Here is a 487,587-nt window from a genome sequence, read left to right as displayed (position 1 = left end):
CAGCACCTGCATGTTCGAGTGCCCAGGCGGAGAGAGGGTGCGTCCACCTGAGAGTGAGCAGCGCCTGGGACATTTTTAGTTGTTACTCCTGGGGGCGGGTCCTACTGGCATCACGCGGCCGAGGTCAGGAATCTTGCTCAGCACCCCACGATGCCCAGGATGCCCCCCACAAATGCCAGCAGTGCTGAGGATGAGGAGCCCTGGACACCCCAGCAGGTGACTGGACTGGACTCTGCTGTGAGCCCTGACTCCGGCCTGGGCTGTGCCCCATTCTGCCCGCCCCCCACTCTTCCCGCAAGACCCTCGGGAAGCCACACAGAAAGGCCAGAGGTCAATGAGTCACTTACAGTTTATTTTTGCCTGAAAGTATTTCACATCTCTGAACACAGCTACGTGACAGTAGTATAACCATCAGGAAAAGCAACAGTGCGAAGGGGAAAGGTGGCATGTCTCAGGTCTTTTTTTTTTTTTTCTTTTTAAATTTTTTAAATTTTTTTCTTTTTTTTTTTTTGCTTCTGCTTCTTTCTGCACCAGAGTGCTATAAAGTATGGGACCACGGGGAGAGGATAAAACCAAACAACAGAAAACAACAACAACAAAACAAAACACAAAACAGAACACTCACACGCACACGAAATAAAACCTGGCACGTAAAATGAATTAAGACTGAAACCCAATTTCTTTTTTATCCTTTTTTAAAAAAATGAGGGCATAGTCGGGGGGTAATAAAGTCTACCTAGCAAAGTATAAAAAGACAAAAGCATGGTTTCCATTGAATAAGATTAAATATATATAAAACAATTACATTGACTGGGGGGGTTAGGTCTGGAGGTGCTGGAGGGGGCGTATTTGTGCTAAAACAACAGAAAAAGGGGGCTTTGGGGAGAGGGGACCCCAGGTAAACTGTAAAGGGGCTGATCTGTACAGTGAAGGCTTGTTAAGAAAAAGCCGCCTGTTTATAAAAGAAAGGTTGGCTGTCCGGGGGGTGAGACAAGGGTCTGTGCAGTGGTCACATTCAGGGGGGCTGGGCAGTCAGGCCGGCGGAGGCGACGTCTCGCTCTCCTCCCGAGACCATGCAGGGAGGCGCATGCACGAGGAGACCACGGGCACGGGGGGGGGGGGGGGGGGGGGAAGGGAGGCCACAGGTGCAGAGTCTCAGTCAGGGGCACGGGGAGAGGGAGAGGGCGGGCAGCTGCGCTCCGGGGGTGGGGGGACGGCAGGTTAGCACCCCCCTCCAAATGTGTAAAAGGGGCTGAGAGAAAGCCAGAGCCTTGGAGGAGCAAGACCACAACGTGGGGACCCCACTTTTCCTCCCCCAGCCTGACCCCCGCCCCGGGGGGAAGGTGGAGACATCTGGGAAACGCACAGGGGTAGGCGGACGGACGGACGGACGGAGGAGAGAGCATTAGCATACAGAGTCCATTACTACAAAGCAATTAATTTTCCAAGAAGGTTCTTTTTTTGTTTGTTTGTTTCCTTTTAAAAAAATAACAATAACACTACCACTACCCTGACAGCCAACTGGTTTGTACAGTCCTGCACACCAGGGCGGGAGGGCGGGCGGGCGGCGGCAGGTGGGCGGGCGGGACAGAGACTTCATAAATAAGAGGCAGGTCCCAGACCTGCAGTTTGTCAACATTTCTTAAATAGGCGCATTATTTAAATCTTATGTACAACGAGAACCACTTTGCATAGCGATGGCGAGGACACAGGATGGGGTGGTGGGACTGGGCCTTCTGGTCCCAGGGGCGGGTGAGTTCTCCGCGGGACCTCTGAGGAGAAGCTCCTTCGCGGCCCGGAGGCCCCTGGATACGTGACGGTGGCCTCAGAGAGTTGCCTTCCCCCACACGGCATTAAACACAAAGGCAAAGAAAATCCACAAAGGGTCCCCCAGCCCCAACCCCCCTCCCACGCCCTCCCCGACCCGCTGATGCTCCTCTGGTTGCTACAAAGTCCGTTTAGATCAGGTCAAGGTTCCAATTATGAAGCTAAGAGAATTAGACGGGGGCTGGGCGTGCTCATGACCCTCCCCTCCCCCTCCCCCAGCGCCCTCTGCCCCCAGAAAGACCCCCATCTATCGCACAGCCAGGAGCCGGTGGGCCCCGGGCCTGGCGCTCTACGGCTATTAGTCAAGAGTTGTGTGTCGCGGCTGCAGACTGCCTCCTGCGCGCAGCTTCACCAGGCCTCCGTGTAGCGGACGTCCACCTCCTTCAGGTTGGGGAGCTTGGCCTGCGGAGATCAAGAAGGATCCGGTCCCTTCCGGAGCCTGGCCCTGCCCTCCCCACTTTGCTGCTCCCTGGAGGTCAGAGCGGGGTGACTTCAGAGGGAACAGAGCAGGGGGGGTGTCCCCGGCCCCAGAGGGGCTGTGGATCCCCTGCCGGCCACATGACCTTGGACAACCCCCTCCTAAACCTCCAGGAGCCTCAGTTTCCTCATCTGTGGAGCCAATCTGAATCCAGGCCCAGGCTCACGGGACGATGGAACGGGTGGCCCCTCCTGACAAGCCTGCCCGGCGCGGAGGCTGCAGACCCGACTCCTGCCTTGACTCCCCCTTCCCACTCTCCGGGGCCAGGGAGCTCTTCTGTCACAGACACCTCCTCACGGCCCCCCTCCTGTGCTCCCTCGATGCCTGGGGCTGCAGTCACAGGACAGCACTGTCAACAATACTTAAGCCAACCTTTCAAAATTAGCAGACTGCACAGGACAAACTAGATTTCCAGGTTTTCTTAAAAAACAGGGAGATCTGGAGGCACCGGGTTGTGCACTCATGGCCCCCCGAGTCCCCGAAACACGAAAGCTGGGAGGCACCAGGTGTCTCCCGAATGTTTGAAAACAAAAGCGACTTCCTCCCACGGCTTACTGCAGCCCCTGCAACTCGGTCTGGGAGACCCTAAAGCAGCGCAGGTCTGAGGGCCCTAGCGTTGGCATTCCTGACAAGGGCCCGAGCGCGCTGAGTCTGAGTCTGAGTCCCGTGGGTGGGACCCAGGCTGGCTCCGCTCTGGCCCACCCTGTACCTCCTCCCCTCCCTGCGTGCCCCCCAGGACCCCGTGGATGGCCCTCTCTTCCGGCCGGCCTGGCAAACTGGCTTCTCAGGACTCCCTTTTGTGAAAGTCCTTCTACCCAGTGAGTGGAGCAGCCTGTCCCTCCCTGCTGTCCCTAAGTCCTGTCCTGTCTGTTAGCTGTGCTTCCTCCTGCCACTCTCAGTATCCCAACCCCGGCACGGGTCTGGCACACAAAGGCGTCTGGAGGCGAGGCCAGTGATCAAGGCCGGCTGCAGGTCTGGCTGAGCCGGAGATGGGAGGGGGCCTCAGCCTCTGTCCCAGCAGCCTCCTGCCAGCGCCCTGGCTCTCTCGGCGGCCCTGCCTGCTCTTTCTGGGGTAGCTGGTACCGAGCCCAGGATAACGGGGTGGCAGGAGGCTGCTGAAGGCCCAGGGCCTCCAACTCCCTACTCCCAAACAAAATTCCACTACCCCAATTCTCTTTCTTTCCCCAGTTTCATCTCTCCAATCTGGCTGCCGCCAGCTTTTACTGTGTGGCTGCACCAGCCTGTGAATGTTCCCCCTGCTTCTCCTCTTGCTCATACTCCCTCTCAAAAATATCTATTTTCCATGCAGCAGCCAGAACAAGCTTTAAGCAGCTCACGGCCCTGTCGGAGCCTCTGAAGCTGTCTCCTGCACGTGGATGGGATCCAGAGTCCTCCCGTGACCTACGTGGGCTTACTCAGTCCTGTTCTCTTTCTCACTTTCTAGTCACGTTTGCCACAATGCCAGCTCCTGTGACCCTTCCGCCATAGGACCTTCGCATGAGGCTTCCTCTTGCCCCCACACCCCTGGCGCCTCCCCCCTGGGGTCTCAGCTCAAGGACTGTCCCCACCATCCCCTGCCACACAGGCCCTCCCTGTTTTCACTCCAATTCCCTGCTGGCCTGCTCCTTATCAGTTCTTTCCATCGCCATTCTTTCCTCTCCGGGCTTATCGGCTGAGCCATACCCTTTTTACCTCCATGAGGGCAAAGCACCGCTATCTAGATGCTGGCCGGAGGGAAGAGGAGGGAGGAGGAAGGAAGGAATTACCTTCAGATCTTCATAGGTGTCGGCTGAGAGCTTGGTGCTGTTCATGTTTAAACTGCAGAGACTCTTCATGGCTGTACAAGAACAGACAGACAGACATTAGGTCAGTAAGACCCCATGGGGCAGCTGCAGGTAAGAGATGGTGCCTGTTTCAGGCATGTGCTGGTCTGAATTAGGCCCATGTTCTCTCCCTGCCCTCTGAACTGCCATCCCTCTGGTCTCTCGTCTTGTCCTTCTTCTGCCTGGACCAGAGTTGTTTTGCCCCAGACAAGCCCCGATGGAATGGGGCTGGCTCTCCCCAAGGGAACCCCAGAAGCTGGCCCAAGCCCTTGGTTCTCCAGAGCAACCCTCAAGCTTCAGTTTGCATCACGAGGTACTCAGGGAGCCTGTCAAAGACCTGAATGTCCGGTCCACTCCCAGAGATGTGAGGCGAGGGGCCAGAGCAGGGCCAGGGATCTGCACTGCTACCCAGGCCCCATCACACTGATATAGGCAATAATGCCATTTGCAGAGTGGCGCCAAATCTCCTCCCCTCTGCCTCCCGACTGACCCTGCCACTGCCCCACCACCTCCTGAGCACCTCCACAACAACCCTGTAGAACTCATGGCCACTGTCCAGCACTCCTCCCTCTTGGCTGATTCCTACGTATGTCTTTCACACCCAGATCCAATCACCTCCCAGGGAAGCCTTCCTTGGTCCCTCCCTTCTGAGGGGCGGGGCCTCTCACCTACACCGATGGGACTAAAATGGGAAATGCAGGTCCCCAGGCTCAGCAGCCCCAGGCTCTTAATCAGTACATGAGGACTGGGCTCAGAAAGTGCATTGTGAGGTTCCCTGAGTGAGTGCTGTGTGGCTCTTTGTATGAGGGCAGCGCCTCTCAAACGTCAGTGTGCCAGGACTCGCCCAGGCGTTTATAAAAGCGCAGTTTCTGAGCCAGCAGGGCTGGGGCGGGGCCCAAGAACCTGCCTTTCTGACCAGCTCAGGGGCTGACGACTCAGGTGGACTGGGAGCACAGCAGCAATGCCCTGGAGCACTTTCCTTCAATATAACCCCCCGGGGCTATGTCCGCATCAAGAGGGTGAGGGCTGGGCCTTACTCATCTTACTTTTTCCTCTAAAATTTAAGTTCACGAGGGCAGGGAAACCCCCCTCTTCCCCCCCATTTTGTCCCTAGCGCCTAGAATGGTGCCTGGCACATGTAGGTGCTCAATAAATGCTTGTGCTACAGAGCACAGTGCATGGTGTCAAGTGGAATGAATGAATGAGTGAATGAATGAGTGAATGTAAGGGGGCCCACCTGCCCTGGCAGCCCCTCAGTACTCACAGCTGAGGGCCAGCAGGCCGGCATCGGTGACAGGCGTCTCGCACAGGTTCAGCACCTGGAGCATGGTGAGGTGTTCCGACAGGAGGCGCAGGCCGGCGTCTCCAAACTGTGGGGCAAGAACCTCTCAGCCCTGGAGACCAACTCTGGCCCCCAAGGCAGCCCGGGAAATAACCCGAGGTGGGGGCAGCTGTGGAGGTAGGTGACGGGGACAGAGCCCAGCTCTGAGGCCCACAGCCCTCCCAGCCTTGGGGTCTGGGCTGTTCTCACTTTTCTCCAAAGACACAAATGCCTCTTCTGACCTCAGTTCCAATCCAGCTTTTGCTGGTGGGACAAGGGCCTGACCAGAGCCCTCCCTGCAAATTGGTTTGGCCCCCGTCAATGGGGGGCTGTGAATGGGAGTGAAGTGGCCTTTTCCTGGACAGGACAGCGGGTGGGCTAAGGAGGGGAATGTTGGGCCTGGAAGGCAGACTGATGGGTGTGCCGATTTTCATTCTGTACAATGTGGTGATGGCGGGGCTGGCAGGCCACCGGTGTGGACTGGAGATCACTTGTGCTGATCCATGCTAAGTGCTTACCAGTGCCATTGATGCTAGGCCCGGCAGCAAGCGTCGTGCTGCGGCCATTATTACTAGGAAAAGGCCCACAGCTACCCACAGGCACAGGAGACCCTGCCCCTCAGCTCTGCCTGGCATGCCCTTGCCATGGGCCTCAGCAATTCCAACTGTGAAATGGGCCACTAGGCTTCATGAGGTCCTGCACCTCCTCTGCCTCTGGGAAGTGGCTGCTGAGCCAGGGAGGGGGCATGGTAATCAAGTAGCTGGGCCATGGGCTCTGGGCAGAAAGGCCAGCCATGGAGGAGGGTACAGGGTATGAAGGAGGATGTAGGGGGCAGGGACAGAGGGCACAAAAGCAGGGCGCAGGGTGCATGGAGGAGAAAGCAAGGCGCTGGCACAGGGTGCATGGAGAATGCAGGGCATGGGCGCAGGGTGCAGCGGGGAGAACGCAGGCGTGGGCACAGGTGGCTGTGTGTACCTGAGTGGACCACAGGTTCAGCTGCTTGAGAGAAGGCAGTTTGATGAGGTGCTCAGCGCAGGCACTGGTGACATTGGTGAAGGCCAAGCTGAGGTTCTCCAGGTTCCCGAAGGAGCCAGAGCTCAGCAACCGAGCCAAGTCTGCGTCCTGCAAACAGATGGGCAGGTGGGGCCTCAGAGGCGGCCGGGAACTCCCTGTGGCCCTGAGCCATCCACCTCCTGCCCCCAGCTCCTTCCCCTGCTCCACAGAGAGCGGTTTCTGGGGGCAGCAAATCCCCAGGAGCGGAGGTGAGAGCATGGCCTGGCGGGCTGGGAGAGCCAGGGAGGGAGGGCTGTCCCTGTGGGTGGCAGTTGCCAGACGGAGGAAAGAGCCTTCAGTGCTGTGACTCACACCTGAGTCAGCACTGGGGTGTTCTAAGGCCACGTCCTCCGCACAGGCGTGTATGTGTGCAGACACACTTCCCCTCCCCTCCCGGGCAAGGGCCCAGACCCACTTGCCACGTGCTAACACGATGGCCCCCTCTCGACTCTCAGGACTGTGGAGGTTGGCGAATATCTGAGGCCCAGACTGTGAGGTTGTTGAGGGTAATATCCATCTCCCCTTCCATGTTTGCAACAGAATGCTTGTGTTTTAGCTGCCACCTGGCTGTCCTGAACTAAAGCTGACTTTCAGCTGCTGGGGCCATGTGCGAAACCCAGACAGTGATACACAAATAGATGTGTCAAGTGGGACTTCTATGAAGGGTCATGTTCATCTTTGCCTCTTCCTTCTTCCTGCTGGCCAGAATGCAGACAAGTGGCTGGAGCTGGAGCAGCCTTTTTAGGGCCATGAGGAAGAAGCCATGTGCTTCTTCCTCATGGTCCTAAGAATGGTGGGGCATCGGGATATAAGAAACTAAGATCCTTTGCAAAACGGGGATGGTAAGAGGGCCAACTAAGTGGATTGTTGTGAGGATAAAAGAACTTAATAACACAGTATCTATAATAATAAAAGCATAATATGCTAATTAGATCGGACATCCTTCCAGACCACTTTCCAGACAAAGCTGGGGCTGTGAGGGAAGCCCAGATCCCGGGTGCCAGGGGGAAGCCAGTGCCAGCAGCCAGGGGAAGGAAGGCCTACTCTTGCATGAATTTCATGCATCAGGCCTCTAGTCTGGTTTAAAAATGCTCAATGTATATTAGCTATTACCATTATTATTGGTAATAACGTAACATGTTTACATAAGTAAGCGATCATTTTTTGCATAATGTTTGGTTTCCTGTAACCTGGGTTCCCCTAAAAAAGCTGGCTGTTTAAGTCCTATGGGTCCTGGTTCACCTCCCCCCACCACGTCCAACAGACACAACCTGCCCTCCCGGCAGGGAGGACCAGGCCGCCTCTTCCCTCCACCTGGCCCCACAGAGAGAACAAATCCTACTCACTGTGGACTTGGAGGGCAGTGTTAGCCTGGTGGGCCCGCCTTTTCTTTGCTGCAACAGAAACCACGCTGATTATGACCCATTCTCTCCCGAGTTTCCTCCCTGCGTCCCGCCTCTCCTATGTTCCCAGGGGCAGACCCGAGACAAGGTTTGAGCAAAGGCTGTTTATTCAAAAGGTGCTCCCAGAATCAGGGAGTAGGGAAGGGAGTCCATAAAGGCCCCTAATGGAAGGTGCTGCTATCAACCCAGCTGCCCCGGGGACCTCTGGGAAGTGGTGGAGGAGCCACGCCCCAGAGCCACCCCTCCTGAGCAGCGAGAGAAGGCCTTTGCATACCCTCTCCCACCAGTCACTGGCCGAGGGCTCCTCCAGGGGACAGGGGGGCATGACCACCCCGCCACTTCTGCTCTGCAGTGCAAACATGTGGACTGAGAGCTGTTTGGCCAAGAGATGTGCTGGCATTTGAAAGCCAAGGCCCAGTCCCTGAAGTGGGAGGTGGAGATGGGGTGGGGGCCGGTGAGCAGATAGTGACTGCCATGCATGGCTCTGGGGATGAGACAGGAGGTCGTTGGGCCAGGACTTGAATATGCTGTGTGCCTGTGGGCACTGGCTTGACCTCTCTGTGCTCTCTGATGATCTGGAGAGTGGTGGGTGCTAATCATGATCTTTGGGTCTAGAGGGGGATCTGATGAGACAAGAGGTCCCCACAGGTGCAGAGGTCCCCGGGCTCTGCCCCCTGCACCCCGAGCTCTTGCTGGCCAGCCTAGCTATGGGCTCACCAGCTCCTTCAGCTCCCGCTGCCGGTCGCACAGCTGCTCATACATGCGCTTCCCCACACCGGTACTCTCCAGGGTTGAGATGATCTGCAGCTGGGTGTCGTTGTTGTCGATGATGTTGTACTCCAGCATCAAGCACAGGATCTGCCGAGAGATGGGGAGCATGTTACCATCGGCTGCAACTCCGGACGGGCCCTCCCTGGAGGGGCAGAGGCAAGCAGCGAGTCCCAAAAGCCCAGTGTGCCCTGAAAAGGGGGCGTCTCTCAATAAGCTCAATACACCCCTTCTACCCTAAGGGCCTTATTTTGAAAGTCAACAGCCCGCCCTCCCGCTGTGTGACACTGGAAATCACCTGCCCCAGCTTCCCACCTGCACAATGGGTGTTGGTGTCCGCCCAGCTGAGCGCACAGCAGCAGGCTTTTAGTAAACGCACACAAAACAATGCACACCAGGCCCAAGGACAGGACACCTCTTTCTATCCCTGGTTCCTGCCCCCATGCTGAGCACACAGCAGGTGCTCAGACATGCTCCCTGAGCTGGAGCCTGGGGACCTGTGCCTCGGGCAGCTGCACACCCACCTCCCCTCCCAGGCCCCCCTGCCCGGACCCACAGGCTGCAGTCCTGCCTGAGACCCCCTTTCCTCTCTCACTCGCCCAGGAGAGCCAGCCCGGCCCTCACGCCACTGCTCCTGCTCTCCCCTCTCCCCACACAAGGCACTCAGGACTAAGCTCCAAGCTCCTCACCAGGACCTGCGGGCATCAGGCTCTTCCCGCGTGTCCGCCCGTATCCCGAGCCCCTTGCCCTGGGCTCATTCTGTCCTAGGGCCTGGCCTCCCCTCTTCTCCCCCCGAGCCTCCTGCCGCGGGCCTTGGTGGGAGAAGAGGGGAGCAAGGCTCCGCTCCTGCCTCTTGCTAACTCCGCTTTGGTCCTCAAGTCTCACCATCCCTCCCCCTTGCCTGGGACGCTCTTCCTCTGAGTGAAGTCTAACCCCGTCCCCTTGACTGCAGCCCTGCCTTGGGGACTGACTACAGGGGTGTGAGTGGCAGTGATGCCGCCTGACTTCTGAGGCTGAGCTGGGAAGCGGCATGGCTCTGGCTGGCCTCTCTCTGTGCAGCGGCTCTGGGGACTGTGGGGGAGACAGAGGAGCAGGGAGGTGACATGGGGGCTGTGACTGGGCGTGCTCCTTGGTGAGCCGGAGCCCTCCTACCACAGGCTGCTGCGTGGAGAGAGGCCCGGGAGCTGGGCCGGTGGAGTCCTATTAGGCCAGAGGCCTTGGAGGTGAGCCAGCCCCTGATCGGACTGTGACCCCATGGGAGGCGCAGAGTGAGAACAGCTGAGTCCAGTCACCCCAAGCTCAGTGAGCAATAGAAAGGTAATTATTGTTCGAGCCCCACTTGGGTTGGTTTGTTTTGCAGCAACAAACGGAGCAGACACTCCTGAGTCTCTAGGCGATGCCCATCACAGGTGAAAGGAAGAAACAGGTGGACCAGGCCTCCTGCCCGCAGAGCTCCGAAGGCTGGGACTGCACCTGCCGGGCCTGCCCCTGTGTCCCCAGCTCCCAGCTGCCCCTGTGTCCTTGTGCTCAGAGCTCCATCCACAAGGACAGGGCGGGATGGCTCCTCACCTCCACCATGGTCTGGTTGCCCCTCAGCGCCAGGAGCATGCAGGGTCCCAGCTTGTTTTCCGCCAGGGAGAGCAGGAATTTTTTGGTCTTGTAACAGGAGCCCATGAGGATGTGCACCTGTGGGGAGAGATGGCCCGGGTGAAGGGGCTGTGGCTGAGGTGCCTGCTTCCGTGTGGGAAGGTTTGTGAAACGAGAAGACACTGATCAGACCACGTCCTGTCTGGACAGAGAGATCCAACCTGATCACCAGCCCCCCAGGGGCTTTCAAAAGACCCCTCCCTGGAACGTGCTCCCACGTGGGTGAACCTCGAGGACACACAAGGACAATCCGAGGGTTCCCCTCCCAGGAGGGATCCAGAGCAGTTAGAGACAGAAACGGATGGCAGGCCGGACTGGATGGGGTAGCAGCCCAGTGGGAAGATGGAAGCTCTGGAGAAGGATGGTGGTGACAGCTGCACAACAGTGTGAATGCCTTCATGCCACTCAACAATGCTCCTAAAAAAGGTCAAACAGCCAACTTCCTATCACATATTCTCTGCTGACGTTCGGTCCTCTGGGTCAGCACTGGTGAACCTGGCAGAAGCCCCCGGGCAGTCCTCGCTCAGGGTGCCCGGCCTCACGGGACAGGGGATGGTACAGAGTCCCGCCTCCCCTTCCTAAGTCCTCTGGAAGCCCCAAAGGTACTGTGCATCATCACCTGCCCCAGGAATGCAATTGGCAAATTCTGCTTCACCCTGGGTTAGAGGTGGAGCAGCCATTATGCTTCTTTCTGGTTCCTGGAGACGGGGCCTAAGGGCTGGGCCCCAACACTCGTTTGCTCTCCCTGACTTCACACAACAGTCAGTGCCCATCATGGTTGGAAACGGTGGCCTAATCAAAGGGACAACCTTCTTTGCGTGTGTATCTGTGGAAATGACACCTTGCCATCCCAGGGGCTGCCTGCTTCCTTCCTTCCCAAGTATATTTTTTCCGCTCCATCATTAACAGCTCTGCCAGCTCCCTGAAGTCTCTCTCACACAGGGGTGGGGACCACGGGGTGTTGCCATGGTGAAGCTGTGACGTCAGAGGAGCCGCAGGGAGAGGTGAGAGGAGGTGCAGGCAGGCAGGGCCAGCACTTCCAGGATGCACAGCGCACTCCAAAGGGATGTAAGGAGTGGAGAGAGTGTGTAAGAAAAATGACCTAAAGATAAGCCCTTTTCTAGAAAGTTCCAGGGGTGGCACCTGGCGGAGTTGTCACTGCAGGATCTCAGCTGGGCTCACTGTGAGCCTCATGAGCGCTCGCCTGCGGAACTGTCGCCCAGCGGACATGGGACTAACCACAGCCCTCCCTTCCGAGCACTGCTGCGCCCTGCCCCTGCCCCCGCTATCACGCCCAATCCCCCGGGAAACATCAAAAGACTACACCACACTCCCTGTTTCACAGACGACGAAGCTGAAGCCAGAGAGGCAGGTTACCAGCCAAGGTCATCACGCTAATGCGTAGCAGCACTGCCTTCCAACCTGGCCTGGCTGACACTCTCACTGTCTCAGGCTTGGGAACAACTGAGGTGGCCAGTCATCCGAAGGAGCATCTGGCCTGAGAGATGGAGCCTGTGCTCCTCTCAGGAGCCGGACACTCTGCCACTGGAAGGAGGGGCCGGCTCTGACAGCCTGGGCCTGGGTTAGGGGAGGACGAGAAGTCGGAAGGCCTGTGTGACCTCTGCACCTCTGAGCCTATCTCCACATGGATGTGACTAAGGGCTAGGGTTGCTGTGAGGATTAAGAGGCATGCACGTGAGGTGTCTGGCACAGTGCACAAAGGCACCAGTCACCACGGTGCAGTTCACGGTCTGGTGACCTCACACCCCAAGTCTCCTTCAGCTCCCGACCTGGGCCTCCACTGCAGGATGCGATGAGCTGGCGGACCCCGGTGCCTCCTACAATCCCTTGCGCTCAGGCCCTGGACTTAACATGGCAACCACGATGAACGTGTGGGCCTGGGCTGCTGACCTCGTCTTCAGCCCCCTCGTCTGTAAATGGGGTGACAGCGTCACCTTGCACCGCTGAGTGAGATGAGTGGGGCAGAGTTCAGGCCCCTAGCTGGTGCCGGCTTGGGCAGGAAAGGAGTGACAGCTGCTCCCCTGCCCCATCTTCACCAGCCTCACACTAGCCTGGAAACCCCGGGGTGGCCCAGTGGCTCGGGCAGCTCTGCTTCACCGCGAGAGGTGACCCCCACATACCATGCTGGCGAACAGCTCCCCATCGTCGTCGCAGGCCACCCCTCCGGGGCTGTAGAGCTGAAACCAGCCGTCCTTGCCGGCCCGCACGCTCAGCAGGCAGGAGTGCACCTGTGGGAGGGAAGGCACGGGGTCAGTGCCACACAGACCGACCCTAACGCTGAACCGCAATCTACACGCACGGGAAGGCCTTGCGCAAGTCCTGCAGTGACACTGTTCGGTCAGTGACCCGGCCTTCAACTAAATCCCAATCAGGCTCAGGACTGCTTTTGGATCAGGGCTTAGAATCATGGTGCTTTGGAACTAGATCTTTCTAGAATCTAGATCCTTCTGGACCTAGGCTTTACAGCATGGCCTGAGGAGAGTATATTCAGGCTCCATCAATAGCTTGCTCTCTCCTCTGCAGCCCGAAACCCGTGTGCACAGAGGAGACAGACCACTCCACATTCGGAAACTCATGCACATGGAGGAGTGGCCTCAGCTTCTCTGGGTAGGGCCAGCACCCTGCTGTCTCCGCAGCCCTGTTTGGCCTAGTGTGCCTACTGCAGAGCTGATTACTGCACAGGCTCTACAGCCAGATTCCCTGGGTTCGAATCCTGCTCAGCCTGTACCAATTGCATGACCCTGGGGATGGAACTCAACCTCAGTTTTCTCACCTCTGAAAGGGGGTAATTTTGATGTAAAATGAGGATAAATAGAGCCTACTGGCAGGGTTATGAGGATTAAGTGAGAACACGTGTGTCTGAGACAGGGTGAGCATGTTTATGTACAGGGCAAGGAGCCTTTGTCAACTGCTATGAATGCCCATAGGTGACAAGGAGGCCCTGGATGGAGCCTGCTGGAGCCCTGACGGCCGGGCTGGGAGGAGAAAGGCCTTACCTCTTGTCGTGGGTCCTCGGCGAACCTCTGAATCACGTACTTCAGTTCCCTGGAAGAGACAGGTGGGGACAGTCATGCCCAGGGTCCGGGCTTAGGTGGACGAGGACGGGTCTGAGGGGAGCCAGCCCAGAGGAGCTGGCGGGAGGAGGAAACTCCTGCATGGGCCTGCATGGGTGTGGAAGAACTTCCCAGAGGAGCCTGGCTGCCTCCCAGAATGCAGGTGACGGAGGGAGGGCTGGCCGCTGGGATGACCTTGGGACAGAGGGCACTTGAGCTAGAAGAAGGTAACGAGGGCGCTGCCCAAATACTCACTTGGTGAACTTCTCGTGCGCGAGGGCTCTGCAACAAAAACAAAGGGAGAGTGTGGTTAGCAGGGAGCTTCTGGAGCAGGGCAACCATCCAGAGTTCTTCCTCTGGGGATGGTAGGCCCTATGACTGACTCGAAGAATGGACAGGAAGCTGGAAGGAAGCACCGACATATTGTCCCTACTTGAAGCTGCAAAACAAAGCCTGCTTTGATGAGTGAGCAGACTGAGCCCCACGCCCCCCAGCCGCCCCAGACCCACCCTGTGGCTGGATGCGTGTGGCTTGTGTGTCTGCACGTGGACACCAGGACCCAGGGGTGATCGTTAGGTGTTCGCACTAATTAAGGTGCGCACCAGGGCGGCGTTTGGGGATGTTCTCCAGGCGAATTGCATCATGGGCCCACTGTCAAGTGTGTCCCTTGGGCTGTGGGGCCGGTGGATGCAGCCAATGACGCCACTGCTCTTGGAGACCAGCGGCTCTCAGGAGTCAGATTTCTCTGGTCTCAGGTCCCGGGGGCCCCTGGGGACCAGCCCAGCCAGCAAATGGGGCAATTACTGAGTGTAATGTCCCCCTCAGAGAGCCACATTTCATAAACACGGGCTCGCTAATCGGCTCCAGAGAGCCCGGCTGCCTCCGGAGGCCTGGCTCCTCCCCGCCGATTGAAAGAGACCTGGAGGCATTTCAGAGGCTGGTTATTCAACACTTCTCCTCTCAGGCCATCCCCCTCAGCAGTTGTCTCCCTATTTTGCTGTGATAAATTCATTACAAGGAGTGGGGCCAGAGCCGGCTAGAGAGGCAGAGGGTCTGTTTCTGGTCAACTCACTGTGGACATAATGGACATAAGAGAGCTTTTGGCATGTCACTGTATGACATGTAAAGTGACTCCACATGCTTTTTTATGTTTTTACCATGGCCTCAGAGAGACGAGGCAGGTATTACGGTTCCCATCTGATGCATAATCAAGATCATTAACTTTATTGCATGAAGGCACGGTGGGGACAGCTTTTTGCACTCTCAACTCAGTGAATCCTAACAATGCAATGAGGGGATCTCCCCATTTTTCCAGGGGGAACTCTCCAAGGGTCTGGAAGCTGAGAACCACATCTCCATCTCCGCTATCCCATCCACAGTGTTCCCAGAGGGCCTGTGGGAACAGGACTGGCCCCCTTAGGGACTCAGCGGATGGCTCAGGGTTTCCTCACAGGTGGGTGGTGGGCGTGGGACTTACTCTTTGGGGAATGGAATGGGTTGAAGCAAGCTGGCCAGAGACGGTCTCCAGTCATCGTAGTCAGACCTAAAATGAGAAGGAGTGAGGTCAGGCTTGGTCTGGAAGGGCGAGGTTTGCAGCAGGCTGTCACGGATGGCCACAGACCGGGTGAGTCTGGCAGAGGCTCAGATGGCACCAACTCTGCTCTGACATCTCAGTGAGCAGGGAGCTGGGACAGCATCTGGTGGCTACAGCATGGCTGTGAGGCCTGGTGGACAGAACTGGTCCAGGGGCCTCTTTATGGCAGTCGAAGGGACTGGCCATTCGCTCACCAGAATCTCCTCCCTCCTGGCTTGGAACTCAGGCCACGAGGTCACTGTACCATCTTTTGAACTATCAGGGGTGTTATGGGCTGAAATGTACCCCCTACACATTCATATGGTGCAGTCCTAATGCCCCAGCTCCTCGGAACCCAACTGTATTGGGAGACAGGGCCCTTAAAGAGGTGACTAAGGTAAATGAGGTCACAGGGTAGGTCCCTTATAAGAGGACGTGAGGACACAGACACTTGGGATGACCATCGACAGGCCAAGGAAAGAGTTCTCAGAGGAAACCAACCCTGCCCACACCTGGATTTCACAGCTCCAGCCTCCAGAACTGGGAGAAAATAAATGCCTCTTGTTTAAGCCGCCAGTCTGTGTAAATTTGTTATGGAAGCTTGGGCAGACTAATACAGGCTAATACAAGGGTGATTAGGTTGGGAATACAAAGTCATTCTCATCTTTGATTAACCAGAACTGACTGATTCACAAAAAATAAAAATTATAGTCTATTTATTTGTTGTTTGGGTCAACCCTCCTGAAATATTGGATACTACTAGTCTGTGTCCAGATAACAACTTAAAAAACAGTTATTGTTAATAGCGATTATAACACCAATGGTAGTAGTAATAATAAAAATACTGAAAAAATAAGAACAGCTACGACTTTGTCAATACATTGGACATGCACTTTGCGTATGCCAAAAGCTTTACCTCTGTTCATTAACTCTTCACAAAATTATGATTATATGTAATTTGTATATATTTATACAATTAATATGCTGTTATTATAGAGCAGTGTTTCCCAAACTTCTCTCATGATGAGAATCACCTGGTGGAGTTGTTAAACCACAGATTCCTGAATCCCAACTAAGAAGTGCTAAACTAGAATTTTTTGGAACATATAGGTAAAAATGTATAGTTAACTTAGTGCTCTGTCTTAGAGGCTGCTCCCCTCCCACCAGCACAGCTTCTTAAAGAAGCGGCTCCTTCTGCCAACTCCCAGAGAAGCCGGGAGGGTCAGGAAACGTGGAGAACGGCAGCGCCTCAGCCTGAGGACAGATAGGCCTTCCCAGGCCCCAGAGCGTTTGCACTGCCAGGTTCTGACCCCATAACTCCTTCATGTTAAATTTAGTGTTTCTCAACCTTCTTTTCATCTGGTACCCTCTGTCCCCTGTCAAGCCCCCCCCCCCCCCGCATCCCCCCCGCCCCAAGGAGCGCCCCCCCCCCCCTTAATCCTGACCTGAGGACATAATTTTTATTGATTTGAGAGAGAGATATATCGATTGGTTGCCTCCTGTATTTGACCAGACAGGGAACCAAATCAGCAACCCTTTGGTGTATGGGACAAAGCTCCAATCAACTGAGCCACCCAGTCAGGGCCCAAGGAGCTTTCTTGATGAATCCTCCTCTTTGTTCTCCAACACACTGTGTATGTTTATGTGGTATTTGTTCACCTGAGCTTTAGACCAAAGAAGAGTGAGAACTGGTATTTGCCCCCACCACCAAGGGATGGTTTCACTAACTCCCAAGAGCTTTCCCACCCCACCTTCTCCAAACACATGGTGATCAAGTGTCCACCTTCGGAACCCAGCCACACCCTGCAGGGCTCGGAGGAAAGACTCAAACGCCGGACATGCAGGGGAGAATTCCTCCAAAAGCCTGTTTGCCTGAGCTGTGGCCCACAGTGCTGCTGGCTGGGGGGGTTACCAAGCGCCTACCAGGCTGTGTGCTGGGCAGGAACTTGCTTGCTTAATCCTCATATCAGGCACTAAAGGATGAGCGAGAATCACACCTGCTTTACAGGTGAGAGAACGAGACCCTGAGCACCTCAGTGACCATCTGAGTTCAGGCAAATAGGAAGCACGGGGCAAGGGTTCCGTGGATCCCAGTGCCCAAGGCTGGGCATACGCTCTGTGCCACCCATGGGTGGCTGGGCACAGGTGCTCAGAGGCCTGTCAGACGCACATCAGGACATAGAGCCTCCTTCTGGGGGAAGGGTCACATTTTTGCAGGAATCCCTTCCCTCGCAACACCCACCTGCCACTGATTGACCCTCGGTTTCCAGAAAACCTAAAAGTAATAGCAAACATTGTGGATATACACATGGATCAGGCCAGGTGTTCCTCCCAGAGGCCTGGCCCCAGGCCACAGATAAGAAAACTGAGTCCCAGTGAGCTCAAGACCCTAGTCCCTGCATCTACCTGTGAAGAAAGGCCATTTCCCGTTATCAAAAAGGCACTCACTAGTTTTCCTTTTTCTTTAAAATAATGAAATATGTTCTTTGCAAAATGCCATCAATGCAGAAAACTCGAAGGCGACGTTAATCCCTCGTCATCTGTGTGGGTGTGGTGCCAGTGTGTGGGCACACGCTGGGCTCCATCAGGGCGATGACACAGCCCGGCCCAGGGCTCACTTCGGGATGGAAAGGGATGTTGACAAGCCTGTCCCCTGTTCCCAGGTGCTAAGCTCAGTGGGAGGCGGAGGCCAGGGGTCTGGAAGGAAGCCCTCTCCCTCCTTCGTCTCTCCAGCCTGGAGCTTGGCCTCCTTATGGCTCACACGGGATCAGGGAAGAGTGTAAGAGGGGGAGGAAAGGAGGGAGGCAGACCCTTCCTTCCTTGCCCCTGCCCAGTCCAGCCCAGCCCAGCTCCAAGTCTGCTCCAAAGTCCGGGTCCGACCAGCTTGAGCATGTGCAATGGGTATGCTGGGCAGAGACTGGGAGGCTAGGTGCCCGGGGGCTGGCCAGGCCCAAGGACTGGAGAGCAAAGCACCTGCCATGAGCATCTGGAGAGCAGCACCAGCCTCAGGCTTGGCGAGTCGGGCAGGCCGGGGATGGGAGGGAGAGCGGCAGGCCTATGAGCAGCCTGACTACCCACTCCCAGAAGCAGACAAGACAGTGGGGCCTTCCGACAGCTTCAGGCTCCAGGCACCCAACATTCACTCATGTTAATGGGGCCAGGCTAGCTCCAGATCCCCACTTACAGATGAGACAGGATTTCTAAGCTCTCAACCAACCCCTTCCCTGAACCGAACTCCTGGAGTCTCTTCTCAGCAGAGCTGCGGCATCTGGCTGGGGTGGTTCACGGAGCAGATTATGCTGGGTGATGTACCACCTTTCCCATGTCCCCTCCTGGCACCTGCCTTCTACTTCTAGTTACACCTCTCCGTCATTAGGAAACACCCCCCCCCCCCCCTTTATCCGAATTTTTTCCCAACAGCCCCCAACGGCTGGGGCATCTCCCAGCTGACCTCCGGACTGCAGGCATCTTTTAAAACCCAGGTTTTTGCAAAACTAACTATCCCGAGTTGAGCTGATCAAAAAGCGCAGACCTGTGCCCCTCTCCCTCACGATGGCTGCTCCCTGCTCTTCCTGTCTGTGGCCTCCGTGTGGCCAGCAGTTTCCCACTCCTTCTCACCGGTGGGCGGTGTCATTGCCTTCAGCAGCTGCTGCCACTAGATTCAGAGGGAGCAGCTGGGAACCCGGCATCTAGCAGAGCCTGGCCAGCCGAGGTGAGCAATAAATGCTCAATAAAGGAGTGCATAAACAGATGGATAAATACATGAATCGTATGCAGGTGCCCAGCTGGCTAAGAGCTGGACTCCAAACCACCAAAGACCCAGCTGCTCTGTCAGCTCACGAGTCCATGTTCTCTGTCAGACCACCCAGCCTGGGCCTCACAAGGGGATATTTTCAGGAGCAACCTTGACCTGCGTGGGGAATAGTCCTCCTTTTCAAGGGTCCCCAGGGAACTTTTTGAGGCTTACGTTCCTTTCAGAGGTGTGAAATTCTAACGATGTGTGGGCTTTCCTACACATAACCAAGGCCGGGGCCTGTGTTATGTGTGTGAGTGAGGGGTAGTGGGGGAGGGAGAGGCGTGATACTCACACTTGGGGACCAGCAGTGCCTGGTCTGATGAATAGGGCTGACAAACTGGGCCAAGGTGCTAAGCCTGGCTTCCTTTGCCCCCACCATGCCCTCTTAAGACCCCTCAGTTCCAATTAGAGCCTCCCCTTTCATTTCTTACACGTTAACTCTCATTCAGGGAGCACCCCTATAACAGCAGTCCTCTCTTATCAAGAACCAGCCGGCAAGGTCCCATGCCACTAAATTCTTAGAGCAGCTCCCAGAGAAAGATACCCATTTCACAGACCAGTACACTGAGGGCAAGAGGAGTCAAGAATGCTGCACAATCACCAGCAGATTGCCATGCATGCATTCCCTAAGTCCCCAGACGCATGCTTCTTGCCATCAATGAGCCTTGAATGCCATATTGGTATTTTTTTTCCTCTCAAAGTGTCGTTAAATCAACGATGCATTTTACTCTCAATAGTGTCTTAAAATAGAGGAAACCCAGCTGTACTCAGGAAGTGTAGTAACGCCCATCTGCCTGGTGTCTACACTTGCAAGGCGCCCAGAGCCATGCCCTCCACCCGTCTACTGCCCCGTGGCAGCTGTGACTCGGAGAAGAAGAGCTACTTGCCCAGGTCACAAGCTAATGCTGATATCTCTGTGGCCTTTGAGCCCAGCACACTGGCTCTGAACCTGCGCTCTTTCCCATGTTCCCCATGCTGTCGTGCTCTGGGGTGCGAGGGCGTGGGGGGGCCCAGCGTGTCCCAGGCCCTCCAGGGGGCCAGTGACTCAAGCAGGCAGCAGAGATGGAGAAGGCAAGCTGCTTGGAAAAGAGTAAGCAAGCCCACCCTGTGTTCTGAACCCCCTCCCGCCCCCATGGTAACCCTGCCTTGTGGAGACAGCAGGCGGAGGTAAGGCTGCTCTGTGCATTGGTCAGAACACCTCCGGCTCCCAGCGGGCAGCCCCTGACCGGGCCCCTGACCCCCGCCGCGCCTTGGCAGCTGGGCCATGCGGGCAGGCAGGAGGTCTGGAAGCAGATCAGGAAGAACAGAGTCCTCATTCATGAGCATGTTTACGAAAAAGGAAAAAAAATGTGTGTGAACTGCATGATGAAACTCAAACCCTTAGTGCTTAATGTGAGCCAGGGCCCGAGCCAGCAGAAGGCCTGGGAGTCCAGGTGCCTGTGGCAGCCAGCCAGAGGCAGGCCGGGAGGAGAGCAGGGCCATCTCTGGCCTGGGGGCCCTGCCTCAACCGGGCGAGGAGGATAAGAGGGCCGTGACCGGCGAGTCTCTCGGAGGGCGGAACACACTCCTGCAAGAAAGTGGGGCATGTTCTAGGACAGTGGTCAGCAAACTCATTAGTCAACAGAGCCAAATATCAATAGTACAACGACTGAAATTTCTTTGGAGAGCCAAATTTTTTAAACTTAAACTTCTTCTAATGCCACTTCTTCAAAATAGACTGGCCCAGGCCATGGTATTTTGTGGAAGAGCCACACTCAAGGGGCCAAAGAGCTGCAGTTTGCCGATCACAGTTCCAGGAGATCTCTGAGCAGAATCTGGAAATTTCCTTCGACGTGTGTGTGTGTGTGTGTGTGTGTGTGTGTGTGTGTGTATTGTCGCTAGATGTGGCTGTGCCCTCACTGGCCCCTTCGGCTAGGACCACAGTGAGGCGGGAGCTGACCCCAGGAGGCCTCACTCTCCTCTCTCAGGGCCTAGATAGGAGAGGAAGTGTCTGCGATGCAGCATCCACAGTTTCCTTTCCAACCACACAAAGCCTGATGTGTGTAGGTATGTACATGTGTGTGGACACGTGTGTGCGTGTGTTCACCTTCACAGACACAACAAGCCCTGATTGGAGAGCTCGGGCACCTCCTAGGCCCCCCAGACTAGCTCTTGGCTCAGCAGGCATGGCAGGCTGCTTCCACCCTCCGGGCCTTGTGCACCCTCCAGGCAGCAACACGTTCACCAGAGGCTGAACCTGTGCTGCAGAGCCTGCAGCTGCCTTAGAGACCCCGTCAGCCCTGACGAGCCCCCAGAGCCAGGGGCCTGGTGCCCAGACTTCAGACAGTGCCATATGCCCTCCCCCAACCCCTTTGAAAAGCCCACCACCCCACTGACTGCACCTGGCAATGCCAACCTCTGGACTTGGTCCTGAGGGGCCGAGCTCTGTTCTGAGGGTCAGGGCTGTGGGAGCGAGCGGCGAGGCATCTGCTGGAGTCTCCCGCCAAGCTGGCCGTGGGACCACAGAGCCAGGCCAGGTCCCTTCACCTGGGGACCGAGGAACTGGGGCATGAATTTGAGAGGAGTCTGTGTGGTGGAACTAGAAAGACTCATAAGGGTCAAAGATACAGATCCCCACTGTAGAGTCACAGTGCTGAGGCTCAGGGAGGGTAGGGAGAGACCTGAAACACCCAGCACAGGCCTGGTCCCTGGCTCCGTCTGAGCTTTTCCCACCAGCCAGGACTGCACAGGGCCTGATCCGCAGGTGCCTCCCTGCCTGCCCATGAGAGCTCACGGGGAAGAGTGTGGTCCTCAGCACAACCCCAGGGGCGCTTCCGAAAGATATGCCCTTTACAGAAGACTGCTATGTATGCACACACACAACCATACCGACACCCACATCACCCCCACCTCCCCCAAATAAAGCAGACAACCACACTGAGCACACAGGCATGCACAGATCGCACAACACAAACACACGCTGGCTCATGGACACACCTGCATTCACACACAGAGAAACACACACTGTAACTTGTGTACAAACACTCATACCCACATGTGTGCACTCATAACCACTCATGCATAAAAGCAGCACAGTGACTAGATACACCCACACTGTACACTTAAATACACACAGTGAGCCCAACCTCATCAACTGTTCAGGCAATCACACACATGCTGTTGCACCACACACCCAAAGCCATTCCCATATTTAAAGACACACAAACTCAGAATGAGCGCACACCTTACACAATGTGCAGAGGTTCAGACTTATAGCCACACTTGGCACCCATGAGCTCACGCACATGTATGTTTGTGCACGTACCTATTCATGTGCCCAGACACTCCAGCATACATGTATACATACCTAAAATGTGTGCCCTCATACTTTGCATATGTGCACCCACCCTCATACTTTGCATACTATGTGCACTCACGCTCATGTGTACCCACACCCCAACTCAAGTATGCACACTAAGCATGCCCACACCTTGCACGCCTCGAGTCAGTGAATACAGACGACAAAAAGCCAAGTCCCCTCCCTCATCCCACCGGTGACATGTAGAAGGGACACTCACAGCAGCTTGAGGATTTCCACGTAGCAGCCGAGCGTGCGGTCAGCCTGGGGACCCAGCTCGATGCTCATGGTGCTGCAGGCAGGGCTGACCATGAGGCAGTCGATGAGGTTGGGCTCACTGTCGTTGCCTGCGCTGGCCGTCAGCGCCGGCTTGGCAGTGCTGGTGTGCTCCACCTCCACGTGGATCTCACTGGAGGCCACGACCACCGACTTGAGCCGTGCCTCGGACAGCGTGGCTTCCTGAGACACCAGGTCCGGGCTGGGGTGCAGAAGGCGCAGAGGTAAGGTGGGCTTCCGGTCGCAGGGCTGCTGGCAGCCGTTCCGGATCTCCTTCAGGCTTGGGGAATTGTCGCGGCTGGGGGGAGAGAGGAGAGGCCATGAGAGTGCAAGTGGTGTCACGTGGCCCTGGAGCCCTAACAGCTGTGAGCTATAAGACCAGCGAGCACTTCTGACCAGACAGCTCCAGCGAGCTCAATGCCCCTGAGCCCCCACGGCCCCATCACGGGCCAGGTGAGAAAGCTCAGCCTCCACTCGTCACCTGGGAACCCTCTTCAAGGGGATCTCAAACCCCAGAATCCCAAACTCCTGGGGCCCGCAGGTCCCTCCTGTCTGCAGCAGTCCCCCTTGCAGCACCTCCAAACACCATGTGCAAGGTGTTAACTGAGAAAAGGCTCCATGCATCACTGATGTCATTTGTTTGGAAAATGCTGGGCCAAACACAATGAAATCGGTGCCTTGAAGCGGGTGAAGCACCTCTTCCCTGGCAGCTTCCAAGCATGACCAGGAGGCACACCTGATGGAAGGTAACTCCAGCAACGGGTTTCCATTGGTTCCCCTGGGCTGGCACAGTGCTAAGTGCAACCACAAAGACTGTGTCTGGCAATACAATCTCCATGTTACAGGTGAGAAAAGCGCCAGAGGTCAAATGACCTATGCTTGACCACAGGGCTCCTAAGAGGAAGGGGCTGGGATTTGATACCATGGTGGCTTCCAAGATCCCATATAATCCCGTGCAGGTCCCCCTCCTCCCTGAAGTTTTCTCTGATTTCTTCCACCTGCCACACCCACCCTGTCTTTGAATTAGAGCTTTCCATCCCTGGCTGGACACCAGTGTCCCCTGAGGCACATCTAAACATCCCGAAGCCCAATCAGATCAGAACTCCTTGAGCTTTTAGGCAGACTCAGAGCACAACGGTATGGTCACAAACAGCCCGTGCAGTCCCTGCCTGAATGTGCCATGCGCCTGTGCCCCGTACTTCCAAAGATGCATGTCCTCTTCGTGCACAAGGACTGGACTGAGCGCAGAACTTGAACCCGACGCACACGGAGGGCCTGCACTTATCCAGCACGTGCCATGAGCCAGGCCTGAGCTGAGCCCACCAAGGATGCTTGATAAATGCACTGTAAACTTTGCTGGGGGAAAACAAACGCCATGGGCTGAAGTCCGAAAATTCTATGGTTGTTGGAAAACTGTGTGTGGTCTGTGGGGGGAGGGCAGCGTAACTATCTCTATGGGTTCAGAGCTAATTTGCTGCTCAAATGCGCAACACTCCATTTCCCTTGGTTTGCCTTTGCCGGGATTTAGGAGAGGATTTTCAAGGCTGTTGGCACAGAGGGTGATTTTCCAGTGAGCCATGCTAACCTGGGTCAAGTTGTCTGCTCTGTGTGAGTACATCACGTACCACTGGGAGCACTGCGGATGGGCTCTGAGCACATCACGGAGTTTTATCTTCCAGGGACTGGCCCACAGGGTGGGATGGACCTGAGCCCGGAAAAGGTCTCCCAGGATTGTGACCCTTGGGTAGTTTCCTGGGGGAACTAATGACATCACTTGGAACCCAAACCACTGTGGGCTCTTGAGGGGGTACGTGTGTTCTAATAACTCTGTGCCTCCACCCTGAGAACCTGGTTATAATCACCGTTCGTGACTCCTCCAAGGTCATGCTTGCCCCTCTCGTCTGGCAGCGGCTGCACGAGGGGAATTTGGAAGCTGACATCTCATCAAGCCCCTTCTTAACTGAAAGCCCATTAGCAATGCCAATGCTCTCTGAATAAAAACTCTGCAACTGAAACGCAGGCACAGCTCTGCCACTCAACGAGTGGTCCCCGGCCAGCAGCATCCGTATTGCTGGGAGCCTGCTAGACAAGCTGAGTCTCAGGCCTGCCCCACACCTGCTGCGTCTGCACCTGCACTTAACACACAACCCCCAGGAGCAGCTCAGCACAGGAGGTTTGAGCAGCCAGCAGTCCATGGCCAGCCTCCTTCCCCAACATCATCTTTTGCTTCTCTTCCTTTCCCTTTCTCTGCTGCAGTCACGGTTCCCTTCTCTTCCTCCTCTGCTGTGGCCCTTCATCTTTAGGGTGGAGCAGGTCACCGGAGGAGCTTGCCAAGCAAGCAGATTCCTGGGCTCGAGCCCAAGGTGGGACATCAGGCATCTGCTTTTTAAAGAAGCAGTTCAGGGGATCCTGAAGCAGGTGGTTAACCACAGGTAGACAATGACTAATGATGACTTCACCTGCTCTGCCAGGCCTTTGCACACTCTGTTCTCTCTGACTGCATCACCTCACCCTGCCTCTTACTTAGTTAACAGCTAGGAGGCCTCAACTTAAATATCACCTGCTGAAGGATCCCTTCCTCACCTCTCCTGGTGCGCGCGCACAAAGTGACCACTTCATGCTCTTCCTGCTTCCTGGGGTGGCCTGAGTTTGAAAAGCACGCAGATCAGATTGGGTCCAGAGGTCAGGGTGAGCACCACTCTGTACATAGGGACGCTGGGACGTGCACTACCCTCTGGCCCTCTTCTTTACGTGATATAACACGTTGCAGGGTATACACGGGCACTTGGGAATGGTCAGCATGGCATCTTCATGTTCGGATCTCAAGGGCACTGTCACCTCTCTCTGAACAAGGTAGACATGGTCCCCTTTAAATGTCAGGACCTGGGGCTGAGGACATTAAAAATAGCCATCCTCCCTTCTTAAGCCCTGCCATACAACACACCCCCTTACTGAGGTTCTTTTGCGGCCCCTTCCCCAAGAACTCCAGTGCAGTGTTCGCTTAGAAGCCCATGGACAGGTTTTCAGGGACAGAGGGTCTCCACTGCCTTTTCCTTAAGGGCTGATATACATTCCTGCTGGATCCCGAAACACTTGGTGCCCCTGGAGCGGTGCTGTGTGCCACCTGATCAACTAGACCAGGTGGCGGCAGCCAATGCTATATCTGCCCTGCACATCATACCCTCTCCAGTGACCTCAGAGGTCACTGTGAAAAGTTTTACACAAATAGATGGCATTTGCGTCATTGCACCCCAAGAGTGATCCTCACTTACGGAAGCCTGGGAGCTGGTAAATAACTACAGTGGTGGCGTCACCCCCAGAGGAGTAACTCTGAGACTGTTCCCTGAAGTCTCCCAGGATGTCCAGTGGGGAATGCACAGTAGCCCGCAGTGGTCACCTGCTTACTAACACAGGTCTGGTTTCTACTATCTGTCCTCTCGCCAGTGCTTCCTGGGGTTCACAAATACTTGCACACATTCGCATAGGGGGCACACAACTCCCCATGCACACCCCCACATGTGCGCACACATTCTCCCTCACACACGTATATGAATACACACTCATGCTCCAATGTGTCACGCATGCCAGGTGGTGAGAAATATTCAGAATAAAACACTTGCTCCCAATGCCTAGTCAACACAACAGCCTTCAGATGCCGGTACTGAATCTCAGTGTTTGTTTTTCCAGCAAATCCCGGTTCTGGGCTCTGGAATCAGTGAGCACACGGGATCTGGCAAACACCCTGGAGGCTGGCCTGGTGAAAGCCACTCCACCTCCCAGGGCTGGTCAGGTATGTACAGGCCACCGTCCTTGGTGACCCGCCCTCTCACTGTCCCCACCCTGAGGTGGTAACCCCAGCCCTTCCCGTGGCGACGGTGACTGACCTGTTGATGAACTCTTCATAGCAGGAATAGATGGCAGCCAGGCACACGGCCACCAGGTTGGGCAGGACCCGGGGGTGAGGGCAGTGCCCTGTGGGGCCGTGCATGCTGGAAGAGAGCAGAGGACAGGGTGAGAGGTGGCTGCAGGAGTGGCACCATGGCTGGGAGGCGGGGGGAGGCCAGGCACAGTTTGAGGCGGTCATGGGGGTGCACGCTGAGCCTTTTGCTGGGGAGCTGGCAATAGCGGGATTGGGTCCTGGTTCTGCCATGTGCAGGCAGCAGAGAACCAAGGTCCACCTGTGAGCTCTGGATCCCTGTGCCTGGGTTCAATCCAGCTGAGCGGTCTTGGCATATTGCTTAACTCTCCACTCTGTTTACTTAGCTATAAAGTGGGGACTACAGTCCCCTCCTTACTGGGTAACAACAAAAACCCAATTTTCTAAATCATGGGAAGACTTAGCATAAAGTGGCCATGCGGCCTGGTCAGGCACATTTATGCCGGGGGGGAGGGGGGGTGTCCTGAAATCTTTATTCATAACACCTCACTTCACTCTCAGAAGTGTCCTGCTTTGGAAGAAAAATTAGAATGGTCACCCTGACCTGGCATGGGGTCTGAAACACAGTTGCTAAGGCCTCGGTAGATGCAGCAATTGTTTTTAATCATGGGTATCTCTGTGCCTCAGTTTTTTAACCTGTAAAATGGGACAGTTTGGGTCCTGGAGATAATACCTGTAACATTCCTGGAAAGTTACTGTGGCCACTGGGACTAACCTAAAAAACTCTGCAAATCTTAGCTGGATGCTTTAAAGCAGAGGTTCCCAAACTTGTTTGTGCCGTAGACCCCTTGCCATGTTTTTTGGTTTTGGGTAGACCCCCTACTTACCTGATATTGATTTTTTTGTAAATTTCTAACTATAGTGAAGTTTAGTGTTAAAATTTAATAAAAAATAATATACCTACTTTTCTCCGGCATTCTCAAACAAAATAACACTGATTCACTATAATTTGTATGATAAACTACCAGTTTATATTTTTTTAAATATTTTCTCAGCACTTTCCTATTCAAGATTCAGGAAACGAATGAACGTATTTTTCTCACATTCATATTTATAGAGTGACGAATTGAACAAGTCGGTGCAAGTTCGCGAAGCTTTGAGACAAAAATTGGCAAGAATGTTTACTGCGCGTATGCTTGTAACAAGATGATACTGGTATATCATTATGTGCAGGTTTTTATCCTACAACTTACACAATTTTATAAACATATATAATAAATTTTTTACTTCATAGGTACTTTTATAAATAATTTATATGTTTTTATATTATAAGATAATATGATGTAAGTAAATAGGTACTATCAGTGTATGTTGAGATCCACTATCGTGGACCCCCATTTTCATTTCATGGACCCCCAAATTTTTTTTTCGCTGACGTAGACCCCTTGCAGGTTGTCATAGACCCCCTGGGGGTCGATATAGACCACTTTAGGAATCACTGCTTTAAAGAGACCTTGGAGTCACTCCAACTCTGGCAGAGGGAATGTCATTTGCGTTTTTGAAATGCTTTGTGATGGCAGGTGAGTATATTTAGGAAGAATGCAACTTCAGAACTGGATTACCCAGGATATTTTGATTTTTAAAAAAAATAAGAAGAGTCATGACAGTGGCCACTAATGGTCCCATCACATTTATGCCTTATTCTTAGTGTTTGCGTATTAGGTCACCAAAGCCCTCAACTGGATGGAGTGGGTATTGCGGTTCTCATTTACAGATTAGGAAACTGAGGCACGGAGAAAAATATTTAAGAATCAAAGCAAAAGTAACTCCCCCATTCGAACCCTAGAAGGGAGTAAGAATCGGAATACTTGGCTTCCCTTTAGCCAAGTTTGGGAGGAAGCTGTTCAAGTCCCCGGAGGTGACTCTCGGGGCCGCAGGGGGTAATTTCCTACACGCCGGGCAGTGCAGCCCAGGGATGTGGGACCGTGGAAACGCTCCTATTCCTCAGGACATTCCCACTTCCTGAGTTCCCACTGAGCAGCAGGCACGCTAGGGGCTTCCGCATGCATCGTCCTATTTGATCACACAATCCCCGTGTGGAGGACACGGGATCAGAGAGGTACAGCAATTGGCTCAATGCCGCGCAGTAAGTAAGCGCCTGAGACCAGGTGGTCAGGAGGATCCAGGAGACCCTCGCAGAAGAGTAGACGCTCCTGGGGAGGGCCTGGTTCTGGGCTGGCTCACAGGCCGGGGGAGGGGTCGGCTGGTAGACCCACCTCTGAATGAACTTCTTCACCACTTCCATCCCTGCGTTGAGCTCGTTCAAGGCAAGGATGTACTCCTGAGTAAACAGCCTCAGTCGCGGGCACTTCCCAAAGTCCTGCGGAGAATGGAGGATAGGATTGGGACTCGCTGAAGAAGAGGCAGGAGACCAGCAGGGGCGGTGGGAGCCACTCTGCCCGGAGCCACTGGTGCAGAAAGCAGCTAGGAAATACCAGCCACCATCCCTTTCTAGAAAGCACTATATTCACATTTTCTCTTCAAAAACTTGTCCCCGTGACACTCATGCTTACACCTGTGATGGCTGACAATAGAGAACATGCCTGTCCTGTGATAGGCAGGTTACCAGCATGTGTAGTCACCCGTGTGGTGGGCAGGGTCGGCATGCCACACAGACATGGTCGGCAAACAGCCACATGGCCTCCCTGTGCAGGGCCACGAGGGACTGCAGACACGAAGCCAGGCCTCCCAGCACGCCTGGGAGGCAGCAGATGAGATGTCTCTCCTGCAGCCCCTGCCGGCTTCTGTGCCTGCTTCCCCTGGGTTCCCACCCGATGCCACTCAGAACAGCAGAGTCAGGAGATGCCCAATCTGGGGCCATCCATTCGGGGGTCGCTTTGGGACTTCTTGGGGTTAGGAAGGAGGCAAATGTGGTGTTCAGACATACTCAATGAGGAGACAGCTTCTCATGAGAGGACAGAGGCGGCCCGGACACCAGGTGTGGCCCCCGGTGGGGAGGGTTGCAGTCCAGGGCTCCTCGGGGGGCTCCCCCTCCTCTTGGCTGACCCTAACCACCCACTGCGCTCCACACTAAACAAGAGTGACCGATGACTTTGGCTAAAAAAAGCCACCCTCAAAGGCACATGGGATCCAAAAGGCAGATCACGCAGAAGGATGAGGTCAAAAAGGCTGATGGGACAAGTAAGTGTGTGTGTGGAATGGGGAGTGTGGGAGAGGTGTGTGTGTGTGAGAGATATAAGTGTGAGAGGAGATGTGTGTGTGAGAGACGTAAGTGTGAGGAGATGTGTGTGTGAGAGACATAAGTGTGAGAATAGGGGTGTGTGTGAGAGACATAAGTGTGAGAAGAGGTGTGTGTGTGAGAGAGATATAAGTGTGAGAGGAAGTGTGGGAGAGATGTGGGGTGTGAAAGAGATAAGTGTGAGAGAAGGTGTATGCTATAGATATGGGGTGTGAGAGGAGGTGTGTGTGAGAGACATGAGATATGAGAGGGTGCGTGTGTGAGAGACGTGGGGTGTGAGAGGAGATGTGTGTAAGAGATGTGAGTGTAGGAGTGGTCTGTGTGTGGGGGAGAGGAGGCCTGGTAGGAAGGTCTGTGTGCTGGGTGGTGAGTGGGAGCAGAGGGAAGGTGGCTGATACATGGGGCACAGGCTGGAATAAGGAGGAGGAAGATGGGGAGGAGGAGGAGAAGGAGAGGGAGAGGAGGATGGGGAGGAGGAATAATCTGTTCAAGTTCAGCCTTGGGAGTCGGGGGGAGGACACTCTGTCTCCACCAACCAGCTCAGGCCATGGGTGCCTGTCCTACCTCAGTCAGCTAAAGCCTAATTAAGGGGCACTGAGCACAGACACAGGGACCCTCCTGCTCCAATGATGTTATTAGAGACGGACATCGTCTCAGCTCCCCCAGTGCCGCACGTAACGTGGCGGGTGACGGGTCAGCTTGGAGAGAAAAGGCTGTCGGCTCCTGGACTCGTCAGGAGACAGCGGGAGAGGAAGTCAGCGAGGAGAGGCCTGGGGGTTTGCAGTTAGGGATCCAGAGGCTTTGTTACTCCACGGCTAAAGCTGTGAGCTGCATTTTGAACAGTCGGGAGGGGCAATCTGTGGTCTCAAGACAGAGAGCAACTGGTGGTCTCCAAACGCATCTGTCCCTCCTACTGCCCCACTTTGTGAAACCCATTGAATAGCAAGCAACCTGAATCAGGGCTCTAATCTAAAACAAAGCCAGGAGACTTTCCTTAAGGACCCAACTGGTCCCCGGGACATCATGGGAGCTAAACAGAATGTCCCCCAGAGCCCGCCCGCGCACAGGAGTATCTCTAGAGCTGCGACTGCTTCACCCGAGTCAGGGTCCTCAGGACAACCTGGGGCTCATCTGATGACACCCTGTCCACCAGGGCTGTGCCTTTACATCAGGAGGGCAGCAGAAGCCATGGAGAAATACACGTGTACGCATACACTCATCCCTTACATGCATAGACATTCACACATATGGGCACACACATATACACAAATGTGCATACACATGCATGCACACACAAAGCACTGTGGTGGAAGATGAGGTCCATGCATGATCACAACGCTGAGCTTGATTGTGCTTTCAAGGTGAGAAAGATCCCTGAGACCCTGGAAATGGGTGACAGGAAAGCTGTGTGGCTTCTGGCTGCCGGTCCTCCCTGTGTCCCCACCATAAAACAAGGGTTAAAAGAACTGATTTCTAAACGCTTCTACCTCTAAGGTTTTGTGATGCTATGTAAACTGCTTCAATTCAACCCTGCAAAGTAACTACTGCTATCTTTGCTATTAGATTTCTGGATAGCCAAGGCCATTTCCTTGGAAATGAACACTACAAATGGGTCTGGTGGCCTTTTGAAATGTGGATGCAGGCCCTGGCCTGTGTGGCTCAGTTGGCTGGGTATCATCCCATGCACTAAAAGGTCGCCAGTTCGATTCCCAGTCAGGCCTAGGTTGTGGGCTTGAACCAATCAATGTTATACTCTCACATGAATATTTCTCTCTCTCTTTCTAAAAATAAACAAACAAACCCCACTTCAAACTCCCCCCCCCAAAAAAAAAAACAAAAACAAAAAACAAAACAAAAAAACATCAATAAACTATTCTTTAAAAAAACAAAAAAGAAAGTGAAGGATATTTTTCCTCTTTGGAAAAGTCAAATATGCTCCCCTTGGAAAGTAGGTCTGATCACTCCGTGGTCCACTGGGGACCACAGTCACATCTTCTTGCCTCCTCTGCCAGAACAAGAACACTCCAATGAGCAGTGTGTGCACACAGGGACCATGGTCATTCTAGGAGACACAGTTTAACAAACTGTTCAGGATCTACAGGGGAACACACCAAAGGACTGCTTCCATTGGAATCGAGTGTTCATTTCTGTCCCATGAGTAACACTCTGAGACTCTTAACCTCTCTAAGATTCAGTTTGCTTATCTATGAAATTGGGGCACATCATATATTTGCAGAAGATGTACCCCCAGAATAGAGGAAGCTCTGAAACCCCAGAACACCCCTGTGCAGTATGATGTCCCCCATTTCCCCAAATGCGCCCTTAATAAAAAACACTGTACACAGAGAAGTCACACTATGCTGACAGGTATGTGGCTGGTGGCAGAGGAGGCACACTCACTAACTAACCAGTGACTAGACTCCCCACATCAGCTCAGAGGCCCAGCTCCAAAATGGTGCATGGGCCTATGGCCAATTACTACTGCAGGAGAGTTACATGGTGACATGGAAGGTCTGCCGCGCTCTCTGCACCTGGTGTCAGCGGCAATCACTGCTTCTCACACACCTGTGCTGCAGGAGGGGTGCTCCCCTGTTCCGTCCTCAGTTCTCTCCCAACTTAGTGTGTCATTAGTAGTCGCTTTATAGCAGCTTCAGACTCCAGAGTCTCTTAGGGAAGTTCTTTAAAAGTGAAGTGAGAATTCGTGCCTGAGGGCTCTGATGCCTGCCAGGCCACAACAGAGCTATAAATTCTGGATCTGCCCTGTAGCTGTTCTGATTTTTATCCAGAAAATTATTACATGGTCAACACTCCAGGCCCATAAAATTAGCCAAATATAAGGGAGATGTTGTATGGTTAAGCTATGGGAGGCTGCCTGAATTTTGAAATTTTCCCCTTTGAAATCAGATGTCCCCAAAGAACCCTTATTAAAGTCTATTGACTACCATGAAATATGCAGAAGTGTTTATGTGCCTGGGGAGGCCTGGGCAGGCCCCAGTATGCCCTCAGTAAGGCTCTGTCACTGGTAAGTTGTGAAACTGTAGAACCTTTGCTTTGGACTCTGAAAGGGTGATGCCCTCTTCTCACACCACATCCAGTGACTTTAAAATCAACAATCAGAGACCCTTTCCTCCCGAGGTAGCTGAAGCCAGAGTGCCTTTGAAACTATTAAAGCCCAAATCAACGCAGAACAAAAAGATGGGGAGTTTCTTTAGTCCTGGAGAAAGAATCAAATAGACTATCCTTCTCCTCTGTGCTCAGAAAATAAGAAATGCACTTATCTTAAACCAAGAAAGATCTCAGAAACAAGCAATAATTTAATTATGGTGAATCACCAGATTCAACACAGAATTCGTAATGGACCAACACGGTTCAACTAGTCACCACTGGGTAGAGAGTCTTAAGCCACCTCTGGGCCTGTGGGAAGAGTGCTGCATTTGATTAATGATGTCTGCCACCATGCATTGCCATTCCTGATTGGGGGAGGGGGGTCATGTAATCTCCATTAGGGGCATGTTGTGGAGATGGAAAGCTACTTCACAAAGTAAACTGTTGGCAGGTTTTTTTTTTCAGAATTGTTTTCAACATGCTAAATCCCGACAGGGCCGGGCAGCAGTCACAGGCACCTCACAACATGGCTGATCTGCGCAGTGATGACAGAGATGGCTCTGGGTCATCGAGGTGAACCGCAGTCTGGGCTGGGAGCTGGCACACTGGACACGGGCCCTCACTTTAGTCTGCCTGCTCCTCAGCGTCAGGAGCCCTCACGGATGCTCACAGGTTCCCTAAGGGACCTTCTGGTCTCAGCTCCTCATCTGTAAAGGGAGGCCATGGACCGTCACAGGGGTGAATGACAATACATTTAGGGTCACACTCTAAGGCTCTAAGGGGGTGTGATAAATGTTAGTTATGCTTCTGCCTCAGTTTCCCAGGTGTAATGTGGAGGAGATAATGATACCTGTTGTCCTCACTGGACCAATCAGAGATGAATGGGGCCACACAGACTTAGAGCATCTGGTCCATTGTAAGTGTGCAATTCTGCCACTGTTTTGTTTGTTTAAATATATTTTAGTTGATTCAAAGAAGAAGGGGAGAGAGAGATAGAAACATCAATGATGAGAGAGAATCATTGATCAGCTGCTTCATGCATGCCCCCCACTGGGGGATCGAGCCCACAACCTGGGCATGTGCCCTTGACCAGAATCAAACCTGGGACCCTTCAGTTCGCATAGGGTAATGCTCTATCCACTGAGCAAAACTGGCTATGGCTGGGCTGCCACTGTTTTTTTTTTTTTTTTTTTTAATCCTCACCAGAGGATATTTTTTCCCATTGATTTTCAGACAGTATGAAAGGGAGGGCAGAAGGGAGAGAGAGAAACATCAGTGTGAGAGAGACACATTGATTGGTTGCCTCCCACACATGCCCTGACCAATCCTGGAGATCGAACTTGCAACTGAAGTACATGCCCTTGATTGGGAACTGAACCCGCTACCCTTTGGTCTCCACTGAGCCACCCACTGAGCAAAACCAGCCAGGGTGTGTTTTTTTTAAACTAACTAAAGCTCATACTTTATTCAGAGTTCTTCCGTTTTTCCCTAATGTCTTTTCTGTTTCAGGGTCCCAGGCAGGGCACATTACATGTAGTTGTCGTGTCTCCTTGGATTCTCTGCACGGGACAGTTCTCCGCCTGTCCTGTTTGTACTGACTGCACAGCTTTGAGGAGCACTGTCAGGGGTTTGCAGCATCTCCCTCAACTGGGACTGGTCAGACATTTTCCTCTTGATCAGACTGGGGTTGTGGGTTTGAGAGGCAGACTCCAGAGGTAAAGGTACAACCATCACCATTCCTATCACAGTTGGCTGACCTCAGTCACCTGTGGGGTCTGTCAGGTTCCTCCACAGTACGGTCACTCTGTCCCCCTCTCCATCCTGTATGCTCTGGAGGGTCCTCACTAGGATCAGCCCCCAGCGAAGGAGGGAGGCATTCTGCTCCTTCCTTGAGAGTGGAGTATCTCACAGACACCATATGGGACTGTACACGGGAGACCATCTCTTCTCCCCGAGCCATGCTATTTCTGTTATTCTTACCTCCTGTGAAGAGATTCTTCCTGTCGCCGGAACAGAAAAACAAAGAACCAAAGGGGACAGGCCACACGCAAACCCAACTTCAACAGAATCCCAGCCCCAGTCCCTGCTGTCAGGGAGGCCAATCCCAACCCAAAATCTTTGTGGAAGTGAAAGGCCGGGAAGGTGTGCCCACCCCCTGGCTCTGTGGTCGGTGCTGGGAGACTCACCATGTTATGCTTGAGGATTCTCTGGACCACGGGCGTGAACACCTCGATGACCACCATGGACCGGGGCCGCTCTCTGCAGTGCTGGGGAGACAGGAGGACATGGTTGGCACTGAGCCTGCGGCCCCTCGCCCAGGAGCTCAGCACGGGGCCTGGGCTCCCTGCTGAACAGTGTTGCATAGCTCTTTGTTCATATTTTTGGAGGAAGAAAAGTGGGTGAGGAAGGAAGTTTAGTTTGCTTTTTATTCTGATAGTAAAGTCTGAGCGTGTATCAGGTGGTGCGGGAAGGCGCGGTTCTGACATGGCCCTTGCTTGGTGCGGTGAGACTGCAGCACTAAGACCCAGCGCAGGGCCTGGCACAGGAGCTCCACGTAACCACTGCAAGAACACTAGGGGTGTGGCTTTTCCATTGCTGGCTTTGACAACCTGCAGCAGTTTGCAGGCCAAATACAGCTCTGAGTGTTCCATCTCACGGGCATGGCGCTTTGATTTCAAACGGAAACTGAAGGCCTTCAGGTGGAGCAGACCAGAGCTCACCCCTGTGGCACACGCACAGCCTGCCTGGGCCTGAAGGTGCTGTTTCCCAGCCCTGGAGGAAGACGCCGTTCTTAGGATATTAGAAATCAGGGCTTTCCTGGGGAATTAAGATTACTAACTTCCCTCAGCTCTTGGGGTCCCAGTTTTGAAGTCTGGCAGAAGAGACTGCCCGGCGTGTCCGGAGCTGGCCAGAGTGGACCTGGTGGGGCGGCTCTGTTCCCCTCAAGCTCTCTTCTCTGGAGGGCTGCCTGGTAGGTGAGGCATTGAGGCTGTGGCTTTACCCTCCTCACCCCCGGGGGGAAAACAGCCAGAAGGCTTACAGGCCCCCCGGGCTGGGACCCCTTGCTCCAGGAGGGAGGGCAGCCTTCTGTTTTTAGAATCAATGGGGAGTACTACCAGGTAGTGCCCAAAGCAGGGTTTGGTCTCATCACTGTTTTTAATCTGCACTACCATTTACTCCATTGTGCTAGAACAAGACTGTAAACCATGCGATCTGGGAGAAACCATACAGCTGAAAGGAGACAAAAGGCAGATCTGGATTAAACTGGACCAAATATCAAGAGAAGAGAGGACACCAGCTGTGACAGGCGAGAAGCCCACGCACTGGGTTATCTGACCCATCCTCTCAGGGGCAGGGAGGCCCATCCTATCTGCAGTCTCACCAAGCTGTTGCGGGGCCTGGATATAGCACAGGAGCCTGACGCCTGTGTGCAAGCATGCTCTTGTGCGCGCGCACGCGCGCACACACACACACACACACACACACACACACGCACGCACACACACGCGCACACACGTACCACTGTAGAGTCGGGCACTCATCCACTTGGACCCCCCTTACCTGCTTGGACTGGAGGGCACACACTGGCACGTGCCCACATTAAGAAATGTACCCTGGGCATTTCCAGCCAGCAGTCTGGGCCCACCCTCTGCTCTGTGGGTCGCTGAAAAAGGTCTCCTGATGGAGAGATAGGGCCAAAAAGGATGACACAATCCTGTCTCTCTAAACCTCGTATCACCTGACAAACACAGAGAGAGCGCACACTCCCTGAGTAAGGGCAGGGATGGGGCAGTAGGTGTACCCCAGTGTCCTTTCCTTCAGAACCATCAGGCCTCCCAACGTCCGCTCTGCCAGGCCACGTGGGAGGAAAGGAACGCAGCGAGGTGAGTCACTAGGAGAGACCAGGGCAGGGCTGAGAAGCAGCAGACCTAGGCCCTCGCCTTTCCAAGGACATTAAATTATGACACAAAAAAATCACACAGCAAAGAACAAAAGCAGATTGTGTTCAGCCCCAGGCCGCTGCAGTGAGCTGGCAGGATGAGGGATGCCTGGTCCCCGGCATGCCCTGGACATGTTCCGAGTAAATCCCACTGCGAGGCTGGCGCTGTGTCCCTGGGAGCGGGTGTCCCGCTCCGAGGCTCCTCCCAGCTAACCTGGCATCCCCTGACTGCTTTCCCCGCTCAGGAAAGCCCCACGGCCATGCCCCCACTGTGGGCCAGCTGGTGCTCAGAGGAGCCCTGGCTAAAAATAACCCAGCTGACGTCAGGAGCCCAGAAAATCTGCTGCAAACTTCTCCCAAGACAGCCACAAAGACATTCCAAGGAAAAGCTGGACACTCCTCCCGGACCCTGTGCCTCGATTATCACCTGTGTGACCGAGAGGGGGCTGCAATCCTAAGAACAGGGTACCTGGCTTGCCTTCCAGCTGTGTCCAGGGCAGGGCCCTGGGTTTTGGACAAAATGTGCCAAGCCAACCCCCAGCGCGCACACAGGGAGGCAGGCTGGTCCTGCAGACGCAGCCCACTTCTGCCATGCCATACCTTGCAAAAGAATTCACAGAGATCTGGTGGTGGATGGTTGTTTTCCAGCAAAGGGGCGATTGCCTGAAAGACAATGAACCCAGCGTCAGTCGGAATCTCTAGAAGGAAGCGCACGGCGGTGAGTCTACACAAGAGGGATGACTCATGATGGAAAGCACAACCTCCCTGTCACCCTCTCAGCAAAAAAAACGCCCCCTCTCTAACCTACATGCCGGGACTCCTAAACTGGGGGCACATGGATCTCTTAGAGAAGGTGATACAAGCTCTGGGATGCCCCCCAGAAACATGCACATACAATGATGCATGTATCTTTAGGGTTTTGTGACCTGCTGGCATCCCCTTGGATTACAGTCCCTGACAATGAGGCAGGATCGTGGCTTCGAGCCAGGCTTTGGGGCAGAGTCCTGATCCTGGTGCTCACTGCAGTGTAACATTAGAGCGAGTTACTTCCTGTCTCTGAGCTCCCGGGCTCCCACCTGCAAAGTGGAGCAGAGCTGCTGTGAGGGTGAGAGGTCACATGTGCACCGCTGACATTTGGGCTGGTTGTTCCTACGGTGGCAGCTGCCCTGTGCACTGGGATGTCTAGCAGCATCCTTGTCCTCGACCCACTAGATGCCAAGAGTGACTCCTCAGGCAGTGGTGACAATAAATACATCTCCAGAGATCTTTGCTTTATATTCAGGAAGGTTGCGTTATTTACTGCCCCTTGAGTTCATTTCTCAGGAGCCTTCGTAAGCCAGCTGGACAGTAATTGCTGGTTCCAGTGCCATTCCTGTGCAAGGGTCCCCTGGACTGCATGGTGTTTGATTCTCCATTTTTCTGTCCCTTTCATAATTCGTTTTAATGAGTTTGCTAAACTTCACATTCAAATAAAATTTTTGGACAATTAAAAGGTATGTCCTGACATTGCCAAAGATACAATGTTCACAGGAACTGGTCCCAGCTGAGAACCTCTGGTGCAAGTGCCTCTCGCAGAGCCTGCAACAGGCCAGTTTTCAGGAAATGTAGTTACTAATGGTTAACAGCCACATGAGGTCCACTCTTCGTCATGCTTGCCGCACGGGGCACATTAGGAAACAGGAAGACCCTGGGCCCAGCAATGGGATTGCCAGGCTGTGTGACAACTCAACTCAACCTCTCTGGGCATTAGACTCTAGTCCATAAAATGGGGAAAATGAGTGGCACTGCTTCACAGGGTTGCTGAGGGAATCTGATGAGAGAAACTCTAGAAGCTTTGGAGTCTCAGGGTTGGTATAAGCCCACTGCCTGGAGCTCAGCATGTCACTGACACCATCCGCACAGCAGGAAGGGGTGACAATTTTGCCTGACTCCCCAGGAAGGCTCCGTGATGACATGGCCTCTCCACAGCTCAGACTCTGCCTGCTTGTTTCAGGGGGTCTCCCTGACCTGCCCCCCTACAGTGATGCCCTTGGATATGGGTAGGGACCCTGGCCCAGTCACATAGGTGAGAGCCCTTGGGTGAAGAAGGAGCCCCTGACAGGGAGGCCATGTCCTGCTGCACCAATGATCAGGCCCATAGGAGCTGAAGACGAGGCCGGAGTCTTGTTTGTCCAGGGCTGTGCATGTGCCTATTCAGATTTAACTGCTGTGAAATCAACAATTTTAACTGAAATAAAATGTAGAATGCATTCCTCAGTTGCACTAACCACACTTCAGTAGCCTCATGAGGCTGGTGGCTGCCATTCTTGATGGTGTAGACAGAGAACATTTGCACACTGAACATTCTCCTGAATAGTGAGTCAGTGTCAGACACCGTGGGGAGGGGGGGGGGGGGAGAGGGGGAGGGGTTCTGCTGTCCCCTCCAACGTGCTGGCTGGGAGGAGTGAGGTCATAGCAGAGACAGTAGGACAGGGAGCCGCTGCCTGGCCCATGGCTCTGCCACATGCAGGGTGCACCCCCTGGGTTGAGCCCCTTTAATCACATTGAGCCCCTCTTTCATGGGAATGAGGTAAGGAATAGAGGAGCGGGAACAAATTAAGCACCCATAGGTGTGGGTTCGGTGCTTCCATAGCAATTCTCTCATTTGACTGCCAAACTCAGTGAGGTCAAGCAGTAGTTACTTCCCTTTACACAGATACAGAGACAAACTGTCAGGGAAGTTACAAAGCCTGCCCTAATCACAGATTGATAATTTTACAACATATAATTAATAAAAATGCTTATTTTTATGTAGAATCTTTCTATGAGCTAAGCATAATAGGTGTATATTAGCTCATTTAACACTTTCAGCAGGCCCTATAGGAAAGGCCCAGTTGTCATACCCATTTCATAGACGGGAAGACTAAGGCTTAGAGCGTCAAGTTAACTGGAAGCTATCTGAATGGCTGCCTGGTTAAATAACAATATCCTTGAGCCAGTAGAAAGAATGGGGTAGGCCAGTGGTCCTCAACTAGTGTGACTTTGCCCGCTAGGGGACATCAGCACGTGGTGACATTTTTTATTGTCACCACAGGGGAGTGCTACTGGCATCTAGAGGGCAGTGGCCAGGCATGCTGCTCAACATCCTACAGTGCAAACAGCATAGTCCTCACCACAAAGGATGACCCATCCCCAATGTCACCACTGCTAAGAGTGAGAAACCCTGGGGTAGTAATGCATGAAAAGACTTGAGAGAATTTCTAGGATATTTGTTAAGGGAGAAAAAAAAAAAAAAAAAAAAAAAGCAGAACAACACACCCAACATGACATCATCAATGTTAAAAACAAAAAGCAGCCGAAACCGGTTTGGCTCAGTGGATAGAGCATCAGTCTGCGGACTGAAAGGTCCCAGGTTTGATTCCGGTCAAGGGCATGTACATTGCTTGCGGGCACATCCTGGTAGAGGGTGTGCAGGAGGCAGCTGGTCGATGTTTCTCTTTCATTGATGTTTCTAGCTCTCTATCCCTCTCTCTTCCTCTCTGTAAAAAACAATAAAATATATTAAAAAAAAAACAAAACAAACAAATAAAACAAAAAACAAAAACACAACTATATTTGTCTGTGTGACTCTGTCAGCATTGGAAACCTCTAGGGCTATCTCTGAAGAGGATGCTGGGATGGGGTAAATTTTTTCTTTTTACTGTTCAAATATACTCATGAAATACTTGCAAAATCAAAGATAATTTTAATGAAATTAAATAAAATTTCAAGTTCTTCCATTACTCACCCAAGGTCACAGCTAGTATGGGGTGGGCCCTAGGTCTGCACTTGGCTCTGAACTTGAACCCACATTTGGCTTTAAACCCACTTTCTTGCCGGGACTGGTTTGGCTCAGTGGATAGAGCGTCGGCCTGCAGACTGAAGGGTCCCGGGTTCGATTCCGGTCAAGGGCATGTACCTTGGTTGCGGGAGCATCCCCAGTAGGGGGTGTGCAAGAGGCAGCTGATTGATGATTCTGTCATTGATGTTTCTAACTCTCTATCCCTCTCTCTTCCTCTCTGTGAAAAATCAATAAAATATATTAAAAAAAATAATAATAATAAAAATAAACCCACTTTCTTCACCAGCCTGGGGGAAGGCAGCTGGCATTTGGCCTCCAGGTCCACATTCACCCAGTGACACTCCAGCTGTTACCAACCAACAGTTACCTATTGCATGGATGCCTGACTGACTGACTGAATAAAGCCAACTCAAGTTACTTGTAAAAGTACTCATAAAAAATAAGTTCATAAAAAAATACCAGCCCCGTTGGGAGAAGACTAATTGCCAGTAGGCCAAATCAGATAGTGCAATTGCTGAAATGAAAGGAGCTGCAGAGGGCTTCATGGTAATGGACACAACATTGGGAACAAAGAATGCTGAACGGAGGGCTGAGGGCCAGACCCCCAGATCAGATTCTTCCCTGTTCTCAGGCATCCCCGCTGAGCAGGAGAGCTCAGCCAGGCCCAATTAAGGGGTCAGCCCAGCCAAATTAGCTGGCTAAATGCAGCCTGCATTTCTCGGACCAAAATGTCTTTCCCAGGCTTGTCCTAAGTCCAAAGCCCTTGCCCCTCCTTTCCAGGGCCAAGGCACATAGTGAGACCCACAGGTGTTGTCAGAAGAGAGGAAGATGCCAACTGCTTGCCTGGCATATACTAGTACATTTCTACCTGTTTCTCCGCTAGCCATTCTCACCACTTTCCTTTGCATGGACTGGGCCCCTGCCTGGACTGCCTTTCCTGGGAGATGCCTACCGTTCTAAGACTCCGTCTGCTCACCTCCTCCTGGAAGACTCTGCCATCTTCCTCCCAGAACCCTCCCTGTCCTCTGTGCTCCTCTAACACCCGAACAAATTTGAACCTCTGACCAATACGTGATTATCTGTTGACCTGCCAGGTCCTTCTAGCTCATAATAAATCCCTCAATGGTAGCTTCATATCTATGGATTAGAGACTAGTGTCTGGCATATACTTGTATTCATATGTCAACAAATGCCACATGTCAACAAATGTTTGTTAAATTATATTGTTAGTTAATAGTATATCAGAGAAAGGGGGTGGTGGGTGACTGGGGTGCCCAGGTGCATGCTCCCTGGTCTGGCCAGAGATGGCAATGGGTGGTCAGGGTGGAACATGGGAGAAACCTCTGTATTTTTAGCAAATACTCACTGAGGACCTACTATGTGCCAGACACTGTATTGGTGCTCCACAGAAATTGCTGCTTTTACTCTCAGCAATAAAAGGCCTAGGGCTTATCTCCTTCGGTGCTGATAGGACCCAGCTGGGGCAAAGAGGATGACTGTCCAGACTGGGCTCATGAGGGCCAAGTAGTTGGGTATCCAAAGTCCTAATTCAACTCAGAGGGGTATGGTGCTGGGATGTTGCCCTTGTTTCAAAGGCTGCAGCCATGGGACCTCTTGGGCAGGTGAGTGTTCTGGTCCTGTCCCAGGCACACAAACCTCTGCCCTCACTTCCATTTCAAGTTCTGCCTCCCTGCTTTCCACTTCCTTATGCTTTATGCTTTGGTGATGTTGATGTTTCAAAAAGATACCACGTTGTTTTAAATCTCTGTTTACATTTTATTTCCTCTTTCTGGAATGCCTTTACTCTGTTTTGCCACCTGGCAAACTCCTATTGATCCTTCAAAACCCAGCTCAGACATCACTGTCTCCAGGAAGTTCTCTGGCTTCTTTCCCAGGTGATTTTGTCACTTTACTCTCTACACAACATGCCTCTATTTTTGCAGTGATCTCATTTGTCTTCCTACAGTAGATGATGAATCCTTGGGAGGAGGGGGCTGTCTTAGTTATCTGTGGATTCAGCATATGCTTTGCACCCAGTAGTTGCAATTTCATTTCTTTCCTCTCTCTAGTGAGAGTCATATTTCATAGCTTAACATCATCAAGGAAGATATTTTACCCCTGAGATGCTTACATCATAGTCAAGTCCCAGAAAATATCATCTCACTTTTCGTACCAGAGGAAATTAAAACAGTTTCTATTTGTGGGTTAATTAGGAGACATGGCCTGTGCAAGAAAGAAACCGGCTACGTTTCCACCAAGGGTTTTGCCTCTGAATATGTTACATGGTTTCTGCTATCTCCTGCCTTCAACCCCCTCTGCAGACTCAGGCCAGAGGAGGCGATTAAGGCACATTTGCTACAAACCTCAGAGACTGATAATTATATCCCCCCAAAATCAATTGGACTCTGAAATGTGCAAAAGCAGGAGCGAGACATGTCTGGCTTGAGAAAGAGACAGCCGAGCCAGGTCGCTGTGTTAGTGGGAAATGCTGGCGCCTTCAGAATTAACCCAAACTGGGGAAGAATTGTGGGCACCGGGAGAGCGATGGCGAGAGACTTACCACAATGATGTTTTCATGCTCCTGGGTCGTCAAGTTTGTGTTCTAAAGGATGGAACACAGAAAGCAGGAGGAAAACAAAAGGAAACAAAAAAATATTAATAAAGTGGAACATTTGTATCCTGAAGGACCACACAGTTTCAACTGTTTTCAGCTTATTAGTGCACTACTGTCGCCCGTTCTTAATTACACAGATCAGAAGCCCCTCAGAGGCAGGGCTGGGACAGGAGGAAAGTACACCTTGGGGCAGGGGAATCAGGTTATGAGTCCCTGTTTGCAGCCTGTGAGTCATGTGAGGCGGACAGACCGCTTATGAGTGAGACTCAGTTTCTTCTTCAGTACATGGGATCCTCTTTGGGCTACAGGGACAGGATATACGCCACTTGGAAGCCGGAAGACAGGTTCATAATAAACACATGAAGAACACTTTTCAGTCTTGACTCTCTGCTGGAGTCTACTAGGAGTGGCATATATATTATCTCAGTGGTTCTCCAAACTAGTTCCTAGGGAACATTAGTGTTCTGTGCGTTGGCCCAAGATGTGTTAGCTAAATTTCAATTCTAACAGTTAATTTTTAAAAAATAATATTAAGTTGAAGGGATTAAACTTGCTTAATTTTTAGGCTTTCCCCTCAATCTGGATATTTCACAATTGGTAGCTGTACTGCCATCCTGTGAGCATGCGAATAAGGAAAGAAATGAATATGCAATAAATGAGAAACCATGAGAAAACTCAGAAATGGCCACTATTGTCTTTTTTGCTAGCTTCCGGGCACGTTCTGTTTTGTCTGTCTTGATAGACACAGGCTCTCTTGGGTGTTAATTCACATTTTCTAACAGAATCACGTATGCTCTCATAAGATGCCTCATCACTGGACAGGAATGGCAAGATTGACTGTTCTGGGTTCTAGAAAGAGCCCACGACACCCACCACCTGGACAGGTCCAAGGAGCGCTGGGATATCTAATGAGCTTACACCCGCTGAAGCAAAAGAAAAGCTAGCACACTGTGAATCTGCTTTTGTCCAGCTGCCGAGGGATGAAGGTGGACAAAGAACCATGGTCATTGTCTGAGCTCCACGAGTCTCCTGGTTCCCATGGAGACAGCCTGATCCGCGATGCTTAGAACCAGGGAACATTTGGGAGGATGTTTTATGGATTCCAACGCCTTTTTCCTTTTGTGGATGTTGGAGTTTGAGCAGCCCATTGAGGGTAGATGATTAAACTTCAGTCATTGTTCAGCTCCAAGTAGATGAAAGCCCGGCTTTGGTCTGGGCTTTGTTCTTTCTTCCCTAAGACTAACTTCCTGTCAGTTCGCTATGCCTCAGGCACTGTGTGAGAGCTTTGTAATACTCATGCCACCCATTTCTCTTTCTCATGTCCATTCTCCTACTATTTCCTACTGTCCCAACAAATGAGCTACCTGAGTGAGACTCAAAGAGGTATGGCCGCTCACCAGGAACACAGCTAATAGTTGGTGGAGTGTGGAAATGTAAAAGTGAGCTCTAAATGCCTGATAGTGATTGTCACAGAGCGTGTGCTGAAAAGGTACTAGTGTCACTCGGAGAAGTGGAAGCCTTACTGGAGGAGGTGCCACCGGGCTGCAGTCCTAGCTCTGTCCCTTACCAATAGCCGTGCCCCCTGACATGTAAGCACATGAAACATCTGAGATGGGAAAGAAACCCCACCAAGCAGGTGGCCACAGTGTCATCGGCCACCTCTGCCATCATCTTAACAATGAGCCTGACTTTATGCTGGTGGACAAGACTGGTGGGGTGGAAGGGGTGGGCCATGCGGTCTTGCAGTAAGAACTACACAGCCCTAAGCTGGAATGGCATGTCCAGCCTCACTGCACGCTTGGCAGGCTGGTGTCTCTGGACCTCAGTTTCCTCACCTGTGAATGGAGACAGCAGGCTCTCCTCTCAGGGAGAAGGCATTAAAGGAGATGTTGAGTGCTGGCACCTGGCACCTGGCCAGCACAGAGCAGCTGCTTCCGAAAGATGAGCTGCCTTCCCTTCCCCACTGAGAAGCAGCCCCTGGCCTGCTACCCTTCTCTTGCTCAGGACGGAAGCCTGGACTTGAGGTTGGGCACATGGCACCTGGCCTCCAGTTCCAGACCTTGACCCTCAATCCTTTCAGAGCCTGAGTCTTTATGCCTCTGCGGAACACAGCTGGTGTCCCACCCGAAGACACATCCTCTGCTCTTCTGCTTGCAACCGTCACTTCCTCTGGCCCCTATGCCCTCCCAGGGTGAGGGACCCTCTCAAGGCAGTAGACAGGTAAGGCCTGGGCCAGTTTCCTGGACCGGCAGGCAGTGACCAGGCCAGGCCTGAAGAAAGAAGGCCAGTCTAGGCAGCAGGGAGCTTGTGTGCAAGTCAAGAAAAGTGTAGGCACTGCCCAGGGAACCAGGGCGTCAGAAGACAGGGACCACCCTGGAGGAGGGGGGGCGCATAGAAAGAAGGGGACAGAAGCATCACTCTGGTGGCCATGCATAGTTTAAATCAGGATTCATCAACTCTATAGTGTCCCCAGAGGACCAGGCAGGCAAATAAACAAGAGTATTAATATTTGTGAAGTGCTTAGAATAGCGCCTGGACAGAGTAAACAGAAGTGTGTTTCCTAGCGCCCCTTGCCTTCTAACAAACAGTGTGCCCAGCTCCCTGACTGAGTCTCCCGTGTCTGTCCTCTGCCAGGACGTAAGCTTCAGGAGGGCAGGGGCTTGTCTTCACTCAAATGCCCAGAATGGCGCCTGGCCCACAGCACACACTCAGAGCGCTGGCCGACTGGCAAAGCAGACGGCTCAGGTGGGTGGTGCTAAGCATCACCAGCTCTAAATAGCTGCCAAATTTCCTGATTGTTTTTAAAGAGAACTTAAAAATTCTCATTTTGGTGTATAATCTCCTGATTTTAAAAATCCTGTGCACATTAAACAACGTATAGCTGTAGGCTGTGGGGGTGATTAGGGCAGAAAGACATTTGCTTGGACCACTGGAGCTGAGGTGGGCCAGTGCTGGGGGAGATGGAGACCGGCAGGGACTCACCAGCCCAGCACCATGGGGACAGGAAGCAAGGAGTGTGTGTGTGTGTGTGTGTGTGTGTGTGTGTGCGTGCGTGCGTGTGTTGCGGGGGGGGGGGGGGGGGGGGGGGGAGGGGAGGGGAGAAGGGGGAAGGGGGACTTTCCCCGATGTGCTTCTGTGCTCCTTTTTAGGAATGAACTAGGGAATTCTGAAGTCAGCTATTACCACCACCACCAGCCCAGCCTCAGGACCACAACCATACCACCCTCTCTCCCTATCCCCAGTTCAGTCGTGGGGCATGGCAGGGGAGTGACAACTGTCCCTTCATCCCTGCCACAAGCCTAGGACAGCTCAGCTGGAAGCACTGGGCAAACCTTCTCAATACTTTTGGATGGCTGGGGGGAACCCCTCACTTCCTTAAAGCAACAGGAAGATAAGCTCAAATCCAATTCTGGTAGAGAGTTGGTATGCAGGCAAGTAAAAGGAAACAAAATCATTTAAATGGGGGTTCGGTAGGCACACAATCCAGCAGGGGGAAGTGTCTTACCTCTGAGAGCAGTTTTGAGACAATTTCCAGTGGGGCTTGGTTGATGGAGTCATCTTGCAGGGGGGATGTCAGGGCCATGTCCACCAGAGTTCGGATCTCCTTCAAGACAACCTCCCAGCGGCTTGGGTTACTCAGGACTTTCTTATATTTGTAAATCTTTTTCTGGTCAGGAGAAAAAGATACAAACCTGTTATCGATATGCTGAGGGAAGAAGATACAAGATGATCAAAGAATCAGACAGTTAGGATGCAAAAGGCCCCAAGAAGCTGTAGTCAGGGCCACGCTCTGCCCTGAGAAAGTGACAGGAAACAGGCAGTCTTGAGTCACCGGTGCATCTGCAGACATCCAGGCCTCCAGAACACAGAAGAGTAATTTCTATACTATTTCCAGTGACTTTAAAAAAGAAAAAGAGATTTCTCTTTGGATAGTATCTTCTGCCAAACTTACTCCCCAAGTATTCAAACGCAATAGGAGTGGAAACATTCCCGGGTCCACAAAGGGACGTTCTTTGAGTTGGAAGCACTGCTTCTGCTAGTCCGATCCAAAGGGGTGCCCCTGAGGAGTGGGGTACAGCTAAGAAACAAGACGGATAGGGTGGGGGCAAAGAACTCCACTCCAGCCAAGTGGGCAGGGAGCCCACAGTGGCCCCCAGGAAACGAAGGCCATCTTCGGCTCCCTCCTGGAGAGGCAGAGGGAGACAGGAGGGAGCATTCTCACCTTCCTTCAGGCGCTAATTGGAGGCTGAAGCCAAGGGCTGCTGCCTCCCTGGACTTGAGGCAGAGTTAGTTCCGCCTCTCTGACATCATGGAAACAGGAGCCCTCCCTCTGAAGGCGGAGGTCCCAGCCAAATCCCGCCCCTTCCCTGTCCCAGCTTGCTGGGGAGCCTCTGTCTAACTGGATGAACTCCTTCATTAGAAGCCCTGCTCCATGGGGAAAACCTCCTTCAGTGTCACTGTGCCAGCAGCCAGCTGGGTGACATGCCCCAAAGTCTGAGCTAGGAAAGGAAGGAAAAGAGATCAGAGTCCCCCACTGGCCCCCAAAGCTGACCACTTAGCATCTGAGTTAAGAATGACAAGGTGAGCCCTAGCCCTAGCCCTAGCCAGATTGACTCAGTGGATAGAGTTTCAGCCTGTGAACTGAAGGGTTCTGGGTTCGATTCTGGTCAAGGGCACATGCCCAGGTTTTGGGCTTAATCTCCAGTGCAGGAGGCAGTCAATCAATGATTCTTTTTCATCACTGATGTTTCTGTCTCTCTCTCCCTTCCTCTCTGGAAAAAAAGAAGAAAAGAATGACAAGGTAATTTTGGAACCCAACCCCTTACAGAAAGTATTTGGGAACACAGTCCATATCAAACGGAGTAGTAACTTGTGCTGAGCACTGTGGTCCCACCACAGTTTCAGTCCAGAGTCGGGCACACCTGACTCTTTCTATAAAGTCCTTCACTCACTGAGCCTCAGCTTCCTCTTTTGTAAGTTAGGCATGAAAATACCTTGCAGCCACATGAACCATGCAACCTTAATAAATCCTGGACCCATATGGTCAAGTCTCTGTATGGAGTTACTTTAGAGAGCATTGTCCAAATTAGGACAGCCACCGTAACAAAAAGGGGAATCCGGATACTTAACCAGTCTCTTTTGTAAAACTTTAAAAGGATGAAATATACAACCCACAGCAACACAACAAGTATCCCATTTTCTTCACACTCCATGATTTCGGGAGCTTCTCACTTGTTAATCATATCCCTATCACCACCAGCATCACCCACACAGTAAACTCACAAAGTTTACTGCCCCCTCAGCACCCAGATCTTTCCTGTGTTAAACCAGCTTAGCTTCTCTCTCCTACACACAGCATTCGTCCCCTCTGTTCCCATCTCCTTCTCTTTGTCTCTGCCTTACCATTCTCTGCCCGGTCCCCATCGAGAACCAGAAAGGGTCAGAGGGCCAGAAGGGCAGAGGAAGACGGCATAGTTTTTATCAGGTTGGGAGAGGAAAAGCCCAGGAACGTTTCCTTGCCAGTCATTTTGGACCCGAAGAGGCGCGGGAAGGGTGGTGGAGGAGAGAGAGACATGGGTATTTGGTGAGCAGTATATTTGTCCTTGATGAGGATGGTGAAATCCATGACGTTAATACAAGACGCACCATTTCTTTGAGGCTTTCCTAGACTGTAACCAGCTCAGTCCTAATTTCCATCAGCCGAGCCTCCCTGACTGATCTAAGCAAACACAGTGCCCGAAGCCTAATGCAGTGGAGACACTTCCCAAGGCAGAACCCAATCCATCCCAGGAGACAAATGCTCCTTTGAGTCCGGGACATTGCGGTTTCGCTCTGTAGCCAGAGAACTGCTTAATTTTTAAATGACCATTTAAACATGCCATATATTAAGCCCCAACAGAAAACCACAATGATGCACACCCGTGTCTTTCCACAGTAGATTCTAGGTTTAAACACGGTCTGAGCTTTAAGTGCATTCTTTCTGATCACCTGCAAGCTATTTACTTTTGAAAGAATAAAGACTTCATCATTTTTTTTTTTAAATGATGAATGCTTATTGTAAGAAATTTAAACCATGCTGAAAGCACAAAGGGAAGGATAAGTGAAAAAAGGCCTCAAAAATCCCACATCTTAGAATACAACCACCATTAATCTTTGGTGAGCATTATTCCAGCCAACCCTCATTTAAATCTAACTGCCTGCAGCCAGCCTGTGAGGTGGGTGGTCGTGAGTACAGTCCCCCACTGGCCACTCAGACATCACTGAGGTGCAGGGGCAGCAAGGCCCTGGCAGAGGGTTCAATGGGCGCCACCAGCCTCAGTGCAGTTTCCAAGGAGCCCCTCGTGGCTGCACTCAGCCCCGGTGCTCACTGACAGCCCCTCCTTACAGCGGGGAGGTCGACAGCTCTTCCACGAGTGTCTTTGGAACCCAAACCCTTGCTTAAGAGGCACCCCCAGAACAGTAGTCACAGAAGCTGTATTCAAACCAGAAGGTCCCAGGGGCTTTAACAAGGACTAAGATTTAATGAGCACATACTATACGCTAGGCACTGTGCTGGGCACGTATAGGCGTCATCTCATTCCCTCTTCACAGTAACCCCTGGAGCTGGGGACCTGCCACAGGCAGAGCAGCCCTGGGAGCAAACGCAAAGACAAGGCCCAGGTGCAAATGATTTATTTATCTGAGAGGCACTGGAAGATACATCAGAGCATGATGGGGAAGAAAGACTGGGGGGAGAAGGCAGTAAATTAGCAGGGCATCATCAAGCATTATGACCAGACAACTGGCAACGTTACCCACTGGGGGAAGGTGCTGAATCCACCGGGATCCCTAGGAGACGGTTAGATCGTGCATAAGAGATGACCCACCCAAGCAGCAACGAAGCTGCAGCACTTATCCACTAGTTTCCTGGACACCCCAGTGGCTGCCCTGTGCCCAGTGCCCTGTGCCCCAGCCGAAGTGCTTCCACGGCCAGAAACACTCATGCCCCTAACAGAGTTCACAGTGAGCATCCTTCAGAGCAGTGATGCTAAGGGGAGGTCAGAGGGAGTGCTTGTAGCTTCTTCTATAGGACTCTAGCATCCTGCTCACACACAGGGTTACTATCATGGCCAGAGAGGTGACATGACTTGCCTAGGGTCACGCAGCTAGGAAGGGCAATTCAAGAGTCAAAATCGGCTTTGGTAAACTTCAGATGCCCCCTCTTTCTGGCACATCAGCCAGGGCTGGCACAGATGGTGGAAAGGGACAGATTCATCCAGGGACACTGTGAAGAAGGGGTCAAGAATGATGGTGGCATGGGGCAAAGGCCAGGAAGTGCATGAGGCTCTGAGAGCCAGGGCCCAGGTGACCAAGGAACAGAGGAGCTGCAGGAAGGCTGACCAAGAAGCAGAGGAGCTGTGGGAAAGCAGGTGGACAGTGAGGCTGTAATGTCATGGTCATGGGTATGGGCAGGCCACTGGTCCCCATAAGAGGCTTTGAACATCAGGACAGGCTGCCTCAAGCAGAGGGAGGCCTGTCCAGCACCACACGAGCCCAGTCACTACCTTGGGTGACAAATTAGTTCATCTCAGGAACTCTGGTGAGCTCATCTGGTAGTGAATCACAGGGCTGGGATGGGGACACCTCCTAATGCTAGCTTCCAGGCTCTCAGGAGCCTAGCTCTCAGCTTTGCTGTATGGTCCTCCCACTGAGCCTGCTTCCCCAAAGGGGTGGGTTACCTCTTGTTACCCAGAGGTGCATGGGCTGCTGGGATCCTTTGACAGGGGACTTCAAACTGTCTCCTGCTTGTTTTTGTGCTAAGAAGCCAAGAATGATCTTAAATTATTTAAGGGTTATGAAAACAAATGCAATAGAAACCAAATGTAGCCCACAAAGCCCCAAATATTTATTATCTGGCCCTTCGGAGAAAAAGTTTGCTAAGCCCCAGCTGAAAAGGTCAAACCCCAGCCTAGCGGTAAATGCATAGTGCTGCTCAACATTATGAGCCATTGGGGGAACACAGGTCCAAAAGATAAAGGGACACTACTTCACTCCCAGCAGGCTGTTATTAACCAGAAAGACAGACGATACCAAGTGCTGGCAAGGAGGTGGAGAGACCAGGATCCTTGTGCAGTGCTGATGGGAATGTAAATTAGCTCAGCATCACGGGAAAAAAGTTTGACAGCTGCTTAAATCATTAATCATGAATTTATCATGTGACCCAGCAATTCCGTTCCTAGAAATCTACTCAAAAGAACTAGAAAGAGACTTTATATAAGACATGCATGAGTGTACACAGCAGCCTTATTCCCAAGCTGGAAACAACCCACATGTCCGTCAACTGATGAATGGATAAGCCAGATGTGGTCTCTCCAGACAACGAAATAGTATTTGGTAGTAAAAAGGATGGAATTACTCATTCATGCTACAATATGGATGAACCTCACAAATGTCATGCTAAAGGAAAGAAGCCAGATACAAAAGACATACATAGATTCCTTTTATATGAAATGTCTGAAAGGACAAATTCACAGAGACAGAAAGTGGAATGGTCATTGCTGGGGAAAGGTGGAAGGCATGGAGATTAGGCTGCAAACAGACTTGAGCAGCTTCCAGGAGGATGGAGATGCTCTAAAACTGGATTGTAGCGATGGCTGCACACCTCCATAAATTTGCTAAAATCACTGAATCACACACTTAAACCAGGTGAATTCTATTGTATGCAAATTATACCTCAATTAAAGTATGTAAAGAAAATCCCAGCCTAGGCAGGCAGAGAGGGCACCAGACAAAGCTAGGGCAGTACAGTTTAGTGGTTGAGCACAAAGATTTTGCCATCAGCAGACTTAAATTCAATTCTACACTTTACTTCATCTATCCATCCATCCATCCACTTATCCACCCACCCATCCATCCATCCATCCATCCATCCACTCAACTACCTACCCATTCACCCATCCATTCACACTTATCCATTCACTCAACCACCACCTACCTACCCACCCATCCATCCACCCACCCACTTACCTACCCAGCCACCCACCCACCCATCCACTCATCCATCATCCATGCATACATCACCCATCCATCCATCTGTCCAACCAATCAAGCAACAAAAATTACAGGGAACCATCGACTATAATGTGCCAAGCACTGTGTTAAGTACTAAAGTGAACAAAACAGGCTGGTACTCATGGATTTTAATCTATTATTTGTACCTACTTTCCTCATCTGCAATGTGATATGAGAATAACCAACATCAAAGGCATGCCATTCTACTCCATGAAATAATATATATAAAGCACCCAGTACCAATCCTGGCTAAACAGCAGCTCTCATTGTTAACACGTACCATGTCCTAGGAATGAATGGTCTAACGCAGGCAGGACTCAGGAGGCTCCCGGCATCTGTGACTAAGCCCTACCAGCTCCTGAGACAACAGCCAGCAGGAAGAGCCTGCTGCCTCCCAGGAGGAAGAGTCACTCCATTGCAGTTCTCACCATCTTGTCAGGGAGGGAATGTTACCTTGGCAACATCGGTCATCTCTCCGGCAACAGCTCCTACAGCAGGCAACCAGACACCCGGGTTCTTTGGCCTGGGAGAGCAGAGCCTGCTGGCTCCTCCGGAGGAGACGAGCTGTCACTAGGAATGTGTCCCCCCCAGGGAAGGCGTGACTCAGAATGTGCTGGAAGCATGCCTCCCAATGACCGGCTGCTGCTTTGCTGCTTGCCGCAGCCTCCCAGGCTCAGCTCACACCAGCACGCATGCTCCCACCCTGTCATTAAAGGAAGGGCTGCATGGCGCTCCTGGAGCTGCAGAGAAAAACGAGCCCGGGAGGAACCGACTGGCTTTTAGGATTTCTTTACACCGAGATCCCAAAGCTTTGCTGCCACTAACCCCATGTGGCTACTTACATTTAACTTAATTAAAGTGATCTACGACTAAACATTAGTGCCTCAGTCCAACTAGCCACGTTTTAGCTGCTCAACAGCCACATGTGGCCAGGAGCTGCCATGGTGGATGGTGCAGGGAGAGGACACTTTCATCACCACAGAAGTTCTCTGGAGCGGTGCTGTCTTCAAGTGTCGGGGTCCCCTCTGTCATCTCGCCCCCAGAGGACCAGCAATATGCTCATTACTTCCTCCCATTACTCAGGCAATGCTATTTGCTGGGACCAGTATGTGAGCTGCACCCTGTCCATCTACCCAGCCCTCCGTGCCCTCCAGGTGTACAGGCTGCTGTCCCAAATGTCCCTTGCTCAACTAGGGAGAATGACCGGTTGGCGATTTCTCTGGATTTCCCTGATTCTTGCTCACATCTTCAAGGCTCTGATATTGCCAGGTAACTCACCATCACGCCAACCCAGGGTGGGGGCAACATTTTTGGCTTTCTCTATAGTCCTCCTGAAGGGCTTCCCCTAAATCCTTTTGGCATCAAAGATCATCACTTTGTCTTCAGATACAACCTAGGCCTGTGAGTGGTCCATGTGTGTCAGCCCCAAACTGCCCACCTGGCCCTCAGGTCTTAATCATCAACCTCAGAGCAGCTCAGAGACTCTCAGCTTACCTTGTTGCCTCCCCACAGAACCCCTAATTTACCCAGTACAATTTCTCAACTATCACCTGCTGGCCTAACCAATGGACAGAGGCAATAGCCAGAGCTAGAATGAGGTCCCAGATCTAGTTTTCAATCCTGAGCACCCAAGTACCATGCCACTCTGAGAGGCACACCGGAGTGCTTTCTCTGCCCCGAGGGATGCTGCTGCCTCTTTCTGAAACAGCAAGAAGTCCTTTAATTGGAAAGTTGAACTCCAAATATGTATATTGAACCAAAAAAGATCCCAAATAGCCACAGCAATTTTAAGAAAGAAGAACAAAGTTGGAAGAATCAGAATACTAGATATCAAGTTATACTACAAAAAAAAAAGCCATTATACTCAAAACAGCCTGGTCCTGGCACAAGAATAGGCAGTACAGATAAATGGAACAGAATAGAGAACTCAGAAATTGACCCAGGCCATTATGTTCACTTAATATTTGATAAAGGAAGCAAGAGCATACAATGGAGTAAAGACAGTCTCTTCAATAAATGATATTGGGAAAATTGGACAGGTACATGAAAAAAATGAAACTAGACCACCAACTTACATCATACACAATAATAAACTCAAAATGGATAAAAGACTTAAATGTAAGTCGTGAAACCATAAAAATCTTAGAAGAAACTATAGGCAGCAAAATCTGAGACATCTCTCATAGTAATATGTTTACTGATACATCTCATAGGGCAAAGGAAACTAAGGAGAAAATAAATGGGATACATCAAAATAAAAAGCTTCTGCACAGTAAAAGGAACCATCAGCAAGATGAAAAGGGAGCCCAGAGAATGGAGAACATATTTGCCTATGATACATCTAATAAGAGATTAATTTTCAAAATATACAGGGAGCTCATACAACTTAACAAAAGGAAGACAAACAGCCGAAACCGGTTTGGCTCAGTGGTAGAGCGTCGGTCTGCGGACTGAAAGGTCCCAGGTTCGATTCCGGTCAAGGGCATGTACACTGGTTGCAGGCACATCCCCAGTTTCTAGCTCTCTATCTCTCTCCTTTCCTCTCTGTAAAAAATCAATAAAATATATTTAAAAAAAAAAAAAAAAAGGAAGACAAACAATCCAATTAAAAAATGGACAAAGAATGGTAATAGACACTTCTCCAAAGTGGACATACAGAAGGCTAAGAGACATATGAAAAATGCTCAAAGTCACTAATCATTGGAGAGATGCAAATCAAAATGACAATGAGGTACTATCTCACACCTGTCAGAATGGCTACTATCAACAAATCAACAAGTGAATGACAAGTACTGGCAAGGATGGGGGAGGGAGGAAAAGGAACCCTGATGCATTGCTGGTGGGAATGCAGACTGGTGCAGACAAACAAAACAAACAAACAAACAAACAAACAAATTGAAGAATTGAGCTTTGCCTCCCTGGCTGCCCAACTGTGGAGAACAATATGGAGTTTTCTCAAAAAATTAAATATGAAACTGCCATTTGACCCAGTGATCCCACTTCTAGGAATATATCCTAAGAAACCAGAAATACCAACCAGAAAGAATGTATGCACCCCTATGTTCATAGCAGCACAATAATCTGGAAACAGCCTAAGTGCCCATCAGCAGATGAGTGGCTAAAAAAGTTGTGGCACATTTACACAATGGAATACTACACAGCTGTAAAAAGAACTCTTACCATCTGCCACACATGGATGGACCTGGAGAGCATTATGCTAAGTGAAATAAGCCAGACAGAGAAGGATAAGTATCACGTTATTTCACTCACATGCAGATTCTAATGAACAAAATAAACTGATAAACAAAATAGATCCAGAGAGATAGAAGCATGGAACAGACTTACGAACCCTAGAGGGAAGATGTGGGAGGGTGGGTGGGTGGGAACAGATCAACCAAAGAACTTGTATGCATATATGCGTAATCCATGGACATAGGCAATAGGGTGGTAAAGCCTGGGTGGGGAAGGCTAGAAGAGGTCAACAAGGGAAAAAGAGGGACATAGTAATACTTTCAACAATAAAGATTACTACTAAAACAAAACAAACAAACAAACAAATTGAAAAATTGAGCTTTGCCTCCCTGGCTGCCCAGTGACAGTTCCAGACTGGCTGCAGCTGGGTGTCCACATGACATCTACCTGGAGAGCCTGGTCCTGGGGAGACAGGCAATTTGTCTGAAAGAGGGGAAAGTGCCCGAGCACTCAGCTCCCCAAGTGCCCACTAGAGGCGATGTCACTGCAGTCATTACCACTTCCAAGGAAACAGCAGGAACTCAGCAGTGTCCATCTCTGGGCATCAGCTGGTTGCCCAGGCAACTGTGCATCTGGCTGGTAACATGAACCGGCCTTGGGACCAGTCCCTCAGCTGGGCGCCACATTCTACCTGGCACTTAGGGCCTGCTGCACCCTTGGCAAAATCGAATCACCACATGGTTCTGTTAGACCACATTTAAAAATTATATGTGATCGTTTTTCTCACTGACTTTCTGGGCTCCTTGGGGCCTTGTCTGCTTCTTTACCGTTTTGTGCAGTGACTGGAACTACTTAGTGCATAAGGAAGGTGCTTTCTGTGTTTGTAAAAGGGAGGAGAATAAAAATCAATAATAATGGCTAACATGTATGAAGTACTTGTGCTGTGTTAGGCACCGCACCAAGTCCTTTAGCCCTCCCAGCGCTCCTCAAAAGCTCCTGTGGACAGGAACCATGGCAGGGAGGGATGAGGGGAAGAGGAGCCAGATTCCAGCTCAGAGTCGGGGGGTGGGGGCCTGGGAGTCTTCATTATAAGTAATGTCCGGATAAGAACGATTGGTCAGAATCCCATTTTCTTAGAAAGAGCTGGAGGGCAGCTGAGATCTTATTATTTTTGACTTTTCAGTGTTCTAGTAGATTATCTGGTTTTTGAAATAATACATGTTCATTGATAAACGAGGATTGTACAGAACAGGGGTAAGGAAGAGATAAAGGGCACAGGAACTGTCATGTGAGCTTACAACCTGCACATTTGTATACTAGTGACTATCATGTCATAGATTCTCTTTCTGTGCGTACACACACACACAACCTGCATATTTATATGCTGGTGACCATCATGTCATAGATTCTCTTTCTGTGAGTACACACACACACACACACACACACACACACATCAGTATAAAAGTGTACATACATTTATTTAGCCCCTCTCATACATGTTGGCTTTCTTTAACTGCACCCCGGAATCCATGCTAACACTATGACATATATTGGGGTTCCACACACTTTTTCTCTGAAGGGCTAGGTAATAAATATTCCAGGCCTTTCCAGCCACGCCCCGCTGTTGTGGTGTGAAGGGGTGGGGCAAGGTCCCCATAAAACCCTTCTTTAGAAAAGCAGGTGGTGGGCTAGACCGTTAGCTGACCCCTAGTACCTACCAGTTCAGATCTTTCTCCGCAGTCATATAGAGTATAATCAAACACAAGTGGACAGAGAGATTGATTTTGTCCTCAGCTTTGTGTCTTTGTTCTTCCTGCTTTACAAAACGGCCTCACATTATACCCAGGTCTCTGAATCTCTTTTTCTCTAAACCTGGTGGAAGTCCATCTGTATCAATTAATGTAGATTTCCCACGCTGTGTTTCTATAAAACACCTTAAATACCGTCTGGGCAACGGGAGCATATACATTTAGAAAATGAAAACAAAGCAAAAACGAAACCTACCCCTGCCCTCAGCCTCTGTGCAAACCCTCGCAAAGGTCTTCCTGGCAGTCAGACGCTGAGGCCTTTAGATGCTGTGACCACGATACTTCAGTGACCGGGCGCTCCCCTCCTGGGGAGCTCCTTCTCAAGGGTCATGTCTGCTGAGTTAGCCCATCAGCCCAGCACATACCTCCAGGGTCCCCAAGGACACGCACAGCCCATATGTCCTCCGCAGTCTTTCAAACATCCAGAGACTTGCCCTGCCTCGCCTTAATGATCCATGCAACACAGTCACTCCACACCCAAGGCGTGGTGGAGATCCCACATTCAAAGCATCCTGTTTAAGAAGATCCTGTTATTTTCCAGTGACGTACAGGGCTGGGAGCCCGTTCAGAACCCAAACCCAATACTGAAGACTGCAGTGCAGACCTCTCATTAATCATTAATAGGAAATACCATTTTCTGAAGAATCATCCCCCTCCTAGTACCCGAGTCATAGCAACCCACCAAATAAATTAAAAACACACAAATACTGTACCAGGGGCTGCTCTTCCTCTGCCATGTGGGAGGCATCGGCTCCTAGAGAGCTTCGCTGTCCTGAGCTGCAGACACCAGCTCAGGGCTGTCTCTTCTGGGCCAGATAAAAGGAAATCTCTATCCCAAATAAGGAGTTCCCGCTCGGCCTCAAGACGGTAGCACAGCGTATCAACGGGAGCCTCGGCTGTTTACTTGACTAAGAACTTTATCTAGTGCTTCCAGTACTTCCAAGGACATCCGACCTGTTCATTCCTGTGCTAGGGGAGCCTCCATTCCTCGTTGGGCTGTCTCCTCTTGGCTGCAGCCATGGCTCATCTACAAAGGGCCTTGGAAGAAGATCCAGTCCCCTGGAAAATTCATCTACAGCTGATCCCCAACGTGAGTGTTAGCACGGATTTGGGGTGCAGTTAAAGAGAGCCAACATGTAGGAGAGGGGCTAATCTGCGGTAAGGCGTACTCCGCCTTCCCGGGTGGGCCCGGGGATGGAGGAGATGCTCGCAGAGTAATCTAAAAGCTACAGGTGCAACCAGCCACCTCTGCTTGACCACAGATCCAGAGGGACCCAGCAACAGGGCCTGCTGGACATGGAAGGAGGCTCAGGCCTGGGTTTGAATTCTGGCTCAGAAACATGGGAAAATTTAGTCTAAGAGTCAGTTTTCTCATCTATAAAATGGGGATATAATCGCCACCTCTCAGGGACATTGCATGGCCTAAATAAGATAACACAGATGAAAACCAATAGGAGCCCTATGAAGGTCTATTGCTCTTTCTTCAAACTATTACAGTGTTCTTCATCTGGGCTGTGTATCAGAATCACCCCAGGGGCATGTAAAACACAGCTTGCTGCACTCTCCTCCCCTACCTTCAAGTTTATGAAACTAAGATTTATGTTTCTAGCAGGTTCCCAGATCCTGCAGAACCCATGTTGGGAACCACTCTCATTTCAGAACCCCTGGATCTATTATGGCGAGAGGCCTGGGAGAAGATGGGGACCATTCTGGATTGAAAGCTTAATATAGATGTTGACAAAGGCTTCAAGAGTCAATAGATAGCCGAAACCGGTTTTGCTCAATGGATAGAGCGTCGGCCTGCGGACTGAAGGGTCTCAGGTTCGATTCCGGTTAAAGGCATGCACCTTGGTTGCGGGCACATCCACAGTAGGGGGTATGCAGGAGGCAGCTGATCAATGCTTCTCTCTCATTGATGTTTCTAACTCTCTATCCCTCTCTCTTCCTCTCTGTAAAATATCAATAAAATATTTTATATATATATATATATATTTTTTTTTTTTAATTAAAAAATTTTTTTTTTAAATAGTCAATAGATAGATGTCAAAGGGCAGCCCAGGCTGAGATGGCCCCTGACCTCCCACGTGTGCTTTCTGGATCCCATGTGCTCACTCACTCCCGGACATCTGCTCCAGCCCAGAAATCAGATTTAGCTCATTCTGCCAAAGGGTCTTTTCCAAGCACCTGCCTGGCCCAGCCAGCCCCCACCCAAAACAAAACACCAGGCCTTACTGCCGCCATAGTCAGAAGGCTTAGTCAGGGGGAGAGTCAGGTCCCTCTAGAGGGGCTCTCTGTCCATTTCAGGGCTTTTGCAAAAGTAACAATTGGTTCTAAGAAGGCACCAGGGTCCCCTGGGAAGCAAGACTATGGTGGTTCTGCCTTTGTCTCCTGGTCAATTAGTGACTCTACCAAATACCTTTCCACCCGGAGACTTGAGCTGGCTGCCCCACTGGGGATTTTCTCATCACTGGGTGCGGCGAGGACCTAACTCCTCTGTGGGGACAGGCACTGCTCTTTTTGGAGTCTCTGTTTGGCTTCGTCGCCAAGCCAACAGGAGGCAGGAGCCTCAGGACAAACACAGAAGGGCAAGCCACCTTCCCCTCCAAGGCTGGATCCCTGCCACGGCCCCACCCAAACACTGACCGCACCCCCATCCTAGGGGTGCACTGCCCACCGCCCAGCTCTAAAAGGGACCCACTGCAGACTTCTGTAGAAGAACAAAAGGTCTTGCTAGTCAAGATACTGCCTCATATTTATGTTTTAAAGACTTCTTTAAAGAGAAAGAGAGAAAAAAATTCTGCCTTAAAGGGCAGAAAACAAGTTCACCCACAAACTGTTTACGTGAAAAAACTTCCTTGTATGGTTCATGACTCATCAGCCCCCACCAAGGCATGCGTGGGATGACACGCGAAAGCTCTGTCTGGAAAAAAAAAAAGCAACTACCCACAATGCACTTCTCTCCTGGCCGTTTGAAGAGCCGGCTGTCATACACCACTCCTGAGGTCCAGGAAGTCCTTCACACAGGAGGTGTGGGGGTGTCTGGGATATCCCTGAGCCCAATGCTGGCTTTCTGGTGCGGGCTGGAAAAGCCCTGGCTGGGGAAGGGGGGTGCAGGAAAAGGTTTGGGTCCCAGTAACGGGGCACAGGCCCAGTTCCTCCGCTGTGTCTTGAGGCAGCTCATTCCTCCCCCCACCCTCCACTCCTGGCACCCTGGCTTCAAGTTCTTAACCTTTCAAATGGGGATGGTTAGAGGGACCCAAAGGGTGAGGATAAGGCAGCAAGGTGCCCCTTGTTGCCTGTAACCCATTGATGGTAGGTGTTCAATAAATGCCTATCCTTTTTCTCAGAAACTTAGTTTCCTCATTTGGACAACAGTTTTTTTGGACAACAGTTTTTTTGTTTTATTGATTTCAGAGAGGAGGGGGAAAGAGAGAGGGACAGAAACACCAATGATGAGAGAGAATCGTTGATTGGCTGCCTCCTGCACACCCTACACTGGGGATCGAGCCCAAAACCTGGGATGTGCCCTGACGGGGAATCAAACCATGACCTCCTGGTTCTTAGGTCGATGCTCAACCACTGAGCCGCGCCGGGTGGATTGGACAACAGTTTTACCGAAAGATCTAAAGTCCCATCCAGCTTGACCCCTGTCTGAATGGAACACTACAAAAGTGCAAAAAAGAAAGGAGCTCTGGCCAGTGTGGCTGGTTTGATTCCTGGTCAGGGCACATGACTGGGTTGCACACTCAATCCCTGGTAGGGGGCGTGCAGGAGGCAGCCGATCAATGTTTCACACTCACAGCATGTTTTTCCCTCTCCCTCTCCTTTCCTCTCTCTCTAAAAATCAATAAAAATTATTATTATTATTTTTTTTTAAAGAAACAAAGGAGACCTGTACTGGTTGTTATGGAAAGCTCGCCACTATATGTAATTCAAGGGTGAAGAAGCAAGAACCACAACAGTGTGGGAAATAACACCTTAGGAAAGGCCCCGTAGGATGCTTACAGGTCTGCCTTTGGGAAAACGGACTTGGGGGAGAAGACTGTGCTTTGTACATCTTTCTGTACTTCTCAGAATTACCACATACATGCATAACTTTTTTACTTAAATGTTAACAGAGGATGCCTGGGGGAGGGAGGAGGGGGTGACTGGAATGGGGGCATGAGGGAATTTTCTGTGATGATGGGAATCATCACCACACCCAACAGTTAAGATGTGTGCATGTTGTTACATGTAAATTATAGATCCATGTTTTAACGCTAAAGTTTTAACAGAAGTTTATGGACAGTGGGAATTTTTTAAGTTCTCTTTGTCCTTTATAGTATATTAAAAGAAAACCTTAATAAATGTGACTTTTAAAAAAAAAAAAAAATACCTGTGCCTTGCCATCCTAATACATGGCTGGTGTGTAAATTAGGATCATCACTTTGGAAAACCACTGGGCAGCATCCATTAAAGGGGATCCTTTGCCGGCCCAAGGGTCTATGCTCAGTAGGATGTGGACATATGTTCACCAGAAGGCATGTTTCTAATGGTTCTATTGTTAATAGCCAACTGGAAATATCTATCCATAACAGAATGAACAAATTAACAACCTAACCTATTCATTCAACAGAACACCATACAGGGAAGTGAATGAATAAATGTTTGCTACACACAACAGCACGGATAAATATTATAAACTTAATTTTGAGCCAAAGGAGTCCAGCATAAGAGTTCAGCCTGTATTATTCTATTTGTACAAGGTTCAGACGCATGAACACTAATCTGTGTTGCTAGAGGCAGGATCGTGGTTTCCTGTAGTGGGGGTTGGGTTGGGGGCCTAGGGACCGGAGGGTGAGGGGGCTCCTTGGAAGTGCTCTGTGTCTTAATCTGGGTGCCAGTTATCAATTCTGTGAGAATTCACCTAGCACTACTCTTTTGATCTGTGCACTCTTCTCTATGTATGCTATCCTTTAATGAAAATTTATTAAAAAAAAAAAAAAACACAGATAAAAATGTCCCATGTCTATTGCAGAGCGGGGGAAGTGGCGATTGCTGCAAAGGCTTGATGCTTGCCTCTGCCTCTGTGGGGACTCCATGCCTACACCCCCACTTCTCCAGGTCCACGGTGGTGCCACCTCCCATCAGCAGGAGGAGGCTGGACCCACCTCGCTGCTTCTAGCTGTGCACCGTGGACAAGCCCTTTGCCTCTCTGCTCCTCCTTCAAGATGAGTATCACTGAACTTTGACAAGGTTGCAAGAGACCACACACGAGAGCCCCCAGCATAGCACCGGGCATTAGTAGTAGTAACTGTTCTCTTCATCTGCAGTCAAGTAAGCCCACGAGAGCGTGAGCTCTGCTCCCCAGGCTGCCGGCCCTCTGCCACTTGTTAGTTTCAATCCCTGAAGCCTGCCTTGTTATTAGTTACAGGGTCCCTGATGATGCCTGGAAGGCCATGAGCTGTGGCAGGGAGTGGCTCAAGACGGTGGCCTTCCCAGGGGACCGGCAGCCTGGGCCCCCATGGCCTCCGCTGGGTCCCATGAGCATCAGTGCTGATGGGGCCTGGCTGGACTCGCCTCTGTGAGGCCTCCGCTTTCGGGCTCAGTGCCACCACCGGCTGTACCTCCCGCCGAGGCCCCTTCAGAAGTCTTGGACTGTGGCGGGCCCCCTGCCTCTGGGGTAAGCCCCTTCTTTCACAGGGCTCCACAGAATCCCTTGATCCCTTCTGAGGGGGTCACAAAGCCGTCTTTCACCAATCACCAGAAATTAATCTCAATGGGATTCCTGCCTTTCGACCTGGATGAAGCCAACCTGTGGCTGGGCCACCAAGAGCATTGAGGCCACCTCTCATCTGTCCATCCTTTCTTGCTTCCCCTGCTTTATCATCCTCCTCAGAGGCAGGACAGCTGACACTCATGACCACAGGACCAGGAGGTCACGAAAGCAGGGATGGTGGCAACTCTCACTCCCTCTATCAACTTCCTCTATCGGGTGCTGTGCTGAGAAAAGTTCTGTCTCAGGGGAAAGGAGTACAGTGATTGATTAGTGATGCCTGCCATGGGCTCCCTGGGGTGGAGGTGGGGGTGGCATGGATGCTATACATGTGCCCTTTCTCTAGAGCTGTTTCTGGAACCTTTCTACGCAAAGGGAAACAGGGTCCTTAATAGTTAAAGAACAGGATTAATTAACATTGACCTAATACTTACATGGCAGGTGATGTCCTAAGTTCTTTACAACTATTAACCCATTTAATCATCACAAGAACATAATGAGCTTGGTCTTACTGTGAACCCCATTTTATTTAAGAGGAAAAGGAGGAACATAATTGGTCCAGGGTCGAGTTACCAGTATTTATGGTGGAGCTGGGATTTGAACCCAGGCAGTGTGGTCCAGAGCCCTCACCCTTAGGCATTACACAAATTATTCTTTGGGAGCAAACTGGCACTATGTGGTAAGAGCCACCAGAAACTACCCCATCTCTGCCCACTGCTCACTGTTCTGGAAATCTGCCCTAAAAATCTCCCAAAAGCCCTTGCTGGTTCGGTTCAGTGGACAGAGCAACAGCCTGCAGACTGAAGGGTCCTGGGTTCCATTTTGGTCAGGGGCACATGCCCAGGTTGTGGGTTTGAGCCCCAGTGGGTGGCATGCAGGAGGAAACTGATCAATGATTCCCTCTCATTTATGTTTCTATCTCTCCCTCTTCCTTCCTCTCTGAAATCAATCAATATATATATACTTTTTAAAAAAATCTTCCAAAATAAGTAAAAGCTATGATACAGGGTGGGATAGTCATGTCTGCATTATGTCTAATGAGAAAAATGGGAACAGCCCAAGTGCTCAACAAGGGCGAGTCCTTGGAGGCTTGTGCTAAGGTGGACGGAACCTGGAAAGACATCTGAAAGAGTGAAGTCAAGCCATCGGGTGGGGACTGGCAGGAACAGAGCGGTGTTGCCTTGATGTGGTTGTAAAGATGTTTTCAGGACTGTGTAAAAGGCAGCGGGGGAGCGGGAGACAGACAGAGGAGGGCTGTGGGCAGAGAGGGGCGAGGCCACCACGGAAGTGGTAGAAGGGGCCACCGTCTTCCTTCCAGGCACAGGGACATCCTGGCCACAGCACTGAGCCCAGCCAGGAGCTCACAGGAGGGCCAAGGGAAGTTAGAAGCAGGGCTAGGTCCGGCACACTGAGCCTTGATGCTGGAATCTGGGGACACCAGTGACGCAGTGTGTTTGGGCAGATGTGGAAGCAGGATGGTAAGCTTGACCCTCCCAGGTGGGGGACAGGTGGTCTGACAGTGTGTGTGCCACATGCACGATGGGTTAGGGCAATCAGCCCTCATCCAGGACAAGCAGGGGATCGCCAAGTCAGAGGTTAATTCACATAATCCCCAAGATGACATCTGCGAGACTTAGAGAAAAAATATAAAGCCACCCTGTAATGTCTCCCCAAGCAAAAACAACCAGACCCTAAACACGCAAATCACAAGAAAGGAAAGGCACCAAAGGGCTGGTCAGGGTATGAGGAACATCTGGTGTGTGCACATGTGGGCGCTCACACACGTATGCAGGTAGGAGCCGGGTTACCAGAGGTTAAGGTCTCAGGTTCTGGAATCAGTTGAACTTGTATTCAAACCCATGTTGTGTCTGGCTGGTGTGGCTCAGTAGCTGAGTCTCAACCCAGGTGGTCACGGTTCGATTCCTGGTCAGGGCACAATGCCCGAGGTTGTGGGCTAGATCCCCAGTAGGGGGTGAGCAGGAAGCAGCCTATCAATGATTCTTTCTCATCACTGATGTTTCTATCTCTCCATTTCCCTTCCTGTTTCTGAAATCAATAAAAACATATTTAAAAAACAAACAAACCCAAGCTCTGCCATGTAATAGTTGTGTGGCCTTGGGGTGTATGGCTTAACCTCTCAGCTTGTCTTCACACATGTGAAATGGGGAAATGATTTCAGAAACTTAGTTTGCGTGTATGTGGTCCCTCTTTAGGGTTTTGAGGATTCAACAGGGAGGCACCTTCTTGGCACACGAGTGAGCGCCCGTCAAGGCTGGTGATAGCCACCTCTGGCTTGTGCTGAGGGAGGGCTCCTGCAGACTCAGGGCACGTGCCCGGGGACATGCGCTCAGAGGGGCTTGCAGTTGGGTAGAGACAGTTGTCTGGGGACCACAGTTAAAGGACTAGAAGGAAAGGCCTTGGTCCAAGAAGGGATAGAGGGATGGGCCCAGGAGGAAGGTAGGAGTTGGGGGTGACAGTACCCAGAGGGTCACACCCTTCCTCCAATAGCTCCCCTCAGGGGAGGACATCAGCCTTTTGCTTTCTTGAATCCTGGCACCAGCTGGGGCCTCTCCCCCTGCTGAATGGGAGTGAAGGGTCCAGCCCTCCTGAGGGGGTGGCCCGATGAGAAAGAACCTAGGCTGCCAGGCCCAAGGTCTTCGCCTCTGAGCGCCTGGCTCTTCACCTGCCCACTGGGGATGCTGATGGTTTCTGTGCCTCAGTGGGGGCTCAGGGCATAGGATGGGCTCACCCAGGGCCTGATGTGGGAACTAGATTGTGACATCCTGAGGAGCCAGCTGTCCTTGGCGATGTCCTCTGTCTCCTTAGATTCTTGGTCCCCTCATCTACGAGATGGGCAGCAAAGACGTTGCAGAGCTGTTATAAGACTGAGGTACCTGACATGCCCGCAGTGCTCAAACCTGGTGAACACCCCCAGCTGCCCTGAGCAGGGTCTCCTCAGGGTAGATTTCACCTTCCTCAGTTCTTTCAGATGCCACAAGGGTCACAGGAGGGGCTGGGAAGGGGTTGGTCCCACCCACCAATGCCGCATAGGAGACCCACCAATAAGGATTCAACAGGGAGGCACCTTTCAAAATACTTCACAAGTAACAAAGCACCCAATGAGCAAGGTACTAGTATTATCCCCATTTCACAGAGGAGAAAACCGAGGCCCAAATAAACACTCCATACCCGATGCACTCTTAAAAGTCGTGCGCGCGCGCACGCGCGCGCACACATACACACACACACACACACACACAGACACACACCTCACATTCTTTCACTCTCCTACTGGGTACAGAGGAAGGATGAGCTGGATTGGGGAAGGGGAGACCACACCGGAGGCTGTGCTGCCCCAGGGACTTGGGAAACCCTGCTGGGGAGGAAGAGGCAGTGTGGCACAGGCAGATGGCCAGGAGGGATGCAAACCTGGCTGGGGTTTTCCCAGAACCAAGGGCATTCCTCTGCCGGCAGCCTTGGGCCAGCCTTGTCTCACACAGTCTGCTCCTCTGCCCCCAGCACCCAGCCTCCGCCCCTGGGACTGTTCTCTGTGACCCAGCTCCCCCAGGGGATGAGATCTGTTTAGTTTTCATGACTTCTGGGCAATGGCTGAAGAAGCCCTTGACCAGGACAAGGCTGGAGGCACCAGAGCTGCTGAGGAGGCAGGCCATCGAAGCAGGTGAATCTTGCTATTTAGGGTTCCTCCATGGGCCTGGTACTGTCTCCTCCCAGCTGGTAGTCTGGTGGCCTCAAATCTTGGACAAAGAATTTGTCTTCCCACAGCTTTGTACACACACATCCAGCTCTCAAAGCCTTGCACTCACTCTTGGTCTCATCACACAAACCAGGCTGTTCCTTCACGGTCTTTATACATGGATAGGCCTGCCCTTCATGGCCTTGCACACAGACAACCTGTCCCCTCATGGCCCTGTGTACATACAGAAATGCCTGCCCCTCATGGCCTTGTATAGACAGGCCTGTCCCCTCGTGGCCCTGTGTACATACAGACATGCCTGCCCCTCATGGCCTTGTTCACAGACAGGCCTGTCCCCTCGTGGCCCTGTGTACATATAGACAGGCCTGCCTCTCATGGCCTTGTTCACAGACAGGCCTGTCCCCTCACAGCCCTGTGTACACATCGGCCTGTCCGCTTATGGCCTTGCACACAGATAGGCCTGTCTCCACAGGACCTGGCCTCTAAGGTACAGCTCTGAGTCAGAAATAAGGCCTCATTAACGCTGTACAACTGTTTATGCTTCCATACCCTCAGGAATTGGCCTCAGGGGCTAAACCACCCAAACTAAACAGGGCTGGCCTCCCCAAGGAACTTCAGGACACAGTGCCCAGCTCCACTGCATGCTGGGAGGGCTGGAGCTGCCATCACGCTGCCCAGAGTAACCTCATCCCACCCTCCTTCCTTGCACCAGAGATGGTGGTTACCCTGCAGAGCTCTGAGGTGGAAGGGTGGAAAGCTAAGAGGAAGAAAAGAGCTGCTCAGAAGGGAGAGGGGTGCACAGATAAGGGGGTTCTGGGGACTGGGACATTGTGGGTCATATACCACTTCCTCTTCAGGCTGGCCTTGGGCAAGTGACACAAATGTCCTCACACTGAGACAAGATGATGCTCAAAGCATAGTGCCTCAAGCTGAGAAAACGCCCCGAATGGCCTGTGACTGTAGGTGAAGATAGATGATGGCAGGTGAACATACTGGAATTCAGAGCTGCAGCCATTAAGACAGAGGGGTTTACCAGTACAGGGCAAGAATATTATATGGCTAGTAGGGGCCTGGTGCACAAAATTCATCCACTGAGGGTAGGGGTCCCTCAGCCCAACCTGCCCCCTCTCGCATACTGGGAGCCCTCAGGGGATGTCCTACTAACGGCTTAGGCCCACTCCCCCTGGCTTCCCTTTGTGGGAGGCAACCAGGCTGATCAGGGGAAGGCACCAGCCCCATCACCCCGCTGCTGCAGCCACTGCCAGTCACCAAGGTGTTTTCATCAATACGGACTCTAGACCCTTCACCAGGAAAAAATGACAACTTTCTTTAGGCATTTACAAGATGTGTTCTTTCATAGGATATGCATTTCTTTATTATTATTTTTAATCCTCACCTGAGAAGAATGTGGAAGAGAAAGGGAAAAACAGAAAGAAACATCAAAGTGAGAGGAACACTTTGATTGGTTGCCTCCTGCATGAGCCCTAATCTGGGCCCTGGCCAGGGAGGACACTGCAACTTATACATGCCTTTGATCAGAATGGAACCCAGATCCTGCTGTTGGCAGGCTGAGGCATTATCCACTGAGTCAAACCGGCTGGGGCAGGATATGACATTTCTTAGCCCTCTAGCAGCGGACCTTCGTTTTTTTCTCCAAAAGTGTGGTGGAAAAACCCTAGATCAACTTTTTGGATTCTTATTACCCAAGTTATTAAGAATATTACCAGTAGCATATCAGGAAGCTTAGCCAATGTGTAGTCAGAAAAGGTGTTTCCTCTATAGTTCACACCAATCTCGGGCTGGGCCCTGCCCAGGCCTAAAGCCTCTGGCCAAAGCTTTAGGCCTGGGCAGGGGCCCTCCAGCTCCCTCTGATCACCGGCTCTGCCCCAGCCCAGGCCTGCCCAGGCCAAAAGCCTCTTCGGCAGGAGCAGACCCCCAGCTCCCTGCTATCAGAGCGGACCCCCTGCTCCCTGAGATCAGGAATGGACCCCCATCTCCCTGCGATTGATCGCAGGTGGTCCACTCCTGCCCAGGCCTTACCTCACAGTGACCTGGGTGCCAGGATGTTCCTGGATGCCACCTTTTTGGGGTTAATTTGCATAGTCACTCTGATTAGCTATGGGTGTAGTGAAGGTACGGTCAATTTATATGTTTGTCTATTATTAGGTAAAATTTTCTTTATTCCCAACACAGTGTGAGGTAGATGCCACAGCAGTGTTTCTCAACCTTTTTGTGTTATTGTCCCCTTAAGGAGCCCTTTTGGACATTCCCACACCCTATATGCCCTCCTGCCTTTGAAATTAAATAAGAAAAAATAAGATTTTGTTGAACAGAGCTGAACTTTGGAGGGCCCCATGCTACTGTAGTAACTTAAGGTTTTTAAAGCCCCAAACAACCAGTTCTGGCTTCCTTGGGGGCAATGCCACCCCTTGTTGACAATGCCCTAGAGATACCAGTACTTCTTGATAAAAAACTTACCAATGGGAACACAGTAGTTAAGAAGTAACGTTCTTTACACATGGAAGAATATATGCTCTATGTGAACTGCAGCTACAACATGCAAATACATATTGGTGTAGGGAGAAAAAAGACAAAACAAAATTTTGGGAAATTGAAAAACTCAAGCTGAAGTTGCAGGATTTCTAAAGTCCTTAATTTTGATGTTCTATTGATTTTATTTTTTAGTTAAAGATATAGAAAAGGAAGAACAAAAACAAACAAACAAACAAAAAAAAACAACCCAAAAATGGTTGATTGTGAAAACGAAGGAGAGAGTGGCTGCATGCAGAGAAGCAGGTCACATCCTAAGTGGCTGCAGAGTCCAAAGCTCAGACTCAGCCCTGCTGGGGTAAGCAGAAGGCTGGACAGACCGACAGATCTGCACTGAAATCTGCTGTGTGACTATGGGCAGATCACTACACCTCTCTGAGCCTTGGATCCTTCATTTGCTGAATGACAACAGCACCCAAAAAAGCACCCAGCCATGCTTGGCACATTGTAGGAACTCGGTAACTGCATCTGACTTAATGAATACTTGCTAGAATCTATGCAGACCACAAGGCAAGTAGGCTACAGAACCTGGATTTGAACCCAGGTCTCCAAGTTCATTTGGCTAGCCAGCAGTGCCTCCAAAACACCTGTTTCTTTGCCATTTTAAAAGGAAGGAGAACTTGCCTCTTCCAATCTCACCAAAACTGGTGGCAAAGAGCCACAGGGATAAAATCAAGTTGTTGACACTGAGAGACACTGTCACCTGGTGGCAGCATACCTAAAGTAGTGAAGGGAGGGGAGATGGGGGGAGCAGGGGCAACTGTCAGAGGGAACAACCAGTATCTTACACATGCTCAAGACACACTCAGACACTTACACAGTGAGAACTGAAGTCATCATCTACCACCACCTGGCAGGAAGGGCCACACTGCCAGATGCTTGCTGGTTCCCTGACACTTTGACTTGGGTTTCCTAGATATTTACTTCTTTTTATTTAAAAAAAAAAAAAATTTAACTGATTAAATTTAACAACCATAAACAAACCAAGCACCATTAATTGAGTGCAGAACTTCATGGGCACTGCTAGATGCCTGTACTCATTTAATCAATTATCTGAAACTCACATGCCATCCTTGACGGCTGAATGTGTCCATTTCAAGCTGCCATTTTCAGATCATCTTTCTAGCCAGTCAGTCTCCTGAAATCTGGCTTTCTATGCCCACCACCTCATTCATCTCTTGTAGCTGCATAACATTTGCAAATTTCACAAGCTCTGCCCTTTAGATGTTGACATAAGTCACTGCTGAAAAATATGCTGAGCAGGGCAGGGCAGAAAGCAGAGCTCTGTGAAATACACTAAAGACAGCCGCTCCCTCAACATTGATCTTGGCCACCTTTTCAATGAGGTGTTTTCCCAGCCTGTCAGGTAGGCTGGCTGTCTCTAAGTACGCTGTGCCCTGTCCTGAGCTAACAGAAAGCAAGGCAACCACTCAGTGAGGACTCACATGGAAAACACGCAGAGAATTAAAGAAGGGGAGACTGGCCGTTAAATGGCTTCCTCCTTCAGGGAACCCCCCAATCCCAACCCCCATCTTCCCTCCCTCTCACCTGTTCTGGCAATTAACTCCTAAGCTCCCACCACCCCCTCACCTCCCCACCCCCGCCACCCCAGCATGCCCTGCCTGTCCTGGGACTGTGCCAAGGGCCAGGTCTTAGGGACACTCTCCCTGGGAAGTCGAGCTCTCAGCAGTACCTGTTGACTCTGTGAGCAGGCATGTACCACCTTTCCTTTTCAGCTGCCACTCAGTGCTTTCCACCTACATTCAGGCGCCTACAGGTATGGGAAAATGTGGGCTTGAGCCCTGCCTCACGGCCCCTAATTATGGGAGCTGGGCTCCGGCCTAGCCTCACCTTTCTCATACATGAAATGGAAGCAGTGATAGTAACTAGCCATATAAGGCTGAGGCAAGGGTGAAACGGACAGGATGGGCTTAGCTGCGAGTTCCTAGCACACAGCTGGTGCTCAATAAAATGCCGGTCCTTTCCCTAAGCAGCCCCAACGTGGCGATATGCTCAGCCTCTGAGGCTGCCCTATAGGCAACCAGGCGAGAGGACCTGCAGCTGTCCGGGGAACCGAGAGGAGGGGCCCTCTTTGGGACCAGGAATGTAATTTTCCGGGGTTGTATTTCCGTCCTCAGCCTCGCTGTGACGACAGCCCCTCAGAAGCACGAGAGGAATTCTGAGTGTTCGTTCCCTTGGTCATTCCAAGATGGCATATGGCCTTCAACCCTGCACCAGGCCAGCCACTCACCCTGTGGCTCTCCAGCTTACAGTACAACTGAAGCTCAGGGCATGCACCGGCCATTCCAGCCATTCCCTGCTGCCTCCGCCCTTGTGGCCATCACAGCTTGTTCTAAACTGAAAGATCAGAAGACGGGAGGGCCAGGGAGGCAGGGCACGAGGGGAAGCTGCCTGAGCCAACGCAGAATGGCAGGGCGGCAGGTCATGGACTCCCCAGAGCTTTGGGAGGACCTTCCTTGGCAGCTCAGGTCCCTGGGTCTTGAAAATGACCAGGAGAGGAGGAATTTCACTTATGTGCTGGAAGGTTCTGGGCTACTCTATGCAGAGCTCGAACTGGGAAATCAGGCCAAAGAACCAGGCAACGGAAGTGAAGAATTCCTTATGGAAACGCAATTGGGCTTTTGAACCTCTGATAAATTTCACTTTGGTGCCACTTTTGGAAGTTCCTTTCAAGACAGAATCTTGAGGCTGAAGTCCTGCCTTCCCCAGCTCTGTTCTGAGAACAAGAGGTCCTGCATCCCTTTGTAAGGCAATGAGCAAAGCCCAGGGCCCATGGGGCAGGGCTGCTGCTCCGGTGCTGCAGGGGGAAAGGCATCAGAAGACAGAGGGGCGGAGGAGAGCAGAGATCTCCGCCTTCATGCCTCTGGGTACAGACCAACGTTGAGCCATGCCCAGAATAGAGGCGGCCGCCCCAAACAAGCAGCTGTGCCAGGACTTACCTTCCACTGCAGAGAATGGAACCACTGGTCCCGCAGGTAGCTGTTGGCAGCCTGCAACGATAAGAACAGGACAGCAAGGTCCGGTCACACACTTGTAGCATTTCAGAGCGTTTTTCAGGCCAGCACGCAAGCCCAGCCTGTCTGTCCAACATGGTCTGCCCTGTGGTCCTAACAACCTATGGAGGGATTCACTAAGCTGAACCCTTTGGGTACAAAACCACAATAGAAGTGATAAGCGGGTGACTTTTCTGAAATAAGACCTCACTGCCATTGTATGCTATTTTACTGGGTAGGAGTGACCTCAGACACTGGTGGCCGGGAGAGCTTTAACTGCACATGTATCCTGACTTATTTAGGATCACGGGAGGAGCCCAGATGAAGGGGAAAGCAGCATGGTGGTGCGATGATGATGGTGGGAGCTGTCTGGGTACCTCCTTTGTATCAAGCACTGCTCAGGCACCTGGAGATTATTATCCACATATTTCATCCTCAGCCTGCTCAACAGTTCTGCAAGGTGAGTGACACATGCCCATTTCACAGAGGGAAAACTGAGACCCTAAGATCTTACATTAGCTAAATACCTTCAAACCCAAGCAGCCTGTCTTCCAAGCCTGTGGGCTGAACCACTGTACCTCCTGCCAACTGTAGAAAGTCACAGGAGAAAGCAGCCAGCCAGCTTTGAACTCGGGCAGACCTGAGTTAGAAATCACTGTGTGGAAAGCAAAACCTTCTTTTATCCACACCACTCTAGTCCAGAGACCCTAGGCAGCTCAGCCTCAATTTTCTCATCTGTAAAGACCCACAGACTCACAGAAATGTCAGGAGGACTGGGACCGATTCTTATAAAGCATCTAGAAGCATGCTGGGCACACAGCAGGTGGTCAAACAGAAATGCAGCCACTGTTGTTATTATCATCACCATCACAGACTCCTCTCAAATTAAATGCTCCTGAAGATGGACCTGTGAACTCTAGGACGTGTTGCTGCTGCTCTCAAACCCAGTTCCAGCAGGTTTGCTGATGGTGAAAGCAGCATTTGTGGCATAGTTAACGCACGCCAGACCCAGACTAAGCCCTATGTGTGGACTAGCTCATTCAGTCCTTGCAAGTCTATCCTGAGAAACTGGTACTGTCAGCAGCTCATTCCTATGGTACAGATGAGGAGACTGAGGCTCACAGGCAGCCAGTGTGGGGCCAGGACTAGTAGGCCGGTGGTTGGATTCATGCTGTGGATCACGGTACTATGGTAGCCCAAGTTCTCCACTGACACCCCCAAAGGCAGAAAGGCAGCATCCAATCCCACGAGACCCCACAGCCCTGCACCAAGTGACCCTGACCCTGATGGTTAAGGGACTCTCACAAAGGTCAGGGCCTCCCTCTAAAAGTCCACCTTTTGCCCGTACAGCATGTACAACTTTGGGTCTCTGTCAAGGAGTTCCAGGTCTCCCCACCTCCTCACCCCAATCACCATGGAAACATCAGCTCTCTGTCAGGGCAGAATTTGGGGAAATCTCTGGGCTTGAGTAAATGAACCAGTTTATTTATTCAAGCAGTGGGGAATCAGGCTCAGAGACTCATTCATACCGCACCTGGAGGTAAGGTGAACTGAATCTGCCCTGCATGGGGAGCAGACTGGGGCTCACCTGTGTGATGCAGCGACTTCTGCAGTAACAGAGTCTCCAACAGACCTGGGTCAAGTCTGGGATCTACGATGGTCTATTGGTGTGACTGGAGCAAGTCCCCTGATGACATAGAGGCTGTGACAAAAGCGAGTCTGCTGCAAGGAACAGCAGTATCCCGAAAGATCTGTGCTGGGTCACCTCCTGTCAGTGCTGACCTAGCTCTGTGCTCTCATGACAACTCTTGTTCATTAGGATGATAGAATACATCCCATGCTCAGGGACAGAGGCGCCAAGATCCCACGCATGAGAAAATCTTTGTAAAACACTTACTTAGTGCAGTGCCCAGCCTGTGCAAACACGCTACAGAGAGCAGCGATCAGTATCAGTGACAGCTGTGGCCAGTGATGTGCTGATAAATGTGTAACAACAGGCTCCCCGGGATAAAAAACACAACACACCACAGTGATCACAGCATCTGCCGACTTCCATGCTGTGAGTGATGCCACCGTGCTGATTCTGTCCCAGACCAGAACTGGAAAGAGGCACACGATGGGCTCTCAGGAGCCGGTATCAGATGGAACGAGTGGCTCCAGCATGCTCCTGGTCCAGTCATTTCTCTGCTTTTTAACAGTGGCCAGAGAAGGGAGCAGAGAAGGTGAGGAAGGCCAAATAAAGAATCCTCCAAAGACTGTCTGCATCCTAATCCCCTATGAATATGACATCTTAGGGGGGCAAGGAGCTTTGCAAATGTGATTTAGTTAAGGATCTTGAGATGGGGAGGACATTCTGGATTATCTGAGTGAGCCATGAGGGTCCTTATGAGAAGGAGGCAAAAGGTCAGATAGTCACAGATGGAAGGAGAGGCTGGAGTGATGTGGCCACGAACCAAGGGATGCGGGTGGCTGCTAGAAGCTGGAAACGGCAAAGGAACGGATTCTCCTCTAGAGCTTCCAGAAGAACCAGCCCTGACAACACCTTGATGTTAGCCCACTGGGACACATGTTAAACTTCTGGCCTCCAGAACTGCGAACAATAAATTTGTGTTGCTTTTATCTACTAAATTTGTGGTCATCTGTCACAGCAGCAGCAGGAAATGAACCTGGGAGGTATGACCAAGTTAGTTTAGTGTTGATGTGGGTCATTCCATTGCTTCTGAGGGTCCACAGAAGGCCAGGGCAATGCCCAGAAGGTGTCACTGGCTGGACTAAATGATCAAGTGAAGACAAAAAGAGAGAACTGGAGAGGAAGATGGAGGAGAAGGAGAAGGAAAGGGACCCTCGTCCCTCCCTCTTCTGTGCCACTGGCCCCACGATCTAGCACCTGCCACTGCCTGCACTGTGCTCTTGTTTGTTACACTGTTAGTGTGCAACCAACCCTGATGGTACCTGGTACTGCTAATCAGTGCTAGGAATTTGGGAGCTCACAGTCCACTCATCAGGCATTCATTCAGCAGGTCTCGCTTGGTCACCTGATAGCCAGATGGTGCGTGCTCTACCAGCCAAGCTCTCAGCTGACCCACCGTGGACAGGCAGCATGAGTGAGAAATAATTCTTTGCTGTCTTAAGCCACTTAGAATTTGGGGCTGCTTGTCCCTGTAGCATAACCTGGCTTGTTTTGTTTTGTTGTACGGCTTTCACACAGAGTGTACATCCCACCAACACTCAGCCTTCACCCCTCCCTCACTGCCTACTGAATTATTTACACTTCAGGTCCCACCTGAAATGCCATTCTCCAGAATACCTGTCTTCATGGTGACTTGCCCCTCCCCATCCTTGACCCATCGGGTGAAAGCACCTCATCTAACATATCACACTATCCTGAGGTTGCTTGTTTCGTTCTTCTTCCTCTCCAGACTGTGGGCTCTGTGAGGTCAAGAATCATGTCTGATTCATTCACAAAACCCAGAGAAATCTTTGTTAAATGAAAGAATGGTTAGATAGATAGATACATGGGTGGGTGGATGACTGGATGGACAAATAAATGGATGGGTGGATGGATGGATGAATGAATGGATAAATCACCATTATACCCATTCTGCTTATTTAAAAAATGTCACATGTAATATAATTTCAAACAAACTATTCATTCTTGATATCCCAAGCCAAATTTGACTAAGGCTCTAGAAATAATCATGGCAGCCCTTTCTCTGCACACCTACTGTGCATCAGGTACAGTGCTAAGTATTTCCCATGTAGTATTGATAATCCTCATGACATCCAGGGTCCAGTTCAGACAATTTAGATGCCCAGAGAGGTGATTCCTGCTGCCCAAGGTTACACAGGTAGAGCACATAGAGCTGGGCTGGGACTCAGGTCTGTCTGACCCGATAGCCCACTCTCTCTGCTGTTCACCCCAACATGAGAGAGAGTGCCGCACCTCGGCTCCATTGGGCTCCAGGAACTGGGCTAGGAAATCTGAATCCATTATGCTGATGACGAGGGAGGAAGAAGGATTTGGCACCTGCTCCAATCAATAGGAGGCCCCGCCTGGCAAACAAGAGGGTGGGCACATAACTTTCCTCCAGACGTAGCAAGGGGTGCAGCCACTGCATCCTCACGCTACTTCCTCTCTCTCCGAAGGAGTCAGAGGTTGCAACAAGGGTGGGCTGTGAACTGCTTCTTCCTTCGGGCTGTCTGGTTTTAAAGAGACAGAAGCTGCTGGGGGACATCCGGAAGTGCTGTGCCGGCATCTCGGAGGGTCTGCCAAGACAGGGAGAGAGGACGGGGCTGTGCCTGGCCTGGAGGAGCGGGTGTGTTTCTGCACAGAGTCCCAACACTGCAGTGTGGGCGGGTGGGCTGGGACGACCCAGACCTCCGGGACCCGAGGCTCCACTCAGAGTCCTGAGGGTCACTCAGGGGAGACCGACTTAAGCATGGGAAAGAGGTCCTAGGAGAGGCAGGCCTGCGCAGACCAGTGCCAACTGCTCCCAGTGATAAATCTTTCGAATACTGAAAGGGCCCCGTTCCAGGCAAATTCTGCTTAATTTCCTCTTCGAAAGTTGCCAAGTTCCCTCTCATTGTTGTATTGTCTCAAGAGGTGAGAAAAACAGCCGAGGGTGCATGGGGTGGCTGTTGCCAAGTCCTCCTTCCCCGGCCCAACTTCTTAGGGAAAAAACAGCACGTGATCGCCAGGCCGGAAAGGTCTTTCTCTCCAGCTTCCAGTAAGGAGGGAACCGCCCTGCCCCTGCCCCTGCCCCTGCCCTTGCTGCCAGTGTTTGGGGTAAACAGTTGCCCGACCTCCTAGGGACTTTCCGGAAAGTCTGTGAGAGGAGTGGGTGTCGGAAGCCCTTCGGGAAGGAAGCAGACGCTCTCGGGGAAGAAGGTTCTCTTTGGTCTTGGCGGCCCGCAACCTTGCTTTCAGAGCACTGGGCCCTGGCCACTTCTCACGGAAACCCAACTGCGAGGCAGAAATCCCCAAAGATGGTCTGCCCCACACGGCTCTTTAAAGCCAGCCACCCCCCCCTCCCCAGAGGGGGGGGCCCCGCACCCCACGGGCGCTGTCACAGCACCGGTTATGTGCTTAAGCAGCTCCTCCTCACAGCAGAAAGCAGCAGAAAGGGCACCAGGAGAGAAGATAAACAGGTGCCTTCTGAACCGGGGATCCTAATGACATGACATTAGGGAGCTCACGCTGAAAATCAGAGCATCCAGGAGCACACCGACTGGACCCAGGCTGGGAGGCTGGCGCCTTTGTGTGGGACTCAGCCTGCTGGCAGACAGCGTGGCATCTCCAAGCTGGGGAGGAGGCGCATTTGCCCAAGAGCGTCTCTTAACCTTCCCTGAACTCAGATAGGTCAGCTCCCCGAGGTCCGAGGGAGACATGGTATCAGAGAGACAGACAGGAAAAACGGGCACACATGGATATGGAGAGCCTGAAAAAGGGGAGCAGAGGTAGTGGGGGAAGGAGGGGTAAACGCCAGGTAGGCGAGGGTAGGGACCCTGTGAGCCCGACATCGCCGCTATGCAGAGCTGCTGTACCACATGTAGCAGGAGGGACCCTGCCCGGGGTTACAGGGGTGCTGTGACCTTGCAGACCCGCCTGCATGCTGAGGCTAGTCTCCCCGGGAGCGGCCCGGAGCATGGAGCATGAGCCCAAAGGAAAAGTTCTTCGGGCCAGCCTGCCACCAAAACCGTGGGTGGCGATGGCAACGTTCTTGATCTGCCCTGTCCAATACAGTGGCCACTGACTCCATGTGGCTATTGAGCATTCACAATGTGTCTAGTGGATCAAGGAGCTGCATTCTTAACTTGATTTAATTAAGTTTAAATGCAGAGGCTCCTGTGTGGTGAGTGGCATCTGAAGGGACAGCGCTGCTCAAGGCATTGTCTTCCTCTGATGACCCGAGCACCCCCATGAGGCTCTCCAGGCCAGCCTTGCCCTGAGCACCCCTGGCTGCTTCTGGCATCCCTTCCACCCGAAGCGGGGAAGACTGCTCGGTCACACCATGGCTCTGGGCCCTGTCACCTAAATGGACCCACTGACAGCCACAACGCAGGTGAGGAGGGCTCGGCCTGTACCTCGGGCCCACCACCCTGGGGCTCCAGGGCCTCCCGGGCTCCCAGCCTCCCCATAACCATTTGGACTCCTCCACCTGAAGCCTATCTTCAAGATGACTCAGAACCCGTTTATATAACATGACGGCCACACACCACCCATGAATCTCGGGAGAGAAGGCAGGAGGGTGGCAATAAAAAGGAAGCAAGGTAGCATGGAAATGACAGCGAGAGAGACCAAGGCAGGCAACGGCGAGGTGCACCCACCTGGGCTCCCCTGGGTGGCGGGGTGGAGGCTGTGTCTGCTTCCCCGTCCTAGCCGAGTCCAGCTCTGGATCCCAGGAGCTGTTGGCTGCCTCCTCCTCCTCCCTCTGCTCTCCTGCTCTAGCCTCTGGCCACTGGGCTGCACGGACTGTACTGTCCACCGCAGCAGGGGGCAGTGAGCAGCCACAGGCCCGCCCGTCTGTCAGCACAGTGGGAGAGCTCTGCATGAGGCCACTGCCGGGTGCAGCCTCAGCCAGGCAAGTCATCTCAGCCGGCCTGCAGCCACGACCTCAGTTAAAGGGATATTCCAGGCATTGCACAGTGACCCACACCCCTCCAGACCTCACTGCCCTTCTACGCCCAGGGCAAGTGACACTCAGGGTACTTCCTTGGGAGAGGGGGGTATGTTGCCCCCTCCAGCTCCAGAAGCAATGATGCCCCTGTTGCTCCTACTGACACAGAGACCACTACACCAGGGCACTGGGTCAGGGCCTCCTTTCTCTAGCTGGACTATTTATAGGTTTTCCCCTCTCCAGCCTCCCTCTTACACTCACATATCAGCCCCCTCTGCCATGTAACAGGACTGATCCCTCTATTGGCCCCTTACTCCTTAGGGGCTTTCAATGGCTCCCTATTGTCCCCAGATTATAGCCACAGCTTCTTCATTCAGTTAGTAGGACTTATATGATCTGGCTGTGACCAAACAGCTGTAGACGCATACATAGGGCTCTGAACCCTACTCTTCCCCTCTCTTACAAGGCAGCTAATACCCCCTTGCCCTAAATTCATTCTTTGCTGAATTCCCTCTGCCCAGCGTATGTGCCCCCCACCCTGGCACAGTCCTACTCATCCCTCAGTGCCCAGCTCTAATGTCACCATCCAGGAAGTTTTCTCTGGAACCCCGAGGCTGAGTCACTCCCTACTCTGGGATCCTAGCCCTCCGGGAAGTGCCTCTATTTTAGCAGTTATATCTACAGCCATTTGTTTATGGATCGATCTCCCCAGAGGGCCTCAGAGTTCTTCAAGGATGGGGCCAAGAGGCTTACTGGCCTTCCTCTCCCTCCCCTCGCACGGGGGCCGGCCAGCTCAGCGCTCTGACTCAAACGGGATTCCCAGCACCCATCTTCTCCCAGCTCTCCACGGAACCTGCTGTGGCCTCCCTCCTCTGCCACTGCTGCTCCTCCCAGCCAAGGAGGCTGGAACTGACCCCCGTTCCTAGACTCTGCAGAAAGGCAGGCATGGCTTTGGTGTCCGCAAAGAGATAATAGTAAAGGACAGAATTTTTCTAAGGATGTCCAACTGTTCACTCATCTGTTGAGTTCAGCATTCCTCAGGGGCCTAACTGCATGGTGCCTTTTGGCTCCACTACTGCTACACAACCCAGTGGTCACTCATGAATCGGGTTTTAGGGAGCATCTCTTTAGGCTCAGAGCTGGTCTCATTGGAGGGACAGAGTTGGAAAGAAAAGGCCCCTAAAAGAAAGGCCGAGGCAGACTGTTCTCCCAAAGAAGAGAGAGTGCCCTCTTTATAAATGAGGGGCGGCTGACTTGGAAACTGGGTATAGCTCTCTCTGAAATGATATAGAACACATCACATGTATGTCACATGCATGTACAGCAGCAGCCATGTTATCTTTTTTCTGCCATAATTTCTTTTTTGGGGACTCACCTCTCCCAGTCCACGAGGTTCAGTAGGGCTTTCAGAGTACACAGCTGCCTGTGGTCAAGGGTGGGTGTGTAATCCAGGCAGGGCATTCCCTGGGGAGCATGGGGCTATAGCAGAAAGATGCTGGAGGGAAATGGGCTTGCACATTTTTAAGGATGACAAGCTCCGAGAATGTAACTTGAGACTGCCAAAATTCCACCTTTCCCTCCATGGAGAGACGCTGCCTGACAATGAAGCCAACAGAATGAGGCAGTGCCAGGAGAGGGACAGAGACATGGAGTATTAATGATACTATTTAACTCCTGGATGCAGCTATGCCTGAAGCCCTCTCTTAGACATCCCAGTTACTTTAAAACAGTTATAGCATCATCAACTTCTCTTTTTCCTCAGATAATTTGAATATTGTTTGCATCATTTCCAACCAACAGTCCTGACCAACACACACAGAATGCTCACTTTTCCAAGGGCACAGCTTATACTTCTATCAGAGTCTCAAAATACTTAGATCAACAAAAAACAAGAAACCACCTCAGTCAAAGTAGAACAAAAGGTGACATCTGCTGCTCCCTTGCTTCTGATAGCCTTTTAAGGCCTAACAACTGCCCGTGTGCCTCAGTTTCCTCATCTGTAAAATGGAGATCAGCAAACCTATTTTTCAGGTTTATTAAGAGAAATAAAAGTACAATGCATAAAGCTTCTAGACTGGGGCAAGCAGGTAGCTGGAGCTCAAACTGCGTGCATTCCCTCTTTCATCTCCCACTAAGCCCTGGTTTATAATTTTCTTTATTTGGAGAAAAAAAAAATGCCTTAAACAACCTTCTCTTCTGATAGTTGGCCATCTCCTTCCCAGGGAAAAGAGAAGGGCGAGTGAGTGGGGCCAGGAGAGGAAAGTGCTTGTTCATGTTTATTTCTCCTACCTGCAGTAAGACAGTTCCCCCAGGAATTGTGAGCTGTAAACAGTACTTCGGGGCATTCTCCCAGGACAGCAGCTGAACGTCTTCAATAGCGCTGTAGGAGACGGAGTTTTCCATGTACCCAGTTGGCTGCAGCAAAAACAAAAGAGAAAGACATGCATTGGTTACAAGATCAGGCACAACGTCTGCGCCTCAGAAGAAGGTTCTGGAAAACATCCCCACTGTGGCAACAAGCAAACCTGGCTGGTACAGACACCTGGAACCTCTGGGGACAAAGGAACTCCGTCTTTCCTCGCTGGCAGTGTCCAGCTGGAGGGCAGGAGCCATTGGGGAAACTGCTTGTGTGTTTGTTTGGGTGTAGTTGGGACCAGACTGGGGGCACGTTGGGGGCAAGGCCTGTGCATTGTTCCTCTTGGCACAGCAGGGCACAGCACAGCGGAGCCACCACCCTCTCCTACCCAGAGAGCAGGCACAGCCCACCACTGGTCTCCCTGCCTCCTCTTTTCCCACAGATATGCCTTCTCCACCCAGTACCCAGGGCCACGTGCCACGTGGGAAAATCAATCCCCCTACTCTCCTGCCCAGCATCCTTCCGAGGCTCCCAGTGGTCCGACCACGAAATCAATGTTCCCATCCTCCACTGACAAGCCCGCAGGTCTGGTCTCACTTCCTCCTCCAAACCCACCCTGCGTCTTCTCTCCCTTTCCCGGCTCCCACATTGGCCTGCTGCCAGCACCACACTCTCACTCGCTCTTTATCCCAGAAAGCCTGCGCCCACCCTGTCACTCTCCTCTTCTACTTGCCAAGTCTCAGCTCAACAAGCTTCTGGGGAGAGCCTGCGATCCTTCGGACCCCAGAACCGAGCGGATCACACCCTGGCCTGACCCCTCCATGCTCACCGCCCGGGTTAACTACTGTGGACTGTTATTGTCTGTATTGTCTGAACTGCCAGGCTGCAGTTCAGGCCCGAGTCTGTCTTGGTGCCTGCTCTCGCTCCCCAGTGCCTGGCACATAGCAAGCATGCAACAATTTGTGTTTATAGAAAAAATGATAAAGAGCATCATCAGTCCTGGCATGAAGGTGGGACAAGAGAAAGTCACAGTCACTCACTGCTCTCTGAGTGAGTTCTCTATCACAGAGAGAAGGCACCAGGGTCAGGTGGGTGAACTAGCACTGGGTCCTCGTGATATTCTTGTTCCTCTGGCCCCTCGGAAGCCAGACTTCAGCACAGTCAGAGGTGAGGATAGTACAGCTGAAAATAACAGCTCCCAAACGCTGACATGCACCAAGCACCCCTGGGCACAGGGCAAGTGCTGTCTCCTTTAATCCTCACAGTGGTCCCTGGAGCAGGAGCAGGGCATACCCATTGCACAGATGAGAAAGCTGAGGCTGAGGCAGACATATGATTTGCCAAAGGCCACCCAGCTGGGGAGGGGCATGGCCAGCTTTGAACTAAGCTGCTGACTTGGAATTGGCACCCTGCCTACTAAGCCATACTGCAACAAAGGGTCAGATGCAATTTAAAATGTGTGACCTAACAAATTAATTTTATTAGGAGGATTAAGGACCTCTATGAGGTTTTTAAATTTCAATTTCTGTCTGACAAAGTTGAGCTATGGTGGTGGTAATGAAGGAGGAGAAGGCTGAAGGCTCAAGCTGCCTCAAATCTCCGATTATCAGTCACCAGGCCCTGGAAGTAAGAATGATTGGTCAATTGACTTGCTCATTCATTTGTTCACTCATCCATTCATTCGTTCGTCTGACAGATATTGAGCACCTATGATGTTTCAGGCCCCAAATGGGGTGCTAGGAATACAGCAGTGAACGAGACAGGAGCCCAGTGGGGCAAAGAGACAACAAGCCAACAAAATTCCCAAGTAAATAAACTATTGAGGAGCAACAGTGCTGCACCAAGAATCAAAATAGGGTATGGGAACTCTGTACTGTCTTTGTAACTTTTTAAAATATTTTAAACTATTCTAAAATAAAATGTTTAGCAAGAAAACTTAACTGCTATCACTACCTCTGTTGTCACTATTATCATCATCATCAACATCGACAGAGCCTAGACAGAGCCCAAGAGGTCGGCCAGGGCAATGGGACAGATCGGGATCCAAAGCCCCCACACGTGGCTCTCTGGTGGAGGCACGAACTGCTGCTGACCAATGACACTCTTCGTCGGAGGTACTTTCACACTCTTGGGAGGACTTTACAGGTAACTGGTAATCCCCTGGTAATCTGAACACGGTGGTCAGAGCCGCAGTGGACCGGATTCCTGTGCGGAGTGAAGGCTGAGTTAGACCCAAAAAAAAAAAAAAAAAAATCATTTCTCTTGGGGAAGCTGGGAAATGCAGTTCTAAGAGCTACTTTGAGGCGAATAAGAAGATTAAAAGTTATTTCTACATGTAAAAACAATGTAAGAGGTACTGGGGTTCCGTTAAAAGACATCCCAGAATTAGCAAAACTGCAGGGATGGAAATCAAACCCGCAATGGCCAGTGGCTGGGACAGTGGAGGAGACTTTACAGAGGGGCATGAGGGGATGTTTGGGGGTGACTGGAATATTCTAGATCTCAATTGTGGTGGTGGTTACTTAACTGCTTATGTTTGTCAAAACTCACAGATCTGCACACTAAAATGGTACATTTCCCTGAATGTAAATCACAACTAAGAAAGGCAATGAGTGAATATTCAAGATAACTTGTAAGATGATGAATAGAATGAAATCTTTCAGATAAAATCTTACTCAAACCACTCATTAGCACTTCGGTATATTACCTTCCCGGTTATTTTTCATATGTAATATTTTTTTTACAGAGTCCCAGTCATGCAGGATATATAATTTTGCACATTCCATGTTCTGAATAATCTCCAGAACGTCACCTTAATGACTATAAAATATCTGGCCACCATTTATCACCACTCCCCCTCCTCCCCTATGGGAAGTGCGGTGGTTTCATTTTCTGCTGCTCTAAACAACTCCACAGTGAACATCCTTATGAAACATGTTTTTCTCCCTATATTTAGGATTTTTTTTTAAAGGCCAGATTCCCAGAAATGGAATTAATGGGACAAAGGGTAAGAGCATATTTCAGATCATTGCCAAATTGCTCTCATTAAAGAGATATTAACGAGAACTGGGAGTCCTGGCGAAGACTGGGGGCTTCATCCTGGGCCCCAGCTTGAGTGGGCCCTGCTAGCGCTACTTGACGGGCTGAGTTCAGTGTGACCACCTGGTAGCTGAGTGCCTGCAACGTGACCGCAGCGCCAGGGAGCTGGAGTGGCAGAACTTCGCAAGTCAGGGTCCTGGCTGCGGGGACACTGCTCTCCCACAGGAGCCAGGAACAGGTCGGGGTGCCTTTGTCCTTTTGCTCTCAGGAACTGATGAGGGGCATTTTGGGGGTCTTGATATCTGTCAGACCAGGAAGAGAATACTTTCCCTCTGCTTTTGTTTCTGAGATGAGCTTCTTCCCTGGGATCCCCTCAATCACTGGGTCTGGGCTACAGAAAGCAGGACCTAGAGGGGCTTCATCAGGTCCCCCAACGACCCCACAAAGCCTTCAGAGTTGACATTCCAACCTTCTTGGACTTCCCATGAGTCAGATGGACATGGAGTGGGGTCACCAAAGGCCCCTGAAAGTGTCCCCTCCCCCAGTCTTCACTTCCCCTGCCTTTCTGGGGAGCCAGCTCCTCCTGCCCAAACCCGCCTGCTGGTTTCCATGGGGATTTCTCTAAAAGTGAATATGAATCATGACGTCAGAGGCCCCCAAGCTGAGGCTGCAGGCTGACTCAAGGCACATGCAAACAAGATGCTGGCACGCTTCCCAGGGAGGAGAGACTCTGGACCCCAAAAGGAAAAGCTGGTCTGGAAACCCCCTCAAAGCACTCGCTCTGGGGCGGGAGGCTGGGAAACCCTGGTCAGCTGGGGACCTGGCTGAGACCAGTGGGCTGTGTCACGGGAGGGTTGCCACCCCGGTAGCCTGCTGAGTGTGCCTCACTATGAACGCGTCTCCTCTCTTCACAAGTGGGTCACCTGAGCCATCACGCAGGGGGACCCACACTGCACAGCCTGATTCCACAGGGCCCGGCCTCATATGCATGAGGAAGGATGTGCTCCTGGCCCCACATATGAGGCCCCACACATAAACCCCGGCCTCAAATGAGAAATGTCTGTCAGGTCAGAGGGCAGGGAGCCCCTGCCAGCCCCCCCTTGGACAGTCAACAGCAGCAATGACAGGAATAACAATGACGATGCCATGACCTCGGTGATGGTACAAGGGTGTGGCTCGTACTGGGGGAGTGGGCTTCAGCCCTCACCTCCCCCGGCTGCTTTTTAAAAAAACTGAAATAAAAGTCACGTGACATAAAATTAAACATTAACCCTTTAAAAATTCAGAGGCATTTAGTGCCTTCACAATGCTGTCAACCTTGCCCCAATTTAGTTCTCAGACACTTACATCACCACAAAAGGAAACCCTTATCTATGAAGGGACCTATCCCTGTGACCCCTTCCCCATCACCAGTCCCTGGTGGCCACAGTCTCTATGGACTTGCCTGTTCCGGAGATTTCCTCTCTATGGAATCAATCATAACGTGGTCCTTTCTATCTGACACCTTTCATTCAGTGTTTTCAGATTCATCGGCATGGCCACACGTATCTGTACTTCATTTCTTTTCAGGGCTGATAATGTTCCGCTGAGTGGCCATCATGCCATGTATTACTTACCCATCCATCAGTTGATGGACACATGGGTTGTTTCTACCCTTTGGTGATTGAGAACACCTGCTGCATACTTTTTCAATGACAAGGAAGGACAGGGCTCTTCAAACACCCCTCATAAAGTCCCTCCGACACCATGTGGCTAGCACCACACTGAAGCTGAGGGACTTGTAATATTACCTCCTTTACCTGTACAACACGCTGCGGGCACTGTATTTACCCCTGTTTATTCACATGCTAGAGAAGAAGACAGGGCATCACAGAGAGATGCTGACGTGTCACAGGCCCTGCTTTTTAGAGATAGATCTGGGGCTCAAACTGACAATCCTGAGCCTGAGATCTCCCTTCCCACGTTCTGCCAAACTCCAACGTGTGTACCTGTGCGCATGCACCCCACAAGTGCATTGTAGGCAATAGAGGACAGAGAGGACAGAGCCAGACCTGGCACAGTGTGGGGATGGGGGGTTCTCAGAATCTGCCTGTCCACTGCCACTCAACCACAGGTGACCACAGACCACATACAACTCCATTCGGCCTCAAGGCAGAACCCACACATGCTCATTTGGGAAAGGCCTGTCAAACTATTTTGATGTTCTCTTTAATCCCTCAAAAGAAAGTCATATAGCAAAAGCAAGGTAGCAGGTAAATTCCATCTGCTGTGAAATGGGCCAGTCTGGGCCCAGTCCCAGAGCAAACCTCCTCAGATGCCTTTCACACTCCTCTTCCCCTTGTTTCCATAAGCCAAAGACACCGAGCATAGGTTCACCTTCTCTGGTTGCCCAGAGCCCTGGTTGTCATTGCCACCCCCCACCCCCCACACTGGTGAGAGGTGCAGCCCAGCAATGCTCCTGGTGCCGCCAGGATGGAGAGCTGCTCACTGCTGCACTTATGGGTCTCTGGCGGGGAGACTGTTCTATGCTGCGTCTCCAATCATGCTCTTGATGCCAACTGACTGCTCTCTATGCTGCCAACGCACCTTCCCCTCAGAAGGTCACTGCTCCCTATTGTGGCCTGTGACACCAGAATGCCACCCTTGTGAGAATTATGTGTCAACTTGGGTTTTGAGCCAGAAAAACCTCTTATGATAAAAATACATGCTTCTTGTGTTTTATGTTTTGTTTGATCTTATCTTGGGGTGGGGTGATTACTCTAAGTTCTTCATAGCATAAATAAGTGACAGCAACCCATAGGCAGCTACTGAGCACTTGACATGTGGCTAATGCAACAGTCCCTCTGGACTGAATTCATGCAGCCACTCAACAAGAGGAACCTCTCCCATGTGCAGCCAACGCCAGGGCCTGGGGACAAGACAGGGAAGGGGAGGGACATGTCTGTATAGTCCAGGGGCTGACGGGTGGAGGAGGAGACAGATGACCCAGGAAGATAGGAGGTTAGAAGACAGAGGCTGTGTCCTCAGAGCATGGGCACCTCTGCCATCTGGGAAACTGATTAAGGCACAGAGGGCATCTGGAAGGGGCCTGGATGGAGGCCCACTGGAGCACCTGCTGGCTCCCTTCGCCCACCCCCTGCCTCTGCATGGCCAGTCCCACCTCCACTCGCCCCCCCCATCACCCACAGCCCACCCGGAGGCAGGTATTGCTATCAACTCTCAACAGACCAGAAATGGAAGCTCTGAGCTGGTAGCACCTTGACCAACTGCACACAGAGCTTTTCAGGTCAGACTAGAAAGTAAAGCCAGACCCTAGATGCCATGTCCTGGCTCTGTCTATAACAGCCCAAAGGGGTTGGAAGTCAGGGGTCTGCACCTGTATGATGCCACAACACCATCCTCCAGCAGTACTGCTGACCCCGCTGGTGACCCCTGGGCGGGCGGGACAGTGCTGAGAGAGGCAGCAGGAGCTTCTGGAGGCCTGCTGCTGTCCTAGGTCTTGATTCCGAGGGTAGTGACACAGGGTGCTCTCGCTGTTACAATGCATCAGGTGTGCACTTTCCAGTGTGTATGTTAGGCTTCAATAAAAAGATGTTAAAACCGTCAGAAGTTCTAAAGTCAAATCCAGCTCCACCACTTGCTGGCTGTGTGGCCTTAGGAATCACTTGGCCTCTGAGTCCATTTTCTCCCGTGTAAAAGTGCATGCCTGGGTTTCGAGCAAAGTGCCCAATAGATGATTCTCTTTCATCATTGATATTTCTATGTCTCCCTCTCCTTTCCTCTCTGAAATCAATAAAAATATATATTAAAAAAAAATTTAAATCATCATTAAAAAAAAAAGGGGGAATCCTATACACTGCTGGTAGGAATGTGAAATGCAACCACTGTTTCCATGTGGGGAATTTTACAGTATGTGAATTAGATGCAATAAAAAAGGTATCAGTGTACCTATCTTAAGCGTGTTTGTGGAGAGTACTTAAGTATGTAAGGCTCAGCACCTGGTAAGAACTTGGTAATAAGTAACTGCTCTCCTGCGGTCACCCCAAGAGAGTGGGTGGCCTGGAAGAAGGCCAGGAGGGGGCTGCCTGCAGGTAGGAACCCGATGTAAGAGTTCAAATCCCAGCACGAAGCCAGGTGCTAAGTAGGAGCTCATTATACGCATGTGATTATTTTGAAAAAGCCACAACAAGAAGGAAGGGGCTTTCACACACTCTCAACGTTCCGCCATCACCCCACAGATTACTCCGAAAAGTCAGGACAGAGGGGACTGCACTGGTTTGGAGTCATCCCAGGAGGTGACCATCCAGTACTAGATGACCCATGACAAGCAGGTCAAGCATTCCAGGAGCTTGGGGCCACACAGCACTGCCTGCTCTGGCTTGCCCACCTCCTCTTGTCCCATCTCAACCAAGCCCTGCCAACAGTCCCAGACAGTTCTGAGATGGTCGGGAGGCAAGTTCTGGCTCATTAATCATGAGTCCAGCCATGGCAGCTGCCCCCTTTTATGGCCAAATGGCTCAAGAGGTTTAATAATAGAGCGAAGGGCTGATGTTTCCACATGCAGACCCTTCCAGCCCCAGTCACCATCGCGGGCATGGGAAGATGAAACTCTGGGTCCCCAGTGTGCGGCGCTGGGCGTCTGTGCCTCCAGGCACTTCCATCATCGGAACAGCTGACTGGGGCTCTAAGAGCCATGACACAGTCAGTACACTCCACCCACTGAGTCAGCAAATGTTTCTAAGGACCCCAGCAGCCCACACGGATCAGGCAAATCCCACGTGCCAGGCCCCTGGGTAAGCAGTGCACAGGCACACTCTCACTGCTTCCTCATAAGGAGCCAGGTAGCCCTGAGCTAGCCGAGGAAGAAAGGGAGGCTTGGGGCAGTTAAACAGTGAGTCCAGCTACAGCTGGTCAGCAGGAAGACCACGCCATTGATGCAGAAGCCAGGTCGCTATCCACTGGACCCTGTTCCCCACCTGTTCTGTAAGATACTGGCCTGCGAACCCCAAGATGACCAGGGTCTCAGGGGCCAGTGTGGGCCTGGTCGGGAGGGGTGAGGAGGGAGGGAACAGAAACTTTTAAATGAAAGGACAGCATGATGTAACACTGAGGTGTGGGTACAAAGGGCAAGGAGGGAAAGGAGAGGAGAACACTCTGGTACTTGGAGAAAGGCCTCCCAGAAGCAACCTTTGACCTGGGTTTTCAGGGGACAGGGGAGTGCCAGGCATTCCCAGGGCAGGGAAGGGAAAGCACACTGTGTAGGACCCTGGTGTGAGAACAGGGTGTTGCTAGATGAGACTGGAGTGCAAAGACTCTCCAGGAAGGCCTCACACCTGGGCAAAGCCCTCAACTGCCCAATCTTCTCAAATTCTTGGATTCTCTCTCTCTCCTTTCCTATCTTTTTTTTTTTTTTTTAATTGAGATATACTATATAAACATATGGTACATAACATGCAGATGTCTTAAGCGTTCAGTTGGATTTAATCTTTGCATACGCACAGATCTGTGTAACCACTACCCAGGTCAAGAGTGGACCGTCTCCAACACCACGAAGTCTCCTTGTGCCCCTCCCCAGCCTGTGCTGCCTGGCGGTGCCTGCTGTTCGGACGTCCACCACTACGGGTCGGGTCCTGACCTCTTTATAAGTGGAAGCACAATCGCTTCTTGGCCTTTTGGCTAAGGTCAAGTATAAGTGGAAGCACACAGCAGCCATACCTTTGTGTCTGGCTCTTTTGTTTGGCATAGCATCTGCAAGGTGCATATGTTGGTAGCCATTCTTCTTTTAATTTTAGAGCAGTGTTCCTTCCTTTCTACCACTGTTGTTTATGGGCCTTTGGTTGCTTCCAGTTTGGGGCCATTGTGTATAAAGCTGCTGTGAACATTTCTGTACTTATTTTTGGAGAGGGAGGACCAAGCACTCTTTTGGTAAGTACCCAGGAGTAGGATTTTCCTGGGCCATGGGGTGAAATGCTTACATTTAAGCCCAAGAGACACACATTTGTAAGAAATTCCAGGGAACTTTTATATAAAAATGAGCTCCTTTTTTTCGGGCACACGCTTTCTCAGATACCTAGGCCTTTGGGAGAGCAATGATTTCTGAGTTTGGGGGAAGCAATCAGGCCAGCGGGAGAGCTCAATTTTCTCAAAAGGTGGGGTGCATTTTTCACCCAGGGGGCGTTTGAGACCCACAAGAGAGGCAGCACCATTCTCAAAACTGGACTCAGAGAAAAGATGATTGCAAAACAGAAACCTTTTTCCTGGCTAACATGGCAGAAGGGGACATCTCTGTTCCCCTTTGTGTTCAGCCTCCTTGCCATGCTCAGCACAGACGCTTCTACAAAAGGAAAGGGCGTGTTTGCTCAAGATTAGAGCTCCGAGTTAAAGCCTGGGAACAGCAACTATACTTTTGTTAGTATCAGTACTAATTTAACTTTAAGATCACATGCCCATGTCATGTGGGCCTGCATCCATTAGGTGTTCCAGACGTGAGGACACCAGCAGGGATCTAATGGCACATTTTCAGGTCTTTAAAAACATTCTAGTCAATGGTATAATTCAGCTGGGGGGAAAGTGTTGACCTATGACAGCCTACAAAGAGGGGCACCTGCCTCTGGGGGTTCACAGGTCAAGGTACACCTCAACCCTGTACCTTCCCAGGCACTGTTGTCAGCTGCCTGTGTGCCACGAACTCCTGAAACAGACTGTGTGCTTTAATCTATCACCTCAGCCCATGTCCAGAGTACCTGTATTTTTTTTTAATTATTTTTTTTAATCTTCACCAATTTAAAGACAGGCAGCAGGCTGGGTTTTCCTGGGGGCCATAGCTTTCCAACTGCTGATTTAAACCATTCAAGAGGAATATAAATATGTGATGGATGAATGGATGAACAGATGGATGAGAAAAAATAAGTGGACTGTTTCCTTGTTTTCTTTCTAAGGAGTTATTAGCATAGAGCATTCAAAAGAAGTTTCAATGGATGGGTAGGTGAATGGATAAATTTGCTATATGTCTAGGAAATACCAGGAGAAGGAGGGAGGGAGGAAAAGAATGAGACACTGTTTTAGTCCAACACCTATAAGGAAACAGGTTTAGAGAGGCGTGGTAACTCCCCAGGGTCACCCAGCTAGGTGTGGCAGACAGGAGACAGGATCCCAGAACTCTCTGAGATCGGAAGCCCAGCTGTAATGCTTCCTGAGGCGGGAACTAGACCTCAGGGTGGCTGAGTATCCTGGTGGTGAGTAAACAAGCGCTTTGGACTAATCACTCACCAGGCCCTGTGCTCCAAGGATGCTCTCTGCAACGGTCCCTCCGTGTCCATCCAGCCTTCACCAACCACTTCTCCCCGCAGCCCCAAGTAGGATCCAGCACCTCATGGGATCACAGAAGCCCCAGGCAAATGCCTACCTATCATCACATAAGCTGTCACACGTGGCAATTGCCTTTTCATTTATATATATATTAAAATATATATGTATATTTTATTGATATTTTACAGAGAAGAAGGGAGAGGGATAGAGAGTTAGAAACGTTGATGAGAGAGAAACAACAATCAGCTTCCTCCTGCACACTCCCTACTGGGTATGTATGTGACTGCAACCAAGGTACTACATGCCCTGGACTGGAATTGAACCTGGGAGTCCACAGGCCGATGCTCTATCCACTGAGCCAAACCGGTTAGGGCTTCACTAATATTTTTCATTGAAGAAATTCATTTGGTGCCTGGAGTTCACTCCACTCTCCACGACAGACTGAGGGAGGAAAGGAGGAAGGGAGGAGGACTATTTGCATGAAGCCTAAATAAGCCTCAGCTTCTCTTCATTAGAGCACGCTAAGGTGTGCCCCACTGCTCTGCCCATTTTACAGATGAATTGATGAGACACCAAGGAGCACAGTCACTTACAAAGTAGCAGTGGAGCCCAGGCTGGAATCCTGATTGTCCGACTCTCATCCTTACTGCTAACCCTGCAGTAATGGTAACAACAGTGCTGACACCAACGAAAACCACTGAGCAAGCACTTGGCTGTGGAAAAGGGAGGAAGAAGGAAGAATGCAGAAAGGGGAAGGAGAGCTCCGGGGAATGCAGAGTGCAAGGTGTTACCAGGTTTTCCAGTCCCACAACCAGCCTCTGGCATTGGCCCGGCCAACCCAGAGCCCACTCGGGAATGTGCTGAGGCCGCCCAGAGTCTGTGTCTGTCAGCACAATGAACAAGTAGACGACGAAAAAAAATCCTTAATTAAAAACAAAGTCAGTACACAGTATAAGTGCGTGGCTGGCTGCTGGCCTGAACACGCTGCGAGACCAAAGTGGCCACAGACAGGCTGTGCTGGGAGCATGAACCCTGCGGCACAGGCCTGGCCCAGCCCAGACACAGGTCCGGCACTGTTGAGCCCTCCTCTCCCGGTTGATTCATTATTTCCAGAAGGTGCCGCCCTGCACTAATTACACCAAATGGATGTGGCCATATATGGTCAGAGCGTCAAGGCTGGCCTTTCACAAGCCACTTACGAGGGGATGTGGTCAGTTCAAGGCTCCAGGGGCCACGTGGAGGTCACAGACAGCAGCAGTTTGTGCCTTGAGCCTGTTTTCAACTACTGCCATCTCTTCAATGAGACACAGAATTGGGGGTTCTGATCTGATACGGGACAAGAACTTGGGAAGGTAAACTTTCTTCTTGCAGAGAAATGCCAGTGTTCTTGTAGGCCTGGGCTACAGTCAGTGCCAGCCTCTGTTGAGGCAGGCATATATCTTAAGTTTCCACAACCCAAGGATGTTCTTTCTCCTCTAGAACCCCTGTACACGGATGTCACTCCCACCAGTAACTTAATTCAACTCAACAAGCATGTATTGAGCGCCTACTGTGTACTATCAGCACCACAATGATTAGAAGAGACACCAATGGGGATCCAGCCTCACCAACAACCTAGACAAAATAGTTAATATCTAGGGCAGATATCCAAACTCACTAAAATTGCATTCTCCTGAAGTCAAAACCATCATATAATCATTACCAGAATGGCCTAAAAACATTTAAATGTATTAATTAAAATATAAATGTATATATTAAATCGACACCTTACACACATTAGGGTGGCCACAATCAGAACAAAAACAAAGGTCACAAAATAACAAGGAATGAAGAATTTGGAACCCTTGTGCACTGCTGGTCAGAATACAAATGTTGCAACTGTTATGGAAAACCGATGGCGGTGCCTCAATAAATTAAACACAGAAGTGCCATATGATCCAGCAATTTCATTTCTCGGTATATATCCCAAAGGAATGGAAAGTAGTGACTTGTGCACATATCTATGCACCTGTGTTCATAGCAACATTATTCATAACAGCTAAAGTATCCATCGGTGGGTGAATGAATAAACAAAATGTGGCACATACAGACAGTGGAGTATTATTCAGTCATTAAAAGGAAGGACAGTCTGATACATGCTACAAATTGAGTGAACCATGACAACATCATGCTAACTGAAATTAAAAAAGGCAAATACTGTATGATTCCACTTATATGAGGTAATTAGAGTGGTCAGATTCATGAAGACAAAGTAGAATGGTGGATGACAGGGGCTGGAAGGACGAGGGGGGGGGGGGGGGAAGAGTTATTATTTAATGGGGACAGTTTCATTTTGGAAGATGAAAAGGGTTCTGGAGATGGCTAGCTGGTGATGGTTTGCACCCTAATGTGTAGTACTTAATGCCACTGGCCTGTTCATAAAAATTATGAAAATGGTAAATTCTATGCTATGTGTATTTTACCACAATAAAAAAACCCCAAAACAAAACAAAAAAAAAACACTGGAGAAAAAAAATAGCAGTATCCAGTGACGTGCAGATGTGGAGAAAGCCGAGCGCTCCTGCATTGCTAGTGTGTGCGTGGCCTGGTGCAGCACTCGGGAAAGGGACCCAGGCAGCACCTGCTGAAGCTGACTGCACCCCTGCCCTCTCCAGCCCAGCATCTCCACTCTAGATGTCCCCAACAGGAAAGCGTACACTTAGTCACCACGTCCCAACATTCACAGCAGCCTCCACACTGCCCATTGACAGTAAAATGCATAAAATATGGTGTAATCACCCAATACAAAACTGCATAACAGGGAGAATGAACAAACTACAAGTCTACATAGCAATATGATGGGTTTCACTGACAAAGGACTGCATACTCATGGGTCCATTTATTTATTTAATAATTTTGTTGTCGTTAATTCTCATCCGAGGATATTTCTTTCCCATTGAATTTTTAGAGAGAAGGGGGCGAGGGGACAAGAGGAGAAAAACATTGATGTGGAGAGACATATTGTACCCTGACTGGGGCCAGAGACCGAACCTACAACCCAGGTGAAGTGGTGGCTGGTAGGGGACAAAGGAGGTTCTTGGGGTCTTAATCTGGGAAAAGGTTACAAGGACATATTCAATTTGTGCAAATTCACCGAGCATATACTTAGGATGTGTGCATTTCTGTAGGTGTTTTATTCAATTCAACAAAGTTTTCTTTGAAAAGATGACATTCCTCAGGATCAATGGTCACAGATCTACAGACACAGACCATGGCGGGTGCTCGCAGAATTATGCAGTGATTTTTTGCACCTTGCATGCCTGCATCATCAGATAGACAGAGCTCACATGTGCCAGGCTATGGGTATGCCAGGGTGTGTGAAACCCATCCCTGCCCACAAGCACAGCCTGTAAACGGAAAATATAGTATGTCTGTATATACATGTTCAAGCATGTAAAAAGATGCTATTGCTATGAATATAAATTTGTTGAAAAGCAAGACTGAGTGCAGAATACCTTTATGGCATTTTACATATTTTTCAAAGTGTCATGGTAAAGGCTTGGGAGTCAGAAACCCTGAATTCATACCCCAGCTCTGCTTCTTACAGGCTATGGGCCGCAGGCTAGACAGGAAATTAGGTTTCTGGAACCTCAGTTTCCTTATTGGTGAAATGGGGATGGTAACAGAACCCAACTGATGGGTCACTCTAATAACGGAATGAGAGGATGCCTATAGTTCACTCAGTATAGTGTCTAGCACATGGTGACTAATGTCAGCACATGCAGCACTGAAGACCTACTGTGTGCCATGAATGAACAACATCCCTGCTTCTCATGGAATTTCCTTTGTAGTGAGGGAGACAAACAGAAAACAGGATAAATAAGAAAAATACATAGAAAGTGAAAAGATAAGTTCAAGTAAAATAAATAAGAGGAGATAGAGCAAAGGATGTTGGATTTTGGTATGGCCCAGTAACTTCACAGGAAAGTGGAGTATAATTTAACCCAGTGTTTTTCAACCTTTTTTGGGCAAAGGCACACTTGTTTCATGAAAAAAATCACGAGGCACACCACCATTAGAAAATGTTAAAAAATTTAACTCTGTGCCTATATTGACTATATATAAAGTAATTCTCTTGAATAGGAATCAAATAAACACAAAGAAAGTATTTTATAATTACTTTATTATGAAATATTAAGTAAACAAAATAGTGAAAAATTATAAAATTCTTGTCTTGTCTGCACCTACGGCACACCAGGCAACATCTCGCTGCGGAACAGCGGTTGAAAAACGCTGATTTAACCACCACACAGAGCTAACCCTGGGGAAATAGAGGTGATACTCCCCAGGGTAAATCACCCCTGGCCTGAAATGAGACCAGCGGTGCTGACATAATGGGACCAAGTTAACAAGCCCCTCAGAGCAAAGGAACCGCATTCATAGGGGAGAGAGAGAGAGAGAGAGAGAGAGAGAGAGAGAGAGAGAGAGAGAGAGAGAGAGAGAGAAGAAAGGCACGGACAGGAAGGGATCTATCCTAAAAGATAAACTACTTTCTTTTCCTGGTCAGAAAACAAACACCACGAAAACTGTGTTTCCCTCCTGCCTTCCTCACAGAGAGGTCTTGCCTTCCTCACAGAGAGCTCTGAGCCGCCAAACAAAGCCCAGGGTATACGCCCATCTCTGGGGACCCAGAGGGCTGCTCCGTGAGATCTTAATCGCCTCATTCCACAGGGTAGCTCAGCTCCAAGAAGCCTGCCGCAGTCCTCTTGGAGGCAGGCGGGGTATAATCTTAGACAAATAAACACAATGGTTCTTGGGAAGCAAGTGCTGGCAACCATCACCAGGGCCTTTCAAATAAGAAGTGGGAAATCCCTGATTGTTCTTGGCTTAGATCTTGCCTGGGGGCTGTAGGCTTCCATGGAACCAGGGAATTCTTTCAGGCTGGGTGTTCACACACAGACCACAGGCCTGGTGATCTTTCTCTAAGAACGCTGGGCTGAAGGACCAGAACCACCCCTAAGGCCCATGCAAGCTCTTGCTCACCATCCAGAGGCGGGGCGTCTAGAATCGCCATTAAAATTCTGCTCCTGAAACACTCCACACAAAAACCCACACGTGAATGTTTAGAGCCGCTTCATTTCTAACTGCCAATAACTGGGAGGAAGCAACCAAGATTCCTTCAGTAGGTGAATGGATAGATAAGGGTCGTTACCTCCAGACAGTGGAATATTATTCAGTGCTACAAAGAAATGAGCAATGAAACCATGAAAAACTAGAGAAACCTTAAATGCACGTTACTAAGCAAAGAAGCCAATCTGAAAAGGCTACTGTGTGATTCAAGCTATGACATTCTGAAAAAGGCAAACCTATGGAGACCGTAAAAGAGCAACGGTTGCCAAGGGTTAGAGGGTGGGAGAGATGAACAGGTGGAGCACAGAGGGGTTTTAGGGCAGGGGAGCTATTCTGTACGTGACTATAATGGTGGATACATGCCATTATACATTTGCCCAACCCTATGGGATATACAATACCAATACAATACCAGGTAAGCGGTGGGCGTTGGGAGATAATGATGCATCTTTGTAGTTCATCGACTGTAATAAATGTACTACATCCTTGGTGAGGATGCTGTTATGGGATCGGCTATGAATGGTGGGGAGTAAGGGTCTATGGAAAGCTCTGTGCCTTCCCCTCAATTTTGATGTGAACCTAAAACTGCTCTAGAAAAATAAAGTTAACAACAAACATCTGCTCCCCCAAGGCAGGAGAGGAGGCACACAGGCTCAATCACTTCAGGAAGCCAGCCATGAGATGGAGGAAAATTCTGGAATATCCCAGCTCTGCACCTCACTAATCAGTCAGCCGTGGGCAGCTGCCCCACCTCTGGGCGCCTCGGTGTTGTCCCGGTCAAACAGGCGATAATTGTGATGGCTTTGACAATCTTGGTGGAAGCTTGGGTGGGAAGCCAAGTAGAGGCTCTGGGCGCCCAGAGGCGAAGAGAGCCTCCATGTCCGGGTGCCCACGTGTGCACCGTGGCATACATTAACCACCTCACTGCTCCTACCCACAGGCATCCCACTTTTTGAAATTCTGCTGCCAAACAAAATCTACCCATGACGTAATATGCAGAAGTGAGAGTAAAAATATTTAACATCTAATGCAGCCTAGGAGCAGGCAGATCAGAATGGACGCCCGTTGTACGGAGCTGGTCAACCCTCAGGTACATCCCTCAGGGCCCTGCTCATGGCAACAAACCATGCACGTCCCTTTTCCATGAACAAAAGACTCTCTGTCCCTGTCCACCAGCATTGCAGATCAGCGCCATGTAAATGGTACTGCCAAACTGAACTGAATAGATCGCACTGGAAACAAAAACAACCAACCAACCCCACAGAATTTATCTCATGAAGCCTGTTCTTTACACTTTTCAAAATCAGGAAAATAGCTCATGGGTCCCAGTAATTTTGTGTGAAACCAAATAATTGTGGAAACCCCCAGGTTTGAATCCAGAGATCTCTCCTGTTTGACTTCTCTACCAGCTTGCCTCCTTTACCCAGCTTTACTAGTACATACCTACACAGATAACTCCTCACTCACTTGTCAAGCATGTGATCTAAGAAAATACATAGTCCAAAATATCTTCCCTAAAGGACCTTGTAGTTAAATGGGGAGTCAGACATGCCTATACAATGTTAGGAGTTCAAGTGTATGATTCCTACAAATGTGGAGACATGGAAGCCCTGGAGAAGGTGGACTGTTGTTGGGTCATTCTGGAAGCTTTCAGAGTATGTGATGATTGAGTTGGGTTTTGAAGGGTGAATAGGAGTTTACCAAGCAGAAAGACAGAGGTTGAGGGACATTAATCAGAAAACTGTTTAGATCCAGATAATGGAGAACCTTCAATGCAACACTGTAATCTTAGATTTCCATTGGATAACTGAGGACAGTGCGGGCTCACAGAGATTCAGTTCCCCCAGTACACAAGACATTGTGAGTAAGCCAAACACAAGACATCGTGTGTGAGCAGGCCTTATAAGAGTGACTCAGGGTCTGCTCCCCCAAGGGTCACTGTTGCTCGGCGCCTTTACAACGAGGGGAGCCTAGAACAACCATCCCTTTCCATTATCAATATTGCTATTATCAGACATACAACAAGCCATCATCTCAAGCAAGGAAAAGCCACATTACAGCTCCATTGGCTCTTACTTCTCAGGGACACTGGCCACAGTGTGATTTCTGCCATGTCTACAGCAAGCATTTCTAAACCTTGTGTTATTAAAATGGAGGTATAAATGTTGCTTTTTCCACTTCAGCATCCCATTTATCCAATGGGCTCCAAAATCCCACCTCTAAGCAAGCCTCGCTGAGTTAGGACCTAAACCCGGAAGGCTGGGTGTGAAGCGACACTATTCTCTACAAGTACCCAAACACACCCAAATCCCTTCTGGGAAAAAGATACCATGTTTCCCCGAAAATAAGACATCCTCCGAAAATAAGACCTAGTGCATGGAAAGATAAGACATCCCTGAAAATAAGACCTAGCGCAACTTTGGGAGAAAAAATTAATATAAGACACTGTCTTATTTTCGGGGAAACAGGGTAGGAGCACACATGATGACATAACAAAGCTCAGTAGTCAGCAAGAGGAAGCAATGAAGTCTGAGTGTGAGCATGCCACTCATTTATTCAGTGGATCACTTATTCACTCAACACTCACTCACTGGCAGTGCCCTGTACTCTGTCCTCCAGGCTCTCATGGAGAATGGGGGACATGGATGGCCCGAGACAAGGCAAAGGGCTGCAAGAAGATACTGACTGGCTCTCTCTGGCAACAAAGAAGAGAAACACTGATTCTGCTCAAAATGGGTTCTGGAGAAACGGGCAGGAGCTTGCTGGGCCACAGAAATGGAAAGGCATCCAGGGCAAGAGGAAAAACATGTTTGGGGAATGGTGGGAAGTGGGTGTGCACGGGGGAGAAGGTTGGGCGATGAGATCAGAGGGCTAGACTGGTTTGGGAAGAATGGGGAAGGCCAAACTACAGGTGTGGGTTTTATCCTGTGGCTTTGGTCAGGCCGAGGGCAGGCTGGGGATCTGGGCACAGGAAGAGGACGGGTGGGGTGCTCCTCCAGTCAGGGCCTTGCAAAGGGACTGCCAAAGTCCAGGGAAGAAGACTGAGAGGTGCTATGTCACAAATTCTGTGGTTTGACTTCTCTGAAAACTGGGATGAATTTGTACTGAACATGGATGAACCTCAGAAACATGCCAGACACAAAGGACTTCAAATTGTATGATTGCATTTCCATGAAACATTCAGAATAGGTAAATCCTTATAAACAAAGGATTAGTGGGCTGGGCAGGGGGACAGGGAATGACTGTTAATGGGCATGGGATGGTCCCTAGAGGTGATAAGAATATTTTGCAACTAGAGATCACGGTTGTATAACTCTGTAAAAGTACTAAAGTATACTAATTGTAGATTTTAAAATGGCTAAGTCTCCATCAGGTGAATTTCATCTCAATAAAGAAAAAGTTCAACAAAATAAATGTAATGAATTCTGAGAATTTCAGACTTAAGGATGAAGTAGATGGAGTGGCTGGCTTGAAGTGTCTGTTCTTCCTTAACCAGGGGCCGGGGCTGTGAGAGATCACCCTCTTGTGCAGTGTCCGGGCCCAACAAGACTCCACCACAGCCAGCAAATGGCAGCATCCCTTCCCTGAACAGGGCGGGGGAGAGGAACCGGTGTCTCAGGGGACTCCTTCAGAGGCCATTTCACGAGCTGAAAATCATCTCCTGGCATCTAGTCCTGTGTTGATAAATCAGATGATGGATGATACTGGGCTGGTCTGTACAGAATGCAACAGTTTATTTCCAAGATCACTGGCCTCCCCTGTAGGATAAGCCATGCCATTGTGTGTTGCTGCAATCAATCGATGTAGACATGCTCTTAACAACCAATCTATGGCCTCATCAATTTCCATGGAAAACTCTATGACCACTTCAAGTAAAAACAGCGTCATTCTTCTGGCACAGAGAAGGATGACTTTACACACACACACACACACACACACACACACACACACACACTGGTACTCAGCTTGAAATAAATAATCTAAAACCTAGATTAAGAATCTGTTTCCTGAACTTCAAAACTCACAGTTTATTCATTCATCAAATATTTATTGAGTGCTTCCTGTACACTATGAAAGGGCGCCCAGCATGTTCTAGGTGTTGGGGACACGTCATCAAACAAAACATAGCTCCTCGCCTTTGTGGAGGGCTTACACTCTGGCGACTGCCTGCGGGGCACCACCACCTCGATGCCCTCCAGGTTCCTCAGATCACCACCCCAGATGAACCCACCTAATGGGTTCTCCCTGCTGTCTTCCCAAGTCTGGTTTGTGGCCACCACATCTACTGGTTGGCTGTACACAAAGCCTCATTGTTTAGTCATATTCAAGAGCCTTAACCTCTGAATTCAGTTAGTCACTAGGGTAGATCCAGTTGCTACTTGCCTCTTCAATGCACCGTGCTTTGCTACGCCCTCTGTTCTAGTTTCAACTCCTCTCATTTACCTTCTAGAATATTGCAGAGGCCTCCTATCTGGATTTCCTGCTTCCAGTCTTACTCTCTTCCCCTCTGTTTTCTTCCTGGAACACAACTCACTTGTCTAGTTCCTCTGCTCAATGACTGCTTTGCCTTCAGCGGAAAATCCAGCCCCTGTGCCCTTTATTCAGGCTTCCATGAGGGTTCTCAGAGGCTCTGGTCTTTTCCGGAGCCCATGTGAGAACAGTGCACCCTGAATGAACTACCTGTGCAAAGACAGAGGGTAGAGAGGAGCTTGGGTCCAAAGAAGAAGTACCCCCGTAAGCTTAAATTGGGGGTATCAGTGAAAGGAGGGGATGCTGAGACAATGGGCCTTCTCTGGGGACTCTGCTGCTCCCTCCATATCTCTGACCCAACTGGCAAACTCCCCTGACAACTCCCATTGAGTGCCCGACCCTCTCTCTGCCCAGAGACAAGTATTCCCAATGATTTATTTTTAAAAAGCAAAATTGGGCACTGATTGAGAAAGAATTCAGATTTAGCTCAGGACAGTTGCTCCACAAACAACAAGAATAGACTGGTGGCCGATCGCAGTCCGGGTCAAAGAACAGAGCCGCCTTTGCTGCCCGCCTGGGACCACAGCTGTATGAGAGGCCCACAGCCTGACCTCGGGGCCGTACTCGTGACATGGGGGGACATTCACACAGGCACGAGGCCCAGGCCTCTCCCAACGCTGCCTGCTGTCAGTGGGGAGACAAAGGGGCCAGGCAGCCCAGATGTTGGCAGGATCCCATTTGCAGCCCCAGCAACAATCCCCTCTTTCACTGCCTGGTCAGGCAGCCAAGGTCAGAGGCAATGCCAGCCAGAGCTTACCCTCTGAGCGCCAAGACTCTTTAGAAAATTTTAAATAATTTTATATAGAAATGTCTCCTTTTTCCTTGCTTTAAACAGACCATTCAGAATATCTGCCTTTCTCTGGATGGCACAATCATCATTCGGAGCATTCGCTACTGCACACTGCCACCATCAGGAGCTCCTGCGGCAGTGGCAAGCCACTGGCCCTGCAGGAATCGTCCCCATCGGCTGTGCATTTTGTATCTTTACTTCCCTCCCATCATTTCCCTCTCTTCCCCTTCAGGTGGCCAGGTGTTCCTTCTCGCCAAGGATAGCATGTCAGTTCAGGAAAGCCCCCTCCCTCTTCCTGATTCGCTGCTCCTAATTCCCTGGAAACCCAAGCAGCACACCTGCCAGGGTTGTGCCCGGGTGCAAATGAATAAAACCAGGAACTTAAGTGTGTGGCAGCTGCCACCTCTCAGAACGCTTCCTCCTGGGGTTCTGGGCTGTTTGGGGTCAGTTGGAAAGTGGCCTTGAAGTAAGTGGGGTGTCCTGTTTACTGGCAACAAGGTCCACCACTAACTCCAAGAGTAGAGGCCCCCGCAACTGACAAGCACTTTCCTTGGATGCCGGGCAGGCCTTTCATTCTAAGAGGAACACGTCTTGGTCCCCACCTCTGGCCCTGCCTGCCCTTCTCAAGCCCAGTCTGATAAGTGTACTTATTTTTCATTATTATTTTTAATCCCCCCCTTCCAGGATATGTTTTTTTAAGAGAGAAAGAGAGGAAAGGAGAGTGAGAGACAGAGAGAAAGAAACTGATCAGTTGCCTCCCGTATACCCCCCAACCTGACATCGAATTTGCAACCTAGGCATGTGCCATGACCACGAATCCAATCCATAACCTTTTGGTATATGGGACAACTCTCCAACCAACTAAGTCACCTGGCCAGGGATGATAAGTGACTTTTCAAAGAATCGCCTTGGCCCCGTCAGGATCAGGGAGGTGGTGCTGAGCTAGCAAGCTGGTAAACAAACTTCCAGGAGGGAATTCTGAGGGCACTGAGCCAAGTGCTCCACCAACCCTTACGTGGGGAACGGCCCCTCGGTTTCCAGGCCCTCCAGGCGGGAGGCAGAGAACTGGAGTGAAAGGCCCTGGGCTGTGGTGACCAGATTCCCAGCTATGCAACTTTGGAGCTGCTTGATGTGAGGCAAGTGGTTCCATCACTCTATGCCTCAGTTTCCCCATCTGTATCCACTTCAGGGTGTTATTGTGAGGATTAAAGAAGACACTATTACTAAAACTGCTAAGCTCAGCAATTCCTCTGCTATGTATTTAGGCAAAAATAAATAAACAAACAAACAAATAAATAAATAAATAGGAAACAGAGACTCAAACATAAATGTTCACAGCAACTTCCTCAGAGTAGTCAAAAGGTGGAAACAACCTGAACATTCATCGATAAGACACCAAATGTGGTCTAGCCATAAAAAGGAATGAGGCACTGACACACGCTACAACACAGATGAATCCGGAAGACATGCTGAGTAAAAGAAGCAGTCACAAAGACCACACTGCGTAGGACTCCAGCTGTAGGAAGTGTCATGAATAGGTATCATTGGGACAGAGCACGGACTGGTGGACACAGACTGGCTGGAGGCAGGGAACAAGGGAAGATGAGGAGTGGCTGCTAATAGACACCAATTTCCTCCGGGTGTGTGTGTGTGTGTGTGTGTGTGTGAAAATGTTCCGGAACTAGATACAGGTGGTGGTGGCCCAACATTGTGAATATATTAAATACCACTGAAATCTTCACTTAACATGGTTAATTTCTTATGTGAATTTTATCTGAATTTATAGCCAGTGTGCTCAATGGTTAGAGCATTGACCTGCACACCGAAGGTTGCAGGTTTGATTCCTAGTCAAAGGCACATACCTGGGTTGCACGTTCTATTCTCGGCTCTGATGGGGGCACCTGTGGGAGATTAATAACAACAACAAAAGGTCGTAACTCAGTACCCGGCACACAGGCTCTGATGCCAGGACACCTGGGCACCTCCCTTCACTGAGCCTCGGCTTCCTCATCTGTGCATGAATGGATTTGATGTTGGCCATGCCCTCGTGGGGTTGCGGAGGTGATGAAATGCATATGCTGAACACGATGTCTGGGGCATGAGTAAAAATCCTCAGTCCATGATGGTGAGGGTAGAGATGAGAACCCCTGCCTGCTAGTGGGTCTGGACAGGTGAGAGGGGGTGGAGAGAGGTGTGGCAGCTGCAAAGACTGGGTGTTGGAGCTGAAAAAGCAGGTGGGTCTGGGGGTAGGTGAGAAGGCCCCTCCCAGGTCCTCACCCTTCCTTGATTTATAAGGATCCTAAGAAAAGGAACTCTGTGGAGCTCAGACACTGGTTCACTTCTACCAGAAACATCTGCTCCTCAGCAAGACAACCTGGGCATAGCTACGCTAACTTAGTGCTTTGCAAACCCGTCGTGTCTTCTTTTCTTTTTTTTTTTTTAAGCGGAGAACACTTTTTTCAAATGAAATCTTTGTTTGGAGTCCCGACACTCATGTAAAACCTAAGGCGGTGCCACTCAGGTGCTTAGGAGGCCTTGGCCAAGACCCTCCACCTCTCCGTGCCCTGCTCTGGTTCAGGGAAAATTTCCTTCCATCTTCCTCGTGAGACCCAAGAACTAGCAGGTTTCTGCTGACTCCTCTAAGTAGGAGACTCAGGGTGCATCATTTTCACTAAGGGACTGAATTGCTTTTGAGTTAGAAACGGCCCTCCAACGACTACAGGGCTGCTGGAGGGCAAGGAGCAGGGAAGGGGTCAGTGGGTGGCTCAAGTGAGCAAAGTGAGGTTTAAAGGGTGCAAGGTAGAGGATGGATGTGAAGGTCTCTGAGCCCCTGAGAGCTGCCTGGTGGGCAAGGAGGCCCAGCCAGTGCCCTCATCTCGTTTGCCCTCCACCAGCCCTTCATCCTTGTTAAGAGGTGACCCCTGCAATAGCTGTATAAGGCAGGTGATACCATCCCCATTTCCTGGCAGAGTAAATGGAGGCACAGAGAGGTGAGGGTGCTTCCCCGTGGGCAGCTAGAATTCCTATGTAGGGATTCTAGCAAGGGAAAAAGAGGCTCAGGAGAGGGATGCTGCTTTCCTGAGCTGACGGGGCTGAGCAAATCGGAACAGTTGTCTACTAACTCTTAACCAGGAGCTCCTTCTACCTATCCCACCATCCAGCACAGAGGAGAGAAAGACACAACCGCAAAGGTCAGCTGACACCACGTGATGGGGCCTCGCAGGCCAGGGCAAGCGTGGATGACTCCAGGGCAGCAGGTGGCTTGAGCTTGCCTCAGCTATCATCCCTCCCTGAGGACCAGTGGGGAGGGAGGTCTGGCTTGCATGCAATGGCATCTCCCTACAGCCAGTGCAGGCAAGGAGCAGGTGTTGCTGCTTCCAAGTCATGGTCCCCAGGGATGGCAACCAACCATGCCTGCTCACAGCCTTTTGTGACATCTCCCACATGGGAAAGCCCAAGGTGTCCACATCCAGCTGGTCAGGAAAGATACCCTGAAAAATACCCAACCATGAAGATTTCACACCTTCCGGCTAAAGGGGTCAGGAGAAGGAAGGGGGAAATCCACAAGATCTAATGTGGGTTCCAAGATGAGATTCTTTTTTGGACAAAAGAAGAAGGAAGAGAGGAAAGCAGGAAGGTAAGAAAGGAAGGGAAGAAGGGGTAGACAAATACACGTGGAGAACTCTCTCTCTTTTATTCCCCTCACTGAGATTTACAATTCACAGTAATATATTAGAGGCACTGAAAAATCCTGCAACCAAGAAACCTACCTATACCTAGAAAAGGTAACATCTACATCACAGAACCTTTGGTTTTTGTTTTGTCATTGTGACTATTGTTATTCTTCCTTCTTGCTAGTGTACCTTTTAACATCACAGAAAAACTCGTTTTAGGAAATGCCAGGCTAAGACATTTCTGGCACCATCGGAAGGCAGAGGCTGAGGTGAGTGTGGCAAGCTTCTTTATTTGGGAAGAAGGCCTTCTCAACTGCAAGGAAAGGTCACTGCCCCTCTTAAGGAATTCTGGTGACAGCATCTTAGTTCTTGGGAAAAGTCCGAATCCCTCAGGATGGCATTTGAGGCTCTTGACAACTGGGTGCTGGGCTCCCTTTCAGTCTCACCTCCTGTGCCTCTCCTCTCCCTTCACAGGGGAGGACTTGACTGGTCTCTTAGCTCTCCAAGCTCAGGATCCACTGTGCCTCTCACATCCCTTCAGAAAAAGCCCTGGTAACAATCACCTAAGCTCACCAGGCAGGGGAAAGTTTTCAGAGAAGAAAAATCATACATTTATTCCCCAAAAGTGTACAAGAAAGAGGAGGTATGGTGAAGGAGGGAGGCAGCTTGGGAATTGTGAGTTCAGTGTCATGGTGCCCAGTTCACAAATGAGAAATAGAGGCTGATACCCCATCTCAGAACTCTCTTGAACTGTCCTGGCCCATGAAGGGAACCCACAGGCTTATTGTCAGGTCGGACTGAAGGCGCATGCTGCATCCTATCTTGGTGCTCTGCAAAGAGTCCAACGAGTGGCTTTTCTTGCTCCTTCTCTGCACTTATGTAACTCTAAACACTATGGCCTGTTATGGCCTGTTATTCCCAGCATGGGGGTGAGCACATAAAACATTCCCTTCCTTTCCTTTCTGAAGACAGGCATGGTCAAGGCATTGTGTGGACAATGTGAAGGCTGCATGCTAAGGAAGACCCAGAACTCACAGGACTCAGAGCTGAGATAGTCACTGAAGAGACGGGACTCAAGTAAGCTGTACCCACTGTGACAGAGTCCCCAGGGAGAGCAGGGAAAAGACCTTACTAGTGATGTCTTTCTGAATGAAGTGGTGGTGGCAGTGAGAGTGGTGATGGTGATGGGGTGGTGATGGTGACAGTAGTGATGAAGAGGTGATAATGGTGGTGATAATGATGGTGCTGATGATGACAGCAGTGATGATGGTAGTATTGGTGGTGGTGGTGATGGTGCCGGTGGTATGATGGTAGTGATAATGATCGTGGCAGTGGTGATAATGTGGTGTGATGATGGTCATGGTGATGATGGTCATGGTGGTGGTGGTGATGATGATCACAGCCTCAGTGGAGAACAGCCTTCACTGTGGCCAACTGCTTCTTAAACTTCACCAAACTTAACCCTTGCTATGACCTTTCCATTTTACAGCGGAGAATGCTAGAGCAGAGAGGTGTTGGGATATCTCAAAGCCCGTGGCTAGTAAGTCATGGGAGTGGGATCCATAATTTGATCTGCTCTTAACCACTGTCCCACACTAGGCTTAGTTCACATGTCTCTACGGCACACTGCAGGCTATGACATCAGGCGTTGGTAACAGGCTGCTGGGGTCTGAATCCTGGCTCTGCCTCTCACTGGCTGTGTGTCCCTGAACAAGTTACTGAACCTCACTGTGCCTTGATTTCCTCATCCAGAATGCACCTAATAATACTGCATTTCATCAATTCAAAGATGCACAGTTAAACCTTTCTTAAAGTTGATTAGGTAAATAAACCTCTGGCCACATTCTTTCCTCTCTAGAGGTACGTAAGAAAATGGAATATCTTACAAGCAATGGGGGGCCTCGAATCTGATGAAAGACTGTAGGGTTGTTATGGAGACTAGGTGAGATAATATATATGGAGTGTCCCAGGCATGAAGTAGGCTTTTACAAGCATTTCTTCTTATTCCAAAACATTTTAGAGTTCAGCCAGTCCACAAAATTTATGCAAGTGTTCATTAAGGGGTCAATATGTTCAAACCTAAACCAGATCCTGTGCCAGAAACACGCCCCTCCCCTGAGAGACCATTACAGATCCCTGCCCACACACAGCCCTGTGAGAACCCAGGTTCACATGGCTAGGAAGGGCCAGAGGCAGGGCTTCAGCTCAGAACTGCTAACAGCTCTCACAAGGCTCCAAGCACGCTCTCACGCTGGCAGCAATTCAAGTACCCCCCGGGGGGGGGGGGGAGGTAAAGGAGGGAGCAGTGTGGCATGTGCAGGCCCAGGCTGCAGCCTCCAGGGTGTCGTCTTGGTGTTTACTCTGCACTAATGGATGAGGTCAGCCTCCGGGTGGGACCTTCTTTCCTGGGGCCCAGATAATCACTCTGGAGACCCACTGGCTATGACTAGGGGAGAGTTTTCTGTTCCCGGAGCCTTGTATTGCCCCTGCTCTAAGCCTCCTAGAGTAGTTGGGCCAGCAATAGCTTTGGGCGAGGGCAAGGGAGTCAGTGCCAGGGTCAACTCAGTTCAAACTGGCTTCTCGGGAATGCTCTGAGCCTGGCACAGCTTCAGAGGTGGCCTGGAGACCCCCATTCCATCACTGCACAACTTGGGCTAAACTGTCTAAATTTTCTGTGTCAGTTTCCTCTTCTATAAAATGGGATGATATAACAGGCCTCTCGGTATCTTTGTTGTGAAGGGTAAAGTGTTTAGCAAGTGGATGGCATGTAGTAAGTGCTCAGTTAATCTTAGTTATTATACTAGAGAACCAGTGCATTAATTCATGCATCAGTGGAGGCCCTCAGCCTGGCCTGATGGGTCAGGCCAAAACCGGCTCTTTGGCATCCCTCGAGGGGTCCCAGATTGTGAGAGGGCACAGGCCAGGCTGAGGGACCCCACCGGTGCACCATCAGGGCCGGGGAGGGACGTGGGAGGTTGGCCAGCTGGGGAAGGACCGCAGAGGGCTCCAGGGTGTGTCTGGCCCATCTTCCCCAGTCCCAATGGGCCAGACCCCAGCAGCAAGCTAACCTATTCTGACTGTCAGAATATCTACCCCTTGGTGGTCAGTGCACATCATAGGGAGTGGTTGAGTGGCCTTAGGATACCATTAGCATATTATGTTTTGATTGATTAAATGGATGACTGGATAACCAGACACTTAGCATATTAGGCTTTTATTATATAGGATTATAAACAACTCTTCTCCAGTACATTCCAGAAGCAGCAGGATGTGATTCCTTGAACTCCATAAAATGAGGACTATGAATATTCCTCTCTAAGGACAAAATGAGACAGAAATGGGAAAGATCCCAGAGATGACAACACCCTTTACAACTGTTCCTCCAGCAACCACTTAATGAACACCTACTGTGTGCTGGGCCCTGGGGACAACCAGGGAACAACACAGTCTTTGCCCACATGACCTCACATTTGGTCCTTTCTAATACTCAGTATTGGTGGCCTAAGCGCCACTGAAGTGTGGCTGTTTACTCATGTGTCTGTCTCTCCTCTGGGTCTATGAACCCCTGAGAGCAGGATGGTGAACTGTCCCCAGAGGTCACCTATGTACTCCTGGCACCAAGCACAGTCTCTGGCATATCAAACCTATTCACAGATGGGAGGAAAAATGAGCAAAGGTGAGGAACTATTTGAGGTCAAAATCAAAGCCTCTTTCTTACAGAACCATCACAGTCTTTCCCTGTCCCTACATTTCAGTGACTGAGAATTTCCCAATTTGTCCCATTTGAAAGTCTCCAGCAGCTTCCCAGTTTTTGCCAAACCACCTCCTTTTCCTGATGGATTACGCAGACACCATGAGCCCAGGGCAGGGCCCACCCAGTCCATCTGGGCCAGCAGTGCCTAGGGCCAAGCCTGGTGCACCCTCCCCCCTCCCGCCTCCAGGTCCTTCTGCTGTCAGAAGATAGACTTGGGAGCTGAGAAGGTTGTCAGGGCCAGGTAATGGGCAGCCTGGGATGGGACAGAAAGTGACAGGCTGGGTGGAGAGGGCGTCGAGGGGGCAGCTGGCAGTCTGGACAAAGGTGTTGAGGGGTTACAGGAAGACCTGCAGATGAAGAAAGATTTGCAGCCTGCAGCAGGAGGCTGAGCAGGGAAAGTAAGGCAGGTGGGCTCCCCGGGCTCTCGGCTGGGCAGCCTAGCGGTGTCAACCCTCTAGACCAGCGGGGTCCGACCGACCTTTCTGTGATGATAGAAATGTTTTCTACCTGCGCCATCTAATACATGGCCCCCCTGTGGCTACTCAGCACTTGAAATGCAGCTATGACTGAGGAACTGATTTTTTAAGTTGACTTAATTTTCATGTAAAATAGCCACATGTGGCTAGTAACTACTGTACTGGACAGCACAGATGTAGACCCTAGAGGTCAATACTAGGATGTGGAGGTGAAGCTGCAGCCAGGGAATTAGCAGAGAATGGAGGGAGAAGAAAAGCCTGCCAGGGTCCTGCTCTCAGACACACGGTCGCCTGTTTTCTCAAGAGGCTCAGAACACTCGCTCGATTCACAACCCTGAACTCTGGGCCAAGCACTACATCAAGTGCTTTACTTACATTAACGCACTTTGGCTGGCACAACCCCCAGGGAGGTGAGCACGATTAGAGTGCCAACTTTACAGAAGAACAGACTGAGTTTGTGTTGCTTGAGGGGCACAGGATTTGAACTTGGGCCTGAGTATTTCAGAGCTTCAACCACTATCTTGTATTGTCCCAGTCCCTGCCCCCAACACCGCCATCAGAGACACACAGGTGCTCCCTGGACAGGGCTGCTGGCCTGCCTCCCTCCTATAGCAGGAAGGGTGGGCAAGTTCCTGTCTATGCATCTGAAAAATGGGGTGCAGAGTAATTTGGGGGAGGGGGCTGGGTGGTGAAGGCCTCTCTCTGGGGGTATCCACAGTTCCTCTCGGATAGCCCATTAGCTGCAGGAAAAGAAAGGATTGGCCAAAACAGGAGAGAAATCCCATCCACAATATGCCTCCTTCAACTGAAAGTGAATTTCTGATTCCCCATCTCCCCCCGAGTCCTCACTCCTGCCAGGAGAGGAAAGCCTCGGCCTCCCATTGGGTGTGGGCTGCAGGTCTGTTTCTCTGACTTCTGGGAGCTGACCCCACTGAACCTCCTCATCTCCCTCCTCGCACTTCTGGAGCTCCCAACCCACAAAGCTATTTTTAATAAAATTAACAAATATATTATGCTTACTTAAAGAAACACACCCTCTTTTCAATTACAAAATTTGAGTCCTGGCAGCCCCATTCAGACGTCTAAGCCAACACTCAGATCCCTCACTGCTGCTTCCCCAACCCGGGAGGATGAAGAGGCAGGTGCAGCTTCCCAAGAAAGAGCTTGCCCTATGGCTTCATTCTAAATCCTGGCTGTTCCTAGGGAGTGAAAAAACACTTTTTTTCTTTTACTTCTCTTTATAGCTCTGACATAAAGCCAAGAGGTCATTTCATTTTATTCTTTTATATGTATTTTTCTGACTCTTGAAACTTGGATGGGAGGTGGGGTCACTGGCCATGCTGGTGTGCCCAGGACTTGGAGCTTTCCAGAGGGAGAGCCTCCCAGTGCTGGGAGAGGGGAGTCCCAGGCAGATGAGGACAAGCTGGTCACCAACCTCCAACAATGGTGAGGCTGATTCTCCCAGCAGTATCATTTCACTTTCCATGAAAAACCAGAGCGATTTCACAACCACCACCAGGGACCCTGGGCACCTCTGGCTGTGGGACTGTTAGCCACTAGGCAAGCAAGGGCCACCAAGGAAGAAGTGTGGAGCAGAAATCGGACAGAATCGGGTTTGAGATACCAACTTGAACACAGTGCTGGCACCCTGAGCAAGTTTTCCCTATCTGTAAAATAAGGACAGCAAGACTCCCCTCCCAGGGCAGTTGTGGGGAGAACAAAGTAAAAATGCCTGCACACAATAGGTGATCAACCAACACTGGTTCCTGCCTCTTCTTTGCTGTCACTATTAAAGGACCTGAAGACCAAGCAACTGTTCTGAATAATTCCAAAAAGAACTCAAAATATCTTTTAGTTAACATTCCACATTCTCACCCCACCCCATGAAACTTGTGTGTGTGTGTGTGTGTGTGTGTGTGTGTGTGTGGAGGGGGGGGGGGGGCGGGTTAAGGGTGGGCTCTTCCAGGACTGGCCTCCCAAATCCTACCTTGAAATGGGAATTCGTCCCATCGCCCAACATCCACAGGAAGAGTGGATGAGGGCTGCATGCTGCTCCAAGCAGGGTCAGGGCAGACACCGCAGCCCAGTGAGAGGCCAGTTTGATGGACAGAAATGGGAAGTTCAAATGGTGCGCTCAAGGTCTACAGAGCCTTGGGAAGAAATGCAATAAAGCCCCGGGCAGAGAAGGAGGAGAACTGGCCCAAGGACTGGCCAGAGCACTACATCAAAGTGTCCTGGGCTGGTGCCCAGGGTCAGGGCCAAGGACATCCCTGGTGAGTGAGTCCACCAAGAGTCTGATGGTGGAATGCTCTTCCCAACACCCTTCCTCCCATAAGATGAAGGCTGAGGGGGACTGGGTGCAGAGTATCAGAGAAGAGGTCTTCCAAGTTCAAGTCCACCTACTGGTAAAGAAGAGGCTGGGAATTTTCCTGGCATCGAGGGAAGGCTCAAGCCTCGGGAAGCACTCCTGGCTTGTGGGGTAGAGGTAGGGAGGGGGGCAGGGCTGCCATGCAGTCACCAGTTGAGGCAGGGTGTGACCAGCCAAGGCGACGAATGGGGCCCGTGCCAGCCTAAGTTCTGCTAAGTTCTGTGGTTTTCCAAGGAGGGGCCTAGGTGAGCCCACACCTCTCTGGATGGCTTTTTCTTTCTTTAATGGATCCTATTTTATAGAACAGTTTCAGATTTACAGGAAAATGAGGATGATAGTACAGAATTCCCATTGACTCCCCACTCAGTTTCCTCTATTTACATTAGTGTGATCATTTATTATAGCTAATGAAATAATATTGATATGTTATTATAACCAACATCCATGTTTTGTTCTGATTGCTCCAGTTTTTACCTGATGTTCCTTTTCTGCCCCAGGATCCCACAGTGCATTTAGCTGTTGTGCCTCATTAGACTGCCTGACTCTAGTTTCCCAGGCATTCCATGTACCTGAATTGTTGAGCAGTGCTGTCAGCTGTTTGTCCAATGTTTTTCTCATGAATAGACGGGGTCATGGGTTTGGGGAGGAAGACCCCGAAGCTAGAGTGCCCTTCTCATCCCATCATATCAAGGGCACATGCCTTCGTCCTGACTTATGTTGGTGTTGACCTCGATCACCTGTCAGGTTTCTCCACTGTAGTTACTTCTTTCCTTTCCATACTGAGCTCCTTGGCAGGAGGCCACTACCAGAGGCCTCTTAAGGTAGGGGCAATACCATCCCTAGCTCTGTACCAAACAAACTGCACCAAGGCTGGGCTCAAAGGTGGGGGGAGGCGAGAGGAACTCAGCATCTGGTTCAACCAAGTCCCTGTAAGCAGGAGTGACCTCATCATGTGACCGCTGCTGCCATGCCCAAGACAGGAAACCATTATGAGCTTGTTTTCTCATTTACAAAATAGAGCAAAAAGAATCTGCAAAGTGGTTGCAGGGCAGCAGGGACCAGCAGTCTCACCTAAGCATCTGGCCCAGGGTAGGGCTCAGGAAATGTGCCCTGCTTACTGGTGGCTGTGGTGGGGGGCTGATGGCCAGAAGGCCTGAAAGTGGGTGCAAGGGGACTGGGACCCAGGGACATCCAGATTGGAGAGCATGTGTTCTTCCTGCACCACATTCAGAGGACCCAGTCAAACAGGCATTTCACCAGGGAAAGCCCTTCCCTCATCCCTCCTCGCTTCTCCGCCCACGCCTGCTGGAGCCTAAAGGAAGAAGGGGGTCCAGCTAGAGACTCTCAAAGCCCCCTGCACAGGGTCTAGTGCCTGCCCAGCTCAGGCCTGAGGCAGCAGTTTGGCTGAGTCCCTGAGAACACAACAAACCATGAAAAAATTTCAGCATTGGCTCCTTTAACACTCCCAATTTAAGATGAGGAAACTGAGGCTCAGAGCAAGCATCACCAACAAGTAGCCAGCAAGCTCTCACACAACACTTGCTCAAACAACAATTGCACCTGAAGCAACAACCCATGTCCTCTGACCAACATGGAACACTAAGATCGGCTGTTAGAATGTAGGAGGCTCGGTGACACACCTGGGCATCATGGGCCTTCTCAAACCCATCGGCCACCAGGTCAGGTGGCCACACAGAGAGATTCCTAACCAGGTGAAAAACCTGGCTGCCCTTGCCTCAAATCATAGCAAATGAGGGTCAGGCCAAACCCCTCTGCAGAAGGGGCTCAGTTCTCTCCAACCCCTCCCCCACACCTCCTCCACCCCCGCCGCTAATTCTCTATGGAAGATTCCAGCATAGACATGGCACACAGCAGGCCCTCCAAGAGCAGATACTGATGTACCAAAAGACTGAGTGACTGAAAGCTAAGTGCAGACACCATACCAAGCACTTTACATGTATTCACCCATTTACTCCTCACAGCAACCTTATAAAGTGATATTATTATATTATTCCCATTTTACAGATGAGGACACTGAGTCTGAGAGAGATCAAGTGATTTGACCAAGATCACCCACCTGGGACATGAAAGAGTTGTGGCGGTGTGTGGTGGGGTCGGCTCTTCCTGGCTCGTAAGAGCCAACTGTGCACATCTCTTCCCAATCTGCCCTCGATGGTCTTGCTTTGGCCACAGTGGGAGAGGTTACACTTTAGAAATTGGCAAACACTACAAATCAAGGCTTCCCCCAAGAAAATTCATCACTCCCCAGAAAGCAGATTCACATGCATACCATTGATTCTAACCCAGGTTCTCCACCACCAGGCCACACTGCTCCCTCTGAGTGTATATACGGTGTGTGTGTGGCAGGGGGTTGGGGGGGTGTTATTATAATGCCGGACTCCCAGACTTCAAGAGAAACCCACAGTCCCACACTGAGGGCTTAGATATTTATGGGATGATTTTCGTCCCAATGAGCAAAAACACCAACCATCACTTGGCCAACATATGGATACGCTTCTATAACCCACTGACCTACTTGGCAGGACTGTCCTGTCCAATCAGCCCATGCAGGCCACAGCTGCTGAAGGTCAATGTGAAAACCAGAGATGCCAGGACCACCCGGGACCCTGCCAGTGTCGTCTCCCCCAGAGAGCCGGCAGACAGTGGCCATCAGGGAGCTAGAAAGGTGGGGAGGATGCTCTTGGGGACTAGTTACCTCTGCTTCGAACTCCAGCTCTACCCCCCACTGTGGGACCTCACCCAAGTCACTTAACCATTATGAGTCTGTTGTCACATCTGCAAAATAAGGCAATAAGCCATCCCACAGAGGTTATCCAGAATGAGACAACATATGCAGAATGCCTGATACACAGAAGGTGCTCATAAGTGGTGGCTACTAACATTCTCAGTGGATAGAGTACGATGTCGGGGGATCGCAGAATGAGGTCACCCAAAGAGTAACAATTTAGAGGAGGGGAATTATAGGCCAGAAAGAGAGGGGCCACAACAGTGCTACAGGCACACCTCTTTCTGGAGAAATGCATTATCATATCTAAATCTTCGCTAGTTTTCCAGGTGAAAATTGTATCACGTGTTCTTGCGAATTTGTCTCCTTCTGATAACTGGGAGGTTGGGGTGCTTTTCATACCATTATTGACCATCACACTTTCCCTTTTGTTCTTTGTGCATTCCCCCCCGGAGGTGGTTCCAGTTTCTTATTGATTTACATACACTTTTTTGCATATTAACATTATTTAGCCCTTTATTTGTTAAATATGTTGCAACTGCGTTATTTTCCAGATCATCATTTGCCTTTCAAATTGGTTTAAGGTGAAGCTGATTTGTTTGTCTATTTTTCCACGCTCGAGGGTCACATTTTATGTAGCCAAATCCAGTCCTTCTTTTCCTTTGTGGTTTCTCGAACAAGAAAGAGCCAAAGTTCAGGGCTGCTGTTGATCTGTGAGGCTGATCCCCACTAACTGGCTTGAAAGCAAGAAACAAATATAAAAGTTTCCACTCTCCACCCTCCTGCCCCAGGAAGCCAAGGGCTGTGCCCAGGCCTCCACTCTGTGGGGTCACTCCCCTGTCCCCTAGAGCTCCTGCCTGGCACGGAGGGAGAATGACTCACTCCCAAGGCACGGTGCCCTCACCCGGGGACCCAGCTGCGCCAAGACAGGAGACATGTGGCCCACACACTACAGAGTTTTTGCTAAGCAGCCCCTCACTCTGCGGGTGGGGGCATAGCTTCCTTCTAGTACCCCCACTTCCAGTGGGCAGACATGTGGCCAGAGGAAGTGGGGGAAAGGGAGCTGAAGTCAGAGAGAAAGGCAGAGTCGACAGACCATGGCATGGCCCATGGTTAATGCCAACGAGTGAGTCCAGAGGTCTCCTCTTCCTCCCTTGCTGTCAAAGCTGCCCTCCTGGGCCTCAGTCTTCATACCTGCAAAATGGACCTCCTTACTTATATGGTTACGTCCAGCATAAAATCAAAATCTAATCTAACACTGAACAATCCAGTCTGTTCAACTGTAAGCTCCCAGCATCCCTGGGTTAGTATATTGAGGTGTTATAGACTCAATTTCACCCAAAAGAAAGCTTGGGGCATGAAAAGAGTAGGTGAACCTTCTAACAACTCAGTGCCAAACTAACAGCTACTTATTAAGCACCTACTATGTTCCAAGGGCTGGGGTTACAATAGTGAACAAAATAGCAAACATCCCTGCCTTCAGGGAGCTGATAGGAAGCAATAAGTGAATAAAACAAATGTCCTTTGGACAGTGATGGATTCTGTGGAGGAAGCACAGGAGAAAGGGTGGGTCGAGGTGTGGCAGAGAAGGAAGGCCCTAATGGCCAAGTGGCAGTGTAATAAGAAAGAGAATTACAAGCCAAGCAAGGAGCTGTCACTTCATATGGTCGTTACTGAGCGATTTTCTCATATCCCTTCAGCGCCATTGTTCACAGCACAAACAGGCCCAAGAGGTGACCGCCCTTGCCCACACCTGCACTGTGAGATTTCCAATGCAAGTCTCTGTCTCCCTCCTCCAACCACAGGACTAGGGCTTCAGGGTAAGTAAATGCGCCTGAGGCCATTCTATTTTCTTGTCAGGAATGCCACATGCAAGCATGGAAAGAAGGGGGTCCCACCCTGCACCAACAGTGCCCCCACACTGGGCACAACATGCTGCAAAGACAATTAAGTAGTCCCTCAAGGGACTACAACAAGTTCAGCACGGCTTCCACAGGCCCTTCTTTGGCGGGTTCTCCCACCAGGCGACAAAGCCCAGGACTGTGCTTTGGGCTTCCTCCCAGTGAGCGTCCATAGCACAGTTAGGGCTGCAGGATTCTTCCCTCGGGGGAGGGGGGAAAAGAGAGGGCAGGGCGGTCGGAGGGTTACTTTCATATGGTCATGTGCACTGATGATGCGTGCAAGCCTGGTGATGGTTCATGTATAGAACACACTTGTGTGACCACCGTCTAAGAGCTGGAAGGCTCCCTCATGGCCCTTCTGACCTATGTCACTACTGGCTAATCTGCCCCTTGAACTATATATGTCTGGAACCATGCAGTACGTACTCATCTGTGTCTGGCTTTTCAAGCAATGCCTGCAAGATTCCCCTGTGACAATTGTTATTCTTCATTGCTGTATAGAATTCCACTGTGTGAGTAATTATACCACAATTTATCCATTTTACTGTTGATGGATACTTGGGTTGTTTCCAAAATTTTGGCTATTATCATGACTAAGGCTGCTCTAAACACTCTTGCTTGTGTCTTTGGTGGACTGAGCACTCAGTTGTTTTGAGAGAAAAAAAAAAAAATAGAAGTAGAATTGATGGGTTTTAGGAGAAGCAGAAATGAATACGTAAGAGCTTCATCAAGACCTGGTAGGCAGGTAATATGAGCCTCATTGTACATATGAGGACACAGAGGGTCAAATAAAGAACACAGCTAGAGGGTAGCAGAGCCAGGACACAAACCCAGCTCCAGCTCCACGCCTCCTCTCCCAGCCTCCGCCTCAGTGGGCACCCTGAGTAGGACCTGCAGGATAATGAGATGATGGAGAAAGGGAGCTCAGAGGAGGATAACACTCCTTCACTCCCTGAAGAACAGTAAGGCCCCGATCTGTCCCCAGGAGGCTGGGAGACCAGGTACGGGGCCTGGCAGGCTGAGCAAACAGAGACGCATGAATGAGGCCTAAGTCCACCCCAAACCCCAAGCACATAATTTCATCTGGAAGCCAACGCGTCCAGCTACCCCGGCGCGCCCTCCTTCTTGGGAAGAGGGCAGCCTCCGATCTGAAGCGCCTTTGTCTCCCCTGCAGTGTCCGAGACAGAGTGGCAGAAGCCTCGCTTGTCCAAATAAATGACAGTCAACGGTCCCCCGTGTCCCTCGCTGCCCAATTTTAGCCTCAAAGGGCCAACTATTTCCCCCAGCCTCTCAAGTTTCTTGCCTGCAGTTTCTTTCCCGTTGGCGGTGAGTGCCCAGAGGACACACTCTGGTCCTAGTCCTGAAACCTGGGGGGGGGGGGGGGGGGGGGGCGTGCAAAGTGGCACGTACTCCTGTGTGGCATCTGTGTATGAGCCCCAGTACAGGGCTGGGAGAGACGATGGGGCAGCACATCCTGAAGGAGCTCACAGTCTCCGAGGAGATAAACCTAACAGATAGATGTATGTTTAATGCTACCCTCCCACTGACAGGATGGATAGAGAGGGCTGAGGAATACGATTCTGAGGGAGGCGGCTGAACTCTTCCTGGGGTGAGGCCTGGGTGGCACAGCCTACTGTCTCTGTCACTCTGCCCCCTTTAGAAACTAAATTTCCCCTCAGAATGTCCTGCCCCCATTGGCTGTGGGGCTACCATAGGAAGCTGCCATGTGCACACTCTGATCCCTGTCCCTGGCCTGGTACCGATGGTGACTGGTCCAGAGGACCCTAAGTCTGACTGTATGGGGTCCTTTCTTGGGAACCTGGAGACTGGAAGTGAGAAAGAGCAGACAGTCTCCTTGCCAGCATAGAGCCTCGAAGTCTGAGCTGGACACATTGGAGGCCATGTTTTAGTGGGAGGGTGCAGAAGCAGAAATGCACAGAGAAAAGGAGGTAAAGGTGCTGGGGCTTCCAGGCCCTGCCCAACTGCTCCCTCACGATCTCTTGACTGTGATGCACCGGGAATGGGAAGATTATCTGGAAGTGGCGTGTTTCCGTGGGTCTTGGAGTGAAGACTAGGGAGAAAGGCTCCTCTCCTCTGAGTAAGTCAATTGGCACCCAAAGGGGCACACGTCTCTTTGGGGTTGCGGGAGGTCGGCCATGCAGCCAAAGGCCATGCCCAGCTGGGGAGTAGACTGTGGGGCTAAAGTTCATAGTACTGCCCTGACCTTATCCAAGTAGACATTCTCTGCAGACTCCATGGTAACCATCATATTTCTGCCTCGCTCCCAGAACTGAGCCTGTGAACAGCCAGAATGCCTGGAGCACCCTGGCCTCACAAGGCATGCCCAAGCACCGCCCCTTCATCTACCCACTCTAGAGGCCCCTGTCCACCCCTGCTTCCCTGCACCCCAACCCATATACATGCGCCCGGCACACATGTATTTGCTGCTTTGAGATGCTCTCCCTTGTTGCATTCTCAGTTGCAAGCTCATTCTCAGCACATCCACCCATTAGCTTGTGCATGTTTTATTCATTTCTTCATATAAGTCTCTACTCATCAAATATTTATTGAGAACCTGTTACGTGCCTGACTTGCCGATTCTCTCCCCAATACCCACTCTCTAAAACAGGGTCTTCAAACTACGGCCCGCGGGCCACATGCGGCCCGCAGAGGAGTCTGATCGGCCCGCCAGGTTTTTTGGGCAGTGAGCGCAGCCGAGGTGTTACAGTAGGAATTAGTAGTTCATATAGTCTGGCCCTCCAGCTCTTTGAGGGACCGTGATCTGGACCCCACTTAAAAAGTTTGAGGACCGCTGCTCTAAAAGGATGGTCTGCAGGGCCCCCAGCACCAGTGTCACCAGGCTTGCCTGTTCAAAATAAAGAGCAGCCCAGCCTTCTGCCACCATCACCCTGGAACAGGCTCTGCACTGCCAGTGTGCACCTGAGTCTCAGAACTGCTGACCTCAGGGTGCTGCATAGCCAGTGTTGCTCCTTTTCCTCATCCTCATTATTCATGGAGCCTGGATTCCTCTCTTAATAGCTTTGTGGTTTTATTTCTGCTCTGAGCACATTAAATATATAATACACACAAAGATAGATAGATAGATAGATAGATAGATAGATAGATAGATAGATAGAGATGACAGGCAGAGAGATGATAGATAGGTGTAATACACACACTTTTACATCTAAAGGTCTTCATGAGCACTTCTTAGAAAAGTTGCCCCAAGAAAGGGGACTTAAGTGGGGGTGCACAAGGCAATGCTGATAAAAAATCCCAGTGCAAACTAATTTTTATTCCCGGCCCCTCCTGGGCCACCTGAGTCTCTTGCATGTCTGAGCACTGCATTCTTCCCCCCTCCCCAGGAGATTTATTTGGCCAATTAAAAACCTGGGCTCCACAGTGACATAACAGCCATATGCTTATCTCCCACCCACCTGGGGCTCTCTCAGACCACACTGATCAGTCCTAAAACTGCAGGGTAAGAGAGGAAGAATGGCTGAGTGGCCAGTCTCTGGGCCCTAGGCTGGGATCCTGCAGCTCTTCTGGCCTCATGGAGCGAGGCTCTGCTCTGGAGGCCAGGCACAGACACCACCCACTGGAGCCTGAGCCACACTGTTCCCAGCTTGCAGTCTATGCTGGAAGTGTGGCTCTCCAATGCTCTGTAAATAGCCGGATAGCACTGACCGGCAGCAGGACCAGGGCCAGAGGCAGATGCTTTTCTAGGTATTGATCTGTTTTCCAAGGCTTCTCATCTCTGCACCATGAATCACCAAGTATGAGAAGGGCGGCCCGACCACACAGCTAATGAGAAGAGAGCATGCTGACCAAGAGCAGCCTACCGCTGGTGCTCAGAGGTACTCGATTAACTTGAACTTCTCGCTTTAATGTGCACTCGGATCTCCTAGGGAGTTTTGTGAAAATTAGGTTACAATGCAGTAGGTTTGGTAGGGTCTGGGAGTTTGCATTTCTAACAACCTTATAGGTAAGGCTGGTGTGCTGGCCCATGAAACTCAACATGGATGGAAACGGGCTACCCTACTGAAAGGAGGAACTTATCGTCACTCCCATTTTCACAACAAAAAGAAACTGCAGCTGATGGAATTCGTGACCTGCAAGGAGTCCCGGAGGCAGAGCGGAGGCAAAGCGGGGGTCTGTACTCAGGACTGTGGGCTTCAAGGTGAGAACTCATGACCACGGAGCCAAGATGCCTGTCCCCATCACCCTCCGGGCCTTGCCACAATCTCGTTGTTTCTCTGTGTCTGCCATCACAGGTGCCAGCTGGGCTGTGGGAAGACAAAATGAACCCCCCCTCTTAGCCAGTGCAGGCCAGGGCCCGGCGAGCGGGGGAGCCTTGCGCACAGAACAAGATGCCCTTTCCCTGGGTGGGTCAGAGCCTCTCCCGGGCACATGGGATTCCAGCCCACTCAACCCTTGACCATGACGATGCCTGAAATTAAAAGCACACAGTCCTCCATGGGAGGCCCTGCTCTCCAGCATTTCAGCAGGAGGTGGCGGATCCTAGAGTGAAGATTGGATTCAAACAGACCTGAGTTTAAATTCCACTTAGTGGCGACCTCAGGCAAGTGACTACACCTCTCTAAGCCTATTTCCACATCTGGAAAATGGGGAAATGCCCACCTGCCTCACAGAATTGTTGTGAAATATGGACTCAGAGTCCTTCGATGCTGGCACCTTTCTCTCACCAATGGTCTCTCCACCCAACCAATGAGCTGCCCTTGCTTGCTTCTCCCACACATCTACATCCAACCCATTAGCAAGTGCTGTCCTCTTGACCTTCAAATAGGTCCTGAGTCAGACCAATGCTACCAAGTGGCCGAGGGTTAGCATCATCTCCCCTGGAGCATTACCACAGCCCCAGCAGATGCCCAGTGTGCACCCCCTTAGACTGCACTGGCCAAGGGAACTTTCTGTGAGGGTGGAAATATTCTGCACCTGCGCTGGCTAGTGAGTGCTTGAAATGTGACTATTGTGACTTACATTTTCAACGTTATTTCTTTGCAATTAATTTCTGTTTAAATGGTCACACACGGCTAGTGGCTATCGTATTGGAGGTTTGGACTATTCTCCGTCCAGCAGCTGAGGGATGCTTTCTAAAGCCAAAGTCAGATTGTGTCTGTTTGCTCACAAGCCTCCAATGGGTCTCTTCTCAGAAGAGAGTCTAGAGCCCTGGCCATGGCCTGAAAGCCCCGCCCCCAGCCTGTGACCTGCAGCCTCCACTCTCTCCAGCCTTAGCTCCTGCCACCCTCTTCCTTGCTTGCTCTGATCCAGCCCCACTGGCTTCTTTTTATTTGCTCAACCTGACAACTCCATCCTGCACAGGGCTGGGCATGTGCTGTGCACACCACACAAACTTTCCCTAAATATCTTGTTGGTTCCCCTAATTCAGTGGTTGGCAAACTGCAGCTCGAGAGCCACATGCGGCTCTATGGCCCCTTGAGTGTGGCTCTTCCACAAAATACCACGTGCGGGCGCGCGCACACAGTGTGATTGAAACTTCGTGGCCCATGTGCAGAAGTCAATTTTTAGCTCTCAAAAGAAATTTTAATCGTTGTACTGTTGATATTTGGCTCTGTTGACTAATGAGTTTGCCGACCACTGCCCTAATTTAAGACTCTGTTCAAATGTCTTCCTTGACCCCAGGAAATGACACTTTAGTCTCCTGTGCCTCACCTCCCCATGCCTTGTTTCTCCAAAACACACATGGCCACCTAAAGTCTCATGTATGTGTTGTGTGCTTATTCTCTCCTTCCTTACCAGAAAGCAGGATCCATGGGAAAAAAGCCTTTGCCTTTGTTCACCACTTTGTTCACGCTGACCACTGCTTCTCCCCGATAAAGACAAATGAAAGACCTGCCCAGTGCCCAGCAGGTGCTCCATAAAGGACAACGTTGCTGCTATAATAATCAGTTTTCATCATTATTCCCAACTCAGCCCCAACCAGTCGAAATTCAGAGCCTGATATCACATTGCCTGGCCCACACAGCCAGGCCTGGTGTTCTCTTTAAATAAAAAACAACAAAGGAACAACACCCTCTCCTCTGCCCAGCATGCCCTGCCCCGGGTGCCAGGAAGGTGGAAGGCCCACACCAAAGAAGGAAGTCCTGGTGGCAGCTGGGCAGCAGGTGGGACTCAACGGCCTGGTTGCTGGGTAACCCCACCCCATCACTCACAAACATGGACAGCAAGGTTCCACCGGAAAGGGCTGTGTGTTTTACATGGCCATCTTATCTGCTGGCCTGCCCGCCGTGGCTGTGCCTTGCTTTCAAAAGGACAAAGCACTGGAGGAGCAAAGCTGATGGGCATCAGTCACGATCCACAAGCCTGGCATCTGCAGGGGGGAGGGACAGCGAGCTCAGGTTCCTGAGGCCTACTGTGCATGGCCCACTGGCAGCAAGCTCGCGGCCACCTTGTGATGGTGTGGGTTTAAATGAGATAATGCAAGAGAGACGCTTCCTGTGGCGCCTGGTACCCTGAGAAGCACTCAGTAAACATTAGCTGCTGCTGTGGTTATTACTTCTATTCTTCTGGGATATGCCTGTCACAATTTCCAGGGCAGCCTGCCTGGCTGGCCCTGCCTCCACCTCTACAACCTCATTCCCTGTCTTTCCCTCCCTCTTTCCCTCCCTCCCTCCCTCCCTCAAATCCAGGTTTCTCCACCTCGGCACTGTTGGCATTCGGGGACGGATCATTCTTTGTGGGGATTGTCCTGTGTGTGGACGGCTGAGCAGCATCCCTGGCCTCTGACAGCTGCTGGTGCCTCTGCCCATGTTTGCCCACTCCCTTCCATAGAAGGCTGGCCTCACCCCATCCTCACACCTCCACTCAGAAATGACTTCCTAGGGAGATGCTCACCTCAGTGCACAAAGCAGAGCCCACACAACCTAGAGCCCTAGAAAGTTCCCCGGGTTTTTAGCACAATGAGAATTATTCAGAAAGACGACAGACAAATCTTCGAGGGATAAAAAGAAAGACTAATGATGAAAGAGTGTGAAAAAATATACCACCCCTCAAAAAAAAACAAAAACATATATATCTCTGAGAGCGGGGGGAGGGAAGAAGGGAAGGAGGGAGGGAGGGAGGGAGGGAGGGAGGGAGGGAAGGAGGGAGGGAAAGGAAGAGAGAAAGATCTGCACAGAGCCCTAACCAGGGATCAAAACTGAAACCTAGGCATATGCCCTGACCAGGAATCGAACCGATGGCCTTTAGTGCATGAGATGATGCTCCAACCAAATGAGCCGCACCAGCCAGGGCTACATCCAAAAATATTGACAGTACCATCTCTGGGTTGTGGAATTCCAAGTAATTCCTGTTTACTTTGTTTTTGCTGCGAAAGTTAGATTTTAAAAAATAACAATAAAAGGCATTTCACACAGAAAGAAAAATGCTAGTATTATTATTATTAAGAGTCCAGTGAAGTAAAAATAAAAATCGATTTGAAAAAAAACAAGCTACGGGTGAAGGTAGTCGGGATTGAGATCTTTCAGGATCTTAAGTGTGCCAAGACTGTACAGAACTCTGAGCCATCTTAGGTGCTGTTCCTTTTGCCCACACATTTCCCTTCCAGCAGGCCCTGACTTGCCTTAAGCCTCAGATTAACTAGCACTTTCTCCTGGAACCCTTCCCTGACCACTCCCACCCAGACCAGACATCTCCTCCCCACACACACACCCTTAAAAACTCTTTAATTTAAAAATCACTTTAGATTTACAGAAAAGTTGCAAAGATAGTACAGTGAATTCCAGTGAATTCTGATATACCTCTCACTCAATTTCCCCTAATGTTAACATCTTCATAACCATGGAACATTGATCCCAACCAAGAAATTGGCATTGAAACACGACTGTTAACTGAAGTTCGCACTTCATTTGTACTCCACTACTTCCCCATAATGTCCCAGGGCCCCAAGTTACACTGGGTGTCATGTCACCCTCTCCTCCTCTGGTCTGAAACAGCTTCTCGCACTTTCCTTGCCCTTAAAGATCTAGCCAGTTTTGAGGAGCACTGCTCAGGTGGTTTACAGAATGTCCTTCAATTTGCATTCCTCCTTTAAAAAGAAAAAACAACCTGTGATAAAATATATATAACAGGATGTGTGAATTTAACCATTTTAAGTGCACAGTTCAGTAGCATTAAATTCATCCACACTGTTGTGCAACCATCACCACCATCTGTCTCTAGAACTTTTTCATCTTCCTCAAATGTCCCATTAAACAGGAACTCCCCATTCACCACTCCCCTCCCCCAGGTAACCACTATTCTACCTTCTGTTTCTAAGAATGCAAATCAAAACCACAACCAGACAACACGTTTATACCCATTAGAATGGCTATTATCAAAACAACAGAAAATAGCAAGTGCTGGTGAGGGTGTGGAGGGACGGGAGCCAGGCCCTGCCGGTGGGGAAGGAAAATGGTGCAGCTGCTGTGGAAGACAGCTTGGCTGTTCCAGAAAAATTACACACAGAATTCCTCTGGACATGCACAAAGAAATCGACAGCGGGGACTTGAACGAATATTTGTACAGCCATGTTCAGATCAGCATTATTCAGAATAGCCAAAAGATGGAAGCAACCCAAATGCACAAATATCACCTTTTAAAATATACATCTCCTTGAAACAACCAGTTCAACACCTGTCTGCTCCCACCCCCACCCCCAGAGCTGGGTCTCCTTGGTCCCTGGGGCACCCAGTCTTACGGGTGTCCAGCACGTAGAATGAGCCCCAGGAGGTGAGCTGTGGCCAAGGGAGGGCCCGCTCCACTCTGACCTAGGTTGCATCAGAAGGCAGTGCCATGTCAAAAATGCCAAGCAGGGCATTCCTGGCCCCAGGGCAGCTGCTGCCTCCCTGGAAGCCATGACTCAGTGGCTGCACTGGGCTGGGCCCACACCTTCCTGACCCTCTGGGCTGCCTCACAGGCTACTGACACCACCTGGTGGCTCTGGGGAAAAGGCGCTCTTGGGGCAAAGGTGGAAAAGGGGGGCTCCCTTCCCAGAGGAGAGCTCTGGCAAGCAACCCCTCCCTCCCCAGCGTGAGCACACACCCGAAAAGTAGCAGCATCACCCACGAAGACAGCAGGGATAACCTGCTAACAGTGGTCCTCCCTGGGTACCCACAGTGTGCTGAGCGCTGGGCTACATTCACACTCGAGAAGCTTTCTGTCAGACTTTGAAACAAACTGCAAGATTGATATACTAATCCCCCATTCTACAGCAGGGAAACGGGCTTCGGCAAGGGATATGCCTCATCCAAGGTCACAGAGGTATCAGTATCAACCTGGTCAGCATGGCTTTGGACCCCAAGTCTGACTCCAATACAATGCTCCTCCCCCTTGGGAGCATCAGGAGTTAAGGGAGCCCATCGGCACAACTTCCTGTTCATCACTGGGTCTGCATTTTCAAGGGAACAAAGGCTAAAGACACGAAAGTTGGTGATTCAACCTAGTGCGGGGAACTGTACTCAAGTTTCAAGAGAAGTGAATGACAACCGCAAGGAAGTCCCTATTACTTATAACAAGGTTTACCTCCAACTGTCATCTTCACAGCTCCAACTGGTAGGTATTATTATTGACCCATTTTAGAGATGAGGAAAACTAAGGTTCGGGGAGAACAATCACTTGCCAGGAAGCTTGCTCCCTCTGTGAGGGTAGACTGTGAACAGCCAAATGGCAGTAACTGGCACTGGGAGTTCATGATCGGAAGAATTAGGGCACAAGGGTGGGGGTGGGGGATCATGGGGTCTTTGAGGTGGAGACAGCCGTCCTAAGGCCCTGGGGCTGGAGGGAAGGGCCAGAAAAGCAGCCCTTCTTTTAAAACTGATCCACATCAAAACTCCCTCCTGGATTCCACATTTGTCTCTTAATTTTTGAGTTTCTTCCCTACCACCAGTTTTATTTATTCATCCACGGAAAGTTCCAGCAACGGTCCACCATGTGCTCCAAGGAGGCAACACAGCCCCATTGTACACACACCAGAACTGGAGGTGCTATGTGACCTTGGGCAAGTTGCTTCACCCTGCTGAGAGCCGGTCTCAGCAATGTAGGCATCGTATGCGCTGCCAGGGTCGCTGTGTTCCTTAAATGCAATTGTGGCTCTGTAGCACCTGGAGCGATGTCAGCATGAGTGGCTATGTGGAAGACTGGGGGAATCTGAACTGGTGGGCAGATCAGGCGAGGTGGCTGCGGCACACCCAATAAGCTACACACGTGGCGGCATGAACCACAGAAGGGCCCAGGCCTTGTTCCCAGCGCGGTGCCCTGTCCACACTCCCTATCTGGCAGGCCCTTTCCATTCAGGTGATCTGGGGCCTGCAGGATCCCACTCAGATGTGCCTGGGACCATCACACCCCGGGAGGTCTGTTCATGATTTTAGCTGGGTCTGTGGGCTCATCATCTTAGTGTGTCTCCCACCAGAGTGGAGGTCTGTTCCCCAGAGCTACATCAGAAGGAAAAAGTGTTGTCACCTAGGCCCAGGGGAACCTTGCTTTCCGCTGAGCCGCTCTGACCGCTCTGGAGAAAAGGGAACCGCGGCTATTTTTTTTTCCGTGTTGCTCCGTCACGTTTTCCGCTCCCTGGGTGATGCCTGCTGCTTATTATAACTGTGATAACACGGGAAATATCCCTTGTGGGTTTCTATAGAGGGGAAATGACAGGCTCTCTTCTTCCCTGTGTGGAATGCTGCAGACCTGAGATGAGGTCTTTCGGTGTGGGTGGATCCCTGGGGTGGGGAAGCAGGAATGCAGGGGTGAGGCACCCTCCCACTACAGCGGTGTGCTGAGGAGGGCTTGTCAGAGACTGGGGAAGGCCCAATGCTGCCGGCTGTTGGGGCTTCAATCTGCTGAGGGTTTGGGGGAAATGCAAATGTATTTCTAAACTGCTCTCATTTCTGGAGTGCCCAGTAGGTGCTAGCAGTACTAAGTAAGCACTCTATGCTTTGGTTGGGTCTCTGAGTCTTGCCACATATTACAATTATCTCCACTCTACAGACAAGGAACTAAGTAAGGCCTTGCGAAATATAAATTGTCCTCCCCAGGGTCAAACGGCCACAGGAAGAAATATACCTGTTGGTGCTGGTGACGGGGAAGTAGATGAGAATATGCAGTGACCACCCTGAGTCAGAGAGTAGACATTGGGAGGTCAGGGTGAGATGAATTAGATCAGATGGAGCTATTTGCAAACCACGTCTCAAGCACCTGGAAGTGTGTTGTGAAGAATTCTGCAGCTGCATCTGGGCTCGACAGGAAAGCGTGGTGATTGATTACTGATGTCTGTCCTGAACACAGTTGTGGAAGTGGTAGAACAGAAGCCACATTAATCATCACTCATCTACTGTGCCTCCTCCTAATGCAGGTTTCTGAGAATCTTCCTGCTCCTTAGCTTCCCCTTGCACTAAATGAGCTCCGACGTAGAATAATAGGTAGAAATGCCTTTTAAAGAGGAAGGTATTTTCTCTGAATGTTAAGCTAGGTAGTGGCATTTGTTAATTCAGAGGTAAAGCATAATTCTTACAGGAAAGTTAGTTTCATTAGCCTATACTTATTAGGCACTGATTGTCTCTGTCCTCACTTAGGAAGGGGACAATTAACTTAATAGTCATTTAACATGGTTGCTGGGAATGCACGGAGTGAAAAGTACAGGGGCCACATCACACCCGCCGGTGAGGACTTGATTCTGACGTGGAAAATTACCTTCCTGTCCACAGCCCACTGCACACACTTGCACAGTGGCTCCGGTGCCCCCGGGGGGGGGGGGGGGACGGGACGCTGAGGAATGTGGGTCTAAGACATAAAGGGGACTTTGGGAGGCTGCAGCACACGAAGCCAAGGGTGGTCCCTCTGCCAGCGATTTGTCTCTCTTTGCTAATTAGAAGCTCATGCCTCGTTCTTTGATTTTTCTACCCCAAAGAGGAATCTTGGCCATGCTGCCTATAGCTTTTGGCAAAGGGTGACAACACAGGAAAGAGAAGACGCAAATGGCATCTCCAGGGCTGAGAGGGAAGGTGTGTTTGAAGCCGACAGAGTGTACCCAGCTTTTATCTCTAGGCTGTACTTAGAGGTCTCACTCTCCCCTTGGGTGAGCAACCTCACCCACCGCCTTTGGGGGGGCCATGGTGTGTGACAGTCGCCTCCCCTGTTTGAGGCTGGCACCAGGACCTGCAGTGGGGTTTGTTTGGACTATATGTTCTTCATCAGGACGAGTCTGAGACAATCTCCCTTTCTGGCCAGAGGAGGAGGAAGGCATCTCTGAGGCCAGCGCTTCCCCCAGTGCAAACAGCTGTACCCAGCCTGTCCAGCCCAGCTTTCAACTTTGTTGCTTTTGCAAATACGGTCCCAGGTCCTATTTCCCACATCCCTGCAGCCAAGTCCAGCCAGCCTCCGGGAGGCATGGCCGGCTCCCGAGCCAGAAACCAGGGAGACCAAGGTGAGGAGAAAGCTGATCCCTCCCACCTTCTAGAAAAGCAGCAGGAGAAGGGGTGGGGAACAGAGAAGGTGCAATCAGGACAAAGCAAGGAGTCACTGTCAGAAATAGAGGAGCTTGGCCTGGGTTCTAGGACTAAGTGGTGAAGCAATTGATGTTTATAACTGTGATCCCCCGGTTCACTTCCTTAACACCTCCTCATTCCTCAGTCACAGCTGACAAGTCACTCCTTGTCTCCCTGAGGAGACTGGGCCACCCGATAAATGTACCCATGAAGCTCCTGTTGACCATCGGTCTCCCCTCTGGAATAGACCGGCAGCTCCATAAACACAGACTTCATCATCCCCAAACTCCACACAACGTCTGGCTGGAAATGAGGGACAATGGAGGTAAAAGGGTGGCTGGGGGGAAGGGCAGGCAGAGAGATAGGAAGAGAGAAGGGGAAGAAGGGAAGTCACTTGGTTTCTCATTTTAGGGCCGGTAGTTGCAGCCCCCTCAAAATGTCATCATCCTAATCCCGGGGCCTGTGCATATGTGACCTTACCTGGACAAAAGTCTCTGCAGATGTGATTAAGTTAAGGGCCTTGAGATGGGGAGATGATCCTGGGTTACCCACGTGGCCCATGTCATCGGTCCTTATAAGAGGGAGGCAGGAGGGTCAGAGGCAGAGGAGGACATGTGACCACAGGAGCAGAGGTCAAAGTGATTCCACCACAAGCCAAAGAATGCAAGTACCTCCAGCTGCTGGAAAAGGCAATGGACCAGATTCCCCCTGTAGCCTAAAGAGGGAACTCGGCCCTGCTGATACCTTGCTTTTAGCCCCGGGGACCCATTTTGGACATCTGACCTCTAGAACTATGAGATGCTAAATCTGCGTGGTTTTAAGCCACCAATTTTGTGGGAATTCGTCACAGCAGCCATAGGAAACTAAAACACCCACGCACCACACTCTTGGTATCTCTAATCAGTGATTATCAGCCCCACTGAACCCATGTTCGAGATACAACAGACATTACTAACAGCCACAGGGCACTGGGTTCATCATTTCCAAGTACATGAAGGCCACGCCATAGCAACATGTCTGGTTCTGGCCGGTCAAGTGTGAGGCTGAAGGACTGCTTGCCAGCACTGGGCTCAGTCCTCCACTCCTGCCCCAGAGACCCCTGAAGCTTTGGGTGGAGGTGACAGCATCACCAGGTGGGAACCTCCGCTGGTGGCACCCTGCACACGGCTCGTGTGGAGCAGGTGCCTGCTGACCCTCCATGAACATAATGGATATGTCGACCAAGCAAGGGGAAACCTTCTAAGCCCTTGGGACTGGGGTCATTTTACGGCAGCACAACCTGCCCGTCCTGATGAGGGACCCATCTAGGGAAGCAGCAGCTACCACCCACACGCATGTGGTAGACATGACCACTTGAGGGGTCTCAGTATCTCTGGAAGCAGACAGCCCCTTGGCCACAGACCCTGAATGTTCCCAGGGTCCCCTGGCAATTTCTACCTCAGACGGGGGAAGTTCTCCTTAGTCATGGGATGGCCATGAAGTGAAATCACTTCTCCCAGACACATAGGAGGAAAGGGGAAGATGGCCCAGCTTCCCAAACCTCCCACACATACCCACAGCCACCGGCAGCCACCTGCCGGCATGCCCAGGGTGGCCCGGTCCTTTGTGCCTCCCTCCTGGGGACTCACAAATGTCTCCTCATCTCTCTGCGTCTCTGCCAGGCCCTCTGCCATGTCTGTGGCTGGGATTCCAGGAAGCCAATGGGTATTTTCAGAGCTTTATTGTCCCATTTGTCTCTTGCTAATTAGCTAGAAGTGACTAATCAGAAAACAGTGGGGAGGCAGAGAAAATACTCCCATTTTCTTGGCTTTTAGTTGCCTGTGGTTACTGAGAATGCTCTGGATTTATTTGATGGAGCTGGGGTGTGCGATTTTCTTTGTCCTGTCCTGGGCAAACACAGAGAACCCTGAGGGCTGCCACTGAGGAAAAGGGCAGCAACTTCACATAAGAATGACAGTGCTGTGGTCACCAGTGGGCAAGCCAGGGTCTCCAGAATCCCTGACCTCAGCCTTCTAGTAATTTCTATCACTGACCAGGCGAGCTGTGGAAGCACAAATAGCCCTAGTGAGTTCTGGCCTCTCCTGGCACCGGAGGCCACATGACTGGGCCTTCCCAAGACCATGGAGGGTGGTATAAGATCTGTCCCCGTGGTCCTACTCAAGGCTGCCAAGGTTTCAGAACCAAGAGTGGGAGGGGCAACTAAAGTCCCCATTGCTCTCCCAAACCCCCAATGGCAAGGCCACATCTCCCCAAACCTGAAAGAACATGTCACCCATTGACTGCCCTTCTCCCAACCAGGCTCCCAGCCACACACAAATATGTTACTCATGACCCTGAGCAAACCCCCTCAAAGTTCCTGTCTTCTTATCCTCCCATTTCGTGAATACTGAGGCATGACTAGCCTGGGGTTACACAACGAATAACTAGAAAAGCTGGGTGTCAAACCTAGGTCTCTCTATCCACCGTGTTGGGGGAGGGGAGGAGAAGGGCTAACACTGGCATGTGCCAGGTGCCTGGCATGTATTATTTCTGTCCTACAACAATGGTGGGGAGTGAGGTACATAAGTGTACAACACATATGCATGCCACAGGCATACATGTAAACAGGCACACACAGTGATGCACATATACACATGCACGTATGTATACAGATGTTTAAGTAGTCACATGGGCACATAGGCACAGGCATGCACTCACTTAAATGCACGTGTGTACACGCATACACAAGGGCATATGCTAATACATGTATGTGTGCATATACATACACATATAGACACAGTTTCTCAACACCGAGGGGGATGAGGACACAGTCACCCTCGAGGGAGGCAGCCAGCACCCTGTGACCAGCTGGCGCATAGGCCCTGCTCCAGCGCTGTCAGCCCAGACCGCCAGGTTTAGCAAAGTCCTGTCCTTGCCACCTCTGCCCTTTGGGGGTAATTTCATCACCGATGGTGATTTCCAAAAATAATAAATAAACAAGGCGGCCTCAGTCCTGTCTCTCAACACCCCATCCCACGCCCACATACACACAAGTGTGTGTACACACATTCTGCAAAGCCCAGCCCTGAAAGTGCTCCAGGTAGGACAGTTTCTCAGGGGGCATACAGCAGACCGGGGCTGGCAAGGAAAAGAGGGAGGAATCCGCTGGAGAATAATTTCCCAAAGGCCCTCCGCATGGCTCCTGACCTCTTGGTAATAAAAGTCCGATGAAGAAAGAGCAGATGTGAAACAAACGGCCCCTCGTTTGCAAGGCTGGCGTTTTCCAGGGTAAAGTTCTGACTATCGAATGATTTACCAGCTCAGCCAGGTTAATCATTGCCTAAGAAGTACAAATGCCTCCCTCCAGCCTTCTCGCTGGTACCCTGGTGCTACTGCAGGTCAAGCATGTCAGCCACGCCAGGTACCAGTTGGGGGTCAGAGACCCTGCCCTCCCACCTCTGTTTCCAGCATGGAGAGTCTGGTTCGTGGACTGAATAGGCCCATGGTCAATCATCAAACCAGTTTTTTTCACTGACCGTCTACTTTGCGCTCAGCCTTGGGCTAGGCCCTTTCCATCTAGTCAATAATAACACCAAGTTAATGCTGAGTGCCCAGGCCCAAGTAGACAGGCCTGGGTTCAAATCCCTGACACCAGGTGGTTCTTCATCTGAAAAATGGGTTGCTACTAGAACAAAATGAGACAATGTGTAAAACAAGGGTTCCCAGTTGTGTGCATTTAGCAATGTCTGGAGACATTTTGGGGGTCACAATGCAGGCAGGAGCTGCTAACATCCTACCATGCCCAGGACAGTTCCCACCACAGAGAATGATCGAGCCTCACGTGTCTGTGCAGAGGGTGAGAGAGTCTGGTGTAAAGGATGGAACAGTGCCTGGCTCAAGGTACCGTATTTTGGTAAGCCCTCCTTAACAACGTTAGCTGCTATGCTTATCTCAAAACTGTCCCAGCAGCCCTAGAAGTTCCTGACGCTAGACTGCGGAGTAGGAAGTTGGGATTAGAGAGGCTGCGACTTGCTCAGGTGACAGGAAAGAGCAGAGAGGACCGGGCCGCCTAAATCCACCTAAATTCCTTTGCCTTCCTTCTTTCCCATGACACTCGGGAGCTGGGGCACAAGCTGGTCCCAGGCCTGAGACCCTCAGCCTCATGGAGATGCAAATTCCCCTTGCTGCCCCAGAATCACAAGCCGGCCCCTCTGCTCCCCTCCCTCTAATGCTCCACAGAGGGAAGGGGGCTGTTTCCTGAATTGTTTCCTTGGGCTCCGAATGGATGGACACCAGTGTCTGGACCCTGCAAATAGCTTAAAGCAGATACTTCCTTCCCCTTCGTCCTCCCCCTCTTACCCCCCTTACCTATTACCTCCAGCTTTTGCCCAAGGCCCACCTTGTCCCCTAAGAGAAAGATGTCCACCCAGGCCCTGCAAACCAGACCGTCCTCTGAGCTGACTGTCCCTGGCTGTGGGACCCTCCACCCGCACATCCAGGGAGGGGGTTGGTCTTGAGAGGTGGCAAAGGATCCTTCAAGAGCCTGTATGGTCTACCTCCGGCACACACACCCCACTCACAGCCAAAACACACTCACAAAGTCTGCGACCAGCCACAATGAACACCTTCTGTCTCTCCAGCCTCTTATAGAGGCCAAGCCTGGACACATGCTCCTCCTCCTTCCCAGGGTGCTGTGCCCCTGCCCTCTGCCACATACCTCTTCATGCAACTTAGACTTTGCTGAAACATCCCTGCCTCTGGAGACCAGGCTTGGCTGCCCTGCTCTGTGTGCCCAAATCTCAGAACACATTGCCCAGTATGTGATAGAATATGCACTGGTCTTCGCCCATTACTGAGAGACAGTGGACTCCAAGGGCAAAGAGGCTTTCTGAGCACTTCTCGTTGCCAGCCTAGAGCAGCACTACCCACAGAACCTTCCGCAATGATAGAAACAGTCTGCATCTGTGCTGTGACATGGGAACCACTACCCATACGTGGCTATGGAGCATTTGAAATGTGGCTTGTGCGCTTGAAGAACTGAATTTTTCATTTTAATTAAATTTGAATCACATGTGGCTAGTTGCCACCATATTGTTCAGCGAAGGTACAGAACAATGCCTAGGGCAGTGGTCGGCAAACTCATTAGTCAACAGAGCGGCACAGGGCTCACAACCCACTGGATGAATGAATGAATAAATCAATGAATGAGTGATGCTAACTTCCCAACTTTATTTCCCCACATTATAACTGTCTGACATCAATCTTCTCCAGTAGGGTGAGCTTCCTGAGGTCAGAATGCAGTTCATTTTTTATCATCACTATATTCCCACTGTTTTATATGGTTCTGGGGAGACTGGCCCTCAGTAAATATTAATTGAATAAATGAATGCAAAAGTTTTTCTATGCCCTCAAAATAAATAAATGCATGAATGAGGGAGTGAATGATCTGGACTCTTTTCTCCTTGCCCATGAAACCTAAAGAAAACTGTGACACAAAGAAAAGCAGTCCTGTTCTGGGCTGATTTCTGAACATATTTCCAGCCCATTTCCTCCTTGTTAAAGTGACCATCCGTCCCCCACATCCCGGATTCTGTCTCTCCTGGTGTCAGCAGTGAGCCTCTGCTGCTAGCCAAGGAGGCATCCTTTCTCCACTGTCCCCTCTCCCCCCATGCTGTGCTTCAGGAAGCAGGGAGAGTCTGTTTGTTCTAGACTCAGAGCAAAGGACTGGGGCTCTTCATTCTTCTGGGGCTGCCATTCCCTGCCTCTCTGCTCAGGTGGCAGGGCCCCCAGGAGATTTCAGGGAAAATTATAACTCATCAGAATGAGGATGAATGTGAGATTCTATTATAAATCAAATGCCTTTCTTCCCAGGCTGCTGGCTGCGATGTTCTCTTAACACTGTTATTCACTGCAAGCGTCATCTGTGCTGCTCCCCCCTCCACCCGACCCACTTCCTTCCGATGTAGGTCACGGTGGAATCTCCCTGCGTTCCCCAGGTATGCCTCCAGTGAGCGGGGTGGCACCACTTAAAACAAAATTAGGAATTCTCTTACAAGCATATAAGGACACTGCGCTCTCTCGTGCAGCTGAGACCCAGACTTGCAATCGTATGTGGAAATCCTGTGCAAAAATCCTGAGGCACATCGGATGGGGGCAGGCAGGCAGGGTAGCGCCCAAGAAAGTTGGGCAGCTGGAGCCTGAAAGCCATCATCGCATGGAAACACTGCCAAGGAGGGTTTGGTGTCCAGAACAGAAGCAAATCAGTCAAGTGGGAACTGGCCGTACTTCATGGTGAACATCCTGGGCCCACCACATAGTAACTGTGCGTGACCTGGGGCAAGTTGCCTCTCCTCCCCGAGCCTCATTTTCCACCTCTAAATGAGGTGATAAAGCCAGCATCCACATCACAGAGCGGTGTGGATTAAATGCATTCATAGAGGAAAAGTGCTTAGCATGAGGCCTAGCACAGAAAAAGCACTCAATACACAATATTATTATTGATGTTCTTTGCCAGAGCCTCTTTTAGCCACACAACATAAGCATCTCACTATGAGCCTGAGCTTCCACTCCTTCATTCTGATGAGCACTGAGCATGGAGCCCCTGTCAGGCACTGGGCCAGGTGCTGGTGATTGGCCAGACTCTGCACCTACTCTCAGGGCCAGGACATTTGCTGGGCTGACTGATGCATGAAAGCAAACACAGCAATGCATGTGGGAAGTGTGTCTCGCAGGGGTAGGGAGGCAGGGGAGGGAGCCCAGGGGAGGGAGAACTCGGTCTGGGCTGTCCTGGGAGGTTTCACACTGTGGGAGCAGGCTGGGAAAGAGGAAAGAAAGGGGATCCTGGCTGTGGGCCTGGCATCTTCAAAGGTCTAGAAGTGTATAAGATCATGGGCTTTTGGGGCAAGCACAAAAGGCTGTTTGTGGCTGGGGCAGAGGGTGCCTGGTAAGGAACTGGCAGGAGATGAAAATGAAAAGATTGAGTTGGGGCCAAACCTGGCCTTTTCTGCCAGGAAAATAAGGAGTTGAACTTTGTCCTGTGGATGATACAGGGTTTTCAGTACCATTCATAAAGTTACTCAACTCTGGAGACAGAGACCACACCCCCTCCACACATAAACAAATATACATGTACACACTCAGGGAGGCCTGGCTCTCTGCATGAAACCCAGAGCAGAAATGGGAGCCCCTAGACTCCAAGATACAGCAAAGAGGATGTGTTCTGAGAGCCACGTAGAGGCCTGGGAGGCCAGTTTCAGGCTGTTGGGAGGAGGAGATGTTTACATACAAGAGGTTTCCTGCATATGCACGCGTGTGCATACACACATAGACTCACATACACACATACCCCTTGAGGACAGGATAGTTCTACAGGTAATCCTTTCAAAGCACTGCTTTCTCAGGTCTTGTCTATCACATGTGAACCGAAGAGACTTTGAAATAAAAACCCAGTATGTTTCAATTTCACAACTTTCCAGCCTGGGCCTCGATTCAAAAAGAAACGCCCTCCCTTCTCCATCACCCACATTTAAAAAGGAAGCGTGGGTCTGTCTCCAGGAATCAGAGCCTCGGTGCAGGAAATGGAAGTGATCCGGGAACCCTGCGAAGGATGGAATCATCGGGGTGGGTAACTTCACATGGTGATGCCAGCACGTCTCTCTCTCCTTCCTCCCTCTGCTGAGCTGATGGGCTGCTTTTTGTTTGTTTGCTAATCCTCCCCTGAGGTTATTTTTTTTCCATTGATTTTTAGAGAATGGAAAGGAGGGGAAGAAAGAAAGAGAAACATCAATGTGAGAGAGGATATATGGATTGGTTGCTTCCCACACACACCCCAGCCAAGGCAGGGATCAAACCTGCAACCCAGAAATGTGCCCTAGATTGGGAATTGAACCTGTAACCCTTTGGTGCACAGGCTGATGCTCTAACCACTGAGAACACCAGCCAAGGCTGATTGGCTGTTTCCCAAAGAGACTTTCACAATGATGTTTTATGACAAGTGGATGTAAATAAAAATCTGGTAAGCTGCAGTCCAAGTAAGAGAACCTTTTCCCCTGAAACACGGTTCATACCAGCAATTAGTTCAGCAAACCCTTTTCCTGGAGAGAAAGTAGAAGTTGAAATGGAAGGGACTTCGGTGGTCACAGCTGGACTGGAGGAAGTCAATTTTTAAACAATGAATTCAAACTTAGCTATTTCCTTGGAAGGAGGGACTGACTGAGCCAAATAAGGATTTCTCTTTGTCCCAGAGAATTAAACCCCATTTTTGTTAGGCCTGATATAGATGTCAGTAACTGTTCTAAAATAATAGTTTGTTTTATCCTCACACCAATTCTAGATGGGGAAACCGAGGCACAGAGCCAAAGCCAGAATTTGAGCGCAGACCATCTAGTTCCAAGGGTCAGACTCTTTCCCCATGACCCACCTCCCTCTCAGCACATTCAGCCCTATCGCTGTGCTAAGACAAGACAGGACCACACGCACACTCAGTAGGGCCCAGGACATCGGCCCAGTCCTGAGCGGCCCTGAACTTTAACATGGAGATGGCTGGCCAACGCAATGTCTTAGCAGTAAGCAGCAATCTATGGGGGTGGATTGATTGTTTCCAAACATTCTCATGGGGCCAACCAAGAAGGCACTCCAGCTGTCGTGTGGCCTTGGCTGTGATGGAGAAGGGCAAGGGAGGACATCAGGGCAAGACGGACACAAAGCTTGGCCTCAGGTGCCACTCTGTACCATCTCAGAACAATACTGTCTTCAGACCCTCCCCCGTCCCCTCCCAGGCCTGACCCAGCCATCTATAAGGTGGGTACATGAGGGCCCGAGTGGTGAAGCAAGGCCACACAGCAAGCAATACCCAGAACCAGCAGTGACATGTGGTCCCATGACACTAGGCCTGTGTCTCCCAACCTCATAAATCCAAGTCAGCGGGGATCAGAAAAACACTCTTAGGAATGACCCATGAATTTACCTTTCACTAGACCTGGAACAGAAAATACACCCCACTCCCCATCCCCCAAAGAGCCAAGCCACAATCTGCCCTGTTGTAAAACACTCCTCCTTTTCTTCCACATTGGGGGTGGTGTTAGGACTGAATGTCTATGCACACCCCTCCCACCCCCACCCCCAGTTTATAATGTTGAAACCCTAACCCTCAATGTGGTGATATTGGGAAGTGGGGCTTTTCAGAAGATGTTAGGTTTAGATGAGGTCATAAGGATGGGAGCCCCCATGATGGGATTAGTGCCCTTATAGAAGAAGAGGGAAAAAGCTCACTCTCTCCACCACATGAGGACGCAGAAAGAAGGCAGCCATCTGCAAGCCAGGAAAAGGGCCCTCCCCGGAAACCACCCCTTCTGGCACTCTGCTCCTGGACTTCCAGTCTCCAGAACTGTGAGAAATAATGTCTGCCTTTTGTAAGTTTCCCAGTCTAGGCATTTTGTTATGGCAGCCCCAGCACACTGAGACAGATAGAGAATATTATTCTCAAACTAAGGCCCAGAAAACCACACTCATGCAATCTACTCTCCCATGGAATAATTCTTCCTGCTTCTCAAGGCCCAGGCACCCCACGCTGGGACTCTCCCCCTCTCCCAGGGCCTACACAGCCCCTGGCACACAAGTGGGGCTTGAGAAATGCTTGGTGAACAAACAGGCCTAAGCGCTGAGTGAATATCTGTGCACTTATCATCTGGCCTCTGTATAGCCCTCATTCACAGATAAAAGACTGTTCCTGCCGTCACAAAGCTCCGAGCCTGGAAGTCTGCAACTCCAAAACCACCCAGCGCCAGCCTCCGTTAGAATGAATAATGCCCACACAAGTAATTCTGCATCTCAACATCTTCCCACAACTGATCTGTGCACAGGAATCTCAGATAAGATGTCTGCTCCTGCGCTGTTTAAGAGTGAAAAACGAGAAATAACCTTCGAGTCCATCAAGGCGGGTGGGGTTGGGGAAAGAACCATTTTATGGGATTTGATGTAGCAACCACAGCATGAGCTCGATCCACAACTATCAGAACCACTGGTTGGGTGCTGAACCCCAAATAAGGCAATCCTCCTTACAAAATGAAACAGACATGTTATTTTTACAGAAAACATGTATCTGCTCTTCATCTTTCATGGTTGGGTCAGGGCCTTTTCCTAGAAGATGACCCCTATCTCTGAGGTTTCCTCTGTCTTTCTCACATAAACCCCAAGCACGTCGCAAATGTCGATTTATAATTCCGGTTCCTTTAAAGACCTTCACAGGACCTTTAACACCATCTGACTATTATGGCTTTCCCCCACTCCCTCAGTTCTCTCGCCACAACAGCTCCTGTTTTCTAGTGGCACTCCGCTGAGCCTTTCCTAAGCATTCCACTGGTTTTCATAAAAAGAACCACTCTCTTTTCAAACGCATATTTCATAAGTTGACGTAATCTTCGCGGAAACTGTGTAATTACAGGAACACCTGTACAGTCAGGCTTGGGAGAAGACACCGCTGGCTCTTTACCGAAACACGGGGCAGAGGTTTCCTGCGGCAGCCCGTGCACCAGCCTGGGCCTCGGCCACAGGGACTTGCAGAGGGAGTGGAGAGCAGGGTGCAGTGTCCCCGCCCATCTATTAAATAAGCCCACCGTTTAAAGTCAGAGGAGTGAGTTCAGGTAGCACAATGTATAAGGTCTTTTGAACGAACATGGTCACATTTCCAAAAAATCTTAATTGAAAAACAGGTAGATTACAGAAAGATATGTACACTGTGATTCCTTTTATGTTTAAATAACTCTTATATAAAATTATATATATATACTTCTATAGAACCATCTGTTTGAATATAAATATGCAGAAAAAAGACTAGAAATATGGAATGTGAGGTAGGAACAGGACTGGTGGTGGAGAAAAGGGAACTTGACACTTTTCTGTAAGGTATTTTTCACAAGAATATATGGATATAGAAAGTATATAACTGTTTTATTTTTTTTAATCAACAAGACTTAGCTCAACACATAAAACCAATAAGCCCAGAGCCCAACAAGTATGCAGTTTTTAAAAAATCAAAATAACACTGGAAATAAGAAACATTTAACTGGCTTCAAAGAAAGCGCTGTCTACCTCAGCCAGGGTTAGCAAGGCATTCATGGGCTGGACATCTTCAATGGGTAGAACTACACACAGTCGGTGAATTCATCAAACCTGCATGTTCTGACCAGATACCAAGGTCAATGTACACACTAAGCTGCCACACCGACCAACTGTTTTTGGACCTTGATTTGTTTCTCCATTTAGCCGGATATGCTGAACCTCTGACAAATTCACTGAGAAGCAGCACTCAAATGGAGCCTTCCAGGTGGCTGAGATTATTCTGTAAATCATACAACTACTTTCAGCCTCATTCACTGCAAATGCTGGTTTCCATCATTCATTCACCCATGATTTAGTGCAGTGGTCAGCAAACTCATTAGTCAACAGAGCCAAATATCAACAGTACAACAATTGAAATTTCTTTTGAGAGTTGAAAACGGACTTCTGCACATGGGCCACAGTTTTAATCGCACTGTACGTGCGCACCCGCACGTGGTATTTTGTGGAAGAGCCTCACTCACGGGGCCAAATTGCCACATGTGGCTCTCAAGCCGAAGTTTTCCAACCACGGATTTAGTGGGTCCCCAGAACATTCTAGCCACGGTGCTTAGAGCTGGGGACAGAGCTGTGAACTAGGAGCTGATGACCTAGCATATGAGGACCCAAAATCATCAACAGAAAAATCATTGTTTCATGTGAATTGTGTTTGTGCTAAAGCCCTCAAAGAGTACTGCTATCCTATCCCAGGTCGGGAGGGCAGCAGAGAGGACAGCGAAAAGTCCCCTGTGGAGGTGCCACTGAAGCTGAGAACTAACTGGAGGGGAATTAGGAGGGAGGGAGTGAAGGTGGGAGAGAAGATTAATCTTTGCAAGGAGTACCATGTGTCTGAGATGGTCAGAAGGTTGGCTGGGTGAGCAAAGGAAATGGACTGGCTGGTTGGAGCTGTTGGTGCCTGAAGAGGTGGGAGAGACAGGTACTCGTGGAATCAGACCTAGCCCTGAGGCTCAGGTTAAGGATTATGAGAGTCTCCTAAAAGCAATGAGGAACCATGACAGGATTCTCAAGCAGAAGAGTGGATTTTTATTATGCAGGTGCCTTTCATGCCCAGCTGAAAACATTGATTTTGCAGCATGTGCTTCCAAAATGGCTTTCATTTTCTTCCATCACCGTGGCTTCCAGAAACATTTGTGTGAGGCCCCCTAGAACAGCAGACACTCTGCAGCTGTCCCCACCCATCATCAACCCTCCCCCACCCCCGCCCCGGCCACCCTGGTTAGAAGCTTTTCACCATTCGGCACAAACCCTCAGAGTGCCGGGCTTATGGAAACATTCCCAAAACGTTTTGTTCTGTGCAATCGAGACGCCTGCTTGGAAAATCCCGGCTGCAAGCATTTCTCTTCCCCCGGCAGATACACCCAACTGTTTTTGCTGCAAGATTCTGCGTCACGAAAGGGATACCCCAGCTAATGTGACATTCTCACGAGCTGGAGGATCTGGGCTGCTTGCATTCAGGGCAATCACGTCCCATCAGTGTGTGTCCTTCCTCTGAGTTATCTAATCGAATTTTCTGAGTGCATGAATATAAACACTGTTGTTCTGACCCATGATGAACTTGTAAACAGACTGATTATATCAGCTCTCATAGATTAAGGTTTCCAAACAGATGGGCATCATTACTTTTTATTTTAACTTAAAATGAACACAATTTCCACTGGCTATAGATAAAATTAATGACCTCAGAAGGAATCAACTTGTCTGTGAAAATAAAAATCAGATAATCACATCACTACCCAAGATGGTAGCACAGTCTTCTGAGATGTCACATGCTGTTTCCACCTTCATGCCTCTTTCCATTTTCTCGGAACGGGGCTATTCTAACGCATTCTCTGGGTGCACTGAACATCAGTGCGACTAGGCTAAAATGGCAGGGGATAGATCATCACCCGAAATTACTGAAACCAAGAGAAATCCACAAGATCAAGACCAGACCAAGAAAAGCTTATAAAATGGTAATCAAATCAACTTCCTACCCAAACCAGGCTCTTCTTAAATTGCAGTTATCAACTTACTCAGCTTATGAAGTAAGAATATGGAGACATATGCCAGCCTTAAGCAAATCCACTGAAAAAACTCCAGCTAGCCCACAGTACATTCACTAATGATGATGAAATCAGTTTCCAGCCTATTTCCACTTTGTTCCAACAACCCCATGTAGTCAGATAGGGCAGCCTTTTCTCTGTGTTTACACTACTCAGCTCCTGGCAGCAGGAGACCCCATCGTTGGCTCCCTATTTTGTGGGTATCTTGATTCCATAGTTCCCATGGGATTATGGGTGGACCACAGAGGGTAGTGGACCATAGAAGGTAGTGGCTATGGGTGAAGTCCACCCATGGAACTATGGGTAGTGGCTATGGGTGAAGTTCTGAGAATGAGACTACTGAATCCCACCCTCTCTCTAGGCACCAATCTAGGGTGAGTCACTGTACCGACAGAGCCTCAGTTTTACCATGTACAAGTGGGTACAATGGTAGTGCCTACTTCATAGGGTTCTGGTAGGGATGCAATGAGTTATACAATGTGGGCACAATGTCAAGTGTCAATCATCACAGTGATTGTTCTATCCAGAACACCTGGGCTCTTCGTTGGACTCACCCCGACTTCCACAGGCACGCTCTGCTCCCTAATGCCCAAGACTGCACCCAGGGTTCCTCTCTCTGAGAAGCTTCACTCACCCCTTTAGCTGACCTTGACTCTGTACTACATGCAGTCATCTGTGACCACCAATATCTCACTGTCACTGAGAACACTGCAGGTCACTTCGCTGCTAAAAGGGAGTCACTCCTGAAACACCCAAGCCTAATTCTTCTCCTCAACGTTCACAAAGCCCCTCCTCTGGCCCTTGCCATCCAACTTTACTTCCCAAAATCCCCACCACAGCCCAGGCCAGCTTGACTCTCATGTGCGTGCATCTGGCTTCTGCCTCTGACTGGCTCTGGGTGCTCCAGCAAGTTACCTGCAAAGTCACACAAGCATCATGTCTACAAAAGGCACCAAAAATCACACATGCTGAATGACTGCACCTGGGAGACACTCAAAGACAGGCAAGACCACCGATGCAAACAGAAGTCAGAAGAGCAGTTATCCCTGGAGTGGGGGATGCAAGGCAGAGGGCAGGAGGGCTGGTCATTATATTGTTTCTTGATTTGGGTGCTGGTTACGTGTGTGTGTGTAGTTGGCAAAAATTCACTGAGCTGGATGCATGCTATGCTTCAATAACATTTACACACACACACACACACACACACACACAAGCAATAAAACTCAATGTCTCAGTTTCACCATTTGTAAAGTGGGACATACTGGGGAGGCAATCATGCATATTGCTAAGGTCTCTGTCCATGCTGTTTCTCCCTCGACCTCCTGCCCTAAATTCTGCCCCCCCTCATCTAAAGGTCATGAACCAAGCCCCATCCTGGGGTCGACTCCAGGACTCTGTTTAAGATGAATTATATAGAGTTCTGGATATCAGCTGCATAACAATGAAGACACTTAACACTACTGAGCTATACATTTAAAAACGGTTATGATGGTAAATTTCACATTATGTGTACTTTACCCCAATTGGGGTAGGGGGTAAACTACATGGGAATATTCTAACCATGGAGAGCCATTTGAAATGCCCCAGAGTTAATGACTGGTGAGAAAGGCACCAACATTGCCTTTGGGCTTATGTTTTTCATATCTTGCCTTAAGGCATGGAAACATGAATAAATAGCAAAAGCTGTTAAAAGAGAACACAAAATATAAATTTTATGTATTTGGAAAAATACATTAAAATGCGCAGGGATTTAGATAAAGACAAAGAAAAATAGCCACAAGTAACAGGACTTATTGTTCTAGATAGCAAAATTCCTAATGATTTTTTTTCTATTTTTCTACACTGTGAATATTTTACATTCATATTTCTCAGCCATAAAATTAAATGAAAATAATTAACTCTCATCTGTTTCGTGACCTAGCTCCTCCCTGTGTAAAGTGTCTTTTTAGCCCAGTTTTGTACCTCTAAAGATGCCTATATGCTATATCTCAGAGACATTGCTGCCTAGCTTTTCCTGAAAACAGGTTTTAGCCCCCTTTCCTGCTGAGCTCAAATCCAGTCTCAGAATCTTTCTCAACACAGTGGTCCAGGCAGTCCCACCTGATGAAGCACACCTGCCATGCCCAATCATACTTGCTCTTTCTCCTCTTTTTCTCTTATTTCCCAGCATTATCCAAATCTCCCAATGCAAATGTAGGGCCCTGGGGAACAGAGGCTGAGATTTATCCTTATTCTCCCCATCTCAGTTCTAAGCAGAGGCAACAAGAAGCCCCACAATCGCATTTGTGCTTGACCACTTCTCAAGCTAACACAACACCTCTGCCTACAGCTGAAAGCTCACTCCTGACTTAGTTCCTAATCAAGAGCAGCTATTTCCAAGTCAAGGAAGCATCAAGCATAGGTTTCCACAGAGCATGACGAAGGATGGTTTCAACCTGACGGTTAACATGAACATGACCTGGGCTCGCCTCCCCACATTCAAGTTTCCAGGAATGCAGAGGGGACACTCCTCTGCCCTCATGCCTGACATGTAATGGCGATGTCTGGTTTCAGCAGCAAGCATGAAGGGCACTTCCAAGAGCCTTGGCTCATCAGCCTCCAAATGGGTTCAAGAAATCCGTTATTAGCCCTCACGGCAGCCAGTTCTCTCATTGTGTGATTTTTAAGTAATTAAATTGTGTTTGATTTCAAGTTAATCTGTATGTTGGCCAGTTGTGGCAACCTGGCAGACCTAGAGTGGGGTGCTTTGGGTCCCTGCTTATGAGTTGATACTGCATCTGGTTCAGCTGACTCAGAAGTGCACACACCACAGACACTGACTGCAAACATGAGGTCCCTCCTCACTGAAGTTCTCTAGGGCCTTGGGTGACACGACTCTCAGGGGGAGATCCTAGATGCTCTTACCACCTTGACGTTAGAGTGGACAATTTCCTCCAAAAGCCAAGGACATGTGAATTGACCTAGCATCCTGGTAGCTCACAGGAATGTTCAAGTCTATAATTTTTATTACTGTAATAGCTTGTAGCCCTTTAGAGTTTGAGGCTATCTCAATAATTCATAGGATGAAGGGAGAGGTGGGCATCACAGTCAAATAGCTGCCACTGGCATCATCCTGAATATTGACGGACATATGACTACAGTGAGGATGAACCTTACAGAAAGGCAATAACTACAACAAGACTGTGCACACAGCCCATAAAGGGGTGCACCAAGAGTGTCCACCTCAGGTAACTAGGGAGGCTGAGTCACTGGGCCCTATAGGACACCTAGGACACAAAGCTATTCTACCAACTTAGGGAAGCAGTGAAAATCAGAGACAAAGAAACAGATCACAAATGAAGAAATGGAGGAAAGCAAAAGACTGGATATAGAGTTCAAAACCATGTTATAAGGTTTTTCAATAATTTTCTAGAAAAGGTCGATAAATTTAGCTAGACCCTCAAGGATATGAAAAAGGACCAACTAGAAATTAAACATACACTGACTGAAATAAAAAATATTATATAGAGACCCAACAGTAGACTAAAGAAACACAAGAATCAAGTCAAAGATTTGAAATACAAAGAAGCAAAAAACACTCAACCGGAAAAGAAAAAAGAATCCAAAAATATGAAGATAGTGTAAGGAGCCTCTGGGACAACCTCAAGCATACCAACATCCGAATTATGGGGGTGCCAGAAAAAGAGAGAGAGCAAGATACTGAAAACATATTTGAAGAAAAAAAAATAGATTTACAAGTCCAGGAAGTGCAGAGAACCCCAAACAAAAGGAATCCAAAGAGGCCAACACCAAGACATCATCTTTAAAAAAACATCATAATTAAAATGCCAAGAGCAAAAGACAAAGAGAAAATATTAAAAGCAGCAAGAAAAAAAATGGTTAATAAGCTACAAGGAAGCATCCATACGACTTTCAGCTGATTTCTCAACAGAAACTATGCAGGCCAGAAGGGAGTGGCAAGAAATAGTCAAAGTGATGAATAGCAAGAACCTATAACCAAGATTATTCTACCCAGCAAAGCTATCATTCAGAATTGAAGGTCAGATAAAGAGCTTCACAGATAAGAAAAAGCTAAAGGAGTTCATCAACACCAAACCAATATTATATGAAATGCTGAAAGGTATTCTTTAAGAAGAGAAAGAAGAAGAAAAAGGTAAAGATAAAAATTATGAACAACAAATACATATCTATCAATAACTGAATCTAAAAATCAAGTGAATTAAAAATCTGATGTACAGAATAAACTAGTGAATATAATAAAATCAGGGGCATAGAAAGGGAGTGGAATGACAACTCTCAGAGGGAAAGGGGTGTGGGGGTGCGGGAAGAGACTGGACAAAAATTGTACACCTATGCCGAAGCCGGTTTGGCTCAGTGGTAGAGCGTCGGTCTGCGGACTGAAAGGTCCCAGGTTCGATTCCGGTCAAGGGCATGTACATTGGTTGCGGGCACATCCCCGGTAGGGGGTGTGCAAGAGGCAGCTGGTCAATGTTTCTCTCTCATCGACGTTTCTAGCTCTCTATCTCTCTCCCTTCCTCCTCTCTGTGAAATATCAATAAAAAAATATATTTAAAAAAAAATTGTACACCTATGGATGAGGACAGTGGGGGGAGGTAAGGGAAGAGGTGGGATGGGAACCAGGTGGAGAGGAGCTATGGGGGCGGGGGGGGGGCGGGGGGGGAACAATTGTAATAATCTGAACAATAAAGATTTATTAAATTAAAAAAATAAAAGACACATACTCCAATTAAAAATAAAACACACACAAATTCTGAACAATATGCAAAAGAAATGCAAATAGTTAATGAACCCACAAAGCGAGGGGAGTAAATAGGATTTAGGATAACAAATCCCTACTGAGGGTACCACTGTAGTTTCACAATGCTTCAAAGAGTTCAGAGTTTACTACAACTGGGCATGTGTGGTCAAAAGGGTATATTCCTGAAAGTCCTGGCCATGAGACGCAACCTGACTCCAGGCTACCCAGGACATGCCCAGGTACAGAAACCTCGACAGAGACAAGCATCCCAGTCGCAGTGTGGTGGAGAGATACAAACCCAACACACTCGTGGCAGTGTCTGTAAGCAGGATTTAGGCAGCAGGAAAAAGAAAACGTTAGTCTCCGGGATCTTCCCCATCTGAGGCCCCACTGGTTGCCCAAAGGATGCTCAATGCTGATGGGCAGAGGAGGCTGCCTCCTTCAGACTAGCACTTCCTGCTACCCTGAACTGACTCTGGCCCTGCTCATGCTCATGCAGCCCCTAGGTTTTAAAGATAAAGCATCTCTATATATCTCTATATATCTCTCTATATAAAGGCTAATATGCAAAGTGTCCCCTCGGGAGTTTGACCGGGCGACCAGGTGTTCAACTGCTCGCTATGATGTACACTGATCACCAGGGGGTGGCACAGAATGAAGGCAGGCCCCGACGGCAGCCAGCAGCCAGGGAAGGAGGGCCCCAGCTGGCGGCCGGAAGGCCCCCATAGGCCCTGATCACCGGACAGGCCTAGGGACCCTACCCATGAACAATTTCGTGCACCAGACCTTAAGTATAATAATCTACACTAATAAAAGAGAAACATGAAAATTGACCATCACTCCACTACGACCACCAGCCAATCAGAGTGAGTATGCAAATTAACCCAACAAAGATGGTGGTTAATTTGCATACAAAGATGTGCAGTGAAGACTGAAGACAGCATAAAAGGAAGAAGGAGAGAAGGAGGAAAAGCAGAAAGCAGGGCAGTGGTGGCAGCGAGATGGAAACCACAGGGCAGCAGCAGTGGCAGCAGCGGCTGCAGGATGGAAAGTACGGGAGGGGGCAGGGGCAGCAGCAGAGGGAGGAAAAGCACGGAGTGATGGCAGCTGCAGGAGGGAAAGCATGGGGTGAGGGCAGCGGCAGCGGGAGCGGGAGGGAAGGAAAAACACAGGGCGGCCGTGGGAGGGAATCCCACCTGGGCGGGCTCCGCTCAGGCATAAGAAGCCCTGTTCTTATAGGAATCTTCCTGCAACGGGCCTCTAGTAAAATAAATAATAACCAAAGTATCACTTAGTGAGTATCATTTAGTGAGTGTCTACTACACATTTAGCAGGCAGACTTCACTTCAATGAGCAAAGTGAGGCTCTGTGAAGCTCAATTTATTCATCATTCACTTACTCGAGAACTATTTATTGAGAATGCACATGTACCAGCCCTGTTGTAAATGCTGGGGATACAATAGAGGGGGACAGAAAACAAACAAAAATCCCTGCCTTTCTAGCATGAGGAAACAGTCAACAAAATAAACATATAGTCTGTTAGTCTATGGTAAGTGCAAGAAGAAAAATAAGCCAGGGAAAGAGAAATAAAACATTGAGGGAGGGGGAAATGTCAACATTGTAGATGGAATAGTCAAGGAAACGTCATTAGTAACTTTTGAGTAAGGATAAAAAAAGTGAGGGAGTGGGCAGTGTGGCTATTTGGGCAGAGACACCCTAGACAGAGAAGCCAGTCAGGGTAAAGGCCCTCAGGTGCAGCGTCAGGAATGTCCAAGCAGGCACCCCAGGCCACTACCTGTAAGCACGCTGGTGACCTCCCGCTGAGCCACACTGCCTTTGTAGTGGGCCCAGGAAGCAATGCAGGTGCCTAGTCACAGGTTAATCATTGACAACACCATGGGAAAAGGGCACGGAGACCCACACTGGATGCCGAGCTTCTGCCCTCCTTTGGGGCTGGTGGAGAAAAGGCCTGGATCCCACTGATCCACTGCCAGACATCAAGTCCCACAGCTCCACCTCTGGCCCCAGGAACCTTCTCCTGACTTGGCCACTGAACAAGCCAAGGAGAGGACAACCAGCCCCGGTCCCTGGGGAACCACAGACTATCGGCAGGATTTAAAAGGTACTTGAAGAGACTGCAAATAATCTCAGTGATTTATCTGTTGTGCTCAATTTATTGGCCTGGCAAGAGAGGTTGTTTAGGACATTTTTCAAAATTAGTGATAGTCAAGGTTTTTGAAGTCAGTTATACATATGCATAGGCCTTTGGCATAAGCATATGCGCACACACGAGTACACACACATACACACGCAAATCCAAACATGAACAGTGAACTTGTTTTTCTCTGCCATCTAATTGTGAAACTGTTGGCAGCATGAACACTAGCAGAGATGACCAATCTTATGTAAAAAAAAAAATAACTTCAGTTTGAAAGCCAGTTTGCACGCATATGAGCTGTGTGACCTTGGGCACCTAACTTCTTCAGCTGTCCTAGCCTCAGCTTCCTCATCTGTAAAATGGAGCTCCCACCAAATTACTGTGAAAACTACAGACAATGTAGGTCAAGCACCCTACTCAGTGCCTGACAGTCGAGCGAGCGCCATAAAATGGAAGCTATCAAATCACAATATGGTTTAGAACTATTTGCAAAGCAATCATTTAGTTTTTAGAAGACAAACTAGACCCACTAAGCAAATTTATGAGCCATTTCTAAATACAAATGGCAACAGAGGTGAGATAATCAACAACTAGCCCCAACTAGTCATTTGCAACAGAAATGAATGTTTCTTAGTCAAGAATTTCTCTCTCTCCCTCTCTCTTTTTTCTGGCTGTGGCATGGCTTGAATCATCCAGTTTGGGAAAAGCCACAATACACGGTTTGACCTCTTGAAATTTAACCATAAATTGGATGCCAGGGGAATGATTCTTGAACCCAATGAACCCAGTTCTCCAAGCAAAGGTCATTCAGTAAATCTGGGTTTGACTACATCTGCTAAGATCCTATTTCTAAATAAGGTCATGTTTCCAGGTTAGGACTTGAGCATATCTTTTGGGGGCACCCAATTCAGCCCACAGTAGGGACCATCCCAGATAAGCTAGAAGGGCAGTGAATGGGTTAATGTGCTGGGTGCTAGGTTTAGCTTTTTCAATGATTAGCCCTGGGATGTTAGGAGAAAAAGTGTTTCCAATGCAGGGGTTGTCGTGATCAAATAAGATAATCTACGTAAGGAAGAGCACAGTGCCACTTGGGATGCCTCCACCGTGGATGGTGTCTGGAGGAGGCACACGGTTCCCTCACTTGGTGATATTTCCATTTCCCGGTGACACAGAAGCCGTGGAGGTAGCAGTCACACGGGCCCCCAGCTACGGGAGAGACGTGGGAGGGGGGCGGAGAGTCTCCACTCTGCTTTGAGGGAGGATGGGGAGCTGAATAATGAAGCAGGCTTTTGTGAGCGGGAGGCAGCAGATTCAAGTGAATTGTCAAGCGTGTCAACTGCAAAGGGTGCTGGGTGAGTCGCTGAGTCAGACGGGATATACCGATCCCATAAAAGACGAATACTCCCACCAGTAGAAATCTGTTTGACTTTAGAAAAGTACAGGTTACAGTGATACTCACTAAACACCCCACCTTCCCGCTCCACAGACGGGAGGAATGAGTAATGGGAAATCCATCAAGGTCCCTGAGGGATCCGCCATTGTCCCTGGGGTTCCACCCCCCAACCCCAAAAAAGAAGCTGGGCCCTTTTCACCTGACATTTGCCTGGGATGATATACCAGAATCCCCAGGCAAAAAGGCTCAGTCGTCATCACACAGGGGTCCCAGGTAAGAATGGGTCAGGACTGGTGAGTTTCCTTGATCCTACATGAGGTTAATGTCCCCTGGTCTTAATCGTAACAATTGATCTACATAGGAAACCACTTATAGTTGCCTGATTGGAAAATGAACTCTCTAGGATGGTTTTCAAGTAATGATGATGGCCTTACCATTTCTGGCCAAAATTTCCACCCCCCTTAATCCTGACCCTGTACAAAGGTTTGCTGGTGACTCTGCACTTAGCCAATATTTGTTTCCTAGGTTTGCTGTTAACAAATGACCACAACTTAGTGGCTTAAAACGACAAATCTATTCTCTCACAGTCTGAAAATCAGAAGTCCAAAATATGGTATTAACAGGGCCACAGGGGCGAAATCCGATCCTGTGCCTTGTCCAGCTCCTAGAGGCCTCCTGCATCCCTTGCCTTGTGGCCCCTTCCTCCATCATCAAAGCCGGCAACAGCATCACTGTCACTTCTGTCTCTTCTGCCTCCCCTTCCTCTTTTAAAGACACTTGTAACTACGTGGGACCCACGTGGATAACCCAAGATCATCTTCCCATCTCAAGGTCCTTAACTCAACCACATCTAGAGTCCCCTTTGCATGTCAGGTCACACATTCACATTCTGGGAATTAGGATGTGGCATCTTTGGTGGGCCACTAGTCTGCAAACCACACAAAAGCCATCACTGTGTCCCACAGCTTCACAGCCCACGCTCTTTGGATAGCCCACAGACCACCTCATCTGCCCTGCTGACCTCGCCCACCTGAACCCACACTCCACCACCCACACTTGGTGAATGTGCCAGACATTGCCCACCACTGGGTCTCCCTCCCTCAGAGAAAGTAGCTGCCACTTTAGCCCTAACCCACCCTTCCTGGGCTGTCTCAAGACATCCCTAAGACAGCTTCAACATCACGCCCTCCAGGCCTGATCCTCCTAATCTGGCCTACATACCTCTTTTTCCTGATCCTCCTAACCTGGCCTAGATATCTTCCCGCCCCCACCCCTTACTTACCCACCCCTAAGTGTCACACTGTATTATGAATATCTACTTACTCATTTGTCTTCTCCAATAGGGGGTATTAGGAGAACCTCAAAGGCAAGGACTACAGTTCATTTGTCTGTGTTTATCTAAACCAAGGCCTGATTTACAATATGTGCTCAGTAAGGGCTGTGTGAGTGGGAGGGTGGGTGGGTGGGTGGGTGTGTAGGTGGACCAACAGACAGAAGGAAAGGAGAAAAGGAGAGTGGGAGGGAGAATGAGTGAGGGCTTGGCATAAAAGTACATGTTCAATAAGTACTTACTGAGTGAAGGGCATGAATTAGGGCCACCATCTATGCTGGGAGAACTCAGCTAAGTAGTGGCGAACCTGAGGAAGAAGCTCAAGACCTGAGCATCATCTGTGCTATGTCAGAGAGGGAGGTCCTGGTGACTAGGTAGCCGTGACCAGGAAGATGACAGGAACAGGTACACAATCAACTAGAATTAGCCAGCAGGCAATGAGCCATTTTAATTTCCCACTGACTCAAAAACACATCTCTCTGCGAAGCACAGGAAGTGTCAGGACTTCCTTCCAGGTCAGAGCCAGCTCTGAGCCCACATCCACGTCATAGTAACTCAATGCCAGAACACAGCTTTAAGATACTTCAGCCTCACTCAGGACCCCAGGTTCTGTCTACACCCAACTATTAAACTTTACTCAGGGCTCATCAGCATGGGCCCATGGCAGAGCTGGAACCATAGGGTCACGGAATTGGCTGGCCTTAGAGCTGTCCATACTGAAGAGGCCAGGCAAGTGCCAATTTTAACCATTTTCCTTTAAAATCTCAGTTTTCTATAAAGTCATTATGTGAGTTTGAGTGACATTTTTCAAAATGTTATTATGAGAATTTTTCAAACATAAAACTGAATGGCCAAAATTTTTAAAAAGACTAACATGAACAAATATTGGCACAGATGTGAAGCAATCGGAAATCTGCTCCTGGGCATGTAAGCTGGTACAACCACTTTGGAAAAGTGTCTGGTATTATCTACAAAAGCAGAATCAACATACACCATGTGACTACCAACTCCTCCCTAACTCTAAGCCAGTAGCACTTCATGCACACACTCCCCAAGAGATGTAGGCAAGAGTTATTCATAGAAACCTAGCAGTATTTTCCATAGAAACCAAAGAGATACAATCCGAATGCCCACCATCAATAGAATGGGTATATTCTCTTTTTCTTCTTTTTTTTAATATTTTTTATTGATTTTTTTTTACAGAGAGGAAGGGTGAGAAAGGGATAGAGAGTTAAAAACATTGATGAGAGAGAATGCCCCCTACTGGGGATGTGCCCGCAACCAAGGTACATGCCCTTGACAGGAATCAAACTCGGGACCTCTCAATCCACAGGCAGGCGCTCTATCCACTGAGCCAAACCGGTTTGGGCAGAATGGGTATATTCTTAAGATAAAATATTATCTAACAAGAAAAATGAATAACCTTTAGCAATATACAAAATATGAATAAATCTTAGAAATGTAATATTGAGCCAAAGAACCCAGATATGAAAGAATACACACTGTGTGATTTCCTTTCTATAAAGTAGAAACTGTCCTACCCGGTTTGGCTCAGAGGATAGTGTGTCAGCCTGTGGACCAAAAGGTCCCAGGTTTGATTCCGGTCAAGGGCACGCACCTTCATTGCAGGCTCCTTCCCAGCCCAGGCCCAGGCCCAGGCCCTGCTCAGGGTTTGTGCAGGAGGCAACCAATCTATGTGTTTCTCTCACATAGATGTTTCTCTCTGTCTTTCCTTCTCTCTTTCACTCTCCCTAAAAATCAATGGAAACATATCCTTGGGTGAGGATTAACAAACAAAAAACAAAAGTAATAATATAAAGCAGAGACCTAAGAACAATTATAAACATAGAAAGTTAACTGTGGGGGCAGCAAGAGGTGGTTAATAAAAGGGGCCTGAGGGTGGCTTCTGGGCATGCAAGCGATGCTCTAAGCGACATTCGTTCTAATCGATGGCCTGAGTCATAGGCAGAGGAGATGTGAGAATTCATGGATTCAGTTGTGTACCTCTGTAAATAAGTGATGCGTCAATAAAAAGAACGAAGAAAAAAGTTGAAATGATCTTATGGTGGGTCCCATACACTCATCCCCCAGAAGCTACAAAGAACATTTTATGATTCTTGCTTCTTCAGCTACCTATCCGTCCCTCAAGCATTATTATTATTATTGACGAGAAATGATATTTGACATGCTGGCTATGAAGGCAGTTTCTCACACACCTTAGCCTGGCCTTCCCCACCAGGGCTTTTTGCCACACCCCAGATAACCTTGTTCTCTGGCACCTGCTTCCCTGTCCCATTTGGGCAGAAGAGCTGGAGAGTGGAAATTTCCTGAAGTGGGTGAAAACCAAGGAAACACATTCCTCTTCGGGTTCAGACCTGTCTGGCTGAGTACTGTCTAAGCTGCAACGTCACTCTACATGCTGCCTCCTTCAGTGAAACCAGCCCTGAAACTGCAAAGTTCACGCCCCTGTGAGCTCACTCCTGGGAGCCCAGATGACCTCAAAACATGGCCAAAGCCATCCCCAAAACAGAGAAGATTCCTGGTAGTTCAGTGAAATTTCTCTTCTCATCTTGGGGGGGTGGGGGGGGGTGGGTGGGAGCAGCTGTAAGGCAGTGAAGGCCCAGGACCCCCTATTATCCCATGGAAGAAACTGGTTCTCCTCCTTGGAGCTGCCTGAAAGTGATGAGGCAACCCTGCGGTGGCAGCTAGTTCCTGCACTGGCCTCCAGGGGCACGCTGAGGACACGGGCAGCCTGTCTGCACTTGAGAGGTGTGGGGAAGATGACGCCTTCCTAACCTTGGAGTCCTAGGCTGTCTGGTGAAGAATCTGGACCCCTTCTTAGAGTATCTATAAAAGCATAAAATAAACTCATAGGCTTGCAAAGGAAACCAATCATATGGAAATATTTTGCAAGATCTAGCTGTGGGTCCGATAATTACCCTAACTTTGGAATAGTGACAAACGTTATGACATTCCAAGATATCTACAATGACAGACACATCTGTGACTTCCACTGGTGACCGAGTCACAAGTACTGCTAATACCACTGCAGTACTGCGCCTACAGTCGTCACTGAAGGCAATGCCACATTGCAGGTATAGGTTTGTGACCCTAAAGATGCCATTTATGTCCTCACATCCAAGTTCACAAAAGCCCTGAATTCTATCTATGGACCTGACAATGAAAACGCCTGGAAGTCTGGACCTTTCATTTTATTCCCTTTATCTTCTTCCTAGTGATAAAATGCTCCCTACACTTTCAAGGTATATAACCAAATAAACTGGAAGTTGAAAGCAGAGGCTTAAACAGATACATGCATACAAATGTACATAGCAGAAAAATTCACAACAGCCAAAAAGCAGAAACAACCTGAATGCCCATCAGCAGTGAATGGATGAATAACATGTACACACACACACACACACACACACACACACACTAATATGGAATATTATTCAGCCATGTAAAGGAAGAAAAGTGTGACCCATGCTATAGCATGGATGAACCTTGAGGACATTATGGTAAAAGAAACAAGCCAATCACAAAAAGACAAATACTGTATGATTCGAGGGACCGAGAGTAGTCAAATTTAGAGAGACAGAAAGTAGGATGCAGAGTAGTGGGAAGTAGGGGGAAGAGAAATGGGGAGGTAGTGTTTAATGGGGACAGAAGGGAAAGTTCTGGAGATGATGGTGGAGATGGTTGCACAACAATATGAATGTACTTGACGCACTGAACTGTGCACTTAAAGATGGTTAAAATGGTAAACTTTATGTTAATATATTTGACTATGATAAAAATCAGTAAATAAAACCATTCCTTGGAAAACACGGAAGGCACTGTCGCTGGTAAGAAGAGGAACAGAAAAGACTCCCTTTGGCTGGGGGCAGATTTGCCTGCTGGCCCTAAGGTTGGCTGGGTTGCCAAGTACACTGGGCTTGAGAGCTACTGTGCCACCACGGGCAGGTCACTTCACCTTTCTGGCTTCATTTCTTGCTCTACAAATGATGTTCTGGGCAGGGCGATGAGCACTGAGATTTCCCTGTGAGATAACCCTGTGAGGTTAGCAGTATTGTGACTATGCTTTCCCAATGACTCAGTTCACTCACCCAGGCCACCCAGCTGGGACTGGCAGGCGGGCTGACGGAGGAGCCGGGCAGCTCTGTGTGCATCTGTCTGTTTACTGTCGCTCTCCCACAAGCTGCAGGCTCCAGCATGACAGGCACCGTCTCTGTTTCATTTGCCACGCAATCCCCAGAGCAGGTCGAGTGGAAGGCCCAACAAATACTGCTCAGTGACTGAAAGAGCTAAGGTCTGTCTGATCTCAAACTGGCTTCCCTCAGAAGCAAGGGGTGGTGGTACTGAGAGCCCTAGTTGTTCAGGTGTCTATACGATGTTGTGATAACACCCCCCCCCCCCCGCCCTGGGTCACAGGTCAGTGATCTCCAAGGAGCCATTGACAGATGGGATGGGCGGGGGCCACAGTTAAAGGGGCAGAAAAATAAATCTACCCCACGGTGGAACGCCCACACACCCACACGTCACAGGTACACACACAAACACACCTGGTGAAAACACTGATGACTCAGGAACCAGTAGTGGCGAGTTTCTGCCAGTGAGCAGGCTAGCTTTTGGTTCCAGAGGCCCCGACGCTGGGAGAAAGCCGAGGGATGAGGTCAGCCTCACATCCGAGCTCTGGGTGAGGAAGCTGTGCCTGAGCTAACGTTGAAGGTTACCTATGTACCCTGGTGTGACCCAGCTCAAGACAGCTCAGGGTGCTCAGCTGAGTGACACTAGTGCCCAAAACTCCTTTTCCAATCCTCCTCCCAGGGAGCTGAGGGTGGTTGGAGAAATGGGCACAGCACTCTCCTAAACAGAGCATTGTCACATGTTTCCCTTCAGACAGAGTTCTAGGCCACAGTGCCCTTTGCGGGGAGCGGGAGTTGGCAGTGGCCTGAATTAGGCAAACATGGCTAGGCTGGGTGACTCGGGAACCTGGATTCACCAGCTGGATTAGTCAGCTGTTTGCCCAGGGACCAGGCAGACCTGAGGTGCCATGAGGGATGCCCAACCTCTGGAGTCTGGCCAAAATGGGGGTGGTGTGGGGTAATGAACCCACCTTGCAGCTGAGTGACCATGAGCTCCGGATCCCCATCTACAAGACAGGGTAAATCTGTCCCCCATCTGGGTCCAGCACCCTGATAGAACAAGAGGGCAGAGAGAAAGTAGTCTGCAGCAGTGAACAAAAATGAACTAGCTCTGTACAAATCAACAGAAGCAGATCCCAAACCCAGGAGCACCTTTTCTGCAGAGCAGAAAAGCCAGGTTGTAAGGGCGTTTTAGAAACATAGGTATCATTTATAGTTAAGTGTGTGTGTGTGTGTGTGTGTGTGTGTGTGTGTCTGTGTAAGAGTGTTTAAAATCTAATGGAAAGATCCACCCCAAATTTATCTGAAAGGGAACCCGGAAGCAGGTGGTGACCTAGAGGTGACTGTTAAGGTAATTATAACTTCTCCAACAATGTTTTATTCCTTTCACTTACAAAGGCAAAGCAAAGAGGACAAAATATTAACAATAGTGGATACCGGGTAGTAGAAGTGTGAGGTTTTGACATGGGTCTTTGTTGCCTTTCATTTGTCTATTGGCTAACCTGAATATCATCTTGCCATCTGTATGTGGCCAAGCACAAACCTACTGACCAAGTATGTCTCCTGAAGTGTGTATTTAATTTTTATTCTCAAAATTCAAAAAGGAAAAGCCTCTCAGAGCATGCAGTGTTCACTCAAAGTGCATTCCTCACCACGGGAATCTATAGTTTGGCACACGAGGGCTTTGCTAGAAGCCACTCTTCTGACCTCTGGCTGCTTCAGGAGCAAAAGAAAAGTGTGCTTGGCCCTGGGCCCTGCCACTGGCCCACCTGCCCTAGGACAGGCGCTTGAGGAATTCTGTATATCCAGTAGTGGAGGCACCAGTTCAGAGGGCTCTCCAGCCCACCTGTTTCAGCCCAGGTATGACTGGAATATGGCTCTGCTGGCAGGGCCCAATCCACCAATCACATGCCAGGAAACCTAGTGACGTCACCAACCACCAATCGAAGGGCCAGACCTGATTGAGCAAATCGTGTTGCCACACTGGGTTGACAGGATTTCAGCTAGAGGCAAAAACAATTGACAATTCCTCTCTCTTCCACAGCCTCCTCAAGTCTAAACCAGACAGCAGCCCTACTACATCTACTCACACAGAGCGCCTACATGTCAGATTTACTCTTAAATTTTAACAATGTCTCTTGAATCTTGTTACACTTTCCCTCCCTCATTTCTAAATAAAAAAGAAATAACATTCTGTGCACTACATTTCACTGTATTTACACTTGCCTTTCTACTGAGAAATTTGATCTGTGTGATTTCAGATGCTTTCTACAGAGAAATTCGATCTGTTAAGATTTTGGATGCCAAAAGGGAAAAGAAACATTCGGGATACTTTTTTCCTTTCCCTGATCTCAGCCAATCCCAATCCGAAGAAAAACATCACATGATTGAACACCCCACACCCCTACCCCCACAAATGGTGCCATTTTGAAATCTGGATGCAAGGAATAAAAGAAGTTTTAAAAATCATTTGGTTCCTCTTGTTAGTCCACCACCCCACACCTGCCTGCAAACAGAGGCGAACCTGAGAGTGTCTGCAGAAGGGGCTTTTGGGGGCAGTTCCTGCAGACCCTGCCTGCTGGATTCAGGGTCCACATAAAGCCCAGCTGAGGTGCTCCTGGAGACACTCAGGCCCCGCCCTCTCCCAGAAGCAAAACTGCCTCTGCACAGCCCAGTCTTTCCAAGAAGCAACAGTGGCATTTCGGGGAGGTGGCAACCTCAGTAGTCACCATTTTACAGAGCAAAGCAGCAGTGGGGGCAGCTTGTGTTGTGCTGTTTCGGGGGGGGGGGGGGGGTAGGAGGAGAGAGGCAGCAAATGCAGAGCCACCAGATAACTAAAACCTCTGCTGTCTTCCTGCTGCTGCCGACCATCACCATAGGAACCACATCCTGCTGCTACCATGGCAACCGCACAGTACCATCCGCTCAGTTAGCAATGATGCAGAGGCCACTCAAGAAGGCTTGTTGCAGGCCTTAGGGCTGACAGGGTCCTGCAGTCCACAGTCGCAGGGAATGTGAAGAGACAAAGAGAAGCCTTCCAAAGCAATTAATTTTTTAGTTTAAAAGCCCTCCTCCTGCTCCTCATGAATTAATTTACCCCAAAATTAAATCTTTTCTAAAGTACATTCCTGTTTCTAGACTGCAAAAATCTCCAGGGCAAAACACATCAGATAAGACCCAGTGGGTACTTCTTTCAACACATGGCTGCCGTTCAAATGGAGAGATCAGGAGGTGACCCCTAAAGGGCTCCCACAGTAAAACCACAGCTCACTATGACTGCCGCTACAGAGGCCAGGCACTGGGCGAAGTTTTCCCAGAAACAGCATTTGATTTCCATCCTCATAACCCTACTTATAAATCTAATTCCCACTTCCTTCCTACATTTTACAGAAGAATGAGGCTCAGAGAGGTGAAGTGACCTGTCCAAGGTCACACAGCACACTGTTTGTCCCTCTGGCCCTTGGACACGGAGAAATTCTGGTCAGCAGGCAAAGAGACAGACCTGGGATTCAAACTTGGCCAGCTGGACTCCAGCTGGGCTCTTGGCCACCAACTATGCTGCTTCCCAACTACATGAAACACAAACATTAGACCCTGGCCACCTAGCACAGCCTCCTAAAGCCCCCACCCTGCACGGCTGGGCTTGTCACCCCACAACTCTGTTGGAAATAATCCTGCTTGGCCACACAGGAGCATCTGCGTCAGCACCATGCCGCGTCCCTGCAGCTCTCGCCACACATCCGGCAAATGACAGCCTTGGTTAATGGCCCCCTTCAGTGCAGACAGGACCTTCCAGGGAGGCACAATTTCAATGCTCCCTCTTCACACTGAGGCGCTGATTTCAGAACTCACTTCCTGTTCACCACAATCCAGGACAACTGAGCCCTCAACACCTAGGCTTGCAGGGAGGAGATGAGTCTAGTAGCCCCCACAGCTCATGAAGACGTCTTCAGGGTGTACAGATTTGGTGGAGCCACAAGAAACTGCCGTTTTATAGGATAAAAGCAGTCAAATGCTGGTATTCTCACATGGTTTATCCTGCCCAAGGTCACAGAAAGAGGAAGTAGTAGACAAGAACTAGAGCCAGGTCTGCTGGAGAAGGGGGTTCAAAGTCAGTGTAAGTCCTCCCCTCCACCATGCAGTCAGTGCTCTTTCCCTGCCACTCTCAGCACCCAGAACCCCGACCAGGGTGTGACTAGAGTGGGAAACAGACCAGCGAAGCCACTTCCTGTACTGCATGAGCTTCGAGTTAGGGGGTCAGGGACTAGGACTCTCTCTAGGGTACAGGCTCTGCTGTCCAGTAAAAGCAGGCCTGGTATAGTGGTGAGATTAGTAATCACGAGGGTTTTGTTTTATATTTTTAAATCAATATCAACAGACACAGAACACAGGATGCAGGTAGACAGTTAATCAGTTTGAACCCAGCTGGCGAGTGTGTAGGGAAGATGCTGACACCTCCTGCAAAGGGCTGGTTGAGAAAACAACACAATTATGTGAGCTGAGGGCCCAGCACCAGGCCTAGCACATACATTACTGCCCTCGTCCACGCCTGGTCTGGACCTTTTGCCAAGCTGGGGTGCAGCCCAGTCTCTGGTCCCTCCAGGGACTTTAGTAGAAAGCCTCTCCCAGGCCTGTCCCCTCTTTCTTCCCCAGACAGGTCTGGGATTCCTGTAGTCCAGCCAACATCAGATGGCCATTGTTTTTATTCGCAATGCTAACACCTCTCTCCACTTCCCAACTCCATGGTATCAACAAACCCAGAGGACAGTCAGTGGGCCAGGTGAGCTGACCCGTTAGCAGATGGCAGGTCATGCTTTCAAAATCGTGACAGATTTTCTGTGCTCAGCTATCTTTTGACCAAAGAGAGAGCCAAATAGGAAATGGAGCAATGAGATAATCCATAGGCTTTAGCCATGGGGGTTTCAAAGGTGATTCAGGAAATAGCACCTCATTGGCTCAAGCCCTCCAAAGAACTGAGAATCCTCAAATAGCTGCATTATCCATTCTCTCTCTCTCTCTCTCTCTCTCTCTCTCTCTCTCTCTCTCTCTCTCTCACACACACACACACACACACACTCACACACACACACACACACACACACAATTAAGCATGGTGGGTAGAGATGGGGATCACTCAAAGGGACTCCTTTTATTTACTTTGCCTGCAAAGAAATTCCATAAATCCTCTGGTATCCATTTTCCTAGAAAATCTAAGAACTACATAAGGTTCCAATTGTTGTGCCAGGAGGTCAATGTTGAAAATAGATGTTTTAAGCACTGCCAACTTTGTGCCATGGCTGTATCTTCCAAGCCTCCAGAGAATATCTAACTCCAAAAGTGGCGCTCCCAAAGGACGGGATCGTTTCCGACACATTCCCAAGAGAGCTGCCACTGCTCTGAGTTTCTTCTGGAGAAAACGACCCAGCTTCCCTGGTGTTCTAAGGAGAGATTCCTAGGACCCACCGGCTTAAATATGGGGGTTTCTTTCCCTTGATAGACAATTTTTTATTTAGCAATTGCACAGATAACACACAAATGAAGCATTGTCACAAAAATTGGAACAGAATGACGAAGCTCAAAAAGCATCAGAGTCCCTGCACCTGGATTCAATCTCACTCACTTTCCAGAGGGAATCCCTTTTCCGGTTTGGGACGTTTCCTTGGAGTCATTCTTCTAGGCCTTTATGTACACGTAAGAAAAAAATTCTTGTTTTATAATTTTGCATCAAAATGTGTCTCAAGTAATATCTTGAACATCCTTCCACAGCAATACATTTTCTATTTACCTCATTCTTTTCCGTTGCTGTATTATATTCCACACAATAAATGTACTAAAATGTATTGACCTAGTTCTTCATTGATGAACTTGGACGCCATCTCTAGCTTTCACTCTGCTTCCTTATATGTCTTTGAGCATGTCTCTGGGAACATGGGGGAGAATTTCTTTAGTTGCTTTGGTATCTATTGTCAGGCCCCTGGACTCAGTGGTTACACAGCCAGACCTAGTCGCAGGCCCCATGAAGACATGAGCGCAAAGTGAGCACATGGTACCTGGCCATGAGACACCCAGACTAGGGGAGGTGGCTGGCTTCCTCCATTGGGAATATGTGAGCTGAGTCCTGAGACAGAGCTGGCCGAGATAGTACAGTTGTTAGAATGTCCAGGTTAGGGTACTGGGAAGATTCCAAGCCTAGCAAGAGCATATGCCTGCAAAAGAAAAAAATAGCTTATGGCCTTAACCTAAAGTCAAGTGATGGGACTGGAAATCATGCAGAAGTTGGGACTGCAATGGTTCGGGTCTAACAAAGACACTGAAGCACCTGGAGTGTATGCACTGAGGGGCTCTAATGCAGGGCAATGGGTGCATAGGGATGGCAGAGCTGAGAAGTGAAATGAGGCGACCTAGAGTCCAGCGCCAGCAGGAAACTGCTACCACCCTAGACCAGAGGACTAGAGGGAAGGGTGGAGATCCTGAAGCCCAGGGTTAGGGATAGCACCCAGGCTCTAGGGGAAGGCAGCTGCTGTCAGAGAGACCTCCGGAGAAAACCTTCAGGGATGGGAAGAAAACCTTCAGCTTCCTCCCACTGGCTGAACCCAGCAACATAGGCACCTGGTACACCCAGCCTGCAGGGGTCACCCCCTCCCCCCCAACCTTTCCTACTGAGCAGAGCAGAAGGGCCCAGGGGCAAGCAGGCCCAGCTGTGGGAGCAAACCTCCAGTACCTGGAATAGCGCCTGGTGCAGGAAACATGTTTGCTAAAAGAATAAATAAAGCCAGGGATGGCTTAAGAGCCCTCCCAGGCCTACAATTGATTTCCTAAGAGCTATGGAAGCTGTTCTCAGACTGACGAAATGCATCTCTCATATCCCTGACCCTGGCCGTGCACTGCCAAGCACTCAATAGTAAATCAATACTGTGTTCTCTGAAACAGCAGCCAAGTGGTGCCCGCCTGCCGGTCCTCCAAGCCAGGACCAGGCATGCTCCATGCCTCATGTCCCCGCACATGTTGGCACCACCCAACCCAGGCTGATTTCCACATTTTAAAGCAGGAGGGACCCCAAAGTTTCAAGGACAAAAACCAGAAGGCCAAGGGCTCTGTTCAGCCGTGAGTCACTTTGAGGCCTCCAAGCACAGGTGAGAGGATTTAGCCTCACCTGCGCAGTCAATCCTGAAATCCTGGTCAGGTTCTTTGGCATGTCCTGGCACAGAATAAAGGCTGGTGGCCAGTATGTTTCTACTAGACTCCAGCTTCGGTCTAGCTGGGAGAAGGCACAGAGAAAATGCTGAGGACTCTGGGGCTGCCCGGCTCTGCCAGGAACCGGCTGTGGGTAGCCTCCAGATCTGAGAATAGAAAGGCTATGACCCTCCAGGGCTATTGGGAAATTTAGTAAGATAGGGCCTGGTTCTCACATGATGATGTTCTGGTGACTGTTCCCTGAATTTCTGTCACTGGAGCAAAGGGCCCATTCTGAGTCTGTGGCAGCCACATATTCATATTAATGTTACTTAGAGTGACAATGCCTAGCACTGCCCCAGCACCTACAGTGTCAGGCATTATCCTAAGGATTCACATCTATTAAATCACTTAACCTTCATAAACCTTATGATGCCCATTTTACAGGTGCAGAGTAAAGCACAGAGAAATTTGGAAACTAACCCTTGGATGCAGTTAGTTTATAAGTAATGGAACCAAAACTCTCTCCTGGGCACTCAGGCTCCAGAGCCTACACCATGATCACTATGCTAGTGCTCTCCATTGTGGCGTGCTCACCATGTGCCCGGAAGTATGCTAAGGGCTCCAGGTGGGCTTTCCCACTTAATCCTCACACTATCCCCACTGTGTGAATGAAGATATGGTCAAGCCATTTGTCTAAGGTCACAGAACAACAAGTGCCTACCTGGGTTAGAACATAGGTGGTCTCACTCCAGAATCATACTTCTGACCCCCAGGGTTAGCCTTGTTTTAAAGTGGAGTTGAGTTGCCCCTTCTTCTTGCCTTGTGCTATTTTGGGAAACTTCTCTCACCCTGATCCTCTGGGGGTGGTCACATGCCCCCCAAATAGGAAGCTTTCTTGGTCACTCTCCTCCTCTCCACCTGCCCCACCCCCAACTGCAGGGGCTGGAACACCTGGCCTCCTCGAAACAGATCCAGACACAAATCCACCCCTCAAATAGACCAGGAGTGTCACCGGATTCTAGCCTCTTATAGAGTAAATACATGAAGTCATTCTCCATAAACAAACACATTATTTTGGGGATGAAGATTCTCTGGGTATCAACAAAGCTGAGAGTGGTTTTCTTGTTTTGTTTTGTTTTTAAAACTAGCAGCAGCAACCAGAACAGATGCCCCATGGTCCCTTTTGGGGCCAAATCATAAAGCCATCCTTTAGCCCGTGATTGTGCTTGGCATTGGGGATAAGAATGGGCTCAGGTAGCAAAGCAAATATTGTTGGAGCAAAGACAACAGGGCAAAGGCTGCAAGTAAGTGGAGGGAAAACCAGGCCGGAGGTTCCAGTAGTTGGAATTTTAAAAATTCATAGACCCGGAAGGAATAGAACTAATGAGTCAGGGGCCAGCTCAAGCTACGTCTACTGTAGAGCAGCTCGGCCTGGAGAGCGGGTGGCTCCCCTCTGGGAAGTGTCCAGACCCCACGCTTGCCTCCCTGCCTGGCCCCACAGGTCTGTACCCAGCCAGGCAGGAGGATGGGCCGCTCCCTTGGCAGCACCCTCAGCATGACCCTGGAGGTTTAATTCCTGCTCCACACACACTCAGCCCTGGAAAGGTGTCCTGACGCTGCAGAGAATCAAAGGCCAGCTCTATTTGCAAGCTGGCGTCCCCGGAGAATCCCGGGGTGGAGAGGAACCCAACCGAGCCAGGTGGTGTGACAGATCAGCTTTCCATCCCTTCATTCACCCGACAGCCATTTCCGGAACACCTACTATGCGTGGGGCCCGAGCCAGCAGTGCTGGACTTCAGCCTCTGGCTGGGACCTTGGCAATGAGTCCAGAGAGAAAGGTGGCACCTATGAATAGCCCATTGGCAGGAAGCCCCCACATCCTGGGTCTGGTGAGCATGATAAATGCAGGCAGGCTCCGCTCTAAGAAGATTCCATCTAGAAGGGGAGTCTTCTGACAGCTACAAAGAGGAAAGGACTTAGAGACTCACAAAGGTTTTAAGTGAGGAAACAAAATCAGAGTAAAAGGCTACACTGGCCAAAGGCAGGACAATCTGAACATCAAAAAGAAGAGTAAGTGCCTGGGATTCACACTCATCAAATACAACTTTTAAGTCCATAAAATCATACTGAGTGAAAAAAATTTAAAATAAACCTCTAGAAGATCCTACAAAATCAGCTCATTTCTCTAAAACTTGGGAAAAAGGGGAAAAATGAAGCTTTTCTCCCTATCTTTACTGTATATACTGAGCAGCAGAACAACCAAGTAGCTGATAAAGTGAAGCCCTTTTTACAATAATCCCACCTAAGAAATGAAGACGGAAAAGTAAACTTAAAATGTCTCACTTTGCATCCCCGATGAAAACATGGACCTGAGCAATGATCGCTGGTCACTAAGACAGCAGAAAAGCTGGTAATGGGTCAGGTCAGGTGGCCAGCACCTGCACCTGCTCATGAGTCACACCCAGGGTGTGGACCCCAGGTAAAAGGGGCCCTTAGATAAGGCAACAGGAAGTGCCCAGGGCCACCTAGAAAGAATATATTTAACTCAATATATTCAACATATTATCATTCCAACATGTAATCGATATAAGGCACATTAGTAAGGTATTTTACGTTCTTTTTCTTTTCTTTTTTTTTTTCATTCTAAGTCTTCAAACCCCAGTATGTATTTTACACTCACAGCACATTTCACTTCGGACCAGTCACATTTCAAGTGCTCAGCGGCAGGAGCACAGGCACCGAGGAACACGCTCAATGCCACCACAAGGAAGCCGTCAGCAGAACTGGGAGTAAGGAAAATTCCATAGGACAGATGACCTGATTCAAAAAGAGATTTAAAAACCCTTCAGGACATAATTAAGCAAACACAATGCAGAGACCACGTTTGGATTCGTATTTGAACAAATCAACAGAAGTTATTTAGAAAATAATTGGAAGAACATGAGAATGGCACTGCATTTATATTTCTTTTTTAGAGATACCTACTTCAGTAATGTCTAATAAAAAGGCAGGCTGCCAGGGATCTGCTTCCAGATAATTCAGTGGCGGGGGGGTGGGGGGTGGGGTGTATTCTTCTCTGTTGTCAGTACATGTATTCAGATTTCCCCAAATAAAGATTTGGCTTCTTTTTTCTTTCCCCCCCCCCCCCCCCAAAGAAAAAAAGCCATCCAAAGTTTTACGCTGGCCTGACACAGAGGCAGTGTATGATGGTAGAGGAGTGTCATTTTGAAGAGAGTCGGCTCTGGAACCACACATCCAGGATTTAAATCCTGGCATTGTCTCTGGCTAGTTGTGTGACTGCCTATGTCCCTTTGATTGTTAAACCTCTCTGCTAAGTGGAGCTAATCATAATAGTGTGTCCTTACAAGACTGCTATGAAAATTTTTAAAAATAATACAAGCTAAGTGCTTAACCATGAGTCCATCATGTTAGGCGGTAATATCACTATCATTACTGGTTTCATCACCATCTTTAGAAAAAACATCGGAGACAAGGTGTCCGTCATGGACATGCTTCCAGCCTCAGCTCTGGTGTCCTGGTTCAGGAAAATGGAGACCCTGATACCTGGACTGTGTAGCTCTCAAAGTCTGCTAATACCGATTGAACCTGGAAAGCCATAAATCACAGAGAAAGGAGCAGGCACGTGGTGGAAGGACCCTGATGACCATCAGAGATGCCATGACAGGGCCTTCACAGTAGGGCTTTGTCAAATGCTCCATCAGGGATACAAGAAAAGCATCCTCATCTGAAAGTATAATAAAATTTGAATGAAAAACGAGGATCCATTTGTCAGTCAGATCCGACCAGGCACAACTCCTCTGGGACTTCTAGGCAGAGAAGATGCCTTGCATTCCAGACAAAGGCCCTCATCCCAGAGAAGACCCAATGGTTCCTGCCCACCTGGTTAGAGGAGACTGGATGACAGCAGTTTAGGGGTCCTGGGTCCCAGATGAGACCCAGCACGTGGCCCCAAGAAATTGTTGGTCAGGCCATGCCCTTGGGTGGCCCAGACAGTATTTCGGAGCCATCCTGAGAGTTGCCTGTACCCTAACTCAAGGGAAGAGCTCAGGGTGACCTGCTCAGGATGACCTGAGGGAAATGGATAAACAGGGCAGGAGGGAAAGATGGCCAGACCATAACTCCCTGAGATCCCACCCTATCATGAATGCCATTCCCATTCTTAGCACTGAAAGACCTCAGGCTCAGGAAGGCACTGGAGGAGGCTCAGGCAGGAAGCAGAGGCGCCTCTATTGAAACCCAGTGACTATTTCCAAAGCCCCGCTCCCCCCACGGCATGCTGCACTGCGGCCTGACGACAGGGATTAAACCCGGAGGCAGCCAGGCATGCAAGCCAGGGTCATGCACTCTGGGTGGTCCTGCCTCAGCACTCCTCTCTGAGGGCTCTGGCTCCTCTCATAGGAGGCCGCCGTATGAGGGTAACACCCGGGAATGCAGGAAGGGGACCTGCAGGTGGGAAGCACATTTCACCTTCAGAGACTTGTCATGAACCTGCTCTTCATTGCGGTGTGCTGGCTTTTCTCCCTGAAGAGTGACCTTTATTTGAAAAACAATTTTTAAGAAAAGATAAAAACAGTAAATGATTCCCTTCAGGCTAAAGCAAAGTGAAAAGGAACTTGAAATTCATTCAAGAGTTCATTCATGGGAGTGGGGGGGACTGCACACTAAGCAAGAACAGCCTTTGTAGTCCAAATATCCAAATTCCGCTTCTTTAGTTTTAATGCATCATGTGCTTAATTCTGCAAGTGGCCGGCCAGAAGGGCCAAAGGAGGCTAGTTCTCCTAAGCATTTCTGGGCTTGTTCTCTTAAGCATTTCCCAGCCCGCATTGCACAGCTGACAAAGCACATGTCACAGAAGGCTCCGGGATACGATGACAATCCCTGTCCCGGCACCTGCTCAGTCTGCATGCCATCCCAGGCTTCCGCAAGCTGCCCTGAGACCTTTCTCAGAGGGCACCTTCTCAGGGCAATTCAGTTAGAAAATATCTATCAATATTCCGAAGATGCCTAACCTTCCACCCAGCTATTCCACTTCTAGGAATTTATCCCAGAGACACCACTGCATGTCTCAAAGACACATGTAACATTACTTGAAAGAAACACACCCATCCTAAGAGAATGATTACACAGTCCACACAGCAGAATATTCTATAGCCACAAAGAGAAAATGAGGAAGCTGTACTGACAGGGAACAATCCCTTATTATTGTTCTGTGAAAAATAATACGGAAGGTGTGTGTGTAAGATTCTGTCATTTGTTTAAACAAATAAAAAGGGAAATCAAAATATGCATGCATTTGCCTGTGTGCACCTAGACTCTCTATGGAGATGAGATGACTTTGTCCTTCAAAGACCCTCGAGGCTGGCCTGGTGTCTTGGCAGCAATAGGACGCCAGCTCCCAGCACTGTTGGCGCTGCCATTGCTAACCCTCCCTAGAACCAGGCATCTTGTTCCTCCAAGAAGCCCAGATGTAAAGAAAGGCAGGGCCTCAGTGATGTGCAGCCAACCGCCAGGCCATCTCGCTCAGGAAGCCGTGTGAAGTTTGCTTTCCACTCCACATCTGCGCCACCTCGAACAGCAAAATAATATTTTAAATGACTCCTTAGTTAGACCGTTCAACTTTCCCCACCCCCTCACCATATCTTCTTCTAAGATGGAAGCTTCCAGAAAGGAGCACCATGTTATAAATTGCACAACAGTTAAATTACTTAACCTTTCCACCCCGCAAGTAAAATTTTCATTTTTAGAGGATGAGCCATGTTTTAGATTACATATTAGTTAAATGACTTAACCTTTTCCCTCTGAAACAAGTTAAACAGATAGCTGGGCATGATATGACGGTTAGCCTATGGTTCCTGGAATTCCTGACTCTCTGTGGGCTGCACGGACCCTCAGTATCTGCAGAGGGTGGGTACCCAGGACCCCCAGAGAGCCAGGGCTGGGCCAACAGCGATACCTTAGGGCACATTTAGAAAAAAGGCTTTTGAGCTGAAGCGGTTTGGCTCAGTGGTAGAGCATCGGTCTGCGGACTGAAGGGTCCCAGGTTCGATTCCGGTCAAGGGCATGTACATTGGTTGCGGGCACATCCCCGGTAGGGGGTGTGCAAGAGGCAGCTGGTCGATGTTTCTCTCTCATCGATGTTTCTAACTCTCTATCTCTCTCCTTTCCTCTCTGTAAAAAAATCAATATAATATATTTAAAAAAAGAAAAAAAAAAAAGAAAAGAACAAAGGCTTTTGAGCCATTTCAACTTCAAAGGCCCCTTTTCTTTTCCTCCCACTTAGTAATCTTTATGGTTAAAAAACATTTTCCCCCATCAAACTAGTGTTCTTAAGCCATTACTAATTTTGTATTTCCCTATATTCCATTTTCCAGTGTTATTTTCATTAACACAAGGACAGTTTTTTTAAGAAACAGTAAATATCAATAAAAGCAAGGATGAGGTTTCCATGTGTAATAAAATGCCTTAACTGAGCCAGGATCCATTTCTCAAGGATAACTGTCAAGATTCCACTGGGCTTTTGGAAGGGTTGAAAATTTATCTGGGGCCTTTTCTCTTTACTATCTCCTCAGACCCACCTTAGTAAGTACCATCAGAACTATTTGGAGCACAAGCTCAGAATCACTCAGACCTGGATCCAACCCCAGCTCAGCCCGTATCCAGCTATGTGCCCTCCAGACAAAGTTCCTTAACCTCTCTAAGTCATGGTTTCCTCATCCATAAAATAAGGCTAAGAATAGCCCCACCTGCAGGGGTTGCAAGAGGATGAGTCAAGATAATGTGTAAATTGCTCAGCACGGTGCAGCCCAGCACATAGCAAGCACTCAATACATGACAGTTCATCTTATTCCTGACTTAAATCAGCCACTGTTCACCAACAAGAGACCTGAGGTCCGGGAGGGGAAATTATCTTGGCCAAAGTTTCAGAGCAGTTTCCTGACACTGTTCATAATTTCTTCCTTCACACAGCCTGACGGAAGTAGACAAGACTCAGTTCCCAAACCAAGAAAGCACTAAAGCTATCCTCTAAATGGAACCAGAAAACTAGTCCAGAGGTTCCCATCTGATGCTCTGGGGCCCACAGACTCTGCCACCTTAAAAAACTGGAATGCAGATCAGCAGCCCTAAGACCAAGAGAGCCCGTCCTGGCCCAGAGGACCAGCCACACCTGGGGGCAAGAACAGGCATGAGTGTAGCAGTGCAGCTGTTCCCAAACAGGCATGGTCTCCTCCTTTTTCTGGGCACAGGGCAGGATTCCACTTCTTTCCCCCTCCACACCCATCCCCTTAAATCACAGGTGAGGCTTTGTGACTTGAGAAAAGTGATGTGTCACTTGCAGGCCCATGTACAAGTTTGCCTTTGCCTTCATGATGGTGCAAGCACAGGTTGAATGGGATCTTCATCAGCCAGAGCTGAGCAAGATACCCTGCTGAAGTGCCCTGGACTTTCAGCTTAAAAAAGAAATTAGCGCCGAAACCGGTTTGGCTCAGTGGATAGAGCGTCAGCCTGGGGACTCAAAGGTCCCGGGTTCGATTCCGGTCAAGGGCATGTAACCTTGGTTGCGGGCATATCCCCAGTAGGGGGTGTGCAAGAGGCAGCTGATCGATGACTCTCTCTCATCGAGGTTTCTAACTCTCTATCTCTCTCCCTTTCTCTCTGTAAAAAATCAATAAAATATATATTTTTTAAAAAATTAGCTTCAGTTGTGAAAAGTTACTGATGGGTGGGACTGTTTGTTACTGCAGCATAACCTAACTTGACTGGCTGATAAAAGGGGTTAAAAAGCATAGGCCAAGGCAGCAGTTTTTAATCTACTGGTAAAAAAAGACCAGTTTTTACTTTTATTTTTAATATCTAATCCAGTGCAGATCAATACTTCTGAAAAATAGATTAAAAATATCCTTGCAATGTTAAATTCCTAGAAAAGTTTCTCTACCCTTACCCTTACTCTCACTCTCGGTGCTTATCTCTTCACCGATCAGCACGAATCACTGGACAACATTGCAGTAGCACAGTCTGTGCAGTGAGACAAAGACAGGCTCAAGACACAACTCTGCCATTTTCTAATGAGGGGGAGATAATTTAACCTTTCCAAGTCTCAACTTCCATTTGGAAGGTTAGGGTTTTCATGCATATAACTAAATATAATGCACACAGGTGTGAAGAAGGTGCTCAATAAATGCCAGCTAATCATAGACAGCCTGTCCTATTCCCAGGTGATCATGTCTACGTCACAGGCCTAACCATTAGCACAGGATCTAGAGCAGGAACACAGGTTTCAAGCAACCTCAGAGAACAAGGAAGTGGGTTGAGATTTGGAATTCACTGGCCCTGCGATGAAGTGGCCAGGCTGACATCTAAAGGAGGCAGACATACCTGGCAGACTGCCTGTGGTCCACTGAGACCAGAGGATAACATCTACTGCCTCAATCCCATGGAGAAAATCTTAGGATAATTTATAACCTTTATGAGTCCATTATTGCCATTTCCGAGGTACCTCTGTGCTGGACTCTTCCCATAAATTATTAACACTCACAATTACCATTAAAACTATTCAGAGGCTCAGTGTGGCTAAGTAATGAACTGCAGTCACACAGCAGAGCTGGATATGGTAGTGTAGGACTGGCTTCACTTCAGAGTCGGGTAACCAGCTGTCCAGTTTTCCTGCGACTTGGGATTTTCGGTTTTAAAATGGGATAGTCTTGGGCAAGCTAGTTACCTACTCCAGAGCCAGTGCTCTTTAGCCACCTTATTTAGTGCATGCTGAACTAGGGCAGGTCTTTAATAAAACATCACCGGGAGGCCAAAGAAGATCTTTGGCTGCTTCGCCATCTGCCTGGGAAAGCCACATCCCACAGCACCCTGCAAACATATCTAAGGACAGAGAGACAGGGCAAGAGAGATGCGACCAAAGATAAACCAATTACCTGGCCTCCACAGGGCAGCAATGGCTCCACACAGACAGGGACTGGCCGCGCCCTGAGGTCTTTCAGAAATGGAAACTTCTAAATACCAGTCACACTACCAGAAGCCTTTTCTTACTTGCGTGTTTATTTTTTAATTCAAACAATAGATAATCAGAATGTGCTCCTTAGTAACATATTACTATAATTTGCCAAACAAAGCAACGGGAATAAGGTCTTAGGTATGACTCCACTTCCCAGAGCTGCTGGCTGGGAAGTGGAATCTTGTCTCCCTCTCCCTCCATATCACCCCCACCCCAGCATGACAGCCCTAATGCCTGGGAAGTGAGATGTGCCAGGGAAGGCCGGCGAGTGAGCTGATGGGGGAGGGCACCTCCTGCACCCTAGGCTATACAAGCTGGGTCCTCTTCACAGCTCCCACGGATCCAGTGTCCATGATGTTCCCGGGACTTTCCTCAGTGCTCCACACAAAAGAGGACCATGTAATCTACCTCCAAACTAGGAGAGTTTTAGAATGAAATGAAATGGGGCTCGACTGACATATATACCAGGACAAGTGTAAACAGAGCCTGTCCTAGGTACAAGTGGTCACCCTGCTGAGGTACAGCATCTCATCTAACCCTATCTAGAGAGGAAAGCCCATACACTGGGGCCAGACCCCTGATCTAAAGCCACCTACCAGCTGGGCAAGCTACTTAACCTCTCTGGGCCTCAGTTTCCTCATCTGTAGATGGGGTAGGTAATGGATGCCTCTCAGGGCTACTGGTAAGATTATACTACTTAATATCTGTAAAGCCTTAGTATAGGGCTTTCTCATATGATAGGTATACTATATGTGTTTATGGAATAAAAAAAGTCCTCTGCCATCCCAAGGGAGTACTAGAATCATCATTGTTTTAAGAAAACGAAGGCACAGAGGGGTTATGTAACTTGCTAGTTAGTAGCTAGTTAGGTGTCTTAATCACCTGCAGTTCTGCCCCGCCCCCCACCTTCTGAATAGCAGACCACTCTGAATGGGAGCTACAGATACTCTATCCCCATCCTTCAGGCGTTCAGGACACAGCTCAAGTAAGAAGGGCAAGGCACCCTGAGCTCCACCTGGGCCCTAAGAGGCTGACTCACAGGAAGGGGTCAGGGTCCCCTGAAGCTGTGTGGCATCTGCAAAACCAAGAGGCAGCTGCCCTAGAGGAAGAGCATTGCTGCCTGCGTCACAAGCCAAAGTTCCCTTTCTCTGGCTCGCCAAATTACTCGATCTCCGAAATTCCTTCGCAAGACAAGACTGAAATGCAATCCCCAACCCCATCGGGCCCAGTGGAATTTCACCAACACAAACTGCCGAGTTCTCCAGGAAAACGAAGGGAGCCTGCCTGAAGTTTCAGTTTCTTGGTAGGTCTTAGAAAGCTCAGGCACTCGAGTGGCTCCTGGAAGTGGCAGGAAGTGGTTGGTCTTTGCTTATTTTCTGAAGGATAACCACCAGATTTGCTCATAACAACTTTTTAACCAATTGGCAGAGGGCACCTGCACAATCAAGTGATTTCTCATATCCTTAGGGTTTTCTTCTCGTTAGTTCAATTTGTGGGGCTTTAAAGAAGCCACACAGCACTAGGATGGAAGGAAGGAAGGAAAGGAAGAAGGAAGGAAAGAGAAAGAGAGGAAGGGAGGAGGGGAGAGAGGGTGATAGGAAAGGTGGGAGGGAAGGAGGGAGGAAAAAAAGGGAGGAAAGAAGAGAATTTTGATGAAGAAGCAAAATTCACCAAAAGAAAAGCTACAAGAGTTCCATCAAAGCTTCTGGCTCCATACCCAGCAGTGCTCACATAGCACTGACAGTGAATTCTAACAGCGGTCAGGGCCTGAGGCTGGTACACACAGAGAGGGAGGGGAGGAAGAGCAGGGACAAGGAATGGCTGAAGATGGTTGGATGCAAAGGGAAGACTGGGTTCCTCCCTGGAGACAAGTATGTTTTCAAGAAGGAAAGAAGGGGTTCCTCCCAAGGGGAAGCCAAGCAAGGCCGGGAGACAGGTGAGGCCAGAACTCGCTGGGGAGCCTAGCGCGTGAGGTCCAAGCCAAGGACACAGGAGGACCTGGCCCAGGATGCTTCTGATGAGGCCAAAATAGGAGAGAGTCTCGCCCAAGCCAACAAGCCCAGACTTGAATCTGAAAGCAGCGGTGACAACTGCAGGCCCTGGGCAGAACTGAGAGACACTGATGCTGACATGGTTCAGATTCAGAGGTTCCTGCCACGGAGGGGGTGGGGTAGATGCGTTAGGAGGGACTCGAGTGGCAAGGAGGGCTGCCAGGAAATGAAGGCCTAGAAGGAGGAAACGAGGTTTCTGCCGTCGGCTCATGGGAAGCCTTGGACCGGTCCCTTCTGCTCCCTGTGATGTGGCCAAGTCCCCAGCCCAGTCCAGCATGATGTCCCCAGGTCCTGAGGGTGGGGCTGAGGACCTGTGCCAGCCGAGAAGATGCATGGGAAGGAAACCAAGTGGGGACTCTGGCAGAGCTGTGGGATGCGGGGAAGGCAGCTTGGTCAGGGCTGCCTCCCACACGGAAGCCACAAACCAAGGACAGGGTGAGCATGGGTGGCCCTGGTGGGCGAGTCCAGACCTTCAGAATCACTTCCCTCTCTAACCTGGTGAGTGTGAGGAAACAGAGCAACCTAGAGAAACTCTCTGAGAGGGAGCTAAAGACTGGAGCGAGGGCTGGGATAGAGATGCATGACATGGTGAGTATGTGTGAGTGTGTGTGTGTGTGTGTGTGTGTGTGTGTGTGTGACAGGTGTGTGCACAAAGACATAGCAGGTTTCAAGCATGTGTGCCGTGTGTCCCTCCATACATATGTATGAGGTTGTGTGCATCTGTGATCCTGAGAATGAATGCTCTGTGGTCACATGTGCACACTGTGAGGGGCAGAGGCCACACTCGCACACACTGGTGCATGCATACTCACATTCACAGGAAACAGCATCGTGTCAGGGTCCAGAACCTGGACTGGAGCAGGCTGGGAATGAATCTTGGCCATGGCCTGTACTAATGTGTGACCTTGAGCAAGTAACCTAACTGCTCAGCTTCCCCAGCTGGAGAATGGACTAAATAGTAGCCACACCTCATAGTGTTGCTGGGAGGTTAAACAAATTGGTATTTGTAAAGCACTTAGATTGGGCCATAGTAAATGCTACATATGTGTATTTTTAAAAAATACATGAGTGTAGGTGAGTGGTTACCCAGATGGGCCTGGAACCTGTATACATCTGGAGAAGTATACACACATAGAATAAATGGGAGCGTGTACACATACAGGGGCAGGAAAACATAGGTTGGGTATGCATGGATGTACAAGAGTGAGGTGTATTGGGCCATTCACACATGTGTGTGCTATGTGTAACCATAATGCCTGGGGGAGGAAGTGTGAGTGCCCAAGACAGATGTTGCTCATGGGTGAATGTTCACGTGAGTAGATATGTGTACAGGCATATTCTGAGAGCATGCATGCGTGTGGGTTGGGCCCACTTAGAGCGAATCATGGTGACATGGGCCTAATAACCACAGTGGGAAAGGCAGCTCTGAGAGCCTGGGTAATCTGTGGCCAGATGCCCAGAGGATCGCCCAGAGCTGCTCCGAGCCTCGGGCAGACTTTAAGTGGAGAAAGGTCGGGGAGAAAAACATAGACCAGCAAGGCTGGGGACATGGGCCACATGTGACTCAACCCTGTGCCTCAGCAAGATGTATAGGAAGGATGGAAAGAGAGAACATGCATGGGCAAGGGAGGGGCACAGACACACAACATTACACATAACTGAACACACTTGTGCCAGGGGCTCCACACATGTTATTTCACTTTACCCTCTCCACACCTCTAGGAGCAGTACCATCCCCCCTTTTCCAGACAAGGAAACTGAGAGGTTAATTTGCTCACAGGCCCCCGACTGGGAGCAGGGGCTGCAAGCCAGCTTTGTCTGACTGTTAATGTCCTCAGTAACTGCACTGTTCTGAATGAAGGAAGGAAGGAATGGAAGAACATGAATAACGAGCGAATAAACAAAGAACAATGAAAGGAAACTGAAAGTTAGTGCTCAGAATCAGGATTTAAAAAGGGAAGTACTGGTGCAGTATTGGAAAAGCTTTTGGGGGGTTCGGGCCCATTCCCTCAGGTGGTTTGAGGAGGACTCAGGACCCCATGCCATGCAGGCAAACGCCGCCTACATGAGCCCTGGGAGCAGCCCGGGTGTGGGTCAGAGCCTCCAGGCTGGCCCGCATCAGCCTGGAATCAGAGTGCAGGCCTGGCGGCTTCACAGCAGGGCCTTCGGTGTAAACGCTGAAAACTGGCATTCTGAGCTCCACTCAAGTCCCATGGGATTCTGGATTAGCTAGATCCCAGCTGCCAAGGCCTGGGCACTCGGGAACCCAGCCTGCCGAGGCTGGATGTCACCACCAGGATGAGTGATCACTGTGATTTCTCAAAGCTGGCTGTGTCGTAAGGCCCTATAGTGCTCAAGCTAATGACAGTGAGAGAAAGTCCGCCACCCCCTGTCCCCCGAGAACCTTCCAAAGCTGCCAGCAGGTCTAGAAGCTCTTTGGAAATGGTTCCTTGAGCCCCCAGACTGCCATGCTTAACAGTCCCGAACTTTAACTTGGCAGCTCCAACGGCCTTGGACAAGTGATTCAACCTAGGCCAACCCTTGCTCTTCCTCTAGGGTTTATGAGTAAAAAGAACCCAAATCAAGGTTGAAAGCACGTCTCATAAGACACGTAGCAGGTCCTCCCACATGGTGAATGTTCTCACAAATGGCAGCCATCACAAGTTTACAGAGACCTGGGCAAACAGGAGCCCCCGGCTGCTGGACCCCACAATTATGTGTGGCTAGGAGTGACCTCAGGGTGGGCACAGTGAGTTCTGCTTGCTGTATCTAGGAAGCCGTGTCCTCGCCTTCCTCTACCACATATGTCAAACACAAGGCCCGCGGGCCAAATCCAGCCCGCCAGGCCTTGCAATGTGGCCCGCACCGCGCTGTCATCACTGCACTCCGCTGTCAGTTTATGACATTGTCAGTTTATGACTGTTCAGTAAACCATTTGGCCCGCGATTTAGGCTGGATTTTAGATTTTGGCCCCTTCTCTGATTGAGTTCGACACCCCTACTCTACACTGTCACCTCCCACAGGCCCAGAAAAGGGGCCCAGCGCCCAGTGCATCTTTGCAATTCATGGGGTGAGCACATGACCCCACTGTCAAGCTGCATGCGGGTGTCCCCACTGCCTTCCAATTATGGCCCTGGTCTTCCCTCTTAAGCCTGCCCTTTGCTCCCTTCCCCCATTCTGTTTAAAAGAACATTCTTAGAGTCAGATCATTTGAAGTGGGAAGAGGCCCAAGAGATGGAGTGTCACTTTTCAAAGTGTGTTGTTTCCCTGGGCCTCCGAATGAGTTGCAGGGGGCCCCATGGGGACTGACCCCCACCTCAGCCTGGACAGCGTATCTTTATAAACCTTCCTGTAATGGTGTCTGAGGAGAGTTGTGACACCAAAATCACTGAGAGCCTGTGCACAAAAGTTCACCAATTAACATTGCAAATCCCTTCCGTTCAGAATGCCTGCCCTGCCCCCATAGCATGCATCATGATCCTACAGGTTTTACTCACTTAGCCATTTCCTGTCTGTCTCCAAATAAGGCCCATGGAGGCACAGGCTTTCTGTTTTGTTCGCTGCTTTATCCTCAGCACAATAGCAGGCACAACACGTTGGTTTAGCATTTATTTTTTAATAGCTAAATGCAATGATTAGTAACAATAACCAGAGTACTCACTATGGACCAGGTTCTGTTTATGTGTTTCATGTGTTAACTCACCCACTGCTCACCATCAACCCTTTGAAGTAGGAACCATTATTATCCCCATTTTATATGTGAGAAAGTGAGGCACAGCTGAGCTTTCAACCCCAGATTTACAATATCTTCAAGGCCCCTACCCTCAGTCACTGCTCTCCTGCTCACCTGAGCCTGGAACGAGACCCTGCTGCCTGCATTCCTCCCCATTTGGTCACTGTTTCCACTCCTGCAAGTCTCAGAGCTGGGAGATTTATCTCCAAAATATGCACATTTCAGAGATGAGGAGACTGGGACTAAGAACCTCCTGTCTAAGTGGGGGAATAAGGAAGAAAGAAAAAAAAAATAGCCAACAGCAAATTAGATGGCTGGGGTGAACTGACATTCCAGGAGGAATGGGTGCCGGCCACTGAGCATCAGGTAGGGTCTGTAGGAGGAGGTGACAGCTCTCAGAAATGCCTGGTTAGGACTTGTCTCCTCCATCAGAAGCCCAACATGTCTCCAGGCCTCCCAATGAGAGGCCTTGGGGTCTGTGGAGCCTCAGCCATTCCTGACACAAAAATCAAAGAAGGAAGGGCACAGACTATCTCAGAGTAGGGAACACACCTTCCCAGCCTCCACTAAGCTGGCCTGTGACTTCAGACAGCTCTGTGTACAGCCCCCAAGATAGGCAGATATTCCCCACACCAAGAGTAGATCACAGATAGCTCGCTGGCTTCCCCTCCCTGCTCCTCCTTGAGCGGACGACACCTGAGCTTTCTTCCCATTCTTCCCTGGACACCGGAGTGGAAATCCATTACTTCCCTCCTCAGGGAAACGGAGCAGCAGGCCCGGTTTTTTGGTTCTCCTGCAGGTACCTCCGCCACCCACTCTCCCAGGCTGCTCCTCTACATGTCCATGCCTCCATCTGCCTCCCTTGGAAAAGCCTCACCCCTTTGAGTCTGCCTGGCTCCCACCTACCATCGCACCCAACCTGGCTGGGGTCTCAGCCATGGGGGCTCCTCCTCTGCTTCCCCCAAGCCAGAAAGTTCCCCTCTGAATTGTGCTCCTCATAAGGCCCTGTGTTGTGATGAAGATGATGATGGTGGTGGTGGTGGTGGTGGTGGTGGTGGTGGTGATGACAGCTGACACTGTGCCAGGCACTTAGGTTATTAATTCACACAACTCAAACCTTTCCCTTAGGGAGAATGATTAGGTCCATGTGTAGAAGAAACTCAAGTTCAGAGAGGTCACCTAACTTGTCAAAACCTTTAGAGTGCCCAGGTATAAAGCTTTAGTCACCAGAACCAGTGAAGTCCCATCTCTGACATAGACTCTACAATATAAACTGGCTATGCAACTATTCTGTGCCTTAGTTTCCTTAGCTCTAAAGAGGGGGTAATGGTGGCCACTGTCCCAGGCTTCTTTAGCAGGCTAAACAAGATAATGTGGGTACCTAGAGGCTCTCAATAAGTGGCTCTTACTATCACTCTTATTAAGAATATTAATAATAAAAGTCAATTTTGTCTTGTTTGGGGACAAAAATATCAAGTACCCAGAGGCACCTGGGCAACACTAGAAACTCAAAGGAGCCCATGATCTGGAGTCTGAATGCTGGCCACACCACTCTGACCATGTGGCCCTTGGCATCGCGGGCAGGTAAGGACAGCAGCCCCTCTGGTCACAATGTGACCACCCAGAACCGGGCAGAGAAATGTACGCAGTGCTTGGCACAGGCGCTGCCCTGGATGCCAGTCCCGGGAAAGGAACCAGCCAGCACTCCTCTCTAACCCTCTCTTTTGATGTCAGCTTCCTGTGGGAAGTGTGTCCTGTTCCATTTCCTCCCAAGGTGAAAGGAGGGCTGTTTGGCCTTTCCTTGGAAAGTTCTAAGAAGGCCCAGCCCAGTTCCAGGCTGTGAAAGGAGGCCCACCCTCTCCCAGGGCAGCCACGTGGCTCCTTTCCCACCCTTTGCGTCAATAAAGGCCGATTGTGAAGAAACTTCCGCCCCTGCATCTGCTCCGTTCTCAGCACACGTCTGGAATCACCCTTAGCTGACGGGGACCTGCTCTGGGTGCCCCCTCCCAGGGCTGGGGACACAGAGGAACAACACTGTAGTCAGCGAGCGGATGTACGCAAGCTGCAAGGCTGATGTCGGAGGTGGCGCACACTGCCCTCCTGCAACGACACAGATGAAACCAGGGCCTGCCGAGGCCTAGAGACCCAGGAAGAGACAGCTCCAACTGCCTGATGCCAACCTAATCTTGCCCTTGCTTCCCCAGGTGACTGGTCAATGGGCAAGGATGGCGCCTGGAGGCAAGCTCCTAGAACATTCCTCACCCAGGTGGACACGGCTGTCACCTTTGATCCAGGGACTCTGGCTCCAACCTGTCAGATCACATATGGAAATCACATTTCTACACATTTCTACTGATTTTTTTTTTTTTTAAATAAAAAGATTTTTTTTAAAAAAACAGCTAACAAGTAAAGCATCTTTCCTAAGACTCCCTGAAAAGCTCCAGTTCACAGGTTGGGCCTGAAGAATCCTATCTAATAAAGAGGGAATATGCTAATTGACCATCATGCCCTCACAAATATGGCAGTGCCCACAGCCAATAAGGAGGGAATGTGCTGATTGACTGCCACGCCCTCAAAGATGGCGGCACCCAAAGCCAAAAGATGTCGGTGCCCAGTCTCCTCAGCTCCAATGGGGCGGCAGGTGCGCAGCAAGGGCGGGCCTGCCCCTAGGTGGGTCCAGCCACTCTACACGCCTGCCTCCAGAATCTCCCAATCTTCTCAGCCCTCTAGCCACCCAGGACCAGCCTGAGGCGCAGGCGATCCTCGCATGTCAGCTGCCCAGCTGCCCAGGGCTGCCTGAGGCTCAGGCAACCAGGGTCAGCCGAGGCTTGCGCTGCCGGAAGTGGCAGCAGCAGAGGTGTCATGGGGGCGTTGCCTTCCCCTGATCGCCAGGTTGCCTCCTGCCCCTGAGGGCTCCTAGACTGTGAGAGGGGACAGTCCAGGCTTAAGGGACCACCCCTCCAGTGCATTAATTTTCACGCACCAAGCCTCTAGTAAAACAAATAAAATGTTGCATGGATCCACCTTCCACCTGGTTCTATCACTTTGTGGCTATGTGGCCCCAGCAGTTCACTCCTCTTTGAGCTTCAGTTGCCTCATCTGTCAGTTCTACTTTTTGGAGGACCACATATAGCACACATGCCTTGTGCATAGTAGGTCCTCAAAAACAGTTTGTTGTAGCCATTGTTACTATTTTCATTATTACACTGACACTCGCCCTCAGAATCATCGTGTGTGAGGTGGGCACAATAGACCTAGCTGCCCGTGCTGCCGGAGGACTTGGTGGGGTGGCTTCTTCACTCTGTGGGGACACTGCCACCATTAGAGGTGGAACTGGGCCACATGGCTAGGAAGGGGCAGCGCTGGAGCAGAAACTCAGGTCCCAGCTACAACCCACGTGCTTTACTTCTTGTTCAGATTTCAAATAAACAGCACAGTCTGCCGACTCCCTTCCCTCCTGCTCACCCGGGTCCCACAGGGTTCAGAAGTCTTTCAAACCCCCAGAGATAGTAATGACTTCAGGCAAACTGTGCTTATTCATCCCCACCCTTCTCCCATTTCCTTTCCTTCTCTTTTCTTTTTCTCTCTTCATCCCCTGCCGTCTCTCCATCTCTCTCTGTCTCCCTTCCTATCTGACTCTCTCTCTCCCTCCCCTGGTCTCTCTGTCTCTCCCTCTGTTTCTCTGTCTCTCTGTCTCTCCATCTTTGTCTCTCTTCCTAGCTGATTTCTCCCTCACCCCCCATCTCTCTTTCCCCCTGTCTCTCTGTGACTGAGTCTGTCTCTCTGTCTCTCCTTCTCTACCTTCTCTCCGTGTTTCTCTCACAGGCACACACCCACTCCACTCAGACCACTAATGCCCCTGGCGTCCCTTTTCTCTGTCTCCATCTCTGCTCCCACCCCCTGCAGCAACTTCCCATCTCTCCTCTGCCACATCCTGCCTCTCAGCAGTGGTTCTCCTTTCTCCTTTCCTCGCTGCATTTCCGGGGTCTATTTTTGCAGCTTTGTCTTTGCATCTCCCTCCTGTGTTTCTGCATTGCCCTCATTTCCCTTCCCCACTTGCCTTATGCTCCCCAGGCACCTCTGTCCCAGGCCCAGTTCCTGCAGGAGCCCCCCTTTTAAACTTCCCCCACCCCTTGCTCAGCAGCCAGAGAGGAGGGGAATCCTGGTTGGTGGGGACACTGTCTCATCTTTGTTGCTAACAGCAGTGCTAATGGCTGAGTGATGATGGACAGAAGGAGAGAAAATACAACCCAGGCTGAAAACACCAGGGCATGTGTCTCAAAGCCAATTGTTGATTAACAACACTCAACACTGCACCATTTTCAACCCACGAAGTTAATTTAAGAAAAAACAATGACACCCAGACTTGACTGGGCTGCATTAAAATGAGGTTATTCGCGCTGCCGATGGCATTACAAATGGGCTCGACTCTTTTGGAAAGCAATATAGTCTCATCGATATCAAAAGTCATCAAAATGTTCATACTCCTTTGACCAACTAATCTCCCTTCTGGGAATTTTTCCAAACAATTATTCATCATCACAGGAACAGGGAGGAAAAGCTACAAGCACACAGATATTCACCATGGCATACTCTATTGAAGAAGAAAGGCTAGAAATGGCCTTACTATCTAACCAAAGGGAGACAGTTTCATAACACGGTGCAAAGACTATCAGGAAGACACTAAAAGCACTGATTGTAAAGACTGTGCAAAGCATGATCTATGCTGAGGACAGCAGAGGAAACAAGAAAAAGGAGCCTGTGTGTTCACACTGTAATGACATAAAAATATGTGCACATATGGACAAAAACCAAGAGGACAACTAGAAAAGCAATACAAGAAACTCTCGGTAGCCAAATCCATTCAGCTCCTGAGTCCAGATGCGGAAGGGTAGAGTTTGGAATAGCAAGTAGCACCCATTCTGAAAGTGCGGAATTAATCTGAAGACGTGTCCAAATCTATTCAGCTGGTGTGGGTTTAGGTAGGATAGGATATTCATGGTTATGCTAAGGTGGTAAAATTGGAGAGAGAAAAAAAAAGATTTTTCTTACTTTTTAAAATTCTCTTTAATGTTCCTTTGATACTGATTTCACAATTAAACAAAGGGAAAAATCAAGGCTCTCGGGTTCAGTGCTTTAGAGCGGACAAAAGGCTTTCTTATATATAATCTTACTTGATCCTCACAAAATCTCAGGAAGGAAAAGAAGGTAGGGCAGGGGGTTTCACTGACCCCATTTTCACAGAGATGAAAATTTGGAATCAGAAAGGAAGGGTGACTTCCTCCATGTCACACACGTGGTGTCAGAGATGGGACTCAAACCAGATCTTCCGGGAAGATCCCGGGTCCCACACAGAGCCCTCTAGGCCCATCCTCCCTGGGCTCTGTGAAGCCAACACCAGACAACAGCGCTCCAGCCCCTTGGATGTCTCTAACCACAACTGTCTGCCCCTGTGACACCTGACACAGCTCCAGGCCATGTTGCACATTAGCCCCCAGGGCTGCCAGCAGAGCCTCTGAAAGGTAACATCCCTGACCTGCAATTGACCCAATGCGACGTTCCACACATGGTTCAGGACTGAGAGACCCACAAGCAAAAACCTCCACCACTGTCACTCACCTACGCCTGCAGCCAAATGAGGACGACAGCAGAAACGCACATGCTGAGGCTGTGCAGGCAGCCTCTCCACGTTCAAATACCGACTCCTGCCCTCACTGGCTGTGCTGAATCACTCTGAGCCCCAACAGGACCAATCAGTAAAATAGGAATGATAGCAGAGCTCCAACCCCTTAGGGATACTGAATAAAAGGGGATGGTGTGTGTCATGCATTCAGTGTCCAGCCAGAGCCAGCGCTCCGCTGAGCCCCTTGCCCCCACCCCCTGTTCTCCCTTGAGCCTTGGCTCTTGCTCCCTGTCTGGAACATTCTACCCAGATATCCATCCAGGTGGCTCACCCTTTACTTCCTTCCATCTCAGCTCAAGTCTTCTCCTGGCTGAGCTTACCTGTTCACATTCCTAAACCCTTGCCCTGCTTTGGTCATCTTCCTGGCCTTGCCCACACCCATGTATTCATCAGGGTAGTGTCAGCCCTCCCTGCAGCCACCGCCATGAGAACAGGGACTGTGGTTACTGTAGAGCTGTATTCTCAGCACATAGCAGGAGCTCAGGAAATGTTGAACTCATTAATTAATGAGTGGTGGTGATTTTTCCTGAGGAACAGGAACCTTTAGCCACACTTAACCAAGGGCCAATTCGGCCTTTACAGCCCTCAAGGGGCATCAGACTCCCCGGGACACTGCAGGCCTCTGGCCAGGCCACCTCGGCATCCATGAGATCCATGCTCTCTCTGCTTCCCTGCCCATTCCGCAGGGACCCAAAGGGCACCGGACCAAAGGCTGGCACTGAGAAAATATCAAGAATCCTGCTGCCCAGAAACATGACAAATCACCTTGCCACAGGCAGGAACTAAACATTTCAGCACATCGCTGGATTCTGGAGCCCCTGGAGGAAGCCAAAGCACAATTCCTAGTGCTGGATGGCTGGGGAAGTCCCTTAGGTCTCTCCCGCCTCATGACTCCTCCTGCCAGGAGGACTCAACCAGCCAGGAAGGTAACATCCTGCAGGAAACTCTCCTGTGCTGGGCACTTTACACACATCACAGATGGGCTTTCCCCCCTCCCTGAGCAAGGCTGCAGTGCCATTTCAGAGAAGAGGATGAAGGCTCCAAAAACCCAGATGAGTAAGTCAATGCCACTCCAGGGACTGGGTCCAGGGGAAATGGCAACCAGATGGGTCATTGGTAAAAACATGTACAGGGTCCCAACGCATACCAAAGGGCTTCCAGACTTCCAGGTCAGTGGCATTTGGAATGGGATACTCAAAAATGAGCCCTCTAATGCTCGTCCCCCACCTAAGCCCCTGCATCTCACCATAGACATTAGAAAGCATGACCCTGCCAGCGGTGTGGAAGCCTATTCTTTGCCTTGGGGACCACAAGCCTTTGCAAGTAAGGTCCCTTCTACAGGGAACAAGCACCACTTTACTCGGCTGACTACAGTTCCCTCCCCAGGTGTCCACTAAGATCTTACTTCCTCCAGGAAGCCTTCCCTGACTCCTCAAGTCAGCCACCAAAAGCCCTGTGCCTAAGAATGAGACTAGGACATAGCAGACGCTCAATAAACTGAAAAATGAATGAATGACAAAGAATGAATAAAGAGAATGAATGAAAGCAATGAACTGAAACAGAATGAATGAAGCATGAATGAAACATGCAAGAATTACTGAGAGGCCGACTCTCTGTGATTGCCCAGAGTCAGAAGTCGAAGTCAAGTATCAAAGGACAGTAGTATGCATCTAGCTTTACAGTCTCACCTCATTGCCATGCAGGTCTTTATTCCTTGTCCCTCAAGATTACATTGGGTCTTACCCTGGCTACTGTGGCTCAGCTGGATGGAGCTTCATCCCATATATCAAAAGGTGGCAGGTTCGATTCTTGGTCAGGGCACATACCCAGATGGTGGGTTCAATCCCCAGTGGGGCGTGTGCGAGAGGCAATGGATCGATGTTTCTCTCTCTCACAAAGATGCTTCTCTTTCTCCCTTCCTCTCTCTAAATCAGTAAAATAAAATAAAATGTCCCGGGGTGAGGATTTTTAAAATATTACATAAAAAAGAAAAGATCACACTGGGTCTTAAGACAACAGAGTGAGTCAAAGGCAAGGCGAGAGTTCCCAGAATGGGTGTGGAGGCTCCATGCTGGGGCTGGGATATAGCGAGGGAAGATGATGATCCCTGGGGTAGAGGGGGCCACCAAGGGGAAAGAACTGCTTATCACCCTTACAGCAATCCCAGGAGATTTCCCACTGTCCTGCTGGAGAGAACCAGACACATGATCAATACACCAATAGCTAACACAGCAGTCCCTCTGTGTATCAGGCCCTATTCCAAGCACTTTACACCCATTACCTCATTCAATCCTCAAAACAACCCTATTAGGTAGACAGTATTATCTCCACTTTCGAGGTTGGGAAACTGAGGCAGAGACTCTGAATAAGTGGCCCAAGGTCACACACCTAGTGAGTGGAGGACCAGGAATTAAAACTCATGCAGACCGATTTGAGAATCTGAACTCTTAATCACTATGGTTAATGTCACTCACTTTCAAGTGCTTTGGTCATATAGCCAATAATAATAATAATGATGATGATGAAAACAATAGTAATACAGCTCTCACATTTTTTGTGTAAAGGTCATATTACCAAAGACAGTTATAATACACAGGGCAGACTAAAGGCCCCTCTAGATTTGTACAGAGGGGCTGGGGCAGCAACTCAATGAAACAAGGAATACAGGCAGATTGTCTAACAACTCTTGGCAGAACAGCCCATTTTTTATTTACTAAGTGTGTCAATGCAGGTGGGGTGGCCATACAGTGATGCTAGGGCTAAGCCCTCCCAAAACTACTGTTTGGTACCATTCAAACTTTGGAGCCAGTCACCAAGCTAATCATTTCATAGATTTCCTCCTTTGGTCCTCACGTGGACCCTCCGAAGAAGTGGAAGAATGCCCCCAGTTTGCAGATGAAGCAAGCTGAGGCCCAGAGCACTGACTTGCCCAAGATCACACGGCTAGGAAGTGCCATTTGAACTCAGCCTCTCTCTGACCTTCAAACCCAGGTCCTTGACCTCTGCTTCCTTGGCCTTCGAGAGGAGGAACTGCCCGGAAGCTAAGTGTATGGAAAAGCCTGTCTGTCTGCCCATTCCCGCCAAGTCGGCTCCCTTGGCCTGCCACAGGCCCCAGAACCCCACACTTCAAAGTGATTCACCCTCGAGGACTGTGTGGTTTGGTCTGGACCTGGGGGGTGGAGGAGTCAGTGCCATGCTCACCCCTGACCACCCAGGTTTGAGCCGGCCTCCCCGGGACCTCAGGAATCCAGGTGCAGCTCTCGTTAACCACCCAGTGGAAAAGGCCCTCCTCGGAGATGCCCACCAGCGCTCAGGAAGTTGGGTTCAGGCTGAAATGCTGAGGGGATAGAGAGGTGCCCCAAATCAGTGCCCGCCAGCCCCTCCCTCCCCCCAGCTGCTTAGCAAGTATTATCTCCTTGTTCCCAGCAGGCCTGGACCCCCCACAGGTTGGAGGCCAGCCCCAGCCCAGCAGGAGCCCCTTCTGTTTCTGCAAGGCCTGGTGCATGGAGGAATGCAGCTGCTTCAGCTGCCCCAGCCTCATGTCCCATTCTCCCTCCAGAACACTTCTCTTGTCTGCTCAGGGTCCCCCAACTCAGTCATCTCCTGCCTTATGTCCTGGAACCCCAGGAGGCTGGGGGAACACTGGAATGTGCGATGCCTGAGGTCAGAGCCCGAGTTTGATTTGAGTTGGGTTGAGATGAGGGGGAAATGGCCAAGAACAACTCGCTCATTTACTTCATTTCCAGACTTAGCGGCTGCCAGGGCTGGGCTTCCAAACCAAGCTGGCTTTGGCCAGGACATCTGCAGCAGTGCCGGCCACAAGGCACATCTGGATCCGCTTAGGGAGTTAAGAGCCATAAAGTTCCCTTAAGAAATTAGTTCCTAGGGAGCCTGGGTCTCTCTGGGGATGGGTGAGGGGCCTCCTTGGGCTACGGACACCAGGAAACTGTCTGACTGGAGGTGGGGGAACTTCCTGGTCTTAGAACCACCCTGTACACTCAAATGCAAAATAGCTCAGGAGGCCACACAGGCCCAGTCCTGGCACTTCCTGGCTGTGTGGCCTTTGGCACCTCCCCTGACTTCTCACTTCACCCCTCGTGGAGGACAGTGAACTCCAGTAAGAACTCAGTGCAATTTCCTAACTTGCCACTGTGTCTTGGAGCCAGATCATATCTAGCCCGCATGAGGTAAATAAGTGAAGAAACGCAAGGATGAATGAATGAGCCTTGGTTTTCTCATCTGTCAGATGGGGATAATAATTATCTTCTTCCCAGGGCTGTTCTGAGCACTGGCTGGTAGAAAAGACGGAAGGCCCTGGAACACAGTGTATGTACACCTGTCCCTTAATTTTTAATCACATATCTCACAACCAGGGTTGTGGGAACTTGAACATCCCTAAGAAAGCCCCACTGTGGTAGAACTGCCTCATCTTCTTCCCCTAAACACACTCATAAGAAGGCTGACACGTGACTCACTCTGATCAAGCAGATGACAAGTATGCAAACCAATATGCAAAGGACACAGGGTGACAGCCTGGAGCATGACCTTCATTGAGCCCCTCTCAGATGGCCATGCTCACACCTAATGCCTTATCACTCAGCAGCAGGCTCAGAGCAGCTAAGTGACTCAGTGAAGGAAGCATCTGGGACCAGATGAGACCCCAGGGCACCTACCTCCACAGGGTGGCACAAGCAACATAACCCCCAACAACTTCTCTGGCCTCAACTTCCCCATCTGCATGGGGGGAATAATAAGAGTTCATATTACATCAGGTTGTTTCTTATCTGTGTGAAATGGCACCCACATTATAATATCAAAAATTCTCAAAAAAGTATCTGGTATATTACATAAGTGTTCAGTAAATGTTAGCTCTTATTCTTATTATTTCCAATGGGCTGTCTAAGCATACAGCTAAATAAATAAGCCTTCAGTTCCCACTGAGTCCAGAAGGACAAGAGACTGGGTTTAGAAATCACCTACAATTTTCTAAGCCGAGATCTCCTGATGCCACCTGATAACCACCTGGGGAGAGATTGGACAATCTCTGGTGTCCCGAGATAATCAGCTACATTCCACAGGCATAGAAAATTGGCATTTCAATGGATAAGAATCGGGTATTTATCAGCTTTCCACAATTAGAGTTGTAAAATAGCTCAAAGACAATGAGAGGCAGAAATAGCTCTGATGGGTGAGCCAGACAAAACACCCAGGAATCTTTTCCCACCCATTTCAAAGTCATTTACGATTTTTCTTGACAGACAAGATCTCACAAAAAGATGGATATAGACTGTACTACAGTCGAAAAATCTGAAACAGCTCCAATGTCTGTCACGGGAACGATTCTGGTACACACGTGCTCTGCAGCGAGGACAGCAGATGCTGTCGTAATAAAAAATGATGCCTGGGCCCCACCACACATCCAATGAATCCCAACTTCTGGGTGGAGCCAGGGATCAGTATATTATTTTTAGCTTCCAAGCGATTCTAATGCGCAGCCCAAATTGCTGCTAAACCCCACCAGAGAGAACTTCAGGGGCTGCCTGCAGGCAGGCCTGGTGGGAAGAGGATGAACCTGAACAGAACGTATGCCCAGGAGGGAACAGAGGAATAAGGAAGCTGAAAGCCAACCCAAGACAGACTAATGGCTGAGTAGCTAATTCCACACTTGATCCAGAAGCCACCTGGTGTCTTCCAGGCCTGGCCAGAACTTCCAAGCATTGGATCTTCCCAATATCTCCATAGTCTGCAGAAGTCCGATCAATGGTCCCTAACTAGCCAGGTCTGTGCATATGCCCTGAGTTCCACTCCTGACTCTGGACCAAGGGAAAGAAGAAATGGTTTTTACTGATGGAAGGAAGGGTGTCCATAACCAGGGAACCTTTCTTCATTAGAGTCAAGATGGAACTTGACCTACACTCCCTTCAGGCTCCTTAAGGAGGCAGGTAGCTGTGGCAACCAACCCCAAAACCCTGGCCCAGGCTGGGGACCACTAAGTGCCGCAGGGCTCCTGCACAGGCAGTTTTTGCTTCTCGCACCTCCCAGAACTCTTCTCCAGGCTGGCTAGTGAGACTCCCCGATTGCTGTGACTTTTTCACCAAAGCCCACTTTGCCAGAAGGAGGGTGGACCCTCAGAAGGGAAGAACAGCTTCTACCAAGAGGGCCTCCAAGCTGACCTGGAGTGATTTGTGGAAAAGGATAATGTTGGAACACATCTGAAATTATTTCACCGACTTGTTTTCTTGCTTTCTGTAAAGTTACATAGGAGAGGGTATTAAGGGTAGCTGCTTTGTTCACCACCAAACCTCACATCTAGCAGAAAACCCCCCCACATGATAAGAGTTCAATAAATATTAACGAATTCAGTAACTTTAAATAATTAAATATGTAATTGAGCTAAAAAGGATGCTACTTTACACAAGATTCCAATGGGAGTCAAAAGTTTAAGTAAAAATATAATGGACAGGAAACATAAAATGCAGACAATCCTATCTACAGCCTTAATTTCTGTCCTCTGATTTGGATAAAGATTGCCATTATTTGCCTGGGGAGATAATGTACTGCAGGAGAGACTGCGAAATTCTAGAAGCAGAGTTTGTAAATCACTTTGTTGTATAAATAGCAAAAGCCATATCATGACGCTGGCTGGAGGAAGGGATGCCTGAGTAAAGTCCCCAGACTTCGGAGGAGGCTGAACCCTGGGCTCAATCAGTGGGCCTTGATGGGCCAGCCATTCCCAAAAACAGAGTAGGCAGCAGAGAAAGGGGAGGGGAGAACAGTCAGCCCCTCAGTTCATGGTAATTTGATACAGAAGCCATAGAAAACTAGCACTCTTTCCTTCTGCACCCTCAGCTCAAAGGGGCCTGCCCTGGCTTCAGTATGGTCAAAACCCACGCAGATGCTCCCAAAACTTCCTCTTTCATAATTATCTGTAACTGGTTAGGAGCTTGCACTCTGAAACCAAGCAGCCCCATTCAACTTCAGCATAGGCTGTGGAACCTTGGAAATGTTTCCCACCTTCTCTGTGCTGCCTTTTCTCCATCCCTCACACAGGGCTACCAGGGCCTATCTTATCTTCTACAACTGCTGTGAGGCTGGAATGAGAGAACTCATACAGAGACAGGACCTGTTACGCTCAATTAAGGGTTTGTCTCTATGACCTGTAGCCTTGGCAATACCTCAGGATTATGAAGAATGGAGACTATGTCTGTCTTGTCCATCACATATCCTCAGAGTCCAAACAGTGCGAGGCTATCGGGCCTACGTGATATTTATCCCTCAGACATAGAGGTGTGAGGGATAAACCATGTGATTTACCATAAACCATGGTAAACTCCTGAAGAAAACCAATAGCCAAACCATAGCCCTGGGCTTCTCCTGTGTCCTTTCCATTGGCCCCCCAAATATTTCAAAGTGGACAAAGGGAGTACTGACCACAGCCAAGGCCTTCCTGTAAAAACACCATGTCCAGCTTCAATCCTGGCCCTCAGACCAACACCACATTGGCCAACCTTCCCTCACCATGCTGCTGTGGTTGAGCCTTCCACAATAATGGCTGATGAAAGAACTCTGTATGACGCTAACAGAGCCCCACCTGTCTTTCCCCATTAATGTCTGAGCAAATCACATCCCTTCTAGAGCCTACTCATGGGGGAACTTATACCATTATGGGAATCCCCCTGCACGAGGTTCCCATAAAAGTAAAATGAGAAAAGGCAAATGAAGTGTCAGTGCCTGACAAACAGTTAGCACTCCATAAATGCTAGTGAGATCGAGTGTAATCATTTTATCCCATAACATATATGAAATAACACACAACAGAACTAATTAATTAGGGGAGAACAGGACAACTGAAAGAGTCAGGTCAGGGCTCTGGATGGACTCAAAGATTTGAAGTTGAATGAGTTTGGGTAAGTTGCTTAACCCCCTGAACCGGTTTCCTCACCTATAAAAGGTAGGTACTATTAACTGCCCCAAAGGAGTATTACAACACAATGAAATAGTGCATAGAGTTATTCTCACATCAGAATCACTTCAGGGGCCGTTTGAAAAAGGCCAGTGCCCACACCTGGCCTAGACCAATGCAATCAGCATCCTCAGGCTGGGCTCTGAGCATCAAGGATAATGAAGGTCACCGAGGTGATTCCATAGTGGAGAAACCAAAGCAGAGAAACATGGATACTGATATGGAGCTGGCACATAACAGGTGCTCAGGAAACCCAAGCTTTCATCAACTGACAAGGATTTTCTTTCACTCATTCAACACACATTTGTAGAATGCCTAGTACATGCAAATTCACAGGTTTATAAACCCTATGCTGGTTGCTGGGGAAGGGGGGGAGGGGTTGGGAGTAACTGTTAATGGGTATGGGGTTTCATTTTGGGGTGACAAAATATTTTGGAACTTGAAAGAGATGGTGGTTGTACAACATTGTGAATGTATTAAATACCACTGAATTGTGCACTTTAAAACGGTTGATGTTACCGTGTTTCCCCAAAAATAAGACATCCTCCAAAAATAAGACCTACTTACAGGTTTCCTTCTGAGTGAAATATAAGGCATCCTCCAAAAATAAGGCCCCCCCCCAGGCTCTGTCTCAGAATGCTATTGCTAAACATGAGAGATTTGGTCCACTGATTCTGAAAGAAATGGAGTCACAAGAAATTCACCAGGAAATTCAGGAATTGGATTGTTATGATGATGTTCCATAAGATGACATGATTGTCATTGAATAAATGAGTAAATTCTTGATACTGTAGGATTCATAGTTTGTCTAGTTTGTGTTGACAACTACCGTACTACCGTACCATATACAGGTAATAAATTTCCTTTATTTTCATTTAACAATAAATCTGTACCGCATTCTTCTTCATGGAAAAATAAGACATCCCCTGAAAATAAGACCTAGTGCATCTTTGGGAGCAAAAATTAATATAAGACACTGTCTTATTTTCAGGGAAACAGGGTATATTATATGAATCTCACCTCAATAAATAAAAAGAAAAAATCATAATCCATCCATAAAAGTAAAGCACAAATACTGTATGATTCTACTTTTACGAGGTCCCTAGAGCAGTCAAATTCAGAGGGACAGAAGTAGACTGTGGGTGCTAAGGGTTGGGATGAGAGGACAGAATGAGGAGTTATGGTTAATGGGCACAGTTCTGGTTTGGGAAGATGAGAAAGTCCTGGAGACGGATGATGGTGATGTTTGCACAACATTTAAAAATTGTTAAAATAGTAAAATTTTATGTTATGTGTATTCCACCACAATAAAAAAGGTCATATGCTGACAGACCAGAGACACCATCACCACCACACATGAAGCTGCCTGGTTCCCCTGAGCTGTCCCCGGCACAGACTTCCCTTCTTGGAGATGTTACCGTCCCCGTTTTCCAGGCGGGCAACTTCGAGTAACTGAACGCCCTCTTTGCAAACAGGATGGAGACTGCATGTGTTTTCTCTCTGGGGCAAGGCCAGATTAAGCAAAGAAAACAAAGCAGATTCCTCCCCTCCCCCCAGGAAAAACCCTGCCGGGTCAATAGCAGAACTAACAGGGCTGGCGTACACTTTCACTTCCCACTGGCTCATGTCCCCCAGCTTCTCTGGATGTCCAGCAAAGCCCGGACTTGGGGAGGCAGGTGCTGGCCTCTCAGCCTGCTCCGGGAGGACTTGTTTGCAGAGCTCCAGTAAACAAGGCACAGCCACGCACGCTTCAGGAGGCAATGTCTGCAGCTCTGGTTCGGGAGGTGAAGGACCCACAGGAGGGACCCTGGGTGGCTAAGAGGACCCTGAATCTCAGAGCCCTGGGTCTGCTGCCACTGCACCTCTCGACACGTCACTTCCCTGTCTGGCCCTTAATGTCGAAGTGAGAGAACTGGGCTCATGAAGGAAAGGTGAATGGGCTTATCTCATGAGCCACCCTCTATCAATAAGGGAGGCTCTAGGAAGGTTTCTCAAATGGCATTTGGGTTCAGCGAGACACCAGGATGAGCTGGTGATGTCCAAACTGGTGGGACAGGGGAGGGAGGTGACTGAGCTCAAGGCCCATGTATTTGCCACCCCTGGAGGAGATCCTTGGAGAGCAACTCTTTGATGGGGTTCCATGAACCTTCCTTCCAGATCTGGAACATACTCAGTGGCCTCCCTGACTGACACATGTCCATTCAACCTCCGCTCGCACACCTCCTTTCTCAGAGCTCACAAGCTCATCTGGCAGCCTATTCCTCCATGTACAGGAAGTAAAAATCTCTGCCCTTAACTCTTTCCCAGGGACCATGGCTCCAACTCTGGTACCATAGTGAAAAAAAAAAAGCCAGTACTTTGTTCTACTTTACACCCTTGCTAGAGAAAACTAACTCCTTATCTTGGTTCCTGTTAAAGACTTTGTCCTTCCACTGTTCTGCATGTGAGCAGGTTTCCAAAGGATGATCTGTTCTAGAAACATGAGGGGATGGGATGTCTGTTCTCCTCTCACAGTGTGTGGCCCTGACTACATTTCCCAGACTCTCTTGCAGCTAGGAGATGCCATGTGATGTGATCTGGCCAATAAAAACAGAAGTCTCCATAAAAGGGTAGAAATTATTCTCCATTCTCTCTCCCACTCCCAGCTTCTGCTAACTGGAATGTAGATGTGATCCCACTAACCAGAATACAGATGCAATAGCAGGAACTTTAACAGGTACTTGGACCATGAGTCAAGATGCTAAAAACAGTGAAGCAACAAAATAGAACCAGCATGGGTCTGTGCTCTGGCTGGTTTACTCAGTGGTTAGAGAGTCGGCCTGCGGACCAATAGATCTCAGGTTTGATTCCAGTCAAGGGCATGGACCTCGGTTGCAGATTTGATCCCTGGTCCCAGTCAGGGTGCGTGCCTTCTACTCACTAAAGATCAATGGAAAAAAATATCCTCGGTGAGGATTAAAAAAAACACACAAAAAAAACACAGACCAATCATACTTTGTCCTGATATGATAGCCTATACCCTAGACTAGTGGTGGGCAAACTCATTCGTCAACAGAGCCAAACATCAACAGTACAACGATTGAAATTTCTTTTGAGAGCCAAATTTTTTAAACTTAAACTTCTTCTAACACCGCTTCTTCAAAATAGACTTGCCCAGGCCGTGGTATTTTGTGGAAGAGCCACACTCCAGGGACCAAAGAGCTGCATGTGGCTCGTGAGAGTAGTTTGCCAACCACGGCTCTAGACTTCCTTTATGTGAGAGAACAAACAAACTTCTACTGTTATTAAGTTGCTGTTTTTGTTTTTTGTTTTAATATTATATGAACACTGAACCTAAAAGTGCAAGATAAATCAAGTCTAATTCCAGATACTGTGAGAGCTTGACTTCTTCACACAAAGCAGAGCACCCTGACATCTGCAATTGGAAAGAAGGTAACCCCAGTTGCTAGGCACAGATGATTTCAACATACAGATCACAGCATGTCCTAATATCTGCCCCTAAGATATTCAGGGCCAACATTCTCAACGTTGATGTGTTCCTGCAAAATCAGTGCATGCACTGGTTATACCAGTGGATGAAAATACAACTGGCCACCATTTATCAAGCATCTACTATATGTCTCAAGTGCTCAGCTCAATTCTGCAGGAATTATTTTAGCCCAAGTTAGAAACAGCCCTATTACAGAGGAAGCCCAAAGACATGCAGCACATTGAGGCTAAAACCCAGGACTCCAGCCTTGAGGTTCTTTCCATTATTCTTCAGTGTCTCCTGGAGAGTCTCAGGAGGCTCAATGGACTGACCTTGGCTGCCCCTGGGAAGGGAGGAAAAGAGGAAGGGAGGAGTGGGGAGAGGATAAGTACAGGAAGGAGAGGGAGGTGACAGAAATTCTCCCACTTCTGCAAACGGAGGTGTTTATAAAGAACTCGGGGCAGAGAGAAAGGCAAGGGGTGAAATCCAAGAGGGGCACATGTAAGAACATGAGGAATTGCAGCTGAAATGTTTTATTTTCTACATTGGTGGTTATATTTACATATTATTTTATATACTGCTTTGAACAGCTGAAATCGTTCAGCATTTTAAAAGGAAAGGGAGAATATGCAGTTTATTTTACGCCAATTACATCTCAATAAATAGGGTGTCCTTTAATGCACCCAAAAAGAAAGAGAGAGGAGGGAGGAAACGGTTAAGGCCTCTGAACACCATGGCTTCTCATCACAGCCCACGCTCCTCTCTGCCACAGGGAAAGCCAGTCATATTGACCACAGCACCTCCATCCACGAAGCCACAAGTCTTCTGTGAAAAGGGCCACTTCACCTCCATGTTGCTGAAGTCTCCTTAGGTGAAATGACGTCTCAAAGCTTCCAAAATGAGTCACCCTCAAGCCTGACCACCCCAGAACCATGTTCCGCCCACCAGCAGTTTCAACAAAGACAAGTAGTGGCCATACACCCCGCTGCTTCCTCACAGTGGGACGCAGGACAGCCAGGCTGGTGGGGCCACAAGACAGACACCATCCTGGGCTTGCTCCCTGTGTGAAGGTGAGCAACCCCAATAAGGGGAGCCCCATAGGGAAGGTGCCTCGGGCACAGTGCTCTCTGCAGTTCCCTCCATGTGTGGGCCATGGATTCTCTGCCTCCCCCACTGCGTCCCTCCCACAGAAGTATGGCTGGCACTGGACAGAAGGCTGGGATCACCCTTCTCCTGTGGCCTGACTCAGCTCTCTGCCTGAGAGCCTTACATTGTACCCTCTGGACAGAAACCAATTCTATGCAGAGAAGTGATGTGGGATCTGCCTGGTCCGGGTGGGCTCTGGGTGACCATGGCAGCACAAGAGGGAGGGGTAAATAGGTGATAAATATCTCAGCGCGCGAAGAACAGCAGTTTTACTCCTATCACCCAACCTGACCTCTCCACAATCCTAGTCCCCAGGCCCAGGCCAGAAAGGTAATGAACCTGATTACAATGGGCCAGATGTAGCTGGGGTGAAGTGGAAAGCAGGTGCCCAGCCCAGAGGGGGCAGCCACTACCAGCTCCCGCCCACGGCTACCACGTAGGAATGGGGGCAGAGCCAGGAGCAAACTGGTACCCAGTCTGCCTCATTCTCCCTGCTGTAGAATGGCGATAGCAGTAAAGATACCTGCTCCTCAGAACTGTTCTGAGGATCAGAGGACAGACAGATATGTCACTTAGAAAGTGCCAGGCATACAGTAAGTGACACTGAGTGTTTGCTTTTGCTGTTATTATTAGAAAATGGAAATTCGGACTTTTTTTTTTAGGGGAACTCTCCCGATTTTTAAATTCAGACAACTTACTGAAGTATTTTTTTCAAAAACATCATGTAGGCCAAGGAAAATACATCGGCAGACTGGCCTTGGTCCGTGGGTCACTGCTTGTGACCTCTGCTCAGCATGTTCCCTGCTTCCCTCTAAGGCAAACCCAAGTCCTACAGGCATCACAACCACCAGTTGGGCCTTGCAATCACCCCACTTCCAACACCAGCATCCAAGCCCATGAATCTCTTAATGGGAAATAAATGTTTAAATCAACCCCCACTCAACTCCCACACCAAAAGGACGAGAACTACTAATTCTTGCCCACCACATCCAAATTGCCAGTTTTATTTCATTGCAAAGGGGGGAAAAAAAGACTTATTTAAAAAAAAAAAAAGAAAGAAAGAAAGAAAGAAAGAAAGAAAGAAAGAAAGAAAGAAAGAAAAAAGAAAGAAAGAAAGAAAGAAAAGAAAAAGAAGAAAGAAAAAGGAAAACCAACAAAGGCAAACTCGAAAATGTGCCGCTGTTGACTTGGGCAATAGCCCTGCCGGTCAGAGAGGAAAACAGCTCAGTTCTGAAACCCGTCCCAGACATGAAAATTATAGAGCAGCGTCGATGACATACCCCTGCCCTTTCTGTGTCATTCACTCATGAGGAATGCAATTAAATACCCCTCCCCCACAACAAACAAGAAAGAAACGTCAGCGCTGTGGGAGCTGAAAGGGACTGACCTCAGAGAAGGACATGGGGGAGGCAAGGCCACAAGGCAGGGTGGTAGGGGGAGGTTAGGGCTCCCATATCCATGCCCACTGAACAGATCAGGACAGAGGGCACACACAGCACAAGGGATGGAAGCCTGGCCCATTGGATGCAAGGGGCATGGTTGCCCTCACACCCTCACAGAGAGCAATTCAACAGACCAGCCCCTAACACCCACTGTGTGGCTGAGCTCAGGCAGGTTCAAAGGGACAAGAGAAGAACAGGACACACAGTGCGTCCTTGATGCCTCTCTCTCCAACCTTAGTAAAAGGTCATCAGATTTCATCTTGCCCCTGCTTCCCAAGGCGCTCAATAAAACCCAAGCTCCTTGCTGGAGCTGTGGGACACTCATGGCCAGCCCCTGCTTCCCACCTCAGGGCCTTTGCACTTGCTGTACCCACTCCTGACATGTTCTTTCCCATTTCCCCACAGGACCAGCTCCTCATCAGTGTTGCCTCCTCTGAGAGGCCCTCCTTGACTGCTCTGTCTAATGTATGCTCCCACCAGACTCTCTCTGCTGCTTCACCCCCATCCCATTTTCATCCTCGCACTTGTGTCACCTCTAAAGGGGCCCTGGTGATTGCTAGCTTGTTTACTGTCAACACCCCCTCCAGTTACCTCTAAGCTTAGTCTGTGGCACAGAGTTAACCCTCAGGAGTATGGAATGGGTAAAAGAATTCACTATCTACACTAATCAGGGGAACCACAGACAGGCCAAATCCTGCACTCCTGGGCAAACAGGTGCTGTCGGAAAAGCACAGAGGGTGGGCCCGAGGCTACACCATAAAGAATGCCAAAAATCAGCCAAAACCGGTTTGGCTCAGTGGTAGAGCATCGGTCTGCGGACTGAAGGGTCCCGGGTTCGATTCCGGTCAAGGGCATGTACATTGGTTGCGGGCACATCCCCGGCAGGGTGTATGCAGGAGGCAGCTGGTCGATGTTTCTCTCCCATCGACATTTCTAGCTCTCTATCCCTCTTCCTTCCTCTCTGTGGAAAATCAATAAAAAATATATTAAATAAAAAAAAAAAAAAGAATGCCAAAAATCAGAAGAGGTTGTCTTAAGCACTCTGGTCCTGGGCCTTGTGGCTAGGCTTATTTCTTTCTTTTCTTTTTTTTAAATATATTTTATTGATTTTTTTACAGAGAGGAAGAGAGAGGGATAGAGAGTTAGAAACATCGATGAGAGAGAATCATCGATCAGTTGCCTACCGGGGATGTGCCTGCAACCAATGTACATGCCCTTGACCGGAATTGAACCCGGGACCTTTCAGTCCCCAAGGCTAGGCTTATTTCATGCATTCTTTCACTGTGTCCAGCCAGACCATAATCCTAGGCCATAAATGCTACTGATCTCAACCTAGAGATGAGGAAACTGAGGCAGAGGTTACAGAACATGCCCCAAGTCACACATACACACTAGTAAATTTGAATGCAAGGAGTGAAATGCCAAAGATGACCTCTGAAGATGTACACATAAGTACATGTGTATGTGTGTAGAGTATTCCATGTATGCTTATATATGCATGTGTCCACCCATACGTATGTGTACTGTATATGTGTGTATATTTACATGTGTACACATGTGTGTGTGTGTGCGCACGTATGCATACCAGTCACTATGTTCCTTTTTCCTCTTCAAGAAAGGCTTTCTTTTTGTCCTGATCTTAGTCTAAGAGCTAACACCAGGAAGTTAGGAATTGTGTTTACTTACAAACTAGTAGGTCGACCTATGTGAAACCAATATTTACTTATTTTGACTTATAAAATCACAGTTCCTTTCCTATGGTCCCATGTCTCAGCAGGCAGCGCCCTTTGTGCGGTGTCTTAACAGGCAGGCGGGTGGAGGGGAGAGCCCAGGCCAGACTGTCCGGGCGGCCGGCAGGCACTGCTCCGCAGGTCCGGCCTTATCTTCAGCACTTTCTCCAGACACACCAAGGGGCAAAGAAAACGGCTCTGAGGTCAAATTTCTGAAACATCTGCCTCTATGAGCCGGCCTCTGTGTGCAGATGCCATAGCACACGGGACAGGAAACGCCAGGCGGTGAGTGGCCTGGCAGCCCAGCCTCTCAGCCAGCAGCCTGGGCGTGAAGAAAGCTCTGAACATCAGCCATCTCTCAAACCCGAACCTGCTGGCCCCCCTCCCTTCCCCGAATCCCACAGGACCCAGAGGTGGCCTGTCTGAACCATGGAAACAGCAGAGAGCAGAGGTGAAAGGTCGATTTATTTATCTAACGATTCTCAACTTTTTAAAAAAAAAATAAAAATTCTTTTCAAACTGAAACTGACAAAAGTTATGCCTGATAAATCTGAAGGCAGTAGAGGAAGTGGTTTGTCCTTCCCCCTCCCCCACCCCACCCCCCCTTTCACGACTTCTACGAAAGATAACAGTCAGGCAGGTGAACTGTCAGGCCCAGCCAGGGCTCCCAAATGCTTTCCACCTGAGGATGGCTGTCTGCCAGTCTCTGGGCAGGGTTATGGGTATAGGCTCCCGGGGTTCCCTGTCCCACACCTGTCTGCTGGGGCTACACAGAGAAGGAGGAGCACAAAGAAAGCTCTGCCCCTCCCAGCCCCTGCAAAGACTTCCAGGAAACTTGATTCAAATAAAGCCTCGACCTGGCAGCTCTTACACCCACAGCAGCCTGGGAGTTCAGCATAATCATCTCATTTTCCAGTTGAGACACCTAAGGGGGAGGAGGGTTACAATGTAAATAACATGCACAGTTTAATCTCAACAACTTGCCCAATGTCACAGCTAGCGACTGGCAGACCTGAGCTTGGAAATATCATGCCACCTGCCCTAGGAAGCCCTTTCTGGTCCCTCCTACCCTGGGCTGGGTCAGGCCCCCTCCTATGTAATCCTGGTAACAGCAGCAGCAATAGGAGTAATAATAAGCGCTCTCTCCTTTCCGTGGGCACCTCTCTGTGCTGGGCACAGAGCTAGCACTAGGCAGGCACTGGCTCACTGAATCCTTTCTCCCCATTCTAATGATGAGAAACAAGAGCTCAAAGAGGACAGGCCACTTGCCCAGGACACACAGCTGGCAAGTGGCAGACCCCAGGGGTTCTTTTCACCATGGAAGACTGACCCCGGCACTTCCAACACCAGTTCTCTCCATCATCTTGGTCTAGACTCTTCTGGTCCAGAATGACCTCAAGGGCCAGCCCCTGCGAGTCTCTCCCCCAACACCACAGATTGAGGGAGTCCATCTGCTCACTGACAATAAACTCAGCCCCACCCTGGTCACCAGCTTGGCCTTTCCCAGGTTCTCAGGCCTAAGAATGACCAAGAATTGGGGGGGGAAAAAACAAGGTGTTTTCAAAGCTGAGAAGGAAGGAACTAGCCAGGGGCGTTCCAGGGACTCAGCTACCATGTTCAAGTCCGAAGTTCTAAACCCAGCATGCAGGATAGCTCACCCGGGCCCACCCCCCTCAACACACTCCTGATGCAAATAGCGTTTCCCTCCCCGCAAAGTGCCATACCTCCAGGCTCTGCCAATCCCCCACAGCCCAGAATGCTGTTCCCTGCATTCTCCATCTGGCCCCAGTCCACCCCTTCTCTCATCAGCAGCTTTCTCCTGGGGAACCCTGGTGCTTCATACAAGCTCCCCGTCACCTTGTTTATGTCAGTCACATGACACATCAGATCCAACCATCCACAGCTCTCTCTCTTCTAGTTATCTCTGTATTCCCAACCCTTGGCACAATGCCTGGCACCCAGGAGGTGCTCTGTAAGTGCATGCTTCAGGCACAATGCCTAAACACTGAGCGAGAGCCCCCGACACGCCTGGAGGAGACAGCACACAGGCACCTGATCCATTTCCTCGCTGCATTCCCACCCTACCTTGTGCAGAAGGCTCCATACCAGAGGAAGCAGGCAGGCCTGGGACAGGAAGCAAGGCCTGTGTGTGTCCTATTTACTTCTAGGACACAGACATCACCTGAGGGTGTGAGTGGGTGGGCAAGTAAGGGTACCAGCCCACTTTAGTTCATTTCAGACCCGGGAGCCAAGCTGACCCTGGGGAAAGGAGAAATTATGACTCTCCCCACCCCCAAGCCCCACCCAGCCTTTCCTTGTCATATCATCCTCTAGAGAGCCCCGAAGTACCCCCAGTTGTGTACATCAGAGTCTTGCTCACCTGATCCCAGGTCCACAGGAGCAAAAAGGAAACACCAAGAAAGATAAAACACTAACTTCCCATTCTTCCCAGACCTGAGCCTGGGTAGAAATGGCTTTTTGAGGGGACAACATTCAAATCTTCCCACCTTCTCTCTAGGGTGGGGGGGGCACCCATGCTGAGAGGTAGCGTCCTGGTTGGGGGGCAGCATTGTTGAGCTGCTGTGCAGTAAGCCCAGCCCGCACCTCCCTGACAAGGCCGGGGTTGCCATGTGCCTCATTTGCAGGTGGACCCAAGGCATGGCACTCATAGACACGGAGGGACTCACCCGGGCCCCATGGCAAGTGGCAAGGACAGGCCCAAGTCCAACAGTCACCCTCAGGCAAGGCCACATGGGCCAGACAGCACCACACAACCCCACCAAGCCCAACCTCACCAAGCCCGTTGCCTGACAAACTGGAAACATGTTCCATTAAAGAAACTCTCTGTGCCCACGAAGGTCCCTGTCCCTGTCCTGGGAGGACACGTGTGGGGCTTCTGTCTCTGTTTAATTTCCTTTCTGTTCAGGTCATCTCAAACGGCTAACCAGAAGACTGGCCCCAAAGAGGCACAGGAAAAGGGAAGAGCCGGCCCTGCCACAGAACTGCTGGAACTGGCTGCAGACACTCGCCCTGACTTTCCCAGAGCTGGGTGAGGGAACAAGGGCCTCTTTCAGAGCCGGGCCCTTTTGTTCCCCTTCCCAGGGAGGAGACAATCTGACACAGGGAGGGGGTGCTGAACAAATTCAGTTCAGCCACAGAATCGGGGAAGGGATGCTGTGTGGAGTATACACACTCGACACCCTACTAGTCCCTCTCAAGTGAACCAACCCATTGGATGGGGCCTGTTTTGTCACTTTAAAACCTGCACAAGCAGCCTCATTACTCAGTGATTACGACAAGAGCAGCAAGCAATGAGCACTCTCAGTGTGCCAGGCACTGTGTTCCATGAGCAATGTCACTGTGAAGCCTCATCAGAACCCCAGGAAGCAGGCACACCACTATCTTTCGTATACAGACAAAAAAACTAAGGCTCACGTAGCTCAAGTTCATTGCTAAGATCACTGCTAGCAAGCAGCAGAATAGGAGTCAAACCCTGTAACTGCACATACATTCCTGGCCGCCATTTGACCAAGAAACAGCCAACTGGATTTCTTCCTTCCTTCCTTCCTTCCTTCCTTCCTTCCTTCCTTCCTTCCTTTCTTTTTCTTTAATATAGAAAGAGAGAAATTTTAAAAAGAGAAAAGAAAAAAAAGAAAAACATGTATTTTTCTTCATCACATTTATTATTACACTAAATTACCATGTACTTTGTGCAAGGGTGTCTCCCCACTGAAATGTAAGATCCTTCAGGGGAGGAACTCACCCCACAGCCCAGCCCCTCGCCAAGCCTCTGACACACATGACACCCTGTGCAAACGTCCGTGCAGTGAAACATGCACAGCCCTCTGCTGGGAGCAAACTGGACAGCTTCTCAGGGACAGCCTCCGCTGCCGGGCAGGCTCTGCCTCCCGCAGATGTGAGAGAGGCTCGGAGGGCAACTCACTGCACAGAGTACTCTGCCCAATGTGGCCGCTCAGGCTGTGGCCAAAAGGGTCTAGTCCAAGAGGACCCCATGCTACTCACCCACCTCACTTGTTCATTTCACTCGTTCATTTATCCAGCCATTTCCTTATTCACTCATTCAACAAGTATTTAGTGAGTGCCAACCACTAACAGGCACTGTGCTGGGCAGCCCTCCCAGGACTCAGAGAGTCTAAGTAGAGGGCAGATAATAGGAAAGAAAACAGGCAAAGCAGGATACAGCAGCCACAGACGGGGACGGACACGTCCTGTACCCACAGGGATGCTTCCTGGAGGTAGTGAATATTCAGCTGGGAGGCCAAGACCAAGTAGCTCCTCCTCCCTCTACCCCGGTGCCTCACACAAAGAATTTTACATTTCTAAGTGAAGGTCCTTCTCACACTATCGAAGACTGTACATGAACAACATAATGCCATGTGAATAGGGAAAACAGTGCATGCAAAGGAATGTCCTAGACAATCTCGAGTGTTAACATTTTGGAAATTTTTCTTTTCTTCTTTTATGTGCATTTTCTAATTATTCTATGAGAAACCCGAGTTCCCAATGTAGTGGGCACGAGGGAGATAAACATCTTTGAAAATAAATGTCTACTCATATATCCAAAAGGACTGAAAGCAGGAACTCTAACAGATATTTGCCCTCAGGTTCATGGCAGCAGTAATCAAAGAGCCACAAGTTTGATAGAAACAACCAGTGTCTCTGAACAGATGAATGGATAAACAAAATGTGGTCTACTCATACAATGGAATACTCTTCAGCCATAAAAAGGAATGAAGTTTTGATATATGCTGCAAGTGGGTGGACCTTGAAAACACTATGCTAGCCAAGTGACATAAGCCAGACATAGCAAGACAGTACTGTCTGATTCCACTTGCATGAGGTGCCTAGAATAGGCAAATTCACAGGGACAGAAAGGAGAATATAGGTAGCCAGGGGCTGGGGGAGTGGAGAAGGGGGGGCTATTGTTTAATAGTACAGAGTTTATGTTGCGGATGACATGTTTTGGGTATAGGCAATGAGAATGGTAACACAATACTGTGAATGTACTTAATGCCAGTGAATTGTACAACTACATGTGGCTAAAATGGTAAATGTTATGTACATTTTACCACAACAAATAAAAAACACTCAGAATCTTCAATTCCTAAATAAATAAGTAGACTGTGGTACCACGTGGTACATAAAGTGAGAAAACCAGAAGCTTTCCTGGGGGAGGGATGATGACTGGGGCAGTCTCTCTCCCTGGGACTCAGATGATCTCAAAAGGTCTCACCAGACCAGACGAGGATTCAGTGCCTGGATCTATTCTTTAGTCTCCTGATACGGAGCTGATTCTAGGATGATGCTGGCAGGTGTATTCCTCCAGCTTATGACACCAACCCGAAACACTCCTCTTCTAAGTAAACGGGCTATAAACTACTAGGAACAGCTCAGGCTCAGCCTGGCTACTCCTCTCATGATCTAAGTGGCCAGGGCCAACCCACCCTCCACCTGGGGCTTTGGTTTTCTCACCTGTGAAATAGAGAGACTGATAGATTAAAAAAAAAAAAAAAAAAAAAAACCTACCTTCTCTGTACTCCCCTTCCTTTACATACTGGCCAGGGCTGTTGTGAAATACCACATGGTATAGTGGCCAGAGCTGGCAGCCTAGAGAAGACCACCCTAACCAGTGACCAGGGAGGCTGCTGAGCTGAAGAAACAGGACTCGCTAGGCCTTTCGTTGTCATCCAACACCTACTTCTTTTTCCTTAAGTGGAATCTTACAAGGGCTGGGACATAAAGAACACCCAGGAAGTCCCTTGAGATCACAGGAGAAGCGTGGGGCTTAGGACAAAGCACATGGGCTCAGGTCAGCCTGACCTGTGTGTGAATCACAGCCTATGGCCTGCAGCCGTGTGATCCTAAAGGCAAGGGTCTGTCCCCAAACCAGTAACATGGGAGCACTGCCCAGCCCAGGAGACTGTTGTGAGGATAAGATGAGACACATAAACCTCTGGCACCTAGTAGGTACTCAAGAAGTAGTAGATTCATTATTTCGCCCAACCTAGCCCTTGACACACATCTTCAGGAAGGGGAAAAGCCTCCATGCTCACAGCACACTTTTAAAAACAAAGTTGAGAGTCACACACACACACAAAACAACACAAATGCATCCCACCAAACTGCCAAAAGTGGTGGGAGTAATGAAGCAAACAAAAGGGCAAGTTCAACTCCCTTTTTTGGCTTAAGAACACACAAATGCAAAATTCAGAGGCAAAGAAATCATTCCAACAAAATTCCATGTCTAAACTTGAAATGGTTCCATGGAACACTCTCTCTCTTGTCATTAAAATCATGCTTTATTCCAGGGCAGGTACAGAAGTGTACCTGGCAAATGTCGGAAGAGTCAAAGACAAGAAAGGAACTCATTTATTGGGCTCTTTTATATGCTACCCACCCAAGGAAGACGCTTGGTTTCTTTAGCAATGCTGGTCAGCCTCCTTAAAGTCTTCTGTATCCAAGAGGAAGAAGGACCTCACACAGGACCTCTATTCACTTAACCTGATATGTCAGGCAAACACCAACCTCTTACAGAGCAAAGAATCCGTACTTCTGAGTCATATTCAAGGCAATCACATTCAAAATCCACCATGGCCTTATACAATATTCTTGGGACCATGTGTGTTTGTGTGTGTGTTGACTATTCTTTAATCCTTGACCACAAGGGGTTTCTGTCTCCCAGCTTTACATACAGCTCAGGGAGGTGAGGTGGCCCATGGTCACTTTGCGTGCTCGGCAGGGCTGAGCGCTGAGCCACCATCTGCAATGCGCCTGAGCTCTACCACAGCGAGCCTGCAGTAATGCACTCTGTCTTATCAAAAAGTGAAGAACTGTTCTAAAATCTTAAAATAAACATTTTAGAGGCAAAAAGTGCCAACCTTGAAACTCCAGACTAGGATAAAAGAAAAAATATTTTACCATAACCAAGAAGACTAAACACAGCTCAACAAGCATTAGAAAATGCTACATGGGCAAATCCACTTGCCCGGCCAAAGGAGCCGAACTCTGAATAAAAACCTTGATCTTTCATACTTAATGAAACATTTTTTAATCATTTACGTGTTTATTTCCATGCAAAGTTCCATTTCCTGCTAGTAAAGTGTCACAGGGCCCCAGATTGGTTTATAACCTGTGAAGTTGGGGGAGGGTGGCATGAATCTATCCTTAGAATAGCAGATGTTGCATTTTTTGAGCCCGGCATCTTACCATTTGCCAGCAGAAGGGTCCACGGCTTTCATCGAATTTTCAAAAGGAGTATGTCATTCTAAAAAAGTCTAAGACCCAGTGTCCTGGCACATCCATTTCGTAAAGAAGATTTTGTCACTTTGATTGTGACTGACAAACTGGTGCACTGACCAACTGCCCTGATATGAGAATGGAAACGAGACCAGGAATAAAAGAAAAAATAAACTGCTTTCCAAAGCAAGTCATGAGAAGCATAAACAAGCTAAAATTTAAGTGGATGAGACAATAAAGTTGTTAAAAAATATTTTTTTTTCAACTTCAAAAAGATAATAATACAATTTAGTAGGCCTCTAAGCAGGAAAGAGAAAGAAAACCAGCATTTCTTGGATTAGGCCTTGTCTTCTTCATGAGGACAGCAAGCTCCCTGAGGGTGGGGCCTTGTCTACAAAGCTTCTCCACCACATGCCAGGCTAGTGGCCCACCAAACCTGGATCAGTATCGGCTGGATGCTGAATAAACACTCCATGCCATTGATTCCTCGTAATCCAGGGATGTACATATTATAAGTTTCAGTTTCACAGACCAGATTCCAATAAGTCAGGTGACTAGCCTGAAGTTACAACCTGTAAGAGGCAGAACTGCGATTTAAACCCAGATTCATGCACTGCTATGTTAAACCCAGGAGGCCCCCTAAACCACACTTTATTTAGACACCAGACTTTTAACCCAAAGTCATCTCTCAACAGAGAACGCCCTGGTGTGGAGCAGGCTCCACAACCCCACTGGCTCCCTTGAGAGTCATTTAACTGCTCATAGTCTCAGTTTCCTCCTAATCTACACATGGGGGAGAAGTGTTACATGCCAACAACAATTGATTAGTAGTGCCTGTCTCCAGCTCACAGGGAAGGATTGATTATGCCAGGGTTGATTAGTAATGTCTACCCTGGGTAAGGCAATTAGGAGTGGCAGCACCTATGTCATGTATTTGCCATCCCAGAACTAGATGACCTGCAGGTTCTTTTCCAATTCTACCAGCCTCTGATTCTAATTATAAAAATTTTAAAGGGGGAGGGATGGAAAAAGGAAAGAACACACTAACATTTTCCAATACTGGCCATAGCTGCATTCAGCAAAGCCAAAACTGGCCGCATGGCCAGTCCTACATGCACACAACCCTGCCACATGGGAGGAAGTAGACTCTGGAAAACATCAGATCCGCTGCCTGCGCACACAATATGACACCCGTCCAAGCCAGCGGCAGAAAAAGTGCGAGTTTTGTCTGCCTTGGCCTAGGTTGTAAAACACCTCATCAGGAAGTACAGTAAGCTCCCAGGGAGCCCCATCAGGGTTCAGATCCTGGCCTGACCACTCGGCCATCCTGGGCCTTGGGCAAATTACTCCACCTCAGTAAGCCTCAGTTTCCTCATCTTAGAAAATCTTCCTAGGATTGTCTTAATAATTAAGCCTAATAGTTATCAAAGTTCTTAACAAAACAAGCACATAGTAAGTGAGCAAATAAAGGGCCACTGCTACCATCATTGTCGTCATTGTCATCATCACATGTCTTTCAAGGGGATATATTTTCAGAAAAGAGTTCAAGTGCAAGAGATTAATTTATGTTTCCCACGTTTAGCATCACGGCCCATTTGATTACTATAAACTCTAAAAGAGACTCTGAAAATAATTTCATCCTGAAGCTCCTGGTGTATCAGCCAGGGCCCTGGGAAGAAACAGATGGCAGACACAAAATGGTGTCATTTGAAGAAATTGTAACAAAAGGACAACATAACAAGATGTGGGCAGAGCACAGTGAAAGCACATGAGATGGTTTTTCTACCCAGGGTGACCAACTGTCCCATTTTGCCTGGGACTGGGGGTTTCTTAGAACACAGATCTTGAATGCAAACACCTGGAACAGTCCTAGGCAAGTCTGGGTCACCCCATTCCTAGCTCATGTGTTCCTACCCCTAGGTTTGAAGGGACAAGAAGCCTTGATTGGGGTAAAAGAACAGGAACTGTGGCCAAGAGACGCTGCCCACCCCATGCACGGGAACTCTGAAGAAAGCTACCCCCCGCCCCCATGATCTCCACTGGCCACAGGGCAGAGAGATGGGCAGACAAAAATGGAGTGCTAATCCTTCCTGGGATGGCCAGCGGCTACACTTCACCTCTTAGAAGGCTCCACAGGGAGCCTGAGGGGACTCCGAGCTTCCGAGCCAACAGGAAGGAGAGACCTCCGCCTCCTTTGGGACAGGAACATTGGGAAGAAACAACCAGGCCCAAGCTCCGAGAAGCCACCTGTCAATTGGTTTAAATCTTGACTTTCGGGGCTCTGAGGAAGAGGCCTCATTCCCTGGCAACAGTGTCTGCCGATGCTATAAGGCCAAGACAACCAAGTGAGCTGCCCCCAAAGAAGAGGCTTCCTGGGCTCTGTCGTCCAAGGTGGAAAGCCCACTCTGGAGCGGGGGGACTCTGAAATATCCACGCGTGTGCCTCCTGGAAGGGCTCTGGGTGGTGCCCCACTGGCACGCTCAGACCAGATGCCACCATTCAGGCGCTGTGCATGTGTCAGGGACAATATCGTTGAGCAAATAAATGCAACTTTCAATTCTGTTTTTAAATCATATTTTCCAAGATCAAAATCTTATTTCCCAAGCCCTGCTGCTGAAAGCTGAGATGAAAACCACCACTAATATTTTAAGCCTTCCATCTGTGGATTTCTTTCTTGCTTGAGTCCAGTCATGGTAGCTGGGTTTGGGACCAGGGCTGAGGGGCCGTTCCAGGTCTTGGTGACCAAGATGCCTAAGATCACTCCCTGGAGGTTCTCCCAACAGGACAGCTTCCCCGAGGGTTTCCAAGAAAACTAGAGACACTTTTTCATCCTTCCAAAGACTGCAATGCCCAGGGCCCATGCCCCTATAAGCAACCATACAATCGTCCCTCAGTATCCACAGGGGATTGGTTCCAGAACCCCTGAAGATATCAAACTCCAAGAATACTCAAGTCCCCTATATAAAAGTAGTGGCCCGGTGCACGAAATTCATGCATGGGGGGGGGGGGTGCCTCAGCCTGGCCTGCACCCTCTGCAATCTGGGGCCCCTCGGGGGATGTCCAACTGCCGGTTTAGGCCTGATCCCTGGGACATCCCTCTTACAATCTAGGACTGCTGCCTCCTAACCGCTCACCTGCCCGCTTACCTGCCTTCTCGCTTCTAACCACTCTGCCTGCTGGGCTGCTTGCCCCCAACTGCGGGTCCCCTCCCCCCCACCAGCCTGCTTGCCCCCAACTGCCCTCTCCCACCAGCCTGCTCATCCCTAACTGGTCCCCTCAATGGCCTGCTTACCCCCAACTGCCCTCCCCTTCTGGCTTGATCACCCTAACCATCTCTGCCTTGGACCCAGCACCACGGCTTTGTCCAGAAGGACGTCCAGAAGGTCTCCCAGTCTAATTAGCATATCACCCCTTTATTAGTATAAGTATAGAAGATAAGAGGCCTGGTGCACGGGTGGGGGCCAGCTGGTCTGCCCTGAAGGGGGTCCCGGATCAGGGTGGTGGTCCCCTTGGGGGGCAGGGCTGGCCTGTGCAAGGGGCCTGGGGTGGTTTACAGGTCAGCCACGCCCCCATCGGGGTGAGGGTCCCTGCTGGGGGGAGCGTGGCCGGTCTGGGCGAGGGGCTGAGGGCCGTTTGGGAGTGGTTTGCAGGCCAGCCAAGCCCCTGGCTTTGTCCGGAAGGATGTCCAGAAGTCATCTATCTATCTATCTATCTATCTATCTATATGTATATACACACACACACACACACACACACACATCCTCCAATATATTTTAAATCATTTCTAGACTACTTAAAATACCTAATACAATGTAAATAGTTGTTATACTATTATATATTGTTTAAGGAATAATGACAGGAAAAGGAATCTGTACATGTTTAGCACAGGTTCAACCATCACAACCATGGTAGGCCTAACTACACAGAACACATCAGCAACAATGTAAGATTTTTTTGTCACGTATTTTCCATGAGTGGCTGGTTGAATCCATGGATATGGATGCGGGACCCAGGGATATGGAGGGCAGAGTATATTCAGCCAAAGGCACTAGTGACATCAGGTAAACTTGGGTAAAAAGGACCCTGCCTTCAAGAATTTCAACATAGGTGGGCAGAGTCAGTGGTAAAATTCCTGGTAATGACGGAGTGGGCACTACTGAGCACTGATCCTATGGCTGGCACTCTACTAAAGAGTGTCCATGGCTCATCTCCTCTATTCTTAGAACAGTCTTGGGAGGTGACTACTATTACCCCCAGCCTGCAGATGAAGAGGCTGAGAGCTGGATCCCACTTCTGGTTACCTGGCCTAATAGGAAGTGTCAGAATCCGAAAGCACAGGAAGCCCCCCCCCCCCCAGGGAAAGGCTGACCTGGGAAGGCAGGGTCTTTAGCACCTCCACCTCCACCTCCATCCAGGAGTTTCAAAGTGGGGGAAGGGTGTTTGCTGCTCCCCACTGTACAGCCCAGACCCTTTTAAACAAGACTGCCCTGCATGCTGATCGGGTGTGTCCTACAAAAGCACATACCCATGGCTCAGTCCCCGCCTCCCCATCCCCCCCACCTCCTACCCTCCCGGTCAGAGGGCACCCTGCTTACCACTGACGCATTAAAAGAGCCCCAGCCCTCTGCTCTTTGCAACACTATCTGGCCCAAGACCCTCGCCCCTTCACTGCATCTGCTGGCAGGACCCACACATACTTCAGAAGCTTCCTTTCTATATCTTTCTTGGTTTAACTAGCTCCGAAAAGAAGAAGGGCTCAATGACAGCCTTGGGTGGGGCTTGAGTCAAGCAATTAAAGGTCTTTCTAGAAGAGCCACATAGCCAGGTCACCTACCCCAGCCCACTCCCTCTCTTCACTGTACTCCTTCCCCCCACCCCCCAAAATGCTTTAATTCAGACAGGATGCAAGAAGCAGGTTTCAAAGTCATTTTCCACACATCATAACTTTCTAATGCCGGTTTTTCTCTTTTTATTGGCATGATGCAATTCCCCTTTCAACAATCCAGATCTCTGAAGTCCTGAGTCATCAGACAAAGGCAGGGACAGCAGGGGGGCCAATCGGAGGTATCAAAGTGTGGGGAGCTTGTAATGCCCTGGCCAGTGGGATTTCCTTCCAGGGTCCCTGCTGGCTCTCGGCTCCACGCCACGCCAGACACAGAGATCAGGGCTCCTTCAGCCCCCGCGTACTTCCTGGTTACCGCCTCCGTGCCACTCTCCAAAGAAACACAGTGAAGGCAGGCAGGTGCTTGAGCTCCACGCTCTGCCCAGCCCTTAGCCAGTGCCACTCTGTCCAGCAGGACCTCTCGGGTAGGTGGGCTGTTAAATGAGCTACCACAGGGGTTCTCAATTGTGATGATGTGCGCCCCCCCCCCCCCCCCGCCACCCGCCGGGGGACACGTGGCAATGTCTATGAGCAAATTTTTTTTGCTATTACAACTGCAGAAAGCAGTGTATGAACATCTAGTGGGCTGAGGCCAGGGATGCTGGTCAACATCATACCCAGGGTGTTCCCCAATATCAATAGGGCTGAAGTTAAAACTCTTTGAGATAATGTATAAAAATGACTTAGCATTTATGAATAAGATCTCATCCCATGAATGTCATATGTATTGATCCAAGAAAAAAGCATAGGTGGCTATTCTGAAAATATTCATATGGAGGTTTCTAGGTGGTAGGATTATGGGAGAATTTTTACTCCTTTAGTTTATGAGATCATCATTGTCCTGTGATTGTTTGGGGTTTAGTTTATAACTGTGGAGGTGAAGAGCTAGTAGAGAAGACAACTGCCACCAACTGGGGAAGCACCATGCTGCGGGGGGCGAGCCCTCACTCCTGCTGGGGGTCTGGAGACTCCAGGGGCTGGTGGCCGTCACCACGGCAGAAGAGGTGTGTGCCAAAGCTCCAGGTGTGGGCTGAGTCACACAGCAGGCAGAGCACGGCGCACGCTCCTAGTGGACTCTAGACTTCACGTTTGCTGTGGTCAAGTCATCACAGCCCGCTCTGACGGGCAGCTCCTCAGGGTCAGGCCGAGCCAGGCAAATAAACTGAGGCTCCCAGAAGCGAAGTTCACTACCCCAAGATCAACAAAAGTGAGGAGCAAATCTCTGCTACAACTTTTCTAGAGGTGGTTCTACAGAGAAATGGCCGAACCCCCAGCGTGAAACTCTACTCTGTCCATGCCTCCCTGTCCTACAAGGCCCTCCTCTCAGCGCAGAGCCAGCGCTGGCCACTTTGGGCCTTTCTGACCCTCTGCTCTTAAGCCTTGCTTCCAGGCCACAGGTGGTTACGGTATACTCTGGAGCCAGACGACTTGGGTTCAAATCCCAGCTCCAGCATTACTACCTGGGTAAGTAGTGACCTCTTTACTCGGGCCTCAGTTTGCTCCTCTGTAAAATGGGAAAATGACATCTTACAGGGGCATCATGAGAATGAAACAAGCTCATCTACATGAAGGGCTCAGCAGTAAGCACTGTCTTAGTGTTCGCTGTTGTTACCACCGCCTTGCTGACACTCGCTGCCCAGGCTCCTATATCCCAGGCCCGGCCAGGAGGCATCCTGGCCTGTGGAGAAGAACTCTGGGTCTGGAGCCAGGTCGTCTGGGTTCATTGTGTAACCTGAAACTCCCAGAGCCTCCAGTTTCCCACCTTTATGTAAGCTGGAGCCCCAGAGTTGGTGTGAAGATTAAATGCACAAATATGCCCAAGGACTCGGCGTGGCTGTAGGAAATGACCACTATTGCACTGCAGTCACCCCTGATCTGTCTGAACCCACAGGATGACCCTACTTTGATCCCCAAGCCCGGCAGCCACCTAACTACTGGAACAGATCAAACTCATTTTCCCAACCCCAAAGCAAGCCTCAGTCACAGGGTCATGAAACACAGCCAAGAAGAGCAACAAACAGACGTCACAAGTCTTTGCTCCGCTTTCCAACAGGGCCCCTGACACCCCACAGCTACCCACCTCGGACCCTACTGCAGACACAAAGCAGAGCACTACTCCAGCCCAGGGCCTTGGCCTGATGGTCCCACCTTCTGAAGAGCCCAAGGGCCAACTGGACCTTCTCACGAGGCCTCCATCAAAGAAGGTTCCATAAGGGGAGCCCTTTGAGCCAAAGCTCACAGTGGAGGTTTCCGGCCCGGGATTTGGAAAGTATGAGAGGCCTCTGGGAAAAGCTCCTCAGGAGCTCCCCGCCGGCTGGCTGGGCCCAGCAGCCTCACAGCCATGGTAACTGGGCCAGGACCTCTGGGGCCTGTGTCCACCCCAAGGTTGGCTATGTGTTCCATGTGCCTGGCAATGCACATGTCTACTGCACACACTCTCTCCTTTGGCCTCAGCAACCCTGGAGAAGGGAGTGGTGTGACATGCTTGGCACATGGTGGGCCAGAGACATGCAGTAAAGTGGCAGGTGGAGGTCTGGATGTGGCTCTTCCTTCTCCCCTTTCAACAGGAAGGACCTCCCAACTAGACACCTGCAAAAGCCTCATTCGTTCATTCCTCTTTCATTCCTCTTTCATTCATCCATTCATTCAGCCAAAGAATATCTGCTGAAAGGAAGCCTCAGTGTCCCCAACTGTAAAATGGGGAGAGTAGTAGGTTGTTGCAGGAATCACCATGTGACCGCCTAGCACAGCTCCTAGAAAAAAGGACACTCGTGAGTGGCTGCTGCAGTGGTCACTATTGTGACTAACAGCTGGCCCTGGGAACTCTGCACTCCAAAGCTTCCATTCAGAGGCATCCCAGGCTCCCAGCTGCCGGCTGCTCCCCGTCCCTACGCATCGTGACCAGGGTCCTCCTGACTCTAACATGCCTTGGTGAGCCCAGCACTAACCTCGCCCTGACTTGTGGGCCCCACTCTGTGAGGAGATTCTACCTCCATCTTTATCTCCTACACTCTCTATGGTGCCCAGGTGCCCATCGCTCTGGGAGAATGTCACAGACCACCTGGAGCATGCCAGTTGCTCTGGCCCCATCTCTTCACGTCTCAAACTACCTCTGTCTGTCCAGGTGTGTCTCTCCTATGAAGTCCTTCTTGAAATCACCTGCCCCCATAATAGCACCTTTTCCTCCCTCCAGACAGCAGACAAGACATATGTACCCCAATGTAACTGTGAGCCTTTGGGGGGCAAAGAATATGCCTGACTTTGAAGTGAAGCACCTGGGAGCACTCACTTCATAAGCACAGTGTCTCGGAGCACTCTAGTTGCAAGCCCAGTACCTGGGGTACTCACTTTATAAGTGCAGTACCTGAACCCTGGCTGGGTAGGTCAGTTGGTTAGAATGTTGTCCCCATACACCAAGATTGCAGGTTCGATCCCCAGTCAGGACACATACAAGAATTAACCAATGAATGCATAAATAAGTGTAACAACAAACCGATGTTTCTCTATCTATCTCCCTTCCTCTCTCTGTCTCTAAAATCAATAAATAAAATAATAAATATACTTTAAAAAATAAAAGTAAGTGCAGTATCTGGGAGCACACATTTGCAAATACAGCGTACCTTGGAGCACCCCCTTTGCAAATGCAGTACCTGGGGAACTCCATTTGCACATACAGTATCTATTGCTCAACTCACAAACTAGTGCCTGGTGCTTACCCTTTACAAATACTTGGCATTCACTTTCCCACACCAGTTCCCTGAACTCACTTGACAAATTCACAAAGGAATGTCTGCCAAACATTGGCAAACACTAAACTGATAAGCCCTCTGATTTTCAATTAAGATGTTTCTGCAAGAGGCTGAAATCATTTATGTATATCCAACAAACGCACATACATCCATGGTCACACATTCGAGCATGGAGCAGACCTGCCTTTGCCTCTGAACTCTACCTACTCCCAATCCAATCCTTCTTGTCTCCACCGCAGCATCTGTAAATGGAGATAAGAAGACCTACCTCATAGGACTGTTTAGAAAAGTAAAGGAGCACTATGCCTGGCAGGCAGCAGGTAGACAATAAATGTCATGGTAAATCTGGAGTGCAGTGCTCCATCCCCTGCAAAAGGTTCACTTATCCTATTCTATTCCCCACCGGAGAGAAGATGGCAAACTCTCCTGACCTGCCACCAAACTCAAACCCAGGAACCAGAAGAGACCATGTCGTTTGAATGCCCTTTCCTGTAGCTTGGAGATCTCCAGACCTCTGCGGCGTCACCCCTGTCCTCAGCGGGAGTCGTCATCAGGCCATGGTCTCCTTTGTCCTGGGCACAGCTCACCCTGCCCCAGCCTCCAGGGCACTGGAAGAGCTATAGGCCTGAGCTGTGGCCAAGGGACCAGCCACACTCACAAATGGCTCTGCCTGGTGCTTGCTTCCTCTCCTCATCCCCCACTCAGTGAGGCCCTACAGGGAGCAGAAACCCAGACTGGGCGATGACAAGAGCAAGCAAGACGTAAACGTGTTGCGTGAAGACAGCCAGCTGTGGAGGCTGGTTGTTACAGCAGTTAGCCTGCCCTGACTACCCAGCCCTGTCCACACAGATAGCGCCACTGTCCAGCTCGGTCCCACCCTGGCACGTGCCGGCGATCAGATTCACTGGTCTGGAGAGTGAGCCATAACCAGAGGCAGTGGACTCTCCCAGACTGTGTGCTCCCGTTGGCGAACTCTGTGCTCCAAAAGCTGGGGGCTGGCCCAGGACATCCAGGAAACTACTGCCAGCTCCAATGTTATCTCCCCTCCTAATGACCCCATCTGAGCCAGCCCAGCCTCAGGGAAGCATCAGCTGCCCTGCCTCAGTCTTCACATCATCCCCCTGGGGACTGGAGAATCCAGCTCCTCTGCTTCCCTCCAAAGTGAGTTTACTCAGCCTAATCTACTTATATGCTTCTGATAACCACTGAAACTAAGAGAGCCACTGACAAAGGAAGGCACTGGAAGGTGCTGGGAGGCAGGAGTCCTGGGTGTGAGCCCTGCTGCTGAGTCATTGTAAGAGTGTATGGGCTACACACTTCCCCTTACCTCTCCCCTGGAGGCAATTTTTTTGGTCCTGTGTTCTAGATCCTGGGACCCTTGCAAAGGACAAAAGGAGCTGGTTTTTTAATGTTTTGCTGGGCTTTGTAATTTAAGAGTCTCTGAAAGCACTGCTCCAATGCTGTTCTTCACTATTTACTGGGAAGGAGCTGGGTTAAGCACACTCACACATCAGTAGCACTAGAATGAAAGCTCAATGGGACAGGGAACTGCCTGTACACCCAGCCAGCACCTGGCACATTCTGGGTGCTCATGAGTATTTTTTAATAGATGCTCACAGCTCCTGGAAAGCAGGGTAATGGCAATTGTAGAGCATTTATTCAGTATCAGCCACTTTAGTGTGTGATTTCTAAGTACCAGCCAGCCTCAGGGCCTTTGCACTTGCCATTCTCTCTGCCTGGAATCCTCTCCCCATGCAGATTATCGCCCTCTTCCCTTCCCTGACCACTACTGCAAAGCCACAAGGCTCCCAGTCCCCAAGCCCCGAGCATGCCACGTGCCTGCCTGCTTTCTTTTCTCTAGGTCCCCTGTCACCACCAGTCAGATTCACATTTACTTGTTTAGTGGCTTACTGTCTATCACCCACACCACCAACACAAGGTCCAGGAGAACAGGGACTGGTTTTCTTCCAAGTGTCTAGAACAGTGATATTAATCTGCCACGTTAATACTGAATGAACTGTCATGCCTTACTTACCTCACCTAAACCCTGAGGTCAATGCCAAAAGGAAGTTCCATAATCTGAACTTCACAGATAAGGACAGAGGTTAGGAGACTGGCCCAAGGTCACCCACCAGCTAGGAAGTTGCAGGGGTGGGACTCTAGCTTGCTGATATGACGGTTCTCTGTCCCCCTACAGCAAACCCCAGGCTTGGTGAAAACCTTTCTGTACATCACAGGCACAAATGGTGACTAAACACAGGGACCAATGTCAACACCAGAAATATTTTCTCTGCTGTCCCCTTTGCCTCAATATACACCGACACCTCCCCCATATACATGTACACACATGCACACACACCTCATCACCCTCTGGTAGGACTCTGCTAATGTCAGCAAAGTTTCCTTTCCAATGCATCTGGCCTCCCTCGCTGCCCTGTTGAATGCACTAGGTGCCCTATCACCAGAGCCAAGAGCTGGGAAAAGGCATTCTCACTTCCTCCCTTTCTCTACCCAGGGCCACTCGGGCTTGGCTTCCATCCTGGGGAAGCAGGAAGTCTGGAGACAAAAATGATGCTCTCAGGTGGAGCAGGAAACAGCTGTCCTGGGCTATGCAGACCCTTGTCCTTGGGGCAGAGGTCAGTATGACTGGTCAGAGCCGCCTGCTCATTTGTATTCAGCTCCTGGGAGGCCAGGTAGCCAGACCCTCCAATGGGGCTCCCTGACCAGTGACATTCAGCCAGACTGAAGCATGACTCCAGGCAGCAGTGATCTCAGACAAGGCTCTCTGAGGGAGGGTCAGCTTGCCCTTGCAAATCAACTCCCACCAAAAAAGTAAGCAAAAAACATTCAAATTATCAAAACAGAAACAACAACTCAACTGAATAAAAATGGAAAGCTTAAATAGAAAATGATTGGGACTGATCTAAATGCCCAGCAGCAGGGAATGGTCTGCCTCCACTACTGTAGTGCCCTCTACAATGGAGCACTATGCATCAGTGAAAAAGAACAGGGCAACTGCATACGCACAGATCTAGAATAACCTCCAAAATACATTGTCCAATGAGAAACAATGGCTTGGGTCTGTGTGTAAATGATCAGCAAGGATACCCAGGAATGGGTAAAGGGCTTGTCTATGGGAGAACTAGGAGCTGTGGGGACATGAAATAAGAGACAAAAATTGTTTTTCCTTAAATACCTTGTTGTACTCTCTGAATTTATTTGATGTGTGCATCACTTTTTCAATTTTCAAAAAAAGAAAAGAGTTATGTGGTGTGTATTTTTAAAGACACAAGACTGTGCCCCCTGAGGAATTTTTCTTCAACTGCTTTCAACAATTTCTTGCCTCCATGCATACCAGATCTGCTAAAGAGCCCTAACTTTCCCAAATGCACTGCTCATCTCAAGAGACTTTTCTCTGGAGACTGGCCGTTTTTAAATAGCAATAACCCCTTCCACTTGTGTAGTTCCACACAAGCTCTCTCAGGGCAATTAGGAAAACATGAATTGGAATACTGGCCTCTTGTCACACCCCTACTCTATACTGATCACCCTACTAGGTGCTAAACTGAATTCTTTCCAATGCTTATGGCAACCCTGCCAACGACGTAGCACTGTCCCACCCTCCACAAGAAGAAGAAGCAAGGCCAGCAAGGGAAAGCATGAGCCGAAAGTCACACAGCCAGGAAGTCATAACCTCACAATCCAGACCCAGGGCCAACAGACCGCAACCCCGGAGTTTGCTCTGCCCCTTGGTGGAGGCTCCCTAAACCATTAGGCTGCCTCACTTAATCTCACCCAATCCTTTAAATCCTTTAATCAAAGGCATAACTCGGCTATCTCACGGATCCATTCTGCCAAAACACCAAGGGGCACCGCCCGCATGGCTGGCCTGGAGGGAGATTGCCCTTCTGCCCCAGACAGCTTTGGTCATGCGGCCACCAGACTCCCCCTAGCCTTGCTGGGCACGGTGCCCCAGAAATGCCCTCCCTCTCTCGCTGCCACCTGAGTCAGCAGGCCCCGTGGAGAAGCCACCTGTGGGCCCTGGAGCCCAAGCCAGAGGCACACATCCGCCTCGCTCACCTCCATCGCCAGCTCGGCAGCAAAGCCCAGCCACATGCGGTGAAACCCCTTCCACCTGGACCGGCACAATTCTGCCCGTGGCCAGAAAGGGCATCTCAGATTGCACCAGACGAGTGAATGGCAGCATCAAAACATACTCCTTCCTTAAAATGCACTTATTTACCACAGCCTGGGGAAGGCAGGCCACATTTGTTGTTTACAGAGAATTTAGATTGTTTTCTCCTCTGTCTCTGCCCCTCCCCTCCACCATCTTCAATCAGACAAGTTATCCAGAAACAAATTTGATATGTTGTGACTAATGGCATTGAAAATAAAAATTCCTTGTGTTTACTGACTGCCACAATAAACATCACATAAATTAAAGGCGGGAAGTGGTGCATGATACAAAGTGAGAAAAGTCAACACACACACACACACAGACGTGTCCCCATGGGGCACAAACTTTAATTCTTGAGTGTAAATCACACCGTTAGGATGAACTCTCCGCTCCGGAGTTGACACCTAGATGCTTAGGAGCTGCAAATTCAGAAGAAGGCTCTCCCCATGGAAACACCGGACTAAAGGAACCTAATGAGAATTAAGGTCACTTCTTGCCTCCATGCATACCAGATCAACCACTGTTCCTCTCTGTGACAAGAAGGCCAGAAACATTTCAACCAGGGCAGCAGAGTGGTGAGAATTTAAGAACAAGTCGCTGATGAATTAAGGCCTGAGAATAAAGAACACTGCTGTCACCTGTGCCCCCATCCCTGTTGGGTCCATGAATAAAAGACTTTTCAGACCGGATCCACCACGAGATGCCAGGTGATGTGTGCACAAAATTAGGTGAAATAGAATGTAAGCAGCGTGTCTATACTTCTTCGGTGCAGAGGAAACAAAGCACACAGACAAAGCCCTCTTCCAGTGGGCAAACATGTCTAGCAGGTGATCAAATTCAACCTAGACACAGAATAGCAAAATGGATTCTGGTCTCTCTGGACCTGGCTGCTTATGCAGAATGCCTGGCCGTCGGCTCCGACTGACAGCCACCACAAAGCCCCAGGGAAGCCCAGGGACTGGGAAGCCTGGATGCCAAAGGGGAAGGAGGCGCCAGGGCCGGGCTGTGGCCCTGGCAAGCGGGCCCTTCCCCCACAAGGTGTGGTCCTGTGTACCCCAGGGAAGGTGTGGATGCCTCCCAGTCACCCCTACTCGTCAGCCAGGTCACTGTCGCCTTTGTGTTTCCTTCTTTGTTTATGAGCTTTCTGGATCCAAAGTCTCAAGCACAAAGTGCATCAGGCCCGGCACTGTCACAGGCCACGTCAGGCTTACTATTGGCTCTGCGAGGACTTAATCAGTAACTGGCCCAGGAGACAGGCACAGGGCAAGCGCCAACCTGACCCCACGCAAGGCAAAGTTTACAGCCAGGCCGGGGAGTGAGGCTGCCAGTCCCGGGGTCCTCAGTCTGAGCCCATCTCCCCAGCAGGGGCTCAGAGAGGTCCACCGGAAGGGCGAAGCCAGCAGGAACTGCCACCCAGGTGGGCCTGGGAGCCCCATATGCTTCCACCCTGCTCGAGACAGCTGTGATCCTGGTCTTTACCTCTGACAACAATCCAATTTATTGGATCCGTGTAGACAGACTCCAAAGACAATTTGGGCAAAAGAGTGTATTTAGTTTGTTTATTCATTTGGATCCAGATCAATCACTGACTCTTGTTCCTGAAGCCCACACAATTAACCATATAATTACCAAACGGTTCTGAGTTGAGCTGTATATACCAACGATTTAATACATTTCAAGAAAGGACATGAAACATACTTGATGTATCGGCAGCGTGAGACTGGGCAAGGGACACTACAAAGCCACCGGGCTACACAGGGCCTGTTGTAGTGAGCTGCACTCAAATTCACCTTTGTTTCATTTGGGCTAATATTTCTCAATAGAGTGCTTGGGCCGCACTATAAAATGCAGACAGATTACATAACGCCCAGGCCTCAGAAAAACCCCTCGGGGCTGCTTTGTTTCCTTGGGCCTGGACACCAACCAGGTGTCTCGGGATGTGGCAAGGTCCCCAGTAGCAGTGCCAACCCCACCTCTGCCCTGGAGGCAGCCGCTCTACCAGGCCCTGGCACAGAGAGCCATGTACCCCCCTGGCACAGAGAGCCATGTATCCCCCTGGAGTCCCCCATGGGGAGATTTAAGGACACCCCTGCCCTACCCGAGGGGCTTGGTGATGACAGGCAGAGGAAGGGGAATTATGCCAGTTCACTGGACACTTGCTCAGAGTTCCTCCTTCCACATTTCCCAACGCCAGAGCAAGGCTCTGCTGAGACAAATCTTGTTCCACGGTTAGTGCTCAGTCCCCAGCCCTGAAAACCAGGGCTCCTCTCCGGAAAGGCCCAGGCTACAAAAGTGCCACCCGCCTTGGCTGGTGACCGTGGGGCAGGGCCTCTCGCTGGCTGCTTAAAAAACCAGCGCCCCGCTACAGCCTTTCCTCCTTTCCTCTCTCGCTCACGTATACATCTTGAGCAATCAGAGGTGAGTCTGGGGCCTCGAGCCTCCAAAGCTGGCTTCCCCCAGACTGTGGCCAGCAGCAGCAGAGGACACACTCCTGGCTCAGCCTGTCCTTCCCACAGAGGGTCACTGTGCCTCTCAACCATTTCTCCACACACACACACACACACACACACACACACACTCCCCTTCACTTTGAGGGGTAGCAGAAAAAAATAGAGCCCCCCAATGAGCCAGGGGACGATTCTGAAGCCAGATTTGGGAGCTCCGGGTAGGTCCCAGGCAAGGAATGACTGAGGACACCAGTTCCTCCCCAATCTGAAATGGTGTGTGAGGGCAAATTTTCCGAGGCTTTCCCACCATCAAATAAAAAGCAAAACGCTAAGCCCTGTGGTTCTCAAACATGCATGAGCCTGAAATTGGGCCTGGGCCGCCTCTCCACAGCCAGTGATCCACCCTGAGAGAGCAGCCTTTGCAGACATTGCACCAACGTGCCCACAGGAAAGAAAAAATAGGTGTTCTCAGCACGTAGGACCCAAAATTCAGAATAAAAGTCCTCGGGTGCTTCAAGGCTCTCAGGAGGGGGAAGTTGTGTCGAGGAGTGAGGTTTCTCTGCTAACTTTTCCCCCTCCCCATTCCTCGGAGCATGTGTCACAGGCCGTGACACACTGCCAAGGGAACATGGATGCCGGGGAAATGTCTACACACGCTACACGTTTGTGACATGCCATGTAAGCGACACCCTGTTTCCTGGCTGGGTTTTCTTGGCACAGGTGTGGGCAGGCGGTGGATTCGGCCCCCCCCTCCCCTTTAGTAAACAGGCCCACGGTGGCCCCAGGGGGGGAGTGTACATTCTGGGGAAGACCTGTCACCTCTCCATAGAGGAAGGAACCCTCTCAGCAAGGCTCGGGCCCAAGCAGATCTGGTGCTTTAAAAACTGTCCTTGTTTCAAAACACAAAGCATCCTGTTCAGGCTCTTGCCCGCCACCCCCGCCCTGCGACCCCACCGCAGCTCTTTCTCCCTCCACCTTGCAGATTTGATTTCAGAAACAGATCAATGCCTTCTCTTCTCCCTCCCACCCGGCTGACCCAGTCTCAGCCACATATTTAAAAAACAATAACAGTAACAACATAAAAATAAAAAAATAAAAAAAAACCAGTATGGAAATACGCGTCTACACACACTTCACAGACAATGCAAGACCAGAGAGCCCCACAAGTCAGCTTCCACAGGAGAACTTGACCCTCGGCCCTGGGTGGGGAGGACATAGTCCCGGACCCCTGCCCTCTCTCCCTTCACGTCCAGCCTCCCAATGTGCCAGAGGGATTTTTCTGAAAGGGAAGCACCCAGTTTTGCCTACCAACCCCGGGCAGGAAAAAGAAAAAGAAAAAAGAAAAGAAAAGAAAAAAAAAAAAAAAAAGATGAGTACAGCAAACATAGGAATTGGTTTCTGGAAATTCTTCGGGTTTGTCGGGTTTTGGGGTTGCTGGGGGTTTGGAGCTTGGGGGGAGGTGTTTTATTATTATTATTATTATTATTGGTTGTTTTGTTTTCCCCGTCCACCGCAGGCTTTTTCGGAAAGGGAACCCTCACCACCATCAGGGCCCAGCCGGTCGATCCCACGGTCCCCCCCGTAAGAAACCCAAGTGCTGGGCCTGAGGTCCCCCAGTAGCTCGGCCTGGGGTGGGCCAGATCCACCCCAGAATTCTCAGGGGGTCTCCCCGAAACCGCCGGCCCGGGCAGACAGGCTTCAGATTCCATACAAGCCAGCGCCGAGCCCAGGCCCGGAGCGGGGGGCCGGGCTCTCCCCGCCCCGGACGCCCCCGGGCGCACGGCGGCCGGGGCTCCGGGGGCTCCCGGTGCGGCCGCGGGAGGGGCGCCCCGCGGTCCCGGGGGGAGGCGCGGGGGGTGCCGGCGCGCGGCCACGCGGAGCGGACTCACCGTGGCGGACGCCAGGCTGTGGTCGGCCAGCGTTAGGTGGTGCGGCTCCCAGCGCCTCAGGAACTTCGAGGTGAGGATCTTGCTGAGAAAGGTCCGCGGGTGCCGGATGACACAGACCTGGATGTCGCCCTCCTGCAGCAGTTTGTACCTCATCCCGTTGCACAGGAGGAGGGCCCGGCGGCAGGGCACGGCGCCCATCTTCGCGGTGCCCTCGGGGGCCGGCACGTCGCCCCCCAGCAGCGGCTTGGTCTCCTCGATCTGCCGGGGGTCGCCGCCGCCGCCGCCGCCGCCGCCCGAGCTGCTGGTCAGATCCATGGCCGGCCGGGCCGGGGAGGGGGCCGGGGCCGGGGCCGGGGGCGGGGAAAGGGGCTGTCCCGGCTGCGGGGCGGCGGGGCCCCCGGTCGGCGGCCCGCACCCCCCCACCGCTCAGGAAGGTGGGGGGGTGTGGGGCTGGGGGCGCCCGCAGGGGAGGGGCCGGCGGGAGGGAGGCGGCGGGCGCGGCGGCGGTGGCGGCGCGGTCCTTCTTCCTGCGGAGCTCGGCTTCCTCCTAGCTCGTCGGGTGCATGCTCGCGCGGCCGGACCGGCGGGGCGGCGGGCGGGGGCCGGCGGCGGCGGCGGCGGCGGGAGCGGGGGCCGCGCGGCGGGCGTGTCTCGGCCCCGCCGCCCGCTCGCTCGTGTGTACAGTACGTGTGTCTGGGCGGCCGTTCGCGGGCGAGTGTGCGGCGGGGGCCGCGGGGGCCGGCGCTGTGGAGAGATTGCAGAAGCCGCTCGGCGCCCGCGCGATTGGTCCCCGCGGGGTCATGTGCCCGCCCCTCTGACGTCAATGGCGGCAACGGCGGCGGCCGCCGCGGCGGCTTCGGCCTCTCGCAGGCGGAGCCGGCGGGCCGGGCGGGGACGCGAGGGGCCGAGGCAGGCGCGGCCCGACGGGAGGGGCGGCCCCTGGGGAGGGGGCTGCGGCCAGCGGGCCCCGGCCGGTCCCGCCCGGAGTGGGAGGGGGCTGCGGCCGCGGGGGCGGGGCGCGTGACGTCACGCCCAGCCGCGCCCCCGCCGGTGCCCAGGCCGGTGCGGAGCCGCGAGGCCCCGCGGGCGGGACCTGATCCGGGACCAGCCGTGTGGTCCCCGCTCCCCTACCGCTCCCCATCCCGGCGGCCCGGATCGGAAACATGTCAACGCCCGGAAACATGCCAACGCCCCGAAACATGTCACCGCGGACGGCCAAGGTGCGGCCAGGTGCAAACTCGAGGGACCGGGGCGGGGCGGGGCGGGGCGGGGCCGGGCCGGGCCGGGCCGGGCTGGGCTGGGCCTGGCAAGGAGGGTTGGGGGCTGGACCGCCTGACCTCTGACACCCCTCCACAGCTCAGGCTGCACATCTGGCTGGCCAGATGAGGCCATAAAACAGGGATGTTTCCTGGCATTGAAAATGCCCCCTCAATTATCTGGATAATGAGCCCACAACTGCCCGTGTCAGTCCAGCAGACCCTGGGCCTTTGCCAGATGTCTACCAGCCTTGGCCTTTTGGGTTCAGAGCTGCCTTCGGGGAGGGGACAGGCTCGCCAACACCCTCCTTTTTTCTGCCCCTAGAGTCTGGCCCCTTCTAGGAACCTATACAACAAAGCCTCCCTTTCTACCCCACCCCACACCCCCACAAAGGTACTGGACTGCCCCCTCCTCTTCCTGCACCCAGTAACTCCAGCTTCTTTACCTCTCCCCTCAGACCAAGACCTGGCCATTCATCTCTGCTTTACCCTCAGGAAAGCAACTCCTACTGGAAGAGCTTTGTGGAATGAACCGCAGTGTCACTCAGGACTAGAACTGAAAGGAAACTGTTCCCTTTCTGCCATCAGGAGACACCTAAGGCCACCCAGCAAACACTGCACTCCCTCAGGCTTTCTCAGGTCCACAGGCTTCTGCAGTTAATACCTTCAAAACGCCCAGATTTTTGCCTTTTAAGGGAAGGAGCCCTGCAGTGAACACACAGGTGTGTGAGCGTGTGTTGAATCTTATCGTGAATGTGTGTAGAATCTTATCACGAATGCGGCAGTTTATCCTCAGAGCCCCTGTGGTGGGATTATCTCCTCCCCGTTCTCTCCCAGAACAGACAAGATGGAGGGGTTCCTCCCCCTGAGCCTGGGTTGGGGAAGGGCGTGGAAGGGAGGGCCCAGTCCCTCACAGAAATGACTCAAAGGTCCAGGCTGCCCAGGGGATGGGCAGAGCTGTCCCTCCTGGTGCATGCTGAGGGAGGCACAGTTTAGTAAGAAAGTGAGGTATTCAGCATCTCCCCACAATTGGCTGGCATTTCATTCAAGCTCTAAGCTTCAACAGCCTTGAGAAAACTATCAAACAAGAAAAGCCTGGTGGGGGGAGGGCATGTACGGGAGTTGGGGGGGGGGGGCAATGGTAAGATATGTACACATATAATACCTTAATAAGGAAAGAAAAGAAAGGAAAAGAAAAGGGGCAAACTGTAATTGTGGGTGCAAGGGATGGGTTTATTGAGCTCCTGCTCTATGTTGTCGTAGGAGTAATTCCTACAATAGCCACACTATCTTAAGCACTTCCAATGTGCTACTCGTTGTACACGCATGCACCTTTCCTTTGTCACAGCAACCTTAGGACACACTGCCATCGCCCTCCTCTCTTGCAGATGAGGGTACAGAGAGGCTGAGCTACTTGCCCAGGCTCACGTAGCTAGTCAGGATTGACCCAGGAATGGAGATCAGATAAAGGACGGATGATAAAGACAATGACCAACCACACTTGAGCTCCAGGAACAGAGAGGGAACACATAACCCAGCAGGTGCTGGGGTACATGTCCTGACTTCAGAAGGTCTTTAGGAATCAGGTAAAGAGGGGAAAGGTGCTGTTGGGGGGGGGGGGGGATAAGATGGGGAGAGAAGGCCTTGGACACACACAAAGATGGAATGGCACAAACAAAGAGGTGAGAGGATGCTTGGCCTGTGCAGGAAACTAGCTGTTTTGCCAAGGCACACAAGGTACCCTGGGATTGCAGAGCAGAGGCCTTAGAGCACATGTGTCAAACACAAGGCCCGCGGGCCAAATCCAGCCCGCCAGGCCTTGCAATGTGGCCCGCGCCGCGCTGTCATCACTGCACTCCGCTGTCAGTTTATGACATTGTCAGTTTATGACTGTTCAGTAAACCATTCGGCCCGCGATTTAGGCTGGATTTTAGATTTTGGCCCCTTCTCTGATTGAGTTCGACACCCCTACCTTAGAGAGTTGAGAGTGTTGAATTCAATCGGTCATCTTTAAATAATTGTTTTTAAATGTCTTCATTGATTGCAGAGAGAGGAGAGATAGAAACATCAATGATGAGAAATAATTATTGATCGGCTGCCTCCTGCACGCCCCCTACTAGGGATTGAGCCCTCAACCCCGGGCATATGCCCTGAGTGGGAATCCAACTGTGACTTCCTTGTTTGTGGGTTGGTGCTCAACCACTGAGCCACACTGGCCGGTCTAAATTATTGTTAAATTTTAGTTTGAAAGCAGTGGCATGGAGCCCCCAAGATGCTGTAAGAAGAAAAGCTCTTTGGGGAAGAAATCAGGAGTTCCTGGTTGACAACAGAGCTGGCTCCAGGCCGCATGGGGTCAGGGCTCAACAGACAAAGACTGATGGTCACACTCACCTATTCCCTGGTGCTTCAGAATGTGCCGACCATGGGACCACGTCAGTGAGCTGAGACACAATGAGAAGGCATGTTATTAGTGTTCACATGGCAAGAGCTGAATCCCCAGCCTCCTAGACTGGGACTCATGTAACTCATTGCAGAGCCCCTCGCTCCCACTGTTCCAGGTTCCTGACCTAGAAAGAAATCTGAGTCCGGCTGTCAGAGTCCATCAGAAGCCCCCTCCCCACAGGACCCCAGCCTCTGTAGGAGACACAAGGATATGTACCCACGGGATATGGATGGTTATGTATCCAAGTCATCTTCAATGCCATGGGAATCCAGACTCTCAAAAAAAAAGAAAAGAAAAGAAAAGAAAAGAAAAGAAAAGAAAGAAAAGCTCCCAGCCCCTTAGAGCTCACCTTCCTGGCATTGAACTTGAGTTTATGGAGCAGCAGAGAAGACACTGAAGTTCACAAACCCTTCACTCTCCTTGAGCTCCCCTAGGCCAGTTCATTCAACAAGGTCACCAGACACACCTGTCCTTTTCTGCATCCTTTGCTGGCAGTCAATCCTTGTTTGATGGAGCTCGCTGCATCACTTGAGTTCCGCTACTACTTGGGTTCTCCCCTGGGCCGCAATGGCGGAGAACCTACCCTGTGGCAGGTGCCGTGCTGGGAGCTGGGGTTGCAGTGACCAGGTAGTAAACTGCCCTCGTGAGCTCAAATCTCGATTCCCACATCCCTGAAGTCTCCCCGGGAGCTAGCTCAGAGGGGAAAGACAGGCCTGCTGCCTTGCTGCCCACAGAGGAATCTGATGGAGTGGGGGAGGGGAGCGTTGTGGATGGCCAGCCCAAGGAGAGGGCCACCCGAGCACCCTCTTCTAGCAGCCCTGCCCTTTGGGCAGACACACCACGCCTGGGTGTCCTCCTCCTCAGAGTGCTCTCTAGTGCAGACCCTCACCAGCCTTTCTCCTCTCCCTCCTTGCCCCACCCAACACGAAATGATGCAGGAACCCGACTGTGCCCTCCACAAGGGCAGGGTTCATTCCATTTTGGCCCATCACTGGATCCAGTGGTGTGCTGGTAAATGTTTAACAATCAGTGTGTTGGAAAAAAAAAAAAAAAAAAAAAAAGGAAAGCCCTGATTCACAGCCTTTGACAATTTCCAGGGTGTAAATATTCCCACCGTGGCCGATTCCAAGCTACCAACATGCATGCCTGGACGTGGAGATGGAAAGAGCTGGGCCCCATTAGAGAGCATTTCCGCCCTCCAGACAGTAGCCGGGGGACAGCGCCCAGTGGCGGGAGGGCCGGATTCAGCTCCCGGCCTGCGGAGCCTGAAACACTTACTCTCTGGCCCTTGTACAGGAAAAGCTTGGCGACCCCTGCAATAGACATAAATAACCTCCAGAACAGAGATACTAGTAAAACATAGAAGAATAATTAGGAAGTGATGCGTTTTATTACCTTTTAAAAAATATAATTTATTTCATGGTAACCGTAATTTATCCCTGTTTAATGGCTCTTTGACAAGCAGCTTGCAAGCTTCCTGAAGAAGGAACAGTCGGCTCTCATGAGCCAGTTGAGGTTAGTTAGCTCCAGCATACCACTACCTGTTTCCCTGAGGCCTGGCCCCGGGTCGGTGCGCAGTGGTTACCTGCTGAAATCTAACTGCAATGCCAAGGGTCTAAGCACTAGGCTACACTGCCCTGACCCTTCAGTCTGCCATTCCATTCCATTACACACCTCTTTGCACCTGCTGAGTGCAGGACTTCGTTGAGTGTTACAGATCCAGATGACACAACATCTTCTCCCTTGGAGCTCAGGATTGAGGGTGGGGGGCGGCGGAGACCAGACACCCTCTCCCCACAAAAATCATCGCCCTCCATCCCACCCCCCCCCCCCACACACACACACAAAAAGCATGCCAAGAAGAAAACAGCCTCTTCCCTTTCCCAACTGTGTATATCTTCGCTTGGTTTCCTATAAAGGGGGGTCCTAGCGGTACCTTTTTCCAGAGTAGAAGACATTGAGGTAAGCGATGCCAAGCCCACAGCCTGGCCCAGAGCGAGCACTTGGAATAAGCTTCGGCTGCTTCGCGTCACCTCGGTCATTTTAGAACCCATGTTTATGCGGCCTTGGGTATGGGCCCTCCAGCCAGCCCACTTCCCTGGCCTTTCCCATTGCCCAGCAGCTGGCGTGCAGACACTCCCGATCAACATCTGGACAGGGCTTCCAACCTTCATGCTACTGACATTTGGCGCTAGGTAATTCTTGGTGGCAGGCAGCTGACCTGGGCATTGAAGGACATTTAGCAGCGTCCCGGCACTGCCCACAGATACGAGTGCCATCCCTGATTTGTGATGACAAAATTGTCCCATAATTTGCCACCTGTCACCTGGGAGGCCAGACGGCTGCTGGTTAGACACCGGGTTTGAAGGAAGATGTTTCCCCGCCTCGGTGGGTCCAGGCTGCTCCCAGCCATCCTGTGGGCTGCAGTCTGGGGGAGATGATATTGCTCACACTCATGCAACAGCTCGTTCCTCCTCAGACGCCACTTCTGAGTGTGACAAAGCACACTCACCGCTGGCTTCATCAGACTGTCCAGGAGCACGGGGACACGCAGGATGGAATCAGGTACAAACTCCTTTAAGTCCTGTTTTTGGAGCCTTCTTAACGACAAGAGGCCACACTTGTTATAAAATGCCAAGCACCAAAAGCAGGCATTGTTTGTCCTCAAGTGGTCCCAATTTCCCAGCTACTCATGGAGCTATTATTGCTTTGGGGGAACTCCATCTGAAAACTCAGTCTCAGAATGACATCAGCTAGCTAGGAGATCGTTCCCGAACCTCACGTTTACCAGGCATGAGACACCACCATAACGGAACACACACTCTGTACTAATGGCATCTGATGTGCTGGTCATGTCATAAAATGTGCTCCTCTATAAAGAGAGAAGTTGTGTTTTTATCCTAAAGTTGAACATCTTCCTCTTCTGAGCTGAGGTGAAGTCGGTACATTTTCTAGGCTCCTCAGCAGGGAGGAGGGCGGGGCGGGAGCCCAATTCTGTTCATCAGCCTGCGGAGCCCGTAGCTGAGAGATCACTGCCACTCACCCGCCCGCTCTGGTTTCGGGGACAAGAGAACACATTAAAGGAACATGAAGCACCACCCTCTCCCCCTTTCCGTCTCATTTTCACCAGATGATTAAGTCTGAGGTTAATTTTTTAAAAAGTATTACAAAGAATTCGTAGTTTATCTGGAACTAATATTTCTTACACACAGCTGATGAAGTTACATGCATGCACCAAAACCTGAATAACAGATCTGGATAACCAAGCTCAAAGGAACCAAGGCAAGATCGAGGGTTTGTCTAAGATCCCACAGCAGGAGAGTGGAATACAGGTCATTCTCCCACCTACATAGCCCCCACTTTTAAACCAATGTTATTGAAGTATAATTTACATTAAATAAAGTTTTTAAAGAACAAGTTGACAAGTGTTGATGAACGTACACCCCCATGTAACTGCCACTGATACCAATGATACCAATACCAATAACTTAATCAAGATATTGGTAAAGAACATTCCCACACCCCAATAGTGTCTTCCGGACCCAGCACCCCCTGATCTGCTGCTGTCACTATAGATGGTTCTTACTCCTCCTTGAACATCATACAAATAGAATCAAATGTTGGGTCCTTTTGCCCTGGCTCAGTGGCTCAGTTAGCTGGAGCAACATCCCATACTCAAAAAAGGTTGTGGGTCCAATTCCCTGTCAGGGCCCATACCTAGGTGGCAGGTTCCATCTGGGAGGCAACTAGTCAATGTTTCTCTCTCCCTCTCTCTCTTCACCCCCCTCTTCCCCACCCACTTCCTCTCTCTAAAATCAGTAAACATATCCTCAGGTAAAGATTTAAAAAAAAAAAAAGTTGTGTACTTTTGGTGGGGTCTGATTTCTTTGCACATAACAGTTTTTGAGATGTATCCATGTGGGTGCTGACTAATACATCCAACATGGCTGTCACCCTGTTTGGGTAAATTTGGTGTTCTTTTTTATGCCACCCCCAAAGTTCCTACCATGAGCATGTATTGATTTGTTTTAATTTTTTTTTAAAAAAAAAAAGATCAATGTCGCCGAAACCAGTTTGGCTCAGTGGTAGAGCATCGGTCTGCGGACTGAAAGGTCCCAGGTTCGATTCCAGTCAAAGGCATGTACATTGGTGCGGTCACATCCCCGGTAGAGGGTGTGCAAGAGGCAGTTGGTCGATCTTTCTCTCTCATCGACGTTTCTAGCTCTCTATCCCTCTCTCCTCTCTGTAAAAAATCAATAAAATATATTTTTTTAAAAAAAATTAATGCCATTGTTTAAAAATTTGCAGGGACTTAATGGAGAGCCCAAATGCCAAGCTGCTGCCGAATCATAGGAATGATGCCTGGCGCAGCCACACGGAGGACTGAAGGCCATGGATCACATTTAAAAAATAAATAAATAAAAACCACTGTTTTTCAGATTGATTGCATCTCTCTCCCACACCAGCCTTTGCAGTGAGCGACTCAAATTGACCAATTTAAATGTGACCTCCTTTCTTCTCCTCCATCCACTCTGAGTCAGTTGCTAAGAAGCAGTGAAAGGAAGTGTGTGTGGGGTTAGGGAACGTGTGTGGGGAGCGTGAAGCTCTCCTGAAACTTACCCTCACCTCCCTGTGCATCGGCCACTTCAACAACCTTCAGATGGGCAAATCCCATTTCACAGATTAGGAAAGTGAGGCAAAAATCTAAGATCTTACAGAGGAGAGTGGGAAGATGCTGCCCAGCAGCCCCTGGTAGGATGTCGAAGAGCTTGAAGGCACAAACTTCAGATTTAGATCCCAGTTGTCCACCTTCCTTAGCTGGGTTACACTCCCTAAATCACTTAACCTCTCTGAACCTCATCTCTTCATCTGAGAAGCAGAGATCCAATCGTGTTATTCCCAGTGGAGCTAATGAGATAATGCATGGAAAGTGCTCAGAACAAGGCTTAGGAAGAAGTCGGTGCTCAATGAGTGGTAGGGGAAAAAATGGTTCCTCAGCTCCTGGTCTCTTCTTTCTTCCACCACAGCACAGAGCAAACCAATTGCAGCCTGCCTGAGCTGACGGGAAAGGAGTGGACATTATCCTATAACTCCAGGAAAATCAGTCTTACAGATGCAGAGACACGAGAAGGCAGGCCCCAGCGTCCAGGTGTCGACCAAGACACCTTGGTTGCAACAGAAACCAACAAGAGTACCTTCAACAAAGAGTGGAGCCGGGTCCTAAGGAGGCATGGTCATCTCACCAGCGCTCTGAGGGCATCCGAGGTGTCCAGGATCCAGAAAGGGCCAGAAACCAGGGGCCCAGGGCCCTTCTCTCTGCTTCCTGTGTTTGCCTCTCTCTGATCATCCCTCCCCACATCCTGGCTTTCTCTGTATCATCCTTCCCCACATCCTGGCTTTCTCTGTGATGTCACTTCAGCACGACAGAGGTGGCCTTTTGAGAGACCAGCCGAGATAAAACTAGGCTCTATTTGGCCCAGTTCCAAGAAAAGGACTTGAATGGCTCAGCTTGGGGCAGATGCCCAACCCAGCCAGTATCCAAGCCAAGTTATACCAATATGGCAACCATTCCCTAGAGGTGAGGAGCGAGTCATTGTGAGGGGCAGGCCATCCCCAGAAATGTCTTCTTACAAATAATAACCACTTCTTTCCTTGTGTTCCCCAACATTGTGCGTTTCTTTATTAATAATAAGAGCCAATGTCCACCAAGGGCTTACTGTGTGCCGGTCACTGGTGTAAGCACTTTGCATATGTTAACTCCTTTACATGAATCCCCCACAAAATCGCTATGACTTTATCTTGTCCATTGTACAAGCGAGAAAACTGGGGTGCAAAGAGGTGAAACAATTTGCCTAGGATCCCACTTGAACTCAGCCAACCTGGCACCAGGTCCATTCTCTCTTAGCTGCCAGGCTGTGTTGCTTTATTTTAGCTCCAATATGCATTCTTTAAAAAATATTTTTAATTGATTTTTAGAGAGAGAAGAACAGAGAGGGAAAGAGAGAAACATCGATGTGAGAGACAAACATCTGCCTCCTGCACGTGCCCAACCGGGTACTGAGCCCACATCCAGGCACATGCCCTGACCAGGAAGGAAACCAGGAACCTTTCAGGGCAAAGGGCAGTGCCCAACCAACTGAGCCACACTGGCCAGGGCCCAATCATGCATTTTATGTTTCCTCTGTTAGCCCACGTCTCTCAAAATGGAAAAAAAAAAAAAAAAAAAAAAAGAAAAGAAAAAAAAAGAGGAAGGGGAAGAATGTGATCTCTGACATTTCACAACAGCATTTAACAGTTCACGGTGGGAAGCACTGGGACTCTGCTGGCTGACCTCGCTGTTTCATTTTGAACTGGAGTTCAGGGAGCAGGCGTGGTAGCAGGTTCATCCCCCATGACCCTCCCTGGGCCAGGGACGCCTGGGCAGACCTGGAGCCTCTTTGCCTCATGCCCTGCACCTGTACCCAGCAGGCACTCAGTAAGGTTTGGTGTTGCTGAGAAAATGTGTCCTCACTTTGCTAAAATCTGGTCCCTGTGAGAACACAAGAAAGGTGGTACGAGGAAACAGTATACACGTGAGAACCCAGACATCGCTCGCCAGCCGGCCTGGGAGGAGCTGGGATCACAGCAGGTCTGCGCCAAGCCCCCTGCCCTCTCCGCCTTGTCTCCAGGTCTCTCTGGGAGTCTGCGTGTGCACCTGGCGCCGGGCCCACAATGGACTCCTCGGCCCAAACCACAGGCTAAGTGGTCACCGTTGCCCAGTTTCTCAACACCACACGTCCAGGTAAGGGGTCCTATGGATCCCATCAGACTTTGTCCAGCCAGGCCCCACAATGGACTCCTCAGCCCAAACCACAGGCTAAGTGGTCACCGTTGCCCAGTTTCTCAACACCACACGTCCAGGTAAGGGGTCCTATGGATCCGGTCAGACTTTGTCCAGCCAGGCCTCCGAATTCTGGTTCCGGGTCTCAGGCTCAAAGAAGGGAAGTATGGTAAGCTGCCCATGTCTCCCAGCGAGAAGGCCGCCAAGCGGATTCTGGCCCGCCAGCCCCCGAATGAGTGACCTGGGGCTGCTGCAACAAAGCACTACAGACCAGGAGCGCCGACAACAGAAATTATCCTCTCAGAGCTCTGGAGCCAAAGTTCAGAATCCAGGTGGCAGTGGGGTTGGCGCCTTCTGGGGGCTGAAAGGAGGGCCTGCTCTGGCTCCGGCTCAGGCTGGTTCGCGGGCCATCTCCGGCTTCCCTTGGCGTGGATGTCTTGCCCCAATCTCTGCCTTCATGCTCCAGGCGTCTCCCTGAGTGTGGCTGTGTCCAGTGTCCTCCTTTTATAAGGACAAGTCATCCTGGCTCAGGGGCCCACCCTACTGCAGCATGACCTCATCTTCACTGACCACATCTGTAACAACCCAATCTCCAAATAAGGTCACGCCGAAACCAGTTTGGCTCAGTGGACAGAGTGTCGGCCTGCGGACTGAAGGGTTCCAGGTTCAATTCCGGTCAGGGGCATGTACCTTTTTACATTGATTGCAGACACATCCCGGTAGGAGGTGTGCAGGAGGCAGCTGGTCGATGTTTCTCTCTCATCGATGTTTCTAGTTCTCTGTCCCTCTCCCTTCCTCTCTGTAAAAAAATCAATAAAATATATTTTTAAAAAATAAAAAAAATAAGATCACATTCTGATGTACTGGGGGCTAGGTCTTTGACATATTTTTTTTTCCTTTTTCTCTTTTTAAAAGTCTTTTAAAAATGATTTTTAGGGAGATGAGAAGGGAGAGAGAGAGAGGGAGAAGGAAACACTGATGTGAAAGCACATTGATCTGCTGTCCCCCTCCCCCCCCCCCCCCCCCCCACATGCATCGAGTCTGCAACCTGGGTATGTGCCCTGACCGGGAATTGAACCTTTCAGTACGCGGGATGATGCCCAACCAATTGAGCCACACTGGCCAGGGCTTTGGCGTCTTTTTTTTTTTTTTTTTTTAATATGTTTTTATTAATTTCAGAGAGGAAGAGCAAGGGAGAAAGATAAAAATGTCAGTGATGAGAGAGAATCATTGATGGGCTGCCTCCTGCATGCCCCCTACTGGGGATCAAGCTGCAACCAGGCATGTGCCCTGACTGGGAATCCAACCACGAGCTTCTGGTCCATAGCTTGATGCTCAACCACTGAGCCACACCTGCCAGGCTGACATCTTTTTGAGGGACATAATTCAATCCATTGCACAGCTCAAGGCCTGCCACAGGAGTGCCCCTCAGGCAGTCCTCACCACAGCACACCCCATCCCAGGCCTCCTTTTGACCCCTCATCTTGCTTTCTGTGGGACAGTCCCAATTTTTAACAATTTTTTAATCTTTCCAAAAATCGGGACTTTTTAAATTAATTTATTTTTATTTTTATATTTTTAAAATATATTTTATTGATTTTACATAGAGAGGAATTGAGAGGGAGCTGCCTCTTGCACACCTCCTACTGGGGATGTGCCCGCAACCAAGGTACATGCCCTTGACCGGAATCGAACCCGGGACCTTTCAGTCCGCAGGCCAACACTCTACCCACTGAGCCAAACTGGTTTTGGCAAATCAGGACTAATTTGTTAGCAATCAGGACTGTCCCGCCAAAAGCGGGACATCTGTTCACCTTACCCACTGCGAGTGCCCTGGGCGGTGCATGACTGACCTGGGTGAGGCCCTCCTGGAGGTTCCCTTCAGATGGACAGCCAGCTGTCCGTGGTGACCGTGCTCCAGGTTCACGGGCGGTACCAGAGGCATCACCCCGAACAGCTCACAGCGGGCTAAGGAATTCCATTCAGTGCAGTGACAGAGGCCCAGGAATAGAAGCCGGCTAGTGGAACCCTGGCCAGGCGGTTGCATGGTGGCGGTGGTTGGCAGGTGGCTGGGTCCTGGGCCAGGGGTTCAGGCAGGTGGCTCATTTCTGTATTTATTCACTTTTCCCTTTGGTTGGGCTCAAATTGTTAAGCAGATTTTACTCAGAGGTTAACTAGCCAAGTCTGGCCTGAGGATCAGTCTTGAAAACCCTGGATCTGGGTTCCGGATGGGAAGCCAGCCCCGCCCTTGATTCAGCCACGGTGGGCATCACTGGTCCATCCTGCAATGCTACCTGAGAGCCCAGGTCAGAAGGTGGCAGGGTGGGGCCTGGAACCCAGAACCACATGCCCTGGAGTTTGCATTCACTGTCTGCTTTGATTCTGTGAGCCACAGTTTTGAGCCTGTTGCTGGATTTGCCTTTTTTTTTTTTTTTTTTTTACTTGATATAATCTTTTATTCTCACAAGTTGGGATAGAATATTTTCTAAACTAAAGTACACTTCCACGTCTTAAAATAAGCCATATTGAACCAAATTAGTTGCCTTAGTACTTAGTGCTACAATATGAACTGGGATACAGGATCATCATGATAACTGGTAAGATTTCTCAGCGAGCCTCCAAGGACTAGTCTTTGCTCGCGGGTCCTGAAAAACTGAGTAAGAAAGCAGACACATAAAAGAAGGGCCAGGAAACTAACCAGGCGGCTCAGTGGATAGAGCGTCCCAGGTTCGATTTCAGTCAAGGGCATGTACCTTGGTTGTGGGCACATCCCCAGTAGGGGGTGTGCAGGAGGCAGCTGATTGATGTTTCTCTCTCATCGTTGTTTCTAACTCTCTATCACTCTCTTATATATTGATATATTTTAAAGAAGAAGAAGGGCTGGGATACTAACCTGATGACTGATCACTGCTGAAACACACAATGGGACTTTGTTCTCTGAAGCCCAGGATCCGCTGGTGTTCGCCATCTTAAAAGGGGAAGTGCTAAAGGGGCCACCAACACATTCACATCCCAGCAACCCTGACCCTTCTTGCAACCCCAGGGGGCAATGACAGGACCATTTGCCTTGCCAGAGCTAGACCAAAACCCTAGGGGCCTTCTGAGCCACCTTCCTATTTTGCAGATGGGGGAAACTAAGGTTCAAAGAAAGATCCTTTCCCAAGACCACAGAGGCAACGGGTGGCCCCTCCCCAACCCAGAGCCCCCCCCCCCCCCCCCCCCCCCCCCCCGTCTCCTGCGTTTCTCTCCGCAGCTGACGGAAGACGCCTGTGCGTGTGTATTCCTCACCTGTCCGCGGCTGTCAGAGCCTGCGCTGTCCGTCCCCAGGGAGGCTCCCCTTTCTCTTGCTCCATCTGCCCCATCTGCCCCAGCCCCGGGAGCCGGGCTGCGTGCTCCCCTCCATCCCTAATGACTTGTGTGTCGCTTGTGCCCTTTGTTAGGGTTTCTGTTGCTTTTCACACCTTCCCCAACAGGCAGCCAATTGATGTTTCTCTCTCATGGATATCTCTCTAAAAAAAAAAAAAAAAAATCATTAAAATAATCAGCAGGGAGAGGGTTGGGGAGGTAGAGATGAAACAGGATTGGCAAATACGAAGCTGGGTAACAGGCTCATTAGACTATTCCTTCTTCTTTTGTGTCGGTTTGAAACATCCCATCACGAAGAGTTTATTTTTTGAAACCCACCCTTTGGGCGGATACCGTTATCTTGCAGTGGAGGAAGGGAACATGTCAGGTTATTTGCCCGCGATGACCCTGCGGGTAGATCCCTAAGTAGGGATTGTTTTTAAAAAAGTTCCTATCTGACATCTCATCACCCACAAATTTATTTTTGGTGAATATCCTTCTAGATCCTCTCTGCAGAGAAAAGGATTTTGAAATTAAAAAATAAAAAGATTTTTGAATGACTTAGAAACATATATACTGCCTGACTCCATCCCTGCACAACACAAATTACGTGTGTCCCCACACATACCTCCACGGAAAAGGAGCTAACGCACACGAGCCCGGTCTGAGCTAAGCGCTCTCACCTGGGCGATTCGGGGGGACGCGCATTAATCCTCCGGCATTACCATTAGGTCATCATTGTCCCCACGGGTACAGAGGAGGAAACAAACTCGGAAAGGAGAGGTGGCGTGTGGGAGGGCACACACCAGTAACTGACGGGAAACCCGTGCACGTACTGGATGACGTGGCTTCATTGAGTCCGCCTGCCCCTTGGCTGCAGCCTCCAGGAGGGCAGCATCTGCCTGCGTCTCTCAGCAGCGCACCTGCCCCGGGAAGCAGAGCGCACAGAATGGACAAAGGACCATGTGTGCAAAGAGGCATGGCTGGGATTTGAGCCCTCTCCTTCCCCCTCACACCCTCTCCTTTTTCCCACCCCACCCCTTCAGCACCAATCAGCTACCATACTAGTGGTATGGTGCTTTCATAACCTTCTTGAAAAAAAAATTGTGGTAAATTACACATAACACAAAACTTACCATTTGGACCACTTTTAAGTGTCCAGTTCTATGGCGTTAAGTATACTCACATTTCTGTACAACCATCACCACCATCTTTAGAACTTTTCGTCTCCCAAACTGAAACTCTGTCCCCACCAAACACTAACTCCCTATTTCCCCCCCCCCCACCCCCCACCCCGCGCTCCCACCATCTGCTTTCCGTCTCTATGAAGCGGAGTACTCTGGGTACCTCCTGTGAGGGCAACCCACGGTACTCGTCCTTTTGTGACTGGCTTATTTCACCTGGCATCGTGTCCTCAAGGCTCACCCTTGTAGCATTTCATTGTATATACAGGGGAGAGCAAAAGTAAGTTTACAGTTGTTCACATGGAAAATATGTAATCGAAGAAATAATGATACAAAAATAAACTCTGTTTCATGAACTCCCAAGTATAAACCTACTTTTGCCCTACCTCTTTATATAAATCACGTCTTGTTTACCCATTTATCCATCGATGGACATTCAGGTTGTTTCTTCCTTTTCACTATTGCAAGTAATGCTGCCGTGAACAGACACACACACACACACACCCCTCTTTGTTTGAATCCCTGTTTGCTTGTTTAAGGGGTATATGCCCAGATGTAGGATTGCTGGAGCACATGGCAATTCTCTTTTTCGCCCTTCTGAATCATACCTTATGCTATTTTATTTTATTTTTTGCCTAAGTCTAAGCCTTTCTGTGTGGCCATGTTTTTGTAATTTGGATGGCTACTCATGGGTCCGAGAGAGACAGAGTGGTTCCTGCAGATCTCATGCAGGCTGTCTCCTCCTGCACCTCCCCCCTCCAGTCTCTGCCTGGTCCACCGAGTCAGCTCATGCCAGGGCTCCGAGTCAGAGACCCAGACCAGCTGAGGGCCCCGGGTCACACCCAAGAGTTCCCTTCATGCCTTCGTCTGCACTGTGTGGCCTGTGGTCCCCACCTGCGGCACGTTCCCCTCCTGTTCCCTGCTCTCTCCCCCGGAGCCCACGTCTCCATCTCTCAGTGAGGTTGCATGAATGAATGTTGTTGAAGTAATTAAGTCATTGCCTCCTCTCCTGGGGGTTGTTTCCAACTTTTCAATATTATTAACAAAGCAACAACAAAGAGAGGATGTTCTTCATGCTATTGAATCAGTTCCTGAAGACATATTTTCCAAGAGTGGGACAGCCTGACTGTGGATTTGGGAGCAGGGGTGGGAAATGAAAGGAAAAAGAGGGTTGGGTGCCATTCACTGAGCCTGGGAGTCGGGAGGAAGTGCATGCTACTGAGGGAAGGATGGTTGAGGAGGGCTCCTTTCCCACCCATTTCACACCTGGCCCCAGGTTGAATGGTGGTCCCAAAGATATGTCCATTTGTCCATCTACCCTGGACCTGGGAATGTGACCTGGTTCAGAAAAACAAAACAACAAAACAAAACAACAACAAAAACCACGAGTTCTGGCCAATGTGATTAAGGATCTCAAGATGAGCTCATCCTGGATTGAGGGGGACCCTCAATCCAATGGCAAATCCTCAGGAGAGAACAGAAGGGGAACAGACACAAGAGGAGGCCATGTGGGGATGGAGTCGGAGACTGGAGTGATGCACCCACAAGCCAAGGAATGCCAAGGTCGCTGACTGCCTCTGGGAACTAAGAGAGAGGCCGGGCGGGTCCTCCGGGAGTCTCCAGAAGGAATCAGTCCTGCTGATACCTGGACTCCAGATGTCTAGTCCCGAATTGTGAGAACACAATTCTGTTATTCTAAGGCACCAAGGCTGTGGCAATCTGTTACGGTAGCCACAGGTGGCTAACACCGTCCCTGTCTCCGCAGCCCCTGCCAGAAGGACACAGCCCCCGCTGCAGGCTCCCACTCACACCACTGTGCCGAGGGCTCAGGCCTTTCAGAGGGGAGCCTGGGGCGCAGTGGGTGTTGATGCGGGGGGACGGGATGTCCAGGCCGCAGCCCACAGGGGAAGCAGAGCATGGATTGGGGTGGGCGCTCCCAGTGACATGGCAGGTGGGAAAACAAGATTAGATTCTTCTCATGCGTCACACACTCCAATCATTCCCGGTGGACCGAAGCCAAGATGTGAGAAACAAAACTTGAACTAATTTAGTAGAAAACATCAGAGAGCATTTCCATGGCCTTGGTGTAGGGGAGGATTTCTTAAACAAGATAAGCCCCGGTGCCCAGTGCGTTCGAGTACATTCGAATTGGAAAGCCTCTGAGTCAAGAATACCGACACTCTGGTGTAAAGATGAGATATGTCTTAATGCAGGTAAGAATCCAGGCTTTACAAAGAATTCCTACAAAATGATACGAAGGATATGCTTAACCCCAACTGAAAAAAATAAAGAAGAGCCAAGGTAAATAGGGAATTCCCTGAGGCAGAAGCAAAACATATAAACTCAATCTCACTAAAACACTGGGGGGGAGGGTGCACATTGAATGACGTCCTGCTGGCAGGTGTGAGATGGTGCCACAGGTTGGAAAGCAATGGCCTCACTTGGTGTTGAAGGACGAAGTGTGTCCCAACCTCATTCACATGTGGAGGCACTTGCCCCAGCACCTCAGAATGTGACTTGCTTGGAGACAGGGCCTGTAAAGAGGTAGTTCAGATAAGAAGAGGTCATAATGGGGAGCCCTGACCCAATATGCCTGGTGTCCTTTTAAGAAGGGGAGATGAATGCCCTAACCGGTTTGACTCAGTGGATAGAGCGTCGACCTGTGGACTTAAGGGTCCCTGGTTCGATTCCAATCAAGGGCATGTACCTTGGTTGTGGGCACATCCCCAGGAGGGAGTATGCAGGAGGCAGCTGATGGATGTTTCTCTCTCATCTGTTTCTAACTCTCTATCCCTTTCCCTTTCTCTCTGTAAAAAAATCAGATAAAATATATTTTTTTAAAAAGAAGGGGAGATGAAGATAGACAGACACACACACACACACACACGTGAGGACACAGGGAGAAGATATCGTCTATAAGCCAAGGAGAGAGGTCCCAGGAACAGTCTGCAGACACTTTGACCTTGGCCTTCCAGCCTCCAGAATCACGAGAAAAGACTTTCTGTTGCCGGTAGTATTCTGTTACATAGGCCCTGGGACACTAATACACCTGATAAAGTTCAAGATGCCCAGGCATCCTCGGGCAGTTTAACTGTTGGGTATACATCCTAGTGTGGTCCCTGGACCAGCAACATCGGCTTCACCTGGAGTTTGTCAGAAAGGCAGGAGAATCTTGATCCCACCTGAGACCCTCTGGATCGCAATGTGCGCTTTTAACTTTGACTTGTAACTAGTGCTTCCTCTCAAGCTTTTCTGTGCACACAGGTCCCCTGGGATCTCGTCAAAATATAGATCCGGGAACCTGAGACTCTGCATTTCTTTCTTTTAAAATATATTTTTATTGATTTCAGAGAGGAAGGGAGAGGAGAGAGAGATACAAACATCAATGCCTCCTCTCCCAGCCAATAAAATTGGGGTCTCTGGGTTGGAGCTTGAGCATTGTTATTCCTTAAAGCTTGCAATGACCACACAGTGCTGCCAGGATTGAGAGCATGGCCCTGGGGCAGGGGATCCTCTGGGAGCCACAGAAGGGCAGAGGCCCGGACACCAGTTCCCAGGTGTCTCACTGCCTGAAACCACCCACCCGAGGGCAGCAGCTCTCCAACTTGAGTGTGATCAGAACCCCCTAGAGCCGTGGGGTTCGGGCAGGAGATTTGGGCTCAAGCCCAACCGTCTCTCTCTAAAAATAATGGGAAAAAGAGATCCTTGGGTGAGGATTAACAAACAACAATAACAACAACAAAAAGACTGTTGTGGTTCTTTAAAAGGATGGAAAGAAATGAGATAAAGTTCATGCATTCAATAAACATTGAGTGTCCACTAGGTGAGGGACAGGGGTGGAATTCACGCAAAGGAGCCCTCAAGAGTCTGGGTGCTTCTTCTTTTTTAAAATATATTTTTATTGATTTCAGAGAGGAAGGGAGAGGAAGAGAGAGAGAAAGAAACATCAATGATGAGAATCATTGATTAGCTGCCTCCTGCACTCCCCCTACTGGGGATTGAACCTGAAACTCAGGCATGTGCCCTTGACCGGAATTGAACTCAGGACCCTTTAGGGCAGTGTTCTATCCACTGAGCCAAACCAGCTAGGGCTGAGTGAGTGCATCTTAATTCACTGGCTATCCCTGGGCACACCTCACCCCCTCTCTCAGCCCCACACTACAGGCATTTCTCCACACACAGGTGCGTTTCAGAAAGCAGCATTTTACCCATATTTGCCAGCATGGGCATGCGTACACACACACTCCCTCACACACTCAGGTGCGCGCGTGTGCGTGCGTGCGCGGGCGCGCGCGCGCATACACACACACACACACACACACACACACTTCAAAAGAACAACACAGCATGGCAATTTTTCTCTCCCTGTTTTTTGTTCATAAAGAAACAGAAAAATTCAGCTTTCACATCATGGCAATAGAAAAGAACAAAAATATGCCAAGAAAGAAACTGCCAGTGAGACACATGAACCCAGTTTCCAGCAAAAAAAGTGTGCAAACTCCCAGAGCCTGGAAACTCGCAGGAGGAAAATCAAAGAGTAAATAAATTTATAGGACATGTTCAGCCTTGTGTTCACTTAAGCAGCACGTACGCTAAAATTAGAATGATACCGAGAAGATTAGCACGGCCCAGCGCAAGGATGACGCGCAAATTCGTGAAGCGTTCCATAATTTTAAAAAAAGGAAAAGGAAACATTCAACCTGAGGAGAGGCCAAAATTCCCACCTCCACCTGCACACATCGGGGGCCTCGGGGGATGGGGGGTGCGGGAACTGAGCGGGGTCTGGGAGTTCCCACCTGGCCAACCCATGAAGTCCTGAAAACGACAGGGAGCAAGTGTTCTTGAGAGGGGGTCTGCTGGATGTGACAGGGACCAGGGCCATGATGGGGAGGCCATGTGATGGCCCTTTATTATTATTATTATTATCATTATTATTATTATTTAAGTGGTTTGTGTTCTGTGATGTTTATCTCCATAAAAAAAGAGGGATATTTTACTGATTTTTTACAGAAAGAAAGAGAGAGGGATAGAGAGTTAGAAACATCGAACACAGAGAATCATTGATCAGCTGCCTCTTGCACACCCCCTACCGGGGATGTGCCCACAACCAAGGTACGTGCCCTTGACTGGAATCAAACCTGGGATCTTCCAGTCCCCAGGCTGACGCTCTATCCACTGAGCCAAACCAGTTTTGGCAATTATTATTATTAATACTAGGAGCCCTGCGTACGAATCCGTCTGCCAGTAACTCTCTGCAGGGCCAGGCCGCTCCACACCTGCTGCCCAGAGGCCCATCCGCAACTGGGAGCCAAATGCTTGCCTCATCTCTGGGGCGACGAAGCAGGCATTCCGCCAGGCCACTCACTGCCGGCTCTCAGCAGCCACCCCTCCAGGACTGGGGGAATCCGGTGGGGCTGAGAGGACTGGGTGCCACCATCTTGTGGTTATGGGTGCCACCACTTTTGTGACAGAGTGATGGTTAATTTGCATATTACCCTTTTATTAGCCAGGATACTTTTATTGATTTCAGAGGGGAAGGAAGAGGGAGATATATTGAAACAGGCTCCTGTGATGGTCTTAAACATAGACGCCTGGTGACTGCCTCTGCCCAGGGCAGCTGACTAACTGTCCAAGGAACTATGATGAGGCCTGGCCTGTGTGCTCAGTGGTTAGAGCGTTGTCCCATGCACCGAAGGGTTGCAGGTTCAATTCCTGGTCAACGGCATGTACCTGGGTTGCAAGTTTGATAAGTTTGATCCTTGGCCCCAGTCAAGGCAAGTGGGAGTGTGTCTTTCTTCCTTTCTTCCTTTTATTCTTCCTTCCTCTTCTTTCCTTTCTTCCTTCCTTCCTTTCTCTCTCTCCCTCTCCCCCCCTTTCCCTCTCTCTTCCTCTTTTTTTCCCTTCCCCTGTCTCTTCCTTCTCTACCTTCTACTCTCTCTAAAAACCAATGGAAAAATATGCTTGGGTAAGAATTGACAACAACAAAAAGAAACTATGATGAAAGTGCCATTTTACCCCATGTAGACTAGACCAGGAGAGCAGCGGATGTGTGAGCAGGATCAGACCAGCCATGAGTTCACGAGCGCCTATTTGGTGAGCACCTACTGCGCGTGGCCCAATTCTGGGCACTAGGGTGCCCCCTTGTGTCAGTGTGTCACCGGGGGTGAGGTCCCCAGTATTTGACCAGCAGACGATCCCCGCCCCCCACTTCTAGCAGCAGCGGGTCAGGAGGTGAGCCCTGCACTCGGCTCCTTCTCTCCTCACAGGTCTCTGTGGGCAAAATGCCGCCCGCCTCTCACCAAGCTGACCACCTCCTCCCCGTCTGCCTGGGTCAGGCTTGGCTTTGCACCAAACGCTCCACATCCTGGGGATCCAGGGCTCCCCGCCGGGTCCCGCAGAGTCCATGGTGGCTGGGAGGGGCAGAGAGAGAAGTCAAAGGCAGCCAGGTCACAGCCCCCCGATGTGTCTTTTTGATAAGAGTGGCTGGTCCTCCACCCTGGGTTGGTATGCCACCGTCTTCTTGGAAAAGCGACGTGGCAATTTGTACTGAGCCGTGAAATTGCTCCTCGCCTGTGACTGACGAGTGCTATGCTTAGACATCCATCCTAAGGAAATTATCCTATCTTTTATTATTAAAAAGCTTTTGCAGAGGAGATGTTCTCTGCAGCACTATCTGGAGAGAAAATACACCTGCGGAGCCCACATAGGGCGACGGCTCTGTACACGGCGGCCCAGCTGCCTGGGGACATCGTCGCTCAGGCACGACACGCAGCGGATGCATGACTGCAGCCACACGGAACGCTCTCCCTGGGTGAGGAGCAGGATAGAGATGATGTGTGCCTTCTGCCGGCAGTTTTGCAAAATGCTCCTGATTGAGGACAGGCTGGAAAGGGATAGGCAGTGAGGTAGGGGTGCTGCGAATAAGGAACGATTTTTAAAAATTAAAGGTGGTTTTTCGCCCCCCCCCACATTGTCTTTATTTATTTTTTAAAAATATATTTTATTGATTTTTTTTTACAGGGAGGAAGGGAGAGGGATAGAGACTCCCAGGCTCCAGAACCCTGAGAAGATAAGTTTCTGTTGTCTTATTTATTTTTTAATATATTCTTACTGATTTCAGAGAAGATGGGATAGAAACATCAACGATGAGAGAGAATCATTGATTGGCTCCCTCCTGCATGCCCCCTCCCCCCAACTAGGGGATGGAGCCCACAACCTGGGCATGTGCCCTGACCGGGAATTGATTTGGGACCTTATGTTACACACGTCAACGCTCAACCACTGAGCCTCACCGGCCGGGCCATTTCTGTTGTTTTAAACGCCCTAGCTTGTGATAATTTGTTACAATTACCCTAGGAAATGAACACAGCACCTTTTGGAATTGGGGCGGGGATGGGGGTGGGGCGGAGGAGGACATAGGATCACCTTACCTGTTCAAAATAAATGTAACATATACAAAAATATTCACAGAAGCTTTACTCATAAGCACACCAAACTGCAAACAACCTAGAGGTCTGGCAAGAGCAGAGGGAAAGGATCTGGCAGTGGCACCGAATACAACGGGACCCTCAGACTCGGTGATGTGGCAGAACAGACGGATGGACTAGTGACCTGCCACATGCGGAGTCACACAGCCAGCATGACCACCGAGTGAAAGGAGCCGACACAGACACACCCCGTGGGGTTCCGTTTGCCCAAAGCTCACCGACAGACCTGCCGGTGCAGGCCAGCGCAGGGCTACCTGGGAGGGTGCGGGCTGGGACGGGATTCGGGCAGGAGATTTGGGCTCAAGTCCCACCACTTTAAAAAAAAAAAAAAAAAAAAAAAAAAAAAAATATATATATATATATATATATATATATATATATATATATATATATATATATATATATTATTGATTTTTACAGAGAGGAAGGGAGAGGGATAGAGAGTTAGAAGCATCGGTGAGAGAGAAACATCGACCAGCTGCCTCCTGCACACCCCCTACTGGGGATTTGCCCGCAACCAAGGTCCATGCCCTTGACCAGAATCGAACCTGGGCCGGTCAGTCCTCAGGCTGATGCTCTATCCACTGAGCCAAACCGGTAGGGGCTCAAGTCCCACATCTTGATCTCCATGGTAATTTCTCTGAATAAACACGTACAAAACATCATGGAGCTGGACACTCAAGATCTGTTCATGTTAAGGCACATATGCTATACCTTAATTTTAAACAAGAAACAATGCTGGTGCGGCAGGAGATCCCCTACGAAGGGCTAGAGCCCTCATTTTAGAATGCTCTGGCCTGGGACGAATCCCAAACTAAGAAAGGCAAGGGACTTGAGGATCATCTGCTTCCAAATTCTCAGCTCATAGAGGCAGTGCAGAGCTGGTGCTGGACACCAGGCCTGTCAGCCGTCAGCAGCTTCCTCGCCGTCTCAGGGAAGTTGTGTTCCCGCCTTCTCCTCTGCTCCCCACGGTGTGTCTTCAGTTACTTGGTTCCACAGAGCCCAGCCACGTGTGGGGCTCAGACATGTGGTCACCAATGGGCCACAGGTCCAGCTGGCACTCCAGGGAGGGGCTTGGGAGCAAATAAGGGAGTAACATGGACACCAGTCTCGAAAGTCCGCCATTGGAGGAGGCCTGAATCCAGGCTCAAACACTGCAGCCTGCAGGGCAGGGGCAGGGCCAGGGGCAGGGCAGGGAGCAGAGCTTGGGGCTCAGGATGGGGGAAGTGGGATGGAGTGAGGGAGCAGTATTGGAGGAGAAGGGCCTGGAGGAGAAGGGCCTGGAGGATGGGTCAGGGCGTGGTGGTGGGGGTGGAGAGGGGAAGGCTGGGAGGAGGGAACACGGTCATTCTCAGGAACTGGGGGAGGTGAGGTGGGGGGAGAAGAGGGCGGGGGGGGGGCGGGTTAGGAGGGAAAGGGGAAGGCTGGAGTCCTCAAAGGGCAGGGCATGGCTGTGGCTGGTGGGGCCTGTGGTTGAGACTGAGGGAAAGGGCTGGGGGTGCTGGGAGGGTGGTAGGGAGAATGGAAAATGCTTCCTAGAGGATGTAAGTTCCACGTTTGTATCCCAGCTCCCCGCGTGACCTTGGGCATGTCCCCGGCCTCTCTGAGCTCCGCTTCCCCATGAAACATGGGAATAAGAACACGCCTGGACTGATGAGAGGACCCAGTGAGCTCAGCACAGAGCCAGGAGCCACCACGAGGAAGCTGGTCTTTGACAGACATTGACTGAGGGCCTACTGTGTGCCAGGCGCTGAGGGGGATCTGGGGGTCGGTGGGAGGGGTGACGGTTTCTGGCTTTCTGGAGAGAGATGGACAAGCTAAGGAGGCGGGGCGAGGGATCAGGGTGGGCTTCCTGGAGGAATGACGGGTGCGTGGAGATCCCAGAAAGAAGCTGCTCCCTTGAGGAGGAGAGAGGGAAAAGCACTGAGTCAAGACGGGGCATGGGGACGGCCTGACCCCCAAGCCTGTGCTCTCCTGGAGGCAGCAGAGCCCCTGTGGATCTGGGCTTGGTCTCAGGAACGTGTGCGGGAGCCACGGTAGTGGTGGTAGCCGCGGGCGGGGAGGCTAGACATCCCGCAATGGGCCGGCTGGTCCCCCAGGACAGAAAGCCAGTCCACATCCTATGTGACAGTCTGACGTCTCACCGGGCGATCACGTAGGCGAAACCCTGTCAGAGAGTATCTGCACTTGGAATCTCCTTTCATTTCACATAAAAACGCAAATTCCATTTCCTGGCCAGCTTCAATAGTCGCTGCATTCCCGGGAGGGCAGCCACTGTGTCTGTGGCGGGAAGGCTGCTCTTGGTTTCGTTTGGACGGTCACCAAGAGCCGGTCACCATTTCGGAAAATGACGTCACCCACGGCCTCACCCACGGGCACACCTGTGACCGTCCGCACCGGTGGCCGGGGCCTGCCTGTGCCTCCTGGATTTCTCCAAGGGGGTCCAGTGTTCCCGCCTACCATTCCATGCACGTTTCCTTCCTTTCAATCCTCGTCCTTTCTATTTTGGTGAGGGCATTATATCAATGTTTTGGGAATCACATGGACTCATGAATTATATATTTATGACTCCAACTTCAGAATAGAAAGTCATATTATAAAGTATCAGTTTTATTAAACAAAAAAACCAAAACCAAAACAAAAACCACACTGGGTCTGAATGTTTGTGAGCCCCCCAGTCAGGAGGTGGGCAAAGGGTTCAGGATGCTGAGCCAGGAACAGAGGGACCAGCCAGCCCAGGGCCCACCAAGCAGCGTGCACTCCTCGGGGAGGAGCCAGGAGAGGGGACCCGGATGTCACACCGCAGAGCAGCGCCCTCAAGGGGAGCTTATGCCCCTGGCCTGCTGCTGACCCCCCTGGGCGGGTCCTGGTGGGGACAGCAGTTCTGGGAGCAGCATGCGGCTGCCCTGCTGGGTCAGGAATGGGGAGGTTCTTTTTGGGAAAAAGACTTTGAAGCTGAAACACCCCCCCCCCCCCCGCCCCCTAAGATGAAGCCAGTCTTAAAGGCCTGTGAGTGGCCGACGCCCCCCTCCGAGGAGGTGGGGGGGGCGAGGAATGTCAGATGAAAGACTTCCAGATGGACTGGCGGGCCATCCGGACAGAGCGCATGTTCTAAAGCCCTCGTGTCTACCACGAGAGGGACGGCCTCTACATGAATAAGAACGTCGTTTCCTGCTCGATAAACGGGAAAGTATTTTAAAACTATCAAGAGGAGTGTGAGCCGAGGCCGGTTTGCCTCAGTGGATAGAGCATCTGTCTGCGGACTGAGGGGTCCCAGGTTCAATTCTGGTCAAGGGCCTGTGCATTGGTTGTGGGCACATCCCCAGTGGGGGGTGTGCAGGAGGTGGCTGGTCGATGATTCTCTCTCATCGATGTCTCTGGCTATCTATCCCTCTCCCTTCCTCTCTGTGAAAAATCAATAAAATATATTTTTTTTTAAAAAGAGGAATGTGACATTCCCAATCTGCTTGGACCCCCCAGGCTGGGCCCTGGCTGTGGCTTAGAGGCTTAGAGGATGAGCCAGCCAGGCACTGGCCTGCTGTCCGAAGGCCCCATCCATCACATCACGAAGCTGGAACTTTATCCCACATTTAATGGGAAGCAGTTGGTCAACGCTGAGCAGGGAGCAACGCAACCAGATTTGCATTTTAGAAAGTTGATCCGGCTTCAGGGTGGGCAAGGACAGGAGGGGCCAAGATCGGAGGCCGGGAGGGAGCCAGTTGGGAGCCTGCCGGTGTCCTGCAGGGGGAGGGACAGCGGCCCACATCCTCTAAGAGGCAGGAGGTGACAGCAGGGTTCTTGTGGAAGGAAGATGCAGGTGGCCAGACTTGTCTGGGGGCTCAGGGGGCCAGAGGAGGTCTGGATCGTCCAGGGGAGAGATGACAGTGGCCTGGATGGACAAACGGGCATCGAGGAAAAGGGTCCTGTGCCAGGCACCGCTGGGTGAAATGCTCGCAGAACCCCCACTGGCCTGGGAGCAGAGAAACCCTCCGCCCAGTGGGTGTGGGGCGCCCTCTGCTGGACACTTTCACCGCCCGCAGCCTGATGCCGGATCTGCCTCTCAGCCAGATAATTGGATGTTTGTGGCAGGGCGGGAGGGGCGGTGTGGGGAGAAAGATCCTTCCTCTGCACGTGGGCTGGGGGAGGCAGTCCCAAGGAGATGGCCGGTCCCCAGCAGAAGAGAAAAAAGCCACAGAGCACAGAAATCAATGTTTTTCACTTCAATGCTCTGTCCCCATCACTAGGGGTCTGCCCTGCTCACCCCCCCCCTCCATCACCTCCCCCCCCTCCCCCCCCCCCAGCCTACAGGCAGTCTTTATGGCATCTACCTGGGATTCACAGTAACCCCCATGAGCACAGTATTAAAATTACTTTAATGGATATAACTGCCACTTCCAGTTATTTACTAGATATTATCTAAATGGGTGTACCTACTACACATTATGAATATTTTATTGATATTGGGTATTATTTATTAGATATTGAATTCACAGTAGCCCACCATAATCACAGTATTAAATATTTAGTGACTAGAATTACTCCTACTTAAGCCTATTTTTCTGATGAGAAAACCGAGGTTCCCAGAGATGAACGCCCTCGCCTAACACCGCACAGTTCCGCAGGTGCACACCCGGTGACCCTGGGCTGGACCCGGAGGCCAGTGCTGTCTCTCCTTTGCTTTCCTGGTCCCTCAGCTGAGCCAGAGCACAGCCCCCCTACCACAGTGGTCGGCAACTCATTAGTCAACAGAGCCAAATATCAACAGTACGACGATTGAAATTTCTTTTGAGAGCCGAAAACCGACCTCTGTGCAAGTTTCAATCGCACTGTACGTGTGCGCCCGCACGTGGTATTTTGTGGAAGAGCCACATTCAAGGGGCCAAAGAGCCACATGTGGCTCGCGAGCTGCAGTTTACTGACCACTGCTCTAGCACACGGGCCCCTCACAGATCCTGGAGCAGAGGGAAAGTTCTAACGGGGCTCGAATGCTCTCGGACCGCGAGCAGAGGGGAGCCACTTACCTTCCGCCATCCCTGAGCAGCTCAGCAGGTGGCTCCTCGCGTGAGCAGCAGTGAAAGTGGTTGATGCCAAAGGCGTAGGGCCTGGCACGTGCGCACCCCGAGTTCCTGCGTGGCCTCCAGGGCTGCGGGGCGGGCCCTCGGGGATCCCTAGGTGTCCTGGAGCCCGCCACTCCCGCCAGAGGAACACAGGACTTGGTGGAAGGGAGGAGGTTTGGGCAAATCCGTCTGTGCGGCAGGGCTGCTGATGAAAGGAAGGCCGTTTGTTGGTTGGGGAAGAACAGCCTTTTCCAATAAACATCCTTTCAAAACAGACCCCTCTCGGCTCTGTGGGCCGGTCCCGGACTAAAGGCGCTTTCTGAAGACTCAGCAGGTCTGGGGGAGTCCCTGCAGGTGGTCTCTCTGGAGACACCCCTGAGGGACGGTCACAGGAGGTGGGGGAGGAAGGGCAGGTGCAGGATCAATCCTCACCGAACACCCGCGATCCCATTTGCCCGGCCCTGAGCTGGGTGTGTTCCATTTGCTCTCACCAGCTCTCTTCCTTGCTCACCCCTGGGGAGACCGAGGCACAGGAATGTCAAACAACGTCCTCTCTCGGGGTCACGTGACTGGGGAGGGACAGGCCTGGGATTCGAACTCAAGACTGTTCGCACTCGAAAAACCTCAGCATTTCCCCCATCAGTGACATCTGTGCTTGGCCTGTGGCCCACTTTGATTGCCAGGCCGTCTTCTCCTCCCTTTGTGCACGAGGCCGGTCCTACCCCACCTGGCAGCAATGTGTGGCACAGGTTCTGGATTCAATCCTGGGCCTGCCACTCGATAGCAACGGGGAAACGACTTTACCACCCCGCGCCTCAGTTTCCTCATCTGTAAAATGGGGAGGAAGATCACAGGACCTACCTCCAGAGGACCCTGTGAAGATACGTGAATTAACATTTATGTAGATGGAATCTGAGAGCCGGGTTACAAGGTAAGTGCTCAACAAACTCGGGCTTTTAAACACAGGGGTATTAGCCCTGGGAGCTATAGAAAAACACCAACGCTCACCTTGCATTGGTCTCGGGCGGAGGTTGGGTGGGGGTGGTTGCCAGAGCGCCCCAGGTGCATGCAATACTCGAGCGAAGCTGAGCTGCCCGGGGCCAGCGTTTCCACGCAGGCAGGTGTCCCGGGCCAAGGACAGTGGGCGGCACCCAGCGGGGCCGGGAAGTGCCGGGGTGCTGCTCAGGTGGCCTTTGGGTCCATGTCACTCTATTCGGCGTCGAGGGAGGAGGGAGGTCACCCACTCTGACTAAGGTCAGCAGCCCCGAAATAAAGACAAGCCTTGTCCCATCCCGAGAGTCCCTAATGCAAACATGAAGTCATCCCGGCCCGGCCTCTGCCAAGGGCTGTGGCAGCTCCGCCCGGACTGACTGGCGGGGCCGAGTCCCCGAGAATTCCCGGGAAGGGGCCCGCCCGGTTCTTTCTAAGTCACGTGCTGGGCCCTGGCTTCCCCGGGACACGCAGGAGAAAGCCAGCTCCTGGGAGGATGCAGGGGCTCCTGTCTCTGGTCCAGGCCCACCCCTTCCAAGCCACTCTCATTCCCTTCCCACAAAAGAGGACACACCAGGGCTCTTTATTCCATTTTACAAACGATTCCAGCTCTCTGGCTCTTTGTTTCCTCATCTGAAAATACCCCCCAGGTTGTTGTGAGGATTCAAATGATGGAAGGCAGAGTGGGGCTGTAAGAAGTGGCGGCTCCACCACAACAGTCCTGCTGCTGTGGTGACGGGTCCCCGGACGTGGCCAGGAGCACTCTCTGGGAGGGGGCACTGCCGTGGCCCTCGCCCCTGGCGAGGGGCAGCTGGCAGTGCTGGGGGGAGAGGTGAAGGGAAAGGGGCACCTGCAGGGGCTTGAGGCCTGGGCCTGGCGAGAGGAAGAGTTAGAGGCTGACAGACAGCAGACAGAGGAAGTGTGCCAGCATCAGCCAGACCGTCCTCTGCTCTCTGAAAGACAAGCATTTCCTCCCCACATCGAGGGACCACATTCCCGGCTCCTCCACGGGCCAGGCACAGAGCGGGATGCACCACAGGCAGCCCTGCCTGGACCAGCCTCTGTTCCCCTGCGGAGGCAGCTGGGCTCGGAGGGGTGGAGGGCTCCGGAACCCACGCCAGCCTGCCCACGTGTGAGACCAGACCTCTTCTCTGTTTGCAATGGGATGTGGCTGACATAACGTACCTGCCAGGGTCTAAGGCAGCCGTCCACAGGCCACCGGTAGTCTGTGAGGTCCGAAAGGTTGGCGACAGCTCTTCTAAGACAACTCCCTAAATTTAAAATAACGTGATGGCCCTAGTCAGTTTGGCTCAGTGAATAGAACGTCGGCCTACAGACCAAAGGTCTGGGTTTGATTCCAGCCAAGGGCATGTACCTCGGTTGCAGGCTCCTCACCAGTCCAGCTCCAGATCGAGGTTCTTGCAGGAGGCAGCCAATTGATGTTTCTCTCACACCGATGTTTTGCTCTGTCTTTCCCCCTCTCTCTTCCACTCTCCCTGAAAATCAGTAAAAAAATATCCTCAGGTGGGGATTATCAATCAATCATCAATTAAAAAATCATGATGGAAGAGGAGCCATAAGTCTAGGAAGCTGGTTCCCGTCACCACTCATTTACAACATCCTTTCAAAAGATATTTACTGAGCACCCACTGGCCATTGTATGAGGTACTGGGAACCCAACCGGGAACCAGACAGACAAGGTCCGTGGGTTAATGGAGCCAGCATTCCAGGAAGTGTGTGGGGAGCGGGATGAGCAGGGGAGAGAGATAAAAGTAAACAAATAAATAAAGATGATGAAAGAGTATGAGCTATGTATCAGTTATCTATTGCTGCATAACCAACACCCCACACATACAGCTTAAAAGAACCATCGTTGATTTCCTCACAGTTCTGCAATGTGAGCTGGGCTCAGCTGGGCGGTTCTTTTGCTGGTCTTATCTGGGGTCATTCGTAGCTTCAATTGTCACGTTGGAGGCTCAACCGGAGGGTTTCAGAGGCCAAATGGCAAAGGCCATTTGGGGCCCAGCTTTGGTACAAGGTCACTTCCGGCACATTCTATTGGGATGGTGAGTCACAAGACCAGCCCAGATTCAGGAGATGGGAAAATGAACTCGCCTATAGCCATGCTTTTCAAGTCACCCTGGGTCGGAGACACATTAACCAAGTGATCAATAGGGCAGAAGTCAGGCCCACAGACATATATGCTGGTCTGAACAGTGTAATACTTTTTCTAAAAAGTTAAACTAACTTTAAATACAGAAGCCAGAGCAGTTCACATAAAATCCCAGCTTTGGGGGGAAAAATCAGGTCTGGTCATCCGGTAGCAGAGTATGTGCTGCCTCGGCCAGACGGGTGTCACCCCCCAGTGTCACGGTTCTGCCTCTCCCTGTTGATTCCTACCCGAGGCTGAGTGTCCGTTGCCATTTAGGATAAGGTGACCAGATGTCCCGATTTTTAACAATTTTAAAACACCTCGGGACGCGGGACAAATTGTTAAAAATCGGGACTGTCCCGCCAAAAGCGGGATGTCTGGTCACCTTAATTTAGGACTGACCCTTCAGCTGTTGCTCTGACAGGAGCCCTCAGAGAAGTGAACCATCCCTCTTCCTTGGAAAGCGGAAAAGTGAAAGATGAGCTTAGAAGAGCCCATGTTCAGTTACTAATGTTGTATGTTACTTGTATGTGTAGAGAATCAGCAGTTGACTCTCTAAGCCTGTGGTTCTCAACCTTCCTAATGCCGCGACCCTTTAATACAGTTCCTCCTGTTGTGGTGACCCCCCAACCATAAAATTATTTCCATTGCTACTTCATAACTGTGATTTTGCTACTGTTATGAATCGTAATGTAAATATCTGTGTTTTCCAATGGTCTTAGGCTCTACATCAGCGGTTCTCAACCTGTGGGTCTCCACCCACAGGTCAGAACTGTTAGCAGGGTGGCCTAAGACCATCGGAAAATCACAGTTATGAAGTAGCAACGAAAATAATTTAATGGTTGGGGGTCACCACAGCATGAGGAACTGGATTAAAGGGTCGCAGCCTTGGAAAGGTTGAGAACCACTGCTCTAAGCTCTTCATCCCTCTGGAACCTCAGCCCTTTTAGGCATCTCCAGCCTTTCTGGTACAGAGTTGGGGAGAAGAGCAGAGAAGTCCCCTGGAACCAGGTGCCACTGACGCTTCACTCTGAAGAATGAGACGCTGCGCCAGGATGAGTGTTAGGCGAAGAGACACAGCACGTGCCAATGTCCTGTGGTCACAGGAGGCCCTGAGGCTGGAGGATGCAGTGTCCAGTGGCACAGAAATAGAAGCTGGAGCGGTGGGTAAAACGTTTGGCAGAGGTTCAGAGGCCACAGTGCAAAGGCTGGGTTTCATTTTTTTTTTTTTAATATATATTTTATTGATTTTTTACAGAGAGGAAGGGAGAGAGATAGAGAGTTAGAAACATCGATGAGAGAGAAATATCCATCAGCTGCCTCCCGCACACTCCCCACTGGGGATGTGCCCGCAACCAAAGCACATGCCCTTTACCAGAATCAAACCTGGGACCCTTCAGTCCACAGGCCGACACTCTATCCACTGAGCCAAACCAGTTTCAGCTGGATTTCATTCTTAAGACGGCGGGACAGAAGCAAAGGGTCCTTAAGCTGCGGAGTGATGTGGTGGGGGTTCCACAAACTGAGAAAGCAGACTGTGAAGGGAGAGGCTGGGTTTGGGGGGAAGGGTTTTTAGAAAGGTTGAGAGGCATCTGCAGAGACTGCCCGTAAAGACAGCAAGTTCCTTGCCCTGGCTGCTGTCTGAAGGAAGCTGGGTCGAGGCCTCCAGGAAGGCAGCTGGGCCCAGGGACTTCTGCCGTCGCCTCTGTAGGTACAAAGTTTGAGTGGCTCAGGTCAAGGGCAAAGCAGCACCAGTGAGTCCCGGCTTCCGAAAGCTGTGGCAGTGCCCCGCCAACCCGGGAGCCAGGTGTCTGAGATGTGGATGGTTCTGCACCGGGGCTGCTCGTTAGAATCACCGGGCCCTGTTCCTGGCCCTTCTGGGCTAATCAGATTCAAACTTCTGCTGGGTGAGGTTCAGTGTCCTGCGGCTGCTATAACAGATGACCACAAACTGGGTGGCTTAAAACAACACACATTCGCCGTAACCGGTTTGGCTCAGTGGCTAGAGCGTCGGCCTGCAGACTGAAGGGTCCCAGGTTCAATTCCAGTCAAGGGCATGTACATTGGTTGGGGGCACATCCCCAATGGGGGTGTGTGCAGGAGGCAGCTGGTTGATGTCTCTCTCTCATCGATGTTTCTAACTCTCTATCCCTCTCCTTTCCTCTCAGAAAAAAAAAAAAAATCAATAAAATATATATTTTTTAAAAAACAACACACATTCTCTTACAGTCCGGAGGTCAGCAGTCCCACGTGGGTTACACAGGGCTACACCACAGCTTGGGCTGTGTTCCTCCTGCAGGCTCAGGGAGAACAGTTTCCCGGCCTTCTCCGCTTCCAAGGGCTGCCCACATTCCCCGGCCTGTGGCCCTGCACCCCTCCAACCTCTGCGTCTGTTGTCACATCCTCTCTTTGACCTTCCTGACTCCCTATTGCAAGAACCTGTGATGACACTGAGCCCACCTGGGTCACCCAGGATCATTTCCCCATCTTTAACCACACCTGCCAAGTCCCTTTGGCTGTCAGGGGACAGATTCACTGATTCTGGGATTAGGACATAGGATATTAGGATATTTGGGGGGAGAGGGAGTCATCACTCCGTCTACTAAGGGGTTAGGGCATATCAAGTTTTTTTCCTGCAGAATGAGAATAAGGGAGTTAGTTCCCTGAGCACAGCTGGCTCTCTGGAAAAACAAACCCGAAAAACAAACTTAGTTACTGCCCATCCCACCATACGGGCCTCATGACACAGAGATTGCCTAAAGGTGCAAGGATACTTGTATCCCACAGACAGGGGTCCACCCCCCAGCTCTGCCTCGGTCCAGCCATGTGACTTGGAGCAAGTGACTTAATGGTTCCTGCTTCCCTCGTCTGTTAAGTGAGGGTCATCATGACCTCACAGGCATGCTGTGAGGATGACAATCAGCAGCAGAGGACCCATCTTGGAGCCTGGGATGTTATTACGTGTTAGGATGGGCGGAAAGACAGCCGACACCCGTTCCTCCTCTCCCCCAGCCCTCCAGCTACAGCGGGGAGCTGGCCGGCTGGAATTGTTTGTCAGTTTCCCCTTTCCTGGCCATAGCTGATAAGTATATCCTGCTGGATAAAAATACACCCACCCTTACGGTAAGATCCCCAGGCTGGGAATTCTCTCGGCGCCCGCCTCCAGCCGGGGGACCTTGCCCTGCACACAGTTTAGGAGTGGCTGTGGTTCCTGGGCAGCACCATGCCGTGCCCCCTGCCGTGCCTGGGACGGAGAGGAGGCTGTGACTGCCCCTGGCGAAGCAGCAGCCTGGGCGAGGCAGTGGGCAGAGTGCAAAACACCGCTCCCGTCAGCCCCGTGTGCAGTGGGGCTGAGACAAAAGCTGCGACCAGCACAGGCCTTACCGTGTGCCGGCCTTAGTTCTCGGTACCACATGGCAGCTCATTTATTTCTCACCACACCCCTGTGGCCGAAGGGCTGTCATTGTCCCCAGGAGACTGGGGTCTAGGGGGTAAGGAACCTCAAAGAACGAGTTGGTGGTGGAGGCTGGATGTGAACTCAGCAGACGGGCATTGAACTGCTGGGCTGGGTCCTCTTGAATGTAATTTAGAAAAGTAGTTCCAAAGGTTCTGTTTCCTGATGGTGTGGAGAGCTGCTGATCCCCCAAACACTGGCTGATCCCCCCAAACACATAGTGGCTGCACAGAGAGCAGCCTGCTGGCAAACACAGACCTTGGCCCCCCTCCAGCCTGAATCTCGCCACCCAGGGCCGCCTCCAGTACACAGCACCTGGGATATGAAGGTGGATTCCCGTTTCCTCCATCTTCCCAACCACGTGGCACCCAGCATTGATCTTTTTTTTTTTTTTTACTGTATAAGTCTTCACCCGAGGACATGTTCATTGATTTTGGGGTGGAGGGCTGGGAGAGAGGGAAAGACACTGATGTGAGAAGCATGGATTAGTTGCCTCCAGCACGCGACTCGACCAGGGCTGGGGACTGAACCTGATACCCACGTATGTGCCCTGACTGGGTATCGAACCTCAAACCTTTCAAAGCTCCAACCAAGCCACACTGGCCAGGGCCTGGGTGTGAATCTTTTTATTTGCTCCCTTTGTTGATCCCTCCTTTTTTATGGAGATAAACGTCACAGAACACAAACCACTTACGGGTGTACAATTTGGTGGCATCTGGCACACTCAGTGTGTGCGAGCATCTCTTCATCACCCCCAAGGACACCCCGTGCCCATCAGCAGTCACTCCCCAATGCCCGCTCCCCTCGGGCCCTGGCAACCCCTCACCGGCTGCCTCTGCAGATTTGCTCATTCTGGTCACTTCACGTAAACGGAACCCTCCACTGTGTGGTCCTTCGGGCCTGGCTTTTCACTTAGCATCATGTGGTCAAGGTGCCTCCATGCTGTGGCCTGTGTCAATGCCTCCTTTTTCGGGAATGAACAATAGTCCATTGCATGGATGGACCACATTTTGTGAATCCACTCACCACCGCTGCATTTGTAGGGCTGGTTCTACCTGTGGCTAATGTGAACAGGGCTGCCGTGAACGTTCGCGTACTGGTATTTGAGTCCGTTTTCATGTCTCCTGGGTATAAGCACCTGGGATTGCAACTGCTGGGTGACATGGTGACCAGGAGCCGCCTCTGGGTGCAACAGTGGCTGCACCGTCTCACATTCCCACCAGCGACGCACATGGGTTCCAATTTCCCCACATCCTTGGCAGCACTTAGTTTCTGTTGTATTATTATCGTTGCTGAATTATTATATGGTTGTGGCATTATTTTATTAGAGCCACCCTAGTGTGTGTGCTGCTCTACCCCTCCCTTTGAAAGCGCTGGCTCAATACAATGAGGACTCCCTACCTGTCCTCCAGACGAGGAAACCTAGGGATTCAGTCTCACTTTAGAGACGAGAAAGGGAGGTGCTGAGGTTTCGCAGTGGGTGAGGGGGCCCGGCCAGGACTCCTCGGCCCTGCTGGAGGGCGGCCTGGGCACCTCGGGGCAGAGCTTCAGGCTCCCGACTGCTCCAACTCCGCCTTCCACATCCGGCTGGTTTCTGGCTAAGACTTTGTGTAAAGAAAGTTCCACAGCAACCCTCCTACTCCCCAGTGATAAAAAGGCTGAGACACCTTGCACCCTTGCTGTGGAAGGTAGGGGTAAATGAAAACCAACTTCCAAAACTGTATACGCCCTGCCATACGACTGAAGCTGACTACCCCGTTTCTTCTAGTTTTCTTTGGTTTGGGAGTGAGTCCAGGGGGCTTTCCTGCTGTGATTGGGCATCGCTGGGCGACTCCAGGCTCCTTGCCCTTTGCCTACAGTGGAGGCCGGCCTCTGACATCTGTCTTGGTGCCACTGTTCTTGGCAGGTTACAGTCTCTGGCAGGGCGGCCAGAGGAGATGAGAGAGAATTCTACTTTCCACAACGGAATTCTCCAACGTGTAACTCCACCCTTGACATTGAGGTTCTCTACTGCTTTAAGTCTAATTTCTCTTTCTTCGGAGGAAGGGATGTGACCCTGTTCTGTGGGAAGGCAGTGTGGAGATGGAGTCTGACGGGTGGAGGACACCCAGGCAATGACCGAGTGTGGCTGCCAAGGACCCAGGGGGCCGACACCAAACTGTTTGGGTTGTGACGTAAAAAATGGGGCAACATTCCGTTCATAAATCACATCGAGCTGTATGGAGAATGCCGAGTTAGCAGGAACCACCGTAAAAATTAGAGCCAATTAGAACACCTTCCCCATCAAATTGTTTTATTGGGTGAGTTAAACAGCTTAAGAGACGATTCATTTTGTTCTGTAACCTTCTAGAAAATATTTCAAGTTTTAATGAACTTCCAATACATAAAACAAAAGCACTTTACCATACACAAATTTCAGGTCAAAATACAACACTCTTGTTCTGTTTTCTTACAGTTATAAAATCCAGGCAATACAAACCACATAAAAAAGATAAAACACTTTCACTGATCCTCAGTACAAGAGAACAGCACAATGGCAATTTGTTCCCAGAGCACGGAGTCCCGTGCTCAGAAGAGGGACCGACCCCACAGTCACCCCACGACAGACGGAAGCATGTAAACAAAGCACGTGCTAGGCATCGGAGAAAGTTGACATGCCCTTTTTGCATCAGTGTTACTTGAGAACCACAAAGCACTTTGTAAGAAAGGCTACTAACTCAAAATTACTTCGGCTTTGCTAAATTTCACACCAGCAAAGAAACAGAAAATTACTCCACAGAACAAGGAAGTACATTTGGAGCCCAGGATGTCCGAGACACGACGTTTCACTGAATCACATCAGCACAATTTCTCTACTGCGCTACTGAAGTAGGGGAATGCAACTGTGCGAGTGTCAACTTCCTGGTACTTCAAATACTCTGAACTCTCTGTACAACGCCTTTCATTTAGCTTACCTATTTCTCATGGCAAATCCTGTTTTTCAGTAACGGGAGTTTCTTTAAAGACCAGGATACCTTATCACACACAATGCAACCTAATCTGAACACATGCCTAAGTAGACTTCTCAACTTGGAATCTTACTAGATAATAAAAGCTGCAGGATTTAAATGTAAAACTATTCTGTTTATATCCCATCAGAAGATATAGATATGTTCATTAAAAAAAAAAAAAGGTTTGTGTTTAACAGGATGAATTTTGAGATGGCATTTTGGGAATTAGGTATTTATGTGGTATTTATAGAATTTTCCTTATGGCATTAAAAGCAACAAAATCACAAATCAAGAGGGTGCTAAAAACTGGTTCTTGACAAACAAGTGTGACTGATACATATTTGGCACTTGGTCCTGCAGAGGCACCAGCCAAGAAGAGGGACCCCGGCCACTCAGCCGGACCAGGGTCCCCTGGGAAGATCGGTCCTGAGTCTGGGAGAGTCACATTGGATTAACAACCCTGTTTTCAGGAATTCCGTTGCTAGTTTCCTCCCAGAACAGAAGGCCGACATCAGTGCTAGAAAATATGAGCTATGGCTGGGTCCCATTCACAGCCCGACTGTCACCAGGCACAGCGATGGAAAGGAGGCTGCCCGAGCCTGCTCGAGGCGCTTCTGCAGTGGCTCCGGATGAGGACGAGAGCAAATGGGGAGAGAAGGGAGGCGCTTCCCTAAGTCTGCGGATCACTCCCAGTTCTAGGAATACAAACTGCAGGATTGGCTGCAATGGTCGTTCAACATTTCTGCCAAAGCCGTGATTATTTTTGTGAGATCGTCACGGTTCACAAATGGTGCGATTCAAAACAAAATGAGCATCCCCACGCCACTGGTGACTTGCAGGGGTACAGGGGCGAGGAACCAAACAAAGGCTGTGTTACAGAGGAGTCCAAACGCGAAGATCCCGCCAGCAGAAGACACCACAGATTAGCTATTAAGCAAGTTTCCCAAACAGCCTGTGCTTTTCCCAACTAAAGGCCACCAGACACAGTTCCCGCCATAAGACTACCTGCCCTATGGATTGGGGGTGATCTGTTTTCATGCAGAATGTGAATTTTGAGCCCCCCCCGACCCCCGCCACAAGAAGAAGATGCTATGAACCCACATGAACTGAAGTTTGTTTTTAAACTGATGCTACCCCTCTGCTCCATGTACTACAGCCTACATAATTTTTACAAAGCATCAGAGTCCAATTCAATGAGCACATGCTAGATTAATAATACACTTACTCTCTAGAGTTTGTTCTAAAGCAAAAATTCCTTTTGAAAAAATAGAAAAAGGCCTCTCTTACTGTACATAATTTTAATTTCTGACTCTACACAACCTGGAGCTTTTCAGCCGGAGCTCAAGAAAAGGAAGCCCTGGCCCCACTCTGCCCGGACGAAGCCAGCTGCAGTGGCGCAGAACATCAGCCACACGGACGTCCTGCTCGGGCTGCAGACGCGTGGTGGAGCTTGTTTATGCCCGTTTCCAAGAGCTGCCGGCCCTCAGCACGCCTCTTGGACAATTGGGGCCCGCACAGGGCCTCTGGGCGGTGCTGAGGTAGTACGTGTGGCATTGGAGCCCCTTCTCCTGCCCAGGGAGGCTGTCCTAGTCTACAGTTGCCTAAGGAGCTGATACGTAGTTGGTGATGCCGCAGGAGGCTCTGGGCAGGTTCTAACCTGCTGCAGACTCGGGCAGCGCAGGGCCTGGGCGCCAGGGCTGGCTTTTCAGCCAGGATGTGCTGGCTGTGAAAAGTACAAGTCACAGCCAGGACCGGTTTGGCTCAATGGATAGAGCGTTGGCTTGGGGACTGAAGGGTCCCGGGTTCGATTCCGGTCAAGGGCATGTACCTTGGTTGCGGGCATATCCCCGGTGGGGGGTGTGCAAGAGGAAGCTGATCGATGACTCTCTCTCATTGATGTTTCTAACTCTCTATCTCTCTCCCTTCCTCTCTGTACAAAATCAATAAAATGTATTTTAATAAAAAAAAAAAAAAAAGAAAAGTGCGAGTCACAAAGCCCAACAAATATTTCCAGGTTAATGGTCAGGGGAACTAGAAGATTCTCCCCCACCCCTTTTTTTGAATACATAATTCAAGCAGTTAAGACATCTGGTAAGAGAGGCATGGGATGTGGGACAGAGGGCAGGGTGGCGTGCGATTGACAAGAAAAGGGTGTGAGGAGAGGACTCTTAACGTGACCACAATAACCTCTTCCACCTTGGAAGTCCCTACACTGGCACAGATAGAAGTGCCAACTGGTGGAAGGGTCCGTTTTCTGAGTCCACCTAGCAGTATCTTAGGGTTGCCACGACAGGACATGGAAGAAAAACAACATGGGTTCAAACCTAAGGCTATTACTAAGTGAAAACAGCTTAAGAAACGGGGAGAAAACACGAATAAGAAAAACAAAAAACAAAACCAGATGGCTCCCTCCCGAGAACAGGGGTGGGTGCCCCAGATCTGCTTGCTCCCTCTGATTCGGGGCAGATCTTTCGTTAGGTCACAGGGTCAGGAGAGACACAGCGCTGGGCCCTCCCTCCCTCCACAGCCGAGAGTGGACGGCACTGTGCCATCACAGAAGAGGGAGAGACAAACCAGTCCTGTGGAAATTCTTCTCAAAGGATAGAACACAGTTTTTACTTATCAGCTTCTGAAATCTGCAGAGATGCTAAGAGATTTAAAACAAAACATAGAGAAAAAGAATCACTGCTCTAGTTGACAATATGGTTTAAGAGAAATCTCTAGAAATACATTTTTGAAAGTTCTGTTGAAGATACCTTAGCTGTAACTGTTGGTCAGTGGTTGCAATCAAGAGATGGTGAACTGGTGGGTAGAGAGGAATGGAGAGGAGCAACGAACAGGGGAGAGAGGGCTGAATAAAGGAAACAAGACTCTCCTCCTCAAAGACAATATGAAAGTTAAAAATACGAACATTATTATTTTTTTCTTTTTTACTATTTACAGAATCTCTGTTTGCAAGGAGTGTTAGAGATGGTAACCAATATCCTGCCACAATGCAGGAATTTCTCACTGATCTAGTCATAGCTGTGGAAATCCCCTCGGGAGCACTTTCAGAGTACCCATTTTATCACAAGGTGATTCTATTTGAAAGTTCTAAAACTGACAAACCTCTGTCCATTAGCTTGAGCCAGGCATTCTGGAGCACACTCATCGGTCTTTCTAAAGACTTCCCTGCAGCCTGACTGGCGTGGCTCAGTGGTTGAGCATTGACCTATGAACGAGGAGGTCACGGTTTGATTCCTGATCAGGGCACATGCCCGGGTTGTAGACTTGACCCCCAAGTGGGGGGCACGTAGGAGGCAACCGATCATTGATTTTCTCATCATTGATGTTTCCATCTCTCTCTCCTTCTTCCTTCCTCTCTGAAATACACACACACACACACACACACACACACACACACATATGTAAACCGAGTGGCCAGATTATGATTATCTCTGAATGCATAATAATCTGGCCACTCAGTGTGTGTGTGTGTATGCAGGTGTATATATGTATATATGTGTGTACACACACACACACACACACATGTGCATATATATATTAGAGGCCTGGTGCATGAATTCATGCATGGGTGGGATGGGATCCGGTCAGCCTGGCCAGGGGGAGGGGACAATTTGCATATTAGCCTTTTATTATATAGGATATACACTGAGTGGCCAGATCACTATGCATTCAGAGATCATTAATAATCTGGCCACTCAGTGCATATGACTTCCCTGCAGCCAGAGCCTCAGGCTTTCAAAGGTTCTGGTTGTGGTTTCCAGAGTGCCCACCGCTCTGGCTGCTATCCTTGGGGTTGGGAGTAGGCGTGGGGGCTCCAGACTTGCTCAGGCTTCCCAAACGGTGGTTCCTGGAACGGCAACTAAATGCAGCGGTCCAGGGGGTAGCAACGCAGCCCGTGGGCGGATGGAAAGCAGAACAGACTTCCTTTTCTAGCTACCAGCCCCCACACAAACATGTGCTGTTATATTTTTTAAAACAATTTGGCTTATTTTCAAATTATCAATGATCTGCCCCCTTCCCACCTCACCATTTTCTTTCTTTTTCAATGAGGAACTATCTTTTCTAAACCCAGACAGAAGACTTTATATTCAGCCATTTTAATAGACTATAAAGAGCACTACAGACCCTAACACCTAATACTTAATCTCTCCCAGTATTTTTGTCTGCCTTTTTTTAATATGAGTAATAAAAATGTTAAAATTGGACACTGTTAGTGTAGCTCATTCCACACAAACAAAGATCCATTCTTCTCAACACTGTCTGGGTGTGGCTAGTCAATCCATTTCTCAGCCCTTTCAACCCTGTTTCTTTTTTTTTCTCAACCCTATTTCTACTTCCTTTTCTCCTCCACAAAGATATTAAGAATGACTTTATCAGATGTCTTATTGAAATAACGATAAGCTGGGCCTGTCACATACTAATAAATCTACCAGTCCCACAATCTGAACTGAAAAGAAAGTTTTATTGTAAAAGGATAAAAGGCTTAAGTAGCTCACTGTTGTATCTCTGTTAAATATCCTTCTTTATTTTTAAGGTACAGAAGTTCTACACACACACGAACTCACACTCACACTGGTAACAAATTTTGTTTGTTTGCTTGTTTTTAAGTTTTGCACTGCGTCCAAGTTACGAGAGCATAGTTTAGGTCTACTGATCCCAGACAGAGACCTAAAAAAAATGCAGTTTATTTGACCAATAGAGTCTACTATTTTTGATATTTTGGGGAGAAAAAGAAAAATTCAAGTTTGGTAAAAAAGTTTTAAGTATTATTAGAGGGCTTCATGAGGCAAATTCTGAATCGAGAATTATTCGTAACAACTCTAAATATTCCAAACACACATTTTGGGATGTTTCAGCTACCCAGAATCACCTTAACCTTAAATATTGGAGAAGTAGGAGAGTGGCAGCATGGGTCTGGAAAGTAAACACTCCTACTGACACAAATACATTTACTTGTAGGTCATGCGGCAGCAAGACCTGAGAATGAAGGACGCACTAAAGCAGGGATATACAGCGAGTGCAGGGCAGCCCTGCCCCACAGGAGTGACAGAACCAGACCAGAGGCTGAGGTGAGTGGCAACAGCAGCCACAGCCGCCACCACCACCACCACCACCACCATCACCACCATCACCACCGTTTGTGTGCCGGGCCCCAGGAGCCCAAGTTCTCACCTTCCCACTTCACTTCATCCTCACGGCAGCCCTGCCAGTGACCCCACTTCCAGGAAGGAAACCAAGCCTCAGGGTTAAAGGGCTCGGAAGTCACAGCCACCAGTGGTGGGCGTCTTCACACCCCACGCACCTGGCACCACAAGTTTGCTCAGGAAACTATGTCAATGCTTGTGGATGTTTTCCTCAAAGTCATTACAATAAAGTGTGGGGCTTGAGAGGGGTGAGCCTTGGTTCTCTTGGAAACCACTAAGGAAACGTCTCAGTCTGCTGCCGACCCTCGGGTGTTGACCTGGTGTCGGCTGAGGAGCAACGGCCACTCTACTGTGGGAAGCAGGCCTGCGGAAAGCCTCTAAAAAGCACAAGTGTAAAAAGGAAACCTTAACGTTATCCCTCGTATGCGTGTTTTTCAGGAACGGACATCACGCTTCTGAGCACGAGGGATAGCGGGCCATTCCCATAACAAACAGCTCCCGGAGGGAGGGTCTGTCTACAGAACGGATGAGCCTCAAAGGCAGCTGGCAGGGCCCAGCGTGAGCCACGTGAGAAGGTACACAAGAGGAAGGTGGGGACATCTCACTGGCACAGCAACAAATCTGATCACGCAGTTTTGAGGATAATGCAGCTCTATGTTGTTCGGCCAGCCTCAACCTGCACCTGGGAAACACTTTCAGAGCTGCCAGTTAAGGCCCAGGTTATCAAAACTAAAAGAATAGAATCCAGTAATGAGCCTAGATTTTCATCGGAAGTTCAGATTCTTGGGGGAAAAATTTATGAAAATAATGTAATAGATCCTTAAACTGCTCATGATAGCACCTTATAGAAAATGAAAAACAGTAGCCCCGAGCATCTAAGTTCCAAACAATGGGTCAAATTACAGTTAGACACATTTCCTGTCTGATCCTAACAAGGATGGAAATGAAGCTCTAATTTCCCACTGAGTGTTGTTTAAATATACTACTTTTCTACATTATGGAAACATAGTCTTTTTTACCTTAAAGTTCAAGTTGAGTTTCAAGTAATCGCTTTGCAGCAGCTCTAGGAGAATTATTGTTCCTCCTGATTAGAAGCGCCTATTTTAATAAAAACAGTAAAATGGAAAATACGCCTTAGAGAATTGTGTTCCTCAAGGCCGCTGACTGCTTGCTTCCAGGCTTTTGTCAAAGGACAGAATGTGTTGAATTCCTCTAAACTGGCAGGGGATCAAGCACAACACCACATAATGAGGTAGCCGAGAACAGAGTTTTCCTATAAACACGAAGATCAAGGGAAATAAGTGCATGTAATTCTCATCCGATTCAACAGGAAACATGATAAAGCAAGCTTCACGTAGTTATATTTAAACAAAATTCGTTGGTTTAATTTAAGAGAGCATGATCGAAGGTTTTTAGGTATTATACATCTTATTTGTAATAAAAATAAAGTACTTAAAACCTGTGATTTGTTCTGAAATGCTAAAAATAAAGTTCTAATAAATATAATTCACCAACCAGAAAGCAAGATGAACCTACACAGACTTGGGATCTGAGTGACTGGAAGTGGCCGTTGATTACCAGGGTCTGACGAACTGGCTCATGTCTTCCCACCTCTGCAGTGAAAGCCCAAAGTCCTGGCTGTCAATTTCCTCTTACTTGGCCCTTCTCTAATTCACATCATAGTGACTGAAGAATTTACAACTTTGTTGGGCCACGAGGACATTAATATAAAAAAAATTATAATTAGCCCAAATTTCAGTTGAGTGGCAATTTAAAATGATTTGTTTTTATTTCAAAATAAAAGAGAAGGCTCCCTAGCCGGTTTGGCTCACGATTTGGAGAGAGCACTGGCCCACGGACTGAAGGATTGTAGGTTTTGATCCAGGTTAAGGACACGTACCTCGGTTGTAGGCTCGATCCCCAGACCCAGTAGGTCAGGGTGCATGTGGGAGGCAACCAATCGATGTGTCTCTCTCACATGGATGTTTCTCCCTCTCTGTCTCTCCTCTTCCCTTCCACTCTCTCTAAAAATCAATGGAAACTTATCCTTAGATGAGGATTAAAAAGAGAAAGAGAGAGAGAGACAGAGAAGGCAAGAAACATTTCTCACTAGATAATTATGCAACATTGTTTTAGGTATTTGATTATCTAAAACTTTGTTATTAGATATTTAAAAGAGACAGAATTTAAAAATACAATTCTATAGAAAACTTTAATGACAGAATTAAGAAAGAACAAGCTTTCTTAATATAGTCAGAACTGAGAGCCTCAGAGGTCACAGAAATGGGACTTTTGCAACGAGACCAAGTTGGTATGCTTAAAAGGAAAACAACAATAGAGTTCCTTCTGAAAAATACATTTTTAAAAGATATCAACTGGCCTGCAAAAAAATAAAATAAATAAAAAGTAAAGAAAAAAATCTATAGGTCAATACTACTGAGACTTCACTGCCAACAGCCAGGACAAAATCTCTGCTTGAGCTCATGTTCTCAAATACGGGCAAGTGGGCTATTGCTCACCTTACACCAGACATTTCTATAATTTCTGAACTGGCTAGAAAGAATACTTCAGGGATTATTAACAAACTAGCAAAATACTTTCCTCCACATGCTAAAACACCATTTCTTTTCCCTTATTGATTACATGTGGTAAGAAAGGAAAGTATAAATGAAGCTTCAGCTCTTTAATGCAAAAGTAGCTACTCTGTCAAACACACTTATTATTTATTTTAGTAAATTCTGAAATTTCCTATAGCTAACTGACAAAGAAAACCCAAGATCTTTCATGTTATATCTGTACAACTTGCAAAAACTATAGTTGGGGGTTTCATGGTTACTATATGATTATGAAAATCCTTGTAGGCCTAGAAAGTTAAGTGATAGTCTACTAGGCTGAGGAGTGAAATGCTAATCCCAAGGCCTGGATTCTGCAGGGGAGCGAAGCTGCACCCACTGGGCCTTGGACTGCTCTCCGTCCAGTGGAGAGCACTGCCCTTTCACACAGATGCCAGGATCAGAGTCCCATATAAAGAGCAGTAAATATAACCCAACAGCAAATGGGATAAGCCTTACCAGGTGTGCCAAGCAGAGGGTCTCAAAAATCCTACAGAGCATGTGGAGACCATAGAGTTGTGCGTCGAATGTCAGGCACTTGGCATTTTTTATTCTGCGCTAGTCTCCCACTTCATAAGACCAGCCATATGTGCACAAATTTCCTCATTTAAACCCAGAAAAATTTTAAGTCACTCTCGGAGGGTACTTTTCCATCCGGTGAAGAACATCACTTTGATCACAGCATTCTATATTCACCTGTCAAACTGCCTACTGTGTGCACGCACTGGGATGTGCAGATGATTAAGGGAGGGCCCTGCCCACAGGACTCTACAATCCAGAGGAAGGGCAGTGTTACATCTGCCTCACTCCTGTGCTCCCCAGAAATCCAAGCAGAATTGTTAGTGGGCGCTCAATAATTTGTTGAAAAAAAAAACCCAGAGCAGGGTTTTCTGCACTATCAGAGCCTCCTCCCTCACCAGCTCCCCCAAGGCTTGGAGGCTCGAGGGGCAGCCACTGAACAAGGACAACCTCGCCCTTCCCTTCCACCGGGTGCTTTTTAAGGGGGTCCCAGCACTCTTTAAACCGATGCAATGTGCAGTGTAAGTGCATCTTTTTCTCTCCCCAAATAATCAAATGTCTTCATCTGTCCACAGGAGGCCTCCTCTTGAGTCAAGAAAGCCAACGTTCTAGAAAGTAATACTGCAGTGTTTTTAGTGGTTGTGAAAAATATTTTGGGATCCTGGTTTGGTATGCTGAAGTAGGAACGCTTCAAATGGAATCCCACTGGACCAAGGCAGCTAACGTGTTTCTCTAAAAACCTAATTTACTGCCATGAGTAAGGGAGGTACCATAGCAGACAGCCCTATTTTTACCATGTCAGCATAAAGAATGTATTTCCTGCACATTACCTAGGGAATCCCGCACACTTATGATTAAAAAGGCACTTCTAAAGCACCACTGAAGAAAGTGCCATATTAAAGTGGTAGTGCAATATAATAGAACACTTCAATATAGACAATACACTGTCCAACATCCCCCAAATGTCCCTTTTTGGTTGTTATAGTTTGAAAAAAGCCTACTGTTAGCTATTAACTCCTCGCAGCAATTAAATAATGAATTAATGAAATACACAATGAATTTAGAAATTTCTTAGGCCAAATCTTTAGCAAATCAGTTGATAAACATTGTTTTTAATCCCATTAAAGGAAAGAAATGCAAACACCAAGTAAAACTGCAAATATATCAATATTTACACTCAACATGAGTTTAACACAGTAGTATAAACTGAAGGGCCACAGGCTCAGAATTTATCTGAAGCACCAGGAGACAGTAATATACATAGTCTGGACTACAATTCAAAGGAAACATACACAAACAGACTTACCAAGTCACGTAACACACACACACACACACACACACACACACACACACACTTTCGCTCTTTCATCCCTCTTCTCACATTTTTCCTCTCATAGGATATAAGTACTATCACAAAAATAATCACACAAAACTTCACTGTAAATTAAACACTAAAAAATCTTTGAAAAAATCTGCATTTGGATGTGTTAAACAAAGAAACAAAAAAATCTACTTTAGACTATAGGTAGGAGAGATCCTTTAAATATTCACTTATTCAAACCTGAGACAACTTTCCTTCTGTTGGTGGGATAATGAAAATAAATTGCACTTTCCCCCAAGATATTATATTTAAAATTTTAAGATCTACCCCTAGCCGCCAATTCCAACATACGCCTGGTAAAAGTGCCGTATGGAAAAAGAAGTATCAAAAATTTATCAAGAAAAGATGTTTCAAGTCATAAGTGGAATGTTAAAACACAAACCTGCATGAAATAAGTTAAAATTTATTTCACAATACTGAAATAACTAATTTACAAAAAAAGTCATGGTTAATTTTGGAACATAATAAAGTTAAATACATCCCTACACTCCAACATAATATTTTTATATTTATATAGTAAAAAACAGTTTGGCACTTAACAGCTTTTGTTAAATTGTTACATCCCATATTATGTGGCAAGTTTATTTTATAAAACATTCCCTAATTTCTGCAGCAATAGTGTCATCAAACTGAATTAAAAAAAAAAACTATAAAATTAATTGACCAAGTCATGCAGGCACTGAAAATATTGCATCCGGGACTCATTCACACCTGGACAATGAACTGTCTCCTTGGAAAAAGCCTGGCATAGACTGGGAAGAATTTTAAATTTCAGAAATTTAAAAAAAAATAGAGAACTGCTGATTGTCATGGCTTTAATAAGATATCAATTACCACTTTAATGTACCTCAACTGCAGCTTCCGAATGTCAAAGTTGTGTTCTGTACAAGATATTTTATCAAAGAAAACTCATTTTTTCAGCAATTTCGCATTCTAAGACAAGTTTTCAAATCCTAAAACTGATATCTAATTGTAAAAAGCAAGTTTTCTTTCTTTGCAGTGGCCAGGGAGCTTTGATTAATAAATATCCAAAGTATCATTGGAAAAGTGTGCGGACAACAGCTGACTGGTACACAACACAAAGAAAAAAGACTGGCTTTGATTTTACAGACTGAGTTTGACTGCTATATTAATGTGTGGCAAACCTGGCCTCGTGCCCTGACATTGTATAAAAACCTCATACCTTCTTTTACCAACTCTCCTGCCAGAATGGAGAGTAAATGTGCCACTTACAACATTCTTTAAAACCCCCACGGGCAAGGCTCCTTTCAGCAACTTTTATAGCATTGTCTTGACTTCTAATGGGTATTAAAAACATAACAAAAACTCTCACTCTTTTTTCTGTGCATGGTGGGAAAACACAAGCGACATTTCATACGCATGTTAACAACATACAAACGTTCCATATAGCAGTTTCCTAAAAAAAAATTCCTGGTCTCAAATTTACAACCAGAGGATAGATACATTTATACATTAATCTCTACGACAAAATGCTGTGCATACAGCCACATTCTAAGAGAGAGAAAAAGCTGTAGAAAACAATTAAAAATGAAGAATTCTATAGTCAATTGGCTAGAAACCTGGTATTGCATAAAATTCAAATGATGAAGCAATCAAGCACTTTGAAGTCCCTGATTTCACACTCAAGTGGTGTAATTTAAATGGGAAACAAAGTACCTTTAAAGATAAGTGCTACTAATGACAAACTTTCCCCCCATAGGAAGCGGGTAGAGTGGCATGGGAGTAAGAGATAGGAAAGGAGGAAAAGATGAATTTGCTCTACTATGAACAGAATGAAGTTAGGTTGAGGTAGTGTATTCTACCAGCCAAACTTTATCGTAATTTGTCTAAAACTCTTACTAGTGAACGGCATTGAGAAAATCCTACTACAAAGACGAGATTCTGAACACATGTTCGCATTCTAAGACAAGTTTTCAAATCCTAAACAGCGGTAAACAAGACTGTGTGTGCTTTCAGGCAGATTTTTAAAAAGTTTTGATCCCTTTATATTTTGCCTGGACAGATTTTTTTTTTTTTTTGTATGTTTTTGTAGTCACAGCAGACCTTTATTATTTGTCTGACTCAGGCCTTTCTTTTATAAAATCTCCTACTCTCTAATGGCTTCTGATTTATAAAACAGTTCTGATGAGCTGAAGGATGAGTGGCACTGCTGAGACCCTTCCCAACTCCACCCCAGAAAGTATGGCAAGACGTACCTTAATCTAAATTAACACAGAAGTTAGCAACTTCCTTTAAAGTCACATGAGGGCTGCAACTTGACTCATTCATTTATTGAGTCTACATTACTAAGATAGAATGTCACCAAACAGAAATTTTATCTTAGTTTCAATTCATCATAATATAGTTTAAAAAATATTCTTAGCACAGAATACTAATAGTAAATGGAGACTAGCCAGCATACAGTCCAATCTAACATTTTAGGCACAATCCTTAATTTGTTGGGCAAGGTTTAGGCATAATATTTCCTTCCAAGTGCAGAAGAAAGCAGTCTTGGTATATTTGGGTATGTTGATTTGCATATACGGATTTTTGTTTGTTTGTTTACCAAAGCCAAGTGCACAGTAGTCAGATACAAGTTCCCTACAGGGAAAATGCACCTTATTTTAACTTTAGTATTTTCCATTATGCCAATTCTCACTTCTCTCTTCCTTTTGACACCGACTAGCCTCCATTTGTCTATAGACACATCTAACTGGAGGAAATAATTCCTCCCAGGTAGTTTTTCAAGTTACATGTTCTCCCAAACAAGAGCTGAAGCTCAAGCGTCTAAGCATTATAAAACCACCAGAGTTACCACACAAAGCCCGGCACGCAGAGCAAGGTTTGGCTGTCATCTCTGTCCCCCTCGCATAACGCCACCTTACGGTGCTTGGTCAGGAGCGCTGCTTCAGCTCTGCTTCCTCTTCAAGGTGAATGAACACGGATACGGAATAAGCCTTGTTGAAGCTGCAGGCGGAAAAGCTTGCAATTTGCAATACGTAAGGCTGCACACCCAGTGCGGCGGAGGTCAGATGGAAGGAGTGGTTTAGTGTGGTGCCAGGTTCCTGTGCTCCTTTTAAACTCACGCACGTAGTCGTAATTGGTACCTAAACCACAGAATAAGCAGGGATGAGAGAACATGCCTCAGAATCAGGAAACAGCCCTGACAAAAATCACCATAACATTTTTACCTGTGTCAAGATCTCCGATAACATAAATACTGGCTCCTATGGGTACAGCTCCATAAACAAAAGAGGAACTGGCAGGGATGCATAAATTCTGGTCATTAAGATAGATCCACCTGAAAACAAACAGAAGAACAAAATTAAGGAAATCAAAAGATGACCACACATCTAGAAGACTCCAGTGAAAATAAAACTTGTTAAGCCTCTAACAGTACTAGGCATCACACTAGTAAATCCCAACCCTACTTCTGGGTATCCACTGATTTTCTGTCTTTTTATTTTATTTTACTTCTTTATTTTTAATCTTCACCTGAGGATATGATTAATTGATCATTAATTGAGAGGAAGGAAGAGGGAGAGAAAGAGAAACATCCATGTGAGAGAGAAACGTCAATTAGATAGCCTCCCTTACGCACCTGACCGGAGAATGAACCTGCAACCTGAAAATCAAACCTGCAATTTTTTGGTGTGTGGGACAACACTCCACCAACTGAGCCACCTGGCCACGACTTGCTTTGTCATTGTAGATATTAATTTTGCCTATCCTAGAATGTCATATATATTGAATCATAAAGAATATGCACTTTTCAATCTGCTTCTTTTGCTTGGCATAATGTTTCCGAGATTCATCCATGTGCCGCCTGCATTAATAATTTATTTCCATTTCCAAGTAGTATTCCATTATATGGACATGCCAGCATGTGTTTACCACTCATCTGCTAATGCTCATTTGGGTAGTGTATAATTTTGGTTATTGCAATGTTGCTATTTTGGACATTAAGAGTGCAAATCTTTTTTGTGAGCCTATGTTATGGACTTGACTGGTTATATGGTTAAAGGTATATTTCACTTGATAAAAAAAATGCCTCACGGGGACCCTTTCCCTCTCCCCAGGTGGGAGTCCATTCTGTGGGACTCTTTCCCTCTTCCCAGGTGGGAGTCTGTACTTGTTCAATAAATCTCCTTTGCTATATAAAAAAAAAAAGCCTCACTATTTTCCAGCATGTTGTGCCACTTTGCATTCCGGTTAGCAATGTGTAAGAAGTACATCTGTTTGGCATTACCACGTCTTTGTCATTTTATCTGTATCAGTGGTATGCGCTGCTCTGCAGACTAATGATGTTTAACATCTCTGCATGTGCTTAATGGCCACTTTATATCTTCTTTTGTGAAATGTCTATTCAAAGATATGCTAAAATTGGGTTTTCTGTCTCCTATTGACTTCAATATTCTTTATGTTTGTGGACACAAGTTCGTTAATTAATTAACTATATCGCAAACATTTTCTGTAGACTGTCTTAAATTTTCTTAATGGAGCCTTTTGAAGAACAGAAGTTTCCATTTTGATGCATTCCAATTCATCCTTTTTTTTCTGTTATAGTTCATGCTTTCTGTGTCCTTCTAGTAAATCTCTGCCTACTCCAAGGCTACAAATATTTTCCTCCTGTGCTCTTTTCTGGAAATTTCATGGTGCCAATTTTTACACGTAGGTCTTAGGATACATTTCAAGTCCATTCTTGTGTATGGTATGAGGTAAGAAAGAGTCATGGTTCTTTTTCTTTTTTGTATATGTATCTAGTTGTTCCAGCATCATTTGCTGAAAAGATGTTTCTTTCCTCTCTAAATGGCCTTGGCACTTCTGTTGAAAATCAATTTAATAACCACTAAAAGGATCTGGGGCTCCCTGAAGAAGTGGTTGGTTCCACAGCTGAGACAGAAAATACAAGATGAGCCTGGAGCATCCTGTGCTGGCAGAGAGGAAGTGCTTAAGTAAGGATGGGGTGTGTCAGAGGGACCTAGGGGCCGATTCCCAATGGCCAGAGCTGGAACAAACTGCACAACCAAATAAGGCTCATAGCAGATTTATAACTCAGAGTAAAATAAACACCAAGGTATCCACATTAATACAAATAATTGAATATATTAAAAAAAACAAAAACAAAAAACAAACAGAAAGAAGGAACAGGTCTTCTTTAGGGAATCCCAGTTAATAAATGTAGAAAAAATGAGAGTAATAGAAAAAGCATCATAGGCAAACACCACAGGAATAACTACTGCAGGCTAGTCCATTGACGGGTACTATATAGATTAGTGGTGAGAGTTTAAGGAAAAACAGTGCATGCATACTGATAAATTCTTTCTTCTAAGATATTTATTAATTATAAAGGGAAAAATAGCAACTTCATAGTGAAGAAACCCAACAGACACCATTTTAACCAGGTAATCACAGTAATAAAACATAGTAAATTTTTTAAAAATTGATTTCAGAGAGATAGGGAGAGGAAGAGAGATATAGAAACATTATAATGAGAGAGAATCATTAATAAGGCTTTCCTGGGGATCAAGTCTACAACCTGGACATGTGTCTTGACTAGGAATCGAACTGTGACCTCCTGGTTCTTGGTCGATGCTCAACTGTGAGCCACACCAGCCGTGCAGTAACACTACATACTGGTATTGACATCTGGCGTGGTGCAGAGAAGGACATGGCACCATTGCTGTGATATTCCTGCCCCAAAATGCCTAACACAGCCAAATCACACGATATCATTAGACAAACCCAAATTAAGAGACATCCTTTAAAAATCTGACCAATAATCTTCAAGAGTATCAGAGAGACACAGGGACCGATCCCCAATGGCCAAAGGACTGAAAGATCAGAAGACTGGGGAACCATCACACATGAAAGAAGACTAAAGAAATGCAACAACCAAGTGTACTGTCAGATCCTGAGCTGGAGTCTGGAGCAGAGGGAAAAAGACAGCAGTAGACAAGCTGATCAAATTCAAATGAAGTTTGTAGTTTACTTAATAATATTATACCAATGTTAATGCCCTGATTTTTATATCTGAACTGTAGTTATGGAAGATGTTAACATAAGAAAAAGATGGGTGAATAGCTTATGGGAACTCTATTTTTGCAATTTTTCTACAAGTCTAAAATTATTCCAAAATAAAAAATAAAAGTTTGAGTGTTTGGGTTTTTTTGTTTGTTTGCTATTGTTTTTTGTTGTTGTTGTTTTTGCTTAAACATGCGCACGCACACACCGACACACACACACACACACACACACAACTAGACTGCTGAATAATGATGTTCACTCAAGGTAATCTAACCAATTTCCCTTTTATAGCTAAAGGCACAACCTGGTCATAGTAGACATTAGTCAGACCTTGGGAATGTATCTAAACCATTGAGAACTACCAAAGTCCAGGCTGACACTCACTACTGGAGCATAAAGATGCACGGGCATTGCTCCTGGAATCGCTAACTCTCTATGAAGTGTCTAATAAGTCAGAGGTGCAGTTGAGAGCATCTCAATGCTAAATAAAAACGCAAAACTATCTCACTGAGAACAGCACCTTTATTTCAATGAATACTGCTAGTATTCCCAGATTGTTATAAAGGAGTAACTTTCATAATTTTGAATTTCAAGAAACATGAAAGCAAAATGATTTGTCCAAGATCCTATGTGTCAGAAGCAAAACTAATAAGAGGTGCCATATTTTTAAATACTTCATCTACCATAGAATCATCTAACACCTGAATGTTGATTGGGACTGGAAAAGTGAAAAAATCTAAGAGCTTTCACTGAAAAGTGAAAACAGGAACTTGAATAGGCCTTTGAGAGAAAAAGTTTGGAAAATTCAAACTACAATAACTAACTGGCTTATTCACATTTTGTGTCTTCAGGCTAAACATAAATATCTAAACCCCGGCATTTAATTTTTCACCAGGCTCTGAATCAAACAAGCTGAAGAAAATCCCTATGCCTTGTCAGCAGCTGAAATGCACTGAAGGGCCAATCCCAGTGGACACACACGCACTTTTCTGAACAAACCCATTAAAAGACAGCAGACTAACAGGTCAATGGTAACTTTTAAATTAAGACATTATGAGTACATTATCTGCAGAAAAAGCACATCAGGAAACAATGTTTTGGAATAGTTTTACAGAGTTGAGAACATAATCCTTCTCTAGAATAAGTAATGTTGAAGAAACTGGTCTATGTGGATGATGTACCAAAAACAGGTAAATTAATTCAGACTTCCTGGGTTTCAGAAAAGTCACCCTGATCTATTTTACATAGTGCTGAAGCTTCAAATTAACTAAAATGAACATGAAAACTTAACTGGAGCACATACTTGCTGTTGCTTATAAAACAGATATGAAAGGCATATGGTTTTCCATTTCTTTTTCTACCAACTGTCACCTCGTTGACCTAGGACACGTTAGCTAACCCAGTCTTGTTCTGTCATCTGTAAAGTAGGGACACCAGACACCATCACCAACCTCAAGTGACTGTTGTGAAGATGAATGAAATTGCCAACATAGCTGAAACTGGTTTGGCTCAGTGGATAGAGCGTCAGCCTGTGGAATGAAAGTCCCAGGTTCAATTCCGGTCAAGGGTATGTATCTTGGTTGTGGGTACATCCCCAGTAGGGTGTACAGGAGGCAGCTGATTGATGGTTCTCTCTCATCAATGTTTCTAATTCTCTATTCCTCTCCCTTCTTCTCTATAAAAAATCAATAAAATATATATATTTTTAAAAAGAAATTGCCAACATAAAGCACTTTGCATGGTGTCTAGTGCAGAGCAGGCATCATTAAGTGGTAGTAGATTTTTATAATGACCAAGACAATGTTATGCCTTTAGTTACAAGGCTTTTAAACACAGGCTTATTAGGACGAGAAGGCTATAATAATGAGTCTGCTGGTAACTCAGGATTAAGAACGCTCCCTGAGAACAATGCTTTCAAATATTGAGCAGGGCTCAATAGCAGCAAGCTTCAGAGAGAGGAGGGGAAACAGTTAAGGGGAAGAGAGAAGGAAGGAGGGGGGTGGAAGGGGAAGAAGGGGAAATCAACTCAGCAGAGAGAAGGAAAGAGGGAATCCTGGCTGATGAGGTTCCACGGTTAGACCATAAGCCCATGCACTGAAGGAAGTATCTCGGGTTTGATTCCCAGGCAAGGGCACATGCCTAGGTTGCAGGTTTGATCCTCATCCTAGTCAGGGTGCATGTGGGGGGTATCCAATTGATGTGTCTTTCTCACATCGATGTTTTTCTTTGTCTCTCTCTTTCTTTCCTTCTTTCCTTCCCTACCTCCTTCCTTCCCTCCTACTCTCTCTAAAAATCAAAGGAAAAAATATCCTCGGGTGAAGATTAACAAACAAACAAACAAACAAACAAAAACCAAAAAACAAAAAAAAAGAAGGAAAGAGGAAGCTTTACGTAGTGAGTGAGATTTCTGCTTTTAGGGAGGAAGGAACTTAAAAAATTTATTTTTATTTCATTTTATTTTTTTTTTATTTCAGAAAGAAAGGGAGAGGGAAAAGGAGAGGGAGAGGGAGAGGGAGAGGGAGAAACATCAATGAGAGAGAATCATTGATTGGCTGCTTCCTGCATACCCCACACTGGAGATTGAGACTGCAAACCAGGTATGTGCCCTGACCAGGAATCGAACCATGACCTCTTGGTTCATAGGTTGATGCTCAACCACTGGGCCATGCTGGCCGGTCAGGAAGGAATTCTTAACAAGCTGATCCTCCTGCAAGGAAGAGCTACTACAGGCTCTGGACAAAATACAACAAACAACTGCCTCAGGGCCTAGAGTGTGAACAAAAGCAGGCAGATCTGGGAAGACACTGAAAATTGAACAAGCATCTCACGTGGAGTATTTCCATTCTTTGGTAGCTTTACAGGAGGGCAGTGGCTTGGGGAGCTGAAACCCTGAGATAAAACCCTGCTATCTTTCTGGCCATTGGAATCAGGGTAGACAGAGCAACCAGAATCACTGAAGAGTGTGTGTGTGAGGGTGGGGGTGCGGGTGGGGGTGGGTGTCTCAGAAAGATGAGAGGTAGAAAAGAACCCCTAAATTTATGGGTACTCACATCTCAAGTCTTTGACTGACCCCAAACCACAAATGCTTGCAACCAAGGCTTGAAGGACAGACTGTGAGCAGCCGCCCACTGTGGGTGTGACAGCCTGCAGTCTGAGTCTAACCAAGTCCTCTGCCTGCTAAAGATCTCAGAACAGCACTCTAAAGCAATATAAAAGTCCTCAGGGCCTCGACAACGTTCAGTTCACAGCGTTCAGGATGCAATCCAAAATTACTCAACAAAAGAAGAGCCAGAAAAATAACTCATTCTCAAGGGAATAAATAATCAACAGACGCCAACTCTGCGATGACTCAGATGTTGAGATTATCACGCAGGGACTCGAACGCAACTACTAGGCCTCTGCTCAGTAAGGGAGAGGAAAATGTGCTTATGATGAAACACAGGAGGTTTCAGCAGAGAAATAAAAAAAAAAAAAAAAATTAAAAACTCTACCTAAGAAGCTAGGAAAGGAGGAGCACAATAAACCCTTAGTAAAAGGAAAGTAAAAGAAAAGGAACAACACAGAAGCAGAAGCCGATGGAATGGAAAACACACGGAGAAAATGAACATCAACAGCTCGTTCCTTGGAAAGATAAACGCAGTGGTAGGCTTTGTCAACAGAGGGTGCTGGAGGGACTGCAGGCCTGTGCTGGTGCTAAACATGGTTAGCTGGAATTGATAAGCAATGGGGAAACAGGAAGAATCTTCAGCAGGAGATGAGAGATCAAACTGACATTACTCTTTCAGAAGCACAAGTGGGTGAGATGCATTAGAGAAGACGGGTTAGAAGGCTAATGAGGCTGCATGGAGGAATGAGAATGCCTTGGAGTAGGAGCAGAGCAATAAAGGTGGTGGATGTAAAACATACAAGAGTTTAAACAAGAAGATAAGACTTGACAACTGCTGAGATGTGAGGTATGGGAGAGAATCAAAGATGACCTTTTAAAAAAATATATATATATATATATATATTTTATTGATTTTTTACAGGGAGGGAGAGGGATAGAGAACCAGAAACATCAATGAGAAGAGAAACATCAATCAGCTGCCTACTGCACATCCCCCTATGGGGGATGTGCCTGCAACCAAGGTACATGCTCCTGACCAGAATCGAACCTGGGACCTTTGAGTCTGCAGGCCGATGCTCTATCCACTAAGCCAAACCAGCCAGGCTAAAGATGACCTTTTTGAGTATGGACAATGGGGAGGAGGTAGCATTAATAAAAGAATGGGGGCATAAGGAACAGGAGTAGAGACACTGCCATTCTGACAAAGTTGATCCTATGACTGGGTTTAACTTATGGCAATTTCTTTGCTCTCTTTCAGTTTGTTTTTTAGTCAGAAACATAGAAAATAATAAGATATGGCTTTTTTCCAGGAAAGTTTTAACCTAAAAATAGGGAACAAAGGCAGGAAAGACAAGAGATTATCTAAAAACAATAAATGGTCTCCGATTTTATACAGATTGTTCATCTGGCAACAGTTTCCAGAGAATGCAAATATAACATACTTGGAAACATCTGATCTTTTAAGGAATAAAAAAAATGTTATTTTATTTCTATAGATATTTATGGGAAAGCCTATGTTTTTAAGGCAAGATAGTATGGGAGCTGAGAAGGTTGACTCTGGGGCCAGACTGCCTGAGTTCAAATGCAAGTTCTACCACTTGCGATCCGTGTGTCTCTGGGCACATACCTAACCTTTGTGTGTTTTGGTTTCCTCATAAATAATAGAAAAAGTAAAACGAGTACCTATATCACAGAGGGTTGTTGTGAAGATTAAATGAGTTCAATGAGTTAATACATGGTGCTTAGTGGTACAAATATGCTTAGTGTCATCTAAACAAATAAGAATTCTATATAACTGATCCCCACACTCTCTCCTGCGGATGAAAATCTGTGTATAACTTCTGACTCCCCAAAACTTAACTATTAACAGCTTACTGTTGACTGGAAGCCTTACTGACAACATAAGCTGTCAATTAACACATTCTAATAATAAACTGTATTCTAACAGTAAACTAGAGAAATACTGTATGTACTTATTGGAAAAAATAAGCATGGCATGTATTTATTGGGGGAAAATCTGCATTTAAATGGACCCACACAGTTCAAACCCATTTTGTCTAAGGGTGAACTGTATGCTATATTAACAAGAGAAATTCAGCTTTCTTCAATTTATGAACTAACTAAGAGCTTAGAAATAAGAAAGCTAAAGATACATGCATTTTATTTAAAAGTGCTTTTAAATAGCAAGGAGCAATTCTCTTATGTTTAACCATTATGAGCTGAAAGCAATACACTGACATTTAAAGCTTAACTATAAATATGAAACCTGATAGAAATATAAGACTGAGAAACTTTGCAATCTAATTTAAGTCCTATATACTCAAAATAGGGACAGAAAACGGTAAAATAATAAACCACCTTGATTATTCCAACCATGATTATTACAGCTCTCTAGCTCATACTATGTAAACAGTAATTCAGCCATTACATAAAAAAAAAAAAGCTTGTATCAATACTTTATATCAGAAGCCAAACACATTGATGACTGCTTACTAACAAAATTGGGCAGACTACCTTGAGATTCATTTGGGCAAGAAATTAATATATTACTTCATACCTTGGACAGTCAACCCTCATAGTAGTAGTATGTTAAGGAAGAGAAATCTAAAAAAGTCTGAAATTTTGCCTCCTCAGCCCCACCATAGCAAACATCCTCTAAATTGCTCTCACACTTTGTCTAATAAATTCTCCTAAGCTAGTTTGTTTACCCCTGTAATTGAAGGGGGAAAAAGGCTATCCAAATACCCTAAATTTAAAAAAAAATTAAGTTAGGTAATTTTTTATATCTCAATTAAATCTTGGGAAGTGCTTACTGCTTGCCTTAATCTAAAATTAAGAGCCTTGGCTGGTTGGTTGAGCAACATCCCCTGCACCAAAAGTTTACTGGTTTGATTCCCAGTCAGGGCACATTCCTGGGTTGCAGGCTTGATCCCTGGTAGGGGCCATGCAAGAGGCAGCCCATCAGTGTTTCCTTTTTACCTTGATGTTTCTCTCTCTCCCTTCTTCTCTCTCTAGAAATCAATAAAGATTCTTTTTAAAAAATATGAAATTAAACATTATATTATGGCACCCTCTTCTGGTAATATGACTAAAACACTATCACAAGATTAATTTTAGCATGGCAGCTTCCCTGCAAGATTTGAACATATTACAGCAATAAGAATACTGATTAGTGGTTATAACAACAACAACAAAAAAAAATACCACAAAAATAAAAACCCTGTGAGAGAAGGGAAGAGGGGGGAGAATGCTACCTGCTCCACAAGACATTTATGCAGCCTGTCAGAGGTAGTCTCTGACACAACACTTCACTCAGTTAATTAACATTTTGCTGAGTGTCTAATACAGGCCGGTTGCAAAGCTGAAGCTAGGATTAAAGTTGGCATAGTTGGACCATGCCCCGATGGAGCTTACGGTGAACAATTACAATCCAAGAGTAGGATATGTACAGAGTGTTATGAAATCACAGACTGAGGAACCCAATCAGGCCTCTAGAAAGTGATAAATAAGTAGAGTTTTGGAACAGGCCAAACTAACTGGATAAATGTGGGAAGGGAAATTTTAGGCAAAAGAACAGTATAAAAGCACAGAACTGAGATACTAATCATGATATGTTTGGGAGAAAATGTACTCAGCTGAACAGTAGCAGAAACAGTAGCCACAAAAGGCCAAATATGCTGTTAAGGAGTTAAATATCAAGTATGCATTAGACATAGTTCCTAAATAGATGAGATAATTCTGTTAACATTGTAATTAGCTTCTTACTAATAGGAAAGGAGCAAGGGAAGACCAGACATTTTAAGCATGGCTATCTGGCAGCTTCACCAGGAAGCTGCAACTTTACACTGGGAAGGAGCTCAACAAAGGGGAAGATGGATGCATGCAGAGTCAAGTTCAGGTGACATAAGGAAAATACTTGCTTGTTACTCTAACCTGGGAACAAAGATCATTGGCTTTGGGTAGAGCTAAAGCAAGCCCATGAAAATTTGGGAGTACAAAATCCAAAGACAAAGGATTCTCTCTCTCTCTTGCTCCTCTGGCTTTGTGCCTGCTTCTTTGCACTTGCCCATGTTCTCTCCATAGCCAGGTGGCCCTGGAAGTGCCAGGCCATGCAGACCCCACACACAATGGAAACACAAGCTAACCTAGCCTGATGCTGGACTGTGCAAATATGGAACCTCTGCTAAGATACAGCTGGACTTTTTCCTGGTGGGACAAAATAAGATGGGACCTTGGAAACTCAGGGATTTAATTCCATGCAAATAAGTATCACTCATTCTCTTATTCGAGTCTCAGAGAATTCCTTTTCTCGTGACATCACAAGAAGCCCACTTATACCATCAACAGGTGGAGACCAGAGGACACCCCACCAATAGCAATTCAATAAAGTAAATTGAAAACAAAACTAAATACAGCGAAAACATGACTTTGAAAGAAAGAAAAAGTTGCAGAAGCTACGTGAAACAATTCATAATTACCTTTTAAACTCATCATGGTAGAATTCTGACTTGCACGTTACCATCTCACTACCTTGGATGTCCTCGCGACTTCTGACTCCCCCAAACACATACAGTTCCATGGCAACTCCACAGGCTACAGCTCCAAATCTGAAAGGCCACACAGAGCTGATTAGGCATTTGATTTACAACTCCTGACCCAATTCCCTAATTCCTCTTCTGCTTGTTTTAACTCTGCAATACTCAGTGTTTGGTGAATATGCAGTTCTTCCTTTTTCAGGAAATGGATTATTCATTTAATTTCATATAAACTAAATGCCAAGCCAAATAAAAGGTTCATTTAAACGAAAGGAAGAGCAAAAGCCAGGTTCAGGGGAAAGCCCATATGCACATTCTTTCACCTTCTCTCTTTCAGCGGACATATAGCAGTCCATTGCTGGGTCCTTGGGTCATAACATTCCACAGATTCAAAAAGTTTTCCATATGACCCTCCACCCATGGCATAGATTTTCTTTTTCATAGCTGCATAGCAGCCAATCTGAAATAAGAAAGCAACAGTGGGGAGGCAACATTTATTATTGAAGTTTATAGATAAATATTCACTTATCTAAGACTTTTAATAGTAAAACTATGGTGTTTTCCAATATTACAAATGATTTAAAAAGGAGAAGAAGAGAAAGGTACCACACATATTGTTAATCCTCAGGAAAGAATTAACTTCATCTAATACTATTTCACTAAGATAATTAACAACCCTCTTATTCAGGGAACTTTCCAGTCTCTCTATTTTTTCATCACTACTGAAGATTCCAAGATTTAGATTCCATGAGCAAGATATCACTCAATTCCTGCCCAAATAATTTAGCTGAAAGGGCACAGACAGTGAGACAACATATTATGAGTATATGTCAGTACTTAAAGGTGTACATACCTACAGCACTGGACAAAACTCTTGGCTTGATGACAAACTCACTGTTATCCCAGAGAGTATAAATAAAGACAGATGCTCTAATAGAGCCAATGTGACCATTTGTGTGTTTTTTATTCTACCCAACGAGCAATGGTAGTTCTTTACCTCAAAATTAATGGTTCTCCCCAGTCCTGATGATTATGAAAATAGGTTTAGAAGATGTGGTTGCTTCCTGGGTTAGTGCACTAACAAAGCATTTCTCAAGTGTAGGCCTTGGACACAGCAGTGCCACACAGCCACTGTTAGGATAAATGCTCACACACCCTCCATTTCCCACCTTGGTGTATGGCTGATGATAACAAAGGCAAGCTGCCAACAAAGGCAGAATTCTGTAACATTATCAATTGTATTAAAAGGTTTATGCAGAAAATAAAAAAACATCATCTTTAAAATCCAGTTTATAATCACAAGATATGGTTCTTACCTTTCTAACCATGGTCAAATCAGGTTGCTTTGTCCAGGTTTTAGAATAAATATCATAACACTCCATGGAAATTAACTCTTTTTCACCATCTTCTCCTCCTAAAATATACAGCATTCCATCTATCTCCACAATTCCAAAGTTATGTCTTGCCTGAAAAGACATCAAAGATCTTTGTATACAAAAAGCTTTCATACTAAAAGCCAGTTTATGGATTTAATAAAAATTACAGATACGTTCCAGCAAAGAAGTCCATGCTCAAAACCCTCTGTCTCAAATATTTCTGCTTTCCCTAGCAGCTCACTCTGTCTATCACAATAGATAGAGAACCCAAGCCTAGGAATTTCTCAAAACAAGGGAATTACCTGCATGGTAAATTCTCGGTCAGAATCAGTACTTTTTAGTTACAAGAGCTCACAAAAAACAACATCAACAACAAAAACACACATTAACTTCTGGTTCAGTGAGATTCTCTGTGCAAGTGTTTCCAAGTTGATGTGTGAAAGACAAAAACCACAGTAACAAGACTGCCAGCAGCAGAGGAGCAGTGTGGTAAACAAGTCTGTGCGAAGGCTATGGGCAATGACAGAAGCCTGAGGCATTTCACATTCACTTGTCAATATTTTCTTAGTGTCCCCTCTACACCCAGCACTATTCTAGCACTGAAGCTAGAATGCCGGCCAAACACAGGCAAAATCCCTGCCATCAAGAGTTTGTGTGAACGCTCTAATTGGTTTGACTCAGTTGATAAGAGGGATCAGCCTGCAGACTGAAGGGTACTGGGTACGATTCCGGGCAAGGGCAGGTATCTCAGTTGCAGGCTCAATCCCCAGCCCTGGTCAGGGCATGTGTGGGGGAGGCAACCAATCAATGTGTCTCTCTCACATCAACGTTTCTCTCTCTCTATTCCACTCTCTCTAAAAAAAAATCATTGGAAAAATATCCTCAAGTGAGGATTAACAACAACAACAACAAAGATTTTGCGTGAACTTTGCAGTATGTGAGGTGTTACATGGTATGAAAAGAAAGATGGTAGGGTAGGGGAGACAGGAAAACTGAGGGGCCGGAGGGAAGGTTGCTATATGGGCAAAGATTGAAGGAAACAAGGGACATGGGTATCTGACAGAGATCCTGAAGCAGAAGTATTTCTAGGTCTGAGAGACTGCGAGGAGATCAGACTGAGCAAGGGGATGGCACAGAGAAGAGAGCTGGGAGGGCAGGCACTGGCCTTAGGCAAGGGGGCCTGGCAGGGTTGCTACATTTTTTCTTATACTCAAATGCAAAACAAAAGTGCCAATGGAAAAAAACCCCACATACCGAACAAATGAAAAAGCAATGTTTTACCTCATTCATTGGTGGCAATGCAGTCCATGAATTTGCATCTGGATCATACTTTTCTCCTGAGCTCAGGGTCTGCTTATTTTCATCTTGGCCCCCAAATACAAACAAGAATCCTTCTGCAAAAATCAAAGGAGACACACAAGAAAGTTGAAACAAATCTTCAATACCCACCTCCAGTTGAATATAAATGCCATAGCTGCAGAGAGTGTGGAGAAACCTTCTCTGATAACAACAACAGATTTGAGATCTTTATCAGATTCCATTCCTTCCTTGGTGGGAGAGGAAGTCTGAGTCACTGACCATTTTACTTCACTCAGTATGTTTGAATGGATTCCCGCTACCCTACAGCATAAAAGGAAGACACCACCCACTCAAGCCACAAGCAGCTCTGGGTTATCTCAGGACTTCTATTCTAGGAAACTATTCAATCTTTCTTTTAAAGGCTTTGAGGGAATGAAAAAGACAAATCTAAACCCCAGCCCCACAGCAAATGGTGGAACCCTCAGGATGAAGTCCAACCAGAACTAGAAACCAGATTTAGATCTCCTTGCCTATCCAGGAAATCTCAATATTTGAATTTGATTAATAGTAATTCCAAATTAATACTGTACTCAGGTATAAGAAGAAACTAGATTATATGAAGCAGACAATAGCAGGTAGTCTTGCAAAGAATTCAAATTTCAAATATTGAAATAATCAAAAGACTTAAACATCAATGCTTACTATGTTTAAGAAATAATGGACAAATTTGAATATAACTCTTTGGAAATGTGACTATAGAAGTGACTAGCAGATTTGAAAAAGATTTTAAGAGAATTTCTAGAAATAAAAAATAGAGAACAGATAAAATCAAAAGTTCAATAAATGATTTTTAATGGCAGATCCATCATAGTTAAAGAGATAACTCATTAAATGGAAGATAAATAAAAAGAAATAATAAAGAAAGCAATACAGTGTGGCAAAAACATAAAAAACAAAGTAATGGTAGGAGGCAGAGGATGGAGTAAAAATGTCTAGCCATGATTAATCTGACTTCCAAAATCAAAGGGAGAAAGGAGAACACAGCAGAGGCAGTATTTTGAAGACATAATGAATAAGATCCAGATTTAAAAGGCTGAGCCACAGATTCAAGATTCTCAATGATCCCCAAGTACGGTAAAATGTCAAATAAAATGAACGTGTAAGCACACGTAATAAAATGGCAGAAAACTAAGGAAAAAATATTTTAAATACAATCCTGAGAGATTTTTAGGCTGACAACAACAACAGCCAGAAGTCAGTAGAAAGATATCTGCAATGTGCTGAAAATTAATAAATACTAACCTTAAATTCTATACCTAGAAAAAATACCCTTTAAAAAATGAAGGCAAAGTAATGATATTTTCAGACAAATAAATCTGAAGAGAACCACAATGAAGTAAATTCAAATGAATAAACTTTAAAGAGAAGGAAAATGATCCTAGATGGAAGGTCTGAGGAGCAAGGAAGGAAAAACAAAGTGGTAAACATGTGGGTAAGTTTACACAATCTACCTATAGTTACATATATAAAACATAGGCTAATGAAACATGTACATAGGAAAATATTATACTTATAAATGATCATGTATTTTAATACTACTAAACTGGAAAACATAAAAAATAGAGTATAAAAGTACTAGTTAACTTTAGGCTTTGATAATAGGCTCTGGTTTCTCAGGAAACCTTCAAAGGAATATACACAAAGAATGTAACTTCTAAACTAGTATAAAGGGAAAGAATAAATGACAAAAAAAGTCAATCAATTAAAAAATGTAAGAAAAGAACAAATGCAGAAGAGGCTTGGCAAAATAGGAACTACTCAATCATTTCACCACCTCAGTCCATACAACTGGACATAATTCTTCTCCTCATGGCTTAAAGTTTCTGAAATATCAAACTCTTAAGGAAATTTTTGAAAATTAGTGATATAGGAACCTTTATGGTAGGTGTGCATGTGAGAAAATTCTAAATATGTATATACATTATGGGTGAAAATTTAAGGAAGCAAAATTCTGAAAAGATAGAACAGAGAAATCAGCCCTATATCCTGCTGGCTATACCACTCCATCCAGCTGCTTATTTTTGACAATAGTTTCAATTAACCTGGCACCCAGAAAATTATTCAATTTCTACACTATAGTATAGATTTAGCCATTTCTAGAACATGGTATGGTGTGATATAGCTTTAAAAAATTTTAAGGTAACATTAGTGGGCAAGTAGAGACTATAAAGTAAGGATCCCAGAAGAACTGCTGACAAAAATGAGAATGAAGTGAAATAGTAATTGTGGGGTGAACCCAAAAGGCAGATCCAAGATTAAGAGAAAGGAGGCCAACAGGAGTAAGGCAGCAAAAACAACCTTTTTCTATCATTTCCTTGAGTAAGAGCTTTGAATAATTTCAAACTTATAAAGGTCAACTAAAACATCCTTTCTGTGGTAAAATAGCTAAGTAATGTTTCTAACATCTCATATGAATTGCCTGCTTTTACAATACACTCTTATTTTAGACAGTTATATGTTGTAATTCTAAATTGAATTTCAAAGATGATGGGACTTTCACAGCTCCAAAAAATTCTGTGTTCCAAGTATGGTCACATAGCTCATCGTTTTTCTATCAGTTAGGTCATCAATTAAAATACTAAAGTCTGAAAAATTTCTATGTATTATAATTTGGGGACAATAAAGACAGAAGACACTCTTCTTACCATAGTCTTAAAAGTTAGAAAATTGTTGAAAATGGTATCACAGAGAGATAATAAAATTGTCTCTTTAAAAGGTTGTCAGCCCTGGTTGGTGTGGTTCAGCAGTTAGAACATTAGCCAGTGAAGTGAAGGATCAAAGGGTTGAGGGTTCAAATCTGGGTCAAGGGCATCTACCTTGGTTGCAGGTTCAATCCCTGGCCCCAGTTGGGGTGTATGCAGGAGGCAACCAATTGATGTGTCTGGGTCTCTCTTACATTCATATTTCACTTTCTCTCCCCCCACAACCCCCAACTCAGCATCCCCTTTACTCTCTCTAGAAATCAATGGGAAAAATATACTCGGGTGAAGATTAACCAAAAAATAAATTTAAAAAAAAGGCTGAGTTGTTCTGTACAACCCAGAAATTACACATTACTTGATCGTGTTTAAGTAAAATTTCCCACAGAACGGTACCTGCTGAGAGCACTCCGTGGTTAATTCTTGGCATGCTTAAAGGGGCCAGTTCAATCCAAAGCTGCCTATTAGGGTCATAAAGAGGGCACATGCAGCGCATTGCTGCTGTTGGCTTCCGTGAACTAAAAAGGGAAATACATTAGCAGTTAATATGTTTTATGTATTGTAGTTCTGCTACAATAACTATGACTACTTTTACCGCTCTAAAAAGTGTTTAAACGATTTTAAAAAATCTACTGCTACCATGCTTTAGATACTGAAAAATAGTATGAATTCTTGTTCCCACAGAGATCTCTCTTCCCTTATACCATTTTCAAACAACACACACCCATACTTACACTCTTTCTTCTCCACCAACAGTCACGATGCACTCTGAGTAGCCCCGGGGTTTGAAATTGGCCAGCATTGCCTCTCCTTGCTGTGGCTGGCTCAGTGGTATATTGCTACACTCTTTGACAATTTCTCGTACTAATGGTTCATTTAGCATTTGTTCCCGTAAGTAGCTGGAGTCTAATCCTGAAACCCACAGTGCTGACATAACGTCCTTCATGTGGACCTGCAGAAGAGGGCAGAGAGGATGGGGAGGAAAAATGGAGAATGCAATACATAGCTTTTAGAATATGGATTTCCCAACTCATAGAACACTGAAATTGTTGATAGTCAGACTATCAAGAGGCAAGTTATAAGTGCTAGTACTCCATAAATATGCTTACTAGCCCCTTCCCTTTCTATTTCCCATAGTCTTGATTTTGATATTTTTAAATAAATATTTGTTTTTAATTGATTTTTCACAGAGAGGAGGGGAGAGGGATAGAGAGTTAGAAACATCGATGAGAGAGAGTCATCGATCAGCTGCCTCTTGCACACCCCCTACTGGGGATGTGCCCCCAACCAAGGTACACGCCGTTGACTGGAATCGAACCTGGGACCCTTCAGTCCACAGGCCGACGCTCTATCCACTGAGCCAAACCTGTCCCGGCCCATAATGTTGATTTTTTAAAAAGTTTAATTTGAAAAAAGTCATTAATTCATATTTATATTCGATTATCATTGCAAAGTTTCAAGCAGCTTTCTTTACAACCTATAGGGTTCCCATAGCAATGAGATAACTTGCAAGTACTCTGCTATAATTTGCTTGAGTGTGCTATGAATCAAATCACATTTATAGAATTATATACAGTAATAAGTGCTAGTATAATATGGTAAACCAGTTAATGAAAATGTTTCAACATTAATATTACATGAAAAAATTAGAAAAGACAAAGTTTAAAAAAGTCCTTAGTATATAATTATTTCTTAAGTAATTATTGTTAAACATATCTAACATGTAAATATGAATTGTATATTTTTCATGATCCATCATTAAATTTGAACCAAATGATTATAGCATTCTATATACCCAAGGTGACACTCTTTAATGACTAGTCTTTCTTGGTTTTGAAATAATAATTTTAAGATATACTCTTCTGTACCCTGAGTATTAAAAGGCAAGAGTTTTTACAGCATCATGTTCAGATTAACCAAAAAATGAAAAACTGCCTGACTGTTTCTAAAACAGTCAGATGACCTTAGCATCATCATCACTTTCAGGCAAGAAAAGGGTTAGGGAGAAACTATTGATAGTGGTCTCAGTGAATGGCACAAGCTGGAAAATGTTCTATCTCCTTCCCTAACTTACCCAACGAATGTGGAAATAGAACATCAACTGTGCAACTATGCTGAGACTACAAGCATAGTTTCTGGACATACTCATAGGCCTACAGAATTTACATAATTATATGATAATCATTAAAACATAAGTCAATGGTTATCAACAACTTAATAATGCAATTGTACATTTCAAAAACTACTCTAAAACCTAATGTAATTTTCATTGTAAGTATAGTAAGTAAAGCTAGCATCTAATTTATAAGTACTGCACTTAAAGCCCTGTGATTTTGATCCCTCCCCCAATGTACCAACAATTTGGATCTAAAGCCTGATATTATTGAAGACCGTTCCTTCTCCGGCTCACTTCCAGAACCTTCCTATTTGGACCTGCATTGTCATGAAAACTTCAGAGTGCTCTCCTGCTTTCTCCCAGTTGTGTCAAGCACTCCAGGGAGAGCCCACAGCCCTCACCCCTGTGCCAGAGCTCCAAGTGCCCCCCTTGCCCAAGGTTTAGGATGCCCAATGACTTAGGATGATGAAAGTGAGTCTGAGGACACTGAATTTCTTAACCTTGAAATGCATTTTTCCATAAAGAACAACATACAGATGATATTATGTTGTGAAACATCAACCGCTTTAATGATCCTATGGGAAGATGTTTTACAGATATCTTTTAGAACATAACTTTTCAAGTCTTTCACGCTGAAGGGGAAAGACATCGATAAACTGGATTAAAAATAACTAAATCAATGAAATAAGTAAAAAGACAAAGTTAGACAACATTATAAACTACAAGTACCTTTCTCATTTCTGAATCATGTGCTATCCATCGAATTACTGCCTCAAATACGTATCTTTCATTGCCAACGTTTAACTTCTCAAGAGAAATCACTTCTTTAAGCTTCTGAGGACTCAGTTCTAGGAATTCTTCTGTGCTGCTGACATCTCGAAAGTGAGTCTCCAGGTATTCTGTGGCAAGGTAATGCACATGGTGCAGGCAGTAGTGAAGTGCAAAGTCACGGATCCCAATACAGTTCTCAGCAGCAATGCAGCCTTCTAAAAACTCGCAGCACAGAGTTTTAAGATCCGTCAGCAGGAGCAGGTCCGCTGCCTGTACAACATCTTGGATGGTATCTTCATTTAGCCGGATCTGTCAGAATTTCATAAATATTTTACATTTGAATATATATATTTAAAACCCAAACCACAAATCTATTAGGCTGAACCACATGAAAGCTCCATTTTTGTAGGTCAAAGGTGATAAAATATTGGCAATTTCATATGGCTTAACATTGTACTTTTATCCAAGAAGAGTCTGAGGGCCCCAAGGAACCTTTGAACAACATAAGCAGTGAGTGGCTGGTTAACTTTTCCTACCATGTCCCTTGCTTTACCAATGTTAACTACCAATAACTCTTCAAGGTGAACTGTCCAGTTGACTTACTTCTATACTCAATTTAGAGAAAAACCTTAAATGATTGAAATGCTTAGGAAACTGAAAGTTCTGTATTCTATGGTAAACTGAAGGTGATTTCTTTAAATAGTAGAACCAGGACTATGGGAAATCTTGCCTCCAATATATTAGTTCATACCTTTGCCAAAAGGTATGCAAACTAAATGTAAGGCCCTTTAAGAAAAGGGATCCACCAAAAACTATGGTACATCTACACAATGGAATACTATGCTGCCATAAAAAAGAAGGAATTCTCATCATTTGCAGCAACCTGGATGGAATTGGAGAACATCATGCTGAGTGAAATAAGCCAATCAATGAAAAAGAAACACCACATGACCTCACTCATTTGTGGATAATAAAGAGCATTATAAACTGATGAACCAAAAGATAGATATAGAGACAGTATATCAACAAGTAGACTGTCAAATTACAGCAGGGAGGGGAGGAAGATCTGGGGGAGATAATAGATCAACCGAAGGACTTTTATACATGCATATAAGTACAACCAATGGACACAAAACTCTGGGGAGGGAGGGGATGTGTGGGAGGGAGGGAGGGGGGCAAAAAAAAAAAATCAATAAAATATATTAAAAAAAAAAAAAAAAAAGAGTTAACAACCATATCAATGAACAATTGTGAAGATTCAAATAACTGATCTCTGTTGTCTCTAGTACATAGTAGGTACCTAATAAATGATTATAACCTTTAAAAAAAAAAAAAAGAAAAGAAAAGGGATCCATACTGCCTTAGAAGATTCGTCTGAACACCAAACACTGTACTCGACTTGGTGCAACAAATACAATTTGGTCCCAAAGCTACTTTCAGGAAAGAATCCCTTTTATAAGACATTAGTAATAATTCTGAACATTTACTTATCCTTGATTTTCTTAGTTTTCTGGCCGATGCTTCTTCCTCCACCCACTTGACAATTTTTCTATTCAACAGTAAAGCGACGTAAAGAAACATGCCTTTAAGATATCGCCATGAGCACATGTGGTCCCAAGAATGGTCTTCATCCCTCCATTCGAAAATGGGAGGAGAGGGTTCAGAGTATAGAACAGCAAGAAACACTACTACATTTTACACATTTGTACCACAGATTTTAAAAAAATGTATAATTGCCAACCACCTTGGAAAATGAGCAACAAAAGTAGAAAGAAGTGTATGGAGTTAGCTACAAGTATGGAGAAATTTCCCATTTACATAACATTAAATTTAGCCACAAGACAGTGGATAGCTGTAGACTATTCAAATATAGGCATGTAAAAAACACACACACACACACAAAAAAAAACAACCCACTAAATTCCATCTCAGTAAAACTAAACTGCCGTATCAGAAGTTTGCTATAACTTACCTTGTAACTATGATTTTAAAACCACAATTAATTTAAATTGGGAACAAAAGATGTAAATTGTAAGGCTTCAGGTTTCAAACCTAAGCCTTAACATGAGTAAGCTCTTACTGGCTCATAACTTGCTACAACTGCTACTGAATCAATTTTACAAGTTAGATTAGAGATTGGTGCTAAGCCTGGTTTTCTCCAGAATTTTAAGGGCTGCCCTAAAACTAATTTAAATTTATTTATTTTTAACAATCATACAACACCCAACCTTACATCCACACATCCACCACCTAGTGTTTAGAGAAAAGGAGATAACACCATGAAACTAAACCAAAAACTTCAAAAAAGGATGGCATTCACCGAGCTTGACTACACAGAATGAATATATTTAGAGAAAGTAAGCAGCACACTCAGAATATTTAGAAACATGTAGGAGACACAGCCTTTACAAAAAGGAAAAGTAACATAAGATGAAGAAGGAATAAAGACAGTCAGAAACAAGCTCTCAAAAAGAGTAAAGATACAATGCATTCTCACTAACTTCTTCCTTAAAAAAAAAAAAAAAATGAGCCCTAGCTCACACCTAAGATTTTTCTTACGAGTTCTCATGTTATACTTTCAATCACACAATAGCAGGCAGGGGGTTAGAAGAGGACAAAGAAGTCTACTCACTTATCACTTTCCTCTCCAGGTTTCCTTAAACCCCCGGAAACGTAAGTGGGAATAAAGGGAAATCCAGAAAGAAAGAATAGGGGTGGTGGATACTGGTCCTGCTGAGGCAACAGGATCAAGGCATCATGAATACAATGCAGGTGCCTGTCATTTGTGAGTCTAGAACTCTTTATTTCTAAATATCTTCTCTGCCCAAGGAAGTTCCCATTTCCATGTGATGGAGACAGAATGAGTTCCTCAACAGCATGGGAAAAAAGCAAAATTGGAATTAAGATTTAAAAACAAAAAGCAGCAGTGAAAGGAGCATTCCACATTCTTCACATTTCATACTAGAAGGTGGAGCTCAGGATGTAAAATAAAAAACTGGGACCAGGGAAGATCTTGCTCAGTCTGCCTTTCTGTAAAGAGCAGAGCCCCAAAAGAACACATGTGGGCGCCATTAACAGGAGCAGAGACCAGTCAAGCACATGGCGACAGAAGATGAAGGTTACGTGGTCACAGAATGGATGAAAGGAGACCCTCACCCTGAGCTTGAGAAGCCTCTACTTAGTCTTCCTTCCTTTGTGTCTCATCATACCTGACCACTGAAGATGTAATCCAGGATCTCTCTCATAACCATTACCGATATCCCTTCAAGTTCAATCTTATAGGTTGATCCATCATCTTTTGGAGGATTATAGTTTAACTTTGTCCTAAGAAAGGAAAAAAAAAAAAGTAAAATTTCTATGAAAGAATAGGTATAAATAATTATGCACTAAATACTCTATAAAGTTTATGATAATACCAGTATATGAACCTCACCTTGAAAATTCAGTTTGTTAACTTTAGATCAATATATATATATATTTTATAAATTTCAACTCCTAAATATTTGTTCCAGGACTCAAAATGCTACTTCTTAAAACACACACACACACACACACACACACACACACACACACACAAACAACAAAAACAAAAAACAAACAAACCACCAAACAGACAAGACAACCAAATAAGATCCATGTGAAAAAGGATCTCTACTACTTCACCTTGGGAATCTCAGGTCTTCCAGCTTATTTTTCCATGTATTTAATTATCCAATTATTTTTTAATAAAGTAATTAGGACCCTACAAACCTACCAACCAAAACAAAAGCTATGCACGATGCTGACAATAACTTGCTTCTAATCAATGTTCCTCTTCACCACTCCACTCTACTTCTGCCATCCCAAGTAACTATTACCCTAAATCCTATGTTCAATTTTCCCTTGTGTTCTTTTTGCATCCATGAAATATATATGACACAATATATATTTTTTAACCAATTGATTTTTTTCATTTTTTTTTTTATTGTTTGAAGCATTACAAACAGTAGTACACTGTGTCTCCTTTTTTCCCCTTGACCTCCCCCCAGCCTCCCCTACACCCCAGCATACGCCTTCACCTGCTCCCCCTTCCCCCATGTCTTATATCCATTGGTTATGTTTATATGCATGCATACAAGTCCTTCGGTTGATCTCTTACAGCCCCCAGCCCCCAACCTCCCTTGCCTTCCCGCTATAGTTTGACAGTCTGTTTTATGGTTCTTTATATATGACACAATATTATTGTGTTCATTAAATATATAATTGTATTTATTAAATACATAATATATACATATTTATTATATCCATGAAATATAATATAAAAATCCATAAAACATATAATATGTAAATAAATGCATCTACATATAATTTTAAGTTGTTAATTTTATAAAAGAGCTTCATGTTATCTATAATCTTTTGTGGCTTTTTTTCATTTAGTATTATATTGCTAAGAGTCATTTATATTGCTGCATATCACACTGGTTCTCTGTTCTTTCTACTGTATAATATTTCACTTTCCTATTGATGTGCCTCTGGGCCATTTCCAGGTTTTCAGTATTGTGAAGAGTAATGCTAGGACTATTCTTGTACATGTCTTCTTTTGTATTAGGCAAAACAAATTTCCCTTGAGAGTATCTCTGGGAGTAGCATTATGCTAGTTATTCTCCAAAGTATGAGATGATACTAAATGACTCTCCAAAGTAGTTAGAGAGCAGTTTATAGCCTCATCAGGTATGTGTACGAGAACTTGTGGACTCACAAATTCTACGACTCTTGAGTCTGTCATAATTCCTACATTCTGCCAATCTAGTGAATGAAATATAATCTCTCATTGCATTATGATCTGCATTTCCCTCATAATCCAGATGCTGAACATCTCTTAAGTTTGTGGTCACATGTATTTCCTCTTCTGTGGGACACTCCTTCAGTTCCAATTTCTTCTTCAGTTTTTTTTTTTACTGAGTACAAAGTCTTCCTCATATTGAGGTGGAGAAGTCCTTTATTATATTCTTGATATTAATCCTTTGGCAGACTTGACACTTAACATGATGAGCAATAATTTTTCATGGTCAATGCTTTTTTATGTCTTGTTTTAAGAACTGGTACCTTACCCAAGATCTAAAAGATACTCCTAATTTAGCAGAGGAAAGCTAAGACACAGTCTAAATTAAATTGTGCTTAAGATCCCCCAAAGGATCAGAATTGGTAGTATGAGGAAACTGTGAATAGAAGAGTAAAAGATGAGCTAAAAATACAATGGACTGACAAAGTCTTAATAGTTGAATTCCCAGATCCTTCTTCCACATATACATACAACTCTCCTGCACAGTTCAGTAAGGCTCTCCCCAGTTCCAGTAGAAGATAAGTGTTTATATTCTGAAATATAAAACTGAGGGTGGGTCTCTGGGCAAGGTGATATTAGGTTCATTTGAGGTAGGTGTATCATGTCAAAAACTGAATTAAGAGAGTGTTTACATACTGAATGCTGAGACTACCAGTCTTTTTCTCATCTCTGCTCCTGAAATGCTGAAAGCCAGATCTATGGCCTCCATGCAAAAACAAAACAAAACAAAAAAAAAAAACTGGAAGACTCTTTTGGAGAATTTGATCAATTTGATCAAAGGAAAGACTTAAAGATATGGACATAGATCTGCCCCTAGAAAACAACCTAGCTTTATCATGCAACAGTGAAACCCACAGTCAATAAGCCTACAGGCTCTGGGCTTCCAATACATATGGAGCAGCACTTCTGAAACTTCATGTCACATCACTCGTAGAAAATGTAACCTTACCCTGGGGCAGACAGATGAGGCTGTGTGCAGGCCAGCAGTGGGCAGAGACCTAGCCTCACTAATTGAAGCCCAGACACTCTAGGAATGACACCATCATTATGTTTACACACTTGTAACAGATTTTTTGTTAATCCTTACTTGAGGATATTTTTTTACATTGATTTTTAGAGAGTGGAAGAGAGGAGGAGAGACACAGAGAGAGAAACATTGATGTGAGAGAGAGACATCAATTGGCTGCCCTCTGCATACACCCCGACCAGAGTCAGGGATCCAGTCTGCAAACCAAGGTACATGCCCTTGACTAGAAATAGAACCCAGGACCCTATAACCCTTGGGCCAATGCTCTGTCCACTGAGCCAAAACATGAGGGTTCTAACCTAGTTTTTTTTTTTTTTTTTTTTTTTTTTTTTATAACCAGCCAGACTACCAATCAAATGTCAACAGAGAATAGGCAATTTCAACTTCACAAGGTCTCAAAACAATTTATCTCCCATGAAACCTTTCTCAGAATAATGTTGGAAAATGTGTCCAACAACAAGGCAGTGCATTTAGTATTCCCTGGATACTAAACAGGGAATAATGAAGGACGGTGTTAGGATAACAGCTATGTACCAGTAAAAGGAAGCCAGTCGATTTTGGTGTCAGTAGAAGACCTCAAAGATGAAACTGATGCAATATATAATGACCTGAAGGTATAAAGAGGATATTCAGATAACTTGTTTCCTCCCCATATTTGGTATCTGCTATTCCTGACTATAGTTTCTACTGAACTGTTTTACTCAAAATGTACTTAAAAAACACACACACACACACACGCACAAAAAAAAACCCCCAAAAATGTATTTCATTGTTTTCTTGTTGTATCCTAGCTTTATCTACATGCCTAACACTTCCATTAAAAGTGAAGAAAAACTTCAGTCAATTCTTAATCAAGAGAGAAAAATAGTATAAGTGGTATGAATAATACTAAAACATTAATATTTGGCTCTGAAATGCATCATGTACTATTTTGGCAGCAGACACATCTTCTAATAATGTTTCACTTAGGATGTCATGACTATATTTTTCAGTCACTGTGCTGGTTATCAATGTATCAATTCTAAGATCCAAATTCACCCATTTTTAAAATTTATTTTTAATATTTTTTATTGATTTCAGAGACGAAGGGAGAGGGTGAGAGAGAAACATCAATGTTGAAGAATCATTGATTGGCTGCCTCTTGCATACCTCCCTTCCCCACTGGGGATTGAGCCCGAAACCTGGACATGAGTCCTTGACTGGAATCAAACCTGAGACCCTGCAGTCCATAGGCCAACACTTTATCCACTGAGCCAAATGAGTTAGGGCTTTATTTATTTATTTATTTATTTAATCTTCACTGAAGGTATTTTTCCATTGATTTTTTTTCCAAAGTATATTTTATTGATTTTTTTACAGAGAGGAAAGGAGAGAGACAGAGAGTTAGAAACATCAATGAGAGAGAATCATCGATCAGCTGCCTCTTGCACACCCACTACTGGGGATGTGCTCACAACCAAGGTACATGCCCTTGACCGGAATCGAACCTGGGAACTTTCATTCCCCAGGCTGACGCTCTATCCACTGAGCCAAACTGGTTTCGGCTCCATTTTTTTTTTTTTTTTTAGAAAGTGGAAGACATAAGGAAAGACAGAGAGAAATATCAATGTGAGAGAAACATACCAATTGGTTGTCTTCTGCATGTGCCCTGACCGGGGCCCAGGCCGGGGAGGCACCTGAAACTGAGATAGGTGCCCTTGATCAGAATCAAACACAGGACCCTTCGGTCTGCAGGCTGACATTCTGTCCACTGAGCCAAACCAGCTAGGGCCCAAGTTCACCCTTTTTGCAGGCTCTGTTAAAATGGATTTGAGCTTTTAGCCGAAACCGGTTTGGCTCAGTGGATAGAGCGTCGGCCTACGGACTGAAAGGTCCTGGGTTTGATTCTGGTCAAGGGCATGTACCTTGGTTGCGGGCACATCCCCAGTGGGAGGTGTGCACGAGGCAGCTGATAGATGTTTCTCTCTCATTGATGTTTCTAACTTTCTATCCTTCTCTCTTCCTCTCTGTAAAAAATCAATAAAAAATGTATTTTTAAAAAATGGATCTGAGCCTTTAAAAATGACCTTTTGTCAACTGGCAAGATGTTATGGTTTTCAGGAGAGGATGCTGGAAGACATTAGAGGAGAGTTAGGCTTCTGGGCTCTGGTACTGCATCTACCAGGAGGTAGGCTGCTACAACATAGTCTGCATTTCCGCATCAGGCTCCTGAGTACACAGCTACCTCCGTGTCCAGTAGTTTTCCCCAGAATCTCCTTCAGGCAGTTCAATAGTAGGGTGTTTCTGGTGCAATACCTCTCCGAGAAGAGCTTTCCCAGGCACAGTAGAGGACAGATTTCAGAGGGCTGGTTTAAATCAAGTCCCACCAGTGTGGCTTCTCTGCCATGCAGTGAGCCATAGCTGGGCCTGTCCAAAAAATTCTAGATCCCAGCTGGGGATTGTGGCTACTTCTTTTATCAGGGATTCCTGTATTTTCTAGTTTTCTTTACTTGTTATTAGCCAATCCCTCATTACTTCAATCTCCTGTTGCAGTTCATAATTCTTTTTTTTTTTAATCCTCCCCCAAGGATATTTTTCCATTGATTTTTAGAGAGGGAAAGACAGAGAGACATAATGATGTGAGAGAAACCCAAAACCCTTTGGTCTATAGGCCAATACTCTATCCACTGAGCCAAACTGGCTAGGGCAGTCCTTTCCAATCTTAGATGGTAAGAGTCACTCAAATCAATCATGAAAGCCCTGCTGGTGTTGTTTGGTGGTTGAGCATCAACTTAAGAATCAAGAGGTCGAGGTTCCATTCCCAGTCAGGGCACACACCCGAATTACAGGCTCAATCCCTGGTAGGGGGCATGCAAGAGGCAACCGATCAAGGATTCTCTCTCATCATTCATGTTTCTATCTCTTTCTCCCTGACCCTTCCTGTCTGAAATCAATAAAAAAAAATATATTTTTAAAAATTTGTGAGTCTTGGTTCATATCTATTGTTATTCACAGTTACTTCCTTCTCCATTTCTTATTCACCAGGCCATTCTTATTTAGTAACCTCATAAACTTGTTTTATCCTCCCTTTTTGTCTTTACTTTTCACCCATCCCTTTAGTTTTTGTTTCATTCTGTTTATATTTCTTTTCTTCAGTGAATAGCCTAATTTTTATATGCTATTTCTCCCCCAATATCTACCAATTGACTATCCTTAGCACTCCTCTAGCCCAATACATTCTCACCATAGCTTTTACTTTATATATTGTCTCTAGCTCCTCTGCCAAATATAACTGAAATTTCAAATGAACTGGACTGAATGAGTTAATGAATTTTTTTTTTAAAGCTAAGCTAAAGGATTAATAACTGATAGCTTTGTTTCTAAAGTTAGCCCATATATATAATAGGAAGTATGTGTGTGTGTGTGTGTGTGTGTGTGTGTGTATGTTTTTCCATCTCTGCCCCAGCAAGCTATAGTCATATGTAAATAGCACAATGTCTTTGATTTTATTATATGATTGTCAATTTACAAACTCCCTCCTAAAAAATGCAGCAGTCATAAATATCACTTTCAGAATTTTATAACCCTCTTTGAAAAAAATGAGAAATATTAGGAGTATGGTAAAATTGGGCCTCAGGTATTCAGATATAAATAAAAATCCATGCCTTTCACATTCTTCCCCACTCTTCTGTTTCTAGGGCAAGACATTCCCCTCTCAGCCCGTTTTCTCATTTGTAAAAAGAAGAGGTAAAATGAGGTGATTTAAGAGCTCTTCCTCCCTGAACATTTCTGGACTAACCTGCTGGAACCAGCTGTGTGCACTTACTGCAGAGTCTTCCCTGCACACATATCCTGTTGAGTCCTAGAGGACAGGGTCCACCCAACTCAATCAGTTACCTAGGATTTATGCCTTCTATCGGGGATGAGGTAGAAGTTTATTATTTTCCGGTCCCGGCTATTTTCTATTAAAGTCGAACAGAGGTGAAACAAAATCAACTTCCTTTTTTTGACAACACTAAAAAGTGGTTTTGTAAGAAAAAAGTTGTCAGCTACTAGCTGGTAAAAAAGCTGGTATTATTTGAAGTTTTATATCCATGAATGAGGTCTACAACTTTTAAATATAATAAAAACAAAGTACTCTGTTGGTTATATATACAGTCCTGTTATTACTGGCTTCTAATTACTGAAAAAGTTCCATGTGTCTAAATGCCATAACAAACACCCCAGATAATCAGGCCTGGTGGTTCTCTTCCAAGAATCATTTTAGACATTACTGAATAGGATTTCATGTAACAGTGAACGAAGAATAAGTCTAAGTGACTTTTCTTCCTCTCTGATGCAAAAGCTTGTCTCCAATAAAAGCAAGGAAACATAATCAAATAGTGAAAGAGAATGTAATGTTCAAAAAGTCAAGGGTGATTTGTGGCATTACTCAGTTTCAAATGACTCCTATCACATCAAACTATGTAGTTACCAAGAGCAGGCTCACTGAGATATGAGCAGAGGGGGGTGGGCCCACTACTTTATTTACCCAGTTAGGCCTAAGTTCCTTTACAGATGCCCCCACCTCCCTTTGTCTTCATGAGCTCCTAAAAACTGTATCAAAAAAGGATCTTCAAGCCCCAGCTGGTTTGGCTCAGTGAACAGTGGCCCTTGGACTGAAGGGTTCCGGGTTTGATCCTGGTCAAGGGCACACACCTCAGTTTCAGGCTGAATCCCAGGCCTCGGTCAGATTACGTGCGGTAGGCAACCATTAAATGAGTCTCTCTCACGTTGATCTCTCTCTCTCACGTTGATCTCTCTCTCTCTCTCTCTCTCTCTCTCTCTCTCTCTCTCTCTCTCTCTCTCTCTCAAAATCAATGGAAAAAATATCCTCTGTTAACAACAAAAAAGATCTTCAGGGCAGAGGATTTTTAGGGCAGTGAAACTCCTCTGTATAATACCATAGTGGATACAAGTCTTTATACATTTACCCAAATCCATAAAATATACAACACCAAGAGGAACCCTAATGTAATCTATGGACTTTGGGTGAGTGTTGGATCAGTGTAGATTTATCTGTTGTAACAAAGCTACCCCTCTGGTGGGGAATGCTGATAATGGGGGAGGCTATGCATGTGAGGGGCAGGAGTATATGGGAAATCTCTGTACCTTCCTTTCAATTTTTCTGTGAACTTTAAACTGTTCTAAAACTAAAGTCTATTTTAAAAGTATACTTCCTTATCTCGCCCGGCTAGCTCAGTCGGTAGAGCATGAGACTCTTAAAAGTATACTTCCTTAGTCCCCATTCAACTTAAATATAAATTTGCAGGTAATATTTCCATCAACAGATGGCATCCTCTCATGTCAAGGCTTTCTATGGCCTGCTTTTTCCATCCATCTCACAGTTCTTGCCACCCAAGAACTCTATCTATATGGAAGAAGAGCATTTACATGGCTATGAGACATGATTGGGGCCCTAGAGGAAGGCCCAAGGAAGCCCCAGGCACATGTGGGATATGGACCAGGTGTTACAGACTGACTTCTAGGAAAGCTCCCCTTCCATAGCACTTCACCTACTCAGGGTAACTAATCATTGAGGCCCTCTTCCTACAGGGCTAGCCAAAGCCAGGGGAGCAGTGAGGAGAAGGAACCACAAGAAAGCAAAGGCACTATACTATGTGACCTATTTGTGTCTGCCACCAGCCTAGTGTTGATATACTTTAGATCAGGAGGTGGCCAAGAAAAGGTACAACTGGGACTACATTCCTGCTTTTACAACCCTAATGGAAATTCTGTACTATTTCTTTTCCTTCATTATTTTCTTTTATTTTCCTCTATTCATGTCTCTCTGCCTCCAATTCTCTATTCATGTCTCTTTTTACCTAGAGAGATTGCAGTTTTCACTTCTTTACCATCAAAACTTTCCCTCATATAGGTCCTAGAATGACTCATAAGTTGGAAGGGTTTTAAGAGTAGCTACCCAGCCTGGCTTCCTAGAACGCTCTGGAGAGCTTTTCCAGATCTGAGTCCCATCCCAGACAAACTAAGTCAGGCTCAGGACTGTGTATATTTAAAAGCCCTAGCGCAGAAACCGGTTTGGCTCAGTGGATAGAGCATCGGCCTGTGGACTGAAAGGTCCCGGGTTCGATTCCAGTTAAGGACATGTACCTTGGTTGTGGGCACATCCCCAGTGGGGGGAGTGCAAGAGGCAGCTGATCAATGTCTCTCTCTCATCGATGTTTCTAACTCTCTATCCCTCTCTCTTCCTCTCTGTAAAAAATCAATAAAAATATTTAAAAAAAATATATATATATATGTTTAAAAATAAATAAATAAATAAATGAATAAAAAGTTCCCTACATAATTCTGATCCATTCTCTTCTCTTGGAATGTTCTCTCCACCTCCCACTCCCCTATCTTCTGGTTTAACCCTTTACTGACTTCAGGTGAATGCTCTAATAACACCTCAAGAGAGCAGCCCAGGTGCCACACTATCTAAAATTACACCTATCCTCCCTTCTCTGCTTTATTCTTCTTCATAGAATTCATCACCATCTAAGAAACCACATTTGTTTAATGTCAACATCCCAGAAAAAAGAGACTTTGTTTTATTCACTGTTCTATCCCCATACACTTCTGGCACTGAATAAGCACTTGATAAATATGTATGGACATGATAACAGCACACAGACAGGTTATTATGATGAGACTGAGCTGATGCATTTTTGGCAGAAACAATACCGAAGTGACCATGCCCTCCTCCAGATCATATCAGGGAGAACATGATCTCAATATGCATTATCTGGTGATGCTAACCTCAGTCACTTGGTATGATGATGCCTGTTGGGTTTCTTCACTTCAAAGTGAAATTTACTATTTCCCCCTTTGCTACAAATAAATAGTATAATGAAAGATAATTTGAGAATATACAAATGTCCTTTTTCTCCTCATACTCTGCCCCCCTAATTTTAGTATCCATTGGTGGATCTTGCCTATAATTATTACTATGGTGTTCAAAGGATGATTTTCTGTTCTCTTATTCCTTCTACATTTATTAATTAAAATTCATCTGTAAGAGCTGTCTCTTAACCCCTTATTTCATCTTTCATTTATTTACTCCTAGATACATGGGTGTTTATTTTGTTCTAGGGCTTATAATGCATTATTTTTATATATGTATTTATTTATTGATTTCAGAAAGGAAGGAAGAGAGATAGAAACATCAATGATGAGAGAGAATCATTGACTGGCTGCCTCCTGCATGCACCACATTGGGGATTGAGCCCACAACCCAGGCATGTGCCCTGAATGGGAATCAAACTGTGACCTCCTGGCTCATAGGTTGATGCACAACCACTGAGCCATGCTGGCCAGGCTGCAATGTTATTGATACTCATTTTCTAGGTCAAATTATTGCAGGTATGGCCACTGGGAGTTCTTTCAGATTGGCTCCTATGTTGATATTCTTTCAATCATTTCCTTTGTGGCAAAAATATTATTCTATAGGTTCGTGGTGTATTTCTGCAGCCATGTCTCCAAAGACATTAGTTTTAAGCATGATCTAATTATGTTCTTGAAACATCACTCTGGCAGCATCAGGGTTGAACTCAGCATGAAGGCAGACCAACCAGTATTATCCTATAATAATTCAGAACTAATAAAAGCTAGAATGTGAGCAGTGGCAATGGTGAAGAAGAGACAGATTCCAGAGAGTTGAGATGTTGAATGATAGGTCTTGACAACAGTGAGATGCTGAGGAATGGAGGAAGAGGTGACATTCCCGAGGATCCCACATTTCTCCTGGAGAGCCTGGTAGCATATTACCTTCCTCAGTAAATGAAGAACAATATTCTCGGGGGCAGAAGGAACTTGTCCTGCCTGAGTTTAGAGCAGCTGTGTAATGGGCTATCTATAATAATAAAAGGGTAGTATTCTATTTAGACCAAATGTCCTTCTGGGTATCATTCTGGACATCCTTCCGGACAAAGCCAGGGCTGGAGTGAAGAAGCCCGGGTCCTGGGCACCTGCCAGTGGAGGCCTGAGTAAAGCCCTGATCCCAGAGGGAAGGTGGTGCCAGCAGCAGGGGGAAGGAAGGTCTACTCTTGCACAAATTTTCATGCATCGGGCCTCTAGGTGAATATAAAGGCTCAGGAGAGAGGAGGAGGTAGAGGCATCTTTGGAGTGTATGAGATTGTCATGGAGAGTAGAGTGCAAGGACAAAATCTTGTGCCACACTGAGTATAGGGACAGATAAGGAAGAGAGTAAAAAAACTGTAGGGGAAATGGGTCAAAAGGTCAGAGAAGCCCTGAGAGTCCAAGTGTCAAGAAAATGACCAAGAGTGACAAATATAGTAGCCAGGTCCAGTAAGATAAACACTTAAAAGTTTTCACTTGATTTGGTGATTATATCTATTATACTTAGCAAATTTTTAAAGAACAGTTTTAATGGAGTAATAAGATAGGAGTCTAAGCACAAAGTGAAGGAAAAAACAGAAGGTGACTTTGTGGACAAAATAAACATTTCTTTCAAAAATCTTGCTGGTAAAGTGAAGGAAATCATGCACTTAGGAGAGACACAGAGTCTGTTTGCTTGTAACAGATGCATTCATTCAACATTTGCACATTTTCTATATGCCAGGCACTGGAAAAGACTTAAGCATACTTTTATGCTACAAGAAAGGAGCCAAAAGAGAAGGGAAAAAATAAAAAACATAGGAGAAGGATGAGGATATACGACAGAACAACATCCTAGAAGAAAAGGGTGGGAGAAGGGACAGGAAGAAGTAGCCCTGACTTCCTGTTCTACAGAAGACTGACATGCAAGTCATTACATGACATTTAAACAGCATCAAAGTTGATCTTCAGAGTTAAAGTTTTTAGACCCAAATTTTTAAAATCTAATACTCCAGATTAATGGTAGACAAACTACAACCCACAGTCTGTTTTTATATGACCTTTCAGCTAAAAATGGTTTTTATATTCATAAAAGGTTTTTAAAACCAAAACAAAGAATGTGTGATAGAGACCACAAGAGGCCTGGAAAGCCTAAAATATATCTGACTCTTTACCGAATAAATTTGCCAAACCCTGCTCTAAATGTTTCTACAACGGCAAACACACATTTTAAAATCCAGCCCAACAGATGTGCAAAATAACTACTTTGAGAAACCATTTGCAAAAATGACAAGGCAGTGGTGAGAGATCTGAGGAAAAACATCAGATACACACTGCCAATTCCAGATTTTCTACTCAGATATGACTTTTCAGATGCCATTCATCTTCTTATAATCTTTATATGATAATGTATCTTCCTAGATAAAAATCTGATTTCACATGAGAAGTTTGTTTCTATCTTCAGAAACAGAGGTACCTGGGACAGAGACTGCAAAGTCAGTTTCCTAGCACCCACCAAAATACAAAGAAAACACCTCCAAAGTTTTTTTCTGATTTGTTTCAGAAGAAAAGAGAACTGGAAATTAAAATGTCAAATCGGGGAATGATGAAGCAAATTATATGGAACAGCAATATGATGTAATAATAAAGAGCTATTAAAATGATTATGGGCATTATATTGAGATACAAGAGGGATATGAAATGACTTCAAGTGAAAAAATAATGTGCATATACATCATAACTCTAGCAATATATAAATATTCTGTTCAGAACCAGAATTAATTGGTGACATAAATAATTGAACTCTCCTGTGATTTCCCATAATTTTTTTTTTGGTAAAAAAATAATGCTTAAAATTTAAATCTAGTTCTTGTAATTTTTATAGTAAAGCAGTCTATAAAATTTATGTCTTGAAAGACAAGGTCTGAAAATGCATGTTAAAAATTTTAAGATGAGTTCAAAGACAGAATCGTGATGCAGCAACTTGTGAAGTAGAAAATTCTTCTAGAATGAAACAAGCCTGGTTCCTTGTTCTGGTCACACCCTGACCTTTTGGAAATAGTCATAAAAGAAAGATATTCGTGCCTCGACCTGTCATACAGTTCCGCCTTTTTTACTTAGGTATTTTTTTTTCCAGATGCTATAAGGAGGCTCCTTCTATAAACTTAGACCCCATGCAAGGATCATCTCAAGAGTAAGCCCCTTGATTTGGGGGCACTCCTACAAGTCTTCTAATTAAAAACTAGCTGATCTGGTTCTTCATATACAAATGGAACTAAATACTACAGAAGTTCCGTATTTCAGAAATAGGTCCATATTTCTACGGATTTTCCATTCTTTTCCCAATGTAAAGAGTTATAAGAAAGGTTCAGGCCCTTTCACAAGCAGAGGAAGTAGAGCTCCTGAATAAATTCACAGAAAAAGTAAGAATTTATACGAACTTTTTTTGTCTTTGAATTTATCCTTTCAAAGCAGCTCAAGCCAAAGTATTAAGTGAAAGTTAAGAAACTATCTCTTTGTTGTTTTGTTTTTTTTTTTTAAGAAAGAAGAGGTGGGAGTAGGGAAAATAAAACCTCCAAATGGGGTAGGGGAACAAAAACTACAGCTGAAGCACACTCCTTTCAGTTCCCTTTAATAAATGAGAGCAGCTCCTGGGTCAGCTTCACTTTAGCATTTTTAAACTCAATCTTAAAACCACTTGCAAAAGTGACAAGGCAGTGGTGAGAGATCTGAGGAAAAACACCAGATACACAGTGCTTCCGGCACTCCTTCATTTATAATCTACTGTCATAAACTTCTCTAAACAACCTGCAGCTGAAAAGTGCCTTCCAAAGTGTTGTCAAGGGAATGAATGCTTCTCAATGAATTCTTTAGTCATGTTGTAACAAAAGCTCTCTCACTGGAGCTACTACTTCTGAATAAAGAATTTGGTCCCTTCTTCTCCTGGTTTCTTGGCACCAGAAATGGGCTTGGTATGAGCTGACTGTACCATCTAAAAGAGTCCAAAAGTGAACACTCTCTTGTTAGATGGTTTGTTTTGTCCCTCTCCCCCAGCCCTCAATACATATTCAGCTACTAAAATGTTATCGCAAAAAGACCGATCCTATTTAGAAGCAGTGTGCATACAGCATCCTGAACTCTGATCTTATACTTCATCAGTACTTGCAGATTGCAGTCAACTCAACTCTCTTATGTACAGAATTTCCACTAATGGATTTGGTGCCGCTGGCCCTAGAGATAAAAAGATGAGGGCTTTAAAAGCATCCAGACCATCTGTCAGTTCTATTTCTCCTCCCTGAATAGAAGACTGATCACTAAGGCACACTGAAGGTACAAAAACCACTCAAGGAGCCTGTGGGAGGGAGTGATAGTTTCACAGAACTGGAAAAATGTGACAAAAGAAGGGCTATTGGAACAAGGTCCTGAAGGATGAATACAAATTGATATGCCAGAGAAGAGCAGGAGGTCAAGAAAGGCAAAGAAGAAGAACATGCAAAAACAAACACACATATTCATAAATACATGAAGTACTGCGTAGAATTTTCAAGAACTAGGAGAGTATAATTAAGGTGTTTATATAGCAATTGTCACCTCAAGTTTAACACATCAAAGACAGATTATCTTCCTCATTTTTCTTAATTAAGCAGCCAGGTTCAAAACCTGTTATCTCTTCCTCCTTCCTCATATGCAAAATAGCAGACAGTGGCTTTCTTCCCTAACCCCAGATATCAGACATTGGACTTTGCCATGCTCTGCTAATCTGAATTAGCAACTCCAGTCTCATCTCCTCCCAGTCCTGAGAACAAAGAAGTTACCTCTTAAAATGGAGCTCCGTTCACATTACTATCACTTTTGTTTAGTAACTGAATAAAAATCTAAGTGAACTCGGCACTCTAGAACAGCGTCGCCAACCTTTTGGACCTCACGGACCACCAGTGGTCCATGGGCCACCAGTTGGAGACCTGCTGTTTTTACCTGCCCGTCCATCTACACTTCCCACGATTCCTATCCAAGCCTCTAGTCCAGTCCAGTGTACCTACTGCCCTGAGCGCATACACCTATGATCCTGCACTTATACCTGTGTTCTACTTGAATGATCCTCCTTGCCCTTCTCTTTATCTACCCCCGACCAAGTACTCTTCCTCCAGGAAAGCATATGCAATCAATCACCCAAGTAGTTCTTCCTCCTCAGAACTCTCATAGCTAGAACTATCCATACAATTAAAATAGCTTTTGTTTCATAATTTGCTTTTTCACAATTAAGCTCTGAACTTTGAGAACAGGTTCTGGACTTCACAGAATATCTTTTACAAGGTCCCTAGTTTAACACTCCCAGTAAGTGATGATAAGCATTGCTTACTGGTGATAAAGAGCTTGGTGTTTGTTCCCTTCCTCTCACTGACAAGTCCTACTGCTAACATCTATAATCCAGTCACTTCACTCCAACTCCACTGACAAACCATCATCCAAGACATTCTTATTTCCTGTCCGAATGACTGCAGTACCCTCCTAATAAGACTACATATTGTTCTGAAAACCCAGTGCTCGGCAGTGCCACACATAACCACTCAAGAAAAGGTTAGTGAATAAATGAGCATATTAAGAGAACCTTAATCAAGAAATCTATGTTCTCTACTTTTAAAAAGTTGTTTCTATAGCCCTGGCCAGTGTGGCTCAGTTGGCTGAGTGTTATCCCCATCCTGTGCATCAAAAGATGACCAGTTCGATTCCCACTCAGGGCACGAGCCTACGGCTGGATCCCCAAACTGCAGGAGGTAGCTGATTGACGTTACACTCTCAAATGGATGTTGGTCTCTCTCTTTTTCTCCCTCTCCTCTCTGTAAAAATCAATAAAAATATTTTTTAAAGTTGTTTCTGTAAATGTGATTCATTGGGGTTACTAATGTAGTGGTGAACGATCAGATAAATCATTTAAATATACTTTTAGAGCAGACTTTAAGAGTGTCTATTCCGGCCGAAACCGGTTTGGCTCAGTGGTAGAGCTTTGGTCTGCGGACTGAAAGGTCCCAGGTTCGATTCCGGTCAGGGGCATGTACGTTGGTTGCGGGCACATCCCCGGTAGTGGGTGTGCAGGAGGCAGCTGGTCGATGTTTCTTTCTCGTCAACGTTTCTAGCTCTCTATCTCTCTCCCTTCCTCTCTGTAAAAAATCAATAAAATATATATTTAAAAAAAGAAAAAAGAAAAAAAGAGTGTCTATTCCGGAATTAACGCTAATCTATTCTTCTTCCCCCATTATTGAAAATCTGATATGACTACATACCACTAGGCCATACAGTATTGAAAAATTGAGTGAACATCAAAATAATTTAAAAAACACTGGCTTTATATTTATCTCTTTCCCTAGCTCCACAGAGGTAGAAGAAATAAGCTGAGTGATTTAGGTATCCACGGCCTCAGTTCTGACACAGTCGGTGGGAGACCACTTGAACACACATTCAAATGGCAGCCAGCACACAGGAAGAAAAATGAAGTCATAACTCTCCGAAAACTACTGAAATGTAAACTTGTCACCACTGTCTCCCTAGACCTACTGCTGCTGATAATGAGTATCTCTTGTTGAATAAAAATCTATAATCAAGCCCCCAGTCAACATTAATTACATAGGGTACCTTAACTGAGAAGTACATCTGTGATGAATTAACACACAGCACACTTTAATACTTTTAGACAATGCCAATTCTTTTTTTTTTTTAATTTAAAAAAAATATATTTTATTGAGTTTTTACAGAGAGGAAGAGAGAGGGATAGAAAGCTAGAAACATCGATGAAAGAGAAACATCAATCAGCTGACTCCTGCACACACCCTACTGGGAATGTGCCCACAACCAAGGTACATGCCCTTGACTGGAATCGAACTCGGGACCCTTCAGTCTGCAGGCCGATGCTCTAACCACTGAGCCAAACCGGTTTTGGTGACAATGCCAATTTTTGAACTGTAATTTATTAATGGTAAGCACATTCCCACGTGCAGTGATGACATTTCTAAAGAATGTAGTATCAGCTGAGACAGTGGGGGGTGTTTTCATAAACTCCTTTCTCATCAATCGCAGAGAAGATGGTAAACAAAGGAAGCAGACAAATACTCTGTTCTTGCCCCACTGCAGGTGTGACAAAAGAGAGAGAGAGAGAGAGAGAGAGAGAGAGAGAGAGAGAGAGAGAGATAATTTCACTCCCTCCCAGCCAACAGGGATTATAATTTCCACACAGGGGACAAGTAGGTGGCTCTGCTCACACAACCCAGGCAGGAAAATAAGAAGCAAACAAACAAATAAACAAACCACACCCAAAGGGAAGTTCCTGATCTGCTAAGGTAAGTCTACACTTGCCATGCTAGCTTTGGTGTAGGGGGAAAGCTGGATGTTGGTGGGAAACTTCCTTTTTCCAACCAAATAAAAGGCTATGCAAGAAGACGTGGGTCCTACTGGCCTTCAATTCCACCCCTGAAACAGAAGTGGGCAATGGGAAGGGGAGGATGGAAATAATTATCAATGAACTTTCTTTCGAAGGACCCTCACCACTCCACCATCCTACTTTCCTCAAACTTCTGGCTACTCCCTGTGAAAGGATGCGCTCTACATGTTAGAAGAGATTCTAAATGTGAGGTTCCCTCCAATTTAGGGAATGATTGAAATAAAACTACGTTTCACAATGTTTCTGCTTGCATTACTATGTTAAGATAAAAAATCACATGCATCAAGTGGTTTTTAAAATTGTCCTAAAAAGATACAGAAATACTTAATAGTTGAGAGGATTACAAAATACCTATAAGCAAAATTATGCATTTAAGGTTTATTCAAAGTCTATTCTTTACAACCAATCTTTCCATCTTCCATTTATGATATACCCTGCTTCTCAAAGCTTTGTTGCTTGAAGGCTAACACTTTTATCTAACAAAACATTTCACCAAGATCTTATCTTTCGTAAGTCTTCTATTTTTCTAATATCTCTCAATAGAGTAAGACATACTATAATGTATTCCCACAGAGAAATGGAAGCAGCAAACATTAGATCATCATTTTTTGGCTAAGTCACTCTTTGGCAATAAATACTTAAGAGGACTTCACTTTGCTTTTCTGAGCACAGGGTCAAGAGCCACACCTGAGCTTTGAAGGGCATTTAGGTGGACACATGACCTTTACCCTCCATAGAGCTACAACTATCACTTTTACCTGAGCCTTTGATGTCCTTCCTTCTTTGGACTCATCGTGTGTTAGGAGGCAAAGAAACCATGGGGAGCACTCAAATTCAAGGTTGCAACCATAGCCTACCATTTGTCACACCTCTCAGCCCTACATCTCCACCCTTAACCTAGAATTCTAACTTAAAATTATTCATTTCTATTGTACCTTCAGTACACAAAATGACAGATCCGTGTCCGTCAGAAGGCTGATATAGCTTCCTAAAAGACTTAAGCATGGTACTCATAAGCCAAATGACTCCTTATTTGTCCTAATTATGTTTCCTTTTTTTTTTTAAATATATATTTTATTGTTTTTTTACAGAGAGGAAGGGAGAGGGATAGAGTTAGAAACGTTCATGAGAGAGAAACATTGACCAGCTCCCTCTTGCACACACCCCACTGCACACCCCGCACTGGGGATGTGCCCGCAACCAAGGTACATGCCCTTGACCGGAATCGAACCCGGGACACTTGAGTCTGCAGGCCGACGCTCTATCCACTGAGCCAAACAGGTTTCGGCTAATTATGTTTTCTTTATGGATTATAAATAGAGTTTAAGCCTCACTTTGATATCATGAGTTGAATGACAAAAAGTTTAAGCAATGGATAAGGTGGTTATATAATCTGGATGCTTAGTCTGCATCAGTGGTCGCCAACCTTTCAGATCTCAGACCAGCACTGGTCCTCGGACCACCGGTTGGTGACTGCTGGTCTACACAACACAAATCTAAACCCAAAGAACCAGTTTTCTATGTGGAAAACCATTTTGCTTGACTCTCTAAAATACATAATAAAAATGACTCTAAGAACATGTAAAGGACTTGCAGGGGAAAATATAGATGCAAGAAGGGGTAAAAGTGTAAAGGCACAGATAAAAGCATGAGGACTTACCAGTTAGTATTCATTAGAGCTAGGTATAATTTTTATCACATTATTATTACTCAAAACAATGCCCAGAAAAGTTCTACAATAAATTTAAATATTTAAATAATAAATTTATTAATTCTTGTTAGACTAGTGAATTTAACATAAAATGAAGTATTGAATTTTTAAATTTATTGTAGAACTTTTCTGAGGATTATTTTGAGTAATAATAATGTGATAAAAATAATACCTACCTCTTTCATCATTTGAAACCTTCCAAAAACCTCTCCAGAATTAGAGCATTTGCTGCTATGAATAGTGGCATCACAATCTTGTGTAAATAAACAAATAATTTAAAGCTGAAATGAGTAACCTATATTAAACTCAGAGCTCCAAGTTACAAGTGCTTTGTTTCCTTAGAAGCCAGAGAAAACACTTTTGATCTTCTGAAATGGAACTTTAATATCACTTTTGAAAAACTCACATAAGAACAGGGTTTAATCAAACACAACTGCAAATACTAGAAAAGAAGATAAGGAGGGGGGAGGAGAAAAAATTTTTCAACCATGAGACTGTAAGTCTTTCAGGATAGATTTCTTCTTTTTAAGCAGTTATAGATGCCTTACAGTAGGTGGATAAAAAACAAACAAGGCCCAGATCCATTAAAAGACAATCAGACCCCACTTATTTCCCATCACCGTAAGAGTACAGCAAGAGATAGGTATAGTCAATTTATTTTATTATTTTATTTTTTATTAAATTTATTGGGGTGACACTGAATAAGATCATATAGATTTTTAGTGTACGTTTCTATGATACATGATCTGTATATTGTGTTGTGTGTCCTTTATCCAGTCAAATGCAAGGGTCTCAAAACCTGGAGCTTCAACCTGAACCCTTGAGCACTAAGAAATTTAGTTACAATTGCTATTCAAAATCCTTTTGACAATCACCTTTGGGCTGGAACCACCATCTTCCAGTAATTCACCAAAATGACCAACACAAGGAGAAAGAGGAGAGGTACCGATTACATACATGTTCACTTAGGCCTTTTAAAAAACATGGAATTGTTCCTTTGACTACATGCATGAGAATCTAAAAGAAAGGTGATATTTGTAGACATCAAGGGAACTGACACTGTTCAAAAAGGAGTGCTCACAAATGTTCCCATGGAAAAATGGGAAGAGACCACAATGTCACCCGGCATGTGGTGGGCATTGTTGTAAACAAGTTAAGGGCAAGATTCTTATCTGGAGAATTAATGTACATATTGAGCATATGAAGCCCTCTAAGAGTTGAGATAATTTCCTGAAATGTGTGAAGGAAAAGATCAGAAAAAGAAGGAAGCCAAAGAGAAAGGTAACTGAGTTCATATGAAACGCCAGACTGCTCCACCCAGACAAGCACACTGGTTCTCCTTTCCACTGAGCTGAGCTGCTAGAACCCATTTCCTGTGAATTCATGGCATGATAAGCGTAAAAGACATAAATAAAAGCCTTCTGTACTGTTAAAAACAATTCCTATGACAATCATTCAGGAGCTGCTGTCTACACAGGTGACTATAAACTCAAAGCACACATGAAGAAAGAAGACTTGGGGACTACCAGCATGCTTTGCACACAGCGTACAATACCAATGGACTTTGTGCCCATCAATTACAGGGCAAATTTCAGGTACCCAAAGAAAGGTTGATAATTTCTATGTTACTATGAAACTTGGACTCTTAGAGAGATCATATTAGTCTCCTTAAATAGTTTCATCAGCATCATCTATGAGTAAAACTTTATTTTTAAATAGCAAAACAGGCTCATCAATAATTAGGCCCTGGAACACATCCAAATTAGCAGCATAAAATAAATGCTTGTTATAAAACAACTCTTCAGGGCTGGGTTTATATAGCAGAGTAACCCAACCAAGAAGGCCTGTATGACAGGGCAAAGGAAATGCTTTAATGTCAATGTATAACAAAACTTAAATATACATTATAACTAAACTTAAATGAACAGAAACAGACCCATCCACACAACATACACACAAAAACACAACAAAAATAGCCTAGAGCCACACAATTTAGACTTATAGGGGCTTTGCTATTCCTGTAGCCCAACCAACCTCACTCTGCATATGAGGAAACTAAGTCTCAGAAAAGTTGTCCAATATGACTTAGGCTGGATTCTAGGCCCAATGTCTCTACACCACCCTCATCAGAACAGCTCTCTATAAAAACCTTGAGGCGGGGGGGGGGGGGGGGGGGCCAGGAAGGAATTATCATTCTTGTTATTGGCTGACTCATCAAGGATCCCAAGATCTTGGGAGTAAAGGATATCTCTCCTCTCCTCTCCAGTAGTGAAAGCTAAACATTCCCCAGAAAAACTGAAATTCTCAAAAGTAAAAACAGGAATGGAACCTGCACAGAGCCACTATGTTACTGCAGAATCACAAAGCAATTCATTTTCAAATCCTTTTCACATACATTACTCCCCAAGAACCACAGCTCATGAGAGAAAGGAGTCTGGACTACAAATCAGATCTATGGGATTGTGCCAGAAGCAGAAGAGCCTCGGACATGAGCAAAGCAAACTTTGCAATATTCAGAAGAAAGGGAAATTTCCTGTAAGCCTCAGGGAGCCTTTCCCAGAAGGTCTCCGAGTTGCTGAGAATGGAAAGATTCTGTGGGTTGTTACGTCCATGAATCAACTTCGTCATTCTTAAAGGTCATCAGCTACGTTTAGATTTAGTTTTCCCATTAAATCAAAAAGGAAATGTCATTCAGAGATCAGAATGAGGAAAAGCTGGGAAGAAGGTATGTTGGGAAAACAGCATCTCACTTAACATGATGGACCACACAAGGTCCTGCCTGACAAGGTCCTGTAGCATCTGTATCCTAGGGCTGTATGACATATTCTACATAACCCTTTTCAGGTTATCATTTGGGTTCTGTTGCTAAAGTTGAGTTTTCTGGCTTTTTTCTTTTATACTGAAAAGCCTTTCTAGTGTGGTTTGAGTGTTAAGGCTATCAGGAGGAAAAACAAATGCTAAACCAAATTTAAAGCACAGGAGAAGATTAAACCAGTAAGTTTGGTTAAAAGACTTTTCTATAGTAAGTAGAAGTATGCACTGGCCCCGCTTGCTTTAATTCCTAGTTTACAAAGTTGGATTGGTCCTTTTGTTGAGCATATAGAAGCAATATACAACATTGTTTCCAAACCATATATTTTCATAAGCTTATGACAGTTATTAAAACTAGGCTAACTACAGACTTTAAACAAAACTCAGATTTTTATAAAACTTTGGAGACTAGCAAGCTTTTGAAAACCCAATCCATACATTAATGACATCACAGACCTAAATGCTTAAGGTTCAAAAGGGAAAGTAAGAAACATCAAATTCTGGAATATACAAATTCATTTTGTTTCAATATAATTCTTTAAAGTTCTGTTCAAACAAAACAGATCTATATATATAAAACCCTAATATGCAAATAGACCAAATGGCAGAACAACCAAACAACCGGTCACTATGACAGGCGCTGACCACCAAGGGGCACGTGCGGAACATGGCAGGTGTTGGCAGAAGGTGGCAGAGCGCCCAAACATGGTGGGCGTCGGCCATGGTGGGATGGTGGAACAGGTAAGCAGGGTGCCAGACCAAGGCTGGGTGAGCCTCCGGTGGTTACTGAAAATTCTTTGCTTCTGCAAGTCGCAGTCTCACCTGATGCTCACACCTGCTGCTGGTGCTGGCCTCACTCACACCTGCTGCCAGCACTGGCAGCTGCTGGCCCCAATCTCCCCTGAGGGCTTCTCCACCTCCTCCTGCTCCTAAGGGGCAATTGAGGCAGCAGCCACCATTGGCATCTGCTGACAGCACTGGCCCTGCTTGCATCCACTGCTGGCGCTGGCTCCAATCACTCCATGCTATCAGTGGTGCAAGCGGGGCCAGTGCCATCAGCACATGGGAGCAGCGGTGGGGACTGCTGTCAGACAGGGATCTGGAGGGAGGGGCCGGGTTGGGGTATGGCAGAGGGGCAACTTGGGGGCATGGAGGATGGGCCGAGACCCACCCTTGTGCCCACGGTAGCCTTGCTGCCCACAGTTCCTTTAGAAGTGCACAAATTTGTGCACTGGTCCCCTAATAAATTATAAAAGCCCAATATCATTAATATTGAAAAATTACTAAACACATTGTTCCTAAGCACAGCAGTCCTTGGTTTACATCAGACTCGATGTATGTCATTTCATGGTTACGTCGCCATCCCATATATATATATATATATATATATATATATATATATATATATATATATGTATTTTATTTTTTTTTTTAATATTTTTTATTGATTTCTTACAGAGAGGAAGGGAGCGAGATAGAGAGTTAGAAACCTCAATGTGTGAGAGAAACATCAATCAGCTGCCTCTTGCACCCCCCCACCCCCACCCCGGGATGTGCCCGAAACCAAGGTACATGCCATTGACCAGAATCGAACCTGGGACCTTTCAGTCCGCAAGCCGACGCTCTATCCACTGAGCCAGACCGGTTTCGGCTCCTATATATTTATTAAAAAAAAAAAAAAAGTAGTCATTTTGACGTATGTACATATGTGCTTTATGTTTTTTATTATTTATTTACTACAAGTAAAGGTCAGGAATTGTTCTTTCTTTTAAAATTATTTTTACTGTTTCACTTCATTACTGCTATGTATGTGCTCCATGTGATTGACATAGGTACTTATGTAGGTGGGTTCCGACTTACGGCGAAAATCGAGTTTTATCACACAGTAGGAATGGATCTCCGGTGTAACCCGAGGACCTACTGTAGTAATACAGATTAGTCAAATTACTTTTAAGTGGCCTTGAGATTAATAATTTTAAAAGAACCCCCAAGAACATTCTACCACTTCAATAGCCAAATAAACTTAGAGCAATTAGTCACTAAAACACACATACACACATTGACTGATTCATGTTTATCTGCAAAACCTCAAAAATACCCATCTGCCCTTCCTACAGCACACGATGGCTGAAAATGAAAATCAAGGTGCGCTCTTCTTCCCAAGAGCATGCCCACGCTGCCCCTCATCCTTTTCCCCCCCACAGGCATGCGTCTCCTAAACTCTTAAGACCCGATGATGGGCAGCAGCAATTTGTCCCAGACAAACTCTCTGAACCTCATCCCAAGGCCCCTTTTCTCTGACTTAATGAGCCAAAGCAGAGCAGCCTAGGCTCATTTCCTCAGTCCTTCCTTGTTTCATTGTTCCCAGCTTTCATAAATGACTCCTAAAATTCAGAAAAAGAAAAAGAAGCTGAAACCGGTTTGGTTCAGTGGGTAAAGCGTCAGCCTGCGGACTGAAAGGTCCCAGGTTCGATTCCGGTCAAGGGCATGTACCTTGGTTATGGGCACATCCCCAGTGGGGGGTGTGCAAGAGGCAGCTGATCGATAATTCTCTCTCATCGATGTTTCTAACTCTCTATCTCTTTTCCTTCCCCTCTGTAAAAAATCAATAAAATGTATTTAAAAAAAGAAAATCAAAATGAGACAGTATATGAAAGTACTTGATAAGCACTTGAAATCATAACATATGTCAGTAAGTAGTAGAGTATACACGAAGAATAATTAAATACAAGTAATGCTCTAAGTTGGTATAGTAAATGAGTAGGAGACATGGTGTCATTAGCCTGGCAGCTAATCTTAGTTCAACCATGAAGCACCAGTAACCTCATGGTAAGACAAGTCACTGATGCCCACTGAGCCCCATTTTCTTGTGGAAAGCAACAGAATTGAACTGAAGTCCTTTTTGGCTCGCTACTTTGATTAGTAACATTTCATACCTCAATTACTATGTTAAATAAACAGCATTTCACATAACTAAATATTCTCACTGTGTGCCACCACATCACAAGTGGATATCCCAGCTTTTGTAATTCAGCAGATATAGCAGAGACTACCACCTTTTATTTTTTATTTTTTTTAATATATTGTGTATTGATTTTTTTACAGAGAGGAAAGGAGAGAGATAGTTAGAAACATCGAGAGAGAATCATCGATCAGCTGCCTCTTGCACACCTCCTACTGGGGATGTGCTCGCAACCTACATGTCCTTGACCGGAATCGAACCCGGAACTTTTCAGTCGCAGGCTGACGCTCTATCCACTGAGCAAAACTGGTTTCGGCCTACCACCTTTTATAGACTTAAGTACAGACCGGTGACATATTCAACACATTATTACATATTCATTCACAGGATGGATCAAAGATTAAGAGATGAAGATAGATTTTATCCCTCACTTATCAGACCAATGAGCTGAAGTCAAGATCAAGCCGTCTACAACAATGCACAGCTGCGAAAGTAAAAGCTGGGGGGGAGGGTAGCTCCCATCCCTTCTCAGCCAGAGATAACTGAGCACCAGACGTGGAAATGTAACAGAGCCACCTTCCAATGTCCAACTGGCTGTGGCAGAAAAGCAGGCAGTCCCTCATTCGCCTTTGCTAAACCACTAGGCACTTGTTTTCTGGCTGCCAGAGACACGGTAATGAACAAAAGAAAAATGCCTGGCCTCACTGAGCTTACATTGTGGTTGGGCATGAGCAACAAGGCAAATGAGTAAAATATAGGTTATAGCACAGTGGTAAGTGCTATGGAGAAAAACATGAAAAGAGGGTAGAGAGCATGTGTTTGAGGATTTGCAAATTTTCTTTTAAGCTGGCTCGATGCCACATAAAGAACTACAACAATAATGCATCTAGAGTTGTTTTCTTAAGCATTTCCCCAGAACACTTTGGATACCGGGAAGACTCTGGCCACTGATTCCAATTTGAGATTGATTGCTCACACCTCTGAAATGCCAGCTATGAGTTGTCATATCAGCAATCTAAACACCCTACTAACAAAGACTCCCACCACAACCCCACCTTTAAAATCACAGAGTGAACCGAAACCGGTCTGGCTCAGTGGATAGAGCTTCGGCCTGCGGACTGAAGGGTCCTGGGTTCGATTCCGGCCAAGGGCATGTACCTTGGTTGCGGGCACATCCCCGGGGATGTGCAGGAGGCAGCTGATCGATGATTCTCATCGATGTTTCTCTCTATCCCTCTCTCTTCCTCTCTAAAAAACCAATAAAATATATTTTAAAAATAAATAAAATAAAATCACAGAGTAAAAATTTATTTACAAAAGAACCCTGAGAAATTACCAGAGCATTTGAACTGCTTGTGACTTGGAACAAATGTCTCCTTGTGTAAAGGTTCAAGTTTAATTTGGGTACCGAGTTCTGCTAAGGCAAAGCACTTAAGAATGCCGTTCGAATCATTTTGCTTATTCTGACTTGTCAATTCTAGTGAGTTCTCTACTATTAGTCTATCTTTAACCAGCTTACTGGGAAGTTTCTCCAGCTTTTTAGCAATTTTTTCCCTCTTTTATTAAAAGAGCAACCCAGTTTGCAAGAAAATTGCTGTAAGAAAGTTAACAGCCCCCCTTCCCTACAAGATCTGATACACTTGGTTAATCACTATCTCATCCACTTTTAACCAGGTTAATTGGAATGGCAAATCAGGTTAAGCTTTGTTTTCCTAAAGTTTTAAAATGTTTTCCGAATCGCTAACATTTCTCGGTCCTCTAGTTGTTACCTGCATCCTGAGAATTGCAGTAGTTTTAACATTCTCTCTATAGCTTACTTGGACGTGTGTGTCTATTAATGCACAGCCCTTCTCTTAAACGGAGTTCCCACAAGGAAGTGGAAAAGGCACAATGGACAGAGAACTTCAGGCTGGGCGGTCGGATCGCCAACCGGAGGAGACGATCCAGTACCAGAGGGTTTTCCCTGAGCCCACACCCGGCGTGGAGCTTGTTTGGCTTCTCGGCGGGAGCGGCGCTGCCAGCCACGGGCCCCGCCGGCTGCGCGGCGCTTGGGAGGCGAGCCGCCCGCAAACTTCAGCCGGGATCCGCGGGCTGGGCCCGGGGAGGGGCGGCTCTTCGCGGGCGCGGCCCCGCTCTGCTCGCCGGTCCGGGACCCGGGACAGTCCGGGACGGCGTCGGGGGGTGGCCTGCGGATTTCGGAGGCCCGGACGAGAGCGGGGCTGTGGGAATCCGAGGAGGGCCGACGGACTGCGGCCCGGTCCCGGGGTCGGTCATCGACAGGGGGGTGAAGGTCCCGTGGGGCCCAGGCTGAGGGTGGGCGAAGACCCCGGAGCTGTCCCGGGGGCCCAGCAGGGGAGTCTGCCGGGAGGGACCCAGGCGGCTGCGGGCGGGGGGGGGAAGAGGTGGGTGGACAGGGACTCGGGAGCCACGCCCGGCCGGCCCCGCCCCGCCCCCGGGGCTCCGGCAGCGCCGCCGCGCCCGGCCCCCTCCTCACCTGATGTACGGGCTGGCCGCCGCCAGGATGTTCTTCTGCACCGGGATCTCCTCCCCGTCGAGGACCAGGTGCGCGTCGCAGAAGCGGGACTCCTCGCGGAAAGAGCTGAGGGCTCGCAGCAGGCGCGCGGCGTGCTGAGGGTCGCACACGGCGCTCCCCTCGGCCATCGCGGCGCCCGCCGGTCAGCCTGCCAGTCCTGTTCCCCGGACGCCGCCTCGCCGGACCCCTGGGGCTGTCCGCGTCCGGCGCGCTCCCGTCTACACAGCCCGCGCGCGCGCGCCCGTCCGGCCCGGCTATCCGACTATCCGTGATCCGTGAACTAGCGAGAGCCCTCGGACCGCGCCTGCGCCATCCTCGGAGCGAGCGGCCGGTACCTTTAAGGACCTGCTGCGTTACGTCATTTCTCCGCGACGCCCCCACGCTCTTGCTCCCTCTCTCCCGCCCGCCATCGCTGGAGGCAGTCAATCAGAAGCGTCGTTCCCCTGTAGGGCCCTCGGGTTGCCGCCCCCGCGCTGTCAGAGCCTGTCCACTACCCGGAGGGATCTCTGCGGCGCAGGAAGGTTGTGCGGCTGGCCGGGGCTCGGTGGTCGAGCCGGCGGCCTCTGGACCTCCGAGTCTCGGCTCTTCCACTCTAGCTGTGTGACCGTGGGCACGGTGCCCATTCCTCACCGCTCCATCTGCAACCGGAAGATGATGACTTCTTAGTGTTGTGGACTAGCATGTGAGCAAGGACGCAGTAGGTGTAGTTTTTATTATGTTTGAGAGAAAAGCCGCTTCTCAAGTAAGAGCAGAGACGCGAGAAAACAGGCTCTGAAAAGAGCGTTTTGGTTGCGGCCTAGGGAGGGGATGTAGCTGATGAAGCTGGAGAAGTAAGCGGCAGGTCTTACATTCTGCAGGGCCTCCTTGGCTGTGGGAAGGAAGGTAGTTGGTCTTGGTTCCTGGAAGTGTTAGGAGACATGAAAGGCTTTGAGTGGATTGTAGTTGCTTTTTTTTTTTTTTTTTTTTTTTTTTATAAAGATCACTCAGCCGCTGCATGGAGAATGTGTGTGTGTGTGTGTGTGTGTGTTCCAGAGACAGAATGATGCTTATATATCGCAGTACTTGAGGGAAGAGAATGGTGGCCTAGATGGAAGGCTGATGATGGCTGTTGACGATAGTGGATGACTTTAGAAGAGTAGATAGAATTGTGAGGGAAGTGGAGTCCAGGATAATGTTCTGGGTTGAGTACCTGCAGGGATGTGGGGATCTTTGAGAGCGAGCGAGAGCGAGAGAGAGAGAACGAGAACGCTGAAGGGGTGGGAAGCGAGAGAGGCCAGACATTCGTTTATGACAGGAAGCAACTCTGGATCAGCTTGACGTTTAAGGCAAGCCCCATATTGTCTGAGGTTTGCCCTTAGGCTGCTAAGGGCACGTGGGAATGTAGAATGTAGTCACCATTTCGTACCAACAGGTGCTCAATAAGCTTTAAAGAAATAGCAATTTTATGAGGACCAAGGACCAGACGAATGTGATCCTCAATCCAGATAAGGCGAGATGTGGTTCCCACGGGATCAACTCAGTCTTTTCTTTCAGCCAAAGGCTCCAATGAAGTATTGGGTCTTTATCCTGAGTCAGCCAAGGCTTTGCAGTTGCTGCTAGGAATTTACAGTCCCTTCTTCAAACACAGCTCAGTATTTATGGGTGAAATGACAAAAAATGTTTAGCGTTCACTTCAAAACAAAAGGAAGGGATGGAGGGAAGCAGGTGGGGGTGTAGTGAATCAAAAGTGGCGATTGGTTGTTAAAGCCGGGTTATGGTATACATGGAAATTTGTTGTACTAGTCTCTGTACGTTTGAGTTTGTTGTAAAATGTCATAAGCAATAAAAAACAAGATGAGCAACTTTCTTCACCGTGATACTTGCCCAGTATTCCAGAAAGCAAACAACACTGTTCTCCAAGTTGTTGCTGTGTTTTGAACATTGCTTTGGCAGGAAACTTATTGTAATGAGTTTATTCATGTCACCTGCTACCTTGTATATTTTAGGGTGTCTCTGTTTCCAAGTGCCAAGTACAGTGCCTAGTAGTGCTCAGTGAATGTTGGATGGAGGGATTAATATTTTTTAATTGATCTTAGTGAGGAAGTGAGGGGAGAGAGAGAGAGAGAGAGAGAGAGAGAGAGAGAGAGAGAGAGAGAGAGAGAGAGAGAAAGAGAGAAAGAAGATATTAATATGAAAGAGACATCATCAGTAGGTTGCCTCCTATATGTGCCCTGACCTGGAATTGAATCCACGACCTCAAGACCTGGTGCACGAGACAACGCTCCAACCAAACTGAGCCACACTGGCTGAATCTAAAAAACTGTGAATACCAGGCACTCAATAAATGTTTTCTGAATCATGTTCTATATTTTTAGTTTATTTGTGTTTGTCATTTTTTTCTCAGCTGGGTTGTTTTTAAGGTCAAAATGATACTGAGGACAGAGAGAGTTCTCTATAACATGTAGACATTTGATGAATTCTTATTGATTCATTGCTTGGAAAGCTGGTCTACTCTTCAGATGCCAGAGGTTCCAAAACAAAACAAATAACTCAAATAACAGAATCACCCTCAGGTAACCAGTTATCCGGAATGGGAGTGTTGTCTTAATTGAAGAGGTGAGTGGGAATTAGTCAGGCAGGTCCTTCCTGGTAAGGATGAACCTTCTCTGATGTTTTGACAGAAGGAAGGAATGAGAGGGCCTGTTTAAGGATTGTAGACCGACCAGCATCACTCTGGTACAAGGTAGTTGGTGGCTTGAGAGGGTTACCCATGCAACAGGCAGCTAATGAGCAGAAGAACTTGTATATGCTTTCAGTACCACCCTCACTGCAGTATTCCCCACCAACCCAGCTGCCTGATAACTCACATTCATTCTTCAAAGTCCAGCTCAAAATGGCCTTCAGGGAACCTCCAACCAGCTTCTCATGGCAGAGTCTCCATGCTAGGCCACGTTCATGTGTTCCGTGCTGCACTGACTTCACTGCACTGTAATTAACTGGTTTGTAAGTTGGTTTGTGTGCTTCTCCAGAGTGCTTAGTAGATGCCCCCTAATTCTTTTAGGTAATTAGTTAGAGGTAGCAAGTTGAGTAATTGAGCGGGAGAGGCAGGATATAACACAATAGGGGCAGGTGGGATTGCAGGGAGTTGAAGCACACCCGCCTCAAGTGGGAGGATGCTCCTCAGCTGATTGCACATGCCCAGTGGTGCCAAATCCAGCAACTTTTTAGAGATCTGAACACTCACATTCACATATTGAATGTCCCCGTTTTTTCAACATTAGCCACTAATGCAATTTGGGAAATAAAGATGCAGCATATGTCTGCAGACAGGATCGGGTTTTAATTCACTCCCAGAGGTAATCAGAAACCCATCTTGGTTTACTGAGAAGGGAATTAACAATCAAAGAGATGCTAAGCTCTCAATAGAAATTGCTGAGTCGAACTCAGGTGCCCCAAGAAAACTCATCCCAGTGCCGTAGGAAAGGAAGAAGGATTTTGCAGAGAGGGGCACAACCTACCCTTCCATCTGCTATAGGAGCCACTCCTGGTTGGGCAAGGTTTTGCAGCCTTTCTTGATATTGCTCAAACTGAACTGGCTTTGATATTGTGTATGGCCATCAGAAAGGTGTATTTGGTGTTATTGTCTCTCAACATTCCATAGATGTAAGACACCAGCTATTGTGAAACATATAATCTAAGAGATCCGATATCATCCCAGCAGTTTCAGTCTCTGGTGACTATAACTGTCCCCTTCTGGTTTAGAGGCTACACAACCCTCAGAAATAGGACTTGTTTTATTTTAGGTCCAAAGGATGTTCACAAGATATTAACAGGAGTCATTCAACAGATATTAAGCACCTACTGGTACATGTTGCAGATACAATGATGGTGAAAACATAGTTACCTCAGTGGTATCATTGTAGAGGTTTTTTACTCTGTGCTTTTCTGATCATGTATCATTTTTTACAATCAGGAAAAAAAAATAAAACAATTTCACTTGCAAAAAGAAAAGAGAACAGTTTTGCTTTGCTTTGAAAAAATGATCCCCCAAAGAAGAAAAGAATCACCCTGGGGTTTGGGGTTTTATTTTTTAATAAATGTTATAGGAATGGGAATCCAGTAAAAGGGAAAAAATGAATAGTTTGAAAGCTCTTTACAAGTCATCAAATCCAATGGATTCATTGTATTGAAGAGAAAACTTAAGATGAGCAAACAGCTTGTTCAAGGTCATACATGTGACCTCATCGGGCGGAACAGACAGGCCTTGAGCTTCTGCCTTCCAGCCCTGTAAGCTTTTCCATTACACCAAGTTCACTCTTGGTAAACATTAATTTGGTTGAGACAGTCTCTTCTGATTCATTTTAAGGCGGTCTTCATATATTTTATTGGGGTAAATCTGCCATTTATCCAAATCTATATATAGCCCATTTCTTTCCGAAAATCTAAGCTCTTCCAAATTGCTGAGTCAGAGAACATCTCAGTATTTATAACTCTTTAGTTGCTTCTTATATTTATACAATATTCAGAGAAGTGTCTCAGAAACCAGTGAACTAATTAAGTTGTAATGAAGGTAGTGACTATGTCTGTCTGAAGTTGATGCTATACTCCTTAGCACCCAGCACAGTGCCTGACACATAGTTAGGTGCTCTGTAAATACTTGCCAAATGAATAAATGCTAATGGGTAGGAGAACTGAGGTTTTTTCTCTCCATAGGGAGGAAGAGAGCAGAGGAGTGGGGAAGAAGGAAGAGAGGGAGGTGAGGGAGAAAGAAGAAGCTTACTGGACCTTTTCATCCCTTGCTGTCTAACCTGACATTGCAAACTTAGAGGAAGATGAATTATCAACAATGATTCAAAGGACCTGAAGGGAAACTTCTTCCAAACCTTAAAAGATTACAGTATAATAGCTCTGGGCATAGGTTGTCCCAATAATGTCTTCCAAAGTAAGACCAGTGCAAGAAACTTCATTTCACTACCTAAAGGTACACCACTTTGCACTTGTACTCTGTAAATTTGATTTGGGTGTTGGATATACCCCAAAGCATGTAAAAGATAGTGAATTTTTGTCCTCCCCCTAAAATTCTAGCCGATACATTTAGATCTGTTTAAACATCTGTGAAGTCATTTGAGTTTCTTTAATTCATTGGTTTTCCTCACTGCCTCCCCCCCCCCCCCCTTCTTCTATCCTTGGAGACTCTGCTTAAGTTACTCCCCTTCTTCAGTCTCTCCCTCTGTACCACTGGGTTAATCATAATAACTTCTAGAGAGTGGTTGTGAGGATTAAATGAGAGGATAGGAGTAGTGCTAACAATAGGGTCTGGCATATAGTAGGTGCTCAATAAATGCTAAGTGTTGTTATGTTTATTATCAATCATCATCCTGGTTTTTAATGGCATTCTTGCCCAGCTTCTAGTTTCCTTTCAAGTAAAAAAAAATTTAGTCTCTTCACCTCTACAGTCAGGGCCCCATCAGGTCTGAGTTTACAAGCTCACTTCTTGTTTCTCCCTGACATTAATGCTAGGCTTTAGGTGAACTTAATTTATTTTCTAATTCCAACTGACATTTAAATTTCCTACTCCAGTCCTTTAAACACCTCATTAGACTCCTTTCACGCTCCAGCCTTTAATTTTATTTTTTAACATTTAAATTCATGTGATATTTTCTGAAATATGTTAGACCTCTTTAGCAAGCAAGCTTTGAAACTAATTAATTTTAACATTTTTAATTTAAAAAAAAAATGATTTAACAGAGATGAATGTTGGAAAGAAAGAAACATGCATGTGAAACATTGGTCGGTTGCCTCCCGTCAGCACCCCAACTGGGGACCAAACCCAAAACCTGGGCATATGCCCTGACTGGGAATCAAACTGGCAACCTTTTGGTGCATGGGACAATGCTCAACCAAATTGCCACACTGGCCAGGGCCATTTTTTTTTAATCTTTAAAAAAATATATTTATTGAGATATATCATGCAGTAAATTGTTCCTTATGGATACACCTGTGAAATCACCAGGTGATTCACAGATCAAGATAAAAAAAAAAAACATTTCCAGTAACCGGGAAGGTTCCCTCAGGTCTATTTCCAGTCAATACCTCCCAAAGGAAGCCACTGCTCTGACAATATTGCTATTGATTAGTTTTTATTATTCTTTTAGCTTTTCTCACTCAATACAGTGTCTTTGAAATTCTTCCACTTTGCTGCTTATGCATTTAGCTTTTCTCAACTCAATATAGCGTCTTTGAAACTCTTCCATGTTATTATTGGGACTATACCATTGTGCAAATATGCCACAATTTATCCATTTTTTGTTGATGGGAATTTCGACTGTTTCCAGATTGGTGCTGTTATAATAAAGCTGTACGAACATCCTTAAACAAGTCATCAGGTGGATGTATGCGCTCTTTTTCTCTTGTAGCTGTGCCCCGGTTCAGTTGCTGGGTCATAGGGTGAACATATGTTCAGCTTTAGCAAATCCTGCCAAACAGTTTTCCGGAGTGACTGTATCAAATTATACTCCCACCAGTCACATGTGAGAGGTCCAGTTGCTCCACATCCTTCAGTAATTGGTGGTGTCAGTCTTTTAATTACCATTCTGGTGTGTGTGAAGTGATATCTTGTTTTAATTTTAATCTCCCTGAGAATAATGATGTTGAGCACCACTTTATATGCTTTTTGACCACTTGGATAACTTTTTTTAAAGTATTTGTTCAAGTTTTGCATCATTTTAAAAAATTGAATTTTAATTTGATTTTTTAGTAGGAGTTCTTTATTGTATATATGGAAACAAATTTCTCCTCCAATTCTGTGACTTGCCTTTTCACTCTTCTAATAATGTCTTTGATTATTATTATTTTTTTTCTTTTTTAAAAACAATTATTGAATTTATTGGGGTGACATTGGTTAATAAAATTATATAGGTTTTAGTTGTACAATTCTATAACACATAATCTGTATTTTGTGTTGTGTGTTCATCACCCAGGTCAAGTCTCCTTCCATTGCCATTTATCTCCTTTTCCCTCTTCCACTCCCCCATCCCCTTTTCCTCTAGTAATCACCATACTGTTGTCTGTGTTACTGAATTTTATTTTTTGCTTAATCCCTTTACCTTTTTCTGCCAACCTTCTAACCACATTTCCCTTTGACAGCTGTCAGTCTGTTCTCTGTATCTATGAGTCTGTTTCTATTTTGTTTATTAGTTTATTTTGTTCATTAGATTTCACATATAAGTGAAGTGATATGGTATTTGTTTTTCTCTGACTGGCTTATTTCACTTTGCATACTACTGTCCAGGTCCATCCATGCTGTCTTATTCTTATGGCTGAGAAGTATTCCACTGTGTAAATGTACCACAGCTTTTTTATCCACTATTTACAGATGGGCACTTGGGCTGCTTCCAAACCTTGGCTATTGTAAATAACGCTCCAATGAATATAGGGATGCAGATATTCCTTCAAATTAATTTTAATGAAGTTTGACTTATCAACCTTTTTTTTAAAATATGTTTTCTTGATTTTAGAGAGAGCAGGGAAAGGAGAGAGAGAAAAACAAAGGTGTTGTTGGAGCAGCGAGCCTCCTTCATGTCCCTACTGGGGATCGAGCCTGCAACCCGGACATGCGCTCTGATAGGGAATCAAAGTAGTGGCCTTTTGGTGGATGGGACTAAGCTCAACCAACTGTGCCACACTGGCCAGGGCTCAACCTTCTCTTCTATGGTGAGTTCTGTTTGGAAATCTTTGCAATCATGATACTATCCTCCTACGCTTTCTTCTAGGAGGTTTTCTTTTCTCTTTCCCATTTAGGTCTATGCTCCACCTCAAATGCATGCTTTTCTTAAAAAACAACAACACACACACACACACATAAAATTCAGTTTTTCAGAGACTCATTCATTTATTCGTTCATTTTTTTAATCACTTATGCATTTAACAGAATGTCTAATCACCTATCATATCAGGCACTTGTGGGAGAACAAAAGTAATTAGAGTCGACATTTAAGGCACTTACTGGCCAGCAGGGGAAAGGGTGAGACTTGCACATAAACAACATTTAGAAAGTAGTAATTTAGTTGGAAAGTAGGAGATGGCCTAATTATTCAAATATGCTTCCCAGAGTCATTTTCTCTTTGAACACAGGCAGAGAGATTACATTTCCTACATGCCAGTGATCCTGTCTTTCTCGTCCTTCATTGGCCCCCACGTCCTCCAGGTAAAAGTCCTAGTCCCTGTGCTTGGTACATGAGATGTCCCACCATCTGGCCCCTCCTCACTCCCCGTCCTCATCTTCTAGACCCCTCCATCCTCCATCCCACAGCCCCTGCACAGACACCTGAACGCCTGGGCAGAGCGAGCTGTTCATCCTGCCCTCTTTGTCTCTGCTTTTCCCTCCGCCTGGATTCCTCCCATGACACTGATGTCTGAAAGTCTGCTCACCGCTCCAGCACCACCACTGTGAAGCTCTCCTAGCTCCTTTCTACTCTGGAGCCAGACTGCTTCTGTCACTTTCCAGCTCTGTGACCCTGGTCGTGTTATCTAAACGGTCAAGCAAGTCTCAGGTTCCAGGGGCAATAATTATGGATCCTGGTATGGATGATTTTGCATAGAATAAATGAGATTATCCAGGCGCAATTGTTCAACACAATGTCAGGCACATAGCAAGGGCTCAGTAATTGTTTGCTTAAAAAAACAATAAAAAATAGTTATAACCGTCATACAAATGACATTTATCAGCTAAATTATAGATCACTTCCTTAATTTTTTTACAGTTGCCACTGGGACTAGTACCCAACTATGGAGGTCCTAGTGTAGTTATCTGTGCAGGGAGCTTTATGTCCATTACCCCAATGAATTTTTACAGCAACTTACAAGGTAAGGACTAGGATCTCCAGGCTCTGGTTTCAAAAACCAAGGCTCGGTCAGCTGAAACTCTGTCCCATGTCCTTCAGCTGATTCGTTGAGGAACCAGGATTTTGACTCCCTGCTTCATTGAAAAGTTTGTGAGCTACTAATTACATATTTCATCACATCACAGTGAGCTTGTATTTGATGACTAGAATGGAGTCCAATAAACCCAGAAGCTACCTAACTTTGGTAAAAGGAGCACCGGCTTATCTGCACTGCTAAAGACTCGAACGTGACCATCAAAGGCCAAGCAACCAGAGGCTGAGACCCTCCCGGCAAACAGATAGCATCAAGGTGCTCTCCACTTTTCCCTCTTGGGAAATGGCGGTTTCATCATCAATAATTTATACTTTGTGACTTCAAGGTGTGCTCTTTAATTGACACAATGCTACCTTTCCAGAGGAACAGGTTGTCACTTTTCACAAAATTTGCCCTATTTAATGAAACTTTGTTGTCTAATTACAGGCCATTTCTTCTATTGCTGTGTCACAGTCCCAACCAGGAGTCGTAGGAAGATTGTTTTCAAACAGATTCTGGAACCTTGACCTCTCCAGCCCAATTGTAAATGTCTTGAGAGCTAGGTCCACATCTTGTCTGTATCTCCCAGGCCACCTGACTTGGTTAGGCAGGAATTCAATAATTGTCTGTTTACTTGTTTCATGCTGGGTACTGGGCTAGGCCTTGGGAGGGAGTAAGGAGGAAGCAGATTCAGATCTTGCCCTCCAAGAGCTTCTAGTCCAACCCAGAAGATAAGACTCAAACATAAGCAACAAACATTTGATATGGGAAATGGGGGTGTGTGGTGAGGATTGTAGCAGAGAGCTACATTGGGGTACATCCCCATCTCAAAGCATCACTTGTACGTCAAGATTGCTGGGGGATGCCTGGCTGGCATGGCTCAGTGGTTGAGCATCGACCTATAAACCAGGAAGTCACAGTTAGTTTCTCAGTCAGGGCACATGCCCAGGTTGTGAGCTCCATCTCCTATGTGGAGCGTGCAGAAAGCAGCCAATCAATGATTCTCATCATTGATACTTCTATCTCTCCTCCTTTCCTCTCTGAAGTCAATAAAAAAAAAAAAAAAAAAAAAGATTGCTGAGGAATTTATTGCAAGTGTGGGCATGTTACAATTCCATAACATAATAGTTGTTATATGCATGCATTTTAGGTAAAACAAAGTTCAAGGTACTATATTTGGTAGATCCCTCTCCCCCCCCCCCCCCCCCCTTCGCCTTCCTCCTAGGCTAGGTGGCTCTCTCTCTTCTGTCTTTAGGAATGTTTTGGAGGGTGATGATAAGCATGACTATTGGAAATCAGTCAGAATTAGGTTTTCAATCACTTTCCAGTTATGTGAATTTGAACAAGTGGCCTGAGATCTCTGAACATGAGTTTACTAGTATTTGTGATTTTATGAGGTTTATGAGAAGCACTGTTTTACATAAAGCTTTTGTCATATACAGAGTGGCTTTTATGCATGATGTGAAGAAATGAATGTTCATGGGACGAATAGATGGATGGATGGACAGATGGATGGAGTAGAGATCAAGCCAGTCTGTTGCCACAAAAAAAAAAAAAAAAAAAAAAAAGACAAAACAAAAAACACACATATTCCCTTGGTCATTAATACTTGGCAATTCTATGTCATTTTGTACCCTTGAAGCACTTTCGTATTCACACAAAAATCAAAGAAAATAGAACCATCTCAAATTTGCCTCTGAGGAAAAAACTGAGGCCTCAAGAAATGCTCCAGAACCTTGCCAAAACTGAGATTGGTCAACTTGAAACTGCACCTGGTTCAGCATCTTTAACACAATAACTTGGGGACTTGTTAGGGGGTGAGGATGAGAGGAAGGGGACATACCTTTCAAATTACTGCCTTTCCTATCTGAGCTGTGTGCAGCCTGCTAATTGAGCTACATGTCATGGGTCATAAAAATTCCAGAATCCACACAGCTGGGGCAGGGCAGAAGTTCTTTACTTTCCCTGTTGGGAAACCGATACAAGCTGTGGACTCAACTCTCCTAACATACATACACACATAAATTCACATGCAACTCCAGGAAGCCCATGGGCACCCTGAAGACCCTCTACCATGCCCCCTCAGGGGCTCAAGACCCCTCTACAGCAGACATCCTGAGCCTGATCAACTGCAGAAACCACAGACTCCTTAGCTCCAGGCAGAGAACCTCAGCAACTTCAGCCAGGGACAGCCTACACCACTCCCAACTCTGCAATCATCTCAATTCTGAAAAGTTTATCTTTCAATAAATATCCAAAGCCAAGCCATCCTTTTCCCTACCAGCTTTTGGAAACTTTTGGTGGAAATCAAAATCGAGGTCACCTGTGTTTTAGAGATGAAAATTGCCAGCGTGTTAATGGAACAGGGTGGAGACTCGTGAATAGGATAATACACAGTTATCTAGAATCAACTGGCTTCACCACGGGCAATACCTTCGCTGTCATGTAAGCCAAGATCGGGAGTGAAAGATAAAGAACCAGACTTGCTGCTGGAAGGAAACTTGTTAAGGTCATTCACACACTTATTCAACACTTGTGTATTAAGCAGCTACTATGTGCTAGGCACTGTTCTAGACCCCTAGGATATATAGACTAAAACAGAGAAAAATCCTCATCCCACATATAATCATTGAGCTTATAGTCTAGAGTGGAAGATGACCAAATACCCCTTAGTGTAATAAATAAATTGTACAGTATGTCAGAAGGCAAAAAGTGCTGGTGGGAGGGGAAAGAAAGGAAGTCAATGAGGATAAAGGGATTAGGGGTATGTGATGGAGAAAGCAAGTTGCAATCTTACAATAAGGTTAAGGAAATCTTCACTGAAGGTAAGATTTCGGTGAGGTTTGAAGATGAGGAGGCTGCCAAGAAGATGCCAATAACAATACTAAATGACTAATATTCACGCATTTACTCACAAGTATTTATTGGGTGCATTAAGAGCTGCTTGAGGTAGGCTGAACAATAGCCCCCAAACACACTCAGGCCCTAATTCCTGGAACCCGTGAATGTTACCTTTAGGGCAAAAGGGACTTTGCAGATATCATAAAGTTAAAGATTTTAAATTTTTTTATTTTATTTTAAAATGTTTTTTTTATTGATTTGAGATAGAGAGAGAAACATGGATCACAGAGAACCACCGATTGGCTGCCTCCTGCATGCCCCCTACTGAGGATCAAGCTCACTACCAGGCATGTGCCCTGACCAGGAATTGAACTGGCAACCTCTTGGTGCATGGGACAATGCTCAACCAACTGAGCCACACCAGGTTGGGCAAGGTAAGGATTTTATGATAGTGATATTATCCAGGATTTTCCGGCAAACCCTAAATGTATGCATTAGGGGAGGGCCTTATAAGCGGGAAGCAGAGGGAGACTTGACTATAGAAGAGAAGAAAGTGATGTGACTATAGAAGAAGGGGGAGAAGGGTGATGTGATGTGAAGCCATCAGCCAAGGAATGAGGAAGCTGGTAAAGTCACGCAAACCGTCTCTTCCCTAGAGCCTCCAGAAGGAAGCTTTCCTTCTGACGCTTTCATGTTATTCCCATAGAACTCACTTTGGACTGCTGACTTCCAGAACTGTACGCATACTCTTGTGCTGCTTTACACCTCCACATGTGTGGAAATTTGTTGAAGCAAATTACTACAAGTGCTATTTGTAGACAAGGACATAGTAATGCACCAAAGTGACAAAAATCCCTGCCGTGTGAGGTCCTATCCCTGACCACGTGTTCTGTGCCCTGAATACACAGAATCCCTTTGCACACCAGTTCTAGGAGATGGTTGTTACATGAGGCTATGTCATGCCCGATTAGACTGGGTTTGTTGCTCGATTTGCTCATGCCATCTCCAATGCCATTGGACAGTCTGGATGCCAGGGAAGCTAACCCCTTCCTCTCTCACCACACCAGGAGTAAGGCTCTTCCCAAAAGAAAGGGTGACATTCTTCAATCAAGGTTATATGAATAGCATCCTCTGTGAATTGCCCACATTATCTTAGCTGACTCAGAGGTGGGACTATGTGGCAGGCACTTCTTCTATGAACTTTAAGAACATAAATTTAGCCCTATAAGGTGGATTCTAGTATTCTCCCCATTTCACAGATGAGAAAATACAGACACAGAGAGATTAAATGACGTGTCAAAGGTCATGTGAGCAGTAAGGTTTGGGAGCCAAGATTCAACCTCTTAACTGCTTTTAAGGCTTGTTAATAAAAATTAAATTTTATTGAGCATCTACTATGTGTCAGATACTCTCCATTTAAGCTTCAGAACAACTCTTTGAATGAGAGAAAAGGACTATGTCTATTTTATGGATGATGAAACTGAGGACAAAGAGGATAAAGCCCAGGCTGTGAACCTGGAATCCATTCTCACCTATTGTGCTGTCATTTAACTAAGCACCCACTTTGTGCCAGGAACTGTACCAAGCCCCTAAAATGAAGACGTGAATAAGATTAGGTCAATAAAAGTAAACGGTTAAGAAGGTGAACTTTGTACTAGACTCACTGGGGTGATCACTTCCTAGGTTATAAATATGTCTAATGATGGTATTATATACCTGAAACTAACATAATATTATACATGTTGACTATAATTGAAATTTTAAATAAGAAAATACACCCCCCCCCACTCCCTCCCAAAGAAATGGATTTTGGAGTTGCAGGAACCATCTGTTTGATCTTGGATAAGTTACTTAACTGTTCTGATACTCAGTTTTCTCATCCATAAAATGGGATGAGAAACAACCCTAGGACCTACCTCAGGGTTGTTGTGAGGATTACATGAGAACCAGCATGTGAAGTTCTTAAGCACAACGTGAATTGTCAATGCACATTAGCTGTTGTCATATTATTGCTATTATTATTATAAGGAAGCTCAGTTTCTGGCCTTAAATAGAGAAGAATGCACCAACAACGTAGACATTAATTATAATGGTAATTTAGAGAACGCTGAACTAGGGTAAAACCTCTTGTTTGCTCAACCCAAATGTCAGACTGAAGGGGAAATCGGGGAACCCATCCATGATTTTCACCTGTCCCGAAGACACTTGGAATAGAGTAGGAGATCTAGGAACATTGGTCACTTTCAATCCTCTTGGAACATAGTGGATGTACTTTAAGCCTGGCCAGCGTGGCTCAGTGATTGAGTGTCGATCTGTGAACCAGGAGGTCTCAGTTTGATTCCCGGTCGGGGCATATGCCTGGGTTATAGGCTTGGTCCCCAGTTGGGGTGTGTGCAGGAGGCGGCCGATCAATGATACTCTCTCATCATCGATGTCTCTCTCTCTCCCTCTCTCTTCCTTTCTGAAATCAATAAAAATATGTTTTAAAAAAAGAAAGAAAATTCTAGAAAATCCCACCAGGGTGTATGACTCTGACTTGAGCTCTTATATGCTGGACTTAACCTGGTGCTCCACCAGGACCCTGTGATGGAGATGACGACGAGTTCTAAATCTCCATTGCAGAAGGAGCCATGGCAACACCACTGACAGAGGATTCTGTCTTGGTCTCCAGGGCTGTGAACCAAGGCTTTGCTGGGACCAGTAGAGAACTGGCCCAAAGTTGATTCTTGCTAGTTGAAGGAAACATCTTCTAGGGAATGATGGAGAAATAGGGCTACATTTTTTCCCCCTTCCTGGAAGATTTATAAACCCTAAAATGTGACTTTTGTGCTGGGACAACTAGATATCCATATGCAAAAGAATGAAGTAGGCCCCTACCTCGTACTGTATATAAAAATTAACTTGAAATGGATCGAAGTGCTAAATGTAAGTGCTAAAATTATAAAATTAATAGAAGTAAGTCTTTGGGACTATAACCTGAGCAACGGTTTCTTAGATTTGACACCAAAAGCAGAAAAGATAAAAGAAAAATTAGATAAATTGGACTTCATAAAAATTAAAAAAAGGATATACTTCAAAAGGCACCATTAAGAAAGTGAAAAGACTACACACAGAATAGGTGAAAATATTGTAAATCATATGCTTATAAGGGACTTAAATCAATAATATATAAAGAACTCTTACAACTCAACAATGAAAACACAAATACCTCAGTTTAAAAATGGCAAAGGATTAAGAGATTAACCAAAGAAGCAGCTGGGTCTGGTGCGGCCAGGCCCGGAGCAGCGGCGGCCAGGCTGGGAGCGGCCAGGCCCGGAGCAGCCGGGTCTGGTGCGGCCAGGCCAGGAGCAGCGGCTGCCAGGCTGGGAGCGGCCAGGCCCGGAGCAGCAGCTGCCAGGCTGGGAGCGGCCAGGCCCGGAGCAGCCAGGTCTGGTGTGGCCAGGCCCGGAGCAGTGGCTGCCAGGCTGGGAGTGGCCAGGCCTGGAGAAGCGGCTGCCAGGCTGGGAGCGGCCAGGCCCGGAGCAGCCGGGACTTGTGCGGCCAGGCCCGGAGCAGCGGCTGCCAGGCTGGGAGCGGCCAGGCCCGGAGCAGTGGCTGCCAGGCTGGGAGCGGCCAGGCCCGGAGCAGCCGGGTCTGGTGCGGCCAGGCCAGGAGCAGCCGGGTCTTGTGCGGCCAGGCCAGGAGCAGCGGCTGCCAGGCTGGGAGCGGCCAGGCCCGGAGCAGCAGCTGCCAGGCTGGGAGCGGCCAGGCCCGGAGCAGCCAGGTCTGGTGCGGCCAGGCCCGGAGCAGTGGCTGCCAGGCTGGGAGTGGCCAGGCCTGGAGAAGCGGCTGCCAGGCTGGGAGCGGCCAGGCCCGGAGCAGCCGGGACTGGTGCGGCCAGGCCCGGAGCAGCGGCTGCCAGGCTGGGAGCGGCCAGGCCCGGAGCAACTGGGCCTGGTGCGGCCAGGCCCGGAGCAGCGGCTGCCAGGCTGGGAGCGGCCAGGCCCGGAGCAGCCGGGTCTGGTGCGGCCAGGCCAGGAGCAGCGGCTGCCAGGCTGGGAGCGGCCAGGCTCGGAGCAGCAGCTGCCAGGCTGGGAGCGGCCAGGCCCGGAGCAGCCGGGTCTGGTGCGGCCAGGCCCGGAGCAGCGACTGCCAGGCTGGGAGCGGCCAGGCCCGGAGCAGCCGGGTCTGGTGCGGCCAGGCCAGGAGCAGCGGCTGCCAGGCTGGGAGCGGCCAGGCCCGGAGCAGCAGCTGCCAGGCTGGGAGCGGCCAGGCCCGGAGCAGCCGGGTCTGGTGCGGCCAGGCCAGGAGCAGTGGCTGCCAGGCTGGGAGCAGCCAGGCCCAGAGCAGCGGCTGACAGGCTGGGAGTGGCCAGGCCCGGAGCGGCCGGGACCGGAGCAACCGGGCCCAGAGCAGCCGGGTCGGGTGCGGCCAGGCCTGTAGCAGCAACAGCCAAGTCCAGAGCAACTAGGTCGGGAGCGGCAGTGACCAGACCCGGAGCAGCTGGTTGTGGAACGAACCAGAGCAACAGAGGCCAGGCCCGGAGCAGCCAGGCCCGAAACAGCTCGCTCCTCGCCTGTCCCTGCCCACGGCTGCCTCTCAGACATGGCTGGAAACTTTTGCGGGAACTTGAGGGTCTGCTGAATCAAGTGATGAAGGCTTAGATCTGGATGTGTTGAGTTAGTATAACGCTGGGGTGTTGATCTGTGAGTGCCTTGGGTGGGGCCTGGATGAGGCTGGTTGACCTATTTGAAAATGTCTTTTGTGTGAAGTGTATCCTTGGGCATGTGGAGGTATTATTGATATGAGAAAATGCTAAGTAACAGATTTACTATCTGAAAAGGGATTTACTATCGGGGAAAGGGAGGGAGGAAGAGACTGTGCACTTATGGATGAGGACAATGGGGGATGGGGAGGGGGCAGAGGGTGGGGTGGGAACCTGGTGGAGGGGGGAAGAAATGAGGAACCTTTGTAATAATATGAACAATAAAGATTGATTTAAAAAAAAAAAAAAAAAAGAGATTAACCAAAGAATTTACATACTTATCTGCACAGCCCGTGGACACAGACAAAAGTGTGGTGAAAGTCTGGGTGGGGTAGGAGCTGGGTGGAGGAGGGCAAAGGAGAGGAAAATGGGACATCTGTAATACTGTCAACAATAAAAATATATATTAAAAAATAAAAAATGGCAGAGGATTTGAGTGGATATTTCCCCAAAGACAGTGTACGAATGACCAATAAACACATGTGAGATGTTCAACAGCATTAGTTACTAGGGAAATGCAAATCAAAACCACAATGAGACTCCATTGTATCTAGGACGACTAAAATAAAAACACAGACAATAACAAATGAGGGAGGATGTGGACACACTGAAACTCTCATACATTGCTGGTAGAATTGTAAAATGGTGTAGCCACTTTGAAAACCAGTTTGGGAGTTTCTCAAAATGTTAAACACAGAGTTATCATATGACACAGCAATTTCACTCCTAGGAATATACTCAAAGAGAAGTAAAAACGTATGTTCACATAAAAAGTTTACACATGAATGCTCACAGCGGCCTTATTCATGAGAGTCCCAAAGAGGAAACAACCCAAATATCTGTCAGCTGACAAATGGGTAAGCAAAATATGGCCTATTCATACAGTGGAATGTTACTTAGCCAAAAAAGGAATGAAGTACTAGTTCATGCAACAACCTAAAGAAATTTGAAAACATTATGCCAAGTGAAAGCAGCCAGTCACAAAGAACCTAAACATTGTTTGATTCAATGTATATGAAATGCCCAGAATAGGCAGATCCATATAAAGTAGAAAGAAGGTTTGTGGTTGCCTAGAACTGGGGAAGAGGGGTGCCGAATAAGGGGTGACTGCTAATGGGGGTTCCTTTCAGGAGGTGATGAAAATGTTCTAAAATTAGTGGCAATAGTTGCACAATTTAAAATATACTAAAACCATAAAATTGTACACTTTAAATGAGTGGATTTTTATGGTATATGAATTAGATCTCAAAAAATATATTATTTTCATAAATGACTGTCTATCCTTGAAGAATTAACTGGAGACTTCTCTTTAGTTAATGCCAATTCCATGTCACCTGAGAACAGATAAATTGGGGATCTGGTTGGAACTTGTCTTTTCTATGGTCCATCTTTTCCAAGTTTCCCATGCTGTCTCCTGATTCCAGATGGAGGCACTGCCCATTTATCTGGATCACCCATATCACCTAGCTACCTGATACTGTCCTTCACATGTCAGCCATCCCTGGCTCCCAACACAGCATTTTCTTAACCCCATTCCATTGAATTGTGTTGGTTTGTTTCCTTGGTACTGTATCCTATACTGTGCCATTCGCTCCCTGAGGACAGTTGAGATGCTGGTTTTGCTTACCATTACATGCCAACATGAAATGAATGAATGAATAGATGAATGAATGAAGTGAAATGAACATATGCCTGAAAAAGACCAAGTATATGTATTGAGTGGAAAGATACAGAGAATAAGAAAGAATAAGGAAATGGAAGAAGGGGAGATTTGGACTAAAGTCATATTAGCATGTACCCATACCCAGCTTTTTTCTGTTTCTGAGAAATAAGGATTTCTTAGCCCTACAGCCATGTTGATCATTTCAGTCTCTCAGATTCTAGAATGGCTAGTACTCGTTTTCCTATAAATCAAACCAAACCTATTGGCCTTTCAAAGAACACCCTAAACCTTGTTATTCTAACTTTGGCTCAGAAATCCAAAATTGGGAATCTAGCCAAAGAAAACAACAAGCGCCTGAATACAGAGCCGGGGAGAGGGTGAGCTCTTGAAACCCAGGCACAGAGTTACTACATTGGCATTACTTACAATAGCCAAAACACACAAACAAATTAAATGTCCAGCAGCAGGGCAGTGCACATCATGTTACGTCCCAAAGATGAAGTAATATATACCCATTAGAAGGATTTAGTGACCTGGGAAAATGCGTGAATCATTTGTTGTGAAAAAATGACAACAGGTTATTAATGGGCTAGTATATTAGAAAGTGATTGCTAATATGCAAACTGTGCACACAAAAAAATCTTAAACTGGGGAAAAAAATACCCACGCCTGAATGATTGAGGGGTTTCCTTTTTGTGGTTGGACAAAGGGTGTCTTCCTCATTTCTTTTTTTTTTTTTTTTTTTTTTTTTTTATAATATGTTTTTTATTGACTTTAGAGAGGAAGGGAGGGGGAGACCAAGAAAGAGAAAAATATCAATGTGAGAAACATCAGATCAGCTGCCTCCTGCAATGCCCCCTACTGGGGATGGAGCCCCATTGTCAGGAATCGAACGGGTGACCTTTTGGTACAACTGAGCCACACCTTCATTTCCTTTTCTTAATGTATCCAGGTGTTCTACAATGACCATATACGACTTTAATAACCAGAGGGGGAGAATCCTCCAGTTCTCTCACTCCACTGCTGTTTCCTAGGAAATTTACTCTCCACCTGCTTCGCTCAGTTAACCCACATCCACCTGTAAATCCTCATCCTGAACTGTACCCTTAGCCTACAAGGACTTTGCTGGGTGCTCTCTCCCACCACTTCTAGGAAGCCTTTCCTGATCACCAGAAGGAGGAAAAGGCTGGCTAGGGCCCCACAATGCCACCACATATCCCTTTGCTCCCCTTGTCTGAGGAAATCTCCAGCTTCTTGACCTCAAGAGACCATTTCCTGATGCAGCCCAGCAACTGGTGCAGCCAGGCCCGTGTGTGTCTGCACCTGGCTGATGAGTCTACACCCCTAACCACTATGGAAAGCAGTCTGGCAATTCCTCAGAATATTGAGAATAGAGCTAACATATGACCCAGCAATCCCTCTCCTGGGCATGTACCCAAAAACATATATTCACAAAGATATATGCACCCCTATGTTCATTGCAGCATTGCTCACAGTGACCAAGACATGGAAACAACCAAAGTGTCCTGTGATAGAGGACTGGATAAGGAAGATGTGGTTTATGTAATCAATGGAATTCTACTCAGCCATTAGAACGGATGAAATAGCACCATTTGTAACAACATGGATGGACCTTAAGAACAAACACTATGCTAAGTGAAATAAGTCAGACAGAAAAAGCTAAGGATCGTAAGATTTCACTCATATGTGGGATGTAAAATGGAAACTCATGAACAGAAACAGCAGTGTGGTGGTTGCCAAGGGGAAGGGGGTGGGAGGTGAAGGAGGTCCTAATATGGGGTGACAGAAGACTTGACTTAGGATGGTGGGCACAGGGTACAATATACAGATCTTGTAACATAGAAACTCACACCTGAAACCTGTATGTTCATGTTGACCAATGCCACCCCAATCAATTTAATTTGAAAAAATAAAAAAATGAACCCCCAGAAGGAAGTTGGTGGTGAGGCCATGGTCTCACCATTATTGCTGAATAACGAGGAAGGTGGCAATGACTTTTCTGTCTGCATGTCCTGATTTGCCATGGGAAAGACTTCTCATTTAAAAACCACCCAAACAATCTTCAAACAACTTAAGAAGTGATCAAAGGTGTTTGTATTTAACCTGGACAAGCAACCTTCTTAATGGAGTCAGCCTGACGCTTGGTAACTTTGGTTGGGAAGAAATGAACATGAACCAATACTGATGATGTAGCTCAAATGCACTTAGATTTTCCGTGAGTTGAGTTGTCTGGGTATATAGATCCAGATTGTTCCTGAATTGGAATCAACTTAACAGAAACCCTTGAAGGAAAAGGGGAGTGTGTCAGCAAACACTTGAGAGCTTACCGTGTACCTGCGCTTCCATCTTAGAGCACTTGTGAAATGTTGTGGCTTTCCCAGAGCAATAAACAGAGCTGAGTGATTTTTCCTGTAGAGCTTCCTGATCACGTACTCCACCCACCTGCAGCATAACAAGGAAGGCTCGAAGACAGGATGGATTGTCTTGTGGTGCCTTGAAGAAAGACGCATGCATCTTAGCTAACTGCAGCATTTTGAGCTCATTACCCTGGCCTGTGTATGAAATGCGATGGAATTAAGGTACAAAAAAGGTCAGATATCATGGGAACTGACCTTTGGTGCTTTTGAAACTGAGAAAAAAGATTTGTTGTGCCAAGCTTCCTCATCAGTCTGGTATTTCACCTCTCATTTTAAACAAGGTAAACAAACCACCGTGGACATATTTTTCTTCCCCGCAGAACTGCACCCTTTTTCATGATTAGGTCTGGGTGCTGTTTGGCAATGGGAATTGAGTAGAATGGAGGTGGGGAGGCATTTTTTCATCCCACCCTCTTCTCAAATATTTAAAGTAGAATAACGAGTAGGTGAGTGATGATCACTGTCACAACCCTTTTCCACTCCTGCCACCTGAATACTGACCTCAGTCACCCTTTTCTTTGGCCACCACAGGTGGCATTTCCTGATGCACCCTGTTAAGACTGGAGGTGCCGAGACCTCTGGGGGAGAGTCTGAGGAAGATGGGATGGTCTTCATTCTGTCATCTTTACAGTCCGGTTTTTTAATGAGATCTGTAAGCTTTGCATGAAATTGAAATTCTGGGAGGACAGAAGAGGTTTTGAGGGACCTATAGGGGAAGAGTGATGGCAGGAACCTGCATGGGAATTTTGTGTGTTGGGGGTCCATGTGAACAGTCTTCCTCATTTTCCCAGGAGATCCTTAGTAAAATAAATACCCATTTCTTGTTGGTACATTATCGAGTTGAATCTTTTTGTTGGGGGAATTCATTTATTCATTCAACAGCTATTCATTGAGTACCTGAACCTGCCTGCAGTATTCTAGATGCTGAGGATAAAGTAGTGAGTAAAACATACCCAACAAGAGAACAGATTGGATGAATCTTCAAGGAATTCTGCTGTGTGTGAGAACAGCTAAATCCCCAAAGGTCAATATTGTGTGATTCCATTTTTCCATTTACATAACATTTTCAAATGATAAACTTTTAGAAATAATGGTTGCCAGGGGTGAGATATGGGAGGTGGTGATAGAAAAGCAACCTGAGACATCCTTGTGTCAATGTACTATTCAATATCTTGACTGTAGTGTTGGATGCAGGAACTTACACATGTGATAAAATTGTATAGAACTACACTCACACACCCCGCCCTACCACCACCCCCAGGTAAAACTGGGAAAATCCAAATAATATCTGTGGATTGGCCTATGTCAATAGTCTGGTTGTGATATTGTACTAAAATGTTACCATTGGGGGAAACATTCAAGTTCATGTAGAATTTCCCATTATCATTTCTTCAAACTGCACACGAATCAATAATTATTCCAATAAAAGTTTAAATTTAAAAAATGTCCCTTACCTGATGGTGCCAACATTTGAGTAGAAACTAAGTATGGCTTCAGGGTAGCTGCAGGGCAAAAGCCAAGACCATCTGCCTGCCTCCCCCTTTGGGCATATTTATGCACTGTCAGGGAGATTCCATCCCATCCTTGCAACATGTCATGAATCCCCTCTGGTGACTGAATGAAATCTAGACTCAGGAGTAGGCAGGTGCAATACTAAGGGTGGAATGCCAGGCCTCCCTGACTCTCTGCCATAGGTATCTGGGAACTATCAGGCCTGCCTTCGGTTCTCTAAACCAGGCTCCGGACATGGCCCTGGACTCCCAGGATTCACATGGGACCGTGCTTGGCTTGCTCATACTTTTCTACATCCCCACCACGCTCCTTCCACCTCTGCCCCAAATGCTTGGTCTGTCCTAACAGCACATTCACCTTGGAGAACCTTCTTTCCTGTACACACGGGCGTGGCTTGCTGCCCCGGTTCTCAGCATCAGGCAAGTGCTCCTCAAGCCAGCCCTGGCCTGGGACTCAGTCCTGGATCTTGGCCCCTTAGCTATGGCCAGTCGGGTCAGTGTCCAGACCCTTAACCACCTCCTGTAAAAGGCGATTCCCACACCCATTTGTTGCAGCTTTGAGCCAGCAAGCTTGCTACCAACCATCTAGCCCTGCCACTGTATTTTATTGCCTTAGAAGAACTTCAGAGGAAAGAAGCCATGTAAAAATAAAATAAGGTCTGAAGAGACTTTAAAGTTTTTATTATTTTATATTATGCCATGCCTTGCATGGAATGACCACAAAGCAACATGCCTTCCTGGCGACATAATTTACTATCAGGGCATGGTGAGAAGGCTAGAACTCCCAGGCGTACAATCTAGTCCACTGGAAAGAACAGAGGGAAGTAAGGGAGAGAAGGGGATGGACTAAGAAGATAAATGTTTATCTCTCTCTTCTCTGTCATTCTAAGAGCGATGAATACATGACAACATAATTACTGATTCAAGGTCATGGTCTTTATAGGAAAGGAGCTTTCCTTTCCTTTCCTTTTCTTTTTTTCTTTTTTAATCCTCACCCAAGGATATTTTTCCATTCATTTTTACAGAGAATGGAAGAAAGAGGGAAAGATAGAGAGAAATGTCAATGTGAGAGAAACACATTGATTGGTTGCCTCCTGCACACACCGACCAGCTCCCGGGCCAAGGAGGAGTCTGCAACCAAGGTATGTGCCCTTGTCTGCAGTCGAACCTGGGACCCTTCTATCTACTGAGCCAAATTGGCTAAGACGAAAAGGTGCTTTCTTAGAAGTGCTAGAGCTATCAATAAATATTTGATCAATGCTCAAACATGGTTTTCATGGCCAAAATGAAATGAAAGAAAGATACTGATGAGCTCTACCTCCAAACCTTTGTCTCAAAGCAAACACTGAAAGAATAAACACCAAATGAAAGGAAGGACCGGCCCTTCACCCAGAGGGGAATCACACCTGTGTCCCTGGGAGCCTACCCATGGGGCCGCTCACGCCTGTCCTGTCTGCGAGGCCACGGGGCAGTCTGAAGCCCTGTCCTGGACTTCTTTGGGAGGGGCCTGCTTCCTTGGGTCCCAGTCTGTGTCCGGGATGAATAACCCGTGGAGATCCAGGTGCATGTCCACATCAACATATGCGCGAGCTAGCTCTGCAAAATTTTTGGCATCCAAAATAAGCAGAAAAGGCAGCTTTTGGGGATCAGAAGAGACCATGGTCATTAGGAGAATTCCTTTGGGGAAACAAAAAGAGACACTTAGTAAAAGTGCAGCCTTGAATCCCCTCCAGTTGGAGGGACGAGCTTCTCAGCTATGCCTTCCCGTCCTCTATGAATGTCAGTATCTATCAAAACAGAAGGAAAGTGAATTTTATATTCTGTGTGAGCAGAAGAGAAAGAACAGAGAAAGAACTAGGACTCAGGAGACCTGCTTCCAACCCTGGGTAGGCCAGTCCCTTTACCTCTCTGAACCTCAGTCTCTTCATTGGTAGAGTGGGATAATGTCCCTGCCCCAACAGGCTTGCTTAAGAGGATCCCTTGCATGATGAATTATAAAAGCACTTTGTAAATTACTGCAGGTGTTGCAGAATGGCTATTTCCCTACTATTTAGAAACTGACTATAGAGAATTGGTTTCGATGCTGCATTTAGGCTAACATGCGTCACTTGGCTAAATTCAGACTAGTTACATTCAAATGGCATTTGAATGAGCCCAATCCACCTCAACGCAGCCTCAGTTGCCCCCTCTGTACAATGGGAACATTTTAAGCACTCATTCTCAAGGAACAGAGGGTTAAAAATAATGCACATAACATAAACTTCCAGCAAACATTCGTGCTTCGTCCCAGGGCCTCTCAGGTTTCAGAGCCATAACTGAAGTCAGATCAGCTTGGTCTCAAATCCTATCTCTATAGGCACTGGGCGTGTGACCGTGGGCAAGTTACTTCATTCTCTTGGCCTCTCCTTTGGTGAAATGAAGACAATGCTACTTCCTGCCCATGAGAAAATGCATGGGACACACTCTCATAGCCTCAGCAGGAGGTGGTACCCTCAACCCCCAACCTCAGAGATGACAGTGACACGGGGTCCCCAGCTGGGCGCCATGCCATGCATGATCAGTAGGTAGAAAACCTCTCCCTTCTCACCTGAGGGAAGCAGCTGGCAGGCTCCATGGGACAGCCCCACCCAGGGTTCTTTGTTACCCTTTTTGGCACCCTCATGGGTGTAGGCAGGGCATTTCTGGGTCAAAGTCAGAATCAAGGAGGGAAAGGACCATCTGTCATGTGGAAATCCAACAAAGCAAGGTGGGCCTCAAACACACATTTCTAGGTGCTCCTCCCCAGAAAGTTACATGCTTAGATAATGAAGAACTCTGACCCTGCTATGAAAGTAAATTTTAAAACCAAGGTTCTACACTCCGGGAAAGCGTGGTGCTGCTCACTGGGAAGTGGCCTTTTGTGCAGCAAATAACTCAATGCAAGGAGGTGACTGCTAACCTGGGGCCAACCAGATAACCGACCCTCACCAAGGGACTTATATGGGAGCTTTAAGCCAGAGTCAGCTTGACCTCCAGAGGGGCTGAAGACCACAGTTATATGGCCAACCCCCTCCCACACCTCCCCACAGGCTCTGACACCAAGGCTCCGGGGAGTGTCCCTGGTCGGTGATACTCCACAAGTATTGTTGGCAGAAGATGGCATCCATGACTTTCCTGAGAGAACAACTGAAGCTCTACGCATGGAACTCTCTTGGATGTGGCCCCATACACCTCTTCTCTTTCAATCTGCATCCTTTTGCTGAGATAAACCATAACCATGAGAGTAACAATTTTCAGTGTGTCCTGTGATTCCTTCTACTGAAACCAAAGGTGGACTTGGGGACCACAAAACTTGAAGTTGATGTCAGAGGTATGGGTGGTCTTGAGGACTCCCTAACCCTGCAGTTTTAGATTCATACAGGCTGGGGTTTCAAAGCACAGCTCCCCCAGCTGTGTGATGTGGGCGGGGCCACTGTCCCCAAATGATGTCTCTGTCTGAGGATGTGATCACAAGCAGAATACAATGGGCGGGCTTCCCTTCCCCGAGTCTTACCGTCATCTTCCTCTTTGGCATCTGGTGTGGCCAGAAACACGGATTCCGATGGCCAGCAGTGCTCCTCTCCCCATCTTAGGGATGACTTTGTGAGAATGTCATATTTTATTATCTGCACATCCAAAGAGGAAAACATGGAGATAACTTGTTGGAAAGCATGCTTATAGTACAGAGAAAGAAAGCATGGGAGCCCCACAGAGAAAGGATTAAGCCCCTCCCATGTAGACTCCAAAATGACATCTTGGAGTCATGAAAGCAATGAGCTTCCTCCTCCAACTTGAAGCAAAGGTCCTCCTGCCACCACATAGCTGACACTACACACGGAATTCTTTTCAAAACAAAAATCCTGAATTTATCTGGTGTTTGGTATCACATTGCAGTTTTCCTATAGTTAAACAAACTAACATATCCAATGCAAACATTTCATTGATTTTAGAGAGGAAGGGAGAGGAAGAGAGAGGTAGAAACATCAATGATGAGAGAGAATCATTGATTGGCTGCCTCCTGCATGCCCCCCTACTAGGGATCTAGTCAGCAACCTGGGCATGTGCCCTTGACAGAATTAAACCTGGGACCCTTGAGTCCACAGGCCAACACTCTATCCACTGAGCCAAATGAGCCAGGGCTCCAATGCAAACATTTTAAAGTATAATACAGCCCTGGCTGGTGTGGCTCAGTTAGTTGGGCATCACCCTTGGTACTGAAAGATTACTAGTTCAATTCCCGGTCAGGGCACATGCTTGTGCTGTGGGCTTGATCCCTAGTGGGGATGTGCAGGAGGCAGCTGATGAATGTTTTTCTCTCTCTCCCCCTCAACTTTTCCTCTCTCTCTGAAAATCAATAAAAAAATATTTTTTAAAAATAAAATAAAGTATAATACAATTCTTTTGTTGTTTTAAAAGTACAGATCACTGGACTTTTAATCACCAAGAGGCCAGTTTCCCTTAGGGTATGGGGTTAGTGGGGAGTGATTGGGGGGGGGGGGGTTGTACATGTGTGTGGAAAATTAACTTTCTTAGTGTGTACTTTTCTATGTGTACATTTTTTTCAAAGACTTCCCATTTATTGTTTAAAAAGAAGATAAAAGTGGTATCTGTACAGCACTTAACCTATTCCACAAATAGCAGTTTGAAAAAACACACAACTAAATCTTCCAAGTTTTAGCTATACCCTCCCTGCTTGAGAGACCCTGTATACTTCCTAATCCTTATTGCCTACTACCTTGTAACACATAGTTGGCATTCAAAAAACATGCCTGGAATAAAGAAATCAATGGGTAAACTGCAGCCATGGCCTCTTTCCTGAGCTTCAGCCCACTAGGTATGGCTTTCTCCATGGGCTCATTATTGCTTCAAATGTCTTTGGTTCCAAACTGACCTACTCTCTGACCTACCTCCTATCCCCCAGGGGACCTCCCTCTTGCCCTCCATTTTCTAATCAAGGTCACCCAGTCTGAGAACCTGAGAACTCAGCTTTGTAGACAGACAGGACTGTTGCAAGCGGTGATCACCCAGGAATCAGTACCTTGTTTGGGCTGGGAGTCCTTTGAACGTCAAAACCAAAGATATACCGATATGGCTTCCCGTTGTGAGCGTAATTGATCTGAGGCAGTTCTAAGCCTAGAAAGAATGACACAGCTTACAAAGGCCCATCCTGAGGGCTGGAGCATCGCCCTTTGTGCAGGGCTGGGCACCCTCTCCACAAAAACGTCTCCCAGGCCAGCATCCCTGAACTCCATTCAGGCCCTGGATTGGATCAGGGTAGTCACCAGGCAGGGGCAAGGAACCTCTGATAATTATCCTGGCTCTAGTAGAAGATTCAGGAGCAAGGTACTTAAGTATATAAAAATCTTTAATTACCCAAGATAGAAATCAAAATAATTGCATGATTAAAATCAGAAGCCACTGCATTTTTTTAAAGCTCTTATAAAAAAAAAAAAGTACTCATGTGTGCGCACACGTGTGTGTGGGTGTGAAAAGAAACTTCTGAAGCTGTGTAAAGGAGTGTCAACGGGGAATAATTATAATAAATAAATATGTCAAATTCATATAAGAACCTTATGTTAAGATAATATCTACAAATAATTTTAATAACATGGGAAAGTGTCCATATCATAAGATTAAGTGTAAAAGGCTGATTATAGAATTATATCCACTATGCTAAAAAATAAAGAGAAAAATTTAGAAGCATTGCTGGGGTGATAACTTCCTTCTAGTTTATGTTTCATATTGTACACTAGGTTTCTCATTTTGTGAAATTTTCATTGTACTTATTGCTTTTATAATTAAAAAAAAAAAAACCCTTAAAATGTTATCTATGTAAATGTATATTGATATATGCCTGTGGTGTCAAATTAAATTTCTAAGGCTGTATACAAAAATGAAACTTCCCCTCTGATGAAATATGCCAGGTAGTTGGAGCCAACTGCTGATGGAAATATAATGTCCAAGAAAAGAGGAAGCAGGCATGGGCACAGCTGCCACAGAAAGGCCTCCTGAGAAGGACCAAGGCATAAATGCTTCTCAGGCTCACTGAGGAGTAAAGGGGAATGGATCCCTGAGGAGGGAAGATGTATAATCTTACAGGTGAGTAACCATGAAACTTCCAAGAGACAGGTCATGATGAACGTGAGGAGGAGGGACCTCTCACACACTTAAATCAGAAAAAGATGTCCAAAGCCCAGCTGGTGTGGCTCAGTGATTGAGCATCAACCTATGTACCAGGAGGTCATGGTTCAATTCCCCGTCAGGGCATATGCCTGGGTTGCAGGCTTGATTCCCCAGAAGGTGGCATGCAGGAAGCAGCTGATCAATGATACTCTCGCATTATCGATGTTTCTATTTCTCTCTCCCTCTATCTTCCTCTATGAAATCAATAAAAATCAATATAAGAACCTAGTAACTACCGGAGGCTGACCAACCAGAATTCAGTGCTGGACCTGCCCTCAAGCAAGCGGTTAAGGGTAATCAGGTAGGCAGACCAACAGTTAGGGGTGATCAGGTAGGCAGGCAAGTGGTTAGGGGAGATCAGGTAGGCAGACAGCCCCTCACAGGGCTGGCCTTGCCCCCAAGCAAGTGGTTAGCGGCAATCAGGCAGGCAGGCAGAGTGGTTAGGGGTAATCAGGTAGGCAGACCAGAGGTTAGGGGTGATCAGGCAAGCAGTTAGGGACAATAAAATAGGCAGATGGCCCCTTAAAGGGCTAGCCCTGACCCCCAGCAAAGAAAGAAGGAGTCTCAGGCCAGCCAAGCCATTGCACCCCAGCCTGTTGCCTGCAGAGGGAGGCCACTGGTGGCAGGGGATGCGGGCAGTGCTGTACCAATGGCAAGTAGTGGCAGTGGTGGGGGTGGGGCCAGCTGCCTGAAGCCCAGGGAAGGAAAGCCCAGATAGACCCTGATCTCAGGCCAAGCCTAGGGACCCTACCCAAGAGGTCCCAGATTGTGAAAGTGTGAAGGCCAGGCTGAGAGACTCCCCACCAAGTGCATGAATTTTCATGCACCAGGCCTCTAGTATGTATATCCTATCTAATAAAAGAGTAATATGCAAATTGACCATCACTCCAAGACACAAGATGGCCACCCCATGTGGTCAAATATGGCTGGCCCCATGTGGACACAAGATGGCCACCACAAGATGGCTGGCAGGGGAGGGTAGTTGTGGGCAGTTGGAGGTGACCAGGTTGCAGAGGAGGACAGTTGGGGGAGACCAGGCCAGCAAGAGAGGACCATTGGGGGAGGTGGGGGGGACCCAGGCCTGCAGGGGAGGGCAGATGAGGGGATCAGGCCTGCAGAAGCTCAGTTTGGGAGGGCCAGGCCTGCAGGGAAGGACAATTGGGAGGGACCCAGGTCTGTAGGAGAGGGCAGTAGGGGGGGGGGGGGACTAGGCCTGCAGGGGAGGGCAGTGTGGGTGATCAGGCCAGCACAGAGGGCAGTTAGGGGTGACTGGAACAGCAGAGGAGGGCAGCTGGGAGAGACCAGGCCTGTAGCGGAGAACAGTTGGGGGGACCACTGCAGGGGAGGACAGTTAGGAGTGACCAGACTGGTAGGGAAAGGCAGTTAGGGGTGACCAGGATGGCAGGAGAGGGCAGTTAGGGGCAATCGGGCCAGCCGGGGAGCAGTTAGGTGTCGATCAGGCTGGCAGTAGAGTGGTTAGGGGGTGATCAAACTAGCAGGCAGAAGCAGTTAGGAGCAATCAGGCAGAGGCAGGTGAGCAGTTGGGAGCCAGCAGTCCTGGATTGTGAGAGGGATGTCCAATTGCCCATTTAGGCCCCGTCCCATGGGATTGGACCTAAATGGGCAGTCGGACATCCCTCAAGGAGTCCCAGATTGGAGAGGGTGCAGACTGGGCTGAGATTGGAAAGAGTGCACTGCCCCCTACCCCTGCCCTGTGCCCAAATTTTGTGCACAGGGACTCTAGTGTGTGTGTGTGTGTGTGTGTGTGTGTGTGTGTGTGTGTGTGACTATTATAGATATAATAGTCAACCCTAAAGTAAGCCTGAAACTTCCCATCATGCTCCTGCACCCCTCAATCCTTATCTGGGACTCCATTCCCCCACACTGTAAATGGCCAACCGCAGGCACTTGGTTAAGTAAAGTCTGACTCATCCCAGTAAATTCTGCATGGCTATGAAAGCCACGTTTTTTAAGAAGAAGCCATTTCAGAACATTCCAGATAGTATAGTATAGTACACATTCCTGAAAGTATAAATGCAGAGGTTAAGAGTCAAAGAAACCTGGGTGCAGATCCTGGCTTTGCTGCCTGTTACCATGCTGACCTCAGCTTTGCTATCCACAGTTCTAAAAGGAGGAGAGGATGTGCTGGAGTTGTTCTAATAATAATGGCTACATCTCTCGGACTCTCAGCCCCTCGTGTATGAACCCATTGAATGTGGATGACAACAGGATGAAGTGCTGGGATGAAAGAACAGCTGAGCAGCTCCTAGAAGAGGGCCTGGCATCCGCCAAGCAGTTCTTTCACAAGAGAGACAACTGGATAGGTTGTGGAGGGATTATGAGGGATTTATTTATTGTCATACTTTTCAGTATTGCCCACAGTTGCTACAATAAACAGGAATTCTCAGAAACAAAAGAACTATAATGTTTTAAGTCTCCATCTCCCACACCACATGGTGAATGAGAAGAAATGGAAGTTGGTGCCTTAAGAATTAGAAATAGGCCCTAGCTGGTTTGGATCTGTGGATAGAGTGTCAGACTGCAGACTGAAGGGTCCTGGGTTTGATTCTGGTCAAGAGCACATGTCCGGGTTACAGGCTTAATCCCCAGTGCGGGGCATGGTGGAGGCAGCTGATCAATGATTCTCTCTCATTATTGATGTTTCTATCTATTTTTCCCTCTCCCTTCCTCTGAAATCAATAAAAATATGTACTTAAAAAAAAAAATTAGAAATGGCCCTGGCCAATTTTCTCAATGGTTAGAGTGTTAGCTTGTGGAAGGAAGGGTCATGGGTTCAATTCCCCGTCAAGGGCAGTTGGTTCAACACTGGCCCTGGTTGGGGCATGAGCAGGAGGCAACCAATCAATGTCTCTCTCACATCACTGTTTTTCTCTATATATATACTTTCTTTTTCTCTGCCTCCCTCATCCTTCCCTTTCACTCTCTCCAAAAATTAATGGGGAAGAAAATATCTTCACTTTTTGGTGAGGATTTAAAATATATTTTTTTAAAGAATTAGGAAATGAGATCTGTATTTTCACTTTTAAAGACTCTTAAGAGTCTGGGGTGCCACACAGAACTGGTTGTTGGATCCATGGGACACTGTTTACAAAACTGATTGTTAGTGGTCAAATTTGAGGTCATCCCAGGAGAGTCCCCAGGCTGGCACGCTTACAGAGCTTGGACCTGGCATGGGGCAGCCACCTGGGTAGCCAGGCCTTGCCACACCCAGAGTATCCTGGGCAAGCCCATTCACTAAGAACTCAAGTATTGAACGCAGACCCAGACTTTTGTCACATGGTGATAACACTGAGCACAAAAGCATTGTCCCCACTCCATGGACTTGTTATATCCCAGGGCAGAGGTTCTCAATCAGGACCATGGTGCCCCCCACCCCCCAATGGAGACTGGCAATGTCCGGGCATGTTTATGCTTGTTCCATTTCAGGGTGGGGGTCCTACTGGCATCTGGTAGGTTGAGGCTTGGGATGTGGCTCAACATCCTACAATGCTCAAGATGGCCCCACCACAAAGAATGACCAGCCCCAAGTATGAGGAGAGCCAGGTGGAGGAGCCCTGCTCTAGTGGGTGTGACTTCTATTCAAGGGGTTTTTGTTGTGTGTATAGCTCAACCTTTTTCTGAGGCCTGGTTGGCTCCTCTGTGATGTGCTGACAGTACCTGTTATGTGGAGTATCGTGAATGTGTAGAGGTAGGGATCCAAATGTGCCGTGCCTGTTAGTCCGCGTTCAGTACAGCACAGCATTTGTGGGGGGCAGCCATGAAAGTTACCAGGTCCAGTGACCACCCAGGGCCTTCCTGGGTGGGGTTTGAGGACACATGAAAGACAACTGTCCCCAAATGCTTTGCACTGGGGCATCCCAAAGAGCCTTCCTCTTTGTCTCTTGTCTGTGCGGAGCATCTCAGAATCAGAAGGAGGTATTTATTACCCAAAGAGGCCTGTGGGGCATCATGAAATTCTGCTCTCCCCTAAACACAGGGATAGAGGATGTAGCTTACCTTCACAGAGCAACTCTGGTTCGCAGTAGACTTGGTCATCTTTCTCCTTCAGGGCTCTTGCTGTCGTAGTTGGCAGTTTGATTAAATTTGAGCCCACTTCCGCATTCTGAAAGAATCAATTTTCCAACAAAAATAAAAACTTGTTAACCAGGAACAAGGAAACATTTGTTTTACTGTGTACATTAAAAAAAAATGCTTCTAGACTGTCAAACTACAGCAGGGAAGGTAGGGAGATCTGGGGGAGATAGTAGATCAACGGAAGGACTTGTATACATGCATATAAGTACAACCAATGGACACAAAACTCTGGGGAGGGAGGGTATGTATGGGAAGGGGGCCAATGTTAAAATATGTACACAGATAATAATTTAATAAAAAATGTAAAAAAAAATGCTTCTGTGTGTGTCATCTTACTATGTCCTCACATTACTCACAGGAAGCAGCTATGGCATAAACAGGTATTCTCAGTTAAAAATACGGATTGGCGATTGTAAGTGACTCCTCCAAGATCGGATAGCTGGTAGGTGGTAGGGCGGGGGCCACTAAAACCATGGCTCTTTTTTTCTACCGTGGGCCACCTTATCCCTCACAGGTGAAATTAATGTACTTTTTAAACACTGGATGATTCACCTGTAAAAGGCTGCATCAGTCATTAAAAGATTGTTTATAAAGAGTTCATAATAACATGGGAAGTACTCATGATAGAATACTGAGTGAAAAGAGCAGCAGAGTAAATTGCATACGCAGCGTGACCTCAGCCAGCTAAAATAATTACCTTGAAAAGAGCCTGGGGAGAAATAGACCAAATATTAACAATATAGCAGGCAGTGACAGTATGGAGACCTTAATTTCTTTTTCCATGTTTATCTATATCTTTAGTATATTCTCCTGTGAAAATGTATCATGGCTGAAAATAAAATAAACATGCAATAAAATTTACTTGGGGAAAAAGATATCAATCAAGGACATTCCTTGGTCTCAGGTTTCAATCAGACTTTGGTCAGTGCCTTACTGCCATATTTGTAACCCAGGAGAGGGATTTAACACAATTGATTGAATATTTATTGAGCATTTACCACTCCCTGTTTCTCCACATACTAGTTATGGGACCTTGAGTAAGTTACTTAGTATCTCTGAAATTCAGTGTTTTCACTTATATAATGAAGTATAGTAGGAATACACATTGTAGGAATGGTATATGTGTCTCCGAATTATTGTGCAGATTAAGTAATCCATGCAAATAATTTAAAGAGAGCCTGGTTAGCAGAAAGTGCTAGATAATTAGCTGCTATTGATTATATGACTGTTGTATTATTACCAATACTAGTGGCCCGGTGCACAAAATTCATGCACTTGGGAGGAGGTGTCCCCCACAGGCCTATACCCAATCACAATGTGGGATCTCTGCAATCTATCACCCCAAAGAGGTAGGCCTCCTTGATGGGGATTGACCCAAAGCAGTAGGCTGGAACCGGGGTCCCGCTCTGAGGCCAGCATGAGGCTGTGGGACTCCTGGCGGAAGCCCTGTGGAGCAGCTGTCAGGACCCGCCCCCAAGCCCTGCACACAGCATCAAGCCCCGCCCACCCTGGTGATGAATTGTGACAGCGTGACGACCACCCAGGCTTTTATTAGTATAGATTACTCCTACTACTACATTAATGCCATTACCACTGGGAGAGAATGAGAAACAAGCCCCTGCCTTGTTTACTGGGGAAAATTATTATTATGGTTGACAGAGTTTACTGGGGAAAATTATTATTATGGTTGACTTTTCATTTAAACTTTTCTCTACTTTCCAAATTTTCCAAAATGGGCTTTTATAGTGAAAACAAACCTATTTGAACAATAGCTGCTTTTGGCTGGGAAGGAGAGAAAATTTACTGCATCCTAGCTATTAAAATGCAGGGGCCCTTCAAGACATTTTTAGTTCAATCCCTCAATTTACAGAAGACCAAACTGAGGCCCAGAAAAGGAAAGTGATTTGTCCAAGGTCACACAGTGAGAAGCAGGGCCTGAGCCCAGACCTTTATCTGGCAATTCTTCTACTCAGAAGCAAGAGCACTGCAGGCAGAGGACAAAGCAGGTGCAAAGGCCCAGAGACTGGCCCGTTCCCATCCTGCAGGTCTCAACTCAACGTCCCTTCCCCAACAACTCAATCTGCAGTGTCTCTGAGGCGTGTGTCCCAACCTGCAATTATCTCTTTAGGGAGCTGCTTTCTTCTTTTATGATCTTTCCCTATGAAGACCGGGACCAGATTTTGGTCAGTGCATGGCACATACCTCCCAGGGAGTAACTGCTGAATAAATGAGTGAATGCATGACTCAGAAAGCTTTCCCTTTAACTATCAAGGGGCAAAACGTGTTTGGCCGAACGGTTGTAAGAATGAAATGCGATAAAGTGCATTAAAAAGTCACTTAGCATCCAGCATATCTATGGTTTCTTAGAAACAAAAGCTCTGGATGCCTCCACCTGTGATGCACAACGAATTGGTGGGAGGCCTCTCCTGGTGACTTGCTAGTCACATGACAGCAATAGGCCTCTTGTGCATGTCCTGGGCTTGATTCTTAGGGAGTCGATCTGCAGAGCCGTCTTAGAACTCTAGCCTGAAACTGGTCAGACTGGTTGAGGGATAAACTGAATTTTTCCACACACAGCACTAATGAACATGACTCGGCTGCTTTCGGTGGCCAACATGCTCAGCTTTGGGAAGAAATGGCTTTCCAGCCAGAATGCAACAAAATTCTGCGAGCTTACTTTGAAATCCCTACATTCAAGGGGGAGAAGAAGTCATCTCAGTAATTCCCCAAAACGCTGACTTTGGAGTTCAGCGGCCCTGGGTGTGAAATGTGACCCCACAGCTTTCTCTGTGAACTTTCTCAGCCTCCCTGAGCCCGCTTCCTCGCTTCGCTTCCTCGTTTGTAAAATTGGGGGGAAAGAGGGGGAGAACTACTCGTAATTTTTTTGGACTGGTTCTTTTGACATGCGTCTGAGGATAATGGCTAGGATTAAGTTAAATAATGGTTATAAAAATACCTGGTCCAGGGCCAGACCTATCATAATTAGTAACTGGGAGCCAGGCAGACATGCATTCAAATCCCACCGACAATTCTGCGATGTCAGGCAGGTGGCTCTCATCTGTAGTCATGGGATAATGAATCACTCGGAGGGCTGTCATCAAGATGAGGTGAGAGGCATGCAAAGCATGTAACCACCCCTAAAACTGCAGGACCCCAATGAGAATGAGGCCCACCAACCCCAGGTCTACCCATAGCAAATGGTTAAGTAAAAGGCCATTTTCTCCTCTGCCTTGGCACACGGACCTTCACAATGTTGTGGACTGGTGCTGTCCAATACGGCAATAACTAGCTACATATGGCTCTTTACATTTAATGTTTAATTGAAATTTTTAAAAAATTTAAAATTCAGTTCCTCAGCAGCACTGGCCACATTTCAATAGCACATGTGGCTAGTGACTAGTGGCTACTGCGTTGGGTGGACAAATAAGTGTTCCTTCACTGTAGCAGGTTCCATTGCATGGTGCTGGTCCCAGCTTCTAGACCTGGGTTCTCTGCCTCTGCCCCTTTTCTCCCCACTGCATGGATGCCCCAGCCAGCACAACCAGGCCAGCAGCCAGCCCTGGCCACTGTGTGGGCCTGAGGAGGACTGGAGCAGGTGCTGCAAGTAGGCTGGGGCTATTGAGGCAGGAAATTCAGGGATCAAGGGTAGCCAGTTCATGGTTGGGGTGGGGGAGGGTCCCTCTGGGTGGGCAAAACTCCACAACCCTTTCTCCTCACACTGGAGAGTGGGGAGAAAGGAAACTGCTGGAGAAAGGCCAGATCAGGGCCCCCCAAACTGCCAAGGCCAGAGTAGGGTCCCCTCTTGCTGAGGTCTAAGAGCAGAAAAGTCATCATAACACAGGGCTTAGCATACAGTGAACTGAGTGGTGGCTGTCTTATAATATTGGGTCATTTTTGCATTTGGAGAAAAAACAACAACAATAAACAAACCAACTGAACCACTCTTTCTAGGTCCAAGACATCTACCCTCCTCCCACCCCCTGCCCGTGATGGCCCCTGTGTGTGGATGACTGCCAGGAGGGAAGTCAGTGTTTACGAATCCATCTGCAGGACAAGGGCAGGGCACCTGCAGGGACTGTCTGCACACGCCCACGCCCCTCCCGGGCCAGCCCTGCCTTTCACAATCCCCACGCCACTCTACATAAACAGGCCTCCCCTTCCTTTGACCCCAGCTGGCCCAAATACAAGAGAATCTGGGGCAGCTAGGAGGTCCCAGACTTCTGAATACTTCACCATTCCCATTCTACAAGGAAATGTCCCAAGTGCTAAAGGAAGACCTTGTGCCCTTTTGGAGACCTTGATTCATGTTTTCATTCATTCATTAAAAAATATTTAAGGGCTTAATGAGAACTCTCTGAATGCCAAAAACTTTAATGGGATAAACTGCTGACAAAACAGAGTCCTGGCTCTCTTAGAGCTTCAGCAGGAAGAGGTGACTGAACAAGTTCATTACAAAGAGCTGCAGGTGCCATCTGAGTGTACAAACTCATCTGAGGGGAATAAGGACCCTGACACCTGCAGGATGACCAGGAATTTGCTTCCCAGATGCAAATTAGTATCCACTGTGGGCTCTGAGACCATGCCCACCCCTAGACCCCACTTCTGGAGGGTCTGGGCTGAGGCCCAGGAGGAGTGGATGTGGTCTCAGAGCCCCTAGGTAAGTCCGACCTGCAGCCAAGACTGGAGTGGAGATCTGATGGGAAGAGAATGGGGTTGCAGGCAGAAGGGGCAGGGATATGAGAAGGCCCCAGAATGAAGGGCATTAGAGAAAGAGTGGCATCGCCTGCAGTTCTTCCCTAATAAGCCTTTGGATGGGATGGAATTAGAGCTGCTGGATCTGGGCATAAAAGCCACGTGCTCCTGCTTGATTTCCAGATCACAATATGCAGGCGGGGCGACTTGAAAGTGAAGCAAGAAGACATTTTTTAAGGGACAATAAACAGCAATTAGAAAGCATGGCCAGAGCTACCCATCCCAGACTCACTCTTCTTTGCAAGTTTCAAAGCAGCAGATGGCTCACTTGGCGCCTTTTAAAAATACACATGCTAAACTTCTTAGCTTGGTTCCAAGGAAGCAAATCATTTTCGAGCGTGATAAAAGGTCATAAAATACTGTGGTGTGTGGGCAGTGGGAGGGAGTCTTTCCTCTCTGTCTTTTCCCCAGACTGAGGCCAACAAGAGATGGGGGCGGGGCCTCGGGACTTGCCACCTGTGAGCTTTGTGACACCCCCCCCATTGCTTCCTGGAACCAGAGGCTGCGGTTTGAGGCCCTGCACCGAGGCCCTGCCCAGAGCAAGGGGCACAGAGGGCGGTGGCTCATGTGAAGAATATGTGGGACACAGCCAGTTCATTCAATAGCCCCGGGGAGAAAGCTACATTCTTTTTCTCTTTCAAGCTTTCTTTTTCTTTTTCTTTTTCTAATATATATTTTATTGATTTTGTACAGAGAGGAAGGGAGAGAGATAGAGAGTTAGAAACATCGATGAGAGAGAGTCATCGATCAGCTGCCTCTTGCACACCCCCTACTGGGGATCTGCCTGCAACCAAGGTACATGCCCTTGACCGGAATCGAACCCGGGACCCTTCAGTCCCCAAGCCGACACTCTATCCACTGAGCCAAACCAGTCCTGGCTCTTTCAAGCTTTCTAACAGGTCAAGGAGCAAGTTAGGTGCCACTAAGTCTTTAACAGGTGATACATGTTGGAACTTTCTTATTAATGAAGGCAGTAAGTCTTGGCAAGCAACAATTTCTGGTTAGCGCATAAGACCTCTGCTTTATTCCCCTCCCCCCCCCTTTTTTTTTTAATGCTCAAGAGCACCTGCTATTTGCAGCAAGCAAGGTGGCTTTCCATTGGGTAGTGATAGGTTTTTCTTTCAACAGTGGATGATTTAAACAAACAGGTGACTTGTATATGTTAAATAGAAGTGATAGGAAATAGGGTATAAATCACAACAGAGATATGCAGATGGAGACAGGAACAACAAACATACCTGGTGTTTAAATGCAGGCCCTGCTCCCTGGTTGGGAGCTGCCTAAACTCCAGCACCGAGGAGCCTGGCAGTGAGAGTGGGAGAGGTTCCCTGGGTGCTGTGGGAGTGTCCTCTACTCCTCAGGCCTGCAGAGCCCCAAGAGGCATCAGGGGGACCCATTAGGGGTTCTTTCCAGGAGTTGTACCCCTTACCGGCCATAAGGATGGGGTTTAGAGACAGGCTGGTGCAGATAACAACCTTGGCTCTGCCATTCTGGGCTGTGTGACCTTGGGCACATTCTTTAACATCTCTGAGCCTCAGCTTCCTCATCAATTAAATGAGTCTAACATAAGGACCTCTTCCACAAGTTGTTTGGATCATTAAGTGAGGTAAGAAAAAAGAAAACGCTTAGCAAAGTACCTGGCATATGGAGTGCAGCTAGTAAATATGAGCCATCAAAATTGAATTGAAATGAATTTGGCTTCATTTAAATTAATTAAGTCATGAAAGTCAGTGAGTTCTGGAGCCAGAAGCCTCTGTAGCCTCCAAATCAAGTCCAGAACTCTGGCAGCATCACCCTAATTAAGGCTAACATCTGATCTAGTGGCCATTTTTAATGCAAGAACAGTACCATTCAACAGCAGGGCACTGGGTAGGCAAACGATGTTGAATCCCTGCCATAGGCTGACAGAAAAATAGCAAAAACGATGTTGTAGAAGAACATTTAATGTCATGGAAAGATATTTAGATATACAAATAGGTGGGGAAAGCCGTACACAAAAGAGAATGTACACATTCAGCCATGTATGGACACATACTACAACACAGATGAACCTTGAAAACATGATGCTGAGTGAAAGAAGCCAGTCACAGAAAACCATCCCTGTATGATCCATTTCTATGAAATGTCCGAGAAACACATCCTCAGAGACAGGAAGTAGATTAGTGGTTGCCTAGGGCAGGGGGATGGAGAGATTTGAGAGGTGTTATGATTAAGGGGTATGAGATTTCTTCTGGGAGTAATAAACATGTTTTAAAATTGATTGTTGTAATAGTTGAACAACTCTGTGAATATACTAAATGCCATTGAATTATACAGTTTAAATGGGTGAAAATGGGTAAATTATATGGCAGGTGAATTATATCTCAATAAAGCAATTAACCCTAGCTGGTTTAGCTCAGTGGATAGAGCAACAGCCTGTGGACTAAAGGGTCCCGGGTTCAATTCTGGTCAAGGGAACATGACTGAATATCAGGGTCAATTCCATTGTGGGGCATACAGAAGGCAGCCAATCAATGATTCTCTCTCATCATTGATGTTTCTATCTCTCTCTCTTTCTTCTTCTCTGAAATCAATAAAAAAATATATTTAAAATAAACAAACAAATAAATAAAGCAGTTAAAAGTATGTACAGTGTGATTTCCTTTTGTAAAATTAAATCACACTGTACATAATTTTAATCACTTGATCATGATATATCAATATGTATATAGTATATATAATATACATATATCAATTATGTACACACATATATATCAATCAATGTGTCTGTCTATATAGCTAGTTAGCTATGGAAAAAGAAAGAGAGAAGGGGGGGATTTGGGGGGTCAATTCAAATATATCTACAAGGGGTTTATGGGGGATTTCTTTCCTTTTTACTTAATCTATATTTTCTAGTTTCTACTATGACTATCTACTAACTATGGGGAAATAAGGAAAACCTTTTTCTGTCTCTCTTTAAGAACAGCTCATTTTAGATTTCAATGTCAACCAACTCAGCTTCCTACCTGGTACTCATGTTTTCCCAGGAATAAAATGGCCTTCCTTCAAGCCATTACCTTGTCCATGTAGAGGGGCACGGCGAACCTCTTGAGGGTGGGGAAAGGGATGATCTTGGCGTTCCCTTCTAAGCCTTCTTTCAGGTTGCTCAAGTAGAACCACTGGTACAGTCTATTGTCCTCATAGGCTATGACATCAAACAGAAGGCAGCCGTCCTCTTCGTAGGCGTTGACGTGATGAAAGACCACCATAGGGTCTGTGTAAAACTTGATGGACACAGGCTTCCCAGTCCTTTGGTTGACAATGTTAATGTAAGTCTGAAAGAAGAGACAGACCCAGTGGTCAGCTTCCCCCCTCTGCTGGCCCAGCGCGGTGGCATCAGGTACGAGACAAGACCCAGCCCTGCCATGTACTGGCTCATACCCTTCCCCCTTCCAGCCTTGTGTCCCACTCCAGAGTGCCAGCCACGCAGAAGCACTGAGTATGTGGGGCTGTCACTTGCATGTCTAGGATCATTTCTTTCCCACAGAGAGGAAGTTTGTGGGCCAGGGCTTCTGTGTCCCCAGGACAGTGTGTGTGGGAGGCCCCAGAGGGTGCACTGTTTCCCCTCCTTCACTTGGTTGTGATTCCAGGTGGGTGGCAACATGGTAGCTCCCTGGAAATGGCTGAGTTGGAGAGAACTGGCGAGGTGCCAGACCTCCAGGGCTTTCCAGCCTTCATCCACAGCCAGAGCCCCTAACACTCTGAAACCACACCTTCCCTTTTGGGTACCCTCTCCAACCTGCCCACAGAGCCTGTTACAGGGATGTGGTTGCCACAGCAACACCCCTGCCCTGGAGGGCTGAGTGACCTGGTTCTAGCTAAGGATCCCACATGGGTAGCTGCTCATGAGGCTGCTGCACACACTCTGGGTGTCACGAGGCGGTGTCACCCTGGGTGGTAATTAGCCATATCTGTAGCCCCAGTTGCCTAATCCAAAGGGAGGGGGGTGGTGGTTCTATCTTTTGGCAGCTCTGGCCCAATCACCCTCCTCCTGAAAAGGAGGGAGGGACCACTCCGGGCTGATTTTTCACCACCTCCTCCCTGCTTGTTTGCTCCTCTCTCACCTTTCTCAGAACCAAGCTTTAAATGCTGGGCAGGGTGCAGAGGAGGAAAGCTTTGATAGCATGGTGGTGGGAGTCAGTAGGAGAATGAGTACAGGGATAACTATTTTAGACCTTATCTTCCCTAGGATCCCAATCCCTGGGTCTTTCAGAAAGTTCTCTTTGAAATGTATTCCAAAGTTCTCCCAGGGCTCTCAGCCTGCCATCCAGGGCGAAGGGATCCCCTGGGGCCTCAGGGTGGAGGCACAAAGGGCCCTGCAGCTCCTGCCAGTGGGATGTTCCTCAGGTGTTTGAGGATTTTTTTATTTTTGGTATGAGCACCCTCTAAGGAAGCAGTCTTCATTTGCATTTTAAGAGAGTAAACTCATAAATGAAAGACACTGCAGACAACACTGTCAACACAGGTTGACAAAAAGCTCAGCCCCTTTTTAATTGACATCCTAGGAGAAAGTCAGAGACATGGGAGGCAGAACAATGGAATGCACTCAAGAGACTACCTGTGATGCAACCTATGAGTAAACAATGTGGCCTAACTTTGCCATTTCCAAGAAGTGCCTGGGGATTTAACTGGCTCCTCTGCCGGCCCCTTGCCTCACTCACTCATCCCACAAATATTTATAGACAATTTATCAGGAACTAGAGAGACAGAATAAAACCAAGCCCCTGCTTTCCTGCAGTTTATATTTCAATTGGAGTGAGGCCAGCAGCCCATGATCAAATATATCCTCTGTCAGGGGGGTTTGATGATGAGTGCTACTGAGAAAAGTGAAGCCGGCCCAGGGATGGAGAAGCCTGGGGAAGGGTCTGTTATAGATGAGTTCACCAAGGAAGACCTTGAGGTCAGAGGGCTGGAGCTAAGACCTGGAGTAGTTTTTTTCAGGAGGAAGCCATGGGGGGAAGAATATTCCAGGGGATAGAAAACCCAAAGGTGCTGAGGCAAGAATGTGTGTGGCTGGTTTGAGATACAGGAGGAGGTGGAGTGAGCAAGGGAGCCACGGTTTGGGATGAAATATGAAGGGCGTTACAGGCCAAAGAGTGAGGCATTTGGATATTACTCCAAGGAATATGGAAAATAACTGGAAGGTCTTAGTAGAGGAGGGACCACACCTAAGCCCTTTGTTCCTTTGAACACCCCACTCTCTTCCCCAAGAAGAGTGATAGGCCTTAAAGAGATGGGGACACACACGTTTGTATATGTACATAAAGATGTGTGTGGTGCGTGGAAAGAGGAGCAGAAGGATGTCAAATGGATATGGTAGTTCTCTCTGGAAAGGGCAATGGTTGGGGGGAGGAGTGGGGACGATGTGGGAAGGGGCCTGATAGGTTGGTTTTTATACATCTTTATTATTTGAATGACATGGAACCACTTGATATATTTCACAAGTAACAGCAGCAAAAAAAAAAAAACCCACATGTACATGCATACATATAGACATACACACATTTATGCACATATACACATGTGAAGACATGTATACACATCATACCTACATGGACACACACACATGCATTCACATATACATACTTTGTGCACCCAGGTGTCTCTACCCGGAAGGCGTTTCTGTTGTTCTGGCAGAACCCTGTCATTATGATGTCTGAACAATCTATGGCCCCTCTCCCCTGACATTGCACAGCGGCTGCAGGGGTGCTGAAAAGGCCTTGTCAATAACAGCGGAGGCTGAAGGAGCCCAGATATTGGTTAGGACTGAGGTGAGTGGGGACTGCTTTGGTTGAGGAGGCTACCTTGTCCAAGGTCACACACCCTTTCAGGACAGTCTTCTCTACTGACTTATTGATATGGGGCTATAAAAGCCTGGCACCCTTGCCCTAACTCAGGACCTCTCTGAAGGACCGCCCTAAGTTCAGAACTCTCTGGAAGGTTGGCTGATGCCCCCCCTCCGAAACGCTGTACAGTGGCTTACTTCTTTCTTTCCTAAGAAGCCTCCTCAGAGCTGACCTTCGTCTCAGTGTCCAGGGACACCTCGCTCTGGCCGTCCTCATGCTGCGTGTCCTCAGGCCCAGCCAGGGCTTACCTTGTCCTCCCCGTGGAAAGCCAGGCAAGAAGCCCAGCTCACTCCCCGGATGTACGCGGTTGCCATCTTGAGAATATCCAGCTTGAAGGGCTGCTCGAGGAAAATGATGTAGTTCTCGGTGACACTGAAGCTGTGGCAGTAGCTCGGGGAGAAGAGGGAGCGGGAGGGGATGGAGCAGATGACCTCCGTGTGCTCCAGGGGGCTCGTCCTCTTCGTCCTGTCTGGAGAAAAGCAAGCCTCAGGCGCCAAGCAGGGCCTGGCTGCCCGGACCACAGCACCATCACCTGTAGCAGAGCTCCTCAAAGTGAGGAAAGCAGGTGAAGGGGGTGCTGCCTCGCTGAAGCAGGGCACAGGCCCACCCCACTCGGAGACCTGTTTCTGCAATCTGAAGACAGTGAACCACAGTCAGACCTCTGGGCCAGGGTTCCACAACCACAACCCGAGGTTTAACCCGGCTCCACCTGCTTTTGGATGAAGGTTTATTTGAAACCCAGCATGCTTCCTCCTCTCTGCAGGGGCCACGGCTGCTTTTGCTTTTGAGCCACAGCAGCGTTATTGAATACTTGCAACAGAGATTACATGTCTGCAAAGCCTCAAATATTGACTCTCCTGAATATGTACAGAAAAGGTTTGTCAGCCCCTGTTCTGGAGCAATGCACTCAAACTCTCATGTGCATATGGATCGGCTGAGGAGCGTGATGAAATGTGGAGTTCGGCTCAGAGGGCGGGCTGGGCCTGAGGCTCCATCAAGCTGGCCCAGGGGAGGGGCCAGCTCCCGGGCAAGTGCTAGGATATTTTGCTGAGGACCCTCATTTGACATTGTGAATTAATAGAAAAATATATATTTTGGCATCTTCCCCCAGACCCTGGCACGGGGCTCCTAAAACCTGCATAGCAAGAGGAACATCTCTTATTCTAATGCTTGGTCTTTGACCCCGTCCGTGACCCAGGCCTCCTGAAAGCTGTGTAAACTCCCAAGTGATAAGAGCATGAGGAGCACCTTTTGAGATGACTCTGGGTGGGCTCCGGGATGGGGGCTGGTCCCCAGAAAGACCAAGTCATAATTACAGCTTGGAATTTTTTCAACTCCATCCCTCATCCTCCAGAGAGGAGAGAGAGGCATCCATCATGCCTACCTAAGAAAGCCTCTATAAAACCCCAACAGCATGGGGTTCAAAGAGCTTACAGATAGGCAAAAACATGCACACTGGGAGCCCGATGCACCCCAACTCCATGAGACAGGCATTCCTGAGCCCCAGAACCTCTCAGACCCTACCCTCTGCATCTCTTCATCTGTATATTCATGTGTATACTCTATTGTGGCCTTTAATAAAACGGCAAACGTGTTTCCCTGAGTTTTATGAGATGCTCTAGCAAATTAATTGAAACCAGGAGGGACGGGGGAGCATGGAGGGGAGAACCCTTGATTTGTAGCCAAGTCTGTCAGAAGCTGTGGATAACCTGGGGACCTACTACTTGATTGGCATCTGAAGTGGGGTAGAAGCAGTCTTGTGGGACTGAGCCCTTAACCTATGGGGTTGTCATGGTCAAGTAGATAGCCTTAGGATTGAGTGAAATAAATCACAGGACACCAGTGGGCATCACAGAGAACTTCTTGGTGTGGGGAACCCCTCACCCCCAGCCAGTGTCAGAAGTGTTGTGAGTGTAGTGGAGTGTCAAAGTGAAGGAGATACAAAGGTAGGGAAAATGGAGTTTTTCTAATACAGACATGTATTTCAGAGGGTTTCATGAATTTCTCTTGCCATTGCCCATTCTGAAACACTTGGGAGAGAATAAGTACCGATGGTGACGAGGGGCTTTTTACATATATTGTGATCACCACGGTAGGCTGTATGATTCGCATTTTACAGATGGGAGCCCAAGACTTGGTGGAATTATCTATATCATTATGGCCAAAGTTACACGGTAAGCCAAGAAGACAGCCCTTTAGCCTGGCTACCTCCTCTGCTATGTGTTAGGGCTCATAACATTCACAGTGTGAAGGAAGAGAAAAGTGAGATAATGGAGTAGTCCAAGTACCTCGCCCAGTGCCCAAACACGGAAGGTACTCAGTGCATGTTCAGTTTTCTTATTCTCCTGCAAGCGTGAGTCACCCACTGGCCAAAAGGACTCCCCTCCCAGGCCTGGGGCTGGTTTCTAATGAGCTATCTGCAAGCGTCTCTCCCTTCCTGGTGGCCACCTGTGCACATTGTGAACAGCTGGCTGGTGGGAGGGAGGCTGTGGGTTGTGGGTTCGTTCTTTTTTACACAAAACAAATGAAGCACAAAGCAAACCGAAATGAAAAGCACCCTGGCCTGGCAGGCAGGAGATGGGCGTGATCCTAGGGTAAGCCACCAGCAGGGAGCAGGCTCTCAGAGGAGCTGCTTGCATGACGTTGCTGTAAGCTGTGACCGTGGGCATGTCACCTGATCCCCTGGGCCTCACAGTCCTCTGTAATATGAGGTGGTAAACTCAAATGCCTACCCTAGACCATCCCCAAGTCTGACATTCTAGGATTCTAAGCTAGACCCTAGATCCCCTTCTTGGTTTAATTAATAGGAGTTCCATTTAACAAGAATACTCATAGTACCTTCTGACTTCAGGGGCTTGCTCACCTCTGCCAGCAGAGCCTGGTAGCTTGCTTAGGAGGTCCTACAGGACTGTGGGGAGGGGGAGCAGCAGGGAGCACAGATGGAAACCAGTTTTCCTAAACCAGGAGGAACCCTTATAGTTCTGCCCTATCTCCAGCCACCACGGGAGGCCTGGTCTCCTGGCTGAGGTGCCCAGGAGGGTCCTGGACAAAATAAGGCCATGAGCCCCACCTTCCTCCCCCTCAGGAACATGCAATCGCAATTGGCCCGGGCTTCCCTCCAGGATCCCTGTGCTAAGTGGAGAAGATCCAGAAGGCCTGCAGATCAGGGTGGGGAACTGGAGTTGATCCCAGCAGGGCTGAGCTCCCTGAACAACTCTGGGAACCTGGCTTCTGGGGCTGGCATGAAAGTGGGTGGCACAGCCTGACATACAAAAGTTGGCCAGAAGACTGAAAAAATGTCAGGAAGGAAGGGAGGGAGGGTGGGGAGGGAGAGAGGAAAGAAAGGGAAATGTGCCGATGAGAAATATATGGATGGATGTGTGGATGACGAATGGGTGGATGGATGGGAAGCCCAGCAACATCTCTTTTCTCCTAAGGAAGGGAAATTAGCTCATGGTCATCTGGACCATCTGGGAGGGAGAGTGTCAGATTGAGTCTGTGTCATGAACAAAAGTCAGAATTCTTCAGAGAGAGTCACCTGCCGTCCGTGCTTCTTGTATCCCCAGGACGACCTACCTGGTGCTGTGGCAGGGATCTTAAAGATCACATATTTTGTCTTTCCCTTGTCCATAATGGATATGCCTATGTTGAGAACATTTCCAGCCGAATCATAATGAGGATGTGCTGTTGCCAGATGTACAGTCACATATTTACTATAATCAACCTGAAAAATATGACAGACACCTGGCTTTAAAAAGGAGAGAAGTTAAAATCCTATGAATAGCTGACTGATTCTAGGGTCAAAGAGGTGAAGGCTATTTCTGCACATTGTCTGATCTGAAAATAAGGCAGACTTCACTTTTCAAGAGAAGGTTTATTCTTGTGAACTGATAACCTCATGGGGGGCTCTACAGCAAATAAATTGCAGGGGATTAGTAAGCTGTGCATTTTCTGTGGCAGTTTTTCAGATCCTGCTTCCTGGCCCTGTCAGGGGTCCTCAGAATGAATACAGGACACCTCACCACAGAGAGCTCTAAGCAATGACCTGTGCAGAGAGGCAGCCATAGTGCTAATTTTGGCCACTGCTCTGTGTCATTCTGCTGAAGTCATTTAAACCATCTCCTTTTGCATTCCACAGAGGCAGAAATCTCCAGGCCTCTCTCTCTCATAGGATTATTTGATTATTCTGGGAATGGAGAGCTTACAAAAACATTTGTTCAGCCATGGCCAGTGTGGCGAAGTGATGAGTGTCAATCTGTGTATCAAAGGGTGGCAGGAGACAACCAATCCATGTGTGTGTCTCACCTCTCTCTCTCTCTCTCTCTCTCTCTCTCTCTCTCTCTCTCTCTCCCTCCCTCCCTCCCTTACTCCCTCCTTCTCTTCCTCCCTTCTTCCCATCCCCACTCATTCTCTCTAAAAATCAATGGAAAAAAATATCCTTGAGTGAGGAGTAACAAAAAATACACACATAAGACAAGAAATTTTTTTGATCAAAGTAAAATTCAACTAGCAAGCTCAATAATGGCCCACTTTGAACAAGCCACAACTGTAGAACAATGCGATGGCCTGGGAACCTGCTATAAGCCCTTCCTCCCCACAACAGCACAGCCCCCCAGCTACTTTGTGCAACTTGTACATCAGTTAGACCTAAGCCACCTAGCTTAAAAAGAGCTGGATATAATTTCACAGCTAAAAAAAGCACTCCTTTTAACAGATCATTAAAATGTATGGTGAAGTCATCAAAGCTTAGAACTGCCAGCTGGAAAAAAAAAAAATTGAAAGTGGGTCTATTGATTTTGACAAAAATGTTGACTTGATTCTGCCCAGGAAAGGTATCTGATTGGGCATTTATTTTTGTACTCTTGCTCTCTGCCTAATGCCTCCCTCTTCAGGTCAATACGAGGTAGGGCCACTGTGAATCATGGGAGGTCCAGCATAGCCATTCACTTAGACACTCATTGAGCTACCACTCAGAGCCAAGAATTTTAGACTCTACTAAAGGTTGAGTTGTGGTCTTCCAAAAGGATACGTTGAAGCCCTAACTCCTGGTACCTATTTTTAGAAATGGGGTATTTGTAGATGTAATTAAGTTAAAATGAAGTCATGCTAGATCAGGTGGCCTTTATCCAATGATCTATATCCTTAGAAGGGACTGGGGTGATGCATCCTATCTATCAGTAAAGGAACACCAGGGATTGCTGGCAACCACCAGGAGGTGGAAGAGGTAAGGAATGATACTACCCTAGAGAACACTGTCCTCCTTCAGAGAGAACATGGCCCTATGTTACCTTGATTTCAGACTCTCAGCCCTCAGAACTGTGAGAGATCAAATTTCTATTGTTGTAAGCCACCCTGTTTGTGGTGCTTGCTATGATAACCCTAGGAATAAAAACAGCCACAAAAATGAAAAAAACTCAGTCCCAGCCCTAAAGGAGCTTAGAACCTAGTGTAAGTGCCATGAGTTTCTGCAGGCCACATGGCCTCCCCTTAAGGGGTTCCTGTCTTGAGTAAAAATCTGATGCTGATTATAAATTCACTGATACCTTTTCCAGAGTTTCCAGAGTCTGTGGGTTGATTTTCCTGATGTAATTGGTCTCCGTGACCGCATAGAAGTCTTCTCCACACTTCATGAAGTTAATCAGGCAGTTGTCTGTGAAATCTGGGATGGTCTGGGACAAGTAGGTAAAAGCTCTGGGGGGAAAAAGCAAATCTATGGGTCAATGGCTGGGTCTACCCAGCTGGAAAATTCTGCTTGAGATGGTTTTAGTTTTCCTAACACTTAAAATGTACTACTTCAACTTAAGGAAGAAAAAGTGCTGGCTCCCAAAATGTCACTAGAGGACTCAGATATCAAGTGACCAAAGGTACTACCATAATGAATAAACTATGGAATGACAATCAGCTGGACAACATGGCCACCAACTGAGCCCTGGGCTCTCAAAAATCCAAAGGTCTTCCGCACCAAAGCCAGAAAGAACTAGTGGGTTATTCTGAAGATTTTTAAGAAGTTCTATAGAAGCCATACATGTACCCATAATGGTTCCTAAAGACTAGCAAAACAACTAATCTTTTGGCAGGAATGTGAATCCGCACCAGTTACCTCAAATTTGTCCAGGAAATGAATTTGTTTGTTTGTTTATTTGTTTGTTTTAAATAAAGAAAACTGACTTTAAGTTAAGAACCCATAACTAATTTGGTCAGAAGGCAAACTCAAGAAAGTTAAGGGGATAGAAAGTTAAGGGGATAGAGACTTGACTTGGGGTGATAAACATACTACATACAGATGATGTATTATAGAATTGTATACCTGAAACATATACTTTTATTCATCAACATCATCCCAATAAATTTAAAAAACAAAAACAAAAACAAAAAGAAAACCCACCAAAAATCAAAAAGGCAAACCCAAAACAGGAAAAAAGGATCCTGGATTCCTGTATTGGTTAGTGCTCCCTCTACTGGCAAATAATATAACAGCAAGGATGCCCCAAAGGTGGTTTTATATTCATCACCCCCCGCCCCCCCTTTTCTTTGTTTCCTCTTCCCCCACCTGCAAATGTGAGTTTCGAGCAATTCTGGAAAAGCAGAAGCAATCATCCATCTCTGGGACCCTCCAACCCTAACACATTTCATAATTCTTGTATATATAAAGAGTACGAGGAAGGGGATACTGACAGCAAGCCCGATTCCGTGGCCAAGAATTTAATTTGTTAAATATGTAATACATTCATATGCATCATAACCCAAATGATTTAAAATATATACAACTAAAGATCTTCTCCTATCCTTTTCTCCCATTTGCCAGTTTACCACCTCTTTTTTTTTTTTTTTTTTTTTTTTGCATCTTTCCAGTTTCTTTTTGCATGTACAAGCAAAAACAAATCTATATTTCTTCCTGCCTTTTTACACAAAATATAGCATATTATTTGCTCTTTAAATTTTTATTTATTGATTTCAGAGAAAGGAAGAGAGGGAAGAAGGAGGAAGGGGAGAGAGAGAGAAAAAAAAAAAAAACACATCAATTTGTGGTTCCACTTATTTATGCATTCATTGGTTGATTCTTATATGTGCCCTGACCGGGGATCAAACCCACAACCTTGGAATACTGAATGACGCTCTAATCAAACAAACTACCTGGCCAGGACTTATTTGCTATTTATATAGCTTTATCTTTTTTAACTTAATATATCTTAGAAATCCTCCCATTCTGTACATCAAAAATATCCTCTTTTTTACTTCTACCTGGTACTTTTCTTTTCTTTTTCTTTTTTTTTTTTTTTTGTAGTTTTACTGTTACCATCTAACCATTCCTCTGTTGATGAACATTTGAGTTATTTTTAATTCCTCATCATAACAAGTTAATGCAGCCATGATTAACCTTGTACGTTTGTCATTTCAGCAGGAACAAGTATGGAATGTGCATTTGCAATTCTGATAGATACTTCCAAATTGCCCTCCCACCAGTCATGTGGGAGAATACTTAATAATGATGCTCTTTGCCTCTCTTGCTGTCAGTGACCGAAAATGGCATAGCAAAGATAGGCCAAGGCTAGTCACGTGACACTTTCATCTCCCCTAAAGACCATTGTCAGACCAGCAAACACTGGTTGTTTTGACCATCAAGAATATCAGAAAGCATGACCTGATTCAAAATGGACAGTTACTTGGAAAATATGTTTTTGCTGGGGTCTGGATAGGCCATTGTTCCAAACTCTGATACCACAATCCTGTTTGCCTCCATATTGGCGTTGTAGGTGTCACTTCTCAGGTACCTGCTCCTGTAATAGACTTCGCCTGAAAGAGAAGAAGCAGAATCATCGCAGGCTGACACCTTCAATGGGTCTTCACATCAATTTCAGCCATTCCAGGGGTTTTACTGAGGGATATTAGGGTGAGCAGGACAGGCATGAGCTTTACCCCTGAGGAGATTCAAGTCTCCACATAGATATGAATCCTTGCTCCATCATCTACCAGCCATGCACTTGACCTTGTGTCATATGCAGGCTTAGTCCCCTTCACTGTGACATGAGGATCATAATACATTTCTCACAGAATTACTGTGGCATTTAAGGCCTGTATAGCACTTGACATACAGTAGGTGCTCAATAAAAGCTACCTATGCTATTGAGATGCAGAGCAGAGTAGGCAAGACTTTGGGCCATTGTCACATATTGATAACTGATGGCTGCTGAAATTCTGGATTGTCCAACAAAATCCTGGAGGCAGAAGGATCAGGTAGGGCTTGGTGAGGCTACACACACTGATCTTCAACCAAATACTGTACAGACCCTGCTCTAGGAACATCCTGGTCTCCCCTTGAGCTGGCCTGTTCTTTCCTGGCCTCTCTCTGAGAGGCACCACCCACAGGCACTGGATAAGGTGCTTTTGGCCCTGTGGTGCTTTACTCAAAATGTTGAAATCTGTTTGCTTAAAATGTAAACACCCAACCCAGGCAGCCCATTTTATTGTATACAACCAGCCCCAGAGCACAGAGCACTTGGGACAACAGGAAATGTGTCTCTGGGATTGCTCAAGGCTGAAATTAAAGAAGGAGTCACCCCCCCCACACACACCCCACCCCACCCCCCACACACACCCAACCCCGCTCCTGGAAGAGTCCAATTAGCCACATTCCTTCTAAAGGAACACAAATAAACAGTCTCCTGCTTGGAATCTTCTAGAATAAAGTCTGGTTTGGGGGGAGGAGAATGGCTATATATATATATATATATATATATACACATACTTATGTGTATATATACATATACATATACATATACATACATACATACATAAATATATATACATATACATATACACATACACACACACACACACACACACACACACACACACACACACATATATATATATATATATATATATATATATATATATATATATATATATTGGGGTTTTGAGTCAGATAGAGCCTCCTGTCTATCAATAAAGGCAGTGGCCTAAGCATATGCCCTGTCCTGTCTTCTGCCTCTTGGCCACCCTGGTGTTTTTCCTTGTGGCCTTGCATGATGTACTGTGCCTGTAAGTAAAATCACCTTTATTTCCTGAGCCTCTCTGTGTCTCCTCTTGTAGTCACACCTGTCTGGCCATCTCATAAAAGGATACCAAATAACTTCTTCCTTTGACGATGAATTTTTAGTTTGAAAACCTACTAGAAGCTTTTAGAAATTATAAACAGCATGGGATAACTTTGGTCATTTGCCTCCTATTTATCCCATGCTTCCATAAGGTAGCCATGGCTCGGCCACTCTCTGCTGGTTCCCTTGTCCCTGGAAAGGGGGGGGGGTGTCTCTAAGGAAGGATGCCAGAGCTACTGCTTAGTAAGCTGTGAGGGGGCCACTTAAGCAATCTGCTATTTCTCAGGTAGAGATGTGGGGGAGGGGGGGAGGGAGGGGTGTGTGTGTGTGTGTGTGTGTGTGTGTGTGTGAGAGAGAGAGAGAGAGAGAGAGAGAGAGAGAGAGAGAGAGAGAGAGAGAGCTGCAAACTAAATTCCAGACAACACAAGCCTGACCTTGGAAAAGTCACTCAACCTCTCTAAAGTTTCCATTTCTACACCTGCAAAGAGGGGATCAGAATACCTCCTACAGCATCAACATGAGCACCACATATGGCCACAGAGGACCTGGCAGTCTGGTGAGGCAGAGCCTCACAGAAAGGAAGCCGCCTTTTATGCACCTCATCCAGCACAGCATTTATTTCCCCTGGAATCATTGGTGACTTCTGTCCAAAAAAGGAGGAGATTGTTAGAGCTTGGAGCTATCAGGAAATATGGAGCCACCCTCTCTGCAGCTGAGTCTGAGCATAATGTCTAAGTTTTTGCAAACAGACCTCATGGTTTTCACACATAGTATCTCCATTCCTGAAATGTTTGAGCAAGTTGCTGGCATAGAGTCAATAATTGCTGACTGGCTTGAAAGAAATAATAGTTATGCAAAAATAATCGTTAATGCTTATTAAGCACATATTATATGCTGGACATTATACAAAGCTCCTTACACATATTAATGCCTTTAAATTCCACAGCAAGTCTATGAGATATGCTGCTGCTATATCTCCATTTTGCTGATGGGAGACTGAGACACAGAGAGGGTAATTTGGCCAAGGTCACACAACATAGGTGCATGTAAGCTAGGATGGTGGAGCTGGGATTCAAACCCAGAAATAGTGCTGATGGTTTTTAATCTACTGAGCGTCTCCCAGGTGTCAGGCTCTTGTTAATCATCTATACTTCTAAGCATCACAACAATTCTCCAGAGGGGATGATTATGCTCTTTTCACTGATGAGGCCAAGGGAGGTGAGTGACCACAGATTATTGCCCAGGCTAAGACACAGGGGGAAAAAAAGTCACCAAGCTGAAGTTCTTGAACATGAATTTCCCCACCATGTGCCCTTGAGCCTGTTAAAGCCTCACGCAAGCCATCCTGGACCTCTTGAAGAACTCAGCTCGTGCTGCTGTGACATAAACCAGCCAGTGGCCAATAGCAAAGAGTTCACATTTCACTTTCTATTGTTGTTAATCCTCACCTGAGGATATTTTCCCATTGATTTTTAAGAGAGTGGGAGAAGAAGAAACAGAGAGAGAGAAACATGGATGTGAGAGAGACACATTGATTGGTTGCCTCCACACACGCTCTCCAACCAGGGCAGGGGATCAAGCCTGAAACTGAGGTATGTGCCCTTATGGGAATTGAACCCAGGACCCTGCAGTCTGTGGGTGGATGCTGTATCTACTGAGCCAACCAGCCAGGATTATAATCCACTTCTTGAGCTAGTATCCTGAACTCAGAATTTTGCCTTATCTGTGGCACTCTCTATTTTCTGCCCTATATTCTGCGTCCACTCAGAGAGAGTTACTGAATGTATTACTTGAGTGACATGGCTTTCCTGAGCATTTGACTTTGATCCTTTCAGCTCTGTTACTCCCCTATTTTGATTTGATACATGTTTGATTCCAAAACATGTAATCTTTTGCCTGTGGTTGCCCAACTTATTGAGAATACATATTACGTAGTTTGCAAGTTGAACTCTTTGAAAAAAGAACTTTGGCCACCTTTCCAGGGAGGTTTATGATTATGGTGGGCTGAATAATCACCTCCCCAAGATGTCCATATCCTAGTCCCTGGAACTGTGAATATGTTACCTGACAGGGCAAAAGAGACTGCATATGTATAACTAAGGTAAGGATCTTGAGAGGGAGGATGATCCTGGATTATCTGATGTGCTCATTGTCATCTCAAAAGTTCTTATAAAAGGGAGATAAGAAGGTTAGAGTCGCCGGGACTGGTTTGGTTCAGTGGATAGAGCGTCGGCCTGCGGACTGAAGGGTCCCGGGTTCGATTCCGGTCAAGGGCATGTACCTTGGTTGCAGGCACATCCCTAGTGGGGGGTGTGCAGGAGGCAGCTGATCGATGATTCTCTCTCATCGAAGTTTCTGACTCTCTATCCCTCTCTCTTCCTCTCTGTGAAAAATCAATAAAATGTATTTTTTTAAAAAGAAAAAAAAAAAAGAAGGTTAGAGTCAGAGAAGGATATGTGATTATAGAATCAGAGAGAGAGAGAGAAACAGAGAAAGAGAGAGTGCTGGCTTTGAAGAGGGAGATGGGGCCACAAGCCAAGGAATACTGGTAGCTTCTGAAGCTGGATAAGTTAAGAAAATGGATTATCTCCTTTAGCCCTGAAAAAATGTAGCCCTGCCAATACCTTGATTTTAGCCCAGTGGAACCCATTTTAGACTCCCAACTTCCAAAACTATAAAAAATAATTAATTTGTATTATTTGAAGCTAATAAATTCATGGCTGTTTGTTAAAGTATATAGAAAACTAATATAGTGCTTTTACCATCTCTAATTGTGAAGCTGTGGAGCAATGCGAGGCCATCAAACCAATGGTTGTAGCTGGTCTCTCCCACAGTGTGCATCCCAGGCCCATTTCGAAGCAGTGTTCCCCGTAACCAGGTTGGAATCTTGCCTGTTAAGAGAAAGGATGTTTAGTTTCCAGTTTTCGTGTCTAAACCAAAGAGCTAGGAGAAATGGCCACAAAAAGGAACTGAGGCCATACCACTCACTACATCCATTCATTTACCTAGCAGTCATTTCCAGAAAGAATATCATATGCCAGATGTGGTGCCAGCTCTGAGGATACCAAGATGAATGGGCATCGCCCATGTCCTAAATTGATTTCCATCCATTGAGAGACAGAGGCAGAAGAATGAACAGACAGTCCAAATAAACTGTGCTAAAGGCAATGCAAGATTCAGCCAGAGGGTGAGGGTAGTGCAGTAGAGTGAGGGCTGCATCCTAGGGGAAGCAACTTGGATGAGACTTGAGGGAAAGTAGGCCTGAGGAAATAACATTTTAGAGCTGTGAAATCCAGTATGGTAGCCTCCAGCCCCATGTGGTGATTAAACACTTAAAATGTGGCTAGTCCAAACTGAAATGTGCTGTTAAGTATAAAATATACACCGGGTTCAGGGACTATGAAAAAATATAAAATAGTGCATTAGCAATTTTTAAAATATTGATTACATGTCAAACTGGTCATATTTTGGATATGTTTGGTGTGTAAAATAAAATATACTACTAAAATTAATTTCACCTGTTTCTTTTTACTATTCTGAATGTGGATATTATTAAATTTAAAATTGCACATGTGGCATGCATTATATTTCTATTGGACAGCACTGCTCCAAAGAGAGAGTGTTGTAGCAGATGATGTTGGTCCCCACCCACCTCCCTTGAGGGCTTTGTTCTCATCCAGGGAGCTGCTCTGCTCGTGTGCTAGACAATCTGGAAGCACCTTGGAGAACTAATGTCCCTGGAGGCAGTTCTCACGCATCAATGGGTGGAGATTAGGGGTCAAATGTCACCACTTCCTTGGCCTGAGCTGGGACAATGTGAGGCAAGAGTTATACTATGCCCAGAGGATTCAGCTCCAATAGTTCCCAGAGGTCAGTGTCCCTGGAAAATAGTTTCCAAGAGGATCCAGCTCCTTTTTTTGGCTTCCCTCCCAGTATTTCTGGGAATCAACTACTTACACTTGAATGCTTATCTCTGGAAGAACCCAAACCAGGAGGTCAAAGACGAGTCCAAAGACCTGGAGATGTACCAGCTGTTGAGTGAGATATTGCAGTAATGTTTGAGTGAGAACATCACAGGTATTGAGGTTAGAGAGGTAAGCAGGGGCCAAGTGACAAAGGTCAACAACACCATACTCCAAGGGCTTTGATTTTATGTTCTGAAGAACGGTACACTTTTGACAGTTATAATAAGGAACAATAGGATCAGGCTTTTTTTTAAATCCTTACCCGAAGATATGCTTACTGATTTTAGAGAGAAAGGGAGGTGGAGAAAGAGAGTAAAACAAACATTGATGTGAGAGAGAACATCAATTGGTTGTTTTCCATGTGCACCCCAACCAGGGATCAAACCTGCAACCTTTGGGTGTTCAGGACGATGCTCCAATCAACTGAGCCACATTGGCAAGAGCAGGATCAGATTTTTTTATTTTATTTTATCTTTTTGCAATTACAAAAAATACATGTTTTTATTGTCTTAGACAGGAAGGGAGAGAATCCAAGATGGCTGCCCAGGTAAACACCTAGCCGCAGCCGCACACAACAATTTCAATAAAATACAACTAAAATATAAAATGGACATTACCCAGAACTATAGGAAAGTCGACTGACTGGAAATTCTACAACGAGAAGCAAGGAGAAAACCAGAAGGAAGCGGGGAGGAGCTGTAAAAGCCTAAGGTACGGAGACACGCAGCGTGGAGAGGACGGAGCCGGAGAGGAGGGCAGCTGAGTGCCTGGCTGGCGTTCCCGAGCAGGAAGGAGATAAAAGCTCCGACTGTGGTGGGCCCCAGTTCCGACTGCTCTGAATCCCAGTTCTAGGCCAGACCCCGGGGACCCAGGCTCAAACAGAGGGAGATGGGCTGTAAGGCAGAACCTGGGGGAGCGGCGAAAGGAGGTCCTGGCGGTGCGCACATTGCATGCAGAGAAGGGACAGCTGGCTGTGCCGCGGAATTGCCCTGGCAGGAAGGAGACAGGGGCTCCAGACTGCTCTGAACGCCACCTCCAATCCCACTTCCAACTGAACTGAACCCCAGTTCCAGGCTCATTGGGGGAGAGCCTAGACTGTTTGGTAGCAGGTGAAAATCGAGGGCACCTTTCTCTCAGAGGCGCTTGCAGCAAGTACTGAAGGACCCTGAGACCCAGGAACCGCATAGGGCGGGCCAGCGGAAGCCAAGGCTGTAGGCTCCACCCTGAAACTCCACCCCATCTGTAGCTGCGAAATGCGACAATGAAATAGATCACAAACGAAAGAAATGGAGGACAAAAAGCGACTGGATATAGAGTTCAAATCTACGCTTATAAGGTTTTTCAAGAATTTCCTAGAAAAGATCGATAAGACCTATGAGGATATGAAAAGGGATCAACTAGAATTAATAAGGAATCAACAATAAATGATAAGGGATCAACAATAAATGATAAGGGATCAACAAGAAATAAAGAATACATTGTCTGAAATAAAAAATATTATACAGAGTCCTAAAAACAGAATGGAAGATCGCAAGAATCAAGTCAAAGATTTGGAACATAAAGAGCCAGAAGACACTCCTCCGCAGAAGCTAGAAGGCAAGAGAATCCAGAAAATTGAAGATAATGTAAGAAACCTCTGGGACAACTTCAAGCGAACCAACATCAGAATTATGGGGGTCCCAGAAGATGAGAGAGAGCAAGATATCGAAAACATACTGAAAGAAATAGTGACAGAAAATTTCCCCCACCTGGTGAAAGAATTAGACTTACAAGTCCAGGAAGCACACAGAACTTCAAACAAAAGGAATACAAAGAGGACCACACCATGACAAATCATAATTAAAATTCCAAGAGCAAAAGACAAAGAGAGAATATTAAAAGCAGCAAGAGCAAAGAAGGTAGTTACCTATAAAGGAGCACCTATACGATTGTTAGCTGATTTCTCAACAGAAACCATGCAGGCCAGACGGGAATGGCAAGAAATATTCAAGGTGATGAATAGTAAGAACCTACAGCTAAAGATAATCTACCCAGCAAAGTTATCACTCAGAATCGATGGTCAGATAAAGAGCTTCACTAATAAAAAAAAAGCTAAAGGAGTTCATCAACACCAAACCAGAATTATATGAATTGCTGAAGGGGGTTTTTTCAGAAGAGAAAGTAAATAAAGATAAAAATTATGAACAACAAATACGTAACTGTCAACAAGTGAATCTAAAAACCAAGGAAATTAAGAAAAAATCTGATGAACAATATTAACTGTTGAATATAATAGAATCAGAGGTATGGAAGGGGAGTGAACTGACAATTCTTGGGGAAAAGGGAAGAGGGGGATGTGGGAAGAGACTGAACATAATCTGTGCACCTATGGATGAGGACAATGGGGAGTGGGGAAAGGGCAGAGGGTGGGGTGGGAACCTGGTGGAGGAGAGCAATGGTGGTGGTGGGGGGAAAGGAACATTTGTAATAATATGAACAATAAAAATTTATTTAAAAAAAAAAAAGAAAGAGAGGAAGGGAGAGGGATTGAGAGTTGAAAACACAGATGAGAGAGAAACATGGATCACCTTGCCTTGTGCACACCACCCATTGGGGATTGAGCCTGCAACCTGGGCACATGCCAGCCTGGAATCGAACCCTGACCTTCTGATTCACAGGTCGCCACTCAACCACTGAGGCATGTTGGCCGGGCTGCAATTTTTTTTTTTAAATTCGTTATTGCTTAAAGTATTACATGAGTCTCCTTTTTTCCCCATTGACCTCTCCCCTGTCACCCCCATCCCCAAGCACAAGACCCCACCCCCCTAATATCTGTATCAATTGGTTTTGCTCATATACATGCATACAAGTCCTTTGGTTGATGTCTTACCTCCTCACTGACCCCCGCCTTTCCTCATAGGTTGGACAGTCTGTTCGATGCTTCTATGTCTCTGGCTCTATTTTTGTTCATCAGTTTATGTTTTCATTATATTCCACAAATAAGTGTCATCATGATAGTTATCTTTCTCTGACTGGCATATTTTGCTTAGCATAATGCTCTCTAGTTCCTTCCATGCTGTTGCAAATGTTAAGAATTCCTTCTTTTCTACAGCACCGTAGAATTCCATTGTGTAGATATACCAGTTTTCTAATCCACTTGTCTGCTGAATGGGGGCAATTTTTTTTTTATTCAGAAAATTCACACAGCATAAGATCCACCAATATTCCCAATATTGTGCAATCACCACCACTATCTAATTCCAGAATATTTCCATCACCCCCAAAAGAAGCTCTGTACGCACCCTTTAATCATTCCCGTTTCCCAGCCCCAGTCCCTGGGTAACCACTGATCTACTTGCTGTCTTTTAGGATCTGCTTCTTCTGAACATCTCATATCAATGAAATATATTCAGATTTGGGATTTTGAAAGTTGTCTCTGGCTGTGGTATGGAGTATGGACAGCAAAGAGACTTGGATGACAGAACTGATAGGATTGGACTAAATATGGAGGAAAGGAGAGGAGAATATTAAAAAAAAAAAAAAAAAAAAAAAAGCCAGACAAGTCTCTTTCCTTGGGAAACTAAGTCCCCTTGGGGGGACTATTCACAGAGACCCAGGACACAGGAGAATGAGCAGGTGAGAGGTGAATTGGAGTATAGGGTTAATGTCATAGACATACAATAGGAATAAAATTTACTGAGCACTATGCAATTTCCAAGGCAAATCCTCAGCTGAAAAGCTCCAATCTGACCTCCCTCATAAAGAACGCTCACTGTTTCCTCTCCTCATGAAAAACAGCCAGAGATGAACCTGCCCGTGAGCCTGAGCTGCCCCGCATGCTGTTCTCAGAACACAGAGCAAGCAACCAGCTGGGGACCCGAGAGTTCAGACCCAGTCATTAGCCTGTATGTAGAATCTAAACAAAACAATACCAGAAAGTCAAGCTGCAATGCAGAAGAGGAGAAAGCCAGAGCAATAAAAGAGACACAAGGAATGGGTCTTTTGGCTCTGCAGGCACTCCATGCCCAAACCACCCCTGTGGTGTCTGAGAGGACATCACATCAGGTTCTCCATGCCCTCTGGAAAGCACATGCAGGAGTGGGAACTCACCCCACTTCTCACACCACTTTGAAATTAATACAGGGTACACACATTTGCACAAATACAGCACCCAGTTGGGATGGGCCACATCTTGCAGAATAATCCCATTGTATATATGCCAGATGCAGCATTCCTGGCACTTTTCTCCTGGAAATAGTGAGGACAGTTCCCTCTCCTTGGAAACTGAGCTATAATATATAAAAGCACACCTAGATTGTCATAGAGAATGTTTCTGGATTATGAGTCGTTTTCTCCCAGATACTGTTTTTCAGAAATAACTCATAATAAGCAGAAGAAAAAAAAAAAGCATACATCTAAACATTAAAGAGGAGCCAATCATTTATACAAAACACTCACCTGTCACTTTGGCCCTCACAGGCTCCACATGTTCTTTCTTATTTTTGCCAAATAGTACACCCATCTCACGAACCCCGAGGGAGAGTGACACTGACAATGAACAGGCGACTGCTGTGTTCAAGGCGACTGCTCCCAGGCTCCTCCTTGCCTTTCCCTCATGCTCTCCAGCAGCTTCCCTCCTGGCACGCCCTGTTTCTCCCTTTGCTTTTTCACTGAGGACCTGGTCTCTCTTCACCTATCAGGGGAAAGCTGCATCTTGGCTACTTCGGTTTGGTCAAAGGTCCATTCCCCAGCCATTTGTCCTAGTTTATCTTTAACCCTCCTGTTCTCTCTCCCTTTCCAGTCCCACTTTTGGTTTAACTGAGAAAAGCTAGTTTTTTTTTTGCTGGGCTTAGATTGGAGAGATAATTTAGCAGTCCATTTGGCTTGGGTCTGAAATAATCCAACCAGGAGGTGGGGCTGGTTTATAATCAGGAGAGAGGCTGTCAGGACCGTCAAAGACACCTGGAATCAATGATGAGTGCTCAGATTGTCTTGAAGAAGAAGAAAAAAAGACACCTGGAATTAGGGGGGTGCCAAGAGCATGCTAATCATGTGAATTCCTTCTGCACATCATGAGAAGTTCTGCAGAGTTGAGAAAAGACATTTTAGTTTGGTTTTAAATAAAGGCTGCTGAGCCTCCTACCCCACTCCCCACTCCCACTCCCCAAATCATACATAAAGAGCAAGTTAAATCATATTTCTCTTTTGGAGAAGTAAACACAAAATATTTTATATACCCATTTAAACAATAAATGAAGGAAACCAAAAACAAACTTCAGCTCAACTTCTAGGCTTATCAGGAGGGAGAAACGATGCCTGAATTTGATTTTAGGGTCTCCCTATATTTGTGCATCTTGATGCAATGCCATTGTCTAAAATCTATATTCAGTTACTGAGAATGTTGGGTGATAAATTCGTGAACTCATCTTACTTGTGCTGCGTACAGAAAGAACCAGCCATGCCCTCTCTAAGGAAAGGGGGTGGTGCAGCTGTTGAGTGGAATTACTGTCAGGCCTGGGCGGAGACTGTGTCCCAGTAGCTCAGAGCTGTGCTTCCCTCTTGGCTGCACATTCCTTTCACCTGGCTGGGCCCCGCTCCAGACCCATGAATCAGAATCCCTGAAGATGGAACCCAGCCATTTAATGTCCTAAAAATGTCTCTAGAATCGTGGTTGGCAAACTCATTAGTCAATAGAACCAAATATCAACAGTACATGATGTTTCTTTTGAGAGCCAAATTTTTTAAACTTACCATATTTTCCAGCGTATAAGACGAACTTTGAAACGAAAAAAAGTCAACCGAAAATCGGGGGCAAAAGACCAAAATTGTACAAAAATTACCTGCAGATCTTGACGGCAAAGTAAGTCTTTTCTTTGAAGTGGGGGGTAGTCTTATACAGCAAATATAGGCCTAAACCTGTGTTTTAACTGTAAAATTAGGGCGTCTTCTTATACGCCGGAAAATACGGGTAAACTTCTTCTAACGCCACTTCTTCAAAATAGGCTCGCCCAGGCTGTGGTATTTTGTGGAAGAGCCACACTGAAGGGACCAAAGAGCTTCATGTGGCTCATAAGCCGTAGTTTGCTAACCACAGCTCTAGATGATTCTCCAGCTTTTTATTATATTTTGATGTAGTCCCATTTTAATATAAAAAGCTTTTTTACAGCAAAAGAAACCATCAACAAAACAACAAGAAAGCCCACTGTATGGGAGAACATATTTGCAAATGTTATCACTGATAAAGGTTTAATCTCCAAAATCTACAGACAGCTTATACAACTTAATAAAAGGAAGATAAATGACCCAATTAAAAAATGGGCAATGGGCCGAAACTGGTTTGACTCAGTGGTAAAGCATTGGTCTGCGGACTGAAAGGTCCCAGGTTCGATTCCGGTCAAGGGCACGTACATTGGTTGCGGGCACATCCCCAATAGGGGGTGTGCAAGAGGCGGCTGGTCAATGTTTCTCTCTCATCGACATTTCTAGCTCTCTGTCTCTCTTCCTTCTTCTCTGTAAAAATCAATAAAAATATTAAAAAAAAAAAAAAAAGATTGTGTTGAAGAACAACTGGGAAAATGTTTATAAAAAAAAATGGGCAATGGATCTAAATAAAATCTTCTCCAAAAGAAGACAGAAGGAAGGCCAAGAGGCACATGAAAACATGCTCAAAGTCACTAATTATTCGAGAGATGCAAATCAAAATAATAATGCGGTACCATCTCACACCTGTCAGAATGGCCAACATCAACAAATCAACAAACGACAAATGTTGGAGAGGTTGTGGAGAAAAAGGAACCCTAGTGCACTGCTGGTGGGAATTTAGACTGGTGCAACCACTGTGGAGAACAGTATGGAGCTTCCTCAAAAAACTGAAAATGGAACTCCGATTTGACCCAGTAATCCCACTCCTAGGAATATATCCCAAAAAACTAGAAACACCAATCAGAAAGGACATATGCACCTCTATGTTCATAGCAGCACAATTTACAATACCTAGGATTTGGAAACAACCTAGGTGCCCATCAGCAGATGATTGGATCCAAAAACTATGGTACATCTACACAATGGAATATTTTGCTGCCACAAAAAAGAAGGAATTCTCATCATTTGCAGCAACCTGGATGGAATTGGAGAACATCATGCTGAGTGAAATAAGCCAGTCAATGAAAGAGAAACACCACATGACCTCACTCATTTATGGATAATAAAGAACATTATAAACTGATGAACCAAAAGATAGATATAGAGATAGTAAAGCAACAAGCAGACTGTCAAATTACAGCGGGGAGGGTAGGGAGATCTGGGGAAGATAATAGGTCAACCGAAGGACTTGTATACATGCATATAAGTACAACCAATGGACACAAAACTCTGGGGAGGGACAGCATGTAAGGGAGGGGAGGCAATGGTATTTGTACACAAATAATAATTTAATAAAAAATTTAAAATTAATTAATTAATTAATTTAAAAAATAGATGATTCTCCATATGCAGCAGACTTTAATAAGCCCAGATTCAGGGGCAGATGTACAAACTTGTGTTGATACCAGATTCACATTCCTCCCTTTTCTGTGTGTCTTATCCTCTTTGAACCTCTACTTCCTTAACTGTAAAGTGGGGGCATAATGATATCAAAATCTCAAGGTTATTGTAGGTCAAGGATCTGGCAAAAGCACCTGGCCCCAAGCAGTTATCCATCAATGTTATTGCCTCCCTATTCTGCCCCATTCTCTCAGAAGACACTTCCCTTTTACCTACATTTTCCATTAAATCCCATAATACTTGCCAGTTTATTCTGCCATCTGGTCTAAACATGTGTATCTGTGTCAGGGTTATTTATTCCCAGGTTGTGAAAGCTGCACCCTTGTGAGGATTAAATGAGAATATCTGGCATACCCTGCGGGCTCAGGGGGAAAAAGCACATCACCGGAGGTAGCAGCTCTGGTGCAGAAAAAAAGAGCTCAGGGCTTAGAAGTCAGAAGACCTGGTTTGGGAGGTCAACCCTGCGATTTAAAAACTCAGTGACCATTGCCACATGATACCTGTGATCCTCACTTTGCAAAATAGGATGGCAATACCTCTGTTACAAGGTTTGTTGGAAGGACTGTGTTGAAATTATAAATGAAAACATGACATATTCTCCTTTATTAAAAATATAAATGAAAATTGATATGTTCTCCTTTCTTGTCCATTTTGTGTCTTCAGAAAAGCAATGCCCCCCAACTATTGAGCTCATTCTCTGAGTCAAGTGCTTTGCAAAGCACTTCACATGTACCAGCTTGCTCTGGCCTTATATAATCGTATGAGATGGGTATTCTTAGCATCATTCTAGAGATGAGAAAGCTCAGAGAAGATAACCAACTTGCCTTAGGATACACAGCTATTGAGAGATCAAATTAGGAAGCCAAACCAGGCAGTCTGACTTCAATGTGTACCATAATCTGTGACAATTCCACACAGCCCCAGTGCATGATGGATGTTTGATAGAGTTTTATTGAATGAAGTATCAGGTGGTTATGTTGATGAGTGGAGGACCATCAGAGAGCCAGACTTTAGTTGATATCATTGCCTTGTTACATAATTCTGAGGCACCAAGGCAAACTCTCTTCATTTAGGTCCCATCTGCAACCTGGGAACAAGGATTCGGAGATAAGGATTTTTTAAAAAAAATAACTAGAGACCTCACTCATTTATGGATAATAAAGAACATTATAAACTGATGAACCAAAAGATAGATACAGAGACAGTAAAGCAACAAGCAGACTGTCAAATTACAGTGGGGAGGGGAGGGAGATTTGGAGGAGATAATAGATCAACAGAAGGACTTGTATACATGCATATAAGTACAACCAATGGACATAAAACTCTGGGGAGGGAGGGTATGTATGGGAGGAAGGAGGGCAAAAAAAAATCAATAAAATATATTTAAAAATAGATAAATAAATAAATAAACTGGGGGGAAAAAATAACTAGAGGCCCAGTGCATGAATTTGTGCACAGGTGGAGTCCAGCAGCCTGGCCCCAATTGGGGCAGATTGGGGCCCAGCCTGTCAGGAGAAGAGGGCAGGAGGTTGGCTGGCCAGCCTGATCAGGGCCCAATCAGGGCCAGGCCGGCCAAGTGTCCTCAGCCCTTCCCCCTAGCCGGCCTGGCCCTGATTGGGCCCTGATCGGGGTGGGCTGGCCAGTTGGGAAAGGGGTCAGCTATGAGGCGGGGCTGTAGGTGGTGGGCTGGCTGGCCTGCCCCAGAATGGGGTAGGAGGGCCAATCGGGGGTGGGGGTGGGGGGCAGTGGCAGGGGGCTGATTAGGAGTGGGGCTGACTGTGGGCAGGGGCTGTGGGCAGTAGGTTGTGGGGGGGGGGGGGGGGACTCAGCAGGAGCCAGTGGCCTTGGGGAGGAGCCATTGGTGATTGGTGGCCGGCCCTGTCCCTGATTAGAGTGTGAGGCTGATGGGAGGAAGGGAGTGGAGCTGGCTGGAGGAGGAGCTGTAGGTGGTTGGGATGGGGGGCAATCAGGGGCAGGGCTGGCCATGGGGAGGGGCTGAGGGCTGATTGGGGTGGGGCAGGCTGGCCAGGGGAGGGGCTGCTGTGGAGCGGGGCCTCAGGAGGTTGGTCAGCTGTCCCCACCCCCAATCAGGCTGGTTCACCGGCCACAGTGGGAGTCATAGCAACTGGTCGTTCCAGTTGTTACAGCGTTACAGTCACTGGTTTTTTATTTTATTTTATTTTATTTTTTTTAAATATATATTTTATTGATTTTTTACAGAGTGGAAGAGAGAGGGATAAAGAGTTAGAAACATTGATGAGAGAGAATCATCCATCAGCTGCCTCTTGCACACCCCCTACTGGAGATGTGTCCGCAGCCAAGGTACATGCCCTTGACCGGAATCCAACCCGGGACCTCTCAGTCCGCAGGCCGACGCTCTATCCACTGAGCCAAACCGGTTTCAGCGAGTCACTGGTTTTTTATATATAGAGATGGTGATAATATATTGATCATAATGATAGATATCTATCTGTCTTAGTTTTGTAGGGTTACCATAGCAAAGTACCATAGGCTGGGAAGCTTAAAGAACAGAAATTTATTTACTTACATTTCTGGGAAGTCCAAGATCAAAATGTTGGCAGGGCGTCTGAGGCTGCTCTCCTTGGCATGCAGATAGCCTCTTCTCACTGTGTCCTTATATGGCCTTCCTTCTGGGGGCCTGCATCTCTACTGTCTCTGTGTGTCCAAATTTCCTCTTCTAATAAGGACACCAGTCAGGCCCAGCTACTGTAGTACAGTGGTTGAACATCGACCTATGAAGCAGGAGGTCACAGTTCGATTCCTGGTCAGGGCACATGCCCAGGTTTCAGACTCGATCTCCAGTAGGGGGCGTGCAGGAGACAGCTGATCAATGATTCTCATCAGTGAGGTTTCTCTCTTTCTCTCTCTCTCCACTTCCCTTCTCAGAAATCAACAAAAAATATATTTTAAAAGAAAAGAAGAAGAACACCAGTCAAACTGGATGAGGGCCCAATCTAATGGACTCATTTTAACTTAATCATCCCTTTAAAACTGCTATCAGCTCTAGCTGGGTAGCTTAGTTGGTTAGAACATCTTCCTGATATATCAAAGTTGCGAGTTGGATTCCCAGTCAGGGCATATATACTAGTAAGAACCAACCAATGAATGCTCATTCTCTAAATAAATAAATAAATCAATAATCAATAATTAAAAATAAATAAATAAAATACTAGTAAAAGTGCTATCAGTCACATTCTGAGGTACTAGGGGTTTGGGTTTTAACATATGAATCTTGGAGGGGACACAATTTAGCCCATAACAATATCACGAAGGCTCAACAAGCTAATGGAAGATGCTTTGGCTAAAATTAATAAGAATATCTACTGAACTCCTGAAAATGTGCATTCATCTTGGACATCATGTCATCTGTTGAGTCCTGGGTAGCTCAGAAGCTCACCTGAGTTATCTCATCAGGATCCATTCCATCTGACACATTGCCATCTTCAGAGATGTGGTTTCTCACCCGTGGGGTTGTTCTGTTTTGCCTATGAGTGACTGCCTTCATTCCAGGAACTGTCCTGGCATAGTAATATGCCAAAGCAGGGACAAAAGAGGTATTTTCTCTTCACATATCTCTCCTTTAAAGCTAAAGGAAAATCTTTCCCAGAAGCCCTGATTTTTTTTTTCTTAGTCTCATTGGCTGAACTGAGTCACATGAATATCCCAGGCCAATCCCTGGTGAGCAGGAACTGGAGTGCCCTGATTGCCTTAAATCAGGAGTCTCTTCTGGAGGCAGCAGGTTGTCACCTGAATGATATCAGGATTTCATTACCAAGGAGAAAAGGAGAGAATGGCTTGGGATAGACAGCCTATAGCAGTGTTTCCCAAACTTCTCTCATGATGAGAATCACCTGGTGGAGTTGTTAAAACACAGATTCCTGAATCCCAACTAAGAAGTGCTAAACTAGAATTTTTGGGAACATATAGGTAAAATTGTATACTTAACTAGTGCTCTAAGACAGATGTTATATACAGAGCACTAAGTTAGGTATGCAATTTTACCTATATGTTCTCAAAAATTCTAGTTTAGCACTTCTTAGTTGGGATTCAGGAATCTGTGTTTTAACAACTCCACCAGGTGATTCTCATCATGAGAGAAGTTTGGGAAACACTGGCCTATAGGAAGTACAGTATTCATCCATTCTCACATCATTCATATTCAACATATATTTACTGAGTATCTACTACATGCTGTAAATACAGTAGCGAATAAAACACTAATTCTGTGCCTTCTTAGAATTCACACTGACTACATGCCACGTTCTAGGGATACAGAGGTGATCCATGAGACTCAGTCTCTGCCTTTTGGGGCTCCCGTTAGGTTCTTTTGGTTTGGGGCCGAGTTTGCATAACCCAAAGGACATGAACTTCCCAGAGGGGTTAGGGTCTGCCTTCCTGCTGACCCTCCATCCTTCTTCTTTATAAACAGAGATAACAAGCAGCAGCTGCTCTTCCCCAAGAAGCTCTGGCCCTGCTCTGAGCCCGAGGAAGCCTGATCACTGCTTTGAGGCGTTAACTAACATGGGAAGAGTAGGACATGGGACTTGTTAGTCTCCTGGCCCATCCTCTAGCCTCTGATAAATGCCATTCACTGGACACCTGACATGTGCCAAGTACCATGCTAAGTGTCTTATTAGCAATCTTTTCTTTAATCCCTATCCATCCCTGCAAGAGAACCAAAAGCAATCTTTTATAGACTCAGAAACTCGGAGGATTAAGGTCAAGAGCTGGTCAGTGCATAGTCTTTCCTATTACACAGTAGTGTCTCCCACCTTTTGAAAATCCTGGATGAATAAATATGAGAGAAAAATTGGCTGTTCCACAATGTTTACAAGAATGCATTCGCTGTGTCACATGGGTTGAAAACTGGCCAGTGCATAATAGAACAGGGCAATGGGCACATGAAGGGAAGTAACTCCTCTTATAGATAGTTTCAGTCCACCTTCGCAGAGTCTGAATTGCTCACTGGGTGAGCTGAAGGCTTTGTCTCCTCCCTTCAGGAGGGAGAAGGAAGGGTGTTCACCCATGGGTGCCCCCTGCTTTGGATTTGTACATACCGTATCTTCTAATCCTGGCACAGGCCTGGCAGGCAGTCACTAACCCCTTTGTATCTGGAACTTGGTGAGTTTGTGCCCCTAGGCCAGAGATCACACAGCATGTGACAAGGTGGAAGATCTGAATTGTGGCATCCTCTTACTTCATAAATTGGGGGAAGGATTCGGGAACAGGAGGCTACCCCTTCCCTGAGACCACTTACTCCATGTATGTGTGGTGTCCATAAAATAGTCTTGAGGTAAAAAAAAGTGAAAGCAGAATTTAAAAAGAAAGATTTTTGTGCTATATAAAAAAAACAAAAACAACCAGCAGTCTTATTTTGCAATTCTGTAGCTCCTATTACAAAGTTATTGCGTAAAGTGAGTTAATATTTCCCTTTCAGAGATAATGTTATCATACCTAAATTACTTTACAGTTTTCCAATTAAGTTAGCTTCTAAATGGTACCTTTAATTAGCCAGGGTGATGAGCTGAGCAGATAATGTGGAAATCTTAGATAGCAAGGTTGAAGGTGACAGGCAAAGTCCCAGCAAAGGTGCAGCTGCCTCCCTGAGGGAGAAGCACTGGAGGTGAGCTCCAGAAAACCCCAGCTCTCCGCAGGCCTGTTCAGGAGGGAGAGAGTGGTGGGGGAGCCGCCCTGGGACTCCTGGAGTGAACACCACCACTAAAGGAAATACCACACAAGAGGCAATTAACACTTAAGAGCATTCATTAGCCCTGACTGGTTTAGTGGATAGAGCATAGGTCTGCGGACTCAAGGGTCCCAGATTCGATTCCAGTCAAGGGCATGTACCTTGGTTGCCGGCAAATACCCAGTGGGGAGTGTGCAGGAGGTGGCTGATTGATATTTTTCTCTCATTGGTGTTTCTAACTCTCTATCCCTCTCCCTTTCTCTCTGTAAAAAATCAATAATATATATATATATATATATATATATATATATATATATATATATATATATATATTTTTAATATATTTTATTGATTTTTTTTACAGAGAAGAGAAGAAGAGAGAGGGATAGAGAGTTAGAAACATCGATGAAAGAGAATCATCGATCAGCTGCCTCTTGCACACCCCCTACTGGGGATGTGCCCGCAACCAAGGTACATGCCCTTGACCAGAATCGAACCTGGGACCCTTCAGTCTGCAGGACGACACTCTATCCACTGAGCCAAACCGGTTTCGGCCAAAATAAATATTTTTTAAAGGAGCATTCATTATTTCCAAAGTCCTACTGGACAGCAGAGACTAGGGTCATATTGGGTATTAGAGTTTTTTAAAAAAGATGGGGGCAGTGACCATAGCTCCTTGACTTCAATGAACTCAGAGACTAACAAGGGAGAAAGGAATAGTAGTAGTAATAATAAACCACTCTTGGGAGGTAGAATTGATGAGATTGAAATGCAATGGGTATTGCTGTTAGCAAAAGAAGTGCCTTCTAACGAATGAGCTGGAAGACTTAGATTTTCCACCATGTACTCAGGCTCAATCAGTGAGGCTGGACAAAAAAATTCAATTTAAATAATAACTCCTAGGTTATAGCCTGGATTATAGTTCTGACATTTCTAATTCCTAAATAACCTTTCAGATTCTTCCTCCCTCCTCCAGCTCCCCAGCCACTGTCCTCACCACCGAGTGCCTGACTTCAGTCCCAACCCCTCCAATAGACCTTCCTTGCTGCCGCCATGTGACCCTGGCTAAAATCCACATCCGATCCTGTCACTCTCCCGTTTAAAATCCAGAGTTGAGCACAGTGCCTGGCTCCTGGCCTCACTGTGCTACATCATGCTGTAGAGTTTCCTGGGGCTGCCATAACAAAGAACCACAAACTCAGTGGGAACAGACCTGTCAGAGCGCCGGCACTCCCAGAAGCTGACCCCAAGGCGAGAGGATTCAAATGCAAGTTGTTTATTTGGGAGGTGAACCCGGAATGGCCAGCAGCAGATGGGAAAGTAAAACACTAGGGAGAGAAGACACTAGGTACATTGTCAAGGTCGCTGCCATCACGGACACTGAAGCTGTCTGGCTGGGAGATTCGGAGATGCTGTGAACCTGTTGCAAAGTGATTTTGAGGGAGATGGGGGGACTGGTCCACCAGTGCCAGTCAGTCAAGGGTGAGAGTTTCCCCTGCCAGCGTTAATTTCCAGGCTGTCCTTTGTATGCAGAGGAAGGCAAAGAGCCTTGGTTGCAAAGAGCATTTAGAAGCCTTACGTGGTAAGTGTGATGGGTTAAGGTGGGACATTGAAAGTGTCTATGACAACCCTCATGAGAGAACTTAGCCCAGGCTAAAGAGTAAATGCAAAAAGATGTCCAGTGTTGACTAGAATAGCAAAACTGAACAGATGGCAAACAAATGATGAAAACCACACAAAATATCTAGCAATGTGGTGTCCATTTAAAGAAAGGAGGCACAGCTACCACCATGCCGCTTTCAAAGCCCTTGAGCAGCATAGAAAAGACTTATCATCAGATGCTAAGTGGGAAGTGCAGGATGCAATGTGAATTAATGATAGCTATACTATGGTTGTGTGCATTTCCTTGAATGCATCTTCAAGCAAGAAGCATTCAAGGAAACCACAAAGAATTGAAAATGTATTAGGGTGATGGGACCAAGAGAATTCTTTTGCTAAGTTGTCTTTTCAGCCAAGTAGAGGGCAAAGATTTACTATGACTAATTAAAAACACCAATTTACAGAGTTCAATGTACTCCACCCTCCCCTGCCACTGTTTCCTGCTGGTGTTTGAATTCTTGTCTCAGTTAGCTTTTGCGGAAACCCAAACTAAAATTTGTCTATTCCTAGGACTGGGGTATCTGGGCCATTGGGCATGAACATCTTTAGGGTTTTTTGTATGGTTCAATTTAAACCAAACTTCTCTTTCTGTTTTCATTTGCTGATCCCCAAAAATCAGCATTTGGCGGCTCAGACAGCTGCTTCAGATCATTGGAAACATGTTCACATGTGTTCAGTCATGTTCTGCTTCCTTTCTTTATGCACACGGAGGCTGAGAACTTTGGAAGTTGACATCATCAAGACAGATTCCATGCCCAGGAGTCTGCAATTTATCAGAATGTAAAGAATGTGAAAATGGAATTTAGCCTGCAGATTGTGTTCCTTATCAAAGGTCTCCAAGCATGTTCCAAGAGCGACATAAATTAAGCCTTTATCCAGAAGATACATTATCTCTGTGTGAGGCCTTCCACATAGTTTTCTAATGGAAGTCATTAGAAACTTGGCTCCCACAGATAAGAGACCAGTTCTGCCCAGCCTGTGAGTCAGCAATGACATCGAATCCTGCCTTGGGCTCTGTCTGGCAGGGCTTGCAAAGGCTTCTGGGAAACCAAAACGGGACAAGAGTCAGCCCCAGGGACCTGGGTGACAAATGTTCATTGAGTCCTACTATGTGCCAGCTGTGGGATAGATAGAGAATTTAAGAGACATTATTTCTTCCCCTCAAAAAACTCACAGAATAAGTCAACTCAAATGTCCATCAGTGGATGAATGGATGAACAAAATGTGATTTACTCATGTATTAGGATATTATCCAGTCATACAAAAGAATGAAGCACTGACAGGCTACAAGATGGAATGAACTTTGGAGACACTGTGCTAAAGTGAAAGAAACGGGTCACAAAAAAAGTCATCATTATATTGTATGATGCCACGTACATGAAATGTCTGGAATAGGCAAATCCAGAGACAGAAAGTAGATGAGTGTTTTTCTGATGCTGGGGGAAGGAGGAATTGGGGTGAGAATGCTAATATAATAGATTTCCTTTTGGTGGGATGAAAATGTTCTAATACAACCTCATGAATATACTAAAAATCATAGACTTGCCTTAGCCAGTTAGAGCGTCCTCCCATGGACTGAAGTGTTGAGGGTTCAATTCCGGTCAAGGGAATGTACTTCTATTGCAGCCTCAATCCTCATGTATGTGGAAGGTAACCAATCAGTGTGACTCTCTCACATCAATGTTTCTCTCTCTCTGTCTCTCCCACTCCCTTCTACTTTCTCTAAAAAATAAAAATAAAAATCAATCAATCAAGAGCTGTAACTTGGAGCTTGTGGAGGATGGGGTGGAGGATATCTTTCCATTAATTTTAGGATTAACAAAAAATATGTATATAAAATATTGACTCATATAGTTTAAATAGGTGAATTGTATGGCATGTGAATTATATCTTAGTAAAGCTTCTATTGAAAAAAATAGAAAAAAACATTCAGAGGAGAGAAGCATATTATATGAAGCAAGTTCTACAAAATTAACAAAGGAAGTGAGATTTGAGCTGAATCTTAAAGGTGATCAGGGAAGGACTAGGGAGAAAGTGGCTCCTGGATGAGGGGACAGCACAGGAGCACACGGTGTGAGGAAAGGTCTCCAGCAATCCAATAAGAAAGGAAGAGCTGTAACTTTGAGCTTGTGGAGGATGGGGTGGAGGATATTTTTCCATTAATTTTTAGGGAGAGTGGAATGAAGAGAAAAGACAGAGAGAAACATCAATGTGAGAGAAACACATTGATGGTTGCTTTCTGCACATACCTCAACCAGCGTCTAGGCAGGGAGGAGCCTACAACCGAGGTACCTGCCCTTGACCAGAATCAAACCCTTAACCAGAATTGAACCTGAGACCCTTTGGTCCACGGGCCTATACTTGATCCACTGAGCCAAACCAGCTAGGGTCATACATGTTTTTATGTAAATGCATTAGACCATCAACAATGCCTCATACTTAGTAACAAAAATGTTAGATATCATTCCATATTTGTATACAAGGAATTTGTTCATTTTTTAATGGGTATGTAGGATGATGTACCACATTTTGATCACCAATTTCCTATCAATGGATATTTAGGTTGTTTCCAATTTTTCCTTCTTAAAAAAATCTGCAATAAATAATCTTATACATATTACATTTCACATATGTATGAATTTATCTGTAGGTGAAATTCCTAGCAGTGGAATTGCTTGTGCTTTTTAATTTTGTTTTCAGAGTTCAGCTTTCTTTTGAACGTGTCACAAAAGAAGTTTAATCTAACAGGCCAAAGCCCGTGTCATCATCAGACTCTGAAGATTCTTCTTTCTTTACCTCCATTTTCTCCTCCTCAGCTGGGCAGCAGTGGTGGAGGGGGCAGGACCATTGGCTGGTGCAGCACCAGCCATTGGGGCAGGTCCAACAGCCCCTACATCCCAGATGAGGCTCTTGATGTTGACATTGGCCAGAGTTTTTGCAAACAAGCTGGATCAGAAGGGTTCAACTTTTACACCAGCTACTTTAATGAGGGCACTGATCTTATCCTCTGTGGCCATCACCTCATCGTTTTGCAGGATGAGGACTGAGTAGATGCAGGTAAGCTCTGAGACTGAATCCATGGTGTGGTGGGTGCTAGGTGAGTGGTGCCAGCCATGGTGCTAGTTGCTGGATGGAGTGAGACCTCACCCCAACTCAGCCTTAGCTTCGTAGGAAGAACCCAGCATCTTACCAGCAGTTGGGGAGAGGGACTTAAATTTTGACAGATATTGTAACACTTCCCATAATAGATGTTTTACCAATTTATTCATAATAGATATTTTACCAATTTATTCTCCCATTGGCAATGGGTGAAAGAGCCTGGTTCCCCACCTTTTGGGGAATATGTTTGGAAATAATGTCAATCACCAGTTCATAGAGAGCCTTGTATACTAAGCAAAGAAGTTTGAACTTGATCCATAGACCATGGACACCCACTGGAAGGTTTAAACACTGGATAAGGATGGATAGGTTTGAAGTTTTTAAAGCTTATTTGCATGATAACATCAAATAAATGTTGTAGGAAATTCTTATTCTCTAACAGGCAATGAGTGGTAATGTGATGAATCAGAGAGGGAGAGGGGGAATCTCCATTAGGATTTAAGCCATACTTGAGAGAGTGTGATTATCATTTAGGTACAGCAGCCATTCTAGACAGTAAGATTGGATATGAGTGCAATCTGTTTTTTTGTTTTTTGTTTTCAATCCCATAACTCTAACTTTCCTGTAATTTTTCTTTTATCACATCTTTCCCACATGCTGATGGCTTTTAATGAAGCATTTGGTCTTTAAGGGTGACGACATAAAACCAATAGCCAGGAATTTTTATCGGAAGCTAACAGTTGAGCAAATGACAAGAAGACAGGTATATAGCAGCTTTATCATTCTCCAGAAGAACATTCTGCAAATTAATTGTATTTAGAACTGGGATTAAACAAAGAGCTGGGGAAAACAAAACAGCAGACACATCATCCTGAGTCATTGTTTCTGAATCGCAAAATGAAAAGTAAGATGGATGGCAGATGGCTGTGAAGTCAACAGGATGTGAAGGACTGACAGCCAGCTCCATCCAGACTCTCCAGCTGGTTCAAGGATGAGTGCAGCAGGCCTGGTCCTCCTGGGGCTTGCTCTGAGGTTTATGGCCACTCCTGCTAAGCCAGAGGAGGGCAGCGTTTGCACTAAGAGCAAAGTGGCTTTTAGAGACTCTTTCTATTAATTTGTGCCTTTTGGCTGCTCTTTCTATGGTGTCCAGAACTGGTGTGAGGAGCAAGGAGGCCATTTGGTCTTTATTCACGATGAAGGCACCCAGCAGTTTCTGCAGAAGTACGTCGCTGAGGACAGAGAATGGTGGATTGGACTCACAGGAAACTCGGCTCAGAATGGAACTGCAGAAGGTAGGTGCTGTGATAGCTATGTTTTATGGGAGCTAGTGGCTGCAATTCTCCCATTGCTTTCTACCCAGAGCTCCATAAAATAAATTTATATGTCCCATTCTCATGGTAAGCAAACCCTCCTCTTTGGTTGTTTTGTGGATAAAATAACTCATGCATAGTATTTAGCACAGTACCCGGCACATAGCTGACACAGAGCTTTGCATATGCCTAATATTCATAATATCTGTGAATTCTTTGGTTCTTGTTAGAATAGTGTCCAGCACTGTCCTGAATGAGTCATGTCCATTATCATGTTGAATCCTCACAGTAACTGATAATATAGTTATTATTGCTGTCTCTATTTTACAGGTGGGAAAACTGAGCCTCGGGAAATAATTACTAAGCTACTTTCAAAGCACTTTCACATGTCTTCCTCCCTGAGACTGCAGCAGGTCCAGTGCTTAGCATGGTTCAGCTCACATGGGATAGTCTCATGTTAATAGTTCTCCCAGGAACTTGCACTTATCCTTTCTCTGGGAGGGCTCCTTCCTCCAGCCCAGCACAACCAGTTGAGTCCTCTATTCACCTGGCATGACTTTAGTTATTTAGGTGTCTTCCCTTATAGATAATAAGCTCTTTAAAGGAAGGAACCATATTCTGGCCAATCCTTCCCACTTCCAGTGTCCATATATATCTAAGAATGGACACAGAAACCTTACACCAGCCCCCTGAGGTAGGCTTTCTACTCCTATTTTATGGGTGAGGAAAATCAAGTCCAGAGAGAGGAACTGCCTTGCTCAAGAAGACACATCTAGGGAAGGGCAGTGAGGTCTTGAGCCAGTGTCGCGCCATCTCAAACTGCTCTGTGGAAGCTACTGGGATTTAGAAAAGAAAAACTTGGTCTGTGCTAAGTACCTAGAGAAATATACCAGAGAGAATGGAAATGCTTTAATAAAGGGACAGATGGAAAGCTCATTTGAGGAAGCTCACAGCCAAAGGGATACAATTTCTGCAATGTGTCTCTTGGATTTTTTTTTTCTTTGTAGATGCAGCAATTTGCAGATTTCCATTTGTATGCACTTAAAGGAGTCCGGACTATTTAAAATATTCAGGGGATACTGCATGGCTTTACAGAAAATGAAGTAGATCTGAGTAAGCTGATATGTAACAGCTTTCAATATGTAATGTTATTTGAGAGGCTGTGTGCAACATGATGGTATTTGTGTAAATAGATTTCAGGCACTCATGGGTGCCACTACATGGATAAAATGAAGCATGGAACAAGTTGCAAGAAACAACAATAATGGGAGTGGTCCATCGGTTGGGAAAGGGAAGATTCATTTCACTCACTTTTTACTCTTGAAAAAATTTTAACCATTTGTATGGATTTCTTTTCTTTAAAAAATTAATAAATAGCCCAGCCAGCATAGCTCAGTGGTTGAGCACTTGCCTATGAACCAGGAGGTCACTGGTTCGATTCCAGGTAAGGGCACATGTCCAGGTTGCAGACTCAATCCCTAGTAGGGGGTGTACAGAAGGCGGCCGATCAATGTTTCTCTCTCATTGATCTCTCTCTCTCTCTCTCTCTCTCTCTCTCTCTCTCTCTCTCTCTCTCTCTCCCTCCCTCCCTTCCTTTTCTGAAATAAAAATATACATATTTTTAAAAATTAATAAATACATTTTTGAGTCTTTATAGCAAATATTTTCTATATAGTATTTTCTAGATCTCTAGTGTGCTTGAAATGCCTCTGTATCTCTCTCTCTCTCTCTCTCTCTCTCTCTCTCTCTCTCTCTCTCTCTCTCTCTTTTACACACACACACACACACACACACACACACACACACACACCATCCTTGGGTTCAAAGCTCTGCAGAGTCCTGAAGTAAGGAAACTGTGCCTGCTGCAGCTCAGCAGTGCCCATTTCTGTTTGTCAGGAGCCCCGTTTCTATGTGAAATTCCTTTTAACACCCGGGGCACACTTCTGTGCTCTTTAGGTTACGGTTAGATGGAGTCAAAAGCATCATTTATTTAGTCAAACCAACTCCTACAGGCTCTCCAACGTGGGTTCCCAGCGTTTAGGTCGAGTTCTTATGTTTGAGTGTCGGAAGATAATGGGCAGAAAATGCTCCATTGATGGCATGGGAGAGGCCTTCAGCACTGAATGAGTACCTACTGCACACAAAGAGCTGAGCTGGGACAAGCCTTGCACATAAAAAGAATCAGAAAAAGTCCTGGTGGTTGTGTTCCCTCCCAGGACCGGGGATCTGGCTGGACAAGTCAAATCTATAGCCACTGGCATGGAGGGCAGGCCTCTCCTGCTCCCGACACCTGCGGGCTACATCGGGAGAGACCCTTCTGCCAGGTGGGCTGCCTCAGACAACTGCGCACAGCTGTTCGCCTTCATCTGCGAGTTTGGTGAGCCTCTGTTGTAGGGTCTACTTCCTTTGCCCAGTCTCTTCCTGTCTCTGTTTCCTTGTTTTCCTGTGTGTCTCTCTACTTCTATCTCTGTCTCTCTGTTTCTCTCTCAGTGTCTCTCTAGATGCCCACTTGTCTCTGTGTGATGCTCCATGTCTCTCTATCTCTATCTCTGCTATCCTGTCTCTATCTCTCAGTCTCTGTCTCTCTGTGTGTCTCTCTAAATGCCCATCTGCCTCTGTCTATGTGCTCAGTCTCTCTGTGTGTCCCACCATCTCCCTAGCTCACATCCTCACTCTCCCTGTCCATTTACCTGCCTATTCGTCTTGCTTGTCTCTCTTGGTCTTTCTTCCTCATATATCTGCATCTAGGGGGAAATGCCACTCACCCTTAACTCCTTGCTCCCTGGTCAGCCTGAGTCTGAGCTCCCAAGTCCATATCCCACCAGCTCCCAACTGTTCTTCTCTTGTGCCCTTTCTGGCTGCTACCCATGCCCGACTCCCAATGTAGGTGCTGGGGACTGTATATAAGAAACCCTGCCAGAGTGGGATTTGGATGCACACCAGGTCCTATGCACCAGGTGGGGACTGGGATTGGGGCCTGGTCTTAGAGCTGAGCCTCCTGTTCCCCCTGACCCACAAGCCAGACTTGATAGAACCTTCCGGGTTTCCTGAGTCCAGTCCCCTCCCTGGCTCTAAGCTCCTGGGTCCCAGGCCCTGCCCTGAGTTGACACTCACAGGAGCTCCTGCTCCATTCTTCCCCTCCCCCAGCTTTAAATAGATGCATGTCACCCTGCACTTCTGAAAATGCGGAAGCTCCTGTGAAGCCCTCCCTGGTCTGTGCCTTATGCAACTTCCCTCTTTCTATCACAGCCTCCCCAAGTCCCTGCCCCCTCTGCCACCCAACTTCAAGCTTGTCTCTCAGCCTCTGTCAGACCCAGGGTCTTGGAGCCCTGGCATGAGGTCACACTATGAAGAACTAATGAGTATGGAGCAGAAGTTCCAGCACTGAGCCAGACACTCATGTACATTTATTCACCATAATAGAAGTCCGTCCATCATTCTATTGTAGGTCTATTATAAAGCTAAAAAAAAAAAAAAAAGTGAGACTCAGAAGAAACAGATTCTCCCCTAGAGCCTTCAGAAAGAACCTTGATATTAGTCCAGTGATACCCATTTATGGACTTTGGACCTTCTTAACTATAATACTATAAATGTGTGATAATTTGTTACAGCAGCCATAGAAAATGAACACAGATTTGGTCTCTGCTACTCTGTGGACTTCCCACCAGGCAAACAGGCCTGAGTGTGAATTCAGCATTTTCCACTTACTGTTGTGCACACCTGAGTCAGGTTATTCTTTTGCAACAAATGTTTACTGAGCAGGTGCCAGAGAGCAGGGCTCGTGTGGGCATTTTGCACAGTGATCTCACTGAGCCCCATGTTTCTAATGGAGAGAATAATAGCTCAGCTCATAGGATTGCAATCACTCATTGAAATAACTCATTCATTCAACAAAAGCTTGTTTAGCAAATATCATATACCGGGCATTGTTTTCAAATAAGACTCAAGGAAAGTACTTGAAATAGAATAATAATTGTTACTTGAATAGCCCATACTCTGAGTGTAAAAACTCATTTAATCCTCCTAAAAGCCATATGGAGTATGGGATAGACTCTCCTCTACACAGAGAAGGCATAGAGAAACTGAGTAATTTGCAGAGGTCACACAGCCACTGGGTGGCTAGGCTGGGCCTGCCCTTGGGCAGTCTGGCTCCAGAGTTACTCTCACCCCTGATGAGTCTGCTTCTGCCGTGTCCTTGCAGCTCACAATCCTGAACCCCGAGACTCTTCCACTTCCAATCAACCAGGCACTTGCCTATCCATGACCATAGGCCTCCTATGTATCACCTTACCTTTGTACAGGTGTCGGCCAGAGTCTGGCCTGCAAGGGTCACAATGCCACCATGCATTGTGGCTTGGGGGAGATCATTCAGATTCAGGATGCTTTCTACGGGGCGGCAGACCCTGGGAGCCCCTTGGACCTGGAAGAGGAATGCAGCTGGGTCAGTGTCAAGGATGAAGCTGCAGGTAGGGCCTAAGGGCTCCACAGCTCTGCCTGTGAGCTCAGGGCAGTTCCTGGTATCCCGAAGGCTCTACCAATCCTCATATATGACCTGAGCCTCCAACATTGGGAAAACTAGCCAGTCTGCCACAGCACTGAGCTGGGAAGCAAGGGAGCTACAACTCATCCCTTCACTTTTTTTTATATATATATATATATAATATATTTTATTGATTTTTCACAGAGAGGAAGAAAGAGGGATAGAGAGTTAGAAACATTGATGAGAGAGAATCATCGATCAGCTGCCTCTTACACACCCCCTACTGGAGATGTGCCCGCAACCAAGGTACATGCCCTTGCCCGGAATTGAACCCGGGACCTTTTAGTCCGCAGGCCGACGCTCTATCCACTGAGCCAAACTGGTCCCGGCTCATCCCTTCACTTTTGCTTCCCACCCAGCTTGAGTGCAAGAAACATCACTTTTTTTTTTAACTTAATTTTAAATTAAAAAAAATATATTTGAAATACATAGACAAGAATAAAAAAAAAATACTTCAATGAACATCCATAGACCCACTGCCCAACATTGTCAAATCATGTTTGTTTAAAATTCCATCATGAAGGAATCAAACCCAACATCGGATATATAGCCAACACTTCTGTGAAGCCCTCCCTAGTCTGCTCCTGTCATAAAGTCAGCACTTGTTAATCGCATGGATGGTTTTGTATTGCTGCCTTCTATGTGTGCAACTCTAAGCAATAGTAGTATTGCTTTGCAGGTTTTTAGTGTTTATAAAAATTGTATCATATCCTATGTCATTCTGTGAAGTGCTTTTTTTTCTCTTTTCCTTATTTATTTTATTTTTTGTTCAAAGTATTATCCATCTTGATACATGCTATGTTAGCTTATCTGTTTCATCTATTGTATGTGCCAGAATTTGTCTCTTTCTCTGTTAAGAGTGTATGGGTTGGGTCTTAATCCTTAGTATTGTGAATAATGCTAAACAAGTGTTTCTGGTGGCATCTCTTGTTCACATGGGAGAATTTCTCTAGGACCTGTTTTACAAAATTAGATTAATTCTGCCTCTGAGCTGCCTTTGCCCCCTGGCAACGATTCACTTTAGGCCATTTGACTAGATGCCACTGACCAGTGGTTCTCAAAGTGGGGTTCCTGGGCCAGCAGTGTTAACATTACTTGGGAGCTTGTTAGAAGGGCACCCTCTCTAATCTGGGACTCCTCGAGGGATGTCCGACTGCCCGTTTAGGCCTGAATTAGTCCTCTCACAATCCAGGACTGCTGGCTCCCAACTGCTCACTTGCCTACCTTCCTGATTGCCCCTAATCACTTCTGCCTGCCAGCCTGATCACTCCCTAACCACTCCCCTGCCAGCCTGATTGATGCCTAACTGTTCCCCTGCCAGACTGATTGCCCCTAACTGCCCACCCCTGCTGGCCTGATCACCCCCATCTGCCCTCCTCTGCAGGCCTGGTCCCTCCCAACTGCCCTTCCCTACTGGCCATCTTGTGGCAGCCATCTTGTGTCCACATGGGGGCAGCCATCTTGTGTGTTGGAGTGATGGTCAATTTGCATTAGCCTTTTATTAGATAGGATATGTATGTATATATATACTGGACATCTCTCCAAGTCACTAGCTTATTCTTTTAATAACTCCATAATATCTTAGTATAAGATTATGTCAAAATGTATTTAATCAGTTTCCCTGTTGATAAACACTTAAGTTGCTTCTAGTCTTTTGTTGTTACATATCACTCTGCAGTGCTTTCTTGTGCATATATCTTGACATGTGCCTGGGCTTATTTTTAAAAGAGAGATCCCTAGTAGTGGAAATGCTGGGTCACAGGGTCTGTGCATTTTATTTTATTTTAAATTTACCTTTCTTATTAAAAATATTACCGAAGACCACCCTAACCTCCCCCCCATTGACCCCATCTCTTCCCTACTTCTACCCCCTCCCCAGGCCTTCACCACATTATTGTCTGTGTCCATGGGGAGTCTATGCACTTTAAATGTTAAAAGATACTGCCCAATTACCCTTCAAAATCGTTGTATCGATTTATATTTTGGCTAACAGTGCATGAGGGCGCCAGTATCCCCTACGGCTGTGAAACCACATTATGCCATTTTCCAACACATTAATCAGTCGGAACAGCTACTCCTATTAAGGGCGTGTATAATGATGCAAGGAGCTCTGAAGGGAAAAGATGAGTCAGTGAATGTTGGGGTTCTCAGGGGCTATCCAGGAGAGCAGGGCCCGTGAGTCTAGGAAAAGGGAGGACAACAAGGAGGAGAGGGCACCGAAATAGGAGGGTGGCATGGAAGACACGTTCTACCAGAGACATTAGCCTGCTGGACATGCTGGGGTAGAAAAACAGTGAGCAAAAGGTGTCTCAATTCTATTTCTGGGGAAAAGAGGCCACATGTTTTGGCGACACCTTCCATTTGGTGGTTTTGCTAATGGACAGAGTGCCCTTTGATCTGCCAGGCCCGGTGCTGCTGTCAGTGGACAAATGTGTAGCTCGGAGCAGGGGGCAAGCTGGATCTAGCAACTATGTGGTCCAGATTTTCTGCCCCAACTTTGTTTAAAATATCCTCTCCCATTGTGAATCGGTGTGTTCTGATCATTACCAGCTTCTGATTTGTGAAAGGAGACTTTATCCAGACATCCCACCCAGATTATGCCCAGTTGCATGTGACTTTCCTCAGGTAGCTGAGAACCAGGACCTCCTCAAAGTACTTTTTATTTGCAGTCTGTCTTTTTTTTTTCCTTCCCTTCCCATTTGTGCACAGAAACAAAGATTATGCTGGACAAATTAGCCCAGAGCTGTGTGAAGACCCAGCAAATTCTTCCCTTCACCCCATCCTCCATGCCAACTTTGGAAGCTCAAGGTTTTGTAAAATTTAATGTGTATTAAATGGCTTACAATGAATCATCGGCCACCTTAGCCAAGTAGATTTTTCTTAAAGGTGCTTAGCCTTTGTTCTTTTTAAACATTATAAAATGCATTTGGACAATCAATAGAATCCTGGCAAATAAATTAAGGTACATTGTGTAGTTATTAAAAAGAACAGGGCAGCTCTAACTGAATTTATATAGAACAATCTCCAAGATATACTAAGTGAAAAAAAATGGAAGGTGTCAAATAATGAATGTAGTATGCACCATTTGTATAAATAGAAAAGTATGTACGGGTTGTGAATATCTATCTCTAGAAGGTGAAACAGGATATTGATAACAGTGGTTGCCTCTGGAGAGAATGGGGGTGGAGGTGGGGCTGAGGTATGGCAGTGGAAGGGGGTTGTACATTTTAGATTATTAATCATATATTACCTATGAACAAAAAATAAAATTCAAAAGAAATTTAAAAAGTAAAACTAAAATTTTGAAAACTTTAAAAGTCCCCCCTAAAGATGCAGGACAGGTGTGTAGGAGAGAGTCAGTTTTAAGCATGCAATTTTCTCTGCAATGGCACCCGGCCCTTTGAGTTTTCACCTGCAGGCCTGCAGCTGACAGGGTCCAATGAGTTTCATCTTTGATAATGTCACCATCTCCCTGATGTGGCTCCTCTCTCCCTACACTGTATCATTATCACAGGGAATGGCCACACTTTTGATCCCTATACCCCCCCCCCACCCCCTCCCGGAGGAGAAACCTCTGAGCCTTGATTCAGGATATTATCAGTTATGGCAGTGGTTGGCAAACTCATTAGTCAGCAGAGCCAAATATCAACAGTACAATTGAAATTTCTTTTGGGAGCCACATTTTTTAAACTTAAACTTCTTCTAACACCACTTCTTCAAAATAGACTAGCCCAGGCCATGGTATTTTGTGGAAGAGCCATACTCAAGGGGCCAAAGAGCCGAATATGGCTCTCGAGCCACAGTTTGCTGACCACGAAGTTAGGGGTATGTGTTGCTCATCCCCCAATAAAGCCAGCCAGCCCAGGCTCATTCAGGTGGAGGCAGAAGAGTTCCTAGCAGCAAGTGAGAGCAAGGCCCAATGTGCAAGCATATTTCAAATCTACTTGTGTCACATTTTTTAAACCCAAAGCAGGTTTCATGGCCGCACTCAGATTCAACAGGTAGAGAAACAGTCAATACCTGTTGAGGGAAGAAATGGCAGAGCCATAGAACAAAGGGGCATACATATGGAAGTGGGAGAAATGGATGCCCACCTATTTCTTATTATGGAAGCCACATGAACAGGAGTGGAGAGCTGGTCCTTTTGGCTTGGCACTATGTAGAATCTCTCCAGGGTCACTGTTTGAGGAGTCAGTAACGGGGTAAAGAAGATGCTCACCTGGGAATGCTTTTTATTGGCAAGGATCATAAAAATAATAGTAACAATATTAATAATAGTCCAGCCAGGCTGCTTTCACACATAATCTCACTAGAGCTGTTCTGTCTAGTGTTATAGCCACTCACCATGTGAGCTATTGAGCACTTGAAATGTGGCTGTTCTCAGTTAAGATATGCTATACATGTAAAGTACACATGGGATTTTTAAGACTGAGTCCCCTTCCCCCGCCCCCCCAAAAAAAGAATGTAAATATTTCACTAAAATTTTTTTCTCACTAATAATTTTTATATTGATAACACATTAAAATGATAGTACTTTAGATATATTGGGTTAAAGAAAAATACATTAAAGTTAATTTCACCTGTTTCTTACCTTTTTCAGTGTGGCTATTAGAAAAATGTAAACACATGTGGCTCATACTATTTGTACTGGATGATGCTGAGCTAGATAATCATTATCTTGTTTTAACAAAGTTATAGTGGTGTTGACCAAGCCACACAACGCTGTGGTGCAACCAGGACTGTTGAGCCTTGAACGGAGCTCAGCCTCTGAGGTCCCTGGTGGGTTATACAGTGCAGAGTATCTGGGCCTGAGAGCACTACCCCCCCCCCCGGTTACCCTCCCCCCCACTCACACACACACATCCTCTAGGAAACAGTTACCTCCCCAACCTGATAGTAGCTAGACCCAACTCATAGTATTTCAAAGTCCTACCTGGTAAGCTCCGATGCCCCAGCAGGAGGGTGCCCCAGACTGTTTCAGAAAATCTAGGTGCTCTTTGGATTCTGAGGCTCCTTACAGGGGACCCCAGTTCAACATGGATTCCCTGGGAAAGCACAGAGGCCCAAACGCCTCTCTTCTAATCCCCAATTCTGGCCCCGTGGGTGCCAGCATTCCCAAAAGCACTGGTTGCGGTGAGGCAAATAGGGTACCAGCCCTGTCCACAGCCCAAAGCTGCTCCAGTGAGTGCAGGTCTCAAATTCAGCAATGCTTTGAGGTCTCAGGCCTTGTGCCAAACACAGTGGTGTCCGAGGCTGGGGTTCTAATCCCAGGCACTGCTAATGTGTCAGATCCAGAAATAATCCCCAGCCTTGGGTTTCTGTTTCCTTCTCTCTCTCTCTCCCCCGCCCCCCCCCCCCGCCTCCGGTGCATGAAATTCATGCACAGGTAGGGTCCCTAGGCCTGGCTGTCCATCAAGGCCAATCGAGCCTTCAGGCTGCTGGCTGGGGCCTTCCTTCATTCCATGCTGCCCCCTGGTGGTCAGTGCATGTCTCAGTGAGTGATAAACTGCCAGTCTCCCAATCCAACTCCCAAGGAGACACTTTACATGTTAGCCATATATATATATATATATATATATATATATATATATATATACACATATGCGTGTGTGTGTATGTATATATGTGTGTGTGTATATATGTATGTATATGTATACACACACACACACACATATGAAGCCAGCAACTGGAACGCTAGAACAACAGGAATGACTAGAACAACCAGTCACTGTGATGCTCACTGTGGCCGGCCAACCTCCCATGGCCCCCCCTGCCAGCCCTGCCTCTGATCGGCCTCCCCATCAGGGGTAGGGCCAGTCAACCTCCTGTAGATCCCCTCTGGCTGGCTTGGCCCCCGATCAGGCCCTAATTGGGAGCAGGGCCAGCTAGCAAACCTCCTGCAGCCCACCCCCCACACACACCAGCCCAGCTCCCATTGGCCCCCATTGGGGCAGGCCAGCTGGACCCCATCCATGCATGAATTCGTGCACCAGGCCTCTAGTATATATACTATATATATGACAGAAAAAGGAACAAATCAAGATAACAATTAAAATGGGTGGTATAAAAAGAACACAGGTTGTAAAACCAGAAAAATCTGGATTTGAATTCCTGCTTCTAATACCCACTGTATAACCCTCCATTCACACTCCTTACAATATCTATTTCCAAACCTATAGGATTAAATATAAAATTATGTTTGCACTATCCACAAGATAAATAAGGGTGCATGAAGTGAAATAGCTTCAAATCCCATAGTAATATCCCAGCCAGGAGGGGGATTAAATTGGTTTTACTATAAAGTCTATGACCTTTCCATTACTCTAAAGCTACAATGAATAAAGAAAAAAAAAAGGAAATGTTTACATGAAAAATACACAAATCTACATAGACCCTACAGATCACCTGGACACTGTTCAAAGTGTCCAGGTATTTACCTTTTGTTTCACCCACTAAACATTTATTGGACAACCACTATAATCCAAACATTGTGTCAAACAGTAAAAGGTGACTGTCTATGGTGGAATCCCAGGACTGTCTGGCCTTGAATGGAGCTAAGCTCAGCTACATGAAAGAAAGGAAGGAATCCAGGATCAGTTTTGTTTTGTTTTGTTTTAAGGGTGGTCACAGGAATGGTACATAAAAAGGAATGCCCACTCTGAGATTAGAGGTGATGGCACTGGAAATGAAGACTTCAATAAAGTAAGAAAGGTTGTGTCACATTTATATTGATGGTTGCCTTAATTGGAGTAAAATGAGGAATTACACATGAAGATGCTTAGGGAAAAAATGTTTAAGTAATACAAATACTATGGTATTTTCTGTAGGTTTTTTTTCCCATTTGCTAGTATTTCATCAATAAAAGAACAAATGCTAAGTTATACATTCCTAATCCCCACATTTTATAGGATTTTAATTTGGCATAAGTCAAAATGCACTGTCTGTAGCCCTGTTAAGACTTTCAGTTGCACAAGGACCTTCTAGCAATAAACAAACTAGTTAAAAACTGGAGCAAATGGAATAAAATGCAAATATTTGTCTACTCTGGATAGTGAGTCTGGGTGTTTGTCATACTACTCTCTGAATTCTGTGGGTGATTAAATTTTTTCATAATCTAAGTCAAACAACAATGAGTGATGCTTTACATTTGCAATCCATTGGGCATTAACTATAAGTGAAAGCGACTGTCATTTTTTTTCCCCTTTCAAAAGAAATAGATGATAATATTCTTTGCCATCACTCCACCCAAATACTCAAATTTCCTCTTCTTTAAAGACTTGTTAGACTTCGAAACTACTCATCCACCTTCTTCTATTATATTTTTTTAAGATTGGGTAATATATATCTGGTGTTTTCTAATCAGTCTTAGCAGCCTCAGAACTGAATTTACAATGAAAAATGGCATGAATTTTAAGTCACATATTTTGTGTAGACGTGACTATGTTTTTCTTTCATGTGTTTGATTAGACTCCTACTTCTGCTTAAAATGGAGGCTCCATTTCCGTCGTAGAGAAATAACATGAGCCAATGGGGAGAATACAGCCTCCAATAGAAAAGGCATAATGAAAGTCAAACAATTGCTCCTTGAGAAGCTCCTTCTCGCCTTGCAGTCCCCATGTCTTGTGCACATCTGCATGGCAGGCTGTTTTGTTTCTCTGCAATGGAAAACTTTCTACATTTCTGAAATTATGTTCCTTATGGAACAATTTGCATAAGGTGAAATTTGTCCAAGTCTAGCATTAGGTAACTCAGCGCCACCTACTGACAGATCCATGGATTGCCGTTATTCTTAGTCTATTCAGAGCCACAAGACCAAGTCTGGAAGGGGATGTCCCTGGAAATGGATCATTCACAAACCAGGATAAGCCTGAGAGTGACTGGGATGTACACAGGCTGTTGGGAGGCACAGAAGAGAGGACTTTGTGAAAGCCAGGTCAGAAAGGACTGTAGAGCCGAAGTCCTTGGTGGGGGGCCAGAAATAGGAGGCAGGAGCAGAGAATGTAGAGCAAGGGAAGTCATGGATTTGGAGGGTAGCTGTGAGCACCTCACTATACTGGGAGTTCAGGGGTATGTGGGGAAAATGAAAGATGGAGAACTCAAAGAGGTCTGGTGGTGAAGAGCCTTGATACCTGCCAGTATAGAGACATTGTTTTTAGGAGCGTATGCAGGCTAAGCACCAGGACACAGGCTCTGATTTGGAGTGCAGGTTTCCTGGGGGATAGTAAAACAGGGCCGGGTGAAATGCAGTATCAGCACAGGCCCAATTGACATTGAACAACCACTGGATTCAGGATGTCCCTGGGGAGGGGATGTCACCTTGGGACAGGCAGCTCACTTTGGCTAAGAATTCCTGGAGGTGGTTCAGCTGTGAGCCCTCAGCTGCTATCACGCCAGGATGCTGGGCAGGGGTGGTGGTGGTGCAGGCCTCGGTCTTGAAGGGTGGAATCTGGGTGACACACCACCACATCCACTACAAAGGATACACAGGAATCTCTGGCCATGGAGTTAAAAGCTCTGTGATTACTAGTATTGCCAGTGTCAACTAATACTCACTGGGTAACCTTAAGCAGTAAATGAGACTTACAAAGAATAACTGGTACAGAGTTGATTCTAAAAAGCAGGTAATTGTTACTATTATATTAGTATTACATGAAAGTATATACTAATTTTATTTAATAGGCTAAGTGCATAAATGTCATCCTATTATACAAAAAGCTACAATATATGAGACGATTACATGCTAGATACTTATTCAGCCCATGGCCTCATTTGAACTTTTAACCCAGCCAGGAATAGCTCTTACCTCATTTTATGGACAAGGTCACTGAGGCTCAGAGAGGTTAATTGAGTCATTAGGCTTTACAGGTAACCCTAGGAGCCCTTGGAGATCTCATTTCTAGTTTCCTACCCTTTCCATTCCATCCCACTGCCCGATTTGGTCAGATGGCCTCATCCACCAAGCTGGCTGGCAATTTGTGAGTGACATAAATAAAATGACAATTGGGAATCATAAGAAAAGACCAAAAATGTGAGCTTTCTTCTTCACTTTCTTTTTAAGTTGCATCCCATTAACCTCAACTCTCAAAGCAGTATATACAAATGTCAGAGTCTTGAACCAATTTTTAAACATTATATTAAAGAATAATACATGTAAAGGAAAATGCCCCAAACGATATGGAACAATTAATTTTTACACAATGAACCAGCACCTAGATCAGAAACAAAACATGCCGAAACCGGTTTGGCTCAGTGGATAGAGCGTCGGCCTGTGGACTCAAGGGTCCCAGGTTTGATTCCAGTCAAGGGCATGTATCTTGGTTGTGGGCACATCCCTGATGGGGGGTGTGCAGGAGGCAGCTGATCGATGATTCTCTCTCATCAATGTTTCTAACTCTCTATCCCTCTCCCTTCCCCTCTATAAAAAAAATCAGTAAAATATGTTTTGTTTTTTGTTTTTGTTTTTAAAAGAAACAGTCGAAACTGGTTTTGCTCAGTGGATAGAGCATCAGCCTGCGGACTAAAAGGTCCCAGCTTCGATTCTGGTCAAGGGCATGTACCTTGGTTGTGGGCACATCCCCAGAAGGGGGTGTGCAGGAGGCAGCTGATTGATGTTTCTCTCTCATTGATGTTTCTAGTTCTCTATCCCTCTTCCTTCCTCTCTGTAAAATATCAATAAAACATATTTTTTAAAAAGAAATAAAACATGGCCAGTCTCTCAGAAACCGCCCCCCACCATGCCCTCCAAGGATTCTAACATCATCGAATAGTGTGACCTGTATTTGAAACTTATATAAATGGAATCTTATAAAAGATTGTATATTCTCTTTTGTGTCTGACTTCAGTTCAGTAGTGTGTTTTTTGATATTTATCCTTACTGTTGTGTATAATTAGGATTTATTTTTATTTTTATTTTTATTGCTGGATAGCATCTCATTGCGTGAATATATCTCAATTTACCTGTCCATTCTAGCACTGGTAGGCATTTTGAGTGATTTCCCACTTGGAGTATTATAAATTGTGCAGCCATGAACATTGTAGTAGTGCTTGTCTTTGGTGCACATAAGACACATTTCTGTTGGGTTTATGCTTCCGTAAGAGTGGAATTGCACAAATCCATAGGGTTATAACACGAATTTTTGAGTTTTGTCTCCATCTCTTTGTATTCCAAGCATATCTTCCATATGCTGCAGCAGTTTCTAAAACCACTTTGTAGGGTTCTCCTTTAGGTGAGACCACTGGAAGAGAAATCAGAGAAAAAATCAATTTCTCTGCTTTTTAGTCCTGGACAATTTTAGTTGGTACCAGAGTTTTAAAACTTAACTTTTCCAGACAGATCACTGAAAAACTGGCTGGATTTTGTTATTCAAAACCATCCTTCAGCCCAAACCGGTTTGGCTCAGTTGTAGAGCATCAGTCTGCGGACTGAAAGGTCCCAGGTTCGATTCCGGTCAAGGGCATGTACCTTGGTTGCGGGCACATCCCTGGTAGGGGGTGTGCAAGAGGCAACTGGTCGATGTTTCTCTCTCATCGATGTTTCTAGCTCTCTATCTCTCTCCCTTCCTCTCTGTAAAAAATCAATAAAATATATTTTTAAAAAAATCCTTCACATATCCACAAAGAGTTAGCATTTTCTTGTTCTAAAATCTGCATTATCTGATATTTATAGTGCCCACTGCAGCAATCTTCTGATTAGTGTTGGCTGATAGATCTTTCTTCCATCCTTTTATTTTTTTAACCTATCTATATAATTATATTTATAGTGGGTATCTTATAGACAGTATATGGCTGAATCTTGGTTTTTTAATGTCATATGGTATGTTTAGAGCACATGTGTCAAACACAAGGCCCGCGGGCCAAATCCAGCCCGCCAGGCCTTGCAATGTGGCCCGCAGCGCGCTGTCATCACTGCACTCCGCTGTCAGTTTATGACATTGTCAGTTTATGACTGTTCAGTAAACCATTCAGCCCGCGATTTAGGCTGGATTTTAGATTTTGGCCCCTTCTCTGATTGAGTTCGACACCCCTAGTTTAGAGCATTTAAATTAATGTAATTATTGATTTAGTTGAATTTAGATCTATTATTTTGGTATTTGTTTTCTGTTTTCCCCCTCTGTTTATTCCCCACCCCTGGTTCCTCTTCTTTCCTGACTGCTTTTTGATTACTGAATATTTTTAGTATTCCATTTTAATCTAACTACTGGTTGTTTGTGTGTGTGTGTTTTTTGTTGTTGTTTGTTTGTTTTGTTTTTTGCTCCCTGAATTTCTTTTTTTTTTTATTAAATTATTATCTGTGTACATATCTTACCATTGTGTTTGTGTGTTTTTGTTTTCTGTTGTATCTCTTTGTATTACTTTTTTTAGTAGATACTTTGGGAATTTCTGGATACATGTTTAACCTTTCACAGTCTACTTAGAGTTGCTATTATACCACTTCAAGTAAAATGTTGAAGACTTACAAGTATATAGGTCCATTTGCTTGCCTAAGTTTACATTATAATTGTCATATGTAGGACAACTACATACATTGAAACCCCTTTCAACAATCATACATATAATAAAGAACTTAGGAGGAAAAATGTCTATGCAGTTACCAAGATGGCCATTCCTTGTGCTCTCCCTTCATTCCTGAAGTCCCAAGTTTCCCTGGTATAATTTTCCTTTAACTGGAAAAACTTTTTGTTGTTGTTAATCCTCAACTGAAGTTATTTTTCCTTCACCATTTCTTTTAAGTCAATTTCCTGGCAATAAATTCTTAGAGAATTTCTTTACTGCTGAGAATATCTTTATTTTGCTATAATTCCTAGAAGATATTTTTGCTGGATATAGAATTATGTGTTGACAATTCTTTTCTTTCAACACTCTAAAGATTTTGTTCACTGTCTTCTTACTTCCATGGTTTCTGAGGAGAAAGCTATAGTCATTTAAATCATCAGTTTCTCCATATGTAATGTTCACGCTTATATTAAGATTTTTTATTTTAAGCAGTTTGGTTATTATGTGTGTGGGTATGGTTTTATTTTTATTCGTTTAAAAATATATCTTTATTGATTTCAGAGATTAAGGGAGAGGGAAAGAAAAATAGAAACATCAATGATGAGAATCATTGATTGGCTGCCTCCTGCACATGCCCTACTGGGGATCAAGCCTGTAACCCAAGCATGTGCCCTTGACTGGAGTCAAACCCAGGACCCTTCAGTTCATAGGCTGACACTCTAACCATTGAGCAAAGCCATCTAGGGGTGGGTATGGTTTTAATGAGTTTTGTTTTGTTTTTCCCTTTTAGGGAGTCATGGTGCTTTTTGAATCTCTACGTATTTTTCCACATTTGAGAAATTTTCAGTTATTATTTTTTCAAATACATTTTTCTACAGCAATCTCCCTTCTCAGTGGTGCTCAAATGACACGTTTTCCATTTTTGTATTATTACACAGATTATTGAGGCTCTGTTCATTTTAAAATTTCAATCTTTTTCTTCTCTGTTCGTCAGATTGGATTTCTCCTGCTCTGTCATTAGGTTCACAGACTTTTTCCTCTGTGGTCTCTATTCTGCTATGAATGTTTTAGTGGAGCTTTAGATGTCTGCATCACCCCACATGGTGTGTGTAGCTTCGAGAGAGCAGAGCCTGGTGCAGGGCCAGGAGAAGAAAATAAAAGAGAAGCAGCACAAAAAAGATAAATTTAAAAAAGAGAGAGAAACAGCACAAAACAAAAATGGGCATTTCCTCTGTATTCGCAGGCTCACTGACTGGATCCCTTTTCTTGGTTCTCTGGCTAAACAGAGGGGATTTCTTTTGGGGTTTTTGTTTTATTCACTCACTGTGCAGTTTCATGACTCAGGCTACTACTCTGGGGACAAAGCCAAGAGATAAAGGAGATTTTTTAAAAAGACACAAAACTGGAAACTCCCATCTCCATGGGAGAAATGCCAATCTGCCTGCTATTTCTGTTTTTTGTTTTTTGTTTGTTTTTTACTTTTGAGTCCTCAGGTAGTTTCTTTTTTAGTTTTGTCCAGGTATGTAGTTGTGATCAATAGAGGAAATATGCTATGGTGGGCTTACTCCATTTTGGCTGGCACCAAGAATCAGGCTACTGTTCTCTAAGCTTTTTCACAAATATATTCATTTGTCGACAACTTCTCAAGCACTAAGTATGTGCTAGGTGCCAGGTATATAAGAGAGAGCTAGACAGACACTGTGCTTACAGCCTAGCAAAGAAGAATGACAGGGAATAAGCAAGCACACAAGGTATGAGTATCACTTGGAGAAGCAGCAAAGCTACGGCAGTAAAGGGAACCTAAGGAAGGCTTCCCTGAGCAAGTAATGTTTAAACTGAGAACCAAAGGAGGAACAGCAGTGTGAGCAAAGACCAGTGTACTTGCAGGCCTTGGGATGAGCAAGAGGTGGCTGTTCTAGAAACTGAAAAGGCAGTCTCAGTGAACATACAGTTAGAGGAGTGTGACAAAAGATGGGGAGATGGTCAGGAGAGGAGGTCATGTGCATCTTTGCAGACAATCTTTGAGATTTTTAATTAGTCTCCTTGGGAAAATGAGAAGCAAAACAAACCCATAATTTTTATATGTTTGGAATTGAATCCCATTTCACAGACGGGGGAAATAAGGCTCAGAAAAGTAGGCGAGGGCACAGTATTTTACAGATGAAGCAAGAAGACCCAGAAAAGAGATTTATGTGAGCCACAGAAGGAATAAACGGCAGAAAACTGACTTCTAGCTAAATATTCAACTCCCTGGTTGGTCAGTGCTATTTCTTCCACTCCCATTTGCTCCAAGATGTCTCCTTGTCACCTTTGCAAGCACTGAGCATGTAGTCTTTAGCATCTTTTTCTTCACCTGTTTATCTTTGCAGTGCAGAAAAGGTGTGGGGTGGGTGACTGCAGATGTGCACACACGTGTGAATGCATGTGTTTGCATACTTCAACACTGGTAACGTTTCTGTTTCAGGCAGTTTGTCCAGCCGAGTGATCCACTAATTCACATCACCTGGGGAATTCACTGTGTTTGCTGAGTGTACAACTAGTGAGTGACATGTGACAGCTCAGAAGCAAGTGACAATTCAAGACAAGATGAAGATGCTCAGTGTGACTAGGTGCTCTGGCTTGTCCAAATCAGGAGCCAGCCCTCTCTGCCAGGTTGTCTTCAGGGATACTATGTGGATTCAGGTAGAGCTCGATGAAGGTTAAACTGCAGAAATGGTCAAGGTCAAGGCAATCTTGATATCCCCAAATTTATCCATCCAACTCCCAGGTTTTAATAAATACTAACAGCAATCACTTATCAGTTAGTTATTTAATTACTTATTTGTTTAGCACCTCATGTGTGCCAGGAACTGATCTAAATATTTTACATATACTGGCCCACCCAGTATAGTATTATTATCTCCATTTTCCAGATGAAGAAATGGAGGGAAGGTTCAGAATCAAAGGTTCAAAGTCTCAGACTATTAAGCCAATGAGAGCTTCCAGCTTTCCGAAGGTCCTTCTTTGCATGCCCATAGTCCTTATAAGAATTGAACTTATAAGACACTCCTTGCTGTGGGTATTTAAATAGGACTGTGAGTGCTTCCAACTGGGCCCAAGACCATCTCAATGCAGCCAGAATTGACCGATTTGGTCCAATTATGTTGTCCCAAGTCAGGGCTCATATTCGGCTGCACATTCTGCTACAGCCAAAGCAGCTGTTGTGACTGGTGTCCATTCTCATTGGTCACAGTTTCTTTTCTGATTGGTCACAGAGGCCATTCTAATCATGTCCATTCTGATTAGTCAAAGTGTCCATTCTGATTGGTTATAGCAACATTTCTCATTGGTCATAATGTCCATTTTGATTGGTCACAGCATCCATTCTGATTGGTCACAGTGTTCATTGTGACTGGTAACAGAATCTAATCTATTCTGATTGGTCACAGTACCCATTCTGATTGGTCACAGTATCCATTCTGATTTATCAGAACACCCATTCAAATTGGTTCGTACTCATGCGAGTTTCAGTGTTAAATATTTTGAAAACCACCCCTTCTCTCAGTAGAGACCCTCCCAACTAAGACCCATCCTCACCCAAGCCAGCATCTTTTCTCAAGGCACAGGTCCAATTTGAGAGCTAGATAGAGACTTGTTAATGTAAACTGTGCAGCACAGAGCTGTAGAGGTGAGGGTATGACCTCACGTGACTTCACACTACCTGAAGCCTCATTCAGAGCAGTGACTTACAGGAACTTTAACCAAGCTTTACACACAGTACTGGTCCTTGAGACTCCTTTCTGTATGGTGTGTTTGTTGGCTGAAGATGGTGGCTGTGTGTAACTGGAGAAGCTTAAAATAATCCTTCATGTATTTATTCATTCTACAAATATAACTAAGAGCATACTCTTTGCCAGATATGGGAAAGGCAGCAGTAAACCTGAAAGTCAGGATTCCTGCTCTTGTCTTGAGGGCTTACATCATAATTATCATCATCGTCATCATCATCATCATCATGGTCTTTGTCATCGTCATCTTTATCATTATCATCGTCATCACTCAAATAAGAAACACACTAGCCTAATTTCTTTGGGAAATAATCCTAATTTGTTGGTTTATATCCTATTTTAAGAGTCAACCACAATATTTAGCATTCAGTAAGGACAACCAATCCCAACCTGTAAGGGAGTACCATTGCGATGTCAACAAGCTGAGTTCTCCTGAGGACAGGGTTTCTGGCAGTTAGCTGTGGGAGTAGAGGGAAATGGCTTCACCTGCCCTTCCTGAAACAAAACTTAAGGCTAATCCTAATGCATATATTCAGCTATACTCTTAGTCTTCCCTTTTTAGCCTTCCTCCTTACAAAAATATGTTAACAAATAATCTAATACTTTTATTACAAACTTTTAAGTTTTTAGGGAACACATGCATAGTATAAATAAAGTAGAATATACAAATGAGCAGAGAGGACCCAAAACTCATGAATCCAATATTCAGAGATAATCACGGTTAGTATTCAGGGGCAGGGTATATCCTTACTGATGTCTTTATAGCTATATTCATGGGTACTGTGACCAATCAGAATAGATTAGATGCTGTTATCCATGTCAGAATCTCACTTCAGAGCTTGATTCTGAACTATCTTAGTATAATCAACTACATGGTTGTTATCACATTCCTAAATGTTTCTTGCCCCACTTAGAAATGGAGATGACTTATACTGTGCTATCAGATAAGATAACCCTGGCTGAGTTTACCACGCAGCGGGCCCTGCTCCCCTACAACCTCACCCTGGACAGAGCAGACCAGCAGGAGATGGGCTCAGGGGTACACCACCTGGAGATCCGAGCCACCAGCAACACCATCACCTCTGCACCCTCCACAAACATCACGGTCCACTTCATGAAACCTCTGCCAGGGCTTAGGCCTCCTGGGCTTCTGAGGCCATTTGACAGGAACTACTGGTCAACATCTCAGTGGCTCATGGCATCCCAGAAAAGCTAACTTTTGAGGTAGCAGGACTCAATGCATCCTTCTCCCATGAGGAAGAGAGCCTTGGGCAGCCATCTTGGATTTACCATGTAACAGTTCGAACCTCTTGAAGGTACTTGGGATTGGTAGCCCCCTTCCAAATCTCCCTCCTCTTCCCTTCCTAACTTAGAATCCAGGATCCTGTCAGCCAGTTTCCAGGGTATCCTGGACACAAACATGGTGGTTAAGAGCATCCAACCTGAGTCACAAAATAAGACAGAGACAGATATTATCTGTCCTCATGCAGCATATTGTCACAGGGGTTCTCAACTTTGGCACTTCTGACATTTTGGACTGTATCATTCTTTGTTGTGGAGGCTATTCTTTGCATTGTAGGATATTTAGTAGCATCTCTAGCTTCTATCCTTTAGATGCCAGTAGCACCAGCCTCCCAAGTCTTGGCAACCAAAAACATCTCCAGACAAAGCCAACTGTCCCCTGGGGAACAAAATCACCCTCACTGAGAACTATTGGGAAAGAGCAGGAGTATTCCAATTTCTTCCATCATTTCTGTGATAGAAAATAATGTGTTTGGGAAACTGCAGCCCATACCCTTAAGGGCAAGTAAGGTAAAAACTGAAGAGTGGGAAGAGGAACAAGAGAAGAAGTATCATAATTCTTACTGGAATAGAGATAGGGCAACTGACTGGCTGGGGGACAGACTGGCTGGCACCAGCTAGGGGAGGAGATCACACATACATTTGCATTTAATATAAAAAGAACAGAGTCCTTGAGGGCAGTGTAGTCAGGTTAGCAGGCAGGAATGTAATGAGGTTCCAGAGTCTCCAGCTCACCCAGGACCCTCCCTACAGCATCCTCTGCCCTCAGTCTCAGATGTGTGCAAAATAGAGGGTAATAACTAGGCAGGTGTAGGCCTACCATGCTGTCAGTAAAGGATTTGGCAAAAGAGATGACAGAAAGGACAATGGATTCAAGAAGAAAAACATTGGAACTATGCCAGATAACAAAAGTCCAGTTTGGAACAGGAAGAAGCTAAAATGAAATGAAATGATGATGGTAACTATATATAATATTTAGACTATAATTTAAATGCAAATTAATTTTTGTCTCCTATAAAAGTTACTCAGGGGATAAGAGATAAAATTTCAGCATGCCCTGTGACTTTATGGCTTACTCTTAGGTCAGGGGTGGGTAACACCCAGCCCACTGGCCATATAAGGTCCACAAAATCATTTGGTCTGGCCCTGCCAAGGCATTAGGGGTAAGCTAATTAAATGTTTGACCAAAGATAGCAGGCTAATTTTGTTGTTGTTAATCCTTGTCTGCAGATATTTTCCCATTGATTCTTAGAGAGAGTGGAAGGGAGGGTGAAAAACACAGGGAGAGAAACATCTATATAAGAGAGACACATTGATTAATTGCCTCAATATGCACCCCAACTGGGACTGGGTATCAAGCCTGGAACCCAGGTACATGCCCTTGATCAGAATCAAACATCAGGCCCTTCAATTCACTCTAGCAGTGAGCCAAACCAGCTAGGGTAGCAGGCTAATTTTCAAGTTGATAATTTTGTATGGCCAACAAATAATGTTATAAATATCCAATGGCAGTAAAAAAGGTTCCCCACCTCTGTCTTAGATGGTAAGCAGTCTTCTCCCCACAAGAAAAATAGACTTGGATGACTCCAGTGATGAAGGAGATGAGGAGGAAGACAAGGGAACAGGTAGGGCAGGAAGGCTCTCACTTGGAGGGGCTGGCCCAGTCCTGGCTGACCTTGTTCTCAGGACCCAGAACATATTTACAACCATCTCTGTAAGAGATTCTCTGGGCTCTCAAGGCCCCGGACTGGGCCCCTCTGCTCCAGGGCTGGGTGCCACCTCTCCTTCAGCTGGTCACATCCTTTCACATGTCTCTTTCTTTACTACCAAAGAGGTGTCTTTAGCCCACTGGCAAACATATGATTTGCTTTTGACCATTTCCCTATGACCTGAATTTTTGCTATGATCCCTAAACCATTTCCAAAGACACGCAGATTCCCCAGGATCTTCAGCATACCTTGTGACTTTGTCCTTTGGCAACTTTATCAATACCACCAGTCTGACACCTGTTCCCATTGTGTTCACAGCTCCTTCCAGTCTCCAAGAACCATCTGGAACAAACAATGAGAAAAGAATATGAGTATTTTTTTAAAAAAACTCTTAACCTCACAAGAAAAAAATATCCAAGAACTCTGGGTTTTTGTTTTGTTTTGTTCTGGTTTTTCAAAACACTAGGAATCACCGATATTTCTTCTGCTTAAAGAGAAACCCAGAAGGATTGAAATTAAACAAAGCATGCTCTCTAATTGTGTTATAAATTAATAGTAAGATATCTATGATACATACATATCTTTTAGCCATCTTGGAAATTGAAACCACACTTCTAAAAATATATTAATGGGTAAAGGAAAAAAATCACATGGGAAACTTAAATATATTTCTAAGTGACAATGACAATACAACCTACCCACCTTTGTGGGATGCAACCAAGGCTGTGCTCAAAGGCAAATTTATTTCTTTTAATATATGTATCAGAAAATAGACTTGCTTCTTACAGAGCTGTGATATTTCATCTTCAGTTAACATTTTGAGATTAGATCTGCCTCTCTTTTCTCATTAGCTATTATAACTAAAGTACTACTGGTTGGTCCCAATTCCATGATAAAAGTGCATACATAGGTAGTGTGATGGTTTTTATAGCAAGACTAAGCCTTTGACTCCCTGCTGTTGACATTGCTCATGCATGCATTTATTCAATAACAAAGACTTATTTTGCATCTACAATGTTCAAGGCTTAGTATCAGGGGCTGGATATACAATGGTGAATAAAAAGACATGATCCCTGCCTTCATGAACCTTACTGGGTCAGATTAACAAACGAATTAACATATAATTATAATAGGAATTTTTATATGTCTAACTAGAACCAATAGGGTGCAATGAAAGCAACTAACAGAGGGTAATCTAGCAAATGTGATCAGACAAGGACTTCTTTAAAAAATTCTTTATTGTTTAAAGTATTACATATGTCTCCTTTCCCCCCATTGGCCTTTCCCCCATGTTCCCACCCCAGATAAGGAGTCTTAAGAGGTGACATATAAGGGGGAACCTGCTGGAAAGTAGAACAAGAGCTTTGTGGATGCGTGGATTAGAGGGCTCTGAGGCCTATGTGGAGGAGGGGAAGGATGTAGGAGATAACAGAGAAATGAACAGAGGTCAGATCACATGGGGTCTAAGGTCTGGTTTTGACCACCACTGTAAGCCCTGCTCCAAGTCAATGCCAGATGGTCTCAGTTCTTATATGTGAAATGATCCACATACTGACTAGGTTCCACTTAGACCTCCACATTCCCTTTATCTCTCTGCAGAAAAAGCAGCTGGTTTGTAAGACACTTCTCCACAGTTAGCATCCCACTCTCTACCTCAAAGCAATCGTGCCAAGGTGTGGAATGAAGACACCTTGTCAAATCTGCCTAGTTCCCCTTGGGATGATCACTGGGTACGTAAGTAACTTTAGTTGCACTGTGGGCTCAGTGCTAAAGGTCCACCCTGTGTTCAACTGCATTATCAGTACCTGCTCTAGCCAGGCCCTGGGATCGATGCCTAGACAAATAAGAATATAGACCAGGCCTCTGTCCTTCCATTTAGTAGGGAAGACAGACAAGGAAGCTGATGATTAAAACACACAGTGCTAACTGCTACAGGAGAGGAGGCCCAGGAGATTATGAGAATACAGGAGAGGGGGGTGTTAAGTTAAGAATGTAGGCCTTGGGGCAGCAAGATCTCAGACTGGATCATTGACCCTGGGACCTCTGGCCAGTATTTAAAGCCTCTCAGCTTCCGTCCCTTCAAGGGTTTGATAGCATCTGATTCCCAGGATTGCTGTGGGTCAAATGAGAGAAACTAGTGATGTGTTTCCTCTTTTGTCTAGTGCAGATGAGGACACCGAGCTGTTACCTCTATAAAGCAGACAGCCAGCACAGAGAACTAGACCCCAAAGAGAGCTACTGTGAAGAGGAGTGAAGGTGAGCTGGACACAATGGAGAGCATGTGGATTCTAGGAAGAGGGATTAGCCAGCATGCAATGTGTTCCTGGGGTCAATTCTGGAAGGACCTGTTAAGCAGCTCATGCTCATAGGGCTTGACCTGGAATGAGGCTACAGCAGAATTCAACCCCAGCGATCTCCGATGGCCTGATAATAAAACTCAAAACCTCTTGCCTTGGCACCTTAAACCCCAGCTGGTATTTAGATGACACTCCACTAGAGAAGGTGCGGACACTGGCAACCACTCAAAAATGGGAAAGTTTCCCCACTTTGACTTCTCATATGTCTAGGACTAAGCTGGGGTGGGTCAACTTCATTCAGAGCTGGTGGAGGGGGATAAAGAGGTGGGGCACATTCCCCAAAGGAAAACCAGGGCATTGGTCAGAGAAAGAATGGGTGCCTGGGAGCAAAAACAATGGGGAAACACCACCGCAGGTGCTGTTGGTGCTCCAGCCCTGTGGCCGGTAACTGTGCAGTTTATGTGCTCCAGAGCTCCGTGGGATCAGGCTGAGGTTGGACACCCTCTGAGGCTGAGACCACTTATTTGTCTAGTTTCATTCTTCACCCTATTCTGCTTCCCTCCCTCCCCTACTGGTTTTCCCTAAGAGCCCTCCCTCAATAAACCTCAGTAAACCAGGTGAATCCTTATCTCAGGCTGTGCTTCTAGGGAACTTGACCTTGACAATACCCTAACCAGGCTGGAGACTGCACATCTGGGCTGACCTCAGGAAGCACGCAGCGCCTGCTACTCATCCATCAGAATAAACCTGAAAGGCCTCCCATGGTCAGAAACCAGTGCCCTGCTGAGGACTACTGGCCTGACTGTAACCTCAGGGACTCTGGACTGTGCTCGCTTTCAGACCCAGCCCCTCCCGGCAGCCTGTAGACTCCGAGAATTTTGGCTGAGATCTTTAATCCTCCTCCAGGGCAACACCTTCACCCTGCTGCTCAACAGCTCCTTGCTGCAGGCCTGGGGCCAGGCCAGCGGCATCCGAGTCACAGGTGGGAAGGCCTCCCTCAGTCTCTTGTCATGGATTCGGTCTGTTGCAGAAAATGAGCCAAGACAAACCCAGAAGCCTGACATATAGAATCTCAGGCTCTGGTGTGAATCCCATCGACCACTGCTTTCTAGCTTGGATGCTTCAAATAAGGGATTTAACCTCTCTGTGCCTCAGTTTCCACACATGTAAAGGAGGTGTACTAAAATCACCTGCCTCCTAATTGTATGGTGCAGGGTAGATGAGACAGCACCTGCGGTGCAAGCAGATCATCCTGGGGTCGTGCAGCCTGCATGTCTTGTCAGGACGATTCAGCACTTTTTTAGTTAAAACAAGCTCAATGCACAGGGCAATGTAGATTATCAAAAAGATAAATACTGAGGGCGAGAATTCTTCTTTTGGATGGATTCCTTTGACTCAGTATTTCTCAAAGTGGCTCATAGACCATCCACACTGGATAACCTGGGGTACTAATACAGAATGCACACTCCTGGGTTTATCCCAAACCTTCACATCTTTATCCCTACTTCCTCCCCTCCTTTCTCCTCTTCTTGTCCCACTCCTTCTCCCTCTCTCTCACACTACCCTCTGCCTCCATCATCTTCCTCTATCCCCTCCTCTGCCTCTGACCCCCCTCCCTCCCTCTTATAAAGACCACTGTGATGACATTGGTTTCACCTGGTTAATCTGGAACATCCATCTCAGAACCCTTAACTTAAATCTCCAAAGTGATTTGCTGGTCCCTTTTGCCATATTCACAGGTTTTGGGGATTAGGATGTGGACACCTTTGAGAAGCCATTATTCTGTCTACCACATATCCTATGAGGAAAACAAAGTTCTATGGGCTTTGAAAAACCCCAAAGGAGCCTGGTCACTTGCTCTGACCCCAAATCTTTCTAAAATGGTTTCAGCAAGCCATTACATTTCCTCTCCTTACCTTCTTCCCTCTGTGCCAGGGTCAGAGAGCATGTGCTGGGGTTGCTGTCTGCAATCACCACCACCCTGGGGGACATGCAGAGGGTGCAGGGGCTGGCCAAGGTGCTGAGAGAGGTGTCCCATCGCAGTGAGGAGCTCATGCCCTTGGCCCAGGTGAGTAGTTCTCCCCTACTGAGCCAGGCCATGGGACACATACCTCCACAGTGGGTGGCTAACAACTCACCCCAGCCCAGGTCAAAGGTTCCTCAAGTCACAGGGCTGCCAAGACTTACAGCTATGATGCCAAAGCTCACTTTCCACCAATGGCTGTTCCAGGAAGTCACATCATCAGACCAGTTTCTCAAGCTGCTTCCTGGAAGTGTGACCAGCTCAAAACTTGAGCATCAGAAGCCAAAGGGGAAAAAAGAAAAAAAAATACTTGCTACATTAAGAGCTTATTTTTGTTGTTGGTATAATAATAACTATTGTTGTTATTATTCAGCATTATTAGGTGAGCACTTACTATATGCCCTAAAAAAGCTGACAAGCACTCACAGAACTGACCTCATTGCAATCCTCACAGCCTTCAGGAACGGGGGCTTTTGAAATCTCCACTTTCCAGGTAAGAGCAGAGAGGTTAAGCAACTGGTCCAAAGTCACACATCCAAAAAGAACAGAGTGAGAATTTGAACCTTTGTCTGTTTGACTTGATAGCCATGCCCTGCACACTAACTGGGAGTGCCTCATTTAAGCTCCTGGTCTCAGGAGGAGATGGTACTGCTAGCACATTGGGGAGACCATCAGGGTCAGCTTTCCTGGCAAATTACCTCAGTCCCCCTTTTCTATGATGTTAGTCAAGTCTCCACAAGGCTTCAGGCTGACCCTAAGCCCCATTTCCTGCAGATGGGCTGTCCACATGAATCCTGAGCCCAGAAGACCTGCACTTTGGAGAAGGTGTCTACTATCTGACTGTGATCCCCAAGTCTGACCTGGAGCTGACCCCTAGCAGAGACCTCACAGTTGGCATCAACACCTTCCTTTCCCATTGTGTGTTTTGGGATGACATCCAGGAAACTTGGGACAATTCTGGGTGCCAGTTAAGGAGGAGGAAGTGAAGAAGACAGAACAGTTTGGTGGGGTGCGTCCTGCTCCTTTAGGGTCTGTTTTAGTGCCTCTGGTATACCATCAGCCCCTCCTTGAGGCCTTTCCATGTGTGCCTGGGAATGTACCCTGAACCCCCATTCAATAAAGTTAACTTCTGCCGAAACTGATTTGGCTTAGTGGATAAAGCGTTGGCCTGAGGACTGAGGGGTTCCAGGTTCGATTCAGGTCAAGGGCATGTACGTTGGTTGTGGGCACATCCCCAGTGGGGGGTGTGCAGGAGGCAGCTGATCGGTGTTTCTCTCTCATAGATGTTTCTAACTCTCTGTCCCTCTCCCTTACTCTCTGTAAAAAATCAATGAAATATATTTAAAATAAATAAATAAATAAATAATAAATAAAGTTAACTTCTCCATCACATTCCACCTGAAATGTAACTTCCTCCAGAAACTTTTCAATGCCCAGAAACTTCTCAATGCCCTGGTTAGCTCAGATTTCCTACTGTGAACACTCGGAGCACACAGGCCCGTCTCCTCCATGGACTAAGCAGAGTAGTAGCTCACATCCTCTCAGATCACTGAACCATGCCTGTACCCTCAGTGCACTGGGAGTCATGTGAGACAGGAGCAATGTGCTTTGCTCACTGTTAGGAACAGATGACCACCAAACGAATGGACAAATGGCTGGGAAGCCCTGCTGACTTGGTTGCTGAAAGAGGCCAGAGAGTCATGTCCAAGGAGTCCTTTATTCTATGCCATGGTACTGTGTTTTCTGCTTTCTTGTGTTATCTCATCAAATCTTCACAATAACCCTCTAAGATAGTTGGTATTCACATTCTACAGATGGTAAAACAAAGGCTCAGGAAATTCAACTAACTAGCCTCGAATCTCTCAACTAGTAGGTAGAAGAGCTGGGACTCAAACTCAGGTCTGTTTGCCTCCAGAGAATAAGCCTTAGTGATATGAGGCAGTTTCTCTGGAGCTCAGGCCAGTCTCACTAAGCCCCTAGATGGCACATGGCTCTATTAACTGCAATTAAAGCCCTGTCTCAGGTCAGTTCAGCTCTGCTCCCAAGGAGGCAAGTGTGTTAGTAGCAGATATTGTCTTTGATGCCATTGCTGTGGTATCAGTATCCTCCTTCCCCCTTCTAAGCTATTGTATGTGCTATTCTCTTCCCTGGAATGCCCTCCTTACCTGCAATACCTATTCACCCTTCAATCTCCCACCACTGCCACCTTCTTCAAGGAGCTTCTCAGATGTCTGAGTCTCCCTTTGTTGGATTTCCACAGCATTCCATACCTTTCCCAAGAACAGCAGCCTCCATTTCTAGCTCAGATTTATCTGTCTCCACCTATGAGACCATAAGTGCCTTATTTCATTTATTCTACAAATAGTTACCATGTGCCTGGCCAACTGGTGAAACATAATGGTGAGAAAAACCAGTAAGCTTTCAGTTTAACAGAGGGCACAGACAAGAAACCTATAGCACATGCCAAATCAAATGACGCCAGTTACAGTAGTGTAAGAGGTTGCAACAGAGTCACAGAAGGGAACTTAGAGTGAGCTCCTTCCAGGTCCTTTTCTGCTGCCATGGCAACTCCTTCCCTGGCTTCCAGCTGCCACACACGGGGAGTTCTCAGAGCACCAGGAAGAGATGAGGGGGCACTGAGATGTCCAAGGCACAGCAGGTCCCCCCACTTGCAGCACAGGCCTTTGTTCCTTATGAACAATACCCTGATTGTGTTGTGACCTCCTAGAGTCCTTGCTTCTAGAGGCTGTTTGATCGCCATGTTGCTGGCAGAGTGCTGCTACAGGCTGCCCTCAGATGCCCTAGGCTCAGAAAGTGTCAGGGCTAGCAGCAAGGACTCCACGATTAGACAGACTTCGGTCCAATCCCACTTCATCAATTCTAGCAAGGTGACCTGGGACGAGTCACCGCCTCTTTGAGCTTTCCTATCTGGAAATGAGACAAAAATACTTGTAGTTGGAGGTGGGAACCTAGATGAGATTAGGGGTATAAAGTACTTAGTGTGGTATCTGACACACAGTGAGTGCTCCATAGATTAAAGAAATGGCTATGTTAGCCAATCAGAACATAGAAAAGACAAAACTGTACATAAAGTAGAAATCCAGGAGACAATGAACATGGGATTCAGCATGGTGGGTAGGTGAGAAGAAGCATGAGAACAGGTTGGGAAAGGAGCACTTCACTAAAAGTAAGTTATTGGGAAATTCCTAGCTTTTGAGTTGTGGGTGTTTGGGTGCTTGTTGTGTTATTAAAAATATACACTTACTGCCCTAGCTGGTTTGGCTCTGTGAATAGAACGTTGGCCTGCTGAATGAAGGGTCTCAGGTTCAATTCTGGTCAAGGGCATATGCCTGGGTTTCAGGTCCGATCCCCAGTGTGGGGCATGTAGGAGGCAGCCAATCAATGATTCTCTCTCATCATTGATGTTTCTATCTCTCTCTCCCTCTCCCTTTCTCTCTGAAATCAATAAAAATAATATATATATACATTTACTAATGCATACATACATGAATGTGGTTGTACAAAGGTCATATGTGAAAGTGTGTCATAGACCAAAAGTACCCAATATTGTGTACTTGCTGCTCATTATATATAGATATGGATATAGATATAGATATAGATATAGATATAGATATAGATATAGATATAGATATAGATATAGATATAGATATATTGTAGATATAGATATAGATATAGATATAGATATAGATATAGATATAGATATAGATATAGATATAGATATAGATATAGATAGATATCAATAGATAGATAGATAGATACAGATATGTCGAGGTCATTGAGGACCATAAATAAATAAATGGGATCATCAAGTTTGCATGGAAAATCACCAATGAATCCTCTAAATAGCTAAAGAAGTTTCCAAATCTATGAACTACAGACCTTGTCACGGAGTAAAGGCAGAAATATTGGAAGGGGTCTGAGAGCCATACTAAAGGCACAACTACTGTTGCAAGGGGATGCACAGATTAATTTCAAATTTTCAAAGAGGTCCTCACACTAGAAAAGGTTGAGAAAGCAGCTTTTTCTTCCTCTCCCCGGGAGTCTTGTGAAAACCCAGAGGGGCAAAGATCTTAGACATAAATCAGATCTGGCCCCAGGGCTCCCAGCACTGAGATGGTCTTGTTACTGGCACCTGCTTGGGTTTCTTCTCTGAAACTAGCCCCACCCCTTCCGGGTGTGCCAAGTGTTCCCATAAGCCTCACAGCTCTATGCCAAATGGTCTGGCCAGAATTGGGAAACACCGAGAAAAACAACAGAACACACAAGGGGCTAAGACCCGTGTGAAATCCATCCATGAACAGTTGGTGCCATGCCTTTGCTGGGTGGCTCACTTAAGGAAAAGGGGACATGCTTGGGATATGGCAGGTTCTTCTTTACCAGGCATTGAGCAGAGTACTTTCCACATGCCAGTGTTTCCTGTTTCCTCCTTCCTTCACCATGTGGTGGACTCTGAAATGAAAGGGTGGTTCTGGGTTGTGGAGTTGAATTAAATCCTCTTTACCCACCAAATGGCCCTGGGGGGAGAATTCAAACTGGTTGAGGGCTTTAGGGATGGCTTGCTTCTAAGTGCAGGGTATACATTAAGAGCACAGCTAGGGTCCTTGACCTCACCCATTCCTGTCTCCCTGTCCCCAACCTCATTGTCAGCGTTCCAAGCTCCCCCCACATGCCCTGCCTACTCAGGCTGATGATCCTGGCAGGGGTCTTCAAACTACGGCCCGCGGGCCACATGCGGCCCGCAGAGGAGTCTGATCCTGCCCGCCAGGTTTTTTGGGCAGTGAGCGCAGCCAAGGTGTTACAGTAGGAATTAGTAATTCATATAGTCCGGCCCTCCAGCTCTCTGAGGGACCGTGATCTGGCCCCCACTTTAAAAAGTTTGAGGACCCCTGATCCTGAGGAATAGGTTAGTGAGGGCCCTAGAAGCAAGGAATACTGAGGTTCCAGGTCCCCAAGCCTCAGTTTAAAAGTGAAAGGGTAGGAGAAGTCAAGTGAGGCACCAGGAGAGCAAAATTTAGGGAGGACTCATTTTCAGGGTCACCCACGGCCTTGCTGTACTCCTAGGTGGGTGGGTATGTGCTGTGGTGGGAGTCTCTCCTTGGCCTCAACGCCTCTCCTGTGTAGAGGGGCACAGCCCAAGGACAGCTAGAATGGGACCCTTCTAAAGAGAAGCCCGGGACAAGGACTCCAGGTGCCTAGAGCTAAGGAGGGGGGTCAAGTTTAGGGAATACTTTCCTGGTGCTGAGACACCAGCTTAGAATGAAATATTTGCCCTTCCCTTTTCCTAGCATGGTTCCCCCAGTCTTGGTCTTCCTTTGCTGTTCAGTGTAAGATGGCCAACTGAAGATGTTCAGTTTGAAAGGCAGGAAAGTCCCCAGCATTGGTCATCCTGGATGTCTCTCAGCACCTAGCCCACTGCCTGGCCTAGTATTAACATTCAACAAATATCTGTACAATAAATGAGCATCAGGGGAGAGAATGGACTGGAATGATGCACATCAAAGTGTGAAAATGGTTGGTTGTGGAGGGTGAGGGACAGAAGGGACTTCAGCTTGCCCTGCAAAACTTATCTACAAAAGGCAAAGCAGACTGACAAGGTGGACAGTTGCACCTTGAGAGTGATGGATACAAAGATGTTTGTTAAAGATAATGTTCTCTTCATTTTAAAATTATTTTTTAGTAAAATTATTTTTTAATTAAAATTAAAAAAAAAACCAAAAAGAATCCTGAAACTGGTCTTCCCATAGGCTCCCTAGCCTCTCTCCAGGACAGTGTCCACTTCTCATTGCTTTCCCTTGGGTTTGAGCCATTCAAGGATGTACCCACATTGCTACCAGGGCCTCTTTGTGGTTTCAGGTGGGGCCACGAACCATGGGCTCCCAGACACACTGCCTCTGCAACCATCTTACCTTCTTTGGAAGAACATTCTTGGTGATGCCCAATGCCATTGATGTCCGCCAGACCAGAGAGCTCTTTGGTACTTTTGAAAACAATCCAGTCATTGTGACCACTGTGGGCTGTCTCTTCGTGGCCCAAATGCTGGTGGTGATCTGGGCAAGGAGGAAGGATGCTCAGGATCAGGCCAAGGTGAGATTGTATGGTCCTGGGGAATGCGAGGGAGAAGCAGGTGTGAACCCTTGCAGGAGTTCCAAGGAAGCCTGTGGGAGGTTCAAATTTTGTGTCTACATCTCCCTGAATTCACACATTTAGATAACCTCTCTTTCCTTGTTCTTGCTGCCCTGTGTTGGGGTTAACGGTTTCTAGCATCATAACTGTGAAAAAATGGCGGCCTTCAACAGCTGGCTCTCTACCCTAGCTGAACGCCCCATGTTAGGCCAAATTCACCTACTGATCAGGGCATTTTGATCGAGGCATTGAGAACAGTGAAGAAAAAAAATTAAAATCTCTCTTTACAGGAGCTCTTGTTCTTGGGCTCAAGTTTGCAAAGGTGTTCAAAAAAGTTTTTTCCCCCAGACCTTGTCCTCAAAAGTGTGGGTCCTTTCTCCTGGTACGTGAGCTGGGTGTTGGTGCATGACCTGGCGATGGGCAGAAAGTGGTATTTCCTCTGCAACTCGTGGCTGTCCATCAATATTGCAGACTGTGTCCTTGACAAAGTATTTCCAGTGGCCACAGAGCAGGACAGGAAACAATTGAGGTATTTCCCCCCCTCTTTTAAAGCACATGCTCTTTACTTTCTTCTTTCATTGCTAGGGAACAAGTACCACAATCCAGGCGCAGCCAAATAAAAACACATTTCAGCTATCAGGCCTGGGTAGCTTTGAGTGTGTAACATTAATGACCAATCAGTTTTTCTTGTTGAGAATGAAAGGCCCTGGGACATTGGCTCTCAACCTTTCTAATGCCTCGACCCTTTAATACAGTTCCTCATGTTGTGGTGACCCCCGACCATAAAATTACTTTCATTGCTACTTCTTAACTGTAAGTTTGCTACCCACAGGTTGAGAACCACTGCTGTAGAGCCTAAGATCATCGGAAAACAGAGATATTTACATTACAATTCATAACAGTAGCAAAATTACAGTTATAAAGTAGCAACGAAAATAATTTTATGGTTGGGGGTCACCCCAACATAAGGAACTATATTAAAGGGTCACAGCATTAGAAAGGTTGAGAACCACTGCCCTGGAGGGACAAGGACCCTTCAAGGACACTTCTTCAAAGTGGTGAAAATAGTTAAGGTTGAAACAATTATGCGTATTTCCTTATGAATGTCACAGAATAATATTTTTATAAGGGGACAGACTGATTTGAATGGTGACTCAGTGTCTGCTCATTTGGGGCTTCTACATGTTTTTTTTACACCAGCATTTGTCTCACTTTGCTTTACTTTCTTCCTCCCACATCTCTCTCCAAACACAAAAAGCAGATAAAATGTACACATACATATAACACTATAAAACGTTGTTTATCTTATCTCTTTTAAAAATGGTGTTACTCAAAACGATACAACAGTATGTTTAGGTAAAACCTTTCCTTATCAGCTGCATAATGTTCGTAGAATGAATGACCCACAACTCATTCAACCATTCTCTTTATCAGTGGACATTAAGCCTCTTCCCAATATTTAAAAATCAAGAGACTTCACACACAAAAAAATGGCAAGTATGGGAATGCAGAAGCAGCATTCCTGCATGGCACCAATGTGCTGGAGCCGAGTCTCAGCCTTCCTCTTACAGGGACCATAAGCTCTCCAGTTTACCACAGTCCTCACACTCCCTATTACACTACTTCCAACCCACTTCACTCATTTGACTTATTTACATCTACCTGGGCCCCTTTGAGCACTTGGGTTTGTGACCTGTACTTGAAATGGCTTTAAAAAAAAAAAAAAAATCTCAGAGATTGCTTTCCCTCCACCACCACCCCTCCCTTTTTTTAGAGAGAAAGTGGGAGGGAGAAAAGGATGGGGAAGAGAAAGAAAAACATCCATGTGAGAGAGACTCATCAATTGGTTGCCTCCCCCATGCATCTGACCAGGGCCAGGGGTCAACCTAGGTACGTGCCCTTGACCAGGAATTAAACCTGAGACACTTTGGTGCACAGGCTGACACTTTAACTACTGATCTATACTGGCCAGGGCTTAAATGTCTTTTGAGTTAGGTTTGTTGTTGTTTTTTTAAAGTCTGTTTCCAGTGCATTTACTGAAATGTGACTTTTCCTCCCAGCTGCTACTGTGAGCAGCAGCTCAGCCTCCAAGGGAGAAAAAGTCTGAATTAGAGAGACTTGAACCTCAAAAGAGGTATAATAAGACATGAGATGGACCACAAAGTCCCACATGCCTGCTATTGACTTCCTGCATGACCCTGAATAAGTCCCTCACCTCTCCAGGTCTCAGCTTCCACATCTGAAAAATTAGTTGTTCATTGTACCTACCCCAAAAGGGACCTGTGCAGGTCCCATGAAATGATGTAGGTACAAGGCTTAGCACAGTGAGTGGCTCAAAGTAAGTTCCCAATTGCAGGAGCAGATACCATCCTCCAATTGTATCAAAACATGTGATGCCTAAAAACTAGACAAGGCGCTTTCTACAGGCAGGAGCGTGTCATTAGTCCATGCATCCGTGATGCTCAATGGAGCACTGGCCCAAAAGTGCTAGGATCACCAAATATGTGTTGAATGAGTAGAACCACCATTTGGAAAATTGCTGTTGTTGGCAACTGACCTCTTTCTTTATACACCTTTACTCTGAGTTCAAGCCACCCACACACCCCAGGGTGGCATCCAAGTATTACACAACCCTGGAGAGTGCTGGCATTGACCAATAAGAATGGAGCCAGCTGAGATTATCAGCTCTGCACACTCTGGGCCCTTGAGAGCTTCTGTGGTTAAACTACATTGTATTCACAGAGAAATAATACGAATTAAGAAGAATGTGGTACCATTTTCAGAGATCCTACGTGTCAATTTTAAGTCTCTCAAACTGAGTCTGAACTCAGAGCCTGGAATTTTAACTGCTATCTTTTAGTGCTCTAATTATAACAAATCCAATAATATTATAGTTCTGTTATTACCTTAAAATTATAACAAAAGTAATAATTGTTCACACTGATGAACATTCACCATATTGCCAGCTCCTTTGCCAAATGCTTCATAAGAATTATCACTGTTAATCTTTTTGACAATCTGGTGAGGCAGGTTCTGTTATTACCCTCATTTTACAGATGAGTGAGTTGAGATGCAAAGAGTAAAGCAACCTGCCTGAGGTCACACTAGTAGGAGGGCAGTCTAGGAGGGCAATAGGAAGGCAGTCTAGGATTCCAGCCCACTCTGTCCAGAGTCCCCGTCATTAACTCTAAGTGATGCTGCCATTTAGATGTATTTCTTTTACAATCAAAAAATAGGTGGTAAATCTTAGAAACAAACCCCACCTTCTCATCCCAATATTATTCCAAAGAGACCAGTCTTCTCCCATCCTATCTCCTTTAATGGCTGTCCCTCTCTCCCTGCCTGTCCACAGCCACCTGTTCTTCATGAAGACCTCCCTGAGCTTCCAGGACGGACACGTTTGGTATTCCATCCTCAGCTGCTCAGCTCGGAGCAACTTCACCCACGTCCAAAGGGTGTCCTGCTGCTTCTCTGCTCCTCTGCACCATGCTGACCAGCATCATGTTTTGGGGTGTTTCCAAGGACCTAGGTGAGCAAAAAGTGGATTTGGGTAATTCCCACTGTCTTGGCAGTCAGGTGAAGATGAGTGGCTGGTGAAGATGAGCTATCACTGCTCCAGAAATGCCACCCAGTTCCAGAGTTTTCCAAACCACCTCAGTTTCAATAATTCACTTGAAGGACTCACAGAAGTCAGAAATACTGTACAATTATACTCATACTTATTACATATTTTTTTAAAAAAAAAACAACAACACAGATTAAAACCAGGAAAGGGAAGAGGCACATGGTGCAGGGTCCAGGAGAGACCAACCGGGAGCTTCTAATTGTTTCCTCCCAGTGGAGTTGTGAACAGTGCTCATTCCTCCTGATAATGACATGTGACAAAACACATAAAGTATTGCCAACCAGAATGCTCACCCAAGCCTTGCTGTCCAAAGTTTTTATTGGGACTTGTTCACATAGACATGGCTGCTCCCTTGCATGACTAGCCTTATCCTCCAGTTCCTCCAGAGGTTGAGGAAATATCATGTGGCCAAGGTCCTCACCATAAATCACTCTGTTAGCATAGACTATACAGTGTGGCCCAAGACCCCAAGTAAACAAAGCAGGACATCCCAAGGGCTTAAGAGGTCACCTCGTAGGAGCCACTTAAGGGCCAGATCCCTCCTTGGGCAAGTTTAATCTTTACTGCATTGCCACCTCCTGGAAGAGGAAAAGACTCTCCCACTTACTTTTTCCTTCCTCTGTCTCAGGTAAAATTGAATTTACTTGGCAAGAAGTGATGATTGGGCTGGAGAGCTCTCTCCTCATGTTCCCCATCAACCTCCTGATTGTTCAGATCTTTCAAAACATCCAACCTCGGGTCACTAAGGAGAGGAACTAGGAAATGTGACAGGAGGTCACCCAGTCCAACCCCCTTACCCACTGCCCCTGGAGGATGGAACAGCTGAAGTTAGGACAAGGCAGCTGGCAGGAGAGAAAGTAAGGGGTCCTGACCTTCAGGGGCTGGGTCACAAACACATTCTCTACAAAGGAGATGGCCAAGGAGATGAGCCACTTGAGAGAGCTGGTCCTCCCATAATGCAAGCCATATAGCATGGTGAAGAAGGGTACCACACCACTGGTGGCAGCCACCAGGAGCCAGCCCACCAGGACACACCACCAGGGCAGGCCTTGAGGGGGCTTGCTTGATCTCAGGGAGCTGTAATGAAAAGTGGATATAATCAGGGTAACACCACCCACTGGGGTTCAAGTTAAAATCTAACTTACCTCATCAGCTGAGTGACCTTGGCCAAGCTTGTTGACCTTAGCCAAGCTCCCTGACTTCTTAGACCTTCAATTTTCTCTATATCTTGTACCTGCTTCAAAGGGCTAGTCTATCCAGTATACATATTGTAAAAATAATATAAGCAGAACCACTTCAAAATGGAGTCAGAGTACCATCCCAGAGGAACCGCCTTGCACATCCTACTCCTCTACCCTTTGGAATGTTAAAACAGGGCAAAATAACCTTTGGGTTAGGCCTAAAGCAACACTGCATTCCAAGCAACTGTTTGCAAAGCAAACAGGAAAGCAGACATTATGGTTATTGGCATGAAAATTAAAAAGATTCTTTAGAATTATCAGCACTGTGTTAGCTTATCTGCCTTTATAGAAATGCCTTTCTTAGCCTACTAACATCCATAGAAATTCCTCCATTCATGTAATTTTTGCACTTACATTTCTTTTTGTTTAAATATATTGTATTGATTTTTTACAGAGAGGAAGGGAGAGGAATAGAGAGTTAGAAACATTTGATGAGAGAGAAACATCGATCAGCTGCCTCCTGCACACCCCCTACTGGTTTGTATATGTATGTATGTGTGTAAACATTTATAAATGTGTGTATGTGTACATGTACAAAACTGCATGGCACACCACCTCTGTGCAGGTCCCAGGGCAGGAACAATAATGAAGATGAGTACCATGATGACCCAAGCTTTTGGCCACTCACTCTAGGCCAGGCTTAGTGGTTTACTGAGATGCTGGCATTTCATCATCATAATCACCCTCAGAAAGGATCTTGCCTCCATTTTGTAGATGAGAAAACCTGAAGTTAAGAAGTTAAGGTCAGCCATAGCTGGTATGGCTCAGTGGATAGAGCATCGGCCTGCACACCAGGTTCAGTTCCAGTCAAGGGCATGTACCTTGGTTGCAGGCTCCTCCCTGGTCCAGACCCTTGTCAGGGCTCATGCAGAAGGCAACCAATCAATCAATATGTTTCTCTCACATCGATGTTTCTCTCTGTCTTTCCCTCTTTTCCACTCACCCCAAAAATCAATGAAAAAATATCCTCAGGTGAGGATTAACAAAAGCATAAAATATCATAGAAAGGATATTTTTAAAAAGAAGAAGAAGGTAAGGTCACCCAGCCAGTGTGGTTCGATTTTTAGGTGTCAACTTATGAACCAAAAGGTCATGGTTTGATTCCTAGTCAGGGCACATGCCTAGGTTGCGGGCTCAATCTCTAGTTGGGGGGAAAGGGGTACAGGAAGCAGCTAATCAATGATTCTCTCTCATTGAAGTTTCTATCTCTCCCTCTCCTTTCCTCTCTGTGAAATCATAAAAGCCCTAAAAAAAGAAGGAAAAGAAAAAGAAGAAGCAGTTTAGATCATAAGCATCCTGCCCTAGACTACACATATAAATAGGAATATCACCAAATTTCCTCAATTCTAAGATGCTTTTAATTGTAAGACAGGCCAGCAATTTACAGGAATTCGACCTTCAGATAAAACATCCAAGTCATTTAATGTGTACAACTATTAGAAGATGCAATCCTATTTCTGAAATGTAAAGTTACTGTCAGAGTAGAAGAAATATTGAGCCCAGGCCTGGAGTTCGAGGTCACAGCTTTCCCTGGGGAAAAAATCAGGTGGTAGGAGTACTGTGTGTGTGAGTTAGGGGAAGCTAAAGAAAGGAGGGGACATTTTCAGTGAATCTTTAGGCCTATGAGACTCACCAAATCTGCTCCCCATTTCTTCCCTTTGGCCCTCTGCCTTGTCATGAACAGCCTTTGTCAGAAGATTTCAACAGTTCCTGACACCTCCCCCAACCTAGTCTGAGAATTTTAAGAACAGAGTCCTGGGCCTTTCTGTTCCCAATCAAACCACAGAATCCTATTATACTTGTGTACTGTAGGTACTGTTGGGGAGGAATAAAGTTTCATCTACCCTCAAGATTCTTTCAGCTGGTCTAATAGTTAAATCTACATGAGACAGATTAACAAATTTAATACACACATATGAGTGAGAACCTGATATATATGAAGGAGTCAGAGAACCCACATACATGAGAGGTTCAAAGACAGAGAAGGAAAATGAGATATATATGGCACTCTGAGCTAAGAATCACCTTGGGATGATAGTAGCAGGTGTTCAGCGATTAGAAGTTTACCCTGCCCTACAAATAGGTCATAAAAACTGTAATAACTCTTACTATAGGCAAGGTCCCTAATTTAAATTACTTAAGAGAGAGGTAAAAATTGCTCATGAGCTTGCAGGGCCTTGATTCCCTCAACTCAAAATAATTCACATGCCAAAGAAACTTACTGGAGAGGCCTGTTCTGAACCCTTACATCAGAGACAGTATAAGGGCTAATCACTTAATATAGGAAGAAAGGAAGGAGGGAAGCTTAACTCACCACACACTGGAGTATGAGCCAGGTGCATGCAAGCCCTGGCCCTCACCCTTCATAAACATGAGCCCTCTCTACAGAGGATTGGGTAGTCCCTACCCGACTTATCCAGAGTATGGCTCCTGAGACAAGGACATAAAAGTGGCCCCAGTCCCACCCTCTCTCAGACCAGTAGTTGATAGTTTCCAACTTGGGTTTGGTGTTCACCCTGGGTATTTTCCAGGTGATGGGGTTTGCTGCCTTCTTTGCGCTGGCCTTATAGAGCATGGAGGATGAGGAGGAAACTATGGCCTCTCTCCCGGAACACTTGTCCAGCCTAGGTAATGGTGCAGGCAGGGGCCTTGAATCTGACAAAGCTGAGAAAGCCCTAGAGAGCTCAACCACTGGGTGAGTTGTCCAGGCCTTAGATTTTTGCTCCCCATCGGCTCTTTACCCCTGACTGGTGAACCATCCAGAATAAGTGACTCCAATGTCACTTGAGCAATCTTATTCCTTCTATTCTGGGCCTTTCTATCCGACACCTAAGCATGACTCCTTGGCCATTAGAGGCGCCTCTGGGGCCATGCTCTGTGCTATCATTCTCTGGCCCTCACCCTTGATTGTAATTTCAATCAATCAGTTTTCTTTTCCAAGGCTCAGCTCCCTGGTCTTTAGAATGGAAACACACACACACACACACACACACACACAAGCATGTGGGTGGGCTGCAAAGATTGCTATAAGTTAGAGTTCTAACTTATAGCCAGGGGCCCGAATCTAGCCCAATGTCTATTTTTGTAGTTTTACTAGAACATAGTGTAGATGAGCCATATTGGAGGAGCCCATGACCAGACTCTTTCCTCCAACCTGATTTCTCACTTCCCAATAGAAACTTCTGAAGGTGCTGATAATAAAATAATTAAAAAAGCAAAAAAAGCAAACAGAACAGAATCAACACTCTTATAGTCCATGCAGTTACTTTGAACTTCAGGGAAAATAAAACAGGAACTAACAAAAGTCCGTGTATCTACAACAGTATGTAGTATAGTTCTTAACCATATGGGCCTGTATTCTTCCATTCTAAATTAGGGTTTTGGCTTTGAAAATCCAAAGGTCCATTAAAATCTTCTTCCTAAGACAAGAATAATTTTTCTTCAAGGAGAGGCCACCCTCCAGACTAATTAAATATTCATTAAGTCATTCCTTTGGCAATTATTCAGGGAGTGCTTGCTGTGTGCCAGACAGTGCGGTGGCCTGGGAGCATAATTTATATGAAATCTACTTGTAATGCATAGTAATTTATAGAGTTGTGCAACCAGATGGTTGCACAACTCTATAAATTACTATGCATTACAAGTAGATTTCATATAAATTATGAAATTATTTATATAATTTCATAATTTATATAAATAAAGACAATTAAGACTTGGAAAAGCTTCATCACCCCAGATTACCTCTTGCCCATTTGAAGTCAATCTCTGCTCCCACCTCAGACCCAGAGAACACAGTATTGACAAGATGGAACAGGTTCTGCCCTCTCAATGAACAGCCCATGTGGAGAGACACATTAAATAATTAAATGCACAAGTAGACATATAAGTGTGAATTGTGATGACAACTAGGTGTGGGAGAATAAGAGACTGCGGGCCTCTCCACTGAGGTGGTACCTAAGCTGGCTCCTAGAGGATGGGGCCAAGGAGGGATTACACACTGGAAATGTGCAAAGGCCCTGAGATGATATGCAGCTTATCATTTTACAGAAATTTCTGACAGTGCAGATGAATCATCTGGGATTAGGGAAGTGGGGAATTGTTCAACATGAAGGCAGGGAGGTGAGTGGGGAGCAGGTCATGCAAGGGCCTTGTAGGATCTGGGTCAATGTTAGGGTTTCAAAGTGTTTTAAATAGGAGAGCAGCATGGCCTATTTGTGATTTTAGAAAAATTACTGTGGCTACTCTTGGAAAATAGAGGTATTATGTTAAAAGTGGAAGTGGGGAGGCCAGTAGGAAGAATATCAAAATGGTCCGGACAAGAGATGACATGCGCTGGCAGTGATGGTGAACAAAGAGAATGAATTTTTTTTTTTTTTAAATAGTTGGGTTAATACACCCCTACCAAATGGCTAAAGTGAAAGTAAGTGGTAGAACCAAAGGCTGACAAGGATGAAGAGAAACTGGAGCATTCATACATTGCTGGTGGTAATATAAAACGGTATAGCCACTCTGGAAAAACAGTCTGGCAGTTCCTTTAAAATTTAAAAACAGACTTACCATATGCTCCAGCAATTGGACTCTTAGGCATTTATCCCTGAGAAACAAAAATTTATATTCACATAGGAACCTGTGCCCAAATGTTCACAGAGGCTTCATTTAAAATAGCCAAAAGATATTTGGCCATTCCTAAGAATCTACCCAAGAGAAATGAAAATATATGTCCACATAAACACCTGTACTTGAATGTTCATAGCAGCATTATTCATATTAGCCAAAACTAGAAACAATCTAAATATTCATCAATGGGTGAATGGAAAAATAAAGGCAGTATATCCATTCAATGGAATACTACTTAACAATAAAAAAATAAACTAACTACTAATATATACAACAACATGGATGAACTCCAAAACATGCTAACTGAAATATGCCAGATACAAGAAACTATATACATATGATTTCATTTATATGAAATATCTTGAAGAATCCAAGATGGCTGAACAGGTAAACACCTAGCCGCAGCCGCACACAACAATTTCAATAAAATACAACTAAAATATAAAATGGACATTACCCAGAACTACAGGAAAGTTGACTGACTGGAAATTCTACAACGAGAAGCAAGGAGAAAACCAGAAGGAAGCGCGGAGGAGCTGTAAAAGCCTAAGGTACGGAGACACGCGGTGTGGAGAGGACGGAGCCGGAGAGGAGGGCGGCTGAGTGCCTGGCTGGCGTTCCCTAGCGGGAAGGAGATAAAAGCTCCGACTGTGCTGGGCCCCAGTTCCAACTGCTCTGAACCCCAGTTCTAGGCCAGACCCTGGGGACTCAGGCTCATCCATAGGGAGCTGGGCTGTAAGGCGGAATCCCGGCGGAGCAGCAAAAGGAGGTCCCGGAGGTGCGCACATTGTGCGCAGAGAAGGGACGGTTGGCTGTGCCGCGGGATTGCCCTGGCAGGAAGGAGACAAAAGCTCTAGACTGCTCTGAACGCCACCTCCAATTCCACTTCCAACTGAACTGAACCCCAGTTCCGGGATCATTGGGGGAGAGCCTAGACCAGGTGTTGGCAACCTACGGCTCCAGAGCCACATGCGGCTCTTTTGAAGCTTTGCCGCGGCTCCGACAGCAGGGCCAATAACGGGGGAGAAGGGGGGGGGGGGGAAGGGAGGAGCTGTATCACTTACCTCCGGCGCTCCCGGAGCTCTGTGTGGCAGGTTGCCGGCGACTTAGCGTCGCTAGGCAACCACAGCATCTCTGTCCTGGCCCAGCCTCCTCCCTCACATCACAGCGTGTGATGTCACTGAGGGCACGCTGAGAGTGCACCTCTGCGCTGGGGAGGAGGAGACTGCTGCCAGGGGAAAGAGGTGCTGACAGAGGGGACACTGAAAAATAATAATAATAATAAAAAAAAAGCAATAAAGAGAAAAAAGGGAGAAGGAAAAAGAAGAAGACAGAGAGGATAGAGAGGACTGGAGAAAGAGAAAGAGAGGGCTTGCAGTGTGACTGTCACTGGGAGTCGGGCCTGTGCAGTGAGTGGAGAACAAGAGCCTGAAAGAGAAAAACAGCAGCCAGGTAAAAAAAAAAATTAACAGATACTAATTTTTGTTGTTGGTTAAGCATGGGAGACAGGTCCTTTTGTAAGATGTACACTGTAGGAAATTTGTGGCTATTATATAAAAAATTATTTTTTAAATAAATAAATAAAATTATTATTTACATTTTTTATTTAATTTAATTTACAGAATATTGGGGGGCCTGATGAATTATTTTTATGGCATGCATGGCTCACTAATTAATTTACAAAATATTGGGGGCCTGATGAATTGTTTTTGTTTTGTTTTTTAAAAAAAGGTGACTTGTTAATTTAATGTTTATTTCTATGAGGAGGAGTAATTCTGAGGGGGTCAAACAAAGAAATAATAATTAAAAAAAAGTGACAAAAATTATTTTTATGATGAAGAAGAGTAATTCTGAGGGGTTTGGAAAAGAAATAATAATAAAAAAAAGTGAGAAAAAATATTTTTATGATGAGGAGGGCTTCTTGAGGGGGTCAGGAAAAGAAATTATTACCAAAAAGTGACAAAAAAGTTATTTTTATAATGACGAGGATGACATTGGGCCCTCATTATTAATTATTATTTACATCAGGCACTGATTAAGATTTATGGTACATTGGGGCCCTGATTAATTTTGTGATTTCTTATTACGTCCCTGTTTTCGACCCCCCAGTGGGCCAGCCATGGATAAAGGCGAGAAGAGAAAAATTTCTGAAGAAAACAGAGTGTTTAATGATACATGGACTGAATCATTTGCTTTCTCTACTGACAAGACTGGTTTACCCAGTATGCTTAATATGTGGTGAGAAATTTGCAAACAACAAAAAGTTGAATGTTGCAAGACATTTCCAGAATAAACACACAGCCTTTGCTGAAAAATATCCAGATGGAGATGAGAGATGAAAAGCCATTGCAGAACTTATGAGGAAGGTTGATAAGAGCAAAAATAATTTCAAGAAGTGGGTGAAGTCTGCAAATTCCACAACATATGCTAGTTTTGTGGCCGCTCAGGAAATAGTCAAGCACAGGATGGAGAGTATATAAAAGAAGCATTCATTAAGGTTTCAGAACATCTATACAAGGACTTCAAAAACAAGAATGAAATTGTGCAGAAAATTAAAAACATGCCTCTCTCTGCGAAGACTGTCAAAGACAGAACCCTAAAAATGGCAGAAAACATTAGCAAACAGCAAATTCAAGACATCAATTCACCTGTGGCGTACTCCATCACCTGTGATAAGTCCAAAGATAAAGGTGATATTGTACAAATAGCGCTGTTCTGCCTATATGTGAACTCTTTTGGGCCACAGGAAGAACTGATTGAGCTGATACCACTAAAAGACCAAACAAGGGGTGAGGATATCTGTAAGGCTGTCCTGGACTATTTAAGTGCTAAAAAAATAAACACCAACCACCTGGTCTCAGTGGCTACTGATGGGGCACCAAGCATGAGAGGAGCACAGAAGGGCTTTGTGGCTCTACTGCAGAAGGCTCTGGGTAGAACGCTGCTGTCATTGCATTGCATCCTACACCAAGAGGCATTGTGTGCTCAAACATTTCCCCCGGAATGCACAAAAGTGGTGGATGTGGTCATTCAGATTGTTAATAAGATAATGGCAGAGGGTTTAAACCACTGCCAGTTCCGTTTGCTATTGGATGAGGTGGAAAGCATATATTCTGACCTCCTGCTCCACAACAAGGTCCGGTGGCTGTCCAGAGGCAAGGTGCTAAAACGCTTTGTCGCATGTTTGGAAGAAATAAAAACTTTCCTGGCCAGCAAAGAGCTCACCTTTGCTGAGCTGGAACAACCAGAGTGGCTGGAAAAATTACATTTTATGGTAGACATGACAGCACATCTAATCACACTAAATACAACCCTTCAGGGGAAAGGAGGCACAGCCCTGTACATGCTGGAGGAGGTTTTGGCATTTGAGCACAAGTTGACAGTGTTTGTCAAAGGTTTACAGAGAGGGACACTGTTTCACTTTCCCTCGTTGAGAGAGTTCAAACAAAGTCATGATACGATACATTTGGAATATTTGAAGTCTGCAATCACCACAATGCAAAGTTCGTTTGGGAAATGATTCTGTGAGTTCAGAGAGGGAAAAAACCACATTATCTTTCCCTGTCACTCCCCTGGTGATTGATCCATCCCTATTGAATATGACTGCATTTGCAGGTTTAAGTCAACCTGATCTTGAGATGGAACTGGCCGATATAGCCGACAAAGATATATGGGTGTCCAAGTTCAAATGCTTGACTGCTACTCTTGAGGATGTTGCCCGTCAGAAGGCCATTCTGGCTCAGAATCATAAATGGAGTGATATTGAAAACCTTCCCAAACAGGACAAACTTGTATTAGAAACATGGAATGCCATCCCCAACACTTATATAAACATGAAAAAGTATGCATTTGGAGTCCTGTCGATCTTCGGCTCCACATATGTATGTGAGCAGGTCTTCTCCAACATGAATTATATTAAAAACAAACATGGGTCACGCCTCACAGATGACAACTTGCAAGCCTGTGTGAAAATGAAGGTAACGTCTTACAGCCCTGATGTGCAGACACTGTGCACTGAGGTTCAGGAGCAAAAATCCCATTAACCAGGTAAATTAAATATTTTAATTAGCTATTAATTTGCAAAAATATATTTTACATTGTTAAGTGAAAAAGTCCTTTTTTTCTTCAGATTGACAGCTAACTGCACGATCTGGTATATAGCATTAAGGTAAGAAACAATATATGCAGTGTTATATTTGTTTTAAATGTCGCAATGGTTTTGTGGCTCCCAGGTGTTTTTTTTTTCCTTTGGACATGGGTCCAAGTGGCTCTTTATGTCTGAAAGGTTGCAGACCCCTGGCCTAGACTGTTTGGTAGCAGGCGAAAATCGAGGGCACCTTTCTCTCAGAGGTGCTTGCAACGAGTACTGAAGACTGGGGATTCAGAGACCCTGGGGATTACTGAGACTCAGGAACCGCATAGGGCAGGGCTGACGGGAGCCAAGGCTGTAGGCTCCATCCTGAAACCCTGCCCCATCAGGGAAGCTGCGAAAATGCTGAGACAACGAAATAGATCACAAACGAAAGAAATGGAGGACAAAAAGCGACTGGATATAGAGTTCAAATCCACGCTTATAAGGTTTTTCAAGAATTTCCTAGAAAAGGTCGATAAGACCTATGAGGATATGAAAAGGGATCAATTAGAATTAATAAGGAATCAACAAGAAATGATAAGGGATCAACAAGAAATAAAGAATACATTGTCTGAAATAAAAAATATTATACAGAGTCCTAAAAACAGAATGGAAGATCGCAAGAATCAAGTCAAAGATTTGGAACATAAAGAGCCAGAAGACACTCCTCCGCAGAAGCTAGAAGACAAGAGAATCCACAAAATTGAAGATAATGTAAGAAACCTTTGGGACAACTTCAAGCAAACCAACATCAGAATTATGGGGGTCCCAGAAGATGAGAGAGAGCAAGATATCAAAAACATACTGAAAGAAATAGTGACAGGAAACTTCCCCCACCTGGTGAAAGAATTAGACTTACAAGTCCAGGAAGTGCACAGAACTCCAAACAAAAGGAATCCAAAGAGGACCACACCAAGACAAATCATAATTAAAATTCCAAGAGCAAAAGACAAAGAGAGAATATTAAAAGTAGCAAGAGCAAAGAAGGTAGTTACCTATAAAGGAGCACCTATACGATTGTCAGCTGATTTCTCAACAGAAACCATGCAGGGCAGACGGGAATGGCAAGAAATATTCAAGGTGACGAATAGTAAGAACCTACAGCCAAAGATAATCTACCCAGCAAAGCTATCACTCAGAATCGAAGGCCAGATAAAGAGCTTCACTAATAAAAAAAAGCTAAAGGAGTTCATCACCACCAAACCAGAATTATATGAATTGCTGAAGGGGGTTCTTTCTGAAGAGAAAGTAAATAAAGATAAAAATTATGAACAACAAATACGTAACTATCAACAAGTGAATCTAAAAACTAAGGAAATTAAAAAAAAATCTGATGAACAATATTAACTGTTGAATGTAATAGAATCAGAGGTATGGAAGGGGAGTGAACTGACAATTCTTGGGGGAAAGGGGAGAGGGGGATGTGGGAAGAGACTGAACATAAACTGTGCACCTATGGATGAAGACTATGGGGGGTGGGGAAAGGGGAGAGGGTGGGGTGGGAACCTGGTGGAGGAGAGCAATGGATGGGGGGGGAGAAAAGGAACATTTGTAATAATATGAACAATAAAAATTTATTTAAAAAAGAAAAGAAATATCTTGAAAAGGAAAAGCTATAGAGGCAGAAAGCAAATGAATGGGGCTGAGAGTGGGAATAGAGTGAGAGTAAGGACTGATTTCAATGGGACATGAGAGATCCTTCCGAGTGTGATGAAAATGTTCTAAAATTGGATTGTTTAAAATGTACTAAAATCATTGAATTGTAGATTTCCAATGGATGAATTTATGAAAATTATATCTCAATAATGTTGTCTAAAAAAAAAAAAGATACTGGAATTAGACATGACAGGACTTTGAAATACTATTTACCCTCATTCTTCCATCCTTTTGAAAGTGTTATGATCCATCTTAGGAAAGTGTTTGGATCTTTCCAGGAGTGCAAGGAAGATGGCATCCAGGAGTGAGATGCCATCTTCAAAGAGGAAAGTTATTCATTTTCAATACCAGGGCAATTCCCCACATGAAGAAAAAAGAATGGAGTTGTGGGCCCTGGAATAGCATGGGTAGAGCATGGAGGGCAGTGTTGGGTAATGGCTCCTACAAGGGAGGAATTGTGAATCCTAGCTGTACCGGTTGCAAATGTACAGCCTGATTCTACTGCCCATGGGGAAACTATCCTTGTGTTCTTGCTTTCACAGACCCCTCTACCCTGTTCCAAGTACGAAGAAACAGCAGAAAGGATGTCTACCAGCCGCCTCTGGCTGCCAACATTGAAAAGAAGAAAACTACCCACCTCAAGAAACAGAAAGTGTTTGCTCTAATCAGAGAAATCTTGGGTAGGCAGCCAAGATTACCCATGAGCAATATTTCCACTTGGTTGGTTCTCAACACAGCCTTGAAAAGGAACTTTGCAACCTCTGATGAGCCCCACACTGCACCTTGGACATTTTTCCAAGATTTTAGCTCACTCCAGCTTCTGCCCGACACTTAAAAATTTTTTCATTGGCCTTTCGGATCAAACTCCCTACTGTGGCTCCATCCATAGCAGGTCACCTCTCTCGGCCCCTTGTACTCTGAGTTCCAGTGACACAGGATTCTACAGCTCCTGGGACACCGTGCCCACTCCCAACCCCAGGCCTTTGCCCAGACTGTTCCACCTAGTCTGCTGGAATGTGCTTATCCCTCTTCCCTACCTTTTCTTCTGGCTAAGTCCTCTTATTCTTTCATTTTCAGCCCAAAGACTATTATATCTTCAGATAGGCTTCCTCTGACCAAAAGCTTTAAAGCCTATATGTATTTCTTAGTCTGGGTTCCCCACAAGCAGGTTTGGGTACATATAGTTGGTTTGGGAGGTGATCATAGGGATCATTGGTAGGGAAGGGGAAAGTGCAGGGGGAGAGAAGAAAGCCAAAGGAAAGTGGGGTGATGAGTGGTTTCCATGTAGATAACTGGGGCTCAGTCCTGCCACACCAAATATATGACAAAAACTCTACAGTCTCTAAAAGCCCTGTCCATAAAAATCTCTCAGTATCAATAGAATTCTTTGAGCTCAAAAATTATCAAAGTACTTTTATTTTTATTTAAGTTGATTGTAAACCTTATGCAGAACAGTTATTTAAAAAACTTAAAGATGGTTTAGCTCTTGAAGGGTTCTGTAAAAGATGACATGGGAGCTAAATGCAGCCCTCCACCTGCTTTTGTAAGTTAAGTTTATTGGAACACCACCTCATTCGTCCCCTTATGTGTTATCTATGGCTGCTTTCCTGCTAAACCGGGTTAAGTCACTGGGACGGAAACTGGCCCACAGGGCCTCAAATATGTGCCATCTTGCCTTTTACATTAAAAGTCTATCTAGCCGAAACCGGTTTGGCTCAGTGGTAGAGCATCGGTCTGCGGACTGAAAGGTCCCAGGTTCGATTCCGGTTAGGGGCATGTACGTTGGTTGCAGGCACATCCCCTGTAGCGGGTGTGCAAGAGGCAGCTGGTCGGTGTTTCTCTTTCATCGACATTTCTTGCTCTCTATCTCTCTCCCTTCCTCTCTGTAAAAAAATCAATAAAAATATAAAAGTCTGTCTAGTTGTGCTTAGAGAACAAAGCCTGAGTTCTAGGGAGAATGGTGAGTCTGTTTTAGGTCGCACATGACTGAGATCATTGGCAGCCAGTGTGATTGTTGTACCAGCACTGTCCCCACGCTAGCCATGCTTTATGATTCCTTACAATGATCTAAACATGTTCTTTTTTTTTTTTTTTTTACATCCACACAGACTGGTTTCTTGCTTAGATGATTAATAAAACAATTTTACAGCAAGAGAGTACTCTTTTTATATGGAGTGTCAGAAAACAAAAGAAATCTGCCACTTTTGATAGAAACCTGAGTATAGTTAAGTTTGGCATTATAGGAAACCCTCCGTTGTATTTTGATTAGGCAAATAACCAAAGTTTGTGTTTATTTCAGAAACTTGCAAATTTTGTTTACCTGTTGAAATAGATAAACCATTTTGTAGTTAGGTCCTAAATTTTAAAAGTACTTTTTAAGACCAAATTATATGCTTCAAATTCATAGTCTCCCTTTAACCCAATGGTTCTCAGGCCTAGCTCTTCACCAGAATCACTCAGGGGAATGATTCAATCCTGATGTCCAGGCCTACTAAATCAGGATATCTGGGGACAGAGTCCCAGTACAGTATTTTTAATATTTTCCTGTTTTGTTGTTTTTGTTTTTGTTTTTCTAAAATATAGATGAGTTTGAGCTCACTGATTAATTAGAACTAATTGCCATCACAAAGGAGGGTTTACATGGTTATTATTTCCACATATATGAACAATTAGATGACATGAGCGAAGGTTGGGTATTTTAAAAGGTGTGTGTGGGGGGGAAAGGGGGGAGAGAAGAGACAAGGTGCTGGTGCTGCAGGAGCCAAAGGAGGAAGCCACCATCCATACAAACCACCCCAGTCTGCTCAAAAAAGGGAGGAAAGTTCTAACCACATACTAACCTGGCTGGGAGTTGTAGCCCCACCCCACGCCAACCTGGGAGTCAACCTTGCCCCCAGGACCTTGGAATCTTCTTTTCTGATTGTAATGTATAAAACAAGGTGAAAAACCACCATTCTCAGGAGCATCACCTCAATGCTTTGAGATTTTGCTTCCTGGCAATTGTTGGCAATTTGGCTCAAACAAAAATTATTTACAGGTTTGAATGTTTCTTATGTTAACACTTGATTACTTTAAAAAGCCATCTTCTGCTGAAACCGGTTTGGCTCAGTGGATAGAGTGTTGGCCTGCAGACTGAAGGGTCCCGGGTTCGATTCCAGTCAAGGGCATGTACCTTGGTTGCAGACACGTTCCCAGTAGGGGGTGTGCAGGAGGCAGCTGGTCGATGATTCTCTCTCATCGATGTTTCTCTCTATCCCTCTCTCTTCCTCTCTGTAAAAAATCAATAAAATATATTTTAAAAAATAAATAAAAAGCCATCTTCTTAACTGGGGGAATTAAAGTTTTACTAGCCTACGTATGTTTGTTTAATATTTTTTGTCACTTTGAATGAATAGTGTAATACTGTTTTATAATAATAGTAATGATATATGATCTTTTGGAAAAATAAGTTGGACAATCTTGCCAGGGTTTGAATTTTAAGAAAGTTTTTCTTTTGTTTTTCTTTTATTTTAAATATATGTTTTAATGATTTTAAAGAGGAAGAGAGAGATAGAAGCATCAATGATGTGCTGGAGGCTAAAGCAAAGCGCAGTTAGCATAAAAGTGCAGAAGAGACACTGGAAGGCCAATGGACTTTGATATTCAGGAGGGCTGAATCCCAGCACGACCAAATAAATTCCTGGAAATGGGGGCAGGCTGCCAGAAAATTCCAAAAACAGACAGGCTGGGAGGTCACAGATCAGTGGGGGAGGGACTAAGGACTTTAAGAAAAAGGGTTGTGTTGACCACAAGTCTGAGCAACTGATTGGGCACAGCTGACAAACACCTGTGACTAGAAATTCGTGGGGGGGGGGTGTTAGGAAATAGAGGAGGGAGGTCCCCTCAGCCAGCCTGCCTCCTCTGGCAGCCTGGGAGCCCTCAGGGGATGTCCAACATCCTTAGTGCTGCTGAGGAGGCTGGAGAGGCTCAGGGCTTTGGGTTGAGGGGCTCCCCCTGTGGGAGCACACTGACCACCAGGGGGCAGCTTCTGCATTGAGCTTCTGACCCCTGGTGGTCAGTGCACATCATAGGAATCAGTCATTCGCCATCCAGTCAATTTGCATATTAGCCTTTTATTATATAGGATACCCTAGAAATCTATGTGACCTTATTAACCAATGTCACTCCAATAAATTTGATTTAAAAACTATAGTTATGTCAGCAAGCACTTGGCCAATGCCCAATAACCATCTTCTCCTGTAATGATTCTGTTTGGACTTGTCTGAATTCAACTCTGCCTGCCCTCCAACCTCCATAAGGAGGGCAGGACCGCAGGACTGGGTGTACCCTGCGTTCCCTGGGACTCTTGGGCCCAACAGTTAGGGGATGCCTACAACCCGCCTATGCGCCCAGGCCCCACGCGAGTTGCGGAAAAGGGATTTGCTGATCTATCACTTTAACTCGCCTGGAAGCAAGGTCCAGAGGTGTAGCCCCACGCCTCTTGGGGTGGTCCCCGCTCCACAGCCCAGCAGCTGGCCCAGCTGGTCCCGCCCCTTCGCACTTGTACTCTTCCCTCCCCTGCTGCCCCTTCCGGGCTAGAGGACCTTCAGCAAGTTCACGCCCTTCGCGTCACCCTATCCAAACCCCGCCCCCTGCACTTGCAGGCCCCGCCCCCTGCACTTGCAGGCTCCGCCCCCGCGTGCTGGCCACCTTCGCTCCTGGGCTGCCCCTGCTCCCGCCTCCACCCGCTGGGGCGGCCTTGGAGCTGTGCCGCGAGTCCTCCAGCGAACATGGCGCTCCGAGCCGCACGGACCGTGCGGGCCGCGGCCTGCAGCCTGCGCGCCGCGTGGGCGTCCGCTACGCCCTGCCCGCCGCGGCCCTGGGGCCTGAGGGCGGGCGCCATCCGGACGCTGCGCACCGGTCCCAGTCTGCTGTTGGGTAAGCACGAGTGGGCACGTGGGTTAAGCGGGGCTGCCTCGGGGTGGGGGTGAGCCGGGACGCCTCCCTTCCCCGCCCTGATCCTTACATCAAGTTCCGGGTGCTGATCTCACGGGTCGAGCCGTGCGACTTGCACTTATTTTATCGCTGGGATCTCGAACTGTGCAGCCCCTCCTCCCCTCCCTAAGTGGCGCGGCGGACACCGCAGCCTTTGTCCTACAGGTTAGAGAGGGTGGGGGGGGGTGGGGGCGGAGTGCTGGAGCCCGCTAGATCACCCTGTCCAGGCCAGGAGTCTGCCGCTAGCTCCTGGAGGATCAGGCTAGTGGCCCTAAGCTTCTTCGTGATCTTAGGTTATCTCTCACTTGTGGACCCTAAAAGTGGAGACAAATAATAGGCTTTTAGTTTGCTCCACGGATCATATCAATGAGAACTCTAAGTAAAAGCAAAGCAAGAGCACTTATTGAAGTGAAAGCACTGGATCTAGATTTTTACTGGTTATAGCAAGCAAAACTTTGAGTCAGTTTCCCTCATCAGGAAAATGGAAATGATAGTCTTACCTCACAGAGTTGTTAGGAGGGTGAAATAATAGTAATTAACTGTTGTACATAATGCCTGGCACATAGTAAGTACTTGATGTTATTACATGTTAGTTCATAGGATCAAAAAGCAAAAAAATGGACCGATATTAATATATTTTGTCTGCCTAGTGACTTTGAAAGAAGGGAAATACAAACCTTACATAGATTACTCAAAACACCTAATTATGTGAGGTTCAAAGCTCAGTAAGAAAGTAATTATTTACATAATCTCCTGTCCACTTTTTTCCTATGGTGCCAAGGGTTAAAGAATTGTACTAATCATTGAACCTAAATGGCCTGGCCTAGAAAAAAGGCTTAAATGAACTTAAAGTCAATTGGACCTTGGCACATTTATTTAGCTTAGCAATGTGGCTGCCTCTTCCTCTAAACGTTTGCTTGTTCACGTTACTAAATTGAATGTGAGAGCCATCTTAAGATTATCTTTACAATAGGTAAGATGGCAAGGCCAAAACCAGGACAATGGTCTCAGAGAAGTCATATTTATAGTTCTACAGCCTTTTAAAAAGTATGTTAGTTTTAAACAACCCGTTCTAGAGTTGTAAGAGAATGATAGGGAGAACTCAGTGTTGTAGCCAAATAATTACATACTAGATACTTTGCTTAAAATCCCTTTTACTTAAACTTTTAAAAATGTCTTAGCTCCAACTTTTAAGAGTTTACTAAATTGTTTAGAAATGAGAGTACAAATAAAATAAACTCTGTACTTGCTTGCTTTGTACTTATAATTTATCTTCCTGGGGAAAATTGGTAAGTGGGCTATGTCTGTAGTATGTTAAGTTCTGTGAATGTGTTTGGGGATATGGAGGGAGGAGAATAGTGCAGAGTGCTATGGGAACGTACAGGATGGGCCCAGGTGCCCAGTCTTAAAGGGCTAGACTAGGCTTGTGGCAGGAAAGAGCTTCCAAACTGAAATATGAAATAGTCAAGAAAAAAGTGAAAGGTGGGGACAGTATTGCAGTCAGAACATCAAGTATAAACCTTAAACTTTTTTTTTTTTTAAATCCTCACTGAAGGAATGAAGATATTTTTTCCATTGACTTTTACAGAGAGTGGAAGGGATGGCAGGGAGAGAGATACATCCATTGGCTGCCTCCCAAACTCAAGCCTGCAACTGAGGTACGTGCCCTTACCTGGGAAGCGAACCCAAGACCCTTCAATCAGTGGGCCAACGCTCTACCTACCTACCCTGTTTCCCCGAAAATAAGACAGTGTCTTATATTAATTTTTGTTCCCAAAGATGCGCTAGGTCTTATTTTCAGGGGATGTCTTATTTTTCCATGAAGAAAAATATGTTACACATTTTTGTTAAATAAAAATAAAGGAAAGTTATTACCTGTATACGGTACGGTAGTAAGGTAGTTGTCAACACAAACCAGACAAACTGTGAATCCTACAGTATCAAGAATTCACTCATTTATTCAATGACAATCATGTCATCATCTTCTGGAACATCATCATAACAATCCAATTCCTGAATTTCCTGGTGAATTTCTTGTGACTCCATTTTTTTCAGAATCAGTGGACCAAATCTCTCATGTTTAGCCTAGGGGGGCCTTAGTTTTGGGGGGGCGCCTTATATTTCACTCAGAAAGAAACCTGTAAGTAGGTCTTATTTTCAGAGGATGTCTTATTTTCGGGGAAACACGGTAGCAACATCAATAGGCCAAATCTTAAGCTTTTAAATAGAAGGGTTAGATTGATCTAAAAGCATTCAGTTATTTGAAGTGGAACAAAGCAAAGCAAATTCCTTTGTCACAGATTTTGTAACTTTTCCCACTGAAGAATACAAAATAAAAGTTTTTTAATGCTAAGGGGAAAAGAAAGGAATAAGCTATACTTTTTTTAGATTCTGTTGCGCTTCAGAGGTGTATTTGGGTAAGGGGAAGAGTGAACCAGCATGGCTTACTTTAAAATAGTATTAGAATTAATGAACCATTTCCCAATTTACTTCTGATATATTATTTTTGGAGAAAATACTTCATTTTGGAAAGTAATATGTATGTAAGTTAGTATATACTTTTTAAAAAATTACTTATTTCTTAAAGCAAGTACTTTTAACATTAAACCCTAAATAATTTTTTTTCATATCTCTTAAATTTTGGTCAGACTTTCTTCCAGGAATTGTTGAATATTTGACCATATCTTTTTTTTTTTTTTTTTAATAAACTTTTTAACTTGATTTTCCAGAGGAAGGGAAAGGGATAGAAAGATTGAAACATTGAGGATGAGAGAGAATCATTGATTGGCTGCTTTCTGCACCCTCCATACTGGGGATCGAGCCTGCAAACCTGACATGTGTCCTTGACCAGAATCGAACACAGTACCCCTCAGTCCACAGGCCAACACTCTATCCACTGAGCCAAACCAGCTAGGGCGACCATATCTTTGAATAGAAACTCATAAAGAAAGCCAAGCCCTAAATGGTTTGGCTCAGTGTATAGAGAATCAACCTGTGGACCGAATGGTCCATCTCTCTCTTCCTCTTCCTTTCTCTTTGAAATCAATAAAAATGTATTTTTTTAAAAAAGAAAGCCAAGGGCTAACCTGTTCAATGAAAGATCAATAAAACTTGATTTTCCAACTGTTCAAGGCTCTGAGGTAACTGTTGAATTTTCTTATAGTTTGCTTCTTTAAATGATGTTAGCTTATTTCTGTATTCCATTAAAATAGAATTTTAAGAACTTTTTTAAGTTGTAATTTATTATGTCAATTTCATTCCTATAAGATTCCACTTTGCCTGCAAGCAACCAAGTTGCAGGGAAGCTGTCATAGGTCAACTCTAAAATGGCACGTTATTTTTTAGCTTAAATAATTTATGAGTAGTCTGTGATCATTCCAAAACTTCATCACTCCAAATCTGTCTTCAGAGGGACAGACTTTTCCGCAAGACAGATCAATTAGTAGATAATGATACATTTGAAATATCCTCAGATTTCTTGTGTGTGATTTAGACTAAGTAAGGTTAGAACAGATAATCAAATCTCCAAAAGATGCGTAAGGTGTTCACATCAAGCTATCTTTGTCTAAGTGATAGCACTGTTAAGATGTACCATTTAGTAGCAATCATTTCTTCCAGGGCATGTACTATTGAAAGGCAATGTCAATAAGTCAGACCAAATACTGGAAAAGTTTTGTCTTTTGACAGCATTAATATAAAAAATGCATTATAAGAAGTGATGCTACTGCTTTTCTGAAATATTGGTCTTCTATTTTAGTGCGTAAATTCACAGAGAAACATGAATGGATAACAACAGAAAATGGTATTGGAACAGTGGGAATCAGCAATTTTGCACAGGTATTGGATTGTCTCGAAATAGTTAAAATAGTCCTCTGTCACCTAAATTGGGTTGGCTCTGTCTTTTAAAATTTGTTTATTCTGCCCTTAGTATTTTGGCCCCTTTATAGGCCCATAGAGAAATGCCAATAAGTGAAATAAGTGAAAAAACAATCTGGTTAGGGGAGTATGTAGTGTTAGAGATATTGAAAGGTTAACATTTAAAATGGAAGGTCGGAAACAATCCTTATTCAAGAAAGAAATGTGTTTGTTCCATATTGGGGTAGTTAAGAAAAGAAGCAGCAAAAGGGTAGAGTGTTGATAGTGTTTTGTGGATACAGTGAAACACACATGGCCAGGGGAAATGAAGAGGGAAAAACCTAGAATTGGCACAGATTACGCAGAGGAAAACCTTTTATTTAGCCTATCAATTTCTCTATTAACTCCCCTATTTCCACTGATCCCATATTTGAAATATTGTGTAAAAGAAAACGTTAAGTCAAATGGTAGTACCAGGTAATAATTTTAAACTGGATCTCTGGGAGGTGGGGCACTATGGGGAAAGGGGATGATAACTGATAGAAATATAAAATTTTATAGAAATGTTGGAATATCAGGTATTGAAAGTCAAGGACTACTATATCTTCATTGGTATATCTGTGTACCTGCTGAAGCCCAGTATAGGGTGCTTGTGAAATATTGTATAGTGTCCATACCTCCTGGAATTTATCAGTGTAATAACCTACATGGAAAACGACACACAAAACATTACAAGATGGATAACCTGAGTGGTACAGTGGGTAGTAATCTGATGGAGAGATAATTTCTTATTGGAATCAAAATCTTCAAAGAGTATAAGGCATGTGACTGTGAGTTGAAGAATTAATAGGTAAGATTTAAGCAAATGCTGAGGAAGAAATGGCTGCAGAAGTGAAAAAACGCAAAGTGTAATTCTTCTCAGAGGAGATAGTAATCTTTTGGAGGACATACGATTTGTTTTAAGGTGGATCTCTTGTGGGAAGTCCAGCTAGTGGCCTGTTTCCTTGCAGGTCCTGAGCTAAGAATAATTTTGTGTTTTAAAGGGTTGTAAGGAAAAAAAAAACACACAAAAAAAATATGGCCTATCAAATGTAAAATTTGTACTACTATCTGAAATTCCAGGGGATTCAGTGTTTGGCTTGCTCCTATTTATTAGGAGGTTTAATTTTATTTCTTAGAGTTTTTTTGTTTGTTTGTTTTTAGGAAGCTTTGGGAGATGTTGTTTATTGTAGTCTGCCTGAAATTGGGACAAAATTGAACAAGCAAGGTGAGTATTTTTCTTACCTTGGTTTGTCATCATCCATGCCATGAATTTTCTTTAACCTTTACCTTGAATAATAACTTTTAAAAAAAATCCTCACCAGAGGATATTTCTACTGATTTCAGAGAGATAGGAAGGGGGAGAGTAGAGGGTAAGAGGGAAGGAAGGAGGAAAGAAGAGGGAGGAGGGAGAGAGAGACAGAGAGAAAGAGATTTATCAGTTGCCTCTCATATGCACCACTGGCCAGGGCTTGAATAACTTTTATGCACCCAGGATCAATAAGAGTGCTTTTCATTCAAGTAACAGAACATTTAAAAGAATGAGGAAGGGAGAGGGAGAGAAATATTTATTGGTTGCCTCCCATACACACCTCCACTAACTGAGGATCAAACATGCAACCTTGGCATGTGCCCTGACTGGGAGTTGAACTGGAAACCTTTGGAGCATGGGACCAACAAAGCCACTCTGACCAGGGCTAAGGATTTATATCTTATACTAATACAAATAGTCTGGACATAAATGAAGAGAGGATTGGTGGAGTGGCTCAGTGAAGGGCATGACCTCTTTTAGTATTTTTTTCTGCCTCTGTGTGTCACAGTTCACAACATCGCAGCAAAATCTTAGACACTGTCACATTTTCAAATGACAATGTCCAAAAGCAGGAAGAGACAGACAGGCTTTCATTTTTATTCTCTTACATCTCATTAGCCAGATGTGAGTTATATTTGCCACTCCTAGTTGTAAGGATGATGGCAAAGAGAATAATGAGCATTTTTAGACATTTAATTGAAGATAGGAAGAAGTAGAGGGAAATGGGTGTTAGTCTCTTTGCTCTCAACTCCACATATTCATATTGAGGCCTACTAGGTTTAAAAAGTAAAATCTGCTTTTCCGCCCAAACCAATTTGGCTCAGTGGATAGAACGTCGGCCTGCGGACTGAAGGGTCCCAGGTTCTATTCTGATCAAAGGCATGTACCTTGGTTGCGGGCACATCCCCAGTGGGAGGTGTGCTGGAGGCAGCTGATCAGTGTTTCTAACTCTCTATCCCTCTCTCTTCCTCTCTGTAAAACATCAATAAAATATATATATTTTTAAAAATCTGCTTTTCTTTGAGGTAGTAAAGCATATGAGCTAAAAGGGGTCAGAACCTGGTTTTCAAGCCTGGTCTCACAACATAATCGATGTGTGATTTTGAGGAACATACATAATCTAGGTCTCATCTGTGAGTTAGGGTAATAATAATAATATCTATTTCATAGAGTTATAAGGATTAAATGAAATCTAGCATAATGTAAGTATCTTTGACAGTACTGGCCATCTTTTTTTCTGCTTAAACTTTCCCCATCATTTATCTTGTTCGATATTTTTCTGCTTCCTGTCTCTCAACATCCTGGTTGGTCATATCCCTCTTTTTGAAGATCTTCCTAAAAACCATTACTTTTTTTTTCTTTTTTTTTTTTAATATCTTTTATTGATTTTTTTACAGAGAGGAAGGGAGAGAGATAGAGAGCTAGAAACGTCGATGAGAGAGAAACATCGACCAGCTGCCTCTTGCACACCCCCTACCGGGGATATGCCCACAACCGATGTACATACCCTTGACCGGAATCGAACCTGGGACCTTTCAGTCCGCAGACCGACGCTCTACCACTGAGCCAAACCGGGTTTCGGCCCTAGAAACCATTTCTGATGTCATAATAAAACCCTCAGTATGATTAATAATCTTTTTTTCTATATATCAACACATAGTTCTCATTTTCTCAACTTCTTTTATTTATTGTGTACCCACTCTGCTACTCAAGCAGACCATAAATTTTTTTGAACATCTCTTTATAGTAAGTGAGTGTCATGAGCCTTTTTGTGCATTAAAAATTCAATTAATATAAATATGCTGGTAATATCCTTAAACTTAAAAATTCCTTCTTTAAACTTTCTACAAAATGTATTTTTAAATTGATATAGTGAAAATACATAGATCTTAAGTATACCATCCAATGACATACTGCATGAATCTTCCCAATTGAAACCCTTCTTAGTAGACAACCTCTTCTAATTTATGTCCCCATAGGTAAGTTTTGCCCATTCTTCAACTTTTTAAAAGGAATCACACAGTATGTATTATGTCTGATTTCTTTTATCCAATGTCATGATTTTTGATATTCATTCATGTTGATCAGTTGTTGTTGTTTTTTATTGATTTCAGAGAGGGAGAGAGAGAGATAGAAACGTCAATGATGAGAGAGAATCATTGATTGGCTGCCACCTATGCACCACCCACTGGGGATCAAACCCTCAACATGTGTGCCCTGACTGAGAATTGAATAGTAACCTTCTGGTTCAAAGGTTGACGCTCAACCACTGAGCTACTCCAGCTGGGCAGTAGTTCAATTTTTAGTTGCTAAAGAGTGACCCACTGTATGAATAGCCACATTTTTATCCTTTTTCCTGTTGATGGATTTTTGTGTTATTTCTAGTTGGGAGTAGCTATGAATAAAGCTACTATAAACTGTTTTGTATAAGTCTCTTTTTGTGAATATATGTCCTCACTTCTCTTGGGTAAGTACATACAGGAGTAGTATTTCTGGCCCATAGTGTAGGTATATGTTTAACTTAATAAGAAACTGCCAAGCAGTTTTCTGTGTTTGTACCATTTTACATTCTCATCAACAATATGAGACGCAGTTTTCCAGAAGCTATAGATCTCATTGTGGTTTAAACTTGAATTTCCTTAGGAACATTATTGTTGAGCAACTTTGTGCTTTTTACTAACATCTTTTTTATTTTATTGATTTTTTACAGAGAGGAAGAGAGAGGGATAGAGAGTTAGAAACATCAATGAGAGAATCATCGATCAACTGCCTCTTGCACACCCCCTACTGGGGATGTGCCCACAACCAACATACATGCCCTTGACAGGAATCGAACCTGGGACCTTTCAGTCCGCAGGCCGACGCTCTATCCACTGAGCCAAACCGGTTTCGGCTTTACTAACATCTTTATTTGTGAAATCTCTAGTCAAGTCTTTTACCAATTTGTGTTTTGTTGTTGTTGTTGTTTTTTTGTTTGTTTGTTTTTTGTTTTGTTTTTTTTTTGTGTGTGTGTTTACCATTGACTTTTAGACATTCTTTTTGTTTGTTTGTTTATCCTCATAGGAGGATATTTTTCCATTTATTTTAGAGAGAATGGGAGGGAGGGTGGGAAGGAGAGAGAGAGGCAGAGACAAAAGCATTGATGTGAGAGAAATATCACTTGATAGCCTACTGCATGTGCCCCAATTGGAGCCAGGAATCGAACCTGAGATCTTTAACCACTCTAACCACTGAGCAACACTGGCCAGAGCTAGGCATTCTTTATATATTCTAGATACAAATTCTTTACCAGATATATATTTTGTAAATATTTTGCCATAGCTTGTGGTTTTACCTTTTCATTTATTTATTTTTCATGAAAAAGTTTTTTAAAATATATTTTTTTATTGGTTTTAGAGAGGAAGGGAGAGAGATAGAAATATCAAGGATGAGAGAGAATCATTGATCAGCTGCCTCCTGCATGCCCTTTACTGGGGATTGAGCCTGCAGCCCAGGAATGTGACCTCCCGGTTCATAGGTCGATGCTCAACCACTGTGCCATGCTGGGAGTGTTCTGATTACTGCTTCTATTCATCAGTTGTTATTGGCCTTTTCACGTTTTCTGATTCTTCCTGATTCGGTTTTGGAAGACTATTTTTTGGGAAACTTGTCCATGTCATCCATATCATCCAATTTGTTGGCATATAGTTGTTCATAGTATTATCTTACAATCCTTTCTATTTCTCTGGTGCCAGTTGTTACTTCACTGCTTTCATTTCTGATTTTACTTATTTGGGTCCTCTGTTTCTTGATGAGCCTGGCTAAAGGTAACATCAATCTTGTATATCCTTTCAAAGAACCAGCTCTTAGTTTCATTGTTCTTTTCTGTTATTTTTCTAGTCTCTATGCCATTTATTTCTGCTCTAAACTTTATTATTTCCTTCCTTCTACTTACTCTGGGCTTTTCTGGTTGTTCTTTCTAATTCTTTAAGCTGTAGATAGTTTATTATTAATTTTTGTTGTTTTTTGAAGTAGACCTATAATGCTATGAACTTCCCTCTCAGGGCTGCTTTTGCTATGTCCCAGAAATTTTTGCATTGTTGTGCGTTTGTTTTAATTTGTTTCCAGGAAGTTTTTAATTTCTTTCTTGCTCTCATTGGTATCCCATTCATTGTTTAATAAATGTTAGTTAGCCTCCATGTATTTGAAAGTTTTTTAGTGTTTTTACTGTAGTTGCTTTCTAATTTCATTCCATTATGATCTGAGAAAATGCTTGATGTGATTTCAATCTTCTTGAATTTGTATAGACTTGTTTTGTGTCCTAACATGGTCTATCTTTGAGAATGTGCATGACCCATGAGCACTTGAGTAGAATGTATATTCTGCAGTTTTGGGGTGAAATATTCTATAAATGTCAATTAAATCCATCTGATCCAGTGTATCCTTTAAAATTACTATTTCCTTGTTAATTTTTTTTGTCTAAAAATCTATCCAGTAGTCATTGGGATGTGAAAGTCCCCTACTATGACTATATTGCTGTTGATATCTCCCTTAAAGTCTTCCAGAAGTTTTTGTTTGTTTGTTTGTTTGGTTTTTTTTTTTTTTGTTTTTTTTTTAAGTATTTAGATGCTCCTATGTTGGGTGCATGTTTATCAGGGTTAAATCCTCTTGATGGACCGATATCTTTAGTTTTAAGTAGTGACTTAGATAGTCTCTTGTAGTGGCTTGCTCGTTTCCATTTGCATGGAAAATTTCCATTCCTTCACTCTCATCCTGAGTTTTTGTTTTGAGGTGGGTCTCTTGTAGACAGCATAATTGGGTCATGTTTTTGTATCCATTCAGCTATCCTATGTTTTTTGATTGGAGCATTTAATCCATTTACATTAAGGTTATTATTGACTAGCGGTCCGGTGAATGGATTTTTGCACATTGAAAAGAAATTAATTAGAAGGTGGCCGGCAGGGGGATTGGGTGAGAGGGGCCAGACATGCCCTGGAGCCAACCTCCTGAGGCCCCCTCCCCACCGGTGACACCTGGAATGGTGCTGGGGCTGGAAGGGTGTCTGAGGAGTGAGCGGGGTCCCTCAGCCTGGCCTGCAGGGATTGGGCCAAAACTGGAAGTCTGACATCCCCCAAGGGGTTCTGGAGTGCAAGAGGGCACTCTGCAAAGTTGCTGTCACTCAGCAGCTCTTGCATTGAGCAACTGCCCCCACGTGGTCAGTGTGTGTCATAGCTACTAGTTGAAGCTTCTTCCCCCTGGTGGTCATTGCACATCATAGTTATTGGTCAGACAGTCGCTTCAGCTCATATATATAGATGGGTATTTATTTGTTGCCATCTTAATTATTTATGCCTATGTTTCACTGTCTCTTTATTCTTCTTATTAAAGCAGGCCCTTCAGCATTTCAGGCAGTGCTGGTTTGGTGGTAATAAACTCCTTTTGCCTTTTTTTTTTTTGGTATGGGAAGCTCTTTATTTCACCATCTATTTTTGTAAATTATATTTTTATTGATTTCAGAGAGGAAGGAAGAGGGAGAGTGAGATAGAAACATCCATGATGAGAGAAAATCATGGATCACCTGCCTTCTGCAAGTCCTCCACTGGGGGTCTAGCCCACAACCCAGGCATGTGCCCTTGATCAGAAATGAACCTGGGAACTTTCAGTTCACAGGCCAACGCTCTATCTACTGAGCCAAACCAGCTAGGGCATCACCATCCATTTTGAATGATAGCCTTGCTGGATAGAGTAATCTTGGTTTCAAATCCTTGCTTTTCATTACTTTGAATACTTCATGCCATTCCCTTCTGGCCTGTAGAGTTTCTGATGAGAAAACATCTGACAGCCTTATGGTTGCTTTTCTCTTGCTGCCTTTAAGATTTTTCTCTTTGTCTTTAATTTTTGGCATTTTAGTTAAGATGTGTCTGGGCATGGGCCTGTTTGGGTTCCTCTTGTTTGGGACTCTGTGCTTCCTGAACTTGTATGATCTTTTCTTTCACCATTTTAGGGAAGTTTTCTACCATTATTTTTTTTCAAACACATTCTCTATCCCTTGCTCCCTTTCTTCCCCTTCTGGTACATTTATTATGTGGATATAGTTACATATGATGTTGTCCCACAGCTGTCCTGTTCTTTATTTTTTTGGTTCTCTGAGTGATTTTTTTTCTACACTGTCTTCTAATTTACTGATCCAATCCTTGGCTTCCCCTAATCTACTGTGTGTTCCTTCCCTGTTCTTTACTAGTGCTGTGTCATTCTTCATATGTTTTCTCATGCTGTTAAGCATCTTTGCCATCATTATTCTCAACTCTATGTCTAATTTATTTTCTCCATTTCATTTAGCTCTTCCTCTGGAGAATTCTCTTATTCTTTCATTTGGAGCTTTTTTTTCCTTTCTTTTTTTGTCTCCCTATTTTGGCTGCCTGTTTGGGTTTGTGACTATGTATTAGGTAGATCTGTTACGCCTCCCAGTCTTCATTGCAGAGCAGTGTATAAAGCTGTTTCTGACAAATTCATTAAGCAAAGACTCAAAGCCTCCAGAGACCCACCTCTGCCTGCAGACTGATTGTATAGTTAAGATGTTCTTTTTAAACAAAAGCTAAAGACATTAATCTCCTCCTAAGCACCATTTTAGCTATCCTATAAAATAAAAAGCTAATATGCAAATTGTCCCCTTGGGAGTTCAGAAGTTCAACCTCTCACTATGATGTACACTGACCACCAGGGGGCGGTGCAGAAGGAAGGAAGGCCCCAGCCAGCAACTGATTGGCCCTGATCACTGGCTAGGTCTAGAGCCCTAATCGTGTATGAATTTCATTCACCGGGCCTCTAGTATCCCAAATATTTGGTATGTATTCTCATCATTCACTTCAAATCACTGGATATTGTCTTATAGGTGTTTAAGGCTCTATTAATTTTTCAGCCTTTTTTAAAGGATATATTTTTATTGATTTCAGAGAGAAAGATAGAGGGAGAGAGATTGAAACATCAATGATGAGAATCATTAATTGGCTGTCTCTTGCATGCCCCTACTGGAGATCAACCTTGCAACCTGGGCCCATGCCCTTCATAGGAATGGGACCTGGACCCTTCAGTCTGCAGGCCTGATGCTTTATCCACTGAGCCAAACCTGCTAGAGCCAGCTTTTTTTTTTTTTTTTTTTAACTGTACTTTAGATTGGTTAGTTTCAGATTATCATTCTTCATGTTCACTGATCCTTTGTTTTACTATATCCAGTGTGCTGTTTATGCCATTGAGCGAATATTTTATTTTACATAGTTTACTTTCAGTTCTAAAAAATCCAATTATAGTGCTCGCTTCGGCAGCACATATACTAAAAAATCCAATTATAAATTTCTATTTATAAGTATTTCTCCATATGTTCACTTATTATGATGATCTTTTTAAAAAAGCCTTTAAATATGCTCATAATAGCTAGTTCTCTGGTAATTCTATCAGGTGGATCTGTGGGTCATTTGGGGATCTTTCTGCTGACTACTTTTTCTTTTTTTCCATCCTCCTATTTTTCCAGGAAACCCTCATTTTCCAGCCACATTGGCTGCCCCATACTTCATCCTTTGATCCTTCAAAGAAATAAGACTGGTTTTCTACTTGTGTTCTAATTACACTGTGGTCTTTGGATAGCGTGGTGTTATCAGTGTATTCATTGTATAAAAGAAGATCTCAGTTTGAGTCCCTTTCTTTCCCCCCCTCCCCCAATCATTGACTCTCCTTTTGGTTATCCTACAGATCCTTCACATAATTGTTTTTCTGGTATATCTGTAGAAAGGTTGATCTGAGGTACTTTACTGCTACTGGAATATTCTGAATTTTTATTTTTATTTTTTTCTGAGTCATAGTAAATTGAAAGAAGGTTTAGTTTTAGTGAACTCAAGCACTTCTGGTATTTTGATACATCACCATTTGTTTACTCTGTCTAAAAGAAATAGGTCTGCTTTATTGAGAATATTGATACCCTTCTCATAGGTAATACAAACATGACAAAATCTACAATTTTATTTTTAAATAAAGATACTTGGAATTTTATCATGATTGTACTTGAAATTTTCTATATTGCCATTTTCAGGTCATTAACTTTTAACATTTAATGTTTTCTTAATTTAGATGAGTTTGGTGCTTTGGAAAGTGTGAAAGCTGCTAGTGAACTCTATTCTCCTCTGTCAGGTGAAGTAACTGAAATTAATACAGCTCTTGTAGAAAATCCAGGACTTGTCAACAAATCTTGTTATGAAGACGGTAAGTTGTTAATCTAGAGTTAAAAGCAAAATTTAGTGGATTGTGACTTTATCTTTGCACTTTTTGGTACTAAATAGAGATGTTCTGCTTTTAATAAAGAAAGCACAGGTTAGCTGAATATCTAAGGTTATGTTTGTTAAGATCTTTGTTGATAAAATAAAGCATAGCCTTATTTTACAGGGTTCTCAGTAGCAAACACTTGCAAAGTATTTACTTCTTTAAGCATCATATCTATATTATGATGTAGGTGATGACAGAATAATACTTATTTCATTAACTTTCTGTTTTCTCACATATTCATCTTTACAGTTACCCAGTAAGGTAGGCTAGCAACAATTTTCTCCATTTTATAGATGAAATAAGGGCCAGACAGGTATAATCTGTTAAAGTCACACATCCATAAATGGTAAAATTAGGATTAGGTTGTAGTTCTCTGTTGCCTGTCACCAAGCCCTTCTAACTCTCTACTTTCTATAGCCTTCACATCAGTAGTTAACAATGTTGGTGTTCCTCTTGCTAATAAAAGGTATACCTGGTTTCTTTATACTTGGATGCCTATGTAAAGTCTTCAGTGTCATTTGTTGATGCTAATTACAATCTAACAGTTCTTAATCCACTATAGTGGAATCTATTCTAGTTTTAATCTTTTCGATAATGATATACAAGGATATTAATTTAATTCTAAATGCTAAAACTTAAAATTCCTTGAACAAATGGGTCACTGAAGTAAATAGTACTACATTAATTTTGAGGCACTAAAGAATTTATTTTAAAACAAGGGTTGGTAAGGATGTGGAGAAATGGGAATACTATTGCAGTGTTTGTGGGAATGCAGATTGGAGCAGCCACCATGGAAAACAGAGGTTCCTCAAAAAATTAAAAATGGAACTACCTTATGACCCAACAATTGCACTTCTGGATATATAGCTGAAGAAACCCAAAATACTAATTCAAAAGAATATGTGCACCCCTATGTTCATTGTACATTATTTACACAAGTGTCCATCAATAGATGAGTGGATAAAAAAGCTGTGGTACACATATACATTACTCTGCCATAAAAATAAAAAAAATGAAATCTTATTATTTGTGACAGCATTGATGGACGTCCTAGAGGGTATTATGTTAAGTGAAATAAGTCAGGCAAAGAAAGACAAATACTATGATTTTACTTATATGTAGAATCTAACTAATAAAATAAGTGAACAAACAAATAGAAACCAACTCATAGATACAGGGAACATACTGATGAAGAGAGGCATTTGGAGAGTTGGGTGAGAAAGTAAAGAGAAAAAGAAATACTAATTAGTGGTTACAAAACAGTCAACATAGAAAATATAGTTAATCAATAATATTGTAATAATTGTGTATATGTAAGGTCGGTACTTGAAACATCAGGGGGGAGATCCCTATATAAAGCATATGATTGTTTAACCACTATGCTGTGCATCTAAAACAAATAAAAAATAATATTAAATATAAGCTAATTCAAAATAAAACCATTTTACATTTTTTAATGAATTTACTTTAACTCTTTAAAAAGGAAATTTGGAATATAAGATACTTTTCTTTGGTTGCAGGTTGGCTGATCAAGATGACACTGAGTAACCCTTCAGAACTAGATGAACTAATGAGTGAAGAAGCATATGAGAAATACATAAAATCTATTGAGGAGTGAAAATGGAACCCACCTAAATAAAGTAGTCTGAAACAACTTATCTAGCATAGTTGTCTTAAATTAGTGGTGGATAAAAGATTTAATAATTCCAATGAAAAAAGAAACTACAACAATGCTACTGGATGAAAATACCCCTTTACCATCTAATGATGGCAGATAAACACAATGTGCATCTTTCCATAACACCATATGGTTTTTAGGCTAGGCTACAGTTATAATATTCAGAATTTCTGAAATTACCTATGGTAAAATCTAGTAATAAAAATTATATGTTTCAAGGATAACATTGTTATCTTAAGCCTATGTAATACTGTATCTTGCTTACATTGGTCTTTGGATTTTGGGTCAAAATACTTCCGTTGGAAATAACAGGCAGTAGAGAAAAGTTGTTGTTATGGTGTCAGATGATGAACAACACTGTCTTAATCTAGCAATATACTGAGTTTGCTGGTGCTATTTTTATACACTGAAGTAGCAGCCTCGCAGGAAAATAAGAAAGTTTAATAATAAAACATTCAACTTCCTTAATGTTTTTTGTTTTGCTGTTAATATATCATTTTGTGATTATGCTAGTATTTGTGAAGATGTGAATTTTAACTTACTGAAAGTTTTTGTTTTAAAGTTTTTGTTTTAAGGTAATTGAAGCCATAACAATGAAAGGTTCCAAGAAAATGCTTCCTTTTAGTCATTCATAAATGTGATTTTTCTTAAGCAAAAATCTAATTGTCTGATAATATTAATTACCTTTTGGTCACCTTTAATATCATGAAAAAGAAACCACTGGATACTGTTTTTCTGTCATGCTAACTTAGAAAAGAGAAAAAACAAGGAAAGGTGAAAGCTTGATCAGTAAGACACATGGATGACATCCTTAAGAAGGTTAAATCATTCAGGTTTTCACTTACATAATCGGAATAGAAGTGAAACTTTTTAAGCTCAGACACTGACTTAGACAATGAATGTGCTTTATAGTGTAAGCATATTTACAGTCCCAAATGATATTTTAATTCAACCAACTGTAATATGTGGATATTTCTGGGAGAGATATATACACACAGGTAAATATAAATACTAGGTGTACCAGTTTATAATGAGGTTTTTTTTTCAATAGATGGAGTTACACATATATTGATACATATGCGATTTGATATGTATGCTATTTTGTTTTAACAACAAGCTTCAAAACGTCATATGTCAAATTTGCTGAAGGTGTTAACATCATAGATATTTTTACGCTTAAAAATGTTGAATTTCGTGCCAAAAAAAGCATTTTTAGGAAGTTTTAATTCATTATTTTGAAGAAAAGTGCTTCTGAATACTTTGGGAAGCTTATGGTGAACATGCTTCATCTCAAGATACTTGTGAACATTGGTCTAAACACTTTAAAAGTGATGATTTCTATGTGAAAGACAAAATAACGTCCAGGTTAACCGAAAAAGTTTGAAGACCAACAATTATAAGTGTTATTGGATGAAGATGAATGTCAGACTCAAAAATGACTTGCAAAAAGATTAACATTACTCAGCAAACAATTTCCAATCGTTTATAAGCAATGGGTGAAGGAAAATGGGTGCCACATCAACTGAACAAAAGACAAATGGAAAACCGAAAAGTCATCAGTAAAATGTTGCTTCAACAGCACGAAAGAGAGGTTTTTTTGCATTGAACTGTGACGTGATGAAAAGTGGATTATTTTGAGAATCCTAAATGCATAAAATCATGGGTTGATCTAGGTCAACCATCAACATCAATTTGCAAGGCCAAATCGCTTCAGGAAGAAGACAATGCTCTGCGTTTGGTGGGATCAGGAAGGTGTGGTGTATTATGAGCTTCTAAAACCAGGTGAAACAGTTAATACTGATCTCCTACCGACAATAAATAATTAATTTGAACCACACTTTGATCGTGAAAGGACCAGAATGTTCCAGAAGACCCGGGAAAGTAATATTGCTTCATGATGACGCACCATCACACACTTCAAAACCAGTTAAAGACACATTAAAAGATCTTGCCTGGGAATTATTAACCTACTCTGTATTCACCAGACCTCGCTCCTTCAGATTACCACTTGTTCTCATCCATGGCACATGCACTTTCTGAGCAGCACTTCAAAACGTACAAAGTGGAAAATTGGGTCTCTGAATGGTTTGCCTTAAAACAAAGAAAAGTTCTATTGGGATGTTATCCACAAATTACCTGAAAGATGGGGAAATGTGTAGCTAGCTGTGGACATTACTTTGAATAAAGCATTTTTGATGTTTCTCTTGCAATTATCGTGTTTTCTTTAATTACAAAATTTGCATTAATTGGTACACCTGGTATATATGTGTACTCACACAGCAAGAGAACACAAACTCCTCCATCATTTTCCTTATTACTAGAGGAAAAGGAAAGGTATTCTGACTGATACCTTCTGATGGTGAATAGACAGCAAATAAGACTCCAAAGGGAGAAGGGAGATAAATAACAAATCTTTCCTGTTCCTCAGCAGACAAACCATTCTTTCCAAGACTGCCAATGGCCATATCACTGTTGAGTTGTATCATTGCACCCTTAGCAAGAAGGTATCCAAGATACCCCGCATAATTGTCTTCCTATTTGTGTAATTATTATTCAGGGAATTAATTTGACTATCTGGAAATAAAAAGGGGTAATTATATACAATTTATTTTTTCCGTTTTGAAGGTGCTCTCATATATTCTTTAATGCTCACAATAATAACCAGAGGTAGATAGCTACCACCATTTTACAGATAAGGTGATGGAGAGAATAAGAAGATTGTTAAAAAGTTGTGCAGTCATGAGCCGAAACCGGTTTGGCTCAGTGGATAGAGCGTTGGCTTGGGGACTGAAAAGTCCTGGGTTCGATTCCGGTCAAGGGCATGTACCTTGGTTGCGGGCACATCCCCAGTAGGGGGTGTGCAAGAGGCAGCTGATCGATGATTCTCTCTCATCGATGTTTCTAACTCTCTCTCTTCCTCTCTGTATAAAATCAATAAAATATATTTTTTAAAAAAAAGTTGTGCCGTCATGGTTAGGATTTTCACATTTTCTGGTTCCCTCTTTATAATTTTTTTAAAGCAAATGTTACTATTAAAAAAATACTTAAATGGAACTGGGGGGTGGGGGAGTATGAATGTTTTAAAGGTAGAAAACAGAAATGGCCTTTCTAAAGTGAAAGTACATCAGTGATTGTAGTCTGAAAGAGATTTTTATGTCATCTCCCAGGATTTTTTGTTTGTTAATCTTCACCCAAGGGTATTTTCCCATTGATTTCTACAGAGAATAGAAATGAGGGGGAAGAGACACAGAGAGAAATATCAATGTAAGAGAAACACATTGATTGGTTGCCTTCCACAGGCGCCCCAACCAGGGGTGGGGATCCAGCTTGTCTGCAAGCCAGTACATGCCCTTGACCAAAATCAAACCCAGGACCCTTTAGTCCCTAGGCAGACATTCCATCCACTAAGCCAAAAGTCTAGGGCTAGTTGACAATATTTTTAATGAAAAACCACTAGAGGGCTCTCCATAGGCATGCTAATGTGAAAATGAGGCTGGTATTTCAGATCAACTCACCAAATTAGAAATTTTGTATTTTTCTAATATTTCCCCAATTTGGGGGGGGGGGGGGGGAGGCACGTTGATAAAATGTAAAGAAAGTCATGCTAACTACAACTGCCTTCATTACTGCTCTATAATCTATTTCAGACTCAATCACACATTTCCCTTCCTCAGAAAAGGCCCTCACTTTACATCAAGATTAAAATATTTTTCCTGCAACATGGCTTTAGTACTGACTACCCTCATTAGTATTTTTCCCCTCTAAATAGACTTAATTTTTTAAGAGCAGATTTAGGCTCAAAATTGAGCACAAGGTATAGTTTCCATATACCTCCTGACCCCATCTTTCTCTGTTTTGGAAACATTCCTTTGCCAACTTTGAGATACTGTACTAGAACTGCTGATGTCTTGATTCAATCTATATTAGCTTTTTATATACAACTAGCCAAACACACTCATCCCTTAATGTTCTACTCAATCATGCTAGCAGGCTTTTACCTGCTAGATTTCATTAGTGATTACTAATACATTTAAAACATTCAGGCCTGATTAATGTGAAGGAAATCAGTTGCCAGATCTTCCAACTTTCACATGTACATATGAAAATGTACTTTCCATCAAGAAGTTTAATCATTTAGTGAATCTTAGTTAAGACTGGTATACTTCTCAGAAATTAAGAAAGTAGGTTTAATGAGTGGATAACATTCTGCTAAACAGATGTTTTCAAATTTTCTGTTTTCAATAGAACTAAAGGAGGACCCAACCAAACTGTCAGCTGATTATTAAGTTTTTTTCTTTTTGATCACCATGTGATTTCTGGTGTGGAAAGGGTTTTTTTTTAAAAAAGTTAAGAGACTGCTATAACAAAACCGCTTTCATGTGCATCTTCATATGAACAAGGTATCTCAGCTTACATCTATGAAAAACCTGGATATTAGAATAAAATTCTGTGGAGGAAGCAGAATAAAATTATGAACTTAAGGAGAAAAAGCAAAAGAAAAATTTCCATATTTTATTTATGTATTTTAAAATAAATTTTGATAGGTATCAGATTGTCATTAAATTTAGATTTCTTTCAATACTCTTAAAAGAGTAATGTAGCACTTAAGAATGCATGCTTTCGTGATACTCTGCATATTACATCTTTGGCTACTATTTATATTTAAGAATAAATTTTTATGTTTTAACAAAAAATAATTGCAATGGGATATGAGTTTTGTCTACAATTCTTTTTAGAAGCATGCAGGCATACCATTCCTTCCAGGTTGTGAAAGCCAAATGATCCAAATATGTATATTTTAGGCAAAGAAATGATCAACTTAAAAAGTCAGATTCTATAAAAGTACTTTTTTCTAACATCGTAGAATATTGTGATATTTGAAGGCATTATATAAGATCGTCTTTGCATGGACTTTTTAAAAAGCAGGAGTAGCTATCTTTAAGAATATTTTTTTTAAAATTGATTTCAGAGAGGAAGGGAAATGGAGAGTTAGAAACATCAATGATGAGAGAGAATCATTAATCAGCTGCCTTCTGCACTCCCCCTACTGGGACCAGCCTGCAACTTGGCATGTGACCTTGACTCGACACAAACCCGGGAGCCTTCAGCCTGCAGGCCGATGATGCTCTATCCCAGCGTTTTTCAACCGCTGTTCCGCGGCACACTAGTGTGCCGCGAGATGTTGCCTGGTGTGCCGTAGGTGCAGACAAGACAAGAATTTTATAATTTTTCACTATTTTGTTTACTTAATATTTCATAATAAAGTAATTATAAAATACTTTCTTTGTGTTTATTTGATTCCTATTCAAGAGAATTACTTTATATATAGTCAATATAGGCACAGAGTTAAATTTTTTAACATTTTCTAATGGTGGTGTGCCTCGTGATTTTTTTCATGAAACAAGTGTGCCTTTGCCCAAAAAAGGTTGAAAAACACTGCTCTATCCACTGAACCAAACCAGCTAGGGCAGGAGTAGCTACCTTTCCAAATGCCTTTTAACCAGTGCTCTAAAGGACTTACATTCTAATATTTTCCGACAGAAATATTCACTTTTCTAAAAACCAGAATCAAACGAGTTGGGTCGACGCTCTACCACCTAATGCCTGAACATAGGTTCCCACCCCTGGCTGCACCACAGGTGGGAGGGGATAAGGGACAGCCTTGCATTGTCTTCAACGAGTTCCTCAGTTGACGTAAGGGCATGAGACTACCTTTCAATTGTTAAAAACAAACAAACAAAAAAACTCCCAATGCCCACTTCACAGAGCTGTACTGCTACACAAGTTCAGTAAGTGTTGGTTGTACTGCCATGCAGGCGCTGAAAAGTTAAAGTACCAATGGATCTTTGGCACTATTCCATTTTTGGCCTCATCACCCTAGCACCAACGTTCTCCTGGGGGAAGGGAGACTAGTGGTCAGCTGGCAAAGTTGAGGACATTTTGGATGCTACTAACCATCCTGCCATGGACACGGACGGCGGCCTCACCTCAGAAAAATTCGGCCCCGGAGTTAGACTGTCTGCTGAGAGACCCTGGGTCTCTGAGGAGCAAGAAGTCTGTGGAAAGGGCCCTTGGGGTCCTGCGGGCATCCAGGCCCTCGCTTACTTCCCTGGCTGGCGTTTAAGGTAAAACCCACGCCACGCCGCCGCCTCCGGCTCGAGCAGCCGGCCAGGCGTCGGGGAAGCTTCTCCCGCCCTGGAGGGCGTGCGGCCGCGCGGAGCCTGCTGGGAGCACGCGCTCACAGTGACAGCCCGCGTCGCCTCACGCGCTCTGTTGCGCGAGACAGACCCTGCGTCACTTCCGCTACGAACGCCGCCCCCCCCCCCCCCCGCCGTGGGCCCTCCCACCACCACCACCCCCTTCCAGTGCGTCGTAACCCAGGGCAACTGTCGCCCTCGCCCGCCGCCGGCGAAGACTAAGCTGCCGGGGGGCTTTCCACCGCACTGGCCCCACATGTGAGGGTGTGAGTGGCCGCGGCCGCTTCCCCGGCCGCTTCCCCACCCCGAGAGCAAGGCCCCATCCCTCTTTTCGCGCCGCAGAGCGGGAGCCCTGCCCGTTAAGAGAAGCGGCTGCCCTCTGAGGCGGGGATGCAAAAGGGAGAGGTATCGGCACTGGGTTTTGGGGCGGGGCCTGGTGTGGGTGGGGGGTGGGCGGGGCCGTTGAAAGGGCGGGTCCCTGTAAGGGAGGAGCCAGTTGAGGAAGGGGTCGGGCTTGGTGCGGCCAATGGGGACGTTTTGCTGGAGTGGTTAGCTCTTTCTTTAAAGAAGAGAAGGAAGGCGTCTTGTGTGGCAGGGTAGGGACTGCTGTTGGAAGGGGCGGAGGTAGATGAGGAAGAAGGAAGGATCTTGGAAGAAGTAGGGTTTCCTGAGGGAAGGGAACGACTATTAAAGGACTATTAAAGGGAAGAAGAGCCTTTCTTTGAGGTGAGACAGATGGGGTCTGTGTTTGATGACTTGTATTTTCAGGTAGACTGTAAGCTGTATGAGAGCTGGGCATTGCTTCACACTTTATCCCCGGTTCTAGGCACTGAGTGAATGGGAATGATGGAAGAGGTGGAGACTGCGATGGGAATAAAAAATGGTCTGATCCGAGCTCAGATCATTGTAGGAACTGCTCTCCTATGAACATTCAAAGCTGCTGTGCTCTATGGGCACAAAATAAGCACAAGGCACAAGTAATTAGCATAGGGAGATAAGATTTATACTCTTAAAAGTGTAAACAATTTACTCAAATTGGGTGGGGCATATGCTTAATTTTGAGGCAAAATTTCAACTCCTTACAGATTTGTGTTTCAAAATTATAAATCAGATTGAAGTGCCAATGACAGTTTCCTTTAGAGACTATATTATAGTGATCAGCATGCCCAGACCAATCTTCAAGACCAGTTTATATAGGTGAAGCTTAGTTCTGTACTAAGTAACTTAACTAGCCCTGGCTGGTTTTTCTCAGTGGTTAGAACGTCAGCTGTAGACTGAAGGGTTCCAACTTTGATTCCAGTCAAAGGTAGGTTGATTGCAGGTTCAATCCCCAGATCCCTGGCCCTGGTTGGGGCTCATGTGGGAGGCAATCAATTGATATTTCTATGTTTCTCTCTCTCCCTTCCACTTTCACTCAAAAAAATATCTCAATGGAAAAATATCCTCAGGTGAAGATTAACAAAACAAAAAAGAAAAAAAGAACTCCCACCATGTCTGTTTCTATTTATTGATTTCTTCAGCACATAATGATAAGGTCCACAGGAACATCCATGTAGAATTCCAAGTGAAACTGACAGAAACCCATCTTTCCCTCTCTGAAATTCTGACCTGGACTCAAGATTCCTTTAAACCTAAAACTTCTAGGAAGATGGGGGTAGGTGTGGAGACATGGTGGAGAGCCAAGGAACTGGTAAGGAGTTTTGAGAGATTACTGCCTGCTTTTGACTTAAAAACCATGGGCTTTTCACTTCTGACCCATCAACATTACACCCACTGTTAATTGATTAGGATTGTGTCAACCAGGTGTAGGAATCTAGGCTAACACATTTGTTGTCTGCCTATGTAGACAGGCAATGGCAAAGGTGCTACCACTGCCCTTATTTGTTCCCTGACAGACTTCAGTAATCAATCACACAACTCTTTCCCATAGTGGCCAAGTCTTTTTTTTTTTTTTTTTTTAATATATTTTATTGATTTTTCACAAAGAGGAAGGGAGAGGGATAGAGAGCTAGAAACATCTATTCAGCTGCCTCCTGCACACCTACTGGGGATGTGCCCGCAACCAAGGTACATGCCCTTGACCGGCATAGAACCTGGGACCTTCCAGTCCGCAGGCCAACGCTCTATCCACTGAGCCAAACCGGTTTTGGCTGTGCATTCTTAAGATGAGGGAATTTGAGATTCTTGTCTGAAGAAATGAGAACTGTCTTCAGATATTTTCAGCATTGTCATGTGTTGCTTTTGGGAGGAATGCCAGGAAATGAGAAGCAAAATTTTCAGGCATGCATATGTCTTGATTTGAGAACATTTCAAAAATTTTTTTAATTATCCTTATTTTTTTAAAGTATTACAGATATCCCTTCATTTGTTTGTTTGTTTATTTTTTCCCATTAACCCCTGCCACCCTGACCCTGCCCTCCCAGGCCTTCACCACTTCATTGTCTGGGTCCATGGGCTATGTATATCTATAATAATAAAAGCATAATATATTAATTAGACTAGACATCCTTCTGGAATTCCTTTCTTCTGGACAAGGCAGCAGAGGGTGGAGACCATGGCAGAGGTGGCAGAGGCCCCCGGCCATGGTGGTGGGCAGGGGCCAGGGCCAGGGCCAGGGCCAAGACCCTTACACGAATTTCGTGCATCAGCCTCTAGTATACATATAAGTTCCCCGGGTAATTACTCCCACCAATCTTTTGTAGTAGCAGACTGCTTTGTAATTCAGATACAGGCCCTTCTCTGAAAAAACACATTGAGCATCTTCAGAGGCATCATAGACTTTTGATTTTTAAAGATATGTTTTTATTTATATTTTAGAGAGAGAGGAAGGGAGAAGGATAGAGAGATGGAAACATGGATAAGAGAGAAACATGGATCAGCTGCCTCCTGCATACCCCTACTGGGGATCGAGCCTGCATCCTGGGCATGTGCCCTGACTGGGAATTGAACCACGGACCTCTTGGTTCATGGGTCAATGCTCAACCACTGAACAACACTGGCCAGGCTGGCTTCCTTCCTTCCTTCCTTCCTTCCTTCCTTCCTTCCTTCCTTCCTTTCTAAAACATATTTTTGTTGATTTCAGAGAGGAAGGGAGAGGGAGAGAGAGATAGAAACGTCAGTGATAAGAGAGAATCATTGATCAGCTTCCTTCTGCATGCTCCATATTTGGGATGGAGCCCACAACTGGGGCATGTGCCCTTAACTGGAATTAAACCCAGGACCTTTCAGTCTGAAGGCTGACTCTAACATAGACTTTCTTTACCTCAGCCAAGAATGGGCACAGAGCCTTGCTCTGGAGGGCAAAGCTAGGACTAGGGAGCGAAGCAGGAAAAGCAATGTTGGTTCAATATAAGAAAGAGCTTTTAAACAGAGCACTAGTTCTCCAATTTTGCTGGATTTTAGAATCATCTCAGGTGATTTAAGAAATCCTGCCTGATTGGATATGGCTCAGTGGTTGAGCATTGATCTAGGAATCAGGAGGTCACAGTTCAGTTCCTGATCAGGGCACATGCCTGGGGTTACTGGCTCTGTACCTGGTAGAGGGTGTGCAGCAGGCATCTGATCAATGATTCTCTCTTATCATTGATGTTTCTATCTCTCTTTTCCTCCCTCTCCCTTTCTCTCTGAAATCAACAAAAATATATTTTAAAAATAATTCACATTAAAAAAAATTCGTGATAGCCAAGTTGTGCCCAGTCCAATTATAATCAGAATCTCTGTGGGTGGAGTCTGGGCATTTTTATTTTATACTAGAGTTCCAGTACATGAAAATTCATGCATTGGAGTGGGAGTTCCCCAGCCCAGCCCACCCCCTCTCACAGTCCTGGAGCCTTTAGGGGCCCATGTTCAGGGCCCCCTTCACACCTCTGCTGCTGCCACGGCTAGCAGCGCAAACCTCGGCCAGCCCTGGTTACCTGAGCCTCAGGCAGCTCTGGGAGGTTGGGCAACTGCCATTTTGTGACTGTGGGTGCTGCCATCTTTGAGGGCATGGCAATCAATTAGCATAGTCCCTCCTCATTGGCTGTGGGCACCACCATCTTTGAGGGTGGGGCAGTCATTTAGCAAATTCCCTCCTTATTGGCTGTGGGTACCGCCATCTTTGAGGGCATGGTAGTCAATTAGCATAGTCCCTCTTTATTGGCTGTGGGTATTGCCATCTTTGTAATAGTGTGAGGGTCAATTAGCATATTCCCTCTTTATTATATAGGATAAAGCTCCCCAGATGATTCCAAAGTGCAGCTAAGTTTTGGAACCAGTAAATTACTTTGCCATTTGAGAAGATTCTCTAAGTAGTGAACGCCTTGTCAGTAGAGATATTTTAAGCAAAAATAAACATTCTTCTTATTGATTCAAGCATTCTAGCACTACTTAATCTCTCCTAAATAATATCTATTTCTTATCAGTTTTTTTCCTTTTGAACTGTACACTTGATAAGAAATAGATATTATTTAGGAGAGATTAAGTAGTGCTAGAATGCTTGAATCAATAAGAAGAATGTTTATTTTTGCTTAAAATATCTCTACTGGTTCAAATGTATATGTAGTTTAGAAGAGAACAAGGTCAGAATGCATTTATAGGAGCTTCTTTGGTCTGGACAGGGACTGAAGTGGAATTTCACAATAGGAGAGGATCCGGCTGGTTTGCACAACCTGTCAGGTCCTCTGTCATGCTGTTTGTAAATAAAATAGCACTTCTAGTTTTTAGTCACTTGTAATATGTTTTTTTTCTTTCAGATCTCATTCATTTCCTCTGATGTCATACTGGAAAGATTAGGATGTCCAGAGATATTTTACCTTTCATTGGTAAATGGAATTTTATTGCCATCTAAATGCCACTCTAAGCCTAAATAAATAAGCTGAAATGGTAATTGAACAGATACTGTTATAAGAAGTTACTTGTCTCTACCTCCACAGAAAAGGAAAAAAATGTGGGTTTTTGGCAGGGATCATGTAGGGGTGATAGAAAGCAAGATGTGTGGTCCCCAGTGGGCTTTATTTCATTACAAGCTAGGTCTCCCTCAAGGACTTCCACTGGCTGTTCATTAGTACTCAGCTGCTTAGGCATTCAGAGTTCATCGATGCAGCTTTTGCAGACCCCAGGAGGAACATCTGTCTGTGGGAAAGTGTTGTAATCATGCCCTTTTCATACGAGCAAACAGACCCAGAAACGTAACTTATCTAAGCCTTACACAGCTAGTTTTGTTTGGCACTCAAATCAGTGCTCAAAATTAGGATATAAATTTTCTAACCCTTTGACTGGATTATAAATGCCAAGTCCCATTTTCAACTTGGGAAAAGCATCAATTAAAAATACATAGCATCATCATCATCATCACTTCCACCACCATCACACTATCACCATCATCTACTGTTTTAGTTCTCTAGGGCTGCCACCCCAAAGGGCCACAGACTGGGTGACATAAACAACAGAGTCTGTCCGTCCTAGAGGCTCAACGTCCAAAGTCAAGGTATTGGCAGGGCTGATTCCTTCGGACGATTGTGAGGAAGGATCTGGTCCAGGCCACTCTCCTTCGCTAGTAGATGGCCATCTTCTCCCTGTGTCTCTTCATATTATCTTCCCTCTATGCAAGTCTGTGTCCAAATTTCCCCTCTTAATAAAGATACCAGTTGTATATGGTGGAGGAGGGTAAACTGATTGACTAGCTTAGACCAGCGTTTTTCAACCGCTGTTCCGCGACACACTAGTGTGCCGCGAGATGTTGCCTGGTGTGCCATAGGTGCAGACAAGACAAGAATTTTATAATTTTTCACTATTTTGTTTACTTAATATTTCATAATAAAGTAATTATAAAATACTTTCTTTGTGTTTATTTGATTCCTATTCAAGAGAATTACTTTATATATAGTCAATATAGGCACAGAGTTAAATTTTTTAACATTTTTCTAATGGTGGTGTGCCTCGTGATTTTTTTCATGAAACAAGTGTGCCTTTGCCCAAAAAAGGTTGAAAAACACTGGCTTAGACCATATGCTCTACCAGTTTCCTCAGAAGCCTAAGGATCCCCAAGCTGATATCCATAGTTGTTGGGAAGAGAAAGAGGAGAAGGCCTGTGTGCATAAGTCGCACACATCCACTACAGTTCTCTTATTAGCACAATATTATCTGGGCTTTTGGGAGTGGAGGGTAGTGAAGCTACATTGCTTACTGTAGTCTGTACTCCATCATGAGGGATAGGGCCTTGTTAAACATCTTCTCGTCTTCACTCTCAACTTTGATCTTTAAATCCATTAGTCTATAATTAAAGTAATACTTATCTTTTATATTGTCAATAGTTGGCAATGGATGGTTTTTGTAATATTTCTTCTGCATCTACTGCTGAATGTGTTGAAAATGTATCACCTGATTACTAGTATGCTTTAAAAAGAAAATTAAAACTGAGTTCAATCCACATTTCAAACTGCAGGAAGAAGATGTTAAAAATTTTAAGCAACCATCAGAGTAATCACAGTTATGGATCTCTGTCAGAAAAATGAGACGGAGTTAGAAAATAGTGAAAATAATGAAATTCCAAGCACAGAAGAAACTGAATTAAAGTGTACTTATTCAGATGAAAGAAGGGAAAAGAATCATGTTTGTTGTCTTCTCAATATCAGTGACATCACGTTTGAACAAGATGAAAAAGCCAAAAAGTTTGTTATCGGAACTGGATGGGAAGAAGCAGTAAGTATCTTCTTGAGTTGGGTCTCTTGCACATTAGTGTTTTGGTTGTTTTATAAAGTGTTTTTATTTTTTATTTTTATTGATTAGAGAGAGAGAGAGAGAAGGAGAGAGAAACATGAATTTGTTGCTCCACTTATTTATGCAGGCATTGGTTCATTCTTTTTTTAAAAATTATATTTTATTGATTTTTTTACAGAGAGGAAGGGAGAGGGATAGAGAGTTAGAAACATCGATGAGAGAGAAACATCAATCAGCTGCCTCTTGCACACCCCCTACTGGGATGTGCCCACAATCAAGGTACATGCCCTTGACTGGAATAGAACCTGGGACCCTTCAGTCTGCAGGCTGACGCTCTATCCACTGAGCCAAACTGGTCAGGGCTTTTGGTTCATTCTTGTATGTGCCCTGACTAGGGATGAACCCACAACCTTGGTATATCAGGATGACACACTAACCAACTGAGCTACTCCGCCAGGGCCTGAATATCAGTGTTCGGATGCAAGCCTTTTTACTTTTTTCAAAAATAGTTACTATTACCAAAAATAAATAAATATGTAAACAGTTAAATATAGAAGTATTTGGAACAGAGGTGAAATATTAATGAGAATAGCAGTAACTTTTATTGAGCATTTATGTCACTCAGTATTGGCAACTACAGTATTTTTTAAAATATATTTTATTGATTTTTTTACAGAGAGGAATTGAGAGGGACAGAGAGTTAGAAACATCAATGAGAGAGAAACATCGATCAGGCGTGCTTCTTGCACACCTCCCACAGGGGATGTGCCCGCAACAAAGGTACATGCCCTTGACCGGAATTGAATCTGGGACCTTTTAGTCCACAGGTCGAAGCTCTATCCACTGAGCCAAATCGGTTTTGGTGCAACTACAGTATTAAATGCTTCATTCAACCTCACATTAGTCCTATGTGGCAGGTATTATGAACAGTCTACTTTTGGACAAGGATACTAAGGCATCCAATGGGTGAAATAATATGCTGAAGATCACCCAGCCAGTGGCCAAATTCTTCTGGACTTGAGAACCTGAGCTCCTTAACTACTGTACTAAATTCCTCCAAGAGGCCTGAGATTTCTGTCCCAGTGATTCTACTCAGAACTCCGTGGGTTTAACCGTAAAGTATTCTCAGAATCAAGAATAGCATCCTAAATTTAGAATGAAATTTGATCTACTGTTTCTCAGGTGACACTTGGTAATGTCGCAACAAGGGGTGAGGGGAGGAGATACTACTGGCCTCTGATGGGTGGAGGCCAGGAGTGCTGCTCCTACCAGGCCCCAGATAGCATCCAGACAAGGAATAAGCCAGCTCTGTGTGGTTCAGGCTGCAATACCTGAGCACCATAGACAGGGTGGCTTAAGCAACAGACAGTTATTTCTTCTGTTGTAGAGGGTGGACATTTAAGATCAGGTGTCAGCATGGTTGGGTTCTTGGTGAGGGTCCTTTTCCTGGTTTTCCCTCACATGGCCACCTTTGTTGTGTACAGGAGAGAGAGAGAGAGAGAGAGAGAGAGAGAGAGAGAGAGAGAGAGAGAGAGAGAGAGAGAGAGAGAGAGAGGAAGAGAAAGAGAGAGAGAAAGATCCCTTGACTCCTCCTTTTTGTATAAGGACACTGATACCATCATGAGGGCCCCATCCTTTTGACCTCATCTAATCCTAATCACCTAAAATGCTGCACCTCCAAATACTATCACATTGGAGATTAGGGTTTAAACATGGGACTTTAGGAGAAACACAAACATACAGTTTGTAACAAGCCCCAAACATTAGTCGTGCCAAGGTTGAGAATCCCTCATCTACTCGGTTTATTTTATAAATGTGGAAATTGATGGCAAGACAAGGCAGAGTGATTCACCCAAGTCTACTGACAGTTGAGAGAATCATGTCTTCAAGAGCCCTCCTCTAATACTATCTCTGCTGGACTGCCCCCACCGCAGTTATAACCTTCCAAACACACATTCCTTTGCCAGATAAGTCAGGGCGATAGGCTGTCTGTCCTATTTACGAATTTAAAACTTTCTAAGTTTAGATGGTTCAGTTTACTATTGAAGGTAACTGTTTGAAATATACATCCAAGGGCTGTTGACATGGACCTGCCTCTGCTCATCCTCTCTCTCTCCAGCCACCTCTCCCACCCCACCTCTCCCTACCCCCCATGCAGCAGTCTCCTGAGTATGGTAAACAGAGCCTGGAAGGACAAGAAAGCCTGGTGGGGCGGGGACAAGGACAAATAGTTTTGAATTGATTTTTATTTAATGTAGATCTGAAAAAATATATAGTCATCACATCAAGGTAGGCAATTACAGATCCTATTGCTTAGTATTTTAAAAATCATATTGCTCGTATTTCAGATTTTAAAATACTATGTATATGAGGCTAAAATAGGTATTGAAAGATTAAAAAAAAAGATATTTGTTTAAAGAAAAATATTAGTTCAAATGTCCAAAATGGGAATGGGACCAAAATTGGGACTGCCAATCAGCTGAGAGTAATACGCTGCTTTATTTCCAGGTTCGAGGCTGGGGAAAGACTTCTCCAACTGCTTGCCTTTTGTCCAGAAAGAAAGGCAAAAAGGCGAAAGTGGGAGAAAGTGTCAGAGGCTGCTTACTCTGTGTCAGTCTCTCCCAAGGGATCCCCGAGACTGGGCCTGAGACCGAGGCTGGAAAGTTGGAGTCAAGGGCTCTGGCTGAGGCAGGCTCAGAGGGCGATCAAGGTGGCCCCACTGGCTGCCCCACCACTGCCTCCAGGAATATTAGCAAGATGTGCTTTCCCTCCCACAGTCAGGGAGATAAAAAAGGTCTGCAAATAAAGGAGTTTATTTGGTGCATGGAAGAGTGTGCCGTCCCCGGGACTGTTAGGGGCCAAGACTCCAACAGCAGTACTGACCAAGGTCCCTCCATCTCAAACTCATTGAAATCCAAGGCCCTTTTAGTTCTCCCTCCTCTGAATTCTTCAGCCCCAAATGGCTTGTATGCTCAGGGTAAGAAGAGTAAGAGCTCTCTCTCGCAGCCAGAAGAGAAGGTGCTGAGTGTGGAAAAGGATGAGTGTGTGGCTTGTGCATATGGATTGAAAATAGTTGGAGGGAAAGATGGAAAGAGACCCTTTGAGCTGGCCAAGCACCTTAAGTTCAACTGCATGCAGCCTTTTCCTCCACCAAGGGTTGGGACATCCCTGCTGGCCAATCCAGAGCTGGGCTGCCTGCACTGGTCCCTCCGGCCCAAGAAAAACCTGATGTGCCCTCCCAATCACAATAGTGTTCAATGTCTCAGCACTGTGCAGCTTTTGCAAAAACAGAGAGGGCAAAGCTACAAAGCCAAATTCAAAGCCAGGAAGCTGAGGCCTCCCATGAACACCCAAAAGTGCATTTTCAAGGAAGCCAAGCAGGAAAACAGGCCCCATCCATTGGAGACCAATGTGTTCCCAAGACCTTTCTTGCCATCCCTCAAAGTGAGCAGAGTTGGTATTCCTGTCTCCACTCACAGATTCCTCTGAATTGCCACAATATAATTTCCTGGGAATTAAGTACCTTTGGAAACTCATTCATCCTCTCTCTCCCCTGCCCCCACCCCATTCTCTTCTGGTTCCTTCCTTTCTCTCCCCTCCCTTCCCCTTTTCTTTTCCATCCTCTTCTCTCCCTCCTTGCCTTCTTCTCTGTCCATTTTTCTTGGTAGTAGAACCAGAGGAAATAAACTCATTGTATGGATATGATTTATTCTCAAAACACCCATATTTATGTGTTACCTGCTTCAGTTGCTTAGTCATTTATAAAATGCAAATTAGTAATGCCAGTCTCAGCCTCTGCTTGCTTTATATCTCTCTCCCACTGGAAGCCAAGTGGATGGTGGGGAATCTGAAGAGGGTCTCTCTCTTGGTGATGCCCCAATATCACCCTTGAACCCACTGGAAAGGGCTCTTTCTGCTCTACCCCAGTGCCTGAAGCTAAGTGTACTGGCCTCCTTTGGACCAAATTATTTCTTGTCTTTGTAATTTTAAGATTTTTTTAAAGATTTTAAAATTGATTTTTGTAGGGAGAGAGAGAGAGATTCATGTGAGAGTGAAACAGATCTGCCTCCCACACGCCCCCCACAGGGATCGAGCCTGCAACCTGGGTATATGCCCTGACTGGGAATCAAACTGGCAACCCTTCGGTGCATGGGACTATGCCCAACCAACTGAGCCACACTGGCCAGGGTTTCCTGATATTTTAAAACAGGAAGATATCTGTCTGTTGCCTCATTTTTTTTTTTCCTTGCAACAAAGATTTGAAACATTATTTGAATAAAAAACTCCAACCTGTGTCTAAATGACTATACTTGTGTTCAGGTGATATATCCTTGCATTATATCCATGAGGATACCATATCCGTTGTATCCTCTATGTCCAAAGTGACATAAATCCATGACTTTACCATATTTATTGTATCCCACGTGTCCAAAGTGATATATCTTTGTATTGTAGCCTCATGCTAATCTCTGTGTCTGGGAAATTTTAGCCATAGTTCTAAAAAATCTGCTTGGAAAGCAGGCTAAGAATCGTTATTTGAGGGGGGGGGAAAAAGTCACTGTGATTATTGTCACCCCACAGGCTTCCTCTTGCCTTACTTTGCATCAATATTTGGGAACTCTACAACTTCGACAGACACTTACAGATGGGGCTGTTACATTTTCCTTTCTGATCCTTCTCCCCACTCATTTTACTCCCATGCATATTTCCTGAAGTTGTATATAAATTAAACATTGTTTGTAAATGAGTTCTATTTTAAAAGCCAAGTGACAGTGCTAAGTAGAGAAATGCTCTGGGGGGAAAATAGCACTTCGTAATCTGAATAACCATTTAGCTGCTCTGTAATTACAGTTTGAATTTCCTTTAAGTAGGTTGTACTTGAACTCTGTACTTTCCATTCCCTAAATGATGACTGCATTTGTAAACATCTGCTTTCCATAATTGCTCTTTAGGGTTTTGTTTTGTTGGTTTGTTTGTGTTTTGTGTGTTTTGTTTTTTTTTTAGACACCAGAATGCAGGAATAGTTATAGTACAGCATTCATTAAAAGATATATTTTGCCTACTTAAGTTGGACACTTCTTTAAAGTCTAGAAGCAATTTGTAGGTTCCATCCATCCCTTCTTCCCTGAATGAAGGAAACATCTGGATTCCATCATCAAGAAAAGACCCAGATTTCCCACTGTTTCTTGCCAGTGGGGGTGTTGGAGCTGGTACTGTTTGAGGACAATCTATCAATGGCAGCCTGCCCACCAATGTCAGTGGTTTTCAAGCCCCCTTTACAAACAGCAGAATAATAAGTTCAATATGCAAAAGAGTTCAAAGTATTTGATTAGGAGGGAAGGGTATTGGCCAGCATGAGTGAGCAATGGAGCCCAACCTACTTAGCCTAGATATATTTACTTTTGAGATATTTTAAAAAATATATGTTTTTATTGGTTTCAGAGAGAGTGAAAGGGGAGACAAAGAAACATTAATGTGAGAGAGAAACATCCATCAGTTGCCTCTTGCATGCAACCCAACTAGGGACAGAACCTGCAACTTGGGCATGTGCCCTGACTGGGAATTGAACTGGTAACCTTTCAGTGCATGAGGCAATGCTCAAACAACTGAACCACACTGGCCCAATTACTTTTGAGTTCTTGAGGCAGTTTAAAAACATTGATATAAGTTACAACTTAATATTTCTTTCTTATGAAAAATTCTTTTGATGAGATGGAATTATAAATTCTACAGACTTCGGGGTAAGCATCCTATCCCATATAATAAAAGGCTAATATGCAAATAGACCAAACAGTGGAACAACTGAACAACTGGTTGCTATGATGTGTGCTGACCACCAGGAGTGTCAGCAGGTGCCATCAGCACGTGGGAACAGCAGCAGCAGGTGCAGGACTGCTGGCAGATAGGGAATGGGGGGGGGGGGGGGAGGGTGTGTGTGTGTGTGTGTGCAACAGGAAGGGCTGGGCAGGGGTGCAGAGAATGGGCCAAGACCCACTCCTATGCCCACCGCAGCCTCATGGCCCACAGTTCCTTTCAAGGTGCACGAATTCATGCACTGGACCCCTAGTATAGAAATAATTTAGAGTTTACAGGAAGGCCAGTCTGAACAAAAAATGGGCCAATATACTGAAGATTCACAGTATCCTTCTTTTTGGGCAAATTAATTTGGTCAACAAAATATTGAGTAGAACATTGCCCTGTGAATAAATAGAAATGTTCTTTTGGGATCCCTTTGTTAGGCAATTATTCATGTACCTGATGAATTCCCTTTAGAGATACTATTTGCATTGGTCCAGGTTTAGTTTGTTTCTCTGTGGATAAAGTCATTGTAGACCTTGTCCCAATTTCTATTCAGAAAATTGGGACGCCTAAACTGGTCTTTGATGTCCAAGACTAGATAAAGGCTAAATGTTTACTGGAATGCAGGCCCCATCCATCAGCATTCTAGGTCACTAAGAAAACTCACAGGGGAATTAAGGAGTCAAGCATGTTATAACACAGGTCCCAATGGCCTTCTTACTATCTCAAGGAGATGATCTCAATTAGGTTTAGGTTCCTTTATTCCTTTCCAAACCAAGCATGAAGAACACTCTGTTTCATCCCTCATTCTATTATTTTTGGATGTCTCGTGAGTTAAACCTTACAAACTCCCATTTTTCTTGTAAACTTAAAAGTCATGAAGCGGAATTGTGGTAGCATCTGACACAGGGCCTGAGGTCACCTATTGGTGAGGTCTGGGAATTGAGGTCTGGGAATGCTGGATTGGGATTGAGGTCTGGGAATGCTGCTGAGGGTCTAGGTGAGGCAAAGAAAGGGCCAGAGGGGCAGGAGATGTTGGACAGATAGAATATCAGCCTGACAGAGAGATGAGGGGTGACATGCTTGAAGGACAAGGGGGAGATTTTAAATCTATTCTGATTCTAGACCTGGCTACATACATTTGGACAAGTACATAGGACTTTGGCTACTCAGGGATACTTTCCCTAATTTTTAGTTTTACTCTCTTTTTATTCTGGACTTTGCTTCTATTGTGGAATTTACCTATACTTCAAAAATCATGCTATAAAGTGATTTGAATCCAAAATCAAATTTGCTTTCAATCCCCATCCTCTAAGTATAGGAGCCTCAGGACCCAGAGAGACTACAGAAGCCCAGCCCATCTCCCCGTGGGTGCCCCTGGCTGGCCAAGCAGACCAAACTGCACAGCTGGAGGCCTCACATCTGGGGCTTTTTGGAGTATCTGGACTAGGGGCTCCTGAGAAGCAAGGTGGGGAAGGAAGAAACAGAGAGACCCCTGTGGCCATGACAGAGGAAAGACCAACGCAGATGCTGGTCCCACGGAGAACACTTTTCTGCTGTCTGCTAGGGCTAACTGGAAGCCATGAGAGGCTCAAGGTTATGCTCTTGCTGCCCAGGCTAATCTATTAGCTGGTCACACGATACAACAATTTCACTTGTTTTCAAGGCATTGTTGTTTCTAAAAGTTCAAACCTCCTTTGGAACATTATCTCTTTTCTATCCTGAGCATATGCATGTGCAGGATCATTTTATTCTGTAACCCAAGGAGAATCCAATCAGAGAGATTGCGTTTAATCAGGCCAGGTAGGTTCCTATATGTCTCCCAGCTGGGGGGCAATTGGAG

The 487,587-nt window shown here is 46.5% G+C and overlaps 5 protein-coding genes, 3 long non-coding RNA genes and 1 pseudogene across 16 annotated transcripts; 6 read left to right on the top strand and 3 right to left on the bottom strand.

The window, feature by feature from the left end:
* Positions 1-331: 331 nt before the first annotated feature.
* CMIP (c-Maf inducing protein) lies at positions 332-224,545 on the bottom strand. Its single transcript, XM_084905562.1, has 21 exons — positions 223,988-224,545; positions 80,983-81,108; positions 72,023-72,073; positions 46,497-46,658; positions 42,938-42,979; positions 37,158-37,220; positions 34,804-34,884; positions 28,530-28,633; positions 26,261-26,365; positions 22,321-22,674; positions 14,872-14,937; positions 13,650-13,676; positions 13,338-13,386; positions 12,462-12,569; positions 10,243-10,359; positions 8,623-8,763; positions 7,849-7,896; positions 6,425-6,571; positions 5,393-5,498; positions 4,072-4,142; positions 332-2,229 (listed from the first exon to the last, which is right to left on the bottom strand). The coding sequence occupies exons 1-21, from the start codon at positions 224,300-224,302 to the stop codon at positions 2,176-2,178; spliced, it is 2,337 nt and encodes a 778-aa protein (XP_084761688.1). The 5' UTR covers positions 224,303-224,545; the 3' UTR covers positions 332-2,175.
* Positions 224,546-224,716: 171 nt separating this feature from the next.
* Positions 224,717-235,186, top strand: LOC311633243. 2 transcript variants are annotated; one of them, XR_014796915.1, is made up of 5 exons: positions 224,717-225,207; positions 225,702-225,965; positions 232,719-233,264; positions 234,355-234,467; positions 234,587-235,186. It is a non-coding gene; the product is annotated as an uncharacterized lncRNA (long non-coding RNA). The 2 variants fall into 2 exon arrangements; XR_014796916.1 differs by having other exon boundaries at positions 232,714-234,467.
* Positions 235,187-260,519: 25,333 nt separating this feature from the next.
* On the bottom strand, positions 260,520-323,097 carry GAN (gigaxonin; the record flags this gene model as incomplete). The annotated part of the gene is made up of 11 exons (XM_084905568.1): positions 260,520-273,934; positions 274,019-274,128; positions 284,439-284,567; positions 284,819-284,955; positions 285,812-285,961; positions 287,153-287,265; positions 290,326-290,447; positions 290,664-290,881; positions 292,775-293,125; positions 296,026-296,140; positions 322,931-323,097. The coding sequence occupies 11 exons, from the start codon at positions 323,095-323,097 to the stop codon at positions 273,753-273,755; spliced, it is 1,794 nt and encodes a 597-aa protein (XP_084761694.1). The 3' UTR covers positions 260,520-273,752.
* Positions 323,098-323,571: 474 nt separating this feature from the next.
* On the top strand, positions 323,572-330,650 carry LOC311633244. The gene is made up of 3 exons (XR_014796917.1): positions 323,572-323,666; positions 327,662-327,929; positions 330,466-330,650. It is a non-coding gene; the product is annotated as an uncharacterized lncRNA (long non-coding RNA).
* A 38-nt stretch (positions 330,651-330,688) lies between these two features.
* Positions 330,689-333,450, top strand: LOC311633245. The gene is made up of 2 exons (XR_014796918.1): positions 330,689-331,154; positions 331,236-333,450. It is a non-coding gene; the product is annotated as an uncharacterized lncRNA (long non-coding RNA).
* Positions 333,451-345,719: 12,269 nt separating this feature from the next.
* Positions 345,720-425,518, bottom strand: BCO1 (beta-carotene oxygenase 1). 4 transcript variants are annotated; one of them, XM_084905571.1, is made up of 13 exons: positions 425,378-425,518; positions 421,413-421,506; positions 389,127-389,331; positions 377,855-377,983; positions 373,659-373,788; positions 371,538-371,685; positions 369,571-369,718; positions 366,243-366,463; positions 363,166-363,423; positions 355,280-355,385; positions 350,118-350,212; positions 348,594-348,705; positions 345,720-346,738 (listed from the first exon to the last, which is right to left on the bottom strand). In XM_084905571.1, the coding sequence occupies exons 4-13, from the start codon at positions 377,931-377,933 to the stop codon at positions 346,500-346,502; spliced, it is 1,536 nt and encodes a 511-aa protein (XP_084761697.1). In that variant the 5' UTR covers positions 377,934-377,983; positions 389,127-389,331; positions 421,413-421,506; positions 425,378-425,518; the 3' UTR covers positions 345,720-346,499. The 4 variants fall into 4 exon arrangements, with proteins under 4 accessions (XP_084761697.1, XP_084761696.1, XP_084761695.1 ...); XM_084905570.1 differs by lacking the exons at positions 421,413-421,506; positions 425,378-425,518 and adding an exon at positions 389,997-391,734; XM_084905569.1 differs by lacking the exons at positions 389,127-389,331; positions 421,413-421,506; positions 425,378-425,518 and adding an exon at positions 383,495-384,032.
* Positions 392,660-449,051, top strand: LOC311633844 (polycystin-1-like protein 2; annotated as a pseudogene). Its single transcript has 14 exons — positions 392,660-398,404; positions 400,570-400,730; positions 402,655-402,794; positions 406,327-406,444; positions 416,864-417,084; positions 419,068-419,446; positions 424,302-424,480; positions 425,352-425,734; positions 426,274-426,445; positions 431,340-431,629; positions 431,977-432,157; positions 434,981-435,178; positions 435,882-436,007; positions 447,442-449,051. The product of its transcript is annotated as a polycystin-1-like protein 2 (transcript).
* Positions 449,052-451,546: 2,495 nt separating this feature from the next.
* GCSH (glycine cleavage system protein H) lies at positions 451,547-469,259 on the top strand. 2 transcript variants are annotated; one of them, XM_084905614.1, is made up of 5 exons: positions 451,547-451,816; positions 455,631-455,710; positions 456,932-456,995; positions 465,180-465,311; positions 466,892-469,259. In XM_084905614.1, the coding sequence occupies exons 1-5, from the start codon at positions 451,669-451,671 to the stop codon at positions 466,987-466,989; spliced, it is 522 nt and encodes a 173-aa protein (XP_084761740.1). In that variant the 5' UTR covers positions 451,547-451,668; the 3' UTR covers positions 466,990-469,259. The 2 variants fall into 2 exon arrangements, with proteins under 2 accessions (XP_084761740.1, XP_084761741.1); XM_084905615.1 differs by having other exon boundaries at positions 451,549-451,816; positions 465,240-465,311.
* Positions 469,260-473,435: 4,176 nt separating this feature from the next.
* LOC311633229 (uncharacterized protein C16orf46) lies at positions 473,436-485,211 on the top strand. Of its 3 annotated transcripts, none has more exons than XM_084905593.1 (4): positions 473,436-473,651; positions 477,980-478,048; positions 479,671-479,927; positions 482,454-485,211. In XM_084905593.1, the coding sequence occupies exons 3-4, from the start codon at positions 479,718-479,720 to the stop codon at positions 483,432-483,434; spliced, it is 1,191 nt and encodes a 396-aa protein (XP_084761719.1). In that variant the 5' UTR covers positions 473,436-473,651; positions 477,980-478,048; positions 479,671-479,717; the 3' UTR covers positions 483,435-485,211. The 3 variants fall into 3 exon arrangements, with proteins under 3 accessions (XP_084761719.1, XP_084761720.1, XP_084761721.1); XM_084905594.1 differs by lacking the exon at positions 473,436-473,651 and adding an exon at positions 473,818-473,972; XM_084905595.1 differs by lacking the exons at positions 473,436-473,651; positions 477,980-478,048 and adding an exon at positions 473,818-473,972.
* Positions 485,212-487,587: the final 2,376 nt, after the last annotated feature.

The sequence above is a fragment of the Pipistrellus hanaki genome (genome assembly GCF_964339955.1).
Source record: "Pipistrellus hanaki genome assembly, chromosome: 15".
Classification (NCBI taxonomy): Eukaryota; Metazoa; Chordata; class Mammalia; order Chiroptera; family Vespertilionidae; genus Pipistrellus; species Pipistrellus hanaki.
The sequence above is the reverse complement of the archived record's forward strand: the minus strand, read 5'-3'. Positions and strand labels throughout refer to the sequence as shown.

Bases quoted from the DNA above. Each gene is read 5' to 3' on its own strand.
- LOC311633229 (XM_084905593.1), top strand. From the start codon at position 479,718: ATGGATCTCTGTCAGAAAAATGAGACGGAGTTAGAAAATAGTGAAAAT. The intron at 479,928-482,453 runs GTAAGTATCTTC...CTTTATTTCCAG, and splicing joins GAACTGGATGGGAAGAAGCA to GTTCGAGGCTGGGGAAAGAC.
- CMIP (XM_084905562.1), bottom strand. From the start codon at position 224,302: ATGGATCTGACCAGCAGCTCGGGCGGCGGCGGCGGCGGCGGCGGCGAC. The intron at 34,885-37,157 runs GTATGGCATGGC...CTGTCTCCCCAG, and splicing joins TCTGTGAATTCTTTTGCAAG to CACTGCAGAGAGCGGCCCCG. The intron at 4,143-5,392 runs GTGAGTACTGAG...GTTCTTGTACAG, and splicing joins CGGCCTGCTGGCCCTCAGCT to CCATGAAGAGTCTCTGCAGT.
- BCO1 (XM_084905569.1), bottom strand. From the start codon at position 383,558: ATGGGTGTACTATTTGGCAAAAATAAGAAAGAACATGTGGAGCCTGTG. The intron at 371,686-373,658 runs GTAACTGTCCAT...TTTTCCCCCCAG, and splicing joins AGCAAAAACATATTTTCCAA to AGCTTTTACCTACTTGTCCC. The intron at 355,386-363,165 runs GTAATGGCTTGA...TGATTCTTTCAG, and splicing joins TGCCCCTCTACATGGACAAG to AATGCGGAAGTGGGCTCAAA.
- GCSH (XM_084905614.1), top strand. From the start codon at position 451,669: ATGGCGCTCCGAGCCGCACGGACCGTGCGGGCCGCGGCCTGCAGCCTG. The intron at 451,817-455,630 runs GTAAGCACGAGT...CTTCTATTTTAG, and splicing joins CGGTCCCAGTCTGCTGTTGG to TGCGTAAATTCACAGAGAAA. The intron at 456,996-465,179 runs GTGAGTATTTTT...TTCTTAATTTAG, and splicing joins GACAAAATTGAACAAGCAAG to ATGAGTTTGGTGCTTTGGAA.